The sequence below is a fragment of the Pleurodeles waltl genome, chromosome 5 (genome assembly GCF_031143425.1).
Source record: "Pleurodeles waltl isolate 20211129_DDA chromosome 5, aPleWal1.hap1.20221129, whole genome shotgun sequence".
Classification (NCBI taxonomy): domain Eukaryota; kingdom Metazoa; phylum Chordata; class Amphibia; order Caudata; family Salamandridae; genus Pleurodeles; species Pleurodeles waltl.
Genome location: NC_090444.1, coordinates 956,578,493 through 957,027,959, shown reverse-complemented (window position 1 = coordinate 957,027,959; position 449,467 = coordinate 956,578,493). Strand labels below are relative to the sequence as shown.

The 449,467-nt window shown below is 43.9% G+C and overlaps 1 protein-coding gene across 2 annotated transcripts; it reads right to left on the bottom strand.

The window, feature by feature from the left end:
- Positions 1 to 172,786: 172,786 nt before the first annotated feature.
- On the bottom strand, positions 172,787 to 427,592 carry TMEM87B (transmembrane protein 87B). 2 transcript variants are annotated; one of them, XM_069235077.1, is made up of 20 exons: positions 427,177 to 427,592; positions 382,173 to 382,233; positions 379,028 to 379,119; positions 370,431 to 370,565; positions 369,921 to 369,977; positions 361,355 to 361,390; positions 356,707 to 356,797; positions 355,169 to 355,230; positions 321,234 to 321,417; positions 321,045 to 321,144; positions 313,794 to 313,887; positions 295,358 to 295,423; positions 286,647 to 286,755; positions 286,493 to 286,551; positions 257,300 to 257,403; positions 243,851 to 243,921; positions 225,422 to 225,489; positions 211,709 to 211,761; positions 202,206 to 202,236; positions 172,787 to 178,330 (listed from the first exon to the last, which is right to left on the bottom strand). In XM_069235077.1, the coding sequence occupies exons 1-20, from the start codon at positions 427,390 to 427,392 to the stop codon at positions 178,289 to 178,291; spliced, it is 1,731 nt and encodes a 576-aa protein (XP_069091178.1). In that variant the 5' UTR covers positions 427,393 to 427,592; the 3' UTR covers positions 172,787 to 178,288. The 2 variants fall into 2 exon arrangements, with proteins under 2 accessions (XP_069091178.1, XP_069091179.1); XM_069235078.1 differs by having other exon boundaries at positions 427,362 to 427,592.
- Between the last annotated feature and the right edge of the window lie 21,875 nt (positions 427,593 to 449,467).

Below are 449,467 nucleotides of genomic sequence, written 5' to 3'. Positions count from 1 at the left end.
TCATCAAGGTCATTCATGGGGGGCTCTGCTCTCAGAGCTGACCCCTGACCCTCCAGGTTCTCCACTGGGGTCCGCAACCCCCTCTCAACCCTCTGTCTGGACTTCTGCACCCCCTCACTAGGAGTGGTACTGCCAGACACCAGAACTGGTGGGACGCTGGCTACAGCGGCCCGCCCAAGTTCTCCTGACACTGTGGGGTCTCCCTCAACAGATGGCCCTATGGTACAGGCTAGGCTCCCCTCCTGGGGTTCCCGCAGGGAACCCTCCAGGACCTGGGACCGGATCTCGGGCACCTTGGGCCTCAACCCATCCCCATTCCCTCTCCTCTGAGACTGGACATGGGGTCCCTCACCCATCCCACTACACTGGGACCTACCTGGGACACTACAATCCTTCCCTACCTCACCTGGTTGGGAACTACCTAGACCACTCCTCTCAGGAGCACCCCCAAATGCCTCTTCAGACTCTCTGGTACTCACCCAGAAGTCTGCCTCCATTGTAAGCTCCCTGGGGTCAGAGAACTCACACTCCACCTGGTGTTGGCATAGCTCTGGAAAATAAGGACTAGACATATGCTCTCCAGCAATTACATCACTCAGCCCCTCACATGAATTAACCAAAGTACCCTTCACCCAACCATCCAGTGACTCTGCTTTGAAAAAGCACCCCACATCACCCTCCTGAGACTGGTGAGACAGTACCTGACTGTCCCTGACACTCAACCCACACTCTTCTGGGATGTTTTCACACTCCATAACCAGGACTTCTACCTGGGGGGAACCCCTCTCCCTGTCACTCTCACCTAGAGTCAGTAGAGTGTCCCTCCCACCAGTAGGAATATGACTCCCCATGCCAGTTCCCCAATCCACCTCAGGGACCCTGTGCATCACTGGAGCTACCTCATACCCCTGAACCTCCTGGCGTGTGTTAACTCCCTCCTTCAAGTAGGGCACCACATCTCTGGGCATGTGCACTTCTTCAGCAGTACTGGATACAAGATTTTTGCTGCCACCATCTGAACTGGACTCAGCCCTCATGGCCTCCAGCTTCAGCTCTTCACAGCTCAGCTCTTGAGCTGCAATCCTTTCTTTTTCCAGGACTAAGGCTCTCTCCTCCTCAGCCCTCTCAAGCTCTGCATCTAGCTCTTCCAGACTCCGGATTCGAGCTAGGAGCCACTCATCTCTTTCTGTTTCCTCCTCTTCGGAGTAGTCATCCTCCTCAGACTCATTTGGTGGTGTTGCCTGACAACGTTTCAATTCATACTGAAACAGGGCTGACTCAAGATCCTCCCTTCTGGATTTCCTGTTCACAGCCAGTCCCCTTTCCATGCAAAATGCTTTAAGCTGCCACTTTTTATACATAAATAGGTGCCAGAAATTGACTTCCATTCTGCAAAGGCTTCACAACCAAAAACCAAAGTCCAAAAATATTATCAATACTTCCAGGAGGACATCAGAGAACAAAAAGCAGAATCACAAGACAAGTAGTATGTGGTCACGTAGTGGTCTGAGATCAAAACAGTAGTGTACACTTAATTACTGTATGTCAAGTACAAATACAAGTCCAATCCCGACCGCTGGTCACCAATGTTAGAAATGGGGTCTTTGGTTGACAGTCAGGTTACCCCCTGTTCAAGCAAGGACCCTCACTCTAGTTAGGATAAAAGAGAATCACCCTCAGCTAACCCCTGCTTACCCCCTTGGTAGCTTGGCAGAGCAGTAGGCTTAACCTCAGAGTGCTGGGCGTAAAGTATTTGTACCAACACACACAGTAACTTAATGAAAACACTACAAAATGACACAACACCAGTTTAGAAAAATAGGAAATATTTATCTAGACAAAACAAGACCAAAACGACAAAAATCCAACATACACAAGTCAAGTTATGATTTTTTAAAGGTTTAAAATAAAAAGAGTCTTTAGGTAGTTGTAACAACACACTAGCGCTGCTAGCGTGAAAATGTACCTGGTTTGCGGCAAAAATAACCCCGCACGGGCGGTGTGCGTCGAAAATAACCCTGCACGGGTATATGCGTCGAAAACAGCTCGGCACGGCGAGGCGCGTCGAAAAAGCCAGCCACGCGACGGTCCGAAGTCCCGCGGCGCTGGTTGCGATCTCCCAGCCTTCGTCAGCGATGCTGCGCGTCGTTTCTCCTGCTCCGGGCGTCGATTCTCCGGTCGCGTTTCCTGCGGCGTCGTTTCTCAGCTGCGGAGCCGGCGTCGCGTCGTTTTCTCAGCCGCGATCGGATTCGCGTCGATCTTTTCTCCGCACGGTGCTCGGTGCGTGTATTTTTGTCCTTAGGCTGCCAGCCTCTCCTTTCAGGGTCCCAGGAACTGGAAGGGCACCACAGAGCAGAGTAGGGGTCTCTCCAGAGACTCCAGGTGCTGGCAGGAAGAAGTCTTTGCTATCCCTGAGACTTCAATAACAGGAGGCAAGCTCTACATCAAGCCCTTGGAGATTTCTTCTCAAGATGGAAGGCACACAAAGTCCAGTCTTTGCCCTCTTACTCTGGCAGAAGCAGCACTGCAGGAAAGCTCCACAAAGCACAGTCACAGGCAGGGCAGCACTTGTTCCTCAGCGATCAGCTCTTCTCCAGGCAGAGGTTCCCCTTGATTCCAGAAGTGTTTCTAAAGTTTGTAAGTTTGGATGCCCTTCTTATACCCATTTTAGTCTTTGAAGTCACCTTCCTTCAAAGGGGACTCACACCTTCTTGTGAAATCCTGCCTTGCCCAGGCAAGGCCTCAGACACACACCAGGGGGCTGGAGACAGCATTGTCAGAGGCAGGCACAGTCCTTTCAGATGAGAGTGACCACTCCACCCCTCCCTCCTAGCAGAGATGGCTAATCAGGAAATGCAGATCACACCCCAGCTCCCTTTGTGTCACTGTCTGGTGTGAGGTGAAAAACAACCCAACTGTCAAACTGACCCAGACAGGGAATCCACAAACAAGGCAGAGTCACAGAATGGTTTAAGCAAGAAAATGCTCACTTTCTAAAAGTGGCATTTCCAAACTCACAATCTTAAAATCAACTTTACTAAAAGATGTATTTCTAAATTGTGAGTTCAGGGGTCCCAAACCCCACCTGTCCATCTCTTCTCTAGGGGAATCTACACTTTAATCATATTTAAAGGTAGCCCCCATATTATCCTATGAGAGAGAGACAGACCTTGCAACAGTGAAAACGAAATTGGCAGTATTTCACTGTCAGGACATATAAACCACATTACTATATGTCCTACCTTATCCATACACTGCACCCTGCCCTTGGGGCTACCTAGGGCATACCTTAGGGGTGCCTTACATGTAAGGAAAGGGAAGGTTTAGGCCTGGCAAGTGGGTACACTTGCCAAGTCGAATTTACAGTGTAAAAATACACATACAGACACTGCAGTGGCAGGTCTGAGACATGATTACAGAGCTACTTATGTGGGTGGCACAACCAGTGCTGCAGGCCCACTAGTAGCATTTGATTTACAGGCCCTGGCACCTCTAGTGCACATTACTAGGGACTTACTAGTAATTCAAATATGCCAATCATGGATGAACCACTTACATACAATTTAAACAGGAGAGCATATGCACTTTAGCACTGGTTAGCAGTGGTAAAGTGCTCAGAGTTGAAAAGCCAACAGCAACATGTCAGAAAAATATAGGAGGCAGGAGGCAAAAAAGTCTGGGGATGACCCTGCAAAAGCAAAAGTCCAACACCGGTGATGCAGTCTTTTGTTGCCTGCGTTGCAGGGGGAAGATTCCGTCGTCCCACGGGAGATTTCTTCAGAGCTTCTAGTGCAGAGAGGAGGCAGACTACCCCCACAGCATGCACCACCAGGAAAACAGTTGAGAAGGCGGCAGGAACAGTGATACAAGGTTGCAGTAGTCGTCTTTGCTACTTTGTTGCGGTTTTGCAGGAGTCCTGAGCAGTCAGCGGTCGATTCCTTGGCAGAAGGTGAAGAGAGAGATGCAGAGGAACTCTGATGAGCTCTTGCATTCGTTATCTAAAGAATTCCCCAAAGCAGAGACCCTAAATAGCCAGAAAAGGAGGTTTGGCTACTTAGGAAGGAGGATAGGCTAGCAACACAGGTAAGAGCCTATCAGAAGGAGTCTCTGACGTCACCTGCTGGCACTGGCCACTCAGAGCAGTCCAGTGTGCCAGCCGCACCTCTGTTTCCAAGATGGCAGAGGTCTGGAGCACACTGGAGGAGCTCTGGGCACCTCCCCTGGGAGGTGCAGGTCAGGGGAGTGGTCACTCCTCTTTCCTTTGTCCAGTTTCGCGCCAGAGCAGGGCTGGGGGATCCCTGAACCGGTGTAGACTGGCTTATGCAGAGATGGGCACCATCTGTGCCCATCAAAGCATTTCCAGAGACTGGGGGAGGCTACTCCTCCCCAGCCCTGACACCTTTTTCCAAAGGGAGAGGGTGTAACACCGTCTCTTTGAGGAAGTCCTTTGTTCTGCCTTCATGGGCCAAGCCTGGCTGGACCCCAGGAGGGCAGAAACCTTTCTGAGGGGTTGGCAGCAGCAGCAGCTGCAGTGAAACCCCGGGAAAGGTAGTTTGGCAGTACCCGGGTCTGTGCTAGAGACCCGGGGGATCATGGAATTGTCTCCCCAATGCCAGGATGGCATTGGGGTGACAATTCCATGATCTTAGACATGTTACATGGCCATGTTCGGAGTTACCATTGTGACGCTATACATAGGTAGTGACCTATGTATAGTGCACGCGTGTAATGGTGTCCCCGCACTCACAAAGTCCGGGGAATTTGCCCTGAACGATGTGGGGACACCTTGGCTAGTGCCAGGGGGCCCACACACTAAGTAACTTGGCACCCAACCTTCACCAGGTGAAGGTTAGACATATAGGTGACTTATAAGTTACTTAAAAGCAGTGTAAAAATGGCTGTGAAATAATGTGGGCATTATTTCACTCAGGCTGCAGTGGCAGGCCTGTGTAAGAATTGTCAGAGCTCCCTATGGGTGGCAAAAGAAATGCTGCAGCCCATAGGGATCTCCTGGAACCCCAATACCCTGGGTACCTCAGTACCATATACTAGGGAATTATAAGGGTGTTCCAGTATGCCAATGTGAATTGGTGAAATTAGTCACTAGCCTGTTAGTGACAATTTGTAAAGAGAGAGCATAACCACTGAGGTTCTGGTTAGCAGAGCCTCAGTGAGACAGTTAGGCATCACACAGGGAACACATACATATAGGCCACAAACTTATGAGCACTGGGGTCCTGGTTAGCAGGGTCCCAGTGACACATAACAAACATACTGAAAACATAGGGTTTTCACTATGAGCACTGGGCCCTGGCTAGCAGGATCCCAGTGAGACAGTGAAAACACCCTGACATATACTCACAAACAGGCCAAAAGTGGGGGTAACAAGGCTAGAAAGAGGCTACTTTCTCACAGTTCCCATCCATTGGTTCCCGCGCTATGACAAAGTATTTCGGTGGCTGCTGAGGGTTCCTGTGCACTGAAGTGTCATGTGGAACTCCTTGGTCTTTGGGAGTGTTCCCAAGCACCGTCTGAAGACTGCTGTGCACTCTCGGAGTACCACAGTTTCCCATGGCTATCTGAGGATTCACGTGCATTGACTGGGAGTTCCTTTGTGCTGGCTGAGTGTTCCTATGCACTTACTCAGTATCCACTGCCCGAGTGTTCCTGTGCAACGGCTAAGTGTTCCGTGACTGTTTGAGGGTTGTTGTACGTTAAGTACTCCTGTGTACTGGTTGATAGTTCATGTGCACTGAGTTTTCCTGCAGACTCGTTGAGTCTTATTGTGGACTCGCTGAGTGTTCCCATGGCTGTCTGAGGGTTCCAGTGCGTTGAGTTTCTTGTGCACTGAGAATTTTCTGTGCACTGGTTGGTAACTTCTGTGCAATTAATCATTCTGTGCACTCTCTTAGGATTCCTGTGCACCATCTATGGATTACTGTTTTAGTCTTTCCGTGTACACCAAGTACAGCAATCAACAAGGTAAGGCTTTCCTTGACTGTCAGAGGGTTCCTGTGCACTGTTAGAAATGGCCCTTTCTGCAGGGTCACCCTAAACCTTTTGCCCTTTCCGTTCACTTTTTGCTGAAATCGTTTTGGTTGGTCTTAGGACTCTGAGCACTTTACCACTGCTGGCCAGTGCTAAAATGCATGTGCCATCTCCTTAAAACGTGGTAACACTGGTGTATACACAATTGGCATATTTAATGTACTTGTAAGTCCCTTATAAAGTGTTATACCATATACCCATGACCTGTAAATTAAATGCTACTAGTGGGCCTGCAGCACTGATTGCGACACCCACTTAAGTAGCCTTAAAACATGTCTCAGGCCTGCCAATGCAGAGCCTGTGTGTGCAGTTTTACTGCCACTTCAACTTGGAATTTAAAACCCCTTGCCAAGCCTTTAACTCCCCTTTTATTACATATGTCATCCTAAGGTAGACCCTAGGTAGCCGATATGGCAGGGTGCTATGTAAGTAAAAGGCAGGACATGTACTGCATGCAACAGTTTATTGTGACGATTAATCCATCACTCATGACCTGGAGTAATGCAGGGGCCGTTTGCAGGCTTCTCAAAGCGCCATGTAACAATGCCCAGCATGCATAGAAGAAAACTAAAAGTGTCCTTTATTGCCTCCATCCGAAAATCTCCAGCGGAGTCTTTGCAGTATAATCTCCAGCATATAACAGTTAAACCTGTGAGAGATCCCTTTATCAAGTCAAAAAGAACAGCCAAGAGCATAAGTCAATTGAGAATGGACACAATATCCTTGTCATTTCAAGTACCACAACCACCAGCATGCACCACAGCAATACAATGAGCGATCCATTACGTAGGTCTGATCGAAGACCTTTGGAGGGCTCAGTGGGAAGCAGGGCACAGCCTAGTCTTCCCATGGGATTTTTCGCTGCAAGGACTTGGCAGGACCGGAGGGGTGGGGGACGGAAAAGAAGGGGGTATAAGACGGAGTCATCCTTGCATCAGTAAATGGAGCAGAAAGCTCTTTAGCTCTTTTATAAAGAGGCTCAGTGGCGGTGTCGCGGCTTGGGTCAGAGCGGAACATCAGTTTCCTGCTCCATACTGAGGATGGCAGCACAGGAGCAGGCGGAGGCTGTTAGGCGCTCTGCGCACCCTTGGGAAAGCAGGTAGGGCCGACCTGCTCATGCCTGGTTTTGGACCGGACGTGAGTCGATAGGATTTGCACCACGTGGGCACCAGCACGTGAAGTTGTCTCGGCAGTGACCGCATGCACCTCACCTAAAGCAAACGCAGGGAAGGCAGGTGGGGGGATACAGGGAGGGCAACAATGTCAACAATAAACGAAGAAGCCTTTCAGCGGCAGTGCGATGGGCCACGCTTGACAGCAGCTCATCTGCGTTTCAGGATGAGCAGAAGGAGTAGTACCTCCCTGATACAGGGAGCAGGGAAGCACTGGCAGCAACAGTTGTGCTCCTGGGTTTGAGGAGGAAGCAGGCACCAAGGTTGCTGGGCAGCAGGTTGTAGAGGCCCCACTAGTTTTGTCTAAAGGGGCCCGGGAAAGCGCCATTGTATCCAGTACAGGCCTCTTACTTTGACAGGTAAGGGCAAACACAGTGTTACAAGAGAGGTGGTGGAAGGGATGTCTGGGCCTGGATGCCCCACCTAGCGAGCATAAAGGAAATTAGGTGGAAATAAGGGCAGTGGGGCACTCATGGGGGGAGGGCACAGGACTATGGGATGGGAATCCAGGCGAAAAAGAGCAAGTGTGCAAATGGGCTGGCTATTGTGGGACGCATCAAGGAGCAGCACTGGTTAATAGAAGAGGCTGAATAACAGTGAGAGAAGCTGTGCGGGGAGCAAGAGATGGGCCGGGAAGGGGAGGAGTGGTGCATGAAGGTCAAAAGGCAACTGGTTTGTGGGAAGTTTCTACACTGGGTGGGCACGAAGTGATAACGCGTCCAGCCCTTATAAATTACCTGTACCTGGACACGTTGGAGGTCGGTGAATCTTTTAACCGAGTCAGGCTCTCCTCATCCTCAATAGTCGAGTCACTCAGATCAATAATCAATAACTGTTGTAATCGGTAATCAGTACTCAATTAGTAGATCAATATAACACATCAGAAATCAATAACAGTTGGTATTTCGGCGCACCATGACCTTTCAGTCATGAATAACCACACCAGTTTATTAAAAGTTAGTGATTTTTTTTCCCTATATTAACAAAGCTAGCACGATATATATGTGTCTCAAAACCAATTGATATATGTATATGAACATTACTAGCTGTCCATAACGGCGGAAGAAACGCAATCTACGCAAAATCTGGATGATGATACACTCTGTTATAGCAATGCAAATCACCAATGTGACTAACTGTATTTGACTAATTGCATACATTCGGTCAGCATAACAAGATTTCAATTCTTCATGATACATTGAATGAATACCTCGACTAACCTCTAATTAGCATTGGCATGTGGGACTTCATGCAAAACGAATTTAGTCAACACAAATTTGGAAAACTTCTAGCTAGGACTCTATCAAAATTAGCAGTTGGTACCTAAAAGGAAAAACACAATGCATAATACATTTATCCTTTCATATTTACCAAATACAATCAGCATTCAAGAAAAGTCTTCGTCCTTCAGGTACCGGTTGATCAGCATGGGGCAAGTTTCAAAGGGGCAAAGTTAAGGGCAAGTTTCCTTGCAGCGGCAAGGAGAATGGGGCAAAGTTACTGCATGGGCAAGACGGGGGCAAATCAAAGTTAAAGTCTCTACGGTGAGAATTCTTAAAGTCTCTTTCTCTCAGATAGAGAAAAGGGCATCAGGGTGTCGTCCAAAAGGGAGTCTGGCATCAGGCTTCAAACTGGCATCGAGGAAAATGGCTGACTTCTCTTTGTCCGGTGGGTTTAAGTAAGAAACATTCCAAATTCTGCAGGGTCTTCCATTGGAGGGTTCATAGGTTGGCTTCAAATTGTCCAATCAAAAATTGTCTTTTACTAGCGCCCATTTATGCATACACTGTCCTTGGAGCCTTGGAACACAAATTGTATCATGGTTTGCCAATTATTTTACTATCTGTACCTTCATTGTCCGCACCTGCAGAGACTGACCTTGTATCAAAGGGGATGTAACCGGCCTAGCACAAAACCTTGGAGATAAGTGTACCAGCCAGTTTCTACTGGAAAAATACAACTTCAAGCAAGAATATATGTTTCATTAGTTCAGGAAAAAAAAATCACGCAGTTAGAATTTGAAACCAAGCAACTAGGCCAAAGCCTGTACTAAATTTAAGCTAAGCAAAACAGTTTTCAAACAAGAAATCATGGCATACATTTGAGATTATAACGGATTACTACATTTTCAATACTTCATGATTAAAAAAGCTCGTTTATAATGATGGCGAACTACCCCGAGGGCACAATTTCCCTCGTACATTATTTCTTTATTAAAATCACACTTCATTATATGTATTGATTACACGGTATACATGAATATATGTCGGACCTTCTTTTTCTGCGTCATCAATCCCTCCTCTGATGACTAATTATGTCATCACATCAAATCTACCCACAAATTTTATTCCATTAAAATTCTGTATAGTAATTTGGCACTTCAGTCAATTCCCTTTTTCTTTTAGTCCCTTTTGACTTTTCTCTATATATTTCCACCATTTTGTTCTCTATTTTCTCTTCTCTTTTTCTTTTGTTCCTTGATTTTAACATTTTGAAAGCTTTCCATATTCCCCAAGAGCCTAATAAACAAATTAATATTATCAATATTCCCTTTACTATTTTTAGTAACAATCCGTTCCAAACGTTGCTGAGCCAGTTTCCCACAGAAGCAAATCCTTTTCCAACTTTCTCCCAAACTCCGGGTTCTTTCAATTCCTTTAAATCTACACTTTCTTTAGTTAAATTTGTAAGCATCGTTCTAATTTTTCCACTGTTGTCTGGTATATATGTACAACAGTGACGCGTGCCAAGCATTTTGCAAACGCCGCCATCCTTTGCTAACAGAATGTCTAAGGCAAGCCGATTTTGAAGAGTCATAGCTCTTTCTGCAGCGAGTTCAGCATCCATCAGGATTATAGCTCCTGAAAACTTTGTCAGCATGTTATCCACAATAGTAGACAACTTTCGTATTTTGATTGAATTCAATATGACTCCTACTGAAGGAATCAATGCTCCAAATATATCTCCTACCACACCAGAAGCTGTCTCCCTTTTCTGAACACGATGTGATTCAGACAGCCTTGGAAATTTCTTTAAGTCGTCTAGTTGGTAAACCTTTGGGAACACTATTCCCAAATAACACCTCCCATACCATCCTTTAGGAAGACGATAATAGGCGTTAAGTCCACAAATATAATATACTCCAGGAATAACTGGGTCTTGTCCATTCAACATGAACGTCCACTTAGATTGAAATGCATACGTATGTTTACATTCACTCGTTCCCACAAAAACTGTGTCATAATATGATGGAAATCTAGGTATACAAAATCTTCCTACATGCAATGTATCTAAAGCTATTTTTCCTTGTGTCTTTATTGCAGCAAAAGCATAATTATCTACAGACGTCCTTTCATGTAATTCCCTCTCTAATTTCTCTTTCATTTCATTCTTCCTATCATCAGTGCGGTCTAAAAATTCTATTTCTACTGGTGACAGCAAGCATGTAAGGTTCTCTCTATGTGCGTGAGCTGTGTGAAAAGGTGACATCGGTTCGAAGAATTCCCTCATTAATTTGGCATAATAATCTCAAGCTATCTTACTTAGGTGCCCTATTATGGGGACATATGCAAAAGTAACATCGTAATTAGTATAGAAATAATGAATGTCTTTTTGAGCATAAAATCTGGAAGCTACTATACTACATGTAATTCCATACGTAAGAGGCATGCTGTGATACGTTACCCCTTCCACTACTGAGGTAGGTATTTGTGTACACACATAACAATCTTTCGCATCCATGGTCTCAACATACTCACTCAGTAAGCGATAGAAAACGTTAGATGAAAGTTCCTTCTTATCATGCAAGTGTCTCTCGTCTTGCTTGAGTCTCTTCAGAGCTGTTAGTTCAGTAACGATAATAGGTTTAGAAGTAGAAGCATCATTCGTCTCACTCTCACTTTTACCATGCATTCCAAGAACTATTGCCACAATTATTAGTACGCATGCGGTTATTAAGCCTATACACATGTATTTACAACACTTCATCTTACGCCCTTGTGTAGTGAAGCTAGTCATGATCTGTATAGAATCAGAAAGTCGAAGACACCTTATCAAAGTGTATTTGCAGGTATTTACAAAGCTGAACGAGTTCAATGTTCACACCGTTTTCTTTAGCAGCTTAGTCTCTTATCGGTTAGCAGCGTTGTCTCAAAATCAGTTTCAAAGTCAATCAAGTTAGCAATGTCTTAGCCGGTTGAAAAGTCAATCAGGTGCTCAATGGTTTCAGTCGACAGAGTCCATAAAGTTTTTATTTCCAAAATGATGTTCTGCCTCTTCGTTCTCAAGACTGAGGGATACGAATTCGTCTGACCAATCGTTATTGGCTACGTATGCCCACTCCGGACCGGAATACCTCCTGCTCGGTATCCTTTTTCTTTTCAATTTTGCATCTCTCTTTGCTTCTTTCTCACTGGTACTTTCCTCCTTGCCCAAGTCCTTTTCTTCACTTGGTGTTGGTACTACAACAGACACTTCCTTTCTTTTCTCTTTCACTCTTGGCCCTTCACTGTCGTTCAACGTTTCTCTAGTTCTTAGTTTTACTGGTGATATGCTTGGTCTTCTTTTTGCACTGTGTCCGCTTGATGGACCTGCAATCTCTTCTGAAGGAGTTTGAGCAGTTTTGTTCTGTTCTGCCTTGTCCCCTCCTTCTGGGGAGTCAATCAGGTTTTCCTTTTCTTTTTCTGTATCGTCTGCTTCTGGGAAAGCCCTCCTCTGATCAGGCTCTCCAGCTTCTTCACCTGTTTCGAGCCCTTTGTCACCGTTACTTTCTTCAGGCTCTTTGTCACTTTCAGCTGCTTCAGGCTCTTTGTTACCTTCAGCTGCTTCGCCGCTGTCTGAGGCTCCTCCTTGGCCTTCCCCAAGTGAATCAGTTGCTTCGTCCTCAGAGAATATTTCTCCCTCCTCTATTTCTGCCTGTTCGCTTCTAGTTCTGTTTCGCTCTGTCTCAGCGCTTGGCACTTTGTTATCAGGTACTGGTAACTTCAGCGCTTCAACTTCCTCATCTGTGGGACACAACACCCTCTTTGTGTGACTGGCGTGAATCCAGTTGGGAACTCCTGCACACTTCACAGCGGTGGTAGTCGTCAAAATCACTTGAAAAGGTCCTTTCCAACGGGGTTCCAAACACGACTTCCTCACGTGCTTCTTTATCACGACCCAGTCACCTGCTTTCAGAGCGTGTCCTGGACCTTGGATCGGTGGCAAGGTGGTTGCCTCCACCTGGTGAGAGAAAGATCGAACCACATCAGCTAGACCTTTGCAGTAGTCTAACACCATATCATCTGTAATATTCAAAAGCGCATTTGCAGGAACTGCTGGAAGTCTCATAGCTCTGCCCATGAGAATCCCGTGTGGGGACAGTCCAGTCTTTTTGTCAGGGGTGTTTCTCATTGATATTAGTACCAAAGGCAATGCGTCAGGCCATTTCAAGTTTGTTGATGCGCATATTTTTGCCATTCTTGATTTCAATGTGCCATTCATTTGCTCCACTAAACCTGATGCTTCAGGGCGGTAGCCACAATGCAGCTTTTGCTCAATGTTCAGTGCTGCACAAAGCAATTTTATTACTTCATTATTGAAGTGACTTCCCCTATCTGATTCTAAAGAGATCGGGAATCCAAAACGTGGTATTAACTCTCTCAAGAGTAGTTTTGCAACAGTGAGACTATCATTTCTGCGTGTAGGGTATGCTTCAATCCAGTGACTAAAAATGCACACAACCACCAACACATATTTCAAGCCTCCATGCACAGGCATATCAATGAAATCCATTTGCATCCTGCTGAATGGACCCCCTGCCCTTCCAATGTGGCTCTAATTTACTACGGTTCCCTTCCCTGCGTTCATCTGTTGGCAAATGACGCAACAGTGGCAAACTGCTTCAGCAACTTGACGGAATTTGGGGTTAAACCAATCAGTTTTAAACAACCTAATCATGGCATCCCTCCCAAGATGAGCTTGTCCATGGTAAAATCTGGCTATCTGTGTCAAAAGGCTATTTGGAAGAACGAATTTCCCTTCACTTGAAACCCATAATTCATCTAGTCTCTTTACACATTGTGATTTGGTCCACGAGAGTTTCTCATCCTCACTGACATCATTCTGTAGGGATTTCAATTCGTCCATCGTATCTATCACCTTTAGAGCAAATATTTCGCTTGGTTCGAGTTCTGGTTCACTTATCAAATTCCATTCATCCCTAAGCAATATACAGTTCAATGCGCAAAACCTTGCGACTTGATCCGCATATCCATTTCCCAGGGAAACATAATCTTGTCCCTTCGAGTGTGCACTGCATTTTACCACTGCTACTTCTCCTGGTAGTTGGATGGCATGTAACAATTCCTTTATTCTTTCGCCATTTTTCACTGGCGAACCTGAAGAGGTCATGAAGCCTCTCTGTGACCACAATTGTCCGAAGTCATGCACTATTCCAAACCCGTACTGGCTGTCAGTGTAAATGGTAACTTTCATTAATGCAGAGAGTTGGCAAGCTCTAGTAAGGGCTACCAATTCTGCTACCTGTGCAGAGTAAACTCCTTGAGGCCAAGATGCTTCCAAAACGCCTGTTACTGTACATACAGTGTACCCTGCTTTCAATACACCCAGTGCATCTCTTAAACATGAACCATCAACAAAAATAATTTGATCATTTTCTTCCAATCGGGTATCTTTGATATCAGGTCTTGGTTTGGTGCAAAATTCAGTCACCTGAAGACAGTCATGCTCGATGTCTTCAGCGTTCTCAATTTCAGCATTTTCACTGGGAAACAAGGTTGCTGGATTCAACGTAGTGCACCTTTTGAGCTGCACATTAGGTGATCCCAGAATTATTGTTTCGTACCTTGTGAGTCTAGCACCAGTCATGTGTTGTGTTCGGGAACGTGTCAAAAGTATCTCGACTGAGTGAGGGACCATGACTGTTAAAGGGTGTCCCATCACTATTCCTTCACTCTGAGTGAGGCTGATACCAACTGTGGCTACGGCGCGCAAGCACCCTGGCAGTGCTGCTGCGACCGGATCCAAAGTAGCTGAAAAATATGCTACTGGTCTGTTTACGCCACCATGGGCTTGGGTCAAGACAGACAAGGAACATGCATCACGTTCATGACAAAACAATGTGAAAGGCTTTGTGTAATCAGGCATACCTAAAGCTGGAGCCCTGCACATGCATTCTTTCAATTCAATAAAAGCATCCATCTCTTCTCCTTTCAGTTCAATTTCATCCAATGCATCCTTCTGGGTCAGTTTCAGTAAAGGTTTTGCTAGGGTTAAGAAGTTGGGAATCCATTGGCGACAGTAGCTCACCATTCCCAAAAACTTCCTCACCTCCCTCCTCGTCTTTGGGGGACTCATTTGAAGTACACTTGTTATTCTTTCCTTCACTATTCTCCGTGACCCTTTCTCTATTTGGTGACCCAAATATTTCACTTTCTTCTGACAGAACTGTAATTTTGAAGGAGACACCTTGTGTCCATTCCTTCCCAAATGGTTCAATAGGGCAATGGTGTCGGCTGTGCAGTCACTTTCTGTCTTGGATGCAATCAGTAAGTCGTCAATGTACTGTACTAGGGTCGACTCGAATGGCAATTCCAACGCTTCCAAATCTTTCTTTAAAATCTGATTGAAAATTGACGGTGACTCAGAAAACCCTTGAGGAATTCGACACCAACTGTAGACTCTGTCTAAAAATTTGAAACAAAAGAGAAATTGGCTGTCCTCATGAAGAGGCACCGAAAAGAATGCTTGTGACAAGTCGATGACTGAGAACCACTTGGCATCGCAAGGGACTTGAAACATTATCACAGCTGGATTTGGTACTACAGGGCAGCATTTAATTATTATGTCATTTATTTTCCTCAAGTCCTGCACAATTCGGACCTTTCCACTTGGCTTTATTAGTCCTATAATTGGTGAATTACATGGACTGCTTAACACTTCTTTCAGTACTCCCTGTTTTACAAACTCATCAATGAGTTGGGCGACTTTCATGAGGGTGTCTTGTGCCATATGGTACTGTGGGGTCTGGGGAAAGGTTACATTAGGTTTTACAGTCACTTTCACTGGTTCCACTCCTTTCACCAATCCCACCTCCTTTCCTGTCATATCCCACACTTCTTTTCCGACTGTTTCTTGTAACTCAGCAGGAATATCTGCTTCAGTAATCATTGGGTAAAGGGTAATCAGGGGATATTCTTCATCAACAGTTTCTACTTCGTCCCCTTCTACACTGTCCTCTTCTTCCCCATCACTGCTCGTCTGAATTTTAATTCCATCGTTTGAACACATAATCGAACATCCCAATTTGCACAATAGGTCTCTCCCTAACAGTGATATCGGGCTTGAGTCACATACAACAAAATTATGTGTCCCTTGATAGTTACCAATTCTGACTTGTACTGGATCTGTGATTGGGTTCGTCAGGTACCTATTTGCTACTCCCACTACTTGAGCTGTCCTCCCTGAAAGTGGCAAATTTGGCACTTCAATGCTCCTAACAGTGGAACGTGTAGCTCCTGTGTCAACCAAGAATGAAACGCGATGACCCATAACTCTTCCCTCCACATACGGACCCTTTTGATCAACTTCCAAGGATGCTGCAAGCACACAATTTCCCTCCTCATCTGAACTTTCACTCTCCCATGCATCGTTTATTCCATTCTCGCTGTGTAGTGGGAATTGGTGTACTGTGTCACTTTGACTCATTCCCTGACCCGTGACCTGTTGAGGAAGCATTGCTTGCTGCTGATTCATTGGTGCTAAGGGTATTTGCATTTGCGGATTAGGTACCATAGGAAACTGCTGTTGCATTGGCTGCAATTGTGTCATTTCCACACAAGGCATTTGCACCTGTTGCGGTTGCATGGGTTGTAGACCCTGCATCTGGTTTATATTGTTTTGAAAATTTGGGTTCGGACCTCTCAGTTTCGGTCCTCTCATAGTCTGAAATGCATTGACATCATTGTTTTGCTGACCTACACCTTCCTGCACCATCATTGGGCACTCCCGTTTCCAATGCCCGACAATTCCGCACGTGTGACATGGCATCCCCTTCTTCATTGCCTGTATACCATTTGGAATCATAACGGTATTCAAATCAGGACCATTATTCACAAAACCTCCTCGGCCTCTGCCTCTCATCTGCGGCTGAAACATAGCATTTCCCTGCTGCTGCTGCTGCGGCATCTGTTGTTGAAAACCTTGCAAACCTTGTAAACCTGTCTGAGCTGCTCTGAGCTGCATCACCATCACCTTTTCCTTCAATCTTTTCTTCTTTGTCTCAATCTCATCACTGCAGTATTTTGCATAATTCAACACTTCATCGATCGACTTTGACTGCCAACAAATCAGATGCGATTTAATCATCTGGCTAATTTCGGGTCTCAGCCCTTCCACAAACCTGAACACAAAATGGAGCATGTCTTTTGGCTCAATCGTTTCCGTGCCACTGTAATTTTTAAACGCTTTCAACAACCTCTCATAATACGCGTGTATAGATTCTTTAACCTCTTGAGCGGTCCTGTCAATCCTTTGCCAATCCACATTTTTCGACGCAACCTTGGTTTTCAAGTGCTCAATCACCTTGTGGTACAAACTCATTACCGTAGGTGATGGCGCACCTGTGTCCCTATCTCTCTCTGGTTCACTCGTCGGCCAACCCACAGCCCTTTTACAATCTTCCCACAAATCAGCCGGAACCACAATTTCAAATAAGGTATTCAGGTCTTCCCAGAGACACTTCGCGAGTTTCACAAATCTATCCGTTTGTTGATACCACTCAATCGGCTTCTCTCTTAATTTGGGAAAGTCATCCGTAAAGGATTGAATATCGCACCTGTGCCATGGTACATGCACGAGTTTTCCCCCTGCTGTCTCTCTCATTGGTAACATGGTTATCAGATCGTCATTCTGTTGTTTTTTCTCACTTCGTTCTGAAGTATTTTCCTTCTTTTTATCCTTTTTCTTGACCCACCTGCTTTCCCACTTGTCTAAACATCTCCAAACCTGTGCACTCTGCAGTATCTCTTTAAGGTGTGTTTTCATCCCTGCGGATCTCATGTGTTCAAAATCTTTTGTCTCAAAGTCTAACCTGTAACTTCTGCTCAGGTGTTTGGTCTTACCTATATCGATCTCGTTTCTGTCTGCAATTTCTTGTAACTTCTTATGTATGTTGCTCACTTCTCTTGTAATCCTAGGGCACATGTATCTTAGTTCTTCCTCTGTGTATGATTCTAATCTGTTCAAACCCATTGTTCCCTCTACCAGTTCATCTGCCTCCATACCCAACCTTATTTTATTCAGGTATTCTTCTCCCTTCCCGCTTGATGTACTCTGGGGGGAGTTCAGGCTGTTGAACCATTGTGTTAACTGTTGCGCGTTCAGTCCCATCAATGTAGCAGTTACATCAACTGCCATTGACGGTTTCTGTAATGTTTCAGTCTGTGAGGTTAACGGTACTAATAGTGGTGGATGTGACCTTACCACGGTTGACGGAGCACAAATTGGAATTGGACTAAATTCCGACAAGGACCCAGATCCATTTGGCAGTGCCGCTATCGGAGTTGCCTCTGGAGTGGTTTCTATGCATCTTCTCCCTGTCCCATTCTGTATCATTAACCCTTGGTCGCTGGTGCTTGAATTTTCCTGTATGTACAGTGGTACTGGTGGACCGACAGTGATAGGTAGAGATATCGTGTCTGGATTCTGTCTGTTCCCCGAATTCTGTGGCATGTTAATCCCCACATTGTGGTTCATCATTGCTGGCATACCTAACTGGCTTCCTACTACTCGCACTTCTTGTGTCTGCTCTTGGGGCATCGAGAACTGTGTTAATTCAGCTTGAATCAATGTCGGTCTCTGATAGTTTTGTCCTCCCTGCGCCATTGAATCAGAAGTCATTCCCACATTATGCTCATCGCAACAGTGCCTTTGAACCTGTGGCTGATAGTTATCAGCAGGTTTCAATGTTGGCACGTCTGGGTACATTCTCTGAATCCGTGGTATTCGTGGTGAGAAAGGCATGTCAGAGCTGCTCGGCCTCTGAGATATTCTCAAATTTGGTGTTACATTACCCTGTATTGGTTCTGGAGGGGCAGTACTAATGCTTGAGCCTTTTTCGCTTTCCACGTATGGTGGTGGGCGATCATTCAGCAATTGTATAATGAACTCCTCATCATCTGACTCGTCTCCCCTTTTCGAGTTTCTATTGCTCTCTCCCTCTCTGGACTGACTCCTGTTTGTCTTACAGGTGGCTTTCCTTCCTTCCGTCTCCGCTTCCTCGGTAATCGCTGGAAACAATTTAATTCCCTGCAATACGTCTGATCTCCAAAACTTTTGTGTGCTGTCCCATCTAGCATCCGCTAGTGTCTTTTCTACTTTTCTTATTCTTGTCTCGAATTTCTTTTGTTGTTGGTTTCTAGCTATTAGCTCCCAAATTGCTAATGCCTCAAACTGTGCTGGCCTTGGAGGTACTTTCATGTCGTATAGCGCAAATCTCAGGTTTTCTAAAACCCTTAGGTTAAACGACCCATGGATAGGGAACGCTACACTTCCATGTTTCTCTGTTAATTTGCACCATTGTTTTAGCCAAAGACATGGCGCTACACCCTTTTCTTCAATGACGATGTAAGCTGGTGTACCCTCAGGCGGTGTTTCTTCTCCTACATTTGCTTTAATATAAACATCTCCCCTCATGGCACTCTTAAATGCTTTGAAAAATTTCATCTTTCCGTCTTTTGTTTTTCTAAAATATGTAATCAATAAGTGACTTTAATTCCCGGAATACTCTTCGCTTGCCTTTCCCCTTACAATTGCGCTTCACGGACTGCGTCCAATCCGTGCGCGACCCTTCTCACCAACCTACCTATCCCAGCGCGGCTCCTAGTGATGTCACACTCACACACTGCGGCTGACAAAGTCCCGCGGCTTGTCCTCTTTTCATTCGGCTTCACTCATAAACTAATTTCTGCAATATAACGCGAGCACCTAACCAAAAGAATAAAACAGATCTGTCGGTTTACTACAGGAAAGGTAATACAATCGCTTCAGAAACCTTAGGGATTTTTCACTAGCCTCGGCAGTTATTCCATCTTTCTCGGTTTCCCACTTTCGCAAGCAAAATGTGACCCGCAAACTTTACTCTCAACTGATCAATTAACTATTCTAGTGCACTTTAGAATTCGTCAAATCTCAAAGTCGAAATTTTCTTTCACTCTGCAACATTCATACCGACTTGTTGACCACGCCCGATCAACCTATTAAACTGACCAGATCACAACATCAAACAAGTGTCACATACACTTTTCAACATACTCCGGAGTCTCTTGACCTTGCAGGGCCCGTCTCAACATCAACAACCACGTGGACAATTTTTTTTCTGCTCAAAGCGCTACACACACGTGAAGTTCGACGACTTCCCTACTCTCACACCTTTGGAGGAACAGTCCTCTAATATCTTTTAACCCCTTAAATCCTCACAAACTTCTCAATTAATCTGCGGCGATAAGCTGTGCAAGCGCGAAATTCTAACTTCACTCATACCGTCACTAGAAATGCTGAGACCATTCTCATACCTCCATGTTCCTCATTCTCAAGCTCCGAGATCCCGGGAAAGTCATTAGGGACTTAGGGCATCATCATCTCTCCAACTTGTTTTATCAAAGAAAATTCTAACCTGACTCTGTCTATTGTTCGAATGGGGTCCCAAAGGGCTAAACCACCAATCTCTGCTACCATCTACTGATAACGCGTCCAGCCCTTATAAATTACCTGTACCTGGACACGTTGGAGGTCGGTGAATCTTTTAACCGGGTCGGGCTCTCCTCATCCTCAATAGTCGAGTCACTCAGATCAATAATCAATAACTGTTGTAATCGGTAATCAGTACTCAATTAGTAGATCAATATAACACATCAGAAATCAATAACAGTTGGTATTTCGGCGCACCATGACCTTTCAGTCATGAATAACCACACCAGTTTATTAAAAGTTAGTGAATTTATTTCCCTATATTAACAAAGCTAGCACGATATATATGTGTCTCAAAACCAATTGATATATGTATATGAACATTACTAGCTGTCCATAACGGCGGAAGAAACGCAATCTACGCAAAATCTGGATGATGATACACTCTGTTATAGCAATGCTAATCACCAATGTGACTAACTGTATTTGACTAATTGCATACATTCGGTCAGCATAACAAGATTTCAATTCTTCATGATACATTGAATGAATACCTCGACTAACCTCTAATTAGCATTGGCATGTGGGACTTCATGCAAAACGAATTTAGTCAACACAAATTTGGAAAACTTCTAGCTAGGACTCTATCAAAATTAGCAGTTGGTACCTAAAAGGAAAAACACAATGCATAATACATTTATCCTTTCATATTTACCAAATACAATCAGCATTCAAGAAAAGTCTTCGTCCTTCAGGTACCGGTTGATCAGCATGGGGCAAGTTTCAAAGGGGCAAAGTTAAGGGCAAGTTTCCTTGCAGCGGCAAGGAGAATGGGGCAAAGTTACTGCATGGGCAAGACGGGGGCAAATCAAAGTTAAAGTCTCTACGGTGAGAATTCTTAAAGTCTCTTTCTCTCAGATAGAGAAAAGGGCATCAGGGTGTCGTCCAAAAGGGAGTCTGGCATCAGGCTTCAAACTGGCATCGAGGAAAATGGCTGACTTCTCTTTGTCCGGTGGGTTTAAGTAAGAAACATTCCAAATTCTGCAGGGTCTTCCATTGGAGGGTTCATAGGTTGGCTTCAAATTGTCCAATCAAAAATTGTCTTTTACTAGCGCCCATTTATGCATACACTGTCCTTGGAGCCTTGGAACACAAATTGTATCATGGTTTGCCAATTATTTTACTATCTGTACCTTCATTGTCCGCACCTGCAGAGACTGACCTTGTATCAAAGGGGATGTAACCGGCCTAGCACGAAACCTTGGAGATAAGTGTACCAGCCAGTTTCTACTGGAAAAATACAACTTCAAGCAAGAATATATGTTTCATTAGTTCAGGAAAAAAAAATCACGCAGTTAGAATTTGAAACCAAGCAACTAGGCCAAAGCCTGTACTAAATTTAAGCTAAGCAAAACAGTTTTCAAACAAGAAATCATGGCATACATTTGCGATTATAACGGATTACTACATTTTCAATACTTCGTGATTAATAAAGCTCGTTTATAATGATGGCGAACTACCCCGAGGGCACAATTTTCCTCGTACATTATTTCTTTATTAAAATCACACTTCATTATATGTATTGATTACACGGTATACATGAATATATGTCGGACCTTCTTTTTCTGCGTCATCAGAAGCGAGGGGCCATTGGGCATGGATACCATAAGCACAAGGGGGAGGGCGCAAGGAGGCTGGTGCAGGCAAAGGGCTTACTGTTATGAGGGTCACACAGGGGAGTAACGGCCCTGCTGTGGGCACGGGAACGATGCCTGTGAATGAGGCAGGCAGATGGTAGATGACACCAGTGGGGCGCAAGATAGCCTTGGGACGTTGGCCTGAAGCACTAGAGGGCGCTGTCTGCAGCTTCTCTACAACGGGTGAATGATCCAGCATACTGAACTGATAAAGAAAGCTTCTCGAAGTACAGCCTTCCTATGACACAGAGGGGAGGCACAGAAGAATGCAGAGGTTTTGGGGTGGATGAATGTGATGAGGAAGTGGAATTGGAGTATGTGAGTGGGAGTGAGAGGAAGGTGAATTGCATGAGACAATGGAAATGCGAGTGCCAGAGAGGCTAGATGTTTTTGGGGGGGGGGGCTCAATGGCTTCTCCAGTTGATATTTGTTGTAAATGGCCCTTTCTGCAGGGTAATCCCCAAACATTTAGTCCTTCTTCCTCCTATTTTTTTAGGTCTGTTTTTGCTGGTTTACTGTCTCTGCGCACTTTACCACTGCTAATCAGTGCTAAAGTGCAAGTGCTCCGTATAGAAATTGTACTGTTGATTGGTTTATTCCATGATTGGCATATTTGATTTACTAGTAAAGTGCACTAGAGGTGCTCAGGGCCTGTGAATCAAATGCTACTAGTGGGCCTGCAGCACTGGTTGTGCCACCCACATTTGTAGCCCTCTAAACATGACTCAGACCTGCCATTGCAGTGTCTGTGTGTGCAGTTTTAACCTGCCAATTCAACTTGGCATGTGTACCCACTTGCCAGGTCTCAACCTTCCCTTTTACTACATGTAAGGCACTCCTCAGTTAGGGCCTATGTAGCCCCATGGCCAGGGTGCAGTGTATGTTTAAGGTAGGACATATACTAGTGTGTTTTGTATGTCCTAACAGTGAAATACTGCCAAATTCTGTTTTCACTGTGCAAGGCCTATCTCTCTCATAGGTTAACATGGGGGCTGCCTTTAAATATCCTTAAAGCGCAGATTCTCTTTGAGAGCAGATAAAAATTTGGAGTTTAGGGTCTCTGAGCTCACAATTTAAAAATACATCTTTTAGTGAAGTTGTTTTTTAGATTGTTAATTTGAAAATGCCACTTTTAGAAAGCATTCTGTGACTCTGCCTGTTTGTGGATTCCCCGTCTGGGTCAGTTTGACAGTTGGGCTATTCACACCTCTCCTCTAGACAGTGACACAAAGGGGGTTGGGGTGTAGCCTGCATATCTTGATTAGTCATCTGTGCTGGAGGGGAGGGGAGGAGTGGTCACTCAAACCTGAAAGGACTGTGCCTGCCCTTACACAATGCAGTCTCCGACCCCCTGGTGAGTGTCTGGGGCCTGGCCTGGACAAGGAAGGATCTTGCAAACACTTGAGACTTTGCTTTGAAATTTGCCAACTTCAAAGGCAGAACTGGGTATAAGAAGAAGACCCCAAACCCCAGACTTTTAGAATCTTTCTGGAATCAAGAGGAACCTCTGCCCAGGAGAAGAGATGAAGGAGGAGTACTGTCCCTGTGCTGTGTTGCTTTGCTGGACTGGCCTGCAGTTGCTGCTTCTGCCTGAAAAGAGTGCAAAGGGTGAACTTTGCTGTGTGTCTTGCTTGTGAAAATTCTCCAAGGGATTGGAGTGAGAGCTTGCCTCCTGTTGGAAGTCTCAGGGACACCAAAGACTTCAGTATCCTCGACCTGCAGCACTGGGAACTGTGTGTTTTGTGCTGTTCAAGAGGAGAAACCACCACCACACCGCCAATGATGCCACTGGCCTGCACCATGAGCTGCTGACACCACACGGAGTCGCTTTGCCCCGCTTCGCACCGCAAACCTGGTCTCACTGACACCGTCATCGGACGACTTCACCGAGCCGCTGCTCGCACTGCGACCTGTGGGCCCCACACTCCGGCATCGCCTGCTCACACCTCAGCCTGGGCATCCATGACGATCCTGCTGACACCGGCATCGCTGCCTGAACCGTAGCCTGTGGACACCGCTCGTGAGGTACATGAAGCACCGTCCCATCCTGCCCCGCAGCCCCGGTCCACCGACGCCAGCACCATTGGCTCCTGTGTCATCACCACGCATCCTGCCTGCACCGTGGCCTGTGGACACCACTCGTGAGGGTCACAAACCACCGCCCTGCACCGCTGGCTTGGGCCTACCGAAGGCAGTGCTTCAGCAACGACGACGCCGCTGCCTGCACCGTGACCTGTGGACATCGCACTGCCCCGCTTCACACAGCAGCCCTGGACTCACTGACGCCGCTGGATGCAGTCACCGAGCTGCTGCCTGCACCGTGACCTGTGGGCACTGCACGTCGCATCATCCCGCTTTGCACCGTAGCCCCAACGCCATCCACACCGGCGCACCTGACTTGATCATCTTGGAGTTCGATCTGCAACACGTGTGACCTCAAGGGCCCGACGACGCCTGCACCGACCCCAGAACCGACACCGCAACTTCAGTGACGCCGCTCTCCGGAGCTCACCGAGAGGATCACGACGCCCTGCAAATCCAAGGTACTGTTTGCGGGTCTTCCCAACACTGTAGCTGGCCCGCAACGCCGCAGCCGGCCTGAACTGTTGGTTTTGTTGATCACGACGCCGTGATAGCTCCAGGTGGAGCTATCGACTTCAAGGAACTGTAGTTTTGAGTATATCTTGCACAATTCATATTTTTCTTACTGTATGTTGGATTTTTATCGTATTTGGTCTTGTTTTATATAGATAAATATTGGCTATTTTTCTACAACTGGTGTGGTGTCCTTTTGTAGTGTTTTCACTTATTACTGTGTGTTATGTGCAAATGCTTTACACATTGCTTCTGAGGTAAGCCTGTCTGCTCATGCCAAGCTACCAAGGGGGTGAGCAGGATTTATCTGAGCAGGTATCTCCCTTATCCTGACTAGAGTGAGGGTCCCTACTTGGACAGGGTGCAAACAGACTACCAACTAGAGACCCCATTTCTAACAATATTGTAGGAAAGTACCCATTTTTTGGCATGTTACCCCCAATTTCTGCCTGATGTCAGTGTGTTTTTGACAATGTCACTGGGATCCTGCTAGTCAGGACCCCAGTGCTTATGGTTTATGTCCTGCTTGTCAGTATGTTTCACTGTTTCTAAATTGTCTCTGGAGTCCTGCTAATCAGGACCCCAGTGCTCATGCTCTCTCTGTTTTCAAATTTGTCCTTACATACTGGTAACTCAGCATATCACTCCAAATTGGCATACTGGACCCCCCTTATAAGTCCCTAGTATATGGTACCTAGGTACCCATGGCTTTGTGGTTCTAGGGGATCCCTATGGGCTGCAGCATTTCTTTTGCTACCCATAGGGAGCCCATGCAAAGACGTCTAGAGTACTGCTATTGCAGCCTGTGTGAAATAGTGCATGCACTATTTCACAGCCATTTTCACTGCACCAGGTCACTTATAAGTCACCTATGTATCAGGTCTTCCAACCCTGAAGGCTGGGTACAAAGTACCTGTGTGTATGGGCACCCCTGCACTAGCAGAGGAGCCCCCACGTCGTCCATGCCCATTTTCCCAGACTTCGTGAGTGCGGGAATGCCATTTTACATGTGCACTGGACATAGGTCAATACCTATGTCCAGCTTTACAATGGTAACCCCGAATATGGCCATGTAAGGCGTCTAACAACTGGGAATTGTACCCCAGTACTGATTGCAGTATTGGTTGCACAATCCCTTTCACTGTGGAGGCTCCACAGTGGTCCCCCAGTACTGCCATACCAGCCTTCTGCGGTTCTCCAGGCAGTCCCAGCTAGCTGCTGCCACCTCACAGACAGGCTTCTGCCCTCCTGGGCATAGGCAGCTCAATCCCAGGAAGGCAGAACAAAGAATTTCCTTTGGGAGAGTGGTGTTACACTCTCTCCTTTTGGAAATAGATGATACAGGCATGGGAGGGGTATCTTCCCGGAGCCTCTGGAAATGCTTTGAAGGGCACAGATGGTGCCCTCCTTGCATAATCCAGTCTACACCAGTTCAGGGACCCCCAGTCCCTGCTCTGGCACAAAACTGGACAAAGAAAAGGGAAGTGACCGCTCCCCTGTCCATCACCACCCCAGGGGTGGTGCACAGAGCTCCTCCAGAGCATCTGAGTGTCCAGTGCCAGCAGGTGACGTCAGAGTCCCCTCCTGATAGGTGCTTACCTGGTTAGGTGACCAATCCCCCTCTTACAGCTATTTAGGCTCTCTCCTCTTGGTGTTTTCTCAGATTCGGATTGCAAGACTCCAGCAGGAATCCTCTTCATCCTTTACTTCATCTTCTACTGACAGAACAACCACTGACTGCTCCAGGAACTCTACAAAACTGCAACAAAGAAGCTAAGATGACTTCTGCAACATTGTATCTTCAGCTCCTGCCAGCAACTGCAACAGTTTCCAGGTTGTGCATCCTTTGAGGACTGCCTGTTTTCAGCCTGCACCAGAAGAACCAAAGGAATCTCCTGAGGAGTGACAATGCTTCTTCCCTGCTTCAGCAAGCACCTCTCTGCAGCAATGACCGGTGGCTTGGGTCCCCTCTCCAGACAACAGGCGTGGATCCAGCAAGTGACTCCGACAGTCCCAATGTCCAGCTGTCCAACTTGGGTGGAGGTAAGAGTTTGCCTCCCCATGCAAAACAGTACCCCTGCGCACCACATGACTTGCAGTTGCCAAGTCTTGTGTTTGCCCTTCCAAGACGTTTTTCATGCACAGCACAGCTTAGGCCCCCAGCACTTCATCCTGTGATGCACAGCTTCCTGAGTGGTTCTCCAGCGGCGTGGGAATCCTTTGTGTCATGCTGCATGGACTTCCATTTGCACCTTATTTGTCCCTGGGCTGTGGGACTCCTGTGCGTGCTGCCTGTTTTATTGAAGACTCTCTGAATTGCTGATAGCCCCCTCTGTCTCTCCCTCCTGGGTAGAGGCCACCAGGTCCCTCCTGGTCCCGGGCAGCGCCATTTTTTGCTAACCGCGAGCTTTGCGTGTGCCAAGGCTTGTTGGTGGAATCCAGCGAAGCAAACCAGACTGCATTCATCCATCCGGCGTGGAACATCTTCTGCACCAACCAGGAACCCGCATCTGTCTTCTTTGGTGCAATACTGACTGTGTCTTCTCACTGGTGGTTCTTCTTTTACACCTTCATCCAGGTTAGCAGGGGCTCCTGTTCTCCCTGGACTCCTCAGTGCTTCTTGGACTTGGTCCCCTTCTTCCACAGGTCTTTAGGCCCAGGAATCCATTGTTGGTGTCTTGCAGTCTCTTCTAGTTCTTGCATAATCGTCTATCACAACTTCTTGTGTGTTTCAGGAAACTTACTGTGATTTATTTCTGTTTTTCTGGGCTCTGGGGTGGGGTCTATTACTTACCTTCGGTGTTTTCTTACACTTCCAGCGCACCTCTACACACTACACTTGCCTAGGTGGGAAACTGACTTTCACATTTCACTATTTTAGTATATGGTTTGTGTTCCCCCTATGCCCATTGCATCCTATTGTGATCTTCACTATTTGACTGTTTTCTGACTGTGTACTTACCTGTTTCTGGTTACTAGTGTATATATGTGTAATTTACTTACCTCCTAAGTCAGCATATTCTCCAAAGTATTTTTGACACTGTCACTAAAATAAAGTACCTTTATTTTTGTAACACTGAGTATTGTCTTTCATGTGTGTGAGTACTGTGTGACTACAAGAGCTCTGAATGTCTCCTAGTTCAGCCTTGGCTGCTCTGCCTACAGCTACCTCTAGACAGCCCGGCTTTGGGACACTGACTACATTTCACTAATAAGGGATAACTGGACCTGGTATAAGGTGTAAGTACCTTTGGTACCCACTACAAACCAGGCCAGCTTCCTACAGATATCTTGCAGGCATAAAGTGCAGATAAGAGAGACACAGCTGGCCGGCGGAGTACGACATGAGGAGGCAGTCTCATGGCTCAACAGGCACCTGGATGCGTACCGTCATGTATGAAAGGCTGGTGGGCAGTATGTGAAGAGCCCCATACAGCAGGGGTAAGTCATATCATTGAATGGGGGTGGGTGATGGCCTAGTGGTTGAGGCCAAAACACAGCAAGAAGGGGATGGGAAACATGTAGGGCACTGGGGCACAAGTGTCTGAGGACATGAACAGTAAGACAGAGAGTAAAGGTGGGACAGGCTACGAAGCTGGCAAAGGTTCCCAGGGAAAGAAGTTGAAGAAGTTGCCCTATTTTGAATGAAAACTGGGTTGAAAGAGGAAGAATAGGAACTGGCATGGTGTCCCAGGGTGCCTCTCACAATGGCGAACTGTACGCTTGTCTTCCTTAATTTTTACGACCATTTATTGCGAAAAATACTGTGATAAGGCCATTGCCCTCTTTAAGTATATGGACATCGCATCGGACGGCTCAAATGTATTGGGCATCAGGGATTAACAGGGGGGCTTGCTGGAATTTGAATAAGAGTTTTTGCTACCACAACCACTGCAGGTTCAAGCACGACTGTTCAAATGCGGGAGGCGACACCCAGTTACCTAATGCCTCAACTTGGCAGATCCATCAAAGCAATGGAGGACAGGTAGGGGTAGAGAAGTGCAGCTGTGCTGCAGACCCAAAGGCACCTACGCCAATTGAACTGGAGAAATTGCTGCCATGGCTTCTGATGTACTCTTACCGGGCTGTGGCACTGAGGTCAGAATGGGATTTCAAGGCAGGTTTTCAGTGGGCTATCAAGGACCTAGAGGCAAGAGATAGGCTGACAATTTGCAGTCAGCCACAGGAGAAACAATCTGGTTAAGATGTGAACTGCAGAAAGTGATTGAGCTTGGCAGGATAGTGGGCCCTTTCCATGATTGACTGTGACGGTTTTGATGATTTCTCCATTAGGAGTGGCACTGAAGAAAGCAGCAGGTGAATTTCATCTTATACACCACTGTCCTTGATTGATGGCAGTTAAATACCCGCCGGGGTTTTACTGGATGCCAGTAGTTGGGGTGGACAGTCAGATGCGGGCCCATCCATACCTCAGGAGGAGAGAAAATAGGGAGTATGGGGAGGTGGGGAAGGATGCAAGGTGTGGGATGCACGGGACAGAGTGAGGGATCAGCAAGGAAGGATGCTATGCTTGGATGGAAGAAGCAATATTGGGTTGGGTAGGAAGGTGGATCATGGTGCTTTAAATAAACATGAGATTTTCCCCGCACGGCGGTCGGTGCGCGGATTTTCAGTCTTGGTCTGTCAGCTTCACCTTTCACGGCCCCAGGAACTGGATAGGGCACCACTTGGCAGGGCAGGAGTCTCAGCAGAGAGTTCAGGTGCTGGCAGGGGAATTCTTTGATGGCCCTGAGACTTCAACCACGGGAGGCAAGCTCAGGACAAGCCCTTGGAGATCTCTTCACAAGCAGGAACGCACAACAAAGTCCAGTCTTTGTGCCCTTGCACAGGCAGAAGCAGCAACTGCAGGGTAGCTCCACAAGGTACGGTCACAGACAGGGCAGCACCTCTCCTCAGCTCTTCAGCTCTTCTCCAGGCAGAGGTTCCTCTTGATTTCCAGAAGTGATCCAATTTTCAGTGCCCTTCTTATACCCATTTCTGCCTTTGAAGTAGGCCTACTTCAAAGAAAGGTCTCTCTTGTTTGTGAAATCCTGCCTTAGACACACACCAGGGGGTTGGAGACTGCATTGTGTGAGGGCAGACCTTTCAGATGTAAGTGACCACTCCTCTCCTCCCTCCTAGCACAGATGGCTCATCAGGATATGCAGGCTACACATCAGCTCTCTTTGTGTCACTGTCTAGAAAGAGGTGCAAACAGCCCAGCTGTCAAAGTAACCCAGACAGGGAATCCACAAAAGGGCAGAGTCACAGAATGGTTTAAGCAAGAAAATGCCCACTTTCTAAAAGTGGCATTTTCAAACACACAATCTCAAAACCAACTTCACTAAAAGATATATATTTAAATTGTGAGTTCAGAGACCCAAACTCCACATGTCTATCTGCTCCCAAAGGGAATCTATGCTTTAATCATATTTAAAGGCAACCCCCATGTTTACCTATGAGAGAGATAGGCCTTGCAACAGTGAAAAACGAGTTTGGCAGTATTTCACTGCCAGGACATATAAAACACATTAGTATATGTCCTAGCTTAAACATACACTGTACCCTGCCACATGGGGCTACCTAGGGCCTACCTTAGGGGTGCCTTACATGTAAGAAAAGGAAAGGTTTAGGCCTGGCATGTGGGTACATTTGCCAAGTCGAATTGGCAGTTTAAAACTGCAGTGGCAGGTCTGAGCCATGTTTACAGGGCTACTAATGCGAGTGGCACAACCAGTGCTGTCGGCCCACTAGTAGCATTTGATTTACAGGCCCTGGGCACCTCTAGCGTACTGTACTAGGGACTTACCAGTAAATCAAACATGCCAATCATGGAAAGTCAATTACATACACATTTTTTATAGGAGCACTTTCACTTTAGCACTGGACAGCAGTGGTAACTTGCCCAGAGTAACAAAAACAGCAAAAACAGAGTCCAGCACACATCAACAACCTGTGAAACAGAGGCCAAAAGTTAGGGGAGACCACGCCAAGGATGCCAAGTCTAACAGTGTTGAAATGTTAACTAAGCTTACAGTGGGTGATTCTAACCCTGACGGGCGGCGGAGGCCGCCCGCCAGAGTTCCCTCCTCCAGAATACCGCTCCGCGGTCATAAGACCGCTGCGGTGATTCTGGGTTTTCCACTGGGCTGGCGGGCGACCGCCAAAAGGCCGCCCGCCAGCCCAGTGGAAAACAACCTTCCCACGAGGACGCCGGCTCTGAATGGAGCCGGCGGAGTGGGAAGGTGCGACGGGTGCAGTTGCACCCGTCGCAAATTTCACTGTCTGCAATGCAGACAGTGAAATTCAAAGTGGGGCCCTCTTACGTGGGCCCCTGCAGTGCCCATGCCATTGGCATAGGCACTGCAGGGGCCCCCAGGGGCCCCACGACACCCCATACCGCCGCGGCGCAGCGAGCTGCGCCGCCATGGAGGATTCTTTTGGGCAGCGGAAAACCGGCGGGAGACCGCCGGTTTTCCTCTTCTGACCGCGGCCAAACCGCCGCGGTCAGAATGCCCTGCGGGGCACCGCCAGCCTGTTGGCGGTGCTCCCGCCAACCCTGGCCCCGTCGGTCCATGACCGCCGGGGTCAGAATGACCCCCACAGTTTGCTAGTTAAAACAATTGAAATGCAATCTTGTCCTAATAAATGTCCGATTACACTAAAATGGACTGTAGCGTGCTTTGATTGCCTCAGCGTTGTGAAACGACGGAGACTGAAGCGAGCTGCATTCGGAGAGCCTCAAAGCTACGAAGTGATGTAGAACAAAGTTTGTTACATTCAAGTTGCTACATTAGGAATACGAACAGCATGATGAGGATTTATGAGGTCTCAGTGACTTTGGAGTTCATGAATAGTAACCTTTTATTTGGGAGTCATTCTAGCAACCTTGACCTTTAGAATGAGAAGCATGGCAGAAATAGTGGATCTGAAAAACAGAAGAGTCAGGAGGATAATCATTGTGCTTTTGCAAACATTGTTCTTCCAAATGCGATTCGCTTCTGTCCTTCTTTTGGATTCACTTTCTGAAAAGAGGATTATATTATTAATGACACAGAACAGCTGAAACTGAGCTCACACTTAGCTTGTATCAGTAGAGGAGAAATTAACGTTGTGAATAATTCAATTTTTGGTCGCCTTCTGATTACTGCTGGAAACTTGTAAGCACTATGTTACCGTCAAAATACATTCTTAATATAAACTGTATTAGCTCCTTATTCAATCGATAGTTTGTATCCCTCTACTGGCATAAGTATTTGTTTTGTGCATCACATAGACTTGTGCTCAATTCATGTGAACTTCTAGTTCATTTACTCTTGTTAAATTAAAGGCATAAATCTCCTCTCATCGAACTTTTAAACCTCTTTCAAAGAAAACACTGGGGAAATACTGATTGTGCTCTATCTCAAAAAGAAGGCGGTAATTTATTAAATCATAGTGATGGATGTGGTACGAACCAAATAAGGAATAGAAGGAAATATATTAAAATTACGATTTTTTTATTTCCCAGAACTGGAACCTCAGGTTCCTAAAGAAAACCAAAAAAGAATAAGAAGTTCGAAACACTTTGACGGACAAACTTGGGAAGTCTCTCTATTGGACTCAAGTTGCGCAGTAGACTCTAAAAAAAGAACACATGAACTGATAAAGACTATTGTACCAGAACTTTCTTAGAACCCCCAACGGACATGAGGACCAAGAGGGAATGCAAAAATAACTGTAGTAATCACTACTTGTGTATTTCGTTACGTTTCAGACTGGTCATAGGAATATGAGTTTGTTTATGTAATTATGATATATGCTATGCTAGTATTAGATTGATTTGTGTTTGTTATGGTATGTCATAGTTTTGTATAATTGTTTTTAATAATCTGAATGTGGTTTGAAGGACATGTTCAAGTGTAGAAAATAACATAGAATAGCATGAACTAAGTGGTGAATAAGTACACAGGTCAAGAAAATGTATTTACTTACCCATATATATTAAACGTTTTTTAACATTTTCAGCTAGGGTATCTTGTGTTTTATGACTTTTAGAAAGTGGGCATTTCTCTGCTCTTACTGCTCTGTGTGCTTTGCAGCCTGTCTCCAATACATGTCTGGGGTAGGTGACAGCTACACTTTGTGCATTCCCTCTAGACAGCCACAACACAGGAAGGTTAGGAGCGTCTGAGCACTCATTTGCATTCTGATGGGCCTTCCTGGGCTGGTAAGGTGGAGGGGAGCTGACACTTGCACTTCAATAGGCAGTGTCTTCTGTCCCACACAAAGGGAGGATTAACCCCTACTGATAGCCTGGAGCCAGGGCTGGGATGAGAGGGGGACTCATGCACTTCAAGGAGCTGCTTTGAATGTATCCCCACTTCAAAGGCACATTTGGTTATAGGAACTGGATCTCTAACCTCAGGAAATCGGTACACTACTGGATTTGGGAAGAGCTCTGCTGGAGTAAGGACTGCTATGCTACATGGATTGCCACTCTGCTTGACAGACTGTTCTGAGGAACTGTTTCACTGCTTTGCTAAGCTGCCCCTGCTGCCAGCTGAGCTCTATCCTCCTGAGGATAAGGACTGGACCCATCTCACTTGAAATGAGAGTGACTTGAAGGGCTTGCTGGCTTGCCTCCTCTTTTCTAAAGTCTCAGGGACCCAAAAGACTTCATCCAACTCACCTGCTACAGCTCCTGGATCCGTCTTCAACCAACTCCTGACCCCCAAGAGGCACCTTTCCAGTCCTGGGCCCTTGGAAGTGATCTTTCTGCCTCTTTTTGCTCGCTCTTCAAATCAAGCATTTGGGTTTTTCGTGACTGGGCATATTTGGATCAGAAGAGCATCACTCACACAAAGGATAGGCACAAGTGGATGCAATTTCATCTCTTCACACAGCAGCATCTCCGCTTGCGACCGCAAGACTCCAGCCCATCCGTCCATGATGCCTGATGGCTCTTCGCACCTGCAAATGTGCTCTTGGCACCAAACTGGGAAGGTAAAACTTCAGCAGGACTTATCTGGAACTGTATCCGACCCGTGCTCCATTCCAATAAGCCTGAACTTTGGATTTGCAACCTCAAGTAACCTTTTTGCTGCTAGCTACTTACAAGCTCCATTTTTAGTTTATTCTTTAAAAATCCACATCTCCACTTCTACTGATTGGATTTTTTGTCATTTTGGTCACATTTTACTCCAACAAGTATTCTCTATTTTTCTTAATCTATGTGGAGTTTTTTTTGTTGTGTTTCCATTGTGTGTGTGTGTGTGTGTGTGTGTGTGTGTATGTATGTGTGTGTGTTGCATAATTATTTTACACATTGCCTGCTCTGTGCTAAGATACTGGAGGTTGAGTACAGGTTAATTTAGGGTGTGTATCTGACTTACCCTGACCAGGATTGTGGTCCCTACTTGGACGGGGTGCATACCTCTGCCAACTAGAGACCGAATTTTAAACATGCACTGACCTTTCCTGTGCACTCTCTGAGTGTCTCTGTACACTTCCCAAGTACTGATATAATAGCTCGAGTGTTCCTGTTCACTGCCTGAGCCCTCCTTTGCCATGACTGAGCTTCCGGTTGAATGTCCAAGGATTTAGTGTGCAGTGAGTTCTTTTGCACACTGAGGGCCAGATTAAAGAAAAGTGGTGCTACATTACATGTACCGCCACTTTTCTTGCAGCCCCTTGCACCCACCCTACCACCATCATGCACATCATGGTGCAGGGCAGTGGGCAATAGCATCAGAATTTCTGATGCTATTGATGTACTGTTCATGGTCAGCGCCAAAAGATTGGCGTTAACCCTGAACAGTACATATGGGGCCCATTGAAAACAATTGCAGGCCCCTTGTATTAAAAATGCTGAGGAAAATGATGCAAATAAATCTTTTTTTCGGCCGCCCTAACCGGGGAACGTCCCCTTGCATAGATTATGCCTAGCACAGGCATAATGTGGTGCAAAGGGTTACAAAGTGGTGCAATACATGCATTGCACCACTTTGTAAATCTGGCACAGCGTTTTTGGCCATCTAATGCCACACTAGTGTAAACAAAATAATGCTAATGTGTTGTAAGATAGCGCTAGGCCCTCTTAAACTGGGCCTGAGTGTTTCTGAGCACTCTCCGAGGGCCCATGTGTTCCAATGCACCCTCTCACTATTCCCATGCAATGGCTCAGGGTTCTGTGCACTGACAAGTATTGCCACGACTGTCGAGGGGTGCCTCTGCACAGAAGTTACCTGTTTACTGTCTGAGTTGTTCCTTGGCACTGAGATTTCCCGTGCACAGTTTGAGGATTTCCTCACACTGTAACAGTGTTCCCCCGCACTACCTGAGGGTTCCTGTGCACTGAACGTTCTTGTGCAGTGAGGGAGCGCTTCTTTGACCTGTTTGGTTATTCCCATGCACTTACTTAGTGTTTCCTGGCACCAGAGGGCCTCTGTGCACCCGCTAACTGTTCCCGTGATTATTTGAGGACTCCTGCCCCGTGAGTTGTCCTGTACTCTCTGAGAGTTCCATGGCACTGGCTGAGTATTCCATGACTGCTTAGGGTTTCTTGTGTCATTAGTTTTCCTGTGCACTGAGTATTCATGTGCACTGTGTGAGTTTTACTGTGCACTGTCTGAGGATGTTCAAGCACTGTTTGACTTTTGCCATGCAGTTTCTGACGCTTCATCTGTAAGGTCTGAGACAGTATTGCTGTGCACCAACTGCCTGTTCCCTTGACGGAGAAGGTTCTTGTGCCCTAGATGTCTCCATGCACAGTCATAGGGCTCAGAAATTCGTTGTTTAGGTGTTCCTGTGCACTGAGTGAATATATACATTGTGGTCTGATGGGTTCCTTTGCCCTAGGTTTGCTGTGAACTGGCTGAGGACAACCCTGCTCAGTTTCAATGTTTACATGTACAGTCTACGGTCCATGTGCAATGAGTTTCCCTGTTCACTGACTTTTTCTGTGTATAATCTGAGATTTCTTATGTTCGGTCTGCGGGCCCCTGTGCATGGGCCGAGTATTTACATGACTTTACAAGGGTTCATGTGAACTGACTCAATGTTCCTCTCGCACTTCATTCTTCCAACTCCTGGACTACGTTCTGTGTGCAGTAACATAAGGTCTCTGAAGCAGGACTGATAAGGCTGAATTAAATTGTGGATGTTGGTGATTTTCCCTTATCCGACGACTGCACAAAGACGCTGGTAAACATTTATTGAAGTGTTGTTCGCCTCTAACCACGCCCAGCACATGAAAAAACCCTTTCAGGAGAAAGGTCTTCTGCACCTTAGCTTCCAGGCACTTGGCCTGAAACCTGCAGAGCAGCTGGCTTCTTCACTCCCTTAGTCTGACTATCTATTTATAGTCGGTTCTTGGCACTCTGTGTGACAGTGGGTCTAGACTGGAGTGCACTGCTGACTGACCTCTCTGGAGCTGAACGGGTCAATAAGAGGTAGGCATTTTGATTTGATACAGGCTCAAATTGTGTGGCCCGATAGGCCTGCATAAGCTCTAACACAGAGTTCTGCTTCATGGTGTATGGATCCATCAATGATTCAATAGGTGCAAAGGCACCAGGGTTCCAAAGTGTGTTGGAAGCATGCTGCACCTCAATAATGTCTGCCATTTAATATGCAATGATTATTGTATGGAGATATAACCCCACTTTATCCATCCTTCCTTCCTTTAGCTTACCTCTTTATCCTTTTTCTTATTAATTATAGCCTTCCTGTATTTTTTGTAGGTCTGGCCTTAGCCAAGACCTTTTGATTTTCTTAAAATATGTATAATGCACTTACTTACAGGGGCTTTCAACAAGCTTTACTCATTCATTGGTCTGTTCATCCAGTATTTACACTTTGCTTCTTCTCACTCCAGCAGATAGCATGGGTCAACCCGCATCAGTCACTGGCTCCGTTCACTTTGAGTGACTGCATTTTGCCCAATTGCTGTGAGCGTCTGCATTTGGAGGGGACAGTGCAGACATGATGTTGTTCATTAGGTCAAAGCCTACTAGACAGCACAGCTGTCTGGTTGCAAAAGGACTTCTTGGGGACCTTCTGAAAGCCAACCATTGCTTCCCATTGGCTTTGTAGTTTGTAAATCACATTTGCTGATTTTCTATTTTTGGCTTTATTTGATTTAGGCTGTCCAGCGTGTCTTTGTCCATCCTGTGGAGCATACTCTGTTTACTGTATCTTCCACAAGCACTTGCTTTCTGTAAACAGGCCCTTACATTTTGTTTTTATCTTGTCACATTTGCTGTTCATTCAACAACAGGGGTCAAATGTCAGACTCTCTCTTTCGAGGTAGCTTGGTGTTTACTTTTCTCACTTCAAAGTGAAAGAATATTTTTTATTGATTTCAAGGATCCAGACAGTGCAAATAGAAACATTAAGTAACAATGTGCAATCAAGTTTGGAATTGCATTGGTTTTCATGTAGTAAAGAAAGTAAGCCATCCGTTCTTGATTGCACAAGAGAAGGAAAACAAGAGAGAGGAGAAAGAAACAAGGAGAGAGACAGAGAAGCAGAGAAAAGAAAAGGGAAGAGATAAATCATTCAGTAGATAGGAACAAGTAAAGACAGCTTAATGAATATTCAGTGATTAGTTTATAGTTCTGCAATAGCAATCTATGAGCATATGGCCCTAATAGATAGTCTGAATTGCTTGGTCTCCATTTAGGGGCCTCTCATGGGACAGGCTCCTCAGGTGTCACTATAATCCCTGAGTTCTCCCTCTCCGCAATGTCCTGGGGTGCAATTCTTGGGGTGACCAAATGTCTTTGGGATGGGAGCTGACGGGCATCAGTTCCCAATGAACGGTAAGCTGTTCTTGAGAGTAAGTCACATCTCGCAGCCAGAAAACTGTCTGCAGAGTCAAGCGTCAGCCCCAATGGATTGCCGCATGACATTTCGCAAGCAGCAGAAGGAAGGCTGTCAGTTTGCGCATATCTGTGGGGACAGCCTTGACATATCCCAGTGGCGCCGTAAGCAGTGATCTCCCAAGTACATATCCAGTGATCTGTTCAACAATATTTCGTGCTAAAACATTGCATGCCAGGACAGAACTACGCAAGGTGTAGAAAGTCTGCGCTAGGCACACTTCAGTACACGCAGCATGCATCATCTACTAAACCTATTCTCTGTAACCTCTCTGGTTTACAGTATGGTCTGTGTAAATATTTAAAGTGAATTAGTCTCAGTCTGTACTTAGGGGATAATGCTCTGAACTGGGTGCAGCAATATTTCCATTGATCCTCTGTGATGGAAGTGGCCAGGTCTGTGCTCCATGCCTACCGGTTACCAGGGACACAAATTGGTGCAGTCTCCTGCATGCCGGACTACAGCCTAGTGACAAGGTACCATGAAGGGGGATTTGTGATTGTTGCCTCAAGCACCTGAAAGGTAGAGGTGGTAGCCGTAAAGGATGTATGAGCAGTCCAGAAAGCTGTACACAGTTAATGCTAGGTGAGCATGTCCAATTGAATCACAGCACAGCCCTGCAATGCCTGATGTAGTGTAATACAGTACCTATCTGGATAAACCACAACCATGTTAGTTAACTGCAAACCATTTAGCCGTCCTCCTGCATCCTGAGAGATGAACTGAGGGGCCGAACAGATGATCCAGTCAGGCTTGTTGCTGAAATTCATTCCATGCCCACATCGTGCATGCCACAGTGTCAATCCGCACTCGCAGGTGCTTGGGGGGCAGGTATAATGCTTCTTGGAGGGGGCATGGCATGTTCATGCTCCAGTGCTGTGTGTGTCTGAAACTGTATGTACAAACTGCACCTGTGTGCTGAAATAGTATAAGTCAGTTTTGGTGTGCTCAATCCTCCTTGCTAAAAGGGGAGTGTTAGTATTTCCCAGACAATCCAAGGCTGTCTATCCACCCAGGCAAGAGACACTAAGCATGTGTGAAGTTGTTGTCAAAAGTACAGCAGCAGTGGGAGCGGCAGATTAATGAGTAGATAAAGAAATATAGGCAGGATTACCATTTTAGCGATGGCCAATCTTCCAGTTAAAGAAAGTAGGAACCTAAGCCACCCCTCTATTCTCTCATATAGCCAGATTGGCAGGCATCCATAGTTGGCCTTCCATAGGTCACCTACGCCTCTGCTTAGCCAGATCTCCAGATATCTCACAGGCTCTCTTACCCACTGTAGTGAGTACTCAGATATGAACTAGTCTTTCATGGCTGTCGGGGGGAACAGAATCGATTTAGCCCAATTGATAACAATGTCATAGATACCACAAAATGTAGTAAATTGTCTGATTAATGGATCCAGGTATTGCATCAGGTCTTTCACTTAGAGGGTAACATCATCTGTATACATATGCTCCGGATGTGAAGGACAGGCCTCGGTGTAAATGGTGTTGCCATAAGCGAGCTGCAAGCAGTGCCATGGCAATGGCGAATAATATGGGCAACAGAGGGCAACCCTGTTGAGTGCCCCTCGTCAACGGAAAGGGGGAGTGACAGTTCTGTTAACCCACAGTCAGACCACGGGTTGGGGGGTGTACGAAAGATGAATGATCCTAATACATCAAGGGCTGAAACCAAGACGTGCTAAGAGAGTAAAAAGTTAAGGCAACTCAAGAGAATCAAGCAGTTTTGTTGCAACCAAGAAAACAGCAGCAGCCTGAAGGTGCAGGTTAATGGTGTGCACTAAAGTGACGAAGGTGCACAAGTTGCGACCTGTCGATCGACCTGGAACAAACCCCAACTGGTATGGTCTAATGATAAGTAGCAGAAGCAAGAGCAGGCATAAGGCTATCAACTTTGCCAGTATTTTGTTGTCTGTGTTGATCAAGAATTGAGGGTGGTAGGATTTGCAGTGGTGGGGATCTTTGTCTGGCTTAAGTGTGGTGACTATTAGCGCCTCACGCAAGGAAGGGTGAAGACTACCAGTCACAAGTGCTTCCTCGTATATGGCAAGGAGATGGAGGGGCCAGAATCTGTGCATACTCTTTATAAAATGCAGCAGAGAGGCTATTGAGACCTAGGGCTTTATCTCCAGGCATTACATTGATCATTCAGATTACCTCCTCAACTGTAAAGGGCTCATCTAGAAATCTGTGCCCCTCTTCCAGCCACAGTAATTGAATAGAGTCAAAGTAAGGCAGTAAGTCTGGGGGGGTTGTTTGTGTTGTGCTATAGAGGATGGAGAAGAAAGTGGTCATTGCTTCCTGTATAGCCTCAGTGCACACAAGCTTGTGAGAGTTTTCATCTTATAGTTCCACTATGTAGTCCCTCACCCCGGGTTTGCGCAGTAAATTAGCCAATGACTTTCCAGCCCTGTCACCCTCAACATACCGCTAGGCGTGAGCCTCTTTCCCCAAATAGTGAGTTTCCCTGTGCGCCTCTTTTTTATAATCAGCAAGCTTGTTTCTGATAGACACTTATGGGAGTGCACTACAGTCTGTAAAGTACTGGAGATCCAGGGCACAAATTTATTTTTCCTACCGTGTGAGGTCACCCCGCAGACCTCACAAAACCCCCACTTGTTTTGCAATATATACGCCTCTTATAGAGTAGATTGCAATGCCACTGAACGTGCGTTATGTTCAAAGTATTCTACAATGGTTGCTCTGACCTCCTACCTAAAGACTTGATAGTGGAGCGCTCTGGTGGCAGATGCCAAGTGAAAGCTTGTGTACTGCAATTTGGCAGAGTCATCTCCAGCATAACTAGAGCATGGCCTGATAGTGTGTTCGGCATGAGGTGACACTAATGTTTCAGGTATCAATGTCTTGTGCAGCAAGCTGTAGGAAGCGGGTCTGTATATACTACATCAAATGGGAGATAGTGTGTACAGAGTCCTGGGGTTCCCCAGAGGATTAACAGAGGCTAAAAAAGATAATACTAATGCTTTCTTTTCTGGTTTTGTTCGAGCAGTTAGGCTTATCAGAGGGTAGTGCAAAGCATTTGTTGTACACACTTAGGCAATAAATGAAGCACACACTCAACGAATAACACCAAGCCTATGTTTTTTATATAGCAAAAATATATTTTGTTACTTTATTCCTAGAACCACAAGACCCAGATTGCAGTTAAATACATTTGCAGGTAAGTATCCAACAAAAGTATCAATACCACTTTGTTTCCATGTGGCAAGTTAAATGGTTTTAAGAAAATAGCAAATATATGTTTTAAAAGTTGACACACTGCAATTTTCAGAAACAGTTCTAGGGGTGAAGAAACGTTAGTACAGTTTTGAGGTAAGTACAAGACTTAAAGCTTCAGTCTCGGGGGTTAGGATGTCCACAGGTTGGGGTTCAAGTTAACCCCAAATACCCACCAGCAGCAACATGGGGCAGGCCGGGTGCAGAGGTCAAAGATGATACAGGTTTTAAAATGGAGTCCTAGGGAGACTGTGGGCACTCGGAATCAGGCCTGCTTGTGGGTAAGTACCCACGTCTTCGGAGGACAGAGGTAAGGAGTTTAGGTGAGCAACAGGGGGGCACAGGTCAGCACCAAACACACACCCTCAGTGGCATAGGGGCAGCCGGGTGCAGGGTGCAAACACAGTGTCGGGCTCCCAATGCTCTTCAAAAAGGGGACTCCAGGGGTCACAAAGATGCTGCAGGCTAGGTCCAGGGGGTCGGTTCCGGAAAACCACAGGCTGGAAAAGGAGCAGGCCTCTTGTTGAACGTTGCTGGACTAGTGGTTGAATTCCCCAAATCCAGGGACGCTGTCCACAGGAGATCTTGGTCCTTTGGGGTGATGCAGTCCTCTTGAGGCTTTCAAGAGGTCGCTGGTGCTGCAGGATGCGTTGCCTTTTGGTAGCAGGGCTTCAGGAGCTGGATATAGGCCGGTAGGACTGGGGCCAAACCATTTGGTGTCTTCAGTCTTCTCTGCTGGGGATCAGCTTAGCAGTCCTTCTTCTTTCTTCTTGTCATCTTGAGGTCACCAGGAATCTGACAAGCTAGGTTCAGGGTAGCCCTTAAATCCTGGATTTAGGGGCATTACAGCGGTCAGAGGGCAGTATCCAATGTCTACTGTCCCTGAGGATGACTACGCCATTGTGTCCACTCCCTTTGGGGAGAGGGACACAGACCTAACCCTATTGGTCCCTGTCCTCCAAACCAAGTTGGAGGATTCTGCTCGGAGGAGGTCACTTCATGTCTGGACACTTTAGGGGTGGTCCTAGCTGAAGTGGTCAATCCTCCTTGTTTTTCCTAATTGTCCCACCGGACTTGCCACCAAAAGTGGGGCTTTGTCCAGGAGGCGGGCATCACCACTAGCTGGAGTGCCCTGGGACACTGTAACAAGAGGCGTGAGCCTCTGAGGCTCACTGCCAGGTGTTACAGTTCCTGCAAGAGGGAGGTGTGAAGCATCTCCACACAGTGCAGGCTTTGTTTCTGGCTACAGAGAGCACAAAGGCTCTCACCCCATGTGGTCAGAAACTTGTCTGCAAGTGGCAGGCTGGCACAGACCTGTCAGGCCTGCACTACAAGTTTGGCTAAAATACAGGGGGCATCTCTTAGATGCCTTCTGGGTGCATTTTTCAATAAAGCCAACACTGGCATCAGTGTGGGTTTATTGTGCTCAGAAGGTTGATACCAAACTTCCTAGACTTCAGTGAAGCCATTATGGAGCTGTGGAGTTCGTAATAACAAACTGCCAGCCCCTATACTCAATATAGCCACACTGCACTTACAATGTCTAAGAATGGACTTAGACACTGTAGGGGCATTATGCTCATGCAACGATGCCCTGCCTTAGGGCTGTAGGGCCTGCTAGAGGGGTGGCTTACCTATGCCACAGGCAGTGGTTTGTGGGCATGGCACCCTGAGAGGGGTGCCATGTTGAGTTTCTTTTTCTCCCCACCAGCACATACAAGCTGCAATGGCAGTGTGCATGTGCTTGGTGAGGGACCCCCCAGGATGGCATAATACATGCTGCAGCCCTTGTGAACCTTCCCTGGCCACAGGACCCCTGGTTCCATGGGTACCATTTACAAGGGACCACCTTACAGAGGTGTGACAATTGTGGAAGCAATGGTACATTTTGTAGGGAAAGAGCATTGGTGCTGGGGCCTGGTTAGCAGGATCCCAGCACACTCTCAGTCGAGTCAGCAGCAATATCATGCAAAAAGTGTGTAGGGGGGAAACCATGCTAAAACTGGCAATTTCCTACATAACCCAATGTTCAATTTGTGACAATGTGGTCTGCTACGTATGTGCCCGCTGTGTTGTAAGTGTGTCAGGAATGCCAAATATCTATAAGATCATTGTCCTCCATCAATAATTTTAGTTGTGCCGCTGCTTTCGGGTGTGAGAGTCGGGAGGCGCTAGACAGGTTGGCATTAGGATCTAACACTACGTTGAAGTCACCGCCCCACAGAAGAACTTCAGGTCCAAGGGAGGATGTTGGTCTCCAGATCTCTGCAAAAAAGCAAGGCTCATTGACATAGGTGCATTCCAAAGAGCAGAAAATATCTGCCCTGCTTGTCGCAAAGTGTGCTCTGATTATGACAAGGTAGGCCCTTTCGGGCCAATATTGCCACACCTCAAGCATAATTTGAAAAGCATGCCACAAGGCATTCACCTATTCAGACCAATCTCAGTCTCACCTAGTTGTTCTCTGTGAGGTGTAATTCCTGTAGCATGCAAATGTCTACTGCATGTCTTTGCAGGTATGTCAGAATGAGTCACACCTTACACCCATCATTAACACCTCTTACGTTCCATGTCGGGTATTTAATCTGTGACATTGGGGACGGTTAGTTGGTAGAGCATTACTTGTTATGTGTGCCAGATGTGGCGATCAAATAAACTAGGTCTTCTGCTCTGAGTGGAGAGAGAGGGGGAAACACAAGATATATAAAACGGTTGAAACATTATCCAGATCAACAAAAAACAACCAAACAAACCACTCACCACCCACTTTGACTGCCCAATTAGGCCTAAGACAACTATACCACCCCACACTTAACCCAAATCACACAACCAATATAAACAGTTTGGGAATCTTGCCACTTGGACAAGGAAGGAGCTCAGCACACTCCCAGCAAAGGTTGGACTCAGTGGTCGGCGACAGGAAGTTAGAGGTGTCTTTGGTCAGCCAATCGCATCCCTCTTGGTAGCCTTCCTAACTGTAGGTAGCATCAGCATTGCTGCATCTGCGGAGGTCTCAGTCATATTATTTCAGGGTGTCACAGACAGAGAAACCATTTTTAGTGAGCAGAGAAGGTACTACAAAACAGGCACTGCCAGAATAGGCAAGTTTCTTTTGTCATTGTCACTTAAGTGTCCTAAATTCTGTTTCTGGCCACAGGGGGAGAGTTCAACGCGGTATACCTTTAAGAAATCTGGCTGCAACTTTGGGATCAGTGAAAAAGTGGGTTTTCCCAGAGTGGTGAATTCTCACTTTGACGGGGTAGATGAGGTAATACTTGTTATTCATCTTCTGCAGCGATCATTTGACTGGGAAGAATTCACTGCAGGCAGCCTGCAGGCAAGTGTGAAATCTGGGAAAATAGATACTTTGTTCCCTTGGTAATGTAGTGACTTCTGCTCTCTTGCCAGTCGGAGAACGGTATCTCTGTCCCTATAGTTCAGCCGCTGGGCTATTATCGGGCAAGCATGCATGCCCGGTGGAGGGTGCCGGTCGAGTGACCTATGCGCCTGTTCAACAATCAGAAGGGTGGAGAGTGCATCACCAAATAGCGTGCAGAGCATTGTCTCTATATAGTCCACCATACCGTCCATCGCTGTCGATTTCGGTACCCCCAGGATTCGAATATTGTTTTTCTTTGAGTGTGCCTCCAAATCTTTGTTTCTGTTGTGAATAATGTCCAGGACTTTTTCCATTTGGAGTAATTGCTCACTGGCAGTAGACTGGCCATCCTCAATATCTGACATATGGCGCTCCAGCTGATCATGTCTCTCATCATGTTTGTTGACTTTCTCCTTCAGGCAGTCAAATTTGTCCATCAAAAGATCAGTTTTTTCATCAATTGCCATAGGGCTAAGTTTAAGTTCCAGAAACATAGTGCGAATATCCAGATTCTGTGGGGCTTCGCTGTCTGCCCCGAAGCCCATCTGGCCGGCATCAGATAAAGCATCCGCAGTTCATATCTGTCTGCATGTATTGAAGGTGAGCTTGGGTTTCCTGGCATCTGTTTTTCCTGTGATGTCCCAGAAGGCAGATGATCGGCGGCACACAAACTGCGTAGATCCAGTGGTTACCAAAGGCAGTTGTTTCCTAGTATAGGTCTCACCTCACCCCGTAGGATATCATTGGTTGGGGGGCACAAGTAGACCATGCTGGTTCAGGTTACACTGTGAGCACCATCATTGATTTACCAGATCGGTTGCTCTGCAGCATCAACAGTCCAAGACAGGAGTTACAGAGATTGCAAGTTCAAAGCAAGTCACAGCAAAATGTCACAGAGCTTCCACCCCCTCCGCCAGAGGGCTCTCACCATGTTCACAAGGATTTTAAATCCAGCTGCTTCAGCTAGCATCCGAGGGAGTAGGTTGCCTTCTGGCTTGGCAGTGATCGTCTATGAGGTGATCTATCACAATTATTAGGGAGGGCCTTTAATGTCTTATGGGGCTTGTGATAACTCAAATCTCCCCTGGAGTAAGACTGTCCTTACAACCGGCAACAGTATGCATGTCAAATCAAGACCAAAATGCAGAGTAGGTTGGGAGTCCCCGTGCATCTTCCCTGGAGCCAGATTGTCTTTACAGCCAGCATTCTTATTGCTGCTGAGTGAGGGGCAAAATGCAGAGTGATTTGGGATACCTGCTCCTGGTCGTGCCATCTTAGATAATCAGGTGCTCCCCGCCAGTCCCTCCACATATGCAGTCATGCGGCAGTCAACTCACCATGGGCCCTGGCTGTTCCAACTTCGGGCCACACTCCTCCAGGCGGCTCACCAAGAGAAATCGCCACGTCAGGCAGGCTCCCACCATCTGCTGTATGGTCCCAACAGCAGAGAGACCACGTCTGATGTCAGGCTGGACCCCATTGTAAGGATGCACAAGTTGAGTGCGGCAACTCCCCTACTGCTTTTCACGACCGCATAGACTGTGGCACTGGCTCTTCAGTTGACCAGACTTCCAGCCGCTACCAGGACACAGCAGCCTCCCCTGCTGAGGCTTAGCACTTCACGGTCACCTGGGGGAGAGGGGGGTGGAGCCAGAGAGATCTCCTTGGTGAATGCCTGCAAGTTGCTCTGCCTCCTCGTTTGGCCCTCGATAGAACACCAATCGCGTGTTGCCATATCATGCCTCTGATGGAGCGGATTCATTAATTAAAGAAATTGCTAATGATTAATGTGTGTTTATTAATGAGAAAAAAGCATAGAAAAATTAATATTAGAAAATAATGTGTGTAATTGAAAATGTGCCCTCGGAGAATGGCCACCATGTGTATTAACAGATGCAAAATAATGAAAAAAGGAATAACAAAATGCACTAATCTGTCATAACAAAGTGTATAACATATGTTTTAGGTTAATTCATATTCTTAAATTAGCCGAACTAAAGGCCTGGTTTTGCTGGGCCTTGCTTGCTCATAACGTGGAGACGTCGGAAAGCTTTGCGAGAACTGGTAACTGGAAGGAGAAACCTTGAACTGTTCAGAGTTCAGACAGCTTAGCTGGAATATTCTGCAATGTACCAACGGACAGGAGATGATGAAGACAATTTGATACAATTATGTGTAGTGTAGGCTAAATGTCCTTTCCCAGGACTTGAACAATAGAGGCACTGACTAAAGACTCGTATTCAACAATTTCGTTACCTGAAGAGCCGGATGATGTTCTCATCACAAGAAGAACCAATCAGTTTTATGGGACCTAAAGCATATGCAAAATTAGAGATTTGCTAAACAAAAACTTTAGGTTAGAGTCATAACATCCGACGGACTGACCAATTAGCAATTAGTGGGATGGACTGGGAGACCCTAATAAAAAGTCATGACAAGGGGTGCAAAATCAGAACTGCGAGGAGAAAGTTGATGACGTCAGGAGATGCTGTCCGAGGTGCTGACAATTGGGCTTATACTCTGAGAGCCTGATCCGTAGCTGACCATTGATGACCTCAGGACAAAGATTGACTTGTTGCTGATCCATACTGGATAGGTAGCTATGAAAATGTGACTGACTAATTTTGTGCCTTTCCTTCTAGGTACCAACTGCGCTGTTTTTATAGAAATTCTCTCTTAGGTAGATTTTTCCAAATTAATGTTTTCACCAAATTGTTTTCGCATGAAGACCTACATGCTAATGCTAATCTTGGTTAGGTAGGCTGACAGGGGAGGCGTTGACAGTGACAATTAACTGACAAATTAATTTGCTGAATTGCATCATTAATGCTGATATTCACTGACTTATGATTTGCATTGTTGTTCATGTTTTCTTTGAAGAAAATGTTTTCTTTTATGAACTGATAAAGTTTGATTAATAAAGGCATAATTAACATTTGATTAGAATTGTAATCAATAGGTAATAAAAATTGTTAACCTTTCCATGAGTGGTGGTTATTTTTCATTAGTATGGTTCTTTCTTTGTGGTTTCTTAAGTGTTTGATATTGATTTATTGTTGTTGATTAGCGGTTCAGTGATCACTGCATGATTAGGATACTCCATGCGATTCAAAAGGTTCATCGACCCATAGGCGTCCCCTTGTAAGTTTACTTACTAAGGACCGGGCGCACCAGCACCTCCACAGTGACTTCTCAGGAGCTAAAGCTGCTTTTTGGTGCAGAAGCACAGCTTGAGTTTTTTACTTGCACCGGCTGGCCTCAATGGATGCCTTAAGACAGTGGAAAGGCCAGAATAATATCACCTACCCGGCAGAGCCTCGTGTTGCGGCAGCCATCTTGCAGCCGGGCTAGACTCCCCCCGTCGACTTCAAAGTGAGAGAATTTATGTGACAATCTTGCTTGGTACTGGGAAATAATATGTTTTTTCTAGCCCACAACAACATTTAAATGACTATAAATGAACTGTGTAAATATTTCACAATATTTCAGAATTAGGAAAGCACAAATAAAGCACATTTTTGGGTCATTCTGGTGTGTGGTGGAAGCAGATAATATAATACGATCAAAACAAATTATTTCACTAGGTGATGCCATTTCCACACATTATCATTTGTGTATCGCATAGTTTTATTAGTGAAACTACATGTGCAAGTGTAATGCAAGTCAATCGAAAATGCGTTGTCTATAATGGCAGTGCGCTAACACATCATGCATACTCCCCTCCAAGCCACTTCACCACTCTAAGCTACTCCACTCCACTCTACTTTATTGACTCCTCACTATCTGCATGGCTCGGCTGTACCATTCCTGGCATTGTGCTGCAAACCCCAAGATCCTCGTAGGTGTTTCCACCAGGATCAGCATCTCGTAGCAGCCACCGGTACTGCTCGTACCGCACGCCTGCAGCGCCCGCCGGTGCGCACAGAGGAGCCCCGCAGCAGCAACAACAGCAACAGCGACCCCTCTGCGGACCCCCGCGGAAGCGGCCCAATCGCGGGTGCGGTTTGCGGGGAGGCATAGGGGGATACAATCTAAGGATCCAATCTAGGTGTATACAACCTAAGGAGGCAAAGAAAGGAGGACGCCTTCAAGGACGGCACGCCAGGTGCCAGGCCAGGCATCAGGGCATCAGCTACCGGTTATAGGGAAACCGGCCCTCTACTCCTGGTGCAGCCCGAGACGCGACCCCCAGCACCAGCAAGAGGCAGGTGAGCGGGTGAGAAGCGGTGGGGTTTAAGGGGGGGCAATAAGGGCAACAAGGCGTGGGAAAGCTGGTCGACGTTCTGGTGCTGCCCGGTTTCACTGCCAGGACGCGCAGCACCCCTCGCTCCCTCCCACCCTGGTAGAATCACCAGGTAGTCTGTGGCCTCAACACCCCCCCCCTTGCCCCTTACCCTCCCCCGCCCCTGCCAGCTGGTCCAGCCTGTTTTTCTTTTTCTTGCACCTTGCCCAGGGTTCCCACATGACTGGGTAGCCCGGGCAGGAGGGACCAACAAGGACTGGCACGGTCTGGCAATTCCGGACTCTCTGTGCCCCCCAGGACCCAGGCCCCCAAAAGCTCCAAGTTCCCCCGAGGGTTACCTTCATTGTACCCTCAGAAACCAAGGTACGTTAAAGCATCTTCTTGGAGGACAGCACCCTTAATCGCCTCAAAATAATAAAAGGCACAACAAGGTCTATCTCTGCCACTCCAACAGCCCGCCCAAAATCACCCCACTCTAAGGCAGCAAAACTTACCGACCATGAGATCAGGCAAAGCACGAGGCAGTATTATCAACCATCCTGCAAAACAAGGAAAGAGAAAAAGGAAAGGAGACCTGGCTCTGGATGAAGCAACCCCAAAAAGGAGAGCAAGCAGCGAACAGGATCTCCCCCTCCCAGGCAGGAGGCAAAATCTAACAAATGTCACACGCGGGGGAGGTGACCAAAACTCCAGCATGGAAGAAATGAACTGGGGAGAGCCCGGCTTTTGGAAATCGGTGACCCGTCCGGAGGGGGCTCCAGAGTCCGCAGTCTCTCCCAAGCATCGCAAGATAACCGATTATTTTATTACCGCTGGAACCTACGCTGCCAGAAAAAGGATCAACTCCCCGGCTCCAACCCAAACAAGTTTTGAGGACATAACCTCATCCAGCTATGACTTGCAACAGCAAGGAAGCAATGAAAGGAAACTCAGAATGAATCCACCTCCTCCCCTCCCCCTATCGCCAACAGTAGTGATCAGGAAAAATCAGCCTACGAAAGTATACGCATCAAGTACAGTCCAGGAAGATGCGGTACCAGCTACTCCTACACCAGGAGCCCTTTACAATCATAGGCAAGACTTAATTCTATGTAACAAATCTCTAGATGCCACTAAGTACCAATGGACACCTAGTCCAGCTAAGCTACCTATCCTGGACTCAGAACTGGTAGGAATCGCAGAGCATTTAGAACAAGAGTCTCAGGAAGGTGGCCCATTCTGTCAAAGTCTGAAACTCCACTCATTTCCAACGTATGATTGTGAAAAAGAAGAACAGGACCTTTGGGGTATAGAACAGGTTTTCACAAGCAGATCATCAAAGGCAGAAACAGTGACAGCCGCACAGAAAGTCCCCCATAAAGCAACTATAAATAAAGTACTATCAAGTGGCAACCAAGAGCCCGACTTAAAGATACAAGCTCCAGTGGCAGTCAGGTCAGAAGAAATGTGGGCTGCAATCCTAAATTCAATGCAAGCAACGGTCATGGCGCTGCAATTTCATTCAAATAAAATGGATATTCAAGTTGACTTGCTAAACACACAGGCAGTATTTGTCTCTGGGATTGACAGTAAGTTGGAAAAATTAAACGCCCTTATAACAAGGGCGCAAGTCAATCACTCTAATGACTTTACAATCTGCTCCTGTAAGGAGGTAGTAGAAAAGAAATCTCAACTGCCGCAAATCCTTAAGGGACTACTTCAAGAAATCTGCTCCACCCGGAAGGATGAACATACATGCACTAAACCACTCGCCACCATACTAAAATCCCCACTGAGGGAGCAGAAACAAGAGGAGCAGCAGCCCCTTTCCTCCCTAGCGCCCGTTTCATCGACTATAAGTGAGAAGAGAATATCGGCTGACAACCGCCAACTAGCAAGTGCTAGTAGGGAACCCATGGAGAATCATCTTCCGCTACAGTCCATCAATAAGCCCGGGAACCCTCAGTTTCCCACAACCCGGACCCTTTCAAAAATAGAACGAAAGCGGGCAAGGAAGGGAAGGAATCCTGCACAACTTCATCAACTAACTGCCATAAAAGGCACTGATACTAGCCTAAAGGAACCATCTAAGGACCACGCAACATCAAATGGAGGGTATAATAGAGACATTTCTACCCACATAAGTACAAGCTCTAACATAATAGTAGATGTGATAACACTCCCCGCCTCAGCAGACAATACCCAGTCAACAAAGTCTCCCCTGAGGCAGCAATTGGCACAACAACGGACTTAAGACCAAGCCCCACAAGGGGCCAGCAGAGTACAAAACCAAAACCCATCATGCCTGCGCTGCCCCCCCAGCTAACACTGGTCAATGTGGTCAGCAAGGGACACAAGCCTGCCACTGGTCAGTGGGAAGATGGTTACAAAGAGCAAAACAGGCACATAGAGCACAATCAGTCACTTATAACTGACACGAACACCCAGGAGTCTATCCTCCAGTTACTCTGGATTCCAGAATTCACCTCCAGGTCCCCCACAGATGTTCTTAATCGCTCTTCTATCTTAAGAATCATAAAAGCCATACCGGATCTTTAGTTTGTAGCCTCAGAAGACCTTGCTGCAATAAAATGCATCCAAGCAAGAGGCAACCAACACACGGATCCAACACTCACCATCTTCTCGGTACCGAATATCCCAAAGAGGATCATGAAAAGAAAGAACCTATTGAAAGCCTGGGGCATCGAGGTGACCATCTATAAAGGAGAGCGCTATCCAACTCCGTTACTAGACTCTCAACACCTGGGAAATCCTAAAGGTACATGGTCGGTTGTGAAAGGAGTACATCAGGCCAGCAGACCCATTGAAGAAAGGTCCAGTGAGAAAAGTCCATCTAAGCACCCGCTGACAGTCCAAGTATGGAGAGAAGAAGGGAGAGAAAGAGTGGTCTTGGGTCAACAAATGTAACCGGAAAGGGAATGGGCAGTGATGGCCTTACCCTCAAGACCGATGGGCAACAAATGAATAGGTAATGATCAACCCGCACACAGCATATTATCCATTTGCTCCTGGAACTTCGGTGGCCTAAGGGCAAAACTGGAGGATCCTGCAGTAATACATTTTTTCAGTTCCTTCAACATTTTACTCCTACAGGAATCCTGGGCAATGGAATCGAAACCGATAATCGGATTCATGGAATATCTTAGCCCAGCAACAAAAACAAATAGGCCCGGTAGGCCGAAGGAAGGCCTAGCCATCTACGTTAGTACGAGCCTTTTCGTAAAAATCTCTGAGCATAAGGAGGAAGACCAACCCTTTCAATTACTCCGGCTGGATGATTGGGGGAAAAACACACAGGAACCACTGATCCTGGTCAACACATACATCAATCCAAAAAATAAAAAAAATTGAAGCAAACAAATTGTTAACTCAACTGTTAAGGATAAAAAGCACAGTAAAATCGCCATTTTGGCTAATGTCGGGCGATTTAAATCTCTGCTTATTCCACAACCCCAGTGAGGATCACATTCAAACAGTGACAAGAATGTCCAGCCAAACCCTCCCAAAAAAACACAGGAAAGACAAAATAGGGGAGAGTTTTATACGCACTTGTGAATCAGTAGGCCTCTTCGTGCTAAACGGACGGAAGTGCCCAATATCCCACCGGCTTGGACAAGATTCTCCGGGAAATCGGTCTCCTATCTAGACTACACATTGGTGTCCCCTGCTTTATATAAGTTAGTAAACACCTTTACCATCATGGACCATACGGAAAGTGATCATAAGCCACAGGTATTTGGGATCTGCGCATCACCACAAAAGCTGGAGAAAGTGGTAGCCCTAAACGGGGCATTGGGCACCGAAAATCTAAAGCGTCTCAAATGGTCCTCTGACACCATTGAAAGTCAGGCACAAGAGGCCCTACGAAAGCTAGAATCAATGACCACAAGTGGGGCAAAGTTGACAACAGTTTGGGAGAATTTTGCCCTCGACCTCATAAAAAAGATTACTTAAGTAACACAAGAAAGGGAGCACATTTGAATCACCGCCAAAGTTCACTTTTACCGCTGCCAGTGCGCAAAAGGAAAGTAGCTGTAGGTAAATTGTTAAGATCACTGCGTAAATGCCCAGATAATGGATCAATACTGACCGCTCTGAGAGAGCAAAGGAAATTGTATAAAAGGGATCTATGGACCTTTAAAAAACACCAACAGGAGGCCCTGTGGGCCAAACTACATTTTGCAACCAAAACATCTGACTCCAAAAGATTTTGGAAAATCATCAATACAATAGACAATGGTGCAAAAGCAGGCAATAATGCAAACATAACAGAGGAAGCATGGGTATCCCATTTAAAGTCCCATCTAAAAGAACTGACCATCGAAGAAGGCCCTCAAATCCAGGGGCATATGATTGGATGGAAACCTAACGTCCCTGAAGCTTTGAAATTTATGGCACCAGAAATATTAAAAATCATTGGAAAGTCACGAACGGACTGCGCCCGCGGTCCTAATGGCTTACCGCAAGCATTATTCAAACAGGAAACAGAATGATGGGCCAATTTCCTGGCTGCAATGTTCAATGATGTGCTCACAACAGGCACTGTCCCGGCATCCTGGAAAGGCTCTATAATCCACCCCATATATTACGGTGGGAGCGTGGTTTCCCCAAGCATCTACAGACTAATCGCTCTTTTAGACGTTGACCTCAAGTACTTTTCCAGTTGTGTGCTAAAACACTTAGAAGCCTGGATTACAGATAATAATATTCTACCTTTAAATCAAACCGGCTTCACCAAGCACCAAGGAGCATTAACAAATCTTATGGGGCTAGGTCTGATCATAAAATGAGCAAAAGCAAAGGGGACTCCAACCTATTTATGTTTTGTTGACTTTAAAGCTGCTTTTGACTGTGTCTCCCGTGGCAAATTGTGGGCCAAATTACTACTGTGGGGGCTGCCACATTCTATTTTAAATGCCATCAAAATGATATACTCTGATACTTGGGTGAAGGTTAAATTGGGGGAAGGCTCTCACCTATTCAGGGCAGTCAAAACAACAGTTGGTGTGAAGCAAGGCTGTGTACTGGCCCCAACACTCTTCAACCTGTACATAGCAGACCTCCCCACCAAGTTAAATGGTCATTCATCCCACTCACCCTCACTGGGCGGTCAGCAAGTATCCAATCTGCTATATGCAGATGACCTACTACTAATTAGTAATACCAGAATAGGCATGCAGAAATTGTTAAAGGCCTTAGAAGAATACTCAGGATCTAATGATTTAGAAATCAATCATAAAAAATCTAAAATGATTATCTTAAACCGCAGACCGACCAGCCAATGTAAATGGCATATGAATGGGAAAACCCTAGAGGAAGTAACATCATATAGATACCTAGGATTTGTGGTGGACGCTAGAGGTAATTACCCGCCACAAAAAGAAGCAATAAAAATCAAGACGCAGGCCCTTACTTACGCCTTTTATAAGCTAGCAAACTCAATCTGTGGTCATGCTCTGAACCCATTAACAGCTGTAGAGAGCAAAACTACTTCCAACTCTCACCTGTGGGACTGAAATATTGAGGGGGATGGAAGTAGGTCTTCTGGATAAGCTTCTGATAAAGACCTATAAGTGCGTTTTTCGGCTCCCCGGGTGTGCTTCGCCAGCCCAGGTCAGACTGGAATTCATGCTGGTCAAACAGTCGTTAGCCCGACCCGCGGCATATATTAAATGCTGCTACAAATTGAGCCGCGCTTCAAAAGGGTCTTTAGCCAATCTAGTCTGGCAGGAAATTATCCTAGAAAGAGGGAACTGCAACTACATAAGGTATCTAGAAAAAAGTAAGAGTCTTTTGAACTTAGATGAGGTATGGGACCGGTCTCTACCCATCCCCATTTTCAATAAAGCCGTGAACAAAGCAAGTAAATTACAGAGCTGGCTAGAAGATAGGGTCTCTTTGACCAAAAGGGAGCACAGTTGGTTAATCCTTAACTCCTACAAAACGTTTAAAGAATCACTACTTATGGCTGGCTCCTGCTCACGGAAAATTAAGCAATCCTTTCTCAGACTTAGGCTGGGTGAGGTCCCAACGTTAGACCTCATGCCAAAATGGAAGAAGGAGCGGCAAGTAGGCTCCCAGGAGTGCCGTCTTTGTCATCTAGCAGATGAAAACTTGGTGCATGTGGTCTGCATTTGTCCAGCTTTGGCGGTTGAAAGAAGACTCTTACTGAAAAAATAATTAAACGCTTTAAAAATTAGATCCTGCAGACAAGCATTAATTGAAGCTTTTAACCCTCGAAATACAATATTGAACATTAGGCTGGTTCAATTTTTTGAACTTTTCTCAAGCAAAATTACAGCCTCTCGAAATAACCAAGTCATAGGGAGGGCGGAAATGATAACAAAATCCCTGTATCCCACTCTGAACATCTTAAAGAAGGGAAGGCTTCTAGGTAGTTCATTTGAGTTGCTTAGCCTGTGTTGTAATAAAGTCTGGTACTAACAATCAGACTTAAGTAGGGGTAAATAAAATCAATAGAAGGTCTCTTGCCACTTTGTCCTATTTTTACTAATGTCTCATTGCACTATTACTGTTCTCTTTTAAATTTCTATGTGGAAGGAAATTTCATATATCATTTCATTTTAAACACAGGACTTTTATTGCGCTCTATTTGCCTTACCTACACTAAGATTGTTCTGTAGCCCTATTACTATTAATGCCTTATTGCACTAAAATTGCTCTGTTAAATTTTATGTGGAAGTAAAAGTTTTATGGTTTTAATGAACTAATAAACTTGTGTGACTACCCCTACTTTATTGAGTGGCACAATGCTTGTTGTAGGACCACTAGCAACGTTTAATGTACAGGCCCTGTGTACATATAGTATCACTTTATTAGGGACTTACAAGTAAATTAACTGTGCAGTTGGGTGTAAGCCAATTCCACAATGGCCAAAGAAGAGAGTAGAAGCACTTTAGCATTAGTTAGCAATGGCAAAGTGCACATAGTCCTAAAGTCAACAAAAACAAATTCTGAAAAAAAGAGAGGTAATGGCAAAAAGTTCTGGTGAGACCATACCAAGGATATCATGTGTAATATTGGTAGATCACCAAAGTATTTTAAAATCCTACCTGTGGCTACATTCGGTTGAAACTTTAGGCAAATGCAGATCGGCACTGATGAACCTGGTCTTTTGTTGAATTCTTGACCAAAGTAACTATCTGCAGATCCGTTTTGAGTAAGCCTTCTGCCAGCTGTCGATAATCAGTGACCATACTCCAGAATATTGGGTCACAGTAGACAAAACTACAGATATGCCTTAAGTTGACTGGCTGCACGCTCCCATTCCCTAAGTGTCCAGGTCCTTTAAACGGGGTAGCACCCTAGAGGTCAAGAGTCATGCAGGCTTGCATTATGAACCATGCTCATAGCTGTGACAGTCATTCTGGTATGAGTATGGAGTGTGTGTAGGCTTTTCAGAAGTAGGTGGATCGAAGTAGTGCACCCTATAGACTGACACAATGCTGTGTTCAGAATCATCTGGATCTGTCTCAGTGGCATATAAAAAACCTTAGGGGCACACCACATAGAAATCCTGAGGGGTGAGTGGGTCCCCGTCATACCCACACCAAATTTGGCGCAACGCCACGCACCATCATTTTCCATTAAATCTGGCCCTTTGTGCTCTCCTGTTTATAACCACAACCACAGCCGGTTTCTGAGGGAAAATAATCTTTTAATCAGGTGTCCCACCAATTCTGCTAAGCAGGGCCACAACACAGCCTCACGATGTTTGGGGGGCGAGGGGTTAGGCTTCCCCATCCCATAGTGGGCTGCTCAGTCAGGTCTGCCGTTTTAAAACGAGATACTGTGCCTAAAAAAAACAATTCGCAGCTGCCGTTGCTGTGTATTCCATGAACAGAAAATAGACCTTGTTGCAGCGCTTGAGTCACTTCGACTCATGCATTGAAGGAAACACAATAACATTTTGTTATTGTCCTTTTCAGGAAACCTAAATCAGCAGCTGCTGTCAGTTGTGTTTCTGGCATGTTATCTCATCTTAAAATGGCAGACCTGACAGTGGGTCCCCTTTGGGATATATAAACTTGCCTCCACCGGCGGCTTTATGTTAGGTCCCTGGTCCTATGTAAGTGATCCCTAGGTAAGTCTCAGGTGCAGCAAATTTCTATATTCCTTTGTGGACCACTACCAGTGGTGTTACAGCAGTCACCTTACAACAAGGAGAAAGGTAGCCAGGATTATATGTAGCTCTGTGATTTGGAGTTCTGAATTCCAGATTGCGGGCTGTTTGCACTGGCATTGGGCAAACTGCACATTCATATGGTTAGGAGGCAGGACCCAGGCGTCCTCTCTACGTCCCACTATCAGTACTTTGGTGTTCTCCGAGTTCCACTTTAGCCAACTGCGCCTCGTTTATCTGAATAACATACATTTGCGGAATTTCACAGCCGTAACCAGTGCTTTAAATGGGCCGGTACTCACCGGTACTAAGTACTGGCACTTCTCAGTTTTCCTCCCTTGAGTAATGGAACTGCTTGGTCAAAGGAGAGTATCAATCCTCAGTGGCGGCTGGGACTTTCTCATATGTATTGATAAGTACAGTACAAGTGCTGCTGATGTCGAGACTTTCAGAGTGGAGGCGTCTGCGCTCTTCTCTGGGCCTGTGGCTCTGTGCTGAGATCCTCTGACTGATGTGCATTATGCCCGGGATTGGGAGTTGGGAGGACCGGCGTCACACTCACTGAGTTGACAGTATAGATGCCAATTAGACCCTGTGCAGTCAATCAAACTGCATGTTTGACATAGGGGCTGTACCTGCCATGTCTCGCTATAGGCATGACATCCACATTGAACACGATGGCAGCCGAGTGCTCTGTGACAACGGTGATAGGTGATGAACAGCCAGAGTATGGGCCAAGAAAGCAGAAATGAATGAGACCCCAACCACAGGGATGTAGACATGTAAAAAGGCCTTGAATGGTGTTAGCGTGCCTGTGTGTATGCATACCCAAACCTCAGTTTACTACCATGATCTCCCAAACAACCATAATAAATTCTCCCTCATTTGTCTCACCTTGACCCATCCAAAACCCCTCCTGCTACTACGATCTCCCTAACCATTTCCACAGACTCTTCCCTCCTCCATCTCTACTCATCCCAAGCCTCATCCTATTACTATAAACTTCCAATTAACACTTCTGGATTCTTCCCTCCTCTATCCCTCTGTTACTCTAGTCAATCCAACTAATAAACTCACATATCCTCTGCTCAAATTAACTTATAAAAATACTAAAACTGAACTCATATTTCCCTATAGTAATGCACCACTAATTCCTCTTGGGTTCCGGATTAGCGTGCTACTTGCTGAAAAGTGCTTTGACGCCTCGTCTGGGGTAGTAAGCGCTATATAAATACTATTAAAATACAATACATGTGAAAGTGGGTGTATGTGGTGTCACCTTGCTGCCACAGTGCCATGAGCAGTGGAATGGAGGCAAAATGGCAGTCACTTTTACGCGCTCAATATCAGAAGCGCAGAGCCTCCCACTTCTTTCTATAAAATGGCTTGTACGCTAAGCACCACCTCCAAGGGACGCTTCCTGTGACCCCGCCCCCCCTTCAGGAGGTTCACACTCAAAGCTAAATACTATTGATGAGGCGGGTGGGTTTGCATCATGGACAATCGCACCAGTGGTCTCCCTAGCCTCCTCTGCATTCGATTATTCGTGGCAGCGCTCCATCGCCGAGGGAAGATCTGGAAACACAAGAACACTGTTTCATAGTCAGGAGCGAGGGTCTGAGGGAAAGCTGGGAGCTTTGAGAGTATTTGTTGTGTGTGGATGTTTACAGTCTGTGGACAATCGAGTGTTAGCTTTGCGTTACTATTTGGACCTCCGATTTCTTGTAGAAGATAGCTTTTGCAGATTAAGTCGGGAAGACAGCTCTTGCAGGTTTCGTGAAAGATGAGAGGAAATGTGTCTGTGTAATAGTGAAGCACTGTCTGTGTTGCTCAAGTGAGTGTGGCTAGGGTATGATGTGTCCTACCTTCTTGCAATGTTACAAAACACTTTCATTTTTCACATAGTATATTAAGATTCACGTCTAGCGACGGACATTTGTCTAAAAAAATTACTCCGTGTTTGCAAATGCCATACTAAAACATAAGCAAGCAGGCTCTACTGCTAGAGAAGGGACACTAGCACGTACATTGTAGGTGGGTGTAGTAAGTAGTGCCATAGACTAGTGGCTCTTAACCGTGCATTCTGACTACTTCCTACTAACATCAATTGGGACAGAAAGAGTGCAGGGAGATAAAATAAGTTGGCTCAGAACACACACATTAGTATAGTTAGACAAGCAGGATTAAAATGTTGGTCACCTGGTTACATACATTACAATTTATCAAGTCAAGTCAAAGAAGTCTTTATTCGATATTTCATCATAAAAGACATGCTACACGTCATAATACTTATAAAATTGTCAGTGCTAATGATTATAACAATAAATACAATATTTCATAAAAGCTACTAAGAACGTATTAAATCTATCTAATGCATCATTTGTTAAATATTTTAACATAATAATAAAAAGGAGTACATTACTTTAAAAAGGCTCAGTTCTAAAATTCAGGATAATTTACTTATCTAAAACATGTAGCTGTTTTAGTGATTCAAAACGAATTATCCATGCCCACCCCAGGAATTTGGCCACCCCTATTGCTATAGTAGGTGAAGGATCAGTTTTAAGGATCCTACAAGCAGTCTCGGCCGATTGTGTGCCCAGACTTTTGCATAGGGGTACCAACCACTTCTTCCTTGGGGCAGCATATAATGGACAAACAAAAAACAAATGGCTCACATTTTCCCGCATTTCAGTACACAATGGGCATTTATCTGGGCCACCAGTACCCCAGGTGGAGGTTAAACACCTTAATGGTAATGAGCCCACTCTAACTTGGTGATATAATTTACGGTCCATGGGTTTTGTTATAACATCCCAGTACTTTTCAATTGCAGAGGCATCTTTCACGTGTAAAAATGTTGTTGTAAGGGAACTACCTATAAGGGATGAGTGTCTTGTGCCTACCACCCATTCCCAATATAGTTGTTTCAGCACTTTTTTTGAAGGAAAGGTAGCTGAGTCAGGGTTGTGCCAAAGGGCACCTAGACCCATGGCACAAAGAGTGGTTCTAACACCCTTAAACCAGCCAATCTTATCAGATCCTAGGGTGTCCCTTACCTCGAGACATGCTTTCACATATAATAACAGCTCTGGGGTAGACCACAACCTCCGCCAGAAGGCCAAGGGCCGAAATCTGGCTTGGTCTTCCACCGGTTGGAGCCCAAGGTCATAAAGGAGCGGAATACGTGGGGATGACCTCGGAAGACCAACCGCCCCTCTTGTAAATCTGTTTTGGGCCAGCATCAGTCGGTCCAGATTGCTATAACCCCAAAGCTCTGCCCCATACAAGACTGAGGGAAGAATTTTTGACCCATAGATTTCCATAAGTGGGGACATCGGGTGGGTAAATGATCTTTTATATTCCTTAAGAAGGGCTCCGCCTAGTTGAGCATGTTTAAGTGCTTGGATATCAATCTGGGGTTTCCAACTAAAATTGTCACTAAAATGCACACCCAGATATGTAAATTCATTAGTTTGCTCAAGAATAGCACCACACATTTTGACCCTTGCCACAGTTTGTGTTCGACCTCTTAGTACCATAAATTTTGTTTTAGAAACATTTACTTCTAGCTCATTCTCGTCACAAAATAACTCAAATCTGAGTAGGGCCTGTTGGAGCCCTTGCCTAGTCTTTGATAATAACAAGGTATCATCCGCGAACATGAGCAATGGTACTTTCATTCCCGCTATCTGGGGAGCATCCGTGGGATGTGTTGCAAAATATTTGGTAACCCCGTTAATAAACAGGGAAAACAAAGTGGGAGCCAGGACACATCCTTGTCTAACACCTTTCAAAACATGGAACCTGTCCGTAACCTCGCCAGGCTTACCCCAGCGGACTTGGGCATAGGTGTGTGCATGAAGATTCACTAGGAGTCGCACTAGAGCCCTGGGCATTCCCTGTTCCAGTATGCAATCCCATAATTTAGGCCTAGGAACCAAGTCGAATGCAGATCTTAGATCCACAAAAGCTGCATATAACTTGCCCTTACCCAAAAAAACTGTTTTCCAATATAAGAGGGCAAAACGAAAGGCTTGATCAAGGGTGCTTACATGAGGTCTAAAGCCCGCCTGCAACGGAGTCAAAATATCTGAGTCTGTTATCCATTCCTGTATCCTCCCTAAGACGAGGCGCGCTATAATTTTTTGGATCGCATCAATAAGGCTGATAGGCCGGTAGTTTGAGGGTACTGAGCGATCGCCTTTCTTGTATATAGGAAGGATTTCTGCCCCATACCATGAATCAGGAATTTTAGCGCCTGCAGCAACTGCATTCGCCAGGTGGAGTATATAAGGCACCCATAGGTCCTGGTCTTCCAAAAAAATGTCCGCTGGAATACCATCTGGGCCAGGGGCCCTCCCTTTGGGAATATTTTACAGGCAATTGATAACTTCAGTAGCTGAGAATATTAACAGCTCGGCGGGCTCAAGACGGTAGGGTATAGTCACTTCTACTGTATAACACTTAAACTGATCCTCAAAATTTTTTACCCACTGATGATTAGAGACAGATGCTGGGCTATAGTGGGCGTCCTGCGAAATACCCCATCTCATGAGATACCAAAACTGTTGCATGTTGCGTTTACCACAGGCTTCTGACAGCATAAGCCAGCGTTCCTCGTCCCACTTTTGTTTTGCTTTGCGTTTTGCCTCATTATAGAGTTTTCTACAAGATCTAATCTGGCTATGATTTTTGTTTTTAATAGCCTCAAAGAGAACTCTTTTTGTCAAACTACACTCTTTATCAAACCAAGTAGGGGATGAGTATTTCTTGGGCCTAGGTTGTTTAGGGGTTTGTTTGATGAACAACTTTTTAAGTTCCTGAAACAAGTCAGAGTGGGTACGTATAAGTTCGCTGTTAATCTCGTCCTGTGAGCCACAATTGTTTAAAAGCTCCACAGAGCTAGACACTAAGGTTCTTATCGCCCTACGGGCCCCAGCGTCAACGGCTATTTTGGGCCAACGTACCCTGCGCATGTCATTGCTCACAATGACCTCTCGTGCTGTTATATTAGGACCACTACCCTCTGACCTCTGAAAGCTGGAATCCCTTAAGGTCAAAACCAGCGGGTCATGATCACTCTCTGGGCGTTCCGTAACTAGCATATCAACAACTGCAAACCACTGCCTCACATCGACCAAAATATAGTCGATACGACTACTGTGTCTGCCGTTGTTGAACGTATGCCTGCCCTTCCTATCTGACTTGACCCTTCCATTAACAGCTCTTAGACCCATATCCAGGCATAGCCCCTTGATATAGGTGGCTGAGCTCGACCACTTAGCAATCGAGGGTATCTCAAGTTGGGGAATACCCCAGGATAGATCCTCCTCCTCGGTGAGCAGGCCGTCCTCAATACCCAAGGGCTCAAAACAAGTATTAAAATCCCCCATCACAATCTTGTGGCCATCGGTCGTTGAACCTGATAAAATGTCATCCAACAGGAGGAGGGTCGGAGAAACCCTTCCTCCCTGGAGGCCCCTGACATAAATATTAACCAACAGGATGTTTGTACCTTGGTTGGACTTTATCTTTAAGGCAATTATGTCTGGGCTATCAATTGACACTTCTTCAACTCTAACACCCGCACTTTGGCGGACCCAAATTGTAAGACCTCCAACAGGACGCCCTTTCTGGCCTCTAATTGCTGGCTTGCTAAAGTTCAGATACCCCACCCGAAATATCGGTGTGATAGCCCATGTTTCCTGGAATGCAATTATATCGCCCTGATCAATGAAGTCCCTCCAATCAGGAATACACTGGCTGGACTCTAGACCGGCTATGTTCCAGGATATATACCTTGATAACATGTCAACAGACTCAGCTAAAGCAGTGGGTGAGTCCATACTAAAATTGGGTAATGCAGACAATGTACCAACAGGGGAAATGTCAGGATTATTACTTGGATCTGTGGCAATAGCCTTCCAGCTTATATCTTCTATGTGGGGGGATTTCAATAAAGTTAAATTAACTATTTCTTCTCTACCAATCAGTCAATCATTTTCATCTAGACAGGATAACGGCCCATATCTCCCGGCAGTAATCAAGGGTTCAATGCTTTCTGGTGCGAACCAGCCCCTGGGAGGGTTAATGACATTTTTATTAATCTGGGAAGGCACCTTCACCTCGGGATACACCGTAGGATAAAAATCTGGGAGTTCCCAAGTGACTATTGGTCCATCTGCAAGTTGCGGGCACCAGCCTCGCAAAAATGGGACCACATTTGTACTCCTGAAATTAACTATTACCAGATCACCTGGAATATCTTTAATCATGTGGCCAAGCCAACCCACCCTTCTCACATTTAAATTTTTACCATCAATGGTAGGGGGGAGGGGTCTATTCTTAGTAAGCCAGAAGGCTACTTTATTTTTTAAGTCATTGTAACCTTCTTTTTTACCTGAACTAAGTTCTGGCACTCCTGACAATATACATACAAATGGAGCGGCCTCAGGTGGGAGATCAATCCTAACATTATAATTATTGATGTGCTCTCTTACTTCCTTGTGGACTCGAGTTGGTTGTGGCCTACCCTCTAGGGACCCTCGAATCACTTCGGGTACCCTAGGTATAGTGGGCTCCGCCTCCAAACTTGTTTCGTTACATGGGGCTTTATGTCTTAAACTGCTGCCCGTGAGTATTGCCTGCTCAACACAATTTCCAGATGGTAAACCAAGAGGTACCGTTAGTACAGCTGCTGGTGTCGATGTGGCTTGTACCCTCAAACTGTGGACCTCTTGGGTAAGTACTTCAATTTTCAACAATAGTGTGCTAAAAATTTCAGCCATTTTTGCCGCTAGCTTATCCTCTTCTGTTGCCAGTATATTTTCTATATACTGCCTGTTGTGACAGCAACCCGCTGGCTTATCAGATCCCCCGTCTAACCCCTTTGGTTTAATAGTATGGGTTTTTGCTTCGAGGGACTTTCGAGAATTGCTGACCTTCCCCGCTCCTCTTTTGCCCAACGACTTTCTACAAGCCCTAACTGCTCTTGCTGGTTGGGGGGGAGTATCTGCCATAACCACGGGGCTAAATGGGCTCTCGCCGGTTGTACCCATTGAGTCTAAGGGATTAGAATATATCTGTGCCTGAGTTAGTATCATATCCTGATCAGTGATGGCGCCCAGATCCTCAAAGGTAGACACTGTATGTGGGGAGGAACTAGGGTGTGTCTGAACAGGGGAACCTCCTTTCCCTAGGGAGACTCTACGATCACTATTAATCTTTTTAACCATTTTAACCAGGTAGTTATCAAGCATAGTAGCCCCTAGTTTTTTGGCGGAGTTATCACAGTTAGCCATCATAGGTTGGTTGGCTGCAGTAAGTACCACCAGCTATAATTCAGCAATACAAAACACAAAACCGCGTAGTCAAGATGTACTACAAATAATTTACAGTTTAGGCAGTTTAGGCCCAGTCCCGTCTCTTGCCCCTGCCCGGTGAAGTGTACCTTGTTGCAGTTTAAGGGCCCGGGGGGCGTGGCAGCACTTTCGCGCCACTTAGCGCACAGGAAACCCAGAGAATTCTGAGTATTGTAGATCTCCCTGCGTGTTTTAGCAGGCAGCCTACTACGGCGGCGGCGATCTGAACCGGCAACCCGGTGTCCTGCAAGAGTGTGCTGCTGGTTGTCTCCAGTGCCGGGGTCTGCCTCTTGTGCCCGGGGTCAGTCTCTGATGCGGGTCCTGTCACGGTGCTCGGGGTCAGTCACTAGTACCCAAGTTGTGGTGCCTGGAGGTCAGTCACTTGTGGTGCCTGTGGCCAGGATCAGGCTCTAGCGCCCAAGGCCAGTCTGTGGTAAGGGATCAGACACCGGGACCTCTCTCTGATGCCACAGTCAGTTTCCGGTGCTCGGATCGCTGGCTCCTCAGACCCCTCCTCGGGTCCCTTTAGGTGAAGGAGTGTGTAATGAGGTCTACTATAACACCCTTGGAAATCTCTGTGGAGGGCGCAGGTCACCGGCTACCCCTGCACACAACGGGACTGCAACGGGACTGCGGGTCAGCGGTCTCTCCGGGGGCGCAGTCAATCACCTCCAAGGGTCTCAGGGTCTCCAAGGGTCTCAGCCCTGCCCCACCCGGGAGTCGGCGGGGCGTCAGAGGGCCTAACGAGGGTCCCCCGTCATCCTCAGCCTGTCTCTGTCACTGGGTCCTGAGGGGCCTCTGACTCTCCCTGGGTTTGCCCCTCGGTCTTACCCCTCGGCCGCTCTCAGTCACCGGGCCCCAGGGTCGTCCCTCGGCGCTCTCGGGTGCAACGCAGGGGGATCTCGATTACAATTTATCAAAAAGTTCTACATCCCGCTGCAATGCTACATCTGTAACATTTTGTTGTGCTATAAAATGGTTGTATAGCACCTTTCAGATTCTTTGCAAATGTATGTCAACATGGTGGTGGAAATGTCACTATTTAGTTCAAAGATCACTACCCACTGATGCACACCTAAAATGCTGCTGTTATTAAAGACCTCACAGCTATGCCCCAGGCCATGCCACTAGCTGCCCCTTTAGGCTCTTCCTACTTAATTTGGTGAGTACCTGCGCTTCTTTTTTCCCATTTAAAGAACTGGCATTAACACACAGATCACTGTCGATATACTGAGTCCCCTTTACGCCATCCTACCTATAAAAAGTGAAAATCATGGGATTGTATGTGGCATATTAGTGACTTCACTTCAGTGTTCAAGAGACTCGGGGACTGAAGGGAAACCTTGAGTACCAAGGAGGAACGTTTCTTGGCACAGGATGTAAATGGGACATAGAAGTAATCTCCCTCCTGTCTGGCAAGAGTGAGATAAACCACTGAAAGACTTCCCGATCTAGGGCATTCTCTCAACCATATCCCATTTCACTAGATTTCCTTGCCAACTCAAATCTTTTTCAAATGTAATACTGTTCTCCATAAGAATTGTACCTTTATCAGATTATGTACTTGTCCAAAAAGCTTGGTTTCTCACCTCAGGCAGCAGGTTTGTTATGTCTGTAGAAGTGCCATAGAGATAAAAAAAACAAAGGACACAACCATATTTTTTTGCAGCTGATTCAGTAACACTCTGAGATTCCTTAGTTAATGATAGAGACTTCTAACTAAAGATTCCTCATCTTGTGCATTTCTGCAGGCAGTAGACTGGGTCGGACACTCTAGAAGCAATTTCTCTGTGCGTCTTAGATGGTGTCGGATCCCTCCTGCGCAGGATGTGATTGTCTGGCATGCGGGATCCCCTATATCGACATGACATCCATGTGTGCTGACATCAGTTCCTTTCTATCTGCACCTACCAGCGCGGATCCGGAGCTTATTGAATTGAATGAGTCTATGAGACTTTTTTCCAAAAACTTAATCCCAGTGTGTAAACATGTCTCCCCCTAAAACAATAGGCTTTAATCCATGTCAATACTGTCATTGACAGATGTTGATGACAGACACCCACAACATCTGTCTCTGGAGCCTCGGCTCCAAAATTGACTACGTGTCACATGCTTGCTGCCCAAAGATGAATCACAAGGAGATCTGCGACCATGAACCTAAATTCACAGTCGCTGAAATTCACAAAAAGTCGATAAATAGGTTGGTGAACATGCTGGCCACAGCTTTAAAGAACTCTGCATTGCCTGTTGAATCCTGCTTGTAACAGTGGCAGTGGGACCTACCTGTGCAGTCTCACCCACTATCTGGAGCATAGTAGTCAGTCCAGGCATTCCTTAATCTCCCCCCATGCTCCGGTGCATCTGTTTGGCCTGGGGGGCTGGGATCAAGAAGGCTGGGCTGTGCTTGCTCAGGAGACTGCGAGGTTCAGCGGTGATGCCTGGAACATGCTGCCAATGCAAACTGCCTCAACTGTGGTGGGCCAGCGGGGGCCCAAATCCGGCTCATCTAAAATCTCCTGGCCTCGCTGTTGTGCCAAATGGGGCTGCCCATAGTGGTGCTGGCCCTGCAGTGCCCTCTCCCCACTCGTGACCGGGGAAACATCCATGAGCTGCTGGGCAAGCTGCTGAGACCTGCTGAAGCTGAGACAGGGAGGGAGTTGCCTAAGCAAACTCTTAATTGGTGAGTAACCCCCCCTCCTTGAGCCCACTACCTTTGCAGTGGTCTTCTCCCCCCCCAGTTCTATGCCCAGCCACCAGCTGGGAGCCCAGACAGTTGACTTTCCAGGCTGCTCATGCACCACAGTGGGTTTTTAGAGGGCCCACAGGGTGAGGCAAACCTGGAGGGGGCACTGTTCTTCGGCTCCCACTCATTTTTGTGTTTACCGTGGGGCTCCAATGCCTACTTTACTGAAGACTGAGGGGACTTGCATTCTCCAGGCTGGCCATGACACTGACACTCTTCTATAGACCCTGCACCTGGTCTAATCAGCACCCAGCCATTCCCTTCCACTTGCTCGATTTGGCCGGCAACCCCTGGCTGCTCGTGCCTACTGTGCTTTTGTATATCAACAGAGAGTAAGGCTGGACAGGTGCCACTTCTGCTTGGTCCTGGGTCACCACTGGACAGCAACTCTGCTGCGCCACATCCTCACAAGCCCAGTACTTTGGTATTGGAAGAGTTTGCATTGTATGGGCAAAACACACAACACCAGCAGGTGCGCTTGTCAACAGAATACCCACTCGCAGCTCATCATGATTTCTTGGACCATGACCTTTCTGGAAACTTTTCCAAGGCTGCTTCTCAGCCACAACCTATCATACTGCTGTGACAACTGCGGATTCCAGGGCTGCCTTGGAGGCCAAGGTTGATGCCTTGAAAACTGACTTTATGATGCCCCACCTGAACCAGCAGAAACTATCAGAAAAAGTGGCCTCCAACACAGAAACCACCTATAGTTTAAAGCCCTGCACCAAGGAGCTATCACAGCATACTCAGCATATCCTGGAGTGCTGTAAGGTCTTGGGGGACAGGCTCATCTATCCATGAAGGTGGTCCCCGCTCCAACAAAGTTCAACTTATCGGTCTTCTGAAGGAAACAGAGGGGGAGGACCTCTGCGATTTATGGTGGATTTGTTGCAGAAACCTGTGGCCCTGAACTTCTTTATCACCCTGCCTCATTGATGAGAGGACCTACAGGATCCCAGCCCAACCCCTTCCCCCTCCTGAGTCAACATTTAGTCCTCTGATTGCTCAGTTGGTCATCTTCAAGGATAGCTACATGATCCTATAAGATGCTCCAGAAAAAAGATCAGGTCCAGGTCAATAATGCTACGGTTATGATCCTTCTGGATTACACACTTGATGTTCAGTGTAAACACTCCTCCTTTATGCAGGTGAAAAAGAGACTGCACTCTTAAGGATACAAATATGCCTTGTTGTTTCCTGCAAAGTTGAGAGTCACAGCCGACCATCGCACTTTTTCAGAACCCTGGTGTTTGTTTTGGATTAGTTGGTGGCTTGGAAGGGTCCAATGCCGATCTCTTCTCCTGTTTCACCATGGCAGGACCCCCACCTGGACAGATTCTCAGTGACATTTCGGAGGCTGTGCTCCAAGGGCCAGACATGCAGAAACCCTTCATGTTATCAGGCTCGGCAGGAGCAACAGCTTACATTGGAGGCACTGGTGTCACTTTAGGATTTCTCCACCTCTCCTCGGTTGCTATTGTTTGGTTCCAGTGTCTCTTATGGTGATATTCACTCTGGAGTGGTGGTCCTGGATGCGATAGGGGGGCCGATGATCACGGCACAAATGATTGAAGACTTGATTTAGCTCCTCCCTGAGGATCCTGGTGACATGGCCTCTGCTTTTGAGCCTTCGGATGTGCTCTCTGAACCCAGAATCCTGCCTGTGGGGAATAGAGCACTGCCATCTGCATTATGTGGGTACAGGATATGCTGGCTGCTGCATGACCTCTGTGGTTCACACTGCCACAGGTATAGTCCTGGGTCCCCTGCTGTGACCTCTGGACTTTTCACTAGGTCACCTGCCTCTGCTTAGCCGTTATCTACTTCTGTTCTCTAATTTGGGTATTGAGAGCGATCTACAGCTACTTGGCTATTTGGCCTCACCCTCTCCAACATGCTGTGTTTGGTCTTAAATGATGGACCAACTTTTGTGGGGCACTGTGTTAGGTCTCAACCCCTTGCTTTGCTGTTATTGTTTGTTTTATTGGGGGTTCCTTCGACATACACCACTCTTGTTTTAGGGCATCAGATACACCCTATTAGGGCTACTTCACTTCATTAGTCTGGTTTCTATTAGGCCTTGCATGGAGATGCTGCCAAGTGCTGTTGCACTTTATCCTGTACCATTCGCAAGTCAGTCTAAATGTGTAATGGGGAGTGTCACAGGGATGAATTCTCCTAATTTTTTTTACAAAATTCATCCCACTTTGTTTTGATGGAAAGAGCAAATTGTTACTCCGCCAGAAACCCATTTGTTCGGTCCTGGGGTCTCCAGGCTCTGCAACACATGGCGGGGTCAATTGTTTGGTACTAGTTTCTCTGCATACGCCAGGGAAGTGGTGCTCTGGGTAAGGCCCAGCAAAAGCCTTTCAAAGTAGAAGCTACTAAGATTGATGTAGTTGGCCACTATGTTTTGCTTCAAGACTACTTAGATGGCTCCCCCTGGTACTAACAGGTATTTATGTTTCCAACACGGGCCACTCAGTCTGATTGTTTGTTGGATTGGGCCGCAGTACCCAGGTTCCTGGGGGGGTGCTTTAACTGTGTGCTGGTTACATCGGTCGACCGTTTGACACCCCACTTCCCCAATCCTCAATCATCCTTGTTTTTGGTAGCACCAATGTTAGTTGAAAGACTGGCAACTGAGCGACCTTTGGCACATAAAATTCCTGCTTAAGAGGGACTACTCCTTTTATTCTCCAATCCACCTAAACCATTCTAGAATAGACAGGTTTGTAAGCACCCCTGACATTTACTCATGTATCGTGTCCACAATGTATGCAGCAGGACGGTGTTGGACCTTAACCCAATTGGCTTGGGGATGACTGTTGGTGCAAATTCCGACCTGGTGGCTGCAGACATTGGTACCTGAGGACACAGTGTTTGGCCATTCCTTGCATGACTACGTTGATTCCCGTTTGGCATAAAATGCCTCATCCCACTATTGGAGTGAAAGACTTTAAAGTTGTCACTTGTGGGTTCTGCATTAAAACATTGGTTGAAGTATGGAGGGTGTTGGTGGGGGGAAGCTCACTCAGTTGAAAACTTTGCTGTGGCATCTTAAGCAGGGGCTTCCTACTGATCTGGACAGAGTGGATGAAGTTAAAACTGTCAGACAGTCCTTATTTGACAGCCTGGAGAAGTTGTGTTGTTTTGATTATGCTGCTTACCGAGCCAGGACTCACAAGACGAGGGAAAGGACAGGCTGGCTCTTGGCACATCTTGTCAAGTCATTGACCATGGGTTTTGTCCCACTCTGTTTGGTTCTCCCATCAAGGGAGAAATACACTATTCAGTCACATTAACAATGCATTTTTTTATTTACTTAATAGGAACACCTGTATTGACTCCCAACTGCTCCCTCCGCTTTGGTGCTCAACACCTTCCTTGGCCCTGCTTTTGTTACCCCATCTAACTGCGACGGCTAGGCAGGATCTTCTCTTTGTCCTTGCAAGAGCTATCCTGCATGATTTGCCTTGGGGGAAGACTCCAGGATCCAATGGACTCCTGTCTGTATTTATACCCTCTTTGCCTCTAAGCTGGCATTCCAACTGCTTCACCTCTACTCAGCCTTGTTTAAATGGAGCCACCTCCCAGGTTCCTTGTGTGAGGCTGTCATCTCCACGTTGCTCAAACTCCATAAATACTCTACGGACATGTCCTCTTATCATTCCTTATCGATTCTCAATATGGATTTTAAGATTCTTTATAAATTACTAGGTAATTGTTTGCTTTCGAATCTCTCATTATTGATACACTTTGACAAATCCAATTCTATCCTGGGCTGTAACATCTCGCATAACCTTAGAAGGCTCTGGGATGTCATTGCCAGCTCCTTGGACGCCTTTCTTAGGGACGTGTATATTGCCCTTGATCTGCAGTGTGTATTGCCCTTGATCTAGAGAAGGCCTTCAAATCTCTCCACTGGGACTACATGCTAAGAGTGTTACACAGGATGCATACTGTCCCTACTTGTTGTAATTGGATTCTTCTGTTATATGTGGCTCCGACAGCCAGGGTCAAAACAGGGTAATGTGTCCCACGCTCCTTCACAATGGGTAGGAGCAATGGTCAGGGATGGCCTTTCTCACCATTGCCCTTTGTGTTTGCGATGGAACCTTTAACAATGAAGCTGCAGCAACAGTGAGTGCAGTGGGGCGGAATGACTCAAGCCACTCTCCATCCATCGTCCTTATATGCTTATGATATCCTCCTATATATTAGGGATGATCAAATTGACCTCAACCGTCTAGCTCTTCTCCTGACTGACTTTGTGACGTTTTCTGGACTGAAGGTCATCTGGTCTAAATACTGTATCTTCCCCCTCTGTGTTGGCTACACAACTCCGTGTCCTCTCCTCTAGTTGGACCCTCAGCTTTAATGAGAAATGGTCAAGTTCCATTATCTTGGGATTAATGTGTATCATTCTCTGTTAGACCTCTAGGATGGTAACCTGGAGAAGGTTGAGGGTACAGTTCTCTTTTTGGTTGACACTGCCTTTGTCAGTCATAGATCATTGTTTGAGATGATAATTCTCCCACGTCTTCTGTATTTGTTTGTTAATCTCCACTTGTCACTTCCCAGGTCCTTCCTCAGAGACTTGGATGTGACATTGGTTGATTTTCTTGGGAACAAGGCCGCCGCATTGTCTACTCTTAAAATCCCAGCTGAGGCTGGTGGCTTGGGACTCCCAGACAATATTTTCTTTCAGTGCAGCTCCAGCAGCCTGCCAGCTGACTGGTGTGCCACTCCCTATTTGAAACGGGCCTTCCTGTGAGAGACCAAGTTCAAGTTCAGCTGAGCTCCATGGTTCTAGCTCTGAAATGCCCTTTGTCTGCTGTTGTCCTGCTGTTATCCACCACTTTTGCACTGTCTCAGGTGCTCACAAGCACTTCACCGGCATGCGCTAACCTATGCTCCTGTGATCACTGTATCGGGCTACCGGCCAGTGCTGACAGTATTCCCCGACACACCTCGAGGTGTGGGTTGAACAGGAAATTTCTGCCATCGCAGATTTATTTTCAGCTGGCGAATTGTAAAAATGTGATACCCTCAGGGCAGAGATTACAATCCTTCCCAGTTACTTCCTCACTTACGTACAAGTTAAATGATTGCTGAGAACTCTTTTGCAGGTCCAAGACTCAAAGCTCCTCGCTAATGCAGTGACTCAAGTGCTCTATACCTTGGGTAGCAGTACTCACCTTCTCTGGTGACTTCATAAAGCACACCTCCAGCACTGGGATCAAACCAGGAGTTCCCTCTGAGTGAAGTGGGAAGTGAGATAGATCCCCCATTGCACGATTTGGAGTGGCAACAGATCCTATCACCCTTATACAGTATCCTGCAATTCACATTTTAAGTATATCCAGTTCAGCATCCTTAATAACGCATACCTTACTCCAGTTGCATTTCTTAGGTCTATCGGGGTGTGTCTTTGCTCTGTCCCTGTCAATTTCTGAACATGGAGCTTCCCCGTTTCCTTTGGTCATGCAGGTCACTGACCAGCTATTGGCATACTGAAATGAGGATAGTTCCGGGTCCGTAGTGATGTGGAGGAGAGATATATTTTAGTATTTAGGATATAACAGCTCAGCCATCCTTCTAACAGTTCTTTCCTCCACCCTCCACCCATCCCAACTCCTTCCAATTTCCACCTCTCCATTCTACTCTGATGTCAACGATGACATCAGTATAGACTACATACCCCCCTTCTTCCAATACAGACTTAAAGTCATCCATGACTGAGAGAACTAAAACACAGCTTTACATGAATTAAGACTAAACAAGAAACTTCATATACACACGAGCGAGAAAATGAACCTGAGACTAATATGGAAGCAAAAGGAAGGAATGGAAATAAAAACACACAAAAAATAACGATTAAACATAGTCTTTTAAATAAGAAGGACTTTGGACCTTTCTGCCAGACTTCCTTGGCGGTACACCATCTTTGTCTTCCACCTTCCATGAGTCAATCTTGTTCTTTACTTCAGTATCTTGCAAAACTTTACCTTTATATAAAACCACTCTGTTGAGAATCCATACACGATGATCATCAGTTCTGATGGCGTGAAAACCCTGATAACTTTCATTGGTTTAGACAATTTGTTTCCACATGTCTGTAAACCAGGACGTCTTATCATAACAAGGTCACCTATATTTACTTTAGTCGCCTTAACAGAATGGCTTTGATCAAAATATAACTTGCTATTACTTATTTTGGAAGATTCTGTCTCTCTCCACTGCTTATCTTCATCAGTCTGTTCATCACTTCCCAAAAATGCATTAACCCAAGAAGGTTCTAGCATAGTGTTGGGACATCTTCCACGAAACAACACAAAAGGAGACATACCTGTGGTTGTATGAGATGTAAACCTGTATACACCAACTCTCTTGATGACTTTATCCTGCCAATTCCTGCTGTCATTTTTAGCTAAGGCTATGGTCTCTTTCAATAACCGATTAAACCTTTCTACCATTCCATTGGATTCCGGATGGTATAGAGCGCATTTCTTGTGCCTGATACCACAAACATGAAGAAATGTCTCAATTTCTTTGGAAATTAGTTGTACTCCATTGTCAGTAAGTAATGTTTCAGGGATACCCTCTCTTATAAAAAGATATTTTAGAAAATGTATGACATGTTGAGTTTCAATGCCTCTGGAGAAACATATTTCAGGCCAGCGGGAGAACATATCCATTGCAACTATGACATAGTTTTCCTGACCATTTCCATGTATGGGTCCTAAAATATCTAATGCAATGTCTTTCCACGGTTTATCAGGACGATTCCTTATTACCATTGGTTGAACTTTTGGTTTCATGCTTTTTTCACTTAAAGCACATTGCCTACATTCCCTCACCAGACGTTCAATTTGTGTGTCCATCCCTGGCCACCAGTAACTAGACCACAACCTTTCCTTGGTTTTAGAGATGCCTAAATGACACCTATGAGCTATATTTATTAATTCTTCCCTAATTTGACTGGAGGAATTAATCTAGTGCCACGTAACAGCAAGCCATCCTTGGTTGCTAACTGACCTTTGACCAACCAAAAGTCTTTACACAGTTCTCCTCCCTGGCATTTGAATTTCCAATCATGACTAATGAGATCTATTACCTTTGCAGAGTTGAATCTTCCTTTACTCCTTCACGCCACTTGTCTTCTGATATTATCTCATAATCAAGTTCGCACACAAAATTTTTATAGTCATCAATAATATCATTATCTAGATGATTCGTTTTGTCCTCATTTACAAACCTAGACAAAGTATCTGTGAATTCATTTTCCACTCCAGGGATGTATTTTTCCTCAAAGCTATAATCTTGTAGATCAACCACCCATTTAGATATTCTAGATAAAATAGAGTCAATACCTTTCTTATTGAATACTTTGCACAAAAGTTTGTGATCAGTTTTTTCAGTGAAAGTAGTGCACCATAATAATGTTTTTAACTTTTTAATAGCCCATTGTACAGCAAGGGCTTCCCTTTCAATTACAGAATATCTGCATTCTGAGCCTTTGAGACTTCTTGACAAAAACATAATGGTATTTTCCGGACCACACCCACCTTGCTGTAAGACTGCCCAAAGACCTCTGAGGCTGGCATCAGTGGTAATGATAGAACTCTTTTTTGGGTCAAAGTTCTTATGTCTGGGAGCTAGAGCTAACTTACTTTTGATCGCCTCAAATTCTTTCCCACACTCATCATTCCATACAAAGTTTGTACCTTTTTTAGGAGACCCCTCATGTTGTATGTAACTTTGGCAAACTTTTAAACAAATTTATGATAGTACTCTACCATTCCCAGAAAGTGCATGTGTTCTTCTTTAGTAGTGGGAGGAACCATCTCTTGAATAGTATTTACAAGATCAGCCTTTGGAATGACACCCTCACCTGTTATGGTGTGGCCCAAATAATCAATGGTGTTTGTGCCAAATTTGCATTTCTTTAACTTCACAGTCAGATTATGATCACACAACCTCCTTAACACTAGTCTGACCCTTGCATCATGTTCATCTTTGTCTTTTCCATACACCAAAATGTCGTCCTGGTATACACAGACTCATTCCAAAGCTCTCAAAACTCTCTCCATAATACTTTGAAAAACAGCTGCAGCAGAAATTAGCCCAAAAGGAAGTCTGATATATATGAATGTACCAAATGGTGTTATGAAAGCAGTAAGGTCCATAGACTTTTCATCGAGCTGTATCTGATGATAGGCCGAGGCAAGATCAATAGTACTGAATACATTTGCATCTCCTATCATCATAAGCAATTGAGCAATATTAGGTAAAGGATATCTATCAACCATGACACATTTGTTCAATTGTCTGAGATCAATGCACAATCTAAGTGAACCATTGAGTTTCCTGGCAGCAACAACAGGGGCTAACCAAGCTGTACTCTCAACCTCCTCTATTATACCTTGATCCTTGAGTTTGTTCAACTCACTTTGCATGTCTTCTCTTATGTTCACAGGAACACTCCTTATTTTACTACAAAAAGGAACTGAATCAGGGATAAGTTTAATTTCGTACTGATAACCCTTTAAACAACCCAGTCCATTCCTAAAGACACTAGGAAACTCACCATATAACATCTGTTGTAAATCTGAATCTGTCCCAGTAGCTTTTTGTGTTACAGTATTGACAGAAACAGTGTCTTTCAACACAATGGGATTTTCACTATTAGGATACAACATAACACCTAGGTCCCTTTGATGCCACCAGCTTATAATACTGTCGCCCTTCTTGGATACATATATCTCTCCAGAGGTATAGCAATCTTTATATTCAATTAAACCTATAAAATATCCATGTAGGTCTATTAATTCACCTCCATAAGCACATGGACTGATGTCAGGTTTAAGTAACGTTATAGTACCCTTCAGATGGTGATTAAAGAAGTTGTTAGATATAATTGTGATTTTAGCACTAGAATCAAACAGGACCCTTGTTCTTTTCCCATCAACCTGGATGAAGTCTAAAGGACCATCACAGCTCCCATTCCCTACTTGTAAAACAATTTGCCCACAATCAAAATCTATAGAGCCCAAATTTTCATTTTCATTAGCATGAACCTCATAGATGCTTTGTTTTGATTTTCTCATTCTGCAACCTGAGAAAAAATGAACTTGTTTCTTACAATATGATCACACAGCTTTTAGAGCGGGACTCTTTTTGTCATTGGCAAAATGTCCTGACCTATCACATCTAAAACATCTCTTCTCTTTATTGATTGTGGAATTTCTGTTTTCCTTCTTCTTTGCACCCACAAACTTATTAATACTACTATTGACAGTGCACACCTGGTTGGACGAATCATTCTTAATCACATCTACACATTTCAGGGAATGTTCTATCTTTTTAGCAATGGCTAATACTTTTCCAAGAGTGGGTTCATCTCTGAGTCATAAATCTTTGCAGACTTTCTCAATGTGGCATCCTAGCATGAATTGATCTCTTATTCTTTCATCTGCTAATACCCCAAATTTACACGAAGATGCAAGTCGTCTGAGGTCTGTTACATAATTCTCTATAGATTCCCCTTCTCTTTGTAATCTCTTCCCAAAATATTAGCGTTCCAAAATGTTGCTTACCTTGGGAAGATAGTGTATTTCTAATTTGCGTATGCAGGTTTTGTACTCATTAAGGTCTATTGCTTCACTGTCCGGAACATCTGGAAGATGATCAAATACCTCTTGACCTTACGAGCCCAAACAGTGAAGTAATAATGCAGTCCTCTTTCAGCACTTAAAGAGGTTCCACATACGTTTGCATAACGTTCAAATACTTTTTTCCATTTAGCCTGTTTGATAGGGGGTTTGCCAGGAGATGACAAGAAAAAAGGAGGTGCTGTGACATTCTGCATTTTGTAGAATGTTCGTGGATATGCAGTGTTATAATATATACATGTATATTAATATTACAGATTGTTGTTGGAGAAGTTATTAGTGCAAAACATTTTATATTTGAAACTGAAATTAAAGCTGTGCACATCAGCGATGTGCCTCTAATGTTGAAGTCATGAGAAAATGATGTTTCTCATTCTTAAAGCTGTGCGCATCAACGATGTGCCTAATATTCCTTTAAATTACTGAAGAGCAGAGATTATTAATGCTATGCACATCAGCGAAGTGCCTAAAGTTGCGTGAAAATGCATTTAAAGAAACTCTCCGTTTTGGTGTGTCAACGTTGCGATGACAACTGAAAGATTCAGAGTTACCAGGAAGCTTCTCTAAGAACACTGTTGATTTAACCCGGTTCTCAGCGTGGTGACGTTCCACAAGTATAAATATGCGCGTTGACGTTGGGTTCAATGGTGAAGACTGCAGAGCAACTAGAAGGCGAACAATGATGTATGTAAACTGGTTGCCGTAGTGATGTTCCACAAACAGACAATGAAAGACTGCAGTGCAACTAGGAGGCGTCTCCAGGAACAACTGGTTGCCGTAGTGACGTTCCACGAACGAAGAATGAAGTGAACATGAGAAAGGATCCTTGCGACTCCACCAAACGAAAACAAACTCGGCCAAAACTGTAACAGTATACATGAATAATTATGTATGTCAAGTTTATAAAAACAGTTTAAAAATAACAAAGACTCGAAGAACGATGAAGGTGGTTCGTAAAGGAACAGACTTACGATAGCGTCAACGATGACACATACTACACATACATTATTTATCTGCTTTACTGAGCCACTGGGCTTTGATTGAATATTTCTGTGGAAGAGTTTGGTATTGGGGCTCTTTTGAGGTTCAAACCTGGACAGGTTCTCAATTAAAGTTTTGGATGTGACCCTATTACTAGCTAAACGTCACTTTACAATACATTGCAAGAGCCCTATTCCACTGACAGCACAGACCTGGGGCAAGATATCAGTTCCCTAGTTGTCGTCCGAAAGCTTACATCTACAAAGGGAGGAGAGGATGGGCTTACACAAACACCCCTTTGCCTATGGCTGGTCCTCCCTAGTTGAAGCTTTCAAGAGAGGCATCAAATATGATACACATCTCCGTAGACACTCCTCTTGATACTGCATTATGTTATTGGTCTCTTTATTTATTATTATCGCTCTAGTGTGGACCCTATTACTGTTTTCTGGTATTACAGCCTACATTCAACTTTCTTAGACAAGTCCGTGACACCACTGATCAAGTTACACTCTATGGTAATGCCCATCAAATCTGATGATTGTGAAGAGGAACTGGTTGGGAATCGGGGAGCAGAGATGGGAAGGGTGACTTCAGTTGTGTTTCCGAGGAGGGATGACTTCTAGAGTTCTACATTGCAGGGGGATTGAGAATGGTAAACAGAAAACTGCATGTACGAAATACTGTCTTCTATTGTACTATTTACCTTATTTGTGTACTGCATCAATAATGTTGTACACTGTATCTGATTGGATGCTGACAAAAAAAAGATATTTAAAAAAAATAGATTCTGGTGATGTCAAGGGTGCAGATGTGCTCTTGCTCCTGAGTCAATCTCATGACCAGCCATCATTGAAGTCGCAGAGGTTAATAACTCAAAAGAATACAAAATCACAAGAAATTCAGGTGTGGGTCCCCATTGTCCCGGTACTACAATACCCAGGGTAGATCTAGGAATAGGAGTTGTTCCTACACATCAGAACCCATTCCACTTCTGCTCCAGGTCTCTTCCAACCCCTTGTCACGACTCACGTGCTGCTTGCGCCTGGAATCTGCAGATCTAGTGGCGTGGATCTTGAGGGTTCGGCTTTGGCCCAAAAAGGGGCGACTCTTTCTGGTAGCCACGGTGCTGTAGGCAATGGAACGCCAAGAACAGACCGTGACCTTCAGAAAATAGCGCCAGAGGGAAAAATCCCCTTCCAAAGAAGGGGAAAAAACCTCCAACAGAAGATTCACAGAAGATTCCTGAAAACAAGAACAGAAGAACAGGAATCAAAAAGAACTGTAGTCAAATAGCACAGAATTGGCGAATTCCAGAACAAAAAGGCTAGGAAATCAGGAGCGAAGACACCATCTGAACAGAGAGTGTTGCAGCGCAAAGAAAAGAAGAAAACACCTCCCTTAAATACCACAGAACAGGAAGTGACCCACAGGAAGAAAAAGGACTGTCAAAGCCCAGCTCACCTGAGTTCTTGTTCAGTTCTGATGGAGGTTGAAGACAATCCGACCCCACCCTGAAACTGCTTGTTCCAGCACACTAGTTTTTAACACAGTGCACTAAGAACAGAAGCTCAAGGGTAGGGGGGAAGTGGATAAAATAAAAAAGAGAGACAACACCGTTCTTGCGTTTCCACTGTTGAAGTGCTGCACAAATCTGCGGCCCTTTCTGACTTCTGTAGAAACTGGTGCCTAATGAAACATAAACAAAGAACAGATAAGTGCAACCTATTCCTAAATGGGTTCCTGACTATCCCTTTATTTATTAGAAATTCTCTTCTAAAAGTACCTCTTGGATCCTGGTCTCGAGTTTCCAGTTTTGGAATGTGTTACTGCTCTGGGATGTGCTTTCTATTACTGTAAAGCTTCTAAAACATTAAACAAATACCGTTATCAGAATTACCAATATCAAACATTCATCTTAATATAACTAAAGCCTAAATTCCCAATAGCAGACTCACTTTTCCCATATCTCCAGAATCTTTTGGAAAATAAATACTGTACTTTTACATCAAAATACAGCATGTAATTTGTGCAAGTCCTTGATTTACTGTTTGCCTTGCTGTTAATGGTTTCCACTGTTCGATTCTTAAAAGTTCCATAAAAAAAAAACAATGTTTGTTTCACAAAGCTCCGCAAGGTATTCTTGCAACAAAGAGCCTGAATCACAATGTTCGTGGAAGGTATCTTGCTTCAAACCGTCCACACACGAATCCAGAAATTGTTGTCAAAGTTCCTTCAGGTAATAAAAAGTTTTGCACTTACTTGTTGCTGGCAAGAGATACTGATCAGTCTAACCTTGTCTTCTTTCTCTTTTGCAGGTTGTTTGTAGGAGAGAGGCTGAGGCAAGGAGGAACCGGAAAACAGAAGAAGGAAGAGCCAGCAGCTGCGCCCATTGAAGCCAATGAAAGTCTGTAGAGAGCAGGAGTGCCAGCGCCGAGGGATCTGTTCTCAGGTAAGCGGGAGGTAGACGAGCACAAGCACTGGGTGAGGCTCGGGGGCTGCCTTTTATAGACAGGGCTGGGTGTGGTTCGAAGAGCTGGGTGTGGTTTGAAGGGCTGGGTGTGGTCCTCACATGCTGCACATGTTCTTGAAAGGTGAGCAGAGCTGGGTGTGGTTTGAAGGGCTGGGTGTGGTCGTCACATGCTGCACATGTTCTTGAAAGGTGTGCAGAGTTTCAGTTATTATGCAAATGAGTTGAATTAACACATGGCCTAGGGAGGAGTGTTTTAAAGAAGCCTTGGTAAAAGCAAGGCCCAATGTGTAAACAAAACAGCACATTAAACAACATACACAGAAGCCTAAGGGGGGGGGAAGGTGAGATAATAAGAAAGGGTTTGAATAGTAAGTTTAAAAGGGAGCTATTACAGAACCCACTAGTGCAGTGAGAGGGGACATGCTCTTTGCTGTGCACAAACCCTAACAGTTGCCCCCCTCAAAGGCCCTCCTACAGGACGGGGTTTTCCTGGGTTTTTTAAATAAAACCGTCTAATCAGCTGTGGGGCATGTACATATGATGCTGGTTCCCATGAATTCTCAGATTCATCATATCCTTTCCATTCTACTAAATAAAACAGACGTCCACTAATTCTTTTTGAGTCTTTTATGTTTTTCACTTCATATTCTAGATTTCCCTTAATTGGTATGGGTGGAGGTGGTGGTTCAGGTCGGGTTTTTGGGTTGTACGGCTTAAGCAAGGACACATGGAATGTAGTATGTACTGGATATTCTTTTGGTAAATCTAATTTTACTGTTACCGGGTTTACTATGGCAGTTATACTAAAGGGTCCAATGAAACGTGGTTGCAGCTTTCGGGATCCCTCTATGTTTAGGTTCTTTGTGGAGAGCCATACCTTGTCACCAATTTTATACATTGGGGCCTCAGATCTGTGTTTGTCTGCTTGTCTTTTCATGCTTTCCTTGTACTTTAATAAATGTTTCCTGGCTTTGTCTTGTATGTCACCTAACCTCGTTAGTCTATCCGTTACTGTAGGCAACAGGGACTCTTCTAACAAAATGGGTATAGCTCTTGGATGATACCCCTGCAAGAAATAGAATGGTGAGCAAAGTAGAGCTGAATGCTCAGTATTATTATAAACAAACTCCGCTACAGGGAGAGCTTCCAACCATTCACTAGAATAATCAGCCAATAAACAACGTAGCGTTTGAAGTAAGGTTTGGTTCAGTCGTTCAGTCTGTCCATCTGTCTCTGGGTGGAAAGCAGTGGATAATGCCACATCTATTTTCAGTTTTTCACATAATTTTTTCCAAAATCTAGAGTTGAACTGGCTCCCTCGATCTGACACCACTTTGCTTGGCAAACCATGTAAACGCACAATTTCCCTTATAAAAATATCGGCAAATTCTGCCGCCGTGGGTAATTTCCGTAATGGTACAAAATGTGCCATTTTAGATAAAAAATCTACTATAACCAACACTGTTGTGAAGGATTTTACAGGTGGTAAGCCTACAATAAAGTCTACGCTCACAGTGTGCCAAGGTTGCTTGGGTGTTGGCATTGGTATTAACAAGCCGTCAGGGGCCTTATGAGAAGATTTATGTCTTGCACAAATTGGACAGGTAGTGACAAATTGCTTAATGTCCTTTCTTATAGTGTCCCACCAAAAGTGTTTTTGCACATTTTCCAGGGTTTTTACCCAACCAGGATGACCTGCCAACGGTGAGGCGTGATGCCAAATTATCACCTGTGTTTGTAATTCAGAGGTGGGCACTAACAGCATGTTGTCGTGATACAATAAACCTCGTTGTATTGTGTTATGGGAATCCTTTAACCAATCCTGAGGTGCTATTTGCATGTGTGCATTATATAGATCTGTGATGAAATCCTTCTGTTGTACTGGTGCCAAAAACTTTTGGGGAGGAATAATGGGTTCTCCTATTTTATCTTGTTTCATGTCTGAGGTATGTCCGTATCTAGATAACACATCAGATTGAATTTGTTGTGCACCTGGTCTATAGGTTATAACAAAGTCAAATGTGCTAAAAAAATTTAACCAGCGCATCTGACGTGGTGTTAGTGCTTTAAGTGATCCAAAAAACTGTAGGTTCTTATGGTCAGAAAAGATTGTAACTGGGTACTTGGCTCCCATTAAATGATGCCTCCATTCTGAAAAGGCTACTTTGATAGCTAGTAGTTCCCTTTCAGCCACAGTGTAATTTTGTTCAGCTGGTAATAACTTTTTGGAATAGAAGGCTATTGGATGTAACTGGCCATCTACTATATCTCGTTGAGAGAGAACTCCTCCTAAAGCTACTTGTGAAGCATCCGCTTCAACAAAAAAGGGCAAGTCAGGATCAGGATGTTTCAGAATTGGGGCTGAAGTGAACTTTTGTTTTAGGAGTTGAAAGGCGTGTGCCGCCTCATCAGTCCAAAGAAATCGTTGCCCTTTCCGCAACAAGGTAGTTATTGGGGCCGCAATGTCTGCAAAATGTGCAATAAACCTCCTATAAAAATTGGCGAAACCCAGAAATTTCTGAATATCTTTTACAGAGGATGGTTCTGGCCAATCAGCAATAGCACTGATTTTCTTTACATCCATAGTTATTCCTTGAGGTGACAGGCAGTATCCTAAAAAGTCCACCTTGCTGACATTAAAAGTACACTTTTCTAACTTAGCAAAAAGATGATTTTCTTTTAACTTTGATAATACTGCACGAACATGTTGGGTATGTTCTTCTGAGTTCTTAGAGTAAATGAGGATGTCGTCTATGTATACTATGACACAAACGTCCAGGAATTCGTGTAGGACCTCATTTATAAAGAACTGAAAGGCCGCAGGGGCATTACATAACCCAAAGGGCATTACTGTGTACTCAAATAAACCAAACTTTGTCTTGAAAGCTGTCTTCCACTCATCCCCCTCTTTTACTCGGACCAGGTGGTAAGCTCCCCGCAGATCTAGTTTAGTGTATACAGTAGAATGTCTTAATTGATCCAACAACACAGGTATTAGAGGAAGAGGATATTTATTCTTTATTGTAGCCTTATTTAGTCCTCTATAATCGATACACGCGCGCAGGGATTTATCCGGCTTCGGGATAAAAAAGAGTGGAGATGATACCGGAGATGTGGAATGACGGATGAACCCAGACTGTAGTAGGTCATCTAGGTAGGTTCTTAAGTATTTGGTTTCTTCGTCAGTCAAAGCATATACTCTGTTATTAGGTAAAGGGGCCCCTGGGATAAGATCTATACGGCAGTCATAAGACCGATGTGGGGGCAGCACACTAGCCTTTACTGGATCAAAGACGTCTTTAAAGTCAGAATATTCAGGAGGGAGACTTGGTTCATCTTGTGTAACACTAGCACAGTGTAATACTGTGCTCTGTTCTGTACCTGCTTCTTGATAGCAATTGGTTCTACAGAAAGAGGAATCCAAAGTAACAGTTCTATTCACCCAGTCAATTTTTGGGTTATGAGTTGTTAACCAGGGTACCCCGAGAATCAAACCAAAATTAGGAGTATCTATCAGATCAAAGCTAATCACCTCTGTGTGCCCGTTCTGACAGACCATAACAAGTGGACTTGTTTGTTTTGTGATTAATCCAGAGGTCAATTCTGACCCATCCACTGCACATACTGCTTCTGGACAAGGCTTTAGGCACATAGGAAGTCCTAAGTTTTCAGCTAACTTATTATCCACAAAATTTCCTGTCGCGCCTGAGTCCAGTAGGACAGGGAGAGAATGCCTCACTTGGGTAGTAACAATTAAAACGACCTGAATTATGAAATGTCTAGGTATGTGCGGTACCATGAAGGCTGCAGCATTAGAGGTTTGATTAAGATGTTTTCTCGAACAAGTAACCTCTCCCCTTGTCGAGCTTAATCGTTTCCCGATTCAGTTGAGGAGGTGGAGGAAACAGCACCCTTTTGTGGAGTTTTAGGCTTTACTGGACATTCTCTGGCAAAGTGACCTGCCCTGCCACAATATAAACATAATTGAAGTTTTCTCCTTCTTTCTTTTTCCTCTGATGTGAGTGGACCTCTGAGTGTCCCTATTTGCATAGGCTCAGGTTCAGGGAGTTTATTATCTGTGTCTTTCTTCTCGTGTTTAATAAAAGTTAACCGTGATTCCAGTTTGTATTTATCTCCCTTTCTTTCTCCTAGTCTATGTTCTAATTTCACAACTAAATCTACAAAGTCCGAATAGTCTTCTGGCAAATCAACGATATGAGCCAGCGCGTCTTTTAACTCGTCTCTCAAACCTTTATAAAAAAGGGAGACACGCTTTCCTTCTGGCCACTGTGTCTCGGTGAGTAAACGATTAAAACTAGTGAGATAGGTCAATAAATCCTTGTTACCTTGTTTAAGATTTAAAAGCTCATTATCACTTGCCTGCATGAAAGTGTGTTTTGCAAAAAGGCTGGTCATGGTACGTTTAAATTGATTCCAATTATGGAGGATGGGATCATCTCTATCCACGAAAGGAATTGACCAATTGGCTGCTGTGCCACCCAAATAAGACAAGACGAATGCCACTTTCGTAGCATCAGTAGGGAACTGTTGTGGCTTACAAACGAAGTGTAATTGACATTGATGGATAAAAACATGGAATTTGTTACTATCTCCATGAAAACGTTCAGGTGCTGCTAAGGGCACAGCATTAGGAACATTAACAGTAACCTCAACTGGGGGAGGCAAAGTTGTATGTTTTGATGGCGCCCCTGTCTCTGAGGTGGTTTTAAACAAAGGCGTAAAAGCTGTGTTCCACTGAGATCCCCTAAATTTATACCTGCTTAAATCCTGTTTTAAAGAGGTATTCTCCATCTTTAATCTCTCTATTTCCTCTTGCATATGTTGTAAGATGCCAGACACTGATTCATTATGAGCCAAGTCCTCATTTAGGGCCTGCGCCATATCCGTGACATCAATGCCCTCTATTTCTTCCCCGGTATTCATCGTCCACCAGAACTGAAATTTTTTAAGGCTTGTGCTTCTGTCAAAGCCCAGCTCACCTGAGTTCTTGTTCAGTTCTGATGGAGGTTGAAGACAATCCGACCCCACCCTGAAACTGCTTGTTCCAGCACACTAGTTTTTAACACAGTGCACTAAGAACAGAAGCTCAAGGGTAGGGGGGAAGTGGATAAAATAAAAAAGAGAGACAACACCGTTCTTGCGTTTCCACTGTTGAAGTGCTGCACAAATCTGCGGCCCTTTCTGACTTCTGTAGAAACTGGTGCCTAATGAAACATAAACAAAGAACAGATAAGTGCAACCTATTCCTAAATGGGTTCCTGACTATCCCTTTATTTATTAGAAATTCTCTTCTAAAAGTACCTCTTGGATCCTGGTCTCGAGTTTCCAGTTTTGGAATGTGTTACTGCTCTGGGATGTGCTTTCTATTACTGTAAAGCTTCTAAAACATTAAACAAATACCGTTATCAGAATTACCAATATCAAACATTCATCTTAATATAACTAAAGCCTAAATTCCCAATAGCAGACTCACTTTTCCCATATCTCCAGAATCTTTTGGAAAATAAATACTGTACTTTTACATCAAAATACAGCATGTAATTTGTGCAAGTCCTTGATTTACTGTTTGCCTTGCTGTTAATGGTTTCCACTGTTCGATTCTTAAAAGTTCCATAAAAAAAAAACAATGTTTGTTTCACAAAGCTCCGCAAGGTATTCTTGCAACAAAGAGCCTGAATCACAATGTTCGTGGAAGGTATCTTGCTTCAAACCGTCCACACACGAATCCAGAAATTGTTGTCAAAGTTCCTTCAGGTAATAAAAAGTTTTGCACTTACTTGTTGCTGGCAAGAGATACTGATCAGTCTAACCTTGTCTTCTTTCTCTTTTGCAGGTTGTTTGTAGGAGAGAGGCTGAGGCAAGGAGGAACCGGAAAACAGAAGAAGGAAGAGCCAGCAGCTGCGCCCATTGAAGCCAATGAAAGTCTGTAGAGAGCAGGAGTGCCAGCGCCGAGGGATCTGTTCTCAGGTAAGCGGGAGGTAGACGAGCACAAGCACTGGGTGAGGCTCGGGGGCTGCCTTTTATAGACAGGGCTGGGTGTGGTTCGAAGAGCTGGGTGTGGTTTGAAGGGCTGGGTGTGGTCCTCACATGCTGCACATGTTCTTGAAAGGTGAGCAGAGCTGGGTGTGGTTTGAAGGGCTGGGTGTGGTCGTCACATGCTGCACATGTTCTTGAAAGGTGTGCAGAGTTTCAGTTATTATGCAAATGAGTTGAATTAACACATGGCCTAGGGAGGAGTGTTTTAAAGAAGCCTTGGTAAAAGCAAGGCCCAATGTGTAAACAAAACAGCACATTAAACAACATACACAGAAGCCTAAGGGGGGGGGAAGGTGAGATAATAAGAAAGGGTTTGAATAGTAAGTTTAAAAGGGAGCTATTACAGAACCCACTAGTGCAGTGAGAGGGGACATGCTCTTTGCTGTGCACAAACCCTAACAAGGACACCATCTTAGATAGGGAAAAGTAGATAGAATAGAATGGAGTAGAAACCATAGAGAATAGGGAAGGAGGAATGCTGGGAAGAAAAGGGTAACCTGGGAAGGGGGAAAAGACATAAAGGAAAGTGCAAGAAACAAACCCAGGAAAAAAGAAAGAAGACAGAAGAAAGAAGAAAAGAGCCACAACAGGTAAGAGGGGTCAGGCGACCCCAACAAAACGGAGGGAGAGAGCAGAGCGAGGCCCCATGTAAGTTCTGGGGCCTCGCAGGGTGCAGGAAAGGCTCGGGGCGCGCCGCGTCTTTAGAACGCGATGCGCGGCCCGAGCCGAACGCCCGGCTTGTGTCGAACGCTCGGCTCGCGCCGCGCGGTGCGGCGCGACAGTAGGCCCCCCTCCCGAAGGCCCTGGTTTGAGAGGAAATAAACGGTGAAAGCGCTGAATCAGAAGAGGTGCATGAACAGAATATGCATCTTCCCAAGAACATTCACTGAGAGGATAACCCTTCCAATGAATCAGATACTGCAGACGTTTGTGAAAAAGTCGAGAGTCACAGATTTCCTGAACCTCATATTCAGGAACATCATCCACTAAGACAGGACAGGAAAACTGACGAGAATAAGGATCCGGCACATAAGGTTTGAGTTGGGAGACATGAAAGACTGGATGAATCTTCCACGTGTGAGGCAAGTGAAGACGGACAGTGACAGGATTAAGCAACTGGAGAATACGGAAAGGCCCGTAGTAGCGAGGTGTGAACTTGTTCTGAGAAAGACGTGAGGGTAAGAATTTAGAAGAAAGCCAAACTTTATCTTGTGGATGGTAGTCCGGAGTGGTCCTATGTTTCTTGTCTGCTACTTTCTTCTTATATCTTTTGGTGTGTAATAGATTGGATCGAATTAGTCTATGGATTTGTAGAAGGCGTTTGGAAAAATAAGTAATAGCGGGCAGGGGAGAGAGAGACCGAGAAGAAGTAGGGAAAGAGGTAGGATGAAAGCCATAAGAACAGAAAAAAGGAGTGGTCTTGGAGGCACTATGGACAGAATTATTGTAGGAGAATTCAGCAATAGGGAGATAAGTGTTCCAGTTGCTTTGAGTAGAGTTACAAAAACAACGAAGGTATTGTTCTAATCCTTGATTCAGACGCTCGGTCTGTCCATTGGTCTGAGGATGGAAGCCCGAAGACAAAGCTCTATTGATATTAAGTGTTTTACAAAAATATCTCCAAAACCGGGAAATGTACTGAGGTCCTCTATCAGATATAATGGTATGTGGAAGTCCATGAAGACGGAAGATATGGTCGATGAATATCTGGCTTAGTTCTTGGGATGTAGGTAGCTTTTTCAGGGCAGTGAAGTGAGCCATCTTAGTAAAGGAATCCACAGTGACCATGATTACCCGGTTTCCTGCTGAAGGTGGTAGCGAACACATAAAATCAGTAGAGATGGTGTGCCATGGAGTTGGCGGAACAGGCAAAGGCTGAAGTAATCCTGCAGGTCTGGTTCGGGGAATCTTGACTTGAGCGCATGTGGGACAAGCCTGAACGTATCTTTCAATATCCAGTTTCCAGGTAGGCCACCAGAAAAATCGTGAAAGAAGTTCTTGTGTGGCCTTGATGCCTCTATGACCAGCAACCGGTGAATCATGACACATTTGTAATGCTTTTTCTCTAACTCTGTTAGTAGGAAGGAATAACAGATCTTGATAATAATAGTATCCTTGTCTCTTATGTAATAGAGGTCTTAATTTCTCTACTTCGTCATCAGATAGATTGGAGTATTCCAGTTGTACCTCCTCCAGAAAAGACTGAGCTACCCCAATGATCTTATTTGGTTCCAGTAGATGTTGAGCTGGGGCAGGAGTACAATCTGGATAACGACGAGACAGAGCATCAGCCAGAATGTTTTGGGAGCCAGGAATATAAGTAATGTAGAAATCATACTTGCTGAAGAAGAAGGCCCAACGAGCTTGACGACTATTCTGGCATACGAAATTTCGTAAACATTGTAAGTTACGATGGTCTGTTCTCACTTCAAAATGCTCCTTGGAACCCATCAGAAACTGTCTCCATTCTATGCAAGCTGTTTTCAGAGCCAATAATTCTCTTTCCAGTACTGAGTAATGTTGTTCTGCAATAGAGAGTATATGAGACAAATAGAAAACAGGATGTTCAAGGCCATCATCCTCTTGTTGTTGGAGTAGGACGGCTCCAATGGCTTTTTCAGAAGCATCGGTAATGACAATAAATTGTTTGTTGGTATCTGGATGTCTTAAGATGGGAGCTTGAGTGAATGCCTTCTTTAAATCTTGAAAGGCTGTTTCGGCCGCTTTAGTCCAGACAAACCCTTTAGTTAGATTTTCCTTCTTTAAAGTGTGAGTTATATGGCTAGTTTGTTTTGCAAAGTCTGCGATGAATTGCCGATAGAAGTTCGCTAATCCTAGAAAACATTGTGTTTCTTTAATAGAAGATGGAGAAGGCCAATCTAGAATAGCTTGTACCTTTTCTTGATCCATAGCTACGCCTGTGGGACTTAAATGATAACCCAGATATTTGACTTCCGTCTTGTCAAACTCACACTTCTCTGGTTTGCAAAATAGTTGATGTGCCCGAAGTCGTTGAAGAACTTGTTTCACATGGGAAGAATGGAGTTCGGGATTTCTAGAATAAATAAGAATATCATCTAGGTAGATTACAACTGTCTGGTTCAGAAGATCAGAAAACACTGAGTCCATAAATCTCTGGAAAATTGCGGGGGCATTAGTAAGACCAAAAGGCATTACCCTGTATTCAAAGTGACCAAAAGGAGTCCTAAAGGCTGTTTTCCACTCATCTCCTTTCTTAATGCGTAAAAGGTGGTAGGCTCCCCGTAGATCCAGTTTGGTAAACCGTTGAGCTCCTCTGACTGCTTCTAGAATATCCCTGATGAGAGGCAAAGGATAACAATCTTTAATAGTTATCTTATTCAGGCCTCGAAAATCCAGGCAAGGGCGAAGATCCTTTGTCTTCTTGGGTACGAAAAAGAGAGGAGCCCCGGCCGGAGAAGACGATGGAACAATAAGACCACTTTGTATATTTTCTTCCAAGTACTCCTTTAGTACTTCCTTTTCAGGTTCCGTGAGGGAATACATCCTTCCAAAAGGAACGATAGTGCCAGGTTCCAAGGGAATAGCACAATCGTAATCTCGATGTGGAGGTAACACAGGTCTGGAGGGTTTTTGGATAACATCTTGAAACTCCAAATAGTGTTCAGGAACTCCTTGGACTGTATTAATGGTCGAACTGGTAGTACCTTCCGTGATTATTGATCTCTTAGGTGACCAATACTTGTCAGAAGCAAAACAGTGCTCGTGACAAAACTGTGAAGACAAGGAGACCGTCCGGGTTGCCCAGTTCACATATGGATTATGTCTGATGAACCACAGGATTCCAAGAATGATGGTATGGTTGGGGGATGTTATGAGATCAAAGGAGATGTATTCTTGATGGTTACCGATCTGTAAACTCAGCATCAGGGTAGTTGTATCAACTGGACCCGAGGATATCAAGGATCCGTCCACTGTGTGTACTTGTTCGGGAATCTCCTTAGGTTGTGTAGGAACTTGTTGAGTAATGGCCCACTTCTTATCCATATAAATACCACTAGCTCCACAATCTAGTAGTGCCATAGTCTTTTCTTGACGGCCATCAGGGAATTGTAACATGACTGGTACTATAAACAAGGATGTGGTATTGTCATTAAAGGAACTGATGGAAGGTATAACTGATAATCCCGTCCCCTCCCTTCTTACAGAGGACGGGAAGTGGCGTTTCCCGATGGCCTTGATGGTCGTACTGGACAGGTACGAAGCATGTGGCCGGCAGAACCGCAGTACAGACACAACTCTTTCTTTCGTCTGTCTTCCCGCTCGCTAGCGGAGAGAGGGCCTCGAGTAGTATCCACCTGCATGGGTTCTCCTTCGATGTCTCTGGCAGGGGGACGAGGTTCCTCAGAACGATGCGGATAAACTCGTGAAGTTCTTGGTTGGAAAGACCCTCTACTCCTTCTCTTCTCCGATCTCCGTTCCTGAAGGCGATACTCGATGGAAAGTGCTTGATCCATCAGGCCACGAAGATCTTCTACTCTGGTGGAATGTACTAGTTCATCTTTTATTTCTTCTTTGAGTCCTCTACGAAACAAAGTCACCAAAGTACGTTCCACCCAGGTGGTCTCTGCCGCTAGCTGACGAAAGCGTGTTATGTATTGAAGGACATCTTGTGAGCCTTGATGAATATCGCATAAGGCTTCTTCCGCTGAGACCTCCAATCCCGGACGACTAAACATTTGCTTGAAGCGATTCACGAAGGCGGGATAGTCCGACAATACCGGATCGTTGGATGATACCATCGGGGTTGCCCAGGCCAAGGCAGGACCGGATAAGGCACTGATGAGATAACCCACCTTTGTTCTGTCATGGGAGAATTGGGTGGGTCGGAAGGCGAAGTACACTGTTAATGAATCAAGGAACTCACGCAGTTTGGTTGGTTCACCAGAAAAACGATGGGTAGAGGCGGAGAGCGTCGGAACATCACCACTACGGAAAGCCAAAGCCTGTCGTAACGCAGCATTCTCACTGCGTAGTTGTTGTAATTCTTGAGCTTGTTGCTGAATTGTCGTCAGGAGAGATTGATCCGGATCTGCAGCAGCTACCACTGTGTCATCCATGGTGTTAGAAGACGTCAGGATGGTTAGGCGCTGCAATCTGTCACGACTCACGTGCTGCTTGCACCTGGAATCTGCAGATCTAGTGACGTGGATCTTGAGGGTTCGGCTTTGGCCCAAAAAGGGGCGACTCTTTCTGGTAGCCACGGTGCTGTAGGCAATGGAACGCCAAGAACAGACCGTGACCTTCAGAAAATAGCGCCAGAGGGAAAAAACCCCTTCCAAAGAAGGGGAAAAAACCTCCAACAGAAGATTCACAGAAGATTCCTGAAAACAAGAACAGAAGAACAGGAATCAAAAAGAACTGTAGTCAAATAGCACAGAATTGGCGAATTCCAGAACAAAAAGTCTAGGAAATCAGGAGCGAAGACACCATCTGAACAGAGAGTGTTGCAGCGCAAAGAAAAGAAGAAAACACCTCCCTTAAATACCACAGAACAGGAAGTGACCCACAGGAAGAAAAAGGACACCATCTTAGATAGGGAAAAGTAGATAGAATAGAATGGAGTAGAAACCATAGAGAATAGGGAAGGAGGAATGCTGGGAAGAAAAGGGTAACCTGGGAAGGGGGAAAAGACACAAAGGAAAGTGCAAGAAACAAACCCAGGAAAAAAGAAAGAAGACAGAAGAAAGAAGAAAAGAGCCACAACAGGTAAGAGGGGTCAGGCGACCCCAACAAAACGGAGGGAGAGAGCAGAGCGAGGCCCCATGTAAGTTCTGGGGCCTCGCAGGGTGCAGGAAAGGCTCGGGGCGCGCCGCGTCTTTAGAACGCGATGCGCGTCCTGAGCCGAACGCCCGGCTTGTGTCGAACGCTCGGCTCGCGCCGCGCGGTGCGGCGCGACACCCCTTGAGGTTGGTAATGGCACAAGAGCTCTGTGAGCTTGGAGAGGACATGGGTGAACTGTTCGGTACCCCTCCAGACCCCTCTGAAGCACCTTCTGGCCCTGTAACTCCTGTTATTTCATTGTGCAAAAAAGGGATGGAGGCCTTCATCTTATTCTAGATTTGTGCCTCATGAACTTCTTTCTCCAGAAGGACAAGTTCAAGTTGAAGATGGTGACACTTCATTTGCAGGTTGCCTATTTCACATTCCAGTTCTGCGATCTCACTGGTGACATGTGGTTTCAGGGAGGCCAGGAGTATTTTCAATTCTCCGTGCTCCATTTTGGTCTTACCAGTGCACCTCAGGTGTTTACAAATGTTGTGGTGGTGCTCATAGCACATCTTCAGAGGTTGGGAACACCAGCTTTTCTATACCTTGACGACTAGCAACGGAAGTTGGGCTCGCCTCAAACAGTCGTAAGCCACCTCAACAGTTGACCTGTTAGCATTGATGGACTTTGCTATCAATGTGCCTAAATTACACCTGACTCCTTCACAATGGTTCCTATTTCATTGAAGCCATCTTAGACATGGTGTGTTCCAGAGATTTTCTGCCATGTCAACAAGTTCTGGACATGCAGGATAGAATCCTCTTGGCCTCCTGCATCGTACTCGTGGATCATACCAGGTGACACATACAGGCTCTGCAGTAGGATCTGAAGTTTCAATGGGCTCAGCATCAAGGGGACCTATCAAAGTTCATCCAGGAGTCAGAGGAGACTGTGAAGGGCCTGCAGTGGTGGCTGCTCAACCGCAATTGGGCCAGTGGCAGACCCCTCTCCCTCCCAGAGCTAACGGTTGTGACAGATGCATCATTGCTGGGTTGACAAGGCCACCTTGAAGAGGTGGAGAACAGAGGACTCTGGTCTGTGCCAGAATCTCGCCTCCACATCAACCTTTTGAAGTTGCAAGTGGTTCGCTTGGCACTGAAGTTGTTCCTCCTGATCATCAATGGGGAATAGGTGCTAGTTCTCATGGAGGACACTACCATCATCTGGTATTGCAACTAAAAGGTCAGAGTGGGGTTGTGGGTCCTGTGACAAGAGGTTCTATGGCTCTAAATGTAGCTGAATGCTTAGGGCATTTAACTGATTGCCCAACACCTAGCAAAATCTTTAAATACCAGGACAAAAACTCAGCAGCTGGTGCCTGTTGGATCATGAATGGTAGTTACACTCAGAGATGTCACAGAGCAATTTCCAGCAATGGGGAGAACCCTGATGCAACCTATTTACCACTGCAGAGAACGCACAGTGTCAAGAATTTTGTGTGTTGGAGTTCCCAAGGCAGTACTCCATTGGAGACATCTTCCATCTCTACTGGGACTTGGGACCCATGTATGCCTTTCTAAATCTACCTCTTGTGCTCAGAGAGTTGAAAAAGATCATGTAAGAGTGGGCACAAGTCATCCTAGTCCCAGACTGGGTGGGTAGAGTGTGTTACTCAGAGCTTCTTGCCATGATCATTTGTCCTCTGATCAGGCTGCCCTGCCTGAAGGGCTTCCTGTCCAAGCAACGGGTCTAGGCCATGCACCAGAGTCTTCACACCTTACAGCTCCATGCTTGAAAACTAAGCACCAAATGTTGATGGCCTTAAACCTTCCTCCAGAAGTGATAGGTGTCATCTTGGCAGCCAGGTGCCCATCCACTAAACCTGTTTATGCAGGACACTGTGAGAAGTTTTTTTTTGTATTCCTTCCGTAACATCCAATCCTTGAAAGCACAGTTGCCTGATGTTCTCTTATTTTGTTGATCTTTTGCCCAGCAAGGTCTTGCTGTGGCAACAGTTAAATGTTGGCTTTCAGCATTTCTATGTTTGCCCGATTAGCCATCCCTTTTCAAATTACCTGTGTGATGTGTTTCTTGAAGCGAGAAAACCACATTTTCCTACCAACTCCTTTCATAATGCCGCAGTGGAATTTTAACCTAATGTGCACTCCCTTTGAACCAGTGTACAGTTGTCCCCTTCATCTCTTCAACATTAAGACCACATTCCTCGTTGCCATAACCTCAGCCAAGAAAGAAAGCGAATTTTAAGCCTTGTCTGTACAACAACTGTTTACTTCTTTCTATCAGGATTAACTGGCCTCTGGATGAAAGGAATATTTCTGCTGGAAGGAGTTGCACCCTTTCACAAAGGCAGTCCATCGCCTTGATGTGTTTCTATGCTCTGCCCCATCCATCCAAGGAGGAAGAATGGCTCCACAATCTGGACCCCTAAAGAGCTCTGAGTTTCCATATAGATCAAACCACAAATTACAACTAACTTTTTGTTGTTTTCTCTAAAGCCAAACAGGGCAAAAGAGTGCAGAAGAGAACATCTCTTGATGAATTGTATTATGCATTAAAATCTTCTACAGGTTGGCCAAAATGCAGCCCCCAGAAGATTTGCATGTTCATTCCACTAGAGCAAAAGTGGCCACTACTGTGCTCGTACTGGGTGTGCCGGTTCTGGGCATGTGCCAGGGCTTCACTTCATACGTTCACAAAGTACTATTGCCTGGACAGCCAGGTCCGGCAGCATGGGCACTTGTTGAATTTGTCTTGCAGGATATACTGGTTTCAGACCCACCACCTGGGTAGGTGCAGCTTTATGAAAAGAACATGCTACTTACCATCGGTAATGTCTTTTCTTGTAGAGACTATGTCAAACTGCAGACTCATTGCTGACCCACCCACTGTCCTGTTCTGTGCAATGGACGCAATGGACTCTTACAGTCTGTTAATGAGATCCCAAGTCCCAAATCAACACACTGTTATTCTGATTTCTGTTGGTCCCATTTCCAAATGCTCAGATGGAGATAAGAAAGAAATAGATGTCAGGGCCCCAGAGATGGCAAAGATACATGGTCAACAACATCACATCTCAGGGACTGATCAGAATGGGTCATGCAATTGCTTTGAAAGTTTTGCACCTGGGGAAATTCACAAAGTGAGGAGCTGTGGTTAGATAGAGTCTCTACCAGAAAAGCTTTACCACCAGTAAGTAACTTGACCTGCATTGCCAGATCTATGATTGTCGATGTCTGCAAACATTTTTCAAAATTATTTCCAAAACCAATATGTTTGGCCTTAGGGACCTTTTAGTTTTAAATTGCATTTTGGTGATGTTGTACAAAATTGGTTAGAAAAATAGAGGCAAAATTGCATTGTGATGTGGGCATGTGCCTACTGAATGATGCACTAAAATATATTTAAAAATGATGGAAGGAATGCTTGAATTAATATCAGCCACTGGTAATTATTCAGGCCTGCATCCTAGTCCATCGTTATTATGCACACCATGCCACCTCAGTTTGGACCCAGCCATATGCAAATCAGTCTTGACTCTGCTCTCATAGGTACATTTCAGCCCGAACTGCCAGGCCTGGTCCTTCCTGAACCGGAACACAGGCAACGTAGGACCAGTCTTGCCCTAGTTTGGACTCATCAGCCAGGTATAGTTTGGTTCCAGTAATATAGTGTCCACAGACCCATGTCTGGTCATTCCAGTCCTACTTAGGGTGACACATTAAAATATGCAAAAAAGTGATAGATGGAATGCTTGAATTAATATCAGCCACTGGCAATTATTCAGGCTGCATCCCAGTCCTTCAATATTTTGCACAGCATTCCTCCTCAGTCTGGAGCTAGATGTATGCAAATCAGTCTTGACCCTGTGCCAGTGGGAACAGTCCAGACCAAACTGCCAGGCCAGGTCCTCCCTGACCTGGAGCACAAGCACCTTAGGACCAGTTTTGCCCTAGTTAGGGCTCATCAGCCTGGTATAGCTTGGCTCCAGTACCACACTGTGCATGAGACCCACATTTGGCATAATCATCCCACTTAGGGCAACAGATTAATGTATACAAAAAAGTGATGGATGGAATGCTTGAATTAATCTCAGCCACTGGTAATTATTCAAGGACGCATCCCAGTCCATCATTATTTTGCACACCACTGTTTTGGACTCAGTCATATGCAAATCAGTCTTAACCCGGCTGCAATGGGAATAGTCCAGCACAAACTGCCAAGCAGGCCCTTCCTGACGCAGAACACAAGCAACCTAGGACTGGTTTCAAACTGGTTAGGGCCCATCAGCCAGGAATAGGTTGGTTCTAGTGACACAGTGTGCATACCCGTCCAACTTAGGGTGACACACTAAAGTATACAAAAAAGTGCTGGGTGAAATGCTTGTATGAATCTCAGCCACTGGTAATTACTCGGGCCGCAACCCAGTGCATCATTATTTTGCATACCATTTTATCTCCATTTGTTCCTGTGTTGCTTATGTTTCGGTTCAGGGAGGACCTGGCTTGGCAGTTCGGGTTGGAATGTTCCCATTGGAGCAGGAACGAGACTGATTTGCATATAGCTGGGTCCAAAATGTTTCTGATTGTAGTTATTCATTTGTTGAATTAATCTGAGTTGTTGATACTTTTGTCTCATTCCATGCCATAGTTTTTACATCATCTGTGCATGTACAGAAGAGGAGCAATCTTGGCTTGGCACTGCTCTCATAGAAGCAGTAAAGCATAAACTGTTATGGTAAACATTAGGCCATGGCCTTTCTGCATGCTGGAACACAAGCTACTTCACATGGACTTTTCCTTGTGGAGCTTAAGTCCCCGTGGTTATGAGAGCAAGTAACAAGTCTGGGCAGTCCAGTCCCAACTAGCTGACCAAGAACGAAATATAAAAAATTATCTGTCAACTCTAAGGAAAACGCCACCGTTAAAGATTTAACCACATTATAAAGTATTGATTTACATCGTTAGTTGAAGTAACTCATTGTGAGTTGCTCCTTCTTACCAGATGTCCTCCTAGTCAGCTGTTGCATCTGTGCTTTTTGTTCACCATCCCCTTCATTCCTCTCTGCGGGAAACATCCTTTTTTACGACTTTTTTTTTCCGAAAGTCGTGGTTAATGAAAGCGCAACAGCGCTTTTTTTAACCACGACTCCGTTTTTTTGTGCCTTAACTACGTATGTTCTGAACAACGAACATGCGTGGTTAAGGTACAAAGAAGGGAGTTGGCGAAGGTAAGTGGTGGGTTTAGGTTTTGGGGAGGGGGTGTGGGGGGGGGGTTTAGGTTTTGGGGTGGGGTGGGGGGGTGGGGCGTTTTTGGTTTTGGGGAGTGGGTGGGGGTTAGGGGGTTTTAGGTTTTGGGGTGGGGTTGGGGGGTGGGGCGTTTTTGGTTTTGGGGAGGGGGTGGGGGGTCAGGGGGTTTTAGGTTTTGGGGTGGGGTTGGGGGGGTGGGGCGTTTTTGGTTTTGGGGAGGGGGTGGGGGGTCAGGGGGTTTTAGGTTTTGGGGTGGGGTTGGGGGGGTGAGGCGTTTTTGGTTTTGGGGAGGGGGTGGGGGGTTAGGGGGTTTTAGGTTTTGAGGTGGGGTTGGGGGGGTGGGGCGTTTTTGGTTTTGGGGAGGGGGTGGGGGGTGAGGGGGTTTTAGGTTTTGGGGTGGGGTTGGGGGGGGTGGGGTGTTTTTGGTTTTGGGGAGGGGGTGGGGGGTCAGGGGGTTTTAGGTTTAGGGGTGGGGTTGGGGGGGTGGGGTGAGGGATGTAGGGTGAATGGTGCCTATTACTAATGCTTTTATCAGGAATGCCTTTACAACGAAATATCGTTGTTAAGGCATTCGTGGTAAAATCATTAGTAGTAGCAACGAGGTCGGTGTTCCGACCTCGTTGTTAAGGCAGTAGTTGTTTTTGAAGTCGTTGTTTCGTCGTACAATCCTCTCTGCAGGTCAGCATGATGAGTCTCCTGCAGCAATCCTTTAGCACACTCTTCTGCACTGCACCTCCTGGCACTGTGCAGATTTGGTAGAGCCAGAGAGAGAGGTACTGAGGGGAAAGATGCTAAATACATACAGATAGATATATACACAAATAGATAGGCAATATGTATGTTTTATGCTTGTGTTCCCCCAAACCAGTTATTTTCTTTTCCTTTTATGTGAGTGGAGGGGTGTTTGCTCCCAACGGAACCCTTGCTTCTTCCCTCTCGCCCCGTCTGCTCCCTTCTTCTCCCCTGCTACATATCTCAATCTGTGCCTGGAATTCAGTGTAGTAATGCCTTGGTGCAATGCAGAGAGAAATAGGACAGGTGCTGTGTTGTTAACATACCTGCATACCCATTAGCGTTGTTGCTTCTTTAAGGCCTTCAGGTTCACCTTGTAGCTGTTCTGTTCACCCGTGTCATGAGTACATCATTTTCATATGTTGGTGGACAACAGAGTACTAGACTGTGTTTGGTCATAGAGATCTACTTAAAGTGGTACTTATAAATTTATGACACTGACAACATTTGGTGTCAGCTGATTATAGTGTCTGGATACAGGCTGTTTTATCTTCACCTAACAGGGAAGACTGCCTATCATCAATGTCTATAAAATGAAAGTCGTGTAGTTTCACATGACTCCCCGATTCTAGGTGGTGTGCATGAGAAGGTCATTTCAAGACAGATCAGTTACCCATTTAAGACAAATACACGTGAGATTTTTTGATTCACATTCATTGATTGAAACAGGGAGGATTTGATTTGTTTACTAGACAAGGACTAAGCCATTTCCAGATGGTCCATAAGTAGCCTGACAGGAGCATCACTGGAGCAAAGACGGGGGTTAATGGCCTGGCTAAATGATGCAAACCTTAGACAATGGCATGGGCTGCCAGCCCATTCCCTGCATTCAACGTTCAGTTCTGCTGGACTGGAATATAGAGGAAAGAGCCCAGGAACAGCATCTGTGTGGGCAGAGGTCTACAGGATTCCAGGTCACACCAAGGGGCAGATTTATAAGCCCCCAACGCCTCTTAGCGTCATTTTTGTTTATGCTAAGGCAGCACTAAGTAGGCCATTCCCGTGTCATATTTACAAAGTGGCACAATGCATGCATTGCACCACTTTGTAACCCCTTGCTCCACATTATGCCTGAGCCAGGCATAATGTATGCGAGGGGGGGGGGGGTGTTTCCGTGCAGGGAGGCCCGAAAAAATGGATCAGTGAAATTTATAAGATTTCACTGTGGCATTCTTTATGTCATATTTTTAACACCTGCCTAAGGCAGGATTTAAAGTGATGTTCCTGTATTGGCCTATAGGCCTCCCTGTGCTTTGCTGCACTAGTGGCAACATTTTTGGTGCTAGTGCAGCAAAGCACCACAACAGCACCAAACATTTTGACACTGTTGTGGTAACGACTATCGTGGTGTACTGTATTGTAAATATGACGCAACCATAGTGTCGTTAGGGAGGTGCAGGGGAACGCAAGAAAAGTGGAGCATCAGGACCAATGCGTCACTGTCTTGTAAATTTGTACCATAGAGTGATGGTCTCCTTGCAGCTGGGTGCCATGGGTAGCAATTTGCATCATTGTGCTCCTTCTAACATTGCATTGGTTATAGTCCAGCTGTCAGTGTATTGCATATGAAAGTGATCCCTTTGACTTAACCAGTATTCAACTCTCACTTGAAGAAGAGCTGCCATCTGTTTAGAGGTAGGCTGAGACTAAAGGCACAAACTTAGGCTTACTCCTTTGAGGAGAAGAAAACATACACAAGGACTGAGGAAGAAGACTCTGCTGCTGCTCCCAGAATAACAGAGGATGGAGACCACCTTGTGAGTAGAATCTCTATATCAGTTCACAACTGAGCCAGTCCACACACCTTGCATACTTCCATGAGGAGCTCATGAGTATTAGGTTCGGAACGACTGGAGGCCTGTGCCACAAGACATCTGTGAGTGACTGCAACCCTACTGTGGGGTCCTCTATGGTGTTGCATATATTGCTGTGCCCCTGATCACCCCCAAAGAAGTTTGCAAGCAACCTCAACCTGTGAAAAATGTCCCATGTGCATACATACGTGTCTGACCTTTGGAGGGTCTCCAACAGCAACTGCAACTTCTGCTGTACGAGCCCAGGTCCCATTGCCAAAATCATCGTCTCACAAACATTCCTGCAAGCAACCTGTTAAGGACGACTCCTGCCAATGCAACTGTATGTTCCACCGCCCTGGGGAGCGTCCCTGTGACCACCTGCGAAAGTCTGTGTGTGCCTCCGACTCATTTTCTGAAACAGAATTTTGTCTGCAAAGGGCAATGGTTGGTATGAGAGCCTTTGCACTTCGCCAGCATCTCTGCCCGATTCCAGCAGCCCAATTGAGAGACTAGTCCCGCGTGTCCCAACTAGCAGCACTGCCGGTTCTCTCCGTTCTTCAGATTAGACGGCACTTTCTGTGGACGACTTGGGAAAGAATTTCAGCCGCCACTGGCTCGGACCATGCCCACGCCGAGTGGCTTTCTTACTTCCACTGCCTGGGCCGGGCCGGCCATCGAGCCTCTTGTGCATTTCCCCCGGAGACTGCAGGCTAGGGCCTTCTTCGAGACTGACGGGCTGCCAATACCCGACCATGATCCCGTGTCCCCATTGTATTCACTGCCTCCTGACATTTAGGGCTCCCTTTAGTCCACCACACTACCTACGGAGAACTGTAGGAATTTACCAGCCCGGATAGTAAACAACATTAGCACAACATAGAAAATGATTTACAAAGTAACTGCAATATTTACCAGAATGACAAATGCGCCTGAAGGTATTAAGAATGTTATGTTCATGGGATAAAACATGGTACATTTTTTTCTAAAAAATAAATAAATAACACTGCGTGGAGATTATGGGGCATATTTATACTCCGTTTGCGCAGAAATTGCGTCGTTTTTTTTGACGCAATTTCGACGCAAAACTAACTCCATATTTATACTTTGGCGTTAGACGCGTCTAGCGCCAAAGTCCATGGAGTTAGCGTCATTTTTTAGCGTGGACACCTACTTTGCGTTAATTATATGGAAGGTAGGCGTTCCCGTCTAAAAAATAGACTCCGAGGCATGTGCGTCGGATTTATACTCCCGGGCAAAAATCACGCCCGGGAGTGGGCGGGTCAAAAAAAATGACGTACGGCCGCTTTTGCGCCATTTTTTAGCGCCTGCAAAAGGCAGGCGTTAAGGGACCTGTGGGCTCTGAAGGAGCCCAGAGGTGCCCTCCCATGCCCCCAGGGACACCCCCTGTCACCCATGCCCACCCTAGGAGGACACCCAAGGCTGGAGGGACCCATCGCAGGGACATTAAGGTAAGTTCAGGTAAGTTATTATTTTATTTTTTTGTGTGGCATAGGGGGGCCTGATTTGTGCCCCCCTACATGCCACTATGCCCAATGACCATGCCCAGGGGACAGAAATCCCCTGGGCATGGCCATTGGGCAAGGGGGCATGACTCCTGTCTTTGCTAAGACAGGAGTCATTTCTATGGGGGTTGGGAGTGAAAAAAAATGGCGCAAATCGGGTTGAGGCGCAAAAATTGCCTCAACCTGACTTGCCCCATTTCTTGACGCCCAAGCTCCATATCCCCCTACGCCGGCGCTGCCTGGTGTACGTCGTTTTTTTTTAGGCACACCAGACGGCGCCGGCGGCTAACGCCGGCTAACGTCATTCAATAAATACGGCGCCCGCATGGCGCTTCAGAATGGCGTTAGCCGGCGCTAATTTTTTTGACGCAAAACTGCGTTGGCGCAGTTTTGCGTCAAAAATTATAAATGTGGGCCCATATTTAATGGAAGTGAGACATGTGCCAACTGAATTAAGAGGTCTACCTCACAACAGCCTGCGAGAATAAGATTACTTTTGTACCTCACTACCCCCTGAAATGTAAAGCCTAAAGGGGAATTTCTCTGCAGTTCAGTATGCTCCCAGTAGTACTTGGCTCCTGTGTCTCCAGAGACAACAACAGTAATATTCACATGGACTCCTAAACAGTCCCCAGGCAACGGGCCTTAGAGTCACCGATGCTGAAGTCTGGATCCCGAATCCACACCCTTTCTCAGGCCTTTTCCCTGGGGAGTGCCTGTCTTTACTAATGATGTCATTTTGCAATTATAAGAGTAAAATGGAGCAAGACATTTTTTGCTTACTCAAGACAACTCTGCAATGCGACCTAGAGCGATATGCAGTAAACCCCCAGCCCCCTTCTACCAACCACACTGTAGGTACCAAGTAGGCGTTGTCAGGCTGAACATAAGCAAACGCTTTAAAAATGAGCACACACATGCCTAAAGCCTGGGCTGGTCAGGAAGGCGACATAACAGCCATGTTGTGTTCATCACAATAGTCCCTGATGACCACTCCCACTCTTCTTCTCTTTCGTATTTGTGCACGTTCATTGGTCCGCTGGAAGCTTAAATACGAAACCTTCAACTGATGAGGAGATGTTAAGGGATTTTCCCTTTGGTTGAATTAGTTCTTTATATTAATACATCTAGGCATGCATGTAGTAGCATTGGAAAATAATGATTTATGTTTTGCTATTAGCTACATTGGATCATGCAGGACTTAGCCATTTCCAAGCAACTGAGATCAGAATTGTTGATAGTCTGCAGTGGGTTTATTTTATTTAGTTTGAGCTAGTGGTTCCATGCGGGGCCCTACGACACTCATTTTTGGGGACTGAGACTTAGTTTCATTATTAGACTTTGAACCAGAAAATGAGAGAGAACTTTTGAAAAGAGTGGATAAAGGATTAAGAGCAGGAGAATATAGCCAAATGAATAACACAAAGATGAAAAAGAACCTGCAAGAGTGAGGTAAGGTTGCAGAGGGAGCAGGGTGGTGCATGAAGAATGCAGGAGATGGATTCAAGACTAGACAGTCATGGTTGTCAGCACACTCTCCATTCCATAGCATTGACTGTTGGCTTCTGAGCAAAACTTTGGGTCCCCGCACTTATTGTAATTGTATTTATATAGAGCTGTAGTACTGTGCCTGGAGTGGTAAATGTATTTTGTCATTTTACAGCTCGGTGAGGATGACACTGTGTCAATCATATGTTTAAAAATTGACAAAATGACAAAATACTTTGTCCCTATCTAGCTCGGCGTGGATAGCACTGTGCTGATCCTATGCTTAAAAAATGTGCAAGATAAACAGACATTTAAGGTGAGCAAATCTAGAGTGTTGCAGGGTGCTCCTTACTGGAACTGCTCTCCACCTAAATTTGGGAACTACCCATAGTTCTCTCTTGTTTTTTGCATGTATGTATATATATATATAAACATATATGTGTGCGTGTGGGCTATATGTATATATGAAACTGTGAGTAACATATACCTTTGTTAAGCAGACCTAATGAGTTTCTATATATTTTTTAAACCATTGTTATTAAACATATTTGTACAAAGAAATATTAATATCTAGCTATATACATATAATCAAATTATAAATGTTTACATACACATGGATATGATGAACATTGGTGTTTGAGTATGGTGATTATGTAGGAGAGAGCCAACTCGTGAGTAGTCTTCTGAAGATAAGATAGCTACCTTTAGACCTTATATTATGCTCGCTCTACTAAGCAGGCTGTCAGGGACGCACAAGGAAAGTCCCATAAACCAGATAAAGGAAAGAGCTAGCAAGAAATCATGGATGCCCTAGAAGAGCAGATAAACTCCTCCCTGCACAGCTAGGATTCCCGAAGGGTCAAAACTCTATCCCAGATCAGCAGCTCAGGTTTAAACAGCTCTCTGCTTGATAGGAAGGTAGTTGTGCGCAGGCCGAAGAGCATCATTGTTATACTCCATTTAAAGACACATTTTTACTCATACCTTTCTGATGATTATTTACAGGTACATCTTTATTCCCATTTAAACAGTTTTTTATCCTGAAACTCTGGAATGGGCCTGGTGTCTTCTGACCTAACTTGGACACTAATGTTTTAAAATATGCTATCTTTAAAACAATGCGTTTTTTCCAAATTATATGACACTCACTGGAGCGTGACTTAGCAGCAAGTTGTTATAATACATTGTCTTCCTTAGAGCCACACAGCCATTTTTTTTTGCTGAAGCTTCAGATGGAATACTTCCCGGGTTCCAATAAATATATCAGTGAGGTACTGCAAGTTATCATGTAAACAAATGGAACTCTGAGTGCTTTCCTGCAATTTAAATGGCTATCTTGGTGTCCCACTAGCACACAACTACAGCTGAAACTTTCAGGGCATGGCATTATAGAATGCTGCACAGATGTTCCGTGTACTTGGGTTGGGTATACTGAAGCATCAAGCGATATGTTCCCATCAGAACCTTCTGCCAAAAACAACACATGCGGAAATCTCCAACTCAACAGATTAGAAAGAACATATCACACACATCTCCTGAGCAATATTGCTGGGTATTAACATGCTACACACATGTTCTCAATTAACACAACCCAGTAAAAACCGTTGCTGGATTTAATGGCTTCCCCAAAACCACAAAAAAACTCCAGTTAATGCCCTCTCATAATCCATACGTATTAATTATTTTAAAACACCTGTTGCAAAAGGACAGGACACAAATTCTCTGCTGATGTTACAGCTCATAAATCTAACCAGGCAAAAAATACATATAAAATAGCATAGCACACAACTTCTCCCTTTACCATTCCTACACCGCCAAGGCAATATGAAGCCTTCATTCTTGTCCTTTTGAAATAGAACAAATAACACAGAAAGTGTTTAGACAGATATTCAGTGCAAAATGGCCATCTTTTTGGACTGCACTGTTTCCTGCACTGCAGATGCTTACATGCACAGGTTGAAGTGCAAACATATGTCAATATAGACCAGGGCACACCATAAGTAGTTCGGCATAGTTTGTCCAAGTGGAAAACAACTGAAGGTTCAAAACCACGTAGTTGGTGATGATAAAGTTTTATTCTTATGAATGTGGAATAGATCCAATATACAGCTTACAGCCGACACATGTTTCGTCACATTGACTTTCTCAAGGCTAATGTGGATATGTGATCAAAAAAACTGTCCAGTAGTAAGGAAAAAATGCGTTATCGCAGTTGGTGTACAGATCAGTATTTAAGTCATCAGGGGCAGATAGAGTCCTCGTATAGAAACCGCTAGTATCAGAATCGCAAGGTATGCAACTTGGAGAATGACCATGGTAAGCCTTATTATTTTGTTGGCCGTGCTCTTAGGCGTCGGGTTCACATCGTAACTGAAGTGCAAACATATGATCCCTATTACTGAGTTCTTTTATTTCGTCAAATATCGATTTCTGATGATTATTGAAAATTATTGAAGATTATTGACTATAACATTAAAAAAAAAAATTGACTCTGGAGAAAATAGGATAAAGATTGGTATTTACTCCTGGAACAAAGTAAAGACGATCACTGTTTGTTACGTGAATTGTCTTAATTGTCATTTGTATGCTCAAGGCCTTCTGCCTCATATTAAAGCTCAGACAAGCTGCTGGGAAATCTTTGCTTTTAGATTGGTACATCTTTTCTCCAAAAGGTCTCGAATGTGATGCAGAGACACTTGAAATACATCTTGTGGAGACTGGAAACTGTAATAGATGGGGTAGAGTACCCCCTTAATCCACATTATAAGGCTATTGCAAGTCACAGAGGAGTTCCCTGAATTTACAGAGGAACGAGTCCGAAGGTGGGATTCCCTGATAAGGTCGTGGAACTCCTAGGTGACTTGCAACATCCTTGTAACATGTGGCAGATAGCATCTTATCCTGTATAATATATGGGAACACCGTCGCCTTTTCTCTTTCATATGAACAAGACAGTATGTTTGTAAACTTGGAGCATAAAAGCAGAATTTGTAGTTTGAAATGAAACCTAACATAAAAACATTACTAATTTGTTGCAAAAAGATATTAGAATCAGATTAATGTAAATGTGCTGTAGCTCAGAATGTTTGGATACAGTTGGTGAAATGCATCTTTCCTGTAATGACACAGCAAAAAAAGAAACTCGTTGCCAGAAATGTGGCCTTTCTAGCTGATCCTAGGAAATAGAGGATGAACGTTCGTTTACCGAGTTTATTTTTCCTATCTTTACCGTGTTTACCTCTCTCATTGTCCTGTACGCCTGTCAGCTTTATTTCTGAGGTTTTGGCTTTCATCCTGATGAGAAAAAGCACAAACTGATGTTTAACAAATGCTGCACTTGTATCGCAGGGGTGTTTGGCCTCTGAGCACAGTCTGCACAGATATCAACCGTTGTAAAACAGGCTTTTAAGTCTGGGATTGAGGAACTATTTCTAATATCGTCATCCTGCTGAAATAAGGCATACTGGCCTGGTTGCATCGGAGACGCAGTGTTTGTACAGTGCTGCGGAGGGATATGGTCAGTTGCTTGTGCTGTCCGTGCTGTGCCTAATCTGGCCCATAGGAGAGAGAGAAGAGAGTCTGGTGCAAAGCATGAAGAAATCCTAACGTATCTACGAGGCTGGAGACAAATTACCGTTGAGGCTAGCGAGTGGCTACAGATCCTCATCTACGCACTCTCAAAGAGTCACTTGTGGCAAACTCTGGCCCTTAAAGCCACAGTGCCCAAAACGTGGCTGCTTGCTAAAGGGATACCTGCTACTTTGCTTAGCACTGCTTTCCCCAGGTGAAAAGCTTTTAATCACCAGGTGCCACATTGTTACGATAGTACTAGTGTCCAGGTTTACACCAACTCCCTTGGCATTTGATAGGCATGTCTAGGCTTATTTATTTATTTGCTATTTGGATGGCGCGAATCCGACCCTAACGTTTTGGAGCGTTTTACATGAGCACCAGTCACATTACAGAAGCTCAAATTTTTGTGTTTTTAGTCACTGTTTTTTAGGAAGATTAAGTGATTTAACCAGAAACACAAGGGGCCACATGTAGGAAAGTCCGAGATTGCGACTCAGAAAATTCTATGGGTCAATATTCATGAGGTGGGTCACATTTTGCAACCCCATAGCGATTCCCTTCACTCACAGGGATGGTGGCCTGCTAAAGTCAGCAGACCTCCATGTCTGTGACTGCTTTTAAATAAACCAGTTTTTTTTTTTAATTTTGCAGCCCGTTTTCCTTAAAGGAAAACGAGTTGCAAAATGAAAAAAATACCGAAACCATTTGGTTTCGTTTTTTTCAGAGTAGGCAGTGGTCCATAGGACCACTGCCTGCTCTGAAAAAATATTTTTATCGACATTCACAAAGGGGAAGCGGTCCCATGGGGACCCCTTCCCTTTTGCAAATGAGTTACCACCAGTGGGACACTGGTGGTAACTGCGAGTTGCTTTGCGACCGCATTCGCGGTCACAAAGCAATTCTGAATTGCGATGCGAGTCGCAAATAGGAAGGGAACACCCCTTCCTATTTGCGAGTCGCATTCACAAATTGCGAGTCGGTACCGACTCGCAATTTGTGAATGTGCATCGCGTGAGGCCATTTGCATGGCGCAAACTGCGATTTTCGCAGTTTGCGACATGCAAACGGCTTGCTACATCTGGCCCAAGATGTTGAGCCAAGACTCGAACCTGGCTCCCTAGTTCTATAGCACCACACCCTCTTTCGGTTTGTAGTGCAGATTTTGTGCATGCATACATGCTAAATGGCTGTTAACATCTCCATTCCCACTGCCTTCTAAATTGGCCCTATGATTCCAGCAGGGCATACCAAGTATTCACAAAATACTAAGCATGGTCACATTGGAATCAGCATGCACCCTGCCTGCCACACCGTGACTCGGGTTGATAGTTGCCCCACTGCAGGATTGTTAGTCAGAGCATAAGAGCAAGGGTTATAGTACTACGCATGGTGCAACAGGTGCACTGGCACCGGGGCCCAAGGCTTTGAGGGGCCCTCCTCAACTCAATTATGGATGTTTTGAGCTCTTCAACATTTTATTAGGGGGCTCAATTTCAATAATTGCATGAGGCGCATATGGCAGGGTGGTTGCTGAAGGTTGAAATCGGGAGTTGTTTCGCCTGGTGGTATGAAGCACACACAATTTCACATTTTACATTTTATTACCAAAATCTTTTTGCAAGCTAGCTGATGCTTTCGAATGATCAACAATTATAATAAGCTAAAGATCAGGATACAACATGCACGTAGTTATGTGTTTTATGTATCGATAAACGCCACAAGTTTCATTCGTGTTATCTATATTCATTTGTTAAACAATGTGAAAAGAACAAAAAACCTAGATACGTTAATACTTTTTGAAACACTATTGAGAATGAAAGAGTGTTTAGGAAATATTTCAAAATTAAAGCTGTTATTTGACCTGTTTACAGACACAAAAATATGTTTTTTCTTTTTTTTCTCCTGGGAGTTGGGAAATCTGTAATAAAGACGTTGAGTGACATGAACTTGAAAAAGGTTAATTATGTCTTAATTGAGGCTTTATTGGAGTAGATGTTCTCAGTCCTACCCACCAGGTATTACAACTATGAACAGACTTGTAATAAACCTCAAATATTTTCTTTCAAGTTCATACTTTAGCAATATATTTTCTGGTCCTGGGAGAAACAATATCTCACAATCAAAAAAGCTTTTGACTCCAGCTCTTCTGTCTGCTAAGGAAGTTTGCCATATATTCTTCCCTATGAGGCTCACTCTCTTTTGATGAGGCACCGAGCTTTCCCCTGCACAACTCTTTCAACCGTCTCCATTCCTCCTTCTCCTCCTCGCCTCATTTACTCTCATATTCCCCTGTGCTGCATATACTGAAGCACGATATTCAGAAAACCTCCCCTTTCTTATTAAAATGGGAGAATCTGTGCGGTTCTGCCACTCCCCTCAGTTTAATATGAGTGTTCCTGCTCATGAAGCTCCAATGATGGCCATTGTTTTCCCAGCCTCTAAACCTTAAAGTAGCGAGGTAAGGTAAAGCTGGACCCCTTGGGGACCTGGACCCAGGCTTTGCGCATCCAAGTCCATGTCAGGGTCCAAAATCGTCTGGAGACTAGTGGAGCCGACATGAGTGACCCTGCTGTGTCAGGTCACGGCTGCTGAGTACACCTGTGGATGGCCGGGTGGTGACTTGTGGTCGCACATTTGTCTTTGGAAGCACCAGCTGACTGTGGGGGCGGGACCAGGCCCCTTTAAATCCACAAGGCGCGCCCGCTTCGTGGGTCGCGCATTTGTCTTTGGAAGCACCAGCTGACTGTGGGGGCGGGACCAGGCCCCTTTAAATCCACAACACGCGCCTGCCTCGCGGGTCGCGCATTTGTCTTTGGAAGCACCAGCTGACTGTGGGGGCGGGACCAGGCCCCTTTAAATCCACAACGCCAAGGGCGGGCCCGTCCTGCGCCCGTCAGCGCCCGGAGGAGACTGGGCTGGGCCATACCCTTTGACATTTGTTACTTGGTGGTGATTGGTTTTTATTAAGAAAGTCAAGGAATATCGGCCCAACTATCGTGCCCTATCGAACATTGCTTGTTTTGCAGCAACTATCAGCATTTGTTTTGGGACAAACCGACCCCCCTCTCTGGAATTTAAGGTACAGTTCAAGTCATTTTGATGTAATTGTGCTCATTTTCCTTGTCTCATCCATACTGGTCCGGAGTCCTTCTATTTCTCAGAATGGGGAAATGTAAGGGAAGATCCAGCCCAGATCCAAGCTCTGCCAAAACCAAAATTCCCAAATCTAGTAAAGCAACGCAGCCTCATATTAATTGTGTGTCCATAGAAATTGATAATTTAATTGAAGAGGTGGAGTCAATTCTTAAGGACAAAGAGAGCAATGCTCGGAAGCGACCGAAACCTGGAACTTTATTGCCGTTCTTAACATCAGGATCTAACTCCTCTACTGATGTTCTGCCTCTGAGAATTTCAGTCCAAGCTTGTGCTCTCTTAAGCCCGCCTTGCACGGCTAATCTTCCATCTCTGCCTGACTCTGTACCTAAGTTGGAAGCCATACTCACAGACTCTACTTTCCATGGGATTTCCTGCTCAAATCGTTTTTCTGCCTTGGAGTGTCTAGACTCGGCCAGCGTCAAACAGACTCCTTTGACCCCTGCGTTTCTTAACCGTGATTCTCTTGGAGAAGATATTCCAGCCTTGGTCTCTAGTTTAAAGCGTGAAGTAGGGGAGTTGAAGTGTTTATTGCTTGAAGTCCTTAAGCTTCTCCAAAAATCCGAAACAACTCCCCACTGTGTTCCAAATTCAGCACTATTGCAATCCACCCATCCAACAGTCGCTGTTCCTTTGTCTGCGGATCTATTAATGACTTCTGAGGCTGCCCAGTCTCCTAACCACAGGTTGCATCAGGGTAATTACCCTGTTCCTCTTTCGGCAAAATTGATATCTTCTCCTCCCACTACCAACCGGACTGTGGTCCCCATAGTAGTCTCTGGCCATCCTACCTACATGTCTAATCAAAATTGTATCTACATGTGCAACGTTCCCCCCCTTACAGCTCAATTGAGGGAAGATACATCTTCTTTAATCAACAAGGCTACGCATTGGATCCGGCATGTCAGAGGCTGTGGCTCAATTATTCACTCAGATATTGTATCTGCTGTGCGGTTGCGTGGTCGCTTTAGTGGGCGAGACATTATCAAACTTAATCTTGCAAGCCCTTCTTTAGTCTTGGGCCTCCTCCAGATGGAAGCATGTAATCGGACAAGGAAGGAACTTAACATGTTTTTTAGTGACAGCTTGTCTGCTTTGGGAACTAAGAGCCTGTCTTTTCGCCCAAGCATGGACAAGCTGATTTCATCTAATGTAATTGATTCTGTTGCCTTTTCTGATTTGCCATTTACTCCTGTTGCTGAGCCTGACATGGCCCCTGTGTCTAAACGTGTTAGTGTAAGTGTCCTTGCGCCTTATCAGGGCACTTCTGATGTGGATTGACTATGTTCCTCTAATCTTTGTAAATCCAGTGTTGGTTATGATTCTCAGGTCTGGCCCTCTCAAAGCCCCGTGCAAAGCCCGAATCCCAATATTTTATGTGAACCATCTGGTATTGCCACTGTGAATTCTAACCAAGCATTGGCTGTTGATTTTTGTGAAGCCACCTGCAGTTCTTTGCACGGTACAATTACATTTTTGTCCTCGAATGTGGCTGGTATTAAGAGTAAATTAGCTGATCCCGAATGGGGGGTCTATATTGAATCTTTCTGCATTTGCATGTTCCAGGAAACATGGGCCACGGAATGTGTGTACAGGCAAGGTTTTTGTTCTTTCACCAAAAATGCAATGCAGTCTTCTATGGGCAGGGCAATAGGGGGTTTATGCACTTGGGTTAAGATAACAGAGGTGGGCAAAGTAAAGGAGATTGCTGTAGATTCTTGTGACATTCTGGCAATAGTAATACTGCCCAATTCGGGTTTTCCAGTGTTATGTATTAATATTTACAATAGAGCATGCCCCTCCAACCACCAATCTGCCACTATAGATCTTCTGCATAATCTTAAATCCGACTTTCGCTCTAAATATCACATTATCATTGCAGGTGATCTTAATGCGCAAATCGAACTTGACTCGGCTTACGCCGAGACAACACAGGCCGAAGACGAAGTGTGGAATATTCCCCTTGCTTCAAGCCTATTAGCGTCGTCTAATCCCTCTTGTAGGGTGACGCAAATTTTAGATCTCACAGTTATACATGGCCTTCGTTTTGGAAACGGCTGATTCCCTACTGATAATCCTGCTAGACCAACTTTTTTTGGGGTCCATACAGCAGTATTTTGGATTATGTTATTTTCGAACTACGGGTTTGGCATTCTATAATTAATGTGGAAGTGGGTCCACGGTTTACCAGCGATCATGCTCCTTTACAAATTGTATTCAATTGAACTCTCTTTGCAGGACCTGCATCTGCCTCTAATGTTCATGATCTTGTGAAACTGTCTAGCAATAGGCGCGCTGTGAGATGGGCCTTGTTCCAGAAGTCCAACCTGTTAAATGATAAATTGCGCGTCTTAGTTTCCGGACATCAGCTTTTTGATGATAATATTGTATTATCCCCACTGGAAGTCATGTCTTCACATGTGGTATTTTTTGGGGCTCTTAAGGAGCTTTTTTCTGCTTCGAAACAAAGTAATTCTTCCCTCCCATCTAACTGCAAATGGTTCGATAAGAGCCTTTTGACTAAAGCGCTAAAGTCAATGGATCGGGAAGCTATTGTAAGTGCGAGAAGAACTTACGTCTCCACTTGCAAACTATGCAAACTTAAATATGAGGAAAGCCTATGGGGAGATCTGGCTAAGGCAGCCAGGACCCGTAATGTCAAACTCTTCTGGCTTTTGGTTTCACGCCGAGACCCAGACCTTCCACTTACTCCAGAATGCCACATTGCTGCTGATACTTGGCTCACTCATTTTAGGGAACTGTATGGCTCCCCGCCGGGAATCATTGACATCAGTCCTGTAGAATCTCTAATGTGTTGTCCTGGGGTGCCTCCCTTTAACTTTAAAAGAAACAGAGTTGGCAATTAGTGCCCAAAAATCCGGCAAGGCCCCAGGACCTGATGGCATCCCTTCGGATTTGTACAAATCAGACTTATGCGTATGGATCCGGTATATCAATAGGCTATCGAATATTGCTTTGGCCACCAGGTCCTACCCGGACTCCTGGAAGGAGGCAATAATCGTGCCTATTCATAAGAAAGGAGAGAAAAGTCTTCCAGGAAATTATAGACCCATTAGCCTACTAGATAATCTGCAAAAGATGTTTTGCCATCAGCTGCTAAGCAGACTGAAACACTGGATAGCGAAAAAACAGGTACTAAGCCATCTGCAGGCACGATTCAGGGACAAGGTCAGTACCATCGACCAGGTTTTCCGCTTTGTTACCATAAAGTGGAAGATCGTAGATGTAGATCATGGCCACTTATTTGTGGCCTTTGTTGATCTGAAATCGGCTTTTGACCTTGTCCCGCGTCCCAAGCTGTGGGAGGTTATGAGCAATGCTGGAGTCCCAGGTTCCATGATTAATATAATTGAAGACCTTTACTCTGGCAATTGTTCCAAAGTACGATGGGGCCCGGCAGGCGATCTGACTCCAGCATTTCCCACAGTTCGGGGCGTGAGGCAGGGTTGCGTGCTCACACCTACCCTGTTCCTTCTGTTTATTAATGCCTGCATTCCGCACCTCTTAGATTGTCTTGGTGATGCCCCCAGTATGGGCGGGGAGAAGTTCCCATGCCTCCTTTTTGCTGATTATACCTTGCTACTTTCTCGAACAGCTATGGGTCTTTCATGTCTGCTCGCAAGGTTCCTGGAGTTCTGTAAGGACCATGGTTTGGAAATCAATTCAGCTAAAACGAAATACATGGTGTTTGGGGACAAAAAGCAGAAAATGAAGAGACCTGTACATCTAGAAGGCGTTCCCCTGGAAAGAGTGGGCACTTTTGATTACCTAGGCATAAAATTAGAAGTTTTCATTTCTGGCATGCCCATCGCCAGAAATCATTATTGTGCCTGAAACAAATTTATAAATCTCAAGCCGGGGGGGGGGGCTTTGTATGGCGCGGAGCTCTGGGGCCATTGCAACTTGGTGAATCTGGCTAGGGTGGAAAACCAGTTTTTGAAGATGTTGCTAAAAGTTCCTCCTAGCACTCCTTCCTTGCCTATCCGAATGGACTTAAATCTTTTTTCAATTAATCACATTGCTGCCTTAGGCCTCTTTTGTTTTGGATTCGTTTATGGTCATCTGATGCCCTTATTCCATTCAGATGTGGGCTTCTCAATCTGGTGGGCCATAACCCCAAGATTAAAATCAATTGGTGCACTTATGTCGAACAGTCTTTTATGCCCCTTTCCATTCCTAAACACGCTGTGCAGTCACTGAAGGACGCTTTTTGGCTCAAAGTTCAAACTGCCCAATTGGTTGAGGTCGTGTCGCTGTCCATGTCTGATACCTACTTGCAGTTTAAATGTCATTATGAGTTTGAGCCCTTTATGGATGCAGCACTTTCCACTTTTGCGCGTGCCCTCTTTATCAGATTTAGGATAGGGTCCCTCCCCCCTTGTGTTCTTTAACCCATAAATGGCCCAACTCTATTAATAAGTCTAAGTCATGTCCAATGGGATGTAAGAATGAAGAGTCTGTTTTACACGTCCTTTTTCAATGTCGTGCATATGACAAACAGAGGGCCTCTTGGATCATTCCCTTATGTAAACAAATGGGCTTTAGGAGTTGCTTATACGCCAAGAGAATTTTCAAATCTGATCCATCGGTTCATATAGTCTACCCGGTGGCAAAATTCTTGGAATCAATTTGGCGTTTTAGACTAGCGACTCTAAAGAATATGTCCGGGTAGTTGCCTTTTAGATTTAGATCTTTTTACGCATGTTTATTGTATTTTGATGTATGATATTAATTGATATTTTGCTGAACTTGAGGCACTGTTTTTATATTACTGGACATAAATAGTTTTTGGGAACTGTTCATCTGCTGAGAGAATTCTCCAAACTGATTTTACCTGTTTATATATTTTATCTTGTGGTAAAAATGTTTTTTGATTTGTATGACAATGAATACGTTTGGGTGGCTGTCTTTTAGATCTAGATTTTTTAAAGTATTTTTATTGCACCTTGATGCATGATATTAGCTTATATTTACGGGTTCAGAGGTGTTGTGGGTGCAAGTAATTTTCTATGCCTACCTCTTTACGGCCTTAATTCCTCTTCTAAAAATCTTATTTCTTTATTTATCTTATTGTGTATTTTATACATTTTCTATATTTTTTTATACATTGCTATGTATTGTACCTTTATGGTATGTTTTTCTTGCCGAAATAAAGTAAATGATGATGATGACTTGTGGTAATCTAGTGCCCGCTAGAGGTACCGGACTTTGTCGGTGGAGCCCTACTGAATATGGCAGCAGAAAAATGCAAAGCATCTGTTACCATGAAGGGAAACAGCTAAGAGGAAGGTTGGCACTGGGATCAGCACTTTTCTCTAGCAAAGTGATGACATAACACTTTGCACTAACTGTTATAATTTATTTGGAGGTAGGTGGGAGATGTCCCCAAAGAGAATAAACAACATCAAGCCAGAGGGAAAAAAAATCTTTACCTCGATGTCTCAGCCCTCAGGAACCTTCTGCCCAGAAGACCCTGAGAGTACCAAGGGTAGGTGGACCAGACTTTGGCTGGTGGAATCACACATTATGGGGGTGATTCTGACTGCGGTGGACGGCGGTCGCCGCCCGCCAGGCGGTTCCCGCCGAAAGACCGCTCCGCGGTCAAAAGACCGCGGCGGTCATTCTGGCTTTCCCACTGGGCTGGCGGGCGACCGCCGAAAGTCCGCACGCCAGCCCAACGGGAAACACCCTTCCCACGAGGACGCCGGCTCAGAATGGAGCCGGCGGAGTGGGAAGGTGCGACGGGTGCAGTTGCACCCGTCGCGAATTTCAGTGTCTGCAAAGCAGACACTGAAATCCTTTGTGGGGCCCTCTTACGGGGGCCCCTGCAGTGCCCATGCCATTGGCATGGGCACTGAAGGGGCCCCCAGGGGCCCCGCGGCACCCCCTACCGCCATCCTGTTCCTGGCGGGAGACCCGCCAGGAACCGGATGGTGGTAGGGGGTGTCAGAATCCCCATGGCGGCGGAGCGCGCTCCGCCGCCATGGAGGATTATCAAGGGCAGCGGGAAGTCGGCGGTACACCGCCGACTTTCCATTTCTGGCCGCGGCTGAACCGCCGCGGTCAGAATGCCCAGCGGTGCACCGCCAGCCTGTTGGCGGTGCTACCGCCGACCTCCGCCATGGCGGTAATTACCGCCAGGGTCAGAATGACCCCCTATGTGTTTACATTCACCACCTTCCCTCTAGCAGGGACACTTGCCTGAAATGGAGAAGAGGGGCATTCATCATTCTGCTTTGGTCTCCCACTGCCCCGCAAGGCTTTTTGGGAACACCAGCTGTATATACAAGACTACTCGTCCACTCTCCCCTTCTCCCTCTAGAGCTGCCTGAGTGGTGGGTGTTTTCCCATCTTGAACTCAGCAAGAGTTGGATTGGGAAGTCTTGTCTGGTCCTCCCCTTTATCTCCCCTTTTGCCCTCTCTCCCTAAAAATCAAGAGTTGACTCTTTTCCCACGCATGTGATGGATAATGTCTCATTGTGAACTTGTCAGGGCTTGGACCCCCTTTAGTGGTGCTCAACCTGTCATTGTCCAAACCATTGCACCTCCTCCTTTTTGCCCTGCGGGCTGAAATATATGGTGCCTTCACAAGATCCTACCTTAGGACCAAGTATGTAACAGAGATGTGGGATTTGGGTGGTAGTCTGGATACAAACCCAATATGTCTCCCACGAGGGGAAGTTTCCCTGCCCTACCAATCGGAGCCATTTTACCATCCGCAGGCGTCTCCTTAACAATGTCGGAGCCCTCAGAAACGAGACTCCTGGGTGGCTTGGCATGCAATCCTAGACCGGGTAATGCCTTCCATTCTGCTGGGCAGAGGGTTTCTTCTTACAGCTGGTAAGAAAGGAGTTTTCAGGACTGTGTCAGGAAATCAGCTAACACTGGTCAGCGTAAACTGGTTGGTGCCATTATGCTTAAGTGTGCCAAAGCACACACTTTTCTGGACATGAGTTTAGTGACACAGCAGCAGAGGCAAAACCTACAGACTGTGCAAATCCAAGTGTTATTAAGGGCAGTGGTTCTTAACCTGTGGTCTACATTCCCTTCGGGGTCGGTAATGGCTGCACAGGGGGTTTGTGACTGTTTATAAAACGAAATATTATCAGATTAATAAAGTACATAACAAACCAAAATGCCAAGCTTCAAAACGCTCTGCAAAAAGGGAAAGAATTGGGAATTAGTAGCTAATAAAGTTGGCATCCTTTCCATTGAAAGTAAAAATTCTATTTTCACACTTTGTTTAATTTTTGACTTAAAAAAATAGGTCATGGTATATTTGTTTGAGGTTTACTTGTTTATGTATTTTTGGTTCTTGTTTTGAGTTTCAAATCATAGAAATTGCTTCGTGGTGGACCCCATCTTCGATTAGTAATTCAGTTGGGGTTCATAGAAATCAAAAGGTTAAGAATAGTCACTTCCCTACGGTGACTAGCGAAAGTGTGAATGAAGGAGGGTGAATCAAAAGTGTGAGTAAAAGAGTTTGAATTAAAAGTGAGCGTAAGAGAGGGTGAATCAAAAGTTAGAGTAAAGGAGAGTGAATCAAAAGTGAGCGTGAAATAGGGTGACTCAGCCATGTTTCCAAATCCCGAAACAGCTACAGCATATCTTTCATCCAGACAGGCCATTTCTGAGCAGCATGAGTGTTGAGGGTATGACCTTGAGGTGTATCAAGTGATGCTGTTTGTTTACAGTAATGGCTCGGCTCCATTGTTGTTCTCCAGTTAATGCTGGAGTGCTGGGGTACTGAGACTGTGACTAATTAAGATAACATTTCAATTTACAATGAATAGTTGGTGGTGTTAGTTCTGTGTACCCTGTAAATATGCTCCCTTCCTTGTAATCTCCCACTTCGCTCTCCTTGTTACATTTGGATTTGTGATTCCACGAGGCTGTGTGCTTTTTATTGTGTTCCATTATGAGACAGCTATAGAAATATCAAACTTTGGTGAGTATATCCATACACGTCATTTAGCATGGAGTTAAAAGACCTGTTTTATCTGCTATTGTTGTGTGTAGATGTGGTCCTTATCTTCTCCACTTGGGGCAAAAGGAATTGCGTCAAGCAGTATCCTCGATTTTCAAGTGGTCGGCACTGGTATCAGAGGTGAACCTGGAAGGCATGAGCACGATCTCAAATTTTGCTAGGGCAAGACTAGTGGATTCCTTCCTCCCTTGGACGTATTCAAAGCATGAGGTTGACTTAGTCGCATCACTGACCCCTAGAATTTGAAGGGCACCTATGTATTGTGTATGCATTTATGAGATGAAATCCCTTGTATTGTCAGTAATCCGATCTGCAGGGCATGTGTGCAGAGAGGTGGATAATGGGACACTCCTGAGGACTGCCACACACTACAAGTGTTAAACAGTTCTAATGTGGTGCTCAGGGGAGTATTGTGTATATTTTATAAAAACATAAGGCATGTGTAGGAGGCTGGCCTGGTTTGTAGTGGGTACCTATGGTACTTACACCTTATACCTGGTCCAGTTATCCCTTATTAGTGAAGTGTAGTAGTGTTCTAGCAGCTTAGGCTGTCTAGGGGTAGCTGTAGCAGAGCAGCTTAGGCTGAACTAGGAGAGATGCAAAGCCCCTGCAATACTACTACTATAGTTACACAGTACTTATACACAATAAAAGACAATACTCAGTGTTACCAAAAATAAAGGTACTTTATTTTAGTGACACAAGGCCAAAATATCTTAGAGGCAATACTCCTTCTAGAGGTAAGTATCATACACAATATATACACTAGTAACCAAAATCAGGTAAGTAAACAGTCATAGAATAGTGCAAACAGTAGAAAATACAATAGATTGCAATGGGCCTAGGGGCAACACAAACCATATACTAAAATAGTGGAATGCGAATGTCAAATTCCCCCCATGGCAAGTGTAGTGTGTAGAGGGATGCTGGGAGGGTAGGGAAACATTAAAGGTAAGTAAAGTACCCCACCCCAGAGCCTAGGAAAGCAGGAGTAAAGTACAGCAAGTTTCCTCAGGACACACTACAAGTTGTGATAAAGGATTTTGCAAGAACAAAGCAAGACTGCGAGCAAAAAACGATGGATTCTTGGACCTGAAGACCTGTGGAGAGAGGAGACCAAGTCCAGAATTCGAAGAAGAGTCAAGGAAGGACAGGAGCCCCTGCCAAGCTAGAAGAAGGTGCAAAAGTGGATTCTCTGATCAGAAGAAAAGTAAAGAAGAGCACCAAAGAAGATGGCTGCGGGTTCCTGCTTGGGGCAGGAGATGTCCCATGTCGAGTTGTTAGATGCAGGCTGTTTGCGTTACTGGATTCTTCCAACAAGCCTTAGTTCAAGCAAGTACGCGGTTTGCATCAAAAAGGAGCTGCCTGGACCCAGGAGGGACTTGGGGGTCTCAACTCGAGCTGAGGAGACAGAGGGGGCTCTCAACACTTCAGAGAGCCCTCAGAAGACCAGGCAGTACCCACAGGAGTCCCAGAACACGGGGACAAAGTGTGGTCATCGCAGCACTACACTGTAAGGTCCTACGCCGCCGGAGAACAACTCAGGGAGCTTTGCGTTAAAGGATGGAGTGCTGGGGACCTGGGCTACACTGTGCACGAAGGATTGTTGGAAGAAGTGCACAGAAGCCCAAGGAGCTGCAGAAGACACTGCGCATAGGGGTACTGTTGCAGCACGGGGAGGCAAGCTCTTCCCTCTACCAAATTTGGACAGCTGGACCTTTGGACAGCCTGGGACACTTCGGCCCACCACCTGTGTTCCAGGGAGCACACTCGTTGTCAGTAGAGGAGTCCCAGAGTACCGGTTGTCGTCGCAGAAGGGTGCCTGTAGAAGCAGGGAAGTGACTGTGTCACTCCACGGAAGATTCCTTCGGTTCTTCTGGTGTAGGGTGAAGACAGGCAGTCCTCAGAGTATGCACACCATGGAAACTGTTGCAAATGCTGGCTGCAGCTGAAGTTGCAGGTCACAGGAGTCATCCTGCATACTTTGTTGCAATTACAGCGGATCCTGGAGCAGTCTGCGGTTGGTTCCACGATCAGAAGCTGAAGCAGAGGATGCAGAGGAGTCCTGGAGGAATCTTGCACACCGATTTTGAGGAAACACCCAGAGAGACCCCAAATAGCCCTGAGAGGGGGATTGGCTACCTACCCAGGTATGCACCTATCAGGAGGGATCTCTGACGTCACCTGCTGGCACTGGCCACTCAGAGGCCTCCAGAGGGTCCCCACACCTTGGAATCCAAGATGGCTAACACCAGGGACACTCTGGATGAGCTCTGGGCACCACCCCTGGAGTGGTGATGGACAGGAGAGTGGTCACTCCCCTTTCCTTTGTCCAGTTTCGTGCCAGAGCAGGGACTCGGGGTCCCTGAACCGGTGTAGACTGGATTATGCAAGGAAGGCACAGTTTGTGCCCTTCAAAGCATTTCTAGAGGCTCTGGAAGGCTACCCCTCCCAAGCCTGCAACACCTATTTTCAAAGGGAAAGGGTGTAACACCCTCCTCCTAAAGGAAATGCATTGTTCTGCCTTCCTGGGATTGAGATGCTCAATCCCCAAGAGGGCAAAAACCTGTCTGTGAGGTGGCACCGGCTGGGGCTGCAGTGGAAACTTCAGAGAGCTGGTTTGGCAGTACTGTGGGTCCATGGTGGAGCCCCCAGGGTGCATGGGATTGGTCCCCCAATATTTGGATTAGGGGGACAATGTCATGATTTTAGACACCTCACGTGGCATTATTCAGAGTTATCATTGTAAAGCTACATATATGTATTGACATATATGTAGTGCACGCTTATAATGGTATCCCCGCACTCACGAATTCCGGGGACTTGGCCCTGGACGATGTGGGGGCACCTTTGCTAGTGCAAGGGTGCCCTTACACACAGTAACTTTACACCTAACCTTCAGTAAATGAAGGTTAGAAATATAGGTGATTTATCTGTTACTTAGTGCAGTGAAAAATGGCTGTGAAATAGTGTGTGCACTATTTCACTCAGGCTGCAGTGGCAGTCCTGATAAAAGGTATGTATGAGCTCCTTATGGGTGGCAAAAGAAATGCTGCAGCCCATAAGGATCTCCTGGAACCCCAATGCCCAGGGTACCTATGTACCATATACTAGGGAATTATAAGGGGGGTCCGGTGTGCCAATCAGTATTGAAATACTGAGTCACTAAACTGTAGTGCCAAATTTGGTAAGTAGAGAGAGCATAAGCACTGGCGTTCTGGTTAGCAGAACTTCAGTGACACAGTCAAGCATACTGACAACACACATAGGCCACAAACTATGAGCACTGGGGTCCTGGCTAGCAGGATCCCAGTGAGACAGGCAAAACACACTGACAGATAGGTTTTAATCTATGAGCACTGGGGTCCTGGCTAGCAGGATCCCAGTGAGACAGTAAAACACACTGACAAACACTGACATCAGGCCAAAAATGGGGGTAACCATGCTAGAAAGAGGCAACTTCCTCACATAACCCCACCCCCAAACGAAGGACAAAAAGGCTAACCTTGGCCAGTTGAGACTTTATTTTCTAAGTGGTGATAAGTGGAGAGTAGATCTGCAGTAGAGTGGTTACTCCCTTTATCATCCACTATATGGTTACTTCCCTGTGGGGATGTAAACCACCGTTTGAATTTTTTTACCTAGAAAACAGTGTAAGCGTATATTCTCAGAGTCTCTATTTGTAAGTTTTAAAACTGTGGTAGCTGTGGGCTCCTTTGGTACAGGTTCCACCCCAGGAGAGGGTTCTCCCACCACAGGAATGGTATCCTTAGTGGTAGGGTGGGGAAAGGATACTTTGGTAACCTTTTTACCTGTTGGTGGAGAGGGATCCTGAGATTTCAGTCCCTTTTCTCTCCTTTACTTTTTCATTTCACCTGAAATGAGAGGAAGCAATTCCTCAAGGATATGCAGCATGGATGCATGGGTCCTAAACTCTAACTCAGACCAACCTGCTACCTGCTGCTTTCTCACAGCATGCATACTGTCCAATGTGATGAGAACTGGTACTCATTTCTGGCTTGAAGTTCCATAATTTTTATGCTTGTCCAAAGCAAGTATATCGAATCACTCGTGAGGGTCCTTCAAAGGGAGAGACCATTTATCATATTGTTTCTAAGCTGTAATAGAAAGCAGTTAGCACACAGTGGTAGAGTCACGTAAGTAGAACACAATAGAGCTTTTTAAGTCACTTCCTTTATTTAAGTAGTGTATATTTATTCAGAGCCCCCGCCTTCCAAACTTGTTTCCACTACTTTACATTTCAAGATCCTACAGGCTATGTGCGATATAGGAGTGATGGAAACATATAGAAATGCCTCAGTGAGATCCATTTCTGCCAGAACCCTCGCGTCAGCTCTGAAATAATCTCGGATTGAGCACCATCAGAAATTGTGTGCCAAGGTCAGCTAAAAGAAGCTTTTCCTTCTTTATGAAGGAATGCAGAATCTTATTATGGATGGGATTTCTGAGAGCAAATTAGGTTATTAATTAGGAATCGGGTGAGAGACATTGGGGCAGATTTAAGACCCCCTAGTGCCACTTTAGTACCGCCATAGCGTAATTTTTTGGCATTTTCCCCTGCGCCATATGTACAATGTAGCACAATGCATGGATTGCGTCACTTTGTAAACCCTAGCACCACATTATGCCTGTGCCAGGTATAATGTACGTAAGGGGGGCCGAAAAAATGGTGGAGGGAAATCTAAGAAATTTCCTTGCGTCATTTTTTTCAGCACTTTTAACGCCTGCTTAGAGCAGGCGTTAAAAGGAGGTTTCCATTATTTATATTGTGCCCCTATGTACTCTCAGGAGTAGCACCAACATTTTGGTGCCACTCCTTCAGACTACATCAATAGTCTAAAAAACTAATTACGCTATTGCCCCCTACCCTGCGCCATGGTGCACCGTATTTTAAATACGGCGCACACATTGTGGCAGTAGAGGGGGCGCTAAGGGGCACAAGGAAAGGAACTTTTCTTAAATCTGCCCCATTGTTTCTGGTAATTGTATTTCTGAGAGCTTCTTTTTATCACCATATCTTACATCCAGTGTGTTAAGAGTGACTTTTTATGTATAGACCCTGAGCAGTTGGAGGGCCAGAGCAAAAGTAATTGTTTACGAATATGAGTGGCGGCAACTATCACATCACCTACTTCTCTAGAACCAATCTATACTGAATTATTTTTACAGCACATTTACAGTATTTTACACGAAGACAAATGTGCATGAGTTTTTGCCAGATCTCTTGGAACAAAGGCGCCCCCCTGAACCTAGGAGCATGTGTTTTTATCTCTCCCTAGAGGAAAACTATAATGCAATTATATATTTCCGGTTAGTAGCAGGATGCTTAATATGTTCTCTCTTAGACGTGGATACAGACCTGGCCTATGGGCTTCAGCTGGGGTGTGACTGCGGAATGGATTCCTTTTCATCTTATTGCTAGCCAGTTTTTTGATTTTAGTGAAATAGAAGTTCCCGAGGACCTCAACAGTTTGTGAACAGGGCATCAAAATGGAGTAGGTAATATTGACTAAACAGTCTTTTTATGATCATGATGGGCTCCCGAGGAAAGTCTGTGCGATCTGGGGATCATTTAGTGAGAATGTCTCATAGTTGGTTACGCCACAAGATAGAATGGATGTGCACGTTCATTGTATTAATAGCTGGAGCACCATATAGTATCTTTAGGTGCTCTATGTGATGACCCTGTTTTTGAGTTTGTTTTTGCACATGCTCTTATGTAATGTTTTGTGCTGGCTGTATTTACACTTGACGTTCATTGTGACTTTACAGTTTTGTAATAAATACATATGTGTGATGCTTTGTTATAGTTCAGATAGTTGCATATGTGCTGTAGTATTCTATGAAAAGTTTAACTGCATGTACTAAATCAAAGGTGTGCATTGTATAGTTTTCTATTTCAGTTGCAACAAAAACATTTACAAGCATTTACAATGCAACGGGTCTTGCATTTCGTCAAGTTAGAGCTGTTAGCGTTGTAAACTCCTAACGGGACTTTTTTGCCACATTAATTGGGGAAAAAAACAGCGCGATCGCTCTGTGTAAAACCCAGCACGATTGCGCTGCAAAATAAAGAGAAAAAGTAGTCCAGAAACCATACGGAAACCACAGAGCCTCGTATGTTTTCAGTGGCTGGTCGGTGCGCTCGAGGAGGGATAAACACTGGAAAAGGCATGACGTATGCATGCCTTTCACTAATTAAAGCAAGCAGATTTTAAAAGGCAAGCGCATGAACCCATGAAAGAGGCTGACATAACATGGACGTGGTTAGAAGCCTAGAGAGAGGTTACAGCAGGATCGGAGCGCCTTGTGCTTAATACTAAAAAGGAAAAAAACTAGGACCAGAGCCCCCTCATAATTCAAAGAGAAACATATTGAGTCAGACGTTAATGGAGGCCCCAAACCAGAACTTGTTATGGCTTGCATTCAATCTTAAACCAGTAAAAGTTGCCCACCCTTGAAAGGCTTGAAGAGTCCCCATGTCTGAATATTTTATCCCTAGAAGGATTTATTTATTTGCGCCTGTTGTCCTCTGTCAAGTCACTTTCTATGTGCCCTGCGTAGTGAGCGCGCCAGAAAATATGGTATTCTTACTTAGGGTGGACAAACAAAATTTAAAGCAGTACCTGTACTTTCATCCAGGGACCGCCGTCTGAGAATAATGGGATTCTAATAGGTTAATTTTATGTTTTGTTAATTCAAGTAATTTATGTTTTGTTAATTCAATGGATTATAGATATTTAAAAAAAAAGAAATGTGATAACAAAGCAAAACGAATTGTATATGTATTTGCATGTTTATAAAGTCCTTTTAGCAAAGAAAAGAAAAAAAAATCATGTTTATCTAGAGAATGGCAATAAGACCAGTGACTAGTTAAAAATGACATCTATGGACATCTATGGAGTCAGTAGGTAAAGGAGGTAGATAATGCTGGTGGGTAGTTTAGTACACGGAACATTGTACCTAGATGAGAACAGCGTTGGGCATAGTTTGAAGCAGGGTTGATTGGAGAAGATGGGATAGGAGGAAGAAGGAAATGGGAGGGAATAAGGAGGAGTTAAGTGATTACGTTGATTAGCTACAATATGGAGAAATATATATAGAGAGAAGAAATGAGACGAGAAGACAATTAAAAATGAATTACTATTCCAGACGTAGATTAAACAGATGGATTTTGTTTGCTTTTTTCAAATTGAAACAAATTCTTAAGACATCTCAGTTTATCAGACAATGAGTTCCACAGGGAAAAGATTGATCTTTACCGTAAATGACTTTGCGAATGCTATTTAAATTATTTTGGCTCAAGTTTACTTCTGAAATTCGCAAGCAGTGTCAAAGCTGTGCGGGACTTTGGTGAAGGAGGGCTGCTAAAAGATACTGTGGGTTTTTTGATCAAATTTATCAGGGGTAAATTGACATGACTGAATCCTTAACTTGTCACCTGAGTAGATGTTTTGAATATTGAAGCATTTTGTAATAAAAAATCTAGGCAGTTTATTGAAGACCGATACAACAGTAGGTACGAGAGGAAGATCATTGTGGATGGGGAGGCATCAGAATGAAGAGTATTTACGATTTAACTGTTTTCATTGCATTTTAAAATAGTTTTGGAATAATACCTTGCCCTGAATAACCTCCACCTGATCTGGGCAGAACAGCATGAACCGTTCACAACTAGATCCCCTGATCCTTACAATGCCCTTCTTCCACCAACCCTTGTGTACCCTTCCCACATCTAATCATCAACAACCCCTTGCCCTATTTGAGATCCAAAGCCATACGTCCAGAAGTCCACTGGTTCTGAAGAAGGCATGTTCTGGTTTGCTGCCGTACCTGCGCTAATGGCCCATGTCTCCTCTCTTGGCTGAATCCTGTAACTAATGGTAGCGCAGTCACAGGTGGAATAGTCAACCCTCTCTAAGAAAGTGAGGGACTGGAAACACTCTGAAGTAAAAAAAAAAAAAGAGAAAGCGTAAAAGATAGGGGCCTCTGGCAGCAAAGCCCTGCTTTGGAATAACTATGCCTTTAAAAATAAACATAAATTTTCAGCATAGGCTATAAGTTCCAAATTCTGTGCAGCCATAATCGTACCATTATGATTGTGCCTTCTCCCACTAAAGACGTCACAGTCTGTTTAGCGGCCAATAAGGCCTGCCTACATTTTCGTCCACTTTTTTAATGAAGCAGAAAGATTATCTTTACCGGTAGACCAACAGAGCAGTTACAGGCTCTCTATGCAAATCAATATCTTACACTTAGTCACAGATATTAATTCTTCCCATTATTTAGTCAGTTTAGGACATTTCCCGAACACATGTAGGAGCGTGCCTTCCCTACACCAAGAGACTCCAATACCTTTCAAATTCCCCTGTGTTCTACCTGTGTATTCTGGAGTGGGTATAATACGGGTAAAGAACTAGTTGACACCCAGATCTATTGCTCTTTACACATTGAGCTGTTTTATGGGGTTGAACAAGTTCTCCAATTCTTCATCTGATAGGTATGTCTTCCATTCCTGTTCCAATATGATGTGAACAGGTTGTATTGCATTGATCAACTACCATGATCAACTATCAATCTATTATGTACGTCTAACACTAGGTTCTCATCCCTATCTATCCTTTATATCCACTTCGCAAAGTCGGTGAGTGGTCTGTTGCCATCAATTTTGATGGCTTAGTGCAAGAACTAATGTCTGATCGATAGCTCTTAAAGTCTTTCAGTGTCAGAGACTTGAAAGTCTGCCTTTATCCCCTCAATAGTTTATATACTGGCATTTCAAAATAAGTCCCCAACCTACCTGCATTTTACTTCCACAATCTGAATTTGTAATCTAGTCATGCTGATGTAAAGTCAGGCTTACTTCCTACAGGGGTGAAAGCAGAGGGAAATGTGACATGTCCCCTTGCAAAGTTGACCTTGTCCCAACTCACAATAACACACAAGTAACTTGGGAACTCTGCAACCTCTTACGTATCAGATGTTTCTCTAACCAGTCGCAGATTTTACTCTAACCACTCTCTACAATCGGCACCATTAAAATAGGGAGATGGGCCAATGCCCATCCACTGAGCGAAACCTTCTGAGCTGGACCACTAACCAAGAAGAAGAGATGCTCAAGATAGCCACTGCGGATTGGAATTCACCCATGACCGAGCAACCCCTCTTATTAAGTAATGTGCTATTATGAAGTGCAGAAAAACACTGAAAACACATTTTAAAAAGTGGTGCAATGAATATTAGAAATCTTGTTTGTATAAATTCAAAATTCTACGTATCACTACCTCAGCTAAATAGTAAATTTAAAATTCAGCTGTGCATTCAAGAATGACATACTCTTTTTCCTCAAGGTATTAAAGAAACAATACTCAAAGACTTAGGGCCTCATCTAGAGTTTGGCTGGCGGTACTTCATCTGTCAGGGTGGCAAAATTTAGAAGTCAAAGCTGGCCCAATAGTGTACTCTGTACTGTGACAGAACCTGCATTAATGGCTGTTCATTAACGAAAAACGTGCAAGAAATGTGGTGCATGGCTGCTGTTGGTTTTGATGGCCTTCCACCAGGCTAAACATTTTTTGTTATTCAAGAACAAGCTCCTATGTGGCAAAAATCGAATAATTATTCATTTCATTATTCATTTATTTTCACCACTAGGTTTGGCGGTGACAGACATAAAAAGAGGACCTGGCACCACAAATCTATTCTAGGGAAGGGACAAGACTGCACTCTTCCTCTATGTGCCAGGTTGACTGAGGTGTCCACACTGGACCAGCCAACTTGCATAAAAGGCTGCTTGTGTGCAGCTAAACAAGATGTTGAAATGGATCAAAAAATGTACTCAGTACACGTAAAAAGAAAGACATACTCATACACATACACACACTACACATACATACAAAATCCACATGAGGAAAGAACAACACCCCATATACTGCCAGCTAGAAGGATCTTTAAATGAGCAGAGCTAATAGGCATTCTTCTTTCAGATCCAAAAGTAAAAAGTAATTTTCTCATGGGCTGCACATTGCCGCCACCACTGCCAGTCAGTATCAGGGGCGTAGCTTGGTCAGTAAGATTATGGGGGTGTGAGCTTTAGATTTTCCAACAATCAGGCCGGCATATAATGTTGACCCACATTATACGACAAGCATGGTGCATGAGAAGGGACCGGCGGTCAGTGAAAAGGTAGAAGAATTGGTAGTATTAGTAAGAGAATAACCAGTATTTTTGAGGACTTTCAAATCAGAGAGGGAGAGAGAGCATGTGCATTTTTGTCTGTGTGTATGCAGAAATTCCTGGTGAAATCTGACAGACATCTCATTATACCCGACTGAAAGCACATGTACCCAACTATTTATCAGAAAATACATTTATATGTGGGGTGTAACACCAGATACACCCCCCCCCCGAAGCTACTGCCCGATCTGTATATTTCCAGTGATAAAGTATATTAGCCTTTCTTCTCACCGAGAATAAGGGTAGCATTTGGGTGTCCCCAACCACCCAAGACCTAGGTCCACCAGTTGACTGTCATGACTGTTGCATTTATTGGAGGATAAACACAAATCTACTTACGAAAAAAGTAGGACCATGCTGGCACCACAGTTGGGCTTGCAGAACACATTCCGGCCCACTTCCAAGGGTCCGAGCCTGGGATGGCACCACTTGAGAGGGTAGAACTCATAGCTGTCAGAGTCCAGGTGCTGGGTTCAGGATAGAGGGAGACTGTGTTCTCCCTGATGCTTCTGATCAGGAATCCAACCAATTAGCTCTTAGAGTCACTCTGTTGGTCCTGGATTCAAGATGCAGGTCCAGTCCTTCTCACTCAGGCAAGAGGCAGCAGGGCTGCAGTGCGGCTGTCCAGCTTGAGGCAAAGCAAGTCCTTCTTTTCCTTCTTCTGACTCTTCCACAGGTCCAGATGTGTATTGAAGAGTTGGGGTCTGTGATCCAATATTGATACATGGTGCCCACATTAAAGTAGGAGACATTTCTAGACACTCACCCCCCACCCTCCCCTAGGTATTAGGCAATCGAATCCTCTCTGGCCTGGACCAGCTTCTGTAGGGACACAAAAGACTATTGACAAACGCTTTGCGAGAGTGCTTAGGCAGAACCTTTGTGATGTGCAAGTGTGGTAGGTGACAGCTTTTCCCGCTTGTTCAGAGTGGCCCATTCTGCAACACCTGTCTTCCCTTTGTCTCACTGTCTGGGAACACTCCACAAAGACCAGCTGCCAGCTAAACCTAGTCATGTGACCAATGGACAAGCTGCAGGGACCAAATGGTTAGGACAAGAACATGCAACTTTCTAAAAGTAATAAACATGGGGTTGGGCTCTTGTAAAGCACTTGGCTTAGGCCTCTTTAAAATTTACCAAACACATAACTACCCTACCTTCCAGTTACCTTACATCACTTATTGTTTAAGATCCAGAAAGTTTAATTTCAAAACCTTGGTAATTATTAGCCACACATTTATAATTTCATTACACTTTTGAAAACACCTTCATACGTGTGACACCATATCCACATTAAAACATTTTGCATTTCAAATAACACAGTAGAAAACTCAAAACAAACATTTAGACTGCATGAAATAATAATAACTGTTATTTATGATAACTGTTACTTATGAAACCAGTCAATTAATTAATGTAGGGATTAAATTCCCTGTAGTTTTCAACATAACCCTTCTACTATCATTAGCTACCTTGGGGTGCCATGTCTAATTTAGTCCAGCAGATTATTAAAGTTCCTGTTCCTTATTGATTTTGCGCTGGACTGCTCAGGCCCACAACGACACACTCCCCAAGCTAATCGTCAACACGTTTCAAACCTCCTATTGCTTTTGGGTTTTCCTTAGGATCCTAACTGGTTCAGTTCTGAAAAAAACAGGTTTACTGTTAGAAAGGGGGTCTCTAGTTGGCAGTCAGTTTACACCCTGTCCAAGTAGGGACCCTCACTCTAGTCAGGGTAAGGGAGTCACATGCCTAAGATAACCTTTGCTCACCCCCTTGGTAGCTTGGCACAGGCAGCCAGGCTTATCTCAGAGGCAATGTGTAAAGTAACTGTACAAACACGTAAGTAACACAGTGAAAACACCACAAAAGGATGACCCACCAGTTTAGAAAAATAGCCAATATTTATCTAACTCAAACAAGACCAAAATGGCAAGAATCCAACATACACAAGTAAAGATATACATTTTTTAAAGTAAAAAGAGGCTTAATACATAAGAATCAATGCATGGTTGTTTTAGCACAAAGTACCTGGTATGAACCAAAAATAAAGCCGCCGGGGCATGGGTGCATCAGAAAAGCAAGCAATGCATTGATTCCTTACTTGCAAGGTTTCTTGATTCTTTCTCCACAGGGTAAGCAATGTGTTGATTCTTTCGTCACATGTAAGGGATGCATCAATTTCCGGACAAGGAGCCTAGGGTCCATATGGTGACGTTGAAAACTTTGAAGCCCAGAGACGATGCATGGAAAATCCAGCCGCAGGGTAACGGTGAAGTCGCGAAGCAGGAAATGTGTCAATTTTACAGCCACAATGAGGGTGCTGCATTGACTTTTATGCAGCAGTTCAACACTTATACTCATTTCTGCCTTTGAAGTAGGCAAACATCAAAGGAAAGTATTTGGAGTGCACAAGGCCCCGCTTCTTCCTTGTCGTGCTCCAGCCACACTCTAGGGGGTTGGAGACTGTATTGTGTGAGTTCAGGCACAGCCCTTTCAAGTGCCGGTATTAGCTCCTTCCTCCCACTCTAGCCCAGGAAGACTCATCAGGATATGCAGGACACACCTCAGCTCCCTTTGTGTCACTGCCTAAAGTGAATTCACAACCAGCCCAACAACCAGTCTGTCCCAGACTTGGATTCAGCAGCCAAGCAGAGGCCCAGAATGGTTAAGCAATACAATTTCCACTCTCTAAAAGTGGCATTTTCAAACTCACAATCTAAAAACCAACTTTACCAAAATGTGTATTTTTAAATTGTGCTTTCAGTGACCCCAAACTCCTCATCTCTATCTGCTCCCAATGGGAAACTGCACTTAAAAGATATTTAAAGGCAATCCCAATGTTACCCTATGGGAGAGATAGGTTTTTCAACAGTGAAAACCACATTTTGCAGTATTTTACTACCAGGACATGTAAAACATACCAGTACATGTCCTGCCTTTTAAATACACTGTACCCTGTCCATGATGCTGCTTTACCCCTATCTTAGGGGTGACTTATATGTAGTAAAAAGGAAGGTTTAGACCTGGCAAGTGGGTGCACTTGCCAGGTCGAATGGAAAATTCCAAACTGCCCACACAGGCACTGCAGTGGCAGGTCTGAGACATGTTTACAGGGCTACTCATGCGGGTGGCACAATCAATGCTGCAATCCCACTAGAAGTTTTTGATGTACAGGCCCTGAGCACACATGGTGCACTATACTAGGGACTTACTAGTAAATCAAATATGTCAATCATGGATAACCCATCATTATCACAATTTACACAGGGTGCACTTGCATTTTAGCACTGGTCAGCAGTGGCAGAGTGCCCAGAGTACCAAAACCAGCAACACCAAAATCCAGCACACAGACAAAAATACAGGAGGCAGAGGCAAAAAGACAGGGAACCACACCAAGGATGCCGGGTCTAACACGTGTGTCCTCCAGCTGAAAGTTGGAAGATCTCATAGCTAAGGTGGAAGAATCTGGAAAGACCACCAGCATTGGTGTGTTCTGTACAAAGACAGAGTTCCACCTTAAAGTGTATTCCCTGTAGGAAGATGGACCTCCTCAGCAGTTTTCACCCCTCATCTGCATTAACCACCTGAGGGGTCCGTGGTCTGTCTGAATCTGGAAGTGAGTCCCAAGCAAGTAGGGCCTTAGCTACTTCAACCCCCAGACCACAGCAAAAGCCTTCCTCTCAATTGCACTCCACTTCTGTTCCCTGTAGAGTTACCTCCCGCTAATGAAGGCTACAGGCTGGTCTAGGCCCTCTTCATTTAACTGTGCTAGATCTTCCCCCACATCGTGCTCTGAAGCGCCAGTCTGCACAACTAATTCCTTGGAGAAGTCAGGTGCTTTTAGCATTGGTGCCATGCACATGGCTACCTTCAGGGCATTAAAAGTGGTCTGACAAGCTCAGTTCAGATCACCTTCTTGGGCTGCTTCCTGGAAGTCAGCTCTGTCAAGGAGGCGATAATGGTGCCATACCCCTTGACAAACATCCTGTAGTAGCCTGTCAGGCCTCAGAAGGCTTTCACCTTTGTCTGGGTCTTGAGGGGGTTCCCAAGCCAGAATGGTATCAATTTTGTGTTGTAGGGGTGCCACCTGGCCACTCCCCACCTGGTGTCCCAGGTAAATCACAGATCCCTGCCCTATTTGGCACTTATTGGCCTTAATAGTGAGGCCTGCCTCCTGCAGGGTCTTCAACACTTCTCAGAGGTGATGCAGGTGATCCTTCCAGCTGGAACTGAACACTACAATGTCATCCAGGTAGGTAGCACTGAAATTCTCCAGCCCAGCCAAAACCGGGTTGACCAATCTCTGAAATGTGGCAGTGACATTCTTCAACATAAAGGACATGACCCAGAACTGGTAGTGCCCCTCTGGTGTTGAGAATTCTGACCTGTCATTAGCCCCATCGATCAAGGCAATCGACCAGTATCCAGGCGTTAAGTCAAACGTACTATGGAACATGGTGGCTCCTAGCAGATCTATGAGCTCACCAGCTCTGGGGATAGGGTGTGCATCAATCTTAGTGACGGCGTTGAGTCCACAGTAGTCCACTCAGATCCTAAGTTAAGAAGTGGCACCAGAGGCAGAAGCCTTTGGGTCCAAAACCACTCAGCTGGCCCAAGGACTTCTGGAGAACTCTATCACCCCCAAGGCTATCATCTTGGAAACCTCATCCTTGATGCTGGCTCTAACCTTGTCAGTCACCCTGTAGATCTTATGTTTCACAGTGTCCACATCATGGGTACGCAAATGAGTGACCCCTGGGGTCAAGGAAAACAGAGAGGCAAACTCTCCCAGCAACTGGCAACAGTCCATCTGCTGTTCCAGGGTCAATGTTAGGGAGAGGTTCACGACCCTACCACAGACCCATATTTTTCTTGGGCAGACAGAAGGTCAGGAAGAGGTTCACTCTCTTCCTCCATTCTATCACCTGTTGCCAAGAGCATAGTCAGTTCAGACCCCTCAAAATGCGGTTTGAGGTGGTTCACATGCAAGACCCTGAAAGGGTTCCTGGAAGTCTGCTAGTTCACCAGATAAGTGATATTACTCTTGCACCACTTCAAAGAGCCCAGTCCACTTATCCTAGAGAGCACAAGGCTCAACTAGGGCCATGACCCACACTTTCTGGCCAGGCTGAAATTCAACCAGAGTGGCATTCTGGTCATGCCATCATTTCATGTCCTCCTGGCTTGCTTCCAGGTTCTCCTGAGCGAGCTTCCTAAAGCGTGCATTCTGGTTTCTGAAGGCCAGTACGTAGCTAAATATGTCCTGGGGGCTACTAGGAGCTTTCTCCCAGCCTTCTTTCATCAGACTCAGAGGTCCTCTTACATGGTGCCCATGCAGCAGCTCAAAGGGGCTAAAACCAAGTCCCTTCTGCAGTACCTCCCTGTATGCAAAGAGAAGGCATGTCAGGAGGACGTTCCACTTATACCTCATGGGTTCTGACAGACCCATAATCATGCTTTGCAGGGTGCGGTTGAACCTTTCAACCAACCCATTTCCTCGGGGTGGTAAGGAGTGGTGAACTTGTGGGTTACTCAACACTCCTTCCACAGAGGCTTCATGTAGGTAGATATGAAGTTTTGTACCCCAGTCAGATACCACCTACTTGGGGAACCCCATGCAGGTAAAAATCCTCATCAATGTCCGGCCCACCATGGGGGCTGTCACTGACCTCACAGGGATTGCCTCTGGGTATCGGGTGGCATGGTCCACCAAGACCAGGATAAACCTGTTGCCCATGGCTGTCTTGGGGTCCAGATGCCCCACAATGAGGATTCCCACCAGTTCAAAAGAGGTGCTGACAACAGGGAATGGTTAGAGGAGAGTCTTGCATCTCCTCCCACTCTTGCCACTTGCCTGGCAAGTCTGGCAAAACCTACTGTATGCATCAGAGTGCCTGTGCATTTGGGGGCCTGTAAAAGTGGGTTACAATCCTCTCAAAAGTTTTGTCTTGCCCCAAATGTCCTGCCAAAAGCACATCATGAGTCAGACCCGGTAGGAAGGTTCTGAAGTGCTTGCGTACCACCAGCACTCATGCTGCCCCAATGTCAGCAACCTTAAGCTCACTATACAGAAGGCCATCCTCCCAGTACATCCAATGTGATTCAGACTCCTTGGCAAGCGCCTGGTCAGCAGCCTGCCACGCAGACCCTCAAGTGAAGGATATGTCTTCTGGGCCTTGTAGAACTCCTTCCTGGAGGGACCCCATTCTTGCTGCTTAGGGGTCAGCTCAGGCACATCCCCCAGTTCAACCACTTGTCACTCTGTAGGCTCTGGGGCATTCTCCTCAGGTTCAGCCTCCTCCCAGACTGTGGGAACTTCAAGGGTGGGATTCCCATGCCCCCTGCCTCTCTTCTTCCTGGCAGACACATGGGCCACTCTTTCAGACTCCAGGTCCAACCTAAGTGGCTGCCAAACACCGGGTGATCATGCATGCCCACTCAGGCAGACCCAACATCTCCAAGTGCATCCGGCATTCCACCTCACACCAAGGGGAATCCTACAAGTCGTTACTGTGGAGGCTGGCCTGGTTTATAGTGGGTACCTAAGGTCCTTACACCTTATACCAGGTCCAGTTATCCCTTATTAGTGAAATGTAGGCAGTGTTCTAGCAGCTTAGACCCCAGACACACTCTAGGGTGTTGGAGACTGTATTGTGTGGGGTCAGGCACAGCCCTTTCAAGTACAGGTGTCAGCTCTTCCCTCCCACTCTAGCCCAGGAAGACTCATCAGGATATGCAGGACACACCTCAGCTTCCTTCATGTCACTGTCTGAAGTGAATTCACAACCAGCCCAACTGTCAGTCTGACCTAGACGTGGATTCAGCAGCTAAGCAGAGGCATAGAATAGTTAAGCAAGAAAATGCCCATTTTCTAAAAGTGGCATTTTCCCACTCACAATTGAAAAACCAACTTTACCAAAAGACGTATTTTTAAATTATGAGTTCAGAGGCCTCCAAACTCCATAGCTCTATTTGCTCCCAACAGGAAACTTCATGTAAAAGATATTTAAAGGCAATCCCCATGTAAACATATGGGAGAGATTGGCCTTGCAATAGTGAAAAATGATTTTGGCAGTATTTCACTATGCGCTGTTCATTCTGCAGAGAATCTGGAGGTGAACTGGAATGATCACACCTCTCTCCCTGGCCACACCTAGACTACACCTGGGAGAGATGTGGGGTCCACACAAAGACCAGACCTGCAGCCTTGGAGATTCACCATGGGGCCTTTACAGACACCAACTCTGCCCCTCCTCTGGTGACCAACTAAACATGAGGCACTCCTCCACTTGCCTGCACTGGATTACACACCCAGACACAGGACTGTGGCTTTTGGCCCATGTTGCTGAGACTGTTCATGCCTCTCTGCCACAGAACTCTCCGAGGTGTGCCAGAGGCCAGGGGGGTCCCCAGCGTTTAGCCTCTTACAATACAATGGTGTGCTTTCTCTGGTCCCCCGTCACTTGAAGGACCTTTGCCTGGACAACCCGCATTGCATTTTACCATGAGCGGTTCACCTGTCAAGGATGGGGTGACAAGGTGCGGGCAGGACCCAATCTCTGGGCCCCCCAGAAACAACATCTCCTGACCAGTCCAAACAGGAGATGCCGAGAACAGGTACGGCTGTGTCCCTCGCTGATGACAAACTTAACAAGCTCCTGGTTGCTGTAGCCAGCACCCGGTTGGACATGCGCAACCGAGTTGATGCAGTGGCAGTGGAGGTAGGATTGCTCTGCGACTGCCATAAAAAGCTCTCGGGCTGTGTCAACCAAATGGAACGCAGACTGGATGAAATCCAACCTGCTGTCTCTGATCTTAATGACAGGTCTGCTCTCTGGTTGCCATGGTCCAAGAACTAGAGAACAGGGCAGAAGCCTCCAAAGGGTGATCCCGTCATAACAACCTCCAAATTGTCAGTTTTCCTGAAGGGGCGGAGGGCTCTGGCCCGGTAACTTTCTTTAAGGAGTGGTTAGGATAAGCGATAGTGCCCAAGATGCTGTTGGCTCATTATCAGGTGGAAGAAGCTCACTGAATTTCCGCCCGAAGGGCCGCCACCAGGACCACCTCCCAGACATGTTGTGGTCAAACTTATGGATTTTAGAGATAAAGAAACCATCCTTGGAGCGGCCCGTACCACAGCTCCTCTCCATTTTCCTAATGCAAGGATCAACTTATTCTCTGATTATACACTAATGTTACAAGGCTGCAGTGCTTCCTTTTTGGGAGTCAAGAAACTACTATGACAGGTAGGCCTCACCTACTCACTGTTGTTTCCAGCTAAGCTAAATGTGCTGGTGAATCACACCAGCTATTTCTTCACAGAGCCTGCTGATGCTTGGGACAGGGTGGAACCGCACCGCTATAAGTCCTCGACCCTGACTACGCCAACAAAATTCCATAGACCTACTAGACATGCCTGGCGAAAATGAAAATGAAACTGTGGAGGTGAGGGAATGCGCAGGGAAGGCGCCCCCTTCCTGGCCCAAGCTTGTGAGGAACAGATTCAGGTGCTGTCGGCTCTAACCAACCTGAACTTTTGCATCGTTCCCATCCACCACAACGCACAGATGACTCTGTCAGAAACTAGATCTATTGTCTCGTCATTTAGCATCCCCTCAGTGACTCTGCCTGTTTATACCCCATAGACTGCAGACACACTAGTCTGAGGATTGCGGGCTAACAGTGCGTGGGCCCCTTTCACTATGTCCTGCAACAACTCTGATTCAATTCTACACTTCACAGAGACGCAGCGGGTCACCGTGCCATGCCTGAGGAATACCCGCACCTTTACCCAGTTCTGAACTGTCCAACACCAGGTCAGGATTTCAGACCACTCCCTCCCACCCTGATGCTCTTCCTGATGGAGTCCCCCAAGTGGCTCCACATCCCGGAGTTACCCAACTAGGGACCTGCTAGTTAAGAGTTTGCAGTTCCCACGACTGCCCAGGGAGGGGAGTTGTGAGTTATGTTATACAGGTTAAGCAGGTAATACAGAATGTCATACGCTGGCCTGTGGCCAAACATACTTTCCACACCACCTTGGGGACATGGCTAGGTTACACATATTCATGTGGAATGTTTGAGGCATGTGGGCAGTATGTAAGCAACACACTATATACCAATACATTAAGTGGCATAACCTCAGATTTAATTTTTTCAGGAAACACACATTGTGGGTGGGGAAGACAGATGACTGCAGAAACGATGGCCAACTACGTATTTGGAGTTTGCCTATGTTGCCCTTATATGAGTCTGTCCCACAGTTCCCTTCCACTGCATCGTCACTGAGGTTGACCCTGAGGGGCACTACGTCCTGGTGGCAGGACAGTTGGATGGCTGCCCCTCCTCCTAGACAGCATCTATGAGCCAAATGTAGCACAGCAAGCTTTCCTGGCCCGGCTTTTGGTCCAGGAAGCCAACACCAGATGGGGGCACCGTCACCCGATGGGCGCACATTCCATTGATTACTGAAGGCGATTTCAACTGCGTCCTAAACCTGAACCTGAACCTGGATCAATCATACTCTCTACTGCCAACCTCTCCTATTGTGGTTGTGGCGGCCGCAGTGGACCTCATTAAATGGCTCACTCACTGGTCTCTCTTCCAAAGGACTACTCTTATTACCCACCCCCTATGATTTCCATTAGCGTCTAGATCATATTTTCTGCCACCCGACTATCCACTTGCAAATCATCAGCATGGAGTACCTAGGGAAGACCTTCTCCAACCACAACCCACCCCAGCTGCACCTTGAGTGGGGTATGCCCTGCCCACCCCTTTTCCACATGGCATCTTCAGCCCGCTGTGTTAGAAGATACTGCATTCTGAGACGCAACCTGAGACGTGTTATCCCATTAGCTGAAGGAGAACTGGGCCGCAGCCACCACCAGGCCCATAGAATGGGAAGCCTTACAGGCGATACTATGAGGTCACTGTCTTAATGCAGCAGTGGGTGCAAGAGTAGACCTCCATAGAGACTTACCTTGCCCAGAGATGTCTCTGAATGCCCTGGAGATGGTGGCTTGTGGGGCCCCTACTGCTTGGTGTGCACTAGAGGAGGCCAGGGACAGTCATGCTCGACATATTGAGCAACTCAGATGCCTGGACTTTAGAGCCCACCAGGCAAAGATGCATACCCATGGAGATAAATCTGGCTGATTGTTAGCATGGCTGCTGCGAAGCGCGACACCGGCCGCCCGATAACCATGATGCACCAATCCCTGACCTGCCTAGTCATCAGCCAATTAGACATCCACACAACATTCACAGCCCACTACACACAACTGTATGATCCTCCTTACATCGATTGCAAAGCCCGTACATGGGCATTCCTAAAGAGAATCACACTACAGACCGTAGATCATGGGGCCCGTGAGTATGTCCGTGACCCCTCACAGAACAAGAGATTAGGGGTGCCATTTGAGGATCTGCCACATGTAAAATGTTTGGACTGGATAGATTCCCTGTTGAGTTCTATAAGGCCTTTCAGGATCTCCTGGTCCCCAAAATGTTCGTTATATCAGTGTGCCCTAGTGAAGGGCCGTCTTCCTCTGACACTTTGAGAATACTTGATTGACCTACTACTAAAACCAGACAAAGATCCTCTCGAGGGGACGTCCTCCCGACCACTGTCCATGTTGGGAACTGACTATAAAATACTCAGTAAAGTAATTGCTGGGCGCCTCCTATAGTGCCTGTCCCAATTGGTCCATATAGACCAAAATGGTTTTATCTAAAACAGCTCAAGACCACCCTAAACATTTACAGACTCCACAGAATGATGGAACATGCACAGGCCCACTGGCTGTATGCAGCTTGCTTAGTATTAGACCTGGAGAAAGAGTTTGACATGGTGGACTGGGAGTTCTTGTTCACAACTCTGTCAAAACTGGGCATTGCAGGCCAGGTCTCACCCCTCATAGGTCTCTTTTCACACAGACCCTATGGCCCGAGTAAATATTGGACAGCTCATTTCAGACCCTATAATAGTCAGCAGGGGAACGTGCCAGGGGGCCTTCTATCTCCACTCCTCTTTGCTCTAGCAATGGGGCCATTAGCCCAATGATAGCAGCAGGATGGGCGGACATTGGCATCCCATTTGGATATGAAATGCATACTGTCTTCCTTTATGCAGATGATGTGCTCATCTGCGTTCGGGACATCTGACGGGAACGTAGAGATGGAAGAAGTCCTAGAGGAGTTCTGTGCCACCCCGGGACTACCAGTGGACTGAGCTAAGTCGTGCCTGTTTCCCATCAGCTCCGACTGCTCACCGCAATATTTTAAGGTGGCTATCCATCCTACACACTGAGAACCACGCACATCCCGGTACCTTGCATCCACATCTACCATAGCACGCAGGACTTAAACAATGGCAACCTCACCAGTACACATACTCGGAACACATTTCACACCCTACATGGCATGCTGGAAAGCTTCCTTTGGAACAAGGGCCAATGCTGTGTTTGTTAAAGTCCAGCTTCTAGGAGATAGGGGAGAGCTGGGAGCCTCCAATTTTGAACATTATTACTTGGAGGCACAACTGCAGTAGCCATCTCTCTGGTTAGCAGGCCACCTCTTGGAAGAGCTGGGATCATCTATGTCAGATCGTGCTCAGCAAATGGTACGATAAGCATTCCTGCCAAAGGACAAGCTCCCAGAACGGTCCAACAGCCTCTTGAATATAGCACACACATTGGTTAGCTCAGGAGTCTGCAGCTGCTGCCGATCCTCTCACCATACACACAAGAGATACACATCAATTTTATCTGCTCCTTCAGGGGCATGATTGGGACGGAGGGTGTGGAGACATTGGAGTCGGTGGGGGTCGACACCCTTGGTTGGTGCTTTGGGCAGCTGCAGACAGATCATAATTTACCAACGGGCAACTTCCTGGCCTATAACACACTATTGGCCAAAATGCAAAGCCTCTGGCAAATAACAGATACTGAACCAGAAACAAAATCCATTGGTCCAGACACTCCACGACATAGTAATAGTCGCAGACTAATTACTTAGTTCACTCGGGCACTAGCTTTCACCCAGCATGACCCTCTGCCATTCACTCGAGAGAAATGGGAGTGCAACATCGAACGCGCCTCGAGGCAGAAGAAATGGAATAAGGTCTTAGAATACCTACGCAAACTCTCCTGCAATGCTAAATTCAAATATATCCAGCATATTATTCTACATAGGGTGTTCCTCATGCCAGAATGCTTGCACAGGATATATGGTGCTACATCCAGTTTCCCCAGATGCGGAACACATGACATTGACATGGCTGACATGTTCTGGAGCTGCCTGGTGGCGGTGGCCCAAGACCTCCACAGAGTCCCCATTGTTATGAAATTGAGTACTCTAATCAAAGAATTACAAGCACTCTCAGGAGAGCCCTAGACCTGAGTGAGTATTTTAATTGATGGACAACTATGATGTTCACTTGACATCATGCATACATCTTAGTGTGCCTCTCCCCTGGACTGATTGCTCTACGTAGTATGCCTGGAGATAGCATATGCATGCCATTCCATGTTTAAGCATTCAGGGTCTGTCAATACGGGCCGGCACACACCTTATCCTTTTCAATAGTTGCATTCTAGCTGTGACTTTTATGACCTGGCAGTTTATCCTGTACATTGTTTAGAACCAATGCCTCTTGATGTGCATAATTTGCTGACGCAACACAACAAGACCATCTTCGGGAACAGCCAATATGATTTTGATAATTGTATAAGTTTGTAACTGATACATATCTGTATGACTATATTAAAACCAATAAAATTGGTTAAAAAAATAAAGGTGTTTAAGTTTCTAAGCAGGACTGCCCTTTTGTCTGTGCCTGATGGCTGCTGCTCAGACCTCATGCTTCATTGTCTCCTTGTTTTGAATACATCTGCTTGGAGCCAGCACTATTGTTACTGCTGTACATTTAGGGCCTGATTACAACTTTGGAGGAGGTGTTAATCCGTCCCAAAAGTGACGGCAAAGTGACGGATATACCACCAGCCGTATTACGAGTTCCATAGGATATAATGGACTCGTAATACGGCTAGTGGTATATCTGTCACTTTACCGTCACTTTTGAGACGGATTAACACCTCCTCCAAAGTTGTAATTAGGCCCTTAATCACCTATCCCCAAGGCTGTATCTGAAATACAACCAGAAAATGATATTTGAATGATAAATGTCACAAATCCCATATTTCCATTCTGGAAAATGAGTATTAAAGTAAAACTGTTAAATGATCAATCCTAGGTCACAAGATTGGTGGTAACAAAATGCCTCTGTTTTTTCAGTGTCTTATTTCTTACAATATTTGTAATGAAGTCAATAAATAAAAATCTGAGTGTTGTTTCTTCTGTCTTTAGTGCCTATATGTCTTTCTATTGTTTACTAGGAAAATTCATTTTATATTCCAGTAAGATTCAGTTCAATTACATGTAGTACCGTTCCTTTGCTTGTGGTTCCTCGACGGAACACTTTCTCTGTTGACCAGACAGAGTAGGGACTTGACGGTAAGGGATAAGAACAAAATAATGACCCTGTCACCCTGAGAGAAAACTCCCAGCATGTGGGACTATTAGCTTTTTTTTTTTTCAAAAACAAAATCCCTCTTAAAGAGTTTCTTTTTGAAAAACAAAATATTTTGTAAAAGTTTGCTGGCTGGCTGTCATGTCTGATGGTACAGTCCTTCAAATGTTTCATGCAGGGATAGGAACTGCCATAACATCAGTTCCTGTCAATGTATAGAACTGTCCACAGGTCTGGTGAACAGCTCCAAATTTGGTAGGCAGAGGTTCCCAAGATGGCAGAGATATGGTCTTCCACCATCCTGACAGAGTTAACACCACCCCCTAAACTTTAAAACAGGTCCATAGTTTTTCTTCCTTCTGTCATGAGACTGGAAAGAAGCCTCTTAATTATACGATACTGGTCACTTCATAAGAAGCTCTACTGAATAGTTTGTTTTGATAAAATCAACCTAAATATAAATATTAAATGGCTCTATGTCAATGGGATATAACATTTCCAGTTCTGTTTTTGCTTTTACAAATCATTGTTTTTAGGTGCTGTAGTCTGATTTGTTTAACTGAAGTGAACCAGAATTAAAGAATGCACTGATTTGCTGCGGAAAGAGAGGTGTTCTGAAAACATGGAGCCCTTGACAATCCTATTGCTGGCCCTGGTACACACCCACATCTTTGTGAGTAAGAGCAAGTATGTATCTGTAGAAGAATAAGCAGCTTAAGTTAATCTTGCAAAAGTTCTATTTATCTTTATCATTTGTCACCTCTGCAGGTAAACTTAAATGAGTAGGAGCATTTGTGACGCGCAAGACAGCTCCATAGAGGGCCACCCAAGTTTCTATGTCTTGGACCGTGGTATAATGGAGTGGCATTCTGTGCCATGTATGTCACAATAACTTGAAAACATTCAAATATTTGGGATCTTCAGATCTATGAGCGAGTGGCTGCATCTAAGCCAGTTTTAACACTATGGGCTTCATATTGCAAAATCACAGGGTTTGTGACCACAAGAGTGTTTATCATTATGCACAAAACCGTTTCTGTTTCTGAGTTGCAAATAGGACTCATGAAAGGAGTTTCCTCACTCTCCTTTCCAATCTGGAAAATAATTTATTGATAGATTGTCACTGCAATTGCCATTGCAAACCATTGATGAGCTAACAACCCCTGAAGTTGGAGTGGCAACTAATTTACAAATGGGAAAGGCTCCCCTTAGCACACTTTTCCTTTTGGGAATCATTTTGGCAGCCTCATGGGGGGGGTTGTTTTCCAAATCTAATTTTTTTATTACTTACTTTGTTTTAAACCAGCACTTGCTCCTTTAAGTAACATGAGCTGCTTTGAAGAAAAAAAAACATTTTCCAATTTGGAGTGCAGTCATAGTGATGATGGTGTGCTGTCCCTTGCAGACCACCATCTCTGTGATTACAGCCGATCACAAAGGGTCACAAATAGGCACCTGCCTAATGAATATTAACTAGGCAGGTTGTTCTACAACTCCCTACGATTCAGTGTTTTGTAAACTGACGAAACAGTACACACATCGGTTTGCAAAATACTATTCAATTCGCAAAAAGTATGTGCGGAATTTGTGACCACTTTTTGTGAATAAACCAGGACCCTAACATTAATAAAGAGATGGATGACAATGGTTTCACTCCTTGTTTGCAGTTCTACCTGGTGTAAGTAATACAACAAAATTTAAGCTGTTTAGACAGCAGGCAGGTAAATAGTAAAATTCCTCTGCTGTTTGCATGGCTACGGACCAAGTTGGGCACATTGTGTACTACTTAGCCAGCCACCAGGTAAATAATGAAGTTCCTTTTCAAGTTATTTGCAGGCTCCGGCAGCACAGAACATAATATCTGCTATTTAGCCAACTTCCAGGTAAATATTGAAATTTCCTTTGCTACTTTCCAGGCAACTGGTCAAATAATATGACATTTCTGCCAGTTAACCATCAGCACATTAATAATTAATTTGATTAGCTATTTGCCTGGCTGCTGGCCTAATTTTATGTGTCTGCTATTTGCCAGAAGCTGGGTAATGAATGAAGTTTTTTTGTTTGCTTGAGCACTGGCCAAGTGGTACAAAACCTCTGTTTTTTTAGCCAGTGGACAGCTAAATAGTGAACATTTCTTGTTATTTGCATGGCTGCCAGCCAAACCGTGCAGACTCTACTATTTAGCCAGCAGCCAGACATATAGTACAATATTTCTGCTGGTTGAACATCTGCCAGCCCAAAAGTGCAGCGTTTTTATATACTGTTTGTTGCATTATCCTGGAACTGAAAACACCTAATAAAGATATTTTTTTTAAAACGAGCAGAATCATTGCTATTTAGCCAGCGGCTGGGTAAATAGTGAAGTTTCTCTGCAAGATGCATGTTCACAGGTCAAATAGTGCAAAATCTCTACTATTTAGCCGGTGGCCTGGTAAATAGTGAAGTTTCTCTTCTATTTTCAAGACTGCCAGCCAAATAGTAAATTACTTCTAATATTTAGCTAACAGCCAAGGGCCACAGGTGCAAAGCTTTTTCTCATCGCAAACGGCCGAGTTCGCAGAATTGGGCCGTTTGAGACAAGAAAAAAGCATTTAACGATGCACAAACCCAATTTTGCGATTCGGCAATCTCTTTACCCCGAATTGCAAAAAGGGTTTGCGAGCCACAGTTAGGAAGGGGTGTTCCCTTCCTAATTGCGAGTCGCAATGCGATGCATAATTGTTTTGTGACAGTGAATGCGGTCATAAAATAATCGCAGTTAGCACCAATTTCAAATTGGTGCTAATCCATCCGCAAACTGGAAGGGGTCCCCATGGGCTCCTTCCCCTTTGTGAAAACATGTGAAAATATTTTTTCAGGCAGGCTGTGGTCCCAAGCACCACTGATTGCTCTGAAAAAATGAAAAGAAAACTTTTCATTTTTGTTTTTGAAATGCATTCTGTTTTTCTTTAAAGAAAACGGGCTGCATTAAAAAAAATGCTGCTTTATTTAAAATCAGTCACAGATATGGTGGTCTGATGTCCCCAGCAGGCCACCATCCCTGTGACTGCAGCCATCCCCAATGGGGTCGCAAATTGAGACCTACCTCATGAATATTAATGAGGTGGGTCATTTGCGACCCCACTGGGAATCACAAACAGTATGAGTTGCTTTGTTGTGCATTTGGTATTGTGAAACGCAAAGATTCGCAATTTGTGAGTCGCGATACTAAAGAGTCGTATTTCTGTCTCTTGCTGTTTACCCGGTGGCCTGGTAAATGGCCGCCACCTTAATTTCAAGGATAGTGAATCCCAATCCACACATCCAAATACAGGAGCGCCATTCATAATTCACAGGTTTAGAAGCTGCAGACAGTAAACACTGATGGAAAGTCTGGAGATAAGACTTTGAGCGCATTCCTGTGCTCAGCAGTCAGATGGAATGCGAAAGCTGCTGAGATCCTGGAGGAGAGGCTCTTGTGTCTTGCCCTGATGAATCTTCTATCTTCGTTTTAATAAAATGTATCCCAGCAACAGACAACACTGGCAGCAGATTCTCAGCCAGCCATAGCATGAGTGAAAAGTTATGCTGGTCTTCTTCTGCCACCTAGTGTTAGAAGTACAGTAGCTCCTTTAATTCCTAGAGATTTGGACTGAATCACAAAAGTGAGCACAGAAAGTGTGGTAAGATAGGTCTCTGTTACAGTTTTAGCTTGACAGGTGTCAAACAGTTAAAGAGCTTGAGAAGTGTTATGTTACCACCTTAGACAGAGTTAAATAGTTTTTGTCACTAGAATTGTAAGGAAATGTGCTAATTTTGACTGTAAGTGTAGCAACATTTGTTGACATAATTTAACTAAATAACAAAACAAGGCATAACAACATAACACAAAGCAGAATAACAGTAAAGTAAAAGCATAACAAAAGAGTCAGAACATAATATAACACAACTACAGTGTAACGCAACAACACAATGCAGTACAGCAACAGAAAATATGGTGGCACAAAACCAAAACAACACATCTCCATCACTATAAAATACAACACAAGAAATATGCACAAACATTTTGGTAGCACATTACCAATCAACAAATCAGCTTTCGTAATACAGTGGTAAAAGATGTTTTAACCCAAGGGCTTCCTTACTTACCAAAGACAGGGTAATGCAAAACTGTCAGTGATTTTTAATTATACAAAACCTGTGGAGCCCTAATGACTTTGTCATATCCTTATGGAGGAAAAAAAAGCATTCTGATGAGTTGTCAGCATCTTACATTTCCCTTTGGACAAAAGGGGATTTTTTTCTGCAGAGTACTGAACTTGAAAAAGGGTGTCTTCACAAATGTATTGTTCCCCATTTAGACTGATAACCATTCTGCAGTCTCTGGAGGTCTTCAAAAAGAGGAAGACAATGGCGTACCAGCCCTGCTCTACCAGAAGAAGTATGGTGATTTATGTCTGCAGGACAAGAGCCAGGATGCTCCCTCTACCAGCATCGGTTTCTTCATTTGTCTCCTCGGCCATGTTCCTATGATGAGGCTGGAACCAGATGCGAAAGGTGAGAACACTATGACATACAGGGAGTGCAGAATTATTAGGCAAATTAGTATTTTGACCACATCATCCTCTTTATGCATGTTGTCTTACTCCAAGCTGTATAGGCTCGAAAGCCTACTACCAATTAAGCATATTAGGTGATGTGCATCTCTGTAATGAGAAGGGGTGTGGTCTAATGACATCAACACCCTATATCAGGTGTGCATAATTATTAGGCAACTTCCTTTCCTTTGGCAAAATGGGTCAAAAGAAGGACTTGACAGGCTCAGAAAAGTCAAAAATAGTGAGATATCTTGCAGAGGGATGCAGCACTCTTAAAATTGCAAAGCTTCTGAAGCGTGATCATCGAACAATCAAGCGTTTCATTCAAAATAGTCAACAGGGTCGCAAGAAGCGTGTGGAAAAACCAAGGCGCAAAATAACTGCCCATGAACTGAGAAAAGTCAAGCGTGCAGCTGCCACGATGCCACTAGCCACCAGTTTGGCCATATTTCAGAGCTGCAACATCACTGGAGTGCCCAAAAGCACAAGGTGTGCAATACTCAGAGACATGGCCAAGGTAAGAAAGGCTGAAAGATGACCACCACTGAACAAGACACACAAGCTGAAACGTCAAGACTGGGCCAAGAAATATCTCAAGACTGATTTTTCTAAGGTTTTATGGACTGATGAAATGAGAGTGAGTCTTGATGGGCCAGATGGATGGGCCCGTGGCTGGATTGGTAAAGGGCAGAGAGCTCCAGTCCGACTCAGACGCCAGCAAGGTGGAGGTGGAGTACTGGTTTGGGCTGGTATCATCAAAGATGAGCTTGTGGGGCCTTTTCGGGTTGAGGATGGAGTCAAGCTCAACTCCCAGTCCTACTGCCAGTTCCTGGAAGACACCTTCTTCAAGCAATGGTACAGGAAGAAGTCTGCATCCTTCAAGAAAAACATGATTCTCATGCAGGACAATGCTCCATCACACGCGTCCAAGTACTCCACAGCGTGGCTGGCAAGAAAGGGTATAAAAGAAGGAAATCTAATGACATGGCCTCCTTGTTCACCTGATCTGAACCCCATTGAGAACCTGTGGTCCATCATCAAATGTGAGATTTACAAGGAAGGAAAACAGTACACCTCTCTGAACAGTGTCTGGGAGGCTGTGGTTGCTGCTGCACGCAATGTTGATGGTGAACAGATCAAAACACTGACAGAATCCATGGATGGCAGGCTTTTGAGTGTCCTTGCAAAGAAAGGTGGCTATATTGGTCACTGATTTGTTTTTGTTTTGTTTTTGAATGTCAGAAATGTATATTTGTGAATGTTGAGATGTTATATTGGTTTCACTGGTAATAATAAATAATTGAAATGGGTATATATTTTTTTTTGTTAAGTTGCCTAATAATTATGCACAGTAATAGTCACCTGCACACACAGATATCCCCCTAACATAGCTAAAACTAAAAACAAACTAAAAACTACTTCCAAAAATATTCAGCTTTGATATTAATGAGTTTTTTGGGTTCATTGAGAACATGGTTGTTGTTCAATAATAAAATTAATCCTCAAAAATACAACTTGCCTAATAATTCTGCACTCCCTGCTATTCCCGGATCCAACGACTAGCGTAGATAAGACTACTGATGCCTAGATGAATGCACAAGGTGAAATTTTGTCTCATCCTCAGGATAACTGGGTATAAAGTGAAACTCTTTGGAAGCTGGCTCAGACACCCTGGATTTGGGATGGTCTGAAGTTCTTTAACTCATTCCTGAATACCTGGAGTACCCCTTGAAGGCCTCTGTTCTTCTGGTTCTTAATTTGTGTAAAGTATTCCTTGAACGTGTTTCTAAAGAAGTTGTATCCCAAAACAGCTTAGTCAAATAACTTCCTGACTTGTGAGCATTCACCACCTTTTAACCTCCACTTGAAGTCATAGCTGCGGTCTTAAAATTATAAAAATTCACATGGCTGATACACTTGGCTTCTCTCTAAATGTTTGTCAAAACTTGGGTGTACCCTAGTCCCTCCTACATGGCCATAGATACAGCGTGAAAGTCTTGATGGTTTAGGGCAACCAAAAGCCACTCTATCTTGGTACTGAAGGCCCAAGCTAGTTCTCAACAGGCCTTCATCAATGTTGTTTTTGCCTTGCTTACCACTGAACTGTAAATCATCACATCCTACATCGATGCTGCAATCTACCCGATACATCTACAAGCAGTATATACAGCCCTGGGGAAGGTCCAATTCACCTTTGGCCAGAGTACATGGGTGGCGTATCAGTTGAGGAACTGAGGGTCTGATTTCTCAAGCTTTCCTCCAGTTTAGTGTCACAAAAAGTGACTCAAACTGGTGCAAGGCCATGAATTAGGATATGCTTGGAAAGTACCTCTAAGGTAAAGCAAAGTAGTGCTTTGAGCCTCTTTGCTTCGGGGTGGCGTTCCATGTGTGGGATATAAGCATTGTCATTATATTACCCATGGAGTTTGAAGCAAAAAATGTACGACTTCATGAGACAACTGTAACTTTTGAGAAAACGTTTATTTTCTCAAAACGGCTCTAACGTTTGTTTTTCTGGTATATCAAGAGCTGCAGTGGAAAAGGTCAATCATAATCACTGAGGTGGGCGTCTTGATCTGGTGTCACCTGTGACTTCATGTCCGGGGGCCATTGGGAGTGCTTGGGGCAAAACTTCAGGGCCAGCTTAGGGTCAGTGAAGATGTGTGCTCTGCCACTGAGAGTTATTCAAAGCTTGGCTGGGTAGAGGAGGGTATAAGGGATGCCCAAATGCATTCGTCGGTGCTTTTCAGGAAGAAACACTGCACCACAAGGGTAAAGTCAGGATAAATAGATATTCAGCTGCCTTTGTAGTGAATTTTACCTTTTTTATGCACAAGGTGCCAGATATTGTCCTGGTTCCCTGTAATGGAACAGTTGTTCAATGATAGGCCTTACCACGGAACCCGGCATGGAGCGCAGCCCCAAGGAAAAATCTGCATGCTATACTGAGAACATGGTGGTCATCAAACAGGGAGAGAAGGAGAGTTTCCATATAGTCCTCGACAGTGGTCATGGTAGTGGACTCAGGGAGGCCCAGGTCTCTGATGTTGCTGAACCTGGGATGCACCTCCAGGTCTTTATTTTTTGCCTTAAAAACAGCAAGAACCTTCACCATTTGTAGAAGTTGCTCTTTACACATTGCTGCTCCATCCTCTGAGTCTGAAATGCACTGTTCTAGTTGTGGAAGGCACTGGTTGTGCTTATCAAAGGCCAGCTTGGCCTAATGTTTGTCTGGCTTCCCCATCATTTGGGCAGCTAGAAGGGCCTAGCATGTAGAGGCTCGGTAGACACTGAAGTGAGGAGGCTAATGTACCTGTCCTCAAGCAAACATACAGGTAGTGGGTTCACTTTTACAGTGGGCAGCCGTGTCACTTAACTTAAAGTACATAGGAAAGAACCAGTTAGTGGTGGTCAACACATCCCAGACTCATCGCCACAGGCAAGGCCCCACCACTCACCGGTTCTCTAGGGGGCACGAGCAGGCATTGGTGGGTCAATCCGGGGAGAGGATCGATTCCGGGCAGTCTCACTGTGGCCCAGTGTGTCCTTGGCGGGCAGCAAATTTCTAGTGAGACCACATCCCACCCTTGGCCCCCTGTTGAAGTGGATAGGCCACAAGGCAATCAGGTGGCAGTGGGTCCAGGCCTCAGCCCCCACCACCCACCCTGTCCAGAACAGATTCGTGGGGTGGTCCATCCCGCACATGTAAGCAGCAGTGAGTGTTCTGTATCCCTCCACCACAGCAGCAGAGAAGCCAAAGGTAGAGGCTTGCACACCCCTCCTCCTTGTCACCACAGCCACGCCCGCCCCTACCTCTAGAGAGGATCTCACAAAAACAGTCGACTCCAGTTCTGCACACGGCCTCTCTGCTGTCCCCACCGCAGGGCAGAGGGTGCACTCACAGACCCCGGTGAAGGAGCTCTCAGGCACCTGCGGGGCATCACAACACTAGGCCTCACATCTGACACCACATTACAGGGCTGTCTCCAGTGGCCTGGGTGTCACATATCAACTTCAGTGCATTTCCATGGGCCCCCATCCACGCCCCAATATCAGCTGAGGCAGATTTCCATGCTGCTAGGTATGGATGGCAGCTGCCTGTTGGGGATAAAAGATGGATTTAACCCTGAGCCCGTGGGGTCTGACACTTTGGTAGCCATCTTCCAGCGGGCTCTTTGATGCCCCAGGGGCGATCTATAATTAGGATCAATCGTGGAACAAGAGAAGACTTCTCCTTGTCTTCAAAGCTTTTTGCTGTTAACCTAGAGCCATATACTCAAGCTTTAAAATCATTTACCACCCTTCCTCTTCTACAGCTATATAAGCTAGAAGTCAGAGTATTAGCATATGCTGATGACTTTACTAGCTTTTCTGCATCTCTTTCTAGTGCCTTAGTAGCAATCAAGAATGCAGCAGGACGATTTGGTAGTGCCTCTGGTTACAAGCTAAACATTTATAAAATACAGATAGTGACCAATGCATCCTTAATAACCTCTGTTGGAGGGGGCACGTTCTGGTTGGCTATGCGGGCCCCAGACAGGCAGAACCTACCACCCCCATCAGGGGTGGGTGATTACACTCACTGTTTAACCTGCCCACACCCTTGGGTAGCTTGGCATTGAGCAGTCAGGCTTATCACAGAGGCAATGTGTAAAGCATTGGCACAGCACTCTAACACAATAAATAAACTGATTGTCACAAAAGAGACTTCACACATGTGGTAGGTAAACACAGTTTGTATTCAACACATGCATTAATTATGACAACATACAAATCATGAACTTCTGGGCATGAATCACACTTGATAATATTACTAGCAGTACTAAGCCCAACCAAGTTAAAGTGACCTCAGTAGTATGCACATTTATGATAAATCCTATGTTACCCCCTCAGCACCTGTATGCAGCACATTAGGTTGTCAGAACTAGAACAATCATGAAAATTAATATAATGCAATACCATATAGTTATAGGATGCAGCCCAGATCACAACAATATCAAGAATATGTACTTTGGGAGGGTGTGTGTGGTCTCCACAAGATGGCCACTCAATAAAAGACTCTGCCAACTTTTACCTACAATCCATTAGTAATTCAGCTCACTAACTTCAGCTTATGCTACCTCAGGATCCCCACTTTTTCTACCACCCCACCTGTGCCCTGGCACTTCATTGATATGCCACATGCAGGGCGAGCTGCAGTGATGTGTGGAGACTGACCCGGGCCTGACAGGATTGACCGAGCGGGCTGAAGACAAGAGTGGTGCCGATGCCCAGGCTGTGGTGCGGCACACCAGATCGAGTTTGCCCTTTTGCCTGGCCACCCCTCTGTGCTGGGATGCTCAACCAGGGTGGTAGTGCACCTTCTCCACATTGCAGCCTACACAGCAGAGTGACTGGTGCTGCTCCCAGCAAGCACTCACTGAAGTTGGAGCACCTGCAGTCACCCCGCCTGCCTGTGACCATGGCCACCTCTACTTACTGGGTCCTGCAATGCTGTCTCGAGCCGGCCGCAAAAAAACTGTGATCCGTCTGGCTGCCTCCTAGCCATTGAGTCTGCGCAGAGTTTGGTAGCCCTGCGTCCTCAGGCGCCACACCTAGATACAGCAGGGGAGCATCTGCAGATGTGCTGTTCACCCAATCACCAGATCGCTGTGCTTACCTATTGAAACTCTGGGCTCGGCCCAGGCAAGGAGTGGTGAGTCAGGCCGAGACCCTTTGTTTATTCTTGTCTCTGCATGATGCATTCAACCACTGCTGCCACCTTCCTGCCGCTATATGGTCCATCGCCATGTGCAGGTCCCAGTGTCTCTGGTGTTACTAATGGGGCATACCAGAGACATTGGCCAGTCGACACAGTCCGCCACCTCTGAACTTGATACTTCACACTGCATCTGGCTGATTCTTGGCCACCATCTCCGTGCAGCGCTGCACCTTCAGCAACCACCCGGAGTGATAAATACCCACCCAAAGAGTCGGTCACAGAGGGAACTTGTCAGTGAGCTTACTCCCCCCCCTGCCCTGCGTCCTCAGGCGCCACACCTAGATACAGCAGGGGAGGATCTGCAGATGTGCTGTTCACCCAATTTCCAGATCGCTGTGCTTACCTATTGAAACTCTGGGCTCGGCCCAGGCAAGGAGTGGTGAGTCAGGCCGAGACCCTTTGTTTATTCTTGTCTCTGCATGATGCATTCAACCACTGCTGCCACCTTCCTGCCGCTATATGGTCCATCGCCAGGTGCAGGTCCCAGTGTCTCTGGTGTTACTAATGGGGCATACCAGAGACATTGGCCAGTCGACACAGTCCGCCACCTCTGAACTTGATACTTCACACTGCATCTGGCTGATTCTTGGCCACCATCTCCGTGCAGCGCTGCACCTTCAGCAACCACCCGGAGTGATAAATACCCACCCAAAGAGTCGGTCACAGAGGGAACTTGTCAGTGAGCTTACTCCCCCCCCCCTGCACCTAAGTAAGCGCTGACCATTGGATTGCTGGATCATGCGGAGACGCATCCTCTGTCCTCATCCAGTTTGATCTGTCTATGGACCTAAAGGATAGGTCATCTACTAGCTCTCCTCACTAGAGTGGTCTCCCTGGCATGGGAAACCCTCAAAATCACTTTATTAGGTCACTCGAACTCATCCGCTAGATGCCGGAGGTTGCCTGGATCAGGTTGCGGACCAGGTGGTGGTGCCTCCTTGTGCCCCTCGGTTGCATTGTTGTTCCTCAGGGCGAGGCAGGGAGCAGCCATTCTACATCTTGGATGACATCGTACACTTCTGGATGTTCATCTCCTTGAGCCCAGGACCTCCTACCCTGATCAATTTGTGCGCCAGGAGCACACACATCGCACCAATTTCATCACCAGGTCTTCATTCGTCATTTTCCAGCTGCTTCAGAGGCTGCACCCTTCGCCATGGGGAAATATGGTGCGAAACAATTGAAGCTGTCTTTTGAGGGCAGATGCCTCACCCACCAGGCAGTGGCAGACCAGGTTTCAGAGTCCACACCTGACCGCCCCGTGGACAACGGCTTCAAAGACACCCAGCCTGACAACAATTGATGCCAAGCTAGATTTGCTCACCAACCTCTTAGGTAACATCAAGCAGCAGGTTGGCAAACACAAAACTAGACTTAACCAATTACAAAATTGCGTCTCAGATGCTAACAACATTCAAGCAGACACCAAGGAACATTTATTACGCATGAACAGGGTTCTTTATATCATCAAAGCTAAAAATGAGGACTTAGAGGCAAGATCATGTCGCCACAATCTCTGGATCACTGGGATCCCAAAGTCCACTGTGATCTCCAAAATGGAGTACTTTGTTGAATCCCTGTTAGGGTTCATCTTCAGAGATAGTCTGTTCACAATCTTCATAGTTGAGCGGGCTCATCGCTCATTTGGTCCTTGGCCACCCCAGGCACACTTCCTCGCCCCAGAGTTGCTTGCTTACTAAACTATCAAGATTGAGATACAATCCTGCGGCTAGCAAAAGAACGAGGTATGATTCAATTTCAGGGCAACAAATATCCTTCTACCCAGACTTTACATTTTCAGTTCAGGCGGTCCGCAGAGACCTACTGCCTGCTAAGAAACTACTCCAAAAAATTGACATACCATATGCTCTCCTATACCCAGCCAAGCTGAGAGTCTCCTTCGATAGCAAAACTCACTTTTTCACGGAGGTGAAGTCAGCTCTAAAGTTCACCAAACTCATTGCCAAAGACAGGCACCTTCCCTAGGGCCTCACCCGGTGCTTCTGTGGAGACTCAACTCAGCGACAATGACTCATCATTTGCTGCCTCAGATCTTCACTCCCCACAACTTTATCTACCAGATCAAGGATGGCTGACTCTACTGTAGCCAATATTTGTCTTATGTGCCTGTAACTCACTTTCTAGCACCCCAGGGCTTGCTCCTATGGCCTTTCCTGACAATCCGCCTTGTATTACGGTATTGTGAGTCCCCTTATCGCCTGCTCCAACACCCTGCCATCCCTGGTAAGGCTGTTTGTCTGGCGATCCCTCACTCCTTGGGATTATTCCCCCTCATGTTTTGTTCACAGGAAGGTTGGGTTGGGTGGGGTATGATATCTCAGCCTAGTTCCTGGGTTGTAGTGAGGTGGGGGGCGTTTGTATTTCTGTTTTGGGTTTGCTGTTTAGCTCCACTGTCTCTCAGATAGTGCCTCATATTCCCCTTATCTATGCTGCAGACCGATGACCATTCACCACAATACTTACATTTCCCATGCAAGATACTCCTCCTCTACAGCTAACATGGCCATTCTCACTTGCGTCACATGGAACATTTTTGTCCTAAATGACTACAGAAAAGCTCACCTTGTCATTGCCTACTTCAACTGCCACAAAGTGGACATATGATTTCTGCAAGAGTCCCACATACATGATCCCTCGACTCCGGTCTTCGTGGCCGCTGGTGGGGTGATGTCTATTCTTCAGCCTGCTCCAACTATGTCAGAGGCGTGCATATCCATTTTGTTGCGTGGAGGGATCCCATGGCAGTCAATACACTCCCTCATAGAAACTAATGGAAGCTATATCATACTCGCGGCCTTCCTGCACAGATAGCAGCTGATTCTGTCTGCCATTAATGGGCCCAATTGCGTTGACCCTGAGTTTTTCATAGATGCCTGGGCAAAGATCTCCAACCTCAGCACCCGATCCATCTTATGGGGCAGCGTCTACAATGCTGTGCTGGATGATCAGTCAGATCGTTCTGGCTCCGCCAGACACCTACACCCCCATGCCTCAACTATGTTAAATATGATAATACAAAACAATTTCCTTTATGATGTGAGGTGCCTCACAAAACCCTGTACGTGTGTGGGCACCTGCATCTTCACCTATCATAATGCCTGGCCCAGGCTGATCTCCAAAGATGTAGTTACATGGATGTCTAAGGTTTCCCACCTTCCATGCACACTCTCGGACCACTCCCCAGTCCTGCAAACACTTCAGATCCCTCAGGTGCTTCCCCGTGCATTCACATGGCACTAATCTTCAGGTGCACTATGGGAAGTGGTGTTCTGTGAGGAGATCCGCAAAGAAATAATAGATTTCTTTGCGAATAATGAAGGCTCAGTCAAGTCATCCTCGGTGCTCTGAGAGGCACAGGCCAGGAGGTATGGTGTGGGAGACTGGCCGGGCAAGACCCTCGCTGGTCTGTTACAGAAATCGCATGCATCAAGCTATGTTACTGAACTCGTAGACTCTGATTCTAAACCAGTGTCTTCTACTCCAGATCTCCTAAATGTGATGTCCTCTTTTTACAGTAAACTTTACACAACCACTCCGATTCGTAGCCCCTTCAAACTTCTCATATACTTTGATACCATACAATTGCTCTGGCTAGACAGTGCTCACCGCCACTACCTAGACTCTACCACCACTAAAGAAGAGGTCGAGCAGATTATAAGCGCCCTTCCTCGCAAAGGGCCCGGACTTGATGGGCTCCCCATCTCGTTTTACAAGGAAATTGCCTCCCTGCTGTCCCAACATCTACTAGCTACGTACCAAGACTCCCTAGATACAGATTTGTTACCACCCTCACTACGCAAGGCAGTTATTTTCACATTTCTGAAACCAGATAAACCTGCTAATCACTGGGATTCATACAGATCTCTTTCTCTTATAAAAATTGACAACAAAATCTTTGCTAATCTTTTGGCCAACAGACTACTACCACTTATGTCCAAGACTGTAAAGCCCGATCAATGGGGTTTCATACTGGGCCAGTCCATGTCGCATAATCTCCATGTAATCTTCGCAGTCATGCATCACCTGCATCACCTTCATCCCAAAGTCTCCACTGTAGCTGCTCTCGTTGATGCTACCAAAGGGTTTGACTCTCTGGAATGGGACTACCTCTTCCTCCTGTTGGCCTCCTTGGGCCTCAGCCCTCACTTTATTGAATTAACACAACTCGTATACATGCTTCCCACCGCAGGAGTGCGTCTCAGTGGGCTCACATCAGACCCCTTCCCAGTTACTCAGGGGACTCGGCAGGGGTGACCGCTCTCACCTCTACTTTTTGCCATAGCGATGGAGCCCTTGGGGGCGTGCCTCTCTCAGTGTCAAGTGAACAGAGGTATTGGCTTCACTTAAAACAGTTTGATTGTTTCAATGTACCCAGATGGCATTACTTTTTATGCTAGTAACCCGGCTGATAACCTGGTTCCTCTGACGCGTGAGGTGGTGACATTTGGTGGCCACTCCAGTATTCCTCTCACAGACAATACCCTTCCCTTCTCCTATAAGCTTCTCCTAAAGTGGGCTGTCAAGCCAACGAGATACCTGGGCATTTGGCTGAGTCGTCACCCAGACGAGCTGTGGACGAGTCATGGAATGCCTGTAGGACAGGATACCAACATGGTCCAGACTGCCCCTCTCGCTCACTGGTCGTATCTCAATAGCAAAAAAAGTTATCCTCCGCAAATTCCTTTATCTTTTCTTAAAATGCCCCCTTCCTCTCACGGTTCCATTCTTCAGGAGACTATGGTCCAACCTGGTGTCCCTAATATGGGCGGTAAAGAAGCCTTAAGTCTCCTGGGAACTCCTTACCCTGCCTCTCACTCAGGGCGGCCTTGGGGCACCAGACATGACACGATACACCCTATGTGCCCAAGCTCAATTTCTCCTCTACTGGATCTACTTTACCCCATTCAAGCCCCACACAGCACTTGAGGCTGATCGGGCTGTTTCCTGGCCCTTGTCGACTGCCAATTATGCTCCCTACAAGGCACCAGAGGCAGAAATCAACACCGTTGAGTGCATACGCTGGGCGTGGAAGGGCTTACAAAACAGAGCAGGTGTGCTGCTTCTATATGCTCCCTCTATTCTCCTAGCTAACAACCCTTTACTGCCTCCACTCACGGACAAGGGTGTTATTCTTTGAGCCACAAAAAAGTTCTCAAACTCTTCTCAGACCTTTACTCTGAGGAGCAGTTTTTCCCAATGTTTGATGTGGCCTTGTCCCCACCTCAAACCCTTCTCAACACTATGCTATATTATCAACTGCATGCCACCTGTTGCACCTTGCATGACACCTTCCCTTCCCCACCGCCGACCCCTTCCGGCTTTGGAACATCAGCTCACTTCACCAACCCCCTCGAAAACTGAAAAACTGTCTTTACACCACAACACAACACAATGCTCCTCCCTAGTCACAGTTCTGAAAGCAAGGCTGGCCGGGGACAAGAATATTGCCCCATCTCTCTTTGACGCACAATGGTCCTTCAGCTGTGGTCCATTGGAAAGGCTCTCTCCCAACTACAGACTCCGTCTTATTCACTTTAAATTTCTACATTGCCTATATTGCATCCCATTACAGCTTTTCAAAATGGGTTTCTGTTGTAACGTTACGCCCATGCTTCTCTTGCTGGCTAAATGCAGAACGGCTATGCATTGGGGCAGTAAACCCACTGCGTCCTTCAAGGCACGGTTTAATGATGCTCTCTACTGTCAGGAACAACTTTCTAACTTCTGAGAGATCATGCAACTACACTCCCGCCCTAAAGATATTTAGGCACCTTTCAACACCTTTCTCCATGACAGAGGGTCTAACTCACCCACATTGGTAACCCTCAGAGATGATACACAATCTGTTGGAGACGATTGTGGGTAGATCGCTTAATTTTGCCACTTGTTGTTTCATACTGTACCTTGACATATCGGACAATGCCCACTTTCCAAGGTTCCCCATTACAATCTATATGTACGCCTCACAATCAATATATGTAATGCTCCCCCTTGTTTCTCTCTAGTTCAGGAGTAGATAATTTATGTGCATGCTATAACTAATACACCTGCTGTCTAAAATAAGCGGTTTTCGGTCTATGTATAGTTGATCAAAGCTATGTACTCATGGCAATTCCCTGAATGCCTGCCCTGACCTCTACTTCCCCTTCCCACCACTCCACCACTCTTCTCTCTCCCTTCTTCCTATTCCATGCTGTTGTTGGTATATTTTTTCTGCAAAAGCCAATTAAAATGTGTAAAAAAAGAATATGTACACAAAGACAATAACAACATCTTTAGCAGCTCCATGGGCCAAGGCCGTTCAGGTAGGACCAACGTCAGGTAGCATCCAGTTGGCAAGAAATCAATGTGTAAAGCAGCACCTCCGGTCGATGCAATCTCTAGCAGGCGACCTTCATGCAAGCACTCCCGCACATACACATTCACTCAGCACTGCTACGTGGTGCTACGGATATCAGGCAGGTCCGTATGAAGTACACTTACACACCCACACAAATGCAGCACCGTAATGCGGTGCAACTAAAATTAGACAGGTCAACTGGTAGCACAATGCAGACCCTGTGGCCCTCCTCCACCCTCATCCCGACTAGCCCACACCCACAGATTAGAAAGTGATCACCCCCAACCCCCCCCAATGTAGGCCGCTCTCAGCTACAGTCACACTGAGGACTTAGATGAGGTCCCAGGGAAGAAAGTGGGGGGTAGGTAGCAGGACTGATTAGGAGGTAGCTGACAAACAAAAGGAGGTTGACCACCACTCAGGAAGTTCATTCACAGGAGGCAGAGCAGAAGCAGCTGGGGTCAATGGTTCGGTCAATTAAAGAGTTCCGTAACATTCTTTCCAGTACCAGCCAGGTTCTGCGAAGCATCTGGGGAGGGCTGAAAGGGATCATGCAGTGTCTTGTCCCGCTGTGGATCACTCTTAGAAGCATTCCTCCAGCCCAGTCAATTACTCTCACTACCTGGCCCGGTCCGGACAATACTACCTGGCACACTCTGTCGTCTGGGCTGGGTGAGGAGTGGGCAGGTGGTTCACCACACAGACGGCCCAAAAGGAAAGATTGACAAAAAGGAGGAATGTAGCCGGGGAGCCTCTCGGAAGGTAAGGTTGCCCCGTCAGGTTCACGTTGAACAAAGTTGCACCCAGGCAATCCGGGCACAACGTCTGGTGCATGATGATCCAAGTCGCACTAGACAATTATGGTTACACACACAACTATGAGTTGCAATTTCAGTGCCTCCCTGGAAATGAGACAATGCTTGGTGCACGTTGATACGTGTCGCACCAGGTAATTCTGATCACTTATGATGAAGAGTTACCAATCCTGTACCTCCCTAGAAAAGAGGCACAACGCTGGTGCAAGTTAATACGAGTTGTACCAGACAGTTCCGATGACACAATCGAGGTGATGCAAGTTCAGTAACTCCCTGGAAATGAGGCACAATGCGGTCACACCAGACGTTCCAGTCACACATACCGGCACAATTTCAGTACTGCCCCACAAGATAGAATGAAGCACTTCACGGAGGTCTTTGATGTTCCTGAGACCTTCACAGAGAACAGGGGCAAGCTGACAAGCCCTTGGAGAGCACACAGCAGCAGCCAATCTGCCCAGGCCAGCCATGATTCAGGAAGGCTGCGCAGTCCCTTCGAAGGACAGTTATCCTCCATGTGCTCAACAGATTTCTCTGACAGTGTGCACCGCACAGGCCAGGGTCTCTGATCCCACATCCCTGCAAGTGTGTCTCTACGCTCCTGCAGTATGGCACCTGTAGTTATACTGTAGTGTGCCTTTGAGGTTAGGGGTGCTTCAAAGGTTCTTCCTTTGAACCACAGATGCCTCCCCTAAATTTCAGTCCTGTCTGCCATGGGGCCATGAAGAGCATATCTTAATCTTTAGTGGGGCCATGATCTGGCCTGCCAGAGGCCAAGTGTCAAAACCTCTCCCTCCAAACTATCCAGCCAGGCCTTCAAATGACAGAGGTCCATTGTTCCAGTTGCATGCCCATTGTTTATAGCTGTCACCAGGGAATGCACAGATGTGCTCCCCCAACCTCCGGTGTCGATTGGATCCAAGTAGAAAAGCACACAATGAACTCTAGAACAAAGAAATGCCTACTTTCCAGAAGTGGCATTTCTCAGCTATTAATGACAAAACCACCCTTACCATAGGAAGGGGTTTATCACTGTGAATCCAATGATATGAAACATCACGAGGCTTCACTACTGCAATCCACTTTTGGAGTTGGGAGTGATTTCACTCATTTTAGTCTATGGGGAAAGCAACCTTCAGAGGTAGCGGGAACACACATGGGCAATCCTCACCACATTTAGAAACACCCTTGGTGCAAGCGCGCACACTCTAGCCTGCAGTGGCAGGCGGGACACGTGAAAACACTATTATGCAAGTGCACACACACTGGTCTGCAGTGGCAGGTGGACACATGTTAAACACTATTTTGCAACTGCGCACACACAGGCCTGAAATGGCATGCAGGGCACATGTAAAAAGACTATTTTGTGAGTGCACACACACAGGCCTTCAATGGCAGGTGAGACACATGTGAAAACACTATTGTGCAAGTGCGCACACACTGGCCTACAGTGGCAAACCCAGCACCTATTGAAACACCATTGTGCAAGGGGGCACACACAGGTCTGCAATGGCTGGCTGGGCACATGTTAAACATCATTGTGCCAGCACACACACACACACACACACTGGTGAGCACCACTTCATAACATACCTAGGAAGGGGGCACGCACTTTCACACTGTATTTACAGGAGGAAAGTGCCCTGGGCCCTAAGGACACTAAAAGAGAATCAGAAAAACTTATTGAACGAGACGATCTCCTAGGCAGGGAAAACCCAAGTGAGGGTTCTTCACTACCGGGGCATGGAACATCCCTGTGTACCTGCCCTGTCTTCCACCTACTGCCTGCTCTGCCCTTCAGGGAGTGCTTTAGGGTAGTGTAAGGCCCACTCAGTCAGTGCTGGCCAAGGAGTAAGAAATGCCACCCTTACCGCCAGCACAACTGCACCTCAACAGGCCTGCAATAGCAGGCCTGGTACATGGTTGACAGGCTACTCTGGTGGGTGGCACACTCAGTGCAGCATCCCAGTAGTAGTTGGGGACATACCCGCACCGAGTATGTGGTGTATCTTTTTACAGGGCACTTGTGTGTAAAGCACCTCAACCAACCATGTAAGCACCCCTTCCTGGCATGTGTAGGAAGGGTGTGAGCACTTTCCCACTGCAGTACAGTGGGAAAGTGCCCAGAGTCCTAAGGTCAGGCACAGAGAGTCTGCAAAAAACTGGGAGGAAAAAGCAAAATGTTTTAGGGAAATCCCCTAAGAAGGGCAATGTCCCACAAACTCCAACTCTTGCGTTGTAAAATCAGCAACCTATCTGGCAGCATGAGTATCTATAAACAAAGGATACTATTGTTCTCTACCATGATGCAATAAACAAAATCACTAGAGACCTTGTGAAAATGGGTTAGACTCCATCTAGGGTTAATTGGCAGGTATAGCATCATCAAGATTGCCATCCTGCCTGAATATCTCTATTCGTTTGGGTCTATCCATCTCTATCTCCCAAAAGCATTTTTTTAAAGAAAAATGGTGGAATTAAACTGGCAGAAGTTTCATTGGTAGTACAAAAAACATTTTGTGCAATTCATGTTCTGCAACTTCCTTACAATCTTGGCAGAATGTCGCTGCCATCTGTTTGTCTTTAATATATTTCCTCTTTTATTCTCAGATTTTCAGCTGTTCTTGGAAGTGGTGACTGTCCTCCAGGGGGTCTTTCTGCAGACTGTCAAGGCAATGATTACCACACCTCGCGTTTGAACGGCCTCCCTAATACTTCTTACTTTAAACACACCAGATTTGAAACACTCACGGTGTTTCATAAACTATGGTAGAGCATAAGGGGACTTTGTAATATCTTTTGTTTTAGTCAGTACACACTGTTAAGCAATCATAGTAATATGCCACCATTCATGCATGCAAGCTATCTATCTATCCTGTCAGTACAATTTGTCCTTTAATGTTTTAGGACAAATGGTGAATGATGGTGTTCTGCTTTCTTATGAAGCGCTACAGAAAGACTACCTAAACAAGGTTTATTTCCGATATTTGCAGCTTAGAAGTTATCTTCAGCACCTCCCTTAGAGCGAGATCCAAATATCACATAATGGATTTTTTGAACTTTTCTTTAAGGCACCGTGCAGAGGTTACATGGTAATGGGAATCCATTCCATCCTCATACTTCTGAATGGCTGATGAATCTCGATACAGAAATCTCAATCAAAGAAATCAATATCATTGTCTCTTGTATCAGAGTATATCACTTTAAAAATATTTATATTATACTCATTAAGCATAAATAGTGTCTTAGACGATCTCCTAAGTCCCTTTGTTGTCCTCGTGTCAAGGAAGATACCATACATTTTTTGCTTTATGTCCAATTATCACATTATATTGGATTGGGTGTTTTACTAACTAAATTGTCTAACAGGCATAGTTTGGCATGCAAAATGATTATATTAGGCCATTCAATAAGAATCCCCTGTCACGTGTTTGTTTTTTTTCCATCAATATTGCCCAACCTGGAAAAGCACAGCTCTGGCCGTGCTGACCCTAGAGCGGGGAGGCAGGAATTGTCAGTCAGTCAAGAATTCCTTTTATTTGGCATAAGCCTTAAAAGTATAAAAACAATAAAACTTACAATTACATATTACATTAACACACAGAGTTCTTAGATCTTTCTAATTCTTATTAACCAACTCCCATTGCATAATTCATTTGATTAAAAATCAAGTTCTTACAGTTCCTAAAAGTGCAGCGTGCCAACTTAAATTATCCCACATACAATTCTAATTAGACTATGGTCCTTGCGATCTCCTAAGTGCGGGTTCCCATTTTGGAATACTCCACGTTTTATTTTTTGCCTTGTTCTGCGTAGCGAGGTTATCTAGAATACCATCAACCAATTTCATTTTAGATTAAACAAGCTCTTCTTTTCTTTTACTTCCTCCATAATTCAAGTTCTTATAGGATCATAAAGTACAACATGCCAGCCAATTTAACCCCTATACAACTCTAAAAGAGCTCCATCCTTACTTTATCATAAAGTGTTTTTTTTCTCCAATTTAAAAAAGTGCTCTCCATATTATTTCTTACCTTCTCCTAGCGTAGAAAATTTCCTAAAATCATCAACTAATATAATAGTAATCAATTATAACATTTAAAACTCTACATTCCACATTAAACCCTACCTTCTATCAACCCCTATAAATCTGAATATTTCCCTTCTTAAGTCATCTAAAAATAGGCCCAGTGCACAAGTTACATTTACAAATCTCATATCAATAAGTAGCCTAAGCGCTTGATCCCGATTAGTAATATTATGTTCGTTAAAAATCGGTTTAAAAAACTTCTTGTGCACCGCTAAAAACCATTGACATACCACAAGTAAATGTTGCACAGTATATTTCTGTTGTAAGACACATGTATACAGACCCTGGCTATCCTTAAGAAATTCTTTTGCTTTGGGATCCATATATCCAGGGTTCAGCCCAATTCGGAACTGTAACACTAAATTTCTTAATCTTGAATTAGGAAGAGCCTCTATATACGGGAAGTTTTCCGGATTCCTCCATCCAGCTATAATAGCCTGAGTTGATATTTTACTTTCTAAATACTTCAGGTCTGATTTTCTTGCTCTTTCCTTCACTATTATTCTTAAATTATACTTCGAGATTTGCGCACCACACCATTGGTTATCAGGTAAACCTAGGAGGACACAGATCTTTTTTAACCGTCCTCTCACTTGCGATGCCCAATGTAACTCACTTATTATAATTGATTTCTTACACAATCTCGCGATCTTACAGAACCCTTCATCTGTTATGCTTAACCAAAACTTCAGTGCGGCTCGTAGGCCCAAATAAGTACACGCCGTCATTTGACATTCAGCTCTTATAGCTTGTAACATACTCGAGGGGGGCAATGAAAGCATGCGCTTTACGCAAATGCTTTCTTCTATTTCCCAATTTAGCTTCCCTGAAAAAGTTCAAACTTCCGCCCCCATATTGGAATTGGGGGCAAACCATAGCAGGAATTTGTTAACTCCCAGTGGCCTTAAAATATATTTTATTCAAAATGATCCACGAGAAATTAGGCTTATGAGAATATGGGATCTAATAAAAGAATGGATACTGACGCTGATTCCTGGTTACATTTCTTAATTAGCCCGAAAAGTAATTGATTTTCATTGTCTATTTTATGAACCTCGAGCGGTGATGTTTTAGAATTTGTTTTTAATGTATGACGCATGCAGCATTTTTATTTAATAAAAATGTAACTTATTTCTATCTATTCTATTCATGTTTAATATTTTCCTAATAAAAAAGAAAAGACCAATTTTAAGAAATGAGAGCTTTAATGCCTATCAGGACAAAGAACAGATAGGGCAAGGGTAGGTCTTCCTCCATACTTTCCTTCCATGTCGTTTTTTCGTCACATGTGAACGTTTTTCTGCTCTAGGTCGTCTGTGACATGTCATGTAAAAGCAGAGGTGCACTGCAAACTTTAGACTACTTTTCCGCATCACTTAACATTAGACTCATTCACGTGTAACATTAGTAGTGCGCACAACAGTGGTGCTGGAGTGCAGCAGATTTGTGGAATGCCATCCAGCTCAGCTCACCAGAAAACAGCGTATTTCTTTGCTCTTTGGCAAAGCACTGAAGACTTAGCTATTGCCAGCAGTCCTCTAACCTCACTCTATACCTTCTGATCACAAATGTATCCTGAAACAAGTGAAACATGTCCAAGAGGTTTGCAGCCTAGGGTAAGCCTGTGCTCTACAAAGAATATAAATTTAGTTGGGAGGCATAGCAAAGGTTACTGAATTATCACAGAGGTACAAGAGTCTTCACTTACTTTCCTTTGCCTTCCCTTAGTCACACTGACACTGCCCTGGGAATGGCCACATAATACCTAGTAAGTGTAACTTGCAATTGTAGAATAATCTGCCTAAAGTGCTTTGAATTGACGTTATCATTAGTACTATGCTTTAGATTCAATAGTTATTCATACTTACATAGTTAGTGGTTATCACAAATACCACCTTACACTGGAAAAGCCAAGGTATATCACTGGCTGCAAAGGTGACAATTGTTTATTAAAGGGCTATCAAATACCACACTAAGCTTCCTGTTTGATGTGCTTATGTATCCACTTAACCTTGCTATATGCCCCACCAAATAAGGCCAGGGGTGGTTTGATATTTTTGAATCATATCTATTGTCATTACCCGCAATCACTGTAGGTGCTTGATAGATCTCCTGCACAATCTTTGATCCAACTAGAAATGGTTATCTTACACATATCATCTCTGGTTTATTACTATAATGAATACACTAATCAACAGATTGTAACAAAAAATAATTGTCAAATGAAGGGCTAGGCCTATGGCTCAGAGGCTCCTCTACTTTGAGTGTCTGATTTGTAAGTTGTGCTGATCAATTAATTTCTTACTCCTTGGCCAACACCCACCCTCCCACGAACCCCTTCCTATTCCTATGCGTCTTTCTGCCCTGACAAACATTTCCAGTGCTCTCATTAAGCCCCACCCACCACCCCCTCTCCAAGACTTACTTAACAGCAGCTTGCAGTGCGGACCAGCCATTAAGCAGATTGTTAGAAATGGGGTCTTTGGATGGCAGTCAGTTTACCCCCTGTCCAAGTAGGGACCCTCACTCTAGTCAGGGTAGGCCACACACAATCCAAATTATCCTGTGCCCACCCTCTGGTAGCTTGGCACTGAGCAGTCAGGCTTAACTTAGAAGACAATGTGTAAAGTATTTGTGCAATAAATCATTCAATAACACAGTATAGAACCAGAAAAATACACCACACAGTGTTTAGAAAAATATATGATGTGTATCTGGTAAGATGCAGGTCAAAACGATTAAGATTCAATAAGTACACATTGAAATATCAATTAGAAAATGATATAAGGAGTCTTTAGTTCTTAAAAAGCAACAAATGTCTCTTGCAAGCACAGAGTACCTGGATTGCTTTCAAATTCTCTGCAAGGGACCGCAGAGGAGGAGTGGCGTGGAAAATGGGGAGGGGCGCGTTGATTTTTCTGGTGCACACAGACGATGCGTCGTTGAGTTTTCACGCAGGGCAGGCTTTGCATTGATTTCCGGCACGGAGATTGGGATCCTCCTCAGGTTTCGAGGTTTTCGGATGCCCTGGAGTCGATGCGTTGAAATCCTGGGCGCGTAGGACGAAGTCACAGGGGTTGCGTCGATCCGGTGGGTGTTGCGTGGAAATTTCTGCAGCATGGCAGGCGCTGCATCAATTCCTTTCAGGAAGTCGGGCTGCATCGTTCCAGTTCAGCTTTGCGTCGATCCAGTGGGCCGTAGGTCAAATTTACGGTTGCAACGCTGTCACTGCGTTGATCTTCTCATCGGGAAGTCGAGCTGGGTCATACCGGCTCGGCGTGCAGTGATTTTCTCACCACGAGGCAGGTTGTGCGATGTTTCTTGCAGGCTGTGCATCGATTTTCATCACACAAGGAGTTCTTTTGCAGAGATGAAGTCTTTTTGGTCCTGAGACTTCAGGTAATAGGAGGCACGCTCCATCCAAGCCCTTGGAGAGCACTTCTCAGCACAACCAGAGAGCAGCAAGGCAGCAGTCCTTCTCAGAAAAGCAGTCCAGGCGAGTCCTTTGGGCAGCCAGGCAGTTCTTCTTAGCAGGTTGCAGGTTCTGGTTCAGGGATTCTTCACCAGTGGTATCTTGTCCAGAAGTGTCTGAGTTGGTAGGGTCAGAGACCCTGCTTAAATACCCAAATGTGCCTTTGAAGTGGGGGAGACTTCAAAGAGTGGCTTAGAAGTGCACAAGGTCCACTTTCAGTTCCACCCTGTCTGCCAGGGTCCTAGTAGGGTGTGTGGCAGTCCTTTGTGTGAGGGCAGGCCATTGTCCTTTGACATGTAAGTGTCAGGCCCTCCACCCTCCCAGCCCAGGAAGACCCATTTAATATGCAGATGTGTGCAAGTGTGGCTGAGCATCCTGTGTTTGGGGTTTGTCTGAGTGTATACACAAGGGAGCTGTCAACTGAACCTAGCCAGACGTGGATTGTAAGGCACAGAAGGACTTAAGTGCAGAGAAATGCTCACTTTCTAAAAGTGGCATTTCTAAAATAGTAATATTAAATCCAACTTCACCAGTCAGCAGGATTTTGTATTACCATTCTGGCCACACTATATATGACCTTGTTACTCCTTTCAGATCAGAAGCTACCACTCAAACGGTGTATGAGGGTATACTACTGCTTTTGAGATGACTACTGCACTAACGGCAGTTAGGTTAGATGAGAAATATCTGCATGGAGATACTAATGCGCAAGGATAACTTTCTTCTAATGTTTTCTATTGCTTATTGAGTATGCTGAGACAATGGATGCGAAGAATTGTTATGTGTGTACGCAGATTCCTTCATCTGTCGAGGAAGGAGTCACCTATCATAGCTTGCCTTTAACTTACAAAATAGGTTGTTACTAACAAGATTTTATAATCAGGAGTACATTCAGTACTTTCACTCGAAATAGGATGTTGTGTTTTCGTTTGTTCCTATAATTAGGTATTGGAGTGGAGTTGCTAAGGATAATGACATAGTAATAGAGGTTTCTTTGAACCTACATTGACGTTTGGCACAGCTTGAGCACACCGCAATAATCTGACATACTTGCTTACACCTTTAGAGAAAAGCTTCTTAGATCACACAGATGACAGGAGAAGGGCATTAAAGGAGAAATTAGAAAAAGGCTTAGAGAAAGGTACTTACAAGAATGATTATGCTTATAGTGCAATTAAAACGCAAGGGAAATTAGCTTTAGATGCACAACACGTAGGGAAACTTCGTATATATATAGGCCTAAATCGTGCACTGACACTTTATTTGTGGGAACAAGTGAATGTAGACATGTGTTTTTTTTTCAGAGTAAATGGACGTTTATGTTGAATGGACAGGACCCTGCTCTTCCTGGGATTTATTACATCTGTGGTCTTAATGCTTATTATCATCTTCCAAGAGGATGGTATAAGACATGTTATTTGGGGATAGTTTTACCAAAGATTTATCCAATGGAGGATTTAAAGAAGTTTCCAAAATTGACTGAATTACATCATAAGAGACGGAGGAGGGAGTCCTCTTCTGTTATAGTGGGAAGTATATTTGGAGCAGTGATTCCTTCAGTGGGAGTCATTCTGAATTCAATATAGATTCAAAAGTTGTCTACTATTGTGGATAGCGGGCTGACATTTTTCAGGGGCCAAACTCCTGATAGATACTGAGTTAGATGCTGATAGAGCTATGACTCTTCAAAATCGTCTTGCTTTAGGCATTCTATTAGTGAAGGATGGTGGAGTCTTTAGAATGATTAATTCTAGGTATTGTTGTTCGTATATTCCTGATAATGGTAAACAGATGAGATTTACTTACTGATCTGGCTAATGAAAGTGCTGATTTGAAAGAATTGAAAAAAACGGGTGTTTGGGGAAAGATTGGCAAAGGGTTTGCTTCAGTGGGAAATTGGCTCAGAAACATTTGGAATGGGATTTTTGTTGAAAATATTGCAAGGGATATTGATTTTTGTGGTTTGTCTAATTGGATTGTGTAAATTATGCAAAATATCTACATTGAAATGGTCAAAGATTAATCAGAGGAGGGAAGAAAAGAAAAGGGAAAAATTGTACAGAGAAAATTCCAAGGGGAAACAAAGTTATGAAGGGATTGAATTGACACAATTTTAGCTGATGCAAAAAAAAATTGTGGGTGGTAGTGTGATGACACAATTAGTCATCAGAAGAGGGATTGCTAACGCTGGTGTTTTAATAAAAATGACTGAGTGTTTATGTATTCTGAATAAATGATTTGTGCAGAAAATAAAATAACATAGAAAAATAATAAACATTTGAAAATGTGATTAGGAAGAGTGGCCGCCAATGTTCACAAAGTGTACTTACTAGTGAATTAATATTGTAAAATGTTGAATATATGTTTGACCAATGTAGTAATATGTCATATTAATGGTTATGGATTTTGCGTTAGCTGTATTAATTGTAGGTCTTAACTTAGCGAGTGTCTTGGCCTACTTGCCAGGCCTCATGTAAAAGCTGTATTTCTTAGCATTTAATAAAATGGCTGTCCTAGAGAGTTAAACTGTGATTGTCCATTTTACATTGTGTGCTCATAGCTGAGGCTTGCTTCTCATGAGAACCGACTGCTGGAAGATGATGTTCCTGTGAATGTAACATTTTGTGTGTAATGTGTGTGACACTGACTTTCTCAGAAGAACAATGGAGATACTGACTGGAATGGAAGATGCAACAATATTGTTACCTGACAAGCCGGATGATCAGGACATTGCAAGGCAAACCAATCGACGACATGTGAACGGAATAATAGTAGAATTCATAGATTTGGAGTTTTAGTTTTATTGGACTAAGTGTGAACATGCGATTAAGTGAACAATAGGGATATGGGAAGTAGTTTTTGTCGTTTTGACTTAACGGGACTACACTGAGAAGAAAGTAGCGTTTTTAGCCAGACATTCTGCCCTTACATTTTGCCGTTGCCTATTGCCCACTTTCTTGCTGGCTGAAATGTCAATATTCTTTATGCCTCTTGACAAGAGACATGCTTAACTTTAATGCGTAGAGACATTGCGTTTTCTGAACTTTGATGCTGAATCCTGATGCCTTGCTGATCGACTGATGTCCTGAGGACACAGACTGACTCTGCGTGCTGATCCACACTGAGGGTAGGCATTATAAACATGACTGTTGATTATTATGCATTTGCTTTTCTTTCTAGGTACCAACTGCATTGTCTTGATAGAGTCATAGTTAGATGTTTTCCAAATTTGTGTTACTAAATTGTTTTGCATGAAGCCCAACATGCTGATGCTAATCTGATGTTAGTTAAGGATCCTCACTAATGAATTCAGGTCAATAGGGATTAAGGCTTGCTGAATTTCTTTGCTAAACTTAATGTATGTAGTTTCATTGACACAGTTGACTTTGTTACTGATTTGCACTATAATCTTAGAATGTTTTGTAGTTCAAGCTTTGATTAGATTTCGTTTCTCCCGCCTCTTTGGGCTGCCAGTATTGTTTCTGTATGTGTTTCATTTGATTTTGAGATTAAGCTACATGGACTTAGCATTGTTAGTATAAGCAAATAAATATTCTAACTTTTACTTAAAAAAGGTGTGGTTATTCATGACTGAAAAGTCAGGGTGAGTGGCAATTACTGACTATTGATTATTACTGTTGATTATTGATTATCTACTGAAGCTATGGTAAGAACATCTTAATTGCGAGTCAAAAGGTTAATTGACCTATTTGCGTCCCCTTGTAAGTTCACTTATTAAGGTCAGAACCCAGCGATCTGTGATAAAACTTTCCCAAATGTGGAAAGGAGAATGCTGATTGTTCCTCCCACTATTTCCAAGGCCGGAGGACTGGAGTAATCAGGTGCACTGATGAGAGGGGTCAGCCTTTTTGGACCCACCTCATGTGATTACCTTGGTTTTCGTGGCTGGAATTTGCAATGTTTCGCAGAATAAGATTTAGGATCATTCTTGGGATACTCTAGAATCCTGGTTCCAGGTAATGAAGTTCTTCCCAAATGAGGATTTATTTGACCAGGAATGTTTCCTTGAAAGATTTCTCATCATTTCATCCAGCCAATCTCCAAAGAGCTTCTTGCCCTGAAACGGAATCTTCATGAATGAGGATTCTTCTGAGAAATCTGCCTTCCAATCTATGAGCCACAGGTTCCTCAGGCTATCACCACAGAGCTGAAAGCTACAGGTGCAGATTTGATATCAGAGGACACATCAGTCAAGAACTTTGATTGCTGCTCCATCTGCACCAAAATGTCTGAAACATCACACCCTCCTGCATAGCCTCTGAATGAGGTGAAATCCTACACCAAAGAGTGACGTCAGAGCCCCATGGCATGCTGCTCTTATGTCACATATTATCAAATTTGAAGCCCCAAAACATCTTTTAAGCCCAGTGTCAACCTTCTATTCCCCCGGATGTGATAGAGACAGTTGTCATGGTTCAAAGAAGGAATTCCAAGTAAGGGAACCAAAATCAAATCTACTATGATGGACTGAGGGAGCCCGGCATCTGTTTCTGCCAGATTATGGGTTTTTTGAAGAAATCTGGGAATCTGAAATTGTTTCAGCTCCTTCCAACCCTTAAAATTAGCTTCTTTAATCTTAAGGTGAAATGGAAGAGCCACAGTAGCAGGTTTGGCATTTTGTGCAAATACAACACCTCCCACCCCCCAATTCCAGATTGTCCTGGATATGTGACAAACTAGTCCCCAAAACTTCTCTGGAAATGAATTTTCCCCACAGACGTAATACGTTTTTTAGCCAAGTCAGTGTCTGTATCTATGTCGATATCTTTATTCATGGTTTTCCCCTTCTTGGGTTTGCGAGGCTTGGCAGCTAAGACCCTTGCCACAGCTTCAGCAATCATGGCCTAAACCTGTCAGGCTGTTATCCTCTCCAAAGTATCGACAAGCAACATCCATGGTGAACAGACACATCTCCATCTTCTCCCCAAGAAGGAGGAGGAGGAGAACGCTTCAGTCTATCACTCTGTGTCTCCTTCATAAGAAGCATCGAAAATTCAAGGAGAGAAAAAAAGTACTGCTTTACATACGCCTTGCGAAGCCTTAAAGCCTAATTGGAAAGCAACATGAGGGCGTCAATTAGAGTAAGCCATAGGAAAAGGTACAGAAAGGGAGCCAATCCAACAGACTACAGCCATGCTATACAATTATTAAAATAAAAAAGAAAATACCCCTTTCACCTCCAGTTCTGCCCTTCCAGCATAGGAGAGCACCGTCGCTCCCAGCTGCATAGCAATCCCTCCCAGGGAGAGGCATCGTATTCCAAATCCAGGAAGTGTCACTGAGGGCAGGAGCCGCTCTGACTTCAGTCTCCAGTGACCAGTAACTCTGCAGCTGCCTGCTCCAGCTGTGGCGACATGCCCTGTTTGTATTTTCCACATGGGCTGTTCCCCTGCAACTCCTCCATGAGTCCCGCCCTCCCACAGTCTCTCTCTGGCAGATGACAGAAACCAACCATAAAAGAAAACGATGGAACAAGCACCACACACACCAGTCCAGATGGGGGAAAAAAAAAAAAGGAAGTAAGGAGAGGTGCAGCAGCGGCTCCTCCGCTAAGGCAGAGGCGCATCGCCCCACTGCTGCATAAGCAGTGAAAACAAGAAAAATTAAATGATAATTAAAAAGATAATAATTTTATTTTTCCTCGCTGAGCGAGTCAAGGACAGGGCGGGGCCATTCTGATTGAAAGCAGCTGCAGCAGTGAGGAGTGGCGGGCACTGCAGCAAAAGTGTGCATGTCGGTTTGACCGGCCGTCTTAGGACGACCAAATCGACATGTGTGCTTAGATCTCTCCACCCGAGCTATGGTGCACAGCTGGGTGGAGAACAGGCACAAGCTCCCAGGGACTGACTGTCAAACCAGACCACTCCGAACAATCACAGCGCTTCTCTCATGCTGGATAAGGGGGTCTGGGAGCCTGTGCATGGACTGCCGGGACTTGAAGGGAACAGAGGAGCACATGCACATTAAGGCAGCGTCCAGCAGATAAGTGCTATTTTACTTATTCGTCGCCCTGTGCTGACTCCTGCGTTACTCCCCTACTCTTGTGCTGCCTCTTTGCACTGCCCCACAACTTTTCTTTCCCAGCAGACGCCTCTGGAGGGGAGGGTGGACTTTTATGTTTGGGAAAGGTGCTGAGAGAGGTACAATGGAATAAACAAGTAAGTAAGGATTCTAAGCAAGAGGGATGAGGCACATTAGAATCACTAAGTCTTTCACTCCGTGTGAGCAATTTGCTTTTTTCTTATAAATTTATTTTATGGCCAGCATGGGATTGCCCAGAGGTATAAAATAATCTTTGATTACATCACTACGTATACCCCCCCCCCCACAGCAAAAAAAAAAAAAAAAGAAAGAAAAAAAATCATAATAATAATGTTTTGCTATTCCTGGAAGGAGATATTTTTGGTGACACTCCTAGATCAGATGAAACTATTAGATAGATAAAAGAAAAAAAAATGAGCCACGATAAAAAATCATTGTGTAAGGAAAAACAAGTTGTCCTTTTATATGCCTCAGACCAAGAGATAGTTCCTGAGAATTTGTATTTTCACAGTGCTGATCCTTTATCTGGCCGTGGGGATGGACGAATTGACTAATAGATGCATACAATGGAAGAGCAACTTTCAGCAAAGTTGAATGTCTTTTTGTATGACTGGACACATGAGTGGTGGGCTGGGGAGCAGGAAGAGAAACATACAGTGAAAACTATCAGATAATAGGAAACCATTTTTGTGTTAAGCCTTTGGAAGTTTTGGTTGAGGAGAGGCTATAGTCATGTTAAGAACAAACGATAACAAATATTTTTGTATTACTTTTATCAAAGTTGTTTTAAAAGCAGAGTATTTTTCAGATAGTGTAAACGCGCCCAACCAGTGAGTTTCAGGAATTCAAAGATTCTGAAAGGTCTTTTGGAAACTGTTATCGCTCTCACCTTCACACAAATAGTGGGATACACAGAACCTGTGCCAACTCCTGGAATAGAAATGGTAAAGGGCCTGCCCTCTATACTTCAGCAGGGAAAAGAGTATGGCATTATTATTGTATACAGAACTGATAGTTCAGCCAGCCATCTCTAACCATGCCTAGATGTTTCATTTGGCAACTTGCTTTTATTTGTAGGGTCCTTAGAGGTATCACACGAACCAGCTTTGAGCAAACGAAAATAATTAGATGTCAACACGGTTGTTCAATTATTTACTTCATTTTCAAACAAATTACAGTTAGGTCTAAACCATCTTGAAAAAGGGAAACACATACATTTCATCAACCTTAAATAACTATCAACTTTTAAGGCACAAGATGGACATAAAGAGATGGGGTAGGTGGGCAGAATGTGCCCCTGTTTAGCATGTGTAAAACCCCAAGTAACTAATGGGCATATGAGTTTTTAACTAACAATGTTGGCTGAGTTGCACCAACATCAACTCACAAAATGAGTAACACACACCGAACTTCGAAGCTTGTGATGGGTTGCAGATTTTCTGCAAAGGTTTCCAGACAGTGGTGTTAATCAGCCGACAGACATAGTTACCAGAGGTGACAGATGATCTCCCCCAGATGTTTCTGTGAAGAGGAACAGGCAGTTACATCCACTTACATACCCATACTGGTGGCATGTCATGTCGTAACATTGCGCTGTATGGGGTTTTCAGCAAAATTAAACCAATAAACAAAGAAGAACCCTTACTGAACTCCAGAAGGTATTTTTATGTCATCAATTCAGTCCGACAGCTTCCTCGCCTATTGTGTATATTGATATTGCAGACAAACGTACACCAAAAGAACACAAATGTTTTAGCCACCTATTCCAAAATGGCATATTAGCAATCCTGCTAACTCCCAGCTGTGAATATGATTTTCAATACCTGAAAAGCCTCTTTGTTGTTTCCCTAGCTTAAAGGGCTAGCCAAATTATGAGATGAGCAAACACAGTGACATGTCTGGCCTCTAGGCCCTTCTGTAGAGATCTGCATAAAACAGTGGCACTGTGCAAAAACCATCCCAAAGAAATAGTGCACTGCGCCAGAGAATACAAACTGAAAAGCTCTTTGAAGTCTATAACATCAACCATAGCACCACGCCAGGCTTTTTTTGTTTTAGTCAAGTGACAAATTTCAATTCATTTTTGAAAATCTGTAGTAGGTCAAAGACAGAACTCTCTTTTTAGCCTCTCCAATTATCTTGCACTGTTTAAAAGGTTTCTGGAAGCAATATATCCGCTTTTGTAGAAATAGGCTAGACATTCTCTAGATTTTTAAGGGGAAGGAGTCATCGCTGAATAGTATACATTAAAGAGGATACTTTAAGCGAAAGGACGCTTTTAGGGCTGCTAAGCTAGAAATCCTTAATTAAAACTGAAACTGAGACCCTAACATTACATTTATTATTAGCCCTTTTCAGCCAGTTAAATTGTTGAAAGCTCATCTGTTGATTTAGAAGAAACAAAATATTAAAGTATTAAACTCACACCTCTCAGAGTAATAAAAATCCACGTCTTAAATCAACAGAATAAAAGGCAATTTAGCCTTAAGTGGCCATCTCTAGGCTTGGTGACACAGTTGCCTTTCATTCTATTTAAAATCACTAGCCTGCATGGTCTTGGGGCCTCTATAAAAACTCTATGGATGATGTCACAGCATGTTTTGAGTGGGTCAGCATGAAACGACAGTGGCAATAGGAACTATAAGACCATCTCAATATTTATTTTATCTTGTTGATTAACTAACTTTACAGATATCACAAAGCCACACAGACAAAAGCAGAGTCCACAAATAATTGGTGGACTCTACCTACACCGCCAAGCTAAGCATTGAATAACAATAAGTTCTAATGTACCTTTCCCTGAGTGCTGCATGATTCCCAACATGCAGACAAGTATTTTTGGAGCAACACAGCTCGGAGGATGGGTGCAGATGTTTGAGGTACTAACACAAAAACTAAAGCAACATGGAAAAAAGATTTACATATTTCAGTTAGAGGGATCAGTCTGCTATGGGAAGGTAGAAGTTGCTTGAGATCCTCTTGCAAGCCCGAGGATAGTGTGCATTAGATTACATCATGAAACATCAACATATACTCGACACTATCCTCAAGCTACTGCTGACATTGTCATTGGTTTAGTGGGGATACTGTTTTCAAATGATAAACAACTAATTTGTAGAACGCATGCTATGTTTCCTCTCTATGAGTGCAGTGGTCGCTTCATAAGTAATAACGTATGCTTTAAAAATATTGTTCAGTTTGGGCAAAGAAACTGGTAAGAACGCTTGATTTAGATGCAAAGGTTAGATCGCTTTGGCTAAAAATAATAAACAAATACATGTGTTAATGTAAATTGTCAAGTGGAATAAAAAGGGGGGAGCAGTGAATATATTAAACAGCACAAAACAAGCATTTCAAATTCCACACATAATTTCCTATGTGAGGGATTACTAAAAGCCAAAGTAGTGTTTATGCATTCTCAGAGATCTAGAAAGGGAACCGAATTCTCGTTTGGATCAGGTCCATAAAATCTGATGGGGCGGAAAGGGTGAAGAGCCCAGACTTGATTTCAAATAGTATGAGCGGAGGCAGAGTTAACCCCACACGGACGCTCTGCCTTCCATTACAATAGGTTAGAAGTCATAAAGGAGATTGGTAGACTGCCAAGGTTGCAGTGGACTATGTTCAAAGGCTGTAACAGCATGCGCTTGAAGCTCTTTTGATATGTAAGCAGGTCTACAAACAGTACTGACATTATATGCAGTAATACTAGTATTATCTGTACATACAAGCTTGAGGGTGCAGTTATACCACAACAAGTGTCACAGCACTTCCTTACAAAAGTGCCACCTGACTAAATGCAGCCATTAGGCAAAAGACTGATGGAATATGAGGTTAATGTTTTGTTTTCTGCCCTGGGTACACCACATTGTGGTATTAATGGCTGCCATACATTCTGTCTATTCTCTGTGATGACTGATGGGAGCCTAAAGTTAGAAGATAGAAACTTACTTGCTTGAAATCAGTGTCCAACTTATTTATTCTTGTTCTACATTCCATTCAGACAGCCCTCTCATTATGTCCCGATCGGAATTTGTAAGGATGATGTTCTAGTTCCACTAATATTTTGGGGTAGGAATGGCCTAGAACATAACGAGAGGGCTGTCTGTGTAAGGAATATGGAACAGGTATAAATATGTTGGACAATGATTTGTAAAGGTTACTTTAAAACAATTTTTTTACAATGATGTAATCGTGCTACATCTGCAAGAAATCTGAGCCTTAATTTTGAAATTATTATAGGGACACTTTGGTGAAAATGCAGATTTTACAGCCTTACCTGTTGATGAATGGATACTTTTGAAGAAAACACGTTATGGCAATTAATAGAGCAATATAAAGAGAAAATACCGTTAAACACATTATATACCGAAAGAAGCTTGCCAAGTACCCATACGCCAATGGTTGTTCCTTGACAATGAGAGCCAATGAGGATGAAGCTTGTGCCAAAGGATAACCAGTACTTGCCCTACCAACACTTGACTAATGGTATCAACCCTATAAGGATTGCATGTACAAGAACGGATTTGAGAACAGGTGGAGGCAGTGTGCTCACATCACTATGAAAAATAACAAATTGTATAGAAAAGCCTCTTTCTATATTTCAGGGGAAATCACTTGTTACTTTTTTGTCCTCCTCCACCAAATTGTTCATCTTATTTAAGAGCAAGAGGCTCAATTTGCCTGTGTAAACCTAAACATTGTTCTATGAAAAACAAACACTTGTAAGAACTTAGCTAACAGTTATGTGTTTGTGCTGATGAGTTTCTTCCTCATCCTTCAAAGCTGTGAGCCACCCCATGGCCCTCAAATGTCAATCCCACTCCTCAAGCGAGCCATAAAGAAGTGATGGCTACCCATGGAAGCTTGCCATCACAATGATATCTGAGCAATCGGCGTGGTTTCTCTGGTTGCAAACTATTATGTAGAGGAGGGGAAGGAGGTGGTGGTGGGTGGGGGATGGGGTGGTAGAAATAGAAATTTGTGAGAAATGCACTACTGTGAATGGGCCAAACCATTTTGAGAGCAGTCAAAATGCAGGGATTATGGAAAACTCCAGGTCAGCCATGTTTGGTAATGGCCTGCGTTGAGGCTGTAGTGTCAATATGAATCATTCTTGAGGTCAGTGATTTGATGTAACTTGAAGCATTCTGCAAGCTCTAAAGCAGATGGCTTTTATAGTTTAAACAATCCCCCATTCACAAACGTAGTGTTGGTCACAGTTGGGAATTCCTATCTCCTTACTGCTGTCATTTGTGTTCAACTCTCACTCACAAATCGCATATACAGGAGCTGAAGATAACTGAGTATCTACTATCCATGTTGCACCACATTAAATATATTTTGAACCATTTTATGAAGGCGTTTTTCTATGAGAAATAAACTGCTTAATATGGAGACCATGGAAGCAGCTCAGATTCTCCCAAACAATAGACAGGCACTCTTTTTGATTTAGAGGCCCAGAGTAGGTGATGAGTCTGAATGAAGTGTGTTTCTGAGATGGATCATCAGCACAGTCATGGGGTCACATATGGCTGCTGCATACTCTTAACAGTGAACTCTCACCATCTTAGGGATGCTATAGACAATCCTCCTGGTGTCCACATCACTAGGAATGGGTCATCCCAGGGGTTGGTTGGAGAGAGAGGATCAGCTGGATGCCCAATACTATGGCAGTAGGTAGACAACATATGACCATGCGAGCACCCTACCAATATGATCCACCTACATCCAGCAGTAGCCTTGCCTACCCAAAACAAAAATAACAGTAAAGAAGCAGGGATGAAAAAAGAGATAGCCACTGTTAGAGCAAAATGGAGCTGGCAGCTCATCTCTCTTCACCGAATTTGCCAGAGCGCTTTAGGTTGAAAGGGGCTGGTTACTACCTAGCACCACAAGCCTTAAAACCAGAGACAAAAAATGTCTAACCTAGCAAAAATGGTCATATTTATTAAAAACTATGACCACTTCAGCATAACTCAGGATTAGTTTCCTTTGGTGATATATTATTCTCTCACTATATCTACATTTTCATTTGGGTCCTATGCATGCCTTCCAAACCACACTACCTTGATGTATTTAACAGAGAGGATAAAAGTGCTGTGGATTCAACAATATTTACACATTACCAATTAAAATTCATTCATTACAAAATGAGATTTGAGTCTTTTTTTTTTTTTTTTTAAACAAGGTCAGCTCCATGTTCATATTTATGTGAGGGTAAAACAATAAAAAAAAAAAAAAAGTATAATTGAAGTCCCTTAAATCACTGCAAAAATATTATCATTCCATTGTGCATCTGTTAGCAAAGTCCTCTTCAAAACTGCAAAGGGGCACAATGAAGAAACAGAGTCTGTGCAAAGCACCCCGCGTGCATTATTTAGAAAATGTAGTCGTATTGTCCATGAAAAAAAAGACAAAACCAAGAATGTAATTTAACCAATAAATAACACTTTCAACAAAGTTTGTAAATATCCTTTTTGGGTAACGAAGTGAAAACAGTGTGTTCTGGACCAAATGTGAAAATATTCAGGTCTTTGGAGAGCATCTTCACTACAATCAACAGCGCGGTACCCGAACACGGCACATGCATCTGTCGCTTTAAACAGGATTTCTTTGTGAAGCTCCTTCATAGCTCGTTACTGCTGTTTAGACATTTCGTACTTGGTCATCATTATCTCCTAAGGGAGGAGCGAGAAAGAAAGACAGGGTTGATCTTTTGAATGCAGACGACCTTCAATATTAAAACGAACATCACATCATTTGCTTCCTATTGTAATTTGGGAGATCAGGAAAGTTGACTTAACAGTCCGAGACCAGCAGAACTGTAGGAGCCTGGAGAGTTAAAACGTCGTACGAGGAAACAAATGCAAACATGATGCAATACGTTCTGAGAATGCTATATGCCTAATAGAAGAGCCTTTAAAAACAAACTTATTTCAGATCCTCCTTCCTTTTCTGTGGATCTACCTTCTACTATCTGATGATTTCGTCTCTTTGTTGTGGATATCGGCCAATGTTATTAACGCTAATTAAATTTGCCAGCGGAATTTAGTTAAGAACATTACTTTCACATTCAGTGAACCAGTTGTTGTATGATATTTTTATACCTTTTATACTATTGTTTCCTCTTACTTATATTTGTATATGTCCAAATGAAAAAAAAAAAGATTAGAAAAAAGAATTAAACAAATTCAAAAGGTTATTTTCTCAATCTTATGACAATAATAACAAATCAATATGTTTTACATCATTGTTGTTGCTAACACTGTTGGCCTTTAAAACAGGAACAAATAAATGTGCATGTGTTTCTTTCTCTGTAAATTAGAAAAATATAGCAAATTACTTTTCATAAGCATTGACTGTTAGTTAGTCTATCCTATCTTTTTCTTGGATAAGCAGATGTCATGTTTTCAAGAACAAAGTATGAAGTGTGCTTTGGTTAAAGTAAATCCTTTTGGGGCGCGTGGCTGAGGCAGCCAAGATGGGGTCACAGCTTAAGGGAGCTCTCAACCCTCTCCGCATCTGCAGTAATCCTTGGCCAGAGGAGGCATATTTTGGGTACCCGCAGTTCGAAAACACGCCCTGGAGGTTGCTGCGGCTGGGGCCACCACGATTGGGGGTGTGGTGGCACCACAGGGATACGCTGTGGTTCCTGGGCGTGGCTGCATGGCCTGCATGGAATGGATAAAGCCTCCCTGGATAAGAGAGTAGCATTCGTTCGGAGATTGGAAACGCTGCAGACAGCCGAAGACTTTGGCCTGTGCCCAGAGTAAGGGGAGGGGGGGAATGTGGTGAGGGAGTCGTGGCTATGAGCTCTGATTTGCTGATCGGGCAGAGTCTAGCAATTTTCGATCCCAGGTAGGAGCCGCTCCCAGACGATTTCCTGGACTTGGGCACTGGCGCCGCAGGCTCATGTTGCGGCCCTGGACTTGACCGTGGATGCTGGGGAGCACTCTCGAGAAGCAGGGAGGAGAATAATAAATTGACATGGTGGACCTGCCCAAGGACACAGTACAGCTGCCCACACTAAAGTTGCCAGCCTACCCGGTAGGTTGTGTCCCCGGTACGCCTGACAACCTGGGGCATACTTTGGGACTATGCTCTGCCCCAGGGCTTCTGACTCTTGCCTCACATTGCTCTGCTCGGAGGGCTGTGGGGGACCTTGTGATTACACCCTAAAGCAGGGTCCCTGCCCTGATCTGACTCTACCCCCCTTGCAATGATGCCCTGGGCCACATGTTTCCTACACTCCCTGCGGAGTGCCTTCTTTGCTCGGTGGGCCCATTCTAATTGCCTTTTTGTCCTAGATGGCTGGTCCAATCTGAAGACAGCCTGCTCCTGAGGACTTCCTGGCTGGTCCTAATGCCATGAGGCAAGCAGGCCAGGGACGGTCAATTCTGGTACTTCACCCAGCCACTGCACCATGTGCGCTTTGGTGCCAGTCACACCTGGCTGCTCGTGCTACCCCCTGATAAGAAGGTCAGGTGGAGGATCCCTTCACAGTCCACCGGACTTGACTTTTTGATACTCTTCGCTATGGGTAAAGACAAGGCCCCATCATCTGCCTGGCCTAGACCAAAATTGACTGCTTCACTACATTACAGGAGGGGCCCCTCCAGCATGGCGGGCACCCTTAGCGATGACCTGGCCACTATCCTGACAGCCATACAAGACTGGAAGGTGGCACTGGACTACAGGGTTGGCGAGGTGCAGATGGATGTAGTGCTCCTACTCCAGGATCTCCGGAACATCGCAGCCACAGTGGGTGAAGCACAGCGCTGGGTTTCCTCTGATGAAGACGACGTGTCCATCCTGAAATGGCAGGTAGCTGGACTTCTGACTTTTAACGGCTGCCTTGGAGGAGCGGGTGGAGGATGCGGAGAACCACTCTTGCTGCAACAGTCGGTGCATAGTGAGATCTCTTGGAGGACTGACTTCGCTACTAGTTCCCAGAGTCATCTCTCTCACCTTGGTTCATGGGGGAGCAGGCCCAATTAGCTTTGTCCCAGCACCCTCCCCCTGGGGCCCCCGCAAGGCCCTTGATTGCCCCGATCCTCAATTTTCAGGAAAGGGATACAATCCTCAAAGAGGACGGTCCGAACTCTGTTTCAAGAACAGACGTATCATGTTATTCTTAGGATATACAATGGCTGTTCAAGAGTACTGCCACACCTTCACAGAGGTCAAGCAAAGGCTCCTTTTTATTCAAAACCCCGAGCAGTCCTGGGGGTGGACGTGGAGTGGAGGGATCTGCATGCTCCCATAGATGGGCAGGGAACCACTGGAGTTCACCCCGGGGCATCGCCGGTCTCCCACAGAAGCCACCAAAGAGGCAGAAGACCAGGTCCTACAAACCGCGTCATTGTGATGGGGCCAGGGTTGCACCACAGGCTCAGACTCTGAAACCCCTCCCCCTATGACTGACAGATGATTGAACAGAGCCTTCCCGAGGGGGAGGCACCCCTAATCTGGACTTAGGTCTGCTCACATGGCTCCGGGACTAATTATGTCGGCAGATGTTCCCCCAAGGTGGCTAGCTCTGCCTCCTAGTAAATGTATACTACACCCGATGTGACTTCCTCCATCACGGTGTCCTCCTTAAGGAGGGACTGTTCTGCCTCATTGAGGTCTTGTTTGGGTTACAGATGCCTCAAAGGTGGAAGTATGGGGTAGGGGAGTTGGGTGGGGGACCTTGGGGAATGGTCTGTCATTCGTGGATTATTTGTTTGCATTATATTCACCACATTTCTCTGCTGCGTATGCATCGTACTTGCACGTAGCCCACAGAGTCCCGAGCACCCCCTCTCCGCGTCAGCAAGCCTTTGCTCCGTCCTGGGTCTGCTTCATGCTTGTGCGCTCAACTTATCCCACCATTCTTTCAGTTAAATTGATGTCCTGGAACATGAACGGCCTCATGGGTTGCATCAAATTCATAGCCGTTCTTTGCTTTGCAAAACGTTTCCAGCTAGTGGTCCTTATGCTTCAGGAGACCCACCTGCTAGGATCCCACTGTCCCTTTCTCCAACTTTATGGTTACAACAGGGTGCATGGGGTATGGCCATTTTACTTCATAAGGGGTTTCCTCCAACAGTAATGAATTTGCATGCAGATCCTCACAAGCGTTATGTGGCGGTTGAGGGCCTCCCCGAGGGCCATTACTATAATTTTCTCTTGATCTATGTATCCAACCAATCCCCGCAGGGACATTCTCCTTGGTGATCACTTTGCCAGCCAGTCTACCAATGGGAATTACCATTCTCGGTGGTGACTTCAACACGGTGCCCAACCATGTTCTAGTCGTCTCTGGCCCTTCTACTCAGGCATTAACCCTTGGCCTAGATGGATGAATGGGGGGCTCAGTCACATGTGAAGGGTCTGACATCCTTGGGATCGGGTTTATATCCATACCTTGGCCCCACACAAAACAGATTCTGGCATTGACGTTTTCTTATTGCCGGCCACAGATGTATGCCAAGTGGACAGCGGAGCAGTCCTCCCACGGGGAATATCAGACCATGCCACCGTTACCATCGTGTCTGGTGTTGGAGACCTGACTTCGAGGCCAGTTTGGCATCTTAACGCCTGGTGTCTCGCGGACCTTCCCCCACCCCAATTTGGGGCCTCCCTGGCACCCAAGATACAGGCCTACTTTTAAATCAACCAAGGCTCAGTTGCTTCCGTGGCCACCCTATGGGAAGCTAGCAACGCAGTGATCTGGGGAGTGGAGAAGAGACTTGTGTGCAAAGGCGAACAAGAGAAGGTAGCCCAGGTCCCCCCCAGACCAAGGTACACACCCTGGAGCAGAAAGAAATTGGCCACCCAGTCCCAATTGTGACCATGCAAGACGACTCTTGGAGGCCAAAGACCAACTGGGTAGACTGGCCCTCAACGATGCTCATCTGTGTTGGTGGGCGAGAACATGTAATATCTAAGAAAATGGGGACCTCCGGCAGCTACTTTATTGGCTTGCTTACGGAAAGTTACTTTACTGGCTAGCCGCTCATAAGAATGTCTTCCGCATTGTACCCCACTTAACAGCAATGGACGGTCGTCACCTGTCCAAGACCCGTGATATTCTGCAGGCCTATGCAACTTTTTATCGGGATCTGTACGCTCACAGACCTTGACTTCCCCAAATATCAAACATCCACTGCTTGACATTCTGTTGCCCAAGATTTCTTCCTCTCTCACCCTGGATTTGGAACAGCCTACCACTGAAGAAGAAATTTTTGCTGCTTTCCCAGATTTACCATCTGGCAAGACTCCTATACCAGATGGTTTCCCAGGCGAGTACTAGTGGCGGTTCCGTACTGAATTGACCCTCTTCCTGCTTCAAATCTAAGCTGAAGTGGCCAAACAAGGAGCATTCCCCCTGAATTAGACATTGCTTCCATTGTGTGCCTCATACAGGCCTATTTCCATGACTAATATTGAACTCAAACTTTTTGCCAAAGTCCTAGCCAACTTTTTACAGTCCACCCTTCCACACCGAATCCACTGCGACTAATGCAGCTTTATACCCGGATGTAGCACGAGACACTGCATCTGAAGGGTTCAGGTGGCATTGTCCAGATTGGGTGCGTCCCCATCCCCCAGTGGTGTTGCTTCTTTTAGACTGAGAAGGCATTGGATACGGGGGATTGGTCCTTTCTCAAGGCAGTCCTTGTGAGGGCAGGTCTGGAAAAATCATTTCGGAACCTTAACTGTGCCCTTTATCGTCATCCACAGGCATGAGTCCGAGTCAATGGATCTCTGACCGAGTGCTTTCCTATAAGGAGGGATACATGTCAGAGTTGTTCCCTGTTCCCCCTACTATTTGCCCTCACAATTGAGCCCTTGGCAAGGCTCATTCAGTGTGATGTCAAGCTCAGAGGGTGGGCTTGGGGTGGAGGGCAAGAGGAAAGGATTGCTTTCTACGCAGACAACCTACTGTTGTTCCTGGCGACCTCCATTTTTCAGACTCATTGCCTCGAAATTCTTTCACTATTCAGCAAGGCCTCCGCCCTCCTGGTATATATCTTCAAATCCTAACTGATTCCGACTGGAGGAGACCGTAGCACTCACCTCTGGCATGCCAGTATTCTGATGCAACGCCGCTCAAAGTATTTGGGGTTTCACATTTCCCTGCTCCCCGGTCTCACAGGACACCTCAACCTGACCGAGCTGGTCACCCACATGAAAAGTGAACTCCAGACCTAGTTACGGCTTCCACTGCACGTGATGGGCCGCATTGCCCTTTTCAAAATTATGATCTCCCTCTTATACATATTTCAGTATTTTCCACTCTTGATCACCCCGAGCTGGTTCCATGCACTGAACTCCACCCTCTGCTCTTTACTTTGGTTGGGCGGTCGCTCCCAGGTGGCTTTCCTCAATGGTTCGCAGCCTCCGTACAATGGTGGGCAAGGAATGGTGATCTTCGATGCTACTACCTGGCCTCCCAATTAATTGTTGTTAATGAATGTTTTAGCAGTGGGTGGGAACTTTCCTCCTTGGGGTTGATGGCAATCTGGACATGTTACATGTTGCCCCAATACATTGCAGCTTACCTGACGTCACTCATGTGATCTGCCTATGTTGGCGGTGTGTGTTGCGGTTACTAGGCTGGAATGGAAGGTTGAGGGGGACGGCCCCTCAGTTGAGCGGGCACTGGCTTCACCATTTGAAAGTCTTTCATAAATGGGAGACAATAGGCATCATGGTCCTTGGAGCAGGCTGGGCCGGGAAAACATATCCTGTCCTTACAAGACCTACAGGCTCGCTACAAGCTTAATCAATTACATAAATATCTGCAACTCCGCCATACAATCTTGGCTAATATTTCACCTGATACTGAGATACCAGAATTTAGTCCCCTACACACAAAACTGCTGATGGTCCGTCTTGGTGGTGGCGCTGTCTCCCAGATCTACCAGTCTCATTGGAAATGTCCTGCATGGTTTTGAAGAGCTCCAATGGGAGACATGAGTAGGTGAGTTTGATGAGATGGTTTGGAGGGAAGCTAGATTAGCCCTATGCACGTTGTCCATTTCCACTTGTTTCTGCCTGATTCAGCTCAATTATCTTCATACTATCTACTTGACTCCTATGCGCTGGCAAGATCTCTCATCCAGCATGTTTTTGTTTTTCTGAAGCACAGGGTGATTTTTACTATGTTGTCTGTGCCCGTCTTGTCCTCTCTCTATACTGGGTGCGTTGTGAATTCTTCAAGGTTCTGGAGAGAGAGCTTGATCTGACCCCCAGGGTGGCCTTGCTGTGTATGGTTGATGAAGTGGGTGGTTCACGGTCCGACCACGCATTTGTGGGTGTTGTCACATTGATTGCCAAAAGAGACATTGCCAGTGATGGACTTCCCCCAACGCCAGTCTTTGGCAGAATGGAGCGCAGGAGTAGACTGATGTGCCCAACTTGAGAAGTCCATTTACATTGCTCAAATAAATCTGACAAGATATTTGGGTGGTGGAGGGCATACTATGGACTGTGGTTCTAACGCACTATTGACTGGTCTCTAGGAATCTGATTGTAACTCTACTTTATTTGGTGGATCCACATTAAAGACTAATGAGAATTTTGTTACAAAAAATAGTAAATCTTTTCATTGTAAATTTATGTTAAGCTTCCTTTCAGCATGATACATCTGGGACGAAATGAGGTACCACTACCATGGCGACGTATGTTGCATTTGAGGTAGTCTAAGACCCCAGACACAGAGCCCTGTCAGCAAATCAGTGTCAACTAATGTGCAGATTCTTATACTTGAATTCTTTTTAGAGGACAGAGTTGAATTCACAAAATGGGAAGAATGGCAGGGTTGGTGAGGAATCTGCAGTTACAGTCCCTAACAGAAAGAGAATTACTGTAGGGAAGTAGCTTGTTCTTCTGATAGAGACTTCTAACCGCAGTCTCTTCACCTTCTGAACAGATACCAAAGCAAAATCTATTCAGAGGTGTGTCTGTGAATTGGCTCAAACCATAGAGTTCTGTAGGACCGAGTGAGCGAAATGCCCTCTCAGGGGACCAGGACATGCAGGTTGATGATCACTAGGCACCTGTACATACTTGTGTATCAATGCAAACATTTGAGAGAAATACAAGGTGAAAAGTCACATGAGGGGAAAAAAAGTGGGAAAAGGTGGATTGTAAATGGATGGCTTCTATAAAAGAAATGATGAAAGCTCTGTCTTGCAAAATTCACTGTTACCACAAATAGTAAGGTTATTCCATAAACCTATACATGTGGGAAAAGATAGGTTGAGTAAAACATTGTCAGAGGTCAGTATTTATCAGCAATTTTTTGTTGAAAATAAAACTCATGTAATAGTGAGCCATCTGACAAAGGCACGTGGTCCTTTCACTGAATTACAGCTTGATATTGCGGAAATGCCACCTCGTAATAATCAGAGGTACACCTTAGTAGTGGAGAGTAATTTTTAAAGCAGATGGAGGCATATTCGACAAGGAAATGTAATGCACTGACAGTTGAAAAATTATTGCTCAGGAGTTGATTTTTAGATATGGAATGCCATTAATGATCGAATTGGATTGTGTGGACTCGTCAGAAATGACTTTATGAAGATGAACTGTGATGCATGAGACATTGATCAAAAATATTACTGTAGTTTCCACCCAATATCATCAGGCACTGTTAAGGAACTGCATGGCTTCATTTTAAATAACTAGCGAACGTGTGCACATCTAATTTTGAAACGGACAGAAGTCCTCCATCTGATATTACAGTGTACAAGGTTTACTCCAAACAAAACGACTGGTCTAAGTCCACGTAAAACATTGATGGGTAGACCAATGTGGTTTCTTATTTCTCCATTCACAGCTCTGCTCAGTGTTACTGATGACTTGATTCTGGACTACTGCAAGGATTTGCTGATACAGTGCACTATATTTTTCAACAGGTGCAATTTGCCGCCACCCTGCATTGCAGAGACTTCTGACTGCTGCATTGGAACGGCCCTTATCAGGTAATCCTGGTAATGAACATGGATGTGAAGTGTAAAGGCATGCCTTCTTGGATTCACGACTCACACACTCAGAGTGAGGGTAGCAGAAAGTCTGTTCTCTCGGGTTAAGCCTGGAATAGTGGTGGAGCACTAGCTTCCACAGCCCAAGCTCCCGGGGTCCCAGCAGCATAGTATACACTGTGCACAGTTACACACAGCACACTGTCTAACCCTATGCAGGGTGGCTGGTCCCTGGCCTTAGAGATCCTGACTGGGTCGGGGAGGAGGGGGCCTCAATGTACTTTGCAGCCCCCTACTCCCCCTCATGTTTAGTTACGGCACTGGTCAGCAAGCCAGACTCAAAGCTTGATTATAGAAGGAAAGGTGACAGAAGAGGCAAGCAAAAACAATAGAAACCGAAATGAAAACCAAAGGTCAAAAGAAAGCAAAGACAACAGAAGTTTGAGTGGAAGTTCCGTTGCACAAAATCAAACTCAAACAACACAAGTTGAAACTGAAGGTGAGAGTTAGCAAAGAAGAGTGACGCAAAATAATTCTGCACTTGGTTGTTCAAAAGTAGATAAAGAAACTAGAGAATGTGCTACTGGAGAGCTTGAAGGGGCCACCGAAGAGATCTTAGAGGGAGGTACAACATGTCAATCAACGAGAAAGCAAAGGCCAAATAAGAAATATGCAGCTCCCGAGAAAGCATATTTGGGAAGAATTGAATCCGAATCAGACATTAACTTGAAAAGTCATCAATGTTTGTTTAAAGAGCCATAAGAGCCACCGTAATGTGAAAAAGGAGACTGAGATATCCTTAGATGCTGGATAACTTTTGAAAAATAGTTAACTATCGGAAAAACAAAAATGGATTTTTGAAGGACTGTTTTTGAATTTTTTGAAAGACTTTTTGAAAGACACTGGAAGAGAAAATGTCTACAAGGAGAAAGATTTGTATGGCTTCCAAAGAAGATTTTGTAATTTTCATTTCAGCTAATATTATTAGACTGGTTGCATTCATATTTCCTGCTATTGAGTATCTCGCAAGCACTACAAATGGGAATAGTACTAAACATAATGAATTAGATTCTAAAATTAATCAAAATGAATTAGACAATGCCTACATAGTATTGTTAAAGAATTATAGAGAGAACATGCACGTTACTGATTGTTATGTTTATACTCCTCTCGCTACTTCTATTTTTGGGGTGAATTACAATTTCAGGTGTCCTATGCTCTGTCCTGTACAGTATATTACTCAATAATAATCCATAAAAATATTTTAGAGGAAGTTAACAAATATCTTGATGTTACAATAGGTGAGTTGCCGGCTATTACAAATCTTGGAAGAAGTAAACTTATGTATGTTGCTATAAATTTTGTAGTACTAATATGAATTATACTAATGTGAAAAACATTTTTTCCAGGGACAGTTATGCACAAACTAACTGAAATGGGGTGTTGTATTACAGATTATAATAATTAAACCCATAATATTACACCTGCAAGCACTGGAGTGTTGAGATTTAATTCCAAAGAAGAAGCTGTGATTAAGAAGTCACATATACATTCTGGTCTTAAGTTTTGAAAAGAAGGGAAAGGACACATTCATAGCGTGTGATAAAGTCAAAGTAGAAAATAGTAAATGTACCTATACTTATGATGTAAATAGGCAATATTTTCTAGGTACTGGTCCTATGTTTTGAGGCATTTATCACAGATTTAACAAGACTGCTTATTTCACACCTCCAAGGACCTGCTTGTTATTTAGCATTAGTAGTTTGTAAAATTTATCATGGGAATAGTTTAAAAAGTGTGACAGAGTAGAATGAAGCTTGATAATATAGGGCAAACGATTCTGGATGTTTTTGATGTAACGATTCTTACCATAGGTATTGTTTTATAATTCTGTATATTGCTATATAATGACGTAAATATTACAAACCTGTCTGCTTTAAAAGAGCATTTAGCGACTAACCCTGCAGGTGCTGTAGCTTGTACTAATGAAGAGATGCTTGCAATCAGAAGTATGGCAATTCAGAATCAAATGGTTTTAGATCAATGTTTAGCAAAAGAGGTCAAGGTTTCTAAAGTAATTAAAACTTAATGCTGTACAAATGTAGCAAATAATTCTCAGAAGATTAGTAGTTACATTAAGAATTTGGCTAATACTGCTGAATGAGTTCACCTATTATCAGAACCTGGATGTGGTATCAGACTGATTCATAGTTAGGTGGCTAGGGTAAACAGGTATTATTAAAAGTGACTGTTGTATCACTTGGCATAGTAGTGTTGTTCGAGATAGGTGTTTACTAATATTTATGTTTTATAGAGTTTATTTTAGCATGTGTCTGAACATGAAGTGCATAAGCAAGAACAGTAAGACAAGAATCACCATGGAAGAAATTTAACTGGATCGGAGAAAAGCTAAAGAATCTGAAAGATTGAACATTTTAATTATGAAACGTGTGTAAAGGTGAGATGTGATGACAATGATATTGTGAGATTTTGATTGTGGTCATTTTCAATTATCAGAGGGAGAACTTGAAAAAGCTAATTAATAAATAAATGTATTGGATTTCACGGTAGCTGCTGACATTGCAGGCTTTTAAAACGTGAACCACAAAAATGCACAAGCGTTTCTTTCTCTGTAAAATAGAAAAAATATTGTGACTTAGTTTTCTTCTGCCCTATCTGTCAGTCTTCTGTATTCTTTTCTTCGCTAACGAGGCAATGTTTTCAAGTGCAATGCCTGCAACATTCTTTACTAAAACTAAATGTTTTCCTTGTCAATTTATGTGAGACTTCCTTTCAGCAGGGTACATGCAGAAATAATGATGTGCAAAGAAATGAATTAATGCAATGTATTTTAAAGTTATTTTGAATTTCGTGAAAAGATTACATAAATAATGAATTCCTGCAAAATATGATAGTGTAATTGTATTCTAACGATACAAGAGTCCAGAGGAAAGCAAGAGAAAATGTTCTTTTTGTGTAACATCTTCGATTCTGTCAGCATTCAGCATATTATGTATTTAAAATAGTCTCAAAATAGTTCTGTTTAACAAGAATTGCTCAGAAATATAATTCTCAGTTTGCTCATTTAGCTATTTTTGCTTCCTAGCTCTTTCCTTCCATTTTCATTTTTGAAGCTCATAGGCTCAATTTCAACTGGCAGATTCACTTTAACATACTTGGCTGGTTTGACTTATTTTTAGCACATTTAAAGTAATGGTTGATATGCACACATTTTTACAGGCTCTCTGGGCTCACTTATTTTGTAGTGCTGAACTCTGTGGTTAGATTAAAGAATCTGCTATTTGATATGGACTATTTTTTGTTGGTTTCATCACTGCTGTAATGGCAATGACATTTACTGAATAGATAAAGCGAGGACCTATTCTGGAGTTCTTTGTGGCAGAGTTTCTGAACCCACTTTTCCTCTCACTGATCCTGCACATTGATAGAATAAAAGCATTGCCACCCTACCATGGATCTTCCTGTGGAATTTACTAACCCAAACAGCAAGGTCAATATGGGACTATCCTAACTAAAGACCTGTCCAACTTACATAAATAAACAGGCAATTTGTTAGCATTATGTTTGGATAATTCATTTAGAAGTGGATTGTTTTGCCCCTTTAATATTAATTTTGAAACTGATTAAAATAATACAAGTCAAAGAATTCAATAGAGGATGAATGGACTTGCATGTTATCACAGTCTTCAAGATCGCAAACATGAAATGGAGAACAAAGGACTGATTGAAGAAATCACATATTTTCTCAAGAATCTGTGGTTGTCAGAGGAACTAGTCGGAATGGGCCAAATTTAAAATCGTACTGCCAGGAAAAGGCCAAAACTTCAATCATGCCATTGGTTATATATTTACACCGGGAATAGCTGGTGTATTGTGGATTGGGGAGGGATTGCCTTGTTCCCTTGGTACACTGTTTCGGTCATTTATGGAATATTGGAGTAAATGGCTTTTTATTCGTATTCGTATGGATTAAGGGGGGAGCGCTTGATTTTTAGCGTTCACACAACTAAGATGGCGCCCGTGCTTTGCCGATCGGTTGCTTACAGACGTTAAGAGTGTTGCGGTCGTGCATTAACTTGCACGCGCCCCGGATGTTGGGCGTATTCAAGAAATGGCGGCTGATTAGAACGCTTATTGGGTCCTTGACTTCGGAGCCGGTAACTCTAGCTCCGTATAGTGCGCAGTTATTGCAATTCGAGCTTCAGGTAAGATTAGTTTGGCATATTATTACTGAATTCACAATATAGATGTTTCAATTTGGATTTTACAATTATTAGCTTAATAATGTTGACAAATCGTTGTAGGTGCCGATGATGCCTCTTTACTGCATATGCAGTTACACTTAGATGGTTACAAGCGGGTAGGTGGGTTTTTTACTTGCACCTTGGTGGAGCTTATGGGTTTCTGGGTTTTCCATTTGTGGTCTCCTTTATAAGTTTGTGGCATGGTTCTTTTACAGAGTAGCCTTTATGAATTGGTTACGTATTTTGCAATATTGCTGATTTTCGGATCTTTCCTTATTGAGGTATGATCTATTCTGATTCGGGTCACGGTATACACTTTTTGAGAGTTTGATTATACACCATGGGTTTGTCAGGGGTGTACACGGTTTTGGCAATAGCTTATCCATAAAGGAGTCACTATCTGATGTTATATGCACGTTTTTTTCCTGGGTTTTTCACTCTCACTTTTCACACTGGGTGGGGTCAATATATGGACTTTATGTAAATATTATGAAGATGTTAATAGATTTAATAAGGGGTCCTTGTATCTAATTTTGAATTGTGTTAAATCTTTATAGATTGTCACTTGCATTTGTGTCTTGTGAGACGTCTATTCACATTAACCTTGTAAGATATATATATTGTTTTTTTGTGATTTTCTGTTCGAATATATACATGTTTTGTGTTTGTTATTTCTTATAGCCTTGAAAAAGTCAAGGGGAGTATTCCATCCCATGACGAAACACGTGTTGGCTGTTTTTTGTATTTTTCTGAATGATGGAGTCTTCAAGCTGTCTTGCGTCACATTAAAAGATGAAGTGTTCACGCCATACAGATCTCACTGGATCTCTGTTCATTTGCATATACAAAGTGTACTTATAATCATTGACATATACTGTGCAATATTGAATTTCTTGGATTTATAATTATATTTGAGTGCCTAGGTCTTTGTTATTATGATAGGTCCGCATAATAGCTGCAAAACTCTTGATTAATTGCAGCCTGGCCATAGATTGCAGGACCTGAGGGTGTACACAATTTGACTATGACTGACCCTCACCGGGTTCACGAGCAATGCCAAGAGGGAGCTTGAGCGATCACCCTCTGAGTGTGCACATGCTATATAAGTTGTGTAGTCAGTGCTGCGCAGCCTCTCAACCTCTAACGCTACTCTCTCTTGGGCTTCGATGACTAACATCTGGAGGTCTATCTCCTCTGGGTACCTCTGCTCTAGTATTCGCTGCACTTCTGCTCTGCTTTCATTATGTCATGGAGTAATGTATGACAGACACCCTTAGCCGCTGAAATGCATCATCCTCTAATCAGTGCCTTAAAAGCATCCCACTCCAAAAGTCTAGAGTCTGTAGATCCCTCATTCACTTCAAAGTAAACTGCTATGTCTGAACCAATGGTGTCATTAGAAGCCTGAACTTCCAGGAAGGCCGGCTGTAGCCGCCACATGGGCTCCGGAGACGTGACCATTTAAGTCCTAACAGTAAGGGATTATGGTCTAAAATCATTTTTGTCAGGTATTCGGTCAGCTGTGGCAACTCTCTTATGGCTGGGGAGAACAGGAAGGTATCTAGTTGCACATGTAAGTCATGTATTGGAGAGAAAAAGTAGTAATCCCTGTCCTTTGGGTGATGGGCCTGCCAAGAATTGACTAGACCCCATTTCTTTTGCCAGGCCCGGAACACTCCAGCGACTTGAACAGTCGGGGAGTTCTGTAGTGGGGGTGCGAGCTATCTAATGGTGTGTCAAATACAGTTAAAATCTCCACCCAGCAGGACAGATCCCATGAAGTGTGTGGACAGGCTTTCTGAAAAGGACATCAGGAACCCTGATTGGTCAGTATTAGGGCCATAAGTGCTCCCGCTCACTATCTCCTGCCAGTTTAACCTCCCAATGAATATGACCTAATGCCACAAGGGGTCTATGGAAGTGGTATGCTGGTAAGGCACCCCAAGTTTGATCCATATAAGGGTCCCCCGCACATGAGCGGAGTAAAGAGACCTGACCTCTCCATCTGTGGCGTCCAAGTTGGTCTCCTGCAACAGAGCTATATGGATCCCTCTTTCATTGAGATGTGAGAATACTTTATGGCAATTGACCATTGAGTGCATCCCGCTGATGTTCCATGTTAGTACCTTAAAATCCAGTGTGGTAGCCAGCGGGAATGTAATGTGTGGTATGCTGGTAGCTGCAGGGTTACTAGTCCCATCTCTAGGGGCATCCCCTTCACAGCAAGTATAGTGTGTGGCAGGCGCAGGCCTCTCCCTCCCCCCCCCCAGACAAGTACCAGTGGCTGGGGAACGCTGCTCATCTGGGACTCTGGCCGCAGCCACATGGTGATCTAAAATGGCAGCTGGGTGAGTCCCAGCCCCCCCCAGACAAGTACCAGTGGCTGGGGAACGCTGCTCATCTGGGACTCTGGCCGCAGCCACATGGTGATCTAAAATGGCAGCTGGGTGAGTCCCAGCACCACAGATGAATAGACGTGCCGGTGAGGTGACACACCCTGGGATACTCTCTTGACACCAGGGGCCCTGAACGGATGTGGGACCGAATGCAGTGATGGTGGGGCGCCCTAACTCTGGATCTCAAGGAGCTGGGCCGCAGCCTCGGCACCCGGCCCAGAAGCAACAAGGAGTATCAAGCAACAGGCGATAACCTCACACTGCCAACACACACACCTGGGACTCCAGACCATACCCCAGAGCCTCCCAACCTAGCGACCAGTGCATGGAGGCCTGAGAGACCATAAGAGCATAAATATTACGCAGAGGAGGGGCGCACCCTGAAAGGTGAGACTGCTTCTCCTGCGCAGGTACTTGGATCAGCACTGGGGCCCAAAGCAGACAGAGAGCAGATCACATGGCCCCAAAGGAGTCGGGCAGCGACCTAGATGGCTAAACCAGTGGCGTTATAGCGCCCTGATCAGCAGACTGTTGGCGCTGAGCATGCTATGAAGGGGCGCACACTGGGGCACAGGTGGTTCCGTGGTGGGTAACATAACTTGTAGAGTGGCGTGCACTGACCACCAAACAGATCGGTCTGTTCCCTTGAAACGAGGAGGATATGGCGATGTCAGAGGTGAGGAGAGGGAGAGCCAGATTGCACCTGATGTGTGCTGACTGTTGGAGACGTGATGACCACAGATCTTAGTCATTAAGCCCATCTACCCCTTGGCAGACTGGGAGTGGACTCTACCACAAGCTAATTGTATGGCATCAGCTGCGCGGTCATGCTAAACCATAACAATCACTGCCAAAGCCTATAGATCTCACCTATGCAAGAGCTATTGGCTTTGCCAATGTTTTAGCCATGTTGTACAACAGCGCAGCAGCTGTCAGCATGGCTAAAAGTTAGTGCTGTAATGAAGAGTAGCATTGAGCAGAGTGGGGTGTTATGGAGTGGTGTCGAGATACATCGAGTGGTGTAGAGTACAGCTGAGCAGCTTAGAGTGGAGTGTCATGGAGTGACATTGTACTGTGGAGGGAGTAGAGTATTGCAGATTGGAAGGGCGTAAAGTGGAGTAGATTGCCGTAGAGCTGAGTGGAGTGGCATAGAGTGTTGTGGAGAGGTTTAGTGTAGAGGGTGTAGAGTGTTGAAGAGTGGTATGGTGGGGAGAAGAGTAGATTGTTGTAGATTTGAGTGTCAGAGTGGAGTAGCGTAAAAGAGTAGAACAGCATAAACTGGCATTGAGTTGAGTAGTAAAGTTGTGTGTGGCATAGTAGTGTGTCGTAGAATACAGTGGAGTAACATGGTACATAGTAGCATACAGGATGTTGCGTGGAGTAGTGCTGTAGAGTGGAGTGTTGTGGAGTGGCATAGAGTAGAGTAAAGTGGAGTAGAGTTAATGGAGTAGAGGGTCAGAGTGGAGTGTTGCAGAATGGAGTAGAGTAACAGAGTGAAGAGGCATAAAACACAGTGGTCCAGAGTAGATTGGCAGAGTGCAGTAGCGTAGAGTGCATTGCTTTTGAGTAAAGTGGTATAGAGTGCATTGGCAAAAAAGTGCATTGGTGCAGAGTAGAGTGGTGCAGTGTAGACTGCAGTGGCATAGAGTGCAACGGCATAGAGTGCAACGGCACAGGGTGGAGTAGAGTGGTGAGTGCAGTTGTGTAGAATAGATTGTTTCAGAGTAGAGTGAAGTGGTGCAGAGTAAAGTGGAGTGGTGCAGGTTAAAGTGCAGAGGTGGTGTGTAGAGTGTCAAAGTGCGGAGGTGAAGTGTAGAGTGGCATAGAGTGCAGTGACAGAGTCATGTAGAGTGAAGTGCAGTGGTGTAGAGTAGTGTGGTGTAGAGTGCACCACTAATCTCTGCACCAATGCAGAGTAGTGTGCAGAGGGATAAAGTGCAGTGGAGCAGAGCAGCATATATTTCAGTGGCAGAGAGTACAGTCTTGCAAAGTACAGTGTCTTAGAGAGCTTTGGCATATACTGCAATGGTGTAGTGTGTTTCAGAGTAGAGCGCTGTAGAGAGCAGTGGTGTACAGTACAGTGGTGCAGAGTAGAATAGAGTGGCATAGAGTGCAATGGTGTATAGTGGCATAGCGTGCCGTGGCGGAGAGTGCAGTCGTGCAAAGAAGAGTGTCTGACTGCAGTGATGCAAACTGCAGTGGCATAGACTGGAGTATAGTACAATGTTTCAGAGTGGAGTGCTATAGAGGGAAGTGGAATACAGTACACTGGTGCAGGGTAGAACAGAGTGGCATAGAGTGCAGTGACGTAGAGCGCAACTGTTTACAGTGATTTAGCTTACAGTGATGTAAACCTGTTGCATAGAGTACAGCTGCATAGAGAAGTGATTCAGAGTAGTTGGCATAGAGTGCATTGGTGTTGGGTAAAGTGGTGCAGGGTGCATTGGGTAGAAGGCAGTGAATAGAGCACAGTGGCATAGAGTAGTGTAGAGTGACAGCATACAGTGGAGTGGCACAGAGTTCAGTAGTGTCGAGTAGATCATTTCAGAGTAGAGTGAAGTGGCGTAGAATGGAGTGGTGCAGGGTGGAGTGGTGTAGAGTACACTGGCACAGAGTGAAGTGGTGTGGGCTAGACTAGAGTGATGTAGAGTGCAGTGCCGAAGAGTGCAGGGGTGGATAGTAAAATAGAGTACATTGGCATAGAGTACAGAGGTGGAGAGTGAAGTGGCAAAGAGCGTAGTGGCATAAAGTTGTGTAGAGTACAGTGGTGCAGTGGCACAGAGTGCAGTGGTGCAGAGTAGAGTGGAGAAGAGTGCAGTGTTGCAGACTATAGCATTGTAGAGTGTCAGAGTGCAGTGGTGTAGAGTGGCATCAAGCGTAGTGGCATTGAGTGCAATAGTACAGAGTGAAATACAGTAGCAAAGAGTGCAGTGGCATAGAGTGCAGTACCATACATAGCAATGTTGCAGAGTAGATTAGAGTGGACTGTGTAGAGTGGAGCGGTGCAGGGTAGACTGCAGTGGCGTAGAGTGCAGAGCAGTGTAGCATACAGTTGAGTGGCAGAGTGCAGTGTTGCAGAGTAGACTGTTGTAAAGTGCAGTGGTGTAGACTGGAGTGGCTTAGTGTGCACTGGCGTAGAGTGGCTAAAAAGTGAGAGTACAGTGGTGCAGAGTAGAACAGAGTGGCAGAGTGCAGTGGTCCAGAGGAGATTGGCATACAGTGCAGTGGCACAGAGTACATTGTTTTTGAGTAAAGTGGTGACGTGCGTTAGTATAGAGTGTAGTGGTTAGAGTAGAGTGCAATGATAGAGTAGAGTGGTACAGGGTAGAGTGGCAGTGTGTGAAGTGGTGCAACAGATTGCAGTGGCGTTGAGTGGCACAGAGTACACTCTCCGAGTAGAGTTAAGTGTTCTAAAGTGGAATGGTGCACAGTAGATTGTCGTGCTGCACGGTAGTGTGTGGTATCAGACTGTAGTGGTGTAGAGTGGCTTGAATGTCAGAGTACACTAGCATAGCGTGGAGTGGTACAGAGTAGAGTGCATTGTTGTAGAGTGCCGTGGCAGAGAGTGAAGGGTTGCAGAGTGAAGTAGCATACAGTGGCCAAAGGCAAGCCCATCTGCTCCCGAACAAAGCTCAGCGCCAAGACCCCTGGATATGCAACCTGGCACTTGTACTCCACCGATAAGATCAAGAACCTCAGGCCAAAGACTCGGAACTCCCAACTACAGCATCGCCTCGCCCCAACAAAAGGCCCTCTTCTCCTGCCACAAATGCTATTTCTCCTGCAATGTGGGAACCACTGCAATCTCCATCCAGCAGACGCCCAGCCACAAACTTCAACTCCATTGCATGCTACTCAACGTCAGACCCCTCTGCAAGCACGCCTTAGAATTTTGGGACACCATCAACACCCTCGCACCCGACATAATGATCATCACTGAAACCTGGCTCACCCCTCATTTTTGCACCTGACATAGCAACTGCCACACCCCATGGATACAAGCTGATAAACCGCAATGCCCCAAGAGACACGACAGAGGCATCGCCATCAACCACAAGGACTCCCTCCACTGCACCACCTCAGACGACAACACTACACTGATCATGGAACACCTCAACCTCCAGATCAAACCCAATGCCAAAACCACCATCAGAGGAACCCTTGCCTCGCAGCAGCTTCTGCAACTTCATTGCCACACTGGAAATCGACTCCAACTACTACATCTTCCTGGAGGACCTGGACATCCACATAGAAGACCTGGATGACACCAATTCCGCCTCACTCCTCGATAACATGAGCATCATCCACTTCTCTTAGCTGTCCCCGCCTCCACGCACAGCACTGGACATACACTATACCCCATATTCACCTCCAACAACATAGCCAAGTTCTCCCATCCCTCTGAGATAACTTGGACTGACCACAATATCCTCCGCTTCACCATCGAGGGATGTCCTGGAGCCTCGTTGAGACCCTCCCACCCTCCCCCGCCACAACTGAAGCAATGTCACTAAACTCCCTAGATCACTGCGCTCAAAGAAGCCAGACCCGTCCCTGCAGACACCCTCGTACGCTCGTGCAAAACTTCTCCAACTGGATCTCCTCAGCTGCCGACATGATTGCGCTGCTGAAGAGAATCACCATCAGCAAGCCCACCAAGCAATCCAAATGGCTACCCCAGAACTTCTGACCTTCAAACGACACTGCAGAAGACTAGACACACTGGCACTCCAACAAGACCACCACCAACCTCGACTCCTTCGGGACTGCCCTCAAAAGATACCACCACCAACTCAGAGAGCCAATAACTGAAGCACTCACCACCTGCATTGAGGCAAGCACCAGCCACACCAGAGAACTCTTTAGCATCGTCAGAGAATTCTCCTGCCCCTTTGCCATAGAAAACGCAATCCACCCCTCCCAAGCCCTCTGCGACATGCTATCGGATTACTTCTACCACAAGGAGTAACAACGGCGCTCATCCTCCTCGACTTATCGGCAGCCTTCAACAGTGTCTCACACTAAACTCTCATCACCAGACTTCACAGCATTGGCATTCAAATCAATGCACTAACTGGATCGCCTCCATCTCCAGCTGAACACCTCCCTCCCGTCTCTGCACTCAAAGACATCATCAATGGTGGTCCCCAAGGCTCCTCCATCAGCCCTACCCTCTTCAATATCTACATGACTACATTGGGAGACATTACACGCACCCACAGACTACATCGTTTTCTACGTTGACAACACCCTGCTCATCCTCTTCCTCTCAGACGGTACCGCCAACACACAAACCAACTTCCAAAACACTATGGTTGACATCGCCACCTCGATGAGGACCAACTGCCTCAAGCTTAATTCAGACAAAACAGAGATCCTCATCTTTGGGAACAAGCCCCCCCTGGGATGACACGTGGTGGCCCGCTGCCCTCGGTCACCCACCCACAGCAACCAACCACAGACGCATCCTAGCGACTATCCTACACACCCAACTGATCATGAAGCAACAGATCAACAACGTCTTCTGCCTGCTTCCACATCCTCTGCATTCTCCGCAAGATCTTCCAATGGATCCCCATCTTTATCAGGACGACAGTCAATCAGGCCCTCATCTCCAGCGGACTCGACTACGGCTATGTGCTCTATGCCGGAACCACTGAGCAGCTCATTAACTGCCTCCAGACCATCCAGAAAGCAGCAGCAAGACTCGTCCTCAAACTCCGCAGAAGAACCAGCATCACCCCGCACCTAAGGGCCCTCCCCCAGCAAAGATACCTCTTCAAGCTCCTCACACACATACAAGGCCCTCCACAACGCCAGACCCGCCTACATAAATAGCCACCTTCCTTTCCACCAGACACCTCCGCTCAACCTCCCTTGCCTAGGCCCACGTTCCCAGCATCTGCCATGAACATTACGGAGATTGCTCCTTCTCCCACCTCCCACCTCCCACCTCCCCTTCTCTGAAGGATTTCAGAAAGCAGCTCAAAACTTGTCTCTCCAACCACCAGCTACAGCCTAATGAGGTCCACAGCATCCCCCATCATCTGGAGACCCCCCCGGGGGTGAGAAGCTCACGCTATATAAGTCAACATTGGTTGATTAGAGTGCAGTAACAGTGTGTGGTGCAGATAAGAATGTAGCGGCGTGGAGTTAAGTGGAGTATGCATGGTGTGGTAGCGCACTGCCATTACAGGCAAAAAAAAACACATCTTCAATTGACATGCCCATTACATTTGCACAGACATACAGTTTTACTGATAAAAGTATACAACACACAAACAATGTGTGGGAATGTTATCACCTAGTGTATTGATTTGTTTTGAAGGTATAAAAATATCTGCTTATGCCACACTTCATAATTACCTACAGTAGCCAGCATGGCTGTCACATAAATCCTCTCACTTTAAAGTGAGAGGGAAAAAAAGTAAACACCAAGCTCCCCCAGAAGTTGGAGCCTGACATTTAACCTCTATCTTTGAATGCACAGCTAATGTGACAAGATAAGAAAACGATTTTAAACCTTGTTTACAGAAAGGGAGCACTTGGAAGGATACTGTAAATAAGGTCTGGGCAACAGAACTCATGCTGAACAGCCTATAACAAATTAAGCCAGTAAACAGAAAGCAAGAAAATGGGAGTTACAAACCAAAAAGCCAGTGGTAAGCAACGGACGTCATGCATTCCCAGGGAAGCTTTCTGAATGTCCCCAAGATGATGTTAGCAGGCTTGGATCCAAAAAAGGCTAGGAAAGTTCATTACCTAACTTGGTAAGATGAAGTTACTATAATAAAAAAATTGAATTTTTTTCATAGACGAAAGAAATAACATAATTGGGACATACATTTATATTGTCCTGAAATTTTCAAAGGGCTGGGGTCTTCATGGCCTCAGCCATGTTGCTGACGTAGTAAAACCCCCCACCTTCTGTCAATCAGATTGCAACGTCAAAGTGGAAATAAGGAACGGTCTGATTCACAGGCATAATATGCAAATCACCAATGCAGTGTTTAGACTTACTGGCTAATTAGGGTACAACAAAGGTCTGGCAGTCTGCCATGGTCTCCAATGCAAGTGATTTTTATGAGTCTGCTGTAACCCACATTTGAAAACATCCAACTAGAATAGGAGGTAGTGAATGTCAGTTCACAATATTCTGATCCTAGGCCATGAAGGCCAAATTGATGTGGCATAGAAGACATCTAGACCCACCACTGGATGAGGTACTGAATATTCAGCGGTGGATGGGTAAATGCAGAAAGATTATCATACTGACTTACTTAGTATAGTAAGATGAATGAATCCCCTGATTTGGAAAGGCATCAGGCACACAATATAGATTTGATGTGGCACTCCGCATGATTTATTCAATTCTGGCAATATCTGAATGTCTGACATAATGTAGTGGGAATGGAGGTTTCAATGAGGATCTTCTGGTATCGCCATTATGGGAAAGCCCCACTTACACACTACTCTAAAGTGTACACAAGCCCAGGAATACACCATAAATGAACCAAATGCGTGGGACGGGAAATGAGAACTTGGATGCTGATTGTTATTCTGATTAATTGTTAACCATCATGACCTGTATTCGCTTTACATTCATAATATTTTTTATTTGCAGATCATATTTAGATTGAGTATGCATCTTTGAAAAAAACAATAAAGAGAAATTTACAAAGCTTAGACAACTGAGAGTCAACCAAAAGGGAGACCAGTGGAGCCACAAACTAGTGCTCTTAAAGCACAATTAATGATCAACAGTCCCTGGTAGAACCCATACTGATGTTGCTTCTAACTGGTCCTCAGCGTTTACAAGTTGAACTATATGACCAAAAATAAATTGACTTTCTTCTACACCAATGCTACATGCTGGTGGCTTAGACACAGACTTTTTTCCATTCATCAAAAAACCTAAGAGACCAAAAATACATTCACTTTCTTCTACAGCAATGCTACATGCTGGTGGCTTAGACACAGACTTTTTTCCATTCATCAAAAAACCTAAGAGACCACTTCCCAAGACCTCTTTCATTCAGCTCTCATTCAAGAGTATGTGTGAAGGCAATGGAACAAGGCTTATTGCTGCAGGAGCAGAGTATGAAATCTAGAACAGCGAAGCACAACAATACAAATAGTGGTTAGGAAGAACTTCTAGACTTCAAATTTGGAGGCTGAACTTATGGAACCTAAACTAACCAGAAACAAAACACTGATGTGTTTAGTGTGCCAAACATTGTGTCCTATTCTGCTGTTTTATTGTATCTTCGCGTCATAATCTACTGAGTACCAAGTACAGGATGCCCTGTAAACCTACAGGACATGGGGAGATATGTCTATATGTAAATAGATGATATATGGGATTGTAAATGGGATGACATATCTACATGTAAATGAGATGATGCATGTTAGTTCTTCCTTTGGAAGAACAGATTACAGGAATGGGTCAGAAGCAGGAGCAGACAGAGCAGATGCAAATTACCCCCAATGGATTGGGAGTCATGAAATTGAGCAGACCCTCACACACTTCTATTTGCACAGAATTCGGTACAGAAATGTGTGCTTTTACGACACTTTCCCCACGCATGTACACAAATGTGGATATTCAAAGGTGACGATTTATAATATATTCTGTTAAAAACAAAATATAGCAAATATAATAGAAATACACGCTTTCTCAAACGTAATTCACCACTGTGATTACCTCCATCAACATAGACATATGTTATGAATTCTAAAACATAGGAACAGTGATTAATTCACGGCAAAATCGGATTCACTACTATCATCCACTTCTCCCCAGCAAGAACTCAAAACCTACTCGGCACTCTCATCCATTTGACGGATTTTTCAGTGAAGAAAAAGAAATGGTGATAAGCTGAATACATGAAGTGAAGAAATATGTTTAATACATACCTCATCGGAATCCATTAATACTGGAATAACTCTGAAACAAAGAAAATGCAGATTAAGTTTTAAATCACAATCCAAACAATAATTTTGGAAAAATGACCCATCAAAATAACTCTGGCATTTTCAGTCTATGGTTCCTTCATAACTACAAAAGTCTAAGCAATGTAAATAAGTAACCAATAAATCAGGAAACTGCATCAGCTTCATTAAGGGCATGAAACCAGGGTAACACGACATCCTATGTTGACCGAATGCCCCATCCTGCCCTTATCATCGAACATTCAGATCAGTTGCTACTCATGCAATTGGACCTATTAACAGAGTACTGGAATTTCCACAAGATCCTTTGTCGAGTTGTCTGCAACCCAGCTATTTAAGGGGCTCATATTAGAATGAGTCAGTCAATTCTAATAAACCGAGAGCAAAGGACAGACAAGACCATGCACCAGAGCAATACTTGCAAGTATATTCATAGGCTCAAAGCAACCTGGGTGATTGCCATACAGATCATCTGTGTAAAGAGACTGGTTTGTGGGGAAACTGTAGATCCTACAGTAACTCTCATGGGGCACAAACTTCTCCACTCAAAGGGAAACTTCAGCAATGGCATCTGCACGCTGGTAAATGATTAAAGCATAAGAAGCATTTTTTATCAGCAGTACTCTCACCTTAAGATAGAAATTAATGTGCTTCTGTTACGGTCGATGAAAAAAAATCACAGCTCTTTTTACATCTGATCTATGAAGGGGGTTTCAAGGGTTCTCACTAGATAAAGTGTGACTTGGGGTTAAATTAAGTATAAACAAGCATTTGTAATGTATTAGGTCTCCCATTTGCTTGAGTTAGAGCTATTGGTTTTGCAAATGTATAACTAGACTTTTCTTGACACATTAATTGGTCAACCATGCAACATAATTTGGTCCTCTTTGCCACATAAGTCCAACGGCGCTGCCTATAACTGAAGCACTTCCACTTACCTCCTTCCTCTATCTGCAGCAAAGAATGAAAATATTGCCATTATTATATTTATTTATATTATTATTTTGGGGTTCCCCCTAACCTAGTGTGGGGGCCCAGAGATGACCTAGACAGAAAGAGTGCCTCATGGTGAACGTGTTAATAGTAGTCCCATTGTCCAAGGACCACCACACAGTGAGTTATGGGCTAAAATGCTTTGAAAAAGGATATCTCCAGCAAAGCATTATGGGGCGCGTTTCAGAGTGCATAGAATACTGTAGTATCTTGATTGAAATGCTTACAATAGCTCCTAGAGGACACCACAATAAAAATAGCATTTGGAAGAAACATGGCCATGTAACCATACAGTTACCCCCTGGAGGGCATAACCAGATGAAAAGAGAATGGGAGAAAGTAATGCAGTGTAACCATATATTTAGCCCATAAAGGGCGTAGTGCCTTACACATTTTTCAGGCCTAGCAGGCCTTCTGCGATAATATTACAAACAAGGATGTTAAAAACACAAACTACTCCAAGCCGTAAAACAAAAGTTCCAGCCAAGAGAGATTAAAAATACAATGAATGGTGGGAGAGACTACTATTTTTGCCCCCTCCCAACCTAGTGTGCGGATTCAGGGATGACCTAGACAGAAAGAGGTGGTGGTCCTGTTGTTGCAGGGACCACCAGAGGCTCAGCTATATGCTAAAATGTTTTGTAAAAGAAATGCCCTGCAAAGCATTATGCGGCGAGTTTCCAGAGTGCAGTTAATATTGTAGTATTGGCTGTCCCGCTGTGCTGGGGTAGCCGCATTGAGGATTTCTGTGTTTTTTTCTGTTTAAAATATGCCAAACTTGTACGTAACCAGTACTCATGTAAAGCGCTCCTAACGACTTCACGCTATATGAAACTTTATGTATGGAAGTGGTACTCATGTAAAGCATTCCTCCAAACGAGTGCATGCTATATGAAACTTCAAAACATACTTAAAAAAAAAAAAAAAGAACCCCCTCTCCAGCTTGCAGTCTTTGGGCGCAAACACCACAAAGAAACAGTGGCATGCCCAAAAACAAGGAAGCGGAAGAAACAACATATGGACACAGAGCACGAAGCGGAGAGGCAAAATAAAAAAGTAGTGAACCGCACTAAGGTATTTGGCTGATCGTGCAATAACCCAGCTAACAGGATCAGTCTCCAAGGCAGTAACAAAGCAGACTCAAAGCAGGACAAACGTAAAGCATTTACCTACGAAATCAAGGAAATTTTAAAATGTGGGCCAAGGAATGAATTAAAGTGATGGGCCTCAGTTGGGAGTGGTGAAAGTCCACAGAAGTAGATTACAACATGTCGAGAGACAGCGCTGCCTAGGCACGACCTAAAAATACAATTTTTGGAAGAAGGACTGTTGTAGCACCACCACCCAGCTTTGAAAGACTGGATGGTTCCAAAGTTCCAAAACCCAGTGAGCACACTGACACGTTATATCTGGCAGATGAAAAGCCCACTACCAGCGTTTCACTACCATGTCCATTTTAGATCATGGCTAAACAAGCAGGACAGTGCTACGGATAACTTGCCCTTGCAAGAGGATCAGCTACTCACAGGAAAGTTTGACTAGAATCTCCCAGCCTCACAATGACAGAAAACACCCAAATGTCTGAGCATTTGTGACAGCACAATGGTGTTCCAGAAAAAAACAAAGCCTCAGCAGGGAGAGGAGCAATCAAAGTAAAGGACTGGGCAACTTAAAAAGTGCTTGGAGAATTTGTACATGAACCGTGTGTTCCTCTACATGAGAGGAGATGGCTAATTCTTGTTCATCAAAATTTCTGGCCTACGAAAGAAAATTTTGTGTTAATGTGTGACTTTAATAGAGAACTACTCAAACAATCCTGTTTTGTGAGATACCCAAGTACACGTAAATGGACGCCTAGCATGAAAGCTATTACTATAGGACATTTTTTATAAAAACGTGGAGCAGATTTAAGCCCAAACAGTAGGACTCGAATCGAGCAGCTAAAGTTGATCAATTCCATAAACAAAAGAAATAAGCTGTTTTGTTTTTGCAGGACTATTAAAGTGAACTGATGGATTACCTTATTTTTTGGTAAAGTTCTTGCACATACACGATCACCTTGGCTCCTCGTGGTATCTTCCAAACACACAATAGTTTAAAATAATATTTTTTGTGACTCGTATTCTTGTGAACACTCGCAGATGAGGCGCCTGAGTAAGGATCTTGCATTGCAATAGAGCACAGGTAATAAGTTGCCCACCACAACATGCAGGACCAAGGAACTTTGTGAAACTCAATGGATATAAGCAATAAGGGCGCTGATGATGCAGTGTGGGCAAAATCTTTTTGTTAAAGACAAATTTCATTTAACAGAAAATAATTTTCAGAACTTTAGATAAGCAATAAAGGGTTTTAAAGGCTACCTTTGTCTCTCTCTGAACATTTGTAAGAGTGCACTGGTCACTCTTTATAAAAAATAAAAAAATAAAAAGTCCAGAATCGGAACAAACTGAGCTGCAGGCATTGTGCTTGCATTAACTTTGGTAAACGTGAACCACTTTCACTTAAAAGATGTAATTCCTTTTATTAGCTTTAATGGGAGAACTTTCCACTTTCTGAAGAAAAAAAGAATACTTCCACCATCACCGTTTTGAAGCGTGTACTGTGTTGGTTTCCAAATGCCATTAGATTTAGGTGCATTATAGCTGGAAAATCCACTTACTAGTGCACACGACTGTCTGAAATTTTATACAGATCCTTCATATTGTTGACAACTACTGGGGGCAGAGATCATTTTGGAGCTCAAGCTGCTTCGTCACCAGCAGATCATCATTAAGCAACTGTGTTTCTGAATGCAAGAATTAGGAGGCGGGAGAGCAGCCCTGAAATCAGTAGTTTCCCACCTGAATCAGGAGGGTGGGCATGCCTGAATCTTTGCTTTCAATCTAATATACGCACATTCAGGAGAATCTGAGGGGGGGGGGGGGGGAGGAGGACCACATAGTGCACACTGATGTATGATGCTTTAGAAATAAACATTTTAACAAAAGTGGAAGCTTGCCCTCACAGAGATGGAGGTGAAGAACCAGCGTTGGAACCTGTGTAGACCCGAATCCTGCACACTATATGAGGAGATGTAACAATCCAGAACCTCAGAGTCATCAGAAACCTTGCCGTGCTTGCTTAGCCCAGCAGAAAAGCACTGGCATATTTTATATACATTTCCTTCAAAATGGCCTGAAAAAAAAAAACAGAGGCTGCTAGACTATTCATGTGACAATGGTGCAGTAAAATGCTCTATATTGCCCCACTTATCAAGATTTACATAAAAGGATGCCCCCTGAAAAAACAAAGGTCTTTGCTCACTCACTTGAAAGTGATTACGTATGTCCTACAACTTCGAATGATGACCAGTCATTGTTGATGTTGAACTTGTGCAGACTTATGAATAGATGAACCTCATTTAAGCTTTAATGTTCACGAGTCATAAGAATGCATTTTCTCACTTTGTAAGTCATCAAACGTTGAGGGGAGACACTGATTCAAATGGGGAAGTCAGGAAGAAGTTGACAATCTGTCATATTTTACTGCGCTAACACTGTAATATGTGGCTAGAGACTTTTTTTCAGGACATTAGTTAAGGTCAGATTTCTCATAAAACTGTAAAAATTACATCACAAATTGTGCAAACCATTTTAGACTCAAATTTCCTTCTCATTTGGGTACAAGACACTTAGAGCCTGGTTTAGATTTTGGCGAAAGGGTAGCTCCGCTGAAATATAAATCCCATTGTTTCATACGGGACTTAGGTATCGCTGGAAGAAATATCTGTCACCGTTGTGATGGAGTAACACCTCTAATGAAATCTAAATCAGGCCCCGAATGTCTTAGCAGTACCAACATTATTAGTTCAGGATAACAAACTCCAAATAGTCAGATGCAATCTCAACTCTCATCTAACTACAAAAACAACAAAAAACTGAATAGATGCACAAGTGAAGATATTTAGCTTCAACGGACTAACAATGTGTGAAATCAACATTGAGCTTAGGATGTTCATTATAAACAGGAAGTCCCAAATTATACTGATGGTATAGCTAGTATAAAGGAAGATCTGCAATTCTGCATTCTTTGGAGGACACGAAATACATCATCCTATGCCAAGCCACTGAAAAAGCATTAACATGGGCGAAATTCATTAAACTGGTTGCAAAAGTGAATCCTGAGCCTCCAGGTATCAGTCTATTTCCATTCATGCCTACACCAATGCCAATATGCATTGGGCTGGCCTTAGACATGGCTGTTCCTGGAACTGGCCAAGCAACATGACTGTGGTGCCTTGTGTGGAACACAAAATCAGAGATATAGGCTAAGACAACAGCTGGGGTAGTTCCCAGATACTACTGACAACAGCAAAAAACATAGGCTCCATCATTAATGGAGTATGCTTTTGCAAAGTGTGGGTAACATTAGTCTTTAAGGGTCCCTGAGAATATGGCATTGCACTAGACTTGGGTCAATGTGCCAGTGCAGGGGAAGCATTGGCAGACCTAGGTCTCAGCGATACCTCCTAAGTGGAGGCATCAAGAATGTGTTTCACCTTGCTAAGAGGCGTAGTGATTTGGAGGGGGAGCGGGGCCTCAAAGACCAAGTACTACAACCACGATATGTGGGTACGCTTCAGAGACAATGGCTTGCCACCAATGTCTAAATGTGGCTTGTTCAGTGGAGGACTGAAAACATTAATTCTGTAAAGCCATGACATCATCGTGAGTAAAAGAAAAGTACTCGAGTATGGAAGTTGGTGACCATTTCACAGGTAGAGGCTGTGTTGGCCATATGTCAGGCTCTCAAATCGAACTCTTGTTGTGCAAGTTATGGCCAGGTGCCTTGCCTGTGTTTCTAGACATCCAGAAGTCTGAAAGAAAGAATGACTAAGCATACCAGTACGAATGATAAACAGCACAGCCCCAGCTCAAAGTCTGCCCTAATGCAATAAACAATGATTTTTATTTGATGGAGAAGGAGAGGAAGGAAGAAGAGGAAGAACAGGAGGAGGAAGAAGAAGAGAAACAAGAATGGGAAGAAGAGGGGGAAGAAGAGGAAGAAAATGGGGAAAGAAGAGGAAGAAGAATATGAGGAGGAGGAGGAAGAGGAGAAGGAAGAAGGGGAAGAAGAAGAGGAGGAGGTGGAAGAAGAAGAGGAGGATGATAATAATGACAATAAGTAGCACAAACAAAAACACACTGATTAGTCTCTAGGATCACAAACAGGCCTCACTTCCCAAAAGCCTCAAAAAGGCTGCACGGCTGAGTGGGTGCGAAGTTATGACATGTAGGAGCTGATACTCTCTACATAGTTGAGAAGATATTAGTGATAGCAAACAACCAAAAATGTGGTTAAAACTACATAAGGAGATACTTTAGCCCATATACTGACTATCTATATCTTACCTACATTCATAATTATTCTACAACATAAGGTGAATATATGACAACTGTACTGGAGCCAGAAAATCCTACTAAGTTCATTTGGAAATTTTTTAATACTATTTGTATTGTTACTTAGGGAAACAAACAGCACATTTGAAATATGCTTGTATGTACCCTGAAGAGTTTTGCAAAAGAGAGAAAATTAAAAGGAGAGTGAACCGGACAGCTATATAGTGTGGGGGATACCTATGGTACTTACACCAGGTCCAAGAATCCCCTCTCAGTGAAGTGTAGGCAGTCTGAAAGCCAGGCTCTCTAGAGGTAGCCGTGGATGAGCAGCCAAGGCTTATCTAGGAGACGTGCAATGCTCATGTAATACCACTACAGTCACAGTACTTACATACAAGAAAGGAAACACTTGGTTGTACAAAAATAAAGGTACTTTATTTTTGGAACACAGTATCAGAAAATACAAGAGAGGCAACCCTTCTATAGGAGGTAAGTAAACACACACACACACACACACACACACAGTAAGGGGCATAAGAAGGTTAGAAACAGTGTAAAATAGCAATATGCAATAGTAGCCCTAGGGAGAGCCCAAACCATATGCTAAGAAAGTGGAAGTGAAACACTGGGCGGCTACCTAGGTAAGAATCGTGTAGAGGGGAGCTGGGAGTACTAAGAAACCACACAGGTAAGTAACACAGTACCCGCCCAGCGACCAGGAATGCAGGCGTAAAACACTGGATTTCCCCCAAACCACCCCAAAGGATGGAAAGAAGAAAATGAAGACATCCAGAACAGCCTGCAAGGAACCAGCAGTGGTATACGGAAGTTGGAGACCGGTGGAGAGAGGGGACCCAGTCCAGAATGGTCTGTGGAGTTCAGGGGGAGTAGGAGATACTACCCACCCAGAGGTACCTTTGGGAGTTGGTCGACGAAGGAGGAAGACAGGTCAGCACTGCAGCACAGAAGCTGAAGAAGAGTTCCTGATGCGTGCAAAAGTTGTCCCACGCTGGAAGCTGGATTGCAGATGAGTGTCGGTGAAAGATTTCCACCAACAGACCATGGCAAAGGCAAACTCGCGGTTGCAGGAAAAGGGGTGCTGCCAGGGACCAGCAAGGTCCAGGAGGACTCTAACCAGGAAGGGGAGTCACAGGGGAACCTCCGCGTCGCAGAAGGCCCACAGGAGCAGAGGGAGCACCCACAGATGTCCCACAGGACAGGGACACAGAAGTCACAGAAGCAGCCCATGCAGCACTACAGAAGGTGCTCCCTCGGTGGCGGAGGATCACGCAGAGGCCCAGGTGTTGCAGGTAGGAGTGCTGGGGCTGGAGCTAGTCGTCGCCTGATGTTCCCCTTGGAGGTGAAGCAGACAAGCCTTGGCAGCTGCAAAGGACTCGGTGCACAAGGGTACTGTGTTGTGTGGAGTGGAAAGGAAAGGACTTGCCACCATCAAAGTGCGACAGCTGGTAGAGAGGACCAAGGGAGACTCTCCGGACCACCACCCATGATGCATGACCCACGCCACTCAGGATGAGGGGAGATCCATGCAGCCGGTTGTCATTGCAGCCAGCTACCTGTAGTTACAGGGGAGTGATGCCTTCATCCCAAGGGAGATTCCTTCTTCATCTTGTGCAGGCTGGAGAGTTGCAGTCTTCTTAGGATGCACAGCCAGGGAAATGTTGCAAAGCTGGCAGGAGTCCGGATACAATGTTGCAAAAGAGTATTTCTCATGGATCTGCAGCTTGTAGGTTCCTGGAGGGTCCAGTCGAGGTTCCTGAGCCCAGAATTTGAAGCAGAGGAGTCCTGCCGGAGTCTTGAACGCCAAATCTGAGGACCCATCCAAAAGGAACACCCTATTTAGCCCAAAGAGGGGGCTTGGTCAACTAACCAGGTAACTACCTATCAGAGGGTGCCTCTGACATCACCTGTCTGGCCTGGCCACTCAGATGCTTCCAGCGTTCCCTGCCAACCTTGTATTCAAGATGGCAGAACCCAGGGACCCTTTGGAGGAGCTCTGGGCCCACCTCTGGGATGGTGATGGACACGGGAGTGGTCAATCCCCTTTCAATTGTCCAGTTCTGCGCCAGAGCAGGGACTGGGGTCCCTGAACCGGTGTAGACTGGTTTACGCACAGAGGGCACCGAATGTACCCTTCAAAGCAAAACCAGTGGTTGGGGGAGACTACCCCTCCCAAGCCAGTCACACATATTTCCAAAGGGAGAGGGTGCTATCTCCCTCACCCAAAGGAAATCCTTGGTTCATTTAGCCCTCAATCATAATTCCTATACTGAGCAAGAGTAACAGGGAAAATGTCAAAGGGCTAGCTACACATCTCAGTCCTAAACAACCAACAAATACACAAAAGTAGCCCTACTCATTCATCCTCCTACTAGGAAAAAGTAGCACATAACTAACACAGAAGGACAAATAATGTGTTGCTTATTGCATCCTTTCCCAAGCATGGTATGGGGATCACATATTACTGCAAAGCCAGTGCATAGGGCAACTAACACCTTCGCAACCACAGCATACAGTACTTAATGCCGCCTCCTGCAGGGGGTCAGGATCACTATCTACCAATTGTCAACCTGTACATAAGACACCATCTATTCAGGTTTAGCACACAGGTTGTCTTGCACATACTGCTCTCACTGCACAGGAACCACATGGCTATTGCTGCCATATTTTCGAAGGGTCACATCCAGACAGGACCAAGAGAAAAACCTTAAAATATGCAAGTTAGCACAGCAAAAGAAGCATAAACCTGCATACAGCACACATCTGGCATCCACCGCACATCAAAATCTATTTAATCAGTAGGCACTTCCAACCAGAAAAACACAACACAGTGACATAATAAATAAAAACAGACCAGTGGTACCCAACTTAGTACCAGACCCACCTACGTATAGGAACAATACAAACACAAACAGAGAAACTAAGCCTACGTGCTTCTCCAATACAACCTACAGGTCGCATTAACTCTGCTATTACAAAGAGCACAACTCTATCTGTATGCAATTCAACAGCCTCAGTTGTTCAAAAGAAGCCTGAGACATCTCTAGTAAGAATTACAGTGACAAAAATACTTACGCATCTGCAAACGTTGAAGGAATATTGTCTTCTACCCATTTCAGATCTTCTTCCTAAAGAAAGACATATTAATCAGAGCCTTAGATAACACATTTCAGGAGCAGCTGTGTTCCTTATAATTGTTTCTTAGGATACTTGAGGATTTCCGAACTCCATATTCTGAACTGAACACAATTTCTCTAACAAGTTGTAGGAAGGGGAAGCTGAAACCAAGCAGCCCTTGAAATGTTATTCAGCTTAGCCGAGGAAAAGGGGAAGGATGTTCTGAAGGAAAATCAGGAAACACAACAGTCCTTAGAAGACTCTGCAGGATTTGAGATAATGAAAGCAGACAGGGTTTGTGGTGTGCATCGTCAAAAGCCTTTACCTACTTCACTGGAATATCACCTGAGATAATATCTCTCATTGAATCTAACTTAGTGCAGTTACTTTGATTAAATCAAGCAGTCCCACAAACAGTGAAGAATTCAGAAAAAGCTATCTCTTAGGGCCTCATTAAGGGCAGTGGAAAGCGCAACAGGTGCTGCTGCACCCGCCGCACCGCCACATTGCTGCCAGATCAATGTTAAGCCCTGTTTCCCGCTGGGCTGGCAGGCAGAAACGCTGTTTCCGTCCACCGGCCCAGCGAGAAACTTGTATTAGGGCCGTGGGGCCGGCGGTGTTCTGGCAGCACAGCCAGTCAGATGGTGGGACGAGTTTGTGAGTGCCTTAATCTTAATTTACTGTCCAATTGCTGGAGTCGGAGCATCGGAGGTGCATGCATTAAAGAGTGGTTACAGGTAAGCAATCAGTCATGATACAAGGAATAGAAGCCAATACAGCTGCAGTCATTGAAACCATTTTGACATTTCAGATGAGAAATATTACATACTTATCTCATTCAATCGGGCACGTAATTGGAACACAAGCTATCTGGGAATGCCAATATGGCTGAAACATACCCTTTATCTGTGCCCAGAGCAAAGTCTTGCTGTGCTACAGAGAGAACAAATAAAAGAACCTCACACAAGGGTGCAGAAAGGAGATCACTTGTTTGGATGCACATCAAGCCACAAATCTGTCTTAACGGCAGGCATATACTGTCTTAGTTGAGGGACACCTGGCTGACAGAATGAAATCAAAGACTTTAGAAAGGCAATCAAAAACTGTCAACTGCTACTGTTCAATCCCCGTGCATGAAAGAGGAGCATGCACAGGTTCAGGTGCAGGACCATGCCCTATTCTGTGACTGCAGGTCCTACTAAAGAGGCAGCCTCATTGGAGGACTGGTGTGCATGCTTAGAAGTTCAGGATACCGTACTCTCCATGTCACTCTGGAACCACATCAATAACTTGGGTCGGGTTGTTCCTGATCTAATTGGAAAAATCTGGGCAGGAGTGTTATCGGCTGAAAGGCAAAGAGAGGCCTAGGCTCCACTGTTGAAAGCTGGCTCTAAATATACTATCTCAAACAGAGAGATAGTGTGCACAGAGTCCAGGGGTTCCCCAAGAGGCTTGACAGAGGCAATAATAGATACCACTAATGCTCTATTTGTGGTAGTGTGGTCGAGCAGTTAGGCTTATCAGAGGGTAGTGTTAAGCATTTGTTGTACACACACACAGGTAATAAATGAGAACACACGCTCAATGACTTGACTCGAGGCCAATAGGTTTTTATACAGGTAAATATTATTTTCTTAATTTATTTTAGAACCACAAGATTCTAATTGCAGGTAAGTACAGTACTTTGCACAGGTATAGATAGAAATCAGAATCAAAACAGTAATGTACACAGTTTGTCATAAAATGGCAATAAGCTATTTTCAAAGTGGACACTGCTAAATTTAACAGTTCCTTTGGGAGATAAGTACAGGTTAGTTTTTGAGGTAAGTAAAGCACTTTCAAGTTCCGTCTCTGGGGCATAGACAGCCCACCGCTGGGGATTCAAGTCAACCCCAAACACCCAGCACTAGCAACACAGGGCGGGTCAGGTGCAGAGGTCAAAGAGGGGCCAAATAACATATGCGCCTATGGAGACTAGTGGGGCTCCGGTTCCAGTCTGCTAGCAGGTGCGTCCTCGGGGAGCAGACTAGGGGGGTTTTGGAGAGCACTGGGGGGGTCCCAAGTAGGCACACAAAGTACACCCCCCAGCGGCACAGGGGTGGCTGGGTGCAGTGGGCAAACAAGTCGTCGGGTTTGTAATAGGAATCAATGGAGGGATCCGGGGGTCATTCAGATGTTGCAGGCAGGGCACAGGGAGGCTTGGGCCTCTCAGGCCAGCCACCAACTGGGCAAGGGTGAGGACGGCCTGCTGGTCACTGCTGCACGGGGGTTTGTTCTTCACGGGCCTGGGGGCTGTGGGTGCAGTGCTTCTTCCAGGCGTTGGGTTTCTTTGTTACCGGGCAGTCGCGGTCAGGGGGATCCTCGGGATTCCCACTGCAGGCGTTGTCGTGGGGGTGCAGAGAGGTCGGCTCAGGGTGGACGTGTCAGAGTCGCCTGGGGGTCCTCTCTGCGGCATTTGTTTCTCTGGACACAGGCTAGGGGCATCGGTTGCAGAGTGGTGGGGACTCACGCTTCTGGAGTGAGGGGGGAGTCCCTTTAAAGATGGTTTCTTCTTGTTGCTTTAGACAGGGGCGCTGTCCACTGGAGTTTCTTGGTCCTTTGTAGTTGCAGGGCAGTCCTTTGAGTTGGCAGAGGTCACTGGACCTGCAGGATGCGTCGTTGGTGCAGGTTCGGTGAATCAGGAGACAGGCCGGTAGGGCTGGGGCCAAAGCAGTTGTTATCTTCCTTCTTCTCTGCGGGGTTTTCAGGGGAGCAGTCCTTCTTTGTAGGTCGTCAGGAATCTGATTTCCTGGGTTCAGGGTCACCCCTTAATACTAAATTTAGGGGTGTGTTAGGGCTGGAGGGCAGTAGCCATTGGCTACTGTCCCTGTGGGTGGCTACACCCTCCTTGTGCCTCCTCCCTTTGGCGAGGGGGGCACATCCCTATCCCTACTGGGCTAAATCCTCCAACACAAGACGGAGGATTTTCTAATGAGGGTGTCACATCAGCTCTGGTCATCTTAGGGGTGGACCTGGCCGAGGTGGTGATTCCTCCTTGTTTTTCTCATCATCTCCCGGACTTGCTGCCAAATGTAGGGGCTGTGTCGGGGGGGGGGGGGGAGGGGAGGGGGCATCTCCACTAGCTGGAGTGCCCCGGGGCGCTGTAACACCAGGCTTGAACCTTTGTGGCTCACCGCCAGGTGATACATTACCTGCAGAGGGAGGTATAAAGCAGGCTTTGATCCTGGTCACAGAGTGCACAAAGGCACTCATCCGATGTGGCCAGAAACTAGTCTGGAAGTGGCAGGCTGGCAGAGACAGGGCAGCCTAGCACTAGCAGTTGGGCTGGCATGCAGGGGGTATCTATCTCTAAGATGCCCTCTGTGTGCATTTCTCAATAAATCCCACACTGGCATCAGTATGGATTTATTGTGCTGAGTCGTTTGATACCAAACTTCCCAGTATTCATTGTAGCCATTATGGAACTGTGGAGTTTGTGTTTGACAAACTCCCAGACCATATACTCTTTATGGCTACCTTGCACTTACAATGTCTAAGAATATGACACTGTGGGGGCATAGTGCTCATGCAGCTATGCCTTTATCTATGGTATAGTGCACCCTGCCTTAGGGCTGTAAGGCCTGCTAGAGGGGTGACTTACCTATGCCACAGGCAGTGGGTTGTGGGCATGGCACTCTGAGGGGAATGCCATGTCGACTTAGTCTTTTCTGCCCACCAGCAGACACAAGCTGTGAGGCAGTGTGCATGTGCTGAGTGAGGGGTCCCTAGGGTGGTATAATACATGCTGCAGCCCTTAGAGACCTTCCCTAGCCATAGGGCTCTTGGTACCAGGGGTACCTTTTACAAGTGGTTTTTCTGTGTGCCGGGGCTGTGCCAATTGTGGAGACAAAGGTACAGTTTTATGGAAAGAAAACTGGTGCTGGGGCCTGGTTAGCAGGGTCCACGCACACTTTCAATCAAAGCCGGCATCAACAAAAGGCAAAAGGTTAGGCGGTAACCATGCCAACAGTGGCATTTTCCTACATACACTCAAGATGAAAAGCATCTGAGTGACTTTCCTTGGAAACTCCAGCGTGCTGAAGTGTTGACATTGTGCATTCTCTGCAGTGGTGAAAAATGTAATCAAGGCCCACCGCCCCGCCCCCACCCCCACCCCCACCCCCAATCACCAAAGACACTGTACTGAGGTTGTCTGCTCTGGCATTCAGAAAGCTGCCCAGATGTTAAACCACTGGGGAAACGCCCTAATGTTACGCCACGTCCAGAGACATGGGGCCTCTTGACAGAGGGCCAATGACCCCTTCACACCACCCTGTCTGTTGCAATAGCACATAGTGGTGGTGTTGTTTGTGAATCCCTGAGCCAGCTTTACCCTTATAGGAGGAAGAAAGGCCTCCGATGTCAGTTGGATCATTCTCAGCTCCATCAAGCTGATATGGAGCAGAGTCTCTGCCAGAGGACAGAGTCTTCTGATCTCTACCTCCCACAGATGGCAGCCCCAGCCCAGGAGTGTTGCACCTGTCACTAAAGTCAGTTCTGGTTGGTGAAGGGGGAGGGGTCAACTGCAGACCCAATTGTGGTCAGTCAGCCACCACTGCAGGTCTTTTGCAGGTCCCTCTGATAGCTGGACCAGGTCCGAGACATTCCCTTGATGTTGTGCTCACTGGGACTTCAGGTCCCACTGCGGAGCCTGCATATACCAATGGGCATTCATTACCAGTAGGATGCAGAAGGCCATGGGACCAACAGCCTCAGAGACAGTCTCACTGAGATCCAGGGTAAAGACTGAAACATCAAAATCATAGCCTGAATATCCCAGACTCACAAATCCAGAGGATAGGCCCGAAACTGCACTGTATCCAAAGCAGCTCAAATGGAAGGGAGCCTCAGAGGGAGACAGGTGTGAGTTCGGCACAATTATAGTGAACCCAGCTAATCTAGGAGGTCCGCCGTAGTCTGGAGGTTGGAGACAACTGCCTGGGCGAGCCCTGCATCAACAGTCAGTTGTCGAAGTAGGGAAAGACTGGAAACCCTGACCTCCGCAGATCTAATGCAACCACTGCCATCACCTTGGTGAAGACCCGAGGGGCGCTAGGGAGCATAGCAAGCTGCTGATGCACATGGCCCACAATGAACCGCAGGTAGCGCCTGTGGGCAGGCAGGACGGGAATATGAAAGACATCCCGCATGTCCAGAGCAACCATCCAGACTCCAGGGTTAACGGCAGACAGAGCCTGAGCTAACATTACCATCTTTAAATTCTCCTTCTTCAGGAAAAATATGAGAGGGCACTGGTCTAAAACTGGGTGGTGGTCTCCGTTCTTCTTGGGCACCAGAAAGTACCTAGAATTGCAACCACAAACTATTTCTGACGTTGGCTGCCAAAACAGCCTGTACTTCCTGGTGGAGCAGAGAGGAAGTCTTCGGAGACAAGAGAAGCATGGTTTCTAGGAAAGGGATGGAGCAACCCCGCTGAACGATCTGAAGTGGCCACTTGTCAGATGCTATACACTGCCAATGGGACAGGAGATGTCAGATCTTGGCGCTAACTGGGTGCCTGTGATGGTATAAGGGCACACTAAAGTAGTTTGGAGGCTACAGCAGCCCAGTGGATGGCGGACTGGGTTGACCCTTGGCTGGTTGTTCCACAAGGCTTGTGGGAACCACGTCTGTGTCCACGAAAGGACTGGAGAGTCTGTTGGCCTTGATGGCTGGGGGGGAATGGACACTGTTGGTAGCCCCTACCGTAGCAATGGAAAGGGTGAAAGGCAGAATAAGGTTGGTGCTGGGGCGTGGAGAGGCCCAAGGACATGGCAGATGCTAAGTTACCATTAAAACCCTCCAGCAATGAATCTGCCTAGTCTCCGAAGCAGCAGGTGCCATCGAAGGGCATGTCCATGAGGGATGCATGGATATCCCCCAAAAAGCCAGTCAATCCCAGTCAGGAGTAGCACCTGAGATCCACTGATGTCGCAATCATTCTGCCTAGTGAGTCAGTCGTATCCAGTCCACAGCGAGTGGTGAACTTACCTGTGCCTCTGCTATCTGCAATAGTTTGTGACAGTACTGCTCAGCGTCCTCCAGGACTTTGGCCTGCATTTGCACAACTGAATACTAAGCCATGTGGGTCTATCAACCAAAAACACACGCAGTATTCAATGAGCGCAATGCAGGGCTGGTGGAAAAGAACATTCTCTTGCCAAGAGTGTCCAGTCTCTTGGATTCCCTATCCGGTATGTGGCAGGAAGTGGTCCAGGGTTGATTTTGGAGATGGAGACCTGGACGACCAGGCTGCCCATGGTGGAGTGCTTGTTAAGGAAAGCTACATCCCCAGGAGTGGGACAATGACAGCGGGCAATAGTCCAGTCCACAGGCACCCCTGTGCAGGGCTTTGCCCAGGCCAGAGAGGCTTCATTCAAAGGGAGAAGAAGTTCTGAGGGGGTGACTCCCTGCTGAAGCGCCCTTGTCAAGGCATTAGTTTAGACTGCCACCAAGGGTAGGTCAAGGTCCAGGACCTCAGCTGTCCTCCTCACCACGATAACGAAGGAGGCCTCTTCCTCCATAGCCACACTAGGAGAAGAGACCAGGCCAGTGTCTAGTCAACAGACCACAGGCGTCCGCAAGTTCCTCACACCAGTTATCAGTCTCCTCAAGAGGGCTGTAGCCATAAGGATCATCAGATCCTCCCCAATCATACTCGTGTCCTGGCTGGTAGAAAATGGGAAGCCATGGCTTTGACTGGGAAGGTTAAGTTCTGAACAGTGCTAGATTTGGTGTCAGGCAACCCCATTCCGGCTCCCAGAGGATTCAGTCTATCTAAAAATGAGGTCCATGGCCTCCTACAACTCAAAGAGTTGGGCAGGGGTCACTTTGGCTCTGAGAAACTCAGGCAGGTGAAGAGTGAACACAAAGGCAGGCTCTGCATGGGAGCAGGGCCTAGAGTGATGTCATTCCCATACTTCGTCCAAATACTTGGACTGGCAAGGTTAAGTGGAAGAGTGCTCTGACTTCTTCAGCTTCTTTGATTTCTTCTGGCACTTACCCGATGACTTCAGGCACGATGATGACGATGAGCGACAGGAATGAGTCCACAAACAGGCCTGGGGCCTTCCTTGAGACCGGGACCTGGAGTGCCATCAAGTCGACCGGTGATGGGTGACTAGGAGCTTCAAGGAGTTCTCCCTCAACGACTCACATGTCTTGGAGTTGTGGTCTAACTCCAAGCACTGAAGGCAAATCAAATGGTGGTCGGTCACACATCTGTGTGTTACAGAAACCAGAAATTTCGAAAAAGGTCAGTCAAACAAATGACCTGAGGTAGCTCTCTCTAGATCTGCGCCGACTGGTGCGGAAAGAAAATAACTGATGTCGGTACACTGGGGTGGTCACTTCTGGCACGAGCAACACTGATGTGGATCTGTATGATGCCACCTACTGGCGCATAGAGGTACTGCTCAAAAAGTTTCCCAATCCAGTCTGACGCCTTGCGATTTATTCTAAGGTGAGGAATCTGTGGTAGAAGTCTATCAGATAGAGCATTACTGCTGTTCTGATGGATATTTCTAACCACATATTCGTCACCCTAGAAGAGATATCAAAGTAGTATCTCCACATGTTGGAGAGTATGTGGAGTCGACTCAGACCAAAAAGTCTTGGAGAACTGAGTGTGTGAATTGTCCTTTCCACTAGACCTGGCTGTCAATGCAATATTGCTTCATGCCCCTATGAACTGATGTCTATGTTGCAGTCGGGAAGATATCAAGAACAGGAATCTATCATGACAAAGCAATGGTAGTAGCCTTTGGCCCTTCTCGATTGGGCCGTTAGGACTTCCCAGGACTGCTTCTGGGCCAGTGTGTAGAAAATCTAAAGGCAGAGGACAATTCAACTCAACAGAATCCTCTTTGGCACAGCATTCCCTTTCTGCTCCAGAGAAGCCCACAAAAACGTAATTGTTGACTTGATGGTCCTTGGTACAATCAATATAAAAGCTGTAAGTCTGTTTGGGCTCCTACAGATGAGCCTCTCCTTCTCTTTCGAGGGGCGAGAGGGATAAAAGAGTACTGTTAAAATGATGGGTTTTCCAAAATGAAGGAGTGACAGCTTTCAGTAAGATGGCCATCTGAGGCCTCAACACCAGTTTGTCTGCGGTGTAGGGTGGTTGCATCAACAGTGCTTGCAGGTCACCCATGCGACGAGCTGATGCAATCGCAATTAACAAAATATTATTCAAAGTCAGGAGATGCAGCAAACAGCTATGCATAGGCTCGAAAGGTGCATGCACTGGTATTATCAAGACCAATTTAATGTCACCACCATAGCATCACATAGTGTGGGAAGGTAAATGTGTCAAATCTTTGATGAAACTCATCACAAAATGTGATTTAAACAATAACGGTTGGTCCAGCACATGTAGGAAGCGCTTAAGGGACAATAAATACGTTTTTGCAGACCCCGCTTCAAGGCTTTGCTGACTTAAGGACAAATAGACAAAAGAAAATCAGACAACTTCAAATATAAAAGGTCAATGTCCAAGACTCCACACCATATTCCAAACAAGGCCCCCCATAAAAGGATTTCGTGGATGGGTGCTTGGCAGCGAGGATAAATTCTACCATCTCGAGCAGCAGGTTGAAGGCCGTCAGCTGCTGCTGCTCAATCTCCACGCACTGGAGGCATAGGTTGGACAGATTATGGTTGAGCACTGTGTCCTCCTGCTTGGGTAGGAGGTCCTCCCAAACTGGTAGCCTGAATACAAGCCAAATGTTCATTCTCCGAAGCTCCAGGTTCTACACACTCCTGGCCCAAGATGACTTGGGACCAGTTGCTCTCGATCTTTTGCAGAACTTGGGGCAGAAGATGCAGTGGCAGCAAGGTATACAGGAGTCCCTTGTTTCTTTCTTGCCTGAATGCATATGACAAGTGTTCTAGTGGAAACTCCAAAACTAAAAACTGCTGACGTGTGTTCCTGGTGGTGAGAAGAAAAAAAAAAGATCTAGCCAGGGTTCTTACCATTGGAAGATGCGCTCTGCCACTTCAGTATGTAGATGCCTCATATGATGTGCCTGATGATGTTGCCTCAGTTCGTCCTTGCTGACTAAGCTACAGAAGGTACAGAGCAGGCTGCACACCTTATTTGTAACACGCCTGCAAGAATATCAGCCATTCCGTTACAATGTTCCCTTCATTGGTTGCCAGTTTGTAGTAGGATCCCTTTTAAAATTTGATGTATCACTCATAAGGCACCAAGCTACTTATCTTCAAGGCTCTTCCCTACTGCCCTATTAGAAACCTGCAATCTTGTGACAATACGTTGCCAATGGTTCTCAGAGTAAACAAGAGCAGAATGAGAGGAAGAGCCTTTTCATATGTGGCCCCACTATTCTGGAATGCTCTCCCAACTTCTCTTCATCAGCATGCCGATCATCTCACATTCAGGAAACCACTCAAAACTGTGCTGTTTTAATGTTATTATTCTTTCCTGGACCTTCTTACAACTGAGCTAATGAGCTGCGATTCCCTGCGGGGCAAGTCACATGCGATAAACAATTTTAACATAGCACTCTCTGGAATGCCGGGGTCGTGCCAGGTAAGTGGCAATCAGAAAGATGTTCTGGCACTCCAACCACCTCCAGAGGAGCAAAGCCTCCTGCCACAGGACTGAGGAACCACTCCACCCTATTTATTACAAGACCACATAATAGAAGTGCTGTCCATGAGATCCTACATCAGCTTTCCCCCCAAGCAGAAGGCCTTCAGCAAAAGAATAATAGCCCACAGGTCCAGAAGGTTGATATGGAACCAGCACTTCAACGGAGACAAGAAGTCTATGATTTCTAGTTCTCCCAGGTGGCCCCCCCATCCCCCCATTCCTCCCCTCCCACTCCAGCATTAATGCATCCACCACCACTGAGAGTTCCGGATAGGAAAAAGAAAATTGTCTGCCACAAGACTGAGTGCAATCATTGAGCCACCATTGCAGATCTTAAGCTGTCTCCCCTAAACCTAGATGATGTCCAAAAGACAACCTTGATGCAGGGCCCACTGGGATTTCATATCCCACTGCTGGGTTGCATTCCCACATTGCATGGGTGGCAAAGTAGCTGCATGAAGCTAGCAGTTTCTGGGACCGAGCATTAAACATGGGGATCATAGCAGGAATGTAATGAAACTGTTGCTGCAATGGAAAAAAACCTCAAGTCCACCTTGTTCAGAATAAACCCAATGAATGGAAGCCTCTGTGACAGAATCAGCTGGTACTGTGGCTTGTTAAAAAGGTAAAACTCAACAATATCCACAATTCGTCCATCAATTGACTGTGTGGAGTCCACCTTCAGCAGCCAGTCATTAATATATAGGAACAAAGGGACTCCCAACCCCTGGGCATGGGTAGCAACCCCCAACATCAATTTTGTGAAAAATAGGGACACTGGTAAGACTGAAAACTAGCATGGCAAACAGAGTTCCTGGGCAAATTTGAACCGCAGGTATCACCCCCTGGGACAGTAAGATGGGTTTATGAAAATATGCGTCCTGCAAGTTCAATTATGATATTCAGTCTCCTGGGTTCAGAGCAAAAATAATCTGAGCCAATGTGAACATTTAAAATTTGTCCTTCCATATTTAAGCAGTTAAAGGTCAGATATGAAAGTTTGGCAGTCCAAAATAAGCCTGAGCACCACCATCATTTTTCAGAACGGGGAAACAGCAAGAGTAAACTCCTGCCTTTCTCCAAGTTCTTTACCCTTCACTCTCTATAGCTCACTTGGCAAGCAACAGGCATACTTTCTGTAACAGGACTGACAGATGTTCTGTTAGGAACAGTGCCTTTGCAGGAGGATTAGTGGGTGGTGAGAAAAATGGTAGAGTGTACCCTGTTTGTACAATTTGCAAGGCCCATCTGAGGGACACAATGGAATGCCACTCCAGGAAGAAGTGCCAGATCTATATTCCCACTGGGTGGACATGAACAGCTAGGGGCAAGCAGTTTGCTGGCTGTTGTGATAGGGGATAAGAAGTTGGAAGACTGGTGGTCCTTCTGTCCTGCACAGTGACTGACGGTGATGCATCAGCATCCTTGCAAAGGACTGGGTTGTCTAGAGTGTCACTGGTTGAGAAGGTTATCTCTACTTATATGTCAGACCCCTGGAATAGCTCCTAAATCTTTGAAATTGGTAGGGAAATTGTCTAATAGGGATCAGTAGTTCTAAGAAACATGCCATAGCGTTGCTGCCCTAGAGGTGTTCTAGTACAGAGGGTCTTTCTACTCAAGAGGCGAAACTCATGGAAGGGCATACCCTTCAGTGAAGATTGAAAATCACTGGAAAAACAACGGACCTCATCCATGCGTGTCTACGAATGACAATAAACCCCAACCTCCCTACCAACAGAATCTGTGGGGCCCAGGCTAGTGCAGATAACATAATTTGCCGTGTCCTGCCCATCATGTACTGAACCAGATAGGGCCCAAGATCCTTTGGGACCACTGTCAAGATCTCACAACCCATGTCTTAGAGGGTATAGGTCTACAGGACCAACAGACAAGCCACTGGCAGATTCAGCTCTGCTGCAGATAACAGTGAGGAATTAAAACATATTTCTATTGTATCAGATTGGGAAATGTACCTGTTAAGCTTCACCCAGGCTGTAGGAATTTTATACAGACTTCACCCAGCCCAGGAATTTCAGACCCATATTCCAGTTGTGAGACCTTAAAAATGAAGAGCAAGACTTTTTTTTTTTAGTGTTAGCATGGCAAGTTCTATTTATTTATTTTTTAATTTTTTATTTTATTTATTTTAGTCCTTGAGAATGGCAGACCACCTCTCAATTAAGGCCTGAAACACAGAAGCTATATTCGCATTCCGACTTACTTTGTAATAGTCTGCAAAGCCCTCGGCAATTTCCCACTGCATCATTACCAGGCCACTCCGTTAACATCGTAGTGCTTAGACCTACCTCACATTGGGCTCTCTGTTACTCAAACAAGCAACTGAAGCTCATGCCTTGTCCCTATATCTGTAGACTCCTTTGAGCAGTGGTCTTCTGCTTTAGCTAATCTTTTCAGTATCTTTTTTGGATCCCCATTGAACAATGGCACAGCACCATGAAACATTTAATGACAAGGAAGCATAATTTCATCAGCCTCTAATTACACCTATGAATTTCCTAATGTATTATATCAAAGAGAAGCTAACTTTTGTGTGAAAAACGACTGAGGTACTTGACTGATCATAGTTGAAACGGGCACCAGGTACTCTCGTGGAGTGGTGTGCTATTTGTCCACAAATGCATATTGTTAAGGGTATGCAGGACTATTTGAATGCAACTACAATATGAAGAGTTGTGTGTTCTATTTGTTATTAATAAAAAGTGGGTTAATAAATGATTGTCATAGTTAGCTTGTATTATTTTTCATAACACACTGTTCGCTGATAAGGAGAGTAATACGGGATTTACACATTTTAATAATGGCCAGGTCCCGTATGTGTTTTGCTGTTGAAATTATTTTCTTAAACTCTTTTCTCATAGTGTGTGACAGCGCCACACATACAACACACTGTTGCTTCTTGTTGTATTACTGTCATAAACCTGAAAGCATTTGCTAATACAATTCAGCGTCTACACAATGGAGAGTGCCTTGTGCCCTTCATTACAAACTATAGACTTGTTATATGCTCAGTTAAGAATCACGTAGAAGAAACAAGCATTCCTTTTTGAGATCCTGAAATGCTCTCATATGCCTGGTGTGCATCTCTTCTGATACCTCATTCCACATGATGGAAATCCTCTAACGTCAAAATGTGATATTTTATATACCCCTTACCCTTGAGCCTCCAGTATTACATAATATCCTCAATATTTCAGTACTCTTGACAGAATTTAGCTGCTATTTGGAATGCCTTGCTCTGGTCCTTAAGAGAGTTCAGCAAGAGTGATACCACAGGTTTAACACTCCCCTACTTATTAATTACAATGTGGGATATTGATGCAACATGGAAGGCACAATTCCCTCCAGACAAGCAAGCATGGTTAGGGAATGTTTGCCTATGCATGTTAACCAAGCAAAACGCAAAAAAAAAAAAAGGGATACACTAAGAAACCATTTCGATATTTAATGACGCCTTTCAACAATTAGATCAATGAGCTTTAGGCTTTGCACGTCATGACATGCACCAATGTGAAATTGTCTAAATTTATGACGACAGAATTTATGATCTTCCTCCCATCCGTAAAAAATTTACATGCAGGTAAAAACAAATGTTTTATGCTGTCTTAGTCATTTTACATTCAGACCCACTTTGGATCTACGAGCTAATAACAGCCAAATCCATTTGCACAAATCTGAATAAATCGATTCGCTCTCCATTGCACTTTTGTATTGTATGTTACAACCATAAGTGCGTTACAGAAGCAAACAGATTATAAAATGAAGTGCTCATGTGCTCAGCATCATGCTAGAAAGCTGAGGTAGTCTTTACTTTTACTACCAGATATGAAGTCCACGAGGGAAAAAATACATTAAAAATGAGGAACAGGAGGCTAGGGAAGTTACATAGGTCTCCGACTTCACTGAGATCCACTTACAAAAGGTGTAAAAAGTGTGGGCTTTTTGTATGTGTGTCAATGTCTGTACAGAGCCAAAAATACAAATAAATGCACAGTACTTACAGCATTGTTAGAGGAATGTCTTGTACCATTGGATTGTGATTTTGATGATTTTAACTTTATTCCTTCAGCTGTAAAGAAACAGCCCATTTAAAAACACAATAAAAACATTCTGATCTCAAAATAGTGTAATCAAATATACTTTTATTAACTACATTATTACTTTTTGAAATTACAATTCTCTCTGAAATGACTGTTCAATTTGAGAATAAAAAATACTAACATAAAAAATATGCCTTTAATGATACTGAAACTCAGAGGCAACAATACAACAAACTGATCATTTCAACCTGTGAAAGACAATGAGAATAATTGGTAAGTATTGCACAATAATTCTTCTCCCTCATACTTATGCTACTTAGTTTATATCAGGAGTGCCTTGATTTCAACTGGCCACTCATTCCCTAGCGTGCATACTACCCGGTTTTGGTATCAGAACACGGGTCTTGCTACTATCTATCTGTCCTAGGCATCTGTAGTGAAGTAAGTCTCTAGGGACTTTCTGAAGGATGACAGGGAAGTCTATCTAATGTAAAAAGTGCTAGTTCCAACAGAAGAAACCTTGGTATGAAAACATTCTCCTCTATTTAGAGATGCGCTTGACCATGAGATGAAAATATACACTACTGAGGTTCATGGAGGGAACACAGTCATGGATACACTTACTTAGAGCGATCAACACTGTATAAACATCTAAATACTAGGCAGCCTAGCTGCAAGAGGATCCTCTCTTTAATCAGAACCAGTGTAGAGACCTCCTGACTTTTATGATGTGATGCGATTTTCTGCTGCCAAAGATCAGCAAAGCTGCATCCTTCCTGCGGGTGAGCTGCAAACAGGCACATGAGTAACCATCAAATCGCCCATGGTTAACAGCATCCACTGTTAACAGATGATCTTCTCAAGAAAACATTCTGCAAATGAAATCGGCTCACATTCTTATACCTTAGCTGGTAAACAACATACTCGCATGTAGGGAATTCAGTTACTTCATGATATTGTTTGTCCACATTCTGCTCAGATATTCTACTCTCTCATTATCCACTGCTAGGTGACCTGCTGACGATTCAATTACTCTCCCAAGGCCCAAAACCAACGTTGGTGAATCTTGTTAAACACAGTCTTAACAGAAAATTCCCTTTAATGTTCATGGGATGCATTGCTATGGAGTCATTGATCAAAATGAGAATATAAAGAGCTGCCCCTATATTTTTAAAAGTTTCTTTTCCTGGTGTTCCCTATAGTACGCTGCTGTACTCCCCTTGGCGGTGAGCACATACACAGATAATATAACATTACAGAGGAAAAGGATAGAATTATCTTCAGCAGCCATTCAGGATGGATACATTGCAGCTTCGTAGTGTGCCATGCTCTCCTCACCACAAAAGTGTGCTGTTCAAAAGAGGAGAAACCCAAATGAGGTCACATATAGGACTACACAATGAACTCCGACCATACCTCTTCCTTGAAGTCTAGTTGACAACTGGTCGACCAGATCTTGCATAAAAGTCTTTTGATAATTTTAGAGAAAAACTTGCCATTTATAAAAGGAGTATGAGTCCGAATTTAGCTTTTTGTAGGCACCCCATCTTGCCAAGAAATCATACTCTGAAGTTCTGAGTAGACCTAAACTGATTTTGGCAAGGGTAGTCTGAACACAACTTCTCAACTGTCTGTACTTCCAGAACTTTGTACATGGTACGTAGTACTGAACGTGTAAGTAATGAAATTATTTCAGTGTACCACTCCCCCCCCCCCCCCCTTAAAGATTACCAATCTTCTGGATACCCTTGGTCGCCTGTAGGTTACGGAAAGGGGGGTGAATCATCAATCTGAATACCAGCATTTTGCCAGTAAGGGGCAGAGGGACGCAAGAGCCCATTTCGTTGTATTGCGTTGTGGGTCAACTTCCAAATTTGTAGGGAGCCTTACTGCATTGAATTGTTGGGAGCTTGAGATCTATGGAGCTCGTGTGCGCCTATGGCCTGATTCTAGATCCTACTTCCGATTACAACCCAGTACGGGACTCCAGGTCCATTTGAAAATTGTAGCTAAGTTGCAAAAATTGGTGAGCTTTATGTAGTCTCAATTTTAGGAAGGCAAATGCAGCTTGCATCAGAGTGAGGATACAGTTTAGACTTGGCTAGTAGAGGTCTGTCTTGGTCAAAGAAATAGGTTTAAATATCATTATTTTTCGAAGGGATTGTATGAGGTAATAATCGAGGCATCAAGCCAAACACTGGGGTGGAATCAGTCATTTTGATGGTTTGAGTTTGGATCCAGAAAGAAAGATGTAGCCGCTTCCATTTTACAAGTTTGTGCTGCAGCTGATCAATCAGGGCCACAATTTTGTCCATTACGGTTGTATGACGGAACAACGCAGGGAAATACATTGCATGCCTAAACAACACATTTTTGTTACCACATATTTGGTTTTACCTTGCATTGTTAGTCTTATATAAGGTAAGTATTAGTAAGGTCAGCTTAAATATATGTGTTATGGGAAAGAGAGAGAGAGAGATTTATTTTTATGTATTTTGGGGGAGACTGTAATATGGAGGAGGTGGTCCATTCCCCCCCCCCCTTTCTGTGGCTTTTTAAAACCCCAGTGGCCACCACCTCCCTGGGGCTTAGTTTAATGCTTGGAGGGGGACAATGCAAACCCCCCCGGTTCTGGGAGGCCGACCACCATCTCCCTGGGGCCCAAAAAAAATATATAAGTGGGAGGGGCTTTGACAGCTTCCACTAGGCGAGATCAAACTGTAAGTCTGCCCCACCAGGCAGGAGAAGGAAAACTGCTCTGACTTTTCATCTCTTGAAAGGATTGCTCCCGCATGCAGGGAGCTGCATTTTTTGCAGCTCCCTTATGCAGGAACAACGCCAGCTCCCGCAGAATGAGGGGAGCTGGCAGGGACCGGGGGGGGGGGGGGAGGTCCTTGATGCTCCCCCACGGTCCCTCCTGTGCAGTGACTGTGATGAGTGGAATCTTTCCTCTGGTCCTCTCCTGGTGAGAGCAGAGTCCATCATTAATTCATTCCATTTGTACTAGAATGCAAATGTGCAAAACCAGCTCAAAGGTTTGTCTATTTGGCTCCACCCCCTATAGGTTAGTGGTATGCATCAGCCTTCCCAACTTTTATCAGCTTGATGGGCAGCTTAACAAATGGCCCCCGGGTGTTTGGGTTGCAGAGAAATATGAGCACATTCCCAAACAAAGAAGCACTTCACATAATTAGGAGGAGTACCCTCGTTTGGTGGAGATTCAACTCTTTGTAGTCTACTCTATACAAGGATTCATGTTGGCATAGATTCCAGTATGAAGACGCTCAAGGCACAATCATATTGCGAAAATTACACCGCATATGGTTGCTGGAGGCGTTACCATGTGGTCCTTTACGCAGAAGTAGTGTAAAATGTACACTTTAGATTGACCCTACGAGGTAGCACTAACTAATTAGCCAGTAGAAAGTACTCTAGTTGAGGAGATATTTTGTGCCATACTGTGGAATCTTTTTGAATAAATAAGCAGGTGAAGATCCATTTTGGCACCGATGCTCATTTCACAGAAATTAAACCTCAACGGCAAGCACTTACAATTACAAACATAGCAAGTGCCCCAGTAGAAGCTCTGCATCTGTAAAGGACAAATGCTCCAAACTTCTAGAACTCATCCAAGGCAAAGCAAGGGTGTTTTCTCTGCAAGCAGGGTTTGCTGCTTACGGAGGCAGGCTGCAGGGCCCGACCATAGGCCTCTGCCATGCACGGTTTTCTTATCAATGTTATTGCAAATGTTGCAGTGATAATATCAATGTTGCTATAGAAGATGTCATCAATGTTCTATTATGTAGGGTAGTTAGCTGTGCATGATGAAGGTATGAGTTACAGTTAATTGAAGTAACTAACTATAAACAGCTGAAATTCTTTGGTTTTGTGCATGTAAATTCAGAAGCTAACTATAACGTCCCTGTAACCTTTGTTTTCTTTAGTGATTATACACTTACACACACCCACAAACATGAATACTTACCTTTAATGCATTGTAAAATCTTGCGAGGTAAAGGCCTATTTGTGGTAAAATATTGCATGGTAAAAAATGTGTTGTAATTGTAGTCCGATGTAAAAACTTTGTGGTAAAGACTGTTTTGAGTCCATTACCATACGCCGAAAATCAGAGCTAACCATTTTTCCCTAGATATGCTAGCTTGTGTGGCATTCATTTGAAGTGGAACCCAGATACAGACTGGTAGGCGATACAGCAGTCATCAGCATGTCCTCGCTTTTGGACAAGTTAGTTTTCTATCCAGAGAAGGTGGGGAAATCGGTTATCATGTTCATTAGGGTTGAGATGGATATATCTGGCTCCGGCAGCATCAGTATGATGACATCAACAAAGCATGATCTTCAAATTACCAGCTGGCAAGGCAACACCTTTAATTCCTTGATGGTCCCGGATTTGTATCACCAGGGGTTCAAGTGCAAGCAGAAAAAGAAGGAGACAAAAAGCAGCCTTGTCTCGTGCCTCTGCTAATAGTCAAGTTCTTAGAGAGGAAAACCCATTGCAGATGATCTGTTCCAATGGTGGAGAGTATAGGGGCTGTATCATTTTCAGAAATTGGGGTCCAAAACCCATCTTGGTCATGACCCAAAACAGGTATCCCCATTCAGCCTGATCAAAGGCTTTCCACGCATTGAGGATGAAGGTCACCCTTTCATTATTTTTTTTAATGATAATGGCACAACAGACGGGGCAGCGTTCTTGTGAACATCTTCCATGGATAAAGCCTTCTTGATTTTTTTGGATAACTAAGGGATTACCCCACCCAACCAAACGGAAAGTATAATAGCCCAGATTTGTAGCTTGAGGGCTATAGTAAGACTTTGGCAGGTACTGGGATCAGGGATAGAAGTGCTTTGGTGAATTCTGCTGTGACCTACCAAAAGACCTTTGTCAAGAGAGGTACCATTATTACAGCTGTAATTAAAAAAAAAAACAGAAAAAAATAAAAAAACTAGCCATCTTCTCCAGGAGCTTTCACAATTAACATCTGTTTAATGGCTTCTGGGACCTCATCTTCTGTAGTGTCTTGTTCCAGGGAATCTTCAAGGTTGTAGTAAGATATGACAATAAGAATTCAGATATGAAAATTTCCTCCGCCTGAGTAAGTTATGGTTATTCCATTGTATATAACTGAGTCTAACAGAAGGCAAATTCCTTGGTAAAATCTAGAGGGTGATACAGTAGCCGGCCAGTAAAGTCATACTGCGTGTGTGGCAGAAGTGCTTTCTCTGTCTTTCAGCTGTAGGGCAAGTAATCGGCCTGCCTTTTCAACCCTCTCATAGTTGTGGCTCTCAATGCGAAAAAGGGCTTTCTGCCAATGTAGAGTACATAGAATTAATATCATACTTTTTCTCTGTGAGAAGACTGAGCTGATCATCCGAGGGGGAGAGTTTATATGCATACTGTAGGGCACATATTTCCTGCTCCAAGTTCTTGGTATCATGGAGCTGTTGAAGCCATACTGTTGCATCTCCTATCATCCAGCCCACAATGTACGCCTTTTGAGCGTCCCAAGGACTTTGCCGGGAGGTAACAGATCCAGCATTTAACTCCATGAGGTCTTGGATCTCTGAACAGAGTTTGTTTTCCTGAGGTTTTCTATACTGCAATGTATGCTTGCACTAGGTTCTAGAACATGGGACAATGAGCTAGAAGTACAATAGCAGCAACATTGGCACAGGATCCGACCGGCCGAGAGTTCCAATGATGCAATGATGTTCTTTAAGTAACCAAGTATAGCTGGTAAGAAAGAAGTAAATATCCGTACCGTGCGGGCATTAGAAGGTATACACTCTCTCTCAATCTCTCTCTCTCAGTAGGATGCAGCAGTCGCCATGGCTCAGTCAGCCTTGATATGACATTAAGTCCGTAAGAGATGGTCTGTCTCTGTTATTGGTAAAGTGCAGCCACCTGGATCTATCCAGTACCAGGTCTAAGCTGGTATTCCACATTTAGCATAATCAGCTGATGCAGGCCATAAAGGCCAAGGACAATGGTGTTACTTTGGATGTACAATTTAACAAAACTCTATCTGCCTTCCGTATCCGACCCAGTTCGCAGAGTTTTTGTCTTCATGGATTTATGGAGGAGAAAAGAAACCCCCTCCTTGCCATACGAGGTGTGGGAAGTACGAGTACTCTCTGGATGTTTACAGTTGTAATATATCCTCACCACCTAGTCTCTCCAAAGCTTGGCTGATTCCTTTTCGGAGAGATGAGTTTCGTGCTATAGAACGATATTTAGCATGTAGGTAGCTGAGTAGGTTTGAATATTTTCCCATTTAACATGTCGAAAGGCCACTGACGTTGAAAGCCCAGACCGACAGTGGTCTGGCAGTAGTCGCTGGGTTAGTTGAGGTGTGTGGCTGTATCAATCAATGACCAAAAATCATGAAGGTACTGCAGTCCGTTCAATATGTAACCGTTATAGTGTTACTGGAGGTATCATGCGAGTAAGCTTGAGGTGGTTCTTTAAACCAGCATGTGTAACTCCCACAACAGTGGCTGTGCCACATAAGCAAGAGTATAATGAAACACCATGTAGAAACTATTGCAAGGTATAGAAATCATATGCAATGGGGAACAGCAAAATCAAGGGGGCACCCACATTAGTAATAAACAAAGGAATCATGGCTTAAGCAGGGATCTAGACTTATCTCTCAGGCGATGGGGGGGTCCTTCTCAGCATGCCTGTCTCCTACCAGGTGTCTGGAAAGGGTGGGCAGATTAGTGCAAGGATCCAAAAACCAAGGAAAGGTGACAGCAGCATCCCCACTTTATGGGGAGGCCTCCAGCCGATGTGGATTCATGTCCATCTGGGTGTTCCCCATGTCAGTGCGAATTTGTTAGTGTTCTCTAGGATCAGTAAATTCACAGGTCACCCCATCTATTGAGATGATCATAACGGTGTGGTCTAAGAAGGCTGTACCATATGGGCGAAGGGCCAAAAACTTTTTTCTGATGACATTATACAAGTAAACCTATGCCAGAGAGATATTGTTGACATTACTGACAAACGGGCCAGAGTGCTTAGCCTGCAATAATGCCCTGAAGTGCTGGTATCGTAACAGACAGGCTATGACAGGTACGAAGGATGAGCTCGTGAGCCGAGATCTAGAACGTAGTTTATGGGCCCTTTAAAATTCAAGTGATGGATGGAATTTCAGGCCTGTTAACGTGTGCAGGAGCTTCAGAATGGTTTATTAGTATATCTGCCCTCCAAGGGCATAAAGCGCTGCTCCACACTGCACATTTGTGACTTGAAATGAGAAAGTTTGCGTGTGTACTGCATATATAGTTTTAATTTCCTGATTTGTAGAGGCTTCCACCCCCTTCAATTCCGCCATCAAAGAGCCAGTGTAACCGCTGACATTGTTTTCGCAGCAGAAGCAGGAAGAGGTCCTTAAAGACCCGTGGCAACTATCTCTGAAAAAAAGAGTGGCCAGGCAACTGCTCCTGGTAGGCAGAGGAGGATGATTCCCAGCCCGGTGTCCGCCAAGAAGTCAGGGTGAACTTCTGCCGTACCTCCAGTTCCAGAATCAACTCCAGTTGTAGTGCTCAGTATGTGTGGGTTGTGGTTGTCAGGTGGCTTAATGTATTGTGAGGGAAGCAAGGCCAGGCAGCACCAGTACCTCCTCTAATTTTCCAGAAACAGTAGAACATTGGAGGTGAGGTGGGGTAAAGTCCGTCTGACAATCTCCTCGCCTAGGGACTAAGGGCCAGATGTAGCAAAGGGTTTTTCCCATTCTGTGTCAATGGGAAAATGTGTTCGTAAATATGGCCCTAAGCCTAACTCCGTTCATGGGCAACAAGGGCTATTCGGGGGGTTAGGGCAACAATGGTTGGTGGATGAGGAAGCCCACTCCCTCTCTGGAACTCAGTTATACCACATGGATGACAGTGGTCACTGGATCAGATCACCACCCCCGAACATTATGGCAGAATGGGCAGCAGTGTGCAGGAGCTATTGAGAGCTGGTCATCTCAATCATGGCCAAGTTCATCTATGTGCGCGTAATTAGGTTTGTGCTGCTCCTAATCTCAACATACTAAGAATATTTAGCAAACTATAATACTCTTTTCAACCTTATGATTTCAGAGAGAGTGCAAAAAAACTCAGTTAATGACGTCGGATACTGCAACACTTTTTTTTTTTTTTAAATAAACCATCCAATTCATTTAGCATTGCTAGCACATTAATATTAAACACCAATGACAAGTCACGGCTGAAAAAGTATATACAAATATCGAAAAGGAGAGACACTTACAGTGACTGACGTGTTAGATTCTCAATGCCACTATTCTACACTGAATAGAATATTGATTTGTTTAAGTGCAAAACCAGACTACATTCCGCCAGTGGCATTCACATATTTCATAGATCTTTCGGGATCTCTGATATGTAGAATCATCACTGTCATTCATACAGAGGGCATGTCCTATGCTACACCTGCCAGTGTTCCACAATAGTACTGTTACGTCTGGACTGTAGTCTTCACTCCATTATGGAGCGGCATAACCCAGCATATAAATAATTCTTCTAATCTGTATGGGTTAAGCACTTCCAACATGAAAACCCATTCCACCACGTCAAATGCAACAGGGGCATCATGGCTGGCTATAGCACATTAAGTATGAATTCTCTGGCTGTGTTCCAAGAGAAGAATATTCCAGCTGATATAAGAGATAATATTTTCCTACTATAAAATCTGGTTGGTTTACCCCTAATAAGTCATAGACAACTTTAGCTGGCCTCTCTACCTGAATCATTCCAAAGATTGCCTAAAATGTAACTGTTTAACAATGCCAACAAAGAGTAGGAATAACAGAAAAGTAGCTCCTTCCATTTTTATACAGCACCACGACTGTGGCTTCCCGAATGTAACACAGAAGTTACGGTCTTTCAGATGCTTTATTAAATACTCCTAGAATTGGGGTCAGCAGGTGATCATCATATGCCTTCTAAAATTCAAATCCACTCAGTGTCTTACATGAATGCAGATACATGATCACCCATTTTATGCCCTCCGCAGATATACGTTTTTTTCAAGGTCTCAAGTTGAGCATCTATTATCTCGGGAAAATCGAGTTAATCAGGTAAGGACTCCAAATGCTCAATCTCACTGCATCTGGGACTTGTACACAAGGCTTGATAATAGTCTGCAAATCTGCTGTTTATCTGTGGTTGATCTTTCAATGTGCTTATACGAGTGTCACATATAGCTGTGATGGCCTTATGACCCCGCTCTCTGGTCACTAGCCATGCTAGAGCTTTCCAATCTTATCTCTACCCTTGTGTAGTGCACGGTCTGCAGTTATTTCATAAACATTTGGATACCTCCATCAGTTTCCCCTATTCTAGTTTTCAATATGTGGCTCATGTTGATCCCCAAGATATGTCAAGTTCTGTCTCCACAAATCGAACTCCAAACTTGAGACTGGGTTGGCCAAGTTCCACAGGTAGATGCATTTATCCTTAATCATGAACTTGAAAATCTCCTACACCTTGCCTGCACAATATACTGAGTCCTAGCTTTTAGTGAAGCAATCCTTTGTTGCATCTGTCAAAAATGGGTATCTAGCAGTGCCCTAGACTGCAAGGCTCCACCTACGATCTAAGGGTAAACCAACCATTCAGTTATGTTTATGCAGCGTTTGATGCAGAGTGGCCATTTCAAATTTCTACTTTGAGTGTCTTTTAGAAGTCTAGGGAAGGGAATAACACCAATTTCCAGTGCCCAATCAAGAGGCTCTTTCTGTGGTGCCTTACAGTAAATATTTATTTTATCAAGATATTTATGTGACTTGTGACAGAGGGAGGGGATGCACACTTCTCAGTAAACAGCATGGGGCATTTAATTTGTCATTCTCTAGGGGCCACAACTCCAATTTAAACTCATTTTCACTCAATGGGAATAAAGACTCTTGGTTCCCAATCTGTTCTACTTAGATATGAAGCCTTTACATTTGCCCTAGGAGTGATGGTCTATGAAGAAAACTGCTGCTGAAATTTTGTTGTTGTAATTCTACTTCTAGCAAATCAAAAAACTTTGTGGGGCTGCAGCAATGTTTGGCAAAATAGACCTGTGATAGGAACATCATCCGCAATCACAAAACGTGTTATATTGTTGCTAGGAGTGGTGAGATGGATAATCTAAGCCCAATTAACTTACAGCAATCCAGCTCTTAAATGCTCTACAGTGGTCAGTCTTCTCAGTGAATGGACTTTAATCATTGAAACAACATTCAAATCACTTGAGCTCGAACTTCACCAGAAATCCCAGAGGAGGGCATCCATGCATATCTATGAAAAACAATGTCTGTATCAATGTGATGTGGTAACATCTAGCGCTTATAGTTCAATCTTTAAGACTTGCCTTGCAGAGTCCACAAAATGTTTTATTGGTTGTACGCTAGAACAACAGATATAATCAGACAGGCTTGCTGTCACAAAGTCAGACATTTCTTGATAGGACATCACAATATCTTACAATGAGACAGGAGGCAAAGACCAAGCTACCAGAAGCAAGCATCTTGCAATATACAACATCTAGTAATTCAGACTACTGCCCAGGAAGGGCTAGGGAAGAAGTGGGTGGTTTCAATTAAGAGGAGTGTACCTGCAGAACATTTTCTGTAAAACTGTAAGAGTCTTGGTTGGATGCCTTCCTGAACAACTGGAGGGACCCAGGTCAATTGAGACTGGTCAGTTTCATGTCTTTAGATTTCAATGCAAGTTCTAGCAAGGTTTCTCTGACAAAACAAACCCTCTTCAGCTATTTTTGAGGAGTCACTCTTTGTTGCTGTTTCATCAGTAAGAGGTCTCATTTTCAAAATAGTCTTCTTATCTTTAGTGATTCCTTTGTATTCAAAAATATTGGCTATAAGGAAAATGATCTTTTAAAGCTGGAGGATAAAAGTGGTTGAGAAACCTATTTCGATTGGTGATTTGTTTTAAAATAGACATGACCATGTGCCCTTTAAAGTGTATTACTGGTAACTCAAGGAATGGAATGGTGCATCTGTTGAATGCCATTGAGAACTGGATGTCAGATAATCTGCCATGAAACCACTGTTCAAAGGTCACCCAGAACTATGGGTATACATCCAAAACACATAATTGATATATCTTGTCTGCAGGGAGAGACTGACTCACTGAAAGGGTTTTTTGTGGCGCCATTTATCCTCATATTTAACCATGAAGAAAATGTCAATTTTTGTAGCAGAAGAGTAGCCCATACCAGTCCCTTTGATCTGGAAGTAGTATTAATCTATGAATTTGAACACATTATTCATGAGACAAATTCTGGATGGTTTTGGCAAGAATTCAGTAGGTACTTCAGTCGGTGTATAATGCTTGTGCGCTCAAGTGTTACCAGGAAAGTCTATGCTGGACTAAATGAAATGCCTTTGGTTGTTGCAATCATGTCACTGTAGCCCTTATGTTGAAAATGAATGGCTTAAGGAAATGCTCTACATATTTCTTTCCGTTTCCAAGAAAGAATTTGGGAAAAAGAGGATGCCTTGGTCATACTGGGGAGACTGGCATTTTTGTTCACGTAACTAAAATGATGAAAATGACACATATTTTTCTGTCCCACAAAGAGGAGACTGGGAAACCTAAGTCTGGATAAGACCTTCCTGACATTTGTAAAGAGGTCAAAACATGTTGCCAATACATCAGAGTACGCAAACTATTCTTATGGATGGCAGCAGCATCTTCTACACATAAAAATCAAATGAACGTACGTGTGGTGTAGTTTTCTATTGTAGGCGAGTCCTCAAAAGCCATGCAGAACATGCAACAGGGAGCATGAAGACAATTAACTTATGTCGTTAAATCAACTTGCCTTTGCTGATCCTCAGAGTACCTCTATTAAATAATATACTCTTACCACAAATTAGGAGGAAATCACTTATCAGAAAAGTGAAGAGACCAATATTTTCATGTACACAAATTGATCGAATCCCTGAACTTATCTGCATTAACTTAGTTTGAGGGAATCTTTATTTCTTATCTTTTTTTAAACTAATTGACACATGAATTCACATTTAATAATAGATGTTGGTTTGAATAACGGACAAAAGTAGTCATCAAGTGTATTTTATCTCATATCTCATACCTTTGGCACTGTTGTATAATGATGTTTAATGTCGATTTAGAAGCCACTGTTGTGTATTTCCTATGGGGTAATGCAAAATTAAATTAAATAAACCAACACAAAAGAAATTCCAGGCAAGTTTGGTTATCAGATATTAAAATTAATGGTTTCGGTGCACCTTCTGCTTCAGAAGTAAAATATTTAAGCTTCTGGCTTCATATTTGACTGTTAACAAATGGGGCATAGGTTAAAATTAACAAGATCCACTCTTTACCATTAGAAAAATAAACTACTCCTTTTTTTCAATTAGCAGAATCTCATACAGTTGTACAAATACCCGAGACGCCATGTATTGATTATGGTAGCATCACATTAATAGGATTATACAAATCCACTTAAAGCCACTTAGGCTCCCCTTACAGCACAATCTCCATCGGCTGCAGAAGGCATATAACAGATTGAACACAACACCCCAGTATCTGGGAGCTTTACTGGTTAACTTCGGGAGCCAGGATTAAATTGAAGCTTTCCTGTGTCACTTTTAAGGCTCTTCATCAACAACAGTCCACCTAGCTAGACCTTGTTTCTTATAATAACAAAAAAAGTAGGAGTCAGGGAGTCAGAAGAATGGATAGAGAAATCCCACTCAGGCCTCCTAATCCTGAAGAAAAGCAGCACCCCCTTTCTTTCTGAAAAAGGGAAGTGAAAGAAGCCATTCTTAAATTCCCGCTACAACTTCAAAAGTTTGCATTTGTGCACTAGTCTTTGGTAAAATGTTCTTTAGTGAAGTGAGCGTTCAATTGTTTTCCGAATTGAAGGAGGGTGTGACCTGTTCTTATGTTGTTTGGCGTGTAGTTCCTTATCCTGTGAGTGTGGAAGAAAATGTCACTGTTAACCTGCGCTACATTTTCTCGGTGTGTTCTGCAGAGGTGCAGATTCGTAGGACTTTGTAGGTGGTGCTATCTTTGGGTGAGAGGGAGACACCGCAGTTCTTTCAATACTGGGGTTAGGAGGTCAAAATTCTTTAGGCACCTACTCAAATGCACTGCAGTTCGAACCATGCCTCTCAGCAGCGGCAGAGTGGTGTCGGCAGGCCTTTCAGCACAGTTTTGTACTTAAAGGCACCAAGATAGCTTTGAATGAAAATTACGCTTTACAAATGTTACAGAAAATAAAGAAGATACAAGTTGCCACCTGCAATTTCCCAAAAAATTACATTTGAGGTCTGCCTTTCTCACACAAGTGCAAGTGAGTGACTTAGGTATAACCAAAATATTCTAACAAAGTGGCATTACAATGGAGATTAGTTCAATATAACAAAAGCATATTATTTTACTTTCTGGTTTGCTGCATAGAAATCTTTAATAAAAAAATAAAAAAAGACACTGCTGTAAGACTTTCTTCAAACAAATATAATCAATCAATAGTTTATTCGGTCCAGATTTGGACCATTTGAGAAGTTAAAAGTAATCATACATACAAAGAGGTAGAAGCCATAAACCGTTGCATACTAAAAAAAAATATATATATATAAAAAGGACATTGGCAATTAATACAGGAAAAAAGTTCATAAAATTACATAAAAGGTTTCATAAATAGTTAAGACAAGACTCTCAAAATAGTCTCTGGATCTTACCCTATGCAAGACGCTAGATGCTAAAATGATACTGATCAGTTGTTAAAAGCATAAAAACCATTTTAAAACAGGTTTATACAATAAAAATAAGATATAAAAACTACATACGATAGCTCCTGTTAGCAAAAGTTAAAAATCAACCAGTGGAAAATGATGCCCTAAGTTAATCAGTTCTATTGAATAAGTTGATCAAATAAATTGCATCTTACCATTTGTAAAATTATATATGCTGAGGAGCTATAGGTCACTTCTGTTGGGGTAACCCATTAGACAGCATGCTCGGGGATACAGTCTTTTGTCCTCGATAGGTCGCACTAATAGTTTTATTTAAAATCCCAGACTTAATATAACAGGGTGCTAGTTCGCTAACTTCTGGACTGTACTTCAACCGGTGGATTAAGATCTGTAGTGATCCTACTGCGGATTTTCCATGCTGCTGCCAAATATTTAGAAACAGAACTCACTATCAGCATCGAAGTATCATATTTACATTTTCTATATGCACTGTTATGGTTTTGTATTGACAGTGTTTTGCACAGAGGGGTAATCCACTTCCCTCGGGGGCATTTGTACAAAGGACAGAAAAATAGAACATGCTCAGAAGTTTCCTTGCATAGATGACAGTTTGTGCATTTGTCAGATAAGGAACTATTGGTCAACCAGCAGGCTGTTGACTGCCAATGTTCCATATCTGAACTGAAGTAATAAAGAGCGAGCACGGGCTGGTATAGGGAGATCCAGGAAGCTTTCAGGCAGAGGTTCGTGCTTAACCAGCAGGAACTCTGCTGTCAGCTGACCTAACCCATTTGAGCTGAGAGATTCCTCATGGATCTTTTCCCAATAACGGTCTTTGATCAGGCGTTTAGCGTTACCAGGAATCATCCCGGGATTTTCCCAATAATGGGATAAATTCAGTTTAACCCAGGCCGCTTTCATCTCCCTTAGCCATCGTACTTTTTCCCATCCATAGCAAGGTGGCAATAATTCTTTAACTGCTAACCTGAAAGGTTCGAGTTCATCCGTTTTCCATAGTCTGACCCAGTACAGAAGTGGTCTTAAGTGTGCTGTGTCTTTAATACTATTTAGACCCAGGTCCAGTCTTAGGGGGAGCATCGGCGTACCCTTCCCTAGTCTGGATATGTGTCTAAGGAAATTATTTTCTTTGACTTGAAGAGTGTCCATTTGTCTGTGAGGTCCCCAAAGTTCCGCTCCATATAAGGCCGCGGCGCGGATTTGGACTTTGTATATTTCAGAGATGAGGGTCAGAGGGGGACTTGTTGCAGTGCTAGCTTTGCGTCCTATCACTCCACATCTTTGGCTGATTGTTAGTGCCCCTTTCCTTATAGCTGCATCCCAGCTGCCCTTATCGGATAGTCTGATGCCCAAATAGTCGTATTCAATTACCCTCTCCAGAGGAATTGAATCTATCTTTATATTTGCTCTAAGCTTCTTGTTCGGGGGACTATATATCATGAGTTTAGTTTTCTTGAGATTTATGTCTAACCCATAATCTCTGCAGAATACACCGAACTGGTTAACCAGATTCTGGATTCCCATGGATGATTTGGACAGGAGGATAGTGTCATCTGCATAAAGTAAGCATGGAACTTTGGTCCCGGCCAGCTTTGGGGAATCATTAGTGCAATTTGCTAAATACTTAATACAATTATTTATGTATAGAAGGAAAAGAGTTGGGGCCAAAACAAACCCCTGTCTGACTCCCCTCTCAATAGCGACTGATTCTGTTAGATCACCATTCTTGCCGCTCCTGATTTGAGCATAAGTATTCTCATGTAGTCGGGTGATAAGTTTCAAAAGGCCGTGTGGGACACCCATATTGGCTAGTGTCAGCCATAGCTGATTTCTTGGGACCAAGTCAAACGCAGCTCTAAGATCAATAAAAACTACAAAAAGATTGCCACCTCCTACTTCCACAGTCTTCCATTTTATTGTTAGGAATCTTAGCACCTGATCTATGGTACTAACTGCTGGCCTAAACCCTGCTTGCAAATCAGAAATATCATTGGTTTCCAGAATCCATTCTTCTAGGTGGGACAAAATTTGCTTTGCAAAAAGTTTTTGGAAGTTGTCGATTAAGGAGATTGGGCAGTAGTTAACAGGGTTGGAGGGGTTACCTTTCTTAAAGATGGGAACTATCTCTGCTCCCATCCAGGAGCTCGGGACAGGTGCTCCTGCAGTTACCGCATTGGAAATAAGGTTCAGATATGGGGCCCATATATCTGGGTTTGTCTTGTATAAATCACCAGGTATTTTATCGAGGCTGGGGGCCTTCCCCCATTTCAATGAAGCAATCGCAGCTTTAGTTTCTGCCAACGTAAATTCAATTTTGGGGGTCTCAGTAATCATGATATGAGGCAATTCCCTGGAAGTAACACCAGTGATCCCAGAATATAGTGGGGAAAAATGATCTGTCCACTCTGCAGGGAGTATTGAGGCACCAGGCGAACGATTCGGTTCTTCACTGGCATCAGCCACCAGTTTCCAAAATTTCGAGGTGTCATTTATTTTAGCAGACTCCAAGAGGGAAACCCATCTAGATTCATCCCATCTCCTGCGGGCTCTGCCTTGTTCCTGTTTATAATCTTTCCTGGCTTCCCTTATATGATCTGACTGGCCTCCTCTTAATGCTCTCAGCAGTTTGTGCTGTGCTTCCCTGCATGCGGCGTTGAACCACCTTGTGTTGCACTTCTCTTTAACTTCTTTTGCAGACTCTTTGGTAAAAAGATTTTTTAGAGAATTAAAAAATCGTGTGTGGGCTGCTATAAGCCCACCACTATCTTCTAAAGGCTGAGATATACAATCCATGTGATCAGCCAACTGCCTGTACGCAGATGCCAGGGTGGCTGTATCGGCGTTCAGGGATTCCCATCTAACATTTCGTCTATTATTGGTCAGTGCGAGCTGTTGTTCGTGGGTCTTGGAACAGGAAACTTCAAGTAGGGGTAATAGGTTCCTAAGAGATAAAATCAATGGTTCGTGGTCACTTTCCTCATGTTCTACAATGTTCATGTCAGCCATATAGCCCCACAGGCCGACATCAAGCAAAATATAATCTATCTGGTCTTCTGTGCCCCGCGCCTGAATGTGTGGTGAAGATTAGGGTCCGAGCGGGAACGACCATTGCAAGCCCGCAGGCCATGTGCCAATGTGATGTCCACAACCTGGTGTGTTAATCTATTTATTTTTGGTCTTTTGCTTGATACCAATTGAGGGATACCCCAGTAAGCATCTTCATCTTTGTATAATTCCTGGGCCAGCGAGTAGGGTTCAAAAGTGGCATTGAAATCTCCAGCAATAAGAATAAAGTGGGAAGGTGATTTACAAGAAACAAATATATGTTTGCGGGGCATGTTGGTCTAGACGTGTATTCACCCTGTTTCCCCAAGTCTGTAGGTTGCATGAGCGGTCTGCCCCCAGATGAACGTATTTTGTTTATCTTTCAAATATTTTATCACATGAAAACTGTCCCTCACAGTCCTTTTATTCCTTAGGGAAGAACTGCACATTGTAGCCAAAGGTAAAAAACATGTTTATTATTCAGTACCTCCCACTCTAGATCTATAGGAGTCTAGAAATGGTGGCCGATGCCACCTTTCTGATCAGATGTCGCCGAGACTACAAGCAAAATCTTTTTTAGTTTTTAAAAGATATATTTCAAAAGATGACATTTCTCGTCTGCCATACTTGAACTTCAACAGATCAGTGAGTGAGATGAACGCCCTAGAGCAGAGGTCTCCAAACTTTTTAATGCCGTGCACCCCCAAGCTGAAAAATAAAAATCATTGGACCCCCCTCCTCAGAATTTTTCGCAATTATTGTATAAAGGTGCCAATGTTTAAATATGTGTAGACCTATTTAAACATTGCAGTTAAGTACCATTACCTTTTTAAAGATGCAATAACATGCTTCTGCTTAAAACAAAGGCCTGTTATCTGTGTAATGCTTCTTTTGGCCAGAGACTGGCGCCCCCCCCCCCCCCGTGATCACTTGAGGCCCACCCCTAGGCGGGTCCGCCCCCCAGTTTGAAGACCCCTGCCCTAGAAACTTAAGGAAACACGGACACGCCTAGATTTGCATCACGCAGAGGATGTTAGGCGCTAAAACAATATAGACCGGCAGCTCATCTGGAAAAATTATTCTTCTACGGCTAATCAGGTAAAAGAATGCTGTCAACTAATCACAGGAAAGTGGGGTTTGTGTTCACCCCCGTATGCATATTAGTGTGCCAGCATGCACGCATATAAGAGGGCATGTGTTTAGGTGCAACTGCCCACACTCTTATGGAACTCTTGGTCCCCATCCTGAATTACTGAAAGAAATTGGAACCTTAGTTACATGTAAAAGAGTGAGACCATGAGAACGGAAAACACTCAAAAATGATTTGTAGCAACAACAAAAAATTGTAGCAAGGTGAACACCAACGAATTACACTGCAATGGCGTTCACAAACCATTCCAAACAAATTGACTGCAGCTTAAAGAGGAATTACATCAGTCTAATAAATGTGATTAACTAGTGTCAGCAAGGAAGCGTACAACGTGTGTTAATAGTTCACGATAATATGGTGAAAATAGCTAGAGTATTATTCACTTTCAAATTTATGCTTGAATGCGTTTACCTAAATTTTCGCAGACCGAGAATTCTTCCACTTCATCATCTGAATCGTCAATCAAAGGGGTGAAGGCATATCTATGGAGAAATGGAAATACAGCCTTAAAAGTTAGGTATAAGTTCGCACAGTTCAAAAAACGCCGATCACGCTCAACTAATAACATACCTTAACGATGTTAATGCTGCATTACACTGTCAACCACATGTTACAATGACAGCAGTGCAATAAAAAGGAGGACCGGATAAATAACCAGTGAAATTCGTACATCTAAAAGTGGAGCATAACTGAGTAAACCTCGGTCTATGTCTACTTGAAGGAAACACCAGTTTTCTGTGACTTACTGTTTTTAAACTCTCACTGGAAGACAATGAAATATAGATACCGTTAACCGCAGCACAGCTCTCTGAAGTAAAATACAGCATTCCATCAGTTTATTTTATTTTTTTTCGAGTTTTTATTTTTTTATTTTTAGATTATGCAACATGAAGTTTACGTCTCATGCAACAGTAAATACCAGTTGTCATATGGATGTTCGTGTATGTCACCATGTATCTGGAAAGTCCTGCAATGTCTACTTCCTGGACATTGCTGGTAGGCTGCTGTTCAGGTGGCAAGCTGCTGGTCATGTTGTCGTTAGCAAGTTAATGTGAATGCTCTACATAACTACAACTGTGTGTTTTTATGAAGCACTTACAGCTGATTTATTTACTGTTTTGAAACAGTGTAAATAAAATGTGATAATGTTAACCGATTCAATGGGACTCAAATCATGGGCCTCAAAGGATGAATAGCCAATCAGCCCTGCAGTGATTCGAACCAAAGATATGAAGATGGCACACTTTAGCAGCAGCAATATTTTACCCAATAAAGGGCCTGATCAAGATCTTGGCAGATGGAACAGACTGTCACACACTGATACCCCGCCCACCGTATTACGATCTCCACAGGATATAATGGGATTGTTAAAGGGTGGGCGGGATATTCCCCTTCACCAAGATGTTAATCAGGACCAAAGTCTCTTAAATGCAGTCTCTTTGTTAATGTTTTTTGCTGATGGAATGTTGGAAGGGGATCAGAGTCACGTGGAACAGAAGAAAACAGACTAGTATAGAAAGAAAATAGACACAAAAGGAGAAAAAGAGAATGAGGGTGAAGGGTTAGGGAGGAGGGCTCTAAAATCACAAAACAGGTTATAGTGGAGTGGGAGAATTAAAGAACCAAACGGGACTATAGAATGGGGCAATAGGACTCTACAGGGGAAGGGCTGGGAGATAAGCTAACACAGACAAGTGGAGATAGCTACCCTGGATGGAGGTAAGTACAGAGATGACCTTGTAGCTCCAGGCGAGCTATGCCAGTGGACACATTAAGCACTGACCCATGATGGTTCTGCATTCCACCCCTACATCATTTTCGCCTAACTGGACTTAACCAAATATGTCTGGACAGGACAGTGTGGTGATCTAGAACAATGTTACAACAATCCTCAGAAGGTGGTGGGGTTGTTGGACCAGAAGGGAAAAGGATAATGCTCATAAAGATGTCCATCAGAAAAAAAGCATCTATGACAGAGTCAAACCGGAAAAGGTTGTCCCACATTCAATATTGCAACTGGAAACACAAACAGTAATGCTTTGTAGAAGTGAGGATTGATGCCCAAATGACAATCTGGGAGAAGTCAGCAGGACTACCTGAGTAGCACAAAAAGATACATTCTGCCACAAGATGTGTGCACCTTACGCTCGAGTAACATACGGTAGTTAGATGATGCTTTAATTACTCAAACCTTTCAAAAACTAAACCCACCACTATGGGACTAGTAGAAATAATGGGTCACAATCAAGTTATATTATAAAAGCTGAACCTGCAAGTTATTTTCTAGCTCTACAAGGAAATATGTCCATGCCTTCACAACTAAAATATCCCCTTTAGGTCTGGCGTGGCCATTTTAACTAAAAATATATACATAATAAATTTGTAGGAGCTTTCAGCAGCCTTCTTTATCTTTTAATAATAATAATTTATTGTTTGGTTGCTTCAAACCATTACAATCAATAAAACCTAAGCAATTTTAAAATGTTAAGCCAAATGGGTTTTGGAGCTTTTTACATTTATCGTTCAATCAGTACAATAAAAAATTATTAACGATGTTAATACGCAAGTCGAATATCTTTCAAGCCTTCCACCTCGATTGGTCTTTTGTTGAGTCATTTACATTTTTTACCCCAGCAACTGCAGCAGAGAGTATGGGGGCAATTGTCAGTCCACTTCAGCCACTGGCTTGCTACACTGAGTGATGCCATTTTGCTCCTGTATTAGGGGTATACCCTACATACAGCATAGCTCCTTTAAGTGCCAGAAAGTACTACAGAACTGACTGCTGTTTGAGAGCAAAAAATATTTCAGATTTTAGGCAATGTGTTTTTTCTTTTTTTTGTAAATAATGGTGGTCCAACAACAGATTATTATTAAAAAAATGACAAAACAAACATTGACGAAGCCAAAAGGCGGACAACCACCGCCACACCTAGTGAGTCACCTTGATGTCAGTCTCTGTTTTGGCAACCTACCCATGCAAGAATATCAAGATTGGATGGTCTGCATTGAATATTTACCTTTTTTATGGTCTGGCTTGACAGTGCAGCTGTCGCTAGACAATTATGTGAGAAGTACCATAAGAGGGGGGCCTTGGCTCTTCCCACATGTTGCTAGCCAGGGCTACATGTTTTGATTTGGCAGAAGTTGTGTGCAGCTACAAAATAAAGTGCTTGCCCTCCACACAGCTGTGACCATTTTATTTATCTGGCTACCTGAGCTTGAACTTTCAGGAGCACACACATGGCTGTGTAATGCTCATAAAGTGTTTTAGATAACTAGATAATTTATGGTGTTTTTCTCTGGCCGGAGCACAGATGGGAGAAAAGCAGTCATTAACCTACATGGACTTTTAGGTCTGGTTTGACTGTGCAACTGTCATCTTACCTTTCAGCATTCACCAATGCTGTGCAGCTCTTTGCTCCGACACAAATACATATCAAGTCCCATGCTATCTGCTTGCAAAGCTTCACATTGCTACACAACATTCCTTTAAAGCCAGACCTATCGGCATTGTCAACGCTTTTTTTTTATTTTATTTTTAACCTTAGTAGGATGTTTACACTCGTAAGTACATAATACATCTGAACCAAGATCAATTGCTCTACTCCTCCCTAATCTGTTGACTTCTTTCTAGGTTGAACACAATGCATTTCGTTCCTTTGAATGCTCTCTGGTGCAGTTTTTGGATCTGGAATTGATTTGGACCTTCTTGCCTGCTCATCCACATATTGAATATTCATTAACAGGGTTCAGTTGCTCTTTTAGAACTTAGATCTTTGAGTAGATCTTCTCAGATTTGTCTTGATTTCTCCGGTACCTGATTTTGTTTCTTAAATGCAGGCAGTTTGACTTCCTTCTGTAAGTGCACACAGGCTGTTAGTGATACTACCTTCAACAAATGCAGTGCAAAGTAACATTTGGAGTGAAACTATACTGAGAAGCATTTCTCTATGAATTATTTAAAGTAAGTCTCTAGGATCTCATTAGAGACAAGAGAAACTCTGATATGCTGCACTCATTTTTGCTTCCTGATTTTCTGCTTACCTCTCGATATTCTATCCTCAGTCACAAAGGTACTAGTTACCCTCACGAGCTTCTTGATCTCCAGGGCCAGTGACAGGTCTCTGGCCTGCTACCAAATAGCGTTGTTCAAAACTGAATTTAATAGCAACTTCATTTTCATTCAGCAATTTTCTACTTTTCTCAATTCTTTCCGGCAGTTCAAGAGAAAATGTCAATGACATGCTTTTAGAGCAAGACAGGAAGGTTCAAGGCATTCCAAACCTCACCCAAGCACTGCAACATCCCTGCCAGAACTTGCCATTATGGACTGGAATGTTCTATTTAGAAAATCAGAGTAAAACAGCTTAAAATGCTAATACAGTATCTTGGGAATGGGGGCAGCAAACAAATAAACAACTACTTTTAATAGTTATTACAATCCAGAGTAACTGTGAAGTTGGGTGAATGCTGGGGAAAAGTAACTTTCAAAAAGTTACCTTTTCCCTGCCTGTAGTTCCTGGAGGCCAATTTGCATTAACTCTGCAGCAACTCCAAGCCTGTGCTCAGCAAGGAAGAGGAGTGAAATCCCTTCTAAAAGCACACTGTAGGCTCACTGAAATGCTCAGAGATTACCTTCTCAGAGCTCAGCAGAATATGCAGGATGGGTCTGCTGGCAGTCTATTGACACCACAATGTGAAATCCTGCCTATAGCAAAGTGCCTCTTTTTTACATGGATACCCCCACTGCTACTGATGTCATTGATTGGTAGTGCACTGGCTCCTTGCAAACCAGGCCCCAGTGTCAGAGTTCTTTCCCTAAAAACGAGACAAATGACAATTGTAACCCAATTGGCAAGGACTTTATCGCCCCTATAAGTCCCTAGTAAATGGTGGACATGGCATGGGTACTAAAGACAGTCCCTCAGAGCTGCAGCGTGTATTATCCCACTCTAAGGGAACCACACTCAAACACATGCAGCCTGCTATTGCAGAATGCGTGAAATGATGCAAACTATTTTTAAAACATGACATTGCACACATTCTGTGTGCAAATCCCACAAACCACTACATGTAATATATGTAAGACACCCCTTAAGCAGGCTGTTAGAAATGGGGTCTTTGGTTGACAGTCAGGTTACCCCCTGTTCAAGCAAGGACCCTCACTCTAGTCAGGGTAAAAGAGAATCACCCACAGCTAACCCCTGCTTACCCCCTTGGTAGCTTGGCAGAGAAGTAGGCTTAACTTCAAAGTGCTAGGTGTAAAGTATTTGTACCAACACACAAAGAACTTAAGGAAAACACTACAAAATGACAACACCAGTTTAGAAAAATAGGAAGTATTTATCTGAACAAAACAAGACCAAAACGACGACAATCCCACATACACAAGTCAAGTTATGAATTTTTAAAGATTTAACAAAAAAATAGCGCTAAGAAACACAAAATGCTTCGAGGAGAGGTTAACACGGCGTCGTGATGCAGTCGTTCCCAATAAGCCGCCACCAGCAGCGCCGGACACAGAGTTGCGTAGACCCCCCAAGTACAGTACCTTTGGTGAAGAGTGAAAACAAGTCGATGCGCAAAGTCGGGGATCGCAGCGCCTGTGCGAAACGTTGAATCTGCGCACTTCGAGCGGCGTCAGTCACGATGTGGTGCGGCGACTTCCACAGAGTCGTGGACTTCAGTGGGGCTGCAGCGGCGTCGGGCCTGCGAAGATCGTCGCGTTCCAGCGAAGGTCACGGTGTCGGGTGCAGGCGGCATCACCGGATTCAGCAGCAGCGTCGGTCTGAAGTCGTCCGAAGTCGATTTCCTTGGATTTCCACCAGCTTTCCTTTCAAGGGCCCAGGGACTGGATAGGGCACCACTTGTCAGAGCAGGAGTCTCTCCAGAGACTCCAGGTGCTGGCAGAGAGAAGTCTTTGCTGACCCTGAGACTTCAAACAACAGGAGGTAAGCTCTAAATCAAACCCTTGGAGATTTCTTCACAAGATGGAAGGCACACAGAGTCCAGTCTTTGCCCACTTACTCTGGCAGAAGCAGCAACTGCAGGATAGCTCCACAAAGCACAGTCACAGGCAGGGCAGCACTTCTCCTCAGCTTTTCAGCTCTTCTCCAGGCAGAGGTTCCTCTTGTTTCCAGAAGTGTTCTAAAGTCTGTGGTTTTGGGTGCCCTTCTTATACTCAATTTCTCCTTTGAAGTAGGCCTGCTTCAAATTAAAATCTCTTTGGAATGTGAAATCCTGCCTTGCCCAGGCCAGGCCCCAGACACTCGCCAGGGGGTCGGCGACGGCATTGTGTGAGGACAGGCACAACCCTTTCAGGTGTAAGTGACCACTCCTTCCCTCCCTCCTAGCACAGATGGCTCATCAGGAAATGCAGACTACACCCCAGCTCCTTTTGTGTCAGTGTCTAGTGTGAGGTGCAACCAGCTCAACTGTCAAACTGACCCAGACAGGGAATCCACAAACAGGCAGAGTCACAGAAATGGTATAAGCAAGAAAATGCTCACTTTCTAAAAGCGGCATTTTCAAATGCACAATCCTAAAATCAACTTTACTAAAAGATGTAAACTCCACATGTCCATCCGCTCCCACAGGGAATCTACACTTTAATCAGATTTAAAGGTAGCCCCCATGTTAACCTATGAGAGGGACAGGCCTTGCAACAGTGAAAAACGAATTTAGCAATATTTCACGGTTAGGACATATAAAACACATTACTATATGTCCTACCTTAACCACACACTGCACCCTGCCCTTGGGGCTACCTAGGGCCTACCTTAGGGGTGCCTTACATGTAAGAAAAGGGAAGGTTTAGGCCTGGCAAGTGGGTACACTTGCCAAGTCGAATTTACAGTTAAAACTGCACACACAAACACTGCAATGGCAAGTCTGAGACATGATTACAGAGCTACTTATGTGGGTGGCACAAACAGTGCTGCAGGCCCACTAGTAGCATTTGATTTACAGGCCCTGGCACCTCTAGTGCACTTTACTAGGGACTTACTAGTAAACCAAATATGCCAGTCATGGATAAACCAATTACATTCAATTTACACAGAGAGCATATGCACTTTAGCACTGGTTAGCAGTGGTAAAGTGCTCAGAGTTCAAAAGCCAACAGCAGCAGGCCACAAAAAATAGGAGGCAAAAAGAATGGGGATGACCCTGCAAAAAGGGCCATTTCCAACACAGGCCTTAGAACCCTAAGACAGGGAGCATTATATTACATTTGAGGGCTCAACTGTGATGTCTAGTTTTATTGTTAGACTTTGCAAGTGTTCAGGAGCCATTTTGGGGACATGCACAGGTTATTACGATTTATCGACCTATATGATGGCTTCACTGAAAATTCGAGTTTTGGTATCAAACATCTTAATAAATCCATACTGATGCCAGTATCCGATTTATCACGACATGCACTCATAGGGCACCTTAGAGGTGCTCCCTGAGAACCTACTAGCCCCTTAACGGGCTGGTTGACTGGTATCATCCCAGCTGCCCCCACAGACTAGTTTCTGAACCCCTGCAGATGAGAGCCTGTGCTCTCAGAGGCCAAAAACAATGCCTGCTCTGGAGGAAAGTGATCACATCTCCAGCAGGCTGGCGAGTGGTTTAGCATATCAGAGCTAAAGGCTTCAAAGCCCCTGCAACCTCTGTTGTGCGACCCTGGTTTCCCCCCAGACCAGGGGAATGCCACCCCCTACTCTGAGGCCCATTTGGCACCAGAGCAGGCGGGGAATAGTCAGAAAGCAAGTCACGCTCACAGGCTAGGCACACCTCTAAAGGGAGGGGCCACAGGAAGTGGCCAGCGCAGGAAAGGTTTCACTATCTTCGTTGTGGTTCAAACTAGAGACCTCTGGGTCAGGGTTATGCAAACTTCCCACAGGAAAAGGACATATAGAAGGTGTAGTCACCCCAGGGGTAAGTAGCTAACCTACGCACCACTCAACACCCCTAGATTGAGTATTTATGGAATCCCTAGACACCAGATCAACAAATTTGTCTACCTGAGAACAGAAGAAGGACAAAGAGGAGCAGTCACCGTGACAACAGAGGACTTAACCTCAACTTGGTGCCAAACTCTGCCTTGCTGCTGGTACCTCGACTATTACACCGACCCGAATTGTCCACAAGCTGTGCATCCTCCCAAACCCTTGGAGCACTTTTTACAACCACTTAGCATCTCCATTGGGTTGGAGAGCCATCCTCTTACATCAGCAGGCACAGACCGCACTTGTCCGGTAGTACTTTTTGCTGGCCATTGGGCCCACCAAGGGAGCATCTTGCCAGGAGGAAGTCACCCTGGTTCCAAGAGGTCAGCCCCATCCCTCCAGCGAGTTATGAGATGCTAGACCCTCCAGGAGCCCCTACTGCACCAATACTCTGGGTACCTGGCATTTGTCACAACCAAGACTTTTTGAGTGTCCAAGCCCAGGCACCACAGCCGCAAACATCAACCTGCCAATGAGAGACTTCAGGACCGACGAGGCCCAAACTGAGAATGGTTCTGCAGTCTTGTTTTCTCCCCTTCTCCAGGTTAACCCAAGAACCATGCGAGCCTCCAAAACAAGTGGCCAGCTAGTCATGTACCTCAGCACCCAAGCCCAGGTTTATGACTTCTGACTGCGTTCCCCTGGCCTAAGCGTCCCCATGAGCCAAGACCTTCTAAGGGCTCCGCCATACTTGTCCCCAAGCACCCCTTTGCAGCATCTGTTGATTTGATAGGTCCCTTTAAACTTCTACTGGAGGCTACCAATGCAACCAGCACCTCTGCACTCAGACACACAAGGGCAGGTAAACCTAAACTGCCGATGAATCTTTGGATCTTGGTCCCCCCTTCACCTTAAGTCCTACAGGGCCCCTTTGACAAACACTTGGATGTATATGCATGCAGTATATGTCGTTTCTCCCATAGGATAACATTACTACGTTTCATACTACAGCCTCAAAACTGTTACTTGTGTTTCTTTCAAAATTAATAACTCTGAAAGTACCTACCTGATACAGATGATCTTGGTGTCAAAAAATATACAAAATTGTGTTTTATTTTTATAAATTGATCTCGGGTATCTTCTTGAGCGTATGTACCATTTATTGACTCTGTTGGCAACAAATGCTTAACAGTCTTCTGATAAGCCTAAGCTGCTGGACCACACTACCTCTAATAGAGTGCCTGAGATTATTAAAGGAAGCCCTGTAAATCAAATAGGGGTCTGTCGATTTTTTGCAAGGTGTACCCTTACATTGGTACACTACATAAACAGCTAGCTTCCTAAAGTGCCAGATATGCCTGTTGAGCCACACAACACTTTGACACACTTGAAAGGGAGTGAATAGGAAGCCAAAAACATTCTTGTGCATCCAGTCTGGTTGATGAAGGGGCCTACTTTTGTTCTACCAGACATCTGTCTCGGAGTTTGTTGTGGGTATACTGCTTGCTTCTCTCTTCAAACTGGATTTCATTATTAGATGTGGGAGGACACTGGTGATTACCATAGTGCGATCCCCTGCACAAACAGACCTCCCAGAGACCACGTTTGGTGTGGTTAAAGATTCAGCATCCTAAAATGGCGATACATGATATTCTGGTTTTGTTTGCAATATGGCACACAGGAAACTACTGAAAAAAGGGAGTATACTTACCCTGGGAATTTTTACCTCATCCTTACCCACTTTCTAGTGCCAGACAAATAGGGCACCACATAAAACTCCATATGAACACTGCCTTGTCCCTGGAAGAACAGAAGAGGACTGGACCAGCTGTCAGAGACCTATGAAGAAGTCTGAAGGATTGGACCTGCACTGCTTTACACTAAGGACAAAGAGGTGGACTACAGGGGTAAGTTGGTTGACCTCTTGGGTGGCTAAAGGGACAGAAAAAGCTGCAAGAGGCCTTTTCCTAACAATATTACCAGCTGACCAGGGGAAACTAGAACTTAGACTGAACTTTGCTGGTGTCCTATGCCTGGCACTCCGAGAGTCTCCTGGTTCCCCCTATTGACACCCTCTCGCTTCAGGATCTGTGAATCTTAAAAGTGTACTCACTTGGTAGCTTTGGCACCAGGAATACGTTTGGAAACTTTTGTAGAGAGCAAAAGGGACCAACATATCCGACCAGCTGTTCCATGGCAACCAAGTGAATTTCAGATTCATGCTCTGAAAGACAAAGTTTCTTTCTGTTTTGAGACGTAGAAATATTTTCAAGATAAAAAATTAAATGCTCCAGGGTCTTAGAGGGGCCAGCTGGTGACACGTATCAAACCAGCAGTTCCATGAAGGTAGGTAGAATTTTCTTCTGTTTAATATTTTTTGTCAAATTTGATTTAGGATTTTTATTGTTTTGTGTTTTGACCTAATTACAGTGTTGGTACTGTATTCATACTTTACGTTGCCCTAAATTAAGCTTATCTGCTCTGTGCCATGGCTACAAGGAAGGTTGAGCTCAGGTTCATTTTGTGACTTTTAGGGTTCACCCTAACAAGAGTTGTGATTATTCCACAAGGAGGGTACAGTCTCACAACCCAAATAATAATCCAGTTTCCTACTGGGACAAACGGCACATGATGACATCTCCTGCCTGTCAAAGTATAATGAATGTTGATTCTCACATGGGGTTTAGATGGTGGGTGGAGCTGTTATAGTCTTTCTGGTGTCTTTAAAAAACTTAGTTCCTGTACTGGGGCACTGGAGATTTTAACAGCAAAGCCCCATTGATGCACTTAACAGCTTATTTTAAGGACTAATGTATTTTGCTGGTACTTTGACAGTGGCTGCTCCTTCACTAGCAAGTTATCTAGGTAAGATTCACATAAATCACCGACTGCTGGACCTAGCCCTTTTTGCAGCATCATCCCCAAACCTTTTGCCACCTTCCTCCTATTTTTTCTGACCTGTTTTTGTTGGCTTTAGGATTCTGGGCACTTTACAACTGCTAACCAGTGCTAAAGTGCATATGCTTTCTGTCTAAATGGTATTAGTAACTGGCATATTTGATTTACGAGTAAGTCCCTAGTAAAGTGCACCAAAGGTGCCCAAGGCCTGTAAATCAAATGATACTAGTGAGCCAGCAGCACCGATTGTGCCACCCACAGGAGTATCCCTGTAAACCTGCCTGAGACCTGCCATTGCAGTGTCTGTGTGTGCAGTGTTGCACTGCCAATTCGACCTGCCCAGTGTACCCACTTGCCAGCCTCAAACCTTTTCTTTTACTACGTGCAAGGCAGCCCTAAGGTAGGCCTTAGGTAGCCTTATGGGAAGGGTGCATTGTATTTTAAAAGGAAGGACATGCACTGGGGTGTTTCACATGTCCTGAGAGCGAAATACTGCCAAATTTGTTTTTCACTATTGCAAGGCCTATCTCTCCTATTGGTTATCATGCGGATTGCCTTTAAATATCTTTTAAGCGCAGTTTCACATTGGGAACAGATAGAGATGTGGGATTTGGGGTCTCTGAACTCACAATTTAAGAATACATATTTTGGTAAAGTTGTTTTTTAGATTGCAAGTTTGAAAATGCCGCTTTTAGAAAGTGGGAATTTTCTTGCTTAACCATTCTGTGCTTCTGCTTGGCTGCTGAATCCACGTCTGGGTCAGACTGATTGTTGGGCTGGTTGCGAATTCACTCTAGACAGTGACACAAAGGGAGCTGAGGTGCGTCCTGCATATCATGATGAGTCTTCCTGGGCTAGAGTGGGTAGGAAGAGCCAACACTGCATTTGAAAGGACTGTGCCTGCCCTCACACAATACAGTCTCCAACCCCTAGAGTCTGGGGCAGGGCAAGGAAGAAGCAGGGTCACGTGCACTACAAAGACTTTCCTTTCAAGTTTGCCTACTTCAAAGGCAGAAATGAGCATAAGTATTGGACTGCTGACCCCACAATTTGAGAACACTTCTGGATCAAGAGAAACCTCTGCCAAGGAGAAGAGCTGGGAGGAGGAGTACTGCTCCTTTGCTGCTTCTGCCTTAGAGAGGACACAGACTGGACTTTGCTAGGTATCCTGCTTTTAAAGTTTCTCAAAGAGCTTGGACTGAGCTTTTTGCCTGTAAAGAAATCTCAGGGACATCAAAGACTTCAACTGCCAGGACCTGGCCTCTCTTGCTGAAATCCCCTGACTTGCCAAGTGGTACCACATCCAGTCCCTGTGCCCCTTGGAAGGAGACGCAGGTAGAACCTGAGAAAGAAATCCACGCCCTGGAGCCAAACAGCATTTAAAAATCGACGCAGCACCTGCACTACTGCTAAAAATAGACGCAGCGCCGGTGAAATCCATGCATCACCAACTCAGCGTGGATTCATCATTGCTGTGCATCTGGATTTTCCATGCATCATCTCTGGGCATCAAAATCTTCCACATCATCGCTAAGGCCTGAGGCTGCTTGTCTGGAACTAGACGCATCCTTTCCCCGTGAGGAAAGAATTGATGCAGCGCTTACCCGGAAGAGAAAGAATCAACATGCGGCCTCACTTGCGAGTAAGGAATGGACACATTGCTTGCTTTTCTGACGCACGGTCGCCCGTGCAGCTTCATTTTTGTTGCGTACCAGGAACTTTGAGCTAAAAAAACAACAAAAAAAACACATGCATTGATTCCTATAGATTAAGACTCTTTATTTTAAATATTGATTTCTTTTCTAGTGTATGTTGGATTTTTGTTCTTTTGGTCTTGTTTGGTTTAGATAAATATTAGCTATTTGTCTAAACTGGTGTGGAGTACGTTTGTGGTGTTTTCATTGTGTTACTGTATTGTTTGTGCAAACACTTTACACATTGCCTCTGAGATAAGCCTGACTGCTAGTGTCAAGCTATCAAGGGGGTGGTCAGGTGTTATCTGAGCTGTGTATCTCCCTTACCAGACTGAGGGTCCCTATTTGGACAGGGTTCAAACTGACGGCCAACTACAGACCCTATTTCTAACACTGTCCTTTCACTGTTCGCTGGCACAACATAGATTTTATTATCAGTCTACTGTAACGTTTTTTTAGAGCTACAAATGCATCACCTACTTATTTTACCAAAAAGGTATTGCCCTGAAAAAGCATGCTTACGACTTCAAGCCTAAAATAATGCCTTTCATACCTTTGGGCTTCTTTTCGATATAATCTCGCATGAGATTGGTTTCTTTACATTTTTTACTAATGCCTCGGATTCACATCAAAAGTTTCTAGAATATCTTCTCAATGGTACAGCCAAGCTAGCCAGTGTTCACAGAGTGCACTCCATTCAACTCAAGGACTCTGACTTCTTACTTTTCCCCAGAGTTACCTAGTTTTTACTTCTTCTCTCAATAGGCACTCAGAACACAGCCTTGTCTATTTGTTCAAGTAAAATAAGATCCACCAAAAAAAAAATAACAAACAATGTTTTCCTTTTTCTACTAAGTATAAATGCAGCCAGAAACGCGGAAGGGGACAAAAATCCATTAATTTTCAAACAAACCAGTTTTCAACCAGATTCTGAATAAAGCAGTTTTTCTCTCTCATGTCTCTTATGTGTAAGCCTTGCTTCTTTTGTTGATTTTCCTTCAGAATTGACAACTTTGAGGTAACATCCTCAGGTTGTAAAAGGTAACCCAAAGACACAAAAGAGTTAAGGAAGATAATGAGTTTCAAGTCAACATCATGTAGAAATATCATCAGACACAGACATTGCCAACAAAATCCCCAATGCTTTATTTGTTTAGGTTACTAATTACAGTTCTGGATGCAGTCACTTAAACATGGGAGACTGCAAAGTGCACATATTTATCAAACAGTGCTGCTGAAGTTATATCAATATTCAATTGCCCTAACTTATAATTGATAAATATAAATCGACTAAAACAGCATTTGCTCACCACACAGCTGTATGCCATTACCTTTGATTATTTGCAGACGGTCTCCAAAGAATCATGATAACAAGTAGAATAGTAGAGAAGAGAAACCTCCAGAAAGCATCATCTACCCACAGCTCCATCCAATCCTATCAAAGGGAACAAAAACAAAAATATGCTAAAGTTGTGGGAAAAATATTTAAGTTACCTACTCCAGTGATGGCAATCTCTAAAGATTCACATTTCTTTGCTTACTTCTCGATGTTAGGGTGGTAATTCTGTTGATTTATTTTTTATATACGGCTGGATTTCTAAAGAGAGATCCAGAATCTGGGCTTTTTTTCTAAACAGTCTATTAGACTTGACATCCTTGGTGTGGTATTCCCCCAAACATTTGCCTTCGCCATCTAACTTTGCAGAACTTGTTTTTGTTGGCAGTAGGACTCTGGGCACATTTGCCCTGCTAACAAACAAGGAATAAGGTGCTTCTGCTCTCCAGTTAGAACATGGTAAAATGACCTATACCCAAGTGGCACATTTCATTTACTTCTAAGTCCCTAGTAAATGGTACTACCTGAACCCAGTGCCTGTAGGTTAGGTGCTACTAGAGGGCTGCAGCACTCATTGTGCCACCCAATACTTTTTTTTAAACCATGTCGCAGGCCTATCACTGCAGTGTGTGGTGTAAACTGTCATTTTGACCTGGCAAAATAAAACTTTCTACAGGCCTAAACTTTCCTTTGTAATACTTATAGGTCACCCATAAGCTAGGTCCTAAAAGTTCTCTCTGGGCACGGTTCATGGTATTTTAAAAGTAGGACATAAGGGTTGAAAGTTTTACTCCTAAAGTTGTTTTTCACTGTTGAAAGGCATATCTCTCCCATAGATACTGGAATTACTTATTACACTTAATAAGTGCTAACTTCTGTTAGGGACCAGACAGAGATGTGCTGTTTATACTTAAATGAATTGTAATTAGAGCTACTGAAATTATGCGGCAGGAGAGAACCAAATTATGCAACAGGATTGACTAAATTATTGCGGCAAACTCACCCAAAATTATGCAGCATGTGGCATGATATTTTATACTTTTAATTCATTTTTGCCCATGGTTATACTGTCTGGTCAAAGATCTAACCTCATTAGTGTCAGTTTAACACATAAATTTAGAAATAAGGAAATGAAAGATGACCAGTTAGCCTTTGTGAAGGGTTTTCTATTGCACGCAAACGCATGTTGCTGCATTTTTAGTAACTTTTGATCTGTTTGAGAAACAATTTTTTTTTAATCTGCAGATTATGCAACAGATGAAGATTTATGTGGCAAACGTGTTAAATCCAGAAGTCTGTGAAAAAAAGCTGTGGCTGCAAAATTGCATGATTCCAGTAGCCTTGATTGCAATTTAAAAGCACCTGTCATGGTTATGCTGGTTTTTGAGTTACTATTCTGAAAATGCCACTTTTAGAAAATTGGCATCTTGCTGCCCAAACCAACTGTGCTTTTCTGTGAGTGCTATGGGTCACGTGACTGTGAATGAATCTGCTATTGTGGTTGTGTATTACTTCAAGACAGTTAGACAAAGGAAACCTACGTGTGAGGGAAGAGGGTTATCCTGATAGGATGGCTGTGGAGGAGGTATACTATGCCCTAATTACAGCTCAAAGGGCCCTGCCTAAAGCAAACACACACACACACACACACACAAAGGTACCAGACACCAGGCCTCCCTCGTCTCCAGCACCCTAGACAGTCTGGAATCAGGACCTGGGGAAGGGGAAGACCTGACCAGAACCAGTTTTGGGAGTATGTCAGCGAATTCCCCCAAACAAAGGTTGGCACCAGGTATTAAAGTGGGATACTCAAACCTATCATCAGAACACTCCTGGACCTGTGTAAGATTTGAAAGAACTACCCTGCTGCATGAGGGAGAGGGACAGCCCTACTGACTGAACAAAGAAAACTACACCTGCTTGCCTTGAACCCAGGATACCCTCAGTGACTACTAGGGTAAGTTGGCTGACTTCTAGGGTGAGCCAGATAAGCAACAAAAAAAAACAAAAAAAAAAACGAATGGAGGCTTCCATGCAACTATCTAACTGACCAGGAGAAGGGTTTGGAACTGCTTGAGCCATGCTGCTAGCGCAAGTCCTGATCCTCAAATGGTGACCTCTCCCCCCAGGTCCTGGGCCCATGGTTAGCATCCGTGCAAACTCCCCCTGAAAAAGAGGTGACATTACAAAGGTTTTGTACTCCTCATGGCAACTAAGTGACCTCTTTGTGCAGAGAAATGACCGTTCATACACAAAGCTCCAGTAGGACTTTCTCTTTGTGCTGGACAGCAACAGCCCACAATGTGAAGCTCAGGGATGACTGGCGTTTCTCGCTACAAAAACAACTGTCCACAAGGCTCAACCTGCTCCTTGAGAGCAATGCAACAGGAACTCTTCATGCTGACTTTAAGAATGCAACTCGTCACCAGGACTACCATGGTCCCTGTATCTGAGCTGCAGTCCAACACGATCGGCAGGGACTTGTAACTTTTCCCTAGTCCAGCATGACCAGATAAGCGTGAATGGTGTTTTGTGCTTCTTGGCAATATTTCAACCTAAAACTTTAGAAACCCATTTCACTGGTACTACTGGTTGGATCTTTGTCACTTTTGTGCCATTTTATATGTTAATTTTTTACTCCATTTTTCTAAATTGGTTTGTAAGTTGTAGATATTGCAAAGAACTTGAATTTTACAACACACACTCCCATAGAAATTGAATATAAAGCTATAAGTTTTAGAATCTCTTCCGAATTGGAGCTTTGTGGTTTACAGAGTTTTACAGGTCTGTTTTATTAAGAAACGGGCATTTCCTATTAAAACACAAGAGGAAATGATGCATACAGCACAAATGTCCAAACAAATTATCTAAAATATTGAACCCAAAAAAGTGAGTATTTACAATGACAATGCCTTCTATAATTTTTCAAAAACGATTACATTTCCTTTTATTCACATATAACCTCCTCCACTTCCTTACTGATTTCCGTCCTTTTACTTAATGGATTATATGTCATAATAAGATTGAAAATGTGCTTGTTAAGGGACAGAATGGGGACAATTAAAAAATATGAAGACCTTACAGTCACAGGCTTTCAACAGCACAGCTATCCAGTAGTAGTTATAAGCATGGATAATTCAGTCTGAAAAAGCCATCATTAACATTCACGGAATGCTTCCATCGGCATCTAACACAACTTCCTGAAAAATACACTAATTTGTCCTCAGTTGTAAGCCTACTATTTCATTATGCCATTCACAGCCATCCCTCATTTACTTAGGTGTCCCATCATATGCCACTCAATTCCATCTTGTACACCATGAGATGAAAGGCAACTCCACAAAGCGCCCCATTACAGCAGTAAAGACCATGATGTTGTTTCACAGAATTCTATAGCAACCTTGTAAATGTACATAACAATCTCACAAGACATCTTTTCCAACACGTTTGCTCCTATTCACTCATGCTGCTATTCAAACAGGGTGGGTTGTGCGCCCCTGATAAGAAGCAGAATTATTATAGCACATAAGCAGTTTGCACACTTTTGTCATCATCCCATACCCTTTCAACCCATGTTGCCATCAAGATTGATAATATGGTGCTGTACCTACTAAACACTGCCCTCTGGGTCCCCCACTAAACGCCCGAAGGAGGGCATCAACATGCAGCAAGCTAAACTTGATTGCTTATTCGCTAGAAACCTTTCCAATCCCCAGAACCTGAGACTACTACTGACTGCGGATTGGAGATTGACCTCACAGCTGGAGTGTCTGAAAAGGTGAAAAGGACTTCTCTTGGTGACCTCTATCCTAATGGTGAATTCCTTACATTTCAGGCTCTGAAGGAGCATCTCCACTGCACATCACTTGACTTTTTATGTATCACAAACTAAGAGCAATGACTAAAACTTTTCATAGTTCTTTCCTTACAGCCTTTTTGCCGCTCTCCGTGCTGGAGAAGCTCATTGGATTTCAATCTTCTAGGAAGCTAACTACATGCTTACACACCAACACACAGGACTACACACCAATATGCTATCCTAGGGCTTGACTGACACGGAAGAACAGTGGCGTTACTGCTGTGCCCAGATGTCTGCCGTTTGGTCACTACAGGCTACTGTGCTTTATACATATAAAGGTTCTCCACAGAACTACCACACCCCAGTGCAATTCTACATCAGGACCACAGGCTCGGATTACGCCTTCTTTCTTCACTCTTTATTCATAGAGCAGCCATTTTGTATAAACAGTCTAGCTTTCACATAAACCCAAGGAAAGTAAAACAAGACATACCAATTATGTCAGTCTCCTTAATATAGTCTCATGACTGTCTATGCACCCTATTTCTTCGCTGCTCCAGCAGCCTTCAATTAAGTCTCCTTGCCTCTTGTAATTACGATTTCTTGGCTTGTATTTGCACAGAACTGTCCTGCTTTTGGGGAAATAGTATTGGGCATTGTAATGTTATTGTTTTGCCTGGTGCTAGGAACATCTCTTTTCTTCCCCAGGTAGGTGTCGCCGCTGGAGCGCCACTCAGCCCTCCTCACGCGGCATTATTGACATCGGGGACTTGCAGGTGCAGTTCTAGCACACCAGCAGCTAGAGGGTGTTTAGATCACAAAGAAGCACTTTGGGCTCTGCGTACGTTGGGTGCTCTGTCGGCAAGCTCAAAAGAGTGTCCCAGGTCATCGCAGAGCCTTGACCTTGCTTTGCCCCTTGCAGCCTGGAGTGTTGACACCCCTCGGGTCTGTATTAGAGTTTTTGTTCTTCTGTTGGGGTTTTTTCGTGTTGGCAATATCGCAAAGACAGCCACGCTCACCGTGGTGGAAGGTCTGTAGATAAACGACCCCAGTAAGGGCAGGAGGGCATTGTTTCAGTAGGTTGTGGGGTGCCAGTGGATAAAAGAAAGGTGCCTCAGGGCTAAAAATCATTAAAGTTATTTGGTTCTCATACTTTGCCCTGTCTTGGATAAGGTTTTTAGGCCCACAGTTGAGCGGTCAGAGTCTAACTGCCACTGTTCCTCAGCTCACAGCAACGCAGGGAGCAGCCCAGGGTGCCTTTTATTATACGAATATTCTAGGGTGAGTGGCTCCCTTCAAGACCCTAACTCACAAACCACCCTAAGTTCCGTAGCCCACCACTGGCCCCTGCTATGAAGGATACATAGGCAACATCCTACAAAGAGGAAGCGGCCTCTTTCATGCCTCTTGATGAGTTTTGTGAGGCAGTAGATGCCTCCATCCAGCAGGCAGTCTTCATAGAACTGGCTCCTTTAGAGGACAAATTGGATCGGCTGGTTCAGGCCCACTGACAAAGTCCCCAAAAAACCACCTGACCAGACGCTGCCCTCTCATCAAGTGGCTAAGCGCCCTCTGGAGTAGGGCATTGATAAAGAAGCTTCTGAGTGTCTTAACAGGCCCTTCCTTCAATCGCAACCTCAGTTGCAGGAGCTGGAACCCCTTGATCTGTCCCCTGAGACCCTGTCCCCAAGGGAGGGCGACAACTCGCAGAATGAGTCTGATGGTTATCCCGACCCTTCACAGCCCCGGTGCCCTTCGTCCAGTGAGGTGTCTATAGCCTTGCAAGACAACTTGATGGAGGCATGTTGGACCCAGATGATTTACTCCTTCCCCAATCTTCCATGCGGTCCCCCAGCGAGAAGGTGGCAGCCTAAGAGGCGAGTTGCTTGAGAAAAGCTCTTGACAAGGAGGTTCGTTCTAGACTGCAGATAAAGCGTCCCCGCCCGTCGCTACAATGTAAAGTTGCTCAAACACCAGAAATTAATGAGAGGATGAATACCTTAGTTGCAAAATACATTTGGGATCCTAAAAAAGGGCATCAACTGCTCTTGTTTGTCATGTCAAGATAAGCTTTTGGATGTCACTGGACCCCTTACTAAAATACCTGACATTACAGAGGAGGCAAAACAATCTGGCTTCCTCATCCCACCTGAAATTCTTTCTGGCTGGGCCCAACGCACACTTATTCTATTGGGGAACGCCAATTGAGCCTTATCGCATAGAGGAGCCAGTCGCTACTTATCAAGGTGGACCCAAAGCTGGGTGACCTAGCGTTCTCTGAGGTGGGACCTGAGGAACAAGGAAGAGTTATTCTGGGACCCTTTTATTAAGGAAGTGGGGAGGTTTGTGCATGTTTTCAATTCCCTTGAAAAGGCACAGGCCTCAATTAGGAAGATTTTTTTCATCCAATATTTTTGGAGGGGCTGGGGGCGCTTGTCTTGCTCTTTCTCATCTAGCTCTTCCCAGAAAGACCAAGGCTCCCATCAAAACCACAGTGGCAAGATCTTGCACGCTGTGGAGGTTTCTACCCCTCCTGTCAGTTTCACAAACTCAGCGAGGCAGAGGTAGCAGTCGTAGCCATCCAAGGATGCTCAGTCTGGAGCAGAGGACAACCTTCCTCGGGTTTGTCATCGACTCAGGATTGCCACTCTGATTCTTCCTGCCAAGAGGAGGAAGATTCGGCACACATTTAAAGGCACGCCATTTACAAGAGGGTCTGTCCTACATCGCTAATATCTCACTCACCGACTAAGTCAATGAAGAGATGAGGTGGTAGCTAGATCAAATAGAGGTTTGAAATGGGGGCTCTTTTCAGGTACAGTCCCGATCTGGTGATCGAATCCAACACCAATCCTTCTAGTTGGGGGGCCAGTTGTGGATGTGTATCCTCTGGAGGAAAGTGGTCTTCCGGTGAACGGTCCATGCACATAAATTGTCTGGATTTGCTGGTGGGGTCCTTTGCGGTTTGCTGCTGGACGAAAGACAAGTCAAGTGTTCAGTTCTTTGAAGATGGACATTCTGTCAGTAGTAAGGTATATCAATTGTCTGGGAGGGGCCCTGTTCAAGGTTGTTAGAGCTGGCAAAACAATTCTGGAAATAGTGTCATAGTTATGAGATTTCATTAACAGCGGAGTATCGCCCAAAGTGCTCTAACAAGATAGCCAATTGGCACTCCTGGTATCTGCAGGATCTCAGTGCTTGGTAGCTTCATTCAGATTTGTTCAGGATGATTCAGAGGCTTTTGGGTCCTTTTTCGGTGGACATGTTTGTCTCTTGTCTCAACACTAACCTGACCTGGTTCTTCAGTTGGAAGCTGGACCCGCAAGTGACTGATGCCTTCCTGCTGGACTGGAACGTGAAAACAGGCTATGCACCCCCGCTGTTCAAAATGCTGATGAGGTTGATGGCTCAAGTGTGCAGACAAAAGGCACTGCTGATGGTGATTTTACCATTGTGGAAGCCTCAAGCATAGTTTCCAGTGATGACGGCATGGTCTTCGGATTCTCCAATCCATCTAACCCGGAAAGAGGACATCCTTCAGGATCCACAGGGGACTCATCACCACATGGTTCCAGAGGGGGATTTAGCTCTTATGGCATGGAGGAAAACCTGAATAGGTGGAAGATTCAAGGACTTTCAGAGGCAGCTCAGGGTCTCCTCTCCAAAGCTTGGGCAGCTGGGACAAATAAGAGATACAAGTCCCCTTTGAGCCTGTGGCTGCATTGGTGTTTGCAAAGGGACATTGATCCCTTGGAGTCAGGAATTGTGCATATCTTGACTTTTTTGTCATTTCTGATTCTGGAAGGAATGACTTACAGGGTGAACACCTTTCGGTCAGCCATTTTGGCAGGCCAATTGCCCATTGAAGGTCTTCCAGTGGGAGAACATGCATTGGTGGAAAATTGATGAGAAGTGCAATTATCGGTTCCTTCTGAACCCCGGTATACACCCTCATGGGATGTCAATAGGGTTCTACACCTGTTTCAATCTTGGGCACAGAATAAATATCCAGGAAGGTAAGTTAGCAATGTTAATGCAAATGGTTTCTTGCCAAAGAGTGTCTGATGTCAGGGCTCTGGATATTTCGGGGAGAGTTTTTACCCTGGATGTGGCGACATTCCATATTTCTAGAAGGACGAAGGGCCATTCCAGGTTGGTTTCCTATCCTTTTACTCAGAAACCTAAGTTGTGTGTTGTCAGACGTCTCAAGGCTTATGAAGCCGCCATGGAGGAATTTCAGCCAGCAGGAGAGCAACAATTGTTCATCACTCTACCTAAATCGTTTAAGGCGGTTTTGTCCCCCACCATTGCTCATTGGGTGAGGGGCATACTTCAGGAGACTGGAATTGACATTTCCATTTTTGGAGCGCACTCTACGAGGGGTGCAATGGCTTTAAGGCTTTTTTGTTAGGCACTCACCTGGAAGACATTTTGAATGCAGCTGACTGGTCTACAAACTCAACATTCAAGACATTCTACTTTAAGCCCATGGTTTACATGGTGTCCCTGATAGTGGACGAGCTTTTAAAAATCATATTCCGAGCCTCCAGTCCTGACATAAATGAAAAATGTCCTAGCTATCATAACAGAAAGTTCCAATTCTATTAAGGACACAAAGGCGAAGATTATTCCCTCCTGTATAAATATTTTTTTATGCCCACCCCTTCTGCACTTCACGTTTCCAGGTGGGAGAAAGGATCACCTGTTAAGGTATTAGTAACTTTTCTATTAATTTATCAGTTGGGAGGTTTCTTAGTTTGTTATGGTCAATGCGTTTTGCTTGGTCTATCAAGTTGTATTGTTTTCGATTAGCAGATATTTTGCACATATTTGTAATGTTCATTATGGCACACGGACGTTACAAAATTGTCTCTTTTGAAGGGAATGAGGCTTCTAAGCAGGACTAATTGGGTGAGTTGTTTGTTTCACTTGAACGGTTCCTGTTGCACGAAGAAAGAGGGTGATTGGCAGAGTTGTAGGACTATATTCAAGACACCGTGACATGATTGATTATTTCATGTGTTACTTTCCCTGGGTTTATGGGAAAGGTAGTTTGTTTATACAAAATGACTGCTGTATGAATAAAGATGCAATGTGTGCTGCAGACTAGGGACGCAGGTTTCCTACATTTGGCGTTGAGGTGTCCATCAATATCTGACAATTGACCTCATTGCTGATTTTCACATTGCAAGGATCCCACTGGTTGCAGTCCTGGGGTGGATCAGGAACGCCCTTGCTGACACCCAACAACACACTACAATCCTTCTGTTGCTTGCCAATCGCCAATGCAACGGGGCCAATGTGTGCCCCACCCCCAACTGGGTGAAAGATGTTGCCGATTGCCAAGAACAGCTACCTACTTGTTTGACTCATGCCAGCAAATCCTGCCCTAAGGAAACCTGGGGATGGGTGGGGACGTTCCTGGCCATACAGGAGGACTGTGGGCTCCTCGAGCCTCCTGGGAGACCCCCTGGTTCCCCATTGACACACTCTATGGTGCGAGCCAAGAGATGTCTCAATGGCTCTGCATGGGTTAGTCCCTGTCCAGATGGTCATAAGTGTCACCTCTGGCTATGCTACAATGAAGCTCCCCCTCCTGCAATCTCGTGCTCGGCCCAGCTGGTCAACTACCACGCACCAGCACACATATGCTGCACTGTAGTATTCAGTGATATGTAGGGCTTGAATGTGGTTGTATGAATGAGCAACTGGTTATTGATGTATTTGTAAAAATAAATGGCCTGTTAACTACCAACTCCAGTGTACTGTTCTATTGTACTGTACTGGTTCTTCCTTTCAAACAATAAATAATATGCTAAAAAACAGAAACACAACATGATGTTCTTTGGGTAATCCTCATATGCAAAGTCAAGGACCAGAAGTGATTAACTCCCCTAGAAATTTAGCGCATGTCAAATCAGAAACAAAAGTTTAACAATTTAAAACAGAAAAATGTGTGTTATGAACAGTAAGATATGTGTTCTCAGTCTAAAAGTATCCATCTTCCTCAGCAACCATGGCTAGAAAGCTGGCAGCCCAAGACTGGCCAAAAGTCTAATGATCAGCATGAAGGCTGAGCTTTGCAAAGGGGACTTCACCGCAGGGAGTACCTTTAAAGATTAAATCTGGACTTGAATTGAGGAGAGGGTTTGAGAATGTGAAGGATGACATGCATGTATGGTGGCATGGCTTCATGGTGAATATCAGGAAAACTGTGCCCTGTCAAAAACAACAAAGTTGTCCAGTGCACTAGTTCAAACAAGGCAGGAACAGGTATTATTACCTTGTGATCAGGAAAGCAGTGATTTGGGGAGTGACCTTTCTTTTCCCCCTGCTAATTGTCACAAAGCACAGAAGAGGCCCTTCCCATTTTCACAAATACCTACTGTGGATCTGGGGCAACAGGACAGGCTTTGGTCACGATTTTTAACTAATTTGCATATGCAGTGCTAGCTAGCTATCTTGAAGAGTAATGATAATCCCACCACAATAGAGAGTAATTGGACAGATTTTGATAGCACAGATATCCAACAAGTCAATGAAAACAGAAAGGTAATTTGTGTGGACATATCCTTATGCAAAAGGTTGCTCTGCAACAATAGAGGGGTTGAAGAGTTGGTGTGAACAAACTTTAACTCCCCTTGGTGACCTCTAAAAGTCATTAGGAAACTACAAAGCCATTGAATGAGGTGTTAAATCCACTGACAAATATTGAGAATATTCAACCATCAGCTTGCAAGAATCAACAAGTGACTTTGCTAGAAAACAAGTTAACAGGAAAAAGGATGTCACAAATGAAATGGAAAGTCTGCACCCATTCAAAATGAAAGATCTTTTTAACCCCCAAAATGTGACCGGGATGCAATCAGTCCTCATTAATAGGGTGAGAAATCGACAAATAGTTCAGTGACAATAGTGTATCACTGATCTGGCGCAGAGCACAAATAAAGAAAGACCTTGCAAAACAGCTGAGGGAAATCAGATAAAACACCTTGCTAAGACAGTTACAAAAATCAACAGGAACACGGCTGGTAGTAGTGACCATGGAAGTAGACTGGAATCAGGAAGAGATTGATACCCTCTATGAGGGGATAGAAAGCCCATGGAGTAGGATAAAAAAGAGGCCCAGCTGCAAATAAATTCAGCTGAAAAGGATTACAATGCATCTGATGCAGTCCTATATTGAGAGTCAGAGTATTGCCTATTTTTTTGCTACAAGATTCTATTTCATATTTCCAGGAGTCTACCATGATGGACGTTAAATGGTATTGGCTAAGACAGTCTGTCCTTCCAGACATTTAAGTGGAGTCCATCAGTACTGCAGAGGGGGTGAACGGGTTGAGGGAACAGGATTACATTCTACAGAGGATCTAATGGCCAATGCGAAAGACAGAAATGTTGGACCTTGATCTCCATGATGCACAATCCAGCATGAGCAAGCGTCAAAAATTGTCCTTGCCCATTCACAGTGGAACATTAGACTTGTTTAACCAAGTGGTGAATAAAATATTTTTAGAATGCAAGTCATTTTAAACTGCTACAAATGTTGAAGGCCCAAATTATCTCCGTGCCAGACAACAATCTGTGGTATTTTCCAGATTTCTTCTATCTTATTTTCTATGTGGAGTCAAGGAACTACATAAATTCATGGCTAAAAGCAAGGAACATCAGATGCCCAAACAGTCCTTTGTGTATAAGTGTAGCCATCCATGAATTTATTTAAGCAACATTTGTCTAACGGGTCCTACAGACACCAATCTTTTTTTTTTTTTTTTTTTACATTGAATGCATGATGGTCTCTTTAACCTTCCTCTAAAATGCTGGAATATCTGCAAAGTGGTCATGTGTCAAATAAAAAACGCATAACAAGTTCTGGATTATTAATGAAAAGCATTTCACATGTTGAGACTTCAGTTGGGTTTTCAAAAACAGTAACACTATCAGTCCTAGAAGGCAAACAGCCACTGATAAAAACACCTAGACTAGTTGAAGGGTTTCACATGATATGAGGACATTAGAAGCCCTTTGTCACATCTCAGCATCATTTCAGAAACTCTACTTACCACTCGCAGGGCTAATGAGTAGTAAAAGCACATGCCAGGATCACCTGCAAAAGGCCACTGAGAACACAGATTTCCTTCTGAAAAACTGGTAAGGTTGGTTCAGAAATTAGCCATGTATCAGATAACTGACAATTTTTTTTTTGCACAGTTCACATTCAAGCTACATCAGCCTTATATATATATTGATGTGCCGCCCTTTATATCCTGCTGCCTGCCCTGTATCTTGCTTTTTATTTTGACTGACTTCTATATTGCCTTCTTTCTTTCCTTTTATATTTCCTGTTTTCTACCTTGCCTTTTTTCCTTCCATCTTGCCTGCCTACTATCTTTCCTTGTTTCTCGGCTTCCATCTTGTCTGCCTTCTGTCTCGCCTTCCTTATTTATTTCCTTCTTTCTTTTTCCTTCCTTTAGCCTTTCCTTCGTCTCCTAATTTTCTTTGTTCCTTTATCCCTCCTTTTGCCTTTCCTCCTTCCCTTCCTTCACTCTTTACTTTTTCTTTCTTCATTCTTCCCTCTTTTCTTCCTTACCTCCATTCTTTCTTTCATTTTGTTCTTCCTTTTTCCCCTCTCTACTTCCCTTCATTCTTTCTTTCTTCTTCCTCTCCTCTTTATTCCTTCCTCGCATCCTTATCCTCCCCTTTTTTCTTTCCCTCCTCATCCTTTTCCTTCTTTATTTCTTGAAGGCAAGAGGCTTTCAGCCAATGTCAGACGAATTAACTTTTTTAGTCTGTTGACGCAGATATGCTAATTAGAAATTATTAATGAATGTATGTGTTTTGATTAACAAAAGCTCATTGAGAAATTAATTGTAGAGAAAATAATGTGCATGTTTGAAAATGTGCCCACGGAGAATGGCAGCCACTTATACGTAAGTTGTACCAAAAAAATAACAAAAAATGTGTGAAAAAATGAAAATGTATAAGAATAATGTAGTAATATGTCATGTTGAGCTGTATAACCTATGTTTTGCATTATATCGTAGAAGGTAACTTAGCTGAAGTAGTGGCCTACTTGCCAGGCCTCATAAAGAAGCAGAATCAATAAACATACAGAAGTTACTGGTGCCTGTGAACTGTCCATGAACCGTGTGCTTAGCTAGCATTTTCTGCAATGTACCTACGAACAGGAGATGAGGGACTACGAAATGTAACAAGTTTGATGTAAGACAGACTCGATGTACTTTCCCAGGACTTGAACAATAGAAGCACTGACTGGAGAAGCATATGCAACATTTTCGATACCTGATGAGCCGGATGATGAGGGCATCATACAGCGAACCAATCAACTAACTGGGGATGGAGAAATATTAGAACTCAAAGATTTGTAAAATTAATATTATAGGTTACAGTTATATCTGCCGATTGACTGACCAATTAGAAATTAGGGGATGGACTGAAAAACCCTAATAAAAAGTCATGACAAGGGGAGAAAACTTCAGAGTTTAGGGAGATGTAGCAGATGCGAGGGCAAAATTCAGAAGCAACGGGTGAATGCTGAGGACGTTAGGATACGCGGTTCGAGATTCTGTCATTGGGCTCATACTCTTGAGAGCCTGAATCGTGGCTGATCTATTGATGACCTGAAGACGAAGATTGACTTTGTTGCTGATCCTTTCTGTGGATAGGTAGCTATGACAATGTGACTGACTAATTGTGCCTTTTCTTTTAGGTACCAACTGCGCTGTTTTATAGTTTTCCCTTCTAGCTAGATGTTTTCCAAATTCACATTTTTCTCTTTCTAAATTGTTTTTGCATGAAATCCCACATGCTGATGCTAATCTGGGTTAGGTAGGTTTCTTTTTGGGTGACGTTGACAGTGACAAATGATTGACGAATTGATTGCTGAACTCTATTAATGTAGTTATATTCATTTTTGTTGGCTTACGCTAAGGCTTTTGATCATATCTTTTCTCAAGTTCTGATTAGATTGTGTTATTGGTGGTCGCTAATAAACTAATTCTGAGCTGATTGAATAAAGTTTGAATTGATCAAATGCATTAGAAATGTAATTAATAGGGAACTAAAATTTGTTAAACGCTTTATTGAGGTGTGTATATCCATGAAATGTTGGTCATAATTGTCTATTGACTAATGTTTTTCTTAGTGGTTATTGATTGATTACATTGATTACTAATGTCACTGATCATTACATGACTAGGATACTCCACCCGATACAAAAGGTTCATCGCCTATACGATTCCCCTTGTAAGTTTACTTATTAAGGACCAGGCACGTTTTCAGTCTGTAAGCCAAGCCCTTTTGATTTTACTAAAATTATTATGTGTATAACTGAGTTACCGATAGGGGCTCCCGACAGACTTCATTTATTAGGCTGTGGTTGGTGCCATTCACATTTTTCGTCCACCCATTCCAGCATGAATTAAGGGGCAATCTATCAACACAATTCAGGCACTGGTTAACTTCACTACAAGTTTTTGCATGGCACCCTTTCACAAGTTTCCTTCTGTGCCAAAGAGTGCAACAGTATCTTTGTCATGCAGCAAATTATTTGTTTTTTTAAATTGATGATGGCCCGGAGTATTCCCAAACAAAGTTTTGCAAAAAAACATGATAAACAAAAATAAGAACTGCCAGAAGGCTGGCAGCCAACGCCAGACCTAGTGGCTTTGACAATGCTTGTTTTCTTTGTAGTGTAGGTGGGCAAACGCCAGGCACTGAGGAATATGCAAAACAGAGACCACCTATTGATCCCTTGAAATCATGAAAGGTGTAGCCATGTAGAAGAGTACATGTTTGACTTAGGATGTGTGTGGATGAGAACACTGCACTTTACTAACGTAGAAGGTGTTAATTACAAACTTGATACCATATAGTGGTTTGTCCACTGTTTTCTCTGCTCAATCAATAATCCATATAGGGTGATGAAAAAGAGAACCAAATCATAGGTGGTGCATTCCTCCCGCAGTCGAGTCCACTGCACTGGTAGTGCTGGTCCACACTACATCTGGGGTATTCATGATGGCCCTCGCACTACAAGGGCACAGAAGTTGGCACTGAGTAAATCAGCTAATGGTCAATGTGTGTAGTGCTAAAACAAATAGCCTTGTCCTCTGTTATCTCGATTATAAACTCGAGGATGCAATGTTTTAGAAGTTTTGTAGCATCTAGCAACAGGTAGGAAATTCGAAAAAGTGGAGAAGAGAAAGGTGCAGAAGCTGTAGAAGTGAATAGCCAAGTCTTAATGCTGAAAACTCCTTGATTATTAGTTTTCGTTCTTTTAAATGGAGACTTTTTGCTCTCATTTTTAGAAAAAGGTAAGTCTTGTGCCATAGAGAGACGGAAATGGTGTGTGCCACAAGAAGCAATAAAGACAGGTTAGTATTTTTGCTTTAAAAGAGGATGTCTCTGGGCAAACAAACCAGTGGGTGAGAGGACAATGACTGCCTATAAGACAAAACGCAGAACATTAAGAACTAAAAATGTTATTTGCCTTTCACATGTCTGCTCAGTGGCAATATGACATGACATCAGATAGGTCTGGAGATTTAGCCAACAGCATGTTGCAATGTGGGCCTTGTAGGTTTGCTTTTAGCACTGATCATGGGATATAAATCCAGCATGCAGAGTGCTGCTGGCTATAATGCCAGCATTTCTAAGATGGGCAACAGCAGTAAAAAAAAACTTCTTTCTAGAAGAGGTACACCTTAGATAGAACAGTGCAATTTTCCCTCCTTGATGAGACATGCAAAGCGGTGGGGGTGATGAGGGGATGGTGGCACAAACAATCAGGACAGGTACAAATTAGGCAGTAGCAATGCCAGCTTTGCTTTCTCATGAATAAGTAAAGCAGGGCAGTAGCAAAGCTAGCTTCTATCTCTCACAAAACACAGCAAGTGGTGTCTTTCATGCCCAGCAGATCAGATCTAGCTTTGCTGAGTACAAGCATTTATCACTCACAGATATATGTGAAGTTAATGTGACATGCAGGTCACAGATAGAATTCTGAAGTAGCTACTTAACTCACTGAGAACATCATACAGGCAGACAAGTTAGTGGATATGAGCGATCTGACACCACTCTCACTTTAACCATTAAAAAGCAGAAATGCTGGCTAAAATATTAAAGAGATTCTGGAAACAAAAAAACAAAAAAAATCAGAGAATGGAACCTGTGCAAAAAGGTATCATTTCCTCACCATCTAATAGCTGCCAAGATAAACTTATGTACCATTGTGGGTGCGTAGATTTTGTATTAATATTTTCTTCATACGTAGTCATGCTTATACTTCAATGTATAGAGTATTACATGCTACATTTTATGTATTATGTAGAATGTGGTTTCTTAAATTGGCCACCAGCTAATGTGTGGCCTACATGAAAACTAACTGCAAAAATTCAATGTGATGTTAAGAGTTAAGATGTCTTTTGTAGAATTTAATTTCTGAAATAATACGAGCATTTTCTTGTTCTCTGCTGGGCCTCATGCAGACAAGGCGTCAGTACATGCTTATCTAATTTCTTGATGTTCTTGTAAGGGATACATTAGTGTATTCACACGTCTGTTGCTTAAACAGACTCCATTCACTGCTTTCACATATTTGCTTGTAGTTATGTTACTAACTCGGATGCTCTTTCCGAGGGAAATGGTACGGAAGAAATGTTTCTATATCCTTGATATCACTGTCGAGCAATGGCGCAGTTGGAAATCAGCAAAACAATGGGTCCACAGATGCAGCCGGAGAAGGAAGTGTGCAAGATACATTTTGTATTGGTTCTAGTTTCGTCAGAAGCGTATAACCAATAGACGTAGTTGACGCTAACATTTTGTACAGTTTTTATAATGAACATGAATGTAATTGGTCATCTCTCTCTCGTGTGATAGTTTTGTCCAACTGGACTAGGTTAGTAGGTTTAATATAATGTTAGGGAATTCGATTTTCGGGGCATTGCATTGCTTTCCTGTTCGGGGTTAGACGCCATTATTTCCTGGGTTCCAGAGACTTCACTTCGTGCATCTGGTGTGATCTGTCACTTTGACACTTCATGCTTTGCCAGATAGTCAACTAACATTCTGGTGTTTTTTATTTTCTGAGTTTATTATTCCTGTCCAACACTGGACTAATGCTTTAATGATTTAGCAAACTTACTGTCCAAACTTCTAAACCGTTCCCCTTTACTCTCTTCCTGTCTTGATGCTGACGCTGCTGTCCCCTTGATGAATCTTTTGCTGCCTCCTTAAGACAGGTAATATTAACGAGAAAATGTCTATTAGTTTGTTTTTGTTTTACAGGTACCAGAACTGCTGCTTATTTTATTAGCGCCATAATTAGTTGTTTTTTCTAAATTTGTGTTACTAAATCTTTTGCATGTAGCCCAACATGCTAATGCTAATTAGGGGTTAGTGAGGTATCCCCTCTCATGCTCATGAACGGTATTTGACTTTTTTATTTGTTGGTTCCAATTTAGTCAATTACTCTTGCTCAGATTCTATTGTTATTGATTTTGTGTTTTCTCTATTGAAATAACTATTGTTACAGCATTGATCAAGCTTTGGTTTATTCACCAACTAAATCAGCCTATATTGTTTCTTTACATGTATCAATTGTCTGAGGATAGTTTCTTTGACCCTGGCATTGGTAATATAAGGAAATAAACATATTAACTTCTTATTAAAATGGTGTGGTTATTCATGATTGAATTGATCATGGTGTGTGGTTTCCCTGATTCAATAACGTGTATAGTATTGTTTGATATTTGATTTGACGCCTCTGACATTTCCTTTAAGCAGACTGGTGTCGCTTCATCAACCTCTTGCATGAAATCTGCTATCTAGTAAGGCGTGACTAAAATATAGCCGAGATTTCTGCTTTAACACCATCATACAGATATATTCAGATTGAAATAGCTGAGTTTAACACTGGTCTGTACTTCCTGATGTTTAAAGACCTAAGCAATGGTAAAAGAAATTGCTTCCTAGTTACATCATACAGAAAACAAAGAACATAAGGAATGCAACAGACTTATTAGATATCAAGTCACAAGGGTACAGGTCCAGATCTGATCTACTGTATGTGTGTCTAGGGTAAGAGACTAGAAGGTGTGCAATGCTGAATCTAAATTTGATCAGATTTAAAACCGGATGATGCAGTACTGCATACAAATTGGATTCCAGCTGAGCAGCAGTTGTTTGCAGGTGATTAGTTGTCACACTCTTTTTGCTGAGCTCTAGAGTGTCCTTTCTGCAGCCCATCATAGAAAGATATTCAGCTTTTAATCGCCTCTTTGGTATAGAACCGATGAGCTGTGGATTATGAACATAATCCCACCTCCCAAGCAGGATAAATTGTTCTTTAATGTGTCTCAGCCATGGGACATGGCGGACATTGTCCAATCATAAGCAGTCAATGATTATGTCCTGATTGAGCAGAGTTTCCTGCTTGGACCAGATCAAGTGCCATAGCAACAATGGTGCCAATCTGATGCGATCCTCTAACCGAATCAGCAGGACAAGCATAGATAGGAACACAGGTAGGGACAGATAAGAGTCTCCTCAAAAACACATTCTCTCTGGTCTGTATATGAGAGGTTTTAGCACACACCCAGATCGTAGGTGCAGGCAGAGCTACACCGAGCCCAATAGATGTTGATCAGTACATCCAAGTACCTTTTAGATTAACTTCCTCACAAACATAATAACTGCTTCAATAGCCTTACCGAGCTGGGAGATTCTAACCCTCTTGAGGTACAGCCAAGTAGAGTTGGAGTAAAAAATTACCCCTAGATATGCAAAAGATGGGACACCTAAGATTTTATTACTAAAGAGACGTATGTTTAACCAGAGGGGGCCCACATACCATAATGTGTGTCTTAGCAATGTTCGTTGAGAGACTAAGAATGCTCATGAATGATACAAATCTGTATAGCAGCCTTTGAAGACCCACTGCAATTCTTGAAATTAGGACACAGTCGTCCGCAAATAGAAAGGCAGGAATACCTCTGGAACCAATCCTCGGTACATCTGCCTCCACGTAATAAAAACATGCATTCAAATCATGAATGTACAAGCAAAGCAAAAAGGGAGCAAGTATACAGCCCTATTCTCCCCATGTTTAATCTGAATGAGAAGAGTACATTCACGATTTGACCAGTACCTAATGGAGCCCATCACATCTTCGTGTAGCTTGGCTAAGAACTGAACAAGAGGAAGCTCCACCCCCATATTTAGCATTTTCCTCCCTGAGCAGCGCTCTTAACACAGTAAAAGGCTGAACTCAGGTTCATGATATGTTAGGTGCAGGTAACCCGTTTTAGCCAATGTGTACCTGCTGATAATTGAGTGCATATTTAGGCACTGTTCAACAGTACCAAGGCTTTTTCTGAAACCAAACTGGACAGCAGAGAAGATACCCTTTCCAGCAACCGAAGTCGCCAGCCAATTCAGTAGGATCCTACCCAATATTCTGGCTGAGGAGTCAATTAAAGAGATGGGCCTGTAGCACTGTGAGTTAGCTTTATCACCCTTCCTAAAAATCAGTAGTATGACTGCGTTTGACCAGGACTTTGGCGGGCCTGCCATCAAGGAACTCCTTAAGAATTTGACAATAGGAGAAGCACATAAAGACACATTGTCTTTGAATAGATCAATCTGAAACCCATCTGGGTCAGGGGCCGTACTGCTGGGACTGTGCTTTAGTGCTGATATAACTTCCACTAAGGTGATAAGAGCCAATTCATGAGTGCCTTGGAGAAGACTAGCCACCATGGGATCAATAGTTATCTAAATCAGAGCTAAACCCTGGAATAGTGCTCGACCCACTTGTGCTGTGGTATGCTGGCATCCAGAGGAGTATTACCAGTATCTCCAAAAAATGGGGCGTTATTAACGTTCTAGAAGAGGTAGACGTCACTCTTGGTACTTGCTACATATGGGGGGAATCTCTAGTAGTACTCCAATGTTAGCATTTCATTTGTGGCCCCTCATATGCATTCAAGGTGCAAACCAGATATAGGTCATCAGCCAAGCATACTAAGTACTAGTTTCGATTTCTGGCTACCATGTTGGCTGAGAAGACACTAGGTTCCACCAATGCACATTTGCGGGAAATGCCTCTATTGCGATTGACTACAATGGGAAACATGAAAAAGGCAGGGCAAAACTGGACTACACCTAGAGATAAGGAAAGGACCAAAGGTTTATGATCGCTCACACAGCTATTTATAGTAAAAAAATAAAAAAAATAAAAAAATCAACTACCTTATGTCTAAATTTCTCAGAGAAAATTATATTATCAGACTCCTGGAGCGCTTCCCAGTGAAAGTAATCTGTTTGGTTATGGGAGAGGGAGTGAAGTCTACTGCTTATAAAAGTGACTGCCTACTAATCAATGCACTGAGAGCTCACCACAGGGGGTATGAACGAAGTGGGAGTAAACCTCCTTAACACAGCCATCATTACCACATACAGATGATTTAGAAATGGGGCACAGCCTGCAATTAAAACCTCCTGCCCAAACAGGAGGCCCCTTTTAAAGTGTTCTGAACCATAGCAAGATCTCAGTCCAGTGAATCTTTAATTACTGTATTAGATGGGTTAAAATTGTTATGGTAAAAATGAATAATAATAAGTAGTTCCAAAGACTCTGAAGACTAGCATCTAAGCTGAAAATGTGGTGAGTCAAGACTTGCTTTAAGAAACCTGACGTCTAATGAGGTAGAAATTAGCGTTCGTAAACCACCCCTATGATGAACCATTCTAGAGTTAACAGCTGGCGTGAAAACAGATACAAACCCACCAACAAAAGATATGACAGTTACTAAAAATGTCACAAAAGGCTGGTGTATTCACTTTGAGAGTCCTGCTACATTCCAGAAAAGGCAGTCCAGGACTTGACGTAGATACAGAGGAGACCTCAGGGTTGTGTGAAATGGATTGGTCTAATCATACAATGGTTCTTATCCAGGCCCATATCTCGGGCTCTCGAACCTTTAAGGGGAACTGTTATATCGAGCAGTCTGGCCAGAAGGCTTACAGGTCCAGAGGAAGAAGAAACTTGGGTGGCTATGTTGGCTCGAGTGTCCCCCCTTCCTTCCAGTTTGCCTGTTTTCCAGGAACTTGGTAGATATTAGTTTTAACACACCTAGATGGAGACATATTACTAAGTTAGTCTATATGGTCAGGTGAAGAGAAGTAACTCTGGGTCGAAATGGAAAAATGATAACTCCTGGGTACTATAAACTGGGCAGGTCTAGGAGTCACCGCAAATTGGGGCTGGTAGAAATAACCTTGAGGTACCACTGTGATTTTGGGGTAAGAAGCACCATCAATTAAAAACTTGTTTAAAATATGAACTAATAAATGTAAATCCCTAAAGTTAAAAACACAGTCCTCGATTCCCTTTTCGGCTTTGACCAACACAACTGTCCCTTACCACCTTTATGATATTCGAGACAAAGTATCACAACTGTAGGGGGTCCCACTTCTGCTCAGCCAGTTTACCACTAGGGGCCTGATTTAGATATTGGTGTCCGCAAAATCTAAATTGGGCCCTTTGTTCTTTAATTGAGTAAACTCCTCAAACTGGTTATGAAATAGCTTAGGGGCATTCTTAAGGACTATTGCATATATGAGGTAGCCTCTGGAGGGCGCTGCAAAGTATTTCAAAGTCTTGCTGCCTCGCCTCGAGTGAAACCCTTCCTTAGACAAAGCCAGAGTCCAACACTTCCTTATCTCAACTTTCTCTTAGTTAAATGTGCAAGAATCTTGAAGAGTAAGGTTCAGTCTGAGATGGATCTCTTGTAGTGGGCCATTCAATTCATTGATTATGGTGTAACCTGAAGACCGCAATTATCTTTACTAGCCATACTGTTATTCCCACTTAGCCCTGCAATGGAACTAACGGGGGGATGGATATATATGTGTGTGTGTGTGTCACTGAAATCACAAGTATTGGTATATGCTTTCCCTGATTTGTTGCTTAATGCTAGAGCAGGACACAGGGTAATCACGTTCCTGTCAGAATCTTGAGCATCTCTTGGTGGCCCCAAGCCTTTCTTCAACGCTTTCAATTTCTGTGTGAAGAGCACCCGTGCATTGGTGAGGAAACTGGTTTTACTTGTCGTGAGAGATCGAACCCTAGAAGAGGGCAAATATGCAACAGATTTCCTTCTGCCCACCACTGAGAGTCCCCACCCAAGACACTTGAGAAAACCACACAGTCAATGAAACAAGATAAGGTCAAACAAAATCAAAAGTGGAAGGCCAAATAGGGTGGCCCAGCCCAGCCTCTTTCGGCCGCAGACGGGCCTGCTCTTGGCCTGTTCTTCGCCCGGGCACATGGTTTTTCGTATATTAAGTTCCCATTACCTACTAGGACATTGTTATTTGCAGCAGGTCAGCCATAGCATTAAATAACTATGCTCTAGAAAGGCACACAGGTGCCAACCTGGCCAAAAAAGTTTACTGAATGTATGCACACCAAAAACAGTGCAATCCCATCCTGAGTGCTGCACCTGTTCAACATTTTGAGGCCCAACAGTAAGTGAGGTATTGATATTCCCAGATGAGAAAAGTTCCATTACTGGACTTAAATACTAATTGAAATCCAGTACTAGCATTTTGGCAGCAAGCACTTGATGGTGGAAATTTACATGTAGATAATTTTATAAGCTCATATTAATGTATGGTAAACATTTCTGCAATCAGCATCTTTAATCAGTCTCCACAGACTATATTTCTGGGCGATACTTTCTCCTTAGACTAGGGCTGAGGAGCACTCTTCAACTATGGTAACACTGAATGTTAGTTCCTACGGAGAGGTGCATTCTCAGGCTTTATGAACTTTGCTCTCTATTTTTACATAAAGATCACAAACATTACCTGGGAAAGGCATCTCAAAAATATTTGTATACCCCCAGTTTGATCAGTACTTCTAGGATTCTAACAAGTCCAAAGCTCTAAATTCTCTAAACTCTTTATGGTTCACAGCAAAAAGATATATTAACTATTTACATAAACACTCAAATTAAAAACTAAGGGCCTGATTACAACTTTGGAGGGGGTGTTAATCCGTCCCAAAATTGACGGATATACCACCAGCCGTATTACGAGTTCCATAGGATATAATGGACTCGTAATACGGCTGGTGGTTTATCCGTCACTTTACCGTCACTTTTGGGACGGATTAACACCTCCTCCAAAGTTGTAATCAGGCCCTAAGTAACCAAAACCCAACCAATCATCACAAGTCTCATAACATAGTCAGTAATTTGGTAAGTCTTGAGCCGGTCACGTTTCTACTCTTAGCGAAGAGAGGGCCATAATGAACACCACCCACCTTAAAATAGAAAATCTTTTTACCATATCTCTGTATCTTGTTAAATGCAGAGGGACAGGTTGATTCAATCTTTTTTATCCTCCCATTTATGTTAGACTTCACATTCCATCTTAAACAGGAAGACGGAACCTTGCAAACTATGTTCCATGTCATTGCATGTAGCATTACCTGATACTTATTGTGTGCATCATTCAAAATAAAATTTGTCCCCAGCTTCTGAAGCTCCATGAATGCAAATTTGGAAACAAAGAATATGATAATCAATGGAAATGCTTATGGACAAGTGAAGATTGGCTGGAATTTTGTAGCTGCTTACAGAACCACAGCCCAGGGTATCCCTCCTTTGTGCATTTAACTGAATCAAACACGTCAAAATAGAAAATCAACCACTCAGAATGTTCACTAAATCAGAACCACACATGGCCCCTTCATTTAGCAGAGAGGGTAAACAATATCTGAGTAGATCCTTATTGGTAATGCACATGACCATAAAGGACTATACAAAGGAGAAGTCTGGTTAACAAATGTAATTAATATGTTGTGAAAAGAGGCTGCTGACCTGCAGCAAAGTTGATTCCCAAAGATTGAATGAGATAGAAGGTTGGACTCTAAGCCCTTTGATGAACTTCGCCCACTGTTAATTTACACAGTCATACAGAGATCCAAAGGATCATTATACTTCAGTTTTTAAATCTTACAAGTATGGCAGATGACCTGGCTCAAGAACACGTTTGCTTTGTGATGGACTTTCCTGCATTGGTCTCTAGAGCATGTTTGTCTTGATCACTGCATTTTTGAAGTGGGTGAGGTGGTAATCGGGAGGTAGCCAGACTTTCCCATGCCTCCGGTAACCAGTAGTAAATGTGACTATACGTTGGCTGATGTGTTCACAACCTCTTGGAAAGATGCTAGTATTGATCTTCAAAACAGACTAACATTGTTCGCTCACTACAACCTGTTTCCCAGGGAATGTGAAGTCCAACATGTTAACACACATGACACATTTGTATTATGGGCCTCAGCAGTTAATATGTTAATATTATGCACACTGTTTCCATTTGTCTTGAGTACCCAGAAAATTCATGAAGGTCATGTTGGGAGCAAAGTGTTGACCTGGGGTGGATTTTATAAATGCAGAGTCTATAATTTGAAGGTGGATGCACAGCACTTAGTGTTCAGGCATAAGGCACAATCTTGTTGCAGGTATTGATATGAGCCTTCTAGCACTTCCTCAACTCTTTCCAACTTTTGGACCCTCACTCAATCCAATCAACCTCAACATAGAACAAAGCATAAAGATTAGCTCAATATATACTAGTGAGGCCTTTTCAAATTCTCCGACCTAGGGTTAAAATCTATAAAAGTCCTTGCCTCCTTTACCTTGGGGAATCACTCTGGTTTTCCTAGGGTGTCTTCTACAGTTGCTACTGGATCACAATAAAACTATCACACAGCCACTATATGCACCACCTTGATTTTAATCAATCTTGCTTTTCGCCACCTTGAGCTGGAATACACAACTCCTGAAAAACTAATCGCTATCCAAGCTCAATGAGTTTAGAGTCCCACATCTCCACTGCAAAAGTGCACCACCCATCCAAAAAGGTTAGGAAGCCATAGAGCAACTGCTAACAGAGTGCTGACAAAATCCTGTGTCGTCTACCCCACTCTACTGAGCTAGATCATGTTTAAGTGTAAACCAGGCAGTGGCATGCTCCTTGCTTATTTGTACAACCGCACTTTAGCATTGCAATGTGACTATTAAAAGCTGATGTAAAGCATTTGTCAAAATACAAATAATCAAGTGGTGACAGTAGGGAAAGCACTTGTTCAATGATTGAGGACTGGCAAGCTACATTCTTTACCACAATTGGTTATGTTATTATTTGTGTGGCTTCAGAAGAGTCTGTATTTTAGGGGAAGGTGAAGGCGGGACTGTTAAATGAATTACTACTAACTTTGTCCATTATGCCAAGTGGCATTACGAGTAGCAACAAAGGACTTCCACTTCTGTCTTTCTTGGACAAGTTTCTGTGCAGTCCCCCAGCTGTGGTTCACAACCTTTATTTCGGTTTCCACAGTTTGCCTCCAGGTGCTCTGACCTGCTTCTCTTAAATTTTCTTACGGAGTCCAGTGAAGGGCTGTCCTAGTGATACAGTCATGTTTTCTTCTAATGGTGTGTCCAATTCATTTACATCTTTTTCTCATTATGATGGTGTCCGTGCTCTCTTGCATGCATCTTGTGAGCAGTTCCTGGATGGAGATGGGTCAGGAACAGAAAATGCACAAGTCTTCTCAGGTTACTGGTGTGGAAATATGACCGGGTGGTGATGTTATCTTTTGTTTTCTGCCAGCAATCTGATTCATCCAAGGGACTGAACAGAATGCAGCCTTGGAAAAGTCTCAGCTTGGTCTTCGTCCTGTATTGAGATCACCTCACACTCTGTGCAGCATCTTGAAGTCATTCATGGCCTTGGTCAGTCTGTTCATGATGTCACTGCCTACCCCCTTTCATGTCTGACAGTACTGCCTGAACAGATTAAATCTTAAGTCATGGCTAGGTCCCCTCCATCCACCCAGATTGCTGAAGAGTTTAGGTTTTTGAGTGGCATGACTTCAGATTTTTTTGAGTTGATCTTCAGGCCCAATTTCTTTGCATAGCTATTGAGACAAGCAGTCTTTTTCTACATATACTGGTGTGTGAGAGAGCGCACAAGGCTAAGCCAACCACATAGCCATGATCCTCCAGGAAAGAGAGTAAGGTTTATCTGATGCCCCTGGCTTGATCTTCAGTTGTATGCTGCATCACCCAGTCAATAACTAGTTTGCCCAGCAGTGGCAACATTACACATCCTTGCATCACACCAGTCTTTACTTCAAAGCTATACTCACAATATGCCACCTTCCAGGTAATGTTATCATAGAGCTCGATCTATTAGGTGTAAAAACCACTGCATAAGCTCTAGATAGGGAGTACTACCTGCTGTGGCATGCCATAGTCTCTCAGTATACACCAAAGACTGTCATGGTGGATACAGTCAAATGCTTTCTCAAAATCATTGAAGTTAATCAAAATCAAGCAGTGCCACTCCCTGCACTGCTCTGTGAAGTCAAGTAGAGTAAGGCTCTGATCAACACACCCTCTTGCCCTTCCAGAATTCACCTTGTTCTTTTCTTAACCTATTGTCCGGAGGATCAGATTTTTTTTTTATTTTACTCTGGATTGGACGAAGGGTGATTCCACATACGTTGTTTGAGCTGGTTAGTGTTCTTTTAAAAAAATAAAATCTTGATGATTAGTTCCAGTCATTTGATGCTTTATCTTCCTTCCAAATCGATGTAAACAGTGATTGTAGGACATTGGCTGATGTTTCAGAGTCTGTCTTGAACATTTCTGCATTCAGGTTGTCTAGGCCAGACCCCTTCATGTTCTTAAGAGATTGTGTGGCAGTGATTTCTTCTTTCTGTGGTAGGTCGGTGTTCATATCTAATTTTGTCTGCTTTTTGGATGCCCACTTTGCTTGTTGGTTTTGGTGTGTTCAAAACGTTTTAAGTGCTTGGCCCAGCATGCTTCCTGCTCGTTCTCTGCTGTAGATATTTTGCCTTGCTTGTACATTACAGGGGTGGTGTATGTTGCACTAGATTTATCACTGGCTATCCTAGTGATCAAGACCTTCCCCGTTCTCTTCTATTGGCTTCCTACTTTGCTTGGCTGGGAAGGTTATCCTTGTACACCCGCTTGTCTGCTCACCATTCCTTTGACAGTTCAGTTTGCTTCCTTGTACTAATCCTTGTACTTCTACAGCAACCTCTCAGATTTTGCCTGCATTCCCTTTTTTGCTGCCTGTGTCTTTAAAAGCTTGCCATGTGTCTTGTCTTATCCATTCTTTCCTCTTCCTTGGCTTGGTCCACAGACATGTTTCACTGCTCTTCGCATATATAAAAGAGACCCACTCTCATTTTTTATTGACTGCGTATGCAGATGGCTAAAGCTGATCTTCTGATTCTGCCAGAAGTTAGTTTGTGCTGCAGAGTATAACTTTTTTTTTTTTTTTTTTAAACAAATGGGGCAAAGCCCTTAGCCTTCTGCCCAACGTCCAACCTGGAGGACAGGAATGGACTGGGAATCCAAAGCAGCCCTGGCAAATTTAGTCAGACCACCCCCCATGGGGTGCATAACAAGCGAGCCTGACCACTACAATAGGGCTTGAGGGTTTCTCCCCCGCAGAAAAATTTGGCAACAAAATGGCAAAAAGCTGCATTTTACAACACATCTCATTATATACTCAGTTGAATTCGTTTTTAAAGCAATACAAGTGATGACCTTACAGTGTACCAGGATACAGCAATCTTTACTGGGTCTCTTCAGTGATTCGCTCACCATCACCCTCTAACAGTGCCCTCCATATCCCCTCTTTCACATGCATTTCATTTTATAGAACCTCTTAACAGTGTAGGGTGTTGGAGCACCTTACATCACACACATACAGAGGCAATAAATCATACTTGCGTAAGTCAGTGTATGGAAAATGATAAGATAAAGACATAAGACTGCAAGGTGTAGGATTCACATGTCATTGATATTGGTAGGCATTTAAGGGTGCTTGGTCTGGGGAAGCATAAACTCAGGATTCAGAATATAACACATTGGCTACGGTTGACTTTACCAATAACAATGTATTTCGACCCAACAAACCCTTTTAATCAAAATTAGTGTAATCAAAGACTAGGGAAAACAGCTTTCTAACCTGGACCAAAGTGTTTGCATATGGCTCTTTGTTGGAAGTTCGTAGTTCAGTGTGCTAGATTATGACTGTTAAGTATATACTGCAAAGTAACAACATGACCTGTGAAAAAAGCAGTATGCCACTGAGCTATGCCCACAAAATACCATTCTGTAAACTGCATAGTACGTGTTCTTTGCAACAGGCACATTAACCCTCTGCGCTACCTTAGATGAGTCCAAACTGCCAGTAGACAAATCTCTGATCTCTCTCCAGTAGATATATTAATCACCAGAGTTATCTTGGCCCTTTATTGTTGCGTAAAAACTGTTGGATATACAAGAAACTCTGCTAGTGCTTTTAAAACGTCTCCACTTCTGCAAAACCTGACCCAGTAACAGAAGCGGCCTCACGCTTTCAGCCTCCCGGGGAAACACTGGATGCCCGGTAAGACCTGTCCCGCTTTGGTGGAGGACCAGTGGGTCTCCTTCATCTGGTTTCTGCCCTTCGACAATTGCAATGTGATTACTATATGTTTATGTAAAGCATCCGTTTAAATACAAATAATAAAATGGTGACAGCAACTAAAGCACTTTTTCCATTGACGACTGGCAGGCTAACTTTTTTTTTATATATATATATTTGTTTTTAACCAGAATTGGATAAGTGATCAGCTGCGTTGCCTAAGAAGTGTTTGCATGTCAGTGGTGGTGGAAGTGACGGAGGGACTTAAAAAATATATATATCATACAATACTTACAATAACAGCACCGCAGCCAATTACATCCAATGGTTTCATGGTTCAAAGGATGTATTGCATATATGCGGTAAAATCACATTTCATTCTACGACTGCCAGAAGCAGAGTGATCTTAAAACTAATCAGCCAAACCATTCTCGCTACCAGAAAAAAGCCAACACAGCCTTCCTTAATTTAAATACCGGGAACATGCCCGAGTCATCTCTGTGTCTGGACTTTTGGATAACAAAGGGCAGCACTGATCTGAAAGAAGAGGGACGAAATATCTAACATGTTGTACCATATATTTTAAAGCTTGAAGTGTGAGATGGAACTATATTCACAAGTTTCAATGAATAAAAAATTATTTCCAGCAGCCTTCATAATTGGTGTCAGGGAAGTGCTGCCTTCATTTCTTTACTGGAGTGCGGTTACCTGAGTATATTTGCATGAGCATTCCGGTCTCCCTAATCTGTTCCAATATTTTACTTCAAACTTCTATTGGCATTCTAGAAGTCAGCCCAAGAAAAAAAAAATAGAATTTGTATATTTGAAAAGTTGGTGCATACTTACTGACTGACACTCTGCCAATCGAAATTTCTTGGTCGTCCATACCATAAATATGACTGAAGCTAGAATACAAAATTTAAAAAAAGTTGGTAATCAATTGTAGGCATCGTACGAAGAAATGTTTTACGTTAAAACACAAGTCAGACAGACAGCTTACCTATCACAGCAAAAATCAAGGTATTTGTAAAATGTCTGTAAAGGGAAAATTTTGCTGTATTCTTTCGCAGCATTAGGATCTTCATTGTTTGTGCTAAGCTGATGAAAATGTACAGATCTGCTAAGGAAAATGAATAAGACTGGGTGTGCAAACACAAAGTTTAATACAAATTAACCATTGAGATGCGATTTGAACAGAATTGTGTCAATATTTGTACATCAACTGTAATTTTTAACACAAAATAAAAACACTCAATTTAAATCTTTTTGTTTATACTATCAGGCAGGATCAAACAATTGATCAGGCGATACACACAATGGCTTTGAAGCCCATCGGACATATTTTTGGTTTTTAACATATCTCTAAAAAAACACTGAAGAGATTGATAACAAATCAAGCAAAACACTCATGTGAATAAAGATCTAGTTGCATGCCAGGTTAGAGGGAAGCACACCACGAAAACCTAACATTTTGACCTACACTTAGAGACCTCCGAGGTTGGATTAGCAGGAAACTGAACATGTTGAAACAATCGTTTAAACTATCGACTGAAATTCTTTTGCAGATTAAAACAGTGCTAAAATCTGCAAATCACCAGTTATGTTACGCAACACAACCATAACTCTACCCATCAAATTCTTGATAAGCAGAGCACCACATAATCAGGCTCACCACATCATCAATTATACTTTCCGTCATACAGTATGAATGATTCACAAAGAAGCTTCAAAACAATAACCATATCATCTTAAAACTCTTATCCATTCACATCCTTTTTTTCTACTTCTTCCATTTCATCCTTTTTTTCTCATCTTTTGCATTTTCAACCCTGTTCGTCCTGTGCCCGATGCCCAGGACATATTGTATGGGGTCAAGAACAACAAGTTTTCATATTTATTTTGTCCTTGGGACAAGTAGGCCAACCCCCCTGCAGCCCAAACCCTTTATCTGCCAGTGTACACTACCACATTATGGATCAGGGAAGAGCATGGACTACAGTAAAAATATCTGTGTACATTTGTCAATGCTCTTCGAACTTGTATTTATGGTTCATTAATGCACAGCCTTTATTATTAAGGTGAGCACACGAGGGAAATGTTGGAAGCTCGGACAGCACTACTGATAGTAGTTCCAGTATAAAAAGGTGCACACACATTTGCAAAGTACAATAGGAGGCAATGGATAATGCTCCCAGAATGCTCTCTGATTAGATGCAAATATGTGCAGAAGGTTGAAATCAATATTGGGGATTCTTTGCTATCAAAATGAAAACATTCATTAACAAAATCCATGTAGGAAAAAGAAAAAAAAACTTTTGCCAACTACTATGAAATTTTAGATACCATTTCTTGAAGCATCATTTAGTTAAATGTGTTGATGCATGCTAGTACTTCCAAAACAATATATCCATAATGGAAAAAGCAGTGTAACCAGTTTCAGCAAGATTATAGGAAACCTGAAAATAAGCAGTAGGTTCGACACTGGTAGTCAGTCTTTTGGTTTTGTCAATGCGTGTCGTGTTTTGACATGATTTTTGTAAAACGTTATTGTTGTGGCATCTGCCGGGCCCTCACTATTCTAACAAACACTGGCAAAAAGCAAAAATATTTTTTTGTCTTAAAAAGCACAAATTCTCACAGTAGTTCCTGGCATTGAACAAAACTACTCTGTGTGTAGATATGCTACTTGTGAACGAGCACAATGCTCTCACTCATAGTGATTCCAGCCAATAAACAGAGAGAGAGAGTTGTAATAAAAACAAAAGGTATTGGCTAATGCCAGACCTAATAAGGGGCCCAATTCTTTGAGGAAGTCACAAAAGTGCACTCAAGGTACATGTCCTTGCATTTGTACAGATTTACAACTCAAATTACCAAGAATTAACAGATGTAGACCAGGAAATAGTACTCCTAGAAAATATTTGTGAACTGCATGTTAGCTCAAGCAAATATGCATGGCTAGTTTTGCTCATGTGAAAATCTGTTGAGTATTTACAAGTTCACTTTGCCTACAATTACTTTGTTACCCAACTGTCAGGAATACATTTCCAAACTTTCTCAGTATGGGAAAGGAGTCCAGAAGAGCTGGTGAAAACTCCTAAAACATGCAGGGTTGTGGGTTTGCACAAACTCAGAAGGGCAGTCCAACCCTTGAACTATTGCTTACTGCTACCTACGCCTCAGTATGTACATCGGTGGAAAGGTGGCAAAACAATGGATTTGCTAGTATTCAAATCCTACTATAGTATGAGCCCGGGTATAAGCAGATAGGCTATTAGCTGGGCCCTTATGTAACTAGATTGCTGCCATATGTCGCTGCCCTACATGGCACCAAAGGAACAAGTGGATTTTGATACAGGGCAAGTAGATTTATGAAGCAACCTGTCCCATGGACAAGTGAATATTTTATTAAATTCCACACTCCAGCCTGTGGATACTTTCCCTTTTGCTGCTGCCTTTTCCTCATTATTATCCTCTATGTATGGATATCTATTTACTCATCCACCTCATGTTTCATCCTACGTTTTCCTCGTGTTTTCTCCTCCCCGTTTTACTCATGGTTTCACATTTCTTTTCCTCATCCTCTTTTTTACGTTTAATAATCCATTGCCTCTTATTTTTTTGTTAACAACGACAGCAATATACAAAGCGTACCTAGTTAGGATTTCAAAGCTCTATTAGAATGCATCCCAGCGGTAGCAAAAGATGGTACTCAGTGTAGTATGTCACTCCTGCCTGAACACACACATTTAGCAATGTGAATTTGACTTTTTAGCACAGTATTTCACAGACCACAAATCTTGTTCTAAACTGGCCATCAGCAATTTAAGTAACCTTCTGTACACATAAAATCCTAGCATAAAAGCAACAAGATTAAAGTAACAATCTATTAGGTATAAAAACCACAGCATAAATGTGTCAAAATTCCACAACTTATATGACGGTGTGTGCAATTAAATCCATTGTTGTTTGCAATATATGCTAGAAATCAGACTTGTTATATATTATCTTCAATTAAATAGCAAGTACCTAATTAGTTGTACTTTGATAGAACTGTGGAGAGGAAAGCCTGTCAGTACCAGGCAGACCAGCTGGGGCTAGGCAACAATGAGACAAGAAGCGTCTTGGGTGAGCCACAGAGTCTTCCAATGGTGATGGAAGTAGCACAAGCTAGAATGTACCAAATTCTGTTAGTTTCACAAATGTATGAACACGATGGAGTCTGGCAAAGAGCCAGGCCCAGTCCGCAAATCCGTAATATGGGGTTAAAGGCTTTGCACAGCTGGTTCAGTGTCTGGGAGGAGAGCACACAGCTAATATAAAGGGTGATACTTGCCCCCAGAAGCCACTATGACCAGTCTGTTCAAGCCCGAGACGCTGGCTATAAATGGTGAAATGGATGCATGTCTATAACAAGGTGCAGAGGTGCTTGGGTGCACAAGAATTTGGGAGCCGAACCTGGCCAAATGCTAGGACATGCAGCAAACCCTGGTGTAGGTGGCCTATTGCCATGCATAGTTGGAGTTGGGAGTGCAGAGGATTTGGCGTAGGGCCTGGTTGAAGGCAAGACCCTTGTGTAACCCTTTCTCTGCCTTGCAAAAGGTGCTGCACTGATGGGGTTGGCAGTCTCATTGTTGGGCACAAGGCAATGCCATAGGCCAGGCCTACCTCCCACCATCACTGCACATAGCTAAAAGCTGTGTGCAGCAGTAGTTGATTCAACAACGATATATGAAGTATATCTTTAAAGAAAAATAAACAACTTGGTTAATTGTAAGTTTGGGCTTCATCTTTTCAATTAGAAAATCCCTTCAAAAACACTGCTGCGGTTGCTAAAAAAACAAACACCACCAGAAATGCACAATTCAGATTAGCTGAGCAAACCATGACACATGCACTGCCAACCAAACCCTCAAGTGCAAAGATCAGGATATCACAATATTTATACAATCAGTACTAGAGGGTAACAGCTCATCATTAACTAACAAAAAATATTCAAATAACGAAATTACTGAGTCCATGGTAATGTAAATTTAATGTCATAAGCACTTTAAGGTGTGAGTTATAGTTTGCATTGTGGGGCACTTGTTATGGCTTGCTCAACTGCAAAGGCAGATATCAGCGGTCTTAAGTTCTTTTTCAGAAACCAGGACTTCAATTTAATTGATTTAAATAGCATACAAGGCTTTTTTTAAAGATACTTTACATTGTATCATCAGAGAGACAAAACCTTTTAGTAAATATTAAACAGTATAATAGTAACAGTTAAAGGAACTAAGTTATCTAACTACTATTAAACAAAAAGGGATTGGCGCAAAGAATAAGAAACAAACTTGTTTTTGGCTAACAAAAACAAAGCCAAAACAACGCTTGTCCAGTGGGAAAAGAAGATTAAACTGATAACACATACTAAATTCAGCACATCATTCTGAAGTCAATGGAGACAAATCAAAGGAGATAAAGATATTTGCTTATAATTAGGGATTTGAACCACTATCCACTATCACAAATGGAAGTTAAAAAGTGCTGAAAACCCAAATGGTGAAAAGCCACCAAATCAGCACAAAAATAAACAAGCATCGGCTAAACCGAACAGATCTCTCCAATGGGCGACCTTTTGGCTTTGGCAGTGGGATAGGGCTGGTGAACAGGAGGGCACTGGGAGGGGGGGGGGGGGCTGGGGGGATGAAACGGAGGGCAGGTGGGGGAATGAGAAACTGGCAGCCCACATCCTTCTCAGCTGCAGTGCTGAGGGCAGATGGGGCAGAGCGGCAAAAAGAAGGTGCCTGTATTTGGCCCCCAAAGATAGTTGCGCAAGTTTGAGATGGTGATGCTCACTGTAGGCTACCAACCCCACTGCAGTTATATTGTGGCCTTTCACTTCTCTCTCTTTGCTGAACAGTAATTGTGATATCTCCTGGTGCAGTACATTTCCTTTTTATAATTTACCTGGAGCATCTGACCACTTGGGGCAAATCATGAAGTTTCTCTTCCTATAACTATGCAAGCTGCACACAGTTGTTGATTAATCTGTCTTCCACCGAACAGATGTCAATGGAAAATGAGAATCAAACGATAGGGGGGATTTGGGAGAAATAATGGTCCAGTGTACAGTCTCCCTGACCAAGTACTATGAAATAACACAAATGGGTACACTGTTCCAAAAAGAAGAAGAAGGACAGGAGAACAAGCACAAGGAGTCCTAATATTTAGGAGCAGAAACCTCACACACCCAGATGGGTGTCATGCTTCATCATCGGCAATGCTCCTCGTCAGACCGGCGCTGCAATGTCTGACGGGCACACCCCAAAGGGGAGGATCTTTGCCGGAGATCTTATTAATGATGATGCCCTGACCCCCAATACAGGTGGGTTCAGAAAGATAGTAGGGAAAGGAATCAATAATATAAAATTGGCTCACAACCCTGATCGTAGAAAAATCAGTTTATTCGTCCATACAGGGTATGGGCCAAGATTAAAAACAGAAAGGAGAGTACACCTAAAACAATGGTCAGGTGTTCTCAGTCAAACCTAATTAAATACTAGTATGTTATTGATTCCTTTCCCTACTATCTTTCTGAACCCACCTGTATTGGGGGGTCAGGGCATCATCATTAATAAGATCTCCGGCAAAGAGCCTCCCCTTTGGGGTGTGCCCGTCAGACATTGCAGCGCCGGTCTGACGAGGAGCATTGCCGATGATGAAGCATGACACCCATCTGGGTGTGTGAGGTTTCTGCTCCTAAATATTAGGACTTCTTGTGCTTGTTCTCCTGTCCTTCTTCTTCTTTTTGGAACAGTGTACCCGTTTGTGTTAATGGAAAATGAGAGACTGCATGCACTGGATTATGAATTGGGGGTATGGTAATTATATTACATCTAGAGAAATGATGTTTTGTTACTGGCTCTCAGTGACACTTTTGGACTTTGCAATATTCTTCACAGACACCGTACTAATCCCTCCAACCTATTAGATAGTACAAAATATGGGGCTATTGTGTGACCAACAGTTGTCCATGGTACCATGCGTAACTACTAAAATCTGCCTAATTCTACCTGCAATCTACTGACAAGCTGATATTCTGCCTGGTTAGATTAGTCATAATGAGTAAACACAGTGACAGCCTACACCTTATCGGCTTTGCCTGGTGAAATAGTGCAGGCATCACAACTGGTGTGTGCAGGATTTATCCTGTATCCTTACATTTACATGCAGGTTTACCATCCCATGAGAATGAAGACCTTATGTGCAGTCACTGGTGAAAAGTAAAACAGTGGCTTGATAGGCACTTTGAAGTTAATCTGACAACAACTATGTATTCAATTCGAAAGTATTTTGTGTGCCAAAATGTGTTACTCTCTTGTCGACTAGCGCTCACACCACTTGGCTAACGGAGCTTTTTATGCTTACAAATTTTCCTTTAGTGCTGCTATATTCCATCACAGCACAGGCATTTGAAACGGTTTGGGTATTAACCGTTTATATATAATGGCTAGTCTTCTGCACGAGACCAGGATTCCTTGTGCGGCCACTTATTGAAGAGCTAGTTCACCCTCACTAAAGCATCTGCAACCAGTCCTTGGCGGTCACCTTGCGATCCGTCTGACTGCAGGGTTTCAGGCTCAGACTGCATACTTTCCGACGTAACCTGAGCCCACTTGGCAAAAACACACTACGGGGATTCCAATAGATTCTTCTATTATGTACTTAGGTAGTACAATGTCCTATCATATCACAGACCTGTGTGCCCAGCACATGACGCAATTGCAGAGAATCCTGACTGGCACATGCAAGAGCACAGACTGAGCAAGCAAGCCATGAGACAGGAACAATAGCGCTCCTAATGTGTGGCGGGACTGGTCACCCATTGGAAAAGACATGAAAAAGTAATCCTAAACAATGGCTAAAAACATGGACACTGTGGGCCTTATGAGTAGTTGGCCGGTGCTCTCTGGGAGGGTTAAACACTGCAAAAGGCATGATGTATGTATGCCCTTCATGAACGGGGATGCTGCAAAATGGAGCGACAATGGTGCCAGCAAATTGGAACGCTGTGGGCGGACTGAAGCTCACAATGTAGATAAAGCAGTCTTGAAATCGAGACATTGTATGCGTGCTGTCTAGAGGCGAGAACTAAAAATGGTAGAGGTTTAGTGAAAATTTTAAACTTTCAAACATTCACCATAAGGCTGTAAAAACTGAGAAAACAAATGGATCTTTGAAAAACATGGAGGTGGTATTATGTTAGAAAGAAGATAACCTTCTTGAATAATCATACAATTATAGTATGTGGTATCCATGCACTTTATGATAGTTCAATACGCCCCCTAAAAATGTGAATACCGGAATAGGGCATTAAAAAGTTATGCCATGATGAAAACTTACCAAAAGGAATATCTACAGGAACCCAGATCAGAGATTTTATGGATATTACATTTTTTGGATAATAAAAGCGATGGCAATAAAACACACAAGCTGAGACAGATCGAATCCAAGGCCAAATCCAAAGTGACTACCCCTTAATGGTTTAACCAAAGATGAAGAAGCCATCATAAACTGAGAATAATGAAAAAGGACCTAAATTGATATAATCCTGTATGAAAGATGTATTCACTTTATTACTAAGAGTTTGAAGAATCAAATTGTAAGGGTTTGATGAAGTCTGAAAACAAGTGGATGTATGACAGTAAGTTATATACACAAAAATATATTGGAAGTTACGCTGAATGTCTAGAGGGCATCATACTGGTAGAATTCCCAGTGGAACAAGATATTTTTATGCATGAAACTTCATTTTCACCTACCTTTAGGGTCAGAGAAAAATATATGACTAAACCTGTCAGTCATAATGACTTTATAGATTATAATGTACAGTATGTGCTTGCACCTGAAAAAGCTAAGAATATCAGCAGGCGGAACTGGTAAGGAAATACTGATGAAAATAATGGATTGCTTGCACTGAGATGACTGCAAACATTCTCCATTAGGGTTTCTGTATGTTATAACCTAACATTTAGAATTCATTATGTAGATATCAAGCTATGCTTAATAATTCAGAAAGAAACTCTGGGGCCCAATACCAATAGAAAAGAGACTGTGTACCCATGATGAGAGGTAGTCCGAAAATAAAAGGGTGAAGAAATACAAAGCCACATACTTGTATTACTGAAAAAAATCAAGAGGGTGCTATTCCTCCCAAGATAAATAAATAAATAAAGCTACCATACAATAAGCACAAACTATTTTGCCAAAGCAACTGTAAAGGCTTTTAGCACTGAAAGAGCATCCATAAAGTGACATCAGATCAACAAGACACCATCATCTTATGGCTGGCAGACGGACAATGACGACCAGAGTTCAAATCACAACTGCAACTTCACTCATTTTATTTATACACAATGCACTAGCATACTGCACAAACTTAAAGTTCAAGGAATCCCCCCCCCCCCCAGATCACCATGAATCCAGTTATCCAAGTAATTATCAAGTTACTTCGAGCACTTCATCCAAACTTTTATAACACTCAAGACTTTTCAGATTTCGATGTAAGGGAACTTTATCACAGCCTGAATTAATATCATCTCAGTTAGCTAGGCATGCTTAAGTACATTGTTGAGTATGCAAGATTTACTGGATCAGGAAAACTGATTTAGGCAGACATCAAATGGTCCTTTCAGATTCAGTGAATTTCTTTGATGTGAAAAAGGATATCCACCAAGACATGCCAAAATCAAGCAAAGCCAATGGAATGCTGGCCAGAAGATCAGATTCTTTGTGCTAAATAAAAAACAAAAAAGGTTACATTTCCAAGAAAACAAACAATTCAAATGAGATTTTCATGCAAATATTGGACTTCTCAAACTCATAATAATAATAATTAGGAGCTGTAGTGCCACTCTACTCCAACCCCTCTTCTTTTACTAGTTTATCAAGCTGTCTTGAATCTTCCTTCTAAGTTTGGTTCCTAATTTAATAGCTGAGTGATACTCCATGAATGGCTGCCTTTAATGCATGCCAGACTTTTTATAATTCTGTCTAGGCCAGATTGATGGACAAAGTCCAGTAACCATGGTTTCATTTACATAATATAGTCAGGATCAGAGAGCAATGTTCTCTCTAACGTCCATCTATTAATTATTCAATTAATGTTATTATCTGTGATTTGTAAAACTATAGGACTATGATCGGATATGTTTTTTTGAAATGTAGAAGTTCAAGCATGGTAAAATACAGTGCTGGTGCTCAAGAAAAATAGTTTTTTGTTTTTTTTTAAATCCCAAAAAGAGTATTGCCCAGATAATAGTATATCCTGGATTAATTCCTATTGAAGGGGGGCGCAGGGGTCTCACTATATGTGCAATGTTTTCCAGGTACTGATAATGACTTAACATTTTAGTGGGCTTGCAACCTCCATAAACCTCTTCTTTAGGTTAAATATTTAAAGCACAAGTTAATGTCCAACAGGGAAAACTACTTTCTTAAAATACATCCACCTCTACCGTAAATGCCTACAATATTTTGGACCTCTAATAATTCTGTAGTTTTCCAATTTACAACGGAAGGAATGTTCTGAATGGTGTAACTGTAAACTGTTTCTCAAAACAATCAAGTGCAGTGTTCTCCATGGTTGGATTCCATAAATATTTAGATAGTCATAAACAGTACCATGTAAAAATGTATAGATAGAATGAATATTGATGGACTCCTGTTAAACCCAACAAAAGTTCAATTTTACTTCTCTCCTTTGAAAATTACTAACTTGAATATGCAAAATGGCTGGACACAACCAAATGTCTTGTAAGGACTATCAATCGAGTGCAAAATCTCAAAGGCAGAAAGGGAAGGTATTTATATGCATCACAACAAAATAAAACTTTTTACCAGAAGTGTTTACTTTAGGCATGCTGTTTTGGTACTCTTACAAAGTATAGGAAATAATCTACTTGCTGGCCTAGGAAAATTCATATTAAACACTCTAAAAGCATGCCTCTATTTGAAAACATACTTTATTAATGGAGTTATCAAGAACGGCCACATCAGCTATAGCTTGTGAACCTGTAAGAACTCCCACAGCAGATACCTTTCTCACTTTTACTGGGGCTGATGACTGCCAGTCTACGGTTCCAAATGATACGGAAAAATTACTCTACGCTGGAGGAAGTATAATGTCCAGACTCCCTGCAGACAGTTGGCTCCCCTTACTTACATCACTCAAGGCTCAAAAGGATGATACAAACTCCAGCAGCGAAGGACAAACCAGGGATTGTTAGAGGGCAGAAATGGCTCAGCTAGGCCCCATTTCTCTGCCTATCCTTCAGTTGCTCTGAATTTTAACCTATTTCTTCTCTTTTTGAGCTGTCCCTAAAATCATGAAGACAAGGTAGGCACCTCTAAACAGCTCCAATATCCGCTGGGTAAGAAGAGGCAACTTTGCATGTCAATTCAGGGTTATCATGAGTGACCACGGGGCCATCACTGAGGAAATTGTACAAATGGAGATCAATACTGCACAAATAGGTAGTAAACGGGCAGGCAGCCCTGCCAAACCCTCCACCAACAAAGATTTCAATAGGGTCAACATAATCAAGATACTTTACATGCTGAGGCGCAAATAACAAAATATTCACTGAAACTCAATTTCTAGACATTATCATTTGCTTTTTTGTGTATGCAAAATTGCATGTCTGTGCAAATGTAATGGTTATTTCAACGGAACTGAGCTGTGTGTACATTATAATGGCTACCACACCATGGTTTAGCAAAATATTTGGGACAGTGTGCTCCTAAATGCATCACCAGCTACGTAATACATCCTTCCAACTACCCTGCTAAAAAGGTGTGGCTCATTTCAGACACTTGTTCTTTGTCTGATGCTTGGACTTTTCATAAACCCTATGATTTCAGAGATGCAACATTGATGACAGAACCATAAGTCTAAAAATTGTTTTATCGTCACTGCCCATTAGGGCCACAGGAGCTCTTACAGCACTAGGAGCTTACTTGTTGGCTCCTTCTGATTGCCATAGCTGCAGGAGTCCTACTGAAGCACATGAGATGGCACTAAGAAGACCTCATAGCACGCAGACTCAAGGGCCGAGCAGTGCGCATCGCCACTTTGTCAATGCTGAGTGCACTATTTGGGCCTAGACACTAACACCAGCAGAGGTCAAAGAAGGTGCCTATGCAGCTGGGTGGTTTCTGAAGACAAAACAGTCACAGTAATCACTTCACTGCACTCCTGCTCCCTGTGCTCTATTTTGTTTTGTATTTTAGGTCTTGTTCAAAACACAGTTTTTGCTGTCTCACCAGGCTCCAGTTTTCTAAAAAAATAACACCTAATCTTGCTTAGAAAAAATGGGCTTTAGGTGAGCCCACATAAGTTATTCATCAGATGGACTTCCATCCACGTTAGTTCAGTCTTTCAGAACAGCACACGCATACATTTGGGCAGCGAATCAGTCCACATACGCTTCTGACTTTGCTGCAAATGTTTGGTGCTGTCTAACAGACAATCGTTACTCTTTCGGATGTCAAGTAGTCTGGGTGGAGCAGTATTTTGCCTGCTTACTATTAATCCAGAGAAGTCAAACCTCAGGAGATAATTTCTTTACTTCATCTTGAAGCAGCTCACCGGCAAATACAGTCTTGTATGAATTGAGTAATGAGCACCAGCAGCTCTGCTGCCACTGCTGCTGGATCACAACTTTGTAATGCAAAGTGGCAGGCATCAACTGCTGCAGGCTTCAAAACCATGCCACTCTTGAAACGGTATTCTGCACATGATGTGATTTTTGCTGTTCCGAGTTACCAGACCAGTGCAAAGCTATACTTTTTAATTTGTTTGACCTCTACATTTAGTTGCCATCTTGTTTTGTTTCTCTTTATTCACTCAAGCATATGCTTGTACTACAAAGAGAGCAACCATGTTTTGTTTTAGAAGGCAATAAGACTTTGATGCCAGAATTCTTCCCTGCTAAAGTGCACAAAGATCAGATTCACACAGTCTGCAACACTGGTCCAAGTGTGGCTGATGGGTGATTAGATAACCTCAGTTGACATTCAGGCTTCAGTTTGGCTTAACTCAAGAGCTTTGAATTACACAAGTGAATCAATACACCAGATGCAACCTGGGTCTCCTATGCCACCATGTGTCTAAACTCTACTGCTTCCTAGTAAGAGGTGTACCAATGTGTGAGCAGTGTGCTTTTGTAGGGCAGCATAGCCACCATGTTTTGTGAGTGCATTGTGAGAGATGTGAATGCAGGGATAACATTATCATTTGTGAGTGCAGCATAAGTAGCGTACAGGTAGAAAGGTGTGCCTGTGTGAGTGCAGAGTGAAACATAAGAGTGTGGGGATCCTGCATGTTATGTCTGTGTGCATGCACTTTAAAAGGGCCAAACATATTGACTTTGGTAATGGTTTTTAGGGTTATAGCTTTGACGTGCAGCACTGCAGTGCAAGGAGTGGAAATACAATAATGTAATGAGAACAGTAGTGAGATTTGAAATGGCAGATGCAGACTTTGTAGAAGAAGGTTGAGGAGTGTCAGGGACAGGAGACAGACAGATGTCACTCTGAGGGGAGGGAGGAGCAGCTCCTTTACCTACACTAGGTGCCATTGTAACCAGCTATGTCACTGTTCTTGTCCTTCCTGTCCATGATGGAGTAAATACATAACAGGTGCACTTAATATATGCTTTTCGCTGAAACACTTTTATGGTTTATGGCCCATGTGAGTAGATTATCTTTTCTTTCATTAGGATCACAAAATGTTATTGATTATTCGATTTGTGTTTATTATCTCTGTTGCACTAAATGTATACTCTAACGTTTTGATAAACTGTACCATGACAGGAGGTCTTGAGACCGGGCCATTAATGTCACAAAGGAAAAACATTACTGGATCATTCATCCAAACATTAAGGCAGAAAAGGGGTGATGCTTTCTTACTCCTCCTTCCAGAAGCTAAATAATAAATATGGATTATAGTGAAATTCAATAGAAGCTATGGATCGAATCTGTGTGAACAAACTCAGAGGCTCAGTGGTGAGAGGGCCAGGGACTGATCTTTGTCATTTAAACATTTGTAAAGTGTAGCTGACTCTACCAAGCAGGTGTCTTGGCAAGAATCACGGGTAGAAGGTTACAGAAAAGCCAGAAAGGTGATAGATGTGCATAAGGCAATGCTCAATGTTTGCAAAGATTTGTGGAAGGGTGCTCCAAAGAAAGGGGGGGGGCAAAGCCTTAGAGTGAGGAGATATTTGCTGAAGCAGCACCAAGTCTGTGGCGAAGAGAAGTGAAGATAAGAATGCTGAGGTGATAGTTGCAGGAGTCAACATTGAACTGTAATGATTAAAATCTAGGATCTGGTGAGGGGCAGGTAAAAACCTGAACTGAGTGTGATTCCTGCAGAAAACCAAAGGATAAAACTTCATGAAGTGAAATATGCAGAGAGAAGGACTGTTAATCCTACTCCAAAGGAAGAAAAAAGGCAATCTTTGACAATGAGTAACCAGATAATTGGATGGGGTGGTCACAGTGCTTGACATCAAAAGACTAATTAAGATAAAGGTCACATTGTGGATGGTGTCACATTATTTTTAGTTTATCCAGCACCAAAACAAAATTAATTTTGTCTTAGGAGGGCAAAATCCCAGGCTGGTAGATGTTAAGAAAATCATGTTTCCTAAACAGTGCTTTCATTTGGGGGATGACAGAGGACGCTATTATTGAGGGAACACAGAGTGGTCCTGATGAAGGGCACTACAAAAAATTGTTTCAAAAGAAAATATCCATAGTTTTGAAAAAGCTACAGACCTGACAACAAATATATAATCATAAAATCAGAGTGTTCTACATAAACCCTTAAGCAAGGAGGGATAGAATGTGTACCAGAAAAACAGTAAAAGTGAAAAAGTTAAAAACAAACAAATGAAAAATATTTAGGATAGAGTAAGGAACATGACAAAACGAAGAATAAAGACAAACTTGTCTTGCCAAGAAATAAAGGGATAAGATTAATTGTTTCAGAAGTTTTTTTTTCCATAAAGGAAAAGTAGTAAAAAAACGAGCAAGTTGAATGCATCAAGATTTTTCTCCACGATTACTAGCCAGTGTTTACAGGCTAGTTCTGAACTAAGTATCCTTTGTTCAACACTAATGTCCCCTCCACAGCACCAGGTTCTGTACAATTCAAAAATGTTAAAATGCTCAGGACACCAATGATTCTCCTGGGATTGCAAGGTTGAAGAATGACAACTTAATACTGAAATCAATTACAGCTTGACATTGATACAGTTTGACAATCACATAAAGATATATGCCAAGCTTGTACTTCAGTTTTGAAAGCCAATAGTTCTTTTTTGATCTATGGTGCAGAAAAATAGTAAGACAGATGAGCAAGAAACCAAACCAGAAGTTTTATCTGGTTGTTGAATGACCCACATACTATTACAGTGCTAGCTAGGTGCTACCTATTTTGCAACAGGACTCCTAAGGCCCACAACTATATGGAAATTGTGGTTTTAAGCAACACAAAGCAAAGATGCTGGACTGCATTCTAATTTATTGAGATCTCCAACTCACGCAGTAGTTGATTACCAGACAACAGCAAATCTACTAAGTATTTCCTCAATTATGGCTTCAAGGGAATTTGCCACAACAGTAATCCTGTGATTTCTCACGCATATCTTAGCTGAATGTCTCGTAATACAGACTGTGTGTTGTAGAGTGTGACGTTTCTAATCAAAATCCAGTTAGCAAACCAGTCATTTAAAGGAATCACTGGACTTCTGCCTTTAGGCTTGCTAAAAGGCCACAGGGATTTGTGACAAAAGTAGTATCAGGTCAAATGATTGTTTCTCTGCAAATGGAAGACAAGGAGCCTGGAGGCCCACACTACTCAAAGGGACTGTCTTCTGCCAGATGAAGAGTGGGTGGAAGCTCAGGAGGCTATACTGACTTTTAATATCCCTATGTACACATCCAAAAGAAAATGCTCGGACAGCCAAATGCTAAAATACCAGAGGATGATGTGCAAAAGAACAAAGCAGCAAAGCAGAAGAGCTGCCTCACAAACCAGATATCCTCCACTGTTGTCTTCTCTGGAGGATTCTAACTAGATAGTTTCTCTTATTTTAATATCTTTTTATTTAAGGTGATAAGTAGTAAAAAAAAGAAAAGTATGAAAATTACATTGCATGTGCGAGGTATTCCAGAGCATATTTGTGTGCGTGCCGTAAACATGATTAAAGAAACTAATACCATCCAGTACTGATATTGTCAAAAATGCGGAGCCAATGCTGAAACTAGACAACTTCTTTGTTCTAAAGCTCTAACAGATAAGCTTAGAATTGAATACATAGGAGTAATGAGTCATGATGTAAGGTAAATGATGACATGATCAGTGAATCAACAATCATTTTAAGAGTATTTCACAAAGATTGGAAAGTAATTGTGGCAGAAGACCCTTAGGCCTTTATCATTCTGTGTTCATTAGAAAGACAAAAGGCATCACTGATATCGGTGGATGGGATGTCGTCTAGGAAAAAAAAGGTGAAAATTCATGACCAGACAGACATTAATATTCTACAGCAAAACTATAATTTATGTTCAGGGTTTTAGCTTCATGTAGGCTTAGATTTTTGTAGGGATATTTCTACATTGTTCCACAATTAATTCCTTGGGCGGAGTCCGACAGTTTCACAATTACACATTAAACATATTCAACATATCCACTTATAATATCCATTTAACATATCCAGCACCTATCATGAATGGTGTGATAAATTCCCTGCTTTTCTTCAAAATTCTGGGTATCTTTGTTGGACATTAAAGCGATCAGGAGATCTAGAAGGAGGGCTTCTCATTCTATCTGGTAGTATCTCTTCGATCCACACTTGTATCTGAGCAGTGAACATTCCAAGTATTTTATTGAAATAGTCTTGAATTTTGAATCACAGTTTAGTCCAAAATGGCTTAATCTGACCACTTTCATAAATATGTAAAAGTGTGCTTAACAAAGTGCGACTGTGCTGACAGAAATAAGTATCTGCTAACACTCAGTCTGTGTATTATCTGATGCACATTGTGATGTAAATGTTTCTCTAAAATGAATCAAGTGTAATATTGAAAGGAAGGTCTCAACACCAATTAAGCGCATGTTTCTAAAGTGTGGTGCAATAACTGTTCAGCTACTTGTAGATATAAGTATTGTCTTTCTTTTTTACTAGCCTATGAATACCAGGAAGATTCAGATTCGAATTTTGTAAGTGTACATCATGATACAGCATGTTTAAGGATAAGTTATAAAAGTTCAATAGTTTGAACTTCTCTTGTAGATGTGCAAACAAGAGTGGTTCTCCATTACAATACAAGCCACTCATAAATAATTTGTCAGCCTTTTTGCAGAAAGTCTAAACAGATGTACAGTCACCCATCTTAAATTTACGATTATTCCAGAGTGGAACTGCCATAGTGTTTATCAGTTTAATTTTTTAATTTCTGCCTAAATCATGTAGTGCCATTGGTGTGACATGAATTATCTATTAGAAGGCTTGCAACTGTTTGTTGCTAAGCATCAGTATAACAATTAAGGAGGCCGGATTAAATCACATTCCAAATCAAGCCACTGAAAGTGTTTTTCCATGATTACTAATAGGTAAAAAATAAATAACTCTACCTGCAAAGAGCAAGACATGATAGTCAGTAAAGCTGGCTATTGTTAAGCCACCAGGTCTTTAACTCTAGCCTTAATTTAGAAAGAACAATGTGTGGTCTCTTTTGCCAAATTTTGTTTTTAATTAGTTACACTGAAAACAGTTCTGAATAACAATGGAAGCCTCAGGGGCAACATAGCTATTGTAGAGTTTACAATAGGTATGTTAATCACTTTTATTGCCCCATCCTCTGCCTTGAGGATACAAATTTTGATGAACACAATTCAGTCATATCTCATAGTTTGTGTGTGTTTGTATTAATAATAGACATGTAATCATAAATACTCTATGCAAAAAATAGTCTCAGGTACTTACAAGCACTATTTTGCCTTGGCATTATATAGAGTCACTAGGAAGAACAGCCATTGAACCTTATTTAATACTGATGTTTAAGACTATTTGCCTGGGCTATAATATGATCAAACAGTCTTGTACTGTCACTTGGCAGTCTTTTCCTAATAAAGCACGTTTGGGACAACAGAGATCTGAGCTGGTAATATCAAGATCGATTATTTAACAGGAAAGTGTGTGTAGATTTCACATTTCACAGTTGCGTAGGAAAATATGGTGGTAGGTTGCTGGTTCAACCAAGCCCTTTCTCTCTTTGTAGATTAACGCAATGGAAGGTTCTATACATGTGCTAGTAGTCATACCGGATTCCAGGAAGTGGTAAAAGGGTCTGAAAAGCTTGCCGGGAGGCAGGTGCTAGGGTGTTCATGAATTCTGTCTAAAACATATTCAGAAAGCCACAAAGTGCCTCCTGGAAGAGCACTGACTGCTACTTGACCTCCCTTTTCAAATAAAGGCTAACTACGATCTTGCACCTGCCCAATAATTAGTGTAGGCAAATCAAGTTTGCCAAGGGATTTATGTTAGTTGTTCGGTACATATAACTTTTCAAATTGGTCTATAATAGTGGTGACTGCATTTTTATAATTATAGTAATGTTGTCCCAACTGTTAGCTGAACTTGCTTGTTAGTGTTTTTGCTTCTAGGTCACACTAGGCAGCAGGGCAGATGACCAACAAGCCAGACTTCCACATTTTATACAATCACACCATATGTTGTTTCCCCAAATATAAAGTTTTAATATGTTGCGTTAAAATTTGTTTCCACATAAGTATTGAATAACACGTTCACTGGGAAAATATTTCCTACATAATTTGATTGGTATCCCCTTTCCTCTAAACAGCTTCCATTTACAGGATAATTAAGGTGTTGAAGACAATAAAAGACTTAAAAATGTTAAAAACCTTCACTAAGTCCCTGATTGCCAGTATAATACCTCCACCAAGTACCTATCATATGTGAAGAGTCCTTCAAAACAAATTAAAGTACAAATTAACACTAAAGTAACATTGAATATTCATATTTATTAGTTCAACAGTAAGAAAAGTAGTAAATGTCATCAAACTTTTGATTCCACTTTAAATTAATTCTTTAGTAGTAGTACTATCTGATAAGTACACTGGCATCAAGAACATTGTTCCGGGGTTATTTATGATTAAGAAAATGAAAAGAAAGGATTATGAGCTTTGCTCTCTCAAAATCATCAGTGATTCTCAAAATGCATAAACTCTGTCAATTTGTACATGCTACCTGTGCCACAGGGTAGACAGCCTGGCAAATGTTCACAAGCAGGACTGGTCAATTATGTGTTTTCACCATCTCACAGAATGATAGGGCAATGCATCTTATCAGGCACATTAGATGCAAGAATATTTTTGTGCAAAGATAACAAGAGAACATAAGAGAAGGATCACATATATCCAGTGCCTGAGTAAAATGCCTCACTGCATTTTGATGCCACATACAATGCTGCTGATCGGGCATTAACATTACAATCCGAGAAGTGGTTACACCAGAGCAGTAAGAAAATTTCAGTGTGCTTATGTACCTTAAATTTAAAATAGGTCACACACTTCAAATGTATAGATTTGTTGTAATCGCCTCACATATCAAAAGACATCTTTGAGCTGTCATGATGTAAATGTGTATTGTTCTTTTAAATGAATTCTATGTTTACAATGATTATAAATGAAATTGCAGCGCATGCTATGTTGGTTGTGCAATTCTGAATTTTTTAGTATCAGTATGGCTTACTAGGCAAGAATAGTCTTACTTACTATGTTCCCATAAGGCACTGGTTCTTAAACTTCTCTCTTCTGTGAACCCCTTTTTAACCCTTAATGTAATCCCGGGACCCCCACTAAATCATTACTGGGATCCAGGGACCCCCACTGAGTTATTACCATAAACAATGGGTCCGGCCCAAGCATTTGCAATGATCTGAACCACAAAATTATTGAAAACCATTGGCCAACCAAATACACAAATGATTAAATATATTATTTAATTCACAAACAAATATAAAAAACTCTATATAAAAATCACATTTTTAATTATAGTGGGAAGGTTGGAGCTTTTGAAGATTTAATTTAGGCTTCTCATTGGCCATACTATAATATGTTGAACGTGCACTGCTCACACAAATCAGTCCGAGTATACTAACTTAATTTTTAGCCTCCAATTTCAAATGCCTTCAAGTTTACAAAACGTTTTAAAATTTTCATTATTACATTTGGCTTCCTTATATACACTTTATTAACTGTTCAATGGAGTCTGGACTCCCTGAGGAGGCTTTGCGGACCGCCAGGGGAGCCAGGACAACAGGCTAAGAACCACTGACACAGGGGCATAGCCTGTCAATGCTGCAGCATCTGAAAATCTGAGCTCCTGCCCCCATCTGAGGCTTTGGAGCTTTAAAATTCTGATTGACCTGGTCAGCAGACCTAGCCAAGGGGAGAGCACACCCTGGTGATATCAAGCAGGATATATGCAGACAGACTACGCCCACGAGCAAAGCAAAGTCGAGGATTGCTACTGAGCTGGCCGCTGAGATCTCTCAGGCAAGATGGCATCTGCCTAGCGGCCGATCGGGGCATGATGCATTACCGCTGGGAGAAACCTGCAGCCATCAGCCATAGAGTGGGTGGGGTAGCGAAGCAGAAGACATATCTTAGCCCCTCTGTCTCTCCTAACCCTCCCCTTCGACCAAGGTAAATGCCCAGCAGGAACAGAAGCTGAGCCCTGACAGCTGTGGGGCTGATCAGGACCTTCCGAAAAGGAGGTTTGGAGACTGTTGGCCAAGTCGGGCCTGTCAGACCCTGCAGGAGAAAGCCCTTCGCAAGTAGGGCATGGAATGGAGGTAGCAAGACACATACAGGACAAGCGTGTTCCTTGCTGGCCGGCAATGCAGCATAAGCGAGTGAGAGCTGGTCCTGGGGAAGCCCTCTTCCCCCAAAGGGACGGAGAACTTGCTCGGCAGGGCCAAGTAAGGAAAAGGAGGCCTGGGAGTCGCTGCTGCCACACCAGAATGGAAGGCAAGACATCTGGGGCTCTCAGAACATATGCGGCAAGCTGACCAACAGAGGACCAGGTAAAGCAAGAACCTTGTGGTTACGCAAGGAGGGATCAGAGTAGGAGGAGAATATGTATCCCATCCCATCCACTGAGCAAATACGCACACTGAGCACAGGGGCTTTGGAAAGAAGCCACTCTGGAAAATGGTTAATCCATTTAATGTGAAGGGAACCCTCTGGACACTGGGGCAGTCAATTCTGGGGCAAAAGCGTCTAAGAAAAGTTAAGATAGTTCCTCCTTAGCTGTGCATACAGTGACTTTTCTCCAAGCCGTAAACTACACAAAGACATCCTTCAAACCCAAATAGCTGCAGTGGTGAGAGAGGTTGGGTTACTGAAAGACAACAAAAGAAAGCTATTGAAACGGGTCAAAGAGTCAGAAGATCAACTGGGTGTTGCCCTGTCGCAGATAAAAGAACTTACTAAGAAATGGTCAAACATGGGTAGGAGGTGAAGCTAATGGTGAATAGGCTAGAAAATGAGGAAGGCAGGACAGGCCACCATAATGTCAGGACAGAAGGAGTGCCAGAGGAGTTGGAGGGGCCGAACATGGAACTATTTGTGGAGAAGTGGTTGGACAAAACAGTTCTGCAGGGAAACCTCTCCTAGTACTTCTCAGTAGAACGGGTGCACAGAATCCCGACTTATCCACTACTGCCTTTTGCGAGCCCGTGCCTGATCATTGCGAGGGTGATTAACTTTAGGGATAGGGATATAATCCTCCAAATGGCAAGGAAAGATGGCCCCCTGGAAGATAGATGAACGTGAGGTACACTTGTACCCAGACTACTTTATCCTTGTTCAACGGAAGCAAGGGGCATTTTTGCCTGTCAAGAGGGTGCTGCGCAAGCTGGATCTTAGGTTCATACTCATCTACCCGGCAAAGCTGCAGGTAGGGCAGAGGTTGGTGGTGGTCGGGGGGAGGGGCGGTAGAGACTCACTTCCAGGCAACAGAGCAGGAGGCCTGGTTGTGGCTCCAAGAGCAGGGTCTCTGGTCAGGCCCACCACTAGGGGTAAGAAATGATGAAGGATGCAAACCGGTGCCATCAAAGTAAAGAAACAACAGGAAGAACACCACTCTAACCCCAACCAAGGAGCAGATGATGGCAGCGCAAGAGAAAAAAACTGTCAAGGAGGTCAAGCAATACAGCAACGTCCTCAGCAATAATAGGTAGAGATACCTTGTCTCAGAAGAGGAGAGCAGCGGCTTAAAATGAGCTGAAACAGAACATGAAACAGAGGATGACCAACTGCCCCTAGGACACCTATGGCATCAGGACACCTGGGGGAAGAGCAGTCCTGATTGGCGGTGAGGTCAGGTAAGATTGGAACTGGCGCAGGGGAAGGAATAGACAAGTGGACAGCTCTGCACGAGAGGCCGGGAGCTGAGCCCCAGATGACAGGAGGACAAGTTTGTTGAAAGTTGTTTTGGTTCGGGACTCAAATGTACTGTGAGTAGGGGTGGGTTAGTTCTACAACCATTACACAGTAAGGTAGGGATGGGGTATGTTTAGGGGTAATTCACAATATCTTGACATCACTGGCTGGGGGTAAAAAGAGTGATAAAACGGACAGTGACATAAGGAATCCACATCACAAGCTTGAATACATTACAGCTTCTAACATTAATTCTTCACACCATTGAGTAATGTGACTGGTGGTAGCAGTAAACATAGTAAGGGAGGAAAAAAAACAGATCTATGATTGCAAAGCTAATCGAGGCAGTGGTTCGGATAATATTCCTTAACCCCCTAACAAGAATGACAGCATGAAGGTTAAACAAAATTCCATAAAGTCACCCTTCACTAAATTTTGTAGCAATCTATGTACATAGAAATTGTGTCTATGTAAGGAACAGATATAAAAAAAATAATTTAAAAAAAAAGTCGGTGAGTCAAGGAACCTGGTTCTAGCTGCGTGGAACAGAGAAGAACTGAAAGAATCTACAAGGGAAAACAAACAAAAAAAAGGGCTGTCTTAGGGAGAAGTAAGAGACTTACCGAAGGGACAGACGTACTACGTATGGAATTTTATGTTGAATACTGCATGCAATGACTAGCACCAAACCTATATTAGGTGTAAAATAAAACTATAATGTTTTTGCTGGGGACACTGAACAGTTTCACTCTCAATGTATAGGAGAAATGTGGCTCATTTATAAAAAGAGCCACAAAGGTCCTGGTAATGTGTGCCATTAGCCCATTCAAACCAGGTTTGTCAGAAACACAATATTACATTTCTGCTACTTGATTTTCTTACTGCATATTCGTACAGATATACACAGTCCAACTCTCCGTTTTCGGCTGTTAGTATTTGTTGTCCCAGTATGTGGACAAAATTCACAATTAGGTACAGGACCACATTAGAGCACCGTCATCTTTGAGAAACTGGAGGAGGACTTGGGCCCAGTGTCATGGCTGGACATACATTAAACAAAGACATAATTATACCAAGGGCTAATGCAGGAGTTAGGCAATTCGTAAAATAAACTTTCCAGATACATTTAAAAAAGCAGGTAAAATAATTAGGGAGTATCCCCAGGTCAGCTATGCTGACATTTTGAATTAGTACCTAGCTGAATTAACCAATGGTATGTTATGTTATAGAGATGTGGCAACATCTAAAAAGTGCATCCTTCACAGGTTTGCTGCGAGTACGCAAAATGCCACCCAAAAATAAAGTTTATTAAACTACATTCTTTACTTGCTGATTGTGTAGTAAGATTGCCCCAGCATTGTGCAATTATGAGTAAAACCTGATGGAAAGGGGGGGGGAACTCTCATGTGGTGCCATTATCTCCATTGTTAAACCACACAGAATCGACTATTCCATGCAGTTTGCCACATATATTTGCCACCTGCTCTGGGTGGCGGGAGAGGGGAAGGTTTTTTTAAGTTTTTTTTTTATAGCTGTGGGAAGCATTCATGTTCTCCTGGTGGAAAAGAAGAATGAGGCATGAGACTTAACTGCTACTGCAGCCAAAGTTCCATGCACATTTTCTAGTAGTGTTTTTCTTTTTTCTTTTTTTTAAAATTGGGTCAGTTTCTTCTGCAACGTGTACACCCTGGTGCACAGTTGAAACGTTGTGCAATGGAACAGGCTTGCACAGGATTTAGAGAAAGAGTGAACCAGGACATTGCCCAATTAGCAAAGCTCCTTGTACAATAAATCTATTGCTCTGGTCAACAGTGCACATTATTCAACAATTCTGATGTAGTTGATGCATGTGAACTCTAAATTCAATATTACAATATAGGAAAACTACACCACAGATACATCTCCGATACAGAGTACACATTATCAGCACAGGTGCTCTTTCATTTCCTCCTCAAACATGCATGTCAACAGCCTTCACCCTTTCGAACAACTATAAAATGACCCATGTGTTGAAGGGTGCAATAGGATATTAGTGTAGAATGAGTCAGTGAGTTGAACACTGGCCTTTGGAATATGCAGTGAAAGGCAGGTCATGTGTTAGAAATCTGACTCTGCCGTCTATCCTGTTTGTAAGTAAATCTAGGACATTTAAAGCAGGTAATATACATAATATTCATTTACAATGCTTAGAAAGTGCAACAGGAAATTTGATAAAAACAACCATTTGAAAATTCAATATGTCTGGCGTTGGCTGTCAGTCATTTGTCTTTGGCAATTTATTTTGTCATGATTTCTACAAAACTGTATCATCACGGAAGCTCCAGGACACTCAATCTAAATAAAAACACTAGCTAAAAGCAAAAGTATTTTTGGTATCATAAAGCAAACATTGGCATAGTATTGTCTGCCACTTAAAGTAATTCCATTAAGTGTGGATGTGTTTCTTGTGAAAAGGCAGAATGTCATCACTCACAATCCAATGGCTTCAATGGGCTGCCTCATTCCCCAGTGATGTGTGCTGCAGTGGTGAGATAAAAATATGAATGACAATAACAGACCAATGGTTTAAAAGCACTGGCTGAAAGCCCCTATAAGTATAATATACATATTATTTTAGAAAATGTAAAAGGCATTTGTTAACACCATACCTAAACACAACAGGTAATTTTTATTATTACAGTTGTAAACGTCTGGTAGTGGCCTCACTAGAGTGTGGGGGGAGGCTGAAATGTTAGGGTTCATATCAGGGAAACCAGTGTATTGGCTCTTTGTTGAGATTCTCAACTCATATCACAATTACTGTATGTCAGCTTATATTTTACACAAACTAGGTCTTTACGGACAATGGAATACATACACAAAGATATGTCCATTATTACATTTGCAGCAAATTGAAAAAACAGACAGTGGAAATGCAGATAAACATGCCTACTGCTACGAACATGCCATGGTACCAATATTGAAACAAATCCAGTACAAACATGTCATTCACAACCAATTAAAAGTTGAAAGTTGTCATTAACAATTTCACAGCATGAATCTTGTTTGATCACTTCAATGTGTGCCATTTATAACTGTAGAATATTAAACAATGGGTGCTACGGATAGTGGCCAGACCGTGAACCCCTTCATACCCAAACACTAAAGGTCATAATGAATTTACACACTTAGCTTAGGTGTGCAGTACCATCTGTAGAGCATCATCTTTATAAATATTAAACTAAAACATCATACTTTATATAGCAAGGTGTAGAGGGAAGCAAAGTGGTGAAGGATGCAAGTGCCCAAGCAAGCTGAACCTAAGTGTCAGGTCCTTAAGGCCTAGGGCACCCCATAAGGAGAATGTTTAAAATAAAAAAAAAAAAAAAAACTTTGCATTAAAACCATTAGCACAAAACGCATATTTGGAGCACTAAAGATTTTCTAAAGCGCAATTTTAAAATAATACAACATGGATTAGATCTTAAATTTAAGTATCTCAGTATGGCATCTTATGATGACCTTGAAGGACAGAATTTTGATGACGTTAGACCCTAGACTGAAACCACTGTACAATGTCTTCCTCATTTTAATTCACTTTATTAGCCATTTTAAACCAGCATATTCTGCTAACATAGTATCCCCCATTATTTATAGTGCATCTGTATGGTGGATCAATGACAAATATAATTTCGATATGCTTGAGTCCTTAATTAGAAAATGGACAATGGGCATTTGTAATTCTATTACAATTCAAATAGTGTGGCTGAAATATAGCTTGAGCGTAACTAATTTGTTTACCATCAAGAGACTTATGCTGGGACAAGTATTTGACTGCCCTACTGGTGACTATTATGGGTCTATTCTCAAAGGTTGTGATCTACAACGTTATCCAACGGCCCTTCCTAATACAGCATCAACTCTCAGAATATGGAGACGCTAATGCCCTTAATACTTAACTAAATTGCAATTCAATTTAGAATACAGGTAGTTAAATTCTGTTAGCAGACAACAATGAGCTTTATTTGGCCCACCTTGCAAGCTTAACATAACACAATGGGGGTCATTCTGACCCTGGTGGTCATCGACCGCCAGGGTCGACGACCACGGAAGCACCGCCAACAGGCTGGCGGCGCTTCTCAACCCATTCTGACCGCGGCGTTTCCCGCCGGATTTCCCCTGCATGGGCAGAATCTCCATGGCGGCGCTGCAAGCAGCACCGCCATGGAGATTCCGACCCCCTTCCCGCCATCCTGTTCCTGGCGGTTTTTACCGCCAGGAACAGGATGGCGGGAACCGGTGTTGTGGGGCCCCTGGGGGCCCCGGCACTGCCCATGCCACTGGCATGGGCAGTGCCGGGGCCCCCTAACAGGGCCCCATAAAGATTTTCACTGTCTGCATTGCAGACAGTGAAAATCGTGACGGGTGCAACTGCACCCGTCGCACCCCTGCAACTCCGCCGGCTCCATTCGGAGCCGGCTTCATTGTTGCAGGGCCTTTCCCGCTGGCCCGGCGGGGGCTCCTTTGGCGGGCGCCTGCCGGCCCAGCGGGAAAGCCAGAATGGCCTCTGTGGTCTTTTGACCGCGGAGCGGCCAAATGGCGGTTTCCGCTTGGCGGGCGGTGCCCGCCGCCCGCCAAAATCGGAATGAGGGCCAATATATATGCTGACGATTTTAATTTGGATTTGAATAAATATTTAATCTATACTAGAACTCCAGTAGATAAGTTATTTCTGCTTTAATTTAGAATTGGTCAGTTGGTAATTCATGATTTTATGAGCAAGTGGAATAGATCTATTTTTGCTTTTACATGCTAGAGTGGGAAGGTGGGTGGGAGACAGAGGGGGGAAAGAATAAGTACAGGTCAAACAGTAACATCAAAATAAATGATGTTTGTTTGGCATTGAGTAATGACTGAAAAAAGCAGAGGCACTGATGGGAGATAGAGTTTATGAGTTACATTTAGCTAGGCTATGTAACTGGAATAATACTGAATCTTTTAAACTAAGCAAATGATTGGTATTATGTTTTGAGAGAGTCTAAGACAATTGTGCAACCAATGAATTACTACAAAACACCCTGTTCACTTACACTTTCTGTAGTTTGTGGCTTTAAGAGGCAAGGTCTCTACCAATTACTTTGTGTATATAGTATCCTTGAAGAAATACAACTTTTTCCATAGACACATTTTTTATTGCCAATAGGTGGTGCGTTCAAACTCCACATTTGTGGACGGACAGTTACATTTTAAAACTTCTGTATAAACCTTTAAATGTTTAAACATCAACTGGGGACGGGGGGGTCAGTATAAAGTAGTTTCTTTTCACTGGAGCAAATATCTTGGCAGTGAATTAAAGCTTCAATGATTTTATAAATATTTCCTGCCATGATTAATCTATTTGTTTTTAGTTTCGGTGTATAAGGATAGGAGTGGCATTTCCTTTTATGTCGGATCTGTCTAAAAGGGCTTGGGCTTTGTTTTATATAGTAATGATGTTCATTGATCAAATCATTAAACAGTGGAATAATTAAACATACATGAGTATGATATTTCTGCATTAAAAATTACCAGGAGAATGTAAAACAGTGGTAGACAACATACACCAAGATAAACAGCAAAACAAACGCAACCAAAATGGTAAATGTTTACCCCAATAATTCTCAGGACACCTTCCACTGAGGCAAAGATGAGGTAGATGATGCCCAGTCCAACAACACGGTGCATTACTGTGCCCAAACGAGGCCTGGTGTGATGAGAACATAAGAAGATGGAGAAGAAGCATTAGTAACAACCACATATACAAAATACGCTTATTGACGAGCAAGACTACAAAAAGGATCACATCAGGAAGTGATAAATGCATACCTTCTTGATTAAATTCAGTTTTGAAATTCTTACTGAACTCAATAGACAATTTTATTCTAAAATGAGTACATGAAAGTTAAAAAAATCATTTAAAATACCTGTGTATGTAAACTATATAAAAACGTTACAAGTGAAGAGAAAAAAGGAAATGGCAAGGCACATGCTAATTATGGAATAATATATATATGCATCTGCCATTTAATCTCAAATAGATGCGCTGAGCCTTGTCTAATATTTATTTGCCACCTATCAATGGAGATGACATTACCAATATTCTTTATTATGTTAATATATTCTCAAAACCAAATAAATCTATTTAAAGTAAGACAATGCAAGAAAATAGTCTGCTTGCTTGTCAGATATGTATTTTTTGCTAAATTACTAAGTACAGGGAAAACTTTATCTGTATCAGCATCCACAGTTCAGATTTGTTTTCTACCATGTTAATGAGGCTGGAAGAATGCATGATCACCAAACCTTAAAACTCAGTTAGTTTAAAGGGGAGAAGACCTGTGGCACTATTGTCACCTGCCAATGGAGGACTTTCTTTACTCCTTAAACCATACTTAAATTGGACAAACAAACGTTTGCATTTGGTTAGTCACTAAGAGGCTGTAAGTGTTACATGAACATTCCCCCAAACCTCCCACTCAATTAAGACCACCACATAGTTGGAACTCCTTGATGACATACTGGTGATGCCTAACTAAATATGACACTTATATTTAAGTAGGCGTCACCAGCATCTAATCAGCCCTCGCATACACGCTGTTGTGGAGTGAAAGGGAAACTCCTGTACTGATTTATTTTTTGTTGTTCGATTCTACTTCACGATAATCGCAATTGGATCTTATGCCGAGATTGGATTCTGTTCGTACAATTTGTTTGGAATATTATGATTACGGAGATGATTTTAGAGTCCTGAGGAAGTCACTGCGATTAATCTCTCGCACAACGAAACACGTGTTGGCTGTTGGCTATTGCGGTTTGGTACATCTCCAAATAAATAATAAGAGGATTAGAATAAAGCTGTTCACTGTTGGCTATTAATGATTGAGACATTTCTATAACAAGAAGAAGATTGGATCTATCACAAGATACGGACATTCACGTATTTATTTACACGGGTGCCTTGGATATTTTGAACGTCACAAGCAAGAATATCCTGTCAATTTTGCATGAATAGTTCAATGCCAGGTGAAGGAACAGGAAAATGGGAAAGTAGGACTGGTCAAAAACTGGTGAACATTTGGCTCAAAGGTAATCTGAGGCAAGTGAGGGAGTCGAGAGGTCAATAGGACTACCAAAGTCCCAGTGTGTATTAGCCATTTCATTAATTACCTAAGACACAGAACAGGAATACATGGCTGGTCATTCTGCCAACCACTTATGTCCCATCTTCAATTGTTGCTAATCTGCCAGGGCCCCGTAATAAGATGGCAGCTGAGGCAGACCCAAACTAGGGAGAAGCAACAGTCAAAAGAAATGACTGTAGAACCATTCAGCTTCAAAATCCATGGTTCCAACCAGAGCAGTAAGAAAGCAGGCAAATGCCAACATGAAGGCCTCTAAATTACCAGGTTCAAACTAAGTGACAATGACACTTTGTGTTAGAAGTTGTACTAGTAGTGCCATTAAGAAACTAGCAAGTAAACAATTGGGATATTAACTATATTATTTAGCCCTTTGAGAAGGTGGGACAAATCATGAGGAAAACAAAGAGAAAGGGGGGGGGGCGAGGGTCAGGTGTGGTAAAACCAATAAGAGAATTTGCATTTGGGCCTCCCTTATTTCTCTGCAAGTGGCTGTGGTACCGTGCATGCACACCCAAATTAACTCATGCTGAACTACCTCAGATTTGTATGGACACATATGATGATCTGCAGTGGAGTCTCCCCTGCCTAGTGAAATTTTACCAAACCACACTGTACCAGAGACAAGAAAATTGTAACCATCGCTTAGTTGGTTGTTCTAATCCATCACTTAAGAAAATTAGGAGACTGTTGAACTTAATGGATTAAGTTCTCCCAAGTCAATCCTACAAAGTTGCTGTCAGCATTGGTTCCCCACAAACTAAATTATATTTTGTTATTTCTAGAGCAGTGGTTCCCAACCTTTTGACTTCTGTGGACCCCCCACTTTATCAATACTGGAACCCGGGGACTCACACTGAATCATTATTGGAATCCAAGCCCCCCCCAAATGAGTTATTACTGAAAGTTGGGGACCTATTCTGCTAATATTTAATTTTCTAAGCAATCACGGACCCCCTGAGGAGACTTCGTGGACCTCCTGGGGTCTCCGGCCCACAGGTTGGAAACCACTGTTCTAGAGGATATGAGGATTTCTAAGGTCACAGTTTCATCTGGATCTATTTGTGCTTCCATCAAAGACCTGTTGACAGATTGCAAAGGTGATAACAAGGGTCAATGTCAAGGCTGGTTTGACTGAGCTTGATGGAAAGCACATAAGGGATGTCTCAAACTTAATTCTGAGGGATAGAACCATGGTCTCAAATTGCAAATCAATTTATAAAAAGGTATTACAATCCAGAAAAATCACAATCAGACAGGAAGCTTAGCATAAGTTAGTTAGGGGAAGCAATTCAAAAGGCAATATATTAACCTACAGTTCATTCCCAAATCCTATTTACCAATGTGGGAATTCAACTAAGTCCTGTGGCATTGTCCAATCAAAATCATCATTTTTACTGACACGTTTTGATTAAACGTTATTCGTTTTTTGGTATCTTTCTTAAAGATGCGTTAATTGCACAGGAGCATCTTAGTCTGCCCTCACAAAGCATTCTATTTTCTGTAAGTACTATCAAAAGTAGGTTTAAAAAAACCAAAACATTTCTTAAAAACCCTTATTATTATTACATCACACTCAATGTAAAGAAGCACTTATTTTGCTCCATTCATTAGAATAACTGCCTATCTGTCTAGCTGCACTGAGTTTTGTCACAGCAGCTGCTAGGATCACAAAAGGTCTGTGAAATGTAAATGGAGATGAACTGAATGTAGCACCTAACCTGTCCATGCAAGATCATTTGGCTTGTCAATGTTTTATATAAATATTATTCTCATGTGTTTTATTGTACTTCTTAGTAATATTTTTTTAAGGTTTTTGTTAAAAAAAAAACAAAAAAAAATAGATGAATTGAATGACTACACAAGATTGTTGGTGGTGTTCTTCTCTGCCCATGCTCACTTATTATGCTGGGACAATCAACAGACGCTCCCTTTCTGCTGCCAGAAAACTGTGTCGAACTGTGGAAGAGCAGGAATGGGTTCTACTCTGATGCCTTTGTTGAAGTATTTAATGATTTAATCATATTCACATTGTCCTCTATAAAAACATCTGCATCTAGCTTCAGTTTCTACCCTTGATCAACTTCCTCGCCTAATTTCTGTGTCACATATTTGGTCTCCCAGTTTGGGACTTATCTTTCAAGTCTACTTCTTCTGCATTCAATTGCTTTTTCAAATACACTTTGATGTCTTTTTTCTGCTGAAGGTCCTCATAGTTTAAAAAGTTACTTACTTTTACATTTCTATCACATTTTAGAGTATCACATATTTTTCACCTATTGTTTATTTGCCCCATTTAAAATATGTGGCACAATGACTTCTTGTAATGTTGTTCTTGGGTTTTCCACCATTCTAGATTATTTTCATCAACTAATAATTCGCCTAATTCAAATCATTACTGCCCATGCTCAACATTGGAACATTCCACATCCACCTGTAGGGCACGGCCTCATCCACAAGGATCACAAGCAACCCCATTTTAAATATCGTATAGCTATAGTATGTCTTAAACATGTACAACTTGAAAACACGTGTATAATGTTTATATGGATTTGTATGCATTATTCAACTTCTAGGTCATTTAAACCTGTAGCAATAATGAGGATATTAAGAGCAGGAAAAATAGGTAGCTTGCCACTGGTTGATTATAGTTAGGTCTTCATTTCCATAGGAAACGTCTTTTTTTGGTTTGCTAATAACTTTGGTGCCGTATGATAAATCTTCATGAAACTTTCGAAATAAGCACTCTTTTTTGCCTAGTTTCTTCAAGGAAAGTTTTGGGGTAAACCATCAAGTGGGAGCAGAGAAAAAAGAGGGGCGGGCTAAAATGCTAATTCTATAGGCATTTTCCATAGGCTTTTTGAACAGCACTATGACAAAAACTGCTGCTCGGATTTGCACCAAATTTGCCAGGACAACAGATCCTGCTTCAGACTTTTTGTGATTTGGTGTGAATCTGCTGGGTAGTTTTTGACAAACTTAGATACAAAAATATTTGTATAATACAAAAGATAGCGCGTTTTGATAGACCTAGGAGACTGTCCCTAGCAAGAGGGAGAGCTCTGACTGGCTGTAAGCAACACTAAAAATAAATGTTGTGGCAGCCATTTTTGGGCACGGGGGACTTGAAGCCACATGTTTCCCCCCTCCCCCCAATCACAAAAGGTCTGATTTGCAGATTCTGGCAGTTTGCAACAGCAAAATTGCTTTTCCAAATGTACAAACATGGGATGTAGAAATTGCTATTTGGAAGAGGCTTATTTAGGGCTTCCCTTCCAAATAGCACTTTCCAGTGTTCTGTATCAAGCTGTTGCGACAGAAATGCAGTTGTAAAATCTTGATATTTTACTCAAAGTTGGTGGTAATGCATTCACAATTTGGGAAGGGTGCCCATGGGACCCCTTCCTCTTTGTGAATGTTGGAAAAACATTTTTCGGAGCAGCCAGTGGTCCCAAGGACTACTGCCTGCTCTTAAGAAAAGAAACAAAACGCTACTTTTTTTATTTTTTATTATTGCAACACATCCAGTTTTCTTCTAAGGAAAACTGGTTGCATTTCAACAAAAAAGCCCTACACAGCTACACACTTTGCAAAAAACGGGTCAGTTTTACGTGGAAAAATTTGATGTATTCATGTTGCGTTTTGGGGTGTTTCCTGTCATAGGTAGTAGGCCTACCCACACAAGTGAGGTATCATTTTTATCGGGGGAATGTTGGGTGGAAGTAAGTTTGTGGCTACCCTCAGATTTCAGAACACTGCATAACCGAAATGTGAGGAATGTGTGTTTGTTTGGACAAATTCTGAGGTTTGCAAACAATTCTGGGTGACAGGACCTATAGAAAGCCCCACATGCAACAGCAAACATTGATAATGCCCAAATCTTTGCACCTATATTGGTTATTTGAGGTTGCCCACGTCTCGCACACCTTCCCACACCACCAGCACACACACTCTCCTCTCTCTTCTCCACTGTTTGCCTCTTTCTTTGTTTTTAGGTTGAGTATAGCAGCGCACAAGAGCTGCATTTCCGATGTGTTGGTATGTATCTGGGCTTTTAACCATGCCCACAGCACGCACATCACTATCACTCGTTAATGGGCTTGCCTTTCAAAAATCCTTTGTTTTTGTTGGTAACTGCTTTACGTTTGTCCCTCCTTACGGTGGTTTTGCTACGGCCTTGACCATCCACCCGGTTACAGGGATAACTGCATTTTTGCCAATAACTTTGACTGCAAGCAAAAAAAATTCCTTTTGTCTCTCTTCACGATCATGGCGGCCCTTTGTATCGGCTCGCTTATGTCAAATCTTTATTTTTTTATTTTCCGTTTGTGTGGCAAGATAAGTCCAGTTAGTAATATACAACGCTAATAGCTCTAGCGCAAGCAAACGCGAGACCCATTGCATTGCAAACGCTTATTTAAACTTTGTTCTGACTTAGAATTACTTGAGAGCACGGATTGTTGGCCCCTATTTTCTCTTATTTGATATTCTGCTCAAAATGAGAATTTCGGTTAAGGCTTGATCCACCTTTGGTGCTACTCGCAGTGGATAATGTATAGTTACTCACTGGAAATCTGAGAATTCTTAATAAAGAACTGTTCACAAAAAAAGGAGAGATGAGGAGGTCTTGCACCAAAATATAATACATCACAGAAAGTGACAATAGCATGAGGATAACTTAAATATAGACACTGCCCAATGAAACGATGGCACGCAGCAATATCTTGATTTGAAAAGGTGATTACCAGCATCTGTGGCAGAAAAACGTGCTGCAAGAAAAAGTATTTCTAGATAGAGAATGGCCCATAAACACTACAAAATATTCTAAGCTAAAAATCCTGAGCTTACATGAATTGTTACATTCAAGAAAGTGGGTTAGAAGCAGAGAGACAAACACTGTCACATTACGAAATCTGAATTAAAAAGTACATTTATGTTTCTAGACTATGCATGTAGTGAGTAAGATATTTTATCATGGGAGAAATAGGCAAGTTTGTCCATTACAAATTTTGCAAAGTCCACAAAACAGTTTTGAAATCACTTTCAATTGTTTCTTTGTAAGCGTAAAGCACTCTTAGGGGCAAATATGTCCCTTGCATCCGAAGAACGACCACCGGAGGCAGATCCTTCTCCCACCTCCCTGCCAAGACATGGAACACTCTTCCTTTGCCCCTATGACAGACCGAAGACCTGCTGACCTTCAGGAAACGCCTCAAAACCTGGCTATTCGAGCAGTAGCAGCACCCCCCCTCCTCTCAGCGCCTTGAGACCCTTACGGGTGGGTAGTGCGCTCTACAAATACATTGATTGATTGATATGTTCAGGGCCATACAAGACATCTAAGATATATAGATAAGCATACCTCTACGAAACATCGGCCAAGCACTAAAGCCAAGTTAGTTATCTGCCTGAAATATGGTGCAAAAACTACTTTAGTACGTCATAGAGACTTTAAAGATTTGGCTACATTTTATTATTGATGTAATACAAAACTCTCTTGAATACTACAACATATATTTACCCTTTTGGCTTGTTTGTTGTTTGGAATTCCATTTGGTCAGATAAAAGACACAACTGTCTTAGAACTCAGGCAAAGGGTTTGAAGTAGTTTTCCAATGTTAATCTAAAATTGCATTTTTCTAAAGAATCAAGCATCACACGTTTGTAAACATTACTTTGTACAGTAATTTACTTATAAATGTCAAAAGAGCAATTAACTTACTTCACTATTCCATAGCCCAGGCTGACTATGATCACCAGAAGGCGTGCTAATGTTCTTTTTATTGCAGATACCAGCTCTGCAAAGATCAGCAAGCCTTGAGCTGGTTAAGCAAGAAATAACAAGGAAAACATGTTACTAAGATTTGCCACAAAGTGCCAGAAAGAATTGTTAGCATGGCTGATGACTTACAGGACAAGCCAGACGAGTTGACATTCTGATATTCTGCGTAATACACAGCCTTTTCCAACATTCCCAGGAAAATAACTGCAGCAATCCAAAACTGTATTCTGAGCAGGTCCTTCCAGTAACAGGCAGACCAGAGCAACCACAGCAGTCCATAGAATATATAAACGATACACATTACCATGAAGAACTACAAGAAAAATAAAATATTGTATCAGGTCCCACATCAGCAGGAATAGTTACAAAAAAATGCATCTGCCTACATGATTGGTTTTTCATAAAAAAAATTAAGTATTTTCAGCTTAAAATCCAAGAGATATGGTTACTGTAGGAAACTAGGTTCTTTGTTGATGGGGTTGTGGGACATGATTAAGAACTAATGCCAAAATATACTACAAGGTCCAGTTAGGTCTCAATAAATTAAACCTTACCTCAACCCTTTGGTAGCTTAACACCGAGCAGTCAGGCTTAACTTTCAAGAGAACATGTGTAAAACATTTAACACCACCAAAACAGTTAAAAAGAAAGAAACACAACAGTGCTAATCCCAGCCCAAATTATAAAAATAACATACATTTTATTATTAAAATGACACCAAAACGACAGAAAACTATTATAGGGTCTAAGAGAAGATATTTAGAAATTCTAGCTTTTAAACTTGAATTTCGTGGCACAAAGCGCCAACCAATGGTATCTGGTCGTACTAGACCAGGTAAAAAAAAAAAAAAAAAAAAAAGTTAAGGCAACCGCAATGGAGCACAGGTCAGCAACAGGGACCAGGTTTGTCCCAGTCAACATTTTACCATGAAAATTAGGGCGGGATTTCGATTTCGGCAGATTAGTTATTCAGCCACAACGGTGACTAATATCCCGCCCGTCGAAATCTAAATCCCTTAGGATATAATGGGATTTAAATTTTGGTGGACGGGATATCCGCCACCGTCGTGACGGAGTAACCCGTTCACCAAACTCGAAATCAGGCCCTTAATCTTTTTTTCTTTTTGGGGGGGGGGGGGGGGGGAGAGGATTATTCTTATTGACTGTGAAGCCGGCCTGCAGGATCTGACAAAGGATTCTATGTTGGCAGTGTGTTCCTCAGCAATAGTCCCGCTGAAATTCACCACAAGGGGACTTGGAGAATGTACCTTCGGCATATCAGTTTTTAGTTTGGTCGAGGTCTTGTCTCGGTCTTCCAGCAAAAATACTTGGACGTTTTTAAGTCCCACGTTTTAGAGTTAGGCAGGGGGAGTCCACTCCAACTACTTTCTAAGGGTCCCAGGACCTTAGGGACCCCACTTAACAATAAAGACTCACTCTCTCAAGTTGAAACTGGTCGACTGCAAATTCCTTTTCTTTGGGGTGCAGACGGATTCTTGTAGCTTTTTGTGGCCCTTATGTTGTATAGGAGACTTGGCAACTATTCCTTGGCAACCACTTTTTTGTCCTGGGTACAAGAGGAAGCAAGCCTAGCCCTTGGGGCCACAGACATCTTTGGTGAAATCCTCAGCGCATCAGGTCTATTGCTTCTTGGTGCAGCCTATCTTTGTGCAGTCCAGGAGCCCAGCAGGCACAATTCTTGTGTTTTTCACAGGTTTAGCAGTGTTCAGAGTTATCTTGACAATGATGTCAACTTAATTTCTTGCACAAGCTTGTGTGAGAAAAGGAATTACTAGCCAACAGGACTATCGCATCACTGTGTCATCCCACCTACCTTGTGACTACTTCCTGGGAAGGGTGGCATTTAACTATCTCAGAATACACTATTCGGCCCACTACCAACATGGCCGCCTTTCCCAGTGCGAAGCACCATAGCCCATTCTGGTGACTACATTACCTATTCATATCTCCTAACGCAATCAAAGTGCTGGATAACATGTACGTCGTACCACCCCTATTCTTGCTAAACCTAGACACTAAGATACTGGCCAGTGTTTTTGTCACACAGCTATCTATAGTACCGACTCCTATTCTTGCTAAACCTAGACATAAAATACTGGCCAACATTATTGTCACACAGCTATCTTTTCTGATGGCGCAAATGATCTCCTCCGTCCATGCAGGCTTTGTATCGCATCGATCGACCACACTAACTCTCCGCACCATCTTTGGGGTACGGAATCATATTTCTTCAACTCTTCCTACAGTGGTCACTCTCCTTGATGCGGAAAAGGTACTCAGCTCTGGAGTGGCCATTCCTGAGAGTGACTTTGGCCAAACTAGGAATATCCTGCGGATTCCTGAACCTTATGCTTTTATACTTTGCTCCAATGACCCGAATCTGAGTGAATGGTTCACTTATGGACCCGTTCTCCAACTTTAGGGGGACTCGGCAGGGCTGTCCCTTATCACCCTTGCTTTTTATCATTGCACTAGATCCCTTAGTCCTCGAACTTCAGGATCCACACTTACACCGTGGTCTGCAATTTTGTGGTATCCGGCTGTTGGTATTCATGTACGCAGACAACAATTCTTTTATTTGCCAGAGACCCTGCTACCCATCCACCCCCTCTGGTTTGTGAAATTATCACATCTGGCAGTCTGTCAGGGCTTCAAATCAACTGGAATAAGTCAGAACTCTTCCCCCTCACATATGCCACATTTCCTTGTGTGTTGGACTATCCCCTCCTCATGGTGGGATGATTCACCCAAATATCTGGTTATTCTACATAGGCTAAAAGAGATTGTGATTCGTCTAAATTATGGTCTGGCCTTGACAAACTTGCCACACAGGTCAGGAGATGGATTAGGTTACCGCTGTCCATGACTGGATGCACTGTCATTATCAAAATATAAGTCCTTTGCAGTTTTTGTACCTATTTCTAAACATCTCAATACCCCCCACTAACACTTTTTTTAATCACTTTACGAGGCCTCCTCATTTGACTGGTCTGGACATGTCATTGCCCTCGAATCCATTGGGAGACCCTCATACTACCATATGAGCATGAAGGCCTCGGCGTGCCAGATCTACAACTATACTATTTGGTGGCGCAATGCCACTTTTCCTACTACTGGTACCATACAGATGTCAGTCTTCCAAACCTGAAACTGGAAAGAGACCAGGCAGGACATATCCCTTTTCCTCCATATTGCCGCTAGGGCTTACCCAGGACCCTTAGGATGTTCAGACACTCTCCTCCACTACTGGGCGTGGATGAAATTGCAGATATATTTGTGAAAATTCACCAGCCTTACCGCTCAAAAACAACCCTTGACTACTTCTGAGTCAGGACTGTCTTGTTCAGCATACACTTGAGGCACATCACCTAAACACTGAGGGTGACCTATCTCCCGGGGGCAGGCTGTCATACACATAGCTCTTGCAAACACAGGGTTCTCAACGCTGATGGATCATTTTATCCTGAGACGACACTATGACATCACGTGACTGCCTGCAGACTTACCCACTGGCACCTCCGGACTCCCCCGCCCCACTTGACATTACTGATCCAATCATCAGATTACTCCAGACCAACATCCCAACTCTACCAACCCTGCTTAGCTATGAAACTGGCAAAGGGGTGGGGAGCACGAAGGGATACAGGGGATGGGGTGAAATGAGAGGGGGTGGCATGAGCAACCTGGGAACATGAATTGAGCCTAACCCTATTGGACAAAACATGTCATTTCTGTTGCACTCAAACAAAACCATTCTTGCTCAATTACCAACATAAATTGCTGCACTGTCATTCACATTTCTACATTGCGCATACACAACTCCACAGCACTTAGCAAGAAGCGACCCCTCACGCTCTCTCACCACTGCCCAAAATGCAACCCAGATCAATCAAACTTTGCTCATATCACATGGAATTGTCCTGTTGTTCAATCGGACTGGACTCGGTTCCGGGCTGCTCTATCAGAAATGGCAAGCCTTACCATTGAACATGATCCCATGATGGCATTGTTAGTATATGTCAAGCCTCTTCCGCCAAGTATCAGAGGTTTCGCCAGTAGGGCATTAACATTAGCTAAGTGTTGGATCGTGATATGCTGGGGCAGTAATAGTGCCCCCACCAGAGCTGAATCGTTAAAGAATTGATTTACTGTGATCGCACTAGTGAGATAATGCCTCGCTGCAACCCCAAACGTCGCAACCTAAAGATATTTAGCAGCCGATAAGAGACTACCTGTTATCAGTGGAGGACGAAGTACCTGCAAATGGTGTTATTTCTGATCCACATGCATAGATCGGCGTGCCATCAGAATGTGCTTGCCCTCTTTAGACGCAATGGCTGCCCCCATCCATACATTGTTGTTACCCAACATTGTGATTATATACTGCATTATCTTGGTGATGCACCCCTTTTCGTACTGTCCACAACTGCCTTTGAGTTGATGTACTGGGGATGCCTGTATTGAATACTCTTTATTATCAAAGTATTCAAAGCCTATAAGTGACAACACTGTTAGGTGTTTGTTTTTCTGAAAATACAAAGCCCAAAAAAAAAAAAGTGCTTGACAATTGAGGAAATGGGACAGGCAGAGGCTCAGTGTAATCTTTAAACAACATATACACCAGAAACCAAAATTAGACACGTAGGATAGTGCAAACAATAGGAAATGCTAAAGAATGCAATGGAAGAAAATAGGTCTAGGGGCAACACAAACCATATACTAAGAAAGTGGAATGTGAATCACAAATTCCCCCGTAGACAAGTGTAGTGTGTGCAGAATCGCTGGGAGAGTAAGAATACAGTAAAGGTAAGTAAATTACCCCAACCCAGAGCCCACAAAAGCAGGAGTAAAGTACTGCAAGTTTCCTTAGGACACACTACACCTCGTGATTGGGATATTGCAGTAACCAACCAAGTCTGCAAACAACAACTGCTGGATTCCTGGACCTGAAGACCTGCAAAAGAAGGCGACCAAGTCCAGAAGTCGAAAGAAGTTCCAGGAAGGACAGGAGCCCCTGCCTACCCAGAAGAGGGTACAAAAGAAGAGTCCCTGGTTAGTCGAAGACTGCAGGAATGCACCCTAGGAAGATGCCAGCGGGTTCCTGTGTGATGCAGAAGATGTCCCATAACGTGAAGATGGATGCAGATGTGATTTTGTGTTGGAAGTCGCCAACAAGCCTTGGTTATGACAAATATGCATTTTGCATCAAAATGGTGCTGGCTGGACCCAGGAGGGACCTGGGGGCCTCACCTCTTTGTGAGGAGGAAGAGGGGGTTCTCAGCACTTGAGAGCCCTCAGGATGCCAGGCTGCACCCACGGGAGTACCAGGACACGGGGACAAAGGAGGTGCAAAACGCGGTTGGTGCAGCACAACAAAGGAAGGTCCCACGCCGCCGGAGAACAACTCAGCGAGTTGCGCGTCGTAGGATAGAGTGCTGGGGACCTGGGCCAGGCTGTGAACGAAGGAATTTAGCAAATAGTGCACGGAGGCCTCAAGAGGTGAAGCAGACGCAGTACAAAGGGGTACCGTCGCTTTCAGGGAAGGCAAGGTCTTACCTCCTCCAAATTGCGTCAGCAGGACCTCAGGACAGTCTATATCGATAGGGTCCACCCTCTGTGTCCTTAGGAGCACGCTCGTCGCTGTGAGAGAAGTCCAAGGGTATCAGTCGTCGTCTTGGAAGGTGCCTGCAGTGAGCAGGCAAGTGACTCAGTCACCCCACTGGAGATTTCTTCGGTCCTTCTGGTGCAGGATGAAGACCGGGAGTCCCCAGAGCGTGCACACTGTGGAAACTGTTGCAGTTGCTGGCTGGAGCTGAAGTTGCAGAAGAAAAGTATCCCTTGTGGATACTTTGTTGCTGTTACAGCGGTTCTTGGAGCGGAGGTCAGAGGATGAAGTAGTAGTTGCAGAGGATTCCTGAAGGAAACTTGAAAGCAGAATCTGAAGAGAACCCACAGGAGAGACCCTAAACAGCCCTGAGATGGGGACTGGCTATCTTATAAGGTAAGGACCTGCCAGGAGGGGTCTCTGACATCACCTGCAGGCACTGGCCACTCACAGCCCTCCAGAGTGACCCCACACCTTGCAAAGCAAGATGGTAAAAGTCTGGGACACACTGGAGGAGCTCTGGGCACCACCCCTAGGGTGGTGATGAACAGGGGAGTGGTCACTCACCTTTTCTTTGTCCAGTTTCGCGCCAGAGAAGGGGACAAGGGGTCCCTGAACCGGTGTAGATTGGCTTATGCAAGAAGAGCACCATCTGTGACCTTCAAAGCATTTCCAGAGGCTGGGGGAGGCTACCCCTCCCCAGCCTGTAACACCTATTTTCAAAGGGAGAGGGTGTAACACCCTGCTCTCAAAGGAAATGCTCTATTCTGCCTTCCTGGGGCTTCTAGGTAGGAGAAGGATCTTCCTCCTGCTGTACTTTTCCGGATCTTGGGGATGGCTGCAAGGGCGAGCTGGAAGGAACAGAGATGCCTGTTGGGTATGTAGAAGGTGAAGTGGTGGTTGAGGTATGCCGGTCCTATGTTGTGCAATGCCTTGAAAGTGTGAATTAGGAGTTTGTAGGTGATGCGCTTGCTGACTGGGAGCCAGTGTAGGTCTTGGAGGTTGGAGGAGATGCAGCTGTGTCGGGGGATGTCCGAGATGAGTGTGGCTGCTGCATTCTGGACTCTTTGCAGTCTTGGTTGAAGTTTCTTGGTGATGCCGGTATAGAGTGCATTGCCGTAGTCCAGTTTGCTGGTCATGAGTGAGTGGGTGACTGTCTTCCTCAGGTCTGGGAGAATCCATTTGAAAATCCTCTGCAGGAGTCAGAGTGTGTGGAAGCATGACGAAGAGACGGCGTTGACTGCGGATCATCAATAGACAGGAGTCCTGGATGATGCCCAGGTTACGCGCATGGTCAGTGGGGGCAGGTGCGTTACCCAGAGCTGTGGGCCACCCAGAGTCGTTCCAGGCAGAAGGGGTAAGCCGATCACGAGGATCTCTTCTTGTCTGAGTTGAGGTTGAGGCAGCTGGCCTCCATCCATGCGGCAACTGCACTCATTCAGTTGTGGAAATTCCTCTTGGCTTGAGCAGACTCCCGGACAGGGAAAGGATCAGTTGGGTGTCGTCGGTGTCGGAAACTATGTTTAGCTCATGTTGTTTGGTGATCTTGGCAAGCTGGCCACGTAGACGTTGAAAAGCATCAGGCTGAGTGAAGGCCCTTGGGGCACTCCCCAGCAAGTGTCTTTAGGTTCAGACGTGAACGGCAGTAGTTTGACCCTGTGTGCCCTTCCGGTGAGGAAGGACCTGATCCAGTCCAGGACTTTGTCTCGGATGCCGGCATCGTGCAGTCTGTCGCAGAGGATGGGGTGGGAGACGGTGTCAAATGCAGCAGAGAGTTCGAGGAAGAGGAGTGCGGCCATGCCTCCATGGTCCAGTATGATGCTTATGTTGTCAGTGGCTGTAAGAGTGCGGTTTCAGTGCTGTGGTTGCTTTTCATTCCAGACTGGGATAGATCTAGGATACGGTGTGTCTAGAAGAATTCTGTCAATTGCTGGTTGATGGCTTTCTCTGTTACCTTGGCTGGTAAAGGGAGCACAGAGATGGGTCTGTAGATCTTCAGCTCGCTAGGATCGGCAGTGGGTTTCTAGAGTAGCAGGCTGATTTTGGAGTGTTTCCAGTCTGAGTGGAATGTGGCGGTATCGAGGGATTGGCTGATGGTTTGGCAGAGCTCCGGTGCTATGGTGGCGCTGGACAGGTAGAGGATGTGATGAGGGCATGGATTTAAGGGCACTCCCAAGTGGATGGAGCTCATCAGTCTTTGGGTGTCCTCTATGGTGATGAGGGTCCAGGAGTTCAGTATCTGGTGAGGTGTTATGTCCGTGGTGGTGAGCGGTGCTCGCAGGATTTGGTTCCTGAAGACTTTGTAGATGTCCTGGATCTTACGGTGAAAGAAGGTGGCGAAGTCGTTGCAGAGGTCTTGGGAGGGAGCGAGGGAGGGATGGACGAGGTGTCTGTCCAGGTGTTTGTGAACTCTGACAATGGCTAAGAGCTCTTTACTATTGTGAGTGCTGGTGTTATGGCGTGCTAGAAAGGTAGCTTTTTTGGCAGCTCTGATGTTCTGGTGGTGCATGGTGATTGAATTTTTGTAGGCTGTGCAGTCTTTGTTTGATTTGTTGATTCTCCATTTATGTTTGTCACCTGCAGGAACGCTTCCTGAAGGTCTGTCATAAACCACAGGGGTGTTTTGCTCTGTCGATTCCCTGCTGTTTTCCTTAGGGGGTCTACGATGTTGGCGCAGTTTGAGAGCCAGCTGTGTAGGTTGCTTGCAGCTTCATTTGCGTCCGCTGCGTCTGGGGGGAGGGAGTGCTTGAGAGCGTTGGTGAGCTGTGCTTCTGTGACTTTGACCCATCCTCTGCCAGTGGTATGGGGGCTGTAGTGGTATGTGGTGCTCTTTGTGTAGGTAAAGTGGATGCACTTGTGGTTGGTCCAATGGTGTTCGAAGGTGTGGGAGATGGTGATGTTGCCCCCTGCTGAGAAAACGGGGTCAAGAATGTGTCCGGCTCTGTGGGTGGGGATGTTGACGTGTTGTTTGAGGCCGAGAGTTGTGAGGCTGTCCAGGAGGTTTGAGGTGTTTGAGTCATTGTGGGTATCAAGGCGGAAGTTGAGGTCGCCGAGTAGGATGTAGTCGTAGGAGGTGGGCGCTTGGGGGGCCCACGAGGTCGGCGATGTCTTCACAGAACTAGGGTCGAGGTCCAGGTGGCCTGTAGATGAGGGTTCCACATAGGGAGTTGTTTTGGTTGGTCTGGATCTGGAAATGTAGGTGCTTGTGAGGAGACAGACTGCGTCTCGATGGTGGTAGTCAGGGGGAGGTGGTTCTTGCAGATTTTGGCAATGCCTCTTCCAGGCTGGTTGGCTATGTTCTTGTGGATGATTTTGTAGTTGTCCGGGATGGCCGTGACGATGTCTGGGGCAGCTGTGGGGGTGATCCAAGTCTCTGTGAAGAAGGTGGTGTCCAGGTTTGTCGAGTCGAGGAGGTCCCAGACTTCTACTGCGTGCTTGACGAGTATGCACTTGAGATGGCTGTCCTAGCTTGGTGCGGGATCATGGGGTGGCCTTTGGAGGGTGCTGAAGCAGGCGCGGCAAGAAAAAGGTCCATGGGTGTTCCTGGGGTCGACTTGGTGGCAGAATGATGATCTTCCTGGGTTGAGGGCACGTACAGTGCTGTCGTCGAACCGGCAGATGGGGTGAGATCCAGGTTCCACTCTGCTAAGTGCAGTCCAGGCATGGATGGGCATAGACGGGTTTGCCTTTGGCGCGCGCCTTTGGCACACCAGCCATTAAATAGGGGAGGGAGGCAGGGGTCCGGTCAGCTGGGATGCAGGAGGGCAGGAAAAGTACTTCACGGACTGCCGGGGTACGGAGTTGGGGCCACAGGGGAAAAACGCAAGAGGGAGAAAAATAAAAATAAAAAAAGAGACAGAATTGAAAAATAGAAGTAAAGGCAGAAATAAAAGGCAGGAGTAAAGACAGACAGAAGATACTTACTTGCAGATGGCCACTAGGCGAGCAGGGATGAGGCGCAGGCAGGAGCCTGTGGGGGGAGGTGGGCCTCACAACTGAGTATCAGGCAGGCTCTCAGTTCGTTCCAAGCAGAGGCAGCAGCAGCAGGAGGAGCTGCACTGGGGAGGGCAACAGACGCTGACCAGAAATGGGCAGACAGGCACAGAGGGCACGAAACGAGCAGAAAATGGTCAGAAAGGCACAAACAAAGGGCAAGAAAGGAGCAGAGAGGCACGAACTAAGGGCAAATAATGAGCAGAAAGGCAGAAACAGAGAGCAAGAAGCAAGCAGACAATGGTCAGAGAGGCACAAACCAAGGGCAAGAAATTAGCAGAGAGGCACAAACCGAGGGCATGAAATGGCTAGAGAGGCACAAAACGAGGGCAAGAAATGGCTAGAGAGGCAAAAATCGAGGGCAAGAAATGGGCTCAAACTCCTGGCAAATAATGAGCAAAAGCCAGAAACAGAGGGCATGAAACAAGCAGAAAACTAGCAGAAACAGAAGGCAAGAAACAATTAGAAAAGACAGCAAGAAAGGAGCAAAAATGCACCGAAGGCAAGCAAGAAGCAGAAAATGGGCAGAGAGGCACCAACAGAAGGCAGACTCAATTGCAATGTTAAACATCCAAGCCTATACGGAAAAGAAAGCAGCCATATGAAACAAACCGAGCAACAGGAACAATAGCGCTCCTAATGTTTTGCAGGACCGGTCACCCATTGAAACCAAAATAAAAAAGTATTCCAGAAAAAATAAAAAATAAATTTAAAAAAAGGACACTGCATTAGTAAATAGTAGTTGCCCGGTGCTCTTGGGGAGGGCTAAACAGTGGAAAAGGCATGACGTATGCATACCATTGACGAATGGGCATACTGCAAGATGGAGCGACAATGGTGCCAGCAAATGGGAAGGCTATGGGCGAGTTTAAGCCAACAATGTAGATACAGCATGTATGGATTCGAGACAGTGCATGCACGCAGTCTACAATGGAGACCTAAAAAGAGTGAAGTGTATTAATCATAGAGGTGGAATTTAAGTCACTTACTTTCTTGTAAGAAATTACATCTACTATGGAGTGATCCCAGGTTTTCAATTTCCATATGATCTACAGATTGTGACATATACTGGTCACTGAAGCCTGATTGTGAGGCCTCAGAACAAGTTTATTTTGTATAATATGACATTTTTCTTTTTTAACTGTAGAATTCTATGATAGAAGCATTCCATAATAGACATACTGGCCTGGCAAGAAGAATGTACACCAGGCTGATGCACTAAGTTGTAAAGCAAGAATAACCCTATCCTACAATAGAGTTAAGAGAAGTGGGTGCAGACTCCCCTGCCATATAGTAAGTAGACCACTGCAGAGCTAGAGATTTGCACTTGTACTAAGCCACATGACAGCAATACAATCATGCCTCTGCTCAAATTGGGCTGCATCTGCTTTTACACTCATGGATTTCCTGTAAGCAGGTAGAACATCCAGATTATCCAAGAAAGACCAAGAAACGTCATGCTGAGTTAAGCAGCTTGCATGTGCTTATCTGGGGAACTTTAGGGAGCAATGGAGAAATGCACAAGTATACATTCATAGTAGGTCATACCATAAAAGTATCAAGATCCCTATATTTCTCAGTCTCCCATAACGAAGGTAAAGAACCTGGCAGACACAGGCTGCGGTCACTAAGAAACTAGACACCAGTAGTGGTCTTTGAATTTAAGTTGGCCCTCAGAATTAGCAGTGTAAAAGTAAAGGCATACAGGAACATGTTGTTGAATTTTCATGCAAGTCAAAAAGAGCTCTGCTTAAGCATGATCCCCCCCCAAATGAGGACTGCCTGTTAGGCAGTGTATATTTTGGTAATGAGAATGCGTGTTTAGGGCAGCAGCACAAAGCAAAAAAATAAAGGGAAAGGGAGGAATTGGTGGGTCAAGTGTACACCCTCCCAGAACCGTAACTACAAAATAAAGTACACCGTTCCAATGATGTTGACTCCGCTCAACCAATTAGGTGCAGTCACCAGGTCAACACATATCCTTTTGTTTAAAACAATTGCCCTCACTCACCCATGGGTGGCATGCTTCATCATTGGGCACTGCTCCTTGTCAGGCCGACACAGCAATGCCTAACGGGCCCCACAAGTGGGCTCTTTGCCGGAGATCTTTTCAACACTGCTGCCAGAAGGGATGCGGTGAAAAGTAAGGCCTGGATAATGAGATATTAAAAATGACTATAGGTACCAAAAAGGGAATCTTTAATCACTGTACGGGTAGGAACCTATGTCAAGATTAAATACAGATAGAGGGGACATATCAGATATGATGGCCTAATTCCCCCCATGTGCAAAGGTACCCTCTATTCTCCATATAAAGATAGCGGAAAATACTAATGTCTGGTATGACTACTTAGCTACACTTCAGATAATATGGTCAACATGTTTCTCGCACTAACCTTCCCTACAGATCGAGGGGCAATTCATCAAGACCTCAGAGTACCTGATTCTCACTAAAAAGGTAATTATACTACTCTTGCATTTATCGCAATGGTACTTATCTCTAGTAAATAGAGAAACTATCCCACTCTAAGTGATGACCTGTAAAACATAATTAACAACCGTATCATATACATTGATATCAAAGGATATAGTCTTCACATGAACACACCTGTTAAGTGACATGAATTGTGAAGACAAACTCAAATATATATATAACTTGTGTGATAGCAACAGGATAAAGTTGAAGCATGCCAATGTACATCTAATATTGATTGTCGAGAAGTCTCTTGGAAGCACATGGATTCTACTACCCCCAGCGCCAAAGTTGCTGAAAAACGTAATGTACGGGGAATGAACCTGCTGAGTTAATCTCATTATCCAGTAGAGTAAGTGGAAGCCAGAGTACCCAATTTCTACTCTGCATGCTAAGTTAGGTTCTCCAGCAGGAAATATCCAATCTAATCCCAACTGGGTCGAAGTACAGCAGATCCCCATGCCCAATGGGACATTCTCAATAAAATATCTGCGAACTTATTTAACCACAGCGCATCGGGGAAGGCCATTCAAAACATGTACGAAAAATGACAGCTCCCACCTTTATTATATATCTGATCTACATGCACATGTGAGAAAATGACAGTTCCTACCTTTGATTTAACATATTTTGAATCAGAACACACTACTTCACCTAACCCACTACTGACCTGCCAATTAGAAGCCCTACGCCAGGAATATTAGGAATGTACTACTGACGCACTCTGTGTCCAAATGCTGGCCATCCAGCATTGCCCCTATGAGACCAGGGACAAGGCAGGGAAACCGATGGCTTGGTTGAACCGACGAGAGCCGGAGACTAGATGGGTTTAAAAAAATCGAGATGGGGAGGGCTCCCCTCATACCACTGATGAGGCCATCATGAGTGCATTCGCATCCTATTATGCAGCCCTCTGTGAGGCTTGACCATTATCAGACGCTACCCATATCAAAGACTATCTTGCAGAGATAGATCGCCCAACCATTTTGGCAGAGAACCAAAACTTATTGGATGCAGACAATACCTTAACCAAAGTTCAGAATGCTATAAGTCTCCTCTGATTTGGGAAAACTCAGGGACCGAATGACCTCTATGCGTAATTTGTTTAAGAAACAGGCAGATCTTCTTGTTCCCCATCTGTTCCAGCTTTACACTTGGGTGCGAGAGGAAGGGATACTCCCCCCCGGACCTCCGGAAGACTACAATTGTGGTTATACTTAAGCCAGGCAAACCCCCGCCCTCCTGTGGCTCCTACGGATGGATTTCCCTGATCATACAAACCAAAGTCCTAGCCAACCTTTTTCACCACCAGACTCCTTGGAGTGATCACCTCATTGATGCACAATGATCAATTAGGCTTCATGCCAATACGCTCTAGCAGGGGAAACCTTCACAGGCTTCATAATTGACAAATGACAGTCATCCACATACAGAACATCCACCTATTGTTCTCTCTCAACGGTGAGAAGGCCTTTGCTGCCATCCATTGGGCTTCAGAACACACTTTGGCTTGGGTATCCTTACTTTATCGGGACCCAGTAGCTGCGAGGAGGGTAAATGGACTGCTGTTTTCCGTTTTCGCCATTAGGCATGGAACCCTGTCAGGGGTGTCCACTCCCCACTCCTCTTTGCCCCGACGCTGGAACCCTTACGGGTGGATGCACCCCCACCCCCCAAACTGCCCTTAGTAAACTCCAGCGAAATGCCTACAATGGTGGTATCGCCCTCCCGGACATCAGGGCCTACTAATAGGCCTCCCATTTGATAGCAATTAATGACTGGGACTCTGTAGATGGTGACCACCCCACCTAAGCCCTTGAAAAAATGCAATTACATCTTAGGCCCTATCAACATTACCTTTATGGTGGTGTAGGATGGAGGGACTTGCTGCCTGACACTCAAGTGACGCTGCAGGCCTGGGATAGGGCAACCACATATATGGGGTGGAAACCGAAAATTACCCATGAAACTCCGCTGTGGCTAGGTAAGACCCTGAAAGAAATACCCAAGTTAAAGGGCTTCAAATCCTGGGACCAAATGGGTATCTCCAAGGTTGGGGGAAGTCCTGGAGGGGGGATCTCATGCTATGCGCCTCCCTACAGAACGAATTCCAATTAAATAACAGTCAATACTATAAATACTTGCAAATTTCCGATGCCTGGCGGGCTGAATGCATCTCCCGAGACATCCCAGAACATGCACCCTTGAAAAGTAGCCTCCTCCTGGGGGAAATATCAGGTAAGGCTACAGCCTATACTTACAAGACAATTAACAATAACATGCATGATAACCTAAAAACATCACGTGCTCAGTGGGAAACAGATATTGGTACACTCGACAATCTAGATTGGGAAGCAGCACTGATGTTCCCCCTGGGAAGTGGCGATTAGTTGAGACTACATCTCATACAATTCAAAATCCTACACCCGATCACAATAGGAGCCGCCTTCACAGTATGGGGAAAGCAGCCTCCCCATGCTGCCTACGCTGTGGGTACGAACAGGATGATTACATCCACATGATCTGGAACTGCCCACATTTACAAGTATACCTGCTCAGCATGCTCTCAGAGCTCAGCGCCATCCTAGGGCTACAACTCCCGAAAGATCCCAAGTTTGTACTACTGAGAATACCCATTGACGTGGACATACCAAGAATTAAACTATTGCTGTGTAACATGGGTCTGGTGGTTGCTGAACGTGACCTTGCTAGGTGATGGGGTTCACCTGAGGATTCCAATCTGGGGGAAGGGAGGAAAGGAATAGACTTATTTATGGCAGCAGAAAGAGTAACTTATAGAAGTAGAGGTTGCCCTTGCAAATTTTGCTTAATGTGGGGAAGCTGGATTGATTTTTTACCGTTTGGATGCCATGGAAGACGATGTTGATGTATTGCACAAATAACTATATATTGATACCTCACTACTTGGTATACTGCTCCCACTAATGTTGATTTACAATCTAACTGTTTTGAGAAAATGCTGTCTTGCTGACATGACACAAGGTTTTGATGAAAGGTCATCTGATGACTCATGCATTTTTTCCCCGTTTTGTCGTAAAAAACGAATACAAATTTAAAAACAAAGAGAAAAAAAAACGAAAAAAAAAAACTGTCCTACATGGGTCTATCATGACAGAGTACCTCAGGATGAATATAGCACTGAATGACCCGATTGTCACAAATGTACCTTGCATCTTCTTGACAGAAGTGGCCACTAGAAAAGACGGGACACAGATTGCCTGGAAGTGCACCAGGGACTGACTTGTTATCATAAATACCTCGAAACTGCTGGCTACGAGCATCACTGTTCAGATTAACATGGCCAAGTCTACACTCAAAACGACTGTCCAATTCACTTTGGTCAAAACAAGACTGGCAGAAATTAACTCTGAGTTGAATGAGAATAAAGAGTACCCAAGCTACAAAAGAATATCAAGAAGTTGAGCAAGGAAAAGATTTTCCTCTACACCAAAGAGGATTTTCAAGAGGAAACTGGATGAAGGTCCTCGGATGAATCTGCAGGTCCCAGAAGAAACCACAACATGACAGTAGTAATTCCAGAACTGAGGGATGGAGCAATGATGAAGATTGGAGAAAGAAAACACAACATTATCCTCCATTACCACTGCCTTACAAGCAACCCCAATGTGGCAACCTGCATACCCTGTCTACCAACTGCACCCCACTGTACCATTTGTTTCATTTTTAGCAAGAGGCCAGTGCAGAGGAAGAGGAATAAACATAGGAAGAGAGAGACGCTTCTAGTGGGAAACAGAGGAACCCCAGCTGGTGTCAAGGAGCAAAGGCAAACAGATACTGAAGAAATCCTAGAGGTGAATTTATCATCAAGCTCCCCAACTCCAACGGAAATACAGGTTTTGAATAAAGGATTGGGTTTCATCCCTACCCCTAAGGAAGATCCGTTCAAATCGATTTGTGAATTGGCAACGTAATTTGTCAGGAAGATTTGGCTGCATTTTGTCCTCCAAAGACCAACCTATGAGGACCCACCCTGAGGACTCTGGCTTGAGAAATCCCTCTATGTTTACACCACCATCCAACATGATTCCATGTGAGGTCCTTACTTTGGAGAAAGCGGTCCTGAATGATGTTCAGAAGAACCACTCCACACAGCCTTTTCACAATCTGTCCAGACTAGAGAGAGCAGCTATCAACACTCTAGCTAATGACAAGGACATTACCATAAAATTCCCCCAATAAGGGAGAGTTATAGTGATCCAGGACACTGTAGCATATTTACAACGCATGAGACTGCTGGGGGACACTACATTCTACGAACAAATTCACAGTGATACAACTCTCCGTCTTCAACAGACCATCAAGATTATGGTGGAAGAAGCAGAACTTTCTTTGTGGATTACCAAACACGAGGCAGAATTCCTATGCAACAAACAACCACGTATTTCTTACTTCGACTGCCTACCAAAGATACAGAAGGGCATAATACCCCCTCCTGGACCCCCTATAGTCTCTGACATAGGATCGGTATTGGAACAGCCCTCCAAAATATGTGATCACTTCTTTTGATCAATAGAACAACGTACTTCTACATACCTCAAAGACACTAAAGCTGTCTTGACACTGATGAAATCAACTCCCAAGGACCCACTGATGTCTTCATGAGTATGGATGAGGAAGCACTATACACAAGTGTTGGAAACTGCACTTTTTGCGTGGTTATCGTCAAACTTTTTGTCTTCTTCCTCCTATTTTTTCAGGTCTGTTTTTTCTGGTTTATTGTCTCTGAGCACTTTACCACTGCTAATCAGTGCTAAAGTGCAACTGTTCCCTATAGGAATTGTACTGTTGATTGATTTATCCATGATTGGCATATTTGATTTACTGGTAAGTCCCTGGTAAAGTGCACTAGAGGTGCCCAGGGCCTGTAAATCAAATGCTACTAGTGGGCCTGCAGCACTGGTTGTGCCACCCACATTAGTAGCCCTGTAACCATGGCTCAGACCTGCCACTGCAGTGTCTATGTGTGCAGTTTTAAACTTCCAATTGGACTTGGTAAGTGCACCCACTTGCCAGGCATAAACCTTTCCTTTTTGTATATGTAAGGCACCCCTAAGGTAGGCCCTAGATAGCCCCATTTGGCAGGGTACAGTGTATGTTTAAGGTAGGACATGTACTGGTGTGTTTTACATTTCCCAACAGTGAAATACTGCCAAATTCAGTTTTCACTGTTGCAATGCCTATCTCTCTCATAGGTTAACATGGGGGCTGCCTTTAAATAACTTTAAAGCGCAGATTCCCTACAGGAGCAGACAGAAATCTGGAGTTTAGGGTCTCTGAACTCACAATTTAAAAATACATCCTTTAGTGAAGTTGTTTTTTAGATGGTTAGTTTGAAAATGCCACTTTTAGAAAGTAGGCATTTTCTTGCTTAATCCATTCTGTGACTCTGCCTGTTTGTGGATTGCCTGTCTGGGTCAGTGTGACAGTTGGGCTGTTCACACCTCTCCTCTAGACAGTGACACAACGGGGGCTGGGGTGTAGCCTGCATATCCTGATGAGCCATCTGTGCTGGAAGGGAGGAGAGGAGTGGTCACTCACACCTAAAAGGACTGTGTCTGCCCTCACACAATGCAGCCTCCGACCCCCTGGTGTGCGTCTGGGACCTGACCTGGACAACGAAGGATCTTGCAAACACTTGAGACTTTGCTTTGAAGGTTGCCAACTTCAAAGGCAGAAAGGTGTATAAGAAGAAGACCCAAAACCCCAGATTTTTAGAATCTTTCTGGAATCAAGAGGAACCTCTGCCAAGGAGAAGAGATGAAGAGCTGGAGGAGTACTGCCCCTTTGCTGTGCTACTTTGCTGGACTGGCCTGCAGCGAGTGCAAAGGGTGAACTTTGCTGCTTGAGAAAGTTCTCCAAGGGCTTGGAGTAGAGCTTGCCTCCTTGTTGGAAGTCTCAGGGACATCAAAGACTTCAGTTTCCTCAACCTGCAGCACTAGAAACTGTGGGCCTCATTATGACCCTGCCAGCCGGCCATAAGCTGCCGGTAACACCGCCAACAGGCTGGCAGTGCTCCGCCAGCTATTATGACCGTGGCGCAATAGCCACGGCAATACTGCCGGCCCCTCCACTGTACCGCCAGACTTTTGACTGGCGGTCATAATCCCCAGGGCAGGGGTGCTTGCCTGGCGGTAATAATCCCCAGGGGAGCGGTGCAAGCACCACTCCCCTGGGGATTATGAGCCCCCGACCGCCAGCCAGGCCACGGCACCAACATGGAAAGGCTGGTGGTAAGGGGGACTTGGGGTGCCCCTGGGGGCCCCTGCACTAGCCATGCACTTGGCATGGGCAGTGCAGGGCCCCCCCGCATAGCCCCATCGTGCATTTCAGAAATGCGCGACGGGTGCTGCTGCACCCGCTGCACATCAGCATTGTCACCAGCTTGATTATGAGACGGCAGCAATGTTGATGGGACTTTTCTGCTGGGCCAGCAGAAAAGTCAAAATAGGGAGCTAGGAATACCGCCAGCACTGGTGGTATTCTGGTGCCCGCTGTCTCGGAGGTCTTCTGAGAAGACTGCCGAGGTTGTAGTGAGGGCCCATGTGCTTTGTGCTGTTCAAGAGGAGAAGCCACTGCACTGCGATGCCGCCAACGACGCTGCTGGCCTGCACAGTGACCTGCCACCGCCGCACTGAGTCGCATTGCCCCGCTTCACACCGCGACCCTGGTCTCACCTATGCAATCATTAGACAACTTCACCAAGCTGCTGCTTGCACCACGACCTGTGGGCCCTGCACTCCGGCATCACCTGCTCAAACCGCATCCTGGGCCTCCCCGACGACTACGCTCCTGCTGACACCAGTGCCGCTGCCTGCACCATGGCCTGTGGACACTGCTCGTGAGGAGCACGAGGCACCGTCCCATCCTGCACCGAAGCCCCGGTCCACCGACACCAGCACCATCGACTCCATTCTAGTCACCAGGCATCCCTGCCTGCACTGTGGCCTGTGGACACCGCTCGTGAGGGTCACGAAGCACTGTCCCGTCACGCTGGCTTGGGCCTATAGACAAGGACACCGCCACTGCCTGCACTGTGTCCTGTGGACACCGCACGTTGCACCGCCCCGCTTTACACCACAGCCCTGGTCTCACCGACGCCGCTGGACGCAGTCACTGAGCTGCTGCCTGCACTGTGACCTGTGGGCACCACATGTTGCATCGTCCCACTTGCCACTGCAGCCCCAACGCCATTCATGCCAGCGCTCCTGACTTCATCAGCCCGGAGTTCGATCTGCAACGCGTGTGACTTCAAGGGCCCGATGACTCCTGCACCGACTCTGGAACCGACACCACAACGTCAGCGATGCCGCTCTCTGGAGCTCACAGCGAGGATCGCGACGCCCTACAAATCCAAGGTACTGTTTGTGGGTCTTCCCAACACCGTAGCTGGCCCGGGATGCCACAGCCGACCTGAACTGTTGGTTTTGTTGATCACAACGCCATGATAACCCCAGGTGGAGCTACTGACTTCAAGGAACTTTATTTTTGAGTAAATCTTGCAGAATTCAACTTTTTATTACTGCATGTTGGATTTTTATTGTATTTGGTCTTGTTTTAAATAGATAAATATTGGGTATTTTTCTAAAACTGGTGGTGTGTCCTTTTGTAGTGTTTTCACTGTGTGTTATGTGCAAATGCTTTACACTTTGCTTCTGACTACTCATGCCAAGCTACCAAGGAGGTGAGCAGGGGTTATCTGAGCGAGTATCTCCCTTATACGGACTAGAGTGAGGGTCCCTACTTGGACAGGGTGCAAACCAACTGCCAACTAGAGACCCCAATTCTAACAACAAGCATACCATCACAGGCAGCCACGTTAACAGTTGTTGAAGTAATGCTGTAATCTGAACAATGGGACTCTCCTACGCCAACACATTTTGTGGTGGAATGTGCAACCATGCGTTGAGAGAGAAGTTTTTCCAGGTTGAAGATCAACTGTACCATCAAATTAGAGGAACATCTATGGGGAGTACACCATTTCTACGTCCTTGGCCTGCCTATACGTGTTTAGCTTTGAACAGACATTTTGGGTACGAATAATCCCTTTACTAATAATATTAAAATAGGGCATTGTTACATAGGCATTCTGATTGTCTGGCAAGGTACAGTTAAAACCATACCTATCTTTACTTAATAGATCAACACTCTCAATAAGCATTTGAGGTTCACTGTCACAGCCGCCAACAAAGAGATTTCATTTCTGGATCTTCGTCTTACTCTGCATCAAGGGTCAATTCAGATATCTACCTATCAGAAACCTACTGATAGGAACAGCCTACTTCTTTACGACAGGCACCACCCAAGGGATCTAAGGACCCTTTGGTCAATTTTTGCGGTTGTGACGAAATTGTAGCAACATAGATTACCACAGACGAGCCAAAGAACCCACACAGAAATTGGCAAATGGCTATTATCCTCAAGACGTAATCAACTCAGCAAGGAAACGTGCCAGAAATATCAATAGGAATACTTTATTGGCGACCCATCCAAAACCTCAACAAACTAGGTTGACCTGTGTAACTACATTCATACCAAAGTCTAACAAGATAAAGAATATCATTAACAAAAGATGGGCTATCTTAAGAAGCACAGGTAAGAATATTGACCTTCCACTATTTGCTTTTAAGAGGACCAGTAACATCAGAGACTTGATCATCCACATTAGACCACGACAAAGCAACCCAATCAGGTCTACGACCCTCACAGATATAATTACATTACCTACAGTGAAGGGCCACTACTTTTATGGTCAATGCAACGTATGCCCACTTGGGATAAAGATGACAATGGTGGACCTGAGTCAAGTGGGTACATGGCATTTGAGGACGCATACGAATTGTAATCCAAAAAAGTGTATCTACTTGATCAAGTGTCCCTGTCGCCTTATATATGTTGGCATGACTACGCGAATTGTGAAGACCAGGATTCACGAGCATTGTAGCACCATTCGGTGTTAGTGTTGAGTAACAAAAATGAGTACCCATTTTATTGAAAATAGACATTCCCCAGAGGGCTTTAGGTGGGTCATTTTAGAGACTTTATGTTAGCAATGGGGTCTCTAGTTGGCAGTCGGTTTGCACCCTGTCAGTTTCAGCACAGCTGCTGGCATGGGACCGATATCCGTGAACTACAACATGAATGCCCATCACAAAATAGTAAGTCAGATCACTCCAATATTTCATGGACTAGGAAAGCTTAAAAGTATGAAAGTACAATTGCATATCAATGATGATGTTCATCCTATTGCTCAAAGACATAGAAGATTTGCATTTCATTTACAAGAAGCTGTAGAAAAGGAACTTAAACCATTGCTTAAACATGATATCATTTAGCATTCTACTAGTCCAACGCCATGGGTTTCTCACATGCTGGTAGTACCCAAAAATGACAGTGAAGGTGCTGTATGCATCTGCATGGTTATGCGTCAAATGAACAAGGCTATTGAAAGAGAACATCATCCAGGTACGCACAACGCTGACATGATAACCCAAGTGAATGGTTTAAGCCTTCTTTCGCTTTGATTTAAACAAAGGATATCAAAGGGCATCAGTTAGAGCTCAAGGAGAATTGCAGGTACATTACACCTTTTCTACACATATCGGTCTGTTCCGATACAAATGACTAAGGGCCCAATTTAGATCTCGGTGGAAGGAATACTCAGTCACAAACGTGAAGCTATCCTATCCGCCTTATTATGATCTCTATAGGATATCAGGTAATATAGCGGACAGGATATCTGTCAGGTTTGTGACAGAGTATTCCCCTTCACCACAAGCTAAATAAGGCTCTACGTTTTGGTGTGTCTTCAGCTGCCAAGATTTTTTAAGATGTCATTAGACCTATCATACAACCTGTTGTAAATGTTGTAAAATTGGTTTACGGAGCTACTCAGTAATAACATGTGAAAGTGTTAAGGCAAGTGTGTTGTTCATTTGGTAATGCAGGTTTAACACTAAATGCTGAGAAATGTGAATTTAACAATCCAGAGATAAAGTTCTTTGGTCATATATTTTCTGAAGGGGGCATGCCACCTGATACAGCTAAGGTATAAGCATTGTCAACTGTCCTCCTATTATATGTTTCCATGTTACGTTTATTCCTTGGCATGGCCAGCTACTGTTCTGGATACATAGGAGACTTCACCACTGCAAGTACTCTATTGAGAGAGTTGATTAAAACAAATGTTTCATTTTGCTGGTCACATGAATGTGAGCAAAGTTTTAAAAGAATTAAACAAGCTATTGAAAACACTACAGAAATGGCATTTTTTGATCCACAGTTACATACTAAAGCTGTGGTTGATACTAGCCCTTTAGGGTTAGGCATTATCCTTCCATAACACGGCGGAAAGCCAAATGCTTGAAGACATATTGTGGTCAATGCAAGTGAAAGTTTGTCACAGACTAAACATGCATATTCCCAACCTGAAAAAGAAAGCTTAGCAGTAGTGTGGGCTGGTGAACATTTCCATGTGTTTCCATATGGGAAACCGTTCACGCCTATGACAGATCATCAAGCATTGCAGACTATCTTTGGCAATCAAAAGGCCAAGATGCTTCCATAAATTGAACGCTGGCGTCTACGACTGCAAGAGTAACTACACAATTGTATATTATCCACGGAAGGATCAAAACCCTGCTGACTACTTCTCCAAAGTGCCTAAACACTGTCAAGGTACCCCAGCTAAGGCTGCCGAAGCCTACATAAACATTGTGAAATTAAACATACCAGCTGCCATTTCGTTACAACAAATTGTCACAGCCATGAGTCAAGACAGTGACATGCTAAATTTAAAAAACATTATAGCCCATCAGTCAAGGAATAAACATACTGGACCTCTTTCCCATGACCGTGAGTATCGGAAGCACAAAAATGTCAAAGATAAACTGAGAGGTTCAAGGATTGCCATTCCTTAGATTCTGCAATAGCAAGTGTTTGAAGTGGCCCATGAAGGACATCATTGCCACTAAACGAGCTCTTGGAGATCGAATCTGGTCTCCGCATATTGATGAACGAGTCAAACAAGAGTTAAAAACTGCCTGTTTAAAAATCGCAACATCCGTTGAATATGTTGGAATTACCAAAGCATGTCTGGAAAGAACTGCTATTGACATTTCCGTCCACTTGACAATGGACATACCTTGAGGGTGACTGTGGACGAATAGTCTAGCTTCTCATTAGTGGAAGATCTCTTGTCTATCACCCAGGAGAGAGTTATTGAGGGATTAGTTGGCATCTTTGTGACATGGGCATTGCTGTGATTTTGACAATGGCTCACAATTTAATAGCATCAGAAAAGCACACCTCTGCGGCACCAGCGTAACGGCCTCAGTGAACGTTTCAGGAGCATACTAAAGAAAGCTGTTCAGCGTGCTACGTTGGAGAAGCTCAACCTCAAAACTATCTTGAATTCCAAGTTTACTGTTCAACAACTCACCCAACCACATGAGAAAGTCCTGCAACATTGACGTGCGGGAGAGCCATGATGACTAAGTTGCCTCAATGGAACAATGCCAGATCGAAAACTGATACAGAGATACGTGCAACAGACTTGAGTCGTAAACAGAAAATGAAGGCCTATGCCTGCAAACGGCGACATGTAAAGAAAATTATCTTCACCAGAGGAGACTGAGTGCTTGTTCGTCAGCCACAACAATGTAAATCAGATGCTCTTTTTGATCAGAGCCATTACATAATATAATTAGCAAAGGGCACATTGTAACTGTCAAACTTCCAGGAAAATCTATCACATGAGATTCTTTGCACTTCAAACATGTGGTTCCATGCTCGTCAGACCCTAATTTCAATGTAGAGACTAGTGCAGAGAGAAATCTGGGAGAATTCCAGACTGCCATTGCTCCTACATCACTGAAGCAAATCATGGGCTCTGACTACTGATTTCCACTTTCTAAAGACACGATCCAGGCAAGTCATCAATGCGCCAAGAAGGCTCACTGAAGAGTTATAATGTGTATATGTTGTTGAATTTTTTTTTTTTTTTTAAAACAATTTAACAGAGGAGATGTGTCTCGGGAGCATGTATGATGGAACCTTTCTGGATCCTGAAAGACTCCATAGAGAGTGATGAATGCAGGTTTAGAATGGTGAGTTTGCGGATACAGGATGAAGAATAAAGACGTGCACTACACAGCTCCGTTGGCGCATTAATTTGTGGGTACCAAGACTGAGGAGAAAACTATATTTCTGAGCAAGTTTGAGAGAGATACGTTTGTCATAACTGGTCCGTTTTCTCCACTAATTCTGGTAAGCTGGACTATCAGTGATTATTGGACAGCTAAAGTACATCTACCAGGTCATGATTAGGGAAGACCCTGATAATGCAACAAAGTGGTGTCAGAAAGGGGCTCTCAAAATTCCGTGTCGGAGAGTTATGATGCAGTGAGGTTTTTTTAATAGATTCAGAGAGAATTCTATACACTTTAGAGCAAATTGGACAGTATACATAAATAAGCATTTTTATTAGTTGTTAATTGAAATCAAACAATAAAACAATGATATGTCGTTAGAAGGCACTCAGACAGTTTACCAGATGAGGGAAGCAATGGATCTTTACAATCTGAAAATTACACGGAAGCTGGATGAAAAAATTGTGGAGTTGTTTTGTCAACAAACAGGAGCCTCTTGCATCGGTTATTGACTGTCATGCTAAAAATATATTGTCTGGTTTTGCAGTGCACAGAACGATGACTTGCATCCACCAGAATAGAAACAACATATTCCCTGAAGTGTTACCAGTGCTTGTGCCAAAGTTTGCAGTATGACAAAGTATTCCCTTCACTGCTACCAATGCTCGTGCCAAAGTCTACAGTTTGAAATCAAAAGGAGGAGAAACTGATCAAGACTACAAATATGGAGAATGCGCAAAACGTGCCCTTCTTCTTTGCAACCAAAAATTAACACATAAAAAGGCTGCGCTCCCGCTTATGGGGGCAGGACTTCCAGTATATCCAAACCTCTGCAAAATGTTATGTTGATACTAACTGAAGAAAAGAATCTGCAGCATTTGTAGTGCATAATCACTAAAAAATACTCAAAGAGTACCGCCAGAAGAAGTGTAGAGTGAATTAAGAGGAATGGTGGTTGTGTGAGGAATGGCTTTCGCTAATTAGTGTGAGGTGTGCCTTAAGAGATGGAAGACAGATAAGCAAATCATGAATAGGGAAGTCATGGAAATTTTAAGCTCTGCTGAGGCTGGAGCAGAGGCTTAGCAACCCTTTGAGGCTTATCTTCTGGTTTGTAGATTATGGATCAGAAGAAGAAGAGACAGACAAAAATAATGAAGAATAGTTCTTGCCAGAAAGTCCAAGATGACAGGAAGTCTGTTACTTTAGATTCTGCAAAGATGTTCCTTATCGAAATCCGATTAGTGTTCATTCTGAAAAAGTATAACTTCAATCATCTGCCAAGTATTTCTGAAATCCTGGCGAAGAGAAACATATTCTCTGAAGTAACCAATAGCACAATTTCTGAACTTCCCTACACAATAACTTACATTCTGCCCTATGTCAGAACATACTACTTTGGTGTGCTGGAGTTGTCAATTTGAACAAGCAGCACCATGCAGGCTAACATATTCAAATGGCCTCAGAGTGAAAATGCTACTATTCTCACTATCAATACCTACCTGCTCCTCCTACTTTTTACTTCTGTCATCAGACCTTCTAAGGCCCATTCCAGCAACGAGCACTAGGAGCAATGCCTCCCTTATGGGCATCTGAGGAGATGGGGCAGTGAATGTTATACATTGGTCAGGTTCCACTCATTCCACCATTTGAGAAATAGTTTAACCTTCATCAGGGCACAATCACCATTCCCTCCAATGCTCCTTGTAAAGCTCACCTAGTTCACTAGCTGCTCCTGTGCTAGACAGCAGTGCATTATATGCAGCGATTATGAACTTTCGTATGACACCCTAGGACTCATTAAGACTTGGCCATTGTCAAAGTCCATATTGAGTCTTGTGCAAATGACCTATGATAATACATTACTACTTTCCACTGAGAACAAAGCCAATGCCCCTTTAATAGTCAATGAGCTCTGGTAAGAATTTATTTATGAAAGTTGGAGCTCTTAGTATTGACTGAAACACCTAGGGTCTATAGCAGTCATCTTTATTGCAGGGCAGAAGGTCATATGGGGCTCTCCATTTCCTACTTTAAGCCTCATTAGTGGGGCAGCATATTTGACTCTGGTCGTGCTACCGTGATATGGTTCAGGTTGACTACAGAAATAACTTGTACTCAGTGCTCTCCCAATCTCCTTAAACCACTGTCTGAACCGCTTTGCTTTTGTCCTCTATGTGTAGCCACACAAGGTGTTTATTCCCCCAATGACAGGAGCTAAAATTACTATTCTTCTTATTGCAGCTAGGGAGTTTAAGGTTAGAAATGACAGTGTATTTTGAGCCAAACATTTTGATTTCAAGTGCCTGCTCAGAAGCAGACACTCAGTTGGGAGATTACTTTAAATACCTGTGCAAGCAGTTTCCCAAACGAAAGCAATCTGAAGGTCCATTAGGATAAGACTTCCTTCCAATGAGCTGCAGCTTGTCAGAACCTTTTGTGTTGTTCATCTACCTAGTATATTTGTTCCTATGCTTCGCCTTTTTTGTTATCTGCATTAGTTCACATTTACTAATGGCTCTTTTTTGTATCTGTGTTTGTCCTTTACTGTTGACGTTAAAGTTATTTGCTTTTTGCAATCAGCTCTCTTCTAATACTTTATATACCGCAACAATTGCTTCTCAGTGCCTGATTAATCAATTTGCTGTTTCTTTGCAGTTTGTTTGGTGTATCATTAGTGAACATCTGTCTTTTAGCTTGATAACCAGCCAGTCACTCTTTCTCTGCTAGTCTGTGCCTGCTTCTAAGCTTTGTATCCATGTAGGCAAGGTATATTCTCTGTCTCCGCTACTGCTTGCCAATTTCCATCAGCCTGCTTTACACTAGAAATGTGTAAAGTTGATCTTCGTTAATGATGCACTGTATGTGAATTTCTTCCACAAAGATAAGGGGAAAACAGATTTAAAAAAATCCCATACATTATACATTTGAATGTCTCCCACTTTCAAAACTATATTAAGCATGGAAAACTCTAGTTTTCCTATTAAAACTTTCTTTTTTGGGTGGAATTATTGCTGACCAGTAAAAACCACAAACTTTATAAAGCTGCGTAGATTGCACTGCTCAAACAAAAAAGAAAATCTGCTAAGGCCTAGATCGTAACCTGCAGGTTAGTGCCCATCATACATACTATGACAGGAGAAGAGGTTAGTACCGGGTTGACATAGGTCAAAGTGTATGAGTCTTCAACTGCCAACCAACTATTTTTAGATGTCAACTGTGCGCAGTCTAATCAGTAATGATTAGATTGTGCATGGGTGATATCTAAAAATATTTCTCAGTAGAAATGCACACCCTTCAATTTGAAAATGTATTACTGGTACATCTCAGTTTGCCCCAGAATGTCTTATTAACTTTGATTCGTTAGGCTTTCCGTCTTATTAACCTACAGCAGTTACCTATCCTATTTCATCAATAGTGGGAATATCACACTTTTTAGGATCATGGGTCTAATCCCATACACTCATTTTCGGCCCCTGAAATAAAGCTTGAGTACCACTTGATTACAGAAAATGTAAATGTGCACAAGATTGCAGTTATCCACACACCGTCCAAGTATACATACACATGAATTAAAAAATATATTTGACCTCTTCGCTCCTCAGCTACATCCTCTAAGGATTCTTCCTTGAGGACCATATCCACTTCTTCCAAAAGTAGATTTACATAGTTGGAACATATTAAATGTGGAATAAACAAGGGTTTTGTGGAAAACTGTTTCTGGCACTCCTCTTATGCAATGTTTGTCAATTTCTTTTAGCTGACCTTCCGCTGTGTTGATGAGGCTGAAGGACCTTCGGAAGTCCTACAGGAACAGTGCCCACGAGGCACACACTAGTCCACTGATTACACCATGAGTTGCTCTTTCCAATAACTCACCGTTTTTGGGAGCTACACCCTTGGATACATGCTTTAAGCTTACCTAAAGATCTTAAACTTTGCATGTGCTGCCACTTTAAACAACAAAAAAAATAGTTTGTACCACAATGTTACTGAAGATGTTGTAATTTTAATTTCATTTAAATCTTGTGCAAAAGGTGTTATACAAGTGAAACTAAGAAGTTCTTACTTTAATAAACATTAACAATTTAAGCCTGTCCCTTAGATGCAAGGCCAAAAGTTGGTTAATAAGTGCCAGGTTGCACAGTGATGCCTGTAAAAATGTATCACACCTCTGTATCTTTAACAGATAGTCACACAACAATGAACAGACGGCAATTTGTTCTTATGGCTAAGACTGCCACCCCTCATCACTGCCATTGAATGGTCTCTGTTTCAATACAAAAGGCCCTAATTTAGTTATCTGCACACTGGTGACCAAGCCTCAGAGGGTTACTGACTTAGTAACTATCTGTGCAATTCATCAGAATCCATAAAGAGATATCCTTGCATCAAAGTGATGTGGAGGGGAAGTGCTACTGATTCTGCAACAAATAAATAACTTCCTCACCGTTTTAGCCACAAAGTCCAAAGTGTATCACAGTATTTCTACTTTCTGTTAATCCCAGTTTCCATGATGCTTAGCTGATGCTCCAAGCATTTCACATCCATGGGGGAAAAAAAACTGATCTCATACTTGTTGTTGCAGGCTCAAAAGTAGTCTGTAGGAAGGCTCACAAAAACACTTTTCACCTGTTGTTGCTTCTTGGCTAACTCTCCTGCCATCATCAAATACCTTAAATGATCAGCGAAGTCTTCCATGAAAAACATCTCTAGAGCCTGTTGAGAAGATCAGCCTGAATTCAGAAGAAGAGCAGGATTGCCCGGGCAGTGGGTCAAATGTAAATAACAAACGTGCAGTCTAACAAAGGCTCGAGAAAAACATGGCATCTTGTATCAAATGATCTCCCCCCAACCAGAAAGACGGGCATTATGGTAAAGCATGAGCCAGGACTCAATTCCTGGACACCCTGAAGAACTCTATACATAAGGAAGGACCAAACGCTGAGAAAGGCTAATCAGCTGCACAAAACAATGTTTCAACATAGGGAGAAAACCTTAGTCCTCTAGGTACCGAAAGTGTAAACTTCACAGCAATACACAATTTTACCTTTCTTTCAATCCCTTGCTACCACCTCCAATCATCAAGCTAGAGATAAAGGACATGTGCAGACTTTGGGGTGAAGCTATATTGCACTGGAAATATTGCAATGACAAGCAGCCACCCAAGAAAATATGTCATACAGTGCATTCATAAATGCAAGCCCACCTTTCACAACCACAATGTAGAGACAAAAAACCCACAAACTTTAAGGGAAGCTCTGGCATCCTGCCCCTGACCTGCTAATCAGGCTAGTTCACCGAGGCTGCCCTCTCCTCCCCCCACCTCCCTACTTAATAGCGGCCGCTGGCGCACCAAAGGCAAGTCTATCTGCACCTGGACCGTGCCCAGCGACAGAACCTCTGGCTCTCGTCCCACCAACCGCCACCACGCACGTCTTCACTACAACGGCGCCACCCTCTGTGCCCTCAACACCGGCCGCTCTCCCGCCTGCCTGAATGCCTCCCTTCTGACCACCCACAGACCCTTTTCCTGCTGGAACTGCACCTTCACCAGCCTCCACACCAACCACCCACCCACCCACCCACCAAGGCAGGAGGCAACCATCTTAGATGTATTCCTCCTCAACACCCGCTCCGCCCACAAGTACGCAGTAAAGCTATGGAATCTACTCGACTCAGCCTCCCCAGATGTCGCCTTCCTGCCCGAGACCTGGATGAACCCCTACTCAGCAGGATGGCTACAAGATCATCCGTAGGGACCGCCCCAACAAACCAGGAGGAGGCATCGCCATCATCCATAAGAACACCCTCAGGATCACAACCAGCACCGAAGACACCCTCAGCACCTGCACTTTCAGATCCACACCGACCTAACCACCACCCTCCGAGTGACGCTCATCTACAGGCCGCCTGTCCCCGGACAGCAGTTGTGCGACTCCATCACCGATGTCATCAGCACACACGCTCTCGCATCCACGGACTACATACTCCTCGGGGACTTAAACTTCCACCTTGAGAACACCAACGACAACACCACCACCACCACCACCCTGCTCGACAACCTCTCCAACCTCAGCCTCAAATAGCTAGTCACAACACCAACCCACTCAGCAGGACACACGCTTGACCCTATTTTTTCCGCCAGCAATCACGTCTCCTTCAGCCACACCACCGAACTCGACTGGACAGATCACCACTGCATCCACTTCTCCTTCAAGAAACCCACGACACACCACCACCCACAACAGATTCCCCACCCCAATTGGAACACGGTCACCGAAGACCAGCTCACAGCAACCCTCTCCCGGAACCCACCCATCGACACAGACACTGACGCAGCTGCCCACAACTTCAGGCAATGGATCGACACCTGTGCCAATATTCTTGCCCCGATCAAGAATCCCTCCAACATACCCACCGACAGAAGGGCCTTCTGGTTTACCGCCGACCTCCTCAAATATAAGCGAACCTGCCGCAGACTTGAAAGAAAGTGGCGCCAGGAGCAGACTCTGGACAACCACACAGCCTTCAAAAACGCCATCCGCATACACCATCAACTCATCTGAACCGCCAAGAGAACTGCCTTCAAAGACCGAATCAACAACAATGCACACAGCCACAAGGAGCTCTTCAACATCGTGAAGGAACTCTCCAACGACATCCCGCCATCTCAAGACCTCTGCGACTCCCTAGCCTCCTACTTCCACCGCAAGACTGCAGACATCCACGACAGCTTCAGCGCCCAGACCCCCTGGCAACCACCAACACCACAGATTCATCTCCGACCAACCTCCTGCTCTCCTGGACCCCCATCAAGGACAATGACACCATCGTAATCATGAACACCATCCACTCCGGCTCACCATCCGACCCCTGCCCTCACCACATCCTCAACAAAGCAAGCTCCGTCATCGCACCCCAATTACGGAAGATCATTAGCAGCTCCTTTGAGTCCGCCTCCTTCCCGGAGAGCTGGAAACACGCTGAGATCCTCGCCCTCCTCAAAAAACCCAAGGCAGACCCAAAGGACCTCAAGAACTTTCGGTCTCTCTCCCTGCTCCTCTTCTTGGTAAAAGTCATCGAGAAGGCCATCAACAGACAACTAACCCGCTTCACCGAGGAGAACTGCACCCTGGACTCTTCCCAATCCGGATTCCGCAGCAAAAACGGTACCGAAACTGCCCTCAAAGCCGCCACCGATGACATCAGAACCATACTGGACAACGGTGAAACCACGGCCCTCATCCACCTGAACTTCTTGGCCACGTTCAACACCGTCTGCCACCACACCCTACGCTCACACCTCAGCAATGCAAGAATCCGTGAAAAAGCCCTGGACTGGGTCACCTCCTTTCTCACCGGCAGAACCCAGAGAGTCTGCCTCCCCTCATTCCGCTCGGAGGCCACCAAAATAATCTGCCGCATATCCCAGGGTTCGTCCCTCAGTCAGACTCTCTTTAACGTCTACATGTCCCCACTCGGTAACGCCGCCCGATCCCACAACCTCAACATCATCTCATACGCTGACGACACTGAGCTGATCCTCTCTCTCACCAAGGACTGCACGAAGACCAACCTCAACGAAGGAATGAAGGTCATCGCCGAATGGATGAAAAACAGCTGCTTCAAACTCAATTCCAACAAGACGGAAGTTCTCATCTTCGGCTCCACTCCCTCTGCATGGGATGACTCCTGGTGGCCTGCAACTCTCTGAGCCACTCCGACTCCCACCGACCACGCACGCAACCTAGGATTCATCTTGGATTCCTCATTATCCATGACCCAGCAAGTCAACGCGATCTCCTCCTCCTGCTTCAACACCCTCCGCATGCTCCGAAAGATCTACAAATGGATCCCCACCGAAACCAGAACAACAGTCACCCAAGTCCTGGTAAATAGCAAACTGGACTACGCAGGAACCACGGCAAAACTCCAGAATAGGATGCAACGCATCCAGAACGCCTCATCCTGAACATCCCCCGCCACTGCCATATCACAGGCCATCTGAGAGACCTGCACTGGCTTCCAGTCAACAAGAGAATCACCTTCAAACTCCTCACCCACGCTCACAAAGCACTGCACAACACCGGACAAGAATATCTCATCAGACGGCTCTGCTTTTACACCCAGACCTGGCATCTCCACTCCGCCGCCCTTGCAACCGTCCCACGCGTCCACAGAACTACAATGGGCGGCAGATCATTCTTGCACCTCGCCGCCAAGACATGGAACACTCTTCCCACCCACCTGCGTCAGACCAAAGACCTCCTTACCTTCAGGAAACTTCTCAAGACCTGGAGGTTCGAGCAGTAGCAGCACCTACCCCTTCCTCCTCAGCAACTTGAGGCCCTCACGGGTGAGTAGTGCGCTTTACAAATTTCTGATTGATTGATTGAGGCAAAGGAAACAAGTACTAGATGATCTAAGGAATCTCCAATGTTACTGGTTCTGGCATGCTAACTAACCTTCTAAAATGACAAAATCCCACTTTACTTTTCAGAGGAGAGGTGTCTGGCTTTTTGAACTGCTGGAGCTGAAACCCACTGAGCATCTCTCTTTAAACCCACAGGCATTAAGAAACTAACACAAAACGAAGATATACCATAGCACACTTGAATCAATTATAACACCCTGGCTGACTATTACCAATAAAGAAAATAAACACATAAATGCATCCACAACTCAAGAGAGGGATAGAAATAAGTGATCTTAAGGTTAAAAAACAGAAAGTGCTGAAACACAACGTTTTGAATAATGAAATACAAGAAAAAAATTATAGTAGTGACTTTGTGGCAGCTCTAGTTCACCAATAAGGTGAAAACATACATCACATACAGGAATTTGTTTTGCCACACATTTTATTTATATATATATATATATATATATATACACACACACACACACACATACACACAGACACTCCATGCCTTTTTGCATCCAATGTGAAAACATACTGACATTATGCACTGACAAGGGCCATTACTCTAATATTCAATAACCAAAATATGCTCCTTGGCTGTTTTTTTATTTAGCCAGTCCCCAGCTGCATTACTTGATTGCCAACTCTGTGCGAACCGCAAGCTGTCTACTGCAACTCTATTGCAGCTTATACTCCCGGGTATCCTCCAACTCCACACCAACCTGGGCCCAACTTCGACACTCACTCAGTTTCACTGTTACCCGTTCAAACATCTCTATTGCTTTGTCATCAGATTTACACTGTGTACATCTAAAAAATACAATGACTATTGCCACCAGACATTCTACACCCCCCTCCCCCACACACACACAGACTGAGTTCACCTCAAACTCATCTTAAGCCTCTATACTGGATATGTCAAATGACTGACACTCTACATTAAAATTCTGATTTGTGCTTAATTTATGCAACCATAACATGCCCTGGCTTATTTTGTAGGGGCTCATTTATGACTCAGGACTCACTTTGTCCTAAAGCTTGCTTTATGCAAACGCACTAGCAACACTAGATTATGAACCAAGGCTCACTTTTATGCCCTGCAACAGCAATCCTAGATTTTTCAACATCTAGTTGTTTGCCAAGGTGATGCATATGCACAGAAATAATTTATAGAAGGAAAATATGCCCCAATATTTTTGTCTGTCGCAGACATGTAGCATCAAAATACTGGGAGCCACTACAGGCCTGGCCTGTTTTTCTTTTCTCTAAAGACACAGGTCTTTTTTTGGCCATTAGCGCACATAAAGGCACTACTAACTTTATTAAACAATCCTACCTGAGGCAATGCATGAAAGCATTACTTACAATCATCAAGGGCCATTCAGATGCAGAGATGAATCCATGAGGACCTGCCATTGAGACAGACACTGCAAAACAAAACATGGCGGAGATCAGGCACAAGAATTTCTACAATCTGAAATGAAAATTCATCCACCAGGAATAACAAATGGGCAAAACGAGCAGATAATTACTTTTTTTTTAATAAAGGGAATTGCCTTTAAGCAGACAGTAAACTCAATCACATCTTTAGCGCTATAATCACATCAAAGGGCATTTTAATCACTGCAGTTACTCATGTGAAGGAACACTTTAGACCTCCTGCCAGAAAACTTAAGAGATGTACTGACTGAGTGGTTTTGTTGGCATGCAGAAGCATATTCATTTAAGTACCATTCGTTTTCTGTGCAGCTTGCTTCCATCTATAACAGATTAACAAAGGAGGCCAATTGTAGATTAATTTTGCAGGAGCCAACAGACTGCTGTGCAACTATGGCCCACGGTCATGCGCAAGGTGGTGACGTTCAAGCATGTATTATGATGGACTGTCAGAAGGCAAACTGAATGGTTCTTACACATGGTCCTATTCTGATTTGCTAACAACCCCATCCTTTAAAGCAATCTGAACAGATGCCCATATTCACCATACTATCCAAATGGTCCTAACTGGATGCGGCCCACACCACCTTGTACCATGGACTTCGGTCCAGAGAAGGGAGGGCAGTAACCCAAACAAATCAAATTTTCTGCATTCAGGTAACAAATCCATCCGTTTTTTCTAGTTCAAGGGCAGAACATAGTGGTGCTTTTTTAAACTAAATTTGCTTTTTCAACATTGTTTTTTTCACACCGCTAACCTCGAACCCAGAAAGGACTGAGGTTTACGAGGTGCAGAGCATTTCTTCTTTAAAGGTTTGTCTCCATACCTCAAACACTTCCAACATACTTAAAGTGGGAGATTCCCTTTTCCTTTTCTCAGTGAAGTGCAGTCACGGGCTCAATCCTATGCCCATCTCACTGATGACACCCAAGTAATCCAAAAATGGCCTGGAAATCCTTGTATCATCATTCAGAGGAAACCTGGCCTGGTAGTTTGGACAGGAGTGTTCCTACTGGTGAAGAACTACATGACTGCTACCTGCTGGAGGTGGCACAGTTGGTAGATAATTACACCTTAAGTTCTTTGGAATATAGAAAATCATTAAGGTATGTAAATAAAGACTTGAAATCGCAACCAGCTTACTGGCATGGAAAGAAGGATGTTTTGAGTGTTGCCTGCGTGCAGGGAAGTAATAACCTCAGTATTGTGATAACATTTTTAAATGAAAAACTGCTCCATGACTTATGAGAGACTGTGAAAGGGAAAGGGAACATGGAAAATCTAAATACCGTGATTATCACTTATTAGCTTGTTCAATGGATCATATGTGTGTGTGATTCAGAACAAAATTCCCTAAAGAAAAATTACTTTCTGGATATATATGTATGAGTAAATGAAAGCCGTGTCTGGTCAATGATATGTGCAATAATTGGATAATACCATTGGCACATTTCAGCTAACATACCAGTCAAATTCCAGTTTTCCTTCTGTTCTGTCTTGAAAGAAACAATAAAAGCATAAGGTCCATCCTGCCACGTTCTGGCAACAACATCGATCTGAGGAGATACAAAATTAAAAACTGTCAAAAAGCAGGCATGATATAAAAACATTTATGTGTGGCTCACTTCATTTTCGTCTGCTGTGTGAAGTACCAAAGGGTTTACCAGCAATGCAGTAATAGGTGTAATTTATTTTACAAACTTGGGGCTAAAATTCCTGTTCATTTCTTGAAAGCCCGAGGGGCCACGCTGTACTAAGAAGTATAAATATGTGGCTTTAGGAGACTGCAATATTCAGAACCTCTTAAAATATGTTAATTCAGTTTCTATCTGAAGCGGACAGAGGTGCCAGCAAACAAAAGTTACCACTTAAGAATAGGCAGTTCAGAAAAAAGGGGTCCATGTATACGGCGCCAATTACCAGCTCGGTGAACACCAAGTTGACAAATGTAGGTGGACCAATAAGTATTATGGAGACAGATTACTTTAAAGGGTTGCCAAGTAACTGATTCATTGAGACGACTGCGATGAGCGCAAAAACACAGGTTGTCCGTCTCAGGTTTATGAGGGCCCATCTCAGAACCAAGAGAGGACCAGAAAAGAAACAATGCAAGTCTGCACCAAATCAAAGATTCTATACACAGACAATGTGAGGAGGTGAGCTTCTAAAAGCTTTTTAATGGCAGTAAGTGGTTGAAATTAACCAACTCAAGACTAAAATGTTGTTTGCTCATCAGTTTTTCAGGGAACAAAGGGTATATTACTATATGTGGAAACTGCACCTTTTGGTAGACTTTGAAGCTTATTGTCTGACGAAAAAGCTTATGATTAAAGCCAAAATATGCGCGATGCTGGTCATGGGGGTCACATGAAACTCCGAGCGATAGAACTTTCTCCTATGTTAATTAGACCAGAGCAAATTAGAACCTTTAATTATGTGCAGTTCTCTTCTGTCATTGTCACGAAACTCCAAATACTCTGTAACTAGATCAACATCCATTTGCATAGGGTTCCATGGGATGTTGGTAAGTTAACCCACATGAGAATTTACCTGGTTTAGTACATTACACATTTACATATGAATAGCTTTTCAGAAAACAGAAGATTCTGTTACAGATATCACCAGTTACTATGGTAGTTGTGATTTACAAGACCTTAACAGAAAGGAGTTTGATCCCGAAGAAAGTCCCTTGACTTGGCTTGGCTTAGGGCATTTTTAAGCAGACTGAAACATGCCAACCTCCTAGATGTGTCAAACTATTCCTCTGCACTTTCCCTTTTGTAACCTAACCATCAGTGAAAGAATAAAAACAGCTGTCCATTAATAGGTAGTTTTACTCTCCTTATGCATTAATTTCAGTTTCTGGCACGAAACCTCACGACCACACTCCAAGAAAGTATGATCAGAAAGCACTCTCCTAATAAGGGTTGCTGGCCACATTGGTTGTGCATCCTCGAGCAATGTGAGGAGGGGCTTTATGATGGAGCTTGCCATCTGCTAGAGGGTAATGGCCTTCAATCATAATAAATAAAAGTTTACGCTCAAGAGACGTTCTGTTCAACACCTCTCCTCTCATGAACATTGGGGTTAGGGCAATAGTCATATCACACAACACTAAAGGTCCACTGTGTCCCAGCATACCTGATGTGTATGGCCTTGATCATAAGCAGAGAACTATCTTGCTACCTGAAACCAGTGTGAAACTGTGTTTGGAAAACATTGAGTCGGAGACAGAAATGTCAATATACCACAGAGTACACTGCAAATTCACAGCAGGAAATTCAACACTGGTTGACACAGCTGGAAACAATAATAAGGTTAAGGTAGTGCCTACTAAGAAGCAGTAGACAAAGCATTCCTCAGGCAGCATAGCAAACAAGCAAAAGTATCTAAAAGAAGATCCCCTTCCAGGGTGCCATACAAGTCCCCCGGTAGAAACCAAAATAATCTCTGCTCTATGCAACAAAGGTATAGAGTTTGGAGTACAAAGACAGGGCCTACAGAAGTAAAGGTAATAGTCTTAATATTTAAAAAAAAAAAACTATATAGGAACAAAGGGGCCAGTAGATGTGAGAATTGTGCAGGGGTTATCAGTATTCACGATTTTTTTAATGTTTAAAAAGAACCAGCCAGGGAAGAGAAAATCTTCGGCAGAGTTCACACACATTAACCAACTCAGGTAAGCGAATACTAATGAGAAAGAAAGGTAACTAAGAATCAAGCAATACTAGGTGGCGACTGGAACCCAAAAAAGGGTTTTGGTTTTTGAGAATACATAAACCCTTCTGGGCTACTGGTCACAAAGTAGAGTACCAAGTTTGTTTCCTTTCAATATTAATTTGTTAGTCAAACCATTAACATAAATCAGATATCAACTTTATCTCAATTCCTAAATTCATAGATCATTCGGTATTTTATTTTATTCGACTAACAATGAATGGACAGACATAATGCAACCCGAGAGAGAGCAGGGACATAGGAATGGCTAAATGGGAAAAAAAGTGATGGAGTGTATATGAAGTACAAATCACATGATCTTCAGGACACTTCAGTTACTGTGTGGTGAAGTCATTTACAGGTTTATGAGAAGGCTTGATATAATTCTGGTTTTCTTTTTGAAGGCGAGGATCTGATAAAAATGGGGAGAAAAGTTTGAGAAATAATTTTAACGTTATCAAAAAGAAGATAAAGCTTTTTGCCCTTGTTTTTATATTATTACTATGTTATCCCTGTTACTGATAAATAACAGACTTTGTTCAGAGGTCAGAGGAGCACTGTACAGTGCAACATGTTGCATAGACCAACATAAGACAAAACACAGACATATGGGCGTTTGGGATACAAGAGTAACTGAGGGGAAAAAAAACTGTAAACATGGGGATTTCAAAGGAGAAGAAAATCATTAAGTCAGCCTTCAAGAGGGCCTATGAGTCCAAAGGCAAAAACGGATTCCAAAAAGTTATACTCAATGGGCTGTCACTTGATTTTATAAAGAGAAATAGGTTTGGTAAAAACAAGCTGTTTATTAAGAGCTTTGAGACCAGGTTGTGCTTTACCTTTCCTTTAATGTGTTTATTAAACAGTTGGTGATGGGGAATCTTTTTTTTTTTTTTTAGGTACGTCAAGTTTCTGCAGTACTCCAACTTACTGGAGGAAAGCAACAAGCTGGCATTCCAGTTTTTTTTTTTTTTTTTTTTTATTGAGGAACTCTTTTAGGTGATGTTTTATAAAGATCTTGATTCCAGGGTAAGGATTTTTGGTTAGGAAATTAAAGGGATCTTTTAAACCTATCACACCTTACGGTACAGGGAAAACTGTGTGTCTATCATAAGCCACAAGAGGTGAAAGAGACTGCCCATTTTTGGTAATGTGTTTTGGCACCACTAGCATTTCAGTTGTGTTGAGGCCCATCAAGATGTTTTCATATATGCTGAATTATGGACTGAGGCCAGAACTTTAGGTAAGGGTGTTAGTTGAGTATTCAGTAGAAATGAAGGTTACGGAAAAGAGCTAAGGGTAGCTATGAACAAGGTACACATTGACAGTGAAAGGATAGAAAGAAGACGATTAATTAAATAAACACAGCTTCCAAGTGACTTTGTGCCATGCAACATCATATAGAAATACATGGCAATTTAGTATTTTAAATGAGACAAAAAAGCCTAGGGCAAGTTTTGTGGTGAGCCATGGCAACACCTTGTTTGGATGTTTGACTGCTCATTTAAACAGGCCAGAGTAAAAACTGAAAGTGATTGAAGATAATATGTCTCTTAAGGTGTCCCTGCAAATGCGTGTTGGGCAAGATTAAGGGAGTCATTACGAGTTTGGCAGGCGGAAAACGCAAAACTCACGAAACTCCTGAGTTCAGGTTGCCGTCAGTGCAGCCGCCTTCCCGCGGGCCCCATTACGAGTTACCCGCTGGGTCAGCGGGCAGAAACTGTGCACTGGTACAGCAGCGAACAGCCCACAACATGGACGCCGGCTCATAATTGAGCAAGCTGCAATGTTGTGGTGCGCAGGGTGCTACAGCACCTGTCACGCTTTTCACTGTCTGCGACAGAAGTGCAATGGGGCTGTCCATGAGGGCCCCTGCACCCAGTCTCCGCCAGCTTTTACATGGCGGTGCAACCGCTGTGTAAAAGCTGGTGGAGAGGGGGTGGAGGGGAACTGGCAGTCCAACCGTGGCGCAACTGCCATGCTCAATGTGGTGGTCAGACCGCCACCAAAGTGGTGCGACCACCGCATTGAGGACGGTCAGACCGCCACCGCCACCATGGCTTCATAGTGAGGACCTAAGTGTTCCAATCAAAAGGACTCGCAAACTATACTTTTTACTTATTCTAAACTGACATTTGGCAATGCTGGAAATATAGCATGAAGAAAGGGCAGGAAAAAACATTCAACAATCAAAATATGTCACCATCAAGGAAGCATACCCCCCACTGCATTTTTAAAAGGTACAAGGAATTTATTAACTACAATTTAGGAGCACCAAATATACAAAATTCCAGAAAATCATCTAATGTCCACTCTGAAGTGGGCAAGGACAGAGGACATGAAAAGAGACAAATATACCAAGTTTTATGTATGTTACCACCTTATGCATCTTTTACCTTGTTGGAGCTCCTCCTCCAGACAGAATGGATGCTCTGGAAAACAAAATGGTTATGAGTCACTATGAATTAATTAGTCACTATATTTTTAAATATACAGAAGAAAAAACCATTGACAGTTCCGTACTAATCTAGAAGCTATATCAGAGCATAGTACTTTCTCTAAAAAAAGGTAGAAGAAGATGTTAGCATGCAGGAAGTAAGGATATTATTTTCAACTGCACGACATTTGCAAGTGAAGTACACTAATGAAAAGAACTGTAACAAGCATATGTCAAGCAAAACTTGTAAAACCAAAAATGTGGAAGATTAGTCCCAAAATGGACTGCCTAATTTATAAATATTCTCACCTTGTGTTAAATCTTTGACGTAAATCCTCTCTTTATATACCAGGTGTAACAGATTGGAGAAGAGATCTTCAGCCTACTGAGTGGTCATCCAATCCCTTTCTATGTTTGCTATATACCTATGTCACACTACCATATTACAACAAGCAAACTCCAGTCTTTGTCCAGTCTTTAGGACCTATTAGACTGCAGATGTGGTGAAGTTCGGGTAATCCAAATTTTATAAATGAAAGAAGTAAAATAAAATAGATTAACCCATACGCACTAACAGAGTATCTACCAGAGGTGGAGACTTTTAAATACTCCCCAAGCTGAAAGTAAATTAAAATTCAGTTCATCAAAAGACAATGACTAAGAAACATTAACATGCATTTACAAATGCACCAAACATGGCCATTTACAGCATGAAAATTATGTATGTTGTTTTTAGTTTTTTTTTGTTTTGTTTAGCATAGCCTTGAAGATAAGCAGCATAATAAATAATAAGGGTCATCACCGAACTCAGAAGTTATTTTTTCATTTGAGGAAGAATGAAAACCTCAGTTGGATAAGATTTGAACCTGTGATAACCATGTTGCTCACAAATTTCCACAATATTAACATTATCCCAATCATGTAACCTAACAGCTACATCTATTGCCCATATGTATGAGGTGGTACTATGCCTAAGTAGGTGAAGACAATCATAAAAGGACACCTGAGTGTATCCTGCATGACACAACGTTCAATAATGGCAGAACAGCTCTGGATTGACAATAGTGACAACAATTCTCTGGTGGCCAGGTTGCAGTGAACTGTGAGTGACCAGCTGGCTACTGGTAAGATTCCCATTACAAAACTTAGTAGGTTAAAAAACTACTGCAGACATCTGTATGTACCCAGAAGATCACCTATTCCGATTCCAGTATGACAACTGATGCAACTATGTACCAATGTATATGTACTGTGCAGGGCTTAAATCTGAATCACGGTAGGCCTAACTCAAACTTTATTCTTCGGATGGAGATAAAATGAGTATTTTGAGTTGACAAGAAATTAACAAAATGTTAAACATTAAGCGCTCTACTCACCCGGTAGGGTCTCATTGCGGGGGGGGTGTCAAGGGGTGTTGGTTTACTGCTCAAATAGCCAAGTTTTGAGGTGCTTTCTGAAAGTTAGGAGGTTCTGGGTCTTGCGTAGGTTAGTGGGGAGGGAGTTCCAGGTCTTGGCGGCGAGGTGGGAGAAGGATCTGCTGCCGGAGGTGGTGTGTTGGATGCGGGGGACTGTTGTGAGGGCGAGGTCGGCGGAGCGGAGCTGTCGAGTTGGGTTGTGGAAGTTGATTCGTTTGTTGCGGTAGGCCGGTCCAATGTCATGGAGAGCCTTGTGAGCGTGAATTAGGATCTTGAAGATGATCCTTTTGTTGATGGGCAGCCAGTGTAGGGATCTGAGGTGGGCGGAGATGTGTTTGTGGCGAGGGAGGTTGAGGATGAGACGTGTGGCTGCGTTCTGGATGCGCTCAAGTTTTCTCTGAAGTTTGGCTGTGGCCCCGCGTAGAGGGCGTTTCCGTAGTCCAATCTGCTGCTTATGTGGGCGTGGGTGACCGTTCTTCTTGTTTCTAGGGGAATCCATTTGAAAGTCTTGCGTAGCATGCGGAGAGTGTTGAAGCAGGAGGATGATATGGCGTTGATTTGCTGAGTCATGGAGAGAGAGGAGTCCAGTATGATGCCGAGGTTGCGTACATGGGTGTTGGGTGTGGTCCTAGGATGGTGGGCCACCATGAGTCGTTCCATGCTGTCTTGTTGGGACCGAAGATGATGATCTCGTTTTTTTCTGAATTTAATTTGAGGTGGCTTGCTGTCATACAGTTGGCGATGGTGAGGAGTCCGGCGTGTAGGTTATTCTTGGTGGTAGATGGGTTCCTTGTGAGGGAGATGATGAGCTGGGTGTAGTCAGCGTATGAAACTATGTTGAGGCCGTGGGGGTGGATGATGCTGGCGAGCGGAGCCATGTAGATATTGAAAAGGGTGGGGCTGAGGGAGGATCCTTGCGGGACCCCACAGATGGTCTTTGTGGCAGTAGACCAGAAAGGAGGGAGGCAAACTCTTTTGGTTCTTTAGGAGAGGAAGGAGGTGAGCCAGTCCAGGGCTTCGTGGCGAATTCTGGCGTCGAAGAGGCGTGTGTGAAGGGTTTGGTGGCATATGGTGTCGAAAGCTGCGGAGATGTCTAGGAGGATGAGGGGGACGGTTTCACCCTGTCCAATCTGGTCCTGATGTCGTCTGTGCAGGCGATGAGGGCGGTCTCGGTGCTGTGGTTTTTGCAGAATCCAGACTGGGAGACGTTGAGTATGTTGTTTTCTTCCAGGAAGTGAGACAGTTGTTTGTTAACTATCTTCTCTATGACCTTCACGGGGAAGGGGAGTAGAGAGATGGGGCGGTAGTTTGTAAGGTCTTCAGGGGCTGCTTTGGGTTTTTTGAGTAGAGCGTTGACTTTGGCGTGTTTCCAAATATCCAGGAAGGTTGAGGTCTCGAAGGAGCTGTTGATGACTGTCCGGAGCTGGGGAGCGATGATTTTGTTGGCTTTGTTGAGGATGTGGTGGGGGCAGGGGCCTGTAGGGGAGCCTGAGTGGATGGAGCTCATGGTTTTGCTGGTTTCTTCATCGTTGGTGGGGGTCCAGGAGTTGAGTTCGTTGGTGTGGCAGGGTGCTGTGGTGTTGGCTGTGTCGGTGGTGGTGATGGTGGGAGACGCCGATGTGAAGTTTTCGTGTATGTCTACGATCTTGCAGTGGAAGTAGTTGGAGAGGGAGTTGCAGAGGTCTTGGGAGTGTGGAGGGTCGGTGGCGCAGGATTTGGAGAGTTCTTTAATGATGGTAAAGTAACAGTTAAGTTCCTTTGGAGTGATGAGAAGACGGTCATTATCAGTACACATAGACCTACAGCACAAAGTTGTTTTTTTAATTCAGTAGTCATGTTATTTTACTTGTGTTGGGCATTGACCCCATATATCTGTAAAGGTGGTTCAGTGTTTAGTAAGTGCAGCACTCATAAAAAAAAGACAGCAATATTCACATAAAAACAAGATTCTAAATAAGTTGGGCATGGTCTATTTTGTGCATGGATGACATTTCAAAGTACTTTTTGGAACTTTCTAACAGTTTTGTATATACATACATTCTAATCATAAAAGTGTGCATGTATTATTCACCACTACACTGAGTGCTCACAATGTACGTCATTCCATCTTACTATTATTTATTATTTTATTTGCTAATCATTTTTACAGTTTGTTATTCCTCACTTTTGTATGTTCACTAAGTTTGAGATCGCTTGATCTCACAAAACAGTGCTAAAATAGTTCCAAGTGCAAACACTTCAGCCTCGAGAAGGCCAATATGCAGAAAGGCCGAAACACACATATGTTGAACTTGTAAAGAATTCTGAACGTTCATCCTCAAGAAAAGAGAAAACAACGTACATAAGACATCAAGAATCTTGTACGTTTGGCCAATGCTGCACTCCCCCTGAACTACACTTCACAAATACCATGTGCCTATGTCCAAACCGCAATTCCTGTTATTACAATATACAATTAGGATTCCTACATTGCTATGTGGTTGTCTCGTACTCCTATCACTGCAGGAGTTACACTGCAAGCAGATTTGTTTCTAGTATCTGCTCTCTGGATGATATAATATGGGACTGTTCTTGGATGGCATTTAAGCTGTTGCTATCATCACCACTAATTTGCCTTTTCTCTTCTGTTCTACTTCAACTGCCTCCTTCATGCTCCCAAATGCTTGTTGTGCCCTCTTGTCATCTTGTTTCTAAATGCCCATCTTCTACTCCCTAATCAACTTGGCCCGATAAGGACCTCAAGCAGTTCCCAAATCCACGCGAGTGAAGGTGAGGGAGAAGACTCCAGAGTCCATGGCTTGTTCAGTCGTGCACCCTGAAATAGCTGACCTGACCAAATGTTTGTTACAGCTCCATACAAAGAAGAGGACCACGAGACGTCAAGTTATGGAGCCTATATATATAGATATATATAGACAAACAAATTAAATGAAAAAAAAACAAAGTTTAAAGCTGAGCTGTGGTTAGGGAAGCTTATTTTCCCTATGCAAACCAAGTTTAAACTACACAAACTTAAATTTTTTTAAAGTTATAACGTTCATTTACAATGTATCCATCACCTTTAGATTATAATCAGTAGACCTCGTTACACACTCATTTCAGCTTGCCAGCCAGACAACACTAACTATAACTTGCCACTCTACCAAGCATTGTGGTCTCTTTTTATATTTAGAAATACCTTATGTGTTCTTTCTGTACAAACCCAACTTAAAATACACATACATTAAAAACTGTAAAATTATAACTATAACTGATTTAGAATGTATGCACCACCTCCAAATTACTATACACTGAGCCCCTACGAACACAGTTGTTACCTCAATTGTCACACTACATTAACTATAACTCAAGCCTTTTCCATGCACTGTTTATACCCTTGCACACTACATCACTTATAGCTTTTGAAATCATAAGATAAAGAACACAACTTCTCACCTCACGTCATTTGACACAACATATTGCTAAGTGGAGTGGCAAGTTATATTCAGTGTTATCTGGTTAGCAAGCTGAAACACATGTGTAACAAGGTCCACTACATTGATAAATTGTAAATGAAAATTATAACTTTAGAATTTGTAAGGTTTGTAGTTTAAACCTGTTTTTTTACAGGGAATATATGTTTTCCTAACTAGAACTAAGCTTTAACTGCCCCCCCATAGAATTTCAATTTTTTTCTACATTTTTAATGAAGTGTTTCAAATTGTAGACTCCAGTGTCACATGTGAAGAGTTGTTATATGGAGGATCATGCAGTACAGAGGATGAGAGTGCTATAAAGTCTGTAGTCAGATTGGAGAATTGAAGATTGGAATCAAGTAGAGTGTAGTAGCCTATCTTATATGTAGTTCCAGAGAATGGCAGGAAGCATCCTAGGTGGACTACCTGCTTAAATCCCTCCATAAAGGCTTTCTTAAATGGGATTTTAAAGAGAGAAGACTGTTCCCTGTTCTGCATGCATGTAGGAATAGCAGCCATGTGTAGCTCAAGTGATGTATAAACCAAGTTTATCCATCGGTTTTAGGATGTAACAAATAATGTCTTGCACTGTTGAGGTGAGTGGATTGTTTAAGGTACAGTAATGCATGGAACATTTCAAACTAGCAGCATAGCCGGTGCGTGTGGCAGATCTACAGGCGTCTGTCGATACATTTCAGTAGCAAACCCAAGGTAACCAAACTCTACGGCTTCAGGAGCCAAATTGCTAAGTTGCCTTCAGAAGTAGGGGAGCAGGACCTGCAGGTGGAGTTTCCACTTGTGGACTTGTCGCTGTGTCCTGCTGAGCAGGTCGGCAAAGTCGTTGTCCACTCTCAGTAGGTACTCTGCCATGAAATGAACGTAAGGATGGGTGGTCCAGCACCAAATCTGTTGGGCAAGGTCTAAAAGGTTAGATACGTGAGAGCCTCCCTGCTTCTGAGGATAGAACATGGCAGCCATGCTGTTGGTACACTCTAGGACTATATTGCCTTGAATCTGAAGGAGAAATGCCTTGGGAGTTAGTTGAATAACTGACAGCTGCACATGGTTGATGTGGAGACCCTGCAGAGGAGGTGGTCCCATATGCTGGGCTGTTATATGGTTTAAGTGTGCCCCCCTGCCAACTAGGGATGCATTCATTATAAAGGTCACCTGCAGAAAATGGCCTCAAAAGTCCTGCCCTGCAACAAATTGCTGCTGTTTCACCACTGCAGAGAGCAATGGGAGCTGGCACTTACCAACACTAGATCCTTCTTTTGACCCTCCGCTTGTGACCATAGACTTGAGAGGCACTCCTGCAGTGGGCACATATGCGGACTGGCGTACGGCACTATGGCAATGCATGAAGCCATAATTCCTAAGATGTGCATAACGGTGCTTACTGAAAGGTGACAGAGAATCTGAAAAAGAAGCAGCAGTTGTTGGAATGCCTGCACCTTTGTGAGCTGGGGAAGGCTTTTCCCACTACAGAATTAAGGACTGTCCCTGGGAAGAATTTGGCCTGAAGTGATTCCAAGAGAGACTTTGTAGCGTTTATTGTGAACCCTAAGCTGTGAAGGAGGGAGAATTTGGCCTGGGTTGAAACCAGGCATTCTTGTTTGCTTGCACTCTTGATCAGCTAGGGAAATACGTGTATCCTCTTCCTCCTTACCTTAAGTGAGCAGACACCACCGCTAAGCACTTGGGGAATACCCTCGGAGCCGAGGTGACTCCAAAGGGCAGCACTTTGAACTGGTAGTGTTGACCAATTATCATTAATGAAAGGTAGTGCTTATGTGCTGGATGAATCAGTGAAACCAGGGGACAGATTTCACAGAAGGTGTAAGTCATCCCTAAAGTTGACTGGGCCATCATGCTGTGTGCTGATTGTCGATCTCTGCACTGGTGTACGGTTTTCTTTTGGCAGAACTCCGAACACCAGTCACAGCAGCTCTTGTCGTGGTCCAGCAAGAGGCACAAGTTGCAGATAGCATGGAGGTCAGCCCAGGGATACCTAAGAGTGACACTTGAGGCATCTCTTAAAGGGCAGCCATTCCATTACCTCAAGAGAATCATCATTCTCTGAAGGAAGTCCGGAGGATGCTGTGGCCCAAAGATGCTAGCTGTCGATGGGCCCAAAAGATAGAACCAAAGGCATAAGTGGAACCTGCATCAAAGAGTTTTCTCATGACAGGTGTGAAAGCCAGTGGCCGCGAAGCCACGAAAAAAGATCAACAAACTTGTCAAGACCTAGAGTACACTGGATCACATCCGAACCTGAAGGCCGAGGAAACAATCTAACAATGGAGTCGGTGACTATGAAAATCTACATCCAGAGACCTCGTAACTCGAAAGATTTCTTCAAAGAAATAGAAAAATGTTGTGTTATTCCATTTTAGCTCCTGTGGGTAATTTTGCTTGCACCTACAGTCCAGCATCTGAATGGATGTGCAACACTCATTCAGCCATATCACATCACATGAAATTATAGTAGATCTTTACTCAGTAATCAAGCTTTTGTTGGTTTGGTGCAAATCCATGTAGTAATTAAAGAGATATTACCTTTCTAAAAAGTTACCGAATGGGCTTCAAATGATTAACATTTTTGTAGGTCTCTGCTGTTTAGAGTCTCTTCTGCCAATCACATTTGAATTTTTCCTTAAATGTGATTGACTGGAAGAATTGCCAATTAATGTGGCGGAAACCCTTTTCATTTCTTTGCAGTCTTGATTCTGGCATGACTTGCAACTTTTATTCAAGGAGATGAAAACTTTTTTTTTTTTCTTTTTTTTTTTTTTTAAAGGATTGTGACACTCCGACATTTTAGAGGCTTCTGAATATGTTCGCCGTCATTGACTCGATGACACAGCAATGGAGTCAAATGCACAATCATTTGTAGTCAGATTCAGGAACACCACCACTCACTCAGGGGAATACTGATGGATCACACCATGCTCCCAGTCCTTAGCTCAGTGAAACACAAGTGGGGTCAAATGCATGATTACTAAACAGGTTTTATATAATTAGAGGTTGGAAAATTAAAAGAATGTACATTCTCAAACAAGTATAATGAAGAAAACGAAAGAAGTAATAAGTGATAACAGTTCAAATGTATGAAATGCATAGTCGCACAATATTTAAAGTCATTTAACCTTCCTTAATAAAAAGAAACCTCTATGAATTTCACTAAAAAAAGCACACTTAGAAACAGTTACGGTTGTAGCTCAAACATGTAAAACCACTTAAATTCACCAGTTATGGTTCACGGCACAAACAATAATTAGAACCTCCTTTCAAAATTATAATATTCGTCAAGGGTGGGCTTACAGGAGTAAAAAAAAAAAAACAGAGGAAACAGTTAATAAGCATATCTCTTTTTTAATTTCTGCTGCAGTATAAATTTTGTAGGAAGTCAAAGTTATCCGCAAAAATAATCACAGCACATACTCCCTCCACCACTGATGCGAACTGAATCCTCCTGTGGACAAATCCTTTACAAATCTTTCAAGTCATTCTTTATTCAGAATAATGTAATTTACCTGTAAACTTTGTCTTCCTCTGCAAAGCTAGCTGGTAACTAGCTCACTATATTAATGGTTAACAGCTTGTTTCTAAATCTCCTGTAAGGGACAGCATATAATATAAAACATTTGAATACCTGCGGATTTAACGTCTCTGCCGGCGATGGCACAGGCTGAGAAACGTCATTGCTCATCTGAAAAAAGAAAAAGTTTCCATAACAAACTGCACACCTCGCATCACTTGTTTCTAAGATTCATTAGATACCTGGTAGAAGCAGCGTTTGGAAATATCAACCTATTTGATTACAGGCAAGGGATGGTGCAATAACATGGCATGTTAAAACTCAAAGAAGAGGCTGAACGTCAGAGTTCACCCACCGAAACAGACATGCAATACAACCGAAGATATAAAAGTGTTCTGGGAGCAGCAAAGGCGCCTCTCTATCAAACTCGCTTGGTTTACCCCTCCGAATTCAAGCTGACCCGAGAGTCAGAAAATCCCAGAATGTGCACTTATCGTAAGAGGCTTTGATTTTCTGGAAGATAAATAGGCAGATAGAGAGATAGGTAGATAGGCAGATGTATATATAGATAGGCATATAGATAGGCAACCAGATAGACAGACAGACAGACAGATAAACACTTACACTCAAAATAGGAAACGTTTGCATGTCGTTATTACAGGCAAGGTTTACATCCTTATGCTTCACGCACTGGCCTCCACGTAGATATAGATTACAGAAATCAACATCAACGGGAACTCCAACTTTGTCCATCTGTTCCTAGATGCAGAAATAGACACAGAAAAGGAAACCCATCAATCACCCTCTCACACAAACAACACAGCAAGTCATATGTTGGTGCTCATGTTGTTCAACCTTCAATATATACAGTTCTGAAGTACTGACTGCTACAAGGAGCCCTCCACATACCTGCACCAATGTAACTGCGTTGTACTAAAAAAGTACTGCTGTTTATGGACGTCATTTTGGGGTCACACCTGCTGGCTTGCCCGATCTGCGCCCCTCTGGCTTCAGAGGTGGCAAATTCAGTGCCAGAAACACTGTGGGAGCTCGGACGTCAGTTAAGGCTCCACTCTCTTTGTTCTCTGTGATTGTTTTTATTACACTAATATTGAATAGTAGTATATTATTCAATATTAGTGTAATAAAAATGTGATACGTTTAGCTGGAATACGCCATTCGATGGTAGCTGAGGTAGTAAACTAAATGCTTGTGTGTGTGTGTGTGTGTGTGTGTGTATGCTAGAGTGTAGGTGTGAATTTCCGTGTATGAGTGAAATTGGAGGTGAAAGGGTGTGTGATGTCACTTCCGCTACCTCCGACATTTCGGTTAATTGACACCCATGCTGCTGTCACACAGAAATTCAAGAGTTTAAACTGTGGCATTTCAGTATAGTCAGCTAAAAATCAGTAGTGCAGTAGATCTCGAGCTGGTGGTTTCAGAAACAAGGCATAGAGGGGGGGGAAGGTCATCTTATCACAACCATCTGCTGGGAAGCGCTGTCGAGACGAAGTACTGCTGCTATCAACAAAATTGCAGTGACGTCTTGACACCTCAGACAAACTCGGGCACCACAGTATTCTCTTATTTCAAAGATAAGGCTCAGTTGGGAAAATTAAGCTACGTGATTTGGCTCCTCTGACCACCCAAATCCTGAGACAGTGTTGTGGATGGGCGTGGCAGATGGGATGGAAAGTACAGCAAAATAATTTGTACAAGTGGTTCCCCCCACTAAAATTGTTCCAAACAGGGATCCCCAGCCATATCTGCAAAACATTGAACATTTGGATGTTTTGTAGCACATGAAGATTAATAACGAAGATAATTAATAACAATGATAATAACAATAATAATACCACTCGATAACGGCTATATTTCACAGTTCCTGAGGCTTATACGCATCGTACGTAACTGATGTTAAATACCAGATGTAGTAGTGGTCGTCACAATATCAACCCCGGAAACATGAAAGCCAGTTTCGCCGTGGCTAGTATCATATGTTGCATGTCGCCAGCTGGGCATTCATGCAGAGGTAGGTCCGTTTGTAGTTGCAAACGGACCCACAGTCACCAAGTGAGAGAACGTATCCTTAAAGAGGCAAGGTCAGTCCATCTCACCCCAAACATTTTTAGTTCTAGCCGAGGCACAGCTTTAGTTGTCTTGACAATTTTATATTTTTCCCAAAATTCATATTAAAAATAGATACATCCATACATAAATACATACACACACATATGCATGGTGGGGCTTTGAGTCAAACCTATTTATCCACTGGTGTATTGAAATGCCCTTCACATGTTTTCACCCACCACAGCATACATCATGGAGGAAAACGCCAGCCAACTTCAATCAACCATTGATTGTCCTGCACTGAGTGACAGCATTTTGCCTGACCAGACGTGGAGAGACAAATGAAAAACATTACACTTCAATACCATGGCTGGACTGTCTGGGCTACTCCTGTTTTTTTTGCCAGTTTTTGATGGTAGATTGCCTAAAGTTATCCAGTAAACTTCAGACATCTGAATTTCTGTAGCCCAGGTGCCATGGATGCCAGCCGGCAATATTACTTGGCATAGTGGTAGGTTTTTACTTTAAACCTGGGTTGAAAGAAAGGCATTTTACGGAGAATCCATCAAGGGAAAAGGTCAATGTTCCAGTTTGAGCAAGAATGCCTCTTAAATTGACTACAGTAACTTGGAGGTACCATCTGAGCACTAGGCTCTACATAAATATGGAGGATCAGTAAACAGGTGTGGAACAGTTAAACAAACTATGAAATGGTCACAGGATTAACAAATGAGAATTTATCAGCACAAACGTACGGGATAAAAATGTCGGACGAAAAACAGGATTTGCAGGCGTAATGATGCAAGCAAATGAAACGCCATAAAAATAAAAAAAATAGATAAGTAAAAATGACTCAAATGTCTTTAAAATGAAAATAATTCCTCAAAACGTCAACTTGTTGGCAAAATAGTATGAACTCCCACTGAGGAGTTAGAAATATCTGTGTTTATTTATAGAAGACGAAAGCAAAGTACATTTGTTGAAAGTATCAACCATGCTTAATTTATGCCAGTGGTTGCAGGCAGTGGGCACAGGGATTAATTTGAGAGAACAGGACTTTTTCCCCTATCATTCGACTTTAGTCCACACAGTAAGAGAGACAGACAGAAAAGGGATGAAAGAGAAGGAAAAGAAAGATGTGACAAGAATTTCATAGGGAGAACACTGGGATGGATGAAGAAGTACCTGCCAGAGAGATGTAAAGAGTCAGGAAAAGTAGGTGAGTGTAAAAGAGATGCACGAGGTGGAATCTCATATCCAATCTTGCCTAATCTATATCATGCACCACTTGGAAAGATTCAGAGAAACTATGAAATATTTATCACCAATATGCGGATGACACCCAGATCTACCTGAAGATTTCCTGCCCGAATTAGATCCTCCTACTCTCCAACATCCAAAACAGAATTCAAAAGTGGATGGCAAACTACCACCTAAAATTCAACCCAACAAAACCTGAATTTCTTATAATCTCACCAAAACAATTAAATTCCCTGCCCAAGAGTAGCTCGATTCAGTCTCTCCACTGAACTGTAAACCAGTCTTCTTTGCGATTTATCCTTGACAATCTTCATAACCTTCAGAAGCAAATCTTGTCCATGGCCAAGAGTGTCCACCATTTGCTTACATAGCACCGGAAAATCTGGTATTTTGTTCTGGAGCAGAACCTAAAAATGTTTAGTCAAGGCACTGGTACTCAATAAATGTTACCTCTTCGGTCTCCCCCAAATACACCTTGTTCCCTGGGAGCAGTGCTACAGGCAGCTGCTTGCTTTGTGACAGGCCACAAAACATTGGTGACATTTCCCCTATTCCTCACACCCTACAATGGCTTCACATTGAAGCAAGAGCCCAATTGAAGATCACCCAGAAAGTCCTCCACAACACTGTGCCCTTCTACTTGGCTGGAAATGCTGAAACCTTCCTTCTAGAACCTCTAACATTCAGATAGAAGCACTTTAGGACACAATGATTCTCTGGTAGTGCAACAAAGATCTGGAACTACACCCCACCAGCAATTTGCACATTCTTGCTTCTTGCCACATAAAAAGGATCTCAAAATCTTCCTATTTGATAGATACTTTCGATGAAGCTATGACAACTTCTCTGTATTTCCTTTTTTGCCTTATCCGATCTACCCTGATACAGTCTATCCAGATACAAACTGCCTGATCTTCCTTCTCTGAATCGAACAGCTGGGTCTGTGGAATTTCTCTGTTGCTTTATCTGTTATTGCTTAAGATTGTTGTCCACAGTTTCCTTCTTGCTCTCTTGTGAAGTGCTCTGATGCCCTTGAACCCCGTTTGCACAACATAAAACAACAAACAAACAAACTTATATCAAGACTAGGTACTCTTGTTATTCAACAGCCACTGCAAAAACTTTGTGCCTTGCCAGTTATTATCCATTTATGTTATTTTAAAAATGATGTGCAACTATCATGGAAACACAGGAACATACACACACTGCCAAGTTTATGGAAATTCTTTTTATCACATGGATTAACGTTGCACGTGCATCACTAATTTAATGTGATTTTATATCCTTGTTAGATTCATTGTGTGTACGGGTCGAATTGGCAATTCTTTTTCATCATGCTCAATTAAACCGGTTAAAGAATATAAGTACTTAAGGTTGAAAATAAGTTGTTTATCCATGGACTTTTTCTTTCTAGTTTCAAATCTGGGAAAGTGATGCCACAGCATTTGAAACGCTATATTGGATGTAACTGATGAAACATAAGGCCATTGTGTAATAATTTACATGCAACTACAAATCCAGTTTTCAGTCTGGCTATGGTACCAAGAATTTGATCAGCTCCTTGGTGATGTGTGTTGTTCAATGGAGAGATGCTTGTAACTTGTGCTCCTTGATCTCAACACCTTTTGACTGGCCACCTGTGATGTACTTATTTCGGTCTTGAAGACAAGCACTGGTCTGTCCAAAACAAATTCTTTCAGCATGGTCCTAATCATTCAGGTAGGTACTGCCCAGCTGGACCTTCTTCCAAGCTATGTGGGATGGTTGAGGGAGAAAATACTATTGTCCTTCTACTTCAAAATCAAGAGAGCCACTGGGTTTTGTGGCTCTAGGTTCAGGTATCTCAATCCACCAATATGCAAACAATACTAATTTAAAAATCGCTATTTTGGGATGATGTTCTACAGCAAATGGACTGTCTTAGTACCATAGAAGAATGGATTACACATCACTCACTGAAGCTAAGTGTAACTAATACAGAATCTCTTTTATTCGCGCCTTGGTACAGTCACTACTTCCTGCACTTTCTTCACTTGGAATTTCTCCCACCATGTCACCTGTAATTTGTTTCTTACATTTTCTCTTGAGCTCCCTTTTAAACTTACAATGTTATGGTTTAAAGATTGACCAATCTGAGCTACACCTTCCAAACAAAATAGCTTTTTTAATTCACATGATTTCAGATTCATCATTCAAGTCTTGATTATTTCTAGAACTAGTGGCGTAAGTGCAATTATAGTTCACCTTACTGCCTTCCCCATTGACTTTTTTTTTTTTTTTTTTTTTTTTTTTAAAGTCTTCACTAAGCTGTTGAGCCTCGTAGCTAGTGACTCAAAATGTAATCATATCTCTGTCATGTTTTAGCTGAAGTGGCTCATCTTGCACTTATGTCTACAATTTAAAATCAAGTGTGTAGAGTCTAACGCAGAAGCTGGGCAGCCAAGAAGTAGTGCACGTCTGAACAATCCTGAAAGACATGTCTCAACCAATTAATGTAGCTTCATTCGCCTAGCCAAACGCAAGATCTTATTCAGACATACTTTGTCGCTTGCTTCACAGCAGTGGAATTCACAGCCAAAAGAGAACTAACATTCACCGGTGCAATATTTGTTTAAGTCATTGAAAAGCTTTCTTGTTTAGACATGTCTCCTGTGAATTATGTGCTTATGTGACAGTTTAGTGTTGTAGAAATATTTTAATTTAAAAGTATTTTTTATTATGCCAAGTATCTCAGCTATCCAATTTTTATGTGCTGGTTACTGTTATCTACAGGGGAGTCTATTTATTTAAAATTAAAAAATGTAAAAAAAAAAAAAAATTGTTGGCCAATGGCAGTACCAACTGAAACAAGACTAATGCAAGTGGAAACTACTAAACAATCTTTAGCAAGGACAACTGTTTTTGCTCTTGTATATTGAAAATACGTTTGCAAGTTTGGGTAATACACTGATGTATCAAGTGAGTAGCAGCAGCAGATACTTCTCACATAGAGCCAATGTTGTACCTCTTACATAGTGCCACATTTGCTGCTAAACACGTGTCTTAACAGTCAACTACGTATTCCACATTTCGAGATCCCAATATCTATTAGATTCCTGGTCTGCGTGCCATTCTGTTGCTAAACCTGTCCTTGCTCTCCACGGATCACTATCACATATGCAATCCAATTGTTTCAAGGAAAGCAAACGAAGATGTTGACTATGATTGGGCAACATTTTATCAAGCCACAACACGTAATATGGTGTCCCACCGAGTGATCCAGCCAACCCAGTTATGCAAGCACCAAAACACAATTAACTGTTTGGCTGTTTGTTCAACATAAGTAGTACATTTCACTGAACCATGGTCTCATGTAATTCACTTTGTGGGAAGAAGAGCTAGAATTTGGCTGCTGGTCATTAACAATGAGTTAATGCTCACAAAAGTGGTCCGAAAGAAGCGTAGGTTTCCAAGCTTTCGATGTGCAAGAGAAGCAGCAGATATTGTTGAAAGAAGCAGACAATTTATTCCATAGAAATCCAGAGGCACACAAAATCATACTGGCGTGGGAAGACAGTTCTCTACAGAGTGAGTAGCCTTTTTTATTCGTAATTATGCTGAAGTGAATTTCAATGAATATTAATTTATTTTTCCTCCTTCTAGAATGAACAAAAAAGGCCCTCAAACTGAGAACTGACCAGTTTGGGTGGTTCTCGCCCGTGTGATGTCTATGCAAATGGTGCGGTTCAGGAGTGATTTGAACAATTGTGGTTCTCTCTGGTCACATTTGTGCACAAGAAAGTCACAAACGGTGAAATCCACTAGTTTCTCAGTGTCATCAGCACATCAATTATGGGTGTTTTCTGTGCCGTGGCCCAATTTTGATCTGTAGGCAAACGTAAAAAACTGGAATTGCCCATATAGTGTTCCACAAAACCTTTTCTTCCATCACTGTGCCAGCTGCATACCATTCTACGAACCACCACAGTGGATGACAACAGTGCCCACGAAGAACTTACTTAGCAAATTACATGATTTTGATATTATAGAGAGATGAACGCACAGTGAATCAGATTACTGTAAAAAGATACATTACAATAACTCAAGTCAGTGTAGCTAATTTCACTGACCTCAGAAATATAAAAAGCAAAGCCGGCCAGTTCCAGACTCAAAACTGCAACTTGCTGATTACACACAAATTTCTTTAAGAGCTCAACAACACACTAGGTTTGCTCCAATAAAAAGCTTATCTAAATTCCGCGATTGTGACTACAGTTGTGTAAGCTTAATTATTATATCACTTGAACGTACTTTACAAACTGAAATGCCTCTAGGCCCTGATGATAGGTGTTGCTCTAACCGATGCAATATTACTCATTTTAATTCACCTCAATTATGTAGGGTAGAGGCAGTCCCAAAAGGATGGAAAGCTGAAAATGTTGCGTTTCATAACTTTATAATGCAAATTAATGAACATGCTGCACTACCTTGTACGCAACATGATCTACAAGGGGTATAAATGTGGAAACCCAACCCCTCAAATCAATAGGTAGAACCTGACAATTGAGCAGCAGCTCACGCAAGCCACAGACATGCAGCGAACAGCAAGGAATCAAGGTGCTGACGAGGACACAGACAAGAAAAGGGAGCGTTCCGTGGTGAGCACCATGGAGGCAGAAAGGAACACAAGCACGTGTATGGGATGGTCAACAACAAGCACTATGCGGTGCTGCTATGTGCTGGTGTCAGACACCACGCATGAGGCTACTGTTGCAGGATAACAAAAACTGTTTGCGTGAACTGGATCATACAGCCTGTTAAAATACAGTGAGCGCTCCATCAAGCATAACGTGCGTATAGGCAGGTCTTTGAAAGTCCATGGATAAGTTATGGATTACAAAGAATTTTGTAGAGAATCAGCTACTTCCTACCAAGGGATGCATTCTTCAAAAATAGCCTCTAATGGTTTTTGTTTAGTATAATTGAAGCATAATTATGCCAAAACACAAAGAAAGATTAAATGATTTGAGATTACAATTTGGTATGAAAAACCTAGTCAGCCCAGACCAAAAACCTTTAATTGTCTCTCAGGGATAAAATTTTGGGAATAAAAAAAAAGCCAGAAAAAAAGTGAGGTTCATAGTAGGACAGCAAGAATTGAGAGGAGCCTCATTCAATTGTATTGTGGTTTCTATAATCCTTTGGATAAGGACTGATCTTTCAACAAAGACCATTGTAAATTCAATATGGAATGAAGGTCACTGCTGGTAACTTTAGCAACAATAACTACACCCCGCCCAAAAATATTAAGTCGGGGACATGCATTAGCAGTGTAAAAAATGTACCTTGGCACGTTGATATTCTTGCAAACGTTTTCAGTTCTCCATTCAGAGCTTTTGTGTAGGTGTTAGTTTATATTTCACTGCTTGCTTAAATGCGTGTTACATTGGCAGCACTAACGATACCCAACTTATTGAGGTCTACACAAGGTTGAGTTAAAGGCACTCAATACACTGCATGCATCAGACGTTTGTAAGAGAATTTGTTCAAGAGAGAGAGAAAAAATCACTGTGACAAAAACCTCATGAGGGGAGGGATTGCTATGTCCTTGTAAGAGTTGCCTTTGCTCGATTTCAGGGGTCTACATGCGAAGGACGAAGAATCACAGTTTTGTTCTAACAAGAACACAAGTGGAAAGACGTCATCAGCACCAATATCACCTCTTGTATCTCCCCCAAAGTGGATGTTTCATGGTCATCAATTTCTTTCTTCTACATGTTCTATTTTTTTTTTTGTAAACACACAAAACACAAATTTAACACAACATAACAAATCAGGAACCCATTTCAGACAATATCATTTAATCAGCCATACGGTCACTGATAATGTAAGAGAGAAAACAGTGAACTTACTTCCAGGTTGAGGAAATGATTGTAGCAGGAAAACCGTTTCAAGTACCACTCCACTGTAAATGTTACAGGTTTTGGACAATTGTGCGAAACAACTGTTGGAAAAGAGCATACACTTTGTGATAGATTAGCAATATTTACTGTTTATGGAACCCAGCCATGCTTGCGCCCCAATTGTTAGTTGCAGGGTTAGGTAAATAGCAATCTGAGCAAAATTATAAAGGTATACAACTGGACACCCCCCTAGAAAAGGTAAAGGGGAGTATACCTTTGTACAGAATCCCCTGCGTTCAGAATGTTCATAACAGATCCCCCACTAAGCACTAGTTTGGTACATTATCCACAGGTAGTCCTATACCAAAGCACAAAGGTTTATGTGTGACATAATCTCTTTGGGAATTTTCAGGAGGTTAACAACTTAAACCACTTGCTTTCAAAAAGCAGTCACTTTTGGCATCTGAGACAACTGCAGAACTAGCACAAAATTGAGCAAGGTGAAATCATTCCAACCCCAAATTTCACTTTGCATTCAAATTAACTATTTAGCTGACCCACAATATAACTGCAAAGAACACTCTTAGAAAAAAATATGAATCTGTGTGCCTTTTCCGTGTGTCACAGTTGTATTGTATTATTTAAGTTACTATTTCAGGAAAAGGGTGGGACTGTCCTGAAGTGAAAGGAACAAAACACCCATGTTCTCCAGCAAGCTTAATTTTTATTGTAACACTTTCGGTTAACTCTTTTTCTATGGAATCGGGAGCTGTTGATTACTTCTAAGAAAAGGAACTAAAGAGGACGAGTAGCAGGTGCGCGTACATGCCTTCAAATTAATATTGTTTGGTGGAGATTTTAAATTGCTTCCAGCCCCATCAAGTAAAACCTTAAACGCACGAACCCCCGTTTGAGTAACAGAACTGAACTCTAGAGATTCCACAAAATTTGAAAAATATAAGATCAGAAGACTTTGTTCATTTACCAAATCTAAGTGCAGGAATGTCAAAGATATATATATATATATATATATATATATATATATATATATATATATATATATATATATATATATATCTCTCTCTATCTATCTATCTCAAGGGCATTTAAAAGGAATTTTGATTATCCAGAACATCATGACCACTTCATAGAAATAGTGCCAATACGGAGAGCCAATTACAACAGCCTTCGGAACACAGATTTAACCATACTGGTTACCAGATGCCAGACAGTGGGGCCTTTAAACAGACAGGATGAGAGAAGACGAAGTACTCTACTACCCAGTAACAATATTACTTGAAAATACTTAACAGTGGACTCTGGCAGGTGAGAAATGAGCCCAGTGTCACAGAACTACTTCCTGGATCCCTTCAGCTAGGGAGTATATGCTTTCAAAGAAAAACAAAATACCAATTCTAAAAAAACATATCACTTAACTGTTCAATCAAATCTTTAAAAGTGAATGGCATTTACCAGAAACCAATTCATGGAATGTAATTTTTTTTAACAGTTAAATGTTTCTTTTAAGGTGTAATATTTTTAAAAAAACAAATAATTCTCCTGGCTTCTCTTCAGGGTTAGCATAGAACCTTTTATCCTTCACTCTCTTCCCATGTGCAGCCACAAGATGCAGTTTTCACACTTAAAAATGCTATTTTGGAGGATGGGGAACCGAGGTTTATCATCCGTCCCTCTTTCCCATATTTTTACAATGCTTTGTGGGTGTGAGGGTATCCCAATATTTCACACATCTTTTTTTTAAATTGGATTATATTGTCCCCTAGTCTATACAACTGCTTTTCTGTTTAGGCCGTTTTGACTACCATAATTCCACCTCAACCGTTTCCTACCCTGCCTCCTTCTACCCTTATCTCTTTTTCTGCCTTAATATTAAACCACTGTGCCCTAACTGGATTCTATATGCATTTCACTTTATTTCTACTAAAGCATTTTTCTCTTTTAGTAAAACAATACTTTAACCATTCTGCTTTTTGTACCGATTGTAATAAAACTCTATTTCTATTAATTTGTTTTTCCACTATGTGGGATTTACGTTTGAGTTCTTATACAGGGACTTCTATTATATTTACTATGAATGTACAAACTACCGTCCAGCTATCTACATACAAAGTGAAAAGCACTCAATAAGGAGGAAATTGGTTCAGCAGAATAAACAGGGTAAGGGAGGCCTTGGCAGCAGTTAAGTTACGGGTTGTACTTCCTTGAGGCCACGAAAAGGATTATTAGCCAGATTATGCAAGAAGATGTAGAAAGAAAAACTAAAACTGCACACTGAAAGAATGACATCGAGAACACTGAATACTTGAAATAAAGGCCTAAATTTGGGTGGGGGGGGGGGGGAAGGGGGCGAGAAATGGCAAATGTGCAAAAGGTAAGGGAATCTTTACTTTCTCCCGTGAAGATGTTTTTTATGAAAGCAGGCTAATTGCCATAGCCACATACAAGAGTGCACAGCTTTTTGGCAACCTTTCATCGTCCATGTTCATTAAACTTAATCTTCCAGTAGATATGTATTGTAAAAGTGCCTCAGTGCATGCGGACTAAATTAGGCGCATTGTAGGTCGAGCACAAGGACGGCCTCGTTTGGAAGCCTGGAACGAGGCATACAATGTAGTTAGTGCAGGAAAGGAGACTGGTTTAAGCCTGCAGGAGGGGTGTGATCAGACTGCTGACGGCATGTGCGTGGATATGTTACATACAAATAATTGAGTAGAGTAGGCTAGTGTTGGAGTTGATTACTCCGTTTTTAAGGCAGAGTTGCGTTCACTGACAATGCCCGCTGGGCAGCCTGCGCAGTCCAGGCCCTGGCTTGCCTAGCATGGATGGCAGGTTCTCAACCTCACCACTGAAAGAGAATAACCCTTTTAGTGCCGGACTCCCTTCCTGACTTAGTATGACGTCCTCTAAAAATCTCAGCCATAAATTAAACAGCTGGCAGCCTCCATGCCGCCGTGACGCCCCGTCTAATGGTAGCAACAGACCAGAACCATGCAGTGATTTTATATTTTGCCAATATAAATTATAGCTTGTTTAAATGCGTTCCGGCATCACAGAAGAGTAAACAGTTCTCTGATGGAAAACGGTGCGCAATGTCATTAGCTTACAATTACACTCGATTCTTATTAATACTCACCTTTGAGAATAATATCGGTAGAATTATACATTGTTTTTCGAAAAAATAGAAAGCCAGAGTCCTGAAATAAAGAGAGGAAAAGTAGGCTGTGTTAAATAAGAAACTAATCAGCGCATACCTTTGTTCAAGATTCTTCATCCAAATATACAAACAGATGGTCCAGCGCTTCTAATTAACATGGGTTTACAATGACGAGCAGGACTCACTTTTCAATGCTTGATATTTCCAAGTCACAGCAACAACCTTATACTGAGCGGCTACTAAAAAATACAGACTCAGCACTTCAAGGGTGAAAGTTCAACTTTTGTTCAAGTGACACCCCCTCCCTTTAGTGGAACTACACAGGCTAGACATAAACAAGCACTGGAAATGTCAATAAGTCTCGCCTATGTAAGAGTTTTTGGCTTTGCCAATATGTTTTAGCCATGTTGTACATCTGCGTGACTGCTGTTCAGCATGGTTCAAAGTTAGTAGGGTAAAGGCGAGTGAAGCGGAATGTCAAAGTGGAGTAGATCGGAGTGTTATGGAGTGTTATAGAGTGGCGCGGAGTAGAGTTGAGTAGCATGGAGAGAACTGGGGTGTCATGGAGTGGTGCAGAGTGCTGTGGAGTGTCGTGGAGGGAGTAGAGTATCCCAGAATGGAAGGGCAGAGTGGAAGGACAGAGTGTCAGAGATTTCGTAGAGTGGCAGAGTGGTGAAAGCACAGTAAAGTGGCATAGAGGGTTTTACTCTGAGTGGAGTGGCACAGAGTGGAGTTGAGAGGAGTAGTGGAGTGGAATAGTGTGTTGTAACCGAGTGGCATAAAGGGAGTTGTGTAGTGTGGAGAAGATTGTAGTGAAGTGGAGTGTCAGAGTGGAGTACAGCTTAATGAAGCAGGGCAGCATAGAATTGAGTATTATACAGTGGAGTGTCAGAGTGGAGTAGAGTGGCCGAGAGTGAAGTCGTATAAAGAACAGTGGTGCAGAGTATATTGGCGTAGAGTGTATTAGTTTTGAGTAAAGTGGTTTGCAGTGCATTGGCATAGTGTGGCATAGAGAGTAGTGGCGTAGAGTGCATGTGTATACAGTAGATTGTTTCAGAGTAGAGTGAAATGGCAGAGAGAAGAGTGCAGAGGCGTAAATTAGAGTGGCCTGGAGTGCAGTGGTGCAGAATAGATTGGAATAGAGCAGAGGGGAGTGATGCAGGGTACAGTGCAGTAGCACAGAGCGTAGTGGTATAGAGTGGCAGAGAGTTCAGTGGTAGACAGTGCAGTGTTGCAGAGTAGCTGGTCGTAGAGTGCAGTGGGGTATAGTAGAGGGGCGTAGATTGCAATGGTGTACACTGCAGAGGTACAGAGTAGAATAGAGTTGCTTAGAGTACAATGGCGTAGATTGCAATGGTGTACAGTGCAGTGGGGTAAAGTATTGCACAGTAGAGTATAATGGCATGGAGCGTTGCAGATTAGAGTATGGTGACAGAGTGCAGTGGTTCAGAGTAGATTGGTGTAGAATGCAGAAGCACAGAGTACACTGCTTCTGAGTAAAGTGGTGCAGAGTGCATTGGCATAGAGTACAGTGTGATGCAGAGCAGCGTGCAGAGGCACAGAGTGTTTCAGAGTGGAGTGGATTATGGTGATGTAGTCAGTGCTAAAATAGGTAGATAGTCACAGGTACTAATTAGTGTACTTGATCATTTTCTCTGTTTGAGTACCAGAATTTCTCCTCTGCTGAGGAGAGTACCAGTACTCCTAGGGGCAGCAGGCTCAGTGGAGTTGGAACCTTCAGCAGGTGTGCTCAATCGCTACTGATGAGGTTAACAGACATTCTAACAGCCGATCGCCGTTCAGCCCTACAGACTAATCGCACACCCATTTTATCTGCCGCTCTCCCTCTGCAGATGCTCTCGCCCCTCTGGTCCTTAGAGTGCCCAAACTGCGCAGAAAACAGAATTTCTTAATGATACAGAAACTGCAACTGCTCAAGAAAATGCGCTACACACATCCTTTATAGATGCAGCAGTGTAGATGCCCAGTGCTTTTTCAACTAATATAGACTAGCACTCAGCCATGGTGCTCGAATAGGGGCTTGGGGGGGAGCAAGGGCTTGCCCGGTCTCCCCCGGGCAGATCGGGAATCGGTGGTTTAACCCACCACACAGGTTTGCGATTGGGCAGTTAGGGTGGGAGTAATGGGGGCCTTATAAATAAAGGGCAAGGGGTGGGCGGCGATTTTTGGTATTTGTGCAGTAGGCCTTAGATTGTATCATTGGTTTTGATAAAGGTTTTTATGCGTGGATTGTTAGATAGCGTGTTATTATTAAAATGGGCAATTCCAGTAAGGTTCTTCAAGTATTAAAAATGTTGCAGGATGAGGGTAGAGAGGATCTCCTACAAGATGGTATTTTGGAGCAAGTTTGGGCGGGTTTAAGGAGGCCCAAGAGGGCATCATCTGAGGGCGTGGCGGTGGCAGTAATCGAATGCGCGTCACCGGCTCGTAAAATGAAAACATTTAGGCAGAAAAGTGAAGCGGGAAGGAGAGTTACTGCTTCGCCAGAGCGTATTGGTGCAGGTAGGGATAATGAAGGTTGCAGCTCACTTGTTCAGCATTCAGGCTGTCGGAGAGGTGGCACAAAGTCTGCGCGTCGTTCTTGCACGTCGATTAGGCAGCGAGTGGTTGCTAGAGGGAGAGGCGCCTTCATGATGAGTGCGGTAGCCGAGGATGCCCGCTTGGTGGATTGTGGTGTTAGCGCACATGCGCCGGTGGTTAGGCGCGTAGTTCGAGCAGGGAAGAAACAAGCTCTTCTCCCCTCGGAAATAACGAGCGAGGAGAGGGAGTTTTAGAGGAAAGATCGTTAGGAATAGCTTTAAAGATGGCAGCGCCCACTGCAGAACATAGAGATATTGTTATTGTGGTGTCTGATAATGAGGAGGAGGAACGTACGTGTGAAGGGAGTTTTATTTCAGGATTTGAATTTGTTAATGTGCCTGTGGTGAGGCAAGATAGTGGAAGGCTGCAGTTGGTTCTTAGATTGGTTAGTCCAATGTTGCATAATGTTCAAGAGTGGGATGTGAATAATCAGACCATTTATCAGACAGGGCAGCATACTGAATTTGCAAAGAAAGGTGGCTTAGGTATGAGAGGTGTGTTATATGGTGAATCTGATGTTAGTGGTAAAGCGGGTAAGGCACAGGTTAGGTTGGATTTTTGGCAGCCAGGGTCATCAGTTCTGCAGCCTGGATGTGGCGGCAGGCATGCAATGGGCGGGCATGAGGAGCAATCATCATCTGTATGGCTTGGGCAGCTTGCAGATAATCAGGGGATGTCGGTGGGGGTTAGAACACCCCCAAGACACCGGAGTGAAGAGAGGGCGAGACCCGGAGCGACTCGCCTGACATCGTGGGATGCAATTTTGCCAGTACCGCAACATATTCAACATTTGGTAAACCAAGAGCCATCTACCAGCTTGAGCACTGGTTGCGAGGAGCAGAATGTTGATACGGAAGAAGAACTTTTAGATTACAAGGACAGGGATGAACTGGAAGCTGTAGATCATCTGCAACGAAGGGAGAGAGAGGAAGGTTTTGGTGTGCAGAATAAGTCTAAAAGGGGAAGACATTTTGATGTTTTTCAGGAAACAGCATAGAGGGCGGTCCGGAGCGATCATCATGGTGGAGGAAGTCGGGCCAGAAATCTGAAGTCTGCATTGGATCAACCTGAAGTGGTGAGGGCTAAGTTGCGGAAAGAGCTTGAAGTTGGTAGAATTGTGGGCCCCTTTGACTATTGGCCGTTGCAAATTTTGACGATTTCCCCATTGGGTGTGGTGCAAAAGAAACAACATGGTGAGTTTCGTCCGATTCATCATTTGTCATGGCCGCTGGGGGCATCCATTCATGATTTTATTGCCCCAGAAGATTCCATGGTTCATTATGCTTCAGTTGATGAAGCAATTGCATTGGTTAAACAATGTGGCTTTGGGGGCAGAAATGGCAAAATCTGACACTCAGTCTGCTTTTAGGCTCCTTCCTGTGCATCCAGATGATTTTTCTTTGTTAGGCATGCAGTTTGATGGTGCCATTTATGTTGACAGAATGTTGCCTATGGGTTGCTCAGTTTCGTGTTCATTGTTTTAAATGTTTAGTTCATTTTTGCAGTGTTTTTTTTCAGTCATGGACCGGTTATAAATTTGTAACTTACTACTTGGATGATTTCTTTTTGTTAGGAGCAGCTGATTCAGTAGATGGTCAGATAGCTTTGTTGGATTTTCAAAAGGCCATGCTTAACATGGGAGTTCCATTGGCTCCGGAGAAAACGGAAGGGCCCACAACCTGTTTGAATTTTTTAGGAATAGAGTTGGATTAAAAGAAAATGGAAGTACGTTTACCTAATGATAAGGTACAATCACTGGTTGTGTGGTTAAAAGAGGCAGTTCAAAGACGTAAGTTGGAGTTGAGGCCGGTTCAAAGTTTACTTGGGCATTTAAATTTTGCTTTTACGGTTGTAAGAGTCAGAAGGGTTTTTTGTAAGAGTTTGGATTTTTCTACTAGTGGTGCGGTTGTGCCCCATCATCATCATATCCGGCTTCGGGCCAGTGATCACGCTGATTTGAGGATGTGGATTTCCTTTTTAGAGGATTTGAATGGAGTAACGATGTTTGTGGAGGATGAGGATTGGTTTTGGCAATTACAGATTTCTTCTGATGCGTCAGGTGCTCATGTTTTTGGCTTGTTCTGGGACGGACATTGGCCTGCAGAGAGTTGGCCGACGGCATGGAAGGCAGCCCGGCACAGTATTGCATTTTAGGATTTTTTTCCATTAGTTGTGGCACCGTCGATTTGGGGTCATACATTAGCTAATAGAAATGTGGGTTTTAATGTGGATAATCAGACAGTTGTGAATCTTGTTAATTCACAGAAAGCAAAGGATGAGAAATTGTTAAGATTATTGAGGTTGTTTATACTGAATTGTTTGAAGTTTAATATAATGTTCAAGGCCAAGTATGTTCCAGGTGTTAATAATGACATTGCTGCTGAGCTATCTCATTCGCAGTGGCGGAGATTCCGTGGGCTGCACCAGGAGCAGACGCGCAGAAGATAGCAGTTCCTGGGGCATTATGGGAGATGGGGATTTGAGGATGTTGGAGCTGATTCAGCAGTCTATAGCTCCGTCTACACGGAAAGGTTATGATCAGAATTGGTCTGAATTAATTAAATCAGGGGCAGTTAGAACAGGGGGAGGAGGGTTTGGCTTGTAAGGAAAGGCGGGAAGATGCAGTTCGTTTTATCATACAGCAGATTGAGTTAGGTTTGTCGGCAGTAAGCATATTGGGTAAGTCATCAGGCATTTCTTTTTACGGTAAGTATTTTTGAGGTTATGATCCAATGGAGGGAGAAATCTGCAGAAGGATTATTGCAGGATGGGCTAGGAAAGGGGGTGCAAGGCGTGATCTGAGACGCCGAATAACGTCACAGTTGTTGAGGGACTTGATTTTAGTTTTAAAAGAAGTTTTTCTTCGTGGGAGGTTGTTCTCATGTCTTTATGCATGTCATGGCTTTTTCATGGGGCCTTCAGAGTCCCGGAGATGTTGGATGTTAAAGGTAAGGAAGGCATTTTGCACACTGACGTGAGGGTGAGTAAAGGGGTTATTTATTTGTGGCTACAGTCATCAAAAGTTGATCAGTTGGGTAGGGGCCGTGAAGTGGTAATGCAAGGGGGGGGGGGGTGTTGAATTCTCCTGAGGGTCCTGTATATTGTTGGTGGTAGTTTGCCAGGATTTTGCCAGAGGGTTCCAGGTTTGTATTTTTTCATCAGGATGGTACACTGTTGAAGTCGCATCAGCTGCTTTGTTTTAAAAATGGCTTTAAAAAAATTGGGTATGGATTCACAATTTTATGGTACTCATTCTTTTAGGATTGGGGCAGCTACAGAAGCCAAGCAACTTGGGCATTCAGACAGGGCAAAAATGGATTTGGGTAGTTGGAAGTCTCAGTGTCTTAAGTGCTATGCTAGAACAAGCTAGTTTCGAGGCATGATGAAATGTCACATGTATGTCAGTTAAATGTATAGGTAATTGTATGTGGTGTTTCTGCCTTTTGCAGGTTGTGTAGCTGCCCCCAACAGAGCAGTTTGTTCAGTTAGGATAGTGGGGCATTCCTTCCTGCGGTGGGCCGAGAAGCTAGCTTCATCCCAACATTTTGGAAGGCAATTGGGTTTGGATGGGGACAGAATTAAGATCTGTTGGATGGGTAAAAGTGGTATGAGGTAGGGAGAATTATTATGTAGATATAGATTAGCTCAAGGGGTTTGTCCTGATTTATTAGTGGTTCATTTAGGTGAAAATTATTTAGTGGCTCTGCTTGGTATCGGGCTTTTGAAGGCCATGAAGATGGATCTATTCAGGATCAGGCAGAAATGGGCTGGGACACATTGTTTTGAAAGAGTTGGTTCCTTGGCGAGTTTGGAGGGGAGCAAATTCATTCAAGGGTATAGTAAAACAGCAGAGAAAGGTGAACAGGGAGATGCGTAGGGTCTTGTTGTGGAATTCCAAATGGAAGGTTTGAGGTCCGAAGAGTGAACGCAGTTCACACAGATGGAATACGGTTAATTTAATCAGGGGTGGCTCAGAAGTGGTTCACAGCCAAGAAGTGCCTGCCATTGTATGTTCACTGAGAAGATGAGCGAGTTGGTACCAAACATTCTGAATTGCAAATACAAATGCCATGCACGGGGGCTCAATCCCCCTCTCTCATTACCACAGCGCAGGATATTACAGTTCCACTGGCTTACAGGGTAATCAGGCAGTACCAGAAGAGCTGGTATTCAAGGTCAGTGTGGGGACGTCTTTTCAGCTGTTAGTGGGCCTGCTTTAGGTCTGGTGGGCCGGTTTTACTATTCATTTCTCTGATATCATAAACATTGACGGCAGCAGCCACCAATACATGCAGCCCTCCTACCTTACAAAACACTTACCCTGCATGTCTGTCTGTACAAGTTCAAACTGCCCCAATTTGAAAATGTGGGCCACCTTGTTAGGTATCTAATTCGATGATGGGTGCCACCTCTATTTTGGTGCCTCAACACATTTTGTATCCTTGTAAGGCCCTGGGAGCCTCCCAAATTTCAAGCCGCAAAAATTCCTTCTTGGCTGAGAACAGAATCATCCACCTGTGCAGTATTGTATAGAAGACCATTCCCATCCTCATTGGCTTTCAAAAGGCCTGACGGTACTTTTCCTGTGACGTATGTAAAGGCCAGGCTTTTCTTGGGAGTGGAAAGGCAGTTAAGATAGGGCAACAGATGAGCTCCATGAGGTATGATGGAAAACAAAGGAGAAGGGGGGGTGGGCAGCGTTGGGGTTACAGAAAAGAAGGATAGAAAGAAAGAGATGGAGAAAGCTTAGAAAAGAAAAATACGAAACTAGGGAACGAGTGTGATGTGTAGGCAAGAGAAACGGGAGGGGAGAGGGGTAGAAGAAGATGAGAGAAAGGCAGCTAGAGAAAAGAATGAAGGATAAGGCAGATCGTGGGAAACAGAGACAAGGAAGAACAGAAGAAAAAAGGGCAAACAGAGAAATGGTAAGGAGAGGGGAAAGAGGCACAGAGAAATGGAATCAAGAAAGTGGTACAAGAGAAAATGGAAAAATAAAGAGGTGGAGGAATTAGTGGAGAAAAATATATAGAGGGGTAAAAGACCAAATAGGAACAGAAAAATATAGACCTTGGAGAAAAAGGAGCGAAAGAGGAAAGACATAAGGAGACAGAAATGTTCTCTTTTATTATAAAACAATGTAAAAGGAAGGACAGAGAGAAGATTCATTCCTTGCCCTGCCCACAGACCTGCCCCTGCTCCCACCTCCAGTTCACAGCTTAATAAGTTAAGTATCAGCACTTTTTTTCTCCATTTAAAGCACTGCTTAGAGTGGATTGGCACAGAGGGCACTGCTGTACAGGAGTGGTACAGGGTAGAGTGTTGTGGTACAGGGTAGAGTGTTGAGGCACAGGGTGCAGTGTTGTAGAGTGGAGTGGAATCACGCAGAGTGGAGAGTACTGAAATGAGGAGTTTAGTGGTACATAGAGTAGTGTGGGGTACAGTGCACTGGCATAGTGTAAAGTGGTGCAGAGAGACGTAGAGTGAAGCGAAGCAGAGCAGAGTGCTGTGACGTGGTGGGGTCTGGTGGTGTGGTGCGGAGTAGTGTAGAGGGGAGTGTATTGTTGTGGAATGGAGTATATATGGCATTGTACTGCCATTGCAGACCACACATCTTCCATTGAAATGACTATTAGATTAGCACAGAGTCTTACTGATAAAAGTATACGGCACACAATGTGTGGGAATATCATTGCTTAGTATACTGATTTGTTTTTTGATAGTTTTATAATATTTGCTTCCCATACACTTCAGAATTGCCACAAAATGTGTTTTATTTGGACTTTTCTAATTCGGATACATCTGCATAGCTCGTTTACAGACATTTACATTTTGTTGTGTGCTAGAACAAAGAAAAACAATGTACAGCCTTCCTCCCCTGTTAGATGAAAACCGTGACCATAAGAAATGAAGCTTTTTTTAAAAATATATATACATAGTCCCTAGTTTGGTCTGCTCCTGTCACTTGTAACAGGCCCAGCCACACAAGTGGAGGGGAAAAATGACCGCTGGCTCCTTTATTGGGTGGATGTAAAACCCGACACCTAGGTAGGCCGCAACTTTCAAGTGGTCACCAATCAAGTAATCTCCCTCTGATGTGTTTTATTGTAGGTTACACACCAGTGCTTCCAAATGTTGTTCCACCACATGAACTTTGTGCTACAATTCTCATGGTGATAACTTGAAAGTTGCAGGTAATCGGTTTGTGAATAGGTACTGAAGAAAGTTCTAGACCTTAGGTGGCCATTATAGGCTGAAACATGTTGACCTGATATTCGGATGTGTAGGATTCATCACTTGCCCTCACAACATCATCTGATGTTTTAAACTTTCACTTAAATAAAAGGACACTCAAGTGAATGAAAAGCCCTGTGCTAATGCTAACCATTAACCCACCCCACAGTGATCAAATACATTGTTGAGGGTAGAATACATGGTTGAGGGTCTTTTGAGTAATATCTCCAAGGGACTGGATTAACACAACTTAAGGGCTCACTCCTTTTGATTGATGGTGGGAAGAAAAAGCTCTGGAGATCAACTCTAAAGGAAGATTTGATAAAAAGTTCAATAAACTGAAAATAAGTGTTACCATAATTGAAGTAGCGCAGTGTATTTTTTTAAAATATGTTATCACTTAAGCACTGAAGCAGATGGTAAACGTGTTCTTATATCTTTCAAGTACTGGGCTTTGGACTGATCTTGTGCAGTAAGAGTAGGAAAATTGGTTATGTTTTTGCTAGCTACACTTCAGTAAGGGCAGCCACACATTTTCTTTAATTGCTAAATCTGTTTCTGTGTAATTTTGTTAGATTTTGCACACAAGGTTTTTATGCTCAAATTTGTTTTAATAAAAAAAATGTTGCAGAAGTGTAGTTGTTGACAATTGTGCTGTTTTAAAAGTGCTTGCCTTTCGTGTACTATAGGTCAAAGCATTCCAGGCCGCAGCTGTCTGGTTGCGAAAGACTTATTGGGGGCATTCTGAAAACCTCCTGAGGAATGCATTCAGCCCACTGTTTACCATTGGCTTTATGGTTTGTGTGAGGATTTGGGTGCATTTCTACCATGTGACTGTGGGGCATTATTGTGCAGTATACAAAATGTTGGAAAATGGGTTATTGGTAAGGGCAGGTAGGTACCTGCACTTAGCAATAGGCCACTAACCTCCACTTAGGTCCAGTTAGGTCTCAGTAAATTAAACCCAGCTCAACCCTTGCTAGCTTGGCAACGAGCGACAAGGCTTAACTTAGGAGACAGAGTGTAAAGCATTCAAAAATCACAAAGCAGTAATTAAATAAAACACAGGAAACAGTTTAAAAATCCAAAACCAATTTATGAAAATAGATTCTATTTTTATCTTTAAAATGGCACAAAAACAAATAAAATCGGATAAGGGGAACCGGAGATATGAATTTTTAAAGAATTATTGTTTTTTTAGCGCCTAGAAACAAAAAGTGCCAATCGGGTCAACTGGTTGCACCTCGACCAGGGCAAAGTCAAAGTTTAAGGCCGACCGCGATGGAGCCCGGCTCGGCTACAGGCCGCGGGAGGCCTCGGTCAAAAGTTTACCTTCGCACTTAGTCGTTTTTCTGAAGATTTTCTTCAGCGCAACGAACCTGCCAGTCCAAACCGACCTCTGGAACTCTTCTCCGGATACGCGTCGCGGGAATCCTCGGTGGAGATTTTTACCTTCGGACTTAGTTGTTTTTTCGAGGTGAAAATCCTTCGACCGGGGTACCCCTGGATCTTGATCCAACATCCTTGGAGCCCTCCTCGGATACGCTGGCTGGGAGGTCCCGGTCAACTTTGTACGTTCTGACTTAGTCTCTTTTTTGGAGATTTTCTTCACCGGGACGAACCCGCAAATCAGGCCGTGTCGCGGTTGAGGCAAGCCGGCTAGAGTTGCCACGGTGGGTAGGTCCCTCTATGGAGCTTTTTTTCAAAAGTTCTCCAAACTTCTGGGTCTTCTCCCAGATGTTCTTTTAAGGTTCTTTTGGGGTCCACAGCTCACCCCAAGGGTCCAGAAGCTCTGAGATGATCTTTGGGGGTCTGGACTACAACTCCCAGAATGCACCTGGCGCAAACTCCTTTTTGGCCACTGGGCAGTGGTCAGCTGGTTGATTTCTTCAGGAGTTGGTGCAGGGGACTCTGGTTAGCAATTTTTCACCTGTAGCAAACAGGGAGTCCCTCCTTGAACCAGTTGAAGCCAGGCAAAGTCCTTCTTGTGGTGAAGCCCAAGTGTGTAGCTGGTGCAGTCCTTCTGAGTGCAGGTTCCAGGTGCAGGCCAGGGCAACAGCAGGGCAGTCCTTCTTCTCCTTTGGTTCTTCCTTGTTGGAATCTGATGGGGATCTGAGGTGTGGGTGCAGCTCTGCCAGTTTTATCCTTGCTCCGGGGTTAAAAACAGGGGGGTCCTGGTTCTCCAATCAGGTGCAGGGTCCTTCCCCCTGTGATGACCACTTCCTGGGAAGTGTGGCAAAAATCAATCCCAGGAGGCAACATTCTTCAAAAATCCATCATGGCTGAAAATGATTTTTGGAGGTTACATCTGGCTGAACCCACCCACTGGTGTGGCTAAAAATCATAAACACACCCCTCTCCTAATCTAATCAAGGGGGCACCTAGTTGTCTGGGGTTGCAGGATGTTGGGGTGGTGCTGGGTTGCTCCAAATGTCCTTCTCTGCCTTTGAAGACCAGTTTGGCAGCCCTCCCACTTCCTGCCTCACCATCTGCTGAGGGGAGATTCCCTCCCACAGGCACATCTCTGTGTTAAGCCAGGCCACGTCACACCCCATCAAGGCAGCCTGGCCAGGCTGCCAGAGGCTGGCCAAACACAGCACAGCAGCAAAAACAATGCAGGGCTGAAATTGTCAACTTTTCAGGTAAAGTTTAAAACTCTTTCCCTGAACAAGTTATATTAAATCCAACAACTGGAAGTTGTGGGATTTATTATAACAATTAATTTGATACCAAACTCTTTGTATGTCATTTAAGGGGACTTTTAAAATTAAAATAAAGTCTCCCCATTCTAGCCTATGAAGGCCATTCACTACAATGAGGGAAAAACAATTTGGCTGTTTTTACCTCACCAGGGCTTATAAAACTATTTTTAGAAGGTCCCTGCTTATAGGTACATGGCACCCAGCCGTAGGGGCACAAAGGGCACACCTTAGGGGTGACTTATATGTAAAAATAAGGTAGTTTAAGACTTTGGAACTACTTTTAATTCCAAAGCCGAATTTGCATATAACTTTAATTTAAAAGCAGCCAGCAAGGCAGGCCTGTCCTTAAAATTACACTGGGCACCTCAGCAGTGCACCTGCTGTGGTCCCTAAACCTACATGCCTTACCATATACTAGGGACTTATAGGTAGGTTAACTTAGCCAATTATAATTAGCCTAATTTGCATATCCACTTTACACAGAGCACTGGCCCTGGGACTGGTAAGCAGTACCCAGGGCACAGCCAAGAGTCAGTAACCACCAGTACCTGTCCAAAAAGTGTGGGGGTGACCAGGGCAAAAAGGAGGACTTTCCTACATTACAAATATCTTCTTTGGTCCACTTAGGCTTGTTTATTTAACCTTAAGCTCAACCCTCGGTAGCTGTGACTGCAAACAGTAAGGCTTGAACAAGCATTTACAATGCATAGTCTCGCGTTTGCTCATGTTAGAGCTGATCGCGATGTAAACTCCTAACCCGACTTTTCACCTATCGGGCAAAAGTGCATTTATGTACATAACCCGAAAAAGTTAAATCAAGTATGTAAAGCGCTCGACTTCTGCCAAGCGAGATCGGGCTCGTAAATTAGAGAAAAAAAGGCCACAAGCCCGATGGAAAACAGCAAGCCTCGCATGTTTTCTGTACTTGGTCGCTGCGCTGGAGGAGGGCTAGCCACCGGAAAAGGCATGACCTATGCGTGCCTTCGACTAATGAAAGCAAGCAGATTTTATTAGGGAAGCCCACCAACCAATAAAAAACACTGACGTGAAGTTGACAGGGCTCCAAGCCCTTTTCTAAATACAAGAGAGTCTCGCTGCAAAACGCATGCGCGAGCGCATGCAACGCAGGCTCGACCCTAAAAAGGAAATACATGTGAAGCATTTAACTGGACCAAACAAAGACATAACAGTCACACAACAAGAAAGAAACAGAACACCAATTTTTTTTTTAAATAGAGCAAAATTTGATGATTTTTTTATTTTATTTTTATTTTTATGAGTGCTTGAAATTCCAACAGAGGTTTCAGATTTTATATTCATTTAGTAACCTATATATCAACTGCAAACAAGCACTGGCCAACAAAAAGTTTTTTAAACTTTTCAAAAGTTTGCAGAGTTAGTCCGGCAACTCTGACCAGAGATGGGCAACCACTTCCAAAAGGACAGAGGTTTAGTAGGGCAGTAAAGGTATTCTGGATACTTACCTGGCTACCAGAGCCTTTTCCAGTCCATTTACAGCCTTTATGAGACAACGGCCATAGACGACTAAAGAGTGGTTCTGATGCTGGGGATGCAAAATGAAGAGATGCTTATGGATGCTCCTGTTGCTATGTGGTCAATAGGGCTAAGTATCGGGTGAGCCCTCAGTCTACGGGTGAGGTTGGGCAACTTTAGCCACTTATGTTGGAGTCTCACAAAGTCCACTTTGCGACAGTAGAAGGGCTCTTCGATACACCGTTTAGGCTGCAAAATACTTGGTGGGGATATTGTCCCTCTTGGATGATGAATCCAAGAACAAACAACACCCATGGGTCCAGCAGACATGGGTGTAACTTTTGGCTACTTAAATTAGTCTCTTGAAGTGCCCAGCATCCAGTAGCGGCAAAACGTCTGCAGTGGCTAGCAATTTGGCGATTTGGGACCTTCCACCTTTGATGTCCCTGATGCTGTTCCGGGGGGCCAGCCAACTGACCCTGCTTTGATCTGGGGTTCGGAATCAACTTTTCACCAAACCAGGAGCCATGTACAGGATCCAAACTTTACTAGCTCTCTGTGCGCTTTCAAAGCCGTAAGGATGGTCCTCCTTCAGTCCTTTCTCCAAATTCACAGAGTACTCAAGTCTAGGGTACCATGGGTGCTATATTTATCCCAGGAAAGAGCCCAGAGGCGACAATGCAGTTACAAGCAATGGTCCAGTAGGTCCCTTCCTCTTGGGTGGTGAAATTCCTGTCTTGCTGTGCACCTGGCTATCCCAGCGTGCCACATTCTTGCCCCTTTCAAGATGGTACGACCCTTCCTTGTTCGTCAGGAGCTTTGTAGCCCACTCCAAAGGTGTGTCTACCTAAGGGCTACACGCTTGGCACTGGGATTACCTCTACTGTCCCCGTAAGCAACTTGTCTACTGAACAAAATGCAGTCTTCTAGGGAGTGTTCTCATCATTGTCCTTTTAAAGGGGGCTTCCCCTTTGAAGCTGGCGTTTTGGGCTAATACCCTGAGTGGCTATCCTGAAGGGGGAGGTTACACTTCGCTCTGCAGCAACTACCTTTGTCCCCATGTCTGAGAGTCGATCGTTGCCAGGTGGGCAGAAAGCTGTCTGTGTGCCAGGGCCTATGATAGGTCACTAAACTAGCTGAGGCATAGAGTGGCAACTTTCTAAAAACTTTCCTAACTTTAACAGTGACACAAATGTAGACTTGATCCCCAAGCCGCATTTAATGCCACAATTAATTTGATACCTTACAGTACCCAGTTAGGTGGTCCCATTCAGAAGGTAGCCATGCCAGACAGTAACTATGTTAGCCAAGTGGGCTACTAACTTTACTCATCAAAACAAAAACTTTTAGGGTTTTGCTGCTAAGACATATATAATACTATATGCGTTGCTGAATAATACATAGCTGTCATAGGGCTTGCTAGGCCTTCCTTAGATGACACTTTCATATAATATTAAGAGGCTTGGGAACTTTGTCATTAATGTCAAAGTCGAACTGACAGCATGACACTGCCTTTCCAACCTGCCGTGGCAGGCTGAAAGTCATGTTTTCACTTTGTCTGACACAGGTGGCACAACCACTCCTTCAATCTTCAATCTTGTGTGAGCACTCTCCTTTATATGGCCTGGGTAACTGGGTACCATCTACTGTGGACTTATGAGTAAGTCTGCATTTGCCTATTGGGGACACCCAATTCAATATAAAGTTTGTAAAAGGGACTGAACACTGAAGTCTGGACAGCAGGCCTCAGTGTACTCAGAGACGAAAAACAGCAGCTAATAGTAACAATGGAGAAAAAAAGTGGGGCGAACCCTTCAAATATCCGGTTTGCTTACAGGTTGAAACTCACATATGCTTGCTTTCTATTTGCTGGCTTTATTTGTTTTAGGCCATCCAGCATGTACTTGTCCTTTCCATGGAGCATAGACTGTTTACCACCTCTTTCTACCACGAGTGCTCACTTTCTGGGAACTTTTTTCTTCTTTTTCGTGAGGCACTCCACAAGATTTCATTTGTTTTCAGTTATCTCCCTTTTATGCTAGTCAGAAGACATTAAATGGTTGTATTTGTTTAAAAAGGTTTCTTGCCTCCTGTCTTTCTGCTTGACTGATTCTACTTATCTGTGCTACTTTCATAATCAATCTTGCATGCCTGTAGGGAACAATTTTCTGTCTATGAGGTTGTTTATTTTGGTCAGTGTTCTTTCCTAATAGCATAACACACAATCTGCTTCCTCAATTTCACGCCCATGCCATAGGCACTGGAAGTTGGAAAGTTGAGGATGCTGAAACACCCCCCAAGTAACGATGCTGGAATTCAGAAACAAATGAGCAATAAATATCTTTAACATTTAGTTTTTTATCTTGTCACATTTGCAGTGTATTTAAAATTTTAGGCTCTGTCTTCAAGGGATCTTGGGGTTTACTCTACTTTTTCTGACAGCAAAGTGAGGCATAGGAATGTAAAAAGGCTGTAGTATGTTATTTTTTTGTACCACACAATAAAATGTAAATGCTGTCAAAATATTTCAAAATATATTAGAATTAGGGAAGCACCAAAGGCACATTTTCTGGTATTTTTTAAGTGAGGTGCAAACAAATATTTTAATAGATCAAAATAAATCACTACGCTAGGTGTTGCCAATTTCCACACATTGTTTATGCATTTAGTTTCATCAGTAAAACTATATGTCTACACAAATGAAATGATAAGTTCAATTGCAAATGTGTTTGCTGTAATGGTAGTGTGCTACCACATCATCTCCACTCCACTCCACTCCCCCAAAGCAGCGTTTGCAATTCTGTCAGACCAGCCCCAGCATAAAGACTGAAAACTGGAGTGAGTGGATTGTGCTGGATTGCCGCTTTTATCACTGAGGGTCGATATTGCAGCACCATTTCATAACCATTCTTAGTGACAATCCTGGCCTCCAGCCTCCCGGGGAAAAGCCTGATGCCTGCTATGACCATCATGGCCCTGACACCACTCCACGACACTTCATCCTACTGCACGAGCCATCACACAACTCTCCTCTAGGTGATGAACAGCAGCTACTCTTGGGTACAACAGGGCTAAAACACATTGCCAAAGCCAATACCTCTCACACAGGTGTGACCTATTGGTTTTGCCAATGCTCATCAAAGATGGCTGCAGTTTTTAGCTAGTTCTCTGCGTGACAAGAGGTTCCTGAACAAAGTACTGCAGTTTCCTGAATGGCATACAACTGGATAGTTTGATCTATCGGTGTGTCACAAGACAAAAGGTGTAGCCTTTTCTTCACAATACCCATGGAATTCTCTCACAAGGCACTGGTGGTTAAGACTGTCGAGTTAAAGAGAAACTCCCTGAAGCCATGCCACTTCCAGTGGGAACAGAAAAGAACCACCATCTTCTTAGCCCACAAGAAATAATCCTCATGTTCCACCTGAAAAGGCCTAAGAACATGCACCGGTTTAACGATAAGCATACTGGTGTATACAGAACAAAAGTTATTTTTGCCCGACCTGGGAAGGCCCAATGGGTAATTATGTGGTTGAATCAACCAGTGAATGTCTTGTGCTTCTCATCTGTTGCAGGAGACAGTATTTGGCCTTTATGCAGGCTTCCAGTAACCTATGCATACCAGATGCTGCTTCTCAGTCGTTCTTCAGTGGACCCAATAGGCATTACAGGCTATATGCTGCTTCTCTGTGGTACCTATAGACTGTGTTTGGCATTTATCCTGGCTGCCTGTAACCACTGTGTCGTGTCTTGAGTATGCATGATGGAACCTTTTTTGATTATGAATAACTCTCTCGAATGATGAGAGCTCACAGCGTGGTGAAGTGAATGCAGGTTTAGAATGTTGAGTTTGTGGTTACACGTCAAAGAATTCAGATGTGCAATACATAGCTCTGTGTGTGGCGTATTTATTGCCATGTACCCTGGTTGGGTAGGACGTTACAACTGGTGACGAGATAGGGAAAAAGTAACCTGATGAGAGACAGTCCTGTTCTGGAGAGTTTGCGGTGGTCCAAGCAAACTACTTGTGTGCGCCTTTGTGGAAATGCTAAGTCAACGGATGGCTTCTGTGGAGTCAAAGGGCAACTCCAGCCATTATAACACATTTGAAGATAAAGAAACTTTACTGAGAAGTCTACGCATCATTGGTCAAGAAACTACGAACAAGGACATACAGAAAGGTACTGCTTCAATATGCAATATAAAGCTACACACTGCATAGAATAATAATGCTAGGAGGTAAAACATAGAAAAGAGCGCTCGCTGACATAATTATAGGTAACAAAGCACATAGTAGTACTTATCTCAGCCTTGAAAAGAAGAGCTTTATGATCTCAGCGGCAGGTGAAGAGACCCAAGATGAAGCACAGGGGCTGTGCTTATGGAGCTGTTCAATACCTGAAGCAGCACGCCACCAAAGCTGCTGGGTGGCACCTCACCTTCTTAAGTCTCCAAAAAAAAGAAGGGCTCTAATGGAGACCAAGAAAGAGGTCACAGCTCCACAGACTGTTAAAAATGATTTGTAGGCCAGGACGTCACGAGGCCTCAGAGATGGTGTGCATGAACCAATTCACCAAGATCGATAGGTGTAGCCGGAGAGAGCTCCAGCAGCAGTGTCAGTCAATCCTGCAAACAGTTACAGTGCTGGTGCCTTCCTGAAACCACCACCAACATTTGATACCACAAACAATCTGAATATTGGCAACAGATTGACTGCTTGGTTAGAGAGATTTGCTGGTATCATTGAAGTGCTGAAAGAAACGGATAAAAGGATTATCAAATGCCTCAAGAATCTTGCTGGTGATGGCGTAAAAGAATTTAAAGAAAATGCAGTGAGCTGATGAAGTTACCTACTGTCAAATCAAAAAAGCCTTGAATCTCAAATTCAATCCAGTGCCGAATGTAGATTACAAAAGGTACATTTTCAATCAATAATGACAAAGAATTGGTGAAGCCAAAGAAGAGTTTGCTGAGAGACTCCTTACGCTCACAAAACACTGCAGATTTTATGAGTTTAATAATGAAGAAGCAATATGTTTCAGAGTTACTGATGGATGCTTGTCAGAGTCATTCAGATTACAAATGCTGAGGGAAACTCTTAGTCTGGAACGCGTTCTCATGGCTGCCAGAGCTGAAGAGCATGCTGATCGACAAGCTGCTGACATGGAAGCCAGATGTGCCCAAAGTGAGTGAATCATGAACATGAAAAGTAAACAGAAACACAAACCTTAAGGACACAAGATGATGTCTCCATGAAAAATAAAAATTGTGCTTCAGATGTGGATTGTCATTTCCACATTAAGGTAAATGTCCCGTTATCTGACAGATATGCAAAGGCTGCGGTAAAGAGAGCCATTTTGTGAAGGTGTACAAGTAGAAAGCAAAAGTAAGTGTGTCATGGCGAGAAAACAAAATGGCGAACCGACCGTTTGATGTGCGCCTACAAAGCCAAGCTGCAGAATCAGCTGGGGCAGATCAGCATTCTAAAAGAAGTCGATCGTCATCTAAAGCATTGTCAAAAAGTTTGTCAGTATCAAATGAAAGTGAAAGTGAAGAAGGTGTTTGTGCAATGTCAATGTTTGCCAGTCAAAGAAGAGTAGACATGAGAAAGCACCCAAGTCATTCAAACTTTGTCCAAAAATTACATTGGAAATTAATGTGGTGCGCCGATAAATATTATGCCTGAGGAGAAATATAATGAATTACCTCTTTTACCCTGATTGGTGCCATCAAAAACAAAAGTGTACACATGGGCTGCATCAACACCTTTGAAAAGTAAAGGTTTATGTGTAGCGACTATGATGTACAAGAAGGCAAAAGTGCTAGCACCTATCCACCTACTTTAAGGTGCAGGATAAAGAGCCTGTCTACTCTGTTTCAGAACAGCTGCTGACATGGAACTGATTTCAGCGAACTAGAATATGAATGCTCATTATGAAATAGTAAGTCAGTTCTCTTCGTTATTTCAAGGGCTAGGAAAACTTAAGACTATGAAAGTACAGGTGCAAATCAATGAAGATGTGTGTCCTGTTGCTCAAAGACACAGAAGAATAGCGTTTCATTTACAAGAAGCTGTTGAAAAGGAACTTGAATCATTACTTAAGCATGTAAGGCGGTTCTTACTGGTCCGGTGCCTTGAGTTTCAGAGGTGAGGAATTTTATAAAATATCTACTTGTCCATGTGACAGGTTGCTTCTTAAATCTATTTGTCCTTTAAAAAAAGAAAAAACCTGGTCTCTTTGGTGGCATGCAATGCGGAAACAAATTATTGCCGCAATCTCATTATTAAGAGCTCTGATAATATCCTCCCCGATTATGACAGGGCTAATACTATAGTAAGGCTTGAACACTAGCAGCTTCGTTATTTTACCACTTTTACGTACTGGGGCTGGAGGTAGAGGTAAGCAGTAGTTCTATGGTTGGAATGCCCTTTTGAGTCTGTGCAAACCTAGTAGCATGCATGTTTAAAGGGTCTTTCCCAGCTCTTTTCTAATCATCTCCCATGCTGAGAAAGGATCGGAATTTTCTGACAAGGGTCATTCTTCCAGGGTTGGTGGAAAAAAGTGGATAAAGGGAAAGTGAACTTATAAACGCTAAACAGATTTTAGCATGAGCAAATCCACACCTGCAGATTTGCTCGTGCTAAAGTACAGTTCTAAAAAAGGAATTTCAAGGAATATGATTTCCTGGTCCACTTCTGTAAATTCTTGTGAGCTCATGAAATACACAAATCTGCACTAATGCACAGACATATACCAAGGGCGAGTTCAGTTCTTGTGACTTTTTTTTTAAAGAATTGGCAGACTAATAAGGTCTGGTGTTAATCATGACTTTTTGCTTTATTATAATTCTATCTCTCTACCCATCTATCGGCTTGCTTCACTGTGACTGATCTTACTTGCAGAACACGTTGTTCTGAGCTCTACAAATCCATGTTACATTGCATTACAATGATCACAACCTTCTCTTTCACAAGGAGCATATCGGCACACAAAGTAGCTTTGTTCAGTGCCAAGTACTACTGGTTTTTACTAGTATTAGTTACGAAGGTGAGGGCCCAACAGCTCTCACAACAATAAAGTTTTACAAAAGCCATGTCAAAACAAGGCACGCCTCTACAAAACCAAGGCTGACCAACAATGTGGGACCTATTGGCTTTGTCAATGCTTGTTTATATTCATGTTTCACATAATCTTGTTGAAACTGGTTACACTGACTTTCCATTATGGATATTTTTTGGGAAATACTACCATGCATCAGGGCATTTTACTATATGATAGTTCAAAGAAAGGATACAAAATATTTTTCAGTAGTTCAGCAAAACATTTATTTCCTAGTTGATTTTTTGTGAACATTTTATTTTGAAAGCAAAAAAAATCATCAATCTTGCTTTCAAGCTTATGCAAATATTTGCATTTAATCAAAGAGCATTCTGGGTGCATTATACGTCACCTCATATTGTTAAACTTTGCAAACGTGTGTACACAAGTTATTTTGACTGGAACCACTGTCAGTGATACAGTCCGAGCTTACAGCATATATTTAGAATGCTCACCTTAATATTAAACGCTTTGTATTAATGAACCATAAATACAAGGTGGAACAGTATTAAAATACAGAAACAAATATGACCTCAACTGCAGACAATTTCTTTCTAAGGTGATACTATATATTGGCAGCCAAAGGGTTTGTGCTGCAGGGGGTTTGGGCCTGCTTGTCTAAAAGACAAAATAAACATGAAAACTTGTTGTCCTTGACCCAAAACAATACGTCCTAGGCATCCAACTATAGGAATTCCACACCCCTGTGGTTTCTCCCATAGTGGTAGTAAACAAAAAGGACAGTGACTGAGCTAACCTTGAGTTAAATAAAGGAAATCATCCATTGGAACTCAAGGAGAATTGTAGGTACATTACAACCTTTTCTACATATATTGATCTGTTTCGATACAAAGGACTAAGTTTTGGTGTGCCATCAGCTGCCAAAGTTTTTCAGGACATCATCCAAACGTCTTATACAACCTTTTGTAAATGCTTTTAACTATAGCTAGGAGATAATGATATTCAGGGCTACACAGAAACAACACGCCAAAGCATTCAGGAAAATCTGTTATTTACCTGTTGATGCAGGTTTAACGCTATTTGCTGAGAAATGTAAATTCAATGAGACAAAGCTAAAGTGCTTTGGCCATATCTTTTCTGATGGGGGAATGACACCTGTACCAACTAAGGTACAAGCGTTGTCAACTGCAAGTCTCCCACAAGATGTTTCCATGCTATCTTCTTTCCTTGGCATGGCCAGTTACTGTCCAGATTTATACGAGACTTCACCACCGGGTGTGATCCATTGAGAGTGCTGACGAAAAAGAAGGTTACATTTCACTGGTCACATGAATGTGAGCAAAGTTTTAAGACAATTAAACAAGCTATTGAAAACGCTTTGGAAATGGCATATTTTGATCGAAAGCTACATACTAGAAGTTGTTGTTGGTGCTAGCCCAGTCGGGGTAGTCAGAGACTGAAAATGCTTACTCACAACCCGAAAAAGAAGGTTTAGCAATGGTGTGGGTTTGTGAACATTTCTGTGTGTTCCTGTAGGGAAAACCTTTCACACTTGTGACAGATCATCAAGTATTCCTGTCTAGCTTTGGCATTCCAAAAACCAAGATGCCTCCACGAATTGAGAGTTGGGGTCTACAATTGCAAAAGTACAACTACACAATTGTGCATCTTCCAGGGAAAGATGAAATTCCTGCTGACTACTTCTCTAGAGCGCATATACGTCAAGGGATTCCATTGTAAAAATAAAAAACACACCATCTGCCATTTCGTTAGGACAAACTGTTATTGCCATGAGCTAAGATAGTGACATGTTAAATTTAAAAGACATCACCCATCAGTCATGGAATCAACATACTCTACCTCCTACCATTGGCAGATAGTATCAGAAGTACAAAAATGTCAAAGATGAACTGTCCGTAACAGAAGAAGGAATTATCCTGAGGGGTTCAAGATTTGTCATTCCGGACAGTCTGCAACTGCAAGCGATTGATGTCGCCCATGAAGGACATTGTGGAATCATTGCCACTAAACGAGCTCTCCAAGATGGAGTCTGGTTTCCTCATCTCAATAAGTGAGTGGAACTAGAGTTAAAAACCTGTCCTCCATGTAACTGCCTGTCACCAAAAACCACTCAACACCCCTTGAACATGTCAGAGTTGCCAAAGCATCCTTAGGAACGGATGGCTATTGACTTTTTCGGTCCACTTGACAATGGACATCACCTGATGTTGATTGTGAATGAATACTCTTGCTTCCCATTAATTGAATATCTTCAGTCTATCACTCAGGAAAGAGCCACTGAAAGATTAGACGGCATCTTTGCGACATGGGGCGTTATTATTTTGAAAATTGACAATGGCCCACCTTTTAATATCAGAGGCTTCCTCAATCTCCTTAACATGAAGCACCAGAAGTGCACAACTCTTTGGCCACAGGCTAACGTTCTCACTTAATGTTTCTTAAGTACACTCAAGAAAGCTGTTCAGCCTGCTGCACTAGAGAAGCACAACATCAAGACTGTCTTGAATTCCACTTCACAAGCTTACCATTCAACTCATCACTCAACTACAGGGGTAAGCCCTGCAGCACTGATGCTCAAGAGAGCCATAATGACCAATTTACCGCAGTGGGCCAACACCAGATCAAAAACTGATAGAGACACGTGCAACAGATTTAAGTTTTAAACAGAAAATGAAGGCCTATGCAGACAAACTGTGACATGCAAAGAACATTATCTTCACCCAAGGAGATAAAGTCTTCGTTTATCAGCCATGACGACAAATCTTTTGCTCCTTTTAAAGTCAAGCCATTTCACATTGTAACTAGCAAATGGCACATGGTGACTGCCCAACATCCAGGAAATTTTATCACACAAGAGTCTTTGCACTTCAAACATGTGGCACAATGCTAGGACTCCAATATCAATGCAGAGACTGGCTCAGAAAAGACACTTGGAGAATCTCAGATTGCCATTGATCATACATCACTGAAGGATATCATGGACACCGACTACTGAATCCTAGTTTCCATAGACACGATTCGGACGAGTCAAAGCGTCAAGAAGACTCATCGAAGAGTTACAATGTGTATATGTTGTGAAACATTTTCTTTTTTATTTTATTTAACCGGAGGGGAGTTTTTCTTGTGAGTATGCAAGATGGAACGTGGTGAAGTGAATGCAGGTTTAGAATGTTGAGTTCACGGTTACATGCTGAAGAATAAAAATGTGTAATACACAGCTCCGTGTGTGCCATATTCATTGGCGGGTACCCTGGCTTAGGAGGATGCTACATGTGCCTTCTCTAGCTTCTGGGTGGAACCTAGCAGAAGTTCTAAACTGTCCTTCTGTCTCGACTCCTGTGCTTTCACCTCGTACTCCCTCACAATCTCTTCACTTGACCTAAAACAGTCATCCAACAAATGCTATCAGATGTCAGCTCAGTTGGCTTCAGAGTCTAATAATTCAAGGTTAAAAGGTGGATCTACTTAGGTCTCTCTGCCTCACTTGAGTAGACTTCATGGTATCAAGTTGGCATAGCATTGCCCTTGGGGCAAGGATTCTGTTGCCTTGTGTAGTTGTATTTACTCAATGTAGAGTTTCCAGGTTGCTAGGTACTGTTGCCAGGGAAGAGGATTTTGTCCATCCTGAGGCTGACTAGATACTATACTTCCTGGTGGATTAGTACTACCACCAGGGGCTGGTCTATTTTACAATGACTGTATGTAGTTTATTACATTGGCACCACAAAGTTATAGTATCTAGTTCCTATATCCAATTTAGTGTTGAATATTGCGAGCCCATGAGCCCCTCTATTCTCATCCTTCAAAAAGTACTGGCTATGTTGATAAAAGAATAAAAATCAAAGTTGCTTATATGGCTAATAAAATCTGTTATGGCACTAGCCAGTTATTCCTCTCGCAGAAACTTAGAAAGCATGTATCAGCCCTTTTATTCATACCCATTAGCAAAATCGAATCGGTTATTCCAAAATATTAACTTGAAAAATGGAGGGGTAGGGAGGGTAGAGACTTCTGCGTCCTATTCACACAACTCTGGAACTCTTCTATGTTCCTTTGTAGGCATAAGTGAAACTTCGGCAATTTAGAAATCTACTTATGATGTGGCCTGGCATTCAACTGATGCTCATTGTCAGGAGTAAAGTGTCGGAATTTCAGAAATACAGCACTTGAAGATTGTTTTAGGAGTAATAGTGCAGATTACAAGCAAATTGTAATGGCAATACTGATGAAATGGTATGTTAGAGAGCATGCCACTTTGCAACGGCTTTATGTTAAAGACTGCATGACACAAAACATGACAAACTACTGACTTTGTGACAACTGTGTGATGAACAGCATGATACATTGCAACTCAGTTTACATGACAAATGTTTTCTAATGTAAGTGTTCTACGTAAAAGCGTGTCACCTCTCCATTAAGCGCTTCTTCACCTCCTCAGTGGACAAAAACGCTATAACAATGCCAATACAGTACCACGTGAAAGTGCCTAATTGTGGGAAGCATCCCATATAACTCAAAACGTGCAACTTTAAACTCCACACAGGAGGATTTGCACAATAAATTTGCATAAAATGTATACTGAAAAACGCATTTAATAGCGACAAACTAATCCCTTTGTATGACTAATTTGGTCATTTTGCATGACAAAATTACTAACACTGGACTCATAAAAAGCAGTGAGCTACCCGTCTGCAAAGTGCTTCAACACCCATCAGGGGTAAACAAATAACCGTAATACCCGTCAGAAATGACATGGACTCAAGAAAAAGTATAGAGTTTTACAGGAGGAGTGGGAGGCAAACAATGATACCAAGAATACGGGACAGAGAAACAGAAGAAATCACTAACAATTTGTCAAAATCGCAATCACAGATAACCAAAACTGGTTTATGATGTTGGCAGTGGTGTAAGGCGTCATTCTTGCAACCGGGTCAAAATTCACCAACTAGAAATGTAAAAGATACGCAAGCACGCTACCAGGGGCTAGGCTTCATGATTTAAGTTTAAACATTAACAAGCAATGACATCTTGTGTTAGTACATTTCATGCACACAGGGGCACCAACAATACAGAGAGCATGCACAGAGAACAAGAGGAAAAACATGACTGCCAATTAGGGTGAAACTAGTCTTGGGTTCGTAGTGTTCCGGTTCAGAGAGGGCACGGCTTGGCAGTTTGGGCTACACTGTTTCTATAGTAGCAGGGTCAAGACTGATTTGCATTCGGCAAAGTCTAGTTTGAGGGGACATGGTAAGCAAAGGAATGGGCTAAAATGCTACCCCGAGCAATTGCCACTGGTTAAGCTTATTGCAATCATCCTCCCATCGCCTTTTGTGTGTTTAAATTACTAATAACGGTCGTGATCACTGCCAGGGAGACAGGAGCCAATCCAAAATAGTAAAAAAAAAAAAAAAACACAACACTAGAGCCGGCGAGGTAAAGAGGGGGAGAAGGGAGAAGAGGGCTACAGGGGAAAGAGAACATAAGTTAAACGAGTTGTCTGCTCCACAAGCAGAGCAGAGGATAGTCTACCAGCCAGATCTGCTGGTAAGCCAACACTCAAGAGCCCTTTCGAGTACATCCCCAGGACTACTCTTAGTGAATCATGTGCTCAGTTATTATGATTTTCTGCGCCTGGGAGCGTCGTTTTGGAGTCAGTCCCCTCCATCTTCCTCGAAACCCTGCAGGGCCCCGAGCTTGGCCCTTGTGGATGGCTGTCAGGTTTTGACCCCTTCCCAAAATGTCAGTAAATGTTCAAAGTGGCATGTGTCTAATCATTGTGGATGTTTATTTACTAAAGTAAGGATAAACAAATCTGGCAGAGGTGTAAATGCAGGTCTGTTTTTTTCCCCCCAAAAAATGGCAGAAACAATTACTTCATCTAGGAACCAGAAAGAGCGGGATTCTGATGCCCAATGAGAAGATTAGAGAGGGGCATGAAGGGCTAGGGTAAAAATGACCTTGTATCCTCTTGTATCCGACTTGTGTGCTAACAAGTAGTGGTATTTTGCTTACCCCAGAAGGCAGATGGAATGCTGAGGCTGGCAGTTTCGTCAGGTCAATAGGCATGAAAGCAGTTAACCACAAGATGGTTCGAGGTTCAACTGTTCACCAACAAGTTTATTTCTGTACTGAGATGTTGAAGAGGATGTATATTGAGGATCGTGTATCTCAAACCCTAGATGTGTGTGAATACATGCAAGTGAAGTCAAGGCGCCTTTGGGGTGGATTAATCTCCTGTTTCTAAGTGTTGTTGTATTTTGCACAAACAAAACATTAAGTAGAATAAAACCTGTGGAACAATAGGTTGATTTTGTGACCATTTCTAATACAGGTATAAATCTGAAGTGGGTCATGTGGATCAGTGTTCACATTTCCCCTTTTTTAGTGTCAGTGGTGGAACTACCCACCCCAGCGTAGTAGTGACATGTTACTTCTTGTGTTAGGGTATCCTACACTTGTATAAATGCATCTTTGTCCAAATGCCAATGTCACCTCTCCCTTGTATTCATGAAAGCCTCTCCCAGGGTGCCCTTTACTCAATGTCAGTGTGTCCCTGTCCAGGATGCATTGTTCAAGTGTCAGAATCACTGCATACCTATCCATGTGTTAAGGTGTCTGCTCCAGGGCAACCCTATGCCAGTTCATACATCCCTTCAACAGCAACCATATCCCAGTGTCCATCCCAGTGTCCATCCCCCATTAAAAGGTGCAGCAAAACCACAGATATCAACAGTGGTAATGAAAAAAGGACAGTGCTACCTTCACCCGTAGCTTAAGCTTACATGAGAGAGAGACACTGTGTCCTCCGGCAAAATCTCCTCGTGGAAGTTATACCAGTTCCTCTTCTTCAGTGTAACGCGGGGCTGGAGTGGGAACTCAAAGCAATCCCTGGCAAATGTTGTCATACCAGCCCATATACAGTGCATAGTGAGCGATTGTGAACACTGCAATGGGGCTTGGAGGGTTCTCCCTGCTAAGAAACATTTTGGAAAACATGGCAAAAACAGTGCATTCTACAACTCATTTTCATTATATATTCAATTGTATTAGTTTTAAAGCATAGTAAGTGATGACCTTACACTTCACCAGGATATGGCAATCTTGATTAGGCTTCTTCAATGATTCCCTCACCATAACCCTCTAACAGTGCCTCTCATCTCTTCATAGCCCCTCTCTCACATGTATTTAATTTGTTTTATGGCACCTATCTTCCCAGCACAGAGACAATGAATCATATCATATGTGTGTAAATCAGTGTACAGAAAATGTCATATAAGAAAAAGGGAACTACAAGTTGTGCGATTCACATGTCATCCATACTGGTACACATTTTTTTTTTTTTTTTTTTTTTTTTTTTTTTTTTTTTTAAGAGCGCTTGGTCTGGAGAAGCATAAACTTGGGATTCAGAACATAACACAGTGGTTAGGGTTGACTTCACTAATAACAATTTATTCTACCCTAATAAACATTTGCTGGCCAAAGTTAGGATAATCAAAGTCTAGAAAAAACATAACTTTCTAACCTGTACCATGCAGTTTGCATGCAGCTCATTGATGGCAGGTCACAGCTCTCTGTGCTAGATTACAACTAACTTTTGAACTGCACAGTAACAAATGCAGTATCCCACTGAACTATGCACATATAATACTGTTCTGTGATATGCCAAGTACATGTCCTTTGCAGCAGGAATATTAACCCTCTGTGCTACCCAAGATGAGATAAGCCTCTACACTTTACAAAACCCTTATCTCTCTCCAGCAGGCATATTAATCACCAGAGTTATCTTGGCACTTTTATTGTTGCCTGAAAACTGTTGGATGTACAAGGAACTCAGCAGTGCTTTTGAAACTACTGCACTGCTACAAAAGCGGCACCCACCCTTCTGGGAAAACACCAGATGCCCGGTTCAGCCAGTCAGGCCTTGGCGTCATGGTTGGTAGGCTTAGGATGTTGAAGCTCCTCTTATCTGGTTTGCTTATGGGGCAGTCCGAGCGGGCAGCACGTCAACTGCTTCACAGTTTTTAGGTCAAGTGTGCATGCGCTGTGACCTGTTGTAATCTATCTTGGGCTTTTAACCACACCTACCGCACACCCATCACTATCACTCGTTTGTGAGCTTGCCTTTCCAAAATCCTATGTTATCAATGGTAAATTCTTTACGTTTGTCCCTCCTTGGGGCGGTTTGGTTACCTCTTTGGACATCGACCCTGTCACATGGATAATTGCACGACTGCTGATAAGTTTGACTGCAAGCGAACTTCTTTTTCCTTTTGTGTCTCTCCTTCGCGCTCATGCTAATGGCGGACATGGTGCTTTGAATCAGCTCATTTATGTCAACTGTTGTACTTTTCATTTTCAATTTAAGTGGCAAGAAAAGTCCAGCTAGGATTTTACAACGTTAACAGCTTTAACTCAAGCAAACGCAAGACCCATTACATTGCAAATGCTTGTTCTTCCTTAGTGTTCCAATACTCTGGAAATGTCTGGTTTCTAAATGACCTGCAATATGGGTTATATGGCTCATTTGGCAATGAAAGGATGCCTGACAATATTTTGGAATATTAGCATGCAGGGGAATCCACTAAGAGAGGTGGATGAAAGTGTAGATGGAAGTAACAGAGTATTGGAAAGTGGCGATATGCACTGCGATGAGGAAGGTAAATTCACTAACAGGGCATGGGTAGAGAAAGGCTAGTCGTAAAGTTATTTGTGTGGAAGCTCCCCTGCTACCCAGATAGATGATCTGAGAGGTCAACTACTTTCAACAAGAAATCCTGGGCTCAATATAGACGTAGATTGGTCTAAGCAGCAAGGCAATGCCCAGAGTAAATATGTTAGGTGAAGTCTGCCAAACCCAAACAATACAATTGATAACATTAAAAGCTCATGATATATGAATTAAGAAATATCTTAAATAAAAAATAAAGCAGAAGAAAATCTAACATGGATTTCAAAGAAAAAGCATGAAAATCAATAGCAAAATAGGGGAATAACGAAGGCCCACACTGACAGGCAGGTCACCTGAACAGGAACATAAACCAACTCTAGATCATTTTTGGACTGTTCAGTGGAGTGGAGTTTGTGTCCTGTGGTCCGCTTTTGGGCATATCTGTCACTTTTAGGGTATCACACTAAAGAAAACAAAACAATGATGCATAAAATGTTTGAATTAAGCCCCTGTCCGAATTGTTCCTATTGGAACGGGATCAAGGCAGATTTGCATATGGCTGGTCCCAGTCTGGGGAACCATGGTGGGCAGAAGAATTATGGACTGGAATGCTGACCTCAGTAACTAACAGTGCTTGAGATTAATTTAAGCACTCCACCCATCACTTTGTTTTCCTGAGTTTGTACACTGAGTTGAGATTTTATCAAAGCGCAATTTATGATGAGTTTAGGAGAGTTTGATCATGGTAGTTTAAGTGCCTCCACAAAGCAACAATACAGTAAAAATATAATTCCTAGAGAGTCACATGAGTTTGTCAGTAGCGGGTGGCAAAATTTGAAAGATGTGGCTGAAAAAAACTGAATGGATTAAATGAGCAAGCAAAGATTGATCAACAAGTGAATCTATTCCTTTCAAGGAGGGTTGGGTAAGGGACTCCAAATAGCCTTCAAACCTCCCCGCTACCATTTCTGAAAATCACTTTGTATACTTAAGGCCTAGTTAACGAAAACAGTATGTTTGGCAATCGTGCATATAACTGCATTTTTAAAATAGGTACTAGAAATTAAATGCAATGATTAAATAAATCTACTCATATTTAAAACCTTGCCAATTTAATAGAACAATTGTGAAGAACTGTTTTTTTTTTCTCCCAAACTTGAAGGGGGGGGAGGTAGTAATAAAAAGTTTAAAGACCACTAGTTTAGGGGTTTTATTGTTTGGTGTGTTTTCTTTATTACTGTTTGGTAGTGCATAGATATTTTACGAGACCCACTTTTTACAACACCCCAAGTTAAGCCTGTCTGCTCTGGGTGTTAACTATAAAGAGGTTGAGTTCAGGTTAATTGATGACTTTTGGGACTCACTCCGACAAGTTAGTATTCTTATTCCTTGAGGTGGGCAATTGCCCACCACAAACAATATTCACCCTGTGTATGATGATGCCTTTGATGAAGATTCAGATTTTTTGTGATTATTTTTGTCACAGTTTTACAGGATGGTTCTGACGTACTAGCAGGCCAAGCATGGTTTATAAGTGAAGAAACATGATGACATTAATAAGTAGCACTGATCGTTTATCGGTAAATAAGATAGCATGAATGCGCTTACTAAAAAAAAAAAAAAAAAAAAAAAAAAAGTAGTGTGAAAGCACTTTCAAAAAAACTAAAAGCTGATGAGGAGATAGCAGAGATGATGGAAGGGTCAAGTCACATGACAGGTGCGTCAATGATGCACCCCGAATGGCAGGGAAGAAGCGCCATGAGGGCAAACAGAGAATCACTGGTGAAAGAGAGCAACATGGAGCACTGGAGGGGCAAAAAGCACATGAGCGAGAGAAAGCAACATTAGGGGTAGAACAGCACAGGCAGCTTAAGTACTCTCCTAGAGTATTTAAAATAAAAGAAAAAAAGTAGTTCCCTAAACGTGAGCAGTGGAAGAAAAAAGCAAGCCAGTTAGAGATATTGTAAAGAGGCAATGCTTTGAGAAAGAGCCAAACATAAGATTGACATACTGTGACAGAAAAGCCATTAATTAAGGAGCTGGGAAACACGAGTGGCAATAAAGCCAACCAGTGGTATTTAACTGACAGGCTTGTCCTTGGTAAGCTCACATTTTGTCTTTCCCATTCAGACAGCTTGTGCTGCCTGCTGAGTTCGACCTAAAGAATTTATTTTAGGAGAAATTAGTATTACAATTTGCTAAAATATACAGAAAGTGGAAAAGGGTCAATGTAATGCAGACCATTCTGTGAATTGTTGTATGAACTCTCTTTATAGTAAATGTCAGATATTAACATTGAAATGGTAAATATGTAGAAACAATCTTTTAAACTTGGTAGGTTTGCTTACATAAAATATTATAAATGGAAAGAATAAATGCAACACATAAGTGAGAATAAATGCAATGATTTGCATTTATTCTTTATAACCGCTATGAAATAGATGACTCGAGGAGAGTTTACTCAGTGAATGGACCAGAATTCATTAAAACTAAACAAACTTATTTATCAGGAGACTTGGGAGAGTGCTGGATGGAAGGAAATTTGTGGCTCCTCTCAGATTCCAGAACTTTGTATCACCCAAATGTGAGGAAAACGTTTTTTTTTTTTTGGTTTTTACAAATATTGAGGTTTGCATAGGATTCTGGGTAACAGAACCTGGTGAGAACGCCACAATTTACCCCATCCTGGTTTCCCCTAGGTTTCTAGTTTAAAAAAATGCACAGGTTTGGTAGGTTTTCTTAGCTACCGGCTGGGCTAGAGACCAAAATCCACAGCTAGGTAATTTTCCAAAAAACACGTAAGTTTTCAATGTAAACATTTGATGTGTCTGTGTTGTATTCTGGGGCGTTTCCTGTCGCCGGCACTAGACCTACCAACACAAGTTAGGTACCATTTTTATCGCAAGACTCGAGGGAATGCTGGGTGGGAGGAAATTTGTGCCTCCACTCAAATTCCAGAACTTTCCATCACCGAAATGTGAGGAAAGTGTTTTTTTTTCCAAATATTGGAGGTTTGCAAAGAATTTTGGGTAACAGAACCTGGTGAGAGCCCCAAAAGTCACCACATTTCTGAATTCCCTTTGGTGACTAGTTTCCAAAAATATACAGGTTTGATAGGTTTCCCAAGGTACCGGCTGACCTAGAGGCCAAAATCCACAGCTGGGCACTTTGCAAAAAACATGCCCGTTTTCATTGGAAAAATGTGCTGTGTCCACAATGAACACACAAAAAAAGGGAGCACACTGCCTCACACTCCAGCATAAAATAGCCCCAATGCATCATGGTAAATGCAGTCATTTGATTTAAAGATAGAGACATTTTTCAAAAAGTGAGCCCCTTGCTGACGAGCACTGGGGATGCACCTGTGCGCCTACTGAGTCGTACAAAAACCTGTGAAGACATTTGGCGGCATTTCAAGCAACCCATTCAGGTACATACGCTTTGTGCTGATGACGGTCGAAAACCAGAAACACATGACCAGAGATACGCCACTCGCTGCACCTACCTTAGGTGAAAGACTTTCTACAGCCATACAGCACTTGCTGCACCTACTTAGGGTGAATAATTTTTGGAAAAATTCTCGCTATTTATATTTAAATGACTGCTTTTACCTTGATGCCTTGGGGCTATTTTCCGCTTGAATGCAAGGCAGTGTGCTCCCTTTTTCTTTTTGGATGTCTCTCTGTGTCCACATTGTGTTTTGGGGCATTTCCTGTCACGGGAACTAGGCTTACCCACACAAGTGAGGTTCCATTTTTATTGGGAGACTTGGGGGAAACACAGAATAGCACAAGTGTTATTGCCACTAGTCTTTCTCTACATTTTTCCTTACAAATGTAAGACATTGTGTAAAAAAAACACTTCTATTTGAGAAATACCCTGTAATTCACATGCTAGTATAGGGACCCCAGACTTGACAGATGGGCAAATAACCTCTGCTTCTCAACACCTTATCTTGTGGCCATTTTCGAAATAAAAAGGTTTCCTTGATACCTATTTTTCACTCTTTATATTTCAGCAAATGAATTGCTATATACCCGGTATACAATGAAAAACCATATCAAAGGGGTTTGGTCTGGTAACGAGTAAAGATGGCTGCCTAGGACCGGAGCTCTGCGGATCGGCAGGCCCCGGGCCAGGGGCGGCAGTGTTGTGCGGGCCCCCTGCCTTGAGCACCGGAGAAGCGCTGGAGGTTGCTGCCGCTGGGGGTGCCGTCTACCGGGCTGGGGGGGGGGGGCCCTGTTGGAGGCGCGAGTGGGGGAGCAGCCCGTGACCACGCGCCGAGCCGCGGCCTCGCGTGAGCTTGAGGCCCGGCGCAAAGTGGATTGTGCAAGGAGAGCGCCGCGGGGATGAGCACGTGCAGCGGCTTGAGCCTCGCCGGAGCAATATCGGACCGGCTCCGCTCATCGTCTTTGTGTGCCCGCACCCAGGTCAGCTTTACCTATTTTCCACCCCCTCCGCCCCCTTGGATAGTGCTGCACAGGGGACGGGGAACCTGCGAGCCATGGGTCCGGCGTGCCATTCATCACAGAATAAGGGAGTACTGGGGGGGGGGGGGGGGGGTGATGACCTGCCCCACCCACTTCCACATATCGCCTCCAACCACCCCCCCTAAGGCTGCCTAATGGGGGTGTAATACCAATGCATCTCGGACGTAGTGACTCTACGGCAGCGGGCCGGCACTGCCAGGAGAGGCCCTGACCAGTGGCTGCGAGGAGGGGCAAATGGCCAGGAGATAGTAGGAACTGTGGAAAGGGTTGAGACCCACAGTGGAGCAGAGCCTCTCGGGATTGGGAGGTGAATCTGCAAGCGAGGTGAACTGTGGGCCCCTTCCCGCACCGTGCAGGTGGTGCGTGGAGAACCAATTGGAGCTACCAGGGGAGAAGCGTCCGTGCCACTGAACAACTGCGACGCTGTACGCAGTGGCCCGAGGATTGAGGGCCGACAGGTTGGGAGAAGTTGCCCGACCATCGGACCACCTGAGGCTTCCTGGTAATGATGTTTTCCCTCTCTACTGACTTTGAGCCCCTGGGACCTGTACCCTCCATTCCTCTCCTGTTTTCTACCCTCTGTCTAAGGGCATTGCAGTAGTTACTTACCGGACCTTGCTGGGCACTGAACACAGAGCGGAGGGCATCGAGTGTCTCCTCCCTCCCCCCCTCTCCTTCTACCGTGTCATGTGCTTGCCCGCGTCCGTCTAGCACTTCGCCAGCCGCTAATCAGCAGGAATCTCCCTCCCCTTCCGCAGTCTACCGGACCACACTTGTGACTGGGAGTCTGCGATGTCTGGTGGTAGGACGTCAGGAAAGCAATCAGGTAAACCATCCCGGCAATTGGTCTTCTCGGAAGCTCTACAAAACTCGAGAGTGCCGCCCCCCACCTCGGAGATGCAGGCACTCACTCCACCTCGTATCATCACAGAACCAGCGCAGGGAGCCACTATGGGCTGCATTTTACAGGAGATTTCGGCAGTGGGTCGCAGGCTGGAGGGGATGGACACCGCCATGGCCTCCCTGGCGGCGGAGACGAAATCCATGCGCTTGGACATAGCGGGCTTTCAGTCACGAGTACTGGGACTAGAGCAGCGAGTCTCGACAGTGGAGACACATATCACTTCCTTCACAGACAGAGATCAGGAACTTCTATACCTTCAAAGCAAGCTGATTGATCTGGAAGATAGAAGCCGCAGAGACAACGTCCACTTTCTTGGATTCCCAGAGACCATTGAAGGTGCAGACATTCACTCCTACCTGCGAGAGACCCTTCCCAGGCTAACGGGCCTCACTTTCGACACCCCACTGGAATTCCAGAGGGTGCACAAGCTTGGCCCTAAAAGATGAGACGACGCCAATCACCCCCGCCCCATCATAGCATGCCTTGTACGACATGTGCAGACTCGTCAACTCCTACAAGCGGTCCGGTCGCACAGCACATTCCGGATGGATGGACTAGAGATCAGGCTGACGGACGACTTTTCCAAAGAGACCAGCGAGCGCCGGAGAGCGTTCTTGGCCCTTTAACCCCATTTGCCCCAACTGGAAGTGAAATATGGTCTATTCAAACCAGCAAGAATGTGGATCACTAAAAATGGGGTGTCCAAAGATTTCTACAACCCCGAGGACCTACGAGTTTTTCTGGAAGGGCTCCAACCCCAGACCCAGTCCATGGATATGGCACCCCCAGCCCGGTCCCTGGACTTGCCGGGGACGACTCAGGGAGACACCCCCCGAACCTCACCCTCCGAGAAGCAGGATGGGCCACCGCAGACCCCCAAGCTAGGGGGAGAGACTTAGAGAGACTCACGAAGAGCCACAATGACAGGGGTCAAGTTCTGCAGACAGTGGTGCTGCATACACAGACCACGAACAGGGACATATCTCGTTCCCCACTGAAGCCCACCGCAACTCCCACCTGATGACACAGCTGCATGACGTCCCGAGGGAACTGCAACAGTGAAACATTCGATGTTCTGCGAGAGCTGCAGAGGTCCTCCTACTGAGACGACGGAGGGATGAGTACCTGCCTCTTTGATAATGTGGTTGACGTTGGTTTTATAGTTGAACTGCATTCCATTAGGTCCTACGACAAACTTAGCTTATTGTCCGGCTCTCATTTGGCATGTTTCAGTCTATTGTATAACTTGTTTATTGCCCTTCAGATTTCAGATTTAGATTTCATAAATGTGTGGTACGTTTCAAGTTTAATTGTTCCCAACTGGCTATTTGCTTACGGGTTTTAGTCTTCACTGTCTGATCGCTCATCGGCTCGTAGATCACCCTCTATCCTCCCCCCGCTCACCCTACACCCTCCCTTGCGCATCACCCCCCCCACCCCCCTACACTTTGCACTCATATGCCTCCCACACCCTTCTTCAAGCTATGCTGTCCAATTTATCCACACCCGGACACACTAGCTGCACCCACTGCTTGTGATGTCTGGGGACTACTGCACCGGGTATAGCGGGGTCCTTACCGGCCGTGTAGATGCCTGCTCTCCACTCTCCTTCCCCCCACCTCTCCACCTGTGGATATTTTCCGCCTGCGTCATCTGAGCGACTTGACAATGTCATTATATTGGTGGCATGGTTTTAACCTATGCGCACTCCGCGAAGTTCCCTCCCCCCCCCCAATCGGCACAGCGCCGTACTGACTTCTGCTGCGTGATCACACGACTCCTTCCGGTGCTTATATCTCTTATATTGTACATCTAACACCATTATGCCCTGCAGGGATGATGGATTGGCGAAACTGGGAGGTCTTGCGCGTTCCCCGCCCCACCCCCCACCCCCCTGACCGGTGGCCCGCTGGTTGGGTGCTTGGGCGTCTGAGCTTCACAGGCTTAGGTTTAGACCTGCAGATTACAGATCGAGACCGGTGGAACTTCCCTGTTCCGCTCTCTTTTCTTTACTTCTCCCTTTTCCTTTTTCCTCCACTCTCTCTCTCCTTTTCTCTTTCTTCCACCTTCCCCTTTTTTATTGCGTGTGAAGGTAGTATTGAGCTCTCCTCTTTTGGCCCATTTCTCGCGTTTCTATCTCTCCCCTTTCTTTTCTTCTTCCTCTTCCCTCCTCTCTCTCTCTCTATTCCTTGTCCTTTTTCCTCCCTTTCCTGGGGTTCTCCCCCCTTCCTTTTCTTCTCTCTTCTAATCTCTCCCCTCCTACCCTGCCCCGTCCCGCCCCCCTCGCTTATCTCCCTTCCCCTTCCTCTCTTCCCTCACCACCTACTATCCCCTCCTCTACCCGTGACAGACCCTTCCTCCAGGTCCTTGACATTGCTTTTTGCCTTTTCTAGCTCCCTCCCTCCCCACCCCCTCTCTCTCTCCTCCCCATCTGGACTCCCTGGCCCCTATCTCTGAGGTTCATGATGGTCGACTCCTCCCCACCCCCCCTCTATGGATCATATCCTGGAAAGTAAATGGCCTTACCCATTTCATAAAACGGAAAAAGGTGCTTTCCTACCTGAACTCCAAGCGGGCTGACATAGCCTTACTCCAGGAGACGCACCTCGACAGGGATGAGTCCGGCAAGCTACACAGGGACTGGGTGGGAACGGCATTATTGAGCTGCAGCCCTACTATGCAAGATTCAGGAGGCAGTGTCACCCAGAAGTGTGGTGTTGCATTGCTGTTGCGGAAAACCATCCCCTTCACTGTCAATAAATCATGGGCTGACCCAGAAGGGACATATGTGTTCGCTAAGCTTGTGCTAGGGGGACTCCTACCTGTGCGTGGGCTCCGTTTTTGCCCCAATCGGTTCTAAGCGACTGTTCTTTCTGCAAATCAACCGTCTCTTGACTGAAATAGGGGCGACTCGTTATGGGATCGTGGGAGATTGGAATCTGGCTAGAGACGCAGTACTGGATAGGACAGGGCCCCTAGATATCAGCAATAATGTCGACAGCGCCCTACAGTCTGATATAATGCTGGACAGCGGCCTGGTGGACCACTGGCGGCTGATGCATCCGGTTGGCAGGGAGTACACCTTTTTGTCACCCGTGCACGGCACTCAATCCTGTCTAGACTATTTCCTCATGTCATAACCTAGTGGCCCATGCCCAAGATGCTCGCATCCTTGAATGTGGCCTCTCGGACCACTACCCAATCCACAGTGCTGTCCAGTTGGGCCTGGTGTCCCCGGATTGCAAACCATGGAGATTTGTTGTACATCGCTACTGTTCACCGCAGGGCAAGACACAGTTGAGAGCCCATGCATCCACCTTCGTTCAAGAAAACATAGGCACTGTCGACTCCAAGAGGGTTGTATGGGCAGCAGCCAAAGCAACCATTCGTGGTTATCCGATGCGAGATGCAGCCTTGGCGAATAGAGAGAGAAAAGTGCAGCAAGAGGCACTGGAAACAGACATTAGGCGTCTCAAGCTGCGATACACGACCCACTCCTCTCTTCACAAGCGCAGATGTCTGGAACGTGTCCGCATGGCTCTCAACGAGCTGTATACCTCCCAGGCCGAATATGCCTTGCAACACCTGCAAGGGAGACACTATGAGCAAGGTGAGAAAGCCGGCCAGCTGCTGGCAGCACAACTCCATCAGACCGCCGCTCTCGCTATACCGGCCATTCGCGTCCATACGGGAGAAGTGCTTACACACTCACAAGAGATAGTCAATGAATTTGCATCCTTCTACCGGCACCTCTATACGCCGGAGGTGACATCTAGCCCTGCCCAAATTAAGGCCTTTCTCACCAACAATGACTTACCCTCTCTTTCCGATGAAGGTCGCAACCTTCTAGATGGAGAAATCAGTAGGCTGGAAATTGAGGTCATTTCCAACCTCCCCTACCACAAGTCACCCGGGGAGGATGGATTCCCTGCGGAATTCTAAAAATGGGCAAGGGAGGAGGTGATCGATGTTCTACATGGGGCTTGGGGCGAAGGCTGCCGGAGGAAGACCGTGGGTGCTATCTCTAACAATGCTACCATAGCTGTCATACCGAAGCCGGGAAGGGACCCTCTCCTTTGTAGTAGCTACCCACCCATATCTCTCCTAAACGGCGATATCAAAATACTGGCTAGTGTCTTAGCGAACCGTTTACGTAAAGTCATCCCATCCCTAATACACCATACTCAAGTGGGGTTTGTACCGGGTCGCACCCCCAGAAACCACCTGCGCACTTTGGGTCATACTCCGTGGGCGGCCAGGGACATGCCAGAGGCTGCACTAGCTCTGTCTCTGGATGCCGAGAAGGGATTCGATTGCATACAGTGGCCCTATCTCTTCGCAACCCTGGCGAAGTTTGGTCTGGGGGACCGGTTTATTTCTCTGGTACGACTGCTCTATGATCATCCCACGGCACGGGTCAAATGTGGAGGCTTCCTCTCTGACCCTTTCTCCATCTGCAGAGTAACGTGTCAGGGATGTCCCCTCTCACCCCTTTTGTTCCTGTTGGCAATGGAACCATTGGCAGCCGCCATTCGTTTCTCCCCCTCGCTAAAGGCCCTCCCCCTACTGAACGGCACGTCTAAAATATACTTATATGCTGACGATGTTCTTTTAACTGTGACGGGCTTGGACCGTTCCCTACCAGCTCTGCTGGAGATCATTGATGGGTTTGCCCCCCTCTCTGGTTACCGCATAAACTGGGACAAGAGTGAGGCCCCCCCCCTCTCGCGCATGACCATGAAGGCTGTGCTTCACGGCCTTCCCTTTCATTGTACCCCGAGGCACCTTAAATATTTGGGAGTGATGGTCAATCAAGGATTGGCCCATATGGTGGCAGACAACCTTAATTCCCCTTGTCGCGCGACTGAAACTCTACTTCAAGAAATGGAACCACTTGGGCCTTTCCATATGGGGTAGAGGGCAGGCGGTTTGGATGATCACAGTCCCTCGCTTTACCTACGTTCTGGGCCTTCTACCTTTGCAGGTGCCTCTGTCCACCGTGCAGTCAATTGATGCGCATATAAGAGCCTTCGTCTGGGGTTCTATGTGGCCACGTCTGCATCAGCTAAGCTGATGGTGTGCCATTCCCATGGGGGAATAGGACTTTCTTCAGTGGAACACTATGCGTTAGTGCTACAACTGTCACAACGGAGGACTGGGTGGATATTCTGGAGGCCCTGGATAGGGGTACTCGAGAAGCTCGACTAAAATTCTGTCGCTTCAAGGTAATCCATGACTTGTATTGGACTCCAGCGAAATTACTTAGAACAGGGCTCCTTCTGCATGCAAAGTGTTGGCGCGGCACAGAACCACACTGCGATCTGCTTCATATCCTAATCGATTGCCCGACGGTTCAGCCTTTATGGAAAGCTGTATGCCTCACTCTGGCTGAATCCATACAACTCCAGGTACCGCTCTCTCCCTCCCTTATCATATGGCATGACATGGCCGCCCTCCCGGCTCTGCCCAGGCCGCATAGAAGTCTGTTGCACACGGTGTTAACCAACGCTAAAATATGCATCCTCCGCCACTGGAGATCTGTAATCTCCCCAACCCCGGAGGAATGGATTGTGGCAATGACCCGCATAGCCACACATGAGAGTCATCTATAACCTACAGGATCAGGCTGCTGTATTTAAGCAGGTATGGACTCTCTTTCTTGCAGTAGGGCCGTCGTGAGATGTCCACCACCGTCTACACCTACCCCAACAGGAAAGTTTACCTTAAGGCCTAGAACATTTTCTGGACAAAATAAGTTGTCGGCAAGCTTTTGTGGGGGAAATCTACAAGCTGGATCGTAATTAGGGCTCGATGACCAGGCTTGCTCAAAAGTTGGCAGCACTGTGCGCTTGTTAAACGAGGGGTAACTTCATGCTGGCAAAGGCTGAAGTCTATGCCCATGGCGACCTCAATGTTGATGGAATACTGTTCGGTGTCTATTCCAATGAAGTGATCCACGTTCATACTTAGAAACATTTCTGGAAGTCAGGTCTCCTTCAGCAGGGCAAACTAGCAAGTTGAATCCATCCAGCGATTTGCATTGGTCCAAAACCTCCATTAGTTCATTGGAAGAAAAGGTGGCAAAATGTTATAACTCCCAGCCTTTTCAGTTTGGGCAGGAGGAGTATAGTCTAACAGCAGGCCATGGTCCAGGACCTTAGGGGTACCACTTAGGGGTTGAGGGCTCACTCCAGCAGAGGCCTGCAGGGTGCGGGGCAGGTCCAGTTGGTTTTGCTCAGCTGGGAAGTTGGAGGGAAAGGTCCCCTGGAAGATTATTGTGTCCATTTAGCTGAAACAGGAGGTCAACCAACTGGCCCTTGGAACACTTCTGTGGTCATGGGTTCAAAGCAAGCGGGTCCTGTCTTCTTTTGTGATTTAGACAGCGGGATTGTCCTTCTCAACTCCACGAGTCCAGAAGTGTTCTGAAAAGGGTATTGGAGGTGCCACATTTATGCCAAGTGCCATCCTGTGGTTGGGGGAACTCCTGTCCACTCCTTAAGCAATGGGCTAAAGGTTCCCTGGGGGTAACCCTACCCACTTTAGCAGCACTTCCTGTGTGTTTAACTGTAAACTATCCTACAGTACCCCCCTTTCCCCAAAACCACATGGTAGAACCCTTCTTCTCTTGGTCAGAGGTCCCTACGCCCACTCAGAAGTGTAGTTATGGGAATGGACAAACCCTCTCTTGTGCTCATGCCAAATCAATTCTGGAGCAGCTCCCTCTTCTTACTGGGTTTGCAGCCATGCTGACTATAAAGACAAAGGGGGACAGGTACAGGTGTGGTTCCATATGACAGTAACAAGGTGGTATCATTTGCTGCTGAGAAAGACAGTGACCCCAGCCCCCAGGCCATCCTGCTCAAGGAGCAAAAACTCCACTCTACATCCAAGCCTTTCATCCACTGTCTGATGGCAATCCACATCTCACCACAGGCAGCCATTCTACATCCAAGTGACACTGGCAGAAAGACATTTAGGCTTAGGCAGAGACGACAACGTTTTTGTAAGTGTTTTTTCTAAAATAGTAATATAAAATCTGACTGATCATTGAGGTGGATTTTAAATTACTATTATTAAAATTAGTCATCGAATCATTTTTCTAGCTGCCCCCAAACTGAAATTAAACATTATAATTTGTTATAATGTGTCCCACCGTTTTCCTATGGGAGATCTAGCCTTGTTACAATGAAAACAACTCTGTGGGGTTTTCACTGCCAGAATATGTAAAAAATGTAATATACATATCCTACATTTTTAGCTACCATGCATTCTTTCCTATGGACATTTCCGGCCTACCATCAGGGTGATATAAGTATGAAACAGGAGGTTTAGGCCTAGCAAAAGGTTTGCCAGGTCAAAAGGGCAGTTTAAAACAACTGAATACCCAGGTTTCAAGGACAGGCTTGGAATCATCTTTTACAGTTACTTTATAGGGTGACACAATGAATGCAGCAGCCCACAATCAGTATTTAAGTTTTGCACTCTGGGTACACATAGTAACATATAGTAGGGACTTACAAGTAAACAAATTGTGTCTATCAGGTGTACACCAATTCTAAAATATTTAGAGGAGGGGTTAAGTACTTTGCCCCTAGTTAGTAGGGTTAAAGTGCAGAGTACCACGAACAAGAAACAGGTTCATCAACAGAAGACAAAAATAAGGGATTACGCTGCAGAGACGGCAATTTACCAACACTGTCAATTCCATTAGCCTCAGATTATCTCTGGTCCCAATTCTTAGACTACAGAGTTCAGAATGCTGCAACCCACCTATTGCTGGCAATCAAAAGAAACAAAAACATCACAACATGTCATGCTGTCTACTCACCACTGTCTGCTGGAGGCTTACAGCATACTTTTTTTTTATTGTACATTGTGCCTTCAGCAAACAAGAGATTCCACCCATTGTAGCCACATTACAAACTAGTCAGGAAATTCCACCGACAACTTCCTCTCTCATCCTCACTTCTAGATCACACTCTAATGAACTGCGCTGGCTTTAAAACTTTGGTAACGTGATTCAGGGCAGGCCCAACCATCATGTGTTCTTCAAGGACTTATCAAGTTAGTTCTTTCAACTGTAGTCATACCAGTATCACCACTTTTGCATCTTCGTCTCAGGAGTCAGCCCAAAAGACCACTTGTGATAAAATGTCAGGCTCACAAATACTAATAATATATAGAATTATAGATCGGTAAACGTTATTAACGGGGATGTTTTGCACCTCTGTTTTGAATGACAATAGCTAATTATTGTACAGAGGGTCAATCCATCCTAGGGAGGTCTCAACGGAACGTTCACAGCTGACAGATGCGGTGGTCTGGGTGTCATGAGTCTACATCTAGACAAGGCAGACTCACCCTTCCATTCTTCCAAGTTGGGAAAATAGAGTACCACAAATTATGTAATTATACAGCAGGTATAAAAGACAAACCTGCAGAGGCGAAACAAATAATGTATTATAATTTTGTTTCTGTTAACATGCCAACAAAGAGACTATAATTCTCTCATGTAACTTTTTGTTTTAATCATTACTTATTTTATGCTAATCATTAATAAAAACATGACCAATTTTCAGCTAAGAGCCTGTAACGTACTCATTGAGTTCAAGTAAATAAACAATCCGCAGAGGCAAAAATGTTCACAACTGAAAGCCACTGTGTGCTTTTCCGCAGAAGCTCCACGTACGTTCGCGGAGAAGTCCTTCGTGGTTTTAATGTTTTCTTTAGTGAAATGGAGAGATTTGAGGGCGGCCACTGAAATAATGTGGCGTCTATAGCTGACAAGTATAGGAGAAAAAGCAAACCACGTGGGGGTGAACTTAGCCTATGTGGAGAGTGTTAATGAGCATGTTGACTGTAGGCCAGTTTGTAGACTAAATAACCGTTGCATCAATGAAACCTTTCATTTCTAGTTAAGTTGAAACTCTGCTGGCAGTAACTATGCCCCAAAGTCATCCTTTCTAGCTCCGCCTAAAATGGAAGGTTGCACGTTTAAAATGGTACCTACCTTTTCTTTTCGTCTATAAAACTAGCTGTGGGCCCGTGTTTGCTGGAAAAAACCTTCTATCCTTAAACGTTGACATGCAGGCTCCACTGAACGAAATATTTGTGAGTTTTCTATGCTGAACAAAATTGATTGCCCACTACCCGCTGAACCACAGGGGCGGATACCTGCAAATGTGCCGAAGCATGTTCTAGTTGTAGAGAGAACCTATAAAAGGAAGTACTATTACTATAAATATGCAAAGTCCCTCAGAAAACTCTGGAGGATGGCCATATACAGATGGGAGTGTGCCCACAAGCCAACATTTGAATAACTTCCTGTTGAAGCACACGTCATCGGTTGGGCCATGAAGATCGCAAAAAGAACAGTTGAAAGAACAGTTGATGGACGGAATGTAGAACAAATCAAACATTCACCCCCAGTCAAAGATCTGGGTTTAATCCATCAGTTTTTTTGCACACTATGCCATTCCAGTTTGAAACCAGTCATATGCAAATCAGTCTTGACCCTTTTCCCCATGGGAACAGTCCACCCGGAACTGCCAGACCAGGTCCTCCCTGGACCAGAAACAAGCATCCTGGGACCGGTTTCGGGGTATCACCCCCTCTTCAGCCAGGCTAGCTTGACTCTGGTGGCATAGTGAGCACGGGACCCACGTCTGGGCATATCCTTCCCACTTGGGACGACAAACGCAAAAAGAACAGTTGATAGACAGAATATAGAACAAATCAAACATTCACCCCCAGTCAAAGATCTGGGTTTAATCCATCAGTTTTTCTGCACACCATGCCATTCCAGTTTGGAACCAGTCATATGCAAATGAGTCTTGACCCTGTTCCCCATGAGAACTCTAACTAGTGCCATACCTATGAAGCAGTTTAGGCGAACAATGGGTCTGTCCAACTATAATGTGTGCATGCTTTATGCAGAAATCTCAAGTCACGGGTGTCACTCTGCATTCTAGGAGCTGCAGTCCCGTTTTTACCATAATATAAAATAAAAACTCCAAGTCCCAGAAAGCAGAGCAAAACCCTGGGTGGAAGCACTACTCAAGCATGAACCTTGGGAAAAGTTGGAGCTCTGTTTATGCAATTTATTGCTGCCCTCCTCCAGGACACCGCTTCTGACATCTGGGACTTAAAAATGCACATCTGGTTCTTTGCTAGGGAGTTGTTGCATCCCCATATCAAAATGAACAAAGACATGACATCTCTTTACCTCTAATCAGAAAACCCTTTGAAATTAAATAGCTGAACTCGCGTGGACAGCGCCAATCCGTTCTCACAAAAGGTACAAATAGTAGAGGGGATATTTAGCGCCCTGGCACGCCAAAAGGTACAGTAAGCGCTATTTACAATTACAATGCAATACAACAGGCTCGTCAGGCCGAGTCAGTCCCGCTTTCAATGGGGGGTTCACCGGGTACTCTTTAATATAAACTATTATAAATTGAGGATTAAAAGTATATGTATCAAACAAAAACTAAATAAACAGCTACTAACTGACTTGGGGCAAAGTAGCATGCATTATAAGTAGAAAAATAGCAGGTATCGCCCCTTGATCACCAAATTGTAACCAACTATCGGGCAGGGTGTGGAGATAACAGAGAGGAGCAAACATTCCTATATCCTGATGACCCGACAGAGAGGGGGAATCTAAAATGAGAAAGTGATCACTGTGTCATAATGCATTTTTTTTTAAAAAACAATGCTGCTTTGGTAATGCTGCTAACGGAGCATTCCTTAACATCCGCCTGCCAGTAGAGCGCATCACTTTTGCCTCGCGCCACAGTGCGACTCACGTTATCCGGTGACACAGTCCAAACCCCGGGCTCGGGGACAGCAAGCACCGAAGCAAAACTGTAGCACAGCAGTAGCAGGGAACGCAGCCACTGGGACCCTGGAGCCAGGCGGGAGTTGACGGCCATGATGGTGACCTGGCTAGTAGCTCCGTTACTGCATCGGACCAGGGCCAGCTCCAGCTCACCTGCACCACGCCCCCATCGTGACGTCAGCATCTCACTGCCACCTGAACAACGTGACGTCGTGGCATGCCACCCGCTGTCCACCTGCAACTGCCCCTCTAAGCCCCGCCCATGTGAGTTAGTACGATCAGCAGCAGAATAGTGTCGTGGCGGTAACGAGGACTAGAGGAAAAGGCTATTACACGCGATACTCATCAATTCCACAGTGTTGTGGGTACTATGTACTCTGGATCTATGGGAGATAGAGCAGAGTAGGCGTGGCTCTGTGGTGGCCACGTTTACGTCAGGCAAAATAAAATGACTGGTTTGCCTGGAGCTAAAATGGTCGCTGCCCGTGTAGCTATCAGACCGCATCCCCGCCTAACTTCTAAAAAGCGTAAAACAGATCTCGTTGTTTGGGGACCCCGAAATGGCTCTGCCGCAATTGGTGTAATGATCAAGAAAATTTATTTGGGCCACCTAGAATTTGCTGATGCTAGTTCTATCTCTTTTCATACCTCACACGTATTTTCCTCTTAGCATGTAAGATAGCACCAGTAGCAGCGCTCCCTGAATGAACGTTGACTTACGGCAGTAGTTGTATTACTACTACATGCAGAGAGGGGGAAAAGTAGAGTAAGTGGGGATGGAGATCGTCTTGCTTTGACTGTTTTTGACAAAACTAGTGGACTTTTCAACCAACCTACCCCCATGTCAAACAGGATTACTTTAGAAGCTGTCATCATCAAGCTCTTGAAGTTATTAGCAGAGTTTAGACACTTGAGCCTAATGATCTGAGGATGGCTTGAGAAAGACAATCTGATTACTTTAGAAACTGGGATCTTTCTTATGGTTTTAGGATGACTTTGTAATGAGTATCTATCTGATGACTTCACTTGACTATTTCTGATGATTTGAGGATTATTTGAAAATGAGTTTCTGATTACTTCTCAAGCTCTAAATAGCAATGTGGTTTAGACATGAGGCTCCCCCTCCTTGCACTCATTTTTCAATTGTCTCAGAAGCCCCTGTACGATGTGCAGTATGCACTATGATGTATGTGGCGAACCAAACAACAGCAAACATTATTTAAGGTCTCAACAAGAAAATGGTGATATTATTTTCAGACTTAATCTTCCCCATTCAAGTCATGCTGAATGCTTTTTGCAGTCTAGGGGTTTGAGTCCATAACAGTAAAACCACAAGTCCTGGAATGCAATGTGTTGTACGTAAAATACCAGGCACAACACATAGCACATATTTCTGAGTTGCTCTCCATTTACTCAGATTTCCTGTTTTGACCCAATTTCCCCATTCCTGTGTAACCCACGCACAACACAACACAATGGAAATACTGTAGATATTTACAAAAAACAATTGAGAAAAATGAATTTGCATCTTAACCTGCTATAACTAAGGACATTTTAAGTGGAACACAAAAAATAGGGGTATTTTAGAGAATGGGGGCTTGGGGGGGAGCAAGGGCTTGCCCGGTCTCCCTCCCCTCCCCCCCCAGGCATATCAGGCGTGGATGGTGCAATCCACCACGCAAACGGGATTGGCCATGGGTTGGGTTAGGGCAGGGTTTTGTGGAGATATATATAGACTGGGTGGGGTTGGGGTGGCCTCTTTTGCTGTGTCACACCCCAGGAAGTCAGGGCGTGTATATTTTGGCGTAGGAGGTAGGCCTTAGCTTTAGTTTAAATTTCCTAGTATCGGTTTAGGTTTCCTAGTAGTAGTTTCACTATCATTTTTGGTTTCGGGGTACTTGTGTTCCAAAACGATGGCAAAGGGAAATAAAGTGGTTGAGGTGTTAAAAACTTTGATGGAAGGAAGGAGGGAGGATTTATCACAGGATGGGGTTCTTGAGCAAGAGTGGGTAGGCCTTAAAAGGCCCAAACGAGCGTCAGCAGACGGGGTGGCTGTGGCGGTAATGGCTTGTGCCTCGCCGCCAGGCAGTGGGAAGAAATTTAGAAATAAAAGTGTGTCGGGCCGGTGGGCACGTGGCTCACCTATTTTTGAGGGGGGGTCCAGTTACTTGTTTCAGTGACCTTTATGCACCGTCTTTGGAATGTGGCGCTCGATCCGGCCATAAGATGTTGCGCCGCACCAATATGTCTGGGAGACAGCGCGTAGGAGGCAGAGGTAGGTGTCAGTCCTGTAGGAGTGCGGTGCGCTGCAGGAGCCGTGTGGGGGCTCGTATTGCTGACGCGCATGCACGCTACGATGTCGGCATTGCCATAGAAGAAGGACTTTTCGCGGAGGAGGGTCAGGCAGGGATTTTGCCTGACTCGTTGCATGAAAGTACCTGGGGCACGCACGCTAATACGGCCGCCCCCATGTTATCGGCTGAGCCGATTCTCATTTCAGATTTGGAGGATGCAGTTATGTCGCCAGTGAAGACAGGCATGTCGGGAGTGGCATTTGCTACGCAGCTTCAGCAGAAACAAAAGGTGGTTCATCCTGACATGCACGTTGTACACTGTTTGGTCAGTACTATGTTAAATAAAGTACAGAGATAGCGTGTAGAGCAGGAGACAATAGTTCCTTTGGACGTTTCAGGGCAGGTGTGTCCAGTTGAACATACATTTGGGGGGTGATGCGAGTAATAATGATTTACGGCAGGCACAGGTTGAGTAATTTGTTGTGCAGAATGCAAGTTTAGAGTCACAGCACAGGGCGGCGGCTGAGTTAGCACAGAAGGGGTGTGACATCGCTCTGGGGGTTTGTGCCCCTGGGGTTTTGGCCCAGCAGTAGCTGGCAGCGTGGAGGAGGTCCCGTTTCGCAGTACCGGTAAAGGTCATCGGGCAGAAGAGAGGGTGGCGTCTAGAGCGAGCCATCTGACTTCTAGGGAGTGGCCTGTTGAATCTGTAGATTCAGGCCACAGGCGAACTATTGAGATGCCCACGACCGACCAGGGCGCTGATTTATTATTTGATACACATTACTATTCATGATGAAAGTTTGCATTATGAGTACGAACAGGGGCTAGAAGAAGGTGAAATTCGGGAGGATAGCGAGCACAGATTTATTCAGGATACCCAAAAAGGGAAGGGAGGTGCTATTTCTAAAAAGGAGAGGAGTGTTGGTGTTTTACATGTTCCCGCACACAGGTCGCTCCAGTGCGATCGGACACGATAAATGGATTGTCGAATTAATGCTGGCGCATGTCTTCGGAAAGGTGAGAACAAGAAGTTTCCACTTTGTGGGCAGGGGAATGGTAATACAAAAGTGGTTCGTTTGGTTTCAGTATCGGTGGGGAATATTCCGGTGGCTGCGCCAGATAGAGGTATGGGGAGTTTGTTTGACAGGGGTGATGGTGTTGATCAACGGTTAAAAGATAAAACATTTTGCCACCGTGCAAAAAAGATGATGGTAAAGATGGTCAAGAGAACGAGGAAGTGGTGGATTCTCTTTCGGTGAGTAAAGGTAAGGAGGTTACGGGTACGGGAAGTGCGAAAAATAAGAAATTACCATACATGGGGGTGTCGATGCCTTTGGGGGGGGGTGCATCTTACCCAAGCTATGAAGGAGAAAATATGGAAAGGTGAGTTTGTTGATGTTTTTAAGTTATTGCATAGAGAGGTACAAGCAAAGGTAGGTTCTAAGGAGGAGGAATTGGAATTATCTAGGAGACCAAGAGTTCCCACTACAATTGAGAATTGGACATCAGCATTTATAATTTGTGCTAGTGTTTAGTGTGAGAAGCATCCAGAGCAATGTGTTTCTTTTTTTAAGTACACGGAGGTAGTCCGGCGGGCCCAAACGGATTATAGAGGTTTTGGTTGGTTTAGATATGACAAAGAATTTAGGCCTTGGATGGCAATATTTCCGGATATGGAGTGGGGCAACATTGACAACGAGCTTTGGATGCAATGGTTACGCACTTCCAAGACGGCCCGGCACTTCATACAGCTAGTGGTCTTCCGGTCCCTTATAAGCCCTTTAAAGGTCATCCCACCCAAGGTGGGTTATTCAGTTATAGGGTCATTACCCCAGAATGGTTCATGCTGGTCATTTAACAGAGGATCATGCACAAGATTACATTGCAAATATAGACACAACTGCTCCCATTCTGGAGGTAAGCATCCCTTGGTTCAGTGTTTCGGGGGAATGCGATGGGGCGGGTAGGCTAATAGAGGTGGGGGAGTGATTGTGGAAGGGGACAATTTCAGCAAGTGGTGGGAAAAGGACCCTACTCCTATTAGATTGGAGATTTTGTTTTGTTGGCTACAGTTTTATCAGAAGAGAGAAGAGGCGAAGCTGTTATATTGGGGTTTTGCAGAAGGGTTCAGGCTGTGTTATCAAGGTCCGAGAGTGCGTAGATGGGCAAAAAATTTGAGGTCAGCATGTGAAAGGCCTGAGGTTGTGAAGGGGAAATTGGCGAAAGAATTAAAGGCAGGCAGGATAGTGGGGCCTTTCGATTTTTGACCTTTTTCTAATCTGACTATTTCACCATTGCGAGTGGTTGAGAAGAAACAGCCGGGTGAGTTTCGATTGATTCATCACCTATCATGGCCTTTGGGGGAGTCCGTCACTGACTTCATTGCACAGGAGGATTCTATGGTCCATTACGCGTCAGTTGACGAAGCAATTCGCCTAGTTAAAAGGTGTGGTAGGTATGCGTTGATAGATAAGCTAGATATTCAGTCTGCTTTTAGATTATTGCCAGTCCATCCTGAGGACTTTTCATTTTGGGGTATGCAATTGGATGGCATGATATTTGTTGATAGAATGTTGCCAATGGGTTGTTTGGTGTCTTGTTCTTTATTTGAAACTTTCAGTTGTTTTTTGCAGTGGTTTTATCAACAAAAAACAGGCTTCAGAAACGTTACTCACTATTTGGATGATTTCTTTTTGGTGGGCGACGCAGTTTCAAATATATGTGCAACCGGTCTCGCGGATTTTCAGGACTGTATCATGGAGATGCGAGTGCCTTTCGCTCTTGAAAAGACTGAGGGTCCAACTACTACCATTACTTTTTTTGGAATTGAATTGGATTCAGAGAATTTGGAAGTCCGTTTACCAGTGGAAAAGGTGCAGAGATGGATTGCTTTGTTGGAGGAGGCAGTCTCCAAGGATAAGCTGGAGCTGCGCCAGGTGGAGGCTTTGTTGGGACATTTGAATTTCGCTTGCTGGGTTGTAAGAGTTGGGAGAGCTTTTTGTAGACGACTCAGTTTTGCAGTGCGGGGGGCAATTTTGCACAGAATTCGACTCAAGGCTGCAGTTAAAGCAGATTTAAGGATGTGAATCTATTTTTTGAAGAGCTTCAATAGAGTGAGCATGCTGTCTGGGGATGAGGACGAGCTATACTGGCATGAGCAGATTTTTTTCTGATGCTGCAGGCGCTGATGGATTTGGTGTTTTTTGGGATGGCCATTGGGCGGCTGAACAGGGGCACATAGGCTGGAAAGCAGCACACCATAGCATTGCCTTTTTGGAGTTTTTTCCTCTAGTAGTTGCTCTAGTTTTGTGGGGGAAATTCCTGATGAACCAGCGTGTTGTTTTTAATGTTGATAACCAGACAGTGGTGTATCTGGTCAATTCTCAAAAAGCAAAGGATGAAAAAGTTTTGAGGTTATTGCGGGTGTTCCTGCTTTATTGTTTAAAATTCAGTATTTTGTTCAAGGCTTGTTACGTGCCTGGAGTGAATAATGACATCGCTGATGCGCTATCTCATTCGCAGTGGCCGAGATTCCGTGGACTAGCGCCAGGAGTGGACTTGATGAAGACGCCAATGCCAGTGGAGCTTTGGGAGCTAGGAATGTGAGGATACTACATTCGATTAATCAATCTATTGCTCCTTCTACCTTGAGGTCTTACGACAAGGCTTAGGCTGAGTTTATTGAGTCGGGGGCAGTAAGTAGAATTGAGGGTCCCCATATGTTTTTGCTTAGAAGGGAGGATGCAGTTTGTTTCATAATGACCCAAATAGATAAGGGTCTCACAGCAGTAACCATCTCAGGTAAACTTGCAGGTGTGTCATTTTTTGGTAAGTATTTTTGGTGCTATGATCCTATGGAAGGGGAAATTTGTAGAAGGTTGGTGGCTGGTTGGGCGAGGGAAGGGGGTGTGCGTTTTGATCGTAGGCGACCCATTTCTGGGTTTATGCTGCAAGTCATTTTGTGGGTACTGGATCAGGTTTGTTACTCTGACTGGGAGGTAGCTTTGTTATCTTTGTGTATGTCATGGTTATACCATGGCAGGGGTGTGGAATTTATTAAAATATCTACTTGTCCATGGGACAGGTTGCTTCTTAAATCTGATTGTCCTGTAAAAAAAATCAACTTGTCCCTTTGGTGCCATGTAGTGCGGTGAGAAATTATGGCAGCAATCTCATTATGTAAGAGCTCTGATAATAGCCTCTCTGATTACGCCAGGGCTACTACTATAGTAGGGCTTGAAAACTTGCAATTTCAATCCCTTCTATAGCAATTTCCTTCTTTTGACACTTTTCCGCAGATCTACATATTGGGGCTGGAGGAAGCAGTAAGCAATAGTTCCAGGGCTGGAATGCCTTTGAGTCTGCAAACCTATTGATTTGTATGTTTTAAGGATTTTTACCAGCTCTTCTCTAATCTTTTCCTATAATCAGAAAGGCTGTAAATGTACTCCTGACAATGGCAGAAGTAGATGTTCTTCCAGGGATAGGGGAAAAAAGTAGTTGGAGGGAAAGTGAACTTGTAAATGCTTAGTAGATTCTCACATGAGCAAATCTACGCATGCATATTTGCTCATGCTAAAATACATTTCACACATATTTTCTAGAGTAAGATTTCCGGGTCTACTTCTGTGAGTTCTTGTGAATTCATGAAAGCTACTAATTCAAAGACATTTACCATGGGTGCACTTTTGTGATTTTCTTTAAGAATTGGGTCCCTAATTAGGTCTGGTGTTGAAAAAGACATTTTGTTTTAACTAAACTTCTGTTTCTCTCTCCAAATATCGACTGGCTTTACTATGAGTGATCGCATTCTGCTCTTCCAGAAGGAGCATATTGGCACACAAAATAGTTTTGTTCAGTGCCAGGAACTATTATGGCAATCAGTGGCGTAACGAAACTGAAGGTGGCCTCCTGCAAAGAACATGGAGCACCCCCCACCCCCAAAAGACTCACTCAGAGCAGGTGCTGACAGTATTTGTTACAATGGGGAAGGCCTGGCAACTCCCACAACAATAAAGTGTTACAAAAACCATGTTAAACCAAAACATGCATTGACAAAACCAAAAGACTCACAAAAAATGTCAGATCGGTTGGCTTTGCCAGTGCTTGTTTATTTTCATGCCTCCCATAATCGTGTTGAAAATGGTTACTCTGATTTTCCATTAGGAATATTTTTTGGAAATATTAACATCCATCAACACATTCCACTAAATGACGCTTCAAAGAAATGGCACATAAAATTTCATAGTAGTGCAACTCTTTTTTTCCTACTTGCATTTTTTACTGAACATTTTATTTTGGAAGCAAACAATCATCACTCATGCTTACAAGCTTCTGCAAATATTTGCATCTAATCATAGAGCATTCTGGGGGCATTATACTTAGCCTCATATTGTTAAACTTTTCAAACATGTTTGTACCCTTTTTTTTTTTTTTTTACTAGAACCACTGCCAGTAGTGCAGTGTAACCTTAAAACGTTTATTTACAGCGCCCACCCGAATAATGAAGGCTTTTCATTAATGAACCATAAATGCAAGTTCGAACAGCATTAACACACATATAACCTCAACTGCAGACAGTTTCCTTCTCTGTAACCTGGCAGCCAAGGGGTTTGTCCTGCAGAGGGTTGGGCCTACTTGTCCCAAGGACAAAATAAACATTAAACTTGTTGCCCTTGACCCCAAATAATATGTCCCGGGCGTTGGGGCGAGTGGGTAAGTTGGGTTCACGGGGGTTGCGTTTTTCATCTGCATTTTTGCCTGCAGAAAGTGAATATATTTTTGTCCACGAGGATGGTTAATTTCTAAATTCTTTCCAGTTGTTAGCAGTTTTGAGATCCACTTTGGGTAAGTTGGGGTTATCACGGTATTTATATGGTACGCATTATTTTCGTATTGGAGCGGCTATGGATGCTAGAAGAGAAGGTAGGAATGACCAATGGATCATGGAGGCGGGGCGCTGGAAGTCCCAATGTTTTAAAACAATGGTTCCCAACCTTTTGACTTCTGTGGACACCCACTTTATCATTACTGCAACCTGGGGACCCCCACTGAATCATTATTGGAATCTGGGGACCCCCCAGTGAGTCATTACTGAAAGCTGGGGACCTAATTTGTTAATATCATTTAATTTTCTGAGCAGTCACGGACCCCCTGAGGAGGCTTTGCGGACCCCCAGGGGTCCCCGGACCACAGGTTGGGACCACTGTTTTAAAAGATGCATTAGGATGGGATATCCTGATGTGTGATATATTTGTTTGGTCACTATGGGCCTCATTATGACCCTGGCGGTACAGAACCGCCAGGGTCAACGGGGGCGGGAGTACCGCCGACAGGCCGGCGGTGCTCCCTTGGGCATTCTGACCGCGGCGGTAACGCCGCGGTCGGACCAGGACAACTGGCGGTCTCCCGCCAGTTTCCCGCTGCCCAAATGAATCCTCCAAGGCGGCGCAGCATGCTGCGCCGCCTTGGGGATTCTGACACCCCCTACCGCCATCCTGTTCCTGGCGGTTCGCCCGCCAGGAACAGGATGGCGGTAGGGGGTGTCGCGGGGCCCCTGGGGGCCCCTGCAGTGCCCATGCCAATGGCATGGGCACTGCAGGGGCCCCCGTAAGAGGGCCCCGCTAGTATTTCACTGTCTGCATAGCAGACAGTGAAATACGCGACGGGTGCGGTAGCACCCGTCGCACCTTCCCACTCCGCCGGCTCGATTACGAGCCGGCTTCATCGTGGGAAGGTTGTTTTCCCCTGGGCTGGCGGGCGGCCGCCAAAAGGCCGCCCGGCAGCCCAGGGGAAAACTTGGAATACCCTCCGCGGTCTCTGGACCGCGGAGCGGTATTTTGGAGGGGGGAAGTCTGGCGGGCGGCCTCCGCCGCCCGCCAGACTTAGAATGAGGGCCTATAATTCTTTGGATAATTTTGTTTTTCTTTTCAGGTTGTGTGGCCGGTCCGCAGTTAGAAGGCTCCTTGGTATGGATCGTTGGGCATTCATTCATCCATTGGGCGGCTAAACAAGCGGATTCACATCCTTTTGGGAGACAGTTGGGTTTTAATAGTGCAAGGGTTAAGGTTTCTTGGGTAGGGAAGAGCGGTATGAGGTGGGGTGAGCTTTTAGCCATTCTTTCGGCAAGATTAGCAAGTGGGTTTTATCCGGATTTGTTAGTTTTGCATTTGGGAGAAAATGACTTGGTGCAGTTGTCAGGGATAGGTCTTTTGAAAGCTATGAAATTGGATTTGGTTAAGTTGAATACTAGATGGTTGGGCACCCATATCTTATGGACGGAACTTGTTCCAAGGAGATTTTAGAGAGGTGCTCGGAATTTTATGGGGATTGAGAAACAGCGGAAAAGGTTAATAGATAAATGAAGGGTTTCTGTAGATATTGGGGTATTTCAGTTTTGCAACATTCTGAAATTGTACATACGGATGCGTCATTATACAGGCAGGATGGCGTGCATCTTTCGTTTTTTGGGGAATGAGTTTTACATCTTAGAGTTGAGGATTAAGATTGCAGAGCTGCTGGGTGAAAGTTTGTGGGATCGGTGAATTTTAGGCGTTGTGGGTGGGGCAAGTAAACACCTTCGGGTTTCCCTGGGTGGCAGAGAGGAGAGACATTTCAGTGGTTAGGAGGGGGTATGGAAACACCATGATGAGACGACAAGGATATTGAGAAGGTCCAAAGAGATGGAGGGGCAAGGGGAACAACACAAAGGGGGCACTAGGGCACAAGGGTACTGGTTTTGGGTCAAGGTGATATGTGAAAGGACAATGGATTTTATTAGAGGGTGGGGTTAGCTGGATTTTCATGTATTAGTGAAGTCATGAATTCGTTTTGTTAGGCTTTATGCCAAGGTTGTTTTCAGTGTTACCAGACCTGTTCTATTAAAGCAGCCTTTTACCCCTTAGGTATTATGTAGCGTGTTTTGTTGTGCCGTTTTTCGCCTGATGGGGTCTTGGGGGGAGCAAGGGCTTGCCCGGTCTCCTCCCGGGCATATCGGGCGTGGATGGTGCAATCCACCACGCGAACAAAGTGGATTGGCCATGGGTTGGGTTGGGTTAGTGCAGGTTTTTGTGGAGATATACATGTTGACTGGGCGGGGTTGGGGTGGCCTTTTTGGCCGTGTCACACCCCAGGGAGTCAGGGCGTGTATATTTTTGTGCCCCTCCCGCCCTCCCTTGTATAGTGGCAATTTTTAATTCTGTAGGTTGTATTCTTTGCTAGTTTGTTTTTGTGCATTTTAAAGATTTTTCTGGGATATATCTAGGCAATTTTCTGCGCAAGTCGGTTTATTTAGGTCATTGCCGCTGGTAGAATGGTCTGATAGGCGGAGAGGAGAGACATTACAGTGGTTGGGAGGGGGGTATGGAAACACCATGATGGGAGGGCAAGGATATTGAGAATGTCCAAAGGGATGGAGGGGCAAGGGGAACAACACGAAGGGGACACTAGGGCACAAGGGTACTGGTTTTGGGTCAAGGTGATATGGGAAAGGACAATGGATTTTATTAGTGGGTGTGGGTGGGGTTAGCTGGATTTTTATGTATTAGTAAGGTCATGAATTAGTTTTGTTAGGCTTTATGCCAAGGTTGTTTTTTAGTAATACCAGACCTGTTCTGTTAAAGCGGCCTTTTACCCCTTAGGTATTTTGTAACAGGTTTTGTTGCGCCGTTTTCGCCCGATGTGGTATTACGGTTAGAGCTGCTGACTTTGGTTCAAGTGTCTGTATCAACTTTTCGGTTGCTCTGTCTTTGCATGTTCTCACCTGCACCCACAACAACTGGAGCATACCAGATGTGCCAGTGAAACACAATGCATTTAAAGCATGCTTTTAAAGCCCTTTAAACGCACTTCTGGCAGCGCTGGAAATGTTGCCACCTGCTTGTTCTGGCCAACTTTTGTGGAAACAAGCTAGAGTACAGGAAATCGTTGAGGATCAGACAAGGAGAATAATACGATTAATTTACACTTTCTGTTACAGCTTCCAAACTACTTCACAATCTAGTCTCATCAGTCTTTGTTGCATGAGTTTCTGTGATGTAAAAACATCAGCACCAAATTGTTTTCTCGTTGAGCATATCGGTAATGTGATTGTTGGGCACTGTAGTTTTCTTTGTTTCAGGATTGCGTTCCAGTTACAAAATACTGTTTAAAATCTGAAGCATTCTTGTGCATGGTTTAATATTGGTACAAAGTAATTAGAGGCTAAGTTGGGAACATACTTTTACAAGCTCAATAAATGTTTAACTTTCTGAAAAGTTGGGCGCTGCATTTAGCCCCTCATTATGAACACAGCGGTTTACACGCCAGACCCCCTGGAACCATGCCGGCCGTATTATGAACAGTCTGCTGGGCTGGCCGGCGGAAACATTGTGTCCGCCCGCCGGCCCAGCAGAATGCCTGGCTGGGGCATTGCCGGCGGCTCCACATGGAGCCGCCGTCAATGCCTCTGTGCAGCGGGTGCAGCTGCACCCATCGCGCAGATCAGACCTGCGCGATGAGGCACTGCACAGGGGCCCCCTGCCCTGCCCATGCCAAGTGCATGGGCAGTGCAAGGGCCCCCAGGGGGGCACCGGAGAACCCCTTCCGACAGCCTTTCCCTGGCTGGGAAACCCGCCAGGGAAAGGCTGGTGGAAATGGGATCATTATCCGAGGGGCAGCAGAGGCAGCCTGGCGGTGGAGGAGGGCCGCCTATGGCCACCATCATTATGTGGCGTTGTGGGCCGCCATGCCGGATGGCGGGATTTCCCGCCACCGCTGGCATGGCGGCACACACCGCCATGATCATAATGAGGGCCTTAGTCTTTTAGAAAGTACCCATTACAGTTCAGTTCAGCTTGAGCTGTTCATAATTACTTGGAACAGCTGCTGACTAGTATCCGTATTTGTCCACAGTTAACAAAGTATTGCACGTCTTTCACTTTTTTGACTTTTATTTTCTGAAAGCAGCAATGCACTTCCCTGCACAAATGATGTTCGGAATGGAGTGCTGTAGCTTTTTCTAAGTCCTGTTATGTAGTCGCTATATTTAGCACAACATTTTGGTAGGGCTTTGTTTCTCAACTGGCACTGGCTGTGCCCTTGGCAAAGCTCCTACTCCTGGATTGCGGTTTCAGCATTACGAAACAACCAACAAAATAATCTGGTGAGCAACTGTGGCAAAACAGTATATGATTTACTAGTCATTCCGTTAATGTTGGTGGCTCAATTTTTAGTCAGCTGTGTGCAGCCCTTTTATTGAACTGATGTTATTAATTGCACAAAGGGCTTAGGACCTTCCTTCATACTCAAGACCTTTGTCTCAAAATCATGCTATTTTTCAGTCTTGCTGGGGGACGGTAGGATGAGGCACCAGTCACCAGATCCTGGCTATTGCTGCAGCTCCTAATCTGTTTTCACAAAATAAACCATACAGCTGTTTGTATCTCCTCATCGCTGCCATAAAGTATTTAAAATGCCAATGTGTGCCAAAATGCGTTCCGTTAAACATTTATGTGAATGTTTCAGTGGTTTTAAAAATGTGTTGGAATATTTTTACACTTGTACTCAATTTATAGATCCTTTTCACCTGTGTGATCTCAACTTGCTGTTCCTTATCTTCATATTTTGATTGTGCTTTTTGTTCATGTCTCTTAAGCAACGTGTTTTAAAGATATAGTTGAGGCCACTGGAACTTTGTGATTTTTTTTCTTCTACTTTGTTTGCTGCATAAGTATGGATTTGCCACATAATCCATCATCTTCCACACAGTTTGTATATTTTTACTAAAAATGTTTATTCTAGCTCAAACTGATCAAATGTTACTAAGAACATCGTCAGTTCTCTTGCCACAGAATAGAAAGCCCTTTGCCAAGATTGAAGGCCACCTTTCTGTTGCTGATTGATGCATTTGACAACAGACTGGTACTAATAAGCTGAAACCTTTGCTCAGATAGTGCTACCATCTATAAAGTGACAAAATAATGAGATCACAATATTACAAAATATGCTGCTTTATGCCACATAACTTGGATTTTCTTGTCGCATGATTTAGTCCTTCCTGCCACATAATTCTAGTGGCCCGGGGTATAGTATGCTTTGAAATGTACAGGTTTGCATGAATAGAAAAGCCCCAGAAACTTCTGACACTGTACTGTTTTCTATTATCAACAGAAGTAGAACACATATACTGACATAAATACAAACTCTCACACATGCACAACTAAGTCCTGAACTTATGTACACTGCCCTTCAACATTGAATAGACACAACATCCACGCTTCCAAGGCAGCTACGATTCATCCCCCAAGCTGTTGTCTCCAGGCCTGCTGTTTGTTAGAAATGGGGTCTCTAGTTGGCCGTCGGTTTGCACCCTGTCCAATTTGGGACCCTCGCTCTAGTCAGGATAAGGGAGATATCCGCTCACATAACCCCTGCTTACCCCCTTGGTAGCTCGGCACGAGCAGTCAGGCTTATCTCAGAAGCAATGTGTAAAGCATTTGCACATAACACACAGTAATACAGTGAAAACACTACAAGAGGACACCACACCAGTTTTAGAAAAATAGCCAATATTTATCTGTGTAAAACAAGACCAAATAAAATAAAAATCCAACATACAGTAGTAAAAATATGAATTGTGCAAGATTTACTCAAAAATACAGTTCCTTGAAGTCAATAGCTCCACCTGGGGCTATCACAGCGTTGTGAGCAACAAAACCAATAGTTCAGGCTGGCCGCGGTGTCGCAGGCCAGCTATGGTGTCGGGAAGACCCGCAAACAGTACCTTGATTTATAGGGCGTTGTGATCCTTGTGGTTAGCTCTGGAGAGTGGCGTTGCTGACGTTGCTGTGTCAGTTCAAGAGTCGGTGCAGGAGTCGTCGGGCCCTTGAAATCACACGCCTTGCGAATCTAACTCCGGGCTGATGTGAAGTCAGGTGCACCGGCGTTGATGGCGTCGGGGCTGTGGTGCGAAGTGGGACGATGCGACGTGCAGTGCCCACAGGTCACGGTGCAGGCTGCGGCTTGGTGATGGCATCCAGTGCCGCTGGTGAGTCCAGGACTGTGGTGTGAAGCGGGGCGGTGCAACGTGCGGTGTTCACAGGTCACGTACAGGCAGCGGCATCGGTGTTGCGGAAGCGCTGTTCGTCAGTAGGCCCAAGTCAGCGGTGTGGGACGGGATGGTGCTTCGTGACCCTCACAAGCAGTGTCCACAGGCCACAGTGCAGGCAGGGATGCCTGGTGACGACACTGGAGTCGTTGGTGCTGGTGTATGTGGACCGGGGTTGTGGTGCGGGACGGGACGGTGTTCCGTGCTCCTCACGAGCGGTGTCCACATGCCAAGGTGTAGGCAGCGGCACCAGTGTCAGCAGGAGTGGTGTCATTGGGGAGGCCCAGGCTGCGGTGTGAGCAGGCGATGCCGGAGTGCGGGCCCACAGGTTACGCTGCGAGCAGCGGCTCAGTGAAGTCGTCTGATGACGGCATCGGTGAGACCAGAGTCGTGGTGTGAAGAGGGGCAATGTGACTCTGTGCGGCGTCAGCAGGTCGCGGTGCAGGCCAGTGGCGTTGTTGGCAGCGTCACAGTGGTTTGTCCTCTTGAACAGCACAAAACACACAGTTCCCAGTGCTGCAGGTCGAGGAAACTGAAGTCTTTGGTGTCCATGAGACTTCCAACAGGAGGCAAGCTCTACTCCAAGCCCTTAGAGAACTTTCTCAAGCAGGACACACAGCAAAGTTCACCATTTGCACTCTTTTCAGGCAGAAGCAGCAACCGCAGGCCAGTCCAGCAAAGCAGCACAGCAAAGGGACAGTACTCCTCCTCCAGCTCTTCAGCTCTTCTCCTTGGCAGAGGTTCCTCTTGATTTCATAAAGATTCTAAAAGTCTGGGGTTTGGGGTCTTCTTCTTATACCCTGTTCTGCCTTTGAAGTTGGCAAACTTCAAAGCAAAGTCTCAAGTGTTTGCAAGATCCTTCCTTGTCCAGGCCAGGCCCCAGACGCACACTAGGGGGTCGGAGACATCATTGTGTGAGGGCAGACACAGTCCTTTCAGTGTGAACGACCACTCTTCCCTCCCCTCCAGCTCAGTTGGCTCATCAGGATATGCAGGCTACAACCGCCCCCTTTTGTGTCGCTGTCTAGAGAGGTGAAAAACAGCTCAACTGTCAAACTGACTCAGACAGGCAATCCAAAAACAGGCAAAGTCACAGAATGGTTTAAGTAAGAAAGTGCCTACTTTCTAAAAGTGGCATTTTCAAACAACTTAAAAACCAACTTCACTAAAAGATGTTTTTTTAAATTGTGAGTTCCAAGACCCTAAACTCCACATTTGTATCTGCTCTCAAAGTGAATCTGCGCTTTAAGAATATTTAAAGGCAGCCCCTATGTTAATCTATGAGAGAGATAGGCCTGGTGCAGTGAAAACCAAATTTGGTAGTATTTTACTGTTAGGACATATAAAACACACTAGTATATGTCCTACCTTAAACATACACTGCACACTCCCCCTGGGGCTACTTAGGGCCTACCTTAGGGGTACATGACATGTAGTAAAAGGGAAGGTTTAGTACTGGCAAGTGGGTACACTTGCTAAGTCGAATTGGCAGTTTAAAACTGCACACACAGACACTGCAGGGCTACTAATGTGGGCGGCACAACCAGTGCTGCAGGCCCACTAGTAGCTTTTGATTTACAGGCCCTGGGCACCTATAGTGCACTTTACTAGGGACTTACCAGTAAATCAGATATGCCAATCATGGATAAACCAATCAACAGTACAATTTACACAAAGAGCATATGCACCCTAGCACTGTTTTAGCAGTGGTAAAGTGCCCAGAGTCCTAAAGCCAACAAAAACTGATCAGAAAAATTAGGAGGAAGGCGACAAAAAGACTGGGGATGACCTTGCAAAAAGGGCCAGGTGCAACACTCTTGTATTCCATAAAGTGTGCAGTTCAGATTACATCACTTTTTATCCTGTGTTAGCATGCACATGTTTACTATTTCAGCACTAAAATTTCCCACCCAGCGCTGGAATAGCAGCATATAAAAGATTTATGAATGGTGTTTTTATAGCGCTTCTTGGACTGGTGATAATAAAAGGATAATGGGGATGAATGGCAAGGCAAATATTATTTGTAGCAAATCACATCCATCTCATGGTCACCTTCCACAGTATTTATTGATGAAAATGTTATGGTAGAAGAGAATAACCACAGTTGTTTTGGCCTACTGAATGCACCATGTATCAGCTGTGCTCTATGTTTTTCACATCCACGCGAGGTAATTGTTTTGAATTGTGAGAAATTGTAATCATACTTTTCACATTTCTCTTGTACAGTGCTTGCTCTGTGCCTGTGAAATCTCTTGTCTGTAAAAAAAATTAGAGTCTGCCCATAATTTACCTTTACTTACCATTGGCTGGCTCCCACGTCACTTTTGTTTCCTTGCTTCGTGGTGGTCAGCTCCTCCTTCTTCTTCCTCCTGGGCTTTGAGTCTTCATCCTGCCGTGGAGCCTGACATTTACTCTCTAGAAGTCATTCTTCTGTTCACTAAATGTGGAACTCCAGGGTACCTAATAGTGACCAATTCACAACGCACGGAACACCCTAATGCAACAGGTTTTGCCACCTCTGTAGGGATAGGATACGCATAGGAACTTCTTCCAGTTAACCAGTAGACCTGAGACTGCACCAAACTGCTCCAAAGCTCTATAAGCCCCCTGCACATCTTCCGTCATGAATCTCATATATAGCATCATATAGCAATAGTGCCATTAATCACAAACTCGTAACAGTGGGCGTCATGACCCAGGACATTGGCCAGTGGTTATAGTGCTAGCATGAATAACACAGGTGAGAGCTGGCAGCTCCTACCAACCGTAAAACAGAATTGAAACCACTTGTTTTCACTCAGGCCATCAGGTTTATGTACTGCAGCTTAGTCTATTTGATGAAGCCTCTTCCGCAGCTGGACATAACTGTTATTGGAGATTTTTTTTACAATTTCTTTTCAACTCTTTATGATTTATCAATACATTTCGTGTTGACACTTGGGAAACCATTACATTATGACAGTTTTTTGGCAATACTTTACCTCCCCAGTAGCATTCTATCTTCCTTTTCAAAGGAACACATCATTTTTCATGTAAGACAAAGAGAAATGAGTGATGTTCCCTTGGTGTATCATGTCAGCACCCTGATTGGTAATATCCAAAATCAGCATTTATTTGTGTTGTGTTTTATTAATCATGCAGTTACTCTGGAACTTCAGCAAAGTCAGTTAATGTGATGAAAACAGGGCTATGGTGTTATGAATTCACTTCATGGCAAGATTCAGGGTCAAAGATCATAATATATTTTTCTGTGATGTCACTGAGATCGAAAGGTGTTGAGTACTGCTCCCATTACCCCCGGCATCTTTGTGAATCAACGTCCATTGCATAGTGGTGAGCGGGAGGAACGGTGGGTACAGGTGTGGAAGGAAGGCACAGGAGGCACAAAGAGAGAAATAGTGGCAGGAATAAATAGTGAAAATGGACTGTAAAGAAACAGCAAGGAGAGGCTGAGTGATCACTGGAGGATATTGAGACATGAAGACATTAAAGCTCAAATGAAATATTAATTTCCTTGCCTTATAGAAATTGATGCAGCTGGGATCAATGTTTTGGTGAAACAGAGTATGGGTGTGTGTTGTGCCTGCATGGTATGCTTCTAAACACAGCAGACTTCATTGAACTCTGTGTTGTGCAGCACCAGAGTATGGAGGTAAGAAAATGGCGGTCGAGGGCTCCCTTTCATGCCAGGACTGCACAGGAAAGGGCCTGTGTGCAGATGTGACCCAGCACCGCGTGCATTATTTTACTTTCTTTTTTGCATGAACTAGATCACCCTCACAGTAACTGGCACCATAAGCATTTACGCAGTATTACCCTAAGAGACATGACGCCTGTAAAATGTATAGCTTGAAATAAGTGGTAAAGTTCATCTAAAAGACTTCAAAGGAACTTTGTATCAGCTGCATCATTTTGCAGACAGGCGAGCCATGCACCAACAAAATGACTCAGCTGTTTTTTTTCATTTTAGTCACTGATCTGTGTTAGATTGTTTAAAAGACAAAATCAGTCAAAAATGTTTTTTAAGGATTGGGGAGAGGAGGGGCAAATAGACGGGGGACCAAAAAAAATGGAGGAAGTAGTAGGAGGAGAAGGCAGAAGTAAGATGGCGAGTGTAGGTGGGGAGAGGAAGCAAAACAGGGGAAAGGAACACAGAGGCGTGCAGATGGAAGCAAAACAGGGGACTTAAACACATTTGTGTGGAAGGACGATAGCTACGTATGCACTACACTGTTCACACTTGCTGTCCACTGTGTGCATCTACTCTCTACCCTGTATGTATGTCCTCCACATCCACTCTTCAAAATATACACAAATTCCCTGACTTTCACATGAATTGTCCACCTTTTGTCTGCTCTCCATCCACAAGATGCACTCTCTACCCTATCCATGCACACCCTGTATATCCACTCTCCTCCCTGTATTTTCATTCCCTATCGTCCACACTCTTGTGTTCTTCACACCCCATACAACAAATGCAGAGGAGGCTCTACCCTGTACATCTACTCTCAGTGGTCCACATCGTCTCTCTGCATTGCACATCCACTCTCCTAACCAGGTCATCAACCTGAGGTTTACATCCATTGGCAGAGAATTCACAAAGTTCAAACACCTGAGATTTGTAATCGCTTCGGAATTAAATTGGATATGAATTTCTATGTGTGTTTTAAACTGCTTACATCTTTGTATCTGCATAAGTTTATGTATTTATGAGCATGTATATTTACAAATAGATATGATATATATCATTGTGAATATTAACGGTATATTTCCACATAAATTAGTAAAGATAATAAGCACCTGTATATTATACACCCAGATGCTCAAGCTATTGATTTCTTATTACATTCTCTTTTATATCTGTGTAGTTTATACAATGATTTGTTAGACCATAATTATCCTTTATAGTTAGATATTCAACAATTGAGTTATGGTGTGCTCCATTATTCTTTTGGTTTGTCATCAGGCTTTATAGCTGCCTTTATCCTCATTATCTGCTTCAGCTTGTACTCTTGGTGTCAGTCCTATACCTATGCTCTCTATGCTGAATATCCACTTTCTAAACTTTCTCTTCACTTCCATGTGTGACCTTCACCTGCACTTTCAACAATACATCCATTGTCCACTCTCTAAATCTGTTCCCCACCCTTCACATCCATTCAGAGCCATCTGCATCCACTCTCCATGTCCCACCTCAATTCTCCATGTAGTCTGCTATCTACATCCAATCCTTCCTCTCCTTATGCACTACATTAACTCCCCACTCTATAGATGTGTTTTTTGTCACTGGATTCCCGATCTATATAAACTCTCTTACTGCCACCTCTGCTCTCCAATCTCTGCATTTGCCCTCTAAATGTGCTCATCATCCAGTACTTCCGCTGTGCCCTCCACATTCTGTACTTTTACCTCCAACATCTGCATGCCAACCTGTGTATATGCCCACCATGATCCTCAAGTTCACATTTGCTGTCTTGTCAACTTTTGCTCTTTGCCCTGTACAACCGCTCTGCCCTGTACATCCACTCCCTGCCCTGTGCATGCACTCTAAACAATCTACATGCACTCTACAACCAGCACTTGCCCTTTCCATCCTGTCCATATGCTCTCCGTTTATAAGACACACTCTCCATCCTATACACCCACTATGTTCCACATGTATTCTCCATAACCGTTTTCCATCCAATCTCCGCTCTATACACCTGCAGTCTGAGTCCCTTCTCTCTGTTCCACCTCCACTTTCAAAAAAACCCTGACCTCACTGTATATCAGCTCTCCACCATGATCATCTGCTTCACACTGTACAACTGTACCTCTGTTTATCTGATCACTAACTGTGCTCCCCTCTATATCAGCTGTCCACCCTCTAAATAATCTAAATTGACCTACCATATGCACCCTCCACGATCCATGTCTGCTCCTTTCCCTCCACCGTGCATTCATTGTGACTCTCTGTTTCCACCCTCTAAATGTGTTCTCTATCTTACACATCCACTGTAACACCTCTCTGTCCATTCTACAAGTCCTGTCTCTGCTGTCCATCATGTACAATGGCTCGCCATGTGCATGATCGATTTTCCCCACCCTCTCTCTGCACACCATATCATCTCTCAGTGCAATACATATGCTCTTGGCCCTCTACTTCCTAGACCAGCAGTGTTTATCCTTCTCCTACATAGACTCTCCACCCTTGTCACACATAATAACTCTGCCTTCCATATGCACTCTTCAGCCAGCACATTCAACCCCTACATCTGCTCTTCTATAGTTCTCAGCACATGCTCTCTCCAACCGCTGATTGTGCTTGCCACCCTGTACATACTCTTTACCTTCCAAGTAAGTTTTCTACTCTCCTTGTTCTCTTTCCACCCATTACTTGATATCCTTAACACTTACATTCTCACCACCCAATCATTCCTTCTCCACCCTCCTCATGCTGTTTTTACTATGCACATGTACCCTCTTCCTTCTATGTGTACTGTCCATGAGTCACATCCGTCTCTCTATATCGGCTGTACAGACTCAACATCCATTTTTCACCCTATACATCTGCACTCTACAAATCGCATCTACCATATATGTTCCACTGCCACTATTCATATCTGCACATCACACTACCTTACTATTCACTGTATCTCAGCTTTCACACCTGTTCATCCACTCTCCATCAGATATCTCCACATATCTCCCCTCCACAGGCGTGCTACACTCTGTAAGTGCAGTCCCCACATTCACTCTTTGTTTGCATGTTTGATCTATACTATCCACATGTGTAATCTACCCAGCATGTGCACTGCTAGTTTATATACATTGTTCAACCATTGTATCCACTATCTACATCTGTTGTTCAACTCACATATCTGATCTAAGGCGTCTGCATCCACTCTCCAAGTTCCAAATCCTCTCTGAAACCTGTACATCTGTTCTTAATGAGCCACTTCAAACACCACTTCTGCTCTCCGTGCACTACATCTACCTCTCTACCACCTTATCTGCTAAATACTATACTCACCGACTCCCATCCCTTTTCATTTTGTCTCCCTATTACAAATGCTAGTAATACCATTTAAGTTCCCTCTTTGTGAACTTTCTAGCCTTTAAATTCATCCTCTGCATCCAGTATTTCCTACAATATCAGTTTCCATCTCCACTAATCGTTCATTGACACTCCACTTCTGCTCATCAATAGCTTCAAATATTACTCTATTTATCTCTTGAAACTGCTGCACAGCTGCTAGCCCCTACTTTAGATCTGTTCTTCGGTTATGCTCTTCACAGGAGCTCTCCATATCCACTCTCAAGATCCACTATGCCCTGGCTCTTCACATCTCCTATCCAAATCTGCTCTGCACAACACATATCACACACCATATCCTTACCCTTTGGTCCTGCGCTGCACTGTTCTACCATCCACAAACAGGACTCAACTATTGACATATTTGGCCTTAACATGACACTTATACACCTACAGTTCCGTGCTTTTTTCCAACACTATGGGGGTCATTACAACCCTGGCGGACGGTGTTAAAGCGGCGGTAATACCGCAAACAGGCCGGCGGAAAAAAAAGGGAATTATGATCGTGGTGGAAACCGCCAACATAGACAGCCACTTGAACACTCCGACCACCACGGTGGTACAGGCAAGCAGCGCGGTGGTCACCGCCAACAGACAGGCGGAAGACAAAGTACCGCCCACAGTATTACAACAGGCCAATCCATCACCTTTTCCGGGGCGGATTCACCGTGGATAAAAACACGGCGGAAACAGCCTTTTCAATGGGAAAACGCTCACCTCTACACACTCCACGAGGAAGGAGGGCACCATGGAGCCGGAACTCCAAATACTACCTGCGATAGTGTTCCTGCTCCTCTACGAACAT

Excerpts from the sequence above, each read along its gene's own strand:
- TMEM87B (XM_069235077.1), bottom strand. The coding sequence starts at position 427,392 with ATGCTGACGTCACGATGGGGGCGTGGTGCAGGTGAGCTGGAGCTGGCC. Across the intron at positions 370,566-379,027 it reads ATCATTTCCTCAACCTGGAA|GAACAGATGGACAAAGTTGG; the intron begins GTAAGTTCACTG and ends TTCTGCATCTAG. Across the intron at positions 355,231-356,706 it reads GGAAAACTGGAATTTGACTG|TGTCTGTCTCAATGGCAGGT; the intron begins GTATGTTAGCTG and ends TTTGTTTTGCAG.